At 40.2% G+C, this 576716-nt stretch overlaps 6 protein-coding genes across 18 annotated transcripts in view; 4 read left to right on the top strand and 2 right to left on the bottom strand.

Annotated features, from left to right (window-relative positions):
- Window positions 1-10594: 10594 nt before the first annotated feature.
- ANLN (anillin actin binding protein) lies at window positions 10595-39482 on the top strand. Of its 2 annotated transcripts, XM_038127918.1 has the most exons (25): window positions 10595-11162; window positions 15361-15514; window positions 15880-16164; window positions 16561-16907; window positions 17614-17836; window positions 18741-18934; window positions 19071-19178; window positions 19645-19765; window positions 20615-20731; window positions 21267-21493; window positions 22016-22167; window positions 22473-22620; window positions 23269-23404; window positions 23720-23902; window positions 24476-24602; window positions 25394-25442; window positions 25521-25577; window positions 26967-27005; window positions 27355-27376; window positions 28396-28508; window positions 30139-30192; window positions 33000-33086; window positions 34573-34680; window positions 36027-36199; window positions 36524-39482. In XM_038127918.1, exons 1-25 carry the CDS (start codon window positions 11145-11147, stop codon window positions 36645-36647), a joined length of 3366 nt encoding a protein of 1121 aa, XP_037983846.1. In that variant the 5' UTR covers window positions 10595-11144; the 3' UTR covers window positions 36648-39482. The 2 variants fall into 2 exon arrangements, with proteins under 2 accessions (XP_037983846.1, XP_037983847.1); XM_038127919.1 differs by lacking the exon at window positions 30139-30192 and having other exon boundaries at window positions 10596-11162.
- Window positions 39483-40671: 1189 nt separating this feature from the next.
- AOAH (acyloxyacyl hydrolase) lies at window positions 40672-114908 on the bottom strand. Of its 3 annotated transcripts, none has more exons than XM_038127923.1 (22): window positions 114649-114908; window positions 113917-114071; window positions 100449-100544; window positions 95937-95997; window positions 94736-94835; window positions 86754-86813; window positions 81280-81350; window positions 79900-79981; window positions 79346-79416; window positions 78793-78841; window positions 78443-78491; window positions 77235-77329; window positions 70025-70116; window positions 67971-68053; window positions 62590-62626; window positions 61476-61550; window positions 56396-56568; window positions 53961-54019; window positions 53821-53880; window positions 52185-52281; window positions 48284-48360; window positions 40672-41604 (listed from the first exon to the last, which is right to left on the bottom strand). In XM_038127923.1, exons 2-22 carry the CDS (start codon window positions 114068-114070, stop codon window positions 41476-41478), a joined length of 1770 nt encoding a protein of 589 aa, XP_037983851.1. In that variant the 5' UTR covers window position 114071; window positions 114649-114908; the 3' UTR covers window positions 40672-41475. The 3 variants fall into 3 exon arrangements, with proteins under 3 accessions (XP_037983851.1, XP_037983850.1, XP_037983848.1); XM_038127922.1 differs by lacking the exon at window positions 114649-114908 and adding an exon at window positions 114452-114591 and having other exon boundaries at window positions 79921-79981; XM_038127920.1 differs by lacking the exon at window positions 114649-114908 and adding an exon at window positions 114452-114591.
- A 20465-nt stretch (window positions 114909-135373) lies between these two features.
- Window positions 135374-439614, bottom strand: ELMO1 (engulfment and cell motility 1). 7 transcript variants are annotated; one of them, XM_038126700.1, is made up of 24 exons: window positions 439065-439423; window positions 437886-437956; window positions 429303-429401; window positions 389826-389975; window positions 376874-376914; window positions 375874-375946; window positions 362561-362611; window positions 353095-353264; window positions 342206-342241; window positions 333940-334039; window positions 327050-327201; window positions 326097-326175; window positions 322349-322399; window positions 320788-320910; window positions 319317-319448; window positions 297145-297249; window positions 283466-283574; window positions 238945-239081; window positions 164153-164316; window positions 158436-158548; window positions 150405-150512; window positions 146777-146859; window positions 141213-141290; window positions 135374-136706 (listed from the first exon to the last, which is right to left on the bottom strand). In XM_038126700.1, the coding sequence occupies exons 4-24, from the start codon at window positions 389901-389903 to the stop codon at window positions 136506-136508; spliced, it is 2184 nt and encodes a 727-aa protein (XP_037982628.1). In that variant the 5' UTR covers window positions 389904-389975; window positions 429303-429401; window positions 437886-437956; window positions 439065-439423; the 3' UTR covers window positions 135374-136505. The 7 variants fall into 7 exon arrangements, with proteins under 7 accessions (XP_037982628.1, XP_037982626.1, XP_037982623.1 ...); XM_038126698.1 differs by lacking the exons at window positions 429303-429401; window positions 439065-439423 and adding an exon at window positions 439439-439614; XM_038126695.1 differs by lacking the exon at window positions 429303-429401 and having other exon boundaries at window positions 439065-439422.
- Window positions 439615-511992: 72378 nt separating this feature from the next.
- LOC119698164 (probable G-protein coupled receptor 141) lies at window positions 511993-529141 on the top strand. 4 transcript variants are annotated; one of them, XM_038129799.1, is made up of 4 exons: window positions 511993-512246; window positions 515828-516064; window positions 520894-520955; window positions 525789-529140. In XM_038129799.1, the coding sequence occupies exon 4, from the start codon at window positions 525792-525794 to the stop codon at window positions 526734-526736; it is 945 nt and encodes a 314-aa protein (XP_037985727.1). In that variant the 5' UTR covers window positions 511993-512246; window positions 515828-516064; window positions 520894-520955; window positions 525789-525791; the 3' UTR covers window positions 526737-529140. The 4 variants fall into 4 exon arrangements, with proteins under 4 accessions (XP_037985727.1, XP_037985726.1, XP_037985725.1 ...); XM_038129798.1 differs by lacking the exon at window positions 515828-516064; XM_038129800.1 differs by lacking the exons at window positions 511993-512246; window positions 515828-516064 and adding an exon at window positions 520235-520723.
- Window positions 529142-544187: 15046 nt separating this feature from the next.
- Window positions 544188-548444, top strand: LOC119697549 (probable G-protein coupled receptor 141). The gene is made up of 2 exons (XM_038128435.1): window positions 544188-544318; window positions 545705-548444. Exon 2 carries the CDS (start codon window positions 545726-545728, stop codon window positions 546593-546595), a length of 870 nt encoding a protein of 289 aa, XP_037984363.1. The 5' UTR covers window positions 544188-544318; window positions 545705-545725; the 3' UTR covers window positions 546596-548444.
- A 24845-nt stretch (window positions 548445-573289) lies between these two features.
- NME8 (NME/NM23 family member 8) overlaps window positions 573290-576716 on the top strand; it is a 15655-nt gene continuing 12228 nt past the window's right edge. Inside the window, exons 1-5 of the mRNA XM_038128835.1 lie at window positions 573290-573322; window positions 573416-573473; window positions 574378-574484; window positions 575522-575593; window positions 576650-576716. The exon at window positions 576650-576716 is cut by the window's right edge and continues 50 nt beyond it. Of these exons, the coding sequence (XP_037984763.1) occupies window positions 573290-573322; window positions 573416-573473; window positions 574378-574484; window positions 575522-575593; window positions 576650-576716 (337 nt within the window). The remainder of the gene's footprint in view (window positions 573323-573415; window positions 573474-574377; window positions 574485-575521; window positions 575594-576649) is intronic.

Genomic DNA, 576716 nt, shown 5'->3' on the forward strand with positions numbered 1-576716 from the left:
TTAGGTCATACTAGCTCCTGGCTGTTGCAAGAGCATGCCAAAAGCAATAGCAGCAGAAGGCACAGAGGAGGGATGCTAAAAGGCCACCTGTCCCAGCTTTCTGCTTCATCTCCGAGCAAGCTTTGTCACATTTGTTGATGAAAAGCATAACATGGAAAGGTAAGCTGAGTAAAACATTACTGAATATCTCATGACAAAAATGCTACACACACACATATATAATTATATAATATTATTTATATATATATATATATATATATATATATATATAGAGTGTATCTCTAGCAGTTCTGACCTTAAAGACATCTTAGCTTCCAACCCTGTCTGAAAAGACAGCAGGGAAAAAGACAAGCTATTCTGTCATGAAAAAATTTCTGGAGGCTATCAGTACAGCTGGCACTGATCAATGTAAAAAGATGAGGGAACATAGGGACAAATTGTGATGTTTAGATGAGCCACACTGTGGAATACAGCTTAAATGACACAGTTGCACAGTCCAAATGGATCTATAGCCATTGTTAGGAGCCAGAATTAAAGGTGACATGCATCTGGTATTTCAGCTTTAACGGAACATTACTTCCACAGATAATTTTGGATTTACCTGGTCATTCAGAGGTAATGTCATAGTCCCTTGGTCAAAAACACTGCAATGTCTTGCACGCAGAGGAGTATCTTTATAGGAATATTAGCATCAACAAGCTCTGCAATGTGTACAGTCTGGAAGAGCAGTGACACATTTTACTGATCTCTGTATCTGTCAGAAGCTAACACTGCAAAATTTCAACACATACACACATATATAAATGCACATACATATAGATGCATATAAGATATATATATATGCATTTGTCTACATTTGGATTTTAAATATGTATATGTGTGTATATATATATATATATATATATATATATATATATATATATACATATATTCACACATGCTTGTTTTAACATTGGTTTTATTTGGTTCCTTCCTCATATTCACACCATCTTTCCACCACTTCTCTATGACAACAAAGAATCACTGATGAACTATGAAAGCTGAGAACAAGAGTCCTTAACTTACTCTGCATAATTTGGCACAGCTTCAGGCCCTTCAGAGTGGCAAGGTCATCCTTCCCTCCCCACGTAATGACTCTTAGCTAGCTGAGTATCTCCTGACCAAACAATTTCACAGACCAAGTGTCTCTCAACTGACTGTCCTTCCAGACATACTCTTTCTAGAAGCTCCTTCAGAAATGTCTGACATTGCCTTCTGATTCCAGCTAGGTCCTACACTCCTAGTACACAGCAAATGCAGCACATGCTTGTGGGAGCTGCTTACTCATAGACTTGTTCAATGGGACTGCTATTTTAAGATGCACAACTTGATACAGCTCCAGTATTCAGATTGATTTATCCACTGAATTTGTTCACACTTTATGCTAAGGAAGCTCAAAACCATACACTCAATGCATCAAGGGCAAACAAAACATAGGCAAACCTTGCAGTAAAGTACAGATAAGTGAAAGCAATGTAAGATCCTTGTGATGTGAACCTATGAGTGCATCTGACTGTTGTCTGCCATTACATGAGGAAAGAAAGCTAAGATGTCTATTGTAGGAAAGAAATCTAAGATGTCTGTTGTACACTCATAAATTTACTTATACCTACTAATGAAAAAGAGGCTGGAGGCTTCTTTCCTATGGCAGAGAAGTGGGTTATGCAAATATAACAGTCACAGTAAAGCATTCACCTCCTTCAGTATGGACTGAGGAACCAACTCACCCCTCTTGACCTTTCCTCCTCTAGCCATCTGTCCACTCCTGCAGGAATGCCTTGTCACTCCAGGGGTCCTTCTCAGAAAGGCAGGGTGTTGCCTTTGGCAGTGGCAGGCAGGACTGGCAGGCAGCAGTGGCAAGCAGCCGAGCACAAGCTGCCTGCCGAACTGCAAACACCAGCAGATCAATCGCAGGTGCCTTGCTGTGGCAACACAAATACCAGGTCAGGCAGCACAGGCAGCACAAGACAATCTGCCGCATGCTGGTTCTGGCTGGGGTAGAGTTAATTTTCTTCACAGTGGCTGGTGTGGGGCTGTGTTTTGGATTTGTAGTGAACACAGGGTTGATAATATAGAGCAGTTGTCTTATTGCTTAGCTGGGCTCACACAGAGCTGATGCCTTTTCAGCTTTTCCTACTGCCATGCTGGCCAGGAAGTGCATGGGAGAATGGGAAGAGATGGAACCAGGACAGGTGACCCAAACTGACCAAAGGGACATTCCAGACCATGTGACATTATGCTCAGTATATAAACAGGAGGGAAGAAGGAGGAAGAGGGAGATGTTTGGAGTGATGGTGTTTGTCTTTCCAAGTCACTGCTATGTGTGATGGAGCCCAGCTCTGCTGGAGATGGGTGAACACCTGCCTGCCCATGGGAAGCACTGAATTAATCCCTTGTCTTGCTTTGCTTGTGCATGCAGCTTTTGCTTTTTCTATCAAACTGCCTTTATCTCAACCCACAAGTCTTTCTAGCTTTTACATTTCCCATTCTCTCCCTGATCCCACTGGTGGGGGAGTGAGTGACCAGCTGCATGGGGCTTGGCTGCTGGCTGGGGTTAAACCAGAGGCCACAAAAAATGATAATCTATTATACATTTGTACTTCGTGCCTTTTGAAGTTGGTCAACTCTTTTGTGGTGCTGGGATGATTTCAATTGAAAAGCAAAGTTTTCCTATTGGTGCATGGTTGTTTTTGGCTTCTCAGGTGAGTTATTCACTCATTTCTTAACCAACCTGAAAAAAGCACCATGTTCTTCTCCCTATTGCCATTCATTTCCTTATCTTTTCCTCTTCCACTTTGTTTATTTGATCCCCTTTTTTTTTGCTAGTCCAAGCTATACAACAGACTTATGAAACTAGAAGGGGATATCCAAAAACCACATAACACCTCCTTTTACAAGAAACAAACTTACTACTTGTGCAGTAGTATGTGTGAGTACATGGAGTTTTGGAGGCATCTCTCACCTACATGCTGGGCCCAGCACCCTTCTGCAGTAGGAGCTCCAGTGCTGGGAGCAGGGGACCCTTCCAGCTAACATTAGGGGGCAGTGATGCAATAGCTGTGGAAAGAGTGATGATGTACTTCTTCATCGAAGCATTTCGTTTCATGGGACATCCAGATTCTCACAGTTAGGACAGGATCTGTACAGCAGAAGGGACTTATCCTGGCCTGGAGTAAGTGGTGTTCTGGTAAAACCTGTTTTCAGGGAGAAACACTGACTCGGTGAGGGGAAGAACCCAAGGTATAAACTCACTCTCTTTTTCCAGTTTCCAAGTACATGCCTGGCACTGCTAGTGAGCTTTACTTTGCAGATTCCCACATTGTTTGTGAGGTTAAATGGGGCTATAAAACAGTTGAGGCTATTTTATTTATTCTGTGAGTAATAACACCTTCCAAGTGGTATCAGTGACAAATTCAGCCAATGGAAAGTGGTCAGTAGTGTTGGGGAAAAGAGTAAACCAAACCAGAGGTGTTTTTCAGACTTCATTTGCTTCCACCTCCTGGCTGGTTTTGGAGATTCCCTGGCTACCTCTTCATCATGGTGTTAGTAGAAAGCTAGAGTTGGAGCTGCAGTGTCTCTGAGATGGGGACAGTGCAGGGCAAACACTGTCTTACCTTGTTACAGACTTGCCAAGTTCAACAGAGATTTTTGGATTAGACATATAAGAAAATAAGCTGCCCATACCAACCTGCTTGCAAACAGCTGTTTAGGGAGCAGCAGCTATCTTCATGGCCCAAGATCTGCACCATCTCCACGTGAGCTCTGACTTGAGGCAGCCAAAGGCCCTGGAGATGTAGAGAGACATGTTCAGAGTTCTAACAATTCTCACCACCATGGGAAGAATTAAGGAAGAATTGTTTAAAAGAACATCTTGGCCATTTCTATTCCCTCTGCCTTCTTTCATGTGGTATTGTAAGGTGAAGCAACCCTTTGTCATATCACACCCAGGCATTCAGTAACACTATGTTTGTACTATAGACTGCTAATTTAGGTTTTACTCCATCAGATGCTTCTGTCCTTCTCATTAATGAAAAGCCATGGTCTTATTTTTGTATTCCTTTAGTTAGTCTATTTTCTGTGTCATATCAGTTTGTTAAGCAGAAGCAGATTGAAATATTAAGGATATTTACTCATCTCTAAGACATCCTCAGTGTAATTATATATGTAGTTTGTACTGAAGCTGAGATGACATAAGGGACCAGTGTCCCTCTTGGGTATGTGTGTGGAAAATAAAACTTCAGTTATGTTTATTTAAATTTCAGTAGAATTTGTCCCATAAGAAACATCTGTTTCTTATTTAAGATGGGCGTTTTTTCCCAGTGTTGAAAAAGGGATTTCCAAAGTGAGACACTGAGCAACCTAAAATCCTGTCCAGGTAGCACCCTCTAGTGTAAATATGCTACTTTTGCAGAAAGGATTTCATTATACTGTATGGTTGTTTTTTTATTAAAGAACTGACATAGAAAGTGAAAAAAACTACAGTGAGCTCCTGTAAAACCCATTTTGTATCCTTATCATATCCTTTCCCTATTTAGCAAAGCATACAGACTACATTTAATTTGAAGCACCTATTTTGGTTTTAAAAACTCAGGTGATTTTGTAGGTAACATTCTTGGCCTTCCTTATAAATAATTTATTTTATGTATATCCTGTAGCTTTATTTATTTACTTATTTATAATATGATAGCAAGAGGTCAGAAAATTATCACCTGTTAAGCCTACAGCCTCCCGAGTCTTTAAAAAAAACAGCTAGAACTGATAGAACACTTTTTTTTGGTTAGTGAAAAATGGTTTCTCAACAAGAATGCCCTAATTTTTCCATTGTTCAGAAAATGTTTCAAAAACATAAAATGCAATACAATTTGGCCGGTGAAATTGCAGATGTGATTATGTGATTACACCATTTGCACTATGTTGTAATTGCAAGCAAGTCTCAGATACTGAGAGTAATATCCTTGTTTAAATTAACATAGCAGCACTTAAGTACTCTCATGCCCTTTGCTTAATTTCAGAATTTTTATCTCTGCAAATGGTACATCTGTACCATATGGATAAAGAAAGAAAAGGGGGTATTTTACTTTGAGACACAAAAGAAAGAAGTCTTAATTCTCCTTCTCCTGTGTAAATCAGTTAGGAGACCTACATGAACAGCCCTGACAAACTTTCTGTGATTTAGTGATACAAATGCAATATTATAAATCTTTTGAGAGTGCATGAAACGCAAATATTTCTTAACTCCCACAGCCTTGTAAAAAAAACTGAGTTCAACCACCCAGAGATCTTTTTGTGAAATTGAGTCCACTTGACAACTGTCTTTTGCTGTTAATGAAATATGGTTTTTATCTCATTCCTTGTTTCACAACTTCTCCATTTTAATATATCCTCCTTCTTTTCCCCTGTTTCTTTGTTCCCCTCCCTTGTTGTCTGCCATTTTTCACTCATCTTATTTTAGTTCTTTCTCCCCATAATCATAGAATCATTAAAGTTGAAAAAAGAACTCCTAGATCATTGAGTCCACCATTAACCTATAATTTTTTTGGTTTTCCATGCTTTGATTTCTGTGAGATTTTTTTTCCTTCCGTTACTTCTCATAAGAGAGCTTATGTAATGTTTTCACCCAGCAAGCATCCACTTTAAGGATTTCCACCCCAACTACACTTGTCAAGGCAGAGTAATGAATGAATCCTTTTGGTAACAGAAGACAAAGTCCCAGGTAAAAGTTACACTGTAGTGGCTATAGGGTCTCACATTCGTTTAGTCTGGGTGATGTCACCACAGGCCCCCAGCCAGGTGATAATTAGCATTGGCTCCATGATTCTCAGAAGGCTGATCAATCACTTCATTATTCTATACTTGTTAAGAAACCCATCACCCTTACAGACAGTCACGATACAGGTGGACCAATTGGTCCTTCCATCCAAACACCATCACCATTGGCCAATTAAGAAACCACCCTTTGGTAAACAAATCTCCAGAACACATTCCACATATTCCCAACAACAGGTGCAGCAAGTGAAGATAAGAATTGTTTATAATTCTTTTCTCTGATTTTCTCACAGCCTTCCCCAGGACAATGCCTGGGAAAATTGTGCATTGCTGTCTGAGGCCAGAGAGCTGCTGCCACAGGGTGAGCTGGTTATGAATTTCCTATTTGGACAATCAGGAGAGAGACCTGTGCTCTGAGCAATGCTAATTTAAATCCGTGTCACACATTGGGTTACTTGCCACGAAACCTGTCTTGTTCCTGACATAAATACATTCCTTTACTGGATAATGTGAGTCTAAATTGCTTCTGTGATTATCATAGGAGCTGACAAAAGCAGTATAATCACCTTTGGCTTGGCTTAGAGAACAGATCCTAAATGCTGCCCATCAAAATGTTTTTGATTATGTAACGTTTGTAATAGAAAGAACAGATTAATCCAAACTGCAGCGTTTTGTCAGACTACAGATCTGCCCTTCTATTCACTGTTTGGAGGTGAAATTGCCTTTTTCCAGGCCAGCTTTCTGGCATACTAGGATATTCAAGAGGATCTGAGGGCACAATTTGCTCTTCATTTCAGAATCACTGAAAGGATAGATATTGTATTCTTACTGTAGTAAGAATATACTACACTCTTGTGTAGTGCAGGATTCCCTTACTACAGGGGTCCTGCTGGGGGGCCTTGGAAGAGGGGAATTTCCTACAGCATGACTTCAAGTTAGACATAGCCAAAACACAGAGTCAGACCTGTGCCAGACATCCTCTAATGCCGCTGGCTGGGCTACGGGGTGTGCCCAGGCGCTGCATCAAAGCCGGATAGCTCAACTCTTAGGGGGGCTAGTCAGCCCAAGCTCTAGCAGCGCTTCCAGCCTATGCCTTAGCAAGCCTTTAGTGATATTCAGCTTTAGTGATTCTCAGCTCATGAGTGATTTCAGCTCTTGGGCTTGCTAGGCTCGGCTGGGGCATGCAGCAGGCATTCGGAAGACCAGGAAAAGATGAGAGGAGAGAGGCTGTGTGAAATATTCTGCAGCCATGTCCTTTATTATCTTCTTTCTGCAAAGGGGTTCAGTGACAGCTCTTCTCTGATGAGCCGTGCAGAAACAGGGGTTTATATAGGGCAAAGGAGGATCGAGAATTGTCCAATGGTAAGGGTTAAAGGAAAGTGACCTATAGCCTTACAGAGAGATAAGCAAGGGTCGGAGAGCGGGAGAGAGGGGCTCCTATTGTCCGGTCATCCTGACTCAGCATCTTGCCTGTCCTAGACCTCTGAACGCCGAGGCAGGTTTGCAGGGCCTGTGCCTGCTACATCCTCCAGGATCCAGGAGAGGCAAAAAAGAAGGTGGGCTAGGGGAAGGAGATGTCCTCAGGAAGCTCTGCAAGGGCTGTCACCTTGTCTCTTCCCCAAGGTTCTTCTTCCCTCTTTGTCTGAAGTCATGGGGAAGAATTAATTCTAATTGGAACCACAGCCAAGAAATTATGATGCATACCATCATGTACTAGGCCATACATTTGCTTCTCCTCTCTGTGGACTCCCATGCAATCCTACTACTAGGTGGGAAATGGCTTTCAGAATCATGACAGCTCTCCAGCTTGTTAGTGGAAGAGTGGATTTTTTCTAGCAAAAAACACCTTTTGAAAGGAAATCTACACTACAAGGAATACTACACTACTGTATTCTAATTACCATGCTACAAATTGAATCTGCTTGCAAGTGCTATATGGGTGAGCATTGACTTTTGAGTTATTAAACAATGAAAAAAAGGAAATTACAAGATGGAAAGCAATAATTTTTCTCTAATTGACGGGATTTTTCGGTGCATCAAGGAAGCACTTTGCTCATCTTTCCGTTGGAATCAGAATTATGAACTCAGTTTCTCAGCAGAAAGAAAGTTTTAGGAAATATTCTCTGACAACTACAGAATGGAGCTACACAATGGACTACAGTGGGATCAGCATTTTCAATGTCAATATTTTACATTTCTGATTGTATTGGTATTGGAAGGAAGCCAGAGATAAAAACCACTTTGGCAAGTGTTCTCCTTATTGGTTAAAAAGTGCTCCACTCTTATTAAAGTGCTAGTGCAAACATTTATAACCTTCCGAAAATGCACCCCTGAAAGCAGTCATTACACTTTAAAACCTTCTGAAGGAAAACCTGGGAAAGAAAAAATGTTCTTCTTGCCATGTTAAAAGAAAAATGGCTGGCTCCAGTGCATAAGTTCTCAACTCCCATGAAAACTGCAAGCCAGCAAAAAGTGTTCCCTGAGTACTTTGTATTGTGTTATTTATTGTTACAGAAAGAATTTCTTTTCATAAGCTTATGCCTGGCAAGGAGACATCTTAAACCACATCATGTGAGGGGAGGAGACGGTGAAGGGTGTGATTCATAATTTTTGAATGCAAAAGTCTGGCATAAAATATGAAGCTGTTGAACGGGCAGAGCTGGGTCATTGTTCTGCTGGTTTCACATGGCATTCCTTCCTTTCCCTCTCTTTTTCTTTGTCCCTTCAGACTGTGAAAGATCAGTTGATTTTTCTTCCCATAAATTGCTGTAGAAATAGTTTTACTTATTTATTAAGAAAAATATACTGCAATGAATGAAAATGAATGAAAATTCCATTGCTAAGAGCTGTACCCCACCACTATGCAGACAACAGGCCTCATTTTAAAATCACATTTCCTGAAAAGGACTGACTTTCTTTGTCTCCTTAGAGTGTTATAAGGATAAGATATATTTACTATCCACTGGTTCCTGGAAGACAGACATAATTCCTTCACAAAATGAGAAACTAAGTATTCTGTTTATTTCTAGCAGGACCTTGATGAGTCTGGATTGAAATGATGAAGAAATTATTGGCTCTGTGGAGAGCAAAAAGGAAGGACATTTGTCACATATACCCTGCATTGATTTAAGCATTGATTTAAGCAGTTACACACTCCTAGGAATCTCAATTTCATTTTTCGGAGTACACTGTATAGAAATACATGTTACAAGAAATTTATTGCACAGATTAAAAATCATGACTTTCCTCTTTTTTAGCAGTAATAATTAGCATATGTCAGTGTTATTTACACATCCTTACATACACTAACAGCGCAGCCACCCCCGTTCTGTCGGTCCCCAGGCTGAGCATCATGTGCTATGCTGTGTCATTTGAAAGACACCAGCAATGGATGGAGCCACATTTGGAAATGGACCAAAGACAGATGGAGCTGCACCATATAAATCTCACAGACCCACCGGTAAAGCAGGAAGCATGTTTAGATTGCAGTAATTCTGTATTATTTAAAGGGTTCAAGTTGTACACGACTTTTCTTCCTTTGGGATGGCAGGAGAAAGGATGGACTTAATGGTAATTCTCTCTATTTTCTGCCAATGACTTTGAGCTCCATATTGGCTATTTTGTCTTCTGTGTTTTCCTGCATTGTCTACTGCTTCTTTAAAGGAATTTTTCTGTTGTTTACCAGTGATAGCTAAACCTAGTTTCTCTTGAAGGAAATAAAGCCTGTTCTTTCTTACCACTGAACAGGCTGGTTCATAGATTATGAATGAGTGACAAATCCCATCTGGCAAGTCCTAATTTTCTGCCTGGTGTGTGAGCAAGTTCGGATGCTGGACCTCAGACTGCTCCAACCCATGTTTATCTGAGAACAGTGCAGGAATGTTTGTTTGCCAGAGTGTCCAATCTTGATGATTTCTTCAGGAAAGTATTATTTTATATAGTACTTTTAGATTCTGCTGCACACTGATACCATAGTGTTTGCAAATAAGACACTGCACCTCATTAAAATTTTTAATGAGGTACAATTAGAAGAGTGTTGGTTTGTTTAGCAAGGCAAAATAAAGGCTGAAAGAAGAAAAGATTGCTGCCCATAAATAATCGAAGAGGCAAGAAGCACAGCACTAGTGAAGAAAGGTAGTGCAAGGTAATGAAAACTATTTGCATAGGAACAAAAAGATCTAAAGGGGTGCCAGTATGTATGGTCAGACTGGACAAGACTGGACAGACTATGGACAAGACTTACTCATTTGGGCAGGCAAGCCCATAGCAGCCTCCCAATGGGAATGGCAGATATGGAAAAACTGTATTTGTGATTATACTGAAAACATGTATGCGAAGGGTGTTTGGGGTGGTGCATGGATAGCAAGGAGTGAACCTCAGCAGCCAGTGGGCATCTGCTAATTGCACATTCACTGAGAAAAGTGTGCCAGTGAAATGGTGCAGGGGACAGCTGTAGGAAGTGGTGGGTGAGGTTTCATCATGAAAGGATCTACAAGTTTCACAGCTGCATTGGGTAAGTATCCTCTGCATGTACTGTGTCACACAAAAATCATGTTTTCTGCTGTCATGTGTCATGCCTGGTGAAAAATTAATCTTCCAGTGAAAAAGGCTCAGTGCACACTCCTACTGAGCAGCTGCAGCAAGATGTGTGACCGATCGGGCACTATTATTCGCCTGTAAAGAAGGTAAAAGCCTCTTATTCGAAGAGGGCTGTCAGCGAGGAGGAGGGTTAAGGTGGCGACATGAGGACATAGTCTTTAAGCCGTGCCAAGGGAGGTTCAGGTTGGGTATTAGGATGAATTTCTTCACAGAAGGAGTTATTAGCCATTGGAATGTACAGTCGGGGGAGGTGGCGGAGTCACCATCCCTGGAAGTGTTATAGGCGGGACGTGGCACTCACTGCCACGGCCTGGTTAGCAGTGCTGTGTTCCGCCATAGGTTGAAACTCCATGATCTCAGAGATCTTTTCCGAACAAATTCTGTGTTAGGGCAGCCACGGCTGGATGGACTCCGGGCACACAACACAAGGAAGCGCTGGGCAGCAGGGCCGCAGAGAGGGTCACACGCAGAACCCGCGGAGCAGCGCACGAACGCAGCCCGGCTCCCGGGCCGCCGCCGGGCCCCTCAGTTCCCCCGGGCGGGCCCGCGCGCGGCCGCCTGCTGCCGGATTGGGCGGCGCTCCTGTCAATCAGCGTCCGCGTGCGGGCGCCGCCCCCTCTTCCCGTGGTGCCTGAGCGCGGCGGGCGCTGAAATTCAAATCCCGGCAGCGGTTGGGGTGGAGGTGCGGCTGCTCGCGGGCGGCCTTGGCGAGCGGACCCGGCGCGGGCACCGGCACAGCGATGGACCCGTTCACCGAGGTGAGGGCTCGGCCTGGCCCGGCCTCCCCCGCGTCGCCAGTCGGGGAGGCGGCGAGTTGTCAGTGTCGGGGACCGCGAGGACGGGGCAGGGAAGGGGCCGGTTGGGGTCCGAAGGGAAGGAGCTGCTCCTTGCGCCGCGCTCTCGGGACGGGATAGTGCTGCTGGCTGAGCCCTGCCAGCCACCCTCGTCCCCGCTCGCGGGGGGTTTGCGGGCTCGCAGCGACCCTCTTGCTCGGCAGCGGGGAGACCCTGGCTGCCCCGCCCCTGGATCCTTGCTCCTGCCGGCGCCTCCGCTCCTGGGGCCGCCCGGGCTGTGTCAGATCCTGCCGGGAGAGGACAGAGCACGGGTGATAGGCGCAAGGGTTTGCGGAGGAGAGGCCTTGTCCCAAGCCGGGAGTTTGCCTTTCATGCGTGTCTGGCAGATAAGATTTCCAGCGGGGACGGAAGGGACCCGGTAGCAGATGGGAGCGCTGTTGACACTCTGTGCCTGCCATACCTAAAGGTCGGATCATACATCTGTCCAAAGAGGAGACCATCTGATAAAAAAATGCATACTATTTGACACGATTGCCCCCTGCGATTGGTCACTTTCTTTGGCAGGCACAGTTCCTCTTTTTGTTCATTTTTAAAAAAAGGGCTGTTAGTTGCTAGAGTGAATTGGCTGTGTGCTTAAGTTTTATAGAAGCAAAACTGTAGCAAAATGAAGAATTGATCACCTTGAATCTGTATGATGGCTGAAAGTTTCTTAAAGATGCCATTCTGTACTCTGATTCCATGTCAGCGGTGTAGTTTAGCGCTGTGTTGTGACTGCTTTAAGAAATGTCATAGTAAAAAGGGCCTTCAGTCCGCAGCCTGCGCAAATAAAACCTGAACTACTTGAAAAAAAATTCTAATCACATACACTGATGAAATACTCTCTCCTCTCCTTGTAAACAATATGTTTATCAAACTGACATTCTTCAGATAATTTGAGTGCCCAGAACAGGTGACTGCACAGATCTGATTTTAAAAAAATGAACATAAGGTGTTGATCTGAACAGATTTACTAAATGTGTTATGCCAAGGCAGTCCTACCCTATCCCCATGTAAAGCCTTGCTGAGTGAAAACATCTAAAACCTCCTTCCTTAATTGGTAGCGAGTGACATGATCCAACTCGTCTTAAATAAACTTCCAAGTCCGGACTACTGAATCAAATTTAAAATGGTTTTGCATGCTGGGAGATATTCCAACCTGTACACGCCCTTCTTGTACACAGCTGACTTCAAAATGCTTTGAAAATGACCAACTGTGAGGCCGCTCCCCAGAGTAAACTTCATTCAAGTGTTAGCCAGTATTGCAGAGTGCGTAAAAAATCACCTTATCAAGAATATTTCTGCTGTAGAGGACATTCCACTCTTGTGTAAAGTTCTGACCAATATTGGTGTCCTAGTATTGAAGTTTGGTAACTTCTCCCAAAGTTCTGTGAAGAGAAATTTTACCACACATTTTTAAGCATTTATGTTCTGTGGTTTGTGTTGCTATTTTTTTTTTTCTTTTAGTATAACCTTCCTTTAGGTTAACTGCTTTCAAATAATCTTTGTCTACACATTGCCATCCTCTGTTACTTGCAGGGACCTGGTGAGGCACTGTAAGTGTTGATTATGTAAAATGTAAGAATTCGAGCCTTAATTGGACAAAGCATACTGTTAATTAAGTGTCTGCTGATCACTTTGCAGTAGCAAGTTTTGTCTGTGTCTCATAGAATTTAAGCTTGAATAAATCTTGGTGTAAGATTCAGTGGATTGCTTTCAAAACAGTTCTGAAATAATGTTTCTTTTGGTTAATCTTGCAAAAAAAAAAAGCTGATAACCTTCTGAATCTCAACCAAATTATTAATACAGATTGCACTGAGGAGATGGTACAGGGGGTACTTTCTCAGGATCACAATGAACATACTATTTGTGACTCTATTCATAGCTGATTTTATAACTCAACTTTCTTGCACAAAAGGGTTAATGTTTGTTGCTATGGGATGTTAGAAATAGTCTAGGTTATTTTGTACTTTGAAGTAGTTTTTACCATTCATAGAGGCAAGGATGATTTCCTAGCATGGAGGATGAGCAAGGAGAAATAAGCAATGTAGTTGTTTGGGGAAAATTTGCAAATGTGAGGTCTGAAGTTAACTGTTCTTTCAATTGCTCCCTTTGCTCTATTCTGCCAGTAAAGCAGGGTACTTGAACAAATTCTTGTTTAAGAACATAATCATATATGATTATATATGGGCCTAAGTATCTTCTCTAATATGTACTTTAAAACTTACTTTTGAAAAACTGAAGTTGCCCATTAACTTTTCAGGTGGGAAGTGTTTTTTTCTGATTTTTAGAAAGTGGTTTTCTAACACAGTAATCCACTTTGACTTTGTAGTCCTCAGATTCCTTGATGTAATAGAATAAGTAATGGTCTCACACATGTCATTCTTGGGGCTCTTCTGTGCAGGGTCAGGAGCTGGACTTCTAGTGGGTCTCTTCCAACTCAGTATATCCTAGGATTTTAAACTATTATGATACTCTGAAACTGTGTTATCAGAACAATTGGAGAATGTCCTTGTAGAAAATACCCTGTTGATGAACTTGGAAAGTAAGCCTCAAGTTGTGGAGTGTGGCTTACTCATCATGTGTAACAGCACCGTTGGAATTATGGCAGTTGAATGGAAAATTTGAGATGCAAGAAGCCAATAGGAGCTGGAGCTGAACAACAGAGGCGTGCATTCTTGGGAAGTGACATCTCATATGTAACAACTGAAACTCTATTTTGCTCAACTAACAAAACAGAAAGGAATGTGCCTCTATTTGAATAGAACTGTAGGAATACTGTTGTAAGAGATTCAACTTTTTGCAAGAAGAGCTGTTAGTTTAAATTGCTTTTAGGATTTTTTAATGTGGGTACTACATGCGCTTTGTATCTCTCTCTTTGCATTTTGGGAATAAGCAAAGTTGACTTGTGGACACAGCTAGCATGGAACCTGCATTGAAGGCATTCATGGCATTTAATGCATTTTGGTTTTGGGATTTTTTTCCAAATTCCTCCTCTTCTGTGAAAATTAGCAATGCTGAGATTTGTTTTCACAAAAAAAAAAACTGTTGAGATTGACATTCTATTTGTCCTGTGTTGCCCTACAATAGAACATTGTTCAAGACTTCAGCCTTAGACAGTTAAAAATGTCAAATGTGTATTTAATTGCTGTGCAACAGGACAGATAATGGCTGGCACAGTTCTCACAATAATTTATGTACCACCAAACAAGTGCAGTTTATATGCTTCCCTTTAAAGGCTATTAGTTCAATTGCACAATTTCTTGTCTCAACCTTAAAACCTAGATCAAAAGAGTCATTAAGTATCCTTTAAGATGTGATCAAACTGAGTGATAATGACTTACAAATGCTATATTTAAAACAAACAAACCACAACCTACTTTAAAGCTGAGTACTGTAAAGAATAACTTTGTACTAGTGTGGAGCATTTACTAAAGCAGCTATTTTATATGGAATATAATCAGGGTACTCAAATTTCTAATGGGTAGGAAATGAAAAAGAATGTAATATAGCTTAATTGGTATCTCTTTATATGTTTTTCTGTATAGAGATATTTTAATAAACAGGCTATTTACCAATATAGCTAGGTGTAATATCAGTCTATTCTTAAAATTTAAGCTCGAGGCAAAGAAATTCACCTTTTCATTTAGAAGGTGTACTAGCATTTTTTAAACAATATTAACAGCCATGCTTTTATTTGTTAAACTTTTTTATGACCTCTTGACAATCACTTCAATGTTGTTTATTTTGTTAGAGGGCTAGTGCCAGTCAGGTGACTTGAGCAGATGCTTTAGCAATGTGTCAGAAAACCCTACTAGCAAGACTTGACAGATCAAGACTGTCACATGATGATTCAGGATTTTAAAAAAATAGATAAATTACTTTCAAACATTTCTGATGACTTTGGGGTCTATAGGAGGCACTCTTTAATTTTGCCATTGCTCCTGTCTCTTTAGCCTGATTTTCTTTCAGCGCCAAGCTAGTTGGAGACAATAGTTGATTTAATGACTGAAATTTGTAACCTGCTGGCTATCTATGCTAAACAGAATTCCATCATGTTTCACTCTGAGCTCTTACCAGTTACACACTGCAATGTCTGGTAACACGTAACTTATTGACCACTCAGAAACTCCTTGAAAGAACCCGTGCCAGGCGAGAGAACCTGCAGAGGAAAATGGCAGAGCGGCCCAAGATGGGGGCAAGACCCACAATGCAGACCAAGAGGGCCCGAGAGCCTTTGGCAGAAACTGGTAACCAGGCGCCTCTTCCCGGTGACGAAGGTATTTAGTGGCGTGTTTAATAAGGATTGTTTTGATACCCGTCTCATCTTTTTTTCCAAAGGGAAAGTGGAAACAGTGAATATTTATCTTATACTAGACAGTGATGGATGCACTTACTTGGCCACTAGGACTAGCTTGTGTTTAGCTGGACCTGAGAGCAGATGTGCCAAGTAAGCTATTTAGAAATAATTGCGTAATGCCAAATAGAGTGCCTTGTGCTTGGTAGATTTGGGAAGTGCATTTTTTTGGGAAGCATATCAGGGGATTCATAAATCATAGCTTTATTTGTACTACAATTATGTGTTGTTGGAAAATATTTTAGATTGTTTGAATACTAATTTATTTGAATACTCTGACCTATCCAGTAAAACCAGATACAAAGCCATCACCCTCAAAGAGACTCTGCCCTAATGATATGGAGACTCAAGCTTCTAGTTCAGAGAATGTACAACCAGTTCCTTCAAGTTCCACAAGCCATGATTCTCCTCAGATGACTTCAGAATCACAGGAAACTGCTTCTAACAGAGCTTCACTGGTTCAGCCTCTTGAGAAAGTAAAACAAAACACCAAGTCAGAAACTCCTGCAGCCCTTTCAGTCAAAACACGTATGCAGAAGTTGGCAGAACAGCGGCGCTGCTGGGATAGTGAGGGTATGTTTCACTTGCTAAGCACCATTGGTGTCTGTGTTTGCACTGATGATTATGTTGCCTAGAAGAAGATAGATTAATGGATTTTTAAAGAATTCTAAGACAATACTAGGGCAGGCCTAAAATATTGAAGCTGTTGTCTACAGCTTAATTTTAAAATTCTTTTCCTCTACTACTCTCATGCCTTGCTCCTCATGACACTGACATAAAATTAGCAAACTGCTTGCTTAAAAAATTTTAATTTGCTTCGTCTCAGTGCCTCTAGGGCTAGTAGTTTCGTCCTGTTGATGGGCAGGAACATCTAATCGTTGATAAACTCAATATATAGTATAATGCGAAAGATACAACTGTATCTCAATATAATTTATTAGCAAAATAAATGTGTTTTCTTTTTTCCAGATCCCTCTGAATGTGTTCCTCTGTCTCCTCTCCAGTCAAAAGATCTGTCTGTTTCTCCACCTAAGCAGACATCCAATGCCTTGGCAAGCGAAACCCCTATTGGGAGACGAGGCCGTTTAGCTAACCTTGCTGCTACAATTGGTTCCTGGGAAGATGACCTAAGTCATCCATCTGCAAAGCAAAACAATGCACAAGAACAGCCTGGCACTACTTGTTTATCCAAATTGTCCACTACAAGTGGAGCATCTGCTAGAATCAATAGTAGCAGTGTAAAGCAGGAAGCTGCATCCTGTTCTCAAAGGCTTGTTGAGGCTTCTATTAATAAACCAGCAAACTCAAAGAGAGCGGTGAGTGTCTGATTTAGTTGCTGATTAAAAATTGATTTGAGTATTGTTTTGGGGTGGACAAATGTTAGCACATAACTGTTTAATCTGAATTTAAAGATTTAGTGTGAGCAGTCTTACTCTATTTACAACTTTTCCCTTATTGGAATCCAATATGCCCTTTTTTAATAGCAGATCTGAAAGAGCTTAGAATTCCTTTTATTGCAACTTAAAGATGAGCGTACTTATGTATTTTGTTGATGTCAATGTACTTGATTTCTGCTCTTGACCATCAGAAGCGGGGCTTGTTACAGAGATACTGGGTTTCACTCTGTAACTTCATGTAGTTGATTGACTGAAATTGTGAATGTTATTGCTGTAATTGTGAATGGTATTGCTGTTATTGCTGAAGACTTAATCAGAATGATGAATAAGTAGTACCAGACTCTTATTGATCAATTTCTGCAATGACATGTGTATTCTTGTTTAGGGAAATGTGGGATAATATTTTAAATAGCAAGATCATCTGGAATCAAATGCTGAAACAATTTGAAATACTGGATACAAAAAAAGTACTAAAAGCTTAACATTTGTTCTTGGCTTTTTCTTTTGTTGAAGGAACAGGTGTATTAGGTGATAGTATGCTATGCAGAGAGCTTTCATTCTTTTCCCTTTTGAGAGAATAAAAACATAAATCTCATCTTTTTTTTTTTCTTCTTCCCTTGTTAAGGATCCAAACAAATTTTTAACACAATCTTCACGAGTCACTGCTCCCTGTTCTAAAGAATCTGAAGTACAGCAACGGCCAACAGAGAATCCCTGCAGTCCTCGGAAGACTGAAGAGCGTACACAAACAGCAAAGTCAGCTTTGCCTCAACCAGTTCAGTCCAAAGCAGAGCCAGTCAAAGGAACACATGTGCAACTTGAACCTAAGGGTAAACCCACAACGCCAGGTAGGCTGTTTTTTTGCTTCAGTAAATATTCATTCGGATTAGGCCTATGTGTGCTGTGTTGAAAACAACATACTAGTTAAGAATTTAAGGTACCATACCAGATAATATCTATTTCCAGCTGTAACTTGAATAAAGTGCTGATGAGTTCTGTGACAATTATTTTAAGTTATACAGCTTCTGTATTTTGCAGGGGATGTTTTCTTGGACATGTTTTTAGTAACTCTTAAGAGCAAAAGCAGCCTAACATGTTAATTGAGATTATTCAAAATTTATTTCAGATTGTTTGGTACTATATATATATCCATTTAATGTAATGTTAAAAGCCTGCATATTTAGAAGAAATCAAAGCTTGTTGCAACGTAGGTGCTCTAACTTTGCAGTGTCTTTATTTTCAGTGACAGCATTGATGTCAAAACAAGTGAACATCCTTGGTTTTAAATTCAACTGCTTGTTGTGTTAGAAACCTGGACTAATAGCTTGAACTCTTAAAAATTTTGGCCAGAAAAGCAAGCTTTAGATATGCTGACAGTAAAAGATAAGCTCAGTCAAGCAGGGTGGATGCCATACAACATATCCTTCTCTTGTACTAGAATGCTTATTTCTGTGAAAGATATAAGTGGGGCTGGTTGTAGAGGAAATTTGGAAAAGGCAAACCAGTTTAAATAACTGGTGTATTACATATGGACTGTGGTAAGAGAGACATCTACTTGCTTTAATTTACCGTTTTATTAACATCACCATTACGATTTGTGTTTCAGGTTCAGTTTGTATAAAGTATAATGGAGTAAGAGCTGTAAAGGAGGCAGCTTAATTGCTTCACTGGGAACCTTCATCAGGATACAAAATTGCAGTGATTTGTTTAATTTTGCGAGTTTCTTTCAAGGCAAAACAATTGTTCTTGTAGGGGGATCTGGAATTAAGCCCTTCCTGGAACGCTTTGGGGAGCGCTGTCAAGAGCGTAGCGCACGCAGCCCTGCTACGAATACTCCAGGGTGCAGAACACCCACTGTTACCCCAAATACAAGGACAATCCAGGAGAGGCTTCTCAAACAAAATGAAAATTCCTCTACTGCCAGTTTAGCGCTTCAGCTTAAACAGGTATGACTTGTTACATTCATAGCTAGCTTATAAGCCTGGAGAAGGTTATTACTGTTCTGCCCCTACATGAGGAATCTGAAGTGTTCTGACATCTTAAGGCTGTCAGCTTTTCTCCCATTTCCCTTCATTTGTTTAGGAACGTGAACGAGAACTTGCATGCCTTCGTGGCCGATTTGATAGGGGCAATCTGTGGAGTGCAGAGAAAAGTGACAGTTCAAAGAGGAAGCTTCCAGAAGCTAAAATGGTAATGTGTTACCTCATCAATCAAAATATGATACTTCAAATTGCTTTAAGATATTCTGATTACAGAGTTAGATGTGGAAATGTATATAACGGATAAAAACCTATGCTTTGGGAGTGCTCGGGCTGCTCAAGACCACTTGTCTAGTGACTTGTATGATTATTTACAAATTATTAGTTTATTTACCTCTTGTAGAATCAACTACTGCTTTGAGCCAATTGATTTATTTACTTTTTGATGATAAGTGTGGGGGGGTTTTATGTTCTATAACTGCAAAAGCAAAAGTGCCCCTCATGCAAGCATTTAATATTTACTCCTTCAGTTAAATAGCTTAGATAAATAAATAGGGTACTGGATAGGTAACTTCTTTTTCTGAGCAGATATTAATTTTTTTTTTCTGGTAGTTTTTTAGTTGCTTTTAACATTACCTCCTTACCTCCTGAATGCATTCTGGTTTTATTCTTGCCAGGAAAGCCAATCTCACGCCAGTCCAAAACATCCTCCTAGTTCAGATGCCTCTGCTCTTACATCATCAGAAGACACATCAGCAGGTGACAGGCCAGCAAAGTCTCCCAGCGTGGAGTCTTCGGGTGAGAATTGCCACAGTTTGCCTGTGACTAGTGCTGGACAGGAGCACTGCACTTGATACTCATGAGCGGAGAAAGAGGCCAGTAACACTGATGTGTGGAACTGGACTTCTCCTTTGTTTACTGGTTATCTTATCTAAATCTTCTTGTATGATAGTGGTACTCTGTACTCCTATACCACTTGGAAGGATGGCAAGGCAAGGCTGTCTTTCTGTTTTTCAATGGGTATACCTATGTTTCAAACTTTAATGGCGGTTAAGGGCAGGGAAGTGAATGAGAATTGTCAGTTACATATTTAGTCTATCCTGTACCTGAGTAACCAAATTTCCACAAGCAGTTAATGGCAGGGAACTCTTCCCTTGTCAGTATTCATTTGTGATATTAATTCTTATGGTAGGACACCTGAAAAGAATTGTGAGGTGCTCCTGACATCCTTTCTGGTGCTTACTGAGCGGAAGAATCTTCAGCTTTCTGTGAAAAAAGTGAACTTAGTTAATGCTCTTGGTAGATAGATCTTTCAAGTGAACAATCAAATGTCCTTCTAGAAAAACTGGGTTTGTGTGCAGTGGTTTGTGTAGTGTTTTTTTTTTGTCTTTTTAAAATTTTCACTTTTTGCTCTTGAGTGTCTGCACTCTGCTATGGTTTCTGCACTGTTTCTTGTGGTGTCAGTTTTCTGATTATAAGATAGAAGTCTAGATGTACAGGTTGTGGAGGGTATTCTCATGGGTTTTTTTTGGCATGTGGCTCACTGGAATATTTAATCTTGTGGTCTTTTTGTTAGTAAGACTTCTAAAATTCAACAACTTAAATAAAGGCTAGACATAATACTTCTTTTCTTTATAAACTCCTTAGATACTTCTAAATGTGAAGAGACTGATAAAGCCAGTCCTCTGAAGACCGCCGAGTCAAAGAGCCCTGTAAAAGCGATGACTGTCTCAAAACTTGAACAACTTGATGAGAAACCAAAAGGTTTGTATTGAGTAGACTTATATTAATGACTTAGCTCTCTATGGCCCCTTGTCTAGGACAGTGTTAATAGCCTTCAACTCTGAACAATGAATTCACCATCCATTTGCTGAACCCCATGTGTTTTGTAATGAGATTTATATAAAACAAATTAGGAAACTTCTATCATCATACATAACCCTTCTCTCTTGACAGTCAAGTCTTCAAGGAATATTAAAAAGCTGATATTAAAAGCTCATTGGAAAAGGACAGAAATGACTGCCCTACTGTTTGACTTGCAGTTAAGTTTCAGATGTATTTGAACTAAAAGGTTGAAATTTGTCTAAAATGTGCATCTGTGTATTCCTTTTCTGCATTGATTATGCAGTGTATATAAAAGTAGCATATTGAAATAGCCATGGAAGTTTACCTTTAGGTTCTATATGCCCAACTGCAAAAAGTGCTTTTTAATCAAGCTTGCTTGAAAAGCAAAACAAGTTTGCTTCTGTTTAATGAGAGTCTTGATGCTACTAATATATTTAAAAATGTCACCCTTCAGATGAAGTATACGGAGGCAAAATGCAGGTGGATGACGAGATGAATAGCTCTAAAGTGATAAATGAGATTTTTGAAATTCTTCAAGAGGATGGTCCAGACATAGAAAAGCTGAAGAAAGAAATGAGCATGAGCCTGGAAGGTGAAAGTGATGAGGATGAGCAGGAAGAGTCACTGAACATTTCATCAATGTCTCTGTTAACCCCTCTAGTGGAATCTGTTGGTTCGGAGGTGAGAATTCAGGGAGGGTGAGGAAGGGCTTTTTTATTACATAGATGTCCAATTGGCTCGTGAGCTGTGATATTTTGTAGTATTAGGATATGTGGGCATATAAAGAAGTTACAAATGGTATTTTGCTAATGAAAGCATAATGAGGCAAAGTTATTTTTCTCTGAAAATAGTGCAGCATATTGGATGCTCTGCTAAACTAGTGGTCTGCTAAATTAAACCTGTTACTAGTACTGGACTTGCAGTGGTATACATGCATACGGTGGAGTGACCGCTGATGAAATATCTGAAGGGAAGTAATTATGTAACTGCACCAATTTGGAAGCTAAAGGTGGCATCTCATCGAGTTCAATAATCTGTTAGTGTCCTTAAATAAACTCTTTATATGTCCATATTTATAAAATATCATCTGTTAAATAATATTAAACAAATTTACTGTTTATATGTAAAACAAGTAAAGGAAAAAGAAAACAGATTATTATTATATGAACAGATAGCTGTAGTATAATGTTTTCTTTTCCTCAGGCCTTTGGTTCTCCTTCTAAGTCAACTGGGGAAGGTAGCAGTATCAGTGATGTCAGTCTGAAGTCTGAGAAGTTCCAAAGGACCAGAGTTCCCAGGGCAGAATCTGGAGACAGTATTGGCTCTACGTCAGAAGATCGCAATCTTCCTTACAGGTAATAAACACAACCTCCCACCCCTGATTCTGTAAGTGTTACAGTTAAAACATTGGCTTTTTAAACTCTTCTAATGATGCATATTACTCAAACTACAAATCAAGCTTTTTTTGCAAGATCTCAGCCTTTATCAAAGATTGTGTAGTCTTTTATGTTGCTTAAACTTAAAATCAGCTGTTAGAATGCTTTCTTTAAAGCCATTTAGGCAAGTTGGAAAACTTCAATGTATGATACATGCCTATGTATGTATTGAAAAGAGTTTGGCACACCTGTGAAACATTTTGTGGGGTTTCCTTTTTTAAAAGTGTTGATGCGTACAGATCCCAAAGATTTAAGGAAACCGATCGTCCTTCAATAAAGCAAATAATTGTTCGCAAAGAAGATGTGGCTTCCAGACTAGAAATGAGAAGAAATGGCCCATCTGATCAAGTCAACATCAAAAAGAAAATGCAGGTACCTAATATGCTTCTTAAAATCCTCTTTCTAATCTACTGTTTCCAAATTTAATTGCCCCTATGAATGTCCAGGGCATTAACATACTGCTTAGAACTGCAAAATAAGGTTGTTAGGTTATTTCTATTCTGCATAAATATCTAATGGTAGGGAATAATGATACATAATTTGAACAGCTAATGTTTCTCTTAAAAGGATCCTGTTAAAGTAGAAGTCTGGAGAGAACAAGCCACTATTTTGAGAAGGAGACAGAGAATCTGTGTCTTAGCACTGCCTTTAAATTGGGGAGAATTTGTAACTACCTACTTTCAGTAGGTAATATTCTGATCTTTACTAGTGCTTTGTTCATCTGTATTGCTGAGTTTCTGGTTAGTGCTGCTTAGACCAGATGGGATATGGAACATACAATATTGGACTCTTTCACTCCCCACCATGCCTCCTGAAATCAAAAAACAGTTGTGCTGCAATGTTCTTTTACCAAAGTAACAGTTAACTGCAAGGCTTTTGTAGTTTGCTGTCTAAAGGAGCTGATTTTCTTTTGAAGCCTTGCCCCCCCACCCCAAAAAGGCTCATCTGGAGACATTTCCTTGTTTGAATTCAACACTAGATCTCTTCTTGGTAATTATTTTTACTACTGGTTTTCTCTAGGAACTGAACAATGAGATCAACATGCAACAGACAGTGATTTATCAAGCCAGTCAAGCTCTGAACTGCTGTTTTGATGAGGAACATGGAAAAGGGTCACAAGAAGAAGCAGAAGCAGAGAGACTTCTTCTCTTTGCAAGTAGGTTTTTATACTCAAGTTCAATTCTTTGTAATGAACATTTCAACAAGGTTCATAATTTCTTCCTCATGCATTCATTGTGTTACATTGTGGCCATTTTTTATGTTCTTCACCTGGAAAAAAGAACAGCATAGTATCTGTTCTGTCTCAGCTCATTTTATAGGCAAGAGGACATTTTTAGTATCTTTCTTGACCCTTATATTCCTATTACACTGTAAAATGATTATTATTTAAATTGAATTTTACATACTTAAGGCAGAAAAAATTGTTCAGTACTTTTTCTTCTGTAGAACTGTAATTAATTTCTTTGTGCAGCTGAGAAGAGAACTGCTTTATTGGAAGAATTGAATAAACTGAAGAGTGAGGGACCACATAATAAAAGAAATAAAGCTGCTTCTACATCCGCTGAATTTGCTCCATCCAGGGGATCTGTTTCCATTTCAGAAATGCGTCTACCTCTAAAAGCAGACTTTGTATGTGGTACAGCTCAAAAGCCAGGTAAAATTAGCAAACAAAAACTTTTTCTTTTCTCCTCCTTCCTCATTCTCCCAACATGTGTTTCTGGTTCATTCTCCTTGGGTTTTAGTTTTTTTGTCTTCTGCTTTGATGTTCTCAGAAATCTAGGGGTAATGAAAATTTAGCTATTGTGTTCAGTTCATCTACTTCTGACTAACATTTCAATGTTTCAGTGAAAGCTCATGTGTGGTTAAGCTGGCAGGCCTAAGTAAAATAAATAAGTAATAAGTAAAATAAATAAATAACTAAGATTATCTGCTGATCTGACTGAAAGTTCCTCTCCCCTTTCACACACTGGTTAGTGTAGGTCTGGCCTGAGATGGCCCAGGCAGTAAAGCAGTTGCTGTGAATCCTGTGGAGACAATTTTACCTGTAGACACAGCATAAAGAAAATAAAATTGTTTTAAGAATAAGTTTATAAGCAAGTCTCAAATGTAACTAAATGTTTTAAGAAGGCTGAAACAGACATGTGCTTAATAGCAATGCAGTACTTGAGGATTTTTTTAGATACTTGGAGTCCTCTGGCTAACCAAACCATCTGATGTGTGCTTACAGAAGCAGGAAATTACTACTATGTAGTAATACTGAGATCTGGAACAGAAAACATGGTTGCAACTCCATTAGCAAGTACTGCCAGTTCCCTGAATGGAGATGCTCTTACTTTTACTACGACATTTACTATGTAAGTATAAAGAAACTCTTGAATCAATTTTAACTCTGACGGTGGAGCATGCATAAAAACATTTGTAGCCTTAGTTATAAGAATGTCATATTCTGCAACAAAGTGTGGAGATATTTTGTGGTACAGCTATTTCCTTCTTCAAAAAATAGCTGGAAGGCACTTTTCTCAAAAGAGCAACCTAGACTTATTCAACCATCCATCAGCTATTTTATCTCTTGCATTTTCTGCCTTTTGTTCTTTCCTGGAACACCTGCAATGACAGATGGATTGCGGTGCCTGAGATGTGTTTTTCTCTTTTGCAGCAACTAACATTTTATATAGCTATTTGGTTTGGGTATCTGAGAAAACAGTGCTCTTATAACTATAACTTCAACTCTCACATGTCAGCTAAAAGGCACTGTGAGTTCAAATGGCTGTTTGCTATTAAGTCTTCAAAATAAATAAACTCTGTTTTTGAAGTTCAACTGTACTGGAATTTTCACTTAAAGCTATTTACTCAAAAAATCCGATCTGTGACAGGGCAGGGTGCAATCTGAGAAATGGTAGATGCACAATATCTGCCCCTTGTCCTCCCCTCCCCTTTTATGAGTTCCAGAAAGTATTTTTAAATAGTAATACACTAAAATCTTTTTGCTCCTTGGACAGTTATAAGGAGCAAAAGGAGGGAAGAAGTAAAGAGTAATTTAAAACCCAACAAAACCAACCAAAATAAACAAACAAAAAACTCTGCCACAAACAAAAGCCTTTTTGTTTCAGTTTGTTTTAACTTGTTTTTCCTTCTTTCCTTTTAGGCATGATGTGTCGAATGACTTTGAAATAAATATAGAAGTTTACAGTTGGGTATGTATAGTTCCTGTGAAGAGGAGGTGTAAGGGAGAATGATGTGCTGTACTTTCTCAATACCTTCTTGCCTTACAGGTGCAGAGAAAAGAAGGTACAAGCACTGATAAAAGGAAAAAGACAAATAAATCTAAGGTAAATGAAACCTGAAAATCAGTAATGTAATGTTTCAGCAGAAGGTGCACTAGGAAAACTGACTGATAGTCTTACACAATCTGTTGCTTGCTTTTACTCCCTTCTTGGAACATCTGCCATGACAGATGGATTATGAAGACCTACAGCAATTAGTAGATTGGACCTGCAGCACTTGGTTGAGTCTGAAATATATTGGTGGGGAAGAAGTCTTACTAGTTCTGCAAAATTCTATTCTTTGCAGACCTTTATTTGTTAGGTGTGGGGCCTCCGGTAGTGGTTTATTGCCCTTTTTCTCTACTTCAGTTAAACTATGCCAGTCAATATGCCTACCCTGGAGTTTGATTTGTCTTAAGTTTTATTGATCAACTACACATTCCTCTTTCTCCCCAGTATTGAGTATAAGCACTAGATGCTTACTTTTTAAAGCAAACATTGTTTTAATAAGGGTGTGCATATCAAGTATTTGTACTTTTTTAAGGATATGTGAAGATATGTAACCCTAAACAAGCCTTTCCGGAGGTGGTTTGGGGTTTTTTTGTGGTGGTTTGCTTATTTTGGGTTGCTTTTGGGGGTGTGTGTGTGTGTATTTTTCTTTTCATGATAATAGAGCACACAGTGAATTAATGGCTTCAGGACTGATTTCCTCCTTGACATGATATCTGTCACTTGGTAAAGCCAAGAAACTTGAGTGTCTTTCAAAACATTTGGAATGAGTATTTAAGTCCTGTGTCTGCAAGCAGAAATAGGAAATTTCTTTATTTTTTGATTTGGCACAATGAAAGCTTCTACCTGTTCTCTAATAGCAGTTTCAAGTCCCAGGGTTTACTTCTCTCCTGTGCTGTAGTTTAAAGGAATTTTTACTTAAAACTGAATTTTCATGCTACTGTAGGTAAGTTGCTGATATGAGGCTATAAGTTTCCCAAGGGCATCCTATATCTGCTTTTTGACAAGCTGCTTAGGCTTGTCTATCAACCTCAGTAAGAGTACATAACTCCAGTTTGTCTTTAATATAGTCTCACTTAAACTTTGAGATTTTAATTTGAAATTAATGATGTACAACAGCAGTATACTGAACATATCCTTACTTTTATTGTTAATTCTTACCCACAGTCAAGAAAATGTGACTTTGAAATCCCATTACGTAGGTAAAAAGGCCTACTAAGTTTGGTTTTCTGCTTTAACTTTTCTGCAGTGATTATTTCTTTGCTATGTAGCATTTCTTCCACTGAGATACAATATGTCCAGTCAAAACCCAAGACTTACTCATAGTAATGAGTACCCATTCAAAATTTGAGATAAGCCTTCAGTAGTTTCACTATCTAGTTCTCATGCAAATGTGCTGGACAAATTCAGTCGCAAATGCATTTGTCTTCTTGTCTACTTTTGTAGGTTATTACTCCAAAGAGATTATTAACATCTATTACCTCGGTAAGTATGAGCATAATATTGTAACAAGATCTGACTATGACCCCTTCCAAAGGGCATGTTCGCACAGATTGAGGCTGTGCCCATAATAGGCTCTTTCTGTTCCTTACAAAAGGCTCTATAAACTGTCCAGTTTTCTGCCAAATTTTTCAGTCATCAGCTCAAGAATCAGCTCTGTAACATATGTAATGCTGGAAATACACATTTGTTTGGACTTTTTTTGGTTTTTTTTTCTATTTGATTGGGGTTTTAAAAGTATTTCAAATCTAATTTCTTTTTACCTTGGCTTTGTCTTCAGTAGAAACTGTCAGAAGTACCTTTTCACTAAGCTTTTATTTCTCTCTCTTTCTAGAAAAGCAACCTTCTTACTCCAGGTAAGTAAAGTCTACACATCTTATGCCAGGATGAATCATCTACACTTGCTGTCAAAACTTCTAAATCAATAAATAATACTTGTAACAGATAACAATTGGTGAGTAAAAAACACTAAATTTTCCAGTCCAGAAACTCGCCCTGTGCTTATGATGTTACCATTATGTTCAATGGAAGATACCTTTACAAAATCAGAACTAAGATCTGGTATCAGATACCCATGGTTTACAATTTTTTTTCCTGAAAGTATGAATTCAAACTAATTTAATGGTTTTAAAAGTAGGGAACTAGAGTCTGCTGTCAACAAAGTAATACAGAATAATTTGAAAATATGAACAGATCCTGAAATATTGCTTGTGTGTAGTGTTTTTTATATATATTTATATACAAAAAATATATATATAAACTTGTTTATATATTCCTGACTCTTGACAAGGAAAAACAGCACCTCTAGATGTTTTTCCAAGTATATAAAAACATTACACACTTATCTGACTGAAGTATGCAATACTTGAGCTAGCTTTAGCAGAAATTGCAGCAATAAAGAACTCATGAACTAAATCTGGAATGTGTATCATGCTGCTACAACTAGTAAGATTCCTGAGCTACAGTGTGTGTTTCATGATGTAAGTGCAAAGGAAAGGTGTACAAACTCTGGAAGATTGCAGTGTGTCACTTGAGAAGAGGTTAAGAGATAGAAAAGTCACGTTCCTACTGCAGGGCATATGTGCTTTATAGCGTGCCTCAGCATGCTCTCCATCCCCCTGTGACTTAAAATGCTTTGTTTTCTCCTCTATGGATGTTTTCAAACCTTGTTTCTGAAAGAAAACATCTGCTGAGGAGGAATGGATTGTGTCAAGATTCTCTCTGAATGTGCTGCTGAGCTACACTGCAAACGGTGCTTCTCCTGGAGTACTGAGCTGGGCATGCATGCAGTAGTGCAAATAAGTACCTTTTTTTAAGTCTTGCAGCATCCTGATTGTGTGTTTTGGTACGATTTCACTTTAACTTTTCTCCACAGCCATGGCCAGTCCAGGTGGCCCAAATGCCATACGCAGTACGAATTTCATCCTTGTTGGATCCCACAAGTTATCGCTGTCTTCAGTGGGAAATACCAAATTTGCACTGGACAAGGTAATGGAAATTATTGGTTGCTAATCCAAAGGTAATTGCATGCTACTATAAAAATAAGAGTCTGGGTTTACTATTCAGGTAGAAGTACCATCCTAGAAATGAAACACATATAATGGTTTATTGATAGGTTATTTATATAGACATCAGAAATTTTTGTGTAGTTTTTACTTACATATAATTTCATATGAGTTAAATGTAGTTTTGAGATAAACAGGGAGACTCTTTACTGTGCAAGGTGCTCTTTCATTTCTGTAGCTCAGTATAAGATATGGTTGTGCAAAGATAATGAAGGAATTTGATTACTAATTTGCTTTCACTGTCAAAAAATTGATGTATGCAGTTGGCATTTCTATATGTGGTCTTCATATTGTCGCTCCTGGTGTTGCAGTTATCACTAAAGAAGGCATTAAGTATGTTTTAATGAGAATGAAGAGTTTGAATTTTTCTGCACTTAATTGACCTAAAAATGCCATTTGAATATATTTAGGAGCATGAGTTTTTCCTTTCATATCTAAATTAAATTTGTAGAAACAAATTATCTTAAGTTTTTTTGGAGAGCTCTTATTGAGTTTTATGGCATTAGTTCTTTGTCTAAGCAGAATGTTTATTGGCTTTTGCTATGAGAAGTTTAAAAAATATATTCTTACATTCACTGTAATCTCTAACCTTGTAATATCTAATACCTAAAACCTATTTTAATAGGTGTTTATGCCAGCAGCTATCCTAAGCTAGTTTAAATTCATTGAAATGTTACTACAGTTTATGGTAGTACTAAATCACAGCTTTAGCTACCCAACAGCAGCATAAGAATAATTTTCTTTTTTTTTTTTTGCTAATCAAGTCTTATGGTAATGATAGTATTATTGCAATTACAGTTTCTGATAAGAGATGAGAAAACAAGAACTAGTTGTGTTTGTGTATAAGCCTTAAAACAAAATATCTCATTAGTCCCAACTTGCATTTTAGAAGTTTTACTTTTTGTAGATGGCAGGACAATGGTTAAATTGCACTGTTGTTACTGAGTATGTGAATTTCAGAAGTAGCAGCTTTGGTTCTTCAGCATAAATGTTCCTCTTAACCACACCTATATGTAGAAATCTTTGTGTGTAGCTTCCTTATTGGAAACCCTTTGTTCTTGGAGATAATGGAATCAGCTTTTGCATTGTATTCAGTAGTCAGGTTTGGACTTCATTGGTTTACATTGTATGACAGGACACTGGACTGGACTAGTGAAATATAGCAAAAACACAATGTTCAAAAAATTCTGGGGAAACTATCACTTGTTTAATTTTTTGCAGATGCAGTCTTACAGTTAACTGGAAAAAAAGGGGAATTCTTATTCATTATTTATTTAGGGTTTTTTTTTTGTTAAATTACTACCTCAGTAAAATTTCAGTTTTGACTTGGCCTATGGCTGTACCAAACAGCTGCTTACTTCATGTATTTCTCATGTGGAACAAACTGATGCCACAGTGATTTTTTTTTTTAGCATCATTCCTCTCTTTTATCTATGTGCTGTTAAAATGCAGGCTATAAAGGACCAAAATATACTCATGTGTAATTGTGTCCTTATTTCTTCTAGATCATAACTTTACACTAATTGCATTAAGCATGTTTCTTTTTTCCCTAGATAAATTTTGAAGGGGAGGAAAAAGAACTGTTGGGCTATATGTTCCAGGACAAGGTTGCTATGATCCTTTAGTTTCTAACTTGAAATAGGAAAATGCTTTCTAGTGCATGTTGCTTTCTGTCTGGCTTTTTTGCAGCTTTTTAAAAAAATTACTCTTCTGAGAAAATGCTTACAAAGATTTACTAATTAATAACAAGATGTTAGAAGCCTTTAAAACTTGCAGAATTCTACCCCTTGTCTTTCACAATAATAAGCATGCTGCTGGAACTCAGTTATTTAGGTTGCCTAGGGTTGTTCGTTAACTAGCATGTTTTTCTTGTCTTCCTAGATCATTAGAGGAGGGTGTTTCTTGCTTCAGAGCAAAACAATGTGTTTCCTAAAGAGTTCTAGTCAGGAAATTTGAGCCAGCTTCTTGATGAACTACAGAGAACACAGAATCAGCTGCTGTGCTGATAAGAGAACCAGAGAAAAATGTCTGGCAGCCTAAAAGTTGGTTTAACTCACCTTGTTGCTGCTGAAAAAAATGAAAATCTCTCAGGAACTAAATAATCTTGCTTCTTATTCTAACCTTGTTCTGACAAGACATATCAAGACATTTGGCTTTTTAAGCTGAAAGTTTTGAAAATACTAAACATGTCAAATAAATGAGGTCCTTATTTGTACACAAATGTGCACTTAAAATATTTTGCTTGGTGTATATATTTTGGCTTTAGAAATTATGTGAATTGATATCCTTAACAGAAAGAAAGAATTTGTCTTTAACCTATTAAAATAGTTTCAGCTAGTTAATAGTTTACTTGAGTCTTGCAGAAGAAAGTGTTTTAGATGAATTTTCATATTTCCTCTCAAAATTAAGCAAGTGATACTTTTAGTGCCTATCATCTCCTATTTTTAATCAAAAGTCTCCTAAGAAACCAGTTTTTCAAATGCTTGAGTTCTCTTGAGACCCTTTACACATAATCTTCTGTGACAGTAAGCTGTGTTCCTATGGCAAATACCTGAGTGACCACACCAGAATGCAATATAGCATAGTCATGGGCTTTAGTTTTCCTCTAGCTGGATATTTGTCTAACTGCTTTCTTTCCATCACCTTTAACAATACCTATTAAAGAGGTATATTGTTAACTAGAACTCAATATTTTCTCATTATGTCTACAAGAGGGTGTTTTGAGACCTGCTTTCGTAATTAGTAATGGTGTTGTAGGCTCTGCAAAACGGTGTTGAGTTTTTTATACAACCACTTTGCTTTGCCTCTCACACAGTTCCTCACTGGTAAACTTCATAAATTGGATTCTTCTTTTCTGACGTAGAGCTTAAAGGAAATGCAAAACCCAAAAACCTGAAGTGGGGAATGGCCAAATATTCTTGAGGCCCTCATTCAGAAATGGGTTTTACTGTGCTTTATTAGGGTTATATGCCATTATTCCTTGGTGTAGCATGTAGGGTTAGAGTTGTCTTTGCTGACAAGTTGCATCAGTCCTGGATTTTTTATCTTTGTTACATGGAAATGTTTTACTACTTTTTGCTTCTCAAGTGGTCATGCTTAGAATTTTTCTGTGCTATACTATTCCTGTTGAGTACAGGAGCAAGCCATTAATGCTGTGTTAGTTGAGTAGATCAGACATATTAAAAGTATTTGATCACCTGCTTGTGCATGTGTGTCTTATGTGGGACGAAGCTGCAGGATGTCTGCGATTCAAAGGTGATCAGTTTCTAACCACAACACCTATTTTCATGTTCTGCAGGACTCACTGAGGCCCACAGATGAGCAGTTTTAACTACCGAGGGTTATTCCTTTTCATCTTAACTACTAACAAAATGTAGTTCAATTTTTGAATGGTGTTGATTCCATAGTTTTGAAAGCTATTTTGTTACTGTGTACACATGCCTGTGCCTATTCCCTGGCAAACAGTTCTTTATTTGTATTTGAGTGGCAGCATTGACCTTCCTGGTTTTTCTAGTAATACAAAAGTTGAGTGTTCCTGAATTTTTGTCAATTTCTTTTCAAGATTCTTAGCAGTGTTGTTTATTCAGATTAGCAGTAAAATACGGTGTGTAGAATGCTGTGCAGGTCATCATTTGCTTGTTGAATTAGCAGTTTCACTCAGTTTCCTTGTGAGGGGGGAGAAAAAAAGAAGGGATGTGATTTCATGGGAGTAGTCAAGGTAATGAGGCATTATGTGGGGAGGGATTGGGGAAAGCTCAGAGCAGACCATTGTTGCATGTTCTTCCTCAAAACTCTTGACTGTTAAATGACTGTTTACCTGACCTCTGGTACAGTAATGAAGGTACTATTTTTTTTTCCAGTGACAAGAATAGGACTGGGAACCTTTTATGTTAGAAATTACTTAACACATCTTTAACACCTTGAGTGCTAGTTGAGAACTGTATTCATTACTTTTGCCCTTTCTAGGTTTTCTTTTATATAAAGATTTATCTGAGTAGGCACTACTACATCAGTATCTGCCAAAAACACTTATGGTATCCAAGTACCATTCCTGTTTAAGCTCACTTTGGTATTTTCCAAACAACTTGGTGTCAAACTGAGGCAGAAGCTTGAAAGGTGTGGACTGGTGCCTTCTGTTGTTTCTAACCATGCTTGAAGAGCCTATTTTCATAGCTGGAGTGCATGTTCATATATATCTCCTGATAAGCAAACTAATAAATCCTGGAAAGCTTCTAAATGAACTTGAAACCACAAGTGATTATTACTGTCTTGCTTGAGTCTGACTGACTGCTTCTTTCTGGCTGAAGGTCCTAAGAACAAGACAGTGCTAACATCTTGGTGCAGGTGGCTTGCTTGAACTGGTAAGGCTTAGTTGAGAGGTGTCAAAATTAAATTATTGTTTTACATTTTGCAGGTTCCCTTTTTGTCTCCTTTGGAAGGTCACATATATCTGAAGTTGAAATGCCAAGTGGACTCTTCAGTGGAGGAGAAAGGGTTCTTGGTAAGGTATTTACTGTATTCACTTCAAACTCCTGCCTTGGAAATTACAGGTCCTATTAAATATAGTAATTTTTTCACGTCACGCCTGTGTTTGAAGCTTAAAACTAGTTTTTGTTTTTGTTTTTTTTTTTAATCTCTGAACCAGACCACAAATGGTTTTTAGTTTCTCTTCTAAACATGTCTAAGTTAAGGCTACCTTTTAAGAGTTTGTGTATCTCTCTTCTAAACACTGATTATTTGTTATTTTGAACTTCAATTAACCTTTTCTTGCTAAAATCTGTGATGTTAGATGAGATTTTAATTTCAATGGCAGAAGATTTTACAGGACTCTTTTTGTGTTTGTCTAATAAAAACAAAACATGGGGTCTTTTTCCACTGTGTTCACAGCTTTTCTAAATGACAAAGAAACAACAGTATTTTTTTGAGAAAAATCTTGTGCCATTCTCTCTAAAACTGGACCTAGAAAATGCAGCTGATACTTGGGCCTAGGAGCGGGAACTGTTGAAATGTCCACAAGATGGCAGTAAATGTGCTATGAAAATGAAACATTAACATTTGCTGTTATTTTGTTGTTTCCAGAAATCATTATTTCTTTAGACTCTTTTCAAGCACTGCTTTCTGTCTCCTTTCCCCTTACTTAATTGAAGTTGAACAGATTTGATTAGATGCAAACATTTCACATGCTTATGGTATTTGCTGTCCCATGTTTCTGTGTACTAATTTGAGAAAGTCCATATTTGCTTCTACTATACAATATGTAAAACCTGAAGAATGGTGTACATGCATACTGGATTTGTTCAGAGTAAGGGTTTGGAAACTCCCTGCACCATTGAAAATGATAATCTGATTTGTGAAGAGTGAAAATCACAATACACAACTTAATTGGGAAAAAAGTTCTGTATAAGTTCAAGAGGTATCAGGAATAAAAGTCAGATACTAAACTCTCCATTCCAGTTCTAAGGAAATGGGGCTTGAAATTGATGAAATCCAGTATCCAATAAAAGAACTGCCAACACAAACATTTAAAAATCAATTTCTAATTTCTTTTGAACTGACTAAACTTTGAGCGTGGCCTCTTGAATAGCTGCATGTTTTTTAATCCTGACTTGTAAGTCAAAAATTACTCAAATATCTAATAATAATAAATAGGTTTTTGGACATGTTTTATGAACCATTTATACTGTATATACTATGGATAACCGTTTTTTACCTTAAAATAATGGGAATGCCTGTCACCATCAACATGAAACAGCAATGATAGGTGCCTTTTAGCAAAAGGCTGCAAACCTGAGAATGATAGTGTGAGCTAATTTTCTGTGCCATCTGGAAAATAAATACACTGAGTAGAAACCTCTCTCAGTATATTTTTTTCCTTCTCTTTCATTTAGTTACATGAAGGGTTGCACTTACAGAACCATTCTGGTAGAAAAATAGTCAAATACAGACCAAGCTCAAGGTCTGCCCCATTTATTTATTTTTTTTTTAAGACTATGTTTGAAGATGTCAGTGGATTTGGAGCGTGGCATAGACGCTGGTGTGCGCTGTCTGGAAATTGTATCTCCTATTGGACATACCCAGATGATGAGAAACGAAAGGTAAAGCTTAAGTCTAAAGTTCTGTAATGCCCTACACAAATACTTGTTAATTGTTAAGGACAGTTTAGGCTTTAGACTGGTAAAGCATGGGATTCAAGTTCCTAAAGCTTCCTTGGGGAATGGAGGGGACTTTTCTTCATAAAGCTGACCTAAATCATGGCAAACTTAGAAACTGACTTCCCTATCTAGTAGGAAAGGGGGAGAAGTGATGGAAGATCCATATTTAATTTCCCCTTTAGTCTTAAGGCCTTGGGTTGTGCTCATTAAATCACTAATTATTTAATTGAAATTGATTGGACTTGTACAGCTTAATAAGCAGACTGTATCTAGTTGCCTTAAGTTTTAGACAAAATGATGACTAACAATATGGCAAAAAACTAGAGCGGGCAGTCCTTGTATATTGCAGAAGCATAGCTGTAATTGTGAACTATCTTATCTGAAGTCCTTGTCTTCTTGCCAGCTCCACATTGTAACTGGAACTGGTGCTTCTTATATGGTTCTCACAGAAAACTAAGTTCTCGTTGGGCTAATGAGACAAATCAGAGGTTCATCTGTCACTGAAGTGAACCTTCCTGTCTCCTTAGTGTGTTCCTGCAGTGTACTAAATTGTTTCCAGGTTCTTTTAAAGACTGCTTCCAAGAGAGTTTTTCTGATTCACTGAAGTTATTTACCATTAAACACTTTCTTGTTTAGTGGCAGAACATTTTCTTTCCCAAACTCTGTGGCAAACTCTGGTCCTTTTGGGACTTCTATGCCAATCCAGATGCCTGAGTTTAGTTTCTTCCCTGCTAACAGAGGAACACCATATGCTGATAGTTGACATTGCCAAAATATATCAACGTACTTTCTTTCCTTGCCAGGAGAGAGGGAAAAATTTCTGCCTACTGTAAGACAAGATAGTAAAAAAAAAAAAAGTTAAGCAAGAAGAATATTCCTATTTTGCTTTTGTCTGCAAGCAAGAAACTTTGGTTTGTTTTGCAGATTCTGTTCTGGAAAATCTTCTAGATTTGTTTCACTATTTTTCAGAGAGAGAGTCAGCTGTATTTTGGTGATCTACAAAAATATTAAACTTACTAAATGCCTCCCCTTGCCCCTACTATATCTGTTCCATCTTGCAGAGCTAGATGTCACCCACAAATATCAGTGTTAGTCCATGATTACTTTAAATCATGGGATGTTTTTTTAAATAAATTTCTTAGAGCTGCACATATATCACCTTTTTGTATGGAGTAACTCGCCGAGGGAAGGTGTGTTCACTCAATATCATCAAAGTTGTCAAAGCATATGTTGTTCAGAATTGCTCTTGATTGCAGTGCTCTTGACTGGTGAACTGATTTCACTTTCAGCATCCTTTGGGCCGGATAAACTTGGCTAACTGCACTAATCATCAGATTGAACCTGCCAACAGGGAGTTCTGTGCCCGTCCCAACACTTTTGAACTAATAACTGTTCGACCTCAGAGAGAAGATGACCGAGAGACTCTTGTCAGCCAATGCAGAGACACACTCTGTGTTACAAAGTGAGTGCATAAAATCATAGAGGTTGTGGGAGGGTATTTTACCTCATGTGATAATTGTAGTAATGTAGGAGCTTTACAACTTTGTCATAATCATACAAAGGTAATTTAAATGAGATTTTGGGTGGCACTTGAAGTGTTTTGTTCACTTTTAGTCCTAACTGCTTTCTATAAGTGGAAATGCCAAGTGGCTTGGTAGCAGGATGGTGGAATGTTTGACTTAATTTTTAACCCTACTATTTGGGCTTCTGTGATTGATCAGCTTGACATTTGTCACAATAAATAATTAGAGGTGGAGAATAATCCAGAGGGTTCCTTGCCTTCTAGGAACTGGCTGTCTGCTGATACTAAAGAAGAGCGTAACCTCTGGATGCAAAAGCTCAACCAAGTCCTCATTGACCTTCGCATGTGGCAGCCTGATGCCTGCTACAAACCCACGGGAAAGCTTTAAACTCGGGAAGGGAACTACACAAGAAAAGAATTTAAATGAAAATGTGGGAAGTCCTCTGAGTCACTTATGCTTTAAGTTTGAGAGAGTATTTAACATTATACAGGACTATGTTATGCAGTATTTTTATTTGACTTAAAAAAGTTTAAAACCTTCTTACTTTCTAGTTTTGAGTATGGAAGCAATTAGCTGTTTCTAAATGTGCTAAATATTTATATAACTCCTTTTTTGGAAGTCTTCTAGCTAGGTGCATTCTCTTTTTTAAACAACTAAATTATTGCAGGAAATCACACTTCAGGGCAGGAAGAGGGGCACTAGCTCGTGAAAGACAAGCTTTCCAGGTAACTCAGCTCCCTGAAAGAAAGGATAGTTCAAAAATACTCTTAACAAGATTGCTGCTGAAGCACAAGATACAATGTTGTAGCATTTGTTGGGGTTCTTTTGTAATGATCAGGCATAGAAGTAACTAGTCAATTTTATTCTACAACATGCAGTATAGATAATTCTGCTTGTCCAGCATCCTTTTGTCAGAACAAAACATGCACAACATATTCATACTACTTTTGCTATTTCTTATACAAACTAGTGTGGAGAAGTGCATGGCATGTACACTATGTGATTTGCAGGTGTGGAATTACGTATGCAGTATATTGCACTTTGATAGAAATGGAAGGTCTTGAATATTTTTGTTAGGACTGTTATGTAAAAAATAATCAGACAGAAAAATTTAGGTTTATGGTTGTATACGTCAGTATTTCCTGGGACTTGTGGTTTTTACAAGCTAGAATTCTCCATTTGAGATCCAGGAATAGGTTAATAGGTAGTAAAAGTGCCCTTTTTTTGTTTTGTTTAATAATAAGACTTTACAAAGCTGCTGTGTACCAACTAATACTCCTCTGGCTGAAAGAATGGGTCTTCCTCCCCTTGATAGACATGTCCACAAATGCATATAAAAGCAGTACTTCAGACCCATCATGAAAATGGCAACACTTCTCAGTTAAAACTTGCAGTTTTCATGGCTTTTCACTGAGCGTATTGAAATACAAGCTCATTACTTCACTAGGAACGCAGTAGTGGAAAACTTAAGATTGCTATTGCTGTTATATATTCACACTTGAAACACTAAATTCTGTTACCTTATACTGTTTCCCTCCTGCCCCTTTTGTACTTGCTTTTAAATCTCATTTTCTTTTCTGATGTCTTTAAATATTTCCAAACTATGTATTGAGATTTATTTTATTCATTTAAAATAAAAAGTAAAACCCTCCCTGCTTTTTTCATAATGTCATCTATCCAATTTGAGATATTAATTTGTAGGCTGAAGAAAAGCTGGACTCCACACAGTGTTTAAAGGATTCTATTCTGTACATGTATCCCAGAATTCCACTTGATAATGTGAAGTCTTGGACATAGCTAGCTAAATTTTGTAGTGGGAGGCCAGATTGTCTGTGTGCAGCAGCTCATCAAATATGAAGAGGAGAGATGGGGTTTTTTTTCTGACAGAGACATGGCAGCGGAATAACACAACATGGACAGTGCAAGAGCAAATTTCAGCTGTTGCTTGGATGTGTGGTAGGCTGTTTTCTTAAATTCCCAAGGGAATGTTAAAAACTATTAATTTTTGAATTATGAAATAAGTCCACATAAAGGTGTTAAAAACAGAATTGGATGACATTCTGTCAACCAAGGGATGACAGAACATTTATTTGGGAATTTTTTATTTGTGCTAATTGGACTATTATCCCTTGTAGAAACCAATCTGTGTTTGTTCATTGCCCAAGAAGAAGTTCCCTTCATAAAGGAAAAGGTATAAAGTGCTACAGGTGGTGCTAAGTTAGAAAAGCTGACCTGTGTGGTAACTTCTGGGCACATGAGTGGTGAGCACATGGGCTCCTGCAGCCAGCAGAAGCATGGGATGCAAGCTTAGCAGGAAGTCTGCGTTTGTTTCCTGGCTGGCACTGCTGGCTGCTCCCTCCTCCCCTCCCATGTTCCTCTGCTCTTTTAAGGCTTTGCAGTGAAAAGTTTGCAACAATGGTTACATAGTTTTTCTGTATTTGGAGCAGACTCTTTGTGAAGAGGCCAGACTGTGTGAATTCAAATAGTTTCAGGTAGGTTTAGATGTTCTATACCTCAAAAAGAGTTTTTACTGTCTGATTTCAAGCAAAGCTTAAAGTTTTTTAAAAACCATTTGCAGAGTAACATCAAGAGAACCTTCCCATGTGCAGTGTGCTGGACCCAGCCAGTGACACAATCCCTTCTGTATTCATTCACATGCTCTGACTCTCCCCAAGAAAGACCTTGACAGACCATTTCTTCTAGAACTACATACTGCTAACAAACTTTGAATTGCATGGAATTATAATAAGCTTTCCAAGAGAAACTTTGTTTTCCCATTTCTCTTTTTCCCGGTGCATTTTTCACCTTCACCCAATCTAAGCACCAGGAGATAGTTAACCTAATGGAATAGACTAGAATTCATAGTTTGTTGCTGCTTTAGCAGAAGTAAGCTTTTTCAGCAGTGCTTTTTTTTTAAATATAGGACATGTATTTTTAGAGTGGTATGGGTAAGTGATTGATGTTTGGGGGTGCAGATCTTCAGCTGTTTTTTTGCATCTGAAATAATTGAGGCATAGTGGTTGTAAAAGCCATCACTTAATAGTCCCAAAATTCATCTTTCTTTGATAAAGATAGATAGTTAATGCATTAGTTGCATATCAGGTTTCTGCATGTTGCCGGGTTTGGAGGTGCAGAGCTCACCTTGAGGCACAAGGGCATGTGCTTTGGCTGGTGTGCCTTCAGCCAGGGGCAAGCCTATTCCTTGGAGTCCCTCAGAGACCCTGTATCTGTTGTACTGGGCAAACCTTTGCTTTGGGATTTGGCTATGGAGCTTTCAGGTTCTCTCTGAAAAGATTTTCTAATTTTATAAGAAACTTTTTCCCCCCATTGTTCAGAAATCCAGTAAGTTCACAAGTAAGGAAGTCTGTGAGAGAAAAATGCTTTCCTCTGGGCAATGTAGCTTATTTTAGTTGAGGAAATTTCAGTTTTACTACTTAGTAAAACTCCTAATTGGTGTTATTAAACCCCAACCTCAAATGAAATACAATAATTTGCAAAGAAATTGCCTTGAAAATTAGGCTTCCAAATATGACTTCCTTTCCCCTTTTAATTGCTACACTTCTGTGTGTTGATGTAGAGAAAATAATCTGATATTCTGTAATTATTGCCTGTGCTGTATTTGGGCTGTAGTAAAAACGTGTGCATGTGCTTGTTTCTGTCCTTGTGTTGTATTTAATGAAAGATAAGTCCTGAATAAGTAATACAAAAATAGGAGGAGCTTTACCTGGCCAGGGTACATGGAATGTTACGTTGTTTGAAGAGAATTTCTACAGGAAGCAAGGGGATTTCCTTCTAATGCTAAATAGTCTTCCCCAGGTGTGCCTCTCTGGAGTTGAAAGTATTCCTTGGGAGACTGAATATTTTGGTAACATCTAAATGCCTTTAATGAATTGGGGCCTTATTAACAAGTATCATTCAATTAAGGAATGTATTCCCTTCTGGTTTCCTAAAGTAGGTGACTAGAATATTTACTTAAGTGTTAGAAGTTATCCCAAAGGAATTTCTATCTTAATATCTTAATAAAAACCCAGCATTGACTGTACCCTATAAAAAGGATCAGGATCTAGGAAAGCAATAATACATGATTCAATCAAAATAGTATTAGCCAAGTCATCCCCTGCCTGTTCAAAATGCTGAGTGGGTGCACATCCCACAGCCAGGCCCTATCCTTGGCTTTGGACCACAGCCCAAGAGTTGCCTCACATGTGATAGCCTTGTGCAAGGGCTGTGCTCAGAACAAGGAGCAGAGCAACTCTACCTGATCTTTGGGCTGTTGGGGGGTGTGTTTTAGTCGTGTCATGTTAATGCTTGCTATTTACTGATTCTTTTTCACCCATAATTAATGCCACTTAATGCTCTCTGATCCCTCCATCATCAGTGAGGTTGCAAGTAGGGTAGAGCTGTCTCTGAATTTTAAATATTTCCTCATTTTGCTAAGAGCATTGGATAAGCTGGTGAAAAAATACAGTAATTCTCCATCTTCAAGTCTGCCTATGAAGGGCTGCCCAGTATTTTCAGTGATTCCCTTGGCCATGCCTGTAAAAGACATAGGACTAGGCATATTATTTTTCTTAGGAAGCAAAGAAAGCAGAGATACATTACAGGTTGGAAAAGCAACCCGCTTTTTAAATACATGAAGTGTTGTCAACCTAATATCTTCTTAATGGGGGAAGAGAACCTGTGCTCAGTCAGCCTGTGCTGATGCTGCCAGGCACATCAAAATTGTAGTGTCTTGTTATTCCTGCCGCACTTTAATAAGCAAATAGCAGCTAAATAATGTATTGACAGTCAAGGCAATTACATACACACAATTTATAGCAACATAATGAGTTTGGGGTCTCTACCTCTTGTTTTGGGATCAGATTAACTGTTGAAACACTACAAATAGAAAACCTAGAAATGTTCTGCAGAAGAAAAAAAATATAGGTAGGGGTAGGAGTTTGCTGTATATGGAAAAAAGAAGTACGGATTTTCAAACTGGTACAATAAATGGTCTAGCTGGCAGCTATACTTTGATTTTTATTTTTGTAGCTCCACAGAGAAAGCATTGTCTACTTGTGCAGTGAGATACAAACTGAAAAGAATGCTCTTGTGTTATGCCCACTGCTACTGGCTCTGATAACTTCCTCTCCCCCCTTTTTTGTGTGTGTCTTTAATCATCTTGACTCGTGGAAGCGCCATCATCAATCGTGTGAGCGTTCCAGCAGTTGGGAAGTCAGTGTCCACCTTGATCTTTGAATATGGCTTCAATCTGATCGTTGAATGGATTCTCCTTGCCAAGCACTTGAGGCCACTCGTGTAGTGCCTTCTGCCAGGTAATGCCTGTTCCAAGGGCTGCAGCAATCTGCAAACCATAAATGCGATCAATTTCTTGTGCCTCTATAATGCCAGAGTTTAGAAGACTCCACCATAAGGCAGACTGCCCAGTATAACCATGTGATGGACTGTAACCTCTAACCAAAGGAAATACCCCATTCCAGCTGCTTGAGCAGAGCTAAGTCCTTCTGAACAGTAAAAATAGGGTGAGGGCCATATAGCTGCAACTCCCTGACCTGTCATTTGTCTAATAATGATAGTCTGTCTCCTAACATTTCCAGATGCCTATGGTGTCTAGTCCATAAACTGCTATTTAAAAGCCCTGCAGTCTGATTTTTATTTTTTTTTCTCCAGTGAAACATTTTGAAAGTATGTCAAAAGCACCACCTGGGTATAATGCATAAAACTCTTGCAAGTCCAAAGGAATTCATACTCCCAAATGCCTTTGGTACTTCTAATAAATGTTCTCTGTGCTCTCCTGGGAGGAAACCACAGGTGTGGTGAGGAAAAAGAGGCCCAATTATTTCTAGTTTCATAACTAACTGTGTCTGATGCTCTAAGTTTGCATCTGCTACTGGGTTGTCTTTAGAGTTTTTTTCACATGAGACCTGCAGAAATGATAGAATAGCTTTTCTCCTCAATATCAGTCTCTTTCCAGCCTTCACAGAGGTTTTTGCCCTAGAAGTTGTGTACCAAAGAGAAATGTTGTCTGCTGTATTGCCAGGATGAAAAACATCAGTGGTAGCAGAAAGGGACAGATAGAAAAGCCTGAGTCTCCCTTGTTCAAGTTTTTACACTCTTCTAAGGCATTTTTATTATACTCCTGACCTGCAGTAATATTTGGCCTATATGGGAACTTTATTTTCAACCCAAACTTCTCAACACACTGATATTGATTGCAATTATGAGGTTTAAATAAGGCTAACAAAGCCGCCTTTTTTTTTAAGGGCCAAGGTGGGTTTATGAAATCAAACTATTTGAGTACTATTGTTTTGCAGTTTGGAAAGGTTCGGGAGGCTGTAGGGAATTTTTCTGAGCTACTTTTTTAATCCTGTGCTTTAAAAGAAGCTCTAATGATGGGCTGGAAGACAAAAATCTTTCTTTTACTTAAGGGCTCATACAAAGAGTAACATTTGTGGGATGGAGGCTCTTAGACTCGGGTCTCTCAAAGTCTTGTTAAGCTAATGAAGGAATTGGGGTGGGGAAGAGAGATAGTGGAGGTTTGTTCTTTAGAAGGTTTTCTCCTGGTTGCAGTTTCTATTGTGACCAAATGTTATTCTGGGACACCCTATGGCAGCCAGGGGGCTGAGACTTCTCCCTGTCAGAGTGGTCCATTCTGGGATGTTGGTCTCCAAACTCCTTCACAAACCTCCCTAAGCCTTCCATGTGCTTTTTGAGCAGGAAAGGTGGAGTTGGTTAATTGGTTGGAGGATGGGTGGTTTTAAAAAACCTTTCTGTCTTTGCATGGTACATCCTTTGCAAAAGTATCACTGGAGGTATGCTCTACAGTGTTCAGACTAATGCTGGCTCTGATTTAAGGTATGTGTGCTTAGTCTGCCCTAAATTGAATTAGGTTCTGCGCACACATAATTTCTTGACGTCACAATGATTTCAATAATTAATTCTGGATGAGTAGTTTAGCACAGAGAAGCATTTGTGACTCTGGAAATTGCTTTCTTTCAAGTCTTTTTTAAATTCCAGAGTTATTGTACTTTGAGACATGGTATAATTTTTATAAGCTTTGCAATTTTTTGTTGTTGTTGTTGTGAAGATGACAACCCTTAAGCAAGTTTTTAAAAGGAAATATTACCCATTCCTCACAGAGCTCTGGGTGACTGCAACTGGGAGGAAGCTGTGGTTTTTCAGCAGCTTCTGGCTATCTGTTTTCCCCTTCTGCACCAAATAGGTAATAGGCATGATTCTCAGCCAAGTGTAAATACCCAACTCATCTGATATGCGTCACTTCAGCTTTTCCAGTTTATTTCTGGCTGGAACGTGCTTTGCTATGACTTAAGGAAGAAAAAGAGAGAAGCTAATCACACTCAAGCTGTGCTTTCCTGCCTGTACATAAACATTAAGAATCTTCCAACCGTCTCCGGTTCCAGTTTGTGATGCTCAGGGCTTTTGCATTCTCCCTAGAAACATCATAAAAGCAAGAAATGAAGCCGTTTATGCAGGATCCTGTTGAAATGCATGGCCCTGTCATCCAAACAAAGCAATCGACTGTTCTAGAGGGAAGTGGTGTCCTTGAAGCCATCTGGCATTCATAAGGATTTGCAGTGAAATTTTGTAGTAAGGAGAAAAATCCCTGGGCTCCCTCTATAGTCACTGGGAAGAGAAAGTCAGATTTTTTTCCAAGGACAACCAAGCCGGACTTTGGGGAATGGTGTCTCAAAAATACTCTAGAGGGAACTTAGGAGGACTGAGTGAATCACTTTGCTTTTAGGTGTTAAAAGTAAATAGTGTGAATTTCCTCCACCTCCATCCTGAGCTGCATATTTTGGAAAAAAAAACTTTATGGAGGCAAATTTTAGCTTTGAAACTTTACTGAAATGCAGTTATGCCAATTATGAGTGTTTTGTTTGCTCCCTCGTGTTTTGCAACTTAAAAAAAAAACAACAAAAAAAACAACCCCAAAAAACCCCAAAAACCAAAACAAACCAAAAAACACCCACATGCAGGAAAACCCTTTTCCCACAAGAAGTTTACAGGGAGAGAATGTGGTTCTGGGCCCAGCTCACCAAATCAGTACTTGGTGTTTATCCCATCTTTCACGATTTTTTCATATAAAATATTGCCTAGAGTGGGGACCATGGGGGGTAATTTGTCCTGCCTGAGTGCCTAACCTAGCCTTTCTCCAATGCATGAAAAACTGCAATGGCTCTTATGGGACAGGGCAAGTGTGGCCTTTTTTCTTATTTTCTTTTTCTTCTCCTTCCAAGGGATGCAAGCTTTAGTTACAAAGGTTCAATTCCCTCCTGTATCCCTCCAGAATGTTTGGACCTCTGGACTCCTGGATATATGTGCTGACACCTGCTTCTGGCATGTTTTTACCAGCAGACAATTTTTTTTCTTTTTTTTTTTTTTTTTAATTAAAGACATAGTGGATAAACAGCAGGTGAAATTCAGAGGCTGACAACAGACACCAGCTTATCCTGCCAATTGCTATACCACAGTGATTACGGATCACCTAGTGATCACAACTTGCCAGCTCAACCTTGGGTTGAAAGGGGCACATAGAGTGGTTCCTTCATCACAAACTTCAAAATTGTTTTGCATTGAAGGCAAGAGCTAACGTGTTTATGCTTTCCTTGGAGTGCTTCTCAATCTAGAAATTGGAAAATATTTGTCAGGTGCTTCGATATCTACAAAGGGAAAATTCAGCAGAAATGTGCTGGCTAGGTATCTTATCTGTTGTATTTATCAAGCTGCCTGTGAGGTGTGGGGAATAGCTGCAGGGATGGAAGCAAGAGCCTCTGTTCACTTGACAAGCTGTATGGAATCAATCCTCTCCCGCTAGGCAGCTCTGTATGCTACAAAAACCATACCTGGCCAGAGGCATTCGTGTCAGGAGAAAGTAAAACTTTAAATAAAACTTGTATGAGGCGTGAGTGAATTGTTTATCATCTTCCTTAAGCATACTCTAAAATAGCAGTCTCTGCTCACACTTCCCCTTCTATTTATTAAGAGAGTTACTCTTTTGGGGCAGAGGACTACATCTCAGTCCAAATAGTGGTATGTTGATAACAGACTTCTCTAACAGGAAAAGAAAAATAGATTTACAATGGTGGATGTTTGGATAAAGCTAATTAATAAAACCTAGGAGGACTATAACTCACTTGAAGCGAGGCATATCTACAGCTGGCACCTTGACTGTAAGGGAAAATGTACCTATAAAAGCATTAACATCATCCTAACAGCAGGAGGGAGAGATCATAACCACTGCCAGGTCCAGAGGGAGTGAAATATGGCAGTGCTTGACTGCATCCTGTAGCCCAGCACTCTAGGGGCTGCAAGCAGGTTTGCAGCTGCCCTTCAATGTCCTTTTGTAATTTTCTTGGGGCTTAGGAAGGGTCCTGTTAAGTAGTTGCTGCCTTCAACTCTGCTACCTTGCAGCTGCTGGTGGGATACAGGATGGGGGCAGGAGGCTGGATGAAAAGCTGTGATATGACAAGCCTGGCTCCCACTGTGGCCTGGTGCTGGGGGTTATAAGAAACCTCAGGCCTGCCTTAAGCCAGGGAAAGACAGGAAAATAATGCAAAGAAAATAATGCAAAAGTTTTCATTACACTCCAGACTTTGCATTGCAGTTTCCCCAGATGGCAGGGTTGGGAATGGGGTTTGTTTCATCACTGTTTTTACTCTCATTTCATTTGCCAGGTTTTCTCTAATTGCTTCCTTGCAAAAGGCTTGCAGCAAAAAATCAAGGCACACTTTCTCCACATCCCCAGGCTGTGAGTTCATACTTTCATGCAGCTGTCTCCTGGTACTTGTAATGTAGACAGGCAGGAATTTCTGCTATGTAGGAGTCCCTCTTTAAACAGGAGGATCTTGTAATTTGGCAAGGCTAAGCAAGGCATTGTATGGCCCCGAGTGACTAACATGAGTGTAAAAGATAACACCTAAAGCATCTATTTTCCCTTTGGACTTCCCCCTGCAGGTCTCTCCTAGCTTAATTGATAGAACAGTCAATGGAGAAGCTGCTGAAATGCTGGAATGCATCAGCGCTTGCAACTCACTCCTGTGGAAGTGCTTCTCCCCTGACTGCTCTTTCCCAGTGTGGAAAGCAGCATCACACTGGGTCATATAGAGATGGGGTTGTTGGAGTCAACACATGCAGGGCATTATCCCACAACATAAAACGGGCCAATAAAATCCCCCCACGGTTCTGAGCAGGGGGAGCTACCAAGTAGCACTGCCAGTAGCTGGGCTGTGCGGTGGGGTTTGCTTGCAAAGGAGACTGACTACTGCTTTGCTCTGCACATGTGTTTGACACCTTCAGGTAGTGTATAGAAAATCAACTGGCTTTGTTTGCAGCTGACTGCAGAACATGGTCTCTCCATGTGTTTTTGTTGGAATAAAATCTAATTTGAAGTGAACATAGTGGGAACCAGGCAACCTCATGCTAGATTATCAAACCCAAGCAAGGACTTTCAGTGGAGCAGCTGCTTCTCCTTCCCTTTTGTTTATTTCTGTAACACATAGTAAACCTTCTCCTTCAACCTGTCCTAGGAGGCCAAGCAAGCAAGTGAAAAAGTAATAAGATGTAGCTGCTGAGCAGAAGCAATTTAAATATATAACTTCGAAAAGAATCTTTGTTCCAGACTGTGACAGAGAAACCTTCAGCCTCAGAGGCTGCAGGGCAGCAGCAGGGCTGGAGGGGGCCTGTCTGGTTTCTGCAGTGCTGCCTTACTGTCCCGATCCTGCAAAACTCCCACGGGTGCTTGGGCAGGCAGCTGGCCAGCCAAAGTGGCAAGGATCAGTTTTTGCACATTAAGACCTGTTTAGCCACGATACTGGTTAGTGAGGGAAAGAGGCAGAAGACCTTGCAGGAGTCAGAGCAGAGTGCAGCCATCAGAAATATCAGAGATATTGGCTCTGGGGCTACAGCTGTCATTTAGATTGGCCAAGGAAGGCACCCTGGCTTGTATCAGCAATGGCCAGCAAGGCTGGGCAGTGATTGTCCTCCTGTACTCAGCACTTGTGAGGCTGCCCCTCAAAGCCAGTGGTCAGTTTTGGGCCCCTCTCAACAGGAAAGACATTGAGGTGCTGGAGCTTGTCCAGAGAAGAGCAACAGAGCTGGGGAAGGGTTTGGAGTACAAGGCTTACTGAGGAGCAGCTGAGGGAACAGAAGTTTTTTAGCCCAGAGAAAAGGAGGCTGAGAGGAGATCTTAGAGCTCACTGCAACCTAAAAAGATATGATGAGGTGGGGGTTGGTTCCTTCGTCCATGAAGCAATTAGCAGGACATAAGGAAATGGCCTCAAACTGCACTGGAGAGGGGTGTAGACTGGATATTAGGAAAAATGATTTCAGGGAAAGGGTTGCCAAGCATTGGAACAGGCTCCCAAGGGAAGTGAACATGTGCTGCTTTGGGACAGGGTTTACTGGTGGACCTGGCAGTGTTAGGTTAATGGTTGGCTGTGGTCTTCAGGGCAGCCAGGACAAGGGTGAGAGACAGAGAAATCTTGACTCCATGTTTCAGAAGGCTGGTTTATTATATTGTGATTTATATTATATTGAAAATGTCACACTAAAACTATACTAAAAGAACAGAGAGAAAGATGCATCAGAAGGCAAGACAGGAAAGGCTTGTGACTCCCAGAGAGTCTGACCCAGCTGCATCCTTGACTGGTTATTAAGTAGAAACACCCAACATTGACCAATCAAAGAAGCACCTGTTGCATTCCACAAGAGCAGATAATAATTGGTTACATTTTGAAGCTGAAGCCTCTCAGCTTCTCAGGAGAAGAAAATCCTGACAAAAGGATTTTCATAAAATATCGTGGCTACAGTTGGCCTGCATGATCTTAGAGGTCTTTCCAACCTAAATTATTCTATGACTCTCTCTCCTCTAAAGTAGACAGATTCCCTAAATGTCGATCCCTATGACATGCCAGCTGGATTCCTGGGGCAGCAATAAGCATCAGAAACCCACATGCTCCCACATCCCACCTTCTCCCACCCATCTCCTGGGGCTGGGTTTTTACCTGGCTGGGGTGGAAGCCGTCCACTGGCTCGATCAGCTGCCAGGGCTCACCTCCCATCTTGCGCCACTCCTCGGCCGCTGCAAAGAGCGCAAGCAGAGGGGTTGATCACCCATGAGCATGGAGACGCCCGCCCAGAGATGTACCCCCCTCCTCCCCAAAGCATCACTGGTATTTTTAGGCACACAACAGCTCTGCGTGAAGATTATGATAATTCACATAGAGTTGTCAGAGCCTATAGTGTGTACAATCCCCTCTCCTTGGGGCAGTATTTAAGCCTTTATTGTTATTTTTTTTCCTCTGCGATATTTATGCAAGGAAGTGCTTTGAACATAAATGATTGTAAAACAATTCACTTTCCCTCCCAACTAAGATGGATGCTGTAGCAAGTAAAGCTGTAAATTATTTAATACTGATTTAATACTTTTGCATTTCCCACGTTAGTTGCATCTTCAACAGTGCAAAAGAAAAAGTAGAGATAAAGAAAACAGCGCTTTTTAGAGAAAGAGATGGTAACAGAATTTTCACATGGGCTGAAGTCTGCATGAACAGGCTGTCATTTTTGGTTACTTATCTTCCAAGTGGTCTTTTTCAACTCCAACAAAATAACCTTTTGAATTACATAAGCGTGACATTCAATGCAAATGATGCTGTGCTGTAAGCCCTGGAGCCATTAGAGAAGTAAAAAGCTTTCTCTCTTCAAAAGGGCTGTGGAGTGATCAAACATGGGACTAGTGGATATGGCATTAACAGACTGTAAATTCAATAATTCCTTTCATAATGACAGATTAAGAATTCTTAATAGCATTATGCAAGCATCCTGTCAGGAGGAAAATGTTCTCCATTCAAGTGCCACAGTTTGATCTGGACTCACTGCTGGTTTTTGGACCCTGGCTATTGTATCAAAAAGTGATGTCTGGGTCCCCATGCTAACTCTAATTCACAGAAAGGTGATATTCCTGCTTTGACTGTAGAAACCCACTTGTGATGCTTCAGGCAGTGCCCAAAGTAACCTGTTTGAAGACATGGGGCTTGTAGGTTTGTTTCAAATTTGCAGTATGTTGGGCATAACACATATTTACCTTAGATTCCACCGTGCAGTGCACATACAGATGCACAGTGAACTTACCCAACCCCTTATTTGTGATATTGCACATGGAGTACAATGCTGTGTACTGTGTTTTAGTACATTTGTAGTTCATCTGTAGAGAGACTACTGTTCCAGTGCCAGAAACAGCAGAGGAGGAAGTATGATAAGTATCAAGATAGGTCAATTTGTACTATTATACCTGACCTCCAAAAATCCTAGAGCAGTCGAGCTGAGTATGTCCAGAGCTTGTCTTAGAAATGCCTGTTGCCTTGGATGGACTAGACTAGAGCTTGCTCCCATCCACATCAAGGAAAAGGCATAACAAGCAACTCCTATCCCCCTCTTTATTGCACTGCTTCATAAAGGAACCATTAATTTCTTTAGTCAAGGTCAACATGAGAGCTTGAGTGTCCACTAAATCTAGAATAAATGCTAATATACTCAAATTTTACTCGGAGAAAACTGGGAGCTGTTATGTACATATATATACCCAGGCCAGCCTGAAATTTATGTACTCAGTGTGTAACCACTGCTAAATATTTGATGTCTGGAAAGTTTAGGGGAGGATTTGCTGCTTCCTTCAGAAAGAGACCAGAAAAGTAGGTCAGCAGCCTTAGCTGGCTTTTGAGCACACTCACGATCTGACAGCTTTCCTGATGGCAAGCTCGAATCCTTGGCTCCAGGGCTGCAGGAAATTTTGCAAAGTGTCTTTCAAAGCTGATGTTTGTATATGCATGTGTGAGTTTGTTTACTGCATTTATTTAACGCGATGTAATCAAGAACAGCAAATTATATTAAGATGTTTCCTTTTGTGAAAGCAAATAAATTAACTAAAGTTAGTAATTTAACTTATTAAAGTAATTTGCCTACCCAGCAGGTAGTTCATTCCAAATCCTAATGACTTGTTAAATATTAAGTAGCTGAGGCAAAAGCCACCAGGAGACTTGGACACCCTTGAAACTCTGTGCTATGAGAATGAACTTGACAGTAGAGCCCACCTCTCTGACAGAAACTTTTGGACAGAAAGACTGCCTCTCCCATTCTCACTTCTTTACCTCCACCTCCTCCATATGGTCTTCATGAGACCCAGAACAAGCTTCCTGAATTGGGTCATGTAGGATAAGTTTGTGAATTTGGATGGGATTTGGCTGCAAAAGAAGTTGTTGGTTTTTTTCTTAATAATCTAAGGTGCTGTAGCAGCTTTGTGCTTTCAAGGACAGCCAAGCACTAATGGGGAGGAGCATTAGAGAAGTACACTTTAAAGCATTGACAGGGTGCTTCTGTCCCTTTGTGGCTTTGGATTTAGATCTCTGCATGCTGGGATTTAAAATATAGTCCCCAGACAAAATTTTTCAGTAAGGACTATATGGAACTACCTCTCTAGGTAGACATAAAAACAAGGAAATGCAGATCAAGCTTTTTGCCTAATTATTATATCCTCTTGCCTGAATATAAACATTCAGGCTATCTGGGAGAGGCCCCAAGGTGGTGAGGGCTGGAGCTCCTGCCCCACAAACAGAGGCTGAGGAACAGGGATGGTCTATTCCAGGGAAGAGCCTGTGGAAAGATGATGAGGATGGGGCCAGTCTCTTCACAGCAGTGCACACTGGGAGAGGGAGAGACAAGTTGTAACATGGGAGATTCAGGCTGGATATAGAAATAAAAAGCTGTTCTCCTACTTCCCCTTCACTGTTTAACTCCTTGTAATTTGTTGCCCAACTCATCTCATGCTGATCCTCATTTTTAAAAAGGAGTGCGTTTCTCCTTTTGATGAATCTGAGCTGATGCTGGGTGTTCGGATGCTGTGGTGATCTCAAGCTGGACCCTGTGCATTTTGTGAGGTAAGCAGAGCTGATTCAGGGATTCAGAGACAGGTGTTGGTCCCCAGCCCCACAGGGACACGTTACACTCATGCATAATGACAAAAGTTTCCTGGGTGTTTTAATTTATTTTTAAATTAAATAATTTAATTTATTTTAATTTATTTTTAAATTAAATTCAGAAGAAAGTGATTCAGGTAATGCGCTTACCTAATGTCACTAAAGATCACAGAGGGACAAGTTTTGTAAGCTCTTCAAGTCAAAAGTTACAGTAGTATGTAGGTATAGTAACTGGCATAGGAAAGATGCCAGTTATTCCTGGGAGAGGTGCTTCTACTTTTGGGAACAGTGAGAGGGTGGCTGTGTTTTTGAGGCAGGAAAATGGCTGATGAAAGGTCTCATTCCCAAGGCACTGCTCAGCTCAAAGGAGGCAGCATGAAGCCCAGTCAGTGATGAAGTAAACATCATCTCACGAAGACCACTTTGACCACTACAGGTATACATCTCCAGCCTAGATAACCTGCTATAAAAGCAATGTTCAAAAATAATACCAAACCTTACGGACCAATATGGTTTGAGATTTCAATTTTTTCCTTCATCAGCCTGAGAAGCTGCAGTGGACAAGCAGGAGGCCTTCTTAGCAGAGGCACATCTCTTGTCCTTGTCACTTTGCTACACCCCAGAAGAAGTAGCCAGTGTGCTGTGCATCACTGGAGTGGTGGGTGCCAGCAGCTGGGACCAGCGGGGATGCTGTGGTTCCAAGGTAGTGGTGGAATCTTATCTCAGGAAAGGTGCCTTGTTACCCCAACCATGGAAGACAGAAGAAGCTAGCATTAAGGATACCTCCTTGGGCACAGCCTTGACAGCAGGGTCATCTAGGCTGACTGACTGTACTGCCCTTCTCCTGGTACAGAGCCAAAATATGAGGAGCATATCAGCAGGCCAGAACTTGAGTAAATGCTTTGTGAGAAAGACAGGGTAAAAAACAACTTACTTTGTCTCAGTGGGAAATCCATGTAGAAAATATCAAAGTTGGCAAATTTCTCAGATCTTGCTATTTCTTTCAGGACATTGGAAAGTTGTAACGCTCTCTGCAAAAATCAAATGATTTAATGACTGTTCATTGCTATTCATGTTGCTTTGCATGGATTCAGCTTTTGTCACTGATGTGCAGGCAGGAGTTTGAAAGCTAATGTCGCCCTTTCTTCTGGGGGACCAGAGGTGAAATGAGGCTCTTCATCAGAACATGGACTTGCATGAGCACCACAAGCCTTTGGACTACCCAGTTCATCCTTACAGACTGCACTGAGGCCTCACCTGATTTTGTAGGTTTGTTACTGCGCATGTTAATTTCACTGGAGACTGCTTTTAGTAGTGCCCCTACATTATATAAATATTCTAAGTTTCCTGCTTTTGGAGCTCTTTCTTAAAGAAAAGCAAAACTTTTCTACAAGATAAATGTCCTCTTTTCCCATTATCCTTGCCGCTACTAAGTTGGGGATGATAATGCTTATCTATGCAGACCAAATTCCACCCTTACTTTCAGAAGAGTAAATTACCAGCATTGAGCGTCTGCCTGATACATCCAGTGTAATTTCTGCAGCCATAACAGAGATCAGGATCTCCTAAATATTTAAATTGTGCAGTTTGGATAATAACATAGACAATTAGTTTCAGACAGGGGCTCAGAATGATTAATTCTTACCCTGCAGACATATGCTTTGTTCATGGACAGAAGTTACATGTCCTCTATGTTCTGTATTGTTGGTATGAATATGTAAACTGCAATCCTGCAAAGGTTTAGGAATGTGCTTAATGGCCTTCTCTGAAGTCAAGAGGGACAGGGCATAAAATGAAATACATATGTATGCTTTGATGAAATTAAGGTCATATTTTGTTGTTTAGTGAATGCAAACATTAATACAACCATACACAGAGATGACAACTTTGATAATATTTGGTTACTGGCTCCTTTTACATGGCTGCAGGGGATTGCTGGGATTAAAAATCAGCTTGTACCATAAGAAAATAAGTGGCTGTTTTTATGTATCATTCACTTCAGCAGCCAGATTTTTAGGGTGACTTCTAAGACATCTCTGTTCTGTCTGTTCCCATTCTTGCACTGAGCCTGGGTGCTCCCTGGTCACACCACCTGGTGATTAAGTCCACAGAAATGTGTCTGAGTAAGATTAGCACAAATCCCAAATGAAAACAGGGTAAGGCTCTTGCTCTCAGGACCTGATCCTACAGCCAGAAAAATCTATGCAGCTGGCTTGTCATACCAACAGCTCACTTGATTCAAAAGCCTTTCCTTTCTTATCAGGCACATTTTCTTCTTAAAGAACATGAACCCGAACAGTTCTGTTTCAGGGAGATCACATCCCTTGAGCATAAATTTGGGTAGCTGAGAGGTTGTAGCAGCAATACCTTTACAAATCCCTTAACTTGAGCATGCTGCCTCCCAGAGCCTGAGAGGCATTTGAAAGAATAAGTGTGGATGTTTCCACAACTTCTCCTCACCTTTGGAAGAAAAAAACTGTGCTGACATCTTGCCTTTGAGGCAATTGGGCTTCTCTCCTCAGACACAGGGCAGAGTGTCTGAGCACTGGGGTGATCCCATTGAGACTTACCTCCGAGGTCAGATTCCTGAGGGTCTCATTGGGGGTCAGCCAGCCGCTGCAGGGGCTCACCTGGGCAGGCATGAGGAGAGGGGCTTTAGCAGCAGAACAAGATGAAAGGGAGGCTCCTAAGCTACAGCTGCAGACCTTACCTGGAGGCAGTCGAGGAAAGAGTAGAGTTGACTGTACGTGACATCCTTGTTCAGTTGTCCTGCAAAGCACAGAGAGCCAAACATCACATGGCCCAATGGCCAAATGTGACTTCATTCTGCACATCTGTGCATTCCTGTGCCTTACACCCCTTGGTGGGAAGAGGCACCCCCAGAGCCTCACCATACCCCCTACCCCCAGGGTACCCTCCCACCACCAGAGCTGGGGTGCAGTAGAGGTGGCAGCATCAAGGCATCCTTCCTTGCCCGTGTCCCCACAGTGTGCAGAGCCCCACACCTGCTTTTGCTGCATCCCTCTCCTGCCTTTCATAGGTGATTTGTCTCACGTGTGGGGTTAGTCATCACAGCCTATGCCAGCCTCCAAAGTGCATGACTGATATATTCCCATTAACCTGTCTCTCACCCGCCAAAGAAATGCAGGGTTTGCAAAGCTGAAGGGTGCCTGTATACACTCTGAGTTTTGCATTTACTTGGCAGAGGTTAGCTTTAAAAGGGAGAAACAATTTTGCTGTCATGGAGGGAAGTGGATATGCTTGTGTGGGTGACGAAATTCGAGCACCAAGTCAAGCATCCAGCTAACATTCCGTAAAATTCACTGTGCTATGCAATAGCCTGGCGTGCTGAGAAAATGATCCATTTTCTCAATCCTTTTGCTTCTTCGGTAACTACAGCTAAGATGAGAATTAAATGGCCACATTTTTTTTGTATTAGTTGTATTATTGTTTGTAGTACACTGATCATCCCATCAGGCTTTGATACTTTTGCAGTACTGAAATGGGAGTTTCTTACTGTTGTTTTTAGGAACTGCAAAGTATAATCTCTCTCAAGTGAAATGGGCTTCTCAGGTTGCTTTGCAGTGGCTCCCTGACACAGATGTATTTCCTGCCTTTCACACAGCTGCCCATCACCCAGCAGCAGTTCCAGCTGCCCAGAAAGCAAAAGGTGGGGAGTTCAAAGATCTAGGAACACTTCTGCCTATTTGGATGTTCCAGATTCCTGTAGCTGGAAGCATCAGGCCCTGGGATGAGCTGTTGTGGGGACCAGGGATTTGGCAGAAAGACAGACTGATGTCTGGTCATGGCTGATTGGCAGCCAAATGGGGAAAACTGCTCAGAGCCTGTTGGAGGATGTGCCAGAAGGGATCCCTTGCTGCAAAACGTGTTGCTTAGGACTAATTGGGTCCCTCCAAGGCAAATCAGCCCCTCTGAAAATTTTCCAACCGATCCTATAGTTAATCACTCCTGATTTGGCTACGTGTTGTCTGTGATAATTACATACCTAGTCAGAGGAACTGTCGCTGTGATAAACATGCACTCAAGGGAAGAAATGGTTTAATGTGACTAAAAATTAATTATGACAGGTTTCCCCTGCCTTGAAAGGGGTAAGATTTTTCTCTTTTTTTTTTTTTTCCTTATTTTTTTAATTGGTACTAGTATAGTGGTTATGAGAGAAAAATATAGGAATAAAAATGGGAAACATGTGAGCCCATTGGTAATTACTAGGGGATCTTGGGGAAACCACAACACAGCTGCAAGCTGCGTTACCCAGTGATTGCCAAAATCATCTGAAGTTGTAATCTACCAGTTTAATGATGTGATTTAGCTTCTCTCTTTCTTTGCTGGTGAGAACTACTATGACAACAACTTCCTGCCTGTCAAATGCAAAAAAGATTCTTTTACTCCAATACAAGTAAGGACATGCTTTTGGCCTAGAAAGCTAAGGAGTGAGTGGTCTGTTCATGGTCAGAGGTACTGTGCAATTCACACCCTGAGATGAGAGGATTCCAAAGGCAGCCTCCAAATCTCTGAAAAATAATGCCCCAAAGCACTTTAGACTCTGAAGGAATGTCCCAAAACATGCCTGCACACAGTATGAGGTTTCAATCATCACATATAGCTAGTGTAGGAGGTGCCAGGCACCCAGTGCTGGCAGAAAATTTATTTCTCTAATATAAAAAAAGTCTTTGGGAACCCTCTGACCTAATCTTTTGCCTTGGTCCACATCCAATTTTACCACAGTATCCACCAATCAGTAAGTGTAAACCAAATGCCTATCTCCACCCTTAACAAAAGTCAGGATGAAGTGCAGGCAGGCTGGCCACAATTTTGGGTCAAGACTGCACTAGAACAGCTTGTTTACACCACCAGAACATGTGTTGAGCCTGGTTTGGAGCTGGGTGGGTATGGTCTGTGAGGGAGCCAATCAGAATAGGGGTCTTTCCTGTCCTGCACTGGGAATGGCAAGAGCTGTCATTCCTACTTCTGCAGCGCAGCCAATATCTGCCTCATATTTCTCAGATCTCCTCCCCTCTGCCAGGTTTGCTTGAAGTCATCAATGGGTTCATAGATTTTTTAGGGAGAGAAGCCAACATGAATGGGCAGATGACCAGGAGGAACCCCACAACACCTCAAATTTACCTAGAGGATGGTATCTGTCATGCAGGTTATCCCAGAGGAAGCGACCATCCACCAAGCCTGTTAAAATCACATGGCTGCCATTTGGAAGACGGGAGTCCAGGTATCGCAGAGCTTGCACCACATTGGAGAGCATTTCTTTGGGTGTGGTCATATGGGCCAGTGTGTCACGTTCCCTAAAGGAGAGGATGCCAATAGGACATTGTGTCAGGAATACTGTGTCCCCAAAAGGGCACCTGAAAGAGTGTCATTTTCTCTCTCTGCTGCTCTTCCACATTAAGTCAGCTGAATAAAACATTAGGAAAATGCTGTGATGTCTCTCACTTGTCATTGCCAAAATCTGATGTGATATAAAAACCTCACTCCCTCAGTGTACCCCATCTCTTGGCTAAAAACAGACAAATGAATCCCTTTTTTATAGAGTGGACTCCAGTTGTGGGTTAACCTCAGTGGGCAGCTAAGCATCACAAAACTGCTCACCTGCTTTCCTTCCTCCACTTCCTTCCCTGTGAGACAGGGGAAGAAGAGAGAGTAAAAGCAAGAAGACTTGGGGGTCAAGGTAAAAAACCAAACCAAAGAAGTTATTGTTCAATAAGTGAGGAAGAAGTAGAAGAAGAGAGAAAGCAAAGAAAGAAGTAATGCAAAACCAATCCCTCACCACAGCTGGGTGAAAGTAGGACTTCTTTCCCCATGGGTTCCTGTACATACCTTACTTTCAACATGCTCTTTGATTATGCAAGGGAGGAATATCTAAGGTAGCTTTGTCTCTCACATGCCATACACCTCTTACTACAGCTTTCCAGGAGGGCAGGAGAGGGGTCTGGACAAATGTGTGAGCCTGGAGAGAGGCAATACCTAAGATTAAAATAGTCCATTGGGGTACAGGAGCTGTGTCAGTGTTCCACATGGACCGAATGCCCACATTTTGTGACTCATTGTCAGGCGTGAACCTCCTCAATCCAGATTCCCCAGCTCAGGCTTATCCTTCCCCTCTAGTATTTAGCTGTAAATGCTGCAGGAGTGTGAGGGGAAATTAAATCCTGAAGCTGAAATACATTTCAATTTATATAAGAAAAACAAACAAGCAAAACCACCCCAGGCTGCCTGGAGAACACTGTTCTCGTTATGTTATTATAGCAACCACTTTATTACAGAAAAGCATTCACGCACTCTCCCACTCGAGAGCTATTGCGGTGCTCTCATGGTGCACGTGTCCACAGCAGGGGCTGACAGCAAGGGGGGAACACACCCCTGAGAAGGTTGTCCCAGCCCATCAAGAGAGGATCCATCCACCTTGGGAAGCAGGGTCTTCTGACAGTTTTCATTCTGTCTTGGTGGTGTGGCCCAGCTGAACAAGGTGTTCAGAAAGAAAGGCCAAGAAGAAAGACAGGGGATGTCCTTCCAAGCAAGAAGGTTGCACTAATGACCATCCTCATTGTTTTAGTGGTTCCCACATTTTGTCCTCTTACTTGTGCTCTTTGCTTGTAGAAAAGCAATCACCTTAGTGGCCAGAAGGCTCCATCCAGGTCCTTTCCTTATGATAGTCCTTTCATCTCTTTCTTGGCCTCCCAGGGATAAGAGAAGGGCAAACTTGATGCTTGCAGTGCTGAGCAAGCTGAATTGAGTCAGATTCCTTGTCAGTGAACACTATAGAAGCAGGAGGTTTCCAAAGCATTGTTGCTCTGTCTTGTGGTGTTCAAAATGTTTAGATTCAGAGGGGGAAAATGGATGCTGAATCCTGTGTGGGAGAACCATGCTCCCCTAGAAGGATTTGGGATTCTTCACTGAGCTGCATTTTGCCCTCAAAATAATAATTGGGTGAGTTTTCTGGGCCTAGAAATGTATCTTAATGTGTTGCTGTAGTGTTTGAGACTTTCTAGCAGGGAGAACTGCAAAACAACATTAGGATTCAGGTTTATCCTTGTGACAGCCACCAAATCAAGCTACTTTTGAGATAAGACTGGGGATTTGCTTTGAAATTACTTCATTTTGCCTACAGGTGTTGCAGCACTTGATTTCAAAATACTGGTCTGATGTAAGGCCTCTACCACAAGTAAACATGTCAGCACAAGCCAAAATTAATATGCCAGTCATAATTCCACTTTCTCTTGTCATGCAGATATGTCTTCACATTTGTTTTCTGTGCCTGGCTATGAAATGAAATCTGAATGAGAAGAAAGCAACCTTGTAAGTATGTTCAATTTTGGCTGTGCCATAAGGACTCCAAGGCGCCTGGGTGAGCACCAGGGCTTGTTGTGGTACCCTCACCTCATTCCCCTGGGCTTGCTGCACAGGGCTGGTATGCCCAGGGCATGAGGGCTAGAGGTGCTTCCTGCTCACAGACTATTTTTAGGGCAGGAGGGGTGCAGCAGCTCTTTGGTGCTGATAGCTGTACCATAAAGGGGCACTATGCTCTTGCTGGCACAGGTGTCACTTTGTACAAGGTTCTTTCACTGTGGGTTGCTGCTCACCCTGCTTTGCTGCTGCCACCTTGCTGTTTGTTGCAGATGCCATAAGGGCAGATGTGTGAAGGAGAGGCTGGAGAAATGGTGCCATATCCAAAATGCAACTAACATTTGCATTAGCTGTACAGCATTTGAGACTTCTGGTGCTCATTATTTTCTTGTCTGATTTTTTTTTTTTTTGTTCCAGGTCTCTGTATCCCATATTTACACCTCAGTGAGCTGAAAGATATCATTGCCATCTGTCTTTATTTTTCTAACCCCCCTGTTTGGACACCACGGTGTGGAGACTACGGGGAATGTGTAATACAGGCTGCCAATTTCATTATCCTTTCCCTCTACAAACATCCACATTACTCATTGCCCCGCTCTTCACATGGGATGAAATACCTGCATTTTACCAGTGTTTTGGGAGAAGCTGTGTCTCCAGTATGCTCAGCACATTGCTCTCTTTTGAAGTCAAAATACAGGATAAGGCCAGAAGGCTGTATTACTGCAGTTTAGAGCTGTCCTTGAAGAGATTTTTGTTTGCCAAGCCCTAGCTTTGAAGTCAAGCCCATTGGGTGCTCGGCATCCTCTGTAACCTCTGTAGGTACATCAGAGCCAGGGCATCTACACAGTAACTGGGCACTGAAACAAATCTCTCTCTGCTGTCCATCCCCCTCAATGGAAACAGCACGATGCTACAGAAGCTGTGGCATCTTTCCTTGCAGGAGTCACAGGGATCACTACAGCCTGATAGCCTCTTTTGATGCTGTGAATGTTTTGGAAGGAAACAGACAGAAAACAGCAGTGAGAATTTGAGCAGACAAAAGTGTCTCTGCCAGATAGTGAATGCTGGGAGAAAAAGCCATCAGAGTTTCAAGCAAGCATTAAATACTGCTCTGGAAGGTTTTGGAATATAGAAATGAGTGAGGCGAGGTCAAAACGGTTTAAATTTCTGGAAAATTTCTTTTTACTTCAGATGATTAGAAAGCAGTGTTAGAGACAGGGTAAGCAAAAGGAATAGCCTGCAGAATGAGGAATAAAAAAAAGGAAGAAGAGGTGCTTTTAGCAAAGGCAGTGACACAGCAGAATTGAAATATGTGCGCAACAGAGCCTAGGCCAAGCCTGTGAGAAGACACCTTGAAAGTCTTCATGGCAGGAGCCATGGACTTCAGCAAAGGAGGAATTTTTATTTCTAGTGGAGGGGGAAGTAGGGGCTTTATCATCCTGGCAATGGATGCAATGATATGTCCATAAGCTTCCCAGTAAACAGATCCCCAGGACAGTCTTGTCAGCAAGTACCAGGAAACCTGGGACTGCTTTTCCTTCTCAGAGCATTGCTTTTGAGGATTTGTGCATCTTTCCCCTAACAGAAGTAGCGTGCTGAAGGCAGATTTGGCAGTTCTGGGCAGGGGTGCAGAGAGAGCACAAGCACCAGAGGGTGAAGGTTTCATGGGAGGTGGTTTCTGTGTGCTGCCTGCATGTGGCTAGGGTGAGGGTCATGCCAAGAAAGGACCTAAAAGGTGACCCTGTGGCCCCACTTCTGCCACAGCTGAGGGCTCCCAGTTTTTGCAGTGCCGAGGAAAGCCCTGCCTGGCTTTGGACATCCTCATTTGGAACACAACACCTGGCAAACAAAGTTTCAACCCATGAAAACTGCTAAGCAGTTTTAGGTCACCAAACCTTGGCCATTTCCATGGCCACATCTGACAGCCTGCATATAGCTCCCACTTCGTTATACAATCTGCAGGTGAGAATTTTCAAAACCTTTGGCAGGAAACTTAGCTGAGCAAGCAGCATTTATTTGAGTGTTTTGAAAGTCTCTGTGTAAGTAAGATCGATTTCTTCCATGCACAAGAAAAGCTGAAGATTGACCATGGTGAAAATAGTGTTGCACTAGCAACAGCACTCAAGCCTCCTGCAAAACCAAAACTGCAGTATGGATGTGCTGTGCATTGGCTGGGTTGCAAGGTGTTTTCTGCCTTCCCACTACCAGGAGGAAGGGAAGCATCCAGCTAGTGACCTCTTGGTGTCCCTGTGAGCACTGCTAATGAGTAATACCAGAACTATTAGTTTTGAAAGCTTCAGTTCATTCTCCCGCAGAGTTTATGATGTGAATAAAGCTAGATAGACAAAACACCTCATCAGGAGAGCACAGCAAAGAGTGCAGGAAGCAGAGGCAGGGTGAAAATGGACCTCGATAGGGGACTATATTGTCATTCCTCAGAAATGATGAACCAGTCATGCTCTCCCTCCTGTGAGGAGGTGGCACAATGGGTAAGATGGATATACATGCTTTTAAACACCTTTCCCCCCCTCCTGTTGTTATTATTCATTTCCTCTGCTAAGTTAGAAATAATTACTTCAGACATACCATTAGTCATTTTATGACTGGCTTATAAAAGAAAGAAAGAAATGCAAGCTCCAAATGAGGACTGGTAGGTGCCTATGACAAATAAAGGTAAGGAAACAACAAGTATTTTCAGCAGAAAATTAAGAAAGAAGGACCAATAGCAAAGAAAAATGCCATCATGGAGAAGCACAAAGCAGTGAGACACAAATGTCCAGGCAGTCAGCAGTACTTTAAAAAAGTCAAATTTATACTACTATAAGTGTTCATTTAGTTTATACCTTACCCATTGCAGACATCATTCCCAATTGTAGCATAGATAACTATGGCTGGATTGTCCAACAGCTGGTTTCTGGCCAAACTAAAAGATAAATATGGAGCTATGTTAATGGGGAAATACAATCTCAGTGTCTGAATCACACACCATGCTTGTGTGAGATGATATTTGGAAATATCCCGCTTGGATATGGCCAATACTCAAATGACTGTGTTCCTATGTTTGTGAGAGGTTTCTTTGTTTTGTTTTGGGGTTTTTTGGGTGGTTGTTTTTTTTTCACTCTAGTTTTATATTTTAGTAAAGTGACTTAAATGAAGTTATTTTCACTTCTCCCTTTCGCTGCTCATCGACTTGTCTTTTTCACTGTTTTTCCTGCTAGCTTTCCATTTTCTTTGTGTTATTCAGAAGCCAAATCAAATAGTTTCACTTTGGGGCAAAGACATGAATCAAGATGGGAATTTTTTAATCACAGATGGGAGAGGAAGACTAGGTTTGGCTGACAACTAAATCTATGTGTAGAATTGAACTCAAGATCAAATCAGGATGTGGTTTGAATCTCAGTGCTAGAGGGCAGGAATTCATTACTTCTTTTTCAGGACGAGAGAAAAATAAATCCTTAAGGACTCAAACTATATCAGTGTCAAGCAAACTAAATCAAACCCAACTGACCCACAACCCACCCAAATTCATCTGAAAAGGAGAGTTGCAGCCTCTCACTACTCAGTAGTTACTCAGTTATATCCATATGAAAATAACAGTGGGCTTGCCCATGTCTATCTACATTGCTGCATGCAATAAGGGAACCCAACACACAGATTTTTGGGAAGACTTAGTCTCTCCCCTAAAATCACTGGAAATGTTCCACTGGCTTAACAGAGCCAAGTTCAAGGCCCTAGAGATGATGATATCCACACTTAAACCCAGTTTTCTTATGTTTATTGTTATTTATACTAGAGAAGAAAGAGTCAGCACTTCAGAGCACACTGGTCAAGGGACGCTGTGCTTTTCAGAACATTCATGGATAATATAATCCTCACAGTGCTTTGCTTGTTTCTGTCAGAGGTAGAACTCCATCAGTGCTCCTGTACCTCAAGTTAGCTCTTGAATCCCATTAAGCACTCACCTTTTTATTAAAGAGAGGAGGTTTCCTGAAGAACCACCTGATCACACATAGGAGGAACAAGAGAAATAGTACAACATAGTTATAGTGACAAAAAACCCTGAATGCAAAACCAAACTACATTGCATATTTCCAAGAACACAGAAGCACTAAAAGTAAAAATGGAGCAACAAGTCATCTCTGTAACCTTTTTAGGTGTTGGCACTAAGAAGTAAAGCTATATCCAGGGACCTGCTGCTTTCTTATCTGAATTGCACACTTCAGCCTGTAGAAAATCAAATACTTTTAAGTGCAGGGTTATTTGGATCTGGCTTTTAATCCAGATCTGGCAGCTTCTTCCCATCTGTTGAACATAGTAGTCTCCTGTAAACCAGCCAACCTGACTTGTCAACAGTCGATCTATTTTAACTTTCCCTAAAAATTGCAAAGGGAACTGTTCTCACTCTTCTGAGAGAGTAAGTGTCTCACAGCTATACCACATTGGGACTGATTCAGGTCCTAAACATAGGCACCAAGTGCCATTTTTGACATCCCAGAGTATCCAAGACACCTGCAGCGGGGCTGGCAGATACATGACAAGATGCGTGAGAGATTGTGCACTTCTGGAGAGGCAGCTGGAGGTGGGAAAGATACCATAAAGCATCTCAAATAGCTGTAGACACCAGTGTTTGGGTTCCTGCACAGCTCTCCCCACAAGTGTCAGACTTAGAAAAAGTAGTATTAGGACAGCTGCACTCCTCCCAATAGGCTCTGCATTTCAATAGCAATTCACCCAAAGGGTTGGATGAAAATCTTTCCTCCTTGAGAAAAGGAGCTGGCTACACCTAAACATCTGTGAGCATCTGTAATATTTCATTTATGTCTTGAATGAGAAAAGCATTCCCATTCAGTAATGTTTTTGTGCATTAAACTTATTAGCAGGTCTTTAAAGGCTATGCATATTCATCCCAACCATCTCCAGCACACAAATCAAACTCCATCACCTGCAGTACAAGAGGGATAGCAAACAAGGAGCCAAAAAAGAATTTATGCTTTGGTCAAGATGAGACTATGTCTGTGATTGCAAGAAGCTCACCTCATAGCAAGGTAGAGAAACATAAACTTCAGAAAAGCAGGTCTTACAGGTCGTACTTGCTCTTATTTTTCAGTATTTTCACTCTCTCCTCTTTTTTCATTCCTTCTCCTCTTTTATTATCCTCCTCCTATTCTCAGCTCAACGCTTCCCTGATCTCTCTCTTCTCTTTTCTGCATTGTGCTTCTGAAGCTTGCTTTGAGGAGTAAATCCTGCCCTCCCTGCAGCTCTTGAGGGGAAACTTGTGGACAGAACATCATTAAATCCCTGCTGGACTGGTATGGGGGAAGAGATCTAAGATATAAACCCCTAAGGTAGCAATAATACACTTTGCATTTTAATAGTGATGCCTTTGTTATTGTCACTCACAGTGATGCCAACTGCATTTATCAAGGAATCCTTTATGTTTTAAATAATCCAGTTCTTCCAAGCTGAAAATGAATGTATCAATCTGCTGCTTCTCTCCTGGGGGTTGCTGATCCATTCAAAAATCCAGCCCTTCTATTGAGAAGCTCTTTTTAGCAGCCCCACAAAAACCTCAGAAACTATGGCTTGGAACATAACTACCAAAAGTTGAGTTCTTTTCTGTTTAATAGCCATTCTTTCAGTTAGAGCTGAACACCCTCTGTTTAAGCCATTCTTTCACAAGGCTCCCTGGACTGTGGCTGTAATTTTAGCATAAATAAACTAGTGGGACCTCTAGAAATTAAAATGTATTTACAAAAAAGCAATAAGCTGTTCTTGGGTATGTATTACCTCCACAAGCATAGGTAGTCATAAGCAGCTCAGTGGAAAGCATTAGCACAGTTACAAATCAAAACATCAAAAAAATGAACAGGTATTTTAGACAGGAGTTTTTATGGGTAAATGGAGTCTTCAAGGAAGATTTTGTGATATAGGATGAAATCTGTGATGAAAACATTTGAGAGAGAAAAGGAGACAAAGAAGCACAGTTCAATGTCCTTACACTGTTCTATGTCCTAGAATCTACTCCTGTATATTTCCTGTCCCCCTCTCTCTCTGTTGCTTTCCAAATATTCTCAGACTGGTGAGGTTTTTTTTCTAGTTTTGTTGAGAAATCAAGGTTGGGTTTGCTTCCAGTCGTGAGGGAAGGGTCCACCACCTCCAGAGGATAATGGGATTTTTTAAAAAGGGAAGGCAGAAATCCTGTTAGCATAGAGGCTGGGGAAGCCTTTCTCCACAGTGAAGATGCATGTCCTGAGAAGAGCAGTGGGGGAACGTCCCTTTGTGCTGAGTCTGACACAGTGCTGGTGCTTTTGGAGGGGAGCTGGACAGGAACATTGTTCTTGGTGCCTGGCTTGGCTTGCCATCCCTGGGCTCTAGCTCTTGGCTGCATATCTTCTCCGCCAGATCAGTATCCTTCCCTTGCACACATGTGGGGTTGTGAAGCATCATTTTCAGAGGCTGATATAGTTGTCCCAGGTGGGGTTAGGTCAGGCTGTTCAGCTGTTTGCTTTATTGACACTGAGGGTAGCTTTTTAAATCCTCCCATTCTGGGAAACTATTATACCAAATGAGGCAATAAAAGTGAACCTTTACAATGTAGTGTCAGTGTGATGATTTAGAGAAGATATCCTGAGATTCTTCTCTTACTGGTAATTTTTCCCTTTTTAAATTCACTTCTTAATTTTCTGCAGAGTCTTTTGCCATGACACAGGCTCACCTCTTTTTATATCCTGCAGGTGTCTGTAGTTTAAGTGGAAAGGGGATATGAGGAGAGAAAAATGAATGATGAACACAGTGAGAGATTATAAAAAAATCTACAAGGGAATTGGGAAAAGGAAGCACATGAAATACTGCTCCCATTAATGTAAAAAGAGCAGAGCAAGATGATTGGGGTATCAGGTACTGAGGCAAATTGGATATAAATGAGAAGAACTATTGGCCTAGTCATCCTTGACCACCTAGTTTGGCCCTTTTTAAGATTCTGTCTCACCAGAAAGCCCACCTGGAGGATGGCAATGATGGGAGCCACAACTCTAATGCCCTGCAACTTTCAGGCAAGAAAGTCAGAAGTGCCTGACTGATGACACCAAAGATGATGTAAAACAATTTCACAGGAGACTTAAAGCCTCAGGAGCACCATGTGTACCACAGGAAGGAGCAAGGCATAGGAGAGGCATTGCCAGTGTCATTGGTGCTGGCACCAGAGTGCAATTTTTAAGGTGAAAATGCCCACCTGAGTCTGGAAGTGATCTCTGCATCATGATACCTGTCTGTGCAACCTCTTCTGCCTGGTAAGATCACAGACTCACAGAATCACAGAATTTTTAAGGTTGAAAGCAACTTCTGGAGATCATCTGGTCCAACCCCCCTGCCAAGGCAGGGTGACCTGGAGCAGGTGACACAGGAACACATCCAGGTGGGGTTGGAATGTCTCCAGAGAGGGAGATTCTACACCCTCCCTGGGCAGCTGTTCAGTGCTCTGCCACCCTCAGTGTAAAGAAGTTCCTCCTTGTCTTGAAGTAAAACTTCTTGAATTTTATCTTATCGCAATTGCTCCTCATCCTGTTGCTGAGCACCACCAAAAGACTCCATCACTGTCCTCTTGGCACCTGCCTTAGAGATATTTATATGTATCTGTTTGTTGGAGGTGGAGGGCTGGGGCAGATCCTTTCTGATCCAAATTTTTTTCAGGAAATTCCAACCATTTAATAAGTTTCTAAGTAGTTCTAGAGACAGCAGGGCTTCTCATTTGTAGCCAGCATGAATCATCTGCTGGAAAGCAAGAACATCCCATATAGCCAAATTATCTACCCGAGGAAAATAAATTTTCCCAAGCTTCTGCAGCCAGTTTTCTGAAGCATGAAAATTAATTAAATACAATAGAAACAAAAAGGCATAATCACAGCATAATCAAGTGTCTTTTAAGCCTGCTGTTAGGGACATCAGCTAATCCAAGACACAAAAGCTAACATCATAAACTTCAATTTATAAGGAAGACTACTGTCACCCTTTCATACAACCCCTCTGACAACTCAGGATTTCTTGTTTGCCTTCATTCCTCTGGTTTAAGATTTTCACTCTTTGATAGCATTTTTTTTTAAATTTCCCTCCAAACAGTGGTAAGTTTAATGAAAACCCATGTTCTTGTACCAGAACTGTCCTTCAGTTTAAACCATTCTTCCCCCTCTGTGGTGTTTATGCCTCAAAGGAATTCAAAATGGCAATACCTTTTAATTAATGCTTTGCTCAAATGCCGTGTTATATCATTCCTTCAGAAATGTCCATTGCCCTAATCCTTCCCAAAATCCTTTCCCTGTGTCTCCATCAAGGTCAGTTCTCCTTAGATAAACGGGGCCAAAATCTGAGGTCTTATCAGGACTTGTATGAGGAAGGACTGTCTCCCTGTCTCTAGACAAAATGCCATGCATGATGCATCTTGCAACCTTCTTACTCTCTTTCCTCTTTTACCCTGCAGTCTTGATGGTTTCTTGGAATTTCTCTTTGCACCCCAATGGCCCTGCCCCTCCACCACCTCTGGCTGATGGGCCACTAGTTTACAGGGAAGTCACATCATTACTTCTGTCATGCATGTTTTGTACAATTTTGCAGCATGTACTTGCTGCAATTCCTGCCCCTGCTGTTGCCAAGCTCATCTAAATTATTCCTGTGTAAGGATGTGCCCCACTCCAGGATGGTTAATTTAGCATCATTCACAGAAGCCATCAAGCACGGACCTTGGTCTTTGCTCTAAGGTCACCACTCCAAATATTAAGCAGCATTAGCCTCAGGAGAGATGGAGGAGGGACACGGCTTTGCTCTCAAACCCACTGCTCTTCCCTGCTTAGCTGCTTCTCTACCCAATTCTTATTTCTTGTATTAATCTTCCTCTTCTTCACTGCACACTGGGGTACCATGCAAGACACTTTCCTTAATTCTAGGTAGATCAGGTCTTATATCCATATTACATCTATATATATATATATATATATATATATATATATATATATATATATATATATATATATATATGTTTTTAAATAGAAAGATGATGTGCCCCAGCCCCACAAAATAAATTAATCAAACCCCAACAGTGTAAAGTTTTGTTTATGTCTTTGATTACTTATTAAAAATCTTTTCTGGGATCACATTAAGATGCCAACTCCACTGGGTTAAGTAAGTGCTGAGTTAAATAGGTGCTCTTCTTTATTTTTCCATAAGAAATGCATGCAACTCAGAAGGGCCTTCTCTTTGTTTCTGACAGATGTTCATTAATGCAGCATCAATTATCAGCACTAGTAATGTCAAAAATAATAATAGTAAAAGAAGTTTAAAGAAGTTAACATACCATTTTGGGAAATGTTCTGCAAGTCTCTGTGATTACAGCGATTTCTCTTGCGTAAACGTAGATACAGAGAGTCTGTCCACCCTCTGAAATAAATTGAGAAAATGCAAACTGCTAAAGTCATATGATAATTATGAAAACACAGCTGATATTAAAAATGAAGTATGTTCTTGTCTCTGAAAAATTTAGTACCCCAGTTATGAACATGCTTCTGTTTCACCATCTCTCTCTTTTTGTGGCCATAAATCTTTTTAATCTTGAACAGGGTGGCCTAAAATAAGGCAAAGATACCTGCTCAGAAACTATAAACTGATGAAGAGTTTCTCTGACATTGTTCCATCCAGGAACAATGCTTTTATCCTGGTCTTTCAGATAAGGCATTTAAAAACCTTTTTGTTATACATCATTTATCAAAACAATTCTGTTGGTTGTTCACAAATTGACTTTTCAATTGGTTGTTATGGAACAGTAAGTAAAAGAGAAGAAATATTGGCAGGGCAATCATTTCCCAACATCATAAATCTCGGACAGATTAATCTGAAAACAGGTTACGCTTGGCTGTTATAAGTTCTCTCCTTTATTTTGCACTGCTGAGAGAAATGAAAAAAAAAACCAAAAACGAATGAAAAGGATAACAGCCCAGAGGGTGATGAAAAGATCAAGCTCCCAGCCATGAGTACACGGTCATTTCTATCTGGGCTGCAGCTGTTTGTTTATTTATTGTTTTTGGTTTTGTTTTTTTTTCTTTCGGGAGTGGAAGAGATTAAAAACTGAACACTGGACCAAGGCTTATCACTGACAACTTCAGGGGCAGTTCTAAACTCTGATCACTTGTGAGCTTCAGATTCTTTGGAGCCCAGACAAGTAGTGTGTACTGAGAGACTGGGCATTGTAACAGATTTTTAAACATCAGTTTTGCTATGGCTCTGATAGGGAAGGCTGCACAGACCTTTCCTGTTGGCTTGTCAATTAGTAAACTGCCTTAAAGCGATTCTGTGTGAATGTAGCTGAGGCTGAGAGCCTGGATTTTGCACAGGGAGAAAAAAAAGGAAACAAAAAGTCCAAGTATGTGGTGCAACAGATATTTTTTCTGGAAAAAAAATGTTATTGTGCCAGCTTTTAAATTCTGCCAGTAGAAAGCCTCTTCAGGCTTGACCTGTACTTGGTTTGGTATTCAGCTGTATTCCTGACTTATCCTAGACAGAAAAAATAAAAATTATCTGAAACTTAGGTCAGATCAGGCACTGGTTGATGATTGTATTCTACAGCTCTTGCAGGATTCAAAGGTTTTTAATGCTGGCCAGAGAGATTATTATTAAAAAGTTTGGTTGGTGCTTTTTTTATTTACGTATTTATTGATTTTTTAAATTTTTTATTTACCAGTTACAACTGCAGGCATTTCAAGGTGTTTTGTGTTTTGGACTTTGTATTCCTTCCCTTCTGGCAGGGAGTTTATTTTTTTCTATGCCTGCAACCTTCCCCATCCACATGAGCCAAACTAACACAGCAAATTAGGTCACAGACTCTTTCAAATTCGCCTTATGCTATTTCCCTCTAAATGTGTTAAAAAAAAAGAAAACCAACATGTGGGAGGGGGAGAAGAAAGGTTTCCCCCCAGTAGGGAACACTATGAAATAACCATGGGGATAGCCTTTATTCCACTGTTTTCATCAGCAAAAAAGGAAACATGAGGAAGAGAGGAAGATGATTAAAAAAAAACATAAGAAAAGAGAAAGGCTGATTTTGTTACCTCCAGCAATGCTCTCCTTCCCCGGAATTTTGTAAAAAAAATAGTTTCTCTTTTATTTCTTTGGGGTTTTTCTCCTTCTAAATTACTGGTTCTAAAACCTACCCTCAATTTCAGGAAGGCTTGCTTATATATTTAAAATATCTGTTAAAAACCCAAGACCCAGGGTTGATCTTGGTTTTAGAAAGAGCAGATGCAGAACTGATAAGTATTCTTCTCTTTCCTTTCAAGCAGTTTTGGGTTTTTTCCTTGCTGTGCTCTGAGAGACCTAGAGAGTTGCTGTGGCTTGGCCCCCTGTCTGTTGGCTTACCCAATGGTGGAATTGAGAAATCCAGTGATCTCCGAGAACTGGGGCCAGTCAAACTCATCACTGAAAGCCATGGGGAGATTAGCAAATGATTTCTGAAAGAGAAATTTTAAAATCAACCCGGTTTCACCCTCACAGATAAAATCCTCTTAGCAAATTTGAACACTTAGCCAGAGCATTAGCCAGGCAACAGCAATTTAAACTGGCATAGTAGTGGCAACTATGTATGCATATGCTTAAAAAGTTGGCTTTTGTAAGACAGGCATATGAAGAGATGGAGGAAGGAAAAGCAGAGGAGATATCTAAATTGCAGCTCTTGGTGCCATTTTTTCCTGAAGGAGTCCAAAACTCCTCCTTATGTGAGCAGGTACTGCAGGTGCAGACTCCCAAGGCAGCAGCTGATTGCTCCAGCGTCCATCCTGCCCAAAGGTGTGCCAGCCTTGGGCATGGGAAGAGATGGCAGCATGATGTCCCCAAAAAATATGGCAAAGGCATAATGTCAAATTCTCTCAAAGCTCCCCTGCCCTCTACAGCAGGATGAGCTGAGAACAACCAATCCCCTGAAAACCTCTGCCTGGTCCTCACTAAATTTTGGGGATGGCACTAAAGCAACAGAGTCAGAAATGCCTCTGATCATGGCAGGGACAAGGGAGAAAAACACATAATCTGACATAACCTTCCTGTGCAAATGCATGCATCCTTTACCCTTCTCTGCTTTGCTGATATTGGTCCCTAATGCTTTTTTACAGTGACTGCCCCTGTGAAAGCCTCCCTACAGATGCAAGCCATGTTGCACATTCAAAACACAGTGCCCTGTTCTTTCCCACTTTGTTTTCTGAAAGTCCCAAAAATCATTAAAGGTTAGGAAAATAGCCTTGATAAATTGTGCCACCTCAGAAGGACAGAACATGGAGTAAATTTCCAGCTTCTCCTAGTCTGGGGTACCCTTGCAAAGACAAATGTATAAATCCAGTGTGCTCATAAAGAGGAAAACTGCTGATGAAAAAGGTAATAACCAAAAGAAGGTCAAAACATAAAATCAGAGAACCTACAGGCTGGTTTAATCCATATAATTTATTAGCTTCATTTTCTCTTCAAGAAATTGTGGGGTTTCCTTAAGACCTCACTGCTATAAACAACAAGCAGGTGGGTAATTCTTTATCCAGGAGGGTCAGAGTAACAGAGGAGCTAGAGTACAGCTAAATCTTGTGCTCCCCATCAGGTTCTAATTCCAAGAAAATTGTTGTTTAGGTGAATGGGAGCTATACTTGAGGACATGGGTTGAGTATATGTCTAGGGGTTTTGACTGTAAGAGGATGGAGGGAGATGCAGGGAAAAGGGAGGAAAGGCAAGTACAGGGTGGGGGTTGTGGGGGACAGGAAGTCCTGAAGCCATGCTCTGAGCAGTCCAATGCACAGCAGGTGCCAGTTTAAAACATGTAACAGCACATTTGACCCACTTATAGTACATCTGCCTTAGTTACCAAGGTGAAAAGAGGCCTGTCTTCATCATCTTTCAGTTTGTTCTCTCCTTCTCACATGCACATATGTGTCCTTCTGTGTATGTGTACATACATATAAAAATAAAAAATATTCATTTTTTAGGGCTGCAGGGAAACTTCAAGTTTGCCTTCTTCAAATTTGTTAGTTTTGTGTGCAAACAAGGACTCAATACTTAATCCAAGGGCACAGCTATGAGCAGATGTGGAGGGATACAGCATAGCTTGGCCTTTTGCAATATTTTCCTCCTCGCAATTTGCATTAGAGGTGAGAGAAACAGTCACCTAGGACAGAAAAAACCCTGCAGATATGATCTCTTATAAGTGACACAAATATTAGATTATAAAAGAGATAAGAATTATGTAATATTTTTAAACAAATCGTTTTATGAACAGTTCTGTCGTTATTTCCCACTGGCACTCCAAAACAATATCTTCATTGGACAAGTCCCAGTAATTTTTAACTGTTTGGTTTTTTCCCCCTGCAAACTTGGCTTAAATATGAATTTGCCAGAACCTAATTGAGTTGCAAATTGATTTGAAGAGGAACGTTTGAGCCCAAAATTACAGTTGTATTTGAAAACTGGATATGCATTTGGCATTGACACTGTTCCAACAGAGCACTTAAGGGCCAGACTTTTGAAGATATTTCAGGTCCAAAGGGTGAAGATGAGTAGTTAATGGAAAATTCAGAAGAATGCTGAACCTTAAACTCTGCATTGATGTAGTTTGGAAAGTACAGCCTAACAGACTGTGTTGCTTAGTCTCAGATGCAAATGTGCCCCACTCTAGAGGTGCAACTGTGTTGACTTTTAGCATAAAACTCTCTTGAGCACAGGCTTGTTTAAATACCATTCTCTAGACTATTCTGGCTGAGAAACCTACTTCAGCCCACGTGCCAGATTTTAGCAGGGAATCAGTAGAAAATTATTCCAGCCTAGCTTCAAATGCCATATTTTAGCATCAAATGCTTTAGATAGGTGTCATTCCAGTGAACATCCTCCTCTCCTAGATGTGCCCTGCCTTGAAGCATGGGACAGCCAAAGCCATGGCTGATGCTAAACGCACACGTGCCAAGCTGTGCTTAAATGGAAGAAGGTTCAGGGTTGCTATGGCAAGAGATTTTCTAAATCAGAATACAAAAGGGCACTGGAAACCTAGTACTCATACAAACCTTTCCATCCTGGAAATCTTGAAATCATTGACGTATACCTGAATTTGAAGGAAAATTGGGTATTTCTTTCTATAATGATTTTAATGCTGTTCAAATCCTGGTGAGAGTATTAAGTACCACAGACAACTTTATTATTCTAAGTATACAAATAAGCAAACATTAAGCTTCTGATAAAATCCCAGCCTATCTTTTTAAAAAGCAAAAATTGCATTTTTGCTCTGTAAAGCTGCAAGGGACAGAGGTTCGAAATTAGCAAAACTATTATCTTATTTCCCACAAAATGAAATGTCTTAGTCATGACAATACAAGCTTGGAGAAGCCTGCCTGTATTTCACTGGATCTACAGGAATGCTAGATAATGTTTTCAAAAAGAATTTCACATATCAAACTTCTGATTTTTTCTAGTGGTGCAAAAAAAAAAAAAAAAAAAAAGTCAGTGGGATAAGTATTTGGGACATCCTGAATCCAGGATGAATTTAAAGAAATGATGAATTCTGCTAATTCTGCTAATAGGAAATAAATAAGATGAAACAGTTACCTTAATGATATCTGAGAACTGAGAACCCCTTGAGTTTGTGGGCAACTAGGTACCTACTGGACTATGGATAAATGTAGGATTTATTTTTCTCTTTATTCAGCAACAAAATAGAGGTCCAACAGTTTTAAACTGCATCTTTCCAGAAAGGGTATTATTTCCATCATATTTATAAATATAGTGCTTTTACCTCAAAATAAAAATGTCTCTAAAATGAGATATGAAAGTTGTTTCTATTCCAGACATACAACAGAAAAATGCTGTAATTAGTAGCTATTTGGAAGTCAATAGTAAGCAGATGGACAGAGCAGCAGGAACACAATATCCATCACTAGACATACTAGTGTTTTCAAAATTAGCCTTCTGCAAAAAAAATCTACCTCAAAAAACCCCTGAGTACTTCTTCTGTTTTGCTAGGCCTTCTAAAGTGTATGTCTACTGCATTTATACTCCATTTTTAGCATCCAGATTTTCAGGTTAAAGGGATGAACATTCAGCTCAATTCTTGCTGAAACTCTTAAAAGAAAAATCTGGCTAACCCAAGAGCAGTTGATAATCAGAAAGCCAAAATAAAATTGACTTGACCCCTTCTTACAGATGTATCATTCTCTTTGTGTAAGGCACCCGTGACTTCCCCTATATAGGAAAAAATGGTGGTTTTTTAGTTGTATTGTTTGTTTGATTTTTTGTTTCAACTGGAGAAATAGCATGCCCAAGCTGCAGTTTTCAAAGATGTTTCCACCTTATAATGGCTGTTTCCCACACCGAGTAATGCCTCCATGTGCTCTTTCTGGGAAGAACATACTCTGAGAGGGATGCTGTCTATGTGACTGGTTCCTAGGTAAAGGCTTTGGAAATAGCGCTGGAAAACAAGAGTGCCCCCTCTGATATCTAGCATGCCAGAGGACTTGATGTGGGAAAAGTGAGTGATATAACTTGATGCATCCCGTACAACATGAGACATGTAACAGAAGCAGTCCCCCTGCACCAGATTACACTGGGGGTTATGACCCTTACAGGGCAAAGCTAAGAGGGCAGGAAATCCAAAATCCAATGTATAGCATCTTCCCCACAATGCTCTTCAAGTCAATGGCATCAACATACGAATTCCAAAGCTGTTCGGCCCAAATCTTATCTTGTCACCTCTGTGCTGAATATTCAGCTACCCAGACAATATCCTGAGTGAATTTCTCATTCACATCCTTTTTCTTTTCGTACTCATCATAGCCTCTCCTTTGCAAGGTGGACTACGTGCAGCAAAATCAGGGAAAACAACCATTCTGCAGAGCCTCTTAATGAAATACTCAGCATCTCTCCTAAAAAATTATTTCCTCACCTAATTAACTTTAAAACTGAAATTAACAGCTGCCACTGATGTGGTGCTGATTAGCAGATGGGCCCACAGCATTGTTACCAAGTGTAAATTTTACTTTACACCTGTATATATAAACACTTGTCTATGTAAACAATAAAAGGATAAATATAAACACAAAATATGTGAAATATAGAAAGCATATATAGTGAATATGTAAAAACATAGAAAAATATTAAAGTAATAAAATAATCCACAGAATAAATCTAAATTAACAGGCACAACATTTTTTCCTGTACACATGATAAAAAATCTGGACAGGGTAGGGGTGAAGAAATGGTATTTGAAATTCCATGTAGAGGTTTGAGGTTCTATTGAAATGAAAATTAAAGCTTTGAACTTACTCTAGTATTGACTGTGGATAAAACCATTTGACAAACTAATACTTTTACGTGTTTTATCAAAGAAATTTTGGCAGAATCAAAGCCAAGTGTCTTGAGTTAGACAGCACAAGGGAATAGCAGGTACACAAAGATGATGCCTTTTCCTCTCTTCTCCAAGGCCTAACTTCAAATTCTTGCTGTGGTCCCAGATTAAAGATGCTTCCTGTAAGATTAGGACATAGACTCTCTGCACTCTCTCTGGTCACAGAACCATCTCTGGATGTGCTTCAAAATTCTCCTTGAGGGAAGCCTTGCACTGAAAAATCATTGAAGCTAGTTAATTTGTTAACTAAGTCTAGAGATGAAGGATATTTTCCAGTGGGCTTTAATACAACACAAGAGACAGCAGTATTGCACCTTCACTACCCCAAGGCAGTTAAATTGCTGCTGTTGACATCCTTCACAGAGAAAGCAAGACACAAAGGACAAGGAAAAGGAAGAGGCAGTGATCAAGTCTGAATTAGTTCAGAAATGGTATTGCTAGTGCTTTTATGCTCAGGTGACAGCTTTCACACTCATGGTGAGCTTCAAATTAAATAACCTTTTACTTTTGCTAGAGTTTAATCACCGATAATAGTTTTTATACAACTGAGATCTCTGTATGTCTGCATTCATATTTAACTGATGTATTTTTGCCAGGTTGGTAGGAAAGCTTGGAAATAGTCCTAGAAAAAAACATGTTGTTTCCTATCCCAAACCTCACATTTATTTTTTGGGCTTTACACAGAGTGCACCAATTCCCTCCCCATGCAAGCTGCTCTGCACTCATCAGACAGTAACAAAGAGCCTCCAAAACTCACTTTTGTAATCTCTACTCCAGCTCCCAACGCTGAAGCTTGCTTTGGCATGCTATTAGCAGACCTTGATCCATCCAGCTGGTGGATCAACAAGTTTCAAGCAAGAGAAATTCATTCTAAATCTTCATTACAATGATAATAAAATGCTGACATAGTCTAAAACTGGTCTTGCCTACATGGCTTTACTACCAGCCTTACTGTCAGAATCATCCTTGCCATCAGTATTATGATCATCTCTATTAGATGAGATAATCTCAATTATCATTAGGGGTAATTTATTATGTTCCTCATCAGCTCTGTCATCAGTGTCATTCGTCTAATTGTTGTTCATAAGCATTTAACAAAGAAAAACAATGGCTAATCTGCAACATTTAAATCAGCTCTGGGAGCAGAAGTGGAAAAAAACCCTCAGACCTCCCACAGCATTGCAACTACTAACAGTCCGGGAAAAGAATTGTTCTCCAGAAAATGTCTGTAACCTTGTTCTACAGACACCAGTGGATGTGTAGAAGGTTTTCATCAGGAAGGGTGGGCAATGATGATCTATCTGCTCACCCCTGTGCAACAGACTCTTGTGCAGAGAAGGACAAAGTACAGTCCTCCCTGGCTAGAGACTGATAGGATAGGAAACAACAGTGAAGGTTGGGAACATACCTGCACATTTATCTCCAGCCCATAATTGCAGTTTGCTGGAATTATGTTTTTCTCTCAATTATTTCATTACATGCCAGTGAACTGCAACAGGCTCAGTATAGTTCACAGTCAGGTGCATTTTGTTGTTTTTTGAAAATAGGAAATGCTGGGATACCACCCAAGGGTAGACATCAGTGTGGCAGTGATATTTTATGGTCACAGGAACTCTTCCCTTAAGGACAAATCTATTATAAATACTTGGATGACCCTCAAACACCTGCGAATGCATTTGTTCAACAATCCTCAAAAGCAGAACACTGGAGTTATGAGACCTATTTCGATTATGCCACAGGATGAGGGAAAACAATCCAGGGCATGTCATTTCAAAGATGCCTAAAGCAGAAATCCCCCGAGTGTCAGCAGGGTCACTTCTGCAAACACTCTCACAGCAATGAGCCATCCCAAGCAGGCTGCTAATGGCAGGTCTGATCCCACAGACAGCACAGGTCTCCTTGAGCCGCAGGCACGTGCGTGGGAAGCCAGATGTCCTGGTTTGTGTCTCTGGCACAGCACCGGGACACTGCAGCCAAACTCTTCCCTGACCCAATTGCACAGATGCCAGAGGAGCGGCAGTAGCACAGGGCTGTGCTTTTTTATCTTCATAGGAGCAGATGCGGGAGGGGACTGATACACGTGAGACCATAACTACAAATTCCAGTGCAGTGAAGCATTTTGCACTTGTTTCCCCTTGGCAACCTGCAGCACAGCAGAGAAAGCAAATGGCAATCAGTGGTTTTGGCAAGCTGAACGTGATTCCTCACCGCTGACATCTGTGTGACGGTCATCCACTCGGGAGGGATGTGGAAGTGAGCACCGGCCGAGTCTCCCAGGAGCACAACCCCTCTGGAGTCTGCACCTGATGGATGCATTTTGTTAGTCACATGGGCAGAAAGAGCAAACTGAAACCCAGCTTGGAGAGTGCTTAAACAGGAACAGCAGTAGCAGCTGATGGAGTCACAGGGTGACTGACTACATCACTCTTCACAGGGCTTAAATGTTCAGACACTGCAATAGGATTTTCACTCCATCTGCAGCAGAAACCGTCTAATGCATTTGCCAACAGCCCTAGAGAAACGACTGGGGACTGGGCATGAAAAACAGCGGGAGGTCTTGCTAATCGGAAAAGAATCCTGTATTCACATTGTGTGTTATTTCAGAGGTTCTGCTGTGCAGACAGTGTTTATTTTTACTATCCATAGATTATGCATTTAAAAGTACTAAAACATTTAGGGAAATCGGATTACTCAGAAAATTGTTCAAAGCTCCTTATAACAGAACTGGGTGGTGGATGTGCTACTCATATGAGTATTTCTGCTAGAACAATCTGTCTGGTTTATAATTAATGTCACTTAACATTTGTAGATTAGCCTTTCATCTAAAAATGTTGAGGAGTCTTGCCAGGCAATGGTTCATCCCCAGGATACTGATTTCAGTGTGAGGTGAGGTGAGTGGCAACTGCAGTCACTGCTGGTTTGTGAGGCTTTTATTTGTGCAGTGTGGGCCCACAGGCACCCACCCACATCATGGTCAGGGAGATCAGCTGATGCCATCACTTCACCCTTTTAAGGCCTTATCTGGAAAAAAATGTATGTATTTATGGCAAGAGGTAAAACTGGACAAATGCAAATGTTAAGCTGCTTCCCTAAATCTCAAAGCCATTACTCTGGGTTAGTTTTCAGGCACCAGAGAAGATGCAGAGCTGACATCTCAGTTTGCTGCTGTCCCCAATCTGTGTATTCAGTTTCGTTACCGAGCTGACTTTTAAGGGGAAATTACCAGCAGCCTGTGTTTTACAAGTTTCATCTTTACCCATCCTCAAGATCAAAATAACTCAAAAATTTTGCTTTTCTCATGATGCTATAAAGCTTATTGTCTTTCCCTTGCCTTGTGAATGTGCCAATATTGAAATATTTATAAAATTAATACATAAGTGGTTTCTTGGTTTCTTGTATTGATTCTAATGATTTACCTTTGCAGAACTTCTCCTCATAGGGAATTCCATCTTTTGGATCCACACCCTGTTGGAGAAGAGAAAGGGTAGATAGCAGTACCTATCTAGCACCTGAAGAATGGCAGTGCAAAACAGAGGCTGAGAATTTAGTTATTCTTGAATGTATGCCTGCAGGAGGCACTGCATCATAATAATGATGCAGTGACATTATTTTAATAAGTATATTAATTTAATATTTTAATTACCATTATTTTAATAAGCTATAATTTAAATAATCCAAAGCATCGATAAACAAACTTAATATCAGCTAATAAAACCAAAGAGGACAAAAGAGAAGCAGCAATCAGGAAGCAACATCATTTACTTACCCATATGCCATTGCAGTTAGAGTCACTTTTTGCATCCCAATTATCAGGACTAAAATGGAGAAACAAAAGGATAAGAAATGTTACCAAAAAATTGGGAAATCAGATCTCAAGTGCCATTTTTCACCAAAATTAAAAAGGAATTAGAAATTCCTTCGTGCATGGACGGGTGGGGTTTTTCCCCCTTTGGATCTAGGAGAGGCAATTTTTCCCGGCAAAATGCAAATGCAAAATGCAACATTAATTTAAAGGTAATACTGGAAGTTGCTGACTAAAACTTATTGTTTTAGTCAGTGGCACAGTTCCCCTCCCCACCTCTGGCATGTCTGACCAATTTTAACTGCAGATCCTTTAGAGAAAGGAAAGAAATATGTGCACCCCCTCTGCAAAGCAGTCCCATCCCTGGTCTTGAACATCCCCTCTTGTCTCCCTCACAGTGAAGTCAAGCAACAAGCAGTGATGTACTGTCTAAGAGTATGGTCACAACAAAATCTGGAGCTCATTCTTCTCGAAGCCACAGTTAATAAGAAGCCTTTAAAACAATGAAAATCTTTACCGCCTGCCAGGGTACACGGTTGTGTTTTTGTCGTTGCAGTCTCTGCCTCGCCAGTGATAGCCCCTCAACGTCTAAAGGCCAGGAGAAACATGCAGGTAGGACAGCCATTATTACTCTTGCACTTCTAATTTAAAATATCTAAAATGAGAATCTAACTCAAGGTGTAGGAATATAAACCCAGTAAACACATTTGTATTCCAGAGTCCCTTTGCTAAGCTTTAATAAGTGACACCTTGCATGCTTTGCTGCAGAAATAAGACAAGTTGCCAATTTATTTTTTTTTGTTTAATATGACTTTACTTCACCTCTTATTAATTCAGTAAACAACCACTCAGCAGCAGAGCCATTTGCTTCTGCAGGGAGCACAGCTTTATGTGTGCATTTCCCCAGGTGGCACACATAAATGATTGCTTTTTCATCCAGGAAAAAACCCAACATTTTATGACAAAAAAACCTTCCATTCATTTTATTCCTATTTTCACATGAATGGATAAGGCTTTGCAGAAAGTAGGAGGAATCCCAGAGACATCGTCATTATCAAGGGATTACTGTACCAAAGAAAAGGCTTTGCTTACTGGGAAGGTACTAAATTTATCTCCATCAAAATCTTCAAAAGGCAGTTTATTTCTTAGAACACTGTAAAAAACAAAAAACAAAACCCAAAGTGTTAACATATGGAAGGGAATCTATTAGGAAAATAAAAAACACAGCGAAGTGTACAGAACAGATAATAACTGGCATGATATTCACTGCTCTGTATTCAGTTGTGCCTCTCTGCTTGTACTTCAGCAAAGTGATCCTGCCCAAAAGGGTAAATTCTGTATTTCAATATCCACTGACTGAGCTCTGGAGAGGAGGCTGATGGACTCCTGTATGTCTTCAATGTCAAACCTGCAGTCTCTAAAAAAACCTGGGACGACAAATCTGTGGTAAAAATTTGTTTTTTTTCTTTTTTTTGGTCAGTTGGTTTTGTTTTGTTTTGTTTTTAGCTACAGAAAGAGGAAAGTAAAAACCCAAAAACAATGAGGGAGAGAGAGTGCATGAGGGAGAGATCAGAAAATCTGAGTTGAATATGTGCAATCCAACATACGGTACACAATTCAATTCCCTTCCACTGTCTGAACTCACAGGGCTCAAACTCAGCTTATGCATCCTGACTAACATTTCAAAAGACACTTGCAAGATTTTTCATGTCACTCAACCCATTCCAAATAAACTCCTGATATTTGCAATTTCAGTTAAATGAGCAGAAATAGGTGAGCAAGTTAGTCTTGGCACTTGAATCAGTAAAATATACAGCTGATAATCCAGATTTATTCTTAGACCTGCCCGAGTATTCCTCCAAGTCATAGGAGTACATTGACAAATACACTTTACGAGTAATTGCCCAGCTCATTTCCCTGGCCTTTCTTAGGAACTGACTCAAAGTCAGCACTGTCATGAGTTGTTTTTCCTGGATGCCTTCCACCCGACTTTCTTAAACATCTTGGGATTGTTCTATGCTTCACAACTGACATTAAATTTGGGTTCCTCACAGAGTTATGCAGGTGCTGGTGGCCTTCCTGCACTGAGACATGGGCACCACAACTGGGTTAACAAATGAAGTGAAGAAGTTTCTTGGGCTCAGAAATACCCAGGAGAAAGGTGGCTTCCTCTTGGAGATGTCACATCTGTGAGAGTGTCACATATTTGAGCTCTGGGATGTGCTCAAATTGAGCAAATTGTTTAAGCGCTAAAACAACCACAAGGATCCCTGTGAAGAATATTACTTAACTGTACTCTGTGCAGGCTCCTTTTGTACTACATAGACAGTGGTTTTATAAAGGAAACCAACACAAGTAAATATGGGAAGCTTTGTTAGCTAAGGATGACTTTTGAAAGAAGCAAATTTACCATGTTCTGTTTCTGGTTAAGGACTGAAAATGTATACATACTATTTAATCTTCTCACACAGGTTAGCCAGAAGAGGAAATGCACATACACTTGAGAACCCCATGAAGCTTTTCTGGAGAGGAAGAAAAATAAAAGTGGATGGATGCATTAGTTCACAGAGGTGGTGTAGCTTGGAATATTCAGCGTCAGTAAATTACAAAACTTAATCATGTATTTTCTGCCTAGAAACATCCAAAAATTCCAATGATGCCAATAAGGATGCTACATGCCAGAGGATTTAGATCTGACACAGCAGTCAAGGATTAAGGCAAAGCATTTTACAAACCAAATATTCTTGCTTTCAAAGACCTGTAAAACTCAAAAAGGAAAGAAAAAGTTCCTGTCCTCTCTCATGTAACCAATTTTTTTTTTTTTCATTCTTTGTAAAAATTACTGTTCTCATGTTTGGTAAACGTGGTGGCACCTGACACAGTGTAAAACTAATGAAAGCCACAACTTGGAGCCATGAGTCTGGTTTCTACATGCCGAAGGCCAGGGACAACTCTAAGAAGAGGAGAAATGAGAGGATCCAGACTGTGCACAGAATACCCTTGATTTTTTTTAAATGAGATTTTTACCTGGAAATCTAGATTTTATCTTGGCCAAACCTGTAAGATGTAAAAGACAGCTGCTGCTAGAAAAACTCTTTCAACATTAGTAGGCCATAGCCTTGGGGCAATCCAGTTGATGCTCCAGGTAGCCAGAAAGCTTCAGAAGCTGAAAGAAACCTTCCTAATGAATTGTGTTGCATGGGCAATTAATCCCACAAAGAAGCTGCCCATGTGGCTTCACTGTAAGTTCAGCTGGTCTTGAAACACTGAGGGTGCTCAAGTAGTCTCTAAATGCAGAGAGCTAATTGATGCACAGCCCAGTTCTCTGTATTCACTCAGGCTACATTTCCCATGTAAATATGGAGCAGATGGACATACTCACAACTTTATGCAAAGAAGGGTAATTGTTTATACAGACATAGCACTTGAAAGCTCTGTCCTTGGACCAACTGCCTTCTGTTACATACTTTATATACACAGAAAAAAAAGAGTAAGGTAGTCTTTAACCTAATGATATTGCAACCCATGCCCATCATGAAACAGGAAGTAAAGCTTGGATGCAGCTCAGTAGAGGCCAGTGGAAGGTTATTACACATCATGTGGGTCTATAACTCCAGTGTACACAGCTCTTAGTGACAAAGGAGAACTTGGATGCAGCACAGCAAGGCAGTGAGGCCAAGGAGCGTAGGGCATTGCCTTGCAGCTCCAGGGAAGGTGTTTGCTTGGACAGGTAACAAGGGGCAATGGAAATAAGCGTCTCAGGCTGCCCAGAGCAGGAGGAGGTCAGGCACAGAAATATGCCAAAGCCAGGATCTCGGGATGGAGAGGAGAACTGGGCTAGTAGAGAGGGGACAGAGCCTGTAGTACAAAGATTGCAGCCAACATTTGTGCTGGTGGCTGAAGGGACCGTGCAGCAAGGTGAAGATGAAAAAGAATGGTAACTTTTTCAGGGACCACTGAAAAGGAGGAGGAGGAGAGATCTGCAGTGGAGTAGGAGCTGTAATAGTGCACTTTCTGAAGAAGGCAAAAATGAAATCAAGCAGAAAAGAAAAAGGAAGGTCAAGGAGACAAGAAACCTGAAAAAAAGCCACCAATTAACCTTCTTCAGTTCTGTCCAACACACTCAAATGACAAACCTTTTTCACACTAGCTTGGAGGGGTAGGAGGTAGTGGTGAAGTGAAAGGTGAAAACAGAACACAACCACAAAAGAAGTGGGAAGAAAAAGCTAAAAGCAGCCAAGGAAATGGGGCCTTTCCTTAGGCTGAACAACCAACCTGGTCCCACTGCTGCAGCTCCAGTTCCCTTCTGCGCTCCCCCGTCCCTCTGCACCTCTACGGTCAAGCTATTGGCTGCCTTAGGCCTGTGTCCTGCAGCACTGGCTGGGACACAGGCCTCCTTTTTGCTCTGTGTGTATGGTCAGGTGGGCAGAGAGCATGAGAGGTGCACAGGATGCCAGCTTTTCCCAAAGAGATTTACAAACCTATGTACTCTTCCTGGAAAGAGGAAAGAAATAATTTCCACACCATCGCCCCCCCCCCCCCCCCCCCCCCCCCCCCCGCCTCCTTCATGCAGGACTAATCCTGCCAACAGAAGCACCAGAGATGCTTTAAGCCTTCCATCAGGCTAAGATTTAAAGGGTCTTCATGAGCTGTCAGCTTTTCACTTCAGCCTAAGCCACAGTATGCAAAGCCTTTGAAGTTAAGGCACCTGGAGTCTGAACTGCACCAGAAAGACAAACTACAGGGCTTGCAAAAAATAAGTACATAAGTAAAACCTTCTTTTATTCCGCTCACAGGCTGTGCTAAAAGTTTACCCTTTGCTGTAAACAGAATAAAATCTTTCCTGTCTTTTTCTCAGCTAGTCTTTTGAAAAATCTTACTGACTGGCACTCCGTTGATTTGAAAGGAAGCTTATCCTGCAGTCCCAAAGACTGCCCAACTTTGGTGGCAGTGGATACATGATGATAGTCTGTCAATGCTGTTACTGAGGACCAACTGCAGCAGCATTGCGAAGCCCAGCAGCCTCTGGCTCCACAGCCTTTGTATTGCTACAGCAGGTGGGACAGTGAGATCTGGAGGTAATGTTTTAGCTCTGCTTGGCATTGTGCAGGAGAGTGGCTCATCTGGTCTTTGAGGCTGTCTTGGGCTACTCTGAAAAGGCAAGGAATACAGGTATAAAAAAGGAGAGAATATTTGTGTGAACAGGCACTATTGGGTCCTTCCCAGCAGAGATGGGCCACAACAGCAGCATGAGTTGTTGACAGAAGATGGACTACTTGCCCCTGTGTAACATGGGTGAGTGGGCAGGAGACCAGCTTATGTCCTTCCCTGCCTGTCAGCTCGTTTTGGGCTCCCTCCATGGCTTCCCACTTGTCCCACTGCCAGGCTGTGACTTGCAGGGACCTTGTAGTCATGACAGGACTGTAAAAATGGTGCCTGTTCTCATTAAATGCCAGAACTCTAATCACCATTCTTTTATTGTTGTTGCTCCAAGATGCCCCTTAGTATCTTCTCCACCCACAAGAAGAGTTAATGCTAGAGGTGCTCACAGTGATTGATAACACTAATATCCTATTCATTGCCTGTTAACATTCCCTAATGACATTTCTGTAATTATTTTAATTGGTTTTACTAAAAAGAATAACAATGAGCCCCTAATGCTTGTTGGTGTTTGGCTTAAGCCAGTGCCTTACAGATGGCTCACTCCTTTTAATGAACGGAGACATTTATTTGAATTTTTTGGAGTTGTAGCTGCTTTCACTGCATCTCTACATCTGCTGATTACCTTTTCTTTTTTCCAAACTCATAATGATCCTAAGAAATTCCAAGTAAATGTGAAATCCTGGGATTCAGATGGATCTCCCATTCTCATTACAACAGCCATCATAACATCTCTTTATTTGTGCACAGTCGCACACAGCTGCCATGCCAAGATGGGGACAGTTAACTTGCAAGAACTTCTTCAAAAGGCTTTCCCCAAACATAAAGTGCAGCAAAAGCAACCAAAACAGCAGATATGGGAAGAATTCACAGATCTAATTTGACTTTTTGGTTTAGCATGAGCCAGAGCATGAAAGAGTCCAGATGAATGTTTTTCTTTCTTCACTGATACTTATGCAGGGATGTCCTACCACAGCTGGGGTGTTTCTGGCTCCTCACCCACACATTTAGCCAGGTAATCTTCTCCCCAGGCAGTGAGAGCTCCTCAGCTCTCACTAAGGTGTATCTGCCTGTGCAGGGAGGATCATGATTTGGGAGCACTGAGACTGTGCAGGTGATTTCCTTACTCTTTCATCACATGCTGCTGCTCTGGGATACATGGCTTATGCAAGCATGATTCCCACTGTGCTCCTTCCTAGAGATTCTCTTTTTTGTTTCTTACTGCATTGTTTTTCTGGGTCTGAAAATAACTTCAGTATGGGAGAATGGGAAATTGCAAGCTGAAGTAATGCCTCTAGAAATGTTATTTTCTATTTTCCAGGTTGAAAATAAGTTTCAGCCAGGGTCATTCAGCCAGGAAGCACACTAGGAATAGCTGCAGGAGAGGCCCAAGCAAGCATATGATATGTGTTTTAATTTGAGCTGACCTTGCATTGTGCAGGAGGTTTGGAAATACATTGAAACCCAACTGTGACCTTTCTGCTTCCAGTCTGTTTGTCCTTCCCACTGGCAAATTGGCAGCTAGGAGCAGGAAGGGGCCAAGGGCCAATGGAGATTGAGAGAGGTATCGGGGCATTGAGCAGTTTTGAGGATACGCAAGAGGAAAGGCAAAATAGGGGAGCCTATTGCACCCAAAGATTGATGCCAACCATGCCACCCTACTCAGGACAGCCTGAAAGGATGTGGCACACCCATCCCAAGAAAGTGGGACGTGGCTGGCCATGTGAGGGACTCTACCCAATATGCCAAGGGTACAGCACATGCAAGGAAGCAAAGGAATTTTATCCCACAGGGCAGCACTCCTGTGCCAGTTCCTCTCCAGCCTCGTGCCTGCACCCTATCTCCAGCTCACAGAGAGGACCTCTTGACTCAGAGCATCTTGTTACAGGTGTTAATGTGGGAATTTGCTCCAGGGAAAGAAAAATTAAACTTTCATGTAATTTGAGCAGAAATTTCAGGCCATCAGTAGCACAGCAGCGAATAGGAAGGGAAATGAGTAAGAGATCCTGCTGGTTGCTGTTCTGTGGGAGCTGAGGCCCGTCTCTCCTGCACTTTGTTTATTTTCCTGGCTTGGTAATTTGGCAATTGCCCAAAGGCTAATTAGGCACCTCAATTTTCACTTTTGTGACTAGCATCACAGTAAGGATTCAGAAATAAGCAATATAAATAATTTCTTCACAAACACTTAAAGCACTTCCTCTGCATTAAATGACTTAACTGGAAGCAAACTCTAGGGCTGAACTGACTCAGCTAAGTGAACCTAGCAGAATAAAAGACGCTACACTTCTCTGCTACCCTTTAGAGATCCTCTACAAATCTGAGAACTGTTGGAGGCAGAAAGATTTCAAATCCCATTTTTTAAATTTTAGAGGCAAAAGCAGAAACTCATAAATACAGAAAAATATGCAGAATTTGCATTCAGGCCATTGCTTGAGTTCCAGACAGCCCTAAAGTGCAGTTGCTCTGCTCTGAGGCAATGGGTCAGTTCATAAGCATGAACTGACAATGGGTCACTTACATACAGCTACAAGGTAGCTGCATTTTTCATTATTTTTATGCTCTCCCCATACTTTCATATTTTTCCTTTATTTCTCCCTCTCTTCCAGTGTCACCTGATAGAGCAGATCCTGTATCAAGGAGGAGTGAGTCAGCATCCAATTCAATGCTAATCAGGAGGATTCACAGTCAGACAAAAACAAACAAGGACTCACTCCTGATAAAATGCCAGTACAGAGTAAAACACCCTAATGCCATCGATTTCTTACCAAGTCCTTGGAAGTCTTCATAATTCTTTTTGCTTTTCGTATTGCAACACTCAGTCCCACCTAGGAGAGCAAGAACAAAATGAAAAACAACCAGATCAGCCTCACAGTATCCTACCAACTTTTCCCTCCATTTCCTACCATTTTTTTCTATTTTAATATCAGTCCCAGCACAGAAATGATGTATGAGTCCACGAACTCCTCATCAGTTACTTTTTATTGGACTAACAATCAATTATCCAGTCACCTTCTATGAAAGTCCAGTAGCAAGAGTTCATTTATTTTGCTCCAGGGCATCATTTATTTCCCAAGGAAAAGTCCAGATCAGCTGAAGAGCTGAAATTCATATCCTGACTGCACTGCGTGAGGTGCAGAGGACATACTTTAGTGACTCCTCCTGAAGGAAAACTCATCCATTAAAAGGCTAAAAGAGCGTTACTCATGTAACATCAGTCTGACTTGCTGGGGAGGGTATAGAGGAAATATTTGCTCTTGCATGGATAAGGGTTATACTCAGCTGAGGTTCATCCCGGCAGGGGAACGTGGCATGCAGGAAGGTACAAAGCAGGGAACAGAGTTTGGAAGGAAAATCCCCTGCTTAGGATCCAGGAAGGTTAGCTTTTTATTCTGGAAATACCTGCCCTGGAGAGCAAGTTCTTGCTGACAGTGGCAAGATAGTTTTTCTGGTGGGTCCATGCCAACTTGCGCTGAAGAGGCATTTTGGGATACCCCCACACTGTGGATTCTTATCCTACATAGAAAGAAGGCGTAGGAGAACCATTCCAAGAAAAGGTCTTGGAGAGGCATCCGGTTGGCCGCCATAAGGCCATGGGTGACAAATAAGTCAACTACTAGTGATACATAAATAAATCCTGAAATCCCTTTGCACAAAAGCTCTTTGAAAGAGCAGAGGAAATTTTGTGCAAGGGGAGCCATCCAGGAGTGTGAGTGACAGCCAAGGACCAGCTCTGCTGGCAGCAGGAGGACACATGTGGCATGTGTGGTGCAGCAAGGTCAAATAGATCCTGGTAGCTGCTTGCCATGGCCAGGAACTGCCAAACACTGCCTTTGTCCTTGGTCTTGCTTTCCAAGCTTTCCTCAAGGCTCTGCCATTGCAAAAACCTCAACAAATACATCTTTGCACCCCATGTGGTCCACAGCCCTGGAGGCTGCCGGGAGAAGTGTTGAGGCATGGGCAGTCAGTAGCTGCTGTTTCTGTAAAGTGCCATTAAACGTTGACCTGGCCTTAAGAAATTTGTCTTGTATCACAGCACAGAAAGATCACACTGCTTCTCCTGCCACAAAGACCCTTCCCAGTTATGGAGGTGAGGCGAAGCCTCAGATATGCTTGTGCCTTCCAAAATATTTAACAACTGTTTAACAACTCTGATGAACAGCACTTTCTACATTCAGGCATATATTTCTATAAGAAAGAAAGTTCTCACAACTCCAGTTTAGGAAAAAAAAAAAAGAGAAGAGACAGTCAGAGGAGTCTGGAAGGGTCAAAGTAACACCAGTGTGCTCCCCCCTGCTGCTCCATTTTCAATTCAGGACAGTATTCTTGTATCTCAGTGATGACAATTCCCATATGTTGTGCCGCATTTATTAGGCCACCTTTGAAAACAGCCATATCTGTGAGATATGTGACATAACTAAGTGATGGCCTCTGTCCTTCCCCTCATTGTTCAGCATGATGAAGGCTGAAAGCACTGCCTGTTTGCTCTCTTTCAGCAGGAATAACTACTTATGTTCTGCAGGCTTTGAGAATTGGCAAAAAACCCAACCTTAAAATAAAAAAGGAGATAAAAATCAATTATTTTTGAAAATGTTTCAAATGGAAAAAAAAATCCAGAACATCACAAACACATTAACATCTGTTTTCTGCTCAAAACTGTTAGTGGGGACAACCTGTTCCGTCTGAAAATGACCTGCTATCAGTCCCTCCTACAGCCCAGCCTAAGGACATTACTGCCAGCCTAACATCAACTGGGTCTGAGGGCTCCGAGGTAAAGTCAGCACAAGTTTATATTCATCTGGACAGAGCTACAGGAACTCAGCAAGGGGGAAAATAGGGATGCTTCAGCAAATGCTATTATTACAGCATTTGGGAAAAAAAGAAAATGTCCTTCATGTGATGGCACCTTATTGAACAGCAGCATGCCAGATTAGAATATTAAAGCAGACTTAATTTGTATTTAAAGTAATCATTGCCAGCATTTTTTTTTTGCTGGGGATAAAATTTAGCATGTCATTATAATTGATTTAGGCAGTGATCAAAGCAAATTAATTAACCGTGATATTCAAGGGTCAAAAATTTATGGTGAACAACACAAAGGGATACGGATGAATAAGCATAAGCAGCAAGGAACACAGACTTCTAAGCTGCTGGGTTTTAATACATGTGCCACATTAATATATGTAGTTAATATATGTTTAATTCATGGTGTCTATAGTCTTCTAAAAATCAGGATATGTCACAAATAGATGAGAGGAAGCTAGCAATGAGCCAAGACATTTTTTTCTAGTTTTTTCCCCCTGGGCAATCGCTGTCCCCAAAACCAATCATGCATCTTACATTTGCCACAGTTATGTTGTACAATACCAGCTGCTGTCATTTCTGCAATAAAATTACTTGAGAGGCAGATGTGAAAAATGGCTTGAAATTGAGTATAATAGAAGGAAAATTCCCAGAGAGGTAGGATTTATCAATCCTTTTCTGCTGGGCAGGGTAGGAGAGACCTTTCTTGCTCACAGCAGCAGCACATGAGAAATGCATGCTTTAGAAAGCTACAGGAATATTGCACTTGGAAAGCAGAAAACAAGGGAGGAAAAGGCTGGAATGACCTTGTGTGTAGAAAATGCTCTCTCTGAAGCACTAAAACTGACACCTTCTCTCACTTCACAGGTTCCTTCAGTCAAGACTCCAGGTTGGACTGTGGAAGACTGGCAGCTGAAGCACCCACTGGGAAGAAAACACTCCTGGTTTCACGGGTCACCTGTAATCCCTGGCTTACACCAGCATGTCAAGCCTGCCACTGAAGGCCATACTGCCCATACAACCTCCCCTGCTGCACCTTGGCTAGCAAGGAGCTTCCTCTCTTTTCCATGGCATGAGAGCACTACCAAGGAGGGGGCTCCGAGGCTTCAGCAGCTGATGGATGAATCCTGGGGAGCAGCCAGCACCATCCACCCCAACTGGAGCAGCCCTGCCACCCTGTGTGCACATGATATCCAGCCATGGATGGGGCCGAGGGCGGGGTGTCACTGGGATTTCATTCACTGCCTTCTTTCAGTGCTCTCCACAGAGACCACACATTCCCAGTAATGATTTCTTTTTTGGCAAACAGATGTATTTCTCACCGTAAACAAATGCACTAACCAACTCTAATTCTCTCTCATTTATCATCCTTGTTAGCCAGCTTTTTCCCAGGAGACCAGATATTTACAAAACACTCCAAGTTTCCCTTCTAACTCATTTTCATCATCCTTTAACCAAGAGTAGTAAGATAGCAAAATTCTGCAAAGCTTGTCAAATAGCACAGCTAGATTTGTTCATGAACAACACTTCCTTGTCCTCACACTTTTGTCTGCCATCTTCCCACCCCAAATATCTCTGTGCCTGCTTGTTTCCTAGGATGCTGCCTGAGACACTTTCTACATTGGCATGGCACAGCTGCATGCACCACCTTGCACACCCCATGCCACCCTATTTCCTTTGGATTTATTTGGTGGAATGTTGGGATTGTAGGATTTGGCTTTTTGGGGTTGTTTGGGTTTTCACTTGGGGTAGGGTTTCTTTTATTTTCTGCCAGTGAAGAGGAGCAGAGGAAATTAAGAGAAACAAGTAAAAGAGGAGGAACTAGCACTCAAACTGTGCTTTCTGCTATAGGTAGTTTCTTCTGGGCTCAGTTTGGGCTGCAGCAGAAACTCACATTTCAGTAGATTTTACCTGTTTCCAAGAACAAAGGCTAAAAGGAAGGCATCTTGTTCCACAGGACCTAGCCTACCTCCCAGATGTCGTTTGTTTTACTGCTTGTGGTCTCAAAAGAAGGAAACAGGTCCCAGTCACAAGGTCTGCTTTGAACTGGCAGCCTGCTTTTAATCAGGAATGCAGAAGCACTCCCACCCTGGAGTTTGGTTCTGCCTCACCTCCAAGGAGGAAGTTCACATTTTTACTGAGAAAGGTGAATGAGGGATAGCAGCAGAAGTATTTTCATTTTACTAAACCCCAAAGGGTTTTTTTTTCCCCACCCAGAACTGGTAGGCTCCTACTTTGTCAAACAGCATGCTGACCATAGTAATACCCATGAGGGATGTGGCTTTGTAGAAAGTCAGTGAAAGACCTGATAGAGGGTACACAAACCAGCCTGAGTGCCTGTGGCAGTGATGCTTATTCCGGCAAGATAAAATTATAAGACCATAAATATGTGTATTTTTGCTGATGAAAAATGAATTCCACCAAGATCCTATTGATGGAGTTTAAGCCAAAATATGCTGCCAAAAGGTCTTTGATAACCTGGAGCATAAATGTGATGGGAAGCAGAAGAGGCACCCTGAAAGGCAGAAAGATGGAGTACAAACTTCCAACATAGACTGTTTTAGTGATTGCTAGAGCACGACCACAGTGCTGAAGTCAAGCCATTATTCTGGCCCCAACAAATCAATTTAAGAATTGTCATTTAACCAAACAGGCCAGCTGGCTTAAAACAATCTAGAGACAAGCTGAGAATAATCTCCTGCCAACCTGTTTGTTCCCAGGGCCAGAAAGGAATCTTGCTAGGCACTACGTAAAACTCTTTGCCCTATTTCAACCCTTTTCATTCACTAGAGGAACATCCCTGTATTACACAACCTACTGCAGAAAGCCCTCCTGCATATGAGCTGATAAACATTTTTGGCTTAAACAACATCCAGTCATCCTAAACCAGCTATCTTGGATGCCTGTACTACTGTCAGTCTTTTAGAGTGATGCTGCAGCCCATATTAGAATATCTGTTGTTGACATGGCTTAAACTACAAAGTGCATTACAAAAAACTACAAAGCATTTTACAGCAGCTTCAAATACCGTCCTCTTTTCGGCCACCTTTAGTAACCCTTCACTTCTGATGTGCCCCATTAGGTTGTCTCTTTACTTGAAGGAGACCCCAGTGTTGCCACCCTGATACTAAAGGGCAGAGGAGAACCTTTGCTCTGCTCTACAAGCCACTGGTGGCAAGAAGGGGCTCGTAGGACCCTGTGAGGGGGACATTTGGGGACATCTGGTTGCACAGTCATGTTGGTGATCCAGGAGCTGCAAGGGCCCCTTCCAATCTTCCCCACCAGCATCAGTGGTTTGCGCCTGAAACTGCTTCCCAGCAGAGCAACCTTGCCCAAGCCCCAGCAACAGGGGGCTGCCCTTGCCCAGGCTGGATGCCCTTGTCCTCCAGCTCCGTGCTGAGAACACTGAGCTCTATGTGAATGGAATAATATTTTTTACTCATAATTAGAGCAAAGTCTTCCAGAATAATCACAGAGTGCTAATAGCTCCAGGCAGCTTGGCAAAAAAAAAATTAATAATTTGGGCTAATTTGTCAGAGACCAGGGAAGTATGTAAAATCATGCACGTATCATTTACACGGATTGCAGTGTCTCCATTATGTAGACAGTTTGAAAGGCCTCTGAAGCAGGGGCTCTTCCCTCCTCAAAACACAAAACCTCACTAAAGCAACAGCGCAGAAACAGAAGAAAATAAACTAATGATGGAAAAAGCATGTTGATATTTTCCACTTTCCAATTTTTTATTTAGAGGTAATTAAAGCCTGAGCATTATGCTGCCATCCAAGGACAGGTAACACTATTTCTTTCGCTCCCTTTGCCAGTACAAATATGATACTAATTCTGGGAAAATGGGCATCCAAAAGTCTAAATGAATAAGTGAAGTACCTGAAAATCAATAGAGTTGAACAGAACAGTCATTAGTATTAAAGTCTTGTTCAAACACTCGGCAGGGGACTGCGCCAACATTTGCAGACTCATAAAACTGAAGTGATCAATCAAATTACAAACTAAAGAAGCAAATGTGAGGTAAACTTCATTTTATGCACCTGTGTCTCTGATTGTATATTAATTTTTTTCACCCATAATTCATCTTTACCAGTCTGACTAGTCACAGAGTTACTGTGGGCAATTTATCAACCACTTGAGCATGAATTCCAAGCACTGCTCTTCTCCTCCCATCTCCTCATGCTCTCTCAGGGCACAAGGAGAGGCAAAAAGAAGGGCACAGTCAGAGTAAAAAAAAAAATGTTTTGTTGGTAGAGTTCCCTTATTCCTGTTGAGAAACAAATACCTTGACAGAAAGGGGTTTAACTACCACTTGGAAGGGAAGAGGGTTTACTTGAGCGGCTTACTCAGAGGGACAGTCTCCAGGCCATGCAAAAGAGAGTCCAAGTTTTGTTTAAAAAAAGAATAAACCAAAGCCACACCACATCCAGCTGTTTTCCTCGTGGACAATGCACTCACTGAAGTGGTTGCTGGAGGTGGAAGGAGATGACACCTTGGTCATACACCTGTTCTGGGAGATGGGTAAGAGATCACAAAGATGTGACAGGAACCCCATGAGTGGCATCTTTTCCCCTCTGTCTGATCAGCCTAGCATTTCAACACAGCTGTTCTAATTTCTCCACAGGAGCCACCTTGATTTAAACAGCCAGCCCCTCTCTCCAGGCTTCTTAGCCTAACTCACTGTGCAGCCATGGTGAGCCCATCTCTGTCTTTCAGTGCAGTTCATTGCCTGCATCCTCTTTCACTTCAAGAGGCACCTTGCACTTCTGACCCTCAGCTCAGGATGGGGGATTTCTGATGGCAGTTGTTTGATGAAGTTTGGGCAATATTCTGTTAGAGTTGAGTTAGCGGGAACCCTCTCTGCTGCTTGCACTTGTCTTCTTTCACCCCTGTGTGTTGCACACCCATAGATCTCTATGTTGACATATCATGGAGCATAGCCTCACACCTGCTATAAAGCAAATATTACTGTCATTCTTGGAAGGCAAGTGTTTCCCCAGACCTTAATATTGGCAGAACTAAATCCATCTTGGAGGTGAACTGCAGATCACTGAAGCCCATAAAACGATTGCCTGGTTTCAATGACTGCTGGACTAGACCCTGTGTCAAACACCTCATGCAGACTGTTGGAAATTGAACATGCCTTTCTCCATCCAGATGCAGGGAAAATGATTTCCAAAAATAGGTGTTGAAATGAATGGCTTGCTTTTCAACACCACCAAACTACCCCCATCACTCACAGGTTTTAGTGTGACTGGAGGTGCGTGATGGCTGGGACAGAAAAAATTATTTGCAATCAAAAGAATCCCAAAACAAACTGCACATATTTAGACACCTATGTCTATATGTACATGTGCAAGCATAGCAAAGGTCTAGGACATGTAATCAAGGACATGCAAATGTTGTAGCACGTAACTGTACATCAGAGAAGTCGTGGTAATTAAACATGATTTCAGCCTGTGGCAAAAGATAATGCACATTAGCTTTAACCTCTTGCACTGCAGACTAATCCAAGTCAAATAGCCCTGCATTTGCAGCAGGTAACTTCTGCCCACGCAGGCTGCATGGCAGATCAGGCAATGTTGGGATCACTTGTTGTGCCTTGTAATGTGGTGGCACAGATGAACCTCAGCTGAGTATCTGCTTTGGGTTATTGTCCTGTTTAACAATAAAGTCCCTACTCTTCCTCTCTGATCCAGACTGGTACAGGAGAATTTGGTCCTGTGACTCCCACGCACCCTCAACCCAGTGGATGATGGTCCACACAGCTAATGTGTGTTATGCACCTTTTGTTCAAACAGACATTTTTTAGGAATGTCCATGCTCTAAATGTTTATTTCCTAGACAATGAATGTGCAGTGGAAGCCTCCAAACGGTTCAATTCCAGCTTAAAAGACATCCCACAATCAGTAGTTTTAAGAAAAGTTGGAAACCAACTCACCTTTGGAGGAGAGTAGAGATGACAAAGTGGTTCTCCTGGATCCTGTTTACACAGCCTCAAGGAATGGCAAACCACATCGGCATTCATTTCTCTGTCTATGCTAAATGAAATGGTGCATAAACAAAGACTATTATGTCTTTCTGGGCTCTTGAAAGTAGAAGCTATTTTCATGGGAAGCTAAATCTTCCCAACACGCCACACAATAATCTCAGCTCACTTCACCGTGGCCCATAACCGCTGCTCAGTACAGTGTTGGGTTCTAACGATTTTCTGCCATGACATCCTACTCAGCATTTAAAATTGGAACCCAGGATGATGAAAAAGGACTGTGCTCTACATGCAGCACCTGAATCAAATGCATTATAACTATTCTAGTTTTTTAATCAATCATAAGTCTGACAAAGATTTAAAGGTTAAAGTTAATGCATATGCAATTTGGCACGTATGAATGTTCAATCATTAACTCAACAACATAACCAGAAATCCTTCAAAGATCCTTAACCTTTAATCACCAAGCACGAGTGCCAGGATTGTTGCTTCCTTTTTGGGACACACCTCTGGGCTAATTAGGAATTAAATTAAAAGGTTTGATTACATAATTTCTAAGTCCTGTAAGCACTTTGCAGTCCCTTGGCTAGTTTTAAAAACAAAAATAAAAGCCCTAGGGAAGAAGAAGGTCTAGTAAAAGCTCTGTTAATTAAACTAACAACTTTCAAAGAGGAAGAAAATGACCTACATTTTATTTTTTTAATCACTTAGATTAAATAGTAGGCTTCCCCAAGAGTACACATCAAGGTCGGGGCTGAGAGCATGTAGGGGCTGACAATTAGAAAGCCTGATTAAAGGTAGAAAGGAAAGCAAGAGCCAAGCAACAACTGTGTGTTTTTATAGAACCTGTCTCACACACACAGGTTATTCAAATTCCTCCCTCAGCCAAATGAGTTGAATTTCAAAAGATAATTATATCAGGTGGGCCTGATCTGAGATTTAAATGGAATATCAAAATGGTTACCAGTGGCAGCCTGTGTTTATTCACTCAGGAATAGCTGTGCCAAATGCCAAACCAGAATCACTGTGAAGCATCCCTGCTTTAAAATAATGTGATTTTAGGAGTGAAATCTCTCCACTTCAACCTGACAGCACATCTGTACATGTCAAGAACAAACTAAGCAAAAATCTGAGAGGACACAGCAATACTTACAGTTCAGCTATGTGTGGCCCGTAAAGTTCAGCAAGCACATAACAGAAACCTTGCAGTTTTTCTAGAAAACATAATATTTAATTTTTTTTTTTAAAGTAATTGAATATGGTGAAACTAGTTTCGTAGCAGTCAAAATACAGAAGCAGTTGGTTCATTAAGGTGAATGCTGATTTACCTTAGGGGAAGGCATATGAATGAATCTCTGACCTCAGTGTAGCACCAGAGAATGGGAAAATCTGAATTTCTAATCTTGCCTAAAACCCTTCTGGCTTTAGGTAAGTCACATGATAAAGACTAAAAAGGATAACTAGCTTTTTATAATTTTTCTGAGTATGGAATAATGGAAAAGCCAAAAGAAATTGTGCATGCCACAGCATCTTCTAAGCACTTTAAACAAACATCTCAGGTTTGAAAGAAGGAGGAAAACAAACACATAAATCAAAGCACAGAGAGTGATATTGGGCTTGATGCTACTCCTAGAACTGCCTTGGAGCTTCTGGGGGCTTTAAGAGAATATGTTTTGTGTAGAGCAGGAGTTGTGCAGGAGTAATTGCATTCAAAGAAATACCTGACACTTTTCATTTGGCTTCCTTTCACAGTCTACAGCCATGTGCCTTTTTGGGATGCTGGCTCAGGTGGTTTCCTTAACATGTGTGAAGCATGTCATTGATAAGACAGGTCATCAGAGATTCCTTTAAGGTACAATTGTAAAATAACAGGTGACCCATGCACCCGAGCAACGACACTGAGGGAGAGTGGGGGTTTGAATACAAGCAGGGCACTGATCTGACAGTCCCATGAAGGAAAACTGCCTGTTTCTTGGCCTAAACAGACTAGAGCTGGGTAACTGCACATATCCTGCAAAGGAGGTGCCAAGCTTTGCTCCAGCTGGGGTGGTGCTGTGAAATGTCATAAGAGACAGGCTCCCAGAAGTGCTGTGACAACAAACTTGCAGCTCCTCAAACTCCTTAGAGTTTTCTCTTGCACCTCTATTATCCAGACAGATAACTATCTGTACCTGAGGAAGAAAGCACAGAGTATTCTCATCTTTCCCAGAGAAAAGCCACAGAAACACCCAAAGCAGTCACTTCCCTCTGACTTTGGGCTGAATATTCCATTTTAACCAGTGCCAGGCTGGACATGCCCAGGGCTGGGGGGCTGCTGCATACAGGGTAGGTAGTTCTGCTCTGTGGAGGGTAAAAATCCTTGTGTCAGGGACTCCACTGGTGGGCATGGGTGTGCTCCTGCTCCCACAGCTGCTCTCCTGCCAGCTGGCAACTTGCACCAGAGGAAGGAGGACTGGCACCAGGAAGGCATATCAGGGAACGAAGAGATAATTTTCCCAACACCCTCCTACTCATGGTGTTGCAGGCAGCTTCTGTAACTACAGTAGCTGATTTTTCTTATTCCATGACAGGTGTTTTATTTCAATCAAGTTATTAGCTTCATTTCTTTGCCTCCTTTGCCACATAACTCCTTACTATTGGCTCTTTAGAAGCAATCTGCAAGTAAAAATTGGTCTCCTGACTAGAATTAGATTTTATTCTTGTTCACCTAAAATGAAAGATGTTGCAGACATCAATAACCCTGTGTTTGGCATCACTGCTGATTAGAACACTCTCTGATGAGGCTTGCCAGTGGGGTACCTGGCTCCCTAAGGTAGCCTGCGGGCAAACGTGGCTGGCTTCCCCAACACCTCTCCAGTGCATCATGGGCGATGGTCTCCTTATGAGTTTCCCAAACCAGCTGGTTTCCACAACATTTTTGGCTCTGGAGGAGCCAGCTGGCTTCTGTAACCTCTCCTGGTGTCTGAGAAGAGAGCAGAGTTTGGCTGCCTATCAGCTCTGGGGAGCTGATAAAGGTGTTTTGCTGGTCACACGGATTTCCTTAATGCATATAGGAAACTTAACATGCAATTACCCTATGGTCTAAAAAATGACGGGAGGTAAAAGGAATAGTAATAATGTTAAATTATCGTTGAGCACATAAAGTCCTCTTGGAAGATTCAGATGCCATTCAGGCTTTGGCTTTCAACAAAACACCAAGACCAAAGCCCCAGACAGCATTTACAGGACTTGGCATTGGAGCCAGGCTGCATTCATGTGTTCACAAATCTTCAGCTCTGCTAACACACATAAGGAGAGGAGAAATTGCAAAGAGAAATCTCTGTTAGGAAGAAGCAGTGTAAGTCAGAAAAGAGGAGGAGAGAAAGAGAAAAATTATGAATAACCGTGGGTATTCAGGGGCAAGAAAAGAGCTTAAACAGAACTAAATTCTGGAAAACTCAGAGAAAATGTAGAGTGTACTTGCTTCAGGTAAAAGAGATCCCCTAAGATTCCTTAGATCCCCTAAGAACAGTGCAGAAGGTTTTCCTATATAGCTTCATAGTCCTGGAAACACAAATGCTGGCTGAGCCCCAGAGGACAAATATTTGCAAAAAAGATGCTATTATCACATTGCCATTTGCACTTGAGCTCTAAGGTGTTTACACAGCAGTGGTCAACACAGAAGCAGAGCATGACTCAGAGGCAAAGCCGGAGGCAGAGGGTCTCAAAGCACATTTCAGGTATCAGACACCTCTGTGTCATCAAGCAGACAGTCAGTATCCAGGTAAACATACATTCTTGCTAAGAACACCTCTTACACTGTGAATACTGCCCCTTCCCCCAGACCTGGCCTTTCTATCTGCTCAAGAGCCTTCTTCACTCATGACTTTACTGTTCTTATTGTCATAGGTCTATTTGCCATGTGGCTTGAATCACACACATTGCAAGTATTTCCATACAAATGAGGCTGTGTTCTGTTTTCTACACAGCCCGTGAGATTGAGTGGGACTGACAGGTACTGAAAATTTCTCTCTTTTTCTCTAAGCATTTTTTGTTCTTGAACATCACATAACTTTACAGAAGGCTTGATCCAAACCTGACTCGATTGTAATCAGAATTATAGGAGGCACTCAAAAAATCCACTTTCTAAGGTTTTTATGCCTTAGGAAAAGCCTCGCTGCCATTAATTTGTTGCTGTTATCCTTGCTATGGATTGTAGGCATGTGCATAATAATGAAATTGTCTCTCCGTGTGAAATGCGTGACCTGCTTTAGTAGGTTTGCTCTTCATAAGCATCCAAGGCTTTTCTACTGTTTCAAGCAGCAAGAGGACACCGTTGATTCCTGCTGGGCTGCAGTGTTCACCTCCCAGGAGAGGATAAATCAGGTTACACTGTAGCTCCCACACAATCCATAGGATTTTTCACTCCTTTCAAGTTCAGGGTCAGTTTTTTTTTTTTTCTACTGGGTATATCCATGCATCTCAGAAGGTAACTGGATTATACAGATTCAACTAAAGGGATAATAGGATTTTATGTGTGTAAAGAATGGCAGCTGAAAAGAAATATCTTGACATGTCAGAAGAACAAGGTCCACTGAGTGACTCATGAACACAGAGCTAGCATGTCATAATTTAAAGAAGAAAATTGTGTTTTAATAGCAGGATCAGTGCTTCTAATTGCAACTTCATGGTTATGTGCCTGTAATTTACAGCATTGAGGATATGACTTATGGAATGGAAATCAGATAAGCGTCATTCTATCGATGAATGAATCCTAGCAATTAGCTCCCTGCCCCATTCTGCCTTGGGAAATCCTTCCTTGGAAAGGAGGGAATTAATATTCTACACATATCCTCTGTGAAACTGGGGTATACAGAGCGAAATGGTTTCTCAGAGACACAATTCATGAAATCATATAAAAATGACATTTTAATGAAGAATCCTAAGCCATCTTTTTACATTAATAACATTAAAAAGATATCATGAATGTGAGATCTAGCTACTTAAATAGTTATAGGATTGGTCTGTGAGGCACAAAGCTATTCTGGCATTCAAACTGTTCTCTATTTAGGGGTGTGCTTGTGGAGCTCCACCCTCTTTTGGGTAGATAAAATAAGAGGCAGAAAAAGGGAAGTCTTACATATATTCTCATGCAATAGATATCGCTTTTGAAATTTGTATCACCAATTACTTTTCAGTAGCTTTTCTGTGCACATCAAATGCTCACATCTTACACCTGTTAGCCTCATCTCATTTTTAAAATTTTACAATAGCAGTTCCCATACCCACTGAAAACATTTTCATCTTCACTGTTGCTATAAAGACCCGTGTCAACAAGCAGCAGGAGTGGTGGGGCATACAGTGAATCTATTTTTAAGCTGCTAACAAAGAGACTAAGGGGAGAAAAAGGAAGGGAACTGGTCTGCATGTGTTGGTGCTCACATGTGTGTGGGGCTTAATATAGCTCCATTCATTCTAACTTTTGGAACAAAACCCCAGCTCTGAATCTAAGTGAAGCCATGTCACTGACTTCCCCGTAAAAAGCAACTTGCTATCTCCCATCTACACATTTGAGGTACTGCACAAGAAGTGGATAAAGTTTTTTCAGACTTCCCATGCGAGTTTTTAATTAACAGGGAAATACATCAGCAGCATCGCGACATATGGCACATTATTTGGTACTTACCAGGTATGTAGTCACACAGTCTCTCCACAGCTGCCTTCACTGTACTGTTGTGCCACTGTGCAAGCTGTTCAATGACAGACACCACAAGCACGCATCCTTCAAGAAAACAAAAAAAACAAAAAGAGGGAATACCATTACTGGTGAAATGTTATGAAGCGCCCTGCACCACAGAGGTATTTCTGGCATCTTTGGGCATTTCATTTCTTGAGATACTCCATGGCAGATATGTGTTCAAGGGGAAAAAAATATCAGTGAATTTCTGTCTTCATTGAAACCTTGTAAGTTATTAGAGGATGCTGATTCCAGAGGAGCACACAGAACAGCCTGGCTTTTACAGACAGCACTGTATGGTGCTCCTGGAAAAATGACTCCATTCTCTCAAGGTTAAAAATTGAGGAGTCAAAGGGATAGGCATTGTTACAACTGCCTGCTTGATCACCTGCTCTCTCATTTTATCTCACAAGAAAAAAGGCACAGGTCTGTACTTAGCAGGACTTTTATACCTCTCCAGGCAAGCAGCACAGAGAGGTACAAAAACCAGAAACCAAATGTTTGTGACTGCCTACAGAAGAGAAGTCATTCCACAGATGTATGTGCTGACCATGACAAAGCATCTGTGCATCACTTCTTCACGGACTTTCTGGTGAAGCCCAGTGATGCTCAGTACACACAGGCTTGCTGAGCCCAGTAACACATTTATTAAAACCAAAATGACTTCACAGTTCATTGTGCTCTGCCTCTGTGGTTGGAAAGAAACCACTTCCTATGACCTACGTATCTGGTTATTTCTCATCACTAATCTGGGTGTGAACAGGGCTAGCAAAGTGTTTCTTGATATGTGCAGCACTTTTCTCTCTGCTGTTTTGGGGATTAAATAGATTCAACATGATCCCCATGGAAAAGCCATTCAAAATCCACACGATGAGCATTCATTTCAAGTCAATTTTAAATCGCTGTAGCTCAGCATTGTGCTTTCTCTGCAGTGGCTTCAACATTTTATGAGGAATACAGCTTTGGTGATGCCAAGTCTGCCCACTGTAGTCAGACCTGGCAGCCGGAGTGATGGCCCTGCCTAGACTCAGAGCCTGTGCAAGACAGTCAGGTATCCCAGACCGATGGGGACCAGGAGCCAGGGTGCCAGTTTCCAGCAGCCTGAATAAAGATTTCTCTTTGAAATCCCTGTAACTGAATCCTGTTTCCTCTCCTGTGCAAGCAATCTCATCTCTAAGAATTGCTCTAGCAGGGTCTAGAAATGGAGGTGAGCTGCAGCAATTTGATTTGGCTGCAGATTCACCTTTTTCCAAAGCTCAAGAACATTACTGTTCAGGTTTTCAGACTGGCACAACTCTTCAGAGTGCGCTTCTAAATTCCTTCCAAGCACCCCTGCCTATGTGCTATTAAATCAAAGTGCTCTTTATCAACGTAAATAACTCTGGTGCTTCTGTGGCAAGTAAAAGAGTAGGTATGGCAATTGGAACTTGCTGCAAGACCAATATTTTTGACTCTGTTTTTACTTCTTCTATCACAAATACAGTAATCCAGAAGAAATTACGTGAATTTGTCACCGCTTTTGCAGGGATAAAAGCCCACTTCTCCATACTTACTAAATAAAAGGCTCACTCAAGATCCTCTGCAGAATGATTTATAAAGCATGCTAAGAACCATTACCTCCAGTCAGCCTAAAAGAACTGAAGAATAAATGGAGACAGATGCAACCAAGAAAAACCCTGAAGCAAGATATTCCTTCTTTCCTGCTTCTCTCCCCAACTCCCCAAATAGCCAGAGGCTAACTAGTCCCAGGAATTAACAGCTAATTAAAAACAAAACGGCTGGAAAAAAAAAAAAAAAGTTGAATAATAAAGACCCAAACTAAAAGTAAAGGGAAAGTCCAAGATGAAATGTATGGTGTGTTCAGGTCTTGGTCTCAAAGAACAGGCCAGGGCCCTCTGGTCCAGGTTTAAGCTTACTACAGCCTTATCATAAAATAGTTTGGGTTGGAAGGGACTTTTACAGTCCAAGCCCTGCAGTGAGCAGGGCCATCTCCACCTAGATGAGGCTGTTCAGAGCCCTGTTCAACCTGATCTGGAATGTTTCCAGGGACAGGACATCCAGCACTCCCACAGTCGTTGGGGTGGATGTTAAAGAGTACAAGAGATCAAGAGTTCAGCTGTTTTAGTGCAAATAATGCCCTGCACTGGCCTCAGGGACAGAAAACAGACCCTGGCTCCTTTGCCAGGGTAGGGTGGTAACAGACCTGCTGACTGACTCCACCCTTTAGCACTGAGATGGCACTGCACATCCTGTGAACACACCATAACACCTCTAAAAGTCATTACACAAAGGCTATATTATTAACACACATGAACAACCTGCAGACAACAGGGACTACCCTTGCCCTGACCTCTATGTCTATTTTATTAATGAGGATGGAGGCTCAGAAAAATTAAATTACCTAAATGATAACTTAACCACAAAACCACACAATCTTTCTGTGCTTTCCTTTCTTCTTACCAAGGTCAGATGTTCATCTATCAATCATGCTGTCTGGATGTCAGAAAGACAAAAAGGAGTCCAAGCAGAGAGGCAGGGAGAAGCTAATCCTCTCATATTTTTCAAGGTGCACAGCTTTTGTTTTTTTACCTCTCATTTTTTGCTTTATGAGCTGCAGGATTCTACAGAATCATAGAATTCTTTAGGTTGGAGTTGACAGTGTCACCTACTGCAGCAGAGACAAGTGCTTCTCATTTTGCCTATGCTGTGTAACCCAGTGCTCCTGCACCTGCAGTCAGGGGCTGCAGCAAAAAGGAATTATGGATAAACAGCTCAAAATCCAAAAAATTGAGCTGAGGATAAAAATATCATTGATCTTTTCATTTTCTCTGTTATACAACAAGACAGTTCCCGCTGAAGATGTAAGTTTCTCTCTCATGTTTGTCAAAGTACCACAGAGGGAGTGAGAAAAAAAAGCTATTTTTGGTTCAGCTCTGCAAAATAAACAGAATTCCTAATCACAAACACAATCATGCAGGTAGCCCCACTCAAGGAGTAGTCTCACAGCAATTAAAAGAAAATTTTTCATGTTGATTAAGTCAGATAGACACCTTTGTGTCTATTGAACCAGGCCCAAAGGCAAATCTGCTTCACATGAGAATTAACGGAGCCAACACTGGGTCTGAGCAGTACTTAATGCCATACCTCAGGCTACTAGATGCTATATGAATATAAATAACAATAATAGCAGCCTGACTACTTGGGAAAAACCCACAGAGACGAACTTCAAAATATTTGCTCTCACAAACTCATCTTCACTATCAGAGAGGATGTTTCTGCTCATGCTATTACACCCTCCCCACTTCGGGCACCTGCAGACCACACCTTGGTTATCCAAATGCTTCCTCCTCAAGTGCAGTCATTCCACATGAAATGCCACGCTCCATGGGACAAGCTGATAGAGAAAGTCTTGGCTGATTTTCAAAAGGGTCTGCTGTTCCTTAGGCACCACAGCTGGAGTCTCTGGAAGTGAATTTGGAGAGTCTCCCGACCCTCTGGTAGGAAAGGAGCTCCCAAGGAACACATTCCACCAACACATGATATTGGCTGATGTGGTCTCTGTCCTCCCCATCTACCTGGGCTTTTATCAGTTGCCCTTGGTTGAGCCTTCCTTACTCCTTGTGAGCTGTGCCCTGGGGGTTGCTTGCTTTTGTCTTGGTCCTGCTGATCTCAAAGCCTTTCATTTAGGCTGATCCTATCAGGAGCAGTTTTTGGGCTGGAGATTCTAAAATACTCAGGAAAAAGATTGATCCCTGTGAGGAGGGAGGGCAAATGTTCTAAGGGGACTCACTGCAGCAGAGGGAGGCTAATCTACCTCGGCTCTACCTGTTTTTTTTCATGGAAACATGCCTCCCCAGTAATTCAGATTTATCCTCTAGAAGAACTTATCTCTGGTGTTGGGCTATAGGTAAACTTCAAGAGTTTAGTGTCTATAAATGAAAGTTAATTCAGACTGTCCTTGCTTTTACTACAAACCTGCTCTCTTTTTATCATTTTCCTCTGCATTGAGTGGCAGGAACAGAAATGCTGAGCAGTTGTCCTAGTATTTAATGGGTCTTAATTCCACTGGCTAAAAATGGAAAATAATTATATACTAAAAAGGGCAGATGTCTTTGACTGTAAAAATCTCATTGCTTTAATTACTTATGACATGTACAAGAATATAAACTTTTAAGTACTCTGACACATCCAGATCTGGCCAGTCATTAGCAGCTATTGCTTGCTTTTAATTCACTTGATATTTAGATGTGATTTATTTCTCATCATGAGCTGGACACATATAAGGCAACATAAATAGGCTTCATCATTAAATATAGCTTTTTTTTTTCTTTTACTGTTGCACATGATTTTCTTTAGAAACAACTTTCAGTAAGTTGATTCTGCTGTCTCACTTCAATAATAGGTTTCAATACCTTGACAGGTTGAAGGATGTTTTTCTCTGAAAGAAATTCATTGGCATTATAATACCTACCAGGCATTAGAAACTAGACTCTGGTATTAATAAATGCCTGTCGCTTTTAGCGATGGCTTGTCCCATCTGCTATTAATTTCTGAAGAGATAAGACAAGACCATAACCATTTGGCTCAGTGCAGTAAGGTGAAAACTCACACATCGGGAAGTACTTCTTTCCATATATTTGAAGGTAGAGTGTAATAAAAAAATGCCATTTCCAATAAGCTCAGGAAAAAAAAAAAACATACCCCAATAATAAAATCAGAACTAGAGGAATTCATTGCTTAGCTGTGAAGCCTCTGGCAGTTTGAGCAGACTATTTAACTTAAATCCACTTCTACTGCACAAGTTTGAAAGGCTCTATAATTAGAATTATACCTAGGGATGTCAAGAAGTTTCTGGATAGTGAAAGCTGCTTCTCTAAGTTTCAGATTTGTAGGTGTATTTGTCTGAGTAAAACCCTGTTAAATGGGTTTTCTGGCACCTGGCACATCGTCCTTTGCCATTCTTTGCTCATGTTTCTGGATGTTGGATTTCTTTCTCACCCCTACAGCCCCAGAATACAAGGTATTTCCAGAATACAAGGTACATTAAATGTACCCCCAGAAGGAAGACACAAGTCCAAGAAAATGGCCTTGGACAGAAATATCTCTCTGCAAACCCTTCTGACTAGGCTGTGGCCACCCTGTGGCGACTCTGCTTGCTCCTGGTAGAGCAGGAACTGGAGCCTTGCTTGGTGATGTGGCAAAACCCTGCCTCAAAAATCTGTCTGCTGCAGCAAGGCTCCACACACATGAAGCCATTTATTACATTCTTGGCTTTATGCAGAAGATGAAGGCTTTCCCAAAACACAGTCTTAGCTTCTTCCATTTACAGATGATCCTAAGCTCCAAGGCATCTCTTAAAGGTGAGGAGACCCAAGAACCTGTCTACAAAAGAGGATATTGCTACTTGTGCTGACGCTGTTGTTCTGGCATAAAAATACCTCTTTCCAAATTAGTCTAATCCAGTTCCAGTTCAACCATTTCTCTTTGAAATTCATGTGGGGAGATAATAAGAAACAGGCTTTTCTCCTCTGAGATGGGGACATCCATGTGAGTATTCTAGATGCAGGGAGACCATGGTTACACAAACTTACAATCCAGGAATGTTTTCTTTTTTATATAATCATAGAATGGTGTGGGTTGAAAGGGACCTTAAAGATCATCTAGTTTGAACCACCAGGCCATGGGCAGGTACACCTTCCACTGTACCAGGTTGCTCAAAGCCCCATCCTATTTGGCCTTGAACAAAGCCAGGGATGGTGCTTCCACAACTTTTCTGGGCAACCTGTGCCAGCATCTCACTTACTATATATTCCTTTCCTAACAGGGCCCAATATCCATATTGCCTTCCTGCACTGCTTCTTATTACTGAGCTGATACTTTCAAAGAACAGCCCTTTACAACCTCAAGATTACATTCCAGCTCAATGAAATATTCAAATTACATAACTGTATATGCAAAGTAAGGACAGTTATCTTCCCATATACAGCCAGAGGATTGTTGCTTTGAAAGGTAATTTAGAAATGGATCTGAGTGATAGTCTTTTAACTCAGACTTTGCTTCCTACCCCATTTACAGAATTAATGTATTTTACAGAGATACTGAGGTATCTGGTATACTGATTGAACATAATTATAAGTATCCATATTCAAATATATTGGCATATACCAGACCCTTTCACCCTTAATTTGCTAAGTCTTATGAAATATCTTGGAAATACTAAAAGGTACACTATTAACAAACCTGTCACTGGGCATTAAATTACACATAGGGTAGTAGCTAAAGAAATTTTTAAAATATTAATATCAAAATAGCAGCATTTTGAGTGCATTAGTAACAAATTCCATCAAAACCTGGAATACCAGTTATTATTTCTGTTGTTCATGCAAAAGCAGTGGGCCACCTCAGGCACCCTAACTTGAGAGCTCCAGTCTTTCATTTTTATTTCATTTAGACATGCAACAAGGACTCTGATACAGCTATGACAGTACAGAAAATTCAGTTTCCATCTAGTGGAAGATTCTGGTATCCATACCTGGCAGCCAAATGTATCCCTAGTGTTTCCCACATTACACTTCAAAGAGCCCTACTTAACAAAATCTATAACCACAGGCCTTTCCAATAGAAATGTTTTCTGTACTAATTAATATGAAAAAGCCCCTGTGTATGTATGTGTGGCACTAACATATTTTTCTTTTCCAAATCAGGAAAGGTTATTGAAAATTTACTGAAACCCGAATGCTGGCAGGGGGTGTTAATGTAAGTGGATGGCTTTATCCTTGTTGGAAAGGCTTCCCCATTTCAGGATTCTGAATGCAAGAAACTTTTTTCAGATATACAGTTCCTAAAAGCAGTAAAAATGGTTGCCTTAAACATGAGCAGTAGTTCTCTGTAGGGTTAACACATGAACAAGAGTGAGAGGTGCACATGTGGAAATCAGCATCCAAACAGACAATCAATAAAATTATTATTATACTCAAGGCAAGCATTAGTAATGTAGAATGTACAAGACTACTCATGTGTACAAATGCACATAGATGTGATTGTCTATTTTCACACACAATGATATGGATGTGTTGGCATGCTGAGCACATCTGTTCATTGTGATCAATAGCTCTATTTACATTTTAGAATCATAAGCTTTCACTAAGACTTGGGGGATTTTGAAAAAGAAATTTTTACCATCAGTTGCTGAAAAGTTGCTGAGTGGTTGGTTTAGCATCTCTACTGTACTATTCCCATACCTGTGTTTGTGCTATCTAAAGTACAATCATAGGGAAAAATGTTAGGGTCAAATTTAGTATTTCTTGCTGATCAGCAGGTCAAACTTTGTTGCTGATTAAACAGAGCAATGCTGGTGAAGTGGGCAGAGCTGCTATGGCTTGGAACTGACTTAGCTGTAATCAAAGTAGATTCCAACCTTTTTGAGTAAAATACATGGTGGTGCTACACTGATATTGAGCGGGGCTTTTTTACAGAACTCAGTGAGCTGTAAATTATACGTTCTGTCATGGTGCCCCCCCAGACAATATGTGCACAGCCACTCTGCCTGAGCACGGTTGTTAAAAGCCTCCAACTCCATTTGGCACGTTCCATTGTGCGAAGTTATCGGGAACTCTGAACGTCACTGGTCCTGCTGCCAATCCAAGGGGCATATTTCATCCCTGCACTCATGCACAGCTAGACTGAGGCAAACTGTTGAGGACAATGACTACCACGCAAATCAACACAGGTAGAGGTCAATGTTTTACTCCGCGGGTAGCTCAGAAACACCCGTTCTTTAACGCAATCAGAGCTGAAAATACGTTTCGAAAACATGCTTCTTCATATGCTAGGAACTGTGTGCTCCTGGCTGAATGGAGGTGGTGACCCACAAAGGTTGCTGAGAATGGCATTATATCGAGCACAAAGATGGGGAAATTTGCTTTTCTGGCTGCTGACCCACAGGATCTCTGCTTGCTAGCAGAGAAAATGGAGAGCACTGCTGTCTGGCTCTATTGAGGGCTCCCTGACTAAATGCCTCGCTCTGAAAAGGGCAACCAAAGTTAATCGTCAGTAGAGCAGGGCAGTCTGCTGTGGGGGGGGAAAAAAAATAAATGCTGCTCTTTGCAAATGCTTCTTGCAGCCACAGCACACAACTCCAGAAATGCCGGTCTGGTCTTACAAAACCTCTGCCCCAACAGATGATCTAAACCATCTAGGCTGTTCCGAAGGGACAAGGCCAACACAGTTTGTAAAGACCTATCAAACAAAGTCTTCTACAGATATTTCAGGAACTTCTTACTTTTCTCACTCATCACTGTTGTGGGAAAATCCTCTTCCTAACCTGAATGTCCCCACTAGTACCCATTTCTGTTACTTCTTGCCATAGCTCTTATGAACCTGGAGAATGGATCACGCCTTTAATATTTTCACGGACAGATATGTATTTTCTCAAGTTTTTCTTTTCTAGACTAATTAACTCTAATTTATTCACTCTTCCTTTATAGCTTATGCTTATTTTTCTCTGAAACCTCCTGTCACTCTGCATCATTTTTGATGTACAGCCCCAAAAGGGAAGGCAGAAATTCCTCTGGGGCTTTGCAAATGCTGAGAAAGGTAACAGGTTACTTCACATGTCTTGCAAGCTGACTTCTGTTCGCACGTCTCAGTGCGTGCCGCATGTGCCTGCTCTGTGACAGCATGCCATCATTGTGCCACTACAAGCCCAGATGATCTTCCTTAGGGATGCTACCCAGCCGGTTGTTCCTCCTCTGCTGTATGTGTCATTGACTATTCCTGCTGAAGTGAGTGCCTTCAACATTCCCGTATTGAAATTACCTTTTCAGACGCAAGTACTCCAAGTTGTCAAGCTTGTTTTGAATTTAATTCTGCCCTCCATTTTACTTGCAAACAATTTCAGCTTTACATGAACTGAATTAATTTAATAGTACAAATTTCATTATGCTGGCTAGTGAAAATATAGAATGATAGTATGTTCAAAAGGGAAGTCCAAGAAAGACCTGTTTTTTTGCATCCTTTTGCTTAAAGAGTGAGCTACTTGTAATTACTCTCTGAACAAGGCTACCCATCAGTTTTGTTCTGCCCTGTAGAAGCTTAATCACTGTCACACATCTCTCAAGCCTAAGATTAGTGCTGAGGTAGTGCCAAAAACCTTACTAAAGTCCAGCTATAATACCTGCTTCTTATCCCGTGTCTACATGGCATTATCCCATTGGCAAAGAAAATTAGATTGATCTGACACTACTTTTGAAAGATGTTTTTAAAAAGTTTTATTAACTATTGCAGGATTTTTATAGGATTTGATTTTTAACTGACTAATCTGTCATTTCCCAAATTCCCTTTCTTACTATGTTGAAGGGAGATGAATACAGAAGTTCCCATCTGTCTTTCAGTGTCTCCCCAACTTTCTGCATCCTCCAGAGCAGCTTCTGCCTTTCCTAAGGTTGCTTCAGGTACCTGTGGATGAAGTCACCTTTGCCAGAGAGCAGAGCAATTTGCAAAAAAACCTTTAAGGACTCTGTGGTAAGTAAGGGTGGAATTGAATAAAAGCTTTAAAGATCAGTAGAAAAATGATAAAACATTAACACCAGTCTCAACAGTTTACCAGTGTTACTGTACTGTCTTTGGGTATCTTAACATTAACTTAAGTAAAACTTTGCTTGCCTTTTGAAATGGACAGCACTTTCCTCATTTGGAAGATGGGAAAGTAAAGACCTTAGTATATGAAAGGTTCATTCATGCCTAATTTTTGAGAGAAAAGTATGCAATCTCTTTCTCAGGATGCCACACTGAAACAGTCAGTCTGCACCCAGCAAAAGGATTTTTAGGTCTCATCCCAAATAAATCCCTTAAGCCATGCTGCCTATCAGTAACAAACCCAGAAAGGAAAGCCAGACTCAGCATGTAGCTCCCAAACATGCGCACAGAACACAACCTCACTGCCTTTGCAGGAGGAAAACAGCTGCATGGGCTTTTGCATGTAGGAAAACTTAGAAAAGCTCTTTTACCTCCTATAAGGAAAAACCAAAAAAACATGTCATGTGCAAAGCGTGCAGAAGACCCAGAGGAAGGGCCTGAGCTGACTTTACAGAATGCCAAAATGGTGGCATTTTAGCAGCCTGAGGACACAGGAAATACTGATGGAGAAAAAAGAGTGTCAGATGCTGGGAAAGTTTTTCTCGTGACAAGGCCAAAGAAAAGCCATTCATCTGGTTGTGGTTAGGTACTGCTACATACCAGTTATCTTAGATGGTTAGGAATTGCTTAGGTATACTACATCTGATCCTGTGGTTAGGAGGGTTATTATTGGGTGCTTTTCCCCTCTTTGCTGTAACTCTAAAATGCAGCAGTATTAAACCCCTTTTTAGGTGACAACTCTCCAGTGTTTTTGTTTGTATGTCAAGTCAATTATGAAAAGCCTTTCTCTGAATGAAGCAGCTACATTTTTCAGGAAAATGCAGAAAAAATGATGTGACTCTCTCTACAGTTTGCAAAGGTGAATAAAACCACAGTCTAAACCTCACCAGAAGCACACCCTTTTCTCCTCCAGCCCTGTTCCATATTGGCACATAGATGCGTACCCAAAATACATTTCCCAGGATCTGCTAAGGGCAGGGAAGCCCCTTGAATTACCCAAATGCTTCGCCAATACGACTGGAATATACTGGGGCAGATGGTGGTGCCTACCCAGGGAGTGCTGCAAGAAAGGGGAACAGAAGGAGGAAGCAACCAAGTTGTATCACATTTAACGGAGGTACCAGAGCTGCACTTTGCTCTCCTGTCATATTATTTCCACATACTTCTTCAAGAAGTGTGATACTCTCAGTGGAAAGGCTTAATAGGAAATATTTTCTTGGTTTTGTTACTGAAAGAGCATTCACTTTCTGACTGGCTTTGGCTACTAACATAGCAATCTCAATCAAGCAGGTGGTACACAGGAGTGATCAGAAATTCAATGTGCAGCCACCTCATTTCCCTCAGAAAATCGAGGCAGATAACTTTGAAAGATTAGAAACCTGACCACACGTTTAAACTTACATGAAAAAAAAATGCTTCAAGGAAATCTATGCATTTAGCAATAGGAATTTCTCATGTTAAAAAATTAGATAAGATTAAAGGAATAAATTCTTCATGATGACAGTGAGAAGGCACTGGAACAGGCTGCCCAAAAAAGCTGTGGATGCCCCATCCCTTCCACTATTCAAAGCCTGGTTGGATGGGATTCTGAGCAAGGTGATCAAGTGGAAGCTTCCCTGTCCATGTCAGGGGGGATGGAACCACAGGATCTTTAAGGTGCCCTCCAACCCAAACAATTCTATCACTCTCTGATTCTATGAAATCATCTTGGTCTTGATCTATAAGGGCAAGAAGACACAGAAGAAGTACTCATGTCTCTTTCTCATTACCTTCCCAGACAGCAAACTAAGCCAACTAAGTATCTGGGGTCAAGGTATTGGAAGGAAATCACAAGCTGATCCTGCCTTACTATCTGCTCCTAAGAGAGCTGGTCATGGAATCAGATGCAAGAGCTGACGTTACTCCTGCTCCAAGCCATGGCAAGTGCAACCATCAATTCCTCTGTGCTTTCCCCTTCTGCTCAAAAAAATGAAGGGACACAGTATTTTCAAGAGTTAGTCTAATGAGCAGCTAATCAGTGAAAGCCCAGAGGCAGCCATCTGGGCTAGCAGCCACCAGGCCTCCCTGCCAAGCTGGCTCATGCCCTTTTAGCACTATCCACACTTCACTTTTATCTTGTGGTGTACAAGAGGTGGGCACAGTCTGTTTGGGTCCTGAGTCGAGCTCACAAGGATGTTTTTAGCTAAAGGGACACTTCAGAAAGATAAATTAGTTGTGGGAGGCAATGCTTTTCATGTCTCCTCCCTGAACAAAGAGATGCACAGTGGTCCCAGAAATGGGGTAGCACAGCTCTCCTCCCTTTAGGAGGGAAGAAAAGGACATGTTATCTTGCACAAGGCAAGTTCAATGCAATGTGTGAAATTTAGAACTTTTCTGAGTCAACAGGATGGAAAGGGCAGAAAATGCTCCCAACCTGACATCTAAAAGCCACCAGTGTAAAAATCCAACAGATGAGCATAGTCACTGCCTTTCCTGTGCCACCAAAACTGTTGCTGCCTTAAGATCTCACCACTAAACAACACCACTTCCCCTAGCTCTGGCAGCTGCTCGGTCACCACTTGCTTAGCTCCCAGCCCAAACAAGGACAGCCCCTCACAGCCATTTCTGCTTTTCACCTCCTGTTCTCATGTTCTGGCTGGTGGCTGAATACCCTCATCACCCTGACTCTGCTCTCCTTTTGATTCACCCTGCCCCACCAAAACTGTCAGGGGTACTGTGGGTGGCTCAGAAGTGAAGTAAAAACCTGCTTTTATCAACTTTAGGATTATTATTTCTAACTGTATTCCCCAAGCCACAGTGCAAAGAATTATTTCTTTCTGAAGGATGGAAAGCTGTGACAGGGTTTATGTTTCCAGCACAAAGGTGCCTTGGGAAACTAAAGGAATCACAGAAATTTTTAGGCTGAAAAAAGCCTGTAAGATCAACAAGTCCTCCTGATGACAAAGTACAGCATTTGATTGTATGCATAAGACATATCCATTTGCACACATAAAAAATAGAAGCTACCACATCTCCCTAGGTATATAGAGTGCCAAGCCAAGGGCATTTCTGGTGCAGAGATATCCACAGTTTACAGTGACTCTAGTGTGACCAGTCTTGCTCTGGGAATCACTTAGCCACCTGAGACTGTAGGATACCTACCCCCAGATACAGGTATTGTGGGGATCACCACAGTCACTAAAGTCACATGAAAAGGGGGTTGCCAACTTGCCCCGGTTCAGTATGGGTCATGCAGACACATGTGCACACCAAAAGGAAAGGAAATGTGAGGAAGCAGCCTTTGCAACCCAGCTATCCAGAGATGATCTTTCAGACCACAAAGACCTCTGGCCCAAGTATGGACCAGCCACTCTTAATAATAGTTTTCCAGGAACTGAAATCAATGAGGAGACCCTGGGAAAGTCAGAAGGGAACTGTGCCTTCCTGCCAGTTAAGCAAAATGCATCATGAACCCTTAGAAACACTAGGACCTCATAACATCCTATTTCCAGATCCCAGACCTGCAGGCATTAAAGCCAACTTTTCAGATGCCATTTCCTGCAGAGCGAAAACATGAACTTTGGGAAGCAGCCAGTCAAAAACAAAATCATAAAATAATTCCAGATCCCATGACGGCCTTGCAAAATCTTCAGTGACTGATTCAGCAAAGGCTACAAGTATTTTGCAGTACAGCTGTTGAAATAGATAAAGGAACAATTTATGATGTGAATAGCAACTCTCAGCTCACCAGTGAAGTAAGGAATGAACTAGTCCAGCAGGCAAACAAAACCTGGGTACATACCAACACAGGTGTGTCCTTTGTACAGCCCAAAGGGGAGCGAAGGGGCTCGTGGGTCTTTTCCACGGGGTAGAGGAGAGGAAGAGGCAGTCTTCAGCAGCAGCAAGAGCCAGAGGATGCAGAATAAATTAAGGAATGTTTGCCTAGACTCCTTCATCCTAAGGAAGTAAAAAAGGAAGAAATCAGGCAGGAAGGGTGCAAGTGGACCTGTATTCCCTTAACTCTCAGGGAGTATCCTGCATCGGTGCAGCTTGAGGAGAAGGAGACTGGTGTGCCTGTGCAGCTATAGGTAACACAGGGACAGATGCCCAGATGGGGACAGAGACGTCCACCCTCTCATGGGGTGTGTGGAGGACCCCACACTCGCGCATCGCAGGTGCTCTCCCGACCCCTCAGTCCCTCCAGGCCCTGCCACCCATTAAACCCAGCAGGTCCCACAGGCCTGGGCATGCCATGAGGATGCCCCTGAGACCCTGGCCCCAGGCTGCTCTCCACACCCCCACATGACCCCGCTGCCCCATGTGCAGCTCTGCCCAACCTGCTGGCCTGGGAGGACCAAGAGGGCTGGATGACCAGCTCTGGCTCAGCGCTCCGGTGTCTCCTGCAGTAACAGCGGATGACTAACGACCTTGAACCACAGGAGTTGCCAGAGCCACTCAGCATTAATAACACAAGACACTCCCCTGAACAACTAGTGTTGCAAAAAGGGAAAAAGAAAAAAACAACTCTACAAACCCTTCCCCCTGTGCCGTCACTGCTCTGCCCTCCTCCGCAGAAAAGAAAGAAAGTATCTCTCTGGCTGCCTCTGTAAAATTTCTGACCAAGGTTTCCGTTCGTGAGGACCGAGCCTGAAAAATGAAAGAAGCTGCTCAAGACGGAGCTGCAGGGCTGGGAGGGACGGGGCTGCCGTGCTGGGGTTTTGCCAGGGCTTTGGTTCTGCTGGGACCGAGGCATAGGGATGGGAGACAACTGCCAGTGTGAGGGTAGCACTGGGAGCTGAACCCCTGCTCTCATCAGCTTTGAGCACATTTGCTTGCAGCCCCCAGCTGCCTGAGAGCCTTGAGAAATCCTGTGCTGTTCCTGCTTTGGCAGTCACAACAACTAAAGGTTTCCCTGGCTCTATTTTTTTTAATCCCTCAGACAAGGCATAAACCAGTCATTCCCCAGCCTGAAGCAAAAGCAGAGTAAAACATGTTTAAATTATGTGAATTCAGAGGTGGAACAAGTCCAAACAGCTACATCACAGACTCTGTGGTTGCAAGGATGGCTTTAAGGAGGCAGTTTAGGACTGAGGCACTGGAGGGACAATGCTGTGTCCTTGCTCTGCCTCTCTTTTTGTATAAACCTGGGCAAGTCTTTTCCCCTCACAGTGGGCCATAGGTACACGTCTTTCCTTTTGATTCCTTGTCTGTCTCTTTCAGAAGTGGGCAGGCCAATGACATGGGTTTCTAAAGGACGATGAGGAGCCTGTGTCATAAAGTAACCCTACATGCTTCTCAGGAATAGTTAAAAGAGACTTATAAATAGTGTTGTAAAAAGAAAAACTAGAGAAGGTATTAAAGCCAGCAATTTCCAGCCAGTTCCTGCAGACCAACATGATCACACATGGATCAGATCTGCTTCAGTATTTAATGTGTTTTTTGCAAACCACTTCCTTCCTTGGGAGCCCCCCTATGACTTTTTAAAGATGGTCTCAGAAAGTTTTCCTCCACTTTAATAAGGAGGATTTGCCTTGTGCTAATGATGATATAATCCAGTGGCTCTGGGGGAAAAAAAAAAAGACTATAAAATCTTCAACGTGAATACAAATCACTCTGTATTTCCATCCTTTAAGCCAAGCCATTTGCTTTCAAATGTATGCTTTCCTTTGAAAAATATAAAAATAATTAAACCCAAAGTGAAGGTAATAGCTGTTGCCTGACTTTTGCAAAACTGTTTCTGCTTATCATTCTCCCTATAGCTAGCAACGCTGTTTTCCTTTATTTTTTTTTAAGAGCAGATAAACAAAAATCATAGTGCAAAGTACCTTATCCATATGCCAATCCTACTGAAATCTGCAGGATGTTTTTCTTAACGCTGTAAAAACTTGCTATAAAAAGACACTGCTACAGCGACTGCAGCTCCATTAAACCCTTTTTAACACACATATCACTTGGTTCCCAATGACACTTTGAAGTCCTTTAAAACTCTGCATATTGGCTCATGAGCGCTTGCTGCAAAAGCAGAGTGCTAATAATAGGCAAGAAAAACCTTCCTAGCAGAGAGGTCTCTGGAATGGCTTCTGCTTTATATCTATTGCAAAACACAAAGCAAAACAACGGCACTTATAAAGTACAGAGATAGATCCCAAGCTGCTCCCAGGCATGTAAACCTGCAAAGCATGTAGCTCAAGCCTGTAATCAGCTGTGTTATTTTCTTTCATTTTAGCCTGTGGAAAGAGCGGTGAGATAACTCTGCGTGTAACACTGAGCTGCTTTGCACTGTACCTTACATGTTAGTCAAGCACTTAAACCAATTGAAGAAAAAAGGCCCCAAAGCTTTTAAAATAAGCAGTCTGGTCAGAAATGAGGGATTTGCATACTTATATTTGGAGGCCAGCTGGGAAGGTGAACCCCCGCCACTGGCCCCTCCCCAGACCAGTGTGAAATCTTTCTTCTTCCCACTCAAATCAGATAGCAAATCCTGCCTTTTGCTAAGCAGATTTTATATTACTTCCAAGTCTCTGGCACATTAAGACCTAAAGCTGTCTTGGTACAGGAGTGGAGGAGCACTTGATGTTGCCTTTTAATCTTAGTAAGTGCATAAATGATGTTAATGGGAGGTAAAAAACAAATTAGACCTGTCCCAAAGGAAGAGGTTTGATCATAAATGTTTCCATTAGGTTATGCACAACACCCAAGTCAGAGAAGCAGACCTAGGTCAAGGATGACCAAGGAGATGCAGCCTGCCTAGAAACAAAGTATATGAGAGCTGGAGCAAAGGGACCTCTGCCCTCTGAAAAGCCCCAGGTGCAGAGAGGTGGTGTCTGGGGTGTCCCCTGCCCCAAAGGTCTGGCAGGGTCACCCTACAGCTTTTGACTATCTTTGTCTCCTCAGCTCTATTGTTTTTTCAATGTGTTTGCAACCTGGGCTTGCAGCAGGTCCAGCCAGGTGGCAGAGGAGTGTAGTTCAGGTGGGTTCTCAGGGCAGGTGGGGCTGCTCAGGGTTGTTATAGCCTATGAATGCCTCAGAGCCCTGACACTTGCCTTTGGTGACCATGAGAGCCAAGTGGGTGGAGGAATGAACGCTGCAGAAATGCTCCTGCACACCCCACTAGGTACCTGCCTGCAGCATTACTCATCTAAATAGCGCTGAGAACGCAGTCAACGTTTTGTCTCTCTGAATCTCCACATGTGGCTTTTGAAGAGGAGGCAAGGACAGCGCAGAGCCAGAGGTGCCGTGAGTTCACCACCTCTTGCAGATGGGAAACCCTCAGTGGCCTGAAATAACCCAGCTCCACAGTCATTCACTTGCTATTAGGCAGAAGACACAGAGTCAGTTGAATTTGGACTAGTGATAATATATGCATAAATAAACACACATGCACATCTATGGTATACCCTGGCCCACCCGCTGCTGCTTCCTGCTAAGGAAATGGGAGGCCCCACAGCTCCCTCCATTCAGCACACAGATAAGGAGGGACGCACATTACTCTGTAGGGTTTTGGTTAAATTCTGCTCTGAAGGAAAGTCCTGCAGCTCTCTGTATTTGCTCTCAGGATGCCAGAACACACTGAAGGTCTTGCTCAGCTCACCCAGCTTGATACAGTCTATGTTTTTTGGGAGTTTTAGCACATGTAGGGGTCCCCAGAGCTAAATCTCAGTTACCATATCCCCATGTACAGGCCAGTAACAAGTGTGACGTGTGGGGGACACATCATGTAGGGGAAGGCTTTGGTTGGGGGTCACCAGAGATGCCGCAGGGGCTAATGGCCCATGGAATGCCCCACAATGTAACTCCCGGCCCAAGCACTCCATCCACACCCTCAAACCTCTCTTAGTTTGAGCAGAGCTGAGAGAAACTTGCACATGTGATGGCTGCCAAAACCTGAGGCAAAACATGCAAAGACAAGCCTGAATTTCAATAATGGCAGAGCAGTGTTAGGGTACATGTGTAGCTGGTGAAGAAATACAATCCTCTAGGCTGATCCCAGTGTGGGAGTGTGGTTTCTGGAGTTGGGAGGACCCACAACACTTCTCCATTTCTCATGTTTCCATAGGAGTTCCTGACACCTAACGTACATTGGTTTGTGTGGTGATGCCAAATCAGCTAAGGGACAGGTACAGTATCAGCCTCCATCTTTGCTGCCCCTGATAGAGATGCAATGGAACTGAGTTAGGGTTTCTGATTTTCTGAGTAAGGTCTTGAACACAATTTAAGAGTCACCCCTTCCCTGTAGGGAGCAATACGTGATTGCCACTAGAACTGTGAAATGAGGTGCAAGGATGAGGTGAGTTTCAATGCTGCTCTCTATAATGGGTCCCTAAATATCTGTTTATGTATACAGCAAATACATTGGAAAAAGCCATCGAAAAGAACAGAGAATGGAAAATACTTCAATGAAGGCCCAAAACAGGACAAGCAAGAATTAATTTGTCATCTGTCAGGATTAGAGGCCACTTAGTTGAAAAAAGAAATATGAAGTAGTTATCTTACAAAAGGAGATCAGCTGGCAGTGTATGTTTATCTAACCTATTCTGTCCAAGTCACTGCACACATTAATGCAATTTTTTCCTGTTTGGTTAGATTCTTTTACATATTGATTTTTTAGATGTGCGCATTTTTTTCTCTTTGTCACATTCATGCATGCATTTTTATGGTGATTAAATGTTATCTTGGAAGGTTTTCTCTCCCTTTCTTTCCTCTTTGATGTGCTGTTCAGTTCTTAAGGGAATAGATATAAGCCTTGTATTTTTGTGTCTGGAGAGATAAAACCTGCAGGAAGAAGCCTTTAGATCAAAGATCCTCTCAGTCCCTTTTCTTCCTTTTATTTTCAAAACGTTGTCCTTTGTGCCCTTTGACTCTGAAGTTCCCAGTGGTTTCTTGCGTTGGTTATTTTTTATTACTGCTCTCCAAATTTCTCTGACTGTCATAAGCATCTCTGTGGTTGGTGCATTATCACTGGCACGAATGAACATTTCCAGAGCCCCATGTGGATTTGTGGCTGCACCACAGCCAACTGAGTCATTCCCTCTGCCCCAGTTTCCTTATCAGTTGCTGCTTGCAGTTCAAGTTATGTGTCTATTTCAGAGTCTCTCCATCTCATTGTCATTCAAAGCTGCAGGGAAAGCATTTAAACCAGTATTTTCTTACACTCATATCCAAAAATTTCTTCCAAGTTATTGCCATGCTGTAGCTGAGATGATTATCCTTTATTCTGCCACCTTTAATGGAATTAATTGTCCCAGCTTGCAAGGGTGTTGATATCTGCACTCTTAGAAAAATAGTAAATCACTGACATTACTTCAGTTTGGATACAACAAAATGCAGGAACAAACCTCTTAAGGCTTTCAAACAGGGAACCCATGAAAAATACAGCCACGTCACCTTGCACAGTTGTTGTGCAGGTTGTGCACTTCTGGGAAGGTCTGGCTGTTAGGGTTGACAAAAGGGGGGGATTTGGATTTTCTACTAAAGATGGCTTTTTGCAAAGTGGAGACCAGATGAAGTGCATCTTCAAAGTGTATTTCTCACTACTGCCTGTAAGGAGCCCTAGAGTGATTTACAGGGTTTAGTGGTGGACTTGACAGTGCTGGGTTAACAGTTAACCTTGATGATCTTAAAGTTTTTTTTTCCAAACGAAATTATTCTATGACTCTGTGATTATTGTTGATGCAGTACATTTCCTTAGTTGTTTGATACCAGTGCAGAAAAACAAACCTGGCTGTGGTGTTCTTACTGTGTACAGATGACCCTACAAATCCAGAAGTAATCTTACTAGCATAGATTTTGCAGTTCAAGTTTGGTGGGCACAGCTGTGGGCCTTCTCCAATCTAAAGCAGACCTAATTCTTGCTATTATCTAGACAAAAATAGCCCAAGCCCTCAACTCTGGCAATAAGGAGCAAAAGAGTGTGGCAATATCACTGGAAGACTTGTTAGAGGCTTTAGATAAGAGAGTCACTCAGAGCCAGCTGTAAATACAAGTCAGGAAGCCTAGGACAGACTCTCTGATGTCCTGCAGTTTGGGTACTCATTTAAATCCCAGAAAAGTGAGATCCAAGCATTACCAGCTCAGTGTGATTATTGCCTTGCCATAAATAGCTAGTAACCCACTGGGCAAGCCAAAATCCCGTCTACTGCTTCGACCCCTGCAGCACTAATGCTATTGCATTGGGTTTTGTCAGAAATGCAACCCCCTATCAGGCTCCCAGTTTAGTGCTGATGAAGCTGTGGTGGAGGGTGGCAGGGCAAAAGCTTGCCCCAGATGCTGTCAGGTTGTAAGCACTTAAAAGGGGAACAATACAACATCAAAGAAGAAGAAAAATAAATGTTTGATTATATTAGTTCCATTTGAGCTTTCCTCCAGTAATGCAAATAAAGAATTGCAGCTCGCCATCCTCTTAATCTCAGCACAGAACAGGTGCCAATAAAAGATAATTATTCCCAGTGTTTGGGCTAGGAAACAGTACTGAATGTCACTGCAAGCATTTTTAGCACATACCGAAGTTCACAAGATTATTTAAACATATTGATCGAGGCTTGTACTGGGACTTATGTGCTCAGAAATGGGATCTCTACAACATACGTACTGTGGTGGCACTTTGCTATTCAATAACAGGGTGGGGGTTGTTGTGTACTTTTGGTCTCTTTAAATAGATGTTTCACTGATTTGCTTTGATAATAAATGACCCGCAGCTGCGCTGGACAACTTCCCTCCAAAAAAGCCTTTCAGGAATAGTATCCATCATCCATAGGTGAATATGAAGAGGCAGTACAGGCTGATTTTTCAAATATTGATTAGGCAAGTCACTGGCCAGCCAGCCATGTACAGAGCCTTCATGCTCTTTAGAGAAGTCAGGCTATATAAAAGAACTCAAACCACTTGGAGGAACATACAGCCTCTAATCCAAGAAGATGAGGGTGATGTAGCAGTCAGTAAAGATTGCACTGGTAATCTAGTCTTATACAGACAAGACAAAGTCAGGCATGAAGTCAGCCCTTAACATTTCACCTTTCAGATCACAGAATCATAAAATCATTTAGATTGGAAAAGACCTTTAAGATAATGAAGTCCAACTGTTACCCCAGTGCTGCCAAATCCACCACTAAACCATGTCCCTAAGCACCACATCTACACATCTTTTAAATACCTCGAGGGATGGTGACTCAGCTGCTTCCCTGGGCAGCCTGTTCCAATGCTTTCCATGAAGAAATTTTTCCTAATACTCAGTTTAAACTTCTGTCACAATTTGCCTAGTCCTATCACTGAAAATTCATGGAGGGTTTGTTTGCACTTGTCTGTCTTTTCACTTGTGTCAGATTTTATGCTGATATCTGACACTGATGGTTTAGACTTGCATATATACAAGAAGATGACAAGGGCAGCTGTTTTTATCTACCACTATTCATAGCCACCTGACCATAAAGCAGAAACATGCCTCTCCAAAATGGCTCTCTATTCAGAACACCTTTAATCTTTTCTGCTTCCTTACCCTGTCTGGGCATCCCACAGATTTACCTCTTTCCTCTACCTTTGCCTTTTCCTCTAGCTTCAGACTCAGAGCTGTATTTTCATTTCTTTTCTGTCCCATTCCAGAAATTAGGGTATTAGAGACAATACTTTGTCAAACACAGCAGCATTTGTTCAGGCCCCTTCTTGAGGGATGTATAAAAGGTGAGCAGCTGGGGCTTGATGCAAATCTGACGCATTAATTCATCCCAGAAGAGACTTGAACCTGGAGAAGGCGGGCATGACTCCTGCCTTCACAATGAGGAATGGCCCCATGAGAATCAAAACCAGTAGCACAAGGACCATCAAACTGTTAGTGAGGGGGAAAGCAGGCACTGCATCACTCTTCTTCCCCCATTTAAGCTGTGCCTTAAACACAGAACATTTCTGCCTGGTCAGCTGCCTGGTCTCTGGCCCCTCCACACACGTTGCAGTCATTAAATCATCCATCAAGACACCATCCTTCATGCACAGTGGGATGGCTGCCTGCCTCCCTCACTCATTATTGGCCTTCCACAGTCCTTTTCAGCCAATTCAATGAAATATAAATAGCATTTCAGATAAATGTTCACTCTCTTATAATACCTTTCTGACGTCTTTCTGCTCTTGCTCTGGATGCATAAAAAAGAGCTGTAATATATTTCAATGAGTTATTGAATCCTTTTTGAACTCTGATATATGCTCAGTACAAGGTTATTTAAATACGAGGGGTATAGGCACAGGCTTTAGCAAAATCTACCCAACTAAATTGTTCAGAAAAAATGAGCAGGCAACAATCTGCCTTGCAAATCCATCTGTATTCCCTGATGAAGGATTCCAAGCCTGGTGATGCTGGACCAACTTCCTTTTTCTGCACTAGAATGTCCACAGCCATGAAAAAGCATGGTTCAGGCTTTCCTGACCCTTTTTCCTTTTAATTTTTTTTTAAATTGTATTTAAATCAAGCTGCTGGACACCACACTAGGAATTCTCTTTTCTTTGCCTAAATAATGTAAAATGCTTTACAACAAAATGATAAAAAGAAAGAAGAGGACTCAGGAATGTTACCCTGTAACGTAACAGCAAGGTTTTACTGGAGTGTGACACAGAAGTAGTATCTCCCCCATCTTCCTGGCGTAGAAAACAAATTAACACTGGAGTATTTGTGTATTTTTTTCTCCCTGTAACTTTTTTGCCACCATTCATCATTTAGGCTCAGCTAAATACCCAGTTTGCGCATATTTAAAGCTACCAACTAAATTAGCAACAAAGCTTGAGGGTGTTAAATAAACTCCAAAAAAACTCCTTCCTCTTCACTGGAGTATTTTCTCAAAATGAAAATATCTGAGTAGACATCTTGTTCTAACACTATGCACGGAAGATAACAAAGTGGGGACTGAGTGACTTTCACCCCCCAAACTATACCTCCTGAAGGAAAAGGGCACCTCTTCATCACTTCTGGAAGAATGAGTAAGTGGAAATGCATTTTGAGGACCAAACAACAAATGCAGCTCTCTCAGTCTCACAAAAAGGTAGCAGATAGGCACCCCAGCAGCAAGTCTCTCATTTTTCACCAGATCCCCATCACATACAGCAGAGGACAGGTATGTTCTGGAGATCTCTGAGCTCTGAATTTAACACAAGCAACATGTCACCTTCACAGCCACTTTCAGCAACGATCAGATGCCAAGAAATGATTTTCAGGAAGCAGAAATTATAATAATTGTATATGTGAGTATGCCCAAATCTAGTCCATGCATATTGGAAACAGCTCTTTTTGCAGTCTCTGTGTGTGCTTTGCTCTGTGCAGCAGAGATGCTGCAGGTCCCCAGCAGGAAGCCCGAATAATCTTGCCTCCAAGCAATACAGTGATAATGGTGTTGGGAAATGTCCAGATAAAAGATAATGTGCAAGATAGAGAATTCCATTTTGTACTAGAAGCTGGAATGGTAGTAGACCAAAGTTTCTTTTTAGGCTGGGGCAGAAATGAGTAACAGTGTACAAGCAGATGTCCCATCAGTGAGGCTGTGTTAACACCAAGTGGGGTAAGTCTCAGACCTCAAGCCAGGCTAAAAAAGTGATTTATGCAGCTATCCAGTGATCTGGGGTATCTAGTGCTCACCAATGTTTTTCTTCTAGTGAACCCTTTCCCCTTTTCACCCTCTGTAGCCAAACTCCTTGAATGCCCTCCAGAAAGGAAGTCCCCTGCCCCAAAGCTCTGATGTGAAAACCATGAAAATTGGTTAAAATTTTAATGGTGCCACACTGCAAGCTTCTGGCATTTAGCAATGAGGAAGTAAGAAGAGGTAGAAGAGATACAGAGAGTCATGCTTCTGCCCAAAAATAACCATCTGGGTTTTGTTGTCTCAGTTTTTAGTTCTCCATTTCCCCGATTACAGATGGGTTTTGGCAAATGCTTACCACCAACCTTCTGAAAATCAAATCCCAGGGAAGCCTTTCAAGATGAGCAGCCAAGACCCAACAACGTCACTGTGGCAAAACTTGTATAAAGAGTTTAGAAACTATTAGATGCCAAATAGGTAAAGGAAAGTTGCCCATTTTTTTTTGTTTAGTTTTTTTGGTTTGTTTTATTTTTTTGTTTTGTTTTTAGGATAAAGAAAGAAACTTTCTTTTCCCTGAAGCTGGTGTCCTTTCCAGTCTTTCAAATCTAAAGAACACTTGCCCTAGATGTATTTAGTGCATCACACTATTTTAGGCAATAATTCATGATGCAAAATTCATAATTCATGTGCCTAGATAATTCCTTTGCTTTAATCCTACATCCAGTTTCTTTTGATGATTAGCAAAAATAACTACAGTCACTGCAGATGAAGGTAAGCAGTAACTTTTATCTAAAACTCTCTGCCCATATTTATCAGGTGTCTGCTTGTGTTTTCAGAAAAAGGACTTGAACCTGCTCCAACCAAGAGTGCCAACTGCTCCATGGGCTCCCAAATGCCAACTTTGCCAGTACACAAACTTGGGATTGCATCCTTGGTACTCCCCAGCATCCCTGAGAAGGATCCACCTCACTAAAGGGCTCCCTTAGCACAGTGGGTCTGTTTCCCTCAGAGGATGCCAAACAATTCTACCAAGGATGCAAGAGGGAAGATGCTTTGTACCACAACAACTCCTCCCATGCTTAGCTGTAGCTCTCAGGAGAACACCAGGAGACAAAGCCAGAGGTGCATTCCCTTGCCCTAGAGATGTGGGCTGTGTGGGTGTGTCCTGCACACTGCTGTTGAGCTGTTATTCAGGCTGTCTCAAGGTGGTTTTCATCCCCCCAGAGCAGAGGATGAGCAAATAGGCCATAGGAAAGGAGGCTGATGGTGTGAGAAAAGCTTATCTGATGTTGTGAGATTACAGTACAGAGGTAAAAATGAATCAGTCCCTTCCTCTCACCAAGATAAAGAAGGACACAGGTGAAGATGGGCTGTCTGAGGTGCTGTTTTGGATTTGCTTATAGAAGGAACAGGCCAGTATGATTTCCAGCTGTATGCCTCCAAAAAGATGTGGCAAAATTTAAAATACTGAATAGCTGTGATGTCACAACCCAAGACTTAATTAAAATTTGACCTGCTGATTGACACTGCTTATAAAATCAGCATGTCATGGAATCTTTCCATTCTCACCTTAATTCTGTACTTTGCTCTTCTTGGCATAGTGTGGTCACTCAGATGGTAACACTGGCCTTCAGGGCATGAGTGGTGGGTCTTCAGCCTTTTCAGTGGTGCTTTCTGTCTTTCCACTCCAGCCATCTGGTAGAACACATGTTTAGAGCTTCCCCTCAAATTGTAGCTCTCTCATAAGGCATTTCTGAGAGAGAATAATCCCTCCAACAGAAGCCATATACTATATTTACCTGAATGCTTCATTTTCCCAGTACACAGGTAGCTAAGACTTTCACCATTCCTTAAAGCTGCTCATTTCTGCTTGGAGCACTTGGGACACACCACTGAACAATCCTACTGTAACATAAATATTGGATTTCAGCATTTTTAGAGATGGGCAGTGAGACAGGCAGAATTACTGTCTGTTTTTTTTCCCAAAGGAAAATTCCACGTGTACGCATGCATGCACACACACCAGATACATCCTGGCAGAAAAGACTCCTATCTGGAAAGACATTTCTTCTATCACATTAATGGGGAAAGGAAAAAAAAAAAAAAGGAGCACATTCTTTTTCCTTTTGACTAAAGAAAAATATCTCAGCAGGACATGGGCTTATTGTAAATGTTCGTTTTAAAATATTGCCCGATTGTTTGAGTACATTTATTTCTTTGGTGATTCAGCTGCGAGTGGGAAAGGTGTTGTGACCCATTGAATGGCCTATCCATCACACCTACTGACCTCTCTGTCCAGAGACCACCAAACCCTGGCTGCTAGCTCCATTTGTGTGTCCACTGCTTGGCCCCTCAGCTTCCCAGGTATAACCCCGTGCTGTGGTACCACCTGAAAGAGAGGCATGAGACCACAATGTCAGCCTGCCCTTGAAGTGGGCATGCATGCACTTGCTAGGACTGTTCCCAGGACAAACTGTTTCCTGCATTAGAAGCAGGCTGGCCACTGCAGCAGAGCTGAGGACAGAGCACACTAAGCTGAAAGAGCTAGTGGCTGAAGCCTTTGGCAAAAGACCACATCTCTGTGAGAAGGATGATTCATCCCCTGCCTCCTTGAACAGCAAAATCCTCCTCTCCTCCTGACATCATTTTCTCCCCTCTTCTTCCAGATCATGCTGTCACCCATGGATGAAACCAAGTACACATACATCCCTAGAAGGTGAATTTTGGCTGAGTTGTGAGTCTGTAGCACCAATGAGTAACAAATGCCATGTCTTAGCTACACTGGGGAAAAGCGGGCAGAGATTTTTCAAATACTCTTGCTGCTTACGCTTCAGTGTAAAATCCAGTAATTTTCCTCTGCTGGGGATTTGGAAAGCAGTGCACCTCACCAAAGTCAGCTCTTGCCCTGCAGGATCAGACCCTAGACTGAGAATAAATCAGTCACAGGTGCTTGAATTAAGAGAATTAATTAATAAGACATTCCCATCCCCTGGAGGTTCAGGGGACAATGAGGAAGGCATGGCACAGGCCAACACAAACCACATCTATTAATCCTGAATTTGTCCCCAGTGTGACAGACTGCTGGGAGCTATTCTTTGTGCTCATACCAGGGGGAATTGATGGGACCTTATTCTCTGTTTTCAGGGAACGGTTCATGCAAGAAATTAAATTTTCCAATGTCATTACTAAATCCCAGGATCCTCTTCATGAGTTATTCAGCACCAGTTGCTCCAGTCTTGCACACCAGTTTTATCATCCTCACATCCACCTCTGTCTTTCAGAGATGAATATTAATTATCTTCATTCCAATGGTAGAATCCAATCCTCTCTTACCTTGCTAATGCAGTTCCTTTCTTGAAGATAAGCATACTTATCTCCCAAAAAGAGATAGTGTGTGCTGGAAAAAGACACAGAGCATTACCAAAGAACCGTGGGAGACAGGGATGACTGCCCACAGGAATCTGTGGTAGGCTTCAGAAGCTGGAAAACTGTAAAGGGGGCCAATGGAAATGGACTTTCACTAGCATGTTCAAGATGCTGCAAAACACCTTTTTAATGCACTAATCTGTCTGCCAGAGAATTATGAATCCATTAATAAATGGGAAACATCTAAAAGTTCTCACCTTACCATACCATAATATTTTTCTTTTTCAATATATAGCATAAAATTGTGCTCCTACAGCATATTGGGTGCCCTGATTTGCGGCTGGTAGGACAAGGTGGTGTCAGTAGCACTAAGATACTAATTGCCATCAGGAACTTGGCCAACCAAGCAATTACAGACATGCCTTCCTTCTCTTCACAGTGTGGAATGCACAGCTTCAGCCCCATCCAGCAATGATGGGATGCAAAGGAGTCACCTTTAATCTCCTGGACCTGGCATGGGGTGTGAAGAGCTCACACACCATAGGGATGCTGGCAACATCAGCAACTGCTTGCTCCCTCAAGATGACTTTCCTAGGGAGCTGCTCTGCTCAGCAGCACCACTGGGGAGCCATCAAGTACCTGGAGATGGCTCCCAAAAGGTAAAGCCACTCTTTTCAGCCCTCAATGAGGAATTTGCATGCTGGGCAGAGGGTGCAAAGCCATGGAGATTGCCTCCTCTGGAGCACCTCTCCTGCAGGACATCATGCTAAAATACCTGCCAGTGCCTCTGATTGGGGGGATCAGTTTTGAAAGGCTCTGCAGAGGTGCTGGAGCAGCACCATGCTCAGTCCCTGCAAAACTCAGCATCAAGGGTCTATCAAGACTCATCAAACCATGAGAAGAAGGCAGTGCTCCCGCTACACCTCCTGCCTGCTTGACGGGCTTGCCTGTCATTCTGTAAACCTCTAGGAAGCTACACAGTGGGAAGTGCTAGAAAACTGCAGGTGATGATTCCCTGCTGCCAAGGGCGAGCCTCGCAGTTCAGGCTATTGATGCCCATCCTGGGGTAGACAGGACTGCCTGCAGGTATTTGTGCCCAAGTCCAGGCTGACCACAGTGCTGCTGCTGGCTGTGTTTAATTTCTTTGCTCTGCATGAACAAATTTATTAAATCCACAGCACTTTCTTTTTTATTTTTTTTCTTCCCAATGGGGTGATTTGAAGGAACATGTGTTAGTCACTTGACTAATTAGCTTAATTCAAGAACATGTCTTCAGAAGCCCATTGCTGAGTAGCCTCCTCAATTCTGGAAATTTAAAAGTGACTTGGGTTTGATTAAAATCGAACCAAACCAATGAAGGCAATTGCTACTTGCTTTCCTGTTGTTATTTTCCTTGGACAAAGACAGCTTTGATTCATGGCTGCAGCTAGTCCTGTGTATGCCACAATAGTCAGGGGCTTGGACTGCTGTTTTTATATTAGAATTGTATTTAGGTGAAAATACTGCCATTCTTTCTGTATGAATTGATGGAGCTGTTATGTGTCCCTTTCTGTCATGAATCATTTACAAGGCCAGGTGGGATGGTTTTCCTCAGGCCATGCAGGTTTGGTGATGGAGGTTCTGGACCTGCACAAAGGTCAGAATTCCTGATCAAAGGAGTATCAAGAATGATGCAGTTTGACTTGGGAAAAAAAAAAAAACAACAACCAAACAACTTCTAAAAAAAGGGGAAAAAAAAAATTAGCATTTTGTTTCGATTCCAACTTTTTATGGCACTTTAAATCTTAGAAATAGAAAAGGGCTCGGAAACACTAATTCTTTCCAGAAGAACCATGACCCAGTTGGGACACTCCAAAAGTAGCTGAGCAGGAAATTTCAGTCACTTGAGCTTCTCAGTTTTTCTTACTGAATCAGTGATTCAGCTAAATTCACACAGTTTTTGTGTGTGTTAAATCTTCATTCAGTGGCATTTTCCAACAGAACCACTGCCACTTTCCTGGCCAACTCAGAATTACCCCAGTGCTCCCCTTGCCCTTCTGCTGGGTGGACCACCCGCACTGGCACTGTGCTGCTTCTTCCACTGGACTCAAGGTGATGAAAACACAGTGATGCACCTCATCCATCTAAGCAGGGCACTTCCACAAGGCATAATAGCCGTGGTTCAAGATAACGATAACATTCAAAATCTAAAATAAGCTTGCTATCCTCACATCATCTTTTGACTGAGCATGAATGCAGGTATACAATATTTTTGGTGGGAAACTGCTTGCTTATTCATGTTGCTCCAACCTCCTCTCCTCACATCCTGTCCCATCCAGCCCCACAAACCTGCCAGCTGCCATCATCTCTCACCTGGATGCTGCCTCCTGGAACATCCAACACTGCCACACTGTAAATGAGCTTATTTCAGGCTTGTTTCCTGGGGAAAGGGAACTGAGGTACTTGCCTCCTTGGTGTGCATGTGCACACGTTTGTGTGCGTGCATCCACCTGCAGGCTGCCAGATTTGATGAGAAGCTGGAGGCTCAGCAGTGGTTTTATGAAGAGTTCTGTTGAGGACTCTGTAAATGTCCTCACTGAAGGAACAACTCTGTCTGAAAGCAGCCTTATAAGAAGCTGGAGAAGCCACCTGCACGCCAGCTCATTTTTACACCTCAGCTTTTAATGGACCTCAGACCGTGCTGGAATGAAGAGAATCAAGAGTGTGAGATGAAGGTTTATGTGAAAACCAGCTTGGCTGGATTGTACTTTGGCTATTTGGGATAAACAAAAGGGTAAGGTATACCTCGTGTAAGGTATCACTGCATGCCCCCTGGACTGGGGACAGAAAGGGGAACCCAGGGCTTTGAGAAATGTCAGAGATTGACAGAGGGTATTGTGAGTGAAGGAACATGTGCAGGGGGACCTGTGCGGGTGAAAAACATCCAAAATAATTCTACTGGTGCTCTTTAAATGTCATACTCCTGGCAAAGAAACCTTTCACATGTTTCTCTCCAAGCCTTTTCAAATGCACCAGGCTTCTGCTGCTTGATGGGGGGGAAGAGGGAAGCTATGCCCTGGGAAAACCCTGTGGATGAGCCATTTTCCTCTGGGAAAGATGCAAGCAGTCAGCAGCTTTGCACAATGCACTATGCCCGCATCCCCACTGTCCTCATTTTAAGATGATGTGTAGAAAACTTGTTTTGAAGCCTGGCAGATTCCTACACGGCTGCTCCCGACTTCTTCCAAAACTACCCTGACAATACAAACTCCCTTGTTAACTGGCAGGGAATGAAGTCCCACAGGCTCAGCCTCCCACATGTGCACGGCCTGCTGGTGGGACAGCAAAGATCTCCAGGGTGTGCTTGTCCCTTGGGGAAGGTGGGTGGGAAAGGGATACTAAACCTGAGGCATTTCAAGAGAAACCAAGAAGATACAGACATACCTCATAAAAAAATGCTGCCTCTTATTAAACAAAAGACAGCCAGCTTCCCTCTCCCTCATGATAACCAAGAGGAATCCCAAAACATAATCAGTTTAAGCGAAACACCGTGTTGCTGACAAGATTAAAATTAGACTCATGAGGTTTCATCAAGGGAAAATTTAACTGTGGTAGTCAATCAGGCTGCAGAATCCTCTAATGACAACTGAAATAAAGTCATTCAAGACAGATTCTTAAATGTCACAGGAAAGAAAGCCTGCCCTTGTCTTCATCTCTTGCCAAAATTTTATTAAGCATCTCTTTTTCCTTCCCTCCTTTACATGCACTGCTGTCTTGTGGCCATACCCTCCCTCGGCTGAAACTACAGGCCAGCATCCTGCTTGGAGCACATAGCAATGGGTTCCCCAGCTTTGTGGCTGTCCCATAGGTCACATTTTATAGGAAACGTCTATGAACAAGAGGCGAATAGGATGAGACAGGGTTTGCAAGTAAGCCTTGCAAACTTGAAGAGGCTTGTTTGGCTCTTCCAAGAGAGAATAAAACCACAACAGCTGCTGTTTTCCACATAGCACCTCCACTGAGGTGCCTACAATAAGACTGAGAAACTCTCTGTTGAAAACAACACATCAGTTCAGAAAACTCTTCTACTTCCAACAGCAGCCTCTATACTTGCAGAGGGATGGCTTTTGAGATGTTTCCTTTGCCCTACGTGTGTCCCTGCAAGATAAGCATCACCAGCTCTGCTCTTCAGTGAAGTTCAAGGTCTCCCTTGAAGCTTCACAAGCAAGAAGTGAAAATAAAGATTAAAAAAAAAATGTCATTAAATGAGTTTGAAATGGTCTCCTGTACTTTTTAACCTTGCCCTCAGGAGGCTGCTGCAGGAGAGCACTCCCTGACTCAGCACTTTAAAATCACCTTACTATCAAAATTCATGGCTCTCCCAATATCCATTTTATGCCTAGACTTCCTCTAAAAAAAACTTGTGCTTTTAATACCACTCTCCTCTCAAGTTTCATCCTGATTTCATCCAGAGAGGGTTCCTGTTTTAATTCTTCAACTGCTGTTTAAAGTCCCAGAGATATATGAAGCAGCTGGAGTGATGTGGAATAATCAGCCAGCATCCTGTTCAGTCTCTTGCAGTGACCAGAGGTACACAATCCAATTACACATCAGACAGAAAAGTCATCATTGGCATAGCCTCTGAACATGTAGCAAAATCTCAGTAATGGGTAAAATTGCCTTCCTCCTTACACAGGCCCTGATCTAGCTTGGTCCATGAACACTCACCTAAATTTAGGTGCCTGTTTATCAAACTGAAATCAAGCATCTTTTACTGCATAGGTAAGTGCTTTGTTAATCAGGGAATTTGCTTAAGCCATGTGGCTGTTTAATATTCAAATATAATTATCATCTAGGGAGGGAGGGAGCACTGAGCAAGTCTCATCATGATCTATCCAGCTGTGGGGAAAGCAATGACAGTTCAGCCAGCAGTGTGAAAAAAACTCTGACCTCCGAAAACTCTTGTCTTCCAGAGTTTGCAGGGATTTTACCTTTACTTCCCTGAGGAAGGGCTCTAAGGGGAAGAGCTGTCATACACTTAGTATTCCGGACAGCTAAGACATCCCCAGGTCAATAAGGGCTGGATTTATTATCTTTTTTTTAACTCTGAAGAAGAATGGAGCAAGAAGGGAGTAAAATCTCACACTAATGTTATTGTACTCCTTAGATGAATGACTTTCACATGACAGTGAAGCTAATTCCATTTACTTGTAAGTGAAGCAGCAACAAAACAGAGAGTGGTGCGGGGGGGATATGGCAATACAAGAGTGTCCTCCTGCTCCCAGCATCTTCCTTGCTGGTTATTGCTCAGGATTAGCAGCTTGACTAGACCTGGATGCATCAGAGGCACCTCTGAGTCCAATGTAACAACAAACAACCGAAGAGCAGATGCAATCAGGGGCATTTCATGCTGATGCTTGTCTCTCCCTCTTCTCCTGACACGAGCATGTTTTTTTCTTCTTTCATCCCTCTCTCTTTTGAGAGCTGGCCAGAGGCTGTGGGATTGCAGCTGATGGCCTACAGGGTTGCTGAGGGGATGCAGGGCTCCCTTGCATTTCAGCTGTCTGCCAGAAAAGACAGAGATTCTGGGCAATGGATCCCGTCAGGTTTCCATGCAAGCCTTCACATTCTCATTGATGTGACACTGATGACAAACACCCTAGGCAAGAAAACAGCAATTCTGGGTAGGGTGTGAAGACACAAGAGGATTTCACAAATGAAGTAATCAGGATCTTGCACTGTCATTTTGCAACCCAAGAGCGAGTCAGCACCTACCTGCTTCTTGGCATGAGGATGTTATTTCTTCATGAAAGGTTTAATGAAACAGTTCTCCATACTGAAAAAAGAACGGCTTCTGAAAAATGGTAATAAAAGTCCTGTTTCTCTGACACATAGCTTGCTTTGTACAGGATTACTTAGAATTGCTGCTCTTCTCCTTGTCCTTACAAGTAGAGCAAGCAGTTGACTTAAGAAGATATGTATTTTTCTTGATTCAAGTTTTCTGGTAAAAGAATATATTAACTTTCAAAAGCAAAGTCATTTCCAAAACAGGAGCTAAAATTAGACTGATTTTTTTTTTTGTTCTCTCTCCCCTCTATGGCTTTTACAAGCAATTACCCACTTAATGTTATGAAATTATACAAGAAACTTCAATAGCAGTTCTTTTTCCTGCTGCATCTCCTTGAATGTGAAGATTTAAAAGCTTTTCCGGAACACAACAGCATGAGCAAATGAATTTGCCATTTTCACCCTCAGTTTCTTTTTTTTTTTAAAGAATGGGAAGCAGCGGGATATTTCTTCATAATTTAACTTTTTTTTTTTTGTTTTAAATTTCATAATGACAAAGTGAGCCTGTATGACAGTTCTAGAAACCGAAGGCAGGATTCTTCTTTTGCACCACAGCCTTTCAAGTTGCTGTGGGAGTGCTGCTAAAATAGCTGGAAGGGCTATTACGCCAACGCATCTCTTGAGCCTCTTCTTTCTTATGGCAGGGTGGTGGATACAAATTTAGCATTCCTGCTCATGTGACCATCCCACACTGTGCATAACCCCTACAAAGAGCCAGGCCATGTGGGAGGCTGGGGATCCTGCAAAGCAGGGCTGCAGGAAGCAGTGAGATAGAGCCATGCAGCGGTGCTGTGGTATCCATCTGGCCCTGGACCTGGATCCCCCTGGTCAGGCTGCACCCACCCTGTGGGGTCACAGGGCAGGACAGAGGGTCTGTGTCACCTGCTGTGAAAGGAGAGGGCTCCCAGCTATTCATGTTCAAGAGCCCCACGCTGCCTGAATGGTGTTGATGTGCCTCAGTGTCATGTGGATGGGCACAAGCAGCTGGTAAAAACAGAGGGCTGGGTTGCCAGCTCTCCTCCCATCAATCCCCTGGGCTCTTGGGGTGGAATTAAGGGCACTCACCTTAGTGCAGGAGGCAAGTCTAACCTTTATATCCTGCTCAAGTTGTCCCCTGGAGGAGGCGTTTTGTTTGCTCCTCTCTGATTGTTGCGCAGATAGATGCCTGCCTGCTGAGACCACAGCATTGGAGTGCTGCTGAGCTGGCAGTGTGTTTGGATCTGACAGCTTAGGAGTGAAAGGTGTTTCTTTTGCCAGCAGAGTAATACCCATCTGAAGCACCAAGTATGAAATCTGTAAGTAAAAAGCAAATCCAGCTGGGCCAGGGTGATTAAAACAACTCAGGCTCTCCATTCTGCTCCAAGTTTTATCTGCATGAAGTTAAGAGGCAGCATCAGCGTCTGGTAAAGAAACATGTTCCTACCTCTATGCCTTGCCCCTGGGACCCCTTAAAAATCCCCTGTGGCAAGCAGTGCCTTTGTTTCAACTATTTCCTGACCATGACTACCTTTGCTATAGTCTGACAAAACTCTGGAGAATTAACCATCTCAAATTCCCACAACTCATGTTGTACATCTCTGTTCTCATTAAGACCAAACTTATTCTCAGGCCACACTTCACCATAACTTCTCCCTCCAGAATTTAACTCAGTCTCTCTTATTAACTTACTCTATCATCCATTACCACCAAAACCAACTTATATCTTCTGTTACATTAAGGCATTCATAAAATACTGCACAGCTTCAGGAAGGCACCTTCCTTGGGACTTTGATGCTTGCATTCATACAATGTTCTCATTATCTTCCTTTTTGTTGCACCTGCAGGACATCATTTCTCTCCTCTACTGGTGTGAGGCCAGTCAGGATGTTTTCCCCAGAGCCGTCTGGATGGAGCAAAGGCCACCTCAGTTGAGAACTTCTATGATTATCAAAACTGGAACCAGCTTCTGGGTTTCTCACTAGCACAAGTTCTGATAAAACCCCTTTACCGTTTTTTCAGCTGGGTCTGAGCAGGAAAGAAACTCACACTGATAAACACCTCTCTTCAGCATGTGCAGTAGGAGGGAAAGAGCTGGCAGGTTCCTCTAGACTCAGACTTTTGCATTTGAACTTAGTGAAATACCTAGAAAAAACATGAGGATAGAGGGAATCCATCCTGCAAAGCTCAAACCTTCCTAATACCAATTTGCTGTGGCCATAAACACTCTCAGTGGAGAAAATGGAAATACAGGAAAACAGCTGCCCCAGCAAAACACAGGAAAGGCATCAGCCTTGAACTGAACGTGAGCACATCAGTATGCTTGGATTTTGGATTTCACAAGTGCTCTTCTCACAGGAAGGCTCATGTAACCATGGCAATGGAGATCTCTGGATGCATTTCATCCTTGTCACCACTAACAAACAAGTAAGTTAAATCAGATGCAGATAAGAAAAGTCTTCCCACTCCTCTTTTCACTAAACAGTTTAGAATTTCTAGGAATCATAAAAAATAAAAGACAACTTCAGAAGAAAAACCAAGTCCCAAGAATCATCACAACTCAGATTTTTATTCAACAGTGAAGTTGAAGGGAACTGTGTTTTTTTCCCTTCAGGGCAAATGTTTCAAATGGAAATTAAGTAAAAATATTGTCCCCCAAAAGTACTCACAATGAAATTAGTTTTCATTAAATATATTTGTTTGGCAAAATAAAATAAAAAATTAGAACCCGTACAAAAAAAAATCCCTTGCAAATTTCTAACACTGTAGCAATGACAACGATGTAAACTTGGATGTTTGGCAGTTGTATTTAATTTGTGAAAATTACTGTTGAACTTTGGACCAAGGAAATTAAAAATCACTTCAAATAGCAACAAGCCAATTTCAGAGGCAACTGAGGCTTAGGGAACGCTACAGGAATGGGACACACTAGTGGCTTCATACACGGTTTGTGCGAGTGATCTGCTAGTGTGGGGCTATTGTAAGAGCTGGGAGGAAAAGAAGTTAAAAGCTGTTGCAGCATTGCAGCGTATGGTACAGCAAAAACCTGTAGACTTTCCATTCTGGGAGCCGATCGGTTGGGTGAAGGCTGGAGGCAAGAGTTGAGATGACGGTGGAAAGAATAATGACAGTGACGGATGATGCAAGCACTGGGAAGCAGTTAACCAATCACGTTGGATTCAGTGGTGAGCAGACTCTTGTGAGTGTCTGGGGAAATCTTCTGCTTACAGTAGCTGCTTTTGCTCCCTACCTCCCTCCTCCTTCCAGTTAAAGCCTCTGCCCTGCCAAGTGGGTTTCACAGGCATGCAGTTTGATAACAACATCCTTTAGTTAAGAATGTCTATTCCAGTATTAAAAATGTAAAAAAAGTCCTCAGGAGGGTTTCTTCTTAGTGGCAGTCTTTGCCTTAAGCAAGGCCAATGGCCCGCAATTACAAGTTAATTAAAGCAACGTGGATTTGGATGAGCAATGGGGAAGATGGGAATGGGGAAGGAAGGGATGCAGGGAACAGGGAGGAATGCAAGTGTTTCTACATCCCTCCCCAAAGCCAAAATACAAGGTGCAAAAGTGGGTTTCTTTTTTTCCTCACACTCTTCTTTTTTTTTTTTTTTTTTTTTAATATCTCTCCAGTTATAATGTATTTCCAGTTTCAGAGCAAGTTTCAGTGACTGCCTCAGTTACAGTCATAGACAAAGTCATAGTTGCTGGGCTCCTTTGGGATAGGTGGGGGAGCATCTGGGATTTGTATATTTTCCAAGTCAAGGAGGCGTAGCTTGATCTCCATGCTGAGCAGCGTGTCTAGGTCGTTCCGTGTTAGGTCACTCAACATGTCCTTTCCAAGGAGGGCATTCAAACCATCGGTCCATACACAATACTGCACAGGAAAAGGATAAAAACTCTCATTAACAGACTTTCCATAAACAAACTCCTTCTCTGGTCTAGTCCTCTACAGTTACTGCTCCCATGGGGACTTACAAAGAGATCTAACATTAGGTTGATGAATTTTATCAGCTCAGGTCTTGAAGAAGACTTTCACTGAGCTGCTCAGAAAAGAGAAAAAGATTCCATAAAATGGGACGAAATGACAGTATTTAGTTGTTTGACAATTTGGTGTCTCCTCCAAACTTCTTGGTGAATGTTCGTCGGCAATTATTGGAGAAGAAAACAATAACTTAGGACAATGAACCTCTGGAGAAATCTCCTTCACTCCTCTCATTCTCCTCCCCCAGTACCTATTAAAAAAGCCTGATTATCTTACACTAACTAAACTTTAAATTCCAAGACAGTTAAGTAAGGTGAACTAAATCCCACCCCCAAATCCTTCTTGACTCTTAGTGTAAAAATGCTGTACTATCTGCTTTTATCATTGTTTGTTTTCCTATACATGAAGCTGTTACAATTGATAGTCTCACATAACTATGCCTACTTTACCACTATTTTACACAAAATAACATATTGTGAAAACTACAGTCAGTTAATGCTATGTCCTTCATGAAAATTAAATGCCAAGCTGCTTGGGTATAATCCTAAATGCGGCAAATGCTGAACTGGCCTCTAAAACCTCTTCCTTTCTGTTAGCTTTTTCCTAACAGGAGATGCCATCTTTCCCAACAGCTGACAGCTTGTGATGAACGTGGGCTGAATAACCATTTAAAATCAGCAACAAATTCAAGGGAGATTGGTGATCTAGAGTCAACTTCTATTGAATAAGTCACTTTCATTTATTACTACAAGCCATTTATTCAACTATGAACAGAAGTACTCAAATGCTGTCATCTAAAAATAAAGAATTTCAATCATGAACTTCTGTCCTAGTTTGCAGGAGAAAAATTAAATTAACTGTAACTGCATTTTTATCTTACAAATACTTCTGCTGGATTTCATGCCAAAAAAAAGGGTTTTAAATTTAGCTGACCATTTGCTACATGATGCCGCCGAGTTTAAAGATAGCCATGGCTGACTTCATCCCACAGCAGAAATGAGGATTATTTTTAAGGAAGAGAGAGAAGCCCCCCTCTTCATGCAGAAAAAGGGCATGTTTCAAAAATAGGATGGGTTAGCACACTTCAGCATCCGAAGTGAAATCCAACCCACTTAAGTCAGTAACAAAACAGTAGCAGAGGGAGCTTTTTCACCCAGGGTGTGGGCAAGCCAAGCCACAGCTTTAATATGAGATCAGCTATATAGAAGAGACTTTAGGGTTCAGGTTGTCCTGCTGACAAGTACTAAATAAACAACTTAGCCTGCCTATTCTAGGTTGTCAAAGTGTGCCACCGAAGACTTTTAAAGCATGCAATTTTTTTGGAGTGCATGCAGAATATCAGAAAAAGAAAAAAGCTATCCTAGAAAAATAATTATATTTGAACAGACTATATAATCTTCTATTATTTACTTGAAATCTTTCTTTGGAAGAGTTTTCCCTCAATTCATTATGAAGAAAGGAACAGAAAAGCAAAAGGCTGTGCTCAGGTTACAGGAGAGCAGAGAAACTTCTTAACAGATGCAGCCCCTGACTCAAATCGTCCATCACCTGCACAGCGAGTGCAGCCAGCTCTTCCTCTGGGGAGGAATCCCAGAGAGCCAGGAAGTAGAACTGCAGTTCTCTCCTCTTCCAGATATAACTCATTCAGGGCCCACAGAAACCAAATTCTGGCCACAATTCTGATGAGTGCAATGGCCTGGAAAAGGGGCTTCCTCTCTAATCTCCATATTGGCAAATTCACCTAATTAAACTCCTGCACATGTTGAGCAGAGAGACATCCTAATGAGATGGTGGAAAAACAGAGGCATTCATTCAGAAGCTTTTTTCTTTTTAATATGCAAAAGAGACTAAGAGCCACTGAAAAATTAATTTACGAGATTCATTTTCATAAAACTCCAATGAAACCTAATTATGGCCTCCCTCATCAGTTTCTCTGTCAAAAATCATGGATAAGATTAATCCACCTTTTTTGCTGTGTAGTTGAAACCAGTTATTAGTATTTAAATGAAAAACAAATACAATGGAGTGATCTCATAGTACTGAATCCTCTGGCTAGAAGTAAGCTCCAACAGATGGCTAAGGGAATTCACAAACTTAAGTGTGCTAGAATGAGGTCCAAATCTCAATGATACTGGTTCAGTAATGAGATTTTATCAAAGAATTACTTTGGGAGGCAAGAACTAGAAAGGTTGCACAGGCTTCATCCATCTGGATGGAGCCCTGAGCAACCTGGTCTGAGCTCATTGCTGACCTGGTTTGAGCAGGAGGTTGGACTCAGGACACCTTCAGGTTCCTTGCAGCCAGAATTATCCTAAGAGCATTGTTCAATTTTTGTTTTTAGGACACACTCAACTCCCACATTTCAGCCTCACTCTACAATCACGAGGGCTGCACATGTACTTAAAAAAAGCCCTGCAAGTCTGACCTGAAATTGTCATGTACCAACATCATTCCTGGTGCTTCACACAAAGCTTTCAGAATCTTGAGATGTCACCACCAGATCTCCCAAACTGACAATGCTGCTAAACTAGCACTTCTATCGCCAGGCACCCCAACTACTTTGAAGAAGAGTCACGGGCTTCACAATATGCTGCTTCCCTTTCCTTGTGGGTACTTCCTCTGAACACTTGTACTTTTCACTTTAATCACAACTCACTCTTCTGCAGGCCATGGAAAAATACAGAGGATGTGAGATGTCCTTTTAAAAACTTTCATTTGGGAACTGTCAAGTGGGAGCAGAGACTGTTGCCTCTGGCCATTTTTTTGAACATATTAATTTTGTTTCAAAGAAGCTGCACAATACCAGAAAGAGATGTGAAGATAAAAGGTGTGTTAACGCAATCATGAGCAATTGGGTTAGTGCATCTCACTGCTACTGCCTGTCAGTGGGATGCAGCAGCAGCTTTTGAACATTTGGACCATTAAAATCCACTTTTAGCTATAGGCTGTATTTGAGATACAGTGGCTGAAAAAATTGTTGGTTTTCATGACCATTTCGCTTCTGAGCTGAAACAGTCTAGAATTCAGTTTCTGGAGAATTTATATCAGAAATCCTCGAACCTATGTTCAGTTCAGAGGATGACGACAACCATGTGCTGCTTGGAGCTATAGCTCTAGTGGCACATTTTGCCTGGGATACTACTGGTCTTTTCTCTTACATGAAAACTAACCAGCAAATACTTCTCTGGAATGAAAATACTTCTCTTGAAAATGACACTCAAATATTAATCCACAGAAAGACCCAAATGGGCATAACTGTATCTCCTCTCCTAAAATTAACATTTAGTTGAAGGTTTTAGTCCAGAACAACAAATGTTGAAGTAGCATAGCTAATACACTTCACTTGTAAAGCAATTTCACACACTTTTTAACACTACAGTATCATTCCATTTAAAGCAATCATCTTCATCATCTTAGCACAAGGTCCTGAACTGAGACCAAATGTAATATCTAAAAATAAGTGTGCAAACACAACTCTTTTGCTTTAGAAACAAGAAGGATTTTTTATTTTACTGTAGTGCATTCTGCTAAGCCTTTACTTGAAATTTCTTTGAGAGAAACACATCCAATGATTCAACAAAATTAAGGTAATTAATCCCATCACATTCCAGAAGGCAATGATGTTTTCTATTTCCTTGTGGCTTTTACTAAGAGAAGGGAGCAGGGAAGGGGCTATCAGTCATCCTTGCTATTGGTATTTACATTGTCTTTATACAAGTGAAAGGCACTGCAAAACACTTTCATGTGGAGATGGAATGAATACAGAGGGCCTTCTATGATCACCTGTCGTGAATGGTCTTAAGCGATGTGAAAATAAGGAAAAGGGGATATGCCGTTCTGGAGAGCACAAGTCTTTGGCTGAAACTGAGACCCAATTATGGTATAACCACCCCTGACTGTGCTAGCACTGTCAAGTGAACTGAGGCTGGCAGATTCTTTGAAAGCTTGGATGTACAAATTCTCAATGTCGAAAGTTCACACAGCAAAATTCTCTAGTGTCTGAAGTACAGCAGCCCACAAGAAATCAGGAAATGGTGAGTGAGGACTGTAGAACTTTGAGGTCTGCCCAAGCTCTCTTATTTCTCTTTCTTATGGCTCGTATTTCAGGAGGACTTAGAAATACTGGTCTGTAATTTGGAGTGTCATGTGCTTTGTGATGTAGGAGTACAAAACATGTTTCTTCTGGGGCTCAGATATGCAAGAAAATCGCAGAAGGTCCTGTTCCTGAACTAATCCCTCGAATATGTCAGTTTGTTTTGAGACATGACACTGATTTAGATGGATTTAGATGGACCTAATGGCCAAGATGCCCATTCTTATGTTCTTACAAAGCCATCTGGTGCCTTAAAGCAACTAAGATAACTTCAAATAAACTTCTGTACTCTGAACATGACTTACCTCGTGCTTGTCTGGAGCAATGAAATTCAACTGGCCACTTGAGTCATACAATATAGAGAAAGCAAGCTCTAGCACCTCCTGGAACAATACAAAGAAACACATATTAATGCTGCATGACAGAGGCATCTGTACATTCAGGTCTGTCTTTCTTTCCTATCCATTATTCCCCAAAACAACTTGAAAAATAGTTTATGGCAGTCTCCTGTCTGGCCAAAGCTGCAGCAGTAACAGACCACTGCAAGAGACAGGCACAGCAAGAATAACACCACGGTTGCTGCAGTCAAAACAAACTCACTCTCCTCAGTGCTTACTGTGACCCTCTGGGTCATGAATTACTTTAGCATTTGAGTTTAAATTTGAGCTAGGCAATGTTGAAGACTAAAATCAATATAATGAATAATAGTACACTTGCGAGAAACTCTTCATGAAGGCTCACAGATTTTTCCACTTTGTATAGATTAAACTCACAAAGTTCTGCAAGGTTTGACTTCTTGTGTTAAAAATCTTGTCAGGACAATGAATATCCTGGTAAATACTTATGTTCTTTTCACTGCTGGAAATATATTAAATTATTCACTCTCTGGAGATTTCTGTAATTTTGTTTCCATCTGAACCAGAATCGCCAGCCTCAGTCAAGCCAAACCATGCCAGTTACCTAAAGACCCAAAGGAATTTCGGGAAAGGAAAAAGCAATCATCTTTTTGTCCCCTAAGCACTGAAGCTGGAATTGTAAAAAATACCAAGGAGAATTCATAAAGTGCTGACCTTCCCTAAAAGTCACCTGGAGTTAAATTCTCATGGGGAAACCCAGGCAATCTGAATAAACACTGATCTTTCAGTGGCCAGCAGTGAGCATACTGAGATGTTGTCTTATCTGTTGCCATAGTATGGTTTCTGCCTGCATCACAAGTGCCATTGCAAGGATCTCACAGTCTGTAAGCTCGGCTGTATGGATACATTCATTAACTGTGGAAAAGAGACCCAGCTACATAGCAGAGTGCTGACTTATAACTATGATCTGTATCACATGTCCTGTTCTTTTAGCTTCTTGGCTTCCTCAGCCCTGTCACACTGATGCCTTTTGCTGACTCTTAGCTGACAACAGTCCCTGCATTGCCAGCGGTGAAAGGAGAATGACTTCCAAAATTTGCAACATTAAGTTTTAAAATGGAAGAATTGACTGTGGGGACTGCACCATAAACATTGTTCTAGATTGCTACCCTTGAGCTCCTGGTCTGAGATAGACATAGATGTTTGGATTTCTGTAAGGGCTTTTTTCGGTTTTGACGCTGTATGATTAAGAGCAGAGTCTGAACCATAAAACTTGCAATCCTTAGGGATAATCTTGGATAATAAGAGATCAGGCTTCTCATGGGAAATGTTCTTGTTTTCCTTGAGTTTAGTTACTAGGTTTGACTTGATGTATTGCCAAGGCTACAGGAGACAAAGCTATGTTAAATCCTCATTGTGTTAAATCTCCATGGAGGCTGCAAGTGCAAACAGTGCTGGTGCACTCAGCAAACCAATGGCTCAGGCTCACATGGCCCTTTTGTGTTGAAGGCACGTCTCTCAGCCACACCTTATTAAGAGTGATGTCCCTCATTACAGAAACAAATCTACCTCTGCCCACATGAACCTGGCATTATCTCCTCCCACAGAGTTATAAATTACTGACAGACTACGCCAAGTAATGCCACTGAGATTGTAGCTCTGAAAAAAGGGCATGTACTGTTATACTGTGATGTTCCTGAATTTCATGAAGGTCAACAATCCCACAGGCCTGATCCCTGCAATTTTTCCTTCGGGAAACTCCCAACGAATATACCTTCTTCTTCACCTCAAAGAGAGAAAAAGGAGGAAGAAAAATACCTCTGCTTGGAAGAAGAATGTGTCAGGATGTCAAGGGTTTAGTAGTTTCCAGTCAGGCAGAGAATGAGAAAGGACTACATTAAGGGCACCAAGCTTCTCTTTCTGGGGAGAAGTGTTATTTTGGCAGCCCTGGCTACAGCTCAGCTTCTTTGCTGGCTGCCCTGGACTCTAAAGGCTTGGGAATCACAACTTCCAGGTGCCAGCATCTTTGTTGCTTTATGCACAGCAAACTGTCAAGGAAAAAGGAAGCCAAAGGAGCTGGAGTTGCCAACTGGCCCCCCACACTGACAGTGGTCTCAGTGGTTGAGCTGGCTGACTTGTCAGGGACCCCCACCTGGTTTTCTTACAGTCCCATCAACAACAAGGAGGAGCTGGCAATTCTTAAATGAGAACTGGTCAGTCTTTATCAGCCATCTGTAGTTTTCTCTTCTTTTCTCTGTTCTACTTCTTAACCTTTCTCACAGTAATTTTTCACTCAAGCCTTTTCCACTTGTTTCTCTATCCCTCTGGTCCTTTTTATCTCACGTTCCATCCAACCTATTCCTTCCTTCTTTGTTTTGCTTTCCTGCTCCTGCACCTCAAGTTGCTGAACTCACTCCCTTGGCACTCCTAGCTCCTTCCACATGTCAGACCTCTGCCCCCCAGACACTTCTCAAAGGTAACAGCATTGGGACCCACAGTGCTCCTCTCTTCTGAGCTGTGCTGAAAACAGAGAACAAGAGACTGCAATGGCAGGTCAATACTTCTACTCCTTGGGTTCAGCTCTGTGGGGGGAGCTGTCATAGGTGGTATGAAGGGAAGATTGCTCTCCCATGCCCAGAGGTTCCCTCTCCCTCAGTCTCCACTGGTCCCCAACACAGGCCAGAAGCAAGCTATTTTTCCTGAACAGGCATTTTGGGTGCCTATGCAGCTGGAATGACCTCACTACTTTCTGCTTCCTCTGTATTCAACACGTTCAAAACACCCATGTCTTTACTGAAGGCTGAAGCCTGGCCATATTGAGTTTACTTGCCAGGGTCAGATGATCTGCCCCAAAGAACTCTCTAGACAGGCAGTGTCAGGGAACTTGTTCAACCAACATGAAAGAGAGAAGAGAAGAGAAGAGAAGAGAAGAGAAGAGAAGAGAAGAGAAGAGAAGAGAAGAGAAGAGAAGAAGAAAAAGAAGGAGAAGAGCTTCATTCATCAGGGATGAACCATTTTAGCTGACTAAAAAGGCACAAGGCCTGAAACCTGCCACATCAGCAGATAAAGGGTGATAGGAGAACACTTCAAAATATCTGGCCGTGGGTTTTTTTCCCAATTCTTCTGTCATGCTTTATTTTGAAGGCTGTGAAATCTGACGTATTTCATTTCCTTGAAAATCATTGGTACTACTTGGGACTCAAAAATAAGGATTTAAAAATTAAACCTAATTTAAAAACTCAAGCAAGACAAACAAGAATGGATTCAGATCTGGTCCCGTCACATCTTTCTGGCTTCTTATGCATGCAAATTCCAATTCAGTTTAACTCTTGTTTCTTTCCAAATTGTCCTGCTGAAAGAACAATGGCCATGTGCTGGCAAATGAAGGGATGCTGAAGCCTTTGTTATAGACATTTTGCCAATTCCAGCTATGCTCATAGCATTCTGCCATTCAATTTTCTTTTCTGCCAATGAATAAAATTGAGGTGGACATTATATATGTACAAAGAAAGCTCAGAATGAAAAGACCTCTTAAAAATATATCACTGATTGTGAAATTTGAGAAAGTGAAAGGTTTCATACACCAAATTCAGCTGAATTGCATTCTGTGTCTGCCTTTTTATAAATTTTAATTGCCTAACCCATATATAACTTGATATGCTGCAAACAACATGTTATTCCTATGTCAGTTAAATAGTTGCAATATTGTGCCTGACAGTTTGATGGGGATGACAGATTATTTCAAAAATTCTGTGCTTCTCAGGGGAAAAAAACAAGGAATTGAGGAAATTAAAAAAACCCCAACCCACCAAACCAAAAACCCTGCACCACATCAGAAATAGTAAAACCATCAAAACTGCCATTGTCTGGGTCACAAATAGACTGTCTCCAGCCAAGGATGCAGCCATGCTACCTATGAATTCCAGATCTTCCATTCTCAGCCAGAAATTTTATATCAGTCCAAAGCAATTTTACCTAAGGAAATGGGGCAATGCTGAGAGCTGAGGACAAACTGATCTGCAGCACTCCTATTTAGCATTAAATACTATCTAGACATTACTGCGCCATAACGATGACACATTTCCATCACTGCCACCCACTGCTTTCCATCTTTCCCTTTTGTGTGGACATATGAGTGCTAAGGCAAGGAAGAGCTAAAAATATTTTATATGCATCATATAAATGTCCCAGCCAAATGTGTTGATGGTTCAGCTGTAACATGAGGTAGGAGTTATACGTAATCTACTGTACTCATGTGTGTGTGTTTGTGCCCTGATTCAGAAAATACCAGAAAAAATACTCCTGGGATTTTTTTTCCTCACTTGACTTTTTCCTTTCCTGCCATGTAAAGCCAATGTTGGAAGGAGAGCAACTTCTCTGTAAGAAAACAAATGCAAAAAATACTCAGGATGCTTTGCCCACCTGTGCACAGTTAAGGAAAGAAGTTGCAGCTGTGAAGGTGCAACTAGTTGTTGATGTAGCTTTGACAGGGCCTTCTCAATTTTTATGGCTCCCTTCAGGACTGCTTCTTCAATTTTATCTAAAGTGTTGAAGCAGGAACTCTTAACTTCACTATTTTGTCCATCAAAATCTCCTGGTCTGACCCAAAAATTTCTCAGTTTCAGGTAATTAGAAATTCTAATTTGAAACCTGTGATCTGGCTCCCAGATCTCTCAGGGTGCTGTTCTAGGTCAGACTGAAAACCATTAGAGTCTCATTGCTTCTTATAAGGTGAGGGAGACAACCTGATAGAAAATTTATGAACATACCTCATAGAATATGGTATTCACCACTTCATAGAATATGGTATTCACCACTAACGATGCCAGACGTTGCTAGTAACTCCATTTCTTCTTGATGTCATGACAATTCTTACTAACAAAAACTCTGCAAGATTCTGGCACTGCACAATTTTAGTACTACTGTCAGCTTACAGTTCTTGCTCTGAAACTCTGAAAGGTAGTATAAATCTAATTTAAGCTGAATATTGTCTCCTACACATCTTTTCCCAAATGAACTGCTAAGCATGTTATACACCTCCTTAATTGCCCAGGATTTACCCTACAGCCTTTTGTTGGCAGTGGTTTTTCTGCCTGACTGGACCTGCAGGTATCATCAGCCGGACATTAATTGCAATTTTGGCATGTGTTCAGTGAATGTGAGTTCATCAGAGAACACAGCTGGAACAAACTAGTTATTTATCAGACACAATATAGAAGTAGGCACCAACAGCCATTGCTGCTTTGCTTTAGAGATAGAAAACATCACTACTAAAGACAATTCCAGTTGTGCCCTGGGCGTATCTCAATGCACATCTGCCAGGAAATATGAGTACAGAAGGCTAAGCTGTCCCAATAACTTAACTCAAATGGTCTGAGGTGGAAACAAAGGGTATACATACATGGAAATGTTGCAGGCTGGAAAGAAAAATACCTGTGTTACTTCAGGGAAGGTCAAGTTGACAAGCTTTGCATTCTGCACAGTATGTGTTCATAACAATTTGAGAATCATACCTTGTTTTGTTTAAGAGCTCCTTTCTCCTTCATATGTGGGCAGTCTTTCCCAGTCACAACAGCTTTTATATCTGCCACTGGCACTGCATTAAAAAGAAAGAAAATCAAACCCCAGAAAATTAGTTAGAAGCAAGGTATGTAAAAGCTTTAGAGTCTAAAAAGAAGCAAGACTAATGTGTTAAAATTTCCATGTCCTTTGTAATTTCCAGCCTTTTGTAAGAAAGAAAACTGGAAGAAAACAACTAACAGAGGAACCAGGGAGTCTTTACAAAATGTTCAGGATAAAAGTCTGAAAATGCTTTTTCTTGCCTATTTGGACTACCTTGGGTAAGAGTAGTTCATATAAATGTGTACCTGTGCCTGGACAGTATGTGTACTCATGGATCTCAAAACCATATAGTTTTCTTCCTTGTTAATGTAATGTGCCTGCTCTGTTGTTGCTCTTTCCTAGGCATCCAGGTAAAGTCTCCACTGGAGACAGGATTCTGGGCAAGTTGGACCCTTCACTCAGTGCTGTTTTCCTTCTTTTAAAAGCCTGTAGGAATTTTTTAAAAATAGTTTTCTATTTCACTCCCATCAGCAGTTTAGTTGCTTTCTGGTACTAGCAGGAATAAGGAATACTGAGGCTTATAACGAGCCATTCCAATTCATTTAAAACGTGAAGTGATCAGAAATGACTGGGGGGAAAAGAAAGGTAAGAAAAAATACTGGAATCTGCTGCCACTCAGAGTCACAGAGTGAGGTCACTAAAGCATAAAGATAAATTTCTCTGAGTTTCAAATGGAAGTCAATTTTCCAAAGGTAATTACATTATGGAGAATCTATATGCTCTACAATACAATATGGTCCCTGAGTGACAGTTTCTACGATCTATAAATAATCCATTATCCTTGTGGCTGCAGAAAAGTATCTTATATATAGAACAGGATAGTAATATGAAAACCTGTTACTGCCCAGTTCTTTGGAAACTCTAATGGAAATAGTGAAGAGGAGAAATGCATTTACTCTTCTACTGGGCCCAGCAGCACCATAAATTTTATGACAGATTACCTCGGCACTATGCCAAACGGATGGCATAGGATGTTAAAGACATTCTTAAAGTATTTGCTTTGCATGGAAAACTGAAAAAAAAAGGAAATAATTTGACTCTTCACTACTCAACTTCTGCCTTTAGTCTCAGAATTTTATGCTGTGGGTCTGCTGACTTTTTATGCTTCTGACAGTCCCATTTTGGAGAAGAGATACTGTTTTTGAGAGGAGAGAGTGAGCTAGGATAAACTGGGAAATTAGGGAGATATTTGACTGCAACTATGGTAGAAAGGTCTTCTTAAGAAAAACAGAGTTCCTGCCATTTTTTGAAGAGGCCCAGAAAAACAATTTCTCTGTTTGCATAAGATAAGGTTTTCTGCGGTCAGACCTCTCAACCAAAAAGGCTTTTCTCCAGGTTTCATTCACTTGATCTGTGTGATCTGGAATACAGTTACTATGGGAGATCACAGACTGATGTGACATCCTAATCTTTATTTATCTGGAACTTGGCTTATGCCTTACTTTAGAAAAATAGAATCAAAGACTTCAGGAAGTATCAGAAGTTGACTATAAGATGCTGGAGGGCACGAGCACAGATGTGATGTGCTCACAATGGATAAAGCCTTGAGAAGGAGGGCAGCTGTTTTCTGTCCCAGCTGGAGTCTGCATGGCTTGTTAACTCTGCCAGCCTGAAGAGAGGGGTGACATTCACAGAATTGAAAAGGTTAAAAAAACGCACATTTATTTTTGGGGATAGAGACTAATTATTCAGGCTTGGCAAGGAGTTCACAAAATGCTTGATGCTGCTTCTCTTGGTTCAGTTTTCTTACCCACCTATTCTCTTTTATCTGTGGACCTGGCTCCAAATGCTGACAAGTTGATCATCATATCCAAACTTTAGGAATTCAAAAATCAATAAGTCTGTCCAGAGAAAACCAGAATATTTATGAAAGTATTCTGTAAATTGCCCAAGCCAGTTTGGTCTGATAAGTTTCAAACAATAGTGCCACTTTATAATCTTGTGACTTGCAATATTCTCAACTTTGTTTAATGAAACTCCATCTAATGTGGGCAGCACTGTGGTAAATCTTGTCTCATTCACAGCCTGAAAACCTGAGACACTGATGAAATAACCACCTCTTTCTGAAACTGCATTGGTATCTACTCTGCCAGCAGCCATGCTGAGGCAACCGTGTGTCTGGCCCAATGGTTTCTGAAGGAGAAGCCTTCTTGGGATCCATGCCCCCATGGGATCCTGACATTCCTGAGTAGGTTCAAGAGCCTACAGAAAATGCAAGTGCCAGATGATGCTCAAAGTCAGGGTCAGGGATTTGTGCATGGAAGTGTGCTCCAAGCAAACAAATCTGGGAACTGCTGCTCTTGTAACTGTGTCTGCAGTTCAAGTGTGACTTTCATTCTTCTGTCACTCTGACACTACTGTAACATTCTATGGCTATTTCTCTAAGCCTTGTCCACAAAAAACAGTCTCTTTCTGTGCCAATGCAGCAATGTGAGGCCCTGTCCTACATTCTGCCAAGACTGCGGTAAGACTGTGGAACATCCTTGAGGCAATCTGTAAGGCAAGGAAAACAAGAGAATGTGACTGCAAACTGTCAGGGCTCCAGCATCACACAGGCTTTTATTCCTTCCCTCTCAGATTGCATCTGGGAGTACTTGGACATTTTAAAAGATGCTGCCTGGAGACAGGTTAGGGGAGGAAATTTCACATCATTCCCCAATTTTCAGGCTGGAAAAATTTCAAACTTCTGAAAAATTAGTTGTTCTGCCATTCCATGAAAGAAGTGGAACTACCAGCTGAAATACCCGTATAAGCATATCTAATTTGATAATGCTAAAGATTTTCAGAAAAGAACAAAAGGAAATTATTCCTTATTTAATGCTGGATTTCTTGAAGTCACCTCCCAGTGGCAGAACTATACTCATTATTTCCACTAAAAAAAAAAAACTTCCCTGGATTACAGGTTAAACCCCTACAACTCGTGTCAAGGAACAAAGGAGAAATCACTACAGTATGATGGTTCTGAAGAGCTCCAAAATTACTTTCAACCATGAGAAAAATCCCAAGAAATCCCCTGGTAGGAGCTGTCACACAGACGTGTCCTCTCCCAGTTGGCTACACAGAAACAGTGAGGTCCTCTCAATGCTCTTTACAGTGACCTGTCACCTTTAAGTCCACTCCTCATGATAACTAAAAAGACCTCTGCTCTTATTCCTCCTCCAGTCACTAGACTGCCTGTTTCCATGGACAGGCAGTGCTTCTGAGTATGCCCAAGTATTTTTATTTGACATCTGCAGTTAGATGAGGAATGAAAATAAACTGTCTTCCTCCCTAGGAAAGACATGATGCTTCCAAGCTGAATGAAATTATAAACTCATTGAAAAGCTTAACACGGTCCCCACACACATTTGCCAAACCCAGGAGAGTGGTGTTTGAATGCAGGAGGAAATGTCCCCTGCTCTTTGTCTTCATAGAGAGAGCTGCGCATAATGTGACATGTTAAGAGAAACCTACTACAGGTTATAAACAACAACTAGCATAAAAGTAGCAGAAGTGTCACAATCTTTGTGCATGACTTACATTTATCTTGCAAGGAATCATGAGGGACTTCTCCCTGTGGACTTTCTTCCAAGTCTCCGTAGTGCAAGACCTTGTGATTAGGTGAAAGTCGACAATACCAAAATTTGTCTGTTGAAATAAACACATTAAGCAAGGTTACTAACATGTATTCATCAGCCTTACCAACAGCAGAGGAGGAAGCTTACTCAAGGTGCTACAGGGAAAGGCTGTCTTTTCTTTCAGAAGAAGAAATGTGTGGGGTGTATATATAAGAAGGGTAGGGACTTTGCTCAGTAATTTTACCTGATTAAATGAAGCTGGCATTAATCTGCAGGGGTTTTGTTATTGACATAGTCACTGGCTCAAAAAAAAATACTAGTGAGAAAAAAATGACTTAGTTTTACCAGATATTTTATACCCTCATGGCCAGAAGACTGGCAAAGTAACTACTTTGAGTGGATAACTTTAATTTACCCATAAAAGATTCATTTTTAGCACCCACTTTGTGAAAATCAAACCCTACCAGCTGTCTTGTGTGGGACACCCAAAAACTGATAAATTTGAAATATCCCATACTTTATGAAAATTATGACTCATATCTTTTTTATAGACATAGGAGAACACCCCCATATTTATGGAGAGACTGGACCTAATAAACATGCAAGGACTTAAAAAGCAGACATTAAGTCTCTTGTTCTGCAGATAACTCAGTGCTTTTGCATGGTCACAAATATACGTGTGACCATGCAAGTTCACACCCTAGTTTGCATTTAGGTCCTTCCTAAGAGATGTACATTTACATCTCCTGACAACTTGTGCTTCGCAGGACATAATTCCCCCTAACAACACTTGTTAAAATCTGCTCCTGCGAAGGACATCGCCTTTGCAGAGCCAGACCACCATGCTGCCTAGCATGCAAGGATGGTGCTTGCCAATTCCCTTTCTGAAATGGCAAGAAAGAGGTTACCCTTCCTTGTCAGAGCATGTTCCATTTAATAAGTAGATCACACAATGTTAAGCTGTCAAAAGTACAATCTTGTTACATCCAAACTAAATCTCCAAAAGCTCAGAGCAAGGCTGGATGTTAAAATGCCAGTGGAGGGGGGCAGAGGGCTTCTCTGGCTCTGTGCTTCTCTCATACTGCCAGTGCTGATGCTGTGCCAAGCAGCAGCCTGAGGGACAATTTAGGGGAAATGTTAGCACTGACACAGCCCTGTGGTGCTGCAGTCACTGGGAGCCTCCTTTTGGATAAAACTTTGGAGGAGCAGTAGAACCAGCATATGTGAGCTCATTTGGGGTGTTAGCAGAGGAAGGGCTATTTGGCTCTCTGAGTAAAACACTGGCCTGATGGACCCAGCTGCTTCCTGAAGGACACTCTAGGCCCCTGGCCAGTCATTTAAAATGCAATGCAGTAAAACACAGGCAATGGAATGATAAAAGGGGACTTTCACATGCCCTTTTAAATTTCTTTGTCCCAGTGGATAAAAAGGTTTGGGAAAAAAACCAAAACCCTATACCCTTCAAAGTACCTTCTGAATGTGCAGCCCCTTCTAAAGAAAGGTTTCAAAAAACCTTATAAACCTCTGGCAAAGGCTCAAAATGGCCATGGGAGAGATCCTGGTTATCAACTTCACAGGCATGCACAACACTGAAAGATTGATGGTAGAGAGCCTGAGATTATGCTCCTGTGATGCATACAAGAAGAGCTGCTAAATATAAGCATCCCAGGACTGTAAGCAGAACATAGAGTGTGGCATAGTATGGGAATGAGAAGACGACCCCACTTGCAAAACTTTTGCAGGGAATTGAAACTAGAGCAAGTAGGAGCCCTCATTCAGTAGACTCTCATCTGAAGAGCACACACACAAGCAACTCATTAGGCAGTTTGTGTACTTCAGAAGGATGTATGTGAAAATTGTCTAGATCCATACCTTTTACAGGGAACTCTACCAGAACCATAGCAAAGCCTGACGCTTGAAGAATATACCCCATGGAATCTGATGGTTGACCACAATGTCTAAAGAAAAGCCTCCAGTAACTGCAGCACGAGTCTTTCACTGCTAACTCTAAATGCAACCTTGTTGTTTATTGGGCTGTACAAAGTAATACAACTTTCAAACTCTAAAATTAAAACAGTAATTCTTTCTTAATAGAAATGGACCATGGATTCCTTTCAATTTATCACACATGGGGCTGCTGTTAGCAAGGGTTTGGTTCTTCTGTCTCCTAGGGGCTAGTATTTTGGTAACCTTGGCACTTTCAATGCCACGCTTCAATAATAAAAGAGGGGAACACCCCTCCATGAAGATATCTTATTTTGTTTTGGGAAGGGGTGGCTTAATGGGAAGAAACCCAAGCTCTGAATATTTGAAGAGCCTTTTCAGCAATTCCCCACAACACAAGGTTAATTAAAAACTAATGGCCATAGGCTGCAGCTTAAAGCATGTCCAGCACAATGCTCCTGTGGGCTCACTAATAACTCTGCTTTGCCACAGCCTTACTGTCAAAGGGAAAGCCCTTAAATGAAAGCTACAAATGGAACTAACAAGGTTTCCTCAACCACAGCCACTAAATGACAGCACCAGCCAGGCTGAGGAGGGTGATAGCATGTTGCTAGGAGAAGGGACCCTTGTTTCTACAGCCACCTCAGCCTTACCCATCCAAGTTTTTGCTTCAGCTGTACATGATGCTACAAACAGTGTATCAGCAAATATCCCACTCACATGAGATTTCAGTGCCTTGGAGGGGAACAGTTTGAAATTGGATGCAGCTATTTTACTGTAGTGCAAGTGCTGAACACAACTACATTGGAAAAGTAGTGTATAGAATCCCTCAGTCAAAACAAAAATTATATGAAATTGCTTCCACCGAGAAAAAGAGTGAAGAAGTCTGAATTATAGAACAGCACATGGGAAGTAGCCAGCATTTACTTTGAGCTCAAAATTGATAAATAAAAAATAAGCAGAAGAAAAAACTCTTTTCTACTATGATTCAAAAATTGTGTTTATAAAACAAAGAAAAACTACTATCCAAACCCTCCAAAACTCTTAAACGAAAGTCTGCAGGGTTGAAGTGTTACAAAAGACATTAAAATTAGGACAGACCTTTCCTATTAGTCCCTGTTCTCTACATCTGGCAGATCCATGTGCATGTGCCCAGCTGAAATAGGGCAACTGTGAGTTCAGGAAGGAATGGGGTTTGTTTTGGTTTTAGGCCCAGGCTTAAGAATTTTCCCCAGAGACTAGGTCCCTTCTGTGGCCGGTTTTGTATCCAGTGTTACTACACCTAGCTCCTGCTCAGAGCAAGAAGCTGTAGGGAGGGCAGTCACTAACCACAGTCTTTAGAGATGATGTGGACTTGATATTTCATCACAATTTTCAGACACTACATTATTTACACTTTCCAGCAACTCCTTATTTCTTTCAGCTCCCTGACCACTGATGCAATCATTGGAGGGTGCTAGAAATTCTTTGGGAAACAGAATTATTCATTCTGGTTTTTAATCTGAAAAGTTTTCAAGCAAATTGTTCTGATTTTTCAGATATTTGCTAGAGCAGCCAGGGGCTTAAATATATCACAGCACATTGTTGAAGATTATAGATGAGGTTAAAAAAAATCCCAAATAACAAAATCACCTACAATTTGGCTACAAAAGTAATATTCAAAATTGTGAACAAATAGCAGAGCACAGAACATTTTGCTGATGGGCTACAGAGTGCCTGGCCATTCACACAGTGTGTTTCCAAGTGCATTAATGGCCAATGACTCATATGCCTCTAACAATACTATTCCAGGTAAAGGACTGCTGTGGTTAGTACAGAAGTGCTCTATTGTTAGAATCTGGGGAGAAAATAGCTCAGATATGCATGAACAGAAGTCTGGGAATATGCATTTTTTCCCAAGATACGTTCAAGGTTACTAGATTTTTGTTCAAAGAAAAAAACATCCTCATAGATTTAGCAAGATAAACCTGCTTTTAAATATATCTGTGAAAATGTATATTTGTGTAGATTTTATACCTATCTATGCATGTAGGCATGCATATTTTCTCTTTTTCTTTTTTCTCTCTCTATTAAAATTGTATTTACATTTTCACTTCAACCTTTCTTAACTGCCTAGGTCAAGCCAGGAAGCTCTCCAAGTAACAGGCAAATAATTGACCCATGGCATTGTTGGAGGCATATTTGGTTAACTGGCTCCCCTAAGCAAGTCATGTGATCACAGAATATTAGGTTTTTTGTGGGACCATGGAGAGTAGGATGAAGTAGCAGTAGAAAAGAGCTTGGCAGAAAAAAGTCATAGTGTGTGCTGTTCAGAACTGTGAGTTACTTATTCTAGCAAGAGATGGAAAACCTGTCTTCACTTCATTTTTTGTTTCAAGTTAAGGTTTCTCTTCCCAGGGTACTTCCATGGCACTTTGTGTTTGTAATTTAATGGTGTGTATCACCAGGGTTTCCCTTGCTTCCAAAAATTACTGTTTGAGAGACCTCATGTTGGCTGCAAAACCACTTCAAAAACATGCAATTTCTCTACAATCTTTATAAAGAGGGAATTTATTTTCAAGAGTGCGCCCAGCAACATATAGTACAAATGTACTGGATGACAGCATTAGATGTATCTATTATCCTCAATAAAATGCCTTTATCTGCTACTTAGCTCTACTGGAAATAATAACTACTGGGAGTGTAGAGTGCTTGGCAGGTTTTTGCTTTACTCTTCTCCCTATTCTTTTAGGAATTATCTAAGGAAGGAGAAAGCTGAAGAGATCTATCTTTCAGCAGATGTTCATGGCCCAGGAACAAAGTGGGGATTTGCAGAGCATGAAGATCTGCTGTTGAACAGCGATCAGAAGATAGGTTAGATTTTGCTGTTTCATTTCCAAATGATTAAGATACTTAACAAAAACCCAGGAGTTACTGCTGCAGTTCTCCTATGAAAACCTTGCAAGGGAAAGGCCATGTATTTTTTGGAAGTGCCAAGGATCCTGCTGGGACAACAATGATATTTCTGAATTTCAGCTACAGAGAGATCCTGCTATGATAATCCTGTGCTGAAACACAAAAAGCAGAGATCTGAATATAGATACCTCATGGCTTAATCTTCAGCATCCCCCCAGTGAATCACCTGCTGGATTGGAGGCTTTCCAATTCTAAGTGTATATGAAAGCGTTTAATCTCTTCTCAAAAGGCTATAAGAGGCGGTAAACTCCCTTCTCACTTTTTTGTAAGTCAATTTTTTCAACTTACTGTGACTAACCATGTGTGTCCTACCACATGTTCAAACAACAATCTTAATAGAAGTTTGCTCTGGAGTCTTTATTATGGGCTAAGGCCTGTTAATTATCTTTAAATGGGCAATTTAATGCTTTCAGCTTCTGTGCAGCGCACGTTCAGGTTCTTCTTGTACAATCTGCGGATTCGTGACATTTGTTCCAGGATTGTCTTAAGGGAAGAAAATAATCATAGGAAAGGCAAAAAAAGCATATACGTACTTCAGTATAACACCTACCCGATCATGCTACTCTTACAAGTAGATTGCCATGTAACAGGCAAATCGTGATGCCTCAGAGCAGTAGTCATTTCTGTTTCAGTTCCATGTCAACCTGGATGGACCATGGCCCTTTTAGAGCCTTGGTAATGCTCTATAACAAGTGGATTCAGTTGGAGCACCAGGCAGGTGACAAGGACTCCTGAGCTCCCTGAGGTAGCACTGGGCACTTGTACAGGGAGGTGGGTTGCAAGAGAGGAGATGGGGATGTGGGACAAAGCTAACAGAAGACACTCAGAATCTGAGACCTCTACTATTTTTATCAGGACATTCAGAGGAATTATCTGAAAGATTGACTGTCATAACATTTAGCATCACTAGCTAAACCTCGGATCGTCCATTCATTTTACTTCATCTTCTAATTCTTGACATCATGACAGCCCTGGTTTTACAGTTTGTGCTGCTTTGGGGAACAGGAGAACCCTGAAGGATAAATGCTGATTTCAAGAGAGCTTCTTCCACTCCCTGTGATCTGCCAGTATTTGCTATTTGTACTGTGCTAGGCACTGTATATACCTAAAAGGACCCTGATTGAATGGCTTACAAGCTTTCTAACAGCTTAATATCTTTTTTTTTATACTGTGGTGCCCCAAACTGCATACAGAGCTTGAGGTGAGGCCACCCCCAGTGCAGAGCAGAGCAGAGTAGAGCAGGACAATCCCCTCCCTTGCCCACCTGCCCAATGCTGTGCCAGATGCACTCAAGGACAGGGTTGGCCATACTGAATTTAGTCCTGGTGGCCTCATACATCATCATCCTCTAAATGGTTTTGTGTCTGCTGCCTCCCTCACAAATGGTATTTTCCCCTTCTGTTTCAGGGAATACAGGAAGTCTATCATAAAGCATACAAGCTCTCAAGGGCATGTGGAAACATGACCTCCTAAATGGGCTTCCATCTGTGAAAAACAATATATTTCAGTGAAGATAATGTTCTTTGAGGTATGGTTGTGTGTTTTATTTGTTTCCAAAGAATCGTGAATTATTTCTGGCCCTGTATAAATATGACATCAAAGCAATTAATCTCATGACCTATAGAATACACTCCAAAGCATGATAGGAAGCAACCCTCTCAACTGAGGATGAGAAGATTACATTGAATTTTTTTTAAATTATTTTTTAGCTTCAACTGTACTCTTATAAGTTGAATGAATTTATACTCCCTAAGGCTCTTGATCCTATAAATCATGAACTAACAACAATTTAAGATAAAATAAACAGTCTATCTTCCTCTTGGACATCAGCCAAAAGAAGAATATTTGCTACAAATCCTGCTCCTTCCCTTGAATTTGAGTCATTTGGATTAGGCTGTGAGAGGAATAAAATAAGCAACCCTCAGTACTGGTAGCCAGACAAACTACACATTACTTTACCTACTTTCACTCCATGAGTACATTGATGAAGGAAAAACATGTATCATGCCTCTCTATCCAATCTGTACAGAAATTCACAGTGGAATATTGACCATCTGTCAGTGCAGTGGGCTTCATAGGTGTTTGTATGCCTGACAGAGAGGTTACAAATAACCTCCCCACATTAAGGAAAATTGCCTCCTTGTTTCTTCCCCACATTAAGGAAAATTGCCTCCTCGATTCTAAGGAAGGAGGCATTGCAGGGATACTTTTTTCTGTGAAGAATGCACTTTCCCCCAATTAATCTGAAGGTCTCAAATATTGATCTTTGTCAGTTCTTACTCTTAGCTTTTGTAACTTTCTAATTTGTTCTGTGTTTACAGAGGAAAACAAACAGTAATCTGAATCCTTACAAAATGAGGGGTTTAAAGGGAAATTTTGAGTACGACTTCTAATTAATCTGCTGAATTTACACTATGTCCCCATTACATTATCTGGAGAAAGAAACGTGCATCTCTGAAGGGAAAAGAACCATAGGGAGTTTTACTGTATAGAATGAGCAATGACTCATAAAACTGGGAAAATAATCTTCTCATATCAATCAAGTATTCATATGAAGGTACACGAATTATTGATATAAGTGCTTTCAAAAAGCACATTTAAACACCATAATAAAATTATATGGTATATAAAATTTTAGGTATATATTAATGTAAGAGTAAACCAAAGGACAGGCAGTACTAGAGGGAGGGGTGCAGAATGAACTCATTGCTTACATAAAGGTGATCAAAGACTGGGAGATTAAAATTCAAGTTTCATGTGCTATTCCTCCAAAGACATTGTTTTGAGATGGACAAGAAGTCTGGACATTCAGGCAGAAATCAAAATACTAATTTCAGAATGTGAGACTGCTGCTTGAGATTTTGTCAAAGGCTGAACTTGTTCGAAGTCATCTGTGTGATAAAGCTGAAACCAATTTGAGGGAAACAGGAAATCCTGAAAATTTGTAACTTTGAGATGCTTTCAGATGTCTCCTGGTAAAAGCAGTTAAGACAGCACTACAACCAAGCATCGTGCCAATGAAAACAGTATTCCTCAGCTCAACTTACAGACAAAAGCTACAACAGAAAGCCAGACTAGGGAGTCTGAGCTGTACCTTGCCGACGTCGACTGTTGAGTTTCCTAAAACAGGTGCCCTCCACAAGCCGATTGAGACGTTGCTGCTTGATCAGTTCTAAGATCTCTGGCTGAATCTTCTCCTTTAGTTCCCTTGGGAGAGAAAGTAGGCATTTGTAAAATTCAATCAAAGACCATCCTCCTTCCTCTGAAACAGAGTCTCACAAGATGTTTCTGCAAAGTGTTTGAAGAGGACATCAGTCACAGACAAGCCCAGGTCAGAATCTAGTCTGCACCAGAAAAAAACCCCTTTTTCTTCTAACAAAGAATGGGAGTTGGGATATCTTTGTTGTAGACATCTCCCTGCTACAACATCAGTGTATGACTCAGGCAAGTTGCTTGTTTCTATATTACTTTCCTCACTCTAAAAATAACACTTGCTATAATGCATCAACAAGATTTTTCCACAGAAAATAATGCTCTTTCATCATAGGAGCCCTGTGAAGTTTATCTGAGGGTCTGTCACCTTTTGTTGCATGATGTTATGCTGGTATACTTCTCTAGCACTATTATTTAGGGCAAGACAAGAAGGCTAGAACATTTTCAAACAACAATATGAAGTAGGGAGCAATGCCAATGAGCGAAACTAATGATCAGTGCTATATTCTTATTCTTAGTTTCATATAATTTGATTATTTTATTATTATCAGAATTTGTGGAAGACTAACTCATGACTAGGGAACACCCAACCTCCTCTTTGCACAGGAGTGCAGAGACCTACAATACATCTAGAAATAATCTTATATATCCTTCAGAAAATCCATTTTCTCCATCTTACTTTGATAAGAGTTCAACATGTCAAGAACTAGGCAGAAAACATATGCACATAATATTTAAAGTTTAATTTCATACACCATCACATGGATTCACAGATGTCTGAATTCATCAGTTATATCCTCACTTAGATTCATTAAGAATACATAAAAGACAGGTTTAAACATCAACTCGACAGCAAGCCTAGTAAGATTAAAAAGAAATAACTGAATGTGTAGAAGATTTATAAAATATGAAGTTTGTCAGAACCATAATTTTGCATTGCTGTGCAAATTGGGTAATACCAGAAATCATTCTGTCTGGCAGTATGTTCCAGCAATCATCATCAAAAGGAAGCTAAGCTGTGGTATCCCATAGAGACAACAAAAAAATTTTCTCTTCTTGAAAACTTAGGAAGCCCATTCTCTGCTGATTTCCACACTCATTTGGATCCTACGCCTTTGATCTGCGAGACCCCCACTGAAATCACCGCCAATCCTCTGCTACAAAGATCAGGCCTTTAAAATAAAATGCCCTCTTTCCCCTAGGTGTCGACGAAATTATTGGATGCATAACCCACTGCATATTTACAAGCTGTGAAAATCTATCTGGTCAAAAACCCAAGGAAGCATTGTAACTATAGAAACAGGCCATCTTTTGGAAATGTGTTATTAGTCCTTTAGGACTTGAATTTTAAAGCACTGTTGTTTTCTCATTGGGATCTAAGATATAAATATGTTGAATGGTTAAATACTGTGATTAAAATAATGTTGTGCTTGAATAAATGTCTTGCCTTCACTGAGCTTGTGAGCTTCTCTATTCCTCAGGTAAAACCTGACAGCAGGGGCTGAGGATAAGAGTGTTAAAACACAAGTGTGGATTACTCAGCAGTTCAGGCTGCTGACTAAATCTCCAGCTGGACTAATTTCAAACATTCAAGACTGGTATAAACATCAGTTTGATAGTTAGGTAGTTTAACTCAGAAACTGGATGGTTATCATTAAGTAGGTGTTAAAGATATCATAACATTATATTTGTAAGACACTACCAAAAAACCAAAAATGAATGGGTCACCCAGCACATTAACATCTGAATGTTTGCTCAAACATTCTGTCTTCTGGCCTCTAATGCCCCACCTGCCCTTAACATACCAGAGGAAGAGAAGGACTTTTTAACCTATCCAAAATGAAACAGGTAATCCTCTCTAAAATACTTCAGTGCCTAAGGCAGACTTTGCACAGGAGAAGGGGAGGTAAGAAAGAAGGGACATTTGGTTATGTTCTGGAAGCCCTCTGCACACATATATTTTTGCTCTCACAGTCATGAAGCTCAGTGTGCTACTCTCTTCTGTTTGATGGTCCTTGAACTTGATCACACAGAGGTTGTAGAGACAACTCATTCTTCCATGCAGAAACAGTCTCTGGTAACTCTTGACTTAGTAAAAGCCTGTAAGATCATCAAGCCCTTGCCACGGTGACTTACTGCATTTACTGCCCTCAGCAACTCATGCCAACACATGGTTACTCTGACTTGTATGGTCCTCATCCATTTTTCTGACATCATGACTCCAGATATATTTTTGCAAGGTGATCCTGCCACTCAGTGCTCCTCACTGTCAAGATGTCTGTTGCACCATTTTGAGGTGACAGAAATGGGTCAGAACAATCAAACCAACTCTATTTCCTTCTGAAAGCCATCTGAATGCAACAAAGTTCTGTTCCTCACGATCAGTGTCTAAAGACAGGAGGGTTAGGAAAAAAATCTTTGTGCAAGAAATACGTCCTCCTGACTAATTTTAAAATCCGTCAGGAACAATCAGCTAAAGGAAGATCATAAATGCAAATACATTTTGTGAATATTTATTTATTGTCCCTCAGATGACATTTGCTTAACAGTTTGTGCTTTGTGAAGAGAGAGAACAGACTTAAGTCTAAGGAGACAGTGACTTTAAAAACTGCCACTAGTGTCCTACTGTCTTTCTGGCCCATAAGAATGTAAAGAGTTTGTGCACTGGTGAGACAGAGGAGTGGAGGGAAACACACATTAATATATGTGATTGCTAATTTTGTTATCTCACTGGTCTTAACATTGGAGGCAATACCAACAGCAGTTACTTGTTTTTCAAATATCTGAAAATCATTAGAAACTTTTTTCAAGTTTTTCACATTACACAAATTCTTCCTCAGCACCACTTAAAACTGTCTCCAGCTTTTACCTTTCCAGCTTATAGTTAAGACTCACTTGATAGTGGTTTTCTTTCCAGGATGAGGCATGTTACAGACATTTAAATTATTACAATACAATGGGAGAGTAATCCCAGAACTGGTTTCATGCGTTTTGTCTTTTTATCTTTCTGGCATCTAGCTATGCTCCCTCTCCTGATCATGCATTCAGAGCAGTAGTGACTCTTTCTTACATCATAGCGAAATATGTAAGATAAAAAGCAGAAAAGCATCCAGACACCTTCCTCTTTTTCCCTGTTTGCTGCTGATTTTCACATAGATGTTACTTAGTAATGGTTTCCTGGTTGCCATTAACTCTCCTTTAACCAACAAGTCCCAAGTTGGATGCAAAAATTTTTTTATCTAGCATTAACCCATCTCTGTTGCCATTTAATTTGTGAAGGAGATCTCTGGTCCTCTACAGGTCCACAGGATTCCTAGCCAACTTCTTCTACAGACATTCAAAATAAAAGTGGCGTACTTTATCATTTTATTATGGAATGGCAGTTTGGATGATCAATGACAATCCCAAATCCCTGAATCTATTCTGAAGTTCTTTCTATTTTTCCTAATCAAAAGTAGGTATTGATAAAGCTTTAGTTAACATGATACAAGCATGCTCATATAAAAGAAACAACTAATCCTTGCAAAACAAGGCTGTTGTAGTTATGAGGATCTAAGGCAACACATTCCAGTTTACATTCAAACACAACTTCACTGAAGCTTATCCAGCAGCTTGAACACTTAAAACTACAGTGCTTCATGCAATGAATAGAAAAAGAAAGACTTCTATCATGTTCAAGGCATGAAAAGCCATTCCCTGATTGCCATATTCTCAAGCAGAATTAAACAAGGTCTGCTGATGTTACAGGCACCATTGTGCACAATCTCTTTTAGCATATCTGCAGGGCTTTAAAATATACAGCACAGCCACGATTGCTCTTTTCACTCACAGTCTCTTTCCCTACAATAGGGCCATGATTCTGTACTTCTATCAGCTGTGCCATCTATGCAATTTGACAGAGTTCAGTACAGGGAATCAAATCAAAGCACAAAATGAAAGGACTGTTTCTTTTCAGTCAAGAACAAGTGATCATGGATGTAATCAAAATGCAAATGCATGGAGTTAAATCTCTGCAAATGCAGTTGTGATTGCTTAAACACCTTATTGATTTACTTAGCCTTTATAGCCTTTAGGCTTAGCCTTTACCCTGAATTTGAAATTATTCTCTGGTAACACTTCAGTTGCTTTTAACTACTCTGTTGGCTGTTTCACTTGCTCCATGATGGGGAAGGAGACTGCACTGTGGCAGCAACTAACCAGAGAGACACTGGAAATGAAGAGCTTGCACAGGGCATTGGCAAGTCTTTCAATGCTAGGTGATGGTGCAAGAGAATATAAATAATTGACCTGTATCATACTTAAACAATTGAGTCATAGGGAAAGCAGGCAAAATGAGAAGCTTTGGTGATGAGCTTTGCAGTTCTGAGCAGCTTGGAACTGCTAAATGTTGCAGGGGATTTGCAGGGGTTTTCTGAGCAGTGTAACAAAACAAAACTAACTGGAACCATTTGGAAATTTTGAATTGATGCATTACTACGACTGACATCAGTTCTAATTGGGCATTAGGTTGTATCTTCTAACACATTGGAAACATAAAAGAAGCAGTCCCCCTTTGATCCATACTGGTGTAGTTAAAATTTAGTTTGTAATGCTATTTTGCTTACTTTCACTGTTGCCCTGCTGCCCCTGGAGGAATGCGTCCCCAGAGCTTAAACTTAGATATCTGTATTCTTTAGAAACAAATCCAAATTAATATCCTGCTTCTGAATCCTGGAATGCTCTGGTCCAAATCCATTTCTATACTTTTGCCTTGGAAAAGGAGATTTAGAGTATCATGAGCTATTCCACTTGCAACAGTCAGGATTTCATGACATTTCAGCTGATGCTTCTGGAGTCCTCACCATTTCTCAGCTGATCTCAAAAGGTTCCTGCTATTCTCAGTACAGCATTTGCACAGCACAGAGTCGGCATCTGTCCTGTGCCATCAGTTCAGCCACAAGCCCTGACTTGGTCCAGAGCCAAGTGCAGCCTCCACTCCTCATATAACAGAACAAAGAGTATTCTGAGAAATGAAAAGGAGCTATGGAGGCAATATTAACCTTCCATACTTTGCAGTAAACAACAAGCAAAGGACTGGCTAGCTGCCAGAATGTTGCTATTTACAAGTAAGTAAATGAATGCTTGTCATTAACACCAATTTATAATAATGTTATATACAAGGACAACTCTTTTGGAAAGTTAGTGTGTATTGGCTCCTGTTCTTCTGATCTTCTCCCTGTCTTGCACAGAGAGGCCTTGAACAGAAGACAAAGTTGTGGTGTTTGATTAGTTCAATTTTATTCTGAAAGACACTACTAGCACCAAAATCAGGCTCACAATCACGCAGAGCTAGGAAATGTCAAAGCACTGTTTCATATAAATAAGCCAAGTGAAATCCTGCTGGGATTTGCCAAATCTGGTTTTGCTGAAGTCAAAGAAAAAGTTATGATTCCCAGCAGAAGAAAACAGGTACTTTAAGCAGATGCCTCAGTACTGCTTTTGAGCACAGATCCCTGGACAGCTTTTCTCCCTGGGATTCCCCAGAACAGCTCACAAATGTCATTCTCCCTTGTTAATCCTTCCATGAAAAAATGAGTGGGGAGAGAAGACAATACTTACAGAATTGGACGAGACTGGAAATCTTCCTGGTTCATTCTTTCAGACTGGCGTATTTTCAGTATTTCTGTGTAACTGAGATTCTGAAGTTTGCTCTTGAATTGATCCAGAGAGCTAGGCTTGGTAGTGAGTGCTCTCATTATCTGTTCTTTCACTACCTGCATTACCTGCAGTTAACAAGAAAAGAAAACGAAGCTGTGTTAACACTTTCGGTGTTTTTGTTTCAAATCTTATTGTGGGTCACACTAAGGTTTCTAGGTACAGAACATGATTAGCTTGTGTGGTCTCTTAGACAACTTTTCAGCAACATAACCAGAAAATAAGCGACTTCTGACAGGGCATCACAGCCTACATCAAAAGCTAATCTGCTCTGTGACAAAATTGTGGGTTTTTTTGCGGGTGTCAGGGAGCTGCTAACTGGTCCATTGCTTCCTTTTATCCCTGACACCTAGAGGCAATGGGCACACACTGGAACAAGGGAAACACTTTAAACACCCTTTAAACCCCTTTGAACACTAGGAAACACTTTTTCACTGTGAGGGTGACCAAGCATTTGCACAGGTTGCCCAGAGAGGTGATGGATTCTCCTTTCTTGAAGACACTAAAAAACTGTCTGGACATGGTCCTAGGCAACCGGCTCTGAGTGGCCCTGCTTGAGGGAAGGCTGACCAGATGATTTTCAGAGGTAGCTTCCAACCTCAACCCCTGAGATTCCATGACAGCCTTATATTGCAGGCACGTTGTGGCCATACATACTGAAGGAAAGAGATCTCACTAAAAGAGACGATTAGTCAGGGAAATAGAGAGATCACTTTGCCAAGGATATTACAGGATTGCTTTTGAATAAATGCCATAAACAATGCAAACCAAAAAATGAGAATGAAGGATGGCTAGGCAACAGCCATCTATTCTGCATAATAATTGTTTTTTCAGGACAAAACTGCTGAGACAGTTAACCAAGGAGAATTGCTTGGATCTAGTTCAGATAAATACATATGAGAGATTACTCTCTCTCTCTCCATAATCCTAGACTCATTTCCTTGGTGATGGTGCAAGTTACACACTTTGAAATATTTATCTGATGATGTGATTAAATTTGCTGAAAGAACAATTTATCACACTCAGAAAGGTCCATCTCACCCAAATGCCAAAGCTAAAAACCAGTAGGAAATGGTTACAGCCCCCGTTATCAAAATGGTAATCACAGAAATCAACAGTTACACAAACAGAAGGCAAAGTTTTTACTGTGCTGGTAATTTTCCTCTATTCTTTCATCTCCACCATGCATCTTAAAACAGAAACTCAGCGCCTCAGAGGTTCCCTAATAATTCCTAAACCTTCTATTTTCATATAAATATTTAATTATTTCACATATGTTGCCTCAATCTTCTAACTCATTGCCTGCACTGTTTTCTATTTTTTCTTCCCAAGATGTACCTTCTTTCTCAGATGCTCTCTCTAAGCACTCTTTTTAGCTGTGTCCAGCTGGTGAGACTAAGCGACTAGAGAACTGAAGAATTACTTGGCTTGTCTACCAGTGAGAATTAGCTATTTCCCTATTGAAAGATGAACTCCTGACTGGCACCTGACTGCTCAGAGGAATTAACACCTCCTCACCTGCATTTGCAGGGCACTCACTAGTTCACACCAGTCCAAGTGGGAGAGGCGCTGTGACACCTCAGAAATGACAAACCACTGTAAAACCCAAACAACCTGAACGTTGGTGGATCATGCCCAACAAGGTGAGTGGCATAAGTCTACTGATTTCACTGGGTCTTGGTTTAACAACTAAAAGGGCTTATGTAATGATGAATGTGTCCACAAAGGAAACATCCTCAAAGGAACAGCAGGAAAGAGTGAAAAAGATAACTCTAGTGCCAAGATGGATGTTTAAAAATACATTCTGTCTTCCTCTTTCTGCCTTCTTGACAATGACTACCTATCACTGCTAATTATTTTTAAATATAAATATAATGCTGCAATCACTTATTCATGCAGTTATTTCAGTTTCATGAGTTTATTCAAATTTCTATAGAGATCTGATTTTTTTTAGGTTACATATAGATTTAGTTTCCTAAATTCAGGGACTCACAATAGGAAAGCTGTCTCTTACAAGCACTTTTTCTCATAAAACAAATGGACAAACAAATTAATAAATACTGTATTTTAGAGAATTGCATGCATGAGGATTTTTCCACTCTGATCTCTAAACCATCCACATGAAGCAGTTCTCATTCTTGGCTAAACTCTGAAAAGGAAGTTCAAATTTAGTAGATTTGGAGCTCTGTCACTTAGGCTTATTTGCAACACCCTTCTCTGTAATACATTTTTAGAGTTAACATGCAAACAATGAAAATTCCTCTTCTCTGCTGGTGTGTGGAAGGTCATTCATGGGGTATCATGAAAGAGCCCCTTGGTCTAGAGGCTGCCCTTGCTCCTGAGAGAGAAGGCAGGAAGTGTATGCCCCTGGGCCAGCATGTAAGGGGACAGTCTTTTGCCTTATAATGTTTATAGCCAATACTATTTAACTAGCTGGCCAAAGTGTCAAAGCTGCTGCTTCTAGTGAGTCTCCTGAGCATTTGGGAATCACTGCCAAGGACTTCTAATCTGTTCAATTTCCAATGCTCAGTTGCCAACCTTTGATTACTGCTCTCTGAGAGACAGCATCAACCTTTCTTCCTCATGTATCTGACCTCACAATGAAATTAAATGTATTCTCCACTCAACGTGATTGCACATAGACACTGTAGACAGTTGTTTTAGTTACATTATCCTTTGCTACTCTTACTGAGAAATGAGTGTTTCAGAGGATGCTTTTGCTTTAAATCATGTGCTTTTTATCTGACAACCTCTGGTAAGAGAATCCAAGTTCTGTGTTGCAACTAAGAGAGGTAAATTCACTGAAGACATGAAGAGGAAGACAGTAGGAAGAAAACAACTTTTTTTTTTTTTTTTCAATTAAACACATAGGACTTTATTCCCCAGATTTTGTATCCATTTCACATATTTCTACAGCTAGTATCCTGCCATGACATGTTTTTCATTAAGCTGTTTTAGTCTAGTTTGTTATGTGATTTGCTTATTTGACCTCATCTTTGCCATATTATATTCTGACTACTTTGGCTTTCCAACATTTACCCCCTCTCCTCTCTCTTTCTTGCCATGGCAACTTTTGCCCACACAAATAAAGTCTATTCTTCCTGGATGGAGCAGAGGTCTGAACTTGGGCTCTACAACAAGGGGTCAAAATTAAAAGAGTTAGAAATTGTTAATACCAAAAGGAGCGGTTTATCAGGGCCAAACGCTACAGCAAGCTTCTCACTGATCTTATTTCAGCAGCTTGCTTGCAGCTACAGAAAACACAAACCTCTCTACTCTACTTACCCCATACTGATGCAAAGTTTGCTCTTGGTGCTGACTAGAGAAGCCAGGCAGCTCTCTCAGACACCTACTATTAGACTGCAGGATTCTGGAAATTTATGTCTGAGCCTTCCACTCACCAGATACATTCCTTCTACAAACTCACAGCATCAATTCTTTCAGAAACCTCCTCCAGAACAGCCTGAAGGCCCAGATGTTCACAACAACCCATCTGGGGTGTTACCCAAGTGGTAGCGGCTTTGCACTTAAAAAGGGTAGGTTTAGATTAGGTATGAGAAAGAAATTCTTGCTGTGAGAGTAACAGATTGCCCAGTGAAGCTGTGGATGCCTCACCCCTGGAAGTGTTCAAGGCCAGGCTGGATGGGGCTTTGAGTAACCTGGATGAGTGGGAAGTGTCCCTGCCCATGATGGTAGGGCTTGAATGAGATGATCTCTAAGGCCCCAAATTATGCCATGATTCTCTGATCTGTGGAGTACCAGACAGCACATGAACGCTTCTCATAATTTCCCCACAATATCAGTGTTTCACTTGGCTAAGCACGCCCTTTGATGTGCAATGACAGCAGCAAGAACACATCTGGATGCCATCAGAGAAGCCTCTAAGTTGTACCTCTGGTATTTTGGGGGAGTTGTTACACTGATTGCTGTTTGGATGGGTGACTCAGGGGTTTGGGTGCGTCCGCATGTAATGCTGACCTATTGCTATTAATCTTGACAGTTCACCTTCCTTCTGCACAGACAAGACTTAGATACAAATAACCCACATGACAATGATGTGCTTAGTTCAGTGCTTTCCTGATTTAGTTCAACATTATCAACTACTGCAAGGTGTGATTCCCCCACCTCACTGCAGCACATGATAAAAGTGCAGCCACTGAACTGCCCCTCATCTGGAGGGCAGAAGAACAACCAGACTTGAAGAACCCAAGATGTGAGAAGTTTCAGGCCCTCATTCACTAGCTTTTTCACATGACCATTTAAAAATCAACCAGCCAATAAACAGGGAACTGGAGGAAAGACATCTCTTTGCAAATTGGTTGTAGAAAATTCATACTTAGCTTCCTTCCTATCTAAATAAATGTTCCTGAAAAGAGGTAGCTTGGTACAAGTTAAACAATGCAGGCAAAAACATCATTTAGTGGTTGAGATTCAGCTTGATCATTTCAGTGTCACAAAGAGATTTCCTTCAGTTAAATCCACAAGGCAGGCAAAAACAAGGCTGTAGAATGAAATAGCCGAATCACTCTTAATGAACAGTGCTTACTGACAAAGGAGGCTGTAAAGAAAATTTAATTCTGAAGGGAAAGGAAACAACTTCAGTTTACTACCAGCCTGTCAACTCGTTTAATGAAAACTTTACATGTTTAATGTGTCCAGCAGGTAATTTGAGACATTTTTTAGACTGTTCCAAAGGATAAATTGTTACCACTAGATCAATGGTTATGTTTTCAGAGTACTCAGAAGAGTCATCCTGAGAGGCTTCAAGGTCCTTGCAAGATAATTTAATGGTGATCCCCTCCCCACCCCCCACCCCAATCTCCACGTATTGCGGTCTGTGAATTCACTACACCAGTCTCTCAGGCACAGCCTGTACCAAACATTCACTCCACATTACTTTAGAATATTAATCTAAACATGCCCTCCTACACAAGCAAATTTAAACTCGGTGCTGGCACAATCTAACCATTGACAAGAGATTCCAAAATTCCAGACCATTACTTCTATTACAGTCTGTGTACTCTGGAATTACAAAAACCCCCCAGTTTTCAATCTTAGCTATTCCAGAACACAAGGACAGTTACTGTAGCCAGTGATAAAGAGGCAGCTCTAAGCTGTCTGGATGTACGTAGCCACAGGAATAATTAAGTTGATTCATTTTCAGGAAGCAGGATGAGAAAGCAGCTGTCAGAGGATTTAGCAGATATAAGCTCTGATACATTTTATGTCTTCATTTTTCTGCTGAATTTAAAACCCATTGCAGAAAAGTTTGTGTTGCTGCGGTTTTGGCTTGCTTTTCTTTCTTTCTTTCTTTCCTTCTTTCCTTTTTGCTTGTGATTGTAATTTCCAGTATGAACCAAGATATTTTTCAGTCTGCAGATAAGAGACTTGAAACAATGCAATGGTTTTGATCAAGTTGAGCAGTCTGTTTTTCATGCAGGATCAGTATCTGTACCAAGTTCAGCAGTGACTATCATTTTGCAGAACAAATGAGCACACCTAGCAGATGTGACGATGGTGCTGAGAGATAGGAGATATGACAGCAGCTCCACACAAGGTGTTTAACAGGTCTATAGCAGGAGTCAGAAAACCTGATGCTGTAGCAATACATCAAAGTGAAATCTTGTTCAGAGCCTCAGGACCCAAATAATTGCCTGCCCTCTGGTGAGGAAAAGAGGGAAGAGAACTTGAAGAGCCTGACCTTACAATGAATTCCAAGACACAGAAAGCCAAGCAGTAAAGAAAGAAAAGGCTGAAGATTAAGTGGTCACAACTGTTTTACATTTCAGAGAACTTGATTTTTCTGATTTTTATTTTCCCTTAACTAATGAATCCCAGGTGTGGGAAAACAGACTGAAACCACACAGTTCCTGGGAACTGATGGGCTGAGACTACTCTTAATTCAAGACTATGGAAGAGAAGATAGAACATTCTTGTGAGAAAGATGGAATAAGAGCATCAGGGCCATGAGCTCAAGACAATGAGTACCGTGAAACAAGGTGTAAAAGGGAGGCTGAGAAAAAACAAAGAAGGGGTCTGACGAGTGCCTCCATCTGAAGAAGCTGATGTAAAAAAGTTCAGTTCCCTACAAGAGATTCCCAGCTTTTTTTGTGCTATTGAATGTGAGCACCTTGTAAATCATGTTCAGAGGAAATGGACCACTTATTGCTGAACTCTGTCATATTACATCCCTGGGCTACTCCACCTCTACAGGAAGGGTCTGTGGCCACAGCTTGACTTGGCACTTGCCAAAAGCTCCCAGAGTTCTGTTAGCTGCACTGATGATTTTTCCCTTGGATACACAGATCCTGATGGAGAACCACTGGATACCCATGGAGGCCTCCAGCTCTCTTTTAACATTACTATTTATTTTCTCAATTAAACCCCGTAATAGTGGCAGGAGCTTTGGCTGGGAGCAAGAACCATCTTGAACTTAATTGAGAAAAAGACAAAGAGTTTTCACAAAATTCCACTGAAGGGTAATATGGCTAAAGGAATGGGCAAGAAGATGATTTTTACAAGGAATGGGAAGAGACTGGAGTATACAAAGGAAAATGAAAGCATGCTAGTAGGAAGGGTGTTATAAATATGGAAAAGTGACCAGAGCAGGAACAAAGCTTCCAAGAGGAAGTATTAGCATGAGGAGGAAGACATCTGGAGAATGGTTTGCAACATATTAAATAAAAATGAGGACAAGTCTGGAGAAGAAAAAAAGAGGGTATGATACATACTGTATTTCAACAGAAAATGAAGGCTGAAGCAAAAGAAGAAATGAGATTCTATTAGAAGTTCAGTTAAATGGAAATAAGAAAACAGACGGTAAAATATGAGGGAAATATATATTTCTAAAATTAGCTCAGGAAGCAGCTGACTGAAAGGAAATCTTCCTTAAGGACTGGCCTGAGGAAGTTGAGGATAAAATTATTAGCAACAGAAAGGGAAGTGAACAGCAGTCCTTTACAAACTGGAAATGCGAGTGGGTTTGGAATCACCATCGAAATACATGCTAACAGTCTCCATAATTTCTTCATTTTGATAAAAGACAAAGTGGAAGAAGTTCACTGTCTTCTTTCAGGACTAATATCAGAGGCCACACACAAATGCAAGCGTTCCATTCAAAACAATCCTAATCTAAACACACAGGTCAAATATAATTTGCTTGCGTAATACTGGGCCGAAACAGGAATGACTGATAGACAGGAAACCTCTTCCTTGCATTGAATATTTGCAGAAAACTATTTGCATCAGAAATAAGGATTAAAATTCTTTTTGCTATTTCTGCTTTGTGCCTTGAGGTAGACACAGCAAGAAATAAGTGCTGTGTGACAATGTTTCTGCCCCAGTAAAATGATATACAAAGTTAATATGACAGTTTTTGTAAACTTTCTTGTTAGTTAATTGAAGTCTTAGGTCAGACAATATTACATTATTTCCCCCAATGTCTGACAACCTCCTTTGGCAAAATAAAACATGTACAAAATCATTTGTGGGTGGCATTTAATCCAGGGCTTTACACAGACAAAATGTACTGATCTTCTCAAACAAAATGTTAAGTGAGGGGAGGGGGGAAATGAGGAGATATTTGTATCCTTAGTCATACACTAATGTAATAATTAACATGTCAAATAATATGCTTGTAAATTCTAATGAAAAACAATATGAGAGTTACCCATGATTAGGAACATACATTTGGGTGCTGCTTCCCTTAATAACATTAAATGGCATATACTAAATGAAAATTAACTTAATGTATTGGCAAACTGCTTGTTCTACATGATGAAAACAAGGACAGGATTCTATCAGACAGCTTTTTCCCCCTAGGAAAACATAGAAATCAAAGAACTCAAGTTCTACATATTAATGATGACTAAAAAAAGACTCTTTAAATGGGTAGAAAAACAGGAAAAATGGCAGAGCAAATTTTTTTAAAAGTCAAACAGAAGAGTCTGGAACCGTTGCTCAGTACATCTGATAAATGGATAAAACTGTAAAAACAACATTACAGCTTCATATCTTCCTATCTCCTTTAGCTGAGACAAAACCAAATAAAGATGTGGCCAGCTGCATGGCTGGAAAGATCTCCAGGCTCCTTCACCAGCTGAAACCACTGTTTTGAGGTCCTTCCTGTCCGAGGTATGAGTGGCCACATGGGATTGCAAGTGGTGCAAGCCTGCCACTGTCCCTGCTTGTGTTGTCCCTCTCCTTGTCTCCAGTCAACTCCAGGGACCCTCCAGCCTAATTTCTAAGTGGAAGAGGAGCCAGTGCACCAGGTTCATGTCCTTTTAATACCAAAAGTAATGGAGTTCCTTAGTCATATAAGTGACCAACAAATAAATCAGCTAGCAGAAAGCACCAGGCAATATGAGTACAGCTTCTCTACCTTTCAACTGCATACCTCTCCTCCTTGCTAACCTTGTCCCAAACCTGACAGACCTGGAAAATCCATCCAGTGTGTCCATGAATTCCACTTGTTTTCAGTAGCAAATTCAACCAATTTTCCCCATGAACATTTTTCACAGAGAAGGAGATTTGCCTGTGAAAAGTGTTCAATGATTAAACATTCTATATGCAAAAGCTCTGCAATTTTGCCAAGCTTTGCTAATACCTATGTAGTACTTATGTAATATTGCTGTTCCTTTGGCAAGTCCAAAAGTTGGCTCACCACTCAAACAGTAAAATTTCTTGTTTAGATAAAAGTATCACCTCACATTTATTCTGTTACTGACATGAACAAAGGAAAATAAAATATAAATACCAGCTGGAAGTTTCAGCTTTTGTTTTCTGGACCTGACATATTAAAAAAGTGAGGACCTTTTCTGGACCTCACTTTCCCATATTTATAACATACTTCTTGCTAGCTTGGTTTCATTTTCCTTTGTGTAATGACCTAAGTGACTTTCACCATTTCATTGCTACCTTCTTATTTTCTTTATTGTTTGTTTGCTTTTGGGCATTGCATTCTATTAGAAAAGTGAAACTTCCAAAATTTCTACCTAACAAAACCATGAAAGACTGAAAATGTGGTTTTGGATTCAGTTCTTTGAATAAGAAAGCTAAATTGCTTATTTAGGCTTTTCTGATGAATGCATAAACCCGATGTTTGGTATGCTCATGTTAGACTATTTCATTCAGACCCATTATTTGCATGCCCTTACAGTTAAGGTAAATGATCAGGCTGAGCATCTAGGAATTATGAAAAAGCCAGTTGTTCAGATGTGCCATGCTTCTGAATGAGCCTACATGTTATTTTACATCATAATTTATAACAGAAGTAAGCTGTAATCATTTTTAGGTAAAGCCTTGTTTTCATATTCATATCCCTGAAGAAAATGAGCTGAGAAACGTGCCTAAAGAACACCAATTTTTTAGCACATCTCATACTAATAACTGTTTCTAGTGATAATTGCATTGTTATCAGAGATTCCAGTGTGTGCCCCAAGAATAAAAATAGCTGCATGAAATAGCTGCATGATTCACAGAAACACAAAAAGCCATGAAGAGGTTAAACACATTGCAACTTGTGAGATGCTGGCTAGAGACACTGTTCTGTAAATCTGCTGCTCACAAATTACTGACTTGACAGATCATAATAAGTGCTGTCAGGACTATTACAAACCAAGATCTGCTTGAAACTGCCAAACATACACAAAATGTGTATGTCCAAGAGAAAGGAAAAAAAGTGTTTTCATTGCCATTTTAAAATGTTCTGAAATAACTGACTAGTACCTTCATTAAATTTTGAATTTTTGCAGTCTAGTCCAATGAGATTTCTGCCTCAGGTAGTTATATCATTACTGTACTAGTCATATAAATAAGAACACCACATATTATTTTTCCTCCTGAGCTGTGGCAGGTAACCAAGAGTATAAGGAATTCAACCAGACTATTTTTAGAAGAAGAAAATGCACAGATGACTTGCTTTGCCATACCTCATTTTAAGAACTGCAGTGGAATGGTTTATGGCTTCAGAAACCTGTGTTTTTCATCGCTGCAAAGGAACAATCTTTTCTCTCCACAGACCAAAGGGAAGCTTTTTTGGGATCTACATGCAGTACTGGAAAATAAACTACTCCCCAGGACAGAGAGCGGTGATTTATATGACACCTAATACTAACACCAACAATTCAAAAGCATTCAGTCACCTCCCTGTGATTACAAAACCGATCTGTGAGCCAGGGAAGTTGGGAGTGGAACAAACTACTTAGGTTACCCAGTGCTTTGGGAATATGACAGACTTCCACAAGCACAGGAAAAGGCATCCACAGTTATCTGAAATTTAACTAAAGACATATATCAGTAACCATCAGGGTTGATCCCATTGCTCCATCCCCTTCACTACTTGCATAGGAAGCATCTGAAAAAAAATCACACATTTTTCTCCTGCAGTGAATATTATGTCAATATCACATTCTCAATTTATTTTTTTCCCCTCTCTCCCTTTCACTCATATTAAATCAGAGCCAAAGGATTTTTTTTTTTCTCACAAAAGGATTAAAACAAGATTGGCTTCAAGTTTACTTCCCACTATTGATTTGAAACTACCAATGACACACACAGAAACTCATCGATCCTGCCTAGGAGGCTAAATAATGTCTTAAAATAGTGTTATTTCTAGTAACCAACTAGTGAGTTATGGGTGAATAAAGGCTTACAATCTTCCAGTAATGAAAGATCCTTTCTCTGATAACTTGAATCCTATCACTGCACTTTTTTCCACATTGTCACAAATCACTGCACTTCTTTCCATATTGTCATTAATCCACATTTCTAATCAGCCAGCAGACTCCTTCTTTCTTACAACTCTATAATTATTTACTTTATGTTTTTAGGCAGAAGATAAATTTAGAATTAAATGCAAGATATTTGTTTTCCCTTGAAAGGTTAGATTCAGATTCTGTGCACTCCAGACTGCAGCAGTCACCAAAAAAAGAAAACAAAAACAAAAACAAAAAAACACATCATACTCATCCTGCAACCCTACTGCCTGTGTGACTACACAAGGGATTTGCTTTGGTAAATTTGCTCAGATCCAGAAAGAAGACAAATGGGAGATGTCATGCTGGAGTGAACATGGTCCAGGGGCACAGACATGGTGTGCCCAGACATTTGTTTCACGTGTTGGTGACAAGGAGACTAGAACTGAGGTTATAGATATAAGGAGGTTAATCCCCATACTGATTCTTTGCCTCTGTGGAGTAGAGTGCAGAACGGCATGTGAAGCAACGACAACAAAAGTTTTTGTAAAACTTTAACACTATTTTATCCTAGGGAAGTCAAGCAGGAAGGGGGAAGAAACTCCTGTAAGGGAAAGATTGGTGGGAATGATGGAACCTGTGCTTCTGTGTATGAATGGTTCACAGAGACAATATGTTAGACGCAAGAGGAAACCACTGTGTAGAGGCAAGGCACACTGGGTGGGAGAAGGCTGGTGTTATTTGGGCTGTAAAGTCAGAAGAAGGAAATATTGAGGGAGGGAAAGGTGATGACAACCTAACTTGGAAACAATATCTGAGTGAAATACATCTGGAATAAAATTCTGCCTGATTTTTAGGATAAAGGATGTAAGCATGGATGAAGCTGGCATCAACACAAAATTTTTTGTTTTCTGTAAAACAAGATACACCCAATATTTAAACACCTGATTCTTTTGGAGACTCCCACACCCTCTGTCACAAGTCCAAAGCTGTTGAGAACAGTCAGCTGTCTCTGGCATTTTCCCTAAACAGACTACCCTTATCGCTGGCTTTCCACTGAAAAATTGGGATTGGCCATTATTTTCTGAACAATCCCAGGATTGCTCAGCAGAAGGCAAATGACTGCAGTGTCATTGCCCCACACGGCCACACAGCCAGTTCAGCAAGAGCAATATTCCTATACAAAACCACTTTGTGTTTTTATCTTCAACTGCCTGCTTACAGGCTAGGATTTCCCTGACCCTCCTGGCTTTTTTCCTTCCTTTTTTTTTTCTTTTTTTTTCTCTTTTTTGAGTTCAGAGGCACTCCCAGGAGCATACTAAATGAACCCAAATATCACCGCGCAAGCCGCACGCAGAAACATGCAACCTTCTATTAGAGAGACGGGCTGGGGGAAGCCTCATAAGGATGCTATTATAGTGGGAGAGAGGGAAATAGCAGCTCCCCACGGCAGCTGTGAAGCGGGCGGAGTGCCCAGGGGCCCCGTGGCAAGGGGCAGTGAGTGCAGGATGGCTGGTTTCCATGGAGGAATGAGCCAGCGAGGCAGGAGTGGCGGCTGGCGGGAGGCGCTGCTGCTGCGGGCCGCTGGCATGAGCAGGAGCAATACCTGCTGTTATTGCACCTACCATCAACGCCCACGGCTTCAGGGGGCTCGGTTCAGATCTACTTACAGCTTCTGCTTCCTCGGTCTCGTCTCCTCTGGGGGAGGACCATGACTCACAATACATCGTGCGTGCGGTGCCTGGTTTGGTGGGTTGCAGTGATTTAAAGGAACACAAACTGCTAGGCCTAAGCTTTAAATAAATAAATAAATAAATAACCCAGCAAAGCAACACAAGCCCAAAGCTGACTGACTGGCTTTTGGCACCCTCTGTTCTGCATGAATGCCCTGCAAGTGTCTCTTGCACATCATAACTCTTTGCCAAACTAAACATCATCTTAGCAGAGCTGGGGTTGCAACTCACAGGCCATTACCTACCAAGCAACAAAAGTGATGGCTACTGGAGAGACAACCTATTCACAGCAGGGTTCTCCCAATTACCAGTATTTTTCATAGAGATAAAAATAAAAATCTTCAATGCTGATCCAGTACTAATCAGCATCACTGTATCTGAGCCCTAAATCAACATTTAGCTGGGGCATGTATTTTCTACACATTGGAATATTACTGAATTAAAGAGATAGTAAATCTGACTCCCCACAATGTTCCCTTGCACCATATAAATCATTTGTTCTTGTGAAAGTAGAATGTACCTGCCTCATGTCAGGTTTTCTCTGCTGTAGAATGGGTAGAAAAAAATTTTCTCTGCTGTAGAATGGGTAGAAAAAAATTTATTGCCTGTAGTTCATGATAAGACCACAAGATCCTTCCAACATCTATAATGCACATAGAAGTTCATTAGATAGAAGAACTTTTATATGTGAAAAGCCCTATTACAGCTTTGTTCCCATTTTTGTCAGAAAGAAACAGTGGGAAAATGCTTCCTCTTAGAGCTTTTGGGAAAGGCAGTAAACCATTCCAGTAGAAATCTCAGCTAAGTAGCATCCTCTTTAAGAAAAAGGAGCTCTGAAGTGAAAGCACAAAAGTTTTAAGAACAGCAAATGTCTTGTTGCCACATACGTAAACCCAACTCCAAATTGCTACGTGACACAGGCACCTCCACAACCAGCAGGACAGGATCCAAGACAGGTAAATATTTCATAGGGAAAACAGAATTCTAGTTTTCTTTTAGAGTGTTTCCAGCAAACACTGCTCTTGATATAAGTTCAGGCCTGCACTGCAACAAGGATGATGGGTGGGGAATCCTTCAGCTGCCGAGTACAATGCCAAGGTCCTTCCCATTGCAGTGATAGCCACCTGCCCTCCCTGAAGCCATGCTCTTCATCCATCTGCAGAAAATTGCTCATAAAATTCACCAATTCTCAGTCTCTGATACCCCTGTAAAGAACACATGTGGCGACTGAATGTCTCCCCCCACTATCTGCTGGCATTACTGACAGAGATAACACAGCATGTTTGGATGCGAGCACTTCCTAATAGTCAAAAATGTATAAAATGCAACCAGTGGAGTGGAGCTACAACCTCTATTAACCAAGATGCAGTGCTTTCTGTTGAGGAAGGTACTGAGGGGAAAACAAGCCAGCAAATTCCCTGATAGCACACTGCCTCCAGAGCTCCTGGGCACTTGGATGTTGGAGGAATCCTGGTCCTGTGTGCCCTGCACCTGAAGCAGAGTTGGTGGCCATGGGAGCCCAAGGCAGTAGAGAAAACAGCTTGCCCAGATCAGTGCAGCCTTTTAAAACATGCATGATTGGCTCCAATGGCAGCAAAGGAGAAAGATTTAAGAGGGCTTGAGTGAAGACCAGGGAAGTGCTGCTGCTCTAACAGATTTTGCTCAGGCAGCAATGCAAGCCTAACTTCACCAAGAGAGAAAAGAGAAGTGCAGTTCCCTGTGGATGTGGAGAGTCTTCACCTGGGCACAAGTTCACAACAAAAAAAATCCCTGGTTTACACTGGTTTCCAGCGCTTTCTACTGCCATGGGTTGCCTATCAAAATGAGATAACAAGAAGAGAAATCAGCAGGCCAGACTAACCCTTACTTTAATCAACGTAATGTTTGGGAAACCATTCAGGTTCCTTTAGATTCATGCTCTTTGTACTCCCTCCACAAAGTAATACAAAACTTGGGGAGAGAGAAGCAAACCAAAGGACAGAAAAGAAGCACTTATGTCTGACAAAAACATCTGGGAAGTCCCACTAACTTAAGAACCTGGTGACTGACTTAAGAACCTGGTGACTACTCTGTTCAAAAGTCAACACAGTTGAAGAGACAGCAGGTAGTAGCCAAAACCCCATCAATCAGCAGACTATTGTATATAACCCTTTCTATGTGTATGCATAACTCTAGCATACAACAGGCTTCAATCTAGATGACTATTTCAATACTTCAGTTAATTTAGATGGGGTTTTTTTCATTATCTCAAATTCCTGTCCACAAAAACAGTCCAGTAAATCTATTTTGAAGGGCTTTTGTTATCATAAGTTAGTTTTTAGGGCACTTTATCTAAAGAAGTAGGATACTTCACTGAAAAAATACAGATATAAAATGATAATCAACCTCCTCCTCAAAACACTTTAAAAGAAACCTTATTTATTCTTGGATTTTTGGAAGACTGCAGCCTACATATTATTTGTCATTTTAATCTCTTTGGCCGATTTGATAATTTTAATCCTTTTTCTTTTCCTGCTCATGCCTCCAGAATGACTTCTTAAAATAAGGGAAGCCACAAACCAGGAATCATCAGTAAAAGAAGGCATCAGGAATATTTCCTCATTTTAAGACTAAGGCTACTTAGAGAATCAGCAACAAATCAGCAAAAAAGCATCAGATATAGGATGGCCTAGAAAAAAATTAATAATTCAAATAATCAGCTTCTAATGGGGTTTTATATGCCATTTAGGAGTGAGCTGCCAGTGACAACACTTCCATGCATATCAAATTTGCTATTAATTACAGCAAGTAGTTAAAAGAGGTGAAACTGAGCATGAAAGTCTGTGTGTGGGTAAGAGACTTCCTATGGTAGGACATGTCTCCAGAGTGGTGGGTGATACCAACCAAACATATCCACAATATACAAACCTGTGAAGTTAAGATGCCTTCAGCTCCCAAAATATTTTAGGGAACAGGAAGCACTCAGGTGTCTGTTGAGACTAGATGAGTATAGGATGACCACCCAAGGACAATCTGTCAGGAAAATGGATGTGACTCCTGTGACAGGGGGCAGAAACCACTAAATGTGCAAACTTCTCAACCCACTAAGAAGCTCCTGCCTTCAGCTTCCCTCTGTGTTTAGGTATCACTTGCTGCCCCAAACTGGGACTTGGGTGTTGAGCAGGCAGCACAAATCACAGCCAAATACAACTAAGCGAAAGGAGGAAAAAAATCCTATCGCAACAGACAGCTTAAAAACCAACTCCCCAAGCTCAGCAACCAGAACAGGCTGCACATGGAAGCAGCACCAGCAGCTGAAACTCTGGCGAGGAGACTCGTGTGGGAGTTGTGCTCGCGCTCGCTGAAGGGCTGTGGGCAGGTGGGAGGAACCTCGCTTTGCTCGGGGAAAGGAAGGCGACGAGAAGGAACAGGAGCCCTATTGTGATGTGCCTATGCTGGGGAACATAGAGGATGTAAATTAACATACTTTTCCCTCTGCATCCTTCATGACTGATTTAAGAAGCCTGACGATGGGTAGTAAGTATTACTGGGGCAGGCTCTGAGGACATGTTGCTGAGGAACAGTAATATCAGGACATGGTGTCTCTTCAGGTCAGGAAGCCAACCTGCAGGGGCTGGGTTGTCACAGCTGTACCATTCCCAACCATGCCTTGCCAGCCCCTGAATCTTTCACATCCAAAGAGAGCAGGCAGCAGCAGAGCCACCAGGAGCCCTCCGTACATTTCTTCCCAGCACTGTGACTGTCAGCATACCTAAGGGGGCACCTGGCAAGCACTTCCCCTTAGAGATAAAACTCAGGATCGACCCCTCTTGCCTCAGCTCTCAGCCTGACCAATCAAACTGCCACTACTCACTGCTTCTCTTGCAGTCCCAATTCCTCCTCCCACTCCAAGGATTTGAGGTATTACAGTAAGCACCTCCTGCACCTCTGACAACCCTGCTCTTCCCAGACTGCTGTTGTTACTGCAACTGCCTAATAAATTTCCCCAACACATTCCCCTACCTGGGAAAAGAGGGAGAAGGATTCTCCACTGTTCACAAGGATGCTGAAGACTTGCAGGTTGGAAGGAAGGGATGTCAGCTGGAGCAAAAATGTTCCCCATTGCAATGGAGGCTCTGGCTCAAAGAAATGGAAAAGCACCCATGCACTCGCAGACAGCAAATGTTCTTGCAGAGCAGCAGAACAGACGGTCACAGAGGGTCAACCTCTGCTACTGGGACAAGGCAGAGCTTTGAATTACAGGCTCCCACGAGCAGCCCTCCCTTACTAAGGCCAAACTAACAGGAGCTGTTATCTAAAGCTAGGTGTGTTCCTTGAGCCCTTTTACTTGCCTTGTCCACCTCTGGCACTTTGCTTATCTTTGAGCAAGAGCCACACTTGGAACATGCCAGACATACATAATGGCACTCCTGTAATTCTCTTTCCTGGTGTTTTTTTCTTCTTTACTATCAGAAGAGGCTAGCTAGCTGTGTTTCTGAATGACTGGAGCACAAATCAGTGTGAGAAAGATGGGTAATTTCTTTCCTTCTAAAGCATCAGGAATCACATTTTCAAATGCAAGCCCCAGTGCTGACATCAGTTACACAGAACAAACGTGGCTTCAGCACTAAGACCGCTGATGCACACGCGCCCCTGCTGGGGAAGCCCTGTCTGAAAAGGAGGTTTTCTTTGGTATACAGTGAAAACTTAATTCCCAAGAACTGCCCAATGTCTTATCTTACCAAATGAGCTCAGCAGAGTGTGCTGCAAAATTTTCCTCTTAATTTTACATTTTCTACTTGGAGTAAAGCAAGTTTTAGGCTCCACTGGACAGAAAATAGTATGCTAGACAGGACAGACAGCTCTCTATTTCAAAGAGTTGATAAACCTGCATATCTCAAGGCATCTCCTTCACACTTACTAAAATCACTCATTGAAGGAAGCAGATGTTAATTTTCCAGTTTCCATCTAATCAAAAGTGAGAAAGGGAGAAAGCTTTTCCATGCCTGAGATGCTAAAAAATTTGGCCAGCTGAGACAACTTATTTAAACTTTAGAGTACAATGCAAATGTGTCTCAGTACAGTTGAGAGGGAAATCTGTTCTGAGGAAGCACATTTCTCTCTGTATTTGCAGCTGTGCCGCACAGAAGCCAAGATGGCACCTATGTGAGAGACACAAGAAGAACCATCTTTGATGGTATCACTTGTCCCTACTCAATGATCTCTCTGACTTTATCCATCCATTGCAATTCCATAGGCACTGCAGCAAGCAACTCCTGTTTTATCCTACAAGGACAATTGATTAGCAATATTCCCTGAATCTTTACTGAAACAATAAACAATAGCATTTTATTTCATTTCCATTACAAAGGAGTGAAACCCACAAATAAACAAAACTGGACATCAAGCCATCTCCAGAGAGGCAAAGACTCAGTCTCAGGCTTGTAATAGGTTTCCCAGACAACAGGAGATGAGAGCTTTAAAGTCCCCTCTTATCTCATAGCTCCACAGGCCTAGAAACAAGGAAGTCAAGGACACTGCAAGAGTGAGATTCCTACCTTTAAGGGCTGACAGTGTTTACCTCAAGTCATGCAGAGTCAAAAGGTGTTAAAATGACAGCATTTTCACCAATGGGAATGTTAAATCATTCTTGTAGCTGTTTTACATAAGTTAGAATTAATCTCTCTTTCCCTATGAGCCCTGGATTTTTTGACTAAAGGTTAATCAGGCAGACTGGCTTTTAGTTGCAGGAATGTATTTTTATACTTCCTAATTCACTGCAGAAATAAGATTTTTATAATACTGCTGACCTTCACAGAGTGGTATTAAGATTTTATAATCGCTCCCATGAGTGGCCTGCATAATTAAACTGTGCCTTCATCTCTCCTGGACAGTGAGGCCATTGCAAGCTCATACAGCCACTTTTATACCCACAACACACAAAGAGTAGAAGGTAGATTTACAGTGAAAATATGTGAGAGAAGAAGAGATGAAAGGACAAAATTGAAGTGAGTTGAGCGAAGTTAGGTGCTGGTGGCAAACATGTGAAACAGAGACTTCCTTACCTACATAAAGTACAGGTATGTCTGTGCTGGTTACCCAGTTCCCACCTTCCTTATGCCCACACACTGTGCACTATTCTTGGACCTATTCTTTGCCTCTTGGGGCCTTCTGGTCTCATTTATACATGGCAGCACCAGCAATGAAATAATTTCCCCACTCATTCCCCAGCCTAACTGCTTTCAGCACCATTTAGTTCAGCAGGAAAGCAATCCCAAGGGTCATTAGTGAGTGACCCTTTTGACCTTCTCCCTTGTAGTTAGCAGGGCTCCATAATAAACTTAACCATGGTCGTACATCATTATTTGTGAGCATTGTTTAACCCACCCAGCTCCATCAATACTAAATTGCCATCCTTAGGAAAGCTGGTGGCATTACTTTGGGTGCTTGGCAAATATGGCTGCTCCCAGGAAACTCAGAAAAAAAATCTCCATCAAGACAGTGCCACCAAGCCAGCTCTCATCATCGCAGCCGACAAATTACCTCCTGATTTATTCTGTCCCAACAAATGTCTGCAAGGGCTGCCAGGAAGCAGAAACATTTGTTTAATCAGAGCCTCTGGAAAATTAAACACTTTTGATGCCTGTGATAGGTATCACCTTCCTCCCCCTCTCTTACTCTGCTCCCCAACCACGGTGCTAGAGATGCTCTCCTCCTCTGCAGCACAGTGAAGAACGGAATACAGATGAACAATTCAGAGCCAATAAATCCATCTTGTTTTACTTATTCTTGCTTCCTCCTCAGCTTTCCTCCCACTGCTGTCCCTTGCCACACAAATACACATACATATAAGTACTGTCTTAGCTAGGTCAGCATGATTTTTTTTTCCTCCTTTTGTCCCACAGTACATAACAAATTAACCTCATCAATATCAAGACTCCCACCATCCCTACTGCGCCCTGGCTGCTGCTACATCATCTGGGTTCATGCTGGCCTCTTGTGAACTGAACTCCTACTGCAAAGGATGCAATGGGCAGTTATGAATTCTAAAGCATACTCTTGCCCCTTTCTAAACAGTTCTTTCTTTCCCAAACATGATGTTCAGATAAGATTAATCAAGGAAGACCTACTCAGGGAAGAGCTAATTAAAAGGTTTTCCCCCACACTCTTTGGCAGGAGACCTGGGGAGTGACAACTGGCTAATTTGGTTGCAGAATACTCCCTGCATGGTGCTGGTACACAAAACTATGGCAGTCAGACAGGTTATGAATTCTGCTTGACTTCTAGCTGAAGACTAAGTAGTTACTTGCTGTTAAATACTCTTTTGATCTTCCTTGGGTGTTAAGAGAGTATTAGCAAAAAGAAGTATCCCTTTAAATCCTCCCAGAAAGAACCTGGGTCTGGGCAGAGTGGTTCACAGTACACACACAGATCAGAAAGGAAAGGTTTTTGATGCTTTTTTGCTCTTTGAAGGGAGGAAGATGAGATTGATCAGGATTCACAACTTGCTACAGAGCTGCTCACAGCTGCTGATGGGAATAGAGATGCTTTTTTCTGTCAATACAGAACCCATCCTGTGGGGTTTTACAATATTCATCTGCTGTTTTGCTGTGCCTTTATCTTTGCTTTTTAAAAAAAGGGCATATTTAAATTGCTATTATCTTCCACACAACGACAATTTAAATGAAAATGAGGTAGTTTTCAGACATGTCCAGCGCACTCCAATTCAAATAGGATTTTACAGGCATTTTTTACTGTGAGAAAGCTGTTAAGAGTTCCTCAGAAAGGAAAGGAACACACGGATCTGTTCTTTCTGTGCAACTTCAAATGTGTCAGAGCAGTGAAATAAATGATGCTATTTCAGGCATAACATGTTGTGTTATTTTTGGTAGTTCCCAGCAGTTTGGTAAAATGGGAAAAGCAAACAACCACCGTGAAAGGTTCTGTTACGCTTTCTTTAACCAGTAGCACACATGGATTTTTGCCCAGTGATGACAGTATTTAACATCTCAGGTGTTTAGTAGCCATGCTGATTTAATTCCGGTCACCAGAAATACCTGCAATAGCAAATTTCCATTCAAAGACGGCCCAATATGGAACTTGTGAATGTGACTTTTAAAATATGACAGAGAGCACAGAAGTCTGTATATCTGTAGTTGTAGAAGTCATATTAACAAACATATCAGTGGGCATGTTTAGGGGCACTTAACTCTGGTTGCTTCCCTTGCTTTCATGTTCTAGAATCTCCAGAACCTCCAAAACATGATGCTCACTAGCAATAATACACTTTATAAATGAACCAGAATTGTGCAGTATTCCCAGCCATAAGCACAGAAGAAGGAGTAAAGAGTAAAGGAAAATCATATTAGTAAGAAGTACAAATGGCACAGACAGATATTCACTGGGTAATATAATGCAATCTTAATGGAAATTTTAGAGCAGGACTGCCCTATTTGCTTATGTTTTCTGCTGCAACTGCTATAATACATCTGACAATCTTTACCTTTTGGGGTAAATAACCTTAGCTTCATTGAGTACAAACAATAGCATTATTTTTATTCCAATAAAGTTTTGTCCAGCTTATATTAGGATGAGCTGAAAGTTACATGTGATCCACTTTGTAGAGCAAAATTATGAGCAACCATGCTGAAGGATAACTCTGGGGAATAGGCCCCAAACCAATGTTTTATCTCTATGCTTTTAACAGGAATGCTGCATCAAATATAGCTTGTCATAAGAGTTCTTTCTTCCCTGTCTTTGTCTGAACTGAGACTGTTCCTGACAGATGAATGAGGTGAGCATCTCCTTTTGAAGCTACTATTACTGTCCAGCTATGGCCAGTATTGCAGACAGCTGTGGCCAAAAGGCCATATATATTATATGACAGTGTCCAAATTTTGCTCTCTAGCTTGAGAAAAAACCAGAATGCAGTGCCTAATAAACCTTTTTACTTCATTTTTTTAATGTATTGTAGCAGCTGCAACGACCTCATTTCACTTTTCTTCAGTCTTGGTAATCTGACATGCAAGGTTCAGAGCCTTTCCATTCAGACAGAACCATCAGACCACTTAGTTTGAACCACCTCAGACTGCCATCCAGCTTAGGTAGGAAGACACTGAGAGGTGTCAGGGAGACTACTTTATCAGTGTTCATATCTCCATTAATTTGATTTTAGAAATAACACTTAACAACCTATAATGGGCCTTCTGCAGCTGTATTCAACAGACACAAAATTGGCAGAGATGCACGAAAATTGGGGAAATTACAACAGAATAGAACAAACTTCACATTCTTCCTAATGCACTGGGAAGACTAATGGACTGGGAAGTCTAATGCTCTTAAAATGTCCTTCTTTCTCTGTTTAAGATCCATCTCTCATCCATATGTATCTACAAATGAACACATATATCTTGCACTGGACAAGGTCAAGACAACAGCTATTGTAGCTTACAGCTGGCTCCATGTCCTAAGTTGTACATGAGGCATGTTCTAAAGAGTTCCCTTCTTCCTAGTTATAACTTTCAGCAAGAACAGAGTTCACCTTCTATGAGAGAAGAAGCATAATTTTGTGGTTACATTTTTGAAATAGACCATACTTATAATATGACCTTCCCATGTACAATACCATAACTAACCTGAAATGAACTGAAAAGTGATTATTGTGCGGACACTTTTGCTTTTTTTTTTTTTTTTTAAAAAAGACAATCAAATGACAGGTTGTACTGTTGGTTACTGAAGGTCATTAATTTTCATTGTAAATGCAGGAAATATGTTCAGACATTTACCTATAGTATAAATTATAGAAATGATAATCAGAAAGGAAGTAATGCATACCTAAACAAATGCATGTATAATATACAGGGCCCAATTTAGATGCTTTTAAGTCTTAGCCATAGGTGGGAGTGCATTCATGCTGAAAGCGTGGTATTACTGTGGGAACATATTGAAGATGCAGATGCTGCCTTAGGCAGCCCTTCTTCCCACGCAAATCCTCCTTTGCCAACACTTGGATCAGTCTGCGTGGATGTAAGGTGCTGGGAGCGAGTAATGCATGAGAGACATGCCTCTTATGTCTGCTTCAAGCCTGCCCTGCAACACTCTTCTCCCTGGTTTTTGCCACCAAAGTGGGAAGGTATGTTTTCTCAGGTTGGCTAGTTACTGGGGTTTTGAAGGATTGTAAAATGAAGTTCAAAATCCAAAACTGAGCTAGCTGCAATTTTTCTCTGCCCATCTGCAAATGCATTAAGTGGTGGTGAAAGCGAAGACAGAGAATATTAATAACATAAGTGGCAGAGCACATTTGAAATTGCGCATGGAAGAATTTAGGTCCTGAGCTTGACGGCATAATGATGTGCTTCAACTGTGGTGCTCTGACAAGAACAAGACAACAAAACAGCAAATGCTCTGGCAAGTTCCCAGCCATGACTTGTCAAATGCTTAAAATGACCAGAAATAAGAAAAGTGCATACATCTTTCCTGATGTAGGTATGATGTCCAAACCACCCCATTAAAATAGGCTATCTCTGTATCTACTCTTGTCATACATACCATAGCTGCCTTTTTGGTTTTTTTTTTGGTCTTTTCTTCTAATACTAGTTTTGGAATGTGAGTTTCACTCTTCAGATATCAAACCTACAGTCCCTAATCTTACCCCATCTTTCTCAACTGAGCTTTTCAAGACCATTTCTGCTGCTGATGGAATCCAAAAAAGAATGCTGTACTGCACTGCCAAGTAACTGACTCCCTGAAATTTTAACCCATGTATTGAATCTAACACCTCAAAGTCTAGTCCATCAGATTTCCAGAAAACGAGTGCATAACCTCTCTTCCTACCCCACCATCCCACAGTTCTGTTTCTGCCAAACACACAGAATTCTCCAAGGCATCATCTTGTTTCTTTATGCATGTGCTAATGACCTTGTAAGCAAGCACGATACTTCCACACTGCAGGAACTTGTAGTTTAGATCAGGCAAACAATACAACACAACACACTCATGAGGAAAGAGAAATCACAAGGCTGAGCTCCAGCTCTCTTTGTCCCTAAGACAGAGTTCTTGGTCCTCACTTATTAATTCATACGACTCTCCTTCTACCTATGGGGTTTTCTAGAAGCTGCTGGGTTTTTGTAGAGAAAGTGGAGCCCAGCAAATGCTGAACCTCTCAGAAGGCTGAATTGCATGGAATTATGCTTGTTCTGACCATAAACTCATTACACATATTAAAGAGAATAGGTCTCAGTTTATGAAAATATGGAAACTACAGAATACCAGCTATTAAAAAGTGTGCATTTGGGAAAACAGATGAGGAGAACCCTTGAACCACTGCTCTTGCTCACATTCAGTGTAGCACCCACTGTCACCCATCAATCAGTAGAGTACAGCTTTGCCTCCACTGAATCATCTCTCAAAGCCAACAACTAGCCTTTCAAATGGTCAACTTCCCAAATGACAATGAAGCATTAAAATTAAGTATGGGCAGAAGATGAAATGCAAATAAATCTTTCTTACTTCTTTATTTTTAAGAATTCTTGCTTACTAATCTTGTATTACATTCAGTTTCACTAGGGAAGATATCTACTGACACATTCCAGAAGTCAACTATACACCACTATGGTTCTCACTACTCTCGAAAAGATTTTGTGGATTTGTGGAGCTTACAATTGACATGGATTGCATACAGTGGCTTTCTATTGTGTTCTAGGATCCCTGGGAATAACTGTTTGACTCCAGACAGCATGAATGGAAAGCACGTGTTGGTTCTGTAGCTGATAGCTGTTTTTTTCTTTGTGATTACAGTACAAGTGGCTTGAAAACTTTTACCTTTCCTCACAGACAGTGAATCTTTTATTGAGAGTCCTTTACATAGTCTGATACCCACTGTAGTGCTCCACACAACTCTGTCTGGCATATGAAGCAGATTAGCAAACACTCCTTATTTGCCATTTTCGGGAGTTCTGTCTTGCAGCTCTCTGGTCCCTAAGCCCATGTACTGACTTTGTGTAGCTTCCCACAGCTGCACAGCCTGAGCTCAAACAGGGGAGCACATTTTGAAGCTGTTAGCTAGCAAAACCACACCAACAGAACTTTGGGGAAACTAAACCTCTGCCTCTAAATGCATCATCACTACAATTCACCCTGTTAGTACAGGGTACTAAGATTGGCCAACCAAGATTGGCCGGCTGGGAAATGGAGTGTTTTTCATATCCAGCTTAGTTGAGATGCTGATCTATTTTGAATGTTGCTGACCGCTAAGAACATCCTGCTCAAGGGCAGCCTTCCCCTTGGTAAAACGCCTTCTGCTTTCTTATTCTTCTCCCAGAGAGTGCTCTCATACCTGAAATAAGAGTAGGGGACTATGTTCCTCCTGGATGCAGCCAGCATAAAGAGCTGCCATAGAACACAGAACGGAGGGAGCATATGAGCTGGAACAAGCAACTATAGTCTGTAATGAGGAAAAGGGCAAATTTTGCAATCTAATTCATCCAGCCATTCTTGTTTTTAAGATGACCAAGAAAATTAAAAGAGTAAGACTATCCAGAAAATTAAAGGCGTTTATTGGAATGGATTGGTGCCTAAATGCTTTTGGCACATAAACAGCCTGTGAGAAGAATAATAGGGAAGATATAAATGAACACAGGACCAAGTAACATTTCAGCTAAATATTAGAAAAATGGTGTCAGGCTGTGGAATTACCTTCCAATATAAATAGAAGAAACAACCTAGGTTATTTAAAAATTAGCTGGACAAATCACTTGCTAATAAGTCCCATGCTCACTGAGAACTCAAAAGGTCTTTTGTTATCCACAGTGGACATAATTCTATCCCGATTACAGATGTAGAACATGTTCAGATTAAGTAAAAATGTAATTTGTTATATTCCACTTTGAGTGCATCACTTATCTAATGGAATGTCTCCTAGGAAAGCAATTTAATAGTGCAGCCAATAACAGTGTCTGCAGTTTAAATAGGACAGAATTAGAATAAATTCAACTTAATAGGGACACATTCAGCTAAGACCAATTGTGCTACATCACAGCAAAATTCTACAACCCTGAAGTTTTCTAACCACTACATGACACTATAGGAAAAGCATATATATGAAACACTTGACTAACAGAATGGGTGGTTTTAAGTGCAGTGGCACATTTTGTCATTGCTGTCACATTCTGTTGTTTGAGGTCTTTTTTAATCTTTTTTTTTTTTAATGGCCTCTTCACTTAGTTGGTGTGGGCACTTATCAGAATGAGCAACTCTCCAAGTACTCGTACATACTGTTCTACTACAGTACGGAAACCCATGCCTTGTTATCCTCCCGCACTGGAGAAGAGGTGGTGGATGGCTGCTGCACTTCAGCAAATCTCCCAAAACCATTTAGATTCTGAATCAATTGCTTCTAGTAATCCTCACTACATTGCAGAAAATGACCTTTTCACATATTCCAGATTTTCTTCCTCCTCAGCAAGATGAAAGAATCCCAATCAAAAATTAGTCTGCCAGCCTGAAGATGCTGACAAATGCTATTGGTTTTTGTAGGTGAAAGAAGAGGTCCAGGCTTTGTTAAAGAGTATGAGCAATCTGTTAAGAATAGATGATCTAGAACCCATAGAAATATATTACTGCAAGAATGACTCAGGCAGTAATCATCACAACAAGCTTATAAATAGCAGAAAAAAGTACTACTTCAAAATTACTTCTCATCCCATAAAATCATGGTACAGAGCAAGCCATGTTACCAGGGAGTTTGTTTAGTCTGTTACCTGTCACCCATGCCAATTCTTGATGGAAAAGCTCCTCATGCTCGAGGTAATGATAGGAAATTTTTCTTCTAATGTTAGATGTGGACAGCCTGCCAGTGGCAGTTACCTTTCAGTTGTCAGATTTCAGTTAGTTTAATTTTTGTTCCTGTTCCTCAAGAATATGACAGCTATCAGGTTATTCTATGAATACCTACAGGAGAAAACAATCTATTATCTCTTGGGTTTACTATTGAATGAACCCATCTGTCCACCAGATAAATACGTGATATCCAGCAGACAGAATAATATTTAAAGTACCTCCTTGCTCTGAGGTGATCAAAAAGACATTTCATCATCTACCCTGGTTACCCATAGACTGGATGGTTGGCTGCCATATTCCTGAAGAAGAGGAGGTATAATAAGTAGGTTAAATGAGTGAGGGGGAAGGTGTGCAGTTATAAAAGGGATCTGTAGCATCAACTTAATACCTTCCCACGTGGAACAAGAAATTGTAGCATCAGTGCATAACATTTAAAAGTTCAGAGTAGTAACTGGGACCATTTAACTGAATCACTAGAAATATCACAGCAACTAATTAATCAGTTATTCAAAAGTGTGTACAGGCGCCATTCCAACCAGTTTCCCCTAGCTGTAATGAGCTTTTGTAAAGTACTGTGCTCTGTATTCACTGTTTCTTTCTATGAATGAAAATTATAACTCAAAGCACACAGGAATAGGTCATAGGCAACAGATGTCAAATGCCAAAGACCCTGTCCCCCAGTCAGGAATATATAGGTATATATAAACTACCCACCAAGTCTACATTTTCACCACTAAAATTCTGATGGGTTTCCATCTGCTGAGTTTCTATTATCACTTCAGCATTTGGGTCTTCATAATTATTTTCCAAAGTAAGGTGATCAATATTTAATAGCATACTTGTATAGAAATTTAATCAGCTCATGATACTTAGATTGTGCAGTTTAGGACATAATATATGGTGGGGATTTAATTCTTTAAAATCTCTAAAATCTAATAAAATTTTAATTAAAGGTCATGTCTGAAAAATCAGGGGTTCAGCCAGATGTGATTAGAAATACCCTGAAAGCAGCTGCTTTTAAAATTGTAATACTGAAATACTCTCACAATTACTTGGTAGGGAGGGAGATAAGAAAGTGTGCATGTGCACATCTGTATGTGTGGTCATACATGTGTGAAATGAGAGAATATTTAGGCTCCCTGCCATGAGAATTCTATCCTGGTAAATAGGAAGTTAGACAATCTGGAGAGGAACATGAGGTACCATACGGTGAACTGTATTTAAAATGAAATATTTTCAACTGTTTCTATAATAAACCTCTTTCCATTATAGTCCTATCAGTAACTCTGGTAAAAGTAATTTAACTGGGTGAAGTAGAACTGGAAACAGTACTTAGAATTATCATTTGAAATACATTAATTTAACCTGCCTGCAGGCTTTATTCATGACTGCAATTTGAACTTTGAGTAAAGTCAAAAATATTTTTTTTTCTCTCAAAAGTGTTATGAAGAGTTACCTCCACCCAGGTTTCTCTCAGGCTTCAACCAATTACAGGGAACACAGAAGTAAGTTATGTCCTTGTGAAAATTCCACACCCCTTTGCCTTGAAATTTCAAGCATACCAAGTTCCACCATGAAAATTAAGATGATTATTTTTCCATTTCCAATTAATTCTTCAAAAAGAAGTAGTGTGAAAAACAAAAGGGAAGAGGGATGATCTCTGTTCTCAAAGATTTCAGGTTTGCTGACTGCAGCAGGAAGAACTGAACGCTAAAGCTGAGCTCCATTCATTTGGCTTCTCATAGAAGCTGGTACACCAGAACCAGCTGAATTGTCTCAGCTCATATTTAATTAAAGCTTCACCTTTCTGAAATCCTGGTCCTGGTAGTTAAAACCCTCTAGAAGTTAGGACCTGGCTTCTGACAACAGACAAATCTAAAAGACCACCCCCCATGCTTCAGACAGAATATGATCAAGAGATGAAGTGACGCCAAAGGACACTGATTGCAGTCACCCATCTGGATAGGTTATTGAAAACAGCAGGTCTTTCAGGACGTCCTAAAAATTGGTGTACTAGCACCTCAATGCTTTGAAAAAGAGCTGTACTCTAAACAAAGAGGAAAAGAAAAGCTGAAATAAATGCCTGGTCACCTGCTGACCTCTCCATGCAGCAGCACAGAAGAATGCCTTTGTGACTTCTGTATGGCTATCTAATTTACTGTTTGAGGAGTTCTGCAATCATTATACTTAGAATGGAAAGAAAAAAAAACCTGAGTTGTACATTTTCCTGTGAACAAAGGGACAAAAGTTCTCTGTACCTTGGTGATAGCTTACATTGGTTACGAGCCATGCTAAAATCCCGATTAGATGCCTCTCACCTGAATTTTTTATTAAAAACATTTCCGGATGTTCCATATTGCTGTCAAATAAATTTTTCCCACTGCCTTTCCTACTGTTTTCAGTCTTTAATTTAAGGCCTTCAAGTCACTGTCTTCTTGTAGAAAATAAATGCTTCCCTGTAAGCCTTCAAATGCTGCACGCAGGATAAAAATAAGTAGAGCAGCTGAACATACCTATCAAATCCATGACATGCAAATTCAAACAAACCTAAACTTAAGCAGACAAACAAATGCATTCCAATCTGCGTGAAACACTCACTGGATTGTTCAGATGGTCCCTTTACACTACAGAATATTGCCCCCCAGACTTCAGACAGAAAAAGGAAAGCTATTAAAAATTCAAAGGAGAGCTAGGATTGTTTTTCCCAGCTGATGAATTTGTTGAAAAAGTGACCTTTTAGCTCAATTTCCCAGAGCTGTGAACATTTTTTTCATGCTGTTGATATGTGTGCCAATTTAAAGTAAGCTATACACAGTAGGTGTTTCTAGAAATATTAAAATCTCAGAGCTTGCTTGGACAGCCACTTGCAAACAGACTGGTCAAGGAGAAGGAGATTTTACTAGTTTCCTCCCTAGAAAGGCACTCTCTTTAACTTTTTTCCTAATTATATATCATTATCAACATCAGACTTTCTAGGAAATAATAACATTAAACAATCATATTGGTTTCAATATTAAATATCTTCAATAATTCCTTTCTTTCATGTTATGCTTCCAGTACAAGTGCTTAGACAATCTGTGTAACAAATTCCTTTGAAACAAGCAGAAGACATTTTTCTTAGTTTAGATAAACTTCCTCAAAAACCTGTTTACCTTGGCAGTAATTTTCAGGGAGACAAACTATCACGCTGAGTCCTACAGGCTTATATTCACCTACTGAACTGCAAAGAGCATTAGTATTAATAGAGGACACATATGTACATTTCCCTCAATATATCAAAACAGCACCGCTATCAGGGAGAGAAAGAAAGGCCATCATGAAGAGATCTTTTTTTTTGCAGGCATTTCTTGCAGGTCAGAATCTTCAGAAGAGCACTAAGAGTCTGAAGATAGATGGATAGATGCATAAAGACTTTGCTTGACTTTCTGGAGCATCCAGAGAAAGCCAGCTTCTGAGCATGACTTGTTAACTGCTCAAATTTGATAGAAAAAAACCCTTTTGAAACAGAAAGAGACTGTAGGATGCAACTTCTAGTTGCATAATCTTGTCCATGAGCATCTATATCAAATACCCAGAAGACTTAACAGCAGACACCATATTTGTACTTTCTAAATAACTTGATGCATTAGGCATTGTGTCTAAATTTGGGTTTTTTTCTGTTGAAATAAGTGTTTTACTTCTTTGGGAATTTGCTAGGATTCAACTGAAGATTCGTTTGTCAGTGTTTTCCTTATCTATATAAAAAAGACCAAAAAATATGAAAAAGAGGTCAACCCACATCATGTGGGTTTCTGTCATTCATTACCCAGATTTAGGGCAAGAGCACACTAAACACAAGAAATGTAGGTCAAAAGCTCATCACTGCACATGCTAACAGAATAAACCATAATCATGTTCCATTTACATAGTTTAATCTTCTTTCTTCCAGGAAAAAAATGCCACAAATAGGGGACAAGAGTCAGTCTGGGATTTTAATCTGCACAACTAAATAACTTATTATGCAGCATTGTGGCAGCATGGAGTACTTTAGGGAAGGAATTAAGGTTTGAATAATGGGACTCAGCAATATCCAAAATGGGTGTTTTTTATGTTGGCATAAAAAAGGGATAAGTTTTCTCCTTTCTGATGATATGTAGGATACTGCACTCTGCAAAACAATCTGGTGAATATGAAGCCAACAAAAAAAAAGCTTTGTTGAAGTAATCAACATATAGTAAATATTACCTGCATATTACTAAGTATATATGAAAAATGTTTCTGTAATTAAATTTTAAGAAGGCAGTGAAACATGCTTCTTTATTCTCTGATTCTCATTTGTAATTGAGTAAATGGGTATAAAAAGCAAAAATAGCCATTTTTCATCTCCAACCAGGCGAAAGCTCATCTCTCTGCTCTGCTGTAGCTGTGCCCATGGCAACATTTACCAATACATAGGCAGATTAGCGATTAACCTAGGAAAACATTAGCTTACTGTAATGCATGACATGTTTTGACAGAGAGGTGAAAACTCATTGGCCCAAGAAAATACTACAGAGGATGTACAGGTCTGTTGTTAATGTATATTCATGTATGATGTTGTACATACATGTAGACTCAGTACACACTGCAATTAAAACATTAATTCATGCAATATGTTTGCTTCAATTATCAATGGATGTATTTGCATATTTTTCAATTGGCAATTTAGACATTCCCTTTAATTGTGAGAGTTTGAGTGGAAAACATATGCAAATGACTATTATCCCTTCTTTTTCTCTCTTACTTATACTGGTCTCACAGTCATAAGCTAGGAGCAACTTTCGTGACTTGAAAAGCGAACATAATGCTGGCTAAAAATGAAATTAATTTAAAACCTAATAATTGCTCTGCACTACCATAGGCATATATATTGTGGACTGACTTTTAAAATTCTTTAGGTAACTACATTGAGCATAGGGGTTGATTTCTACCTTTTAATTTTATTCAGTGTTTTTATCTAACATTTTGAGGGGCTCCTATCAACCTTAGTGTTGTAATTCCAAACAATCTCTGTTATAGTTATTACAATAACATTGCATCAAATACTGCTGGCTCTGTATTGTCAGCTAAGATCTATTAGAGAACACAAATCCATCTACTGAAAAAAAACAAACCAACAAACCAAAAAACACCTCAGAGAAAGCTGCAAGTATCAGGTAGGTGGTTACCCATGTAAACAGTCCCCATCACCAGCCACAGAGTTATTAGAATTAATACCAAATTAAGCTTTGACTGGCTGCTGGGAATACTTTGATGTTGCTTTCTTTGAACACATAACTCTTCCCTCTCTTCCCTCAGGTGAGGTTAAAGAAAAAAGACAGCAGTAACAGTGCAGTGGAAATGTCACAAACTGTACTTCAAAAGAGAGAGCAAGGAAATGGTAGCTCACAGGTCACCAATGTACAAGGTCATGAGTGTAAGGCAGTGACAACTGGCATCACTTTGCATTATGCTCTCACAGGATGCCCTTCCTCCCCTCCCCCACATCCCTTCTCTAAGCAGACACATATAAGTATTTTATTCCTCTGTCAAATCTCTGACATGAGAAATGGTATTTCAAAACAGAGAATGAGCTCTGTTTTCAGAGACAGCTTGGAATTAGGTATTTATAGTAAAACAACATATTTATATAAGGAGAGAGAAAAATCTAACAAAAAGCTTGAAATGTATTCAGCACTAGAACCTTTAGCACATCATATTCAGCTCAGCTGGTAGTTTGCATACCTCATCACACGCACAGAGCTGCCAAAGATAAAGAATTCAGCATCTAAACTCCCAAAGCTCTGGAGAAGCTGGTGGCAGTGGGGGTAGGATATGGGTACCTCAATGTCAACGTGAGTTGTGTGGGGCTCAGCTGCAACCACAATGGGCAACAGCCACACACACACCCACACACACACACAGAGGCACAAAGCAAGCTTGTTGACCTGGAATCATAGAATCTTCTGAGTTGAAAAGGACCCTCAAATGTCACTGAGTCCAGCTCCTGGCCTTGCACAGGACAGGCCCAATGGTCACACCATGGGCCTGAGAACATTGTCCAAACACTTCTTGATCTGTACTTGTATTTGTCAATTAATTGACCTACAGGTCAGAAAGCAAGATTCTTTCTGTCTGTTATTTCAGCATATCAAGGCAGAATTTTAGTATGGGGAAAGAACAGCTTTGGATGGAACAATGTTACTTCTTCTACAAGATACACGTGAGATACCTTAGTCAATACTTGAACAAGCTTTACAAAAGGCAATAGATATGCAGACTATCTAGAAAGGCCGACATCTAGCTCCTTCAGCCCAGCAACACTGTAACTCTGACTGAAGTATCTTCTTGACAATTTCTTATGCCCTACTGCTTATAAACTACCCAGTTGACATAGAGTTTACATGTTTATACTCTGTATAATAGTTAAAGTAATGCAAATTGTCTAAAATATTCTATGGTCTGTTGCACAGCTCTGCTTTTTCATGATCTCCCATAAAAGATTCTTGATCTATATTGGGAAAAATCCCTTCTCATTTGGCAACTCTAATTTTTTTTTCCAAAATTAAGACAAAACCATGTCAAGCATGTAAGCATATAACTCTTGATTTATAATTTTTGTTGATCGAATTTTCTTCTCCTGTAATCGTTTAAAACTCAGGAAGAAGCAGGACTAATGAACAGACCTAGGCCTCCATCCAGGTAAGCACTCAAAGACTCTGAAAGAAGGAACTCTGCTGAAAATTGTGGGCCAGCTTTTTTGCTCTGGACTTCATCGCCAGTTCACAGGAACTGAAGCACAGCCTGCACCACTCAAAGTCCACAAAATGAACAAAAAAAGATTTAAAAAAATCCCAATTTTTACCTATTTCAACTGGTCTGGATACCTGCTTATTAATTTTTTTCCCATTTTAGTTATGTAGTTGTAATTAGATGCTCTTTAAGGTCCCTTCCTAAAACTATTCTATGATTCTGTGCAAATGTAAAAAAATCAAAATAAAAAAAACTCCAAACCTAAACAACCATAAAATCAAACAAATCAAACAAAAAACTCCAAAGCTATCAAATGGGACAAAATGACAACCAAAAGCTGCACCCAGTAATTCTGTGCAAAATCCCTGATGGAGATGTAGCACAGAGGCACTTTCATTGTCTGGGTTGATTGTGTAACTACACAGAAATTACACAGAAAAGCAGCAGAAAAATGCCCTCAAATGGCATACGCTGTATCTGCCCCAGGAGATGCACAGTTCTGTTACTGATGAGCCCTTGGAGCAAACCTGCACCACAGGCAAACATTTTTATGAAACTGAGGTTATGAAGTCTTTCTAAGTTGTTCCTTTAAAAAGCAATTCTAGATATTATGCCTGTAAATCAACATTTTTGTTAATGAGACAGTGGTTGCACTGGCTGACTCTACTGCCTGAAAATCATAATCCTGAGATTTAGACTGCACTCAAATGGGTCATACAAACCCAAAACCTAATCACGATAATTTTAAGTGTTTGCCTATTTGGCTGGTATTTATTTATAAGTCACCTCCAGCTGCTGGGGATTTTTGGCAGAGCCACCATTTGCACGTAAGGCCAGTTCTACTCCTAGCACCAGTTGTACTCCTCAATTCTAACCTCAGCCTGTTACTACTCAGCATGTACAAAATCTATATTATCTCCTCATAAGCTTTTCCTGCCCTTCAAGCTCCCACTATGGTTTCTGGGACCACCCTTTATAAATCACTCCTGTGAGCTCTCTTTAAGTTACCTATACAGACTAAGACAGGTTCTTGCTGGTGTTTCAAATACATATACACAGCGTTCTTTGTTGTTGCTCTTTGCTCTTGTTTATTTTTTGTTGTTTTGGCAGGTTTTTCTTTCAAATCATTTCTTTTGGGCTCTTAATCTTCATCTCCACTTGCCAAAGAAAAATGGTGAACAAGGCACGCAGCTCTCAGCAGGAGCAGCAGCAACACTCAGAACGAGGAGAACAGCAAAACTGACAGCTGTGCTTTTCTGCACTGAGCACAGTGGGTAAATCAATACCCCGGCAGCCCTGCTGCCATCTGTAGAGTTTCTGGAGCAGACTGGTTATTTATAGAAACTTGTTTGCACAAAGCCAATATTTACCTGTCGGGGCTGTCAAAATTTGCAATCCATCTTTGCTGTTCCCCTGCTGTTTTTCATGTCAATAGCGGAATTTTCCAAAAGAAAATACTGTAATGTTTTCCCCCTCATAAACGTTCCCTTCCTGCAAGGGTTGGTTACGTTAATTGTTGCAGCAGGAATGCATCTGGTTTCCATAGGGCCTTGGGGATCCTCCAGAATGCAGGAAAACTATAGGGATGTCAAACCTAAAGAGCCTATTTTTCTGTCTTGTTCCAGCAGCAGCAGCATGGCATTTCCCTGCCAAGGCCAAGTGGGGATTTAATGTTACAAAAAACCAATCATTCCCACTCTGCAAACTAGAAAGGTTTTCTTTTGGAATGTTTGGCTGCTGCTGTTGCTGTTGTAACCATAACCATTATTTTCAAGCAGACAAGAATTTTTAACGTGAAATTTCAGTGTATTTGCTTTTAAAAGTGAACTCAGATTCTAAGACAAGACTGAAATGCATGGGTGATCTCAATCCTGACTCCTTGCAGACAGACGTGTACATCACCAACCCACAGGCATGTCCAAAGGAGATGAGAAGAAGGAACAGACTTCTGGTTTCTGTACCAGTTTCTTCAGGTCAGAGACTGGACTGCAATGCCAGGGCAGAGTGAAGTACTAGGGATGGCTTCTGCCAGTATCTTTGGGTGGCTTTTTAAAGGCTGTCACTAACTAGGACTGTCCTCACAGAACTTTCAGTTGTCAGTTTTCTGAAAATAAAGGGTTCTTTGTAATCAATGACCTATTGAAAATGGCAGTCAAACACAGCATGATAAATCTTTATCATTTTCTATTTCACTGAAAGAGTGTATCTGCTGCTCTCAATCACAGAGAGGCTCAGGGTGCAAAGCCAGCTCTTGAGAGCACCTGGAGTTTGAGATACCATCACCCAATGGATCATCACCCAGCCACATCAATGGCCAGCAATTTCTGCATCCTTGCAGGACAGGGCTGGAGAAAGCAGGGCAGGACTTAAAGTAGAGCAGGGCTTAAAGTAGGGCCAGTAGAGGCATTCTGCAATAAATGGTTTAGAGAATTAAGGATTAAATTATTCTGTCAGATGAGGAATGGATTCTGTGATCTGTACAGCAAACAGCAGTGGAAATAGGACAGTGCTTAAATACATGCCAGGCTGGAAGCCATCTAAAAGATATGGGGAACAGGTGAATAAGGACACTAAAGAGAAGCAGAAAATCTTTTCGTTTTGCTTCTGTTTGTTGTAATATTAATTCCTGAGCTCTACGACAAACAGCTTCCTAGCCTTTGGGTAAGAAACGGCATAGAGCCAGAAAATGGAACAGGGAAATTTCTCATTCTTGTTTTCTCTACTGAGACTCACAAAAAGGTTCCTCTTTATTACATAATATGGTTTCAGATGGTTTTTGAATATTATTTAAAGAGCATGTCAAAGTACAACAAAGTAATTCTTCCTCTCTGATAAGGTCCACGAACTCCCCCCAGGGCAAGTATTAGAGAGCCTGCAGGAAAACTGCTTGTTAGACAAATGGAGCCACAGATGTTACTTTTATCTGGTGTACAAAGCAAGGATGTTACATACAAGGCACATATACCCAATAATGAAAAGTACTATTTTTAACACAGACTATTCTCCAAAACAAAAGTCTCCTAGATTTTTGTCTTTTTTGGGGGGGTGGGGGGAGGGGGGAAGGGGGGGGGGCGAGAGTGAGAATTTTTTAGTCTTGTTTCCTGCGTAAGTAATTGGCCTTAAAATTTTTGAGAGCTGCTAATGCTCAGGATCTCACAAATTCAATCTACTGGTGACAAATGCTCTTGTCATATGTGCACTATATCTGCAACTGCATTATTCTTTTCCTTAACATAAGCATCTGAAGCATAGTATGGAACCGCCAGGGCTCAGAGTTCTCCTGCACTCAGATTTATCCATGGCCAGAACATGGTACTTTTCATTGCACTTCATTGTTAACCAAGTTTTATGTTTGTAATATCAATGTTTCTATTGTGCTTTGCCAGACATAGCCTAGCGACCACTGTCTATGGTGAGCTATTGCTCCATGTTGATTAGATAAATGTTTGTTCTATCCTGCCAGAAAGCAAACAGTGCCCCAATCCCAAGTCTTTGCTGGTGAAGCCATGCTTCCTTTGTCAAGCTTTGACAGATCTCACAGCAATAAGAGCACTCCACCAAAAAAAAGAGCAGTCTCAAAGAAAGGGCAATGGGAAAACAGTGGCTGAATCTAAGTACTAGACTGGAGCTCACAATGTCCATGAATACCCAGAAATTCTCATTAACTACAGATAGCACAATATTAGCAATTTGCACAACCTGACTAAATGTTAGTTAAAAACTTGATAAAGCACTACAGTCTGAAGGTTCATTTCTCACTTTAAACACAAAAAAACCCCAAACTGAAAGAAGGCCATCCCTTTAATTTATGCACTGTACTAACGCTTAGGTAGCATATAACTAATTGTTGACTGCTACAGATGCCTTTATATGACCTTGGACACATAATTTAATCCTTCCATGTTTTCATTCCCCTTTTGTCTTACTCCCCAGCACCAGAGACTGGCAACTACCACATCTAAGAGAATAAACAGGGAAACTAACACTACAGATAGCATCAATATCTCTTGTGCATATGTTGCTGCCACTCAGGGTTTAAACCACTGCCACTTTGGGCTACAGGATCCAGGGAGGCAACTGAAAATGTTGGGAATTGTTTGCTTTTCCCTGAATTACCTAAGAACTTAATCTAAGAAATGTAATTTTCAGATACTATTTCATTTAAGAAACGAAATTCTGAGATAAGCAATCACTTTGATTTATACTGTGGCACATATTACAGGCACTCAGTTCTCCAAGAGGATCCACATGGCTTAGAGGGCATTGGGAAATATTGTGTCCTGAAGCATGCAGCAAGACAGATGAATAGAAGTGTAATGGTGTTCTTTGCTCCAATGTCTATTACTGAATTCCAGAAATGGGACTGGAATGACCCAAGTGATCCTTTTCAGTTCAGTGGTCATTAGTCTTTCCCTCATGACTCTGATTTAAAAAAAAAAAAAAGGGAAAAAAACCAACTTGTTTCAGCCCTCAGCAAGCTTGTGTGATTAGGGTAATGAGGAAGAGACCATTTTACAAAGCAGTTCATGGATTTTTTCTCTCTTTCAGATTTCAGAATGCAGCTGGTTTCAAATTCCCAGCTGGCAAAGAGGGGACTTCTCACCATAAGTAGTCTGCTTAATCTGGGGACTTCTCTACCAGGCACAGATGAAGTAGTGACATGATTACAGGCCTTGGCCAAGTGTTGCAATGCAAGATGATTTATACTAATCAGTATTCTCTAGAATCAGTGCAAAACAAATCCAACACAACTACAGACCTTGAAGGAAGTCTTAGCAATCACTCTTTCTTTTGTCTGAAAATACCATCTTGACAGATCTCAGACAAGTAATCAAACACTTACATGTAACACACAACACATCCTGGCCATCAGAAACATCAGTGGCATCTGTTAAACACCATCTGTAATTCCCTTTTGGTGTTCACAGGTTGGTTATGACCATAATGAAAAGTTAACAATTCTCAGATTTCAGTGCAGTGGTGCTCTCTATACCTCTGGAGATTTCCAAGTTGTCAGAAGCTATCCACTGTTACCCATGACCAAAAAACCCTTTCTGTCTCTGCTCTACTGAACACTGAACTGAAATGCTTGTACTAAGACAGATGTGCAAGTCTCCTGATTTGTGAAGGTATCAACTACTATGCATGGGCTATTTTAAATCAAGCTTAAACAGCAATTTACAGACAATTTAGAGGGCTAAAGAAGAAAAGAAGATGGGAGAGGTGGCTTTGGCTGGCTCCACTTGGCTTTTGGGGCACTGTGGCACAGAAACCAAATACTTTCTTGCTGTTATGTCATGATGGTGACTTCTCTTTCTCCCTCAAGTTTATTTTGGTGCCTCAGAGGAAAGTACCAGCTCCACTGTGTTATCTGCACACTGACATGTTAGAAAGAAGGATGTGGGAAGGAGAGGAGAGGAGAGGAGAGGAGAGGAGAGGAGAGGAGAGGAGAGGAGAGGAGAGGAGAGGAGAGGAGAGGAGAGGAGAGGAGAGGAGAGGAGAGGAGAGGAGAGGAGAGGAGAGGAGAGGAGAGGAGAGGAGAGGAGAGGAGAGGAGAGGAGAGGAGAGGAGAGGAGAGGGGAGGGGAGGGGAGGGGAGGGGAGAGGAGGGGAGGGGAGGGGAGGGGAGGGGAGGGGAGGAGAGGAGAGAGGGAGAGAGAGGGAATTTACTGCAGTCAAAAATTCTCAGAATAATGGGGTGACTTTGGACCAGATTTCAGTCTGTGTCTCCCACTGGATTAAAAAGCCAAGTTTTGGACCCCAAATTGGTACTATTTGTGGACACTGATGTATTTAAAATATGAAAGATAAATAACCCCTTTTGAGACCTTTTAAAAATATAATACATAGGAACTAGAACAGGCATTTATTTCAGTCTGCCTGCTCTGTATCAAATTCCAAATGACCATATGGTTTAATGCCTCACATTCACCTACAGCAAAAAAGGCTCTGCCTTACTGGCCAAATGTGAGCCATGTCTATGACTTAAAAAGGAATCCAAACTGTTCCTCACATCATAAACCATGCCCATGCCAGTTCTATCAGAACATGAGCTTTTTTGCTCACAAACTTGATCAGGGTCATTAAGATCCCCTCATTAGCAGTTTTCTACTGTCTCTGCATTGGCATGGATGGGTTGAGAGAGGCCAGACACTGGAACCTCCTTTATTCTGCACAGGAGAGCACATAAGCCTGGGGAATGAAGAGGGTGTTTTTAATTAATCCAACATAAATAAAACTGCCTGAAAACATAGTGAGGAAGAGAGGCTCAGCCTTCTGTAGGTCAAACCCAAAGGCTACATTTGTACCCTGGGACAACTTCATTATCCTCAGCTGAGCTGCACAAGGGATTAATTTAACCCTCAGAAAAGGGTCAAGAGAAACTGGGAGAGAAACAGAACAACCCATTAATAAGAGCTATAAGAATACATGTTCATAGAGTTTAGTTCAAATTCCTCCTTACAACTGCTGTTTTTAATGTAAGCAGGTACATATAGTAACAACACAATTTCTATTCTGCTCCATCTGCCATTGTCAGAGCCCTTTCTTCTATTATATATTCTCAATAGCTTTTAATTTAAATCATTTATATTCTCAAAACCCTAAGATTCTGAAAACCCTAAGAGAAGCCAGAAGTACTGAGGCTTGTTCACCTGTCTACTTGAAGTTTTTTCTTTTGCTTCATTTTAACTAATTCTAAAAATGTATCTGTAAGCCAGAGAACATTTTTTTTTTCCTTAATGAAGATAATTGTTTCAGCTGTGGGCTGCAAGCAGTGTTCCTATTCCAGAAGGAGAACACTGTCAGACTCTAAATGTGACTGTGTACCTTAGGTGTAAAATTGTGCAGTAGCTCATAATTGTATGGGCTGCCACTACAAAGCTGGAAAAAGAAAAAAAAGGGTGGAAAGACAAAGCATTAACAGCAGAAACATCCTAAGACTCAGCATTTTTTAAGATCACAGACATATTTTTGGTAGCTATTGCTATTTCCAAACTTTTCTTCCTTGTTTTTGGTCAGCACAGGGAAGATGCCACATTGTCTTTTTATCTGTTTTGATGAATTAAAGCATCCCAATGTAAATGGAAGAACTGGAAAATGTAAATGATACAGAAGTTACTCAAATACTTTTTCCAATCCCCACTTGTAGAAACAAGGTGGAAAATATCTCTGTAATAGATACCTAATTGAAGGCGACCTACCTATGGTGTCCAAAACAATATGGCCTGTTCTCTCTCCTTCCCTCTCTCTCCTTTCCTTGTGGGTTCCCTAATTCCTTCCTCACCAATAAGCCAACTTGCGCTTCTTCCCATCACACAGCAGGTCTGCATCTTGCTCCAAGAAAGGAGATGAGCACAGCAGGAGGAGACACTGGGGACACTCCAACCATGTAAGAGCCAAGCAGCCCATGACCTGGAACTTTTATTTAATCCAACACATCCCAACAAACAACTGGCATCACTGGTCTAGTTTAAACCTTGATGGTGCCCAGCTATGGCCTATAATTTATTTTCACACACGTTATATAGTATGCTTACCCAAATTTTAGCCCTTTCAGACCTGAAATTTGGCTCTAACAGTGGTAAAATTGAGTTTTGAAGAAAGACAGCTCCCATTTGGATGCAGTGAGCCAGAAATAAGTTGACAGAAAACAAGAAACAGTTTCAGGGTTATCACATAGTGTTTCAGGGTTAGCATATAGTGTTGGCTACTCCTGCTTCTCTACAAATCCACTTGCGTTGAAGGAAATTTCACATCTCCCATAAGAAACTAGAATTGCAGTATTTTAACTACAAAAGCATCCTTGGCTAATAAAATAGGTTTACATCTATAAACTTTATTGCAGCTTGTTTGCAGGGAAATCTTAACCCTCAGGGCTTAAGCCTATTTTTTGCCTGCTCTGAACCACAACACTGAATCTTCAGTACACTTTACACCTGCAATATCCCACTAAGTAAGGACAGTGCTACTGCTCAAGGGTGGCAGGGGCAGAAAGCCAAGGACCAAGAGGGAAGTTCAGTTGCTTGGTTCAAAGGGGTACAGCAAATATGTGGTGGATAGAAGGACTGAAGGAGACTGTGTCAGTTTGATGTTGCCATCAACCACACCATGAGACAAGGCTTTCTCCTTTCCTACTTCTCAGAGATAGGATGCCTGCCAAATACAAATAATAATTTCTTGCTCAAGGTTGGTCTTAGCATTTCCGCTCTGGATGTGGCATGAATGTTCTCTCCTTCCTTCACAATACACACTGCCAGCTTGAAGAAATCTCGGCTTACTGTTCTGCCTTTCCCTAGTGTTCACTCTTCTTTGCCCTCAGAGGCTGCAAGGACTTGCACCCTGCTTTCCTCCCTTGGATTTTGCTGAGTACTTTCTGGCTGTTATTTCTGCTCTGGTAAAACTCAGAGCAACTTTACTTCACTTTTCCAGAGTTTTAGAGACAAGTCCTTTTACTAGCTTTCCTAGTTTTAAGTAAGTATACTAAAGATTGCCAGAAGAGATTTATCAAATTCGCCTGTATGGAACAGGAAACTTGCCCTCTAGTGTCAGGTGTCTGCAGCTTGCTCCTGCTTGGAGTGTAGCTTCTGAGTGATCAATTTGGCCAACAGAGCTTATGCTTATTATGCTTATATTGCTTCTCCAGCTGCAAGTTGAAGCAAATCTGAGTATGTCTTGACAATGGAGACAATCCATTTCCAGAATGGAAAGCTATTAGATGTCATCTATAAACATTTTCAGCCTGACTCCTGATATTTGCACTACTGAAAACAGGACCACAGGCTTTATAGCATCATCCTGTTACTCTTACTTCCAAAGTCCTTTAACTTAGGACCAATTTTCTAAAGTAAACTAGAAAGGAACGTAAGGTCCTATGATTTAGTCTTCTAAAAGAGAGCCACCTAATTCTGAAGGCTCATTAGCAATTTCTGAATAAGAAAGAGGCTGTAGAGAAACATGCCTGAGAATTGTCTCCTCTTCTTGTTCTCCTAATAGCAATCTAGAGCATTTAGAGTAGGATATCTGCCCTGGAGGTGCAGATCGTTGTAGCCAGGTCATGCTGATAATTTGCATGAAATTTTGGTGGTTACTATGAGATGTCCTCTCCTACTTTACCCTGTGGCAAGACAAGCCATATTAAAGCAAAGCCCTGGGGGAGACAGTGGACTGCCAGATCAGTGAGAAAAAGTGAACAGCCTGTACAGGAAAGCTTTTTTTCATGATGATAACTGAAGCTTTGCCAGAGGTGAGGTTTCTAAGCAGGGATGATGTCCATCATCACTGAAGTAAGGCCACCCTCAAAAGACCCAAATAAAAGAATGACATCTAAACATTACACTGAAACCAACTAATAGACCAGTCTAACTCTTTTAACAGAAAATTCAACAAAATCTAACCACCTGCTAGGTTAAGCCAGTTTCTATTGAAAGACCACTAACTCCATTGTGGCTCTTGATGAGAGGAACACAACTGACTGCAGGGAGTTGGATTATCATCTTTAGAAACTGGTGGGTAAAAATCCTGAAATACCACAGGATTAAAAGCAGAGCAGACAGAATCTCAGCTGATCAAATGCTGCTGTCAAACACACAAAGTTTAATATTCCTTTCTATCAAACCCAAAAATATGCCTAAAATAATGGAAATCTGCTCTTTTTCTTTATTTTCAAACTCATAATTCTCTATGGTATTTTCAGAATTCTCAAGACTGATAACACCAGGAAAATAACTTGATTAGTAGCTAATATCTGCATGTTGTTTTACAGCCTTGTTTCACTTAAACATTTTTCAGTATGGCATATGTATTAAACTACTCTATTTTGTGATACCTTTTAAATCTACCTAGAATCACATGAAAAATTAAAACTAACCTGGAAATACAGAGATCCACATCTTCTGCAGAAATTTACATTTCCAGTGAAGATCCTATAAGTTGTATTATTAAAAAGTCTTGCAGGACTACAGAGCTAACTAAAACGTGATGCATTCCCAGATTATTTATAACACCTATACACACAGAGACAACCATTTTTCTTTTTGCATCAGTAATGGTAAACATCCTAGTTATCTCCTCCTACTACATAAATCTGGATTTTCCATTAATTTCTAATTGGATGCATGCATACTAATATAATATTGAAAAAACCCTCCTGTCTGCAAGACCAAGGGACTCAGCTTTCCTAAGAAATCTCTTACACTTTTCAAAGTAGCTCAAATCATGCTTGGATAGCACTTGGATATTGGAGTAATACCACTGAAGTCCATATAATGGCTCCTGTGACTACACAACACAATAGGGAGCTGAAAACTTTGTTATTAAGCAACCCATTCTTAGACATAAATTAAATGCACTTTGGTTAATTATGTCCTTTCTTTCTCATGTACACGGGGAAAAATCAGATAAACAGAGAACTGAATTGTAAAAACTGTAAATAAAACCTTTCTTTTAAAATATATAGAGTAACTAAGCAGTATCCTTTCTGTCTATAATATCAAAACTTGTGCAAATACACTGCAGAGTTAAAATAAATGTAAAACATTACGGCCAGAATTGAAGAGCTAAGCATTCACAGCAGGGCTTGATTGTCAACCTATCATGATCTAAAACACACACGTCTACTTCTGCTGAGTCAATGTGGTTTTAAAAATAATGGATTCTTTTTCTAAAAAAAGGTTCCCTACATCTTCAAGGCTGTTAAGGTTAGCATGGACTATTTATAGGCATCAATGAAAAGGAGGAAATCTTACTTTGCTCTCCTACTGTTTGCCTACTGTTTGGTAAGAGCAGCTTACAGGTTTTCTGCAAAATCTCTGTCATCTCTTGACAAAACTGGAATTATCAACAGGGGACAATTGCATGGCAGCAAGATAAATCAGTGACATTACAGAATGACTTAGAAGGATGAAACAATTTGATTGACTGTGCTGCTGGACTGTAGCAGCCAACTTGGCTACAAGTACGCACTTTCTCTTCCTTTCTCCCTTGCATCCCGAGAGCAAAGCAAGTAACAAGCTGTTATCCCTGGTGGAACAGGTTTTTTTGTATATCAGCAATCAAAATTGTTACTTGTTTGCGACTGACTCACACAGACCTCTCTGACATCTTTCATTTTCTTCAGCAGGAGATGCCTTTTGATTGACTTCATGGTGCAATTTGACCACTTCATCCCAGGAGGAATTCAACCCCTTAATTCTGGGGACCAGCCAAAAAATGATGTGAGTTCTAGCCCTTCTTTCAACACAGGCCACGTTTTGCTTTCTTGGACTGGTGTTCTTTTTAAGCAGCTCCTGAGTTTGCACCCTGACCATCATCATGTAAGTGATGGATAGTGCTGAGGTGACCGGAATTGTGAAGCAGGACCACTGTGCTATGCCCCAAAAGTGACCCACAACCTGCTGTGTTCACTTTTTACAGGTGCTCTGTGGCACTGGCGACATGTAGGTGCTCTAAATGGGCTGTGGCATCAGAGATGCACAATACCCTTGCTAGGTTAAATGGTTTGCCAGCAGAAATGATGCAGAGGCAGTGATGAGAACACCAGATTGAGGGCATCATCTGAAAGGATCTGGATTCGGGCCCAGGTGTCTGCCTGTGCAGGAGATCATGATGAAATGTGCACATTTCTTCACAATCACAAGAACCACACACTGTGATTACCTGCTGCAAACTGCAATAACCTCTGGGATTTTGGTGCAATAAAACCTTTAAATCATAATTCAGGCAAACTTCTGGGACAATCAGCAACTGAGCTCTCGTGTTTAAGTTGAAAGTCACAGAATTAGCTAGGGGACTTTCCTACACTTTTCACATCATGAATCTGTCATTCATCTCTCCAACTGAAAAAACCTCGAATTTCATTCACCCGATAACATCTAACAAAATTAGAAAGGTGTCTCTTTTATCTTTTGTTGAAACCTGACAGAAAGTCCTTTAAAAACCAAAAAAAGGGAATACAATCCAGCAATTGTTTATCTTACCAGGTCAATGATAAACGTTTATGGTCAGAACTGTATGCCTGAAACACCTGATATTTACTCCACCAGAGACATTCTTAGTCAAAATTTCTTGCTTATACCTTACATTTGTAATACAAATTCAAAGTCTTGAAATTCACTGGGCTAGAACCTTTAGCAACAAAAATTGTTATTGGGATTGGTGCAAAGTTCATTGTGGAGTAGATGCCTATGACTGTAGAATGATGGAAATACTGCATGCAGAGATAAACTGATACATAATTTCATGTTCATTTCAGAACTGATTTTAAGACTCACTTGTACCTTTTCAGTACCCATGAAAATGAGCATAATTTCACTTGCCATTCAAAAAGGAACTTATGACATTCTAAGCATAATGGCAAAACACTGTGTTGCTGTTTGAGATATGGCGGTAATTTGAATAGGGAATTCTAAAAGGTAAGTTGGGAAGTGAGAACAAAGGAATTTACTTGTGAAACTGCTCTGAATAGACTTTCCACTCTTCTATTAAATATTTAACGGGTTCTAGTAGCATTTAAAGGCAGAAAACTTCAAGACCAACTATTAATATATAAATATAACCCAGCTCCTCAGTGCAGTTACAGAACATCAGAGGTGATCCCAACTCAAGCCTTTGCTTATTTACTACTCTATGCACCAAAGCAACTGGTCCTGTAAAAGTGAGAGGTTTCACAGACATTCTGTATCTCTTTGCAGCTATTCCTAAGCATGACCCTGAGAGCTTGAACAGACAGCAAGGAGTCTTGTATCAGGGAGGTTGCCCTTTCTGAAAGCTGACAGGAGCTTCTGTTGGCCAAGTGGCTTAATTCCAGCATCCAAAGGTGAGTTTGGGGAGGGAGAGAGCAAAAGGTTCCTTGTGAGAGCACAGTGGGGATCAGAAGAGAAGCCTGCTTGATCTACAGTCCTTACCTTCCCTGTGGCTAGGGCCACAGATACATTCTAACCCCTTGTGTTGAACACAGGAACTGAGAGGTAGTTTCCTTGCAGGACAAGGATCTTCCATACACAATATTCCTCAGCACCATGCTGAATTATCTGATGTGGAGGTGGTAACCTTGTGGTGCCACCAAAAACTGGGACACGCTTCCCTTGTAGAGCACACAAAGCTTTGGCTCCAGCATGCTCTGGCACATCCCAGCTGGCAGAAAGCCAAGGGGTCTGTAAGGCTGGTTGTGCTGAGGCAAGGGAGCAACGCAGCAAAAGGCACACCTTGACTCTGCTGCGCCTTTTGCTGACGATCCATCCACGTGGAGGAAGGACAAGCTCTGCAAAGCCTTTCTGGTGCTTCCATGCAGGACAGCAGGAAATACAAGACAAACAGAGCTGCATTTCTCAATCTGCAGATAACCTCTTGCCAGTCCTTCAGGAAACATCTACTGGAGCTGGGATAAATCTATGACAACTTACACCTTTGCCAGAAAAAGGGCGGAAACTGGGAAATACATCATGCCTGGAAGAGGGGCTGTGGCAGCAGCTCTCTGGCCACAGAGAGCAAGAGGCACAACTTTCCCAGGCATTGTCCTGGGGAAGGCTGCGAGAAGACCAGCGAAAAGAATGATAAACAATTCTTATCTTCACTTGCTGCACCTGTTGTTGGGAATATGTGGAATGTGTTATGGAGATTTGTTTACTAAAGGGTGGTTTCTTAACTGGCCAATGGTGATGGTTTTTAGATTGAAGGACCAATTGGGTCCACCTGTATCATGACCATCTGTAAGGGCGATGAGTTTCTTAATAAGTATAGAATAATAAAGTGATTGATCAGGCTTCTGAGAATCATGGAGTCAATGCAAATTATTACCAGGCTGGGGGCCTGGGACAACAAGGGGCTGCAAAGATAGAATGGAATAACACCATCCTTTGCCGTGGCTTCTGTTAGGCACCAGACAGAAACCCCAGTCTAAAGTTAGAACCTTATTAACTTTCATGGCAAAGCACTTGCAGAGCTATATTTGTAGGGATCTAGAAAATCTATTTTTGTTTATGTTTTCAAATCTGTTTAATTAACTTGGTGAAGCTAACAAATAAAGCAACATGCTGCAGCTATCCTGAAAGTCTTCCCTTCGCTTCCAAGATCCGTGGGTTCATGTCTTTCAGAAATGTGAACTTATTCAAATCTTTTCACAATTTCCCCCACTTTTTTTTTATATTTCCATTCCTTTCTCACAGGTGTCAGAATACAATGACAGCTTTGATCTTACTGGAGATAACTGTATGTGGGTAGATTCTTTTTCTTGAAATGCAGACTGGGAGTGGATCCAGAGGTCAAGCCAGAAGGTTACCTATATTTGAAAACCACACTTACAGAAAATCCCTTTGTGTGGCTTCTAATATGCTTCTGGATGTGTGTCTTGAAATACCTAGCTTTGAATGCTGCTCTCTGTATCACCATGTTCCAAGTCTTAAGAAAACTGAAGTTCAAAGAGAAGGGAAGACTAAGAGAGTTGGGTTTGTAACTATGGAACAAGCACTTTCTTCGCCACATCAAAAAGCTCTGATAAAAGCAGTCCAGTGATTCAGGATAAGAGCATATTATTTGATGTATTAATTTGACAGTGGGTTAGCATCAGTAAGAAGATCTCCTTTTTCACCCCATTACAAGATTGCTTTTGTGCATTACAGAGGAGTTTAAAACACCCAAGATAGAGCTAATCAAAGTTCTAGTTTAAATGAAGGTCATGCATGTCCTCTGAGGTCTGATTTTCACATACTTTTTTGAAACCGCTTAATTCCTAGGTAGCAAAACCTGCTAGCATTTTGTGAAGTCCACAAAAAATGGATCTGCGCTCTGCAGACTTTTGAAAATGCTGACGGTTTATTGCAACATGTATGGATTCTGCAAGTAACCAAAACCAAGGATGCATAACTGAATGAATAATTTCATATTCAGAGTGAATGTCATGACCCTTACTGTACTCAAACTTCATTTAATTTGGGTGAGGTATGTATGCAGACAATGCTACACTGGGAAGTGTAAGTATGGAACACAAAACACTTTCAAGTTACACGGCCTCTGATAAAGAACTTAAAATTGAATCTCTCTGACACAAAGTCAATGTTTCTTCCCTTCATTATGCTTGTCCCAACAGAGGCATGTGTGTGTAAGGAGGGCTGTAGTTCCTAATGATGGGGAATGTGGGGTGTGTGAGCATTTTCTTAACAGATACTTCAAGAGAAGGAAGTACCAGCGATATGATCTCAAGTAAAAGGGAGTTAATAAAAACTTCTGCTTGTGGCCATCAGTGCTGCTATCCCAACTTTTCTTTTCTGGAGAAGCAGCAGATGGAGGGGGGGGGCATGATTTCATTAAAGTGTTCTAGTTTTCTGGAAGATATCAAGTCAAAATGTAGAGAGAATATACAGTTTTTTTTCTTTTACATTTTTGCATCGGAGAACAGTAAAAAGCAGTGGGTTTTAGTTGTGGGTTTTTGAAGAGACAAAATAAGTGAGATCCATAAGAGCAGCATACTTGGATGGGGAAAGACGTGTTTCCAGGAGCCTGTGCTGGGCTGAACTCTAGCTTCAAATGATAATATCCATGAGGTAGTGGCACATGATTCCTCTTTACGAGAGTAGTCCTGAACCCCTGCCAAAAATCCCTCTATATGCCACTTAGTGCTTCAAGACAAGAAGGATAATGACAGGTCTGTAAAATCTGCTGGAATTGACAGTTCTTATTGTTCTGAAAAGTTTTCGTGACGCACAGGAATTTTCAGATTAGCACTGCACAATGTTGAACAAAATGGGTGTCAAGCAAATCAATGGGCTTTTCACAATTCACAAGTCCATGTTTCACTGCTGTTCCATTTTTATTCTGTGCTTGGTCTTGCTTTGTTGTGTGCATGTGCCATTGGAGATGCGAGTGTGTATGCTCTGAACAGGGAGCAAGAGTTTTCCGTGGCATGGTGCTCCATGTAAACCAAGGTTTAGCATGGAGAAGGTTTTTCTAATAAAAAAGTGTTGTTGTTTTTTTTTTTTTTCAGACACAAAAATAGGAAACTGTTTATATTTGTGTGGTTAGTCTTACTTGGAGTTACAACTGTCTTCAATTCATTTGGAGGTGAACATATAGAGCCACCTTTTTTACACCCATGTGTAAAAATTTGTGCCAACTCACTAGAATAGTGGGGTGAAAACCATATACGACTGAGGCAAAACTGAAGACTGTGGCTCTAGCATCTGTTTACCTAGAACGTGAATGACCACCAGGTTTTTTGTAACTGAAGGAGAGTTAAGAACCAGGGAAATAATGAAATATTCAAATTTAATATCTCTCGACACATCCAAAGCTCAGATCAGAATTTCTGCTCTATGCTTCCAGTATAGACTGACATATGGGTATAAGGCTTTACAAGCAGATAAAAGATAACTCATTAAGCTTAAAGCCCATAGAAACAAAACAAAACCTTTGGAATGCCTATTCCATTTCAGTTTTCAATTTACCATCATTGAGGCAAATAGAAAGAAAAAAAATAACCTGCTGCCTTTGTGAAAATCTCACTCTTCCAAGAAAAATATAAGCATAAGACTGAAGATCAGATCAATGCCTGGTGGCATCTCGTGTAAGTCAATGGAGCTATGCCAATTTGGTCTGGCACCAAGCATTTTAGAAGACATATGAGCCCATCAAACCAAGTGTTTTCCAATGCAACCAATTAAAGCTACCCCAAGATAGCATTTTTTTCAGCTTCTGCATCCTCCCAACTGCTGCCAGCATGCCACAGCTCTCACTGAAGCCTACTCACTCCTCTGTTGCTGGAACTCTTATAGCCTGGGAATCTGAAATGCCTCTCCCACACAGATCATCCCCAAGAACTAACGACGAGCAACAGTTCTCTGCACCATCAGGTCAAAAATCTAATGCAAGCGTGGCTTTGACTGCAACACGAGTTTTTAGGCAGGCACTACTGGGGTTTTAAGCCAGTTTTCAGGCACCACTGGGGTTTGAAGCCCTCAGACAGACTGATCCAGTGCTTAGCAGTTATAGGCTGTCTCTCTCCCTCCCTCCCTCCCCAGCCCCCTCCTTTTATCTGCTAATGCACAGGGATAGACAAGCTAAAAAATCCCTTCAAACAAGGTTATGGGAGAGAGAGGAACTCCATCACAGACAGTGTTTGCCTAACACTGGTGACTACACTTGAGAGGTTTATGTTGTTTGAACTATATCCCTGGAGTGCTAACAAGAATTAAAATATCATCTTAAGAGTTAAAGTCACCTTAAAAGACAATGTTCTCCTATGCTTTCACATCAGCAATCATAAAATAAAGCAGAAGGCAGTAGGTATGGAATTAAAAACCCTCAAAGGTGCAATCAAGCTTCATTTTGATGCATCCCAAAGGTGTTCAAAATGATCAGCAAGGAACAACCCATGCCCAGGTGAGCAAGGGTCCAAGCTTTCTCACAGATTTTTATGAAATATCTTAGCCTAGATCAAAGCATCCACCTTCAAGATGGGGAGTGGGCACATCTCTGCCTAGACTGCCGTACGCAATGGGATTTTCAGCTGCACCAGTGCTAAGTAAATACAAATGAATGATACAAGACCCTGGGGAAGGTGACATAGCAGCAAAATACCTTCCTCATTGAAAAAAAAATCATTCTTGGCACTTTCATCACTGCTGAACAAAAATAAGTATTGCAATAAGAGCTAACAGTTATCTCTTTTTTTTGCGTACCTTAGAAAAATGCATTTTTTTCTAAGCCCAGTGCCATAGGATGCCTGGGGCCATCATTTCAATAAAAGGTGACCCAGACACCCCTGGGAAATACAGGGAAGAGTGACTTATATCTGTGTCTTAGAAAATGCAATAAGTCAAGCTTAATAAGGGGTCCCTCCTGCATTTGTTATACATCAGGTTAAACACTCAAAACTACACAGAGGAGGAGTAGTATTATACACATCAGTAGACACTCTCCCTGTATTGATGCACTGAATTCTATGTTCTGTATTTTTTTAAAATTTCTATTGATCCAGCAGCTCTTCAAAACACTGACATTTTTTTTGGCATCAATTCTGAGGCAATGCTGATTCCTTTAACTAGAGGGATAAGCTCCATGTACACACCTTCCTGCCACAACTTGCAAGGCAAAAGCAAAGCTGACCAGTTAAACCAAATCTAAAGAAATTTACACCCTTAGCCTGAGATTCCCAGGCAGCAATGTGACTTCTCAGCAGTTCCTAATGCTGGGAAATGAAGCCGTATGTTAAGTTCTAAAATGAACACAAGATACCAAAAATGGATCCCTAAAATGCAGCCAGCTTCATACGATGTTTGCACCTAGTTAGGTTACTACAAAATACCCGATACACTTGACAAGCTCAGGAACAGGGTGAAAAAAACCAAAAAAAAATGTTTCTAAATTTTTTTTCTTCTGATGTCTGCCATTTCTCCTATGTATTTTCACAAACCAGATAAGATGACTACAGTCTCTGAGAGGGTTAAGCAGAGACAACCATGAGCTCCGTGCAGCAAAGCTCCCTGTCACGATAAAACATGAACAACGCTGAGCTGAATTCATGGCTGGTGTAAGTAACCCCAGAGGGTTGCAGAGGGACAGATTTGCACATACACTTCCCTCCCCTTTCTAAATATACTATTTCTGCTTTACAGAATCAAAAGCAGAGTCCCAACAGGCAAAGAAATCAACTTCTAACACATGCCCCACAATGGTGAAAAAGGAAACTCTTCACACTTTTCATGTACTCACAGGTTTCATAAACAAATAGGAAAGCTTTTCAGTTAAATTTAGTTTAAAAAGCCTTCAAAGAAGAATACACCAATTTGAGAAAAAGAGAAAAGGTACAGGAGGGGTAGGAAAAGCAATGACTTTTTTGTGCTGAACACAGTGATGAATGATGAGCAACTCGTGTTTTCTTGGCTCAGGGTCTGAACTGGCATTTGACAAATCACTGTAATAACATACCTGTTATTATTATACTCACACCAGAAATACTGGTGACTTCATGTGGGCACTCAGACTTTTGTGCCTGCAACATTCTGCTCCATGTGGCTTGCTTTCCTTCTCAAACACAGGGGTGATCTGAAATACTCCGAAGAACAGAATGCAGCATCCTTCCACGGACTAACCTCAATTAGGCTAAAAAACCACCCAAGGCAATGCAAACAACTAACTAGTTTGTCCGATGCCTGAGACCATTTGGAAGAACACATCTCGCTACACAAAACCGAGGAATCCTTCGGGCTATCTACAGTTGCCACTAATTTGCTTTTTGCCATTCCTCGACACCACCAACCGCTCCATGCCCAGGCTGAAACAGCAGGATAAAGTACACGGCTTTACTTACAGAGATCTCGTAGCTCCATCGTTCCCGATGACAAATTCACCTCCCACACGGCAGCGAGCGAATGACTTAATGCTGCCTTTCGCGGGCGGCCCCGTGCGCACGGGCAGCGGCGGATGCTCCGCGGCGAGGCTCTCGGCGGGGACCCGCTCCCGGCGCGGCCATGGGAGAGGCGCTGCCCCGCGGCCGCGCACCTCTGCCCGCCGCGCTGCCCGCGCCTAGCTCCGCTTATGTGCCGGGCGCCCGGCGGGCTCCCATTGGCACGGGCGGGCGGCGGCAGCCAATGGCAGCCCACTCCCGCGGCAGGGAAACTCCTGCCCGCTTATTTAGCATCTCGGGAGACCGTATTTCCGAGGAAGAGCGCCGCTTCCCTCGCATCCTGCCATCGCACGGCGCGGATGAGCAGACCAGAGATCCCCGTCTCCGGGGCTCCCCCCTCGTCGCCCGCTCGTTTTGTCTCAGAGCCCGGCGCTCACCCGGAGGAAGCGCTGATGGGGACCCCGGCATCCGCGTCCACCTTGGCGGGGGCCGCGGGGGAGCGCGCCGGAGCTCCACAATTACTCGCTCCATCGCCATGGAAACAGCCTGGATGCAGCGGGCTGGATTTGTGTAGCACATCTGCTGCCAGGCTCATAATCAACTGCAATCTCATCTTTTTTCCCTCTGCTCTTGCTGCTTATTAGATTGTGAGTTTGCTCTCTCTTTTCATACATGCTGGGAAAGTACACGCAGACAGAGCTGTGTACACGTTGACTTTGTCCCTGTGCAAACACATCAGGACACACGTATGTTTGTGCACACACCCCAGGAGTACTCACTTGTATGCATGCATGCATATGCCAAGGAGGTACACTCTCTGTGTTCCCAAATCACACAATTATATAATACTTAAAGATCCATCACCTACTTCCAACCCCCCTGCCATGGCACTTTTATGTGTGCTGGTTGCTTGAAGTTCCATCCAACCCGGCCTTGAACACTGCCAGAGATGGGGCATCCATCTGTCCGTCCGTCCCAGTGCCTCATTACCCTCACAGTAAAGAATTTCTTCCTAATAATTAATCTAAACTAGTCCCCCTTCACTTTGAGGACATTATGCCTTGTCCTGTCACCCCATGCCCTTGTAACAAGTCCCTCTCCAGCTAAAGAAAGTGCTCTAAGATCTCTCTGGAGTCATCCTTTCTCCTGGCTGAACAACCACAACTCTCTCAAGCCTGTTTTCATAGGAGACGTGCTCCAGCTTCCTGATAACCTTCCCTCTTTTGGACTTGCTCCGACAAATAGTACACCTTAGTCACATTTCAAGTTTATATAACTGACCATCAGAAGACAAGACTACTGTCAAAGTCCTGCATTTTGTTTTCCAGTTCCATATATTGTATCTCTCCAAAACAAGGTGAAAATTTGAGACAGCTTTTAGGAAACCTCCACAAATGCATCTGGCACCCACAGACCTGAATCTTCATGCAACTAACTCTACACAGGGTATTTCCTGTCCTGTTCTGGGCCTGATGAAACACACCACTAAGAAATCTTTATGCTCAAGGGTTGACAAAAGGGTTGACAAAAACTCTGTCCTGACCTCTGACAATGTAAGGAAGGAGAGATCATTAGAAGAAAGGAAGCTACACTGGAGAGAAAGAACATATTCCTAAGCCACCAATGCAGTAAGGAAAGGAACATTTTGGCAGTTGGAGGAATTTTCTGTCTACTCCTCAGACTTTCTCTGGGACAACTGAAAAAAAGAAAATTCATCCTTTCCATGTTTCTGTTACTGAAACTGCAAAATGAGGAAAAAAAATCAAGTTCATGCATTTATATTAAAAAGATAGCTTCAGACAAACCATGAGACACTAACATACTATTCTTATGGTGTTAAGAATTTTAGATGGAAAAAAAATGAGGATACATTCCTTTTTCAGGAACCCTTACCTGCATTTGTTTGACCAAAAGAAGATTAAAAAAATGAAAGCTCTTCTTAAAAAAGCTCAATATTTCTATACTGCACTAATAACAGCATTCCACTTCATGTGCCGTGGTAAAAAGGGGTAGATTAATTTCCGTCTACAACAAATGCCACTCCCTGTTAAATGTCTTCTACCTGAGTCTAATCCAGAGTCTGGGAAGGTCTTCCAAGCCTCAAGAGCAAGGCCATAAGAGAAAGCTACTCCAGAGATTTGGCTTTTCAGGGCATCTGTGATGCAATTACAATTCTTGACATAGAAATGAGCTTCTGAGAGAACTGTATTTGTAATGGCTGAGGATGCCATAAGGGTTCACATCTGGCAATGCTGTACTTCTGGCTTTTCATTTGCCTTTGGAGCAGCACCATCACCCATAAGGATTACCCTGAGCTTGCCAGCTTTTGAGGTCATTCTTTTAGCTCTGAAATATTAAACTGTGGAAAGATTTTCAGTATGCATTTTAAGGGAATGAGGGCTAATTAAAAAGCCTAGATTTGCTGACAGAACTTGCTGCGGAAAAAAGCATTCTGCCCCATTCCATCCCTCTCCCACCCAAATCACACAGGGGAGAGGGTGGTCTGGGAGTGTGGAGCATTCTCTGTCATTTGTCTGTGAAGGGTGAAACACTTCAGCAGTTTCAAGGTTATTTTTGCTAGCTGTTATTGTCATGTCATGGACTGGAAGCATTGTCAATATGTAGAGCTTAAAATAGTCATGCAAACCAACAAGTTTAAATTTTACTGGGCAACAAAAACCAAATAGCACATTCCTAGGAGGTCTCTGCAATTAATATTTCTTAAGCCAATATTAAATTGAAGTGGTTTCTAATGAAATAAATTGTTCCTTCATGTTATGTGATACACAGAGTTCAAAACTCTTCAATAGGCTGTCCTTTGTTAAACAAAGCCCCACTGCAATCAAAAATAATGATTAGCAGTGCAACTTTGATGTATCTGGAGAAATTTTCCCTTGGCCCAGTTTCCAAAACTCCATCTGCATTTCACATGCTGACAGGGAGAAGACTGTGTCCCAGATTAGGGCAACCAGTCAAGAACTCAGAAGACCCATTTTTAAGGTCTTTTCTTTCATAGGAAAGGAGCAGAAGTGACAGAGATCTCTACTTCTGTTGACAGCAAGCCACTAGATTTAAGGTTATGAAATCTCACCTTTGTCTCTTTATTTTCTTAGTGATCTCCCCTGGAAATTGCATTTCTTTTCCTCACAAGGCTATGTTGTGAGAATAAACACGCCAAGAATTTCATTGCAATCTAAAGCAGGACAGGACACAGATACCTAAGGAAGATTTTAAGGGAGATCAAAAATTCAAGGCTAGAAAAATCCAGGCATTTCAAAGCAGCATAATAAATAAGATTTGTGAAAAAAAAATCTTCTAAGATAGTAGGATAAAATAATGCTGTTCAACTATAAGGATAAAAGATTACCAGGAAGGCTTCACACCAAAGCTGCTACTTGTCAATCCGACAGCAGCTCCTGCCAGTATTCTGTCATGGGCTAAGACCTGTTTGTGTGTGGGAGCTGAGGAACAATCAGTGATGATATAATGCTTACTCATCCTTCTAGATCGTGGGTTTTTCTTTTTTTAGCCTAGATACCTAAAGGGGAAGATGGTTAACCTGCTAAGAGTTCCCCAGTCACACACTTGATGGTTGGCTTCCAGTGACACCTCTTCCAGTGCCATAAATTACCTGTTAATTCTGAGTAAACTGTCAAGCCCTTCCAAAGGTCCATTTGTAGAAGCAGCTGATTTGTACCAGGAACAGTTAGTTCTATTGATTTATTCCAGGAAGACCTACACATTTCCCTTTCACATCTGTATTCTTGAAGTGTCAATTAGGACCTATCTGTAGGTAATACAAACAGATATTTCAGAGACTTCTGAGGCCATATTTCACATTTAGTTTGGTTTTTCCCAAATCTTGGTATCAAAAAACCTCATAATTCTTTTATCAGGAGGGCCCTACACTTTATTTCAAATGAACAGCTTTGAGGGTTTGGTTTGGTTTTTTTCCTACTGCATCAGAAAGAAGTTTTTGCATAGTAACATAAAAACACAAATTAAAATGAAAATGCTGGGCCAGAGCATAAAGAGATATCTATCTTGTCTGCCATTTAAGACAGCTTGACCACAAACCACAAAGCTTATCTGACTAGGAACACACAAGTGACATATGAGCTGCTGAAAACAGTCAGTAACACAACTTTGCATATCAGATTAGACATGACCTTCAGAGGTGATCTGCCACCATAGCACCCAGAAGGTCTCTATGAATTACAGAACCACAGAACCTTTCATTCTGCAAAGCGTTTCCATCATCCAAGCACTAATGAGTGTGCTCAGTGTTCACTACCTTCTCCTGTGCTTTGACCACAGGGAGCATCCCAGTCTCCTCCTGCACCACCAGGTAGGCTGCCTGCATTCTGAGGATGCATTCACATGTTAAAAGACTTCAAGGTACAAAGATGTGAATTAAATAAAATCACCACTTCTCTTATACAAATGAAATCAGAGCTTTATAGAATTTCATACAACAGTCCTGGACATACACAACAGTATGATGACTGTCTAGGGGTGTTGAATTTGCAATTCTTCTTTATCTTCCCTGACAACTGAAGCTCTTCAGCTAAGCCAAAGACAGCCTACAAACAATCCTGAAATTGGCTACAGGAACTGACATGAATATTTCTCAGTTTTCCTATTGCTAAATGATTACATGTAGTCTGAATAGTGAAAGGAGACTTCCTAGTCTAGACAGCATGACTGTAGGCTCCATTTGCACCCCCAGTGTTAACTCCAAGAAGATCTGAAATGCCTTGTCTTTGATACAGATCCAAAATATCCACATCTTAGAAAAACAAAACGCAAAGGACCAACTAAACAAAAAGAAGAAAAACATCACAACTGCATATAAGAAACCTAATCTGAAAAAGGAAGAAACTGGGTTGCTTAGAGGAAGACTATTCTGTCACAGTGAACAAATTCAGAGTTGCATAGTTTTTGATACATGCACAAATAAAAAAGAAAACTACTTCTAACCTTGACAGTGGGTACAGCAGACAAACAACCTCAAGTGATGTTTAGGTTTGGCGGCAGTGTCGTGTACAATCATAGTCTGTCTTTGGATAGCTATCATACTAAAAAAGCCCTTAAAATACACAAGCCCCCGCAGCTGTCTGCAACCTTTAAGTCTTGCCATTTCAAACACACATTGCAGTCATATAGCATGAGAGGGCACTGAAGAATTTCAAATCAATTATAACAAATCCAGACAGTAGATAGCAGAAGGTTTCACAGTACACATCACCGGCTTCAGGATTCCTCACATAGCACTCCTAAATACAAAACTGCAAGATGCTCAGAAATGTTCAAATGCATATCAAAATTTTGTATCAGAACCATTTGGAACATACCAAGAGCATTTTCAGTCCTGTCATTGTAATCTCAGTTCTCTCATTCAATCATTCTGTCTGGAGTACACATGGCAGGACAGAACAATTTCACATCACTGCAGCATTTTACCTTCTATCTTTAGCTACTTCTCCAGCTCATGCTTTGCACAGGCTGCCAAACAAGCAACAGCAGCCAGGTTTATCTTCAATCCAAACAGCCTAAGACTTCCATTTAATGCTTGATTCTCTGTAGGATGGGTACTGTGGAATGTACATTGTACTAACACTGTTGAAACCAATTATGCCCCTTAGGTTCTTGGTTTTGCCTCTCCTACAGGCATGCATGCTCCCCCTGCATCTTATTCATTAGTGCACTGTGGTTTTCTTCTTCTGGAAGATGGTAGTTAAATCTCTGCTCAATCTTATGAAATGGCAACAGAATGATTTCTTCAGCTTTTCTGATTTTAACAAAACCAAGTGGACAAAAAAAAGGAAAAAGTCATCTGTCTCAGTTACCTGAACTCAGTCTGACGCTGTCATGGGTCACTGTTTAAATAATGATGCATGAGTTTTTTAATATATTAATTACACAAATAGGTGCTTAGGAACTACTTAAACAGAAGATTATTTACCCCATTGACTAGAGAAACCCATGTGTCAGCACATCTGCTGCACAGGAAGATTAAATCTGTTCACACAAAACTCATGCTCTCCCTTGCTAATGGAGAAGAGATTAGTAGTGTGAGACCTGAAGCAGGGGCTTTGGGTTTTATCCAACAGACCCTTAAGACTGTCACACTGGCTGATGCTAGCAAACATCTCTGGATTTCTAAAAACCCAGTGTTTACTTGTCTAGGCATTCTGGAAAAAGAAATGGGATTTTTATTGAAAAGAGTTTTCTACGTGTGTGTTTTAATTTTAAAAGCTTCTGCTGTATGTTATTTAAGAGTAACAATCAGACACTCAGCAGCTTTAAGAGGGAACTGTATTGCTGTGATTGTGCACCTTTAAGGCCAGACTGACAATGCTCATTGATGATGTTTAGAAAGAGTATACTGAAAACAACTCAATTACAGAGTTATCTTTGCCTTGGTTCACCTTCCTAGCTGCTGCTAAAGGACCTTCAGACTATTATTTTACCAGCTATTGATGACAGTCAATCCATGTTTTTCACATCCCCTTAGCAATTTTCACATCCCCTTTGCATTCCAGGCTTGCATGGAAAGGTAAGTGTCAGAAGGCTCTGGTGGTGCAGAAAGGGATTGCCAAGACTACAGCTAATGAGAATAAGAGAAAACACGAGTCCAGTTTCCAGGTCCAGCAAGCACACAACATATTTTCCTGAGAAGAGCGCATTCTGTCTGCTTCCACCTCATGCAGGAATGAAAGTCAAATGAATGCTCGGATAAGCTGAATGAACAGTTAGGGCTGTTTACCATGGAGCTACTGCAAGTGTGCACTTAGCTTCAGCTAGAAAGGGCAATATCCTCCATCCACACCCTCATAAGGTAATTCGGAGCCCACAAAATGAGCTACTGATGCTTCCATTCTGTGTCAGCCTCTGGCAGCAGGCGTCTGTTCCTGAGGGTTTCAATGTCTCCCTGAGCTGGACTTTGCAAACATCCCCTTCTCAGAGACACCAACAGTCACTTTTTCAATCCCTGTACATGGAAATGTGCAGCCAAATATACATACCCCAAACACGTGTTGCATGCACAACAGAAGCGTGCCCACACACGCCCATTCACAGCCAAATGTAGTATAAATAACCTCGCTACATAAATAGCCTTGCTTAAATGAAGTCTCTTGCTTAAATAAAGCTGGCATAAATACTCTTTCTTTATGCTGCCTGTTTCATCTCATGTTTAAGTCTGGAAAGTGGCAACTCTGTTGGAATGACTGGAGAAACTCCACTCAAAGTCAATAGATAAAAAGGACAGGTGAGATCAGCATCGTGATATCACTGGTGAAGATTTCATGAAAAGAATAAAAGGCAGGCAACTTCCTTTTTCACACGTCTCTGATGTCAAGATAGATAAATATCAGTAAGACAGTCAATAAGGTATTGCAAACAATCAGAGGAGATCCTCAAGCACTGAAGCAGCAGCCCCCACAAAATTAAAGTTATAAAAATTAACCTTTCATTCTCTGTGTAAAAAAAAATAAAAAGTATTAGAAAAGGAAAAGTAACTTTTCCGTGTTTCTCAGCATCTTTAGAAGGACACCAGATGACTGTCCATACTCCTCACTGTGGTCATGCCTGTATTCATCAATATGGTTTTATGGACATTTTCTGTTTGATCCTTTTCAAAACATTTCAAGAAGCTGTTAAGACTGCTTTCCCTGAAGATGGGTGGGAAGGACCGGCTGTCAGAAAGGACTCTCTGAACCTCTCTGCAGCAACCCTGCTTCACATTCAGCCCACACACCAGGCCCAGCTCTATCAGCGTTCTGGCTCACTTTGTCAGGGGCTGTTGCATCTGCTCAGAACTTCCTTCCCGCTAATGAGCCTCTCTCTAATTGATCTTCAGAGTACATATTTCTTCAGGCTCGATCATCCACGAGCTAAAGATGCTATCAATACTGCACACGGCAATTGCCATTGCAGAGACAAGTCCTGCCTTGTACTGTCTTTGCTGAACCTTCTTTGCATGAACTCTTTGCATGTGGTAGGTGGAATGACTACTTCATCTTCCAAGTGAAAATACAAATTTATAAAGGTCAAGCAATGCAGGGGCAGTTGCAACAGTGGGTACAAACTCCAAGTTTTCCTTGCTCTTCATTACCCAGCCTCTGAAACACAAACATATCTACAGTGCTAAGCCAGTAGTATTTCTACCTGTTATATTACTGCTTTGTTCAGGGTTGGACCATTTTCATTCCATTAATGCTTTCCTTTAAAAACATTTCAGAATTGGTTTTAAAAAAATAAAAATAGATGTTTAAAAATATTTCAGTCTTCCTTAATCATGCAGGGATATATTTTCAAAGCCGTATGCCAAGAGTATTCCACGTGACTCCCATTCATGTTAAAATTAGAGTCACCAGAATAAACCCCATATGCTGCTTTGAAACGGTACTGCAATATGTCCAAGGAAAATTTTTGCAGCTTAATGCTTCTTGTACAATTTTTTGCCTGCTTTTCTTCTTTTGATTTATTAATAGATTTTTAACATCCTTTTTTTTAATAACACTTTGTACTATCTGGAAAAACAGAGAGAAGGGATTTGCTGGTTTTCTTAGTTTCTCTAAAGCCATTTTATTTTAAAATCATCAGTTTAATCAGAATAGCTTTGCTTTGTAGGATGCAAAACTTTTGAAAGCTTTTTCATAACTCTTTTTTGACTACTATCACTGTGGACAACCTTTCTACCCCAGCCACAGCCTGCAGTGAGGTCTGGCTGCCTTCCACACCTGAGCTGTTTCAAGTGGTGCTCAACATTTCTGTGTTAGCCAGAAACTAATTTTCAGATCTGGACAGCGGGGAACTTTTTTCCAGAAAGGTCAAGGCATAGTCTCTCCTTGGCAATAAGAGCTCTGCTGCTTTGTGCTGGAGCCAGGCACCATGAACACATAGGTTTCTATGTTCAAGGTCCTGTCTTACTTTCTGCCCAATACAGAGCGTCTCTAACACCTGTAGCAGCCACAGAAGCTCACCCCCACAAAGCCAGCTGCAGTGCTGGGCTAACTGTGGGCACAGTGGGCCCTGGTTTGCCTTGGCAAGCATTGCCAGCTCTGTGCTCACGTATGCACATATTGGTAAATGATCATGGATTATTAAATTTGTCATTTACAACTGCATTTTTTCTGGTCATTTCAAGAGAGAGGGAAAAAATATTTCTGGCAGCTCTGGTTCTTTCATAATTACTCTCAAATTTTTACTGCTTCTAACTGTGCATGAGAGATTGTGCACATAAAGACAGTGTGAATGCCATGTCTTCAGTTTATCCTCATCCTTCTTGGTACTGTCTCAAATTGCCAAACATTTTCATTTCAGCCATTGACACCAAAGGTGGAGCAAACACTGCATCTAACCACTTAATTACTTTAACCTTTAAAGGATGTAAACAAAGTGTAATTATTTTGCTTTAATGTGGAAGATGCTTCTACCACAGAGAGAAAATAAAAACCTCTCCTTGCTGACAGAATTGTGTATCATACGAGAAAAAAAATCAAGATATAGTTGTCCTGTCATCAATGCACTGACAAGTGAGGTGTGGGCTAAGTTCCCATCTCTATCACTAACTTTTTAGGCAACATGCAGGAAGACATCATTTATACATCCTTGTTATCCTACTAAAAATCACTTAACATCACCTTTCTGCTCTCCTCTTTTACCCTTTGTATATTCTGTCAATTTAAATTGTGTTCTTTTGGTCATAAACCTTTGCTTAAAAGAAATACCTGAAACTTCCTGGGATGGTGAAATGACAGCTTGCACCTAAAGCTGGAACCTGTAAGCAACGGAGCTTTTAGCAAAAGCAAGGTTTTGGTACAAGAAAAGCATTTATAAAAAAACCCAAAACCCCAACAGCCAGACACAAACAGCAAGCATCCCCAAAACCAATCCACTAGCAGCCAAACATGGCTCTGCAACTTCTACACACATTGCCTGCTTTAAGTATTAGTGTTCAAATGAGGTAACGAGTTACTGTGGTTAGAGAAGTTACCATGTCAGCTGTGCTGTGGTATAGCCAGTGGTAACCACTTAGTAAAACATGCTTTTGTAAATGTTGGCAAGAAAATGTTGAAGAAATGCTTTCAGCATCACATTTCTAAAGGGGCTTGAATGCCCCTGAGTAGTAACAGCTCAGCTGTCAGAGCTAAGACAAGTTAAAACTGCTTTAAAGGGATCACCGCAGTTAATGGGGAAAGCCTGACTTCTTAAAGGGGCCACAGAATCCATCACAATGATCTCCTACGCCTTCTTTAACATTAGGAAAAATTTATGAGCTTGGCTGATGCTCCATCTGAATTTGTTTCAATGATGATTAATAACATGAATTACCATTTCTTCCTATTTGGATAAGATATCCTACTGCATGAGAAAGTATTTTTTACCCATAAAACTATAAAATAACTCAGGTTGCTAAATGGATCTAGGCATTGAGTTCTGCAGGCACAGCAAAGCTAATTTCATACTTAAGTCAGGTTCCTCAGGGCAATTCTGGGCAAGTTTTGTTTTTCTCGAGGGATAAAGATCTTGTAATTTTTCTATGCAGCTGGTTCAAGAGATGCACCAGTATCAGTAGTTGGGAATGTTTTATCCTTACATCCTAGCAGTTTTCTTCATTGCGACTTCTATTCTCTTCTTTCTCTGTGTACTTCTGAGAAGGGTGTGCATCTTCTCATCCTTCTTGTTCTCACAATGGCAGAAGGTACAATTGGATCCACCCTGGATCCAGCCTTTTCCAGGATGAACAAACCTGGTTCCTTCACATTCCCTTTGAACACCACATGCTCCATCCTCCTTAATCATCTTCCTAGACTTTTGCTGGACTAGCTCTATTTCATCAGTTTCTCCCCATTTCTAGGGCACAAAACTGGACACAGTCTTCCAGTTGCTGCCTCATAAAGGCCAAGCTGGAGGAAATAATCCCTTCCTCTGCCATGCTGGCTGTGCTTTAACTAAGGCAACCCAGCGTGCAGTTAGTCCACACCACACAAGGGTGCACTGGTGATTCATGGTACTCATCAGCCCAGAGACCATCCTACAAGGAAGCACCTAAAATGATATTTGTAAAACGTGAAATTAGCCTGAGTCCTCAATTTGCTTAGCCAGTCACCCATTCTCAGCTTTCCGTATGAAAGAAAATAACCGCAGAAATTAATATCAAAACCCTGGCCATCATAAAAATCAATACAAGATACTGAAGTGTTACTCTAGTACTAAAATCAAGAAGCATAGAGAAGGAAATTAGAATCATCAAACTCTTTCAAATTATAAGAACTTAAGCAAATTGAGCAGCTATGAAACATCCTGTTCTCTGCACCTTAAAAGCATCAAGCAATAAAACACCCTTAACCCATGCAAAGATAAATAAGTTTTATGGAGCTATTTTCTTTCTTTTCTCCTAAAGTAGAGCCACCAGTTTAAAGATTTTGCCTGGTACTTTAAAGATTTACACAGCAAAGGGCCATTCAGGCCATGTATATAACTGAATCCATTTTCAAGCTGCACACTTAAAATATCTTTTACCTGAAGTCCATCTCCCAGATTGGTGGAGACAGCTCTTCTCTCTAAGTAAATTAAACTTTGAATCTGTGTGCAGAATTAGGCAAGATAAAAGAGTATCTTGTTCTCTGCCATTATTATTAAAATGTTGTATTTGTACCACAACTTCTGAGGTAAGACTTTTTTGTCCATATGGATCAATTTTTAGGAAGAAGAAACACATGTGCACATGTAATTTTAACTTTACAATCTTCAGCTTTCTATCACTGCTGAAAATACATAGCTGCCAATAACACCCATCCTGGCTCCAAAAACTGGCTTCCAATATTCTGCGACCTGAAAGGGTCTTTTCTGATGTCTTGACAGATGTGGCTGCCCAAAGTAATCAGTGGGTGTCTCCCGCTAGAAGGTGAGAAAAGCTATTAACACCCTTCTTAAGGCAGGTGGAAGTACTATGAGGCATGCCATTGTTCCAAGGAAAGAGGACACGTGGAAAGTAAGTCTGGGGGAATAAATCCTCTTGGAAATTGGAGTACTGAACACGAAGAGAAGCTAAAGAAACAGAGAGAGATAAATTCAGTAAGACTGCTGCATCCTGTCCTAGCTTTCAAAAAAAAATCACATATAGGCCTTAAAATGAAGAAGTAGTATCAGTTATATGACAATCAGATCAAAAAAAGAAAATCTGGGAAGAAAACAGCCCTTTAACAACTTCCAGATCCCCAGGGAAGGTAACAGACCTTTAACAATTTCCAGAACCCTAGCTTACATAAGAATGAGGTTTTGGAAGGAATCTCAGAATCCTGGCAGCTATGAGATTATATTCTTTATCTCACACATTTGATTTTACAAAAAACAAAGATATTTAATTTTTCCACTTGGTGACTTTAGAGAGGTTATTTTCACTATGAAGGACTGGTCAATTGCTTCTGAAGAGGCTGACAATGTAACAATGATATGATGAGATCTGTGGTTTCCTTTGGGCTCTCGGTTAAGTACAACAAAAGTTCTAGGCAGCATGTACTAGTGAAACAAAATGGACAGAACTGCAATTTTTAAGCTCTTTCTGCTGAGGTTCTGATCAGTCAGCTTCCCTGAGACAGAAAACTGATGCTTGAAATCTGAAGACACGTCTTCAGAGAAAAAAAAAAAGCCATAAAATTCAAAGCATGCGTGAAAGCGGTTTTTCCAGATACTTTCACAGAAGTCTTTTAGAAGCACACTTGACATTCTTGATGCAAGGATTAGTTCTTGAGCATTTCAGTTTCATGGCCATGGCACAAATATCTTCAGCTGACACGGCAAGATCTTTAATCATCTACACAAATGTCATTTTCAAGGATTCTGATATTTGTTCCTTCACCTCTCCCCATTGTTTGGGTTGATATACTTTCATGGTATCAAATCTGTCTCCATTCCTGTGCTCAGCTTTTAAGATGATATTTCTCAGCTGTCAGATGTATTTCTGGGGGCCTTGCTTCTCTACTTACCATGACCAACATATAAAGGCAACTTGAGGAACTGGGATGGAACCTCCCAATAAATTACATTTTAGTCATCAATAAATCCAGAAGATTTTTTGCATACTATTCAAATCCACAGTGAAGAGGGGAAAGGGCAAAGAAAAAGAGCCTTACCACTTTCAGAGGCACACACAATACCTTCTATCCTCCGGTAAGTTATTTAGCTCTCAGTGGAAAAGTGGCAGAACCCAAGTTCAGGTGTCTAAGCTTTACTACCATTCCAAATAGCAACTGCCTCTGCTGTGGTCTCAAGGCCACATACTCTGTAGGGCAAAACCTAACACTGCCCTCAGAAAGTACGTGCTAAACCCCTCACCTCCTCCATTTTCCCTCTCATCCAGTGTCTGGGAAGTTGAGGACAGGTCACATTAGCACACCAAGGCTCAGTTTAGCCTCTGACCACCTAATAAAGGTAACATACAGAGAGCCAGCAGAGATAGGTACCTGTGTTGGCCCAGTGCTCATGGTGTGGATACGAATTGAGGCAGCTGATGTGGGTAAAGGAGAGGAGAGCCCATCTGCACCCACACACCATCCTCTTCTTCCCTCTCACGCTGCCTTCCAGCAGCCCTCCCTCCCATCTGCCTCGATCACAGCCAACCTTAATTTACACTGGTGCATTGGATAGCAGGATCAGCTTGTCAGCTGCCGGCCAGTTACCTCATGTGCTAAAAATAGAGACAGGCAGCAGCAGCCACCGACTGGCAAACGCCTCTTTAATGGTGACTGACATATTCAATCAAGACAATACCCGAGATGTAAGAAGCAAACAATGAAGGACATTTGTATAAGGACAGATGAGACAAAAACAAATAAGCACCCTGGCTTTGCTTACGAGACACATATGAAAGATTTCTGCTGCTCTTTTCAACACGGTGCTATTTAGATTACAATTACTTAAAGCAAACCAACAATAATACAAGCTCTTCTGCTACTCCAAGAGAGGCTATAAAAATCTCATTGTCAGCTGCATCATTCATCACGATAACCTCATTTCAACTGAAACAAAATATCTGAGACATCACCTCTCCCCCCTTCCTCCCCTTTTTTATTTGCCTATAATAAGGTCTATAGTCTGGGGAGCTCTCAGGCTGAATTCCATGCATTGTGATTCACAAAATGAAAATCTGGTATTATATGCCCACTGACATTCACATCAGCAGCAATTCATGCAGCAAAAAGCCATATGCCATGCACCTCTGATTTAACTGTACTACAAAAACACATCCTAGAAAGAATAAATAAAAATACAGAGACAAGAGTGGTTCCTGGGATCTGATTATTATCCACACTTTTAGACAGGAATGACAGGGGCGATATCACAAAATATGCTGTTTTGGTGACAGTTCCAGTTAGGTTATATCATTTCCCTTCACCACTAACATGCTCTACGTGCAACTGAGGCATTTTTTTTCCAGTGCAAAAGGTTTCTGTGGAGTAGCAAAAGAGTGGTTAGCACAGATAACCTACAGTCAGTGTTTCTCCTCTGGTTATCGAGCTTTCCACTCAGTCATCTTTTCAAGGCTGAGAAAGTTTATTGGTTCGATCAGCACCCACTGAGATGAAAATGAAGAGTGCTTTGAAAGTATGAAGTACCAGCAGCTTTAAAAATTATCATCTCCAGGGTGTTACAGACCTGCACGTGTTCTACAGTAACACACAGACTTCACTAGAAATCTGGGGGATAAAATCCCCTCTGCCAACAATGGCTAGGTTTTCCACAAATAAGAGATACCACTGCTGAAACCAACACATTCTTTCATCATTGGGGAAAGGACAAGACAAGCTTCTGGTCAAGGAATGGATTACACTAAAATACTCCTTTCTTGTTTTAAATAACAGATGTTTTGTTGAGATGTCCTTCCCTTTCCTTGATTTTTGGCTTGAAGAATCCATCTCTTTGTTGGTGTACCCATCCGGGCATATAAATGGACAGAAATCAAGCTTGAAAATTATTTTCCTTTTAAGGCTATGCCCTCCATGAAATCATTGCATATGTGATCACTGGAGAAGGACTGTTCATCTGTAACTAGATATGACCCTACTACTAAAGACTTCCAAAGCCTTGTGGCAAAGACGAGAAATAGTAAAGACACTGTTTTAAATGAAAAATGTCTTTGAACTAGAAAAATAGTTCATAAGCTACAAAGTGCAGAAAAAGGGCAAGTTAGACTGCTTCATTATGCAGTCTAAGTACTTAATTTTCACAAATTAGTTTTTAAAATTTATTGGCATTCTTGACAATAATAGTTCACACTGAAATTTTTTCAGAAGGAAGCAACCATCTAGATTTTAAAATGTGATACTGTTGTTCAATTATTTTGAGCTTGACAGCCCTAATTTTTTGAGGTATGAATACTTAAATGTGATTTTTACAGACTGATGCCTCAGTAAATGGAAAGATGCCTCTTCAGCATCTTAAATACCCGTTCTCAGGTTCCTGCAGCCAGGAGCAGCAGATGAGTGCTGTGGGACATATTTGGAGATCTGACAGGTGGAGATAAATGCACAGAGATGGAGAAGACTAAACAGAGCCATTCCTAATTGAGCAGCTGATGAAGGCATACATTTGGAATATCTAGGCCACAAAAAGCATAGAGGGAACACTGACCAAATGCTAGGGAACGATCTTAAACAGGCTCTCTCTCCATCACATTGAACTGCACTGTTTAAAAAAGACCATTCTGAAGGAAGAGGTTATTGATGCAATAGAGCTGACAATTTTTCTGCACCCAAATTATGCTTTCTAAAAGATTCCTACTATATTTGAAGGGAGTAATATCTTCAATTAAAAAGTCTCATTTACTCTGTAATCTATGCAGCAGACTTGCAAAATGTTAATTGCCACAAATTTTTTTATAAATTCATGCATTTTACAATTAATGATACAATATATTTATAGAAATCATCTGTTTTCAATAAAAGTTAATAAAGTGCTATTGGCCTCAGGTGTGAAAATGTGGGATTTAATTTGTGCTAATCTGCACCAGCCCAGGGAATACTGAATTCATTCTATGTGAGAATAATTTATTTGCGATATCCCTGAGTGATATAAACAAAGCATTCTCAAGGGAAGGTGCAATAAAGCTAACAGAGAGGTGTAATCATTCCACTAGCCAGACATTTCCCAACAGTAAAATCCAAACAGAACAGCCTTCCAAAGCTTCTCCCAAAAGAAGTTAAATTCATCTGCCTTAGACCCATAAGAAAACAATAACGCTTTGGAGGGCATCTGTGAAGAGCTATTTACCATCCCTTTCCTTTCTTCTTTCATTGCATTGAAAAGGAGGTGACAAATAGGTTTGAAGACTGACCAAAGGATTTTTCTTTCAAGTTTGTCTGAATTACTTTTTCTCTTGGTTGAGGTAATGCGTCTTTCATTTTCTGAAGCTACCATTTGCAATCCTTCTCCAAGCCTCCCTGTGCAGCTGCGTGGGGGGAAAAGAGAGGCAGAGAGAGAGGAAAGCACCCCTTTGGGGCTGGAGCTGCTACTGCATCTGCGGCAGGGTGATGGAGGAGGCTGGAGCAAGTGGCCAGACATCCTGGTTCTGACTGTGACCCTGCAGCTGCTTCACTGTCAAGGCTCTTCAGCTCTGGGTGCCTTTGCCTCCTTGCTGCTAAGTGTGGTTTATCAAGACTCGGCCAAGCCTGCAAGGAGCAGGCAGAAAAGTGCAGAATGTTGTTCGTGCCACTAGAGGGGATCACTTGAGCATGCTGGGGACCTGCTGCTCCCACAGGAGTGAGGCAAAGCCCTGTCACTTCCAGGTCAGGCACAGAGCTGCCATGGCAAGGACTAGCGTTAGGACAACAAGGTTGCAGCCAGGGGGGCCTTTTGGACAGGAGCTATGCAGAGTCTGCCCCTCAAGTCTCCCCAAGTTTACTGTGGACTCAGCAAAGCTTGTGACAACTCCTCTGCCACGTCGTTGCTCTGACCCTTTTAAAATGACCCCCTAGGCCTTTGCTTCCTTGTGGGTAACTCACATTACCTGATGGTGGGTTTGGCCCACCACACATTTTCACACAAACCACCGCTCACACAAGTTTGCTACTTAAGAGCCTGTCCTTGAACACTTAGTCATATTTTGAACCCAGCCTTCCCCAATTATTCATCCCTACAGCTTCCAAAAACATGACAACACCAGAGAAGCTGAGAAACCTGTGGCATGGCATTTCCAAACCTCCACCGAGGAAAGAAATGGTATTTTTCATTTTTATGTTACGCCTGGTTACCTTTTCTGTTATCTTGTCAGTGAGCAAGGAAAAATGTTCGCAGAGCCTGAGCATGAGCCATAAACATCTTTTGTGGTTATCAAATGCCTCCGTGTTTGCTTTGCTATTTAATTACAGGACTCACGTAGGGCATTTATTGTTTGCATCTGTTGCCGCTGTGAACAACGTCTACCCTTCTGATCACCACAAAGGCAGTTTGTTATGTGCATGCCTCTCAGTGACGTGTTTTATCATCTTGCTGAGCAGATCCCCCCCTGCTGCAGGGGGATCCGGTGCTGCAGCTTGGTGTGTCCCTGAAATAGCCAGATACCACAAGGGCAGTTCCTCAGCAGGTTGCCACTGTGAAATGGATACTAGCTGAATGCTGAAATCAGTTGTTTGAGGTTTTTGAGAATATTTTTCTTATTACAAAGTATTTTCTTCTTCTTCTTCTTCTATATTATATATTATTATTACATATTTTTATTACAAAATAAGTTTCCACAATATATTTAAAAGCTCATGCTTTATACCATGATCTCAAACACATGTCCAGAGGGCAAATTAACTAAATCTCTAAGTAATGAGAAAAATGCATTGGCAGTATCATTAGCCAACCTTGTCCCACTTTCCTATTCCTCAAACCTGTAATTTTAGTGAATGCACTGGATTTTGTTTTCAAGCACCTTATATCACAGTACTTACATTTTTTTCAGTTTTGGTTCCTCCAATTTAACTTTAGTCACATTGGAATGATAATCTGTATCTTGTTATGAGTAATCATTTTTGGTCATCTAAAACCTAACAACTACACTAAAACTAATGAAAGAGCCACATTGTGCCCATTCTCTATAATGCAGCTTCAACACCCTGCTAGCCAAGTAAAAAAAAATTTTGTCTTTTTCCTTCTATACTGGGACTGGAAGCAGTTCTTTTTACTCTAAGTCTGCTTTTTTTTAAGATGGTACAATACTAGGTACAGAATTAGCAAATTGCCCATTCTGTTCTCCAGGTTTAATAAGACAAGTTATGGCTGCAATTAAAATAATCCATTTGCTCACCCTTCCTCCTATTTAGCACGTGAACTTCAAACCTACAAAAAGCAGCTGACTGAAATCTCTGGAAACCAGAGTTAAGAGGATAATCTTGTCCCCTACACAATGTCCTACTTGCTGTCTCCTTGTATCCCAAGAAACAATATGTGTACTTTACAAGAAGACCACTAAAGAGATAGCAATCACAATATTAAATCCACATTAGGGCAATCCAGGTGCATTTACTAAAGTACATCTAGTGGGGATCAACAAAAACTTTTCCTTTGGGAGTATGCTTTCATTTGGCCCCATGGGAGGAATTGTACTGTTGGGCGGGTACTTTGAATTCCACCTATCATGTTAAAAAAGAAACCATAAACCCCGAACCAACTTAAGTACTTTTCACTCTGTGTGGCAGCAGAGTCTGACTACCCTGAGCAGAGTGCAGGGTGGTCCCTACGAGATGGAAATCTGACTGATGGGTGCCTATTCAAATGGGCAGGCTGCTGATGAAGGTTTCTAGATGCTGGATGTGAGATAACTCAGGCCAGCTGTCTTACAGTCAGCACTGACTCCAAAAATCAATACACAACACTCTTTTGCTTTAATAAAACATGGAGAAGTATGTAAAGCTTGGAGACTAGATTATATTTTCAAAGACATAAACCATGCTGCCTGCTCACAAATGACTTTGGAGAAACTTGTAAAGTGTCCTTTGATCATCTGTAGGCTCAAATAAAAACAAAAAGGTTTCAAATGGAATTGTTGCCACTTGCATGTCTATCTATACAACTGCATCTTAATTTCTCTAGGAAACTCACAAAACATGAATTATGCATGTCTTAAAATGTTACAAAGGCATAATATAAGCTTAGCTGCCTGTCTGAATTACTCTATTCAGATGTCTACTAGTATATGGAGAGACTGAAAAAAAGGTTTTAGGTCTTGACAGTGTCATACTATCACCATAGACATCAAAGGACTTTTTCTCATGCAAGAGTTGGCAAAATGTGTGTTTTTTTAATGAATAAGAATTGGGTAAAGTAGGAGATCATAAATGTCTCACTAAAATACCATAAAATTCTTCCAACTGTGAACAAAGTGCTGGTTTAATTATTTTTGAAACTTTAAAAATGAACAAACCTATGTGGAATCTCCACACCACAAACTGAAGAAACACGATGGCATGGTATGTCATTTTGTCATCAAAAGGAAGTCTTAATATATGGCTTAAAGAGCCCTTGAGACCAGGCACAAAACCTCAGGGGAAATTCAATCACCTCGCCTCTTTTAGTGCCTGTCATTCCCGAATTCAAAGAGGAGGAAATAATTCTCTGTATGTGCACACAGACCTCCTACAGACCCTCAATGTACAAGTTACTGTGATTAATCAAAAATTTAATTTCAAACTAAAAAGCTGCTTTTCTTCAATTATGATTAAACATCAAAGCAAGCAGTCTAGATTTTTTAGCAGAATGTCCAGGTCTCAAGAGTTACCAACCAATATACTGAGAGTGTCTAAATTTGTTTTGGAGGTTTTAGGGAAGGAAGGGACAGAGAAAGGAATAAAACAAATGATCCCATCAGGAAGGGGTGTAGTAAACCATAACAAAGTGATGTTTCATACACTACCATGACAATCAAGTTATTGAAACTGAAAAATAGTAACACAAAGAGAAGATGGAAGATTTTATCTTTTTTTTCACACAAGTAAATTACTGCATCTTGTGACATATGGTCCCTTCCCATTCACCTCTGAAATGATGGGCTGAATCCTCCCCAGGCCTACGTGGCCCATGCCTGTCAAGTTTTCAAAAGCGACTGCACAGAAATGGTATGGTACCCTTAGCACGCAGGCAAGATGCAGACAGAACACTAACATGCTGTGATCACCAAAAACTCTTGCCAGGTAAGGATGAAAAATGGTGGTGTTTAGTTTGGTAAAGCCATGGGCTGCACTGGCTGCTGTCACCCACCAAGCAGCTGGGAAAACCTCGGGTACCACCATATAACGTGTCAGCCCGCACAAGCCCACACAAGAACACAGTTTGCTTCACTCACAGATCCCTTCAGATGTTTATCAGCTGAGTAATTCACATCATCACATATCATTTGAAGCGGATAAGAGCACAAAAATTTCCTTATGACTCTAAGAAAGGATTTAGATAAGCAAAACATAATTAGAGAAGTGTTGGAAATGAGAGACGCAAGAGCTTAGCATTCCCTCCCCTTCACAGAAACAGTTACAAAATCAAGAGTGATTTCTGCAGGCAGAGATCCTGGGTTCAGGATCATGCAGCAGAGTGCCACCACCAGACACAAACGCTGGTAAGCCCAATGGCAAATGTTTCAGGTTTGCCCCACAGAGTTCAGAATTGCCCATGTCTTCAATGACACATGCAGTGAGACACAGTGCCAATGTTACTGAACCTGACAGAACTGATAGGTGAAGTCACAGGACTATGAGCAACAGAAAACACAAGTAACAAACTAGTTATTTCAGAGAAAAAACTCCCTGATCTCCTATGAACATCCACAACAATGCCTAACACTGCAAAGTAAATTTCTTTGTTTTCCTTTTAGGGTGACCTGGGCTGGTGCCAGAAATGGAACCATTCTTTATCTGAATTCCCTAGGATTGCTAATAATTTTTCAATTATTAACTCAAGTTGTCGAAAATTATGTAAACAAATCCTTCTTCTACTGAGATAGAAGTCCTGTAAGTAATAGGCAGCTGTTAATACATTTATTTAAAACAACCACATATTATGAATTAGTCTTTATAAAGTTGCTTTTTAAGCTCTTGATTTTAGCAACCCTATATGGTTCAGTGAATTATCTTGCTATTGCTCCTTCAGTGTTCCTGCATCATTAGGTAGGAGAAGCATGTCAGAAATTCCATGTGAGAGCAAGGTTCTAGGTCATTTGGCTACAATAGCATGCATATTGGGCTTCCTTTCTCTCTTTAGCCAGGGCTCTGGTACTGCTGCCGACTAACTTGCCTGAAAGAACTCAACAAAGGTGATTCCTTACTATGACCTAAAAATTCACCTTCACTCTGAAGTAGAAAATACACATTGGGACCACTTAAATACCAGACAGCTTCAATTGAAAGTCAGGCATGATCATTCCTACTGACTCTGATATAACATTTGAGTCTGGTGACTTCAGAGCACTTGTAAGGCACATGCTGACAGAGCATGTCTTAGTCTCACTTTTTTATTCCAAATCAACACTTAGAAAACCAACATCTCCCAGGGAGAGGCTCAAGATCCCGACAGAGGATCCCCATAAAAATAAGGATGACAGTTGGCCATAAAAGCATGAGTTTACCATTCTTAGAAAATGCCAGAGATACTGTTCAGTCTCATGGTAAATTGGGTAAAAATTGGATGTCTAGGGACCACTAGACAGACCTGTTCTTTATTGCTTTTCTGAGTGTCAGAAGATTGGCTGAAGCTTCCTGAAATCTTACTGAGGAGCTTTTTGGTTGAATTTTTCACTGCTTTTCAGGCTTTTGTTTGTTTGTTTGTTTGTTTTGGTTTGGGGTTTATTTTTTTGTTTGTGGTTTTTGGTTTTGTTTTGGTCGGTTGAGTTGGGGATTTTTGGGTTGGTTTGTTTGTTTGTTTTTTGGTTTGTTTTAGCAGGCTAAACTGCACAGCACTCTGTCATGATTGTGTCCACTCTTGAATATTTTATCACTTTAGTGCTCACATGAAATGAAAGGAATGCACAGAATTATCACTGCAGTACTCTCTCTGCATTATTTACAACCTTGGAGGCTGCAGCACTTCAGCATAATATTGCTAACATAAAAAGGCAGAATTTCCCCTCAAGCCAGGATTTTAGTCTCGTAGTCTCACTTGCATCTGCAGTGCAAGATGACTGAAAAAGGTCTATGACCCTCCTTACATCTCCCATCCTCTATCCATAACTTTCTAAATGCTGGCATCCCAATGTGCAAAGCATCCAAAGAGATAAATCTCTAGGCTTTCAGCAGAATGGGAATGAGTGAATCCCTGTGCCGCTAGGGAAGACTATATAGTGTTGTTTCACCATTCTGCCCAGTTATTCCCACCCCACCCCTTTTCTTGCCTTGTTAAAGTCCTCTGAAGTTGCCCTCATTTCCTTCCATGTCTTGTTCAAAAGCTGAATGCAGATACAGAAGAACTCCTCAAACGATCTGTCATGGGTGAAGAACATGGGATGGAAATCGTTGCAGGTCTCACTGGCTAAAAACAGAAAAACAAGGGGGGGTGGAATAAAACATGTACAGGCAGGAGCTTCAAAAATAAATGTAAAATACAATCATCCATGAAATTTAGAAAGTAGCGTATTTGAGCGAAATCCCAGTTCTTGGAGCAAAGGATATCAAAACACTACTGTGAAAAGCCAGCCTTGGTCTACAGCCTCAAAGACAACAAAACACAATATAGACCCTTGTCTTTAGGAGACTGACAGCAAGAAGAGGGAGCAACTACCTGTTTGCCTGAATATTCTCTCAATGTTTGTCGTTTGTGCCCAGTTTTGTAGCTCACTCTGGGACAGAAAGACAAAGGGAAGAGGCTTATCAAAAGAGCCTTCCCCACTGCTATAACAGCATGGTCCATCTTGCCTGCTGAGAACCAAACACCAGGGCCCATCACTCACAAAACAGGATTAGATCAATGTACACACTGAAATGTGAAGCTCTGCTGACACAGCAGATGATCTACCATATTGCACAGAGGTAAAAAGAAAAATGTTGACAGATACAGAGATGAGAATATAACTGATTAAATTTGTTCTTTGAAAATAACCAGAATCAAAAGCAATGGATCTTCTATAATCTATCCCTTACCTGAGACAAACATAATAAAAACCAAACAAACAAAACCAAAAAACAGTCCCCAAACATCCTTATTTTTAATCAAATACTGGCTTTAAGGAAGTAAAAAAAAAAATAAAATCAAGGAACACTGTAGTGATAATCCCAAAACGGAAAAGCAGGAGTGTGCTGTGATTCTCCTAGAGCAAAAAATACATTTTCAAAAATTAAGGACTGAAGCAATGCTGACCTCTGGACACATCTGAGCAACCTGAGTAGAGAAGGGCCTTCCTTTAGCCAAAGACTGAACAGAATCTTCAAACTCTGCCATGACTTGCAGGGCCACTTCAGTAGGTTGCATATCTATGTTCTTTAAAAGGCAAAGAAAAAAGTCAAGCTGAATAAGCTTTCTTTATATACCTAGTCCTCAAATCTCTCTGCTTCACCTTTCCCCCTTCATGAGTGTTCCTTTGAACTTTTCCAGCAGTCACTCATATGCTTAAACAGCATCATCTTTCCTTACTTCAGGATCAAACAGCCACTACTTAGGCAAACTTCTTCCTGTGCAAGAACAGCAGAATTGTCAAGCACTGGGATAAATCACATTTTCCCGGGGCTGAATCACTGTCTGATATCCGCTTTCTCTCACTGGAACTGGTCAACTTAGAATTAAGACTCTGTCCAGGAGGATGTGAATGGCTCAGGGTGGCTGACTGACTCTCTGCAGACACTTGGTCTTGGTACCTCTTCTAGCCACAAAACTCCCCTTTCAGTGTGTTCAGTTACCTCTGCTGTAGGAACATGAATTGTCTGCAGAATCACCTGAACCCTCAAAAAAAAAAAAGTTTCTGATCTTTCCCAGCATGCAGTATTCCAATTAGGAAGCAAAACTGAAGCTTAATTGTAAATTTGAAGATTAATTTTAACATCAGATTTACTAAGATCTAATCAATTCTTCAGCTACATGGCAAAGATGGGAGTTAAATTTGGAGCACAGGTTTAATTCTAATCAAGTAAACTCCATTTACTTCAAAGGACTTGCAGCCAAGGGGGAATTAGTCAAAGCAGGGACCTATATTTATGAGGAACAACTCAATCCCTTCAGAAGAACAAAATGCCTCGGGCGTGCTTTTCAGAGCACCTTCAGCTTCCATTCATTCCACTGGAGCTGTAAGGGCTCAGCACTTCCAATAATCAGACCTTCAGCCTGTAATAATGTCAGAGGCACAGCAGAACAGATTCTCAGAGGGCACTTGTCTTTAAGTCATGAAATACTATAATGATGAGTAGAAATAAAATAACACCAAGCAGAAGAATGCAGCCAGTACCTTCGCTGTATAAATCACAGCACGAAACAAGGCAATAACCCTCGACACGCACTGGCCTCTCTGATCCTCCTCAAAGCCTGAGCTTCTCACTGCTCCTGCTCATAAAAATCAATAAATCAAAATTAATGGAAAGGCTAGGGATTCTCAGAAAATTGATCATCGGTTCTAACTCATGCTTTTTATGATAATCAGCCTCTAACTGTATCTACTATGCTGACTGTTCTGCATGCAGAATTAGAGATGCCACCTCTCCCCACCTTATTTTATAAGTAGGCAATGGATGGTGTTTTATGCCTTTCAGTGTCAAAACAAAAGAGTAAAAATCACTGTTACTGATATAAACTGAGAAAGCTGGGCCTTTTAGAAGGCAGGATCAATATCTTAAAGCACAAACAAATCTTAGGAATAATTCAAAACCAAATGATAAACAGCTTCTTCAAAATTCCAACCACTATCCAGATAGTAGACAAAAGAAAGGAATCCAGTCTGCTTCAGCAGTAGCCTTTTTTATGCCTTGAAAATTCTATCCACACTAATACAAAATCATGCAATTCAATGGAAAAATCTTCAGGCTGCAGCTCTAGTTAAATCTGTGTCCTGCTCAGAGTGTTTAAATATCTAATGAAGGGTAGCCCAGTACTTTCCTTCTCCTTTTGACAGATGAGTTGCGGATGAAGGAAAAGGTGTTGCTGTTGTTGCTAATGTGTAGAGACCAAAGTAAGACTAATTTACAAACTGCTGTCTTAGCCCACTCTCTCCAGCCTCAAGTCTGCATCTCCAATATCAGAGCAGTGCCTCTCTCTGCAGAGTGAGCAAATTTAGAGGCTGCTCAGTTTTACTAACTAAAAACTTCTTAAATTTATTTTTTCACTAACTTGCAATTTGACTAGTTCTAAACTGAAACAGAGGTCTAGTCTTGGAAAAATGTGGAGATCTTCTGCATAAGAGCTGCATGCAAAATTCTAGCCCTTAAGACCAGAACTTTCTAACCATCCTTTTCACAAGCAGGGACCAACCACATTTACAACCACATAAAAACAGCCACAGGGCTACAATGTGGGGACACAAATCATCGTGATTATTCACCATCAAGTTTTAATTACACCTCTGAGAGATCACCTTTGAAAGGCATGCCACAGATGTCTAGCCTACATAAATCAGGTGAAGATTTTGTAGATTTTCCATTCTTGGAGCAATTCTTGGAGCTGTAGATCAATATGCCACCTCTCAGGATACAAGTAGTCCCTCAAGTTTCTAGCTGATCTATAGCTGGAACTTTGAGAAAGAAGCTTAGTTCATTTCTCATTATAAATTGTGCTGGCAAAAAAAAAAAAAAAAAAGCAAGCAATTTGTACCTGGGAGTTTAGGGAGTTTATGGGGTTCCTACAGTGTGTATTTTTAGTGTCTACTTTTTGTCTGTCAGTTGCTTCCTAAATTACAATAAAGACATTCAAGCATCCCAGACTGTTTGAGGAGTAAACAGACTTGACATGTTACGTTGTTCCTCTGTGGATTAGTAGAAAACAACAGGGGGAAAAATAAGTGAGAAAGAAGAAAAGAGTGGTACCTTCATTTTGTACTCCATCTCTAAACACCTATTCCCAGGATACAGAATATCATCAGGGTTGAATTTCTTTTAGCTGTGTCAAGAACATCCAGGTATTTGCATAATTTCATAAGACTGTCTTGAAAGGCCACAGATTATGTGATGGTGTTTCAATAAGTGTTTTGCTTGAAGTACAGCAGAGATTTAAATTTTGAAGTTGCCATGGGGAACTGAATAAGGACAACAGGGATTTCTCCAGGCAAGACAGACTCCAGGAAAGGAGCAGGGCACCAGACCAGACAGAAGGCTGCTGTGTCACCTCACTGTTCAAAACAGTATGAACAGAAGGCCACTAGCTCAAACAAACACTGGCTGATTGCTGTGAGGGCTCATTATATTTTTCCCCCACGTTAAAAAGTATACTACACATAGGTATCTTCTACATGTGGTTTCCACTTGGAAGGGAAGGAAAAGATTAATACAATTTCTTATCTTAGATTGTTTTGTGGAACACTAGTGAGTAACACAGAGATAAGATCATCATGCCCCTAAAGCTAGAACAGCGGGCAGAGATACAGTGATACACTTCCATAGCCAAGGTACTGCCCTTGATCTTAAGAAAACTCTGCTTTCTCTCTGACTCTGCTAAACTGCTGTGTTGATACTACTCATCCCCCACTGTGTCTTTAAAATGGCATGTGGTCATTCTGACCTCTCTTGTGAAGTTCTTGAATTCGAGAGATGAAAAAGAGATGATTGTAGTGGTATGAAAGCCATATCTACCATGAAGGGAATGTTTGAAATTAGGAACCACCCAATCCATTATTTACAAAATCCATTCACAATGTTATGGGGGATCAAGATGAGGTGAGTTAAACAGTCATTTTTCTGTAAACTTGAGGCTTGGATCTATGAAATTGGCAATGCATATGAAAGACAATAACAAATGAGACACTTCATTCAAGGATGTCAGCTATGTACAATCGTTCTACAAAATAGAACTTCAACAGACCTGATTAAGTAGACAATAAATAAAAGTGATAGGGTTGCTGTGTATTCTCAAATATCTCAAAAGCAGGGAGTCAGCTTAAATCAATCATATTATTCAGTCAGCCATCTAAACACAGTCACCTGGCAAAAATGCTGTCACGCAGAGAGGCAGGCAGCCACCTGTGGTGAGCAGCCAGCCTCTGTGCCAGGGGTGGTACTAACAGACCCTGTGCACCCTGAAACTCTTCAAGAAATGCATCTTGAAATTGCATTGGAACAATTCTGAGGTGAGGGAAGCAGTGGTGCAGAATCCTGAGAGGCAGGTTTGCAAAGTCCCAGGGAGAGAGGGGTTCAAACACATCTCCCTGTCTTAAAGGTACCTGGGAGTCATGTGATTCAAATTTCAAAGAGAGCTGTGCTTTCTCTTCCTGAGCTGCTGCTTAATTCAGTGTGAGTCATTTATCCCTTCAGTTGTTTTCCCGAATTTCACAGAATGGAGATGATAATATCTCATCAGAGAGGAGGCGGGTGGAAAGAACCATTGCACTTTCAGAAGTGCAGCAAGATCCACAAATGAAGGGGGCCATACGGACCTTGGAAATATCATCTCCACTTGGCATGGCCTCCTCTGGGATTATTATTTGCCAGTAAGAGAAGGACCAAAGAGCAACTAATTCTCACTAGTTCTCAGGAGGAGAAGCACTGTAATTTCTGCTTCTTCCTGAAGATGCAGTACAGTAAAAATAACTACTGCCATGACCATTTTTATATCCACAATCAAAAATTCTCTCAGTAATGGAAGAACATATAAGAAGAAGAGCACCTAATACTTCAGAAGTACAGTGATTGCCAGGTTTTCTACACTGCTGATCCCTGTGGTCTGCCAGCAGTTATTTGACTTTGGCTACCCTTCTGGCACATGATAAGGAAACAGTGTAATTTGAAGCAAGGAAGGCCATTGGTAGTGCCAGTGCAGTCATGAAGCAGTAATATTGCTGCCAATCATGTAATTTTCTTTCCTAGGGAACAGTTCTTTTTAGAAGACTCAACCGGTATTAGAACAAAAGCCACCAAAATTGCCTAGCAACACAGGGCTACAAGAGAGCTTCAACATTTTACCTTACCTGATCACATATTTAGTCAGAATAGAAACTATAAGAAATTTCTAAGCATGCAGCAAAACCCATCAACTCAAACTCCTAAGAACATAACATGTCTCTGAACCTGTGAGATCCATAATGGTGCTATGGAGGGAAACTGGAAACAAAAGCACACACAAAAGTCTGCAAGTTTCTCAGGGCTCAGAATAAATTTTAATATGCAATGAAAAACAAGGATTCCATGAAACTTCAGGACTAGGATCTTCATGGCATATGCAGCCTCAAGCTCTTCAATAACTTCCCCAGATTTGCTTTAAAGGTGACTGCAGCTTTATTAGAAAAGCATATCCTCTCCCCAATATATCATTAATAAAGGAGCGACTCTAAAAATCCACCTCTTCCACTGTCCCAAATAAAAATTGTGAAAGAAGAACCCTGACTACTGCAGCACAACTCAATAAAGCTGTGCACTCATCACTACCAATAGATCCAGCAGTCCAGAGGTGGCAATAAGTAGGCATCAGACTCACTCTGCCATATCCAGTGGGGGAAAAGAAACCAGTGGAGACAGTGGTGTCCACACAGGCAGACTGACTTTGTAAAGATAACTCCCTTTGCAGCTCTCAGTAAATAGAGATTTCATTGCACCTCTCCTGCTTAGACCAGACCTGAAGGCTGAACACTGTAGTCTGGAAATGCAAACAGAAAGCCAAAGTACAAAGAAAGTTTTTTTAAAAAGGGCTCTTATATGCAACTAGGAAATGAGAAATATTACAAAGATCATCATGCTGATAAGAGTTTCCCATCTCATTCAGGAGCAGCCTATTTTTGTTTGTGACAAAACAGGTGCCAATTATAACTAAATCTGAACTGCCTCTGCAATCTGTCACAGTACACTGCTGGGCAACAGGAAAGTTCTCTGCTTCCCTCTTGATTTCGCCAGTATTTCCAGGACTAAAAAAACAGTAATCAATAACAATAAGAAAATGTAGTTTTAAAACCTGATGGGTAAATTGGAATATCATTTTCAGAAGTGAGGGAGCACTTCATATGAATTAGTCACGCACTTCTAGGAGAAAACTCCTTGAGAGTGGAAATTGCATGAAAAAAAACAAGGGCTTAAATGTATTCATCATACAAAAAAAAAATTATTCTTTCGGGAAGAAAAGGACATAGGTCCACAAGCACATATCTCTAATTATGCTCCGGCATATTTATAGTATCCCTGAACAAAAATATAGAATCATAGAATTCTCTACATTGGAAAAGATCTTCAAGAATATCAGAATGCTAGTTGATTAATGTGAGAAATTTGCTTGGGGCCTAAGAAGTCTTTATGGACACTTCTAGCAAACATATAGAAAAAGAGGGAAGTAGACATATTAAGAAAAATCTGTAGAAGGTTGGTTACCATATAAACAGATTACACAAAATTTTCTTACTGCTTCTCTCTCAGGTTCCCAACATCTTGAAAAGCACAGAGGGTAATGATGGTCACATGAAAGCTTAAAAAATACCAATCAAACCACCATATAAAAAAGCATTTCTCACAATTTTTACTTGAAGTCCAGCAGACACAGGTAGTGGCACTGACAGAAGGCCAGCTAAGCTCAGACCTATGAAGGAAAGCACCTTCTCACATCTGTTCCATGCTGATACCCTGCTCCTTTACCTGTTGCACCCTTTCTCTCTTAAGCCCTAAAAAAACCATAATCTCATCTCCAGACAAATCAGGAAGAATGCCAGTGGCAATGGGTAGATATGCAGCATTTATAAAAGCAGCATAAAAGCAATCACTCTGTGCAACAGCCCTTTTTAGCCCTAAAGTACCCATTGGCAAGGTTTATTGCTAAGTGCTACATTTTGGCACATTTTCTAATAACTGTTGCAGCACCTCAGACTCAGAGCTCTGAGGGCGGGGGTCAGAAGCTCCTGGGCGCAGAAGAAGGAGACATTTGCTCTGCCCCTGCTTGTGCATCTCCTTGATGTCGCCTCCCACAAGCATTGCAATGAGAAACTGCCTTTCATGGCAGAATTGCTGACTTCTCGTGTCTTACTCTGACTGGCTTAGAGAGCACCAGCTTATTGCTTCTTCTCCTGAAGGTATTCTTGCTAAAAAGCAAATGCTTACCTCTAATTACTCACTGTCTTTATTAGGAAGTTACACAGAATGTACTACAGGTTATAACTCCTGCCTCTTCAAAGACCTTTTGTGAGATACTTCATCCAGAATATACTCAGGTTACCATTTGAAGTACAGACCATGCTGTTTTGACTCACAAGAGAGGAGGAACTGTCAGTGAAAATTAATTCTGCTTTAAGTAGGCTGGCTAAGGCTCCATCTGTAAGCAAAACTTAAAGGAGCCTATAAAAACCTGCATGAAAAACACCGCAAACTATAACCTGGGAAGTCTATGGATATTTTTAGGTTACCCCTTACTACCTAAGCAGCTCCCATTCCCTGCTCCCAGGCATGGACCTCCTCATTAAAATCAGATTTTTAAAACCATACAGCAAAGAAACTATGTAGTACTTGTGTAAGACAACTAGAATAAATAACATATTTTTTGGGGGTATTTGGTCTTCCAAGTGCACAAAAGCATGACAACTACTAGGAGAAAAACTAAATGAAAACATGGAGAAGGCAACAAACCAACAGTCAAGTCAGGAAGGAAAACAATTGTTTTTCCTGGTACCAAGGCATTACTCTATTAAAAAAATGGTTACAAATTAATTACTCAGGCAGACCTGGCACAAACCATCTGTACTCACCATCAGAGATGTCTGTGTATGAGATATCTGCTCTGCTCCATTTTTATGAAAGGTTGTTAGGCTGCCTTCAGTGCCCCTATGGTGGGGTGTCAGACAGCTGGCTGCCTGACACCACTGTCTAGTCAGTCAGGTCAGCTTCCAAAATGTAAAAGCTGGGAGGACAAAGGTCCAGTTACCTAGAAAGTGAACTAAACTCACTCAGCTCCTCTGTTCCACAGAAAATGGAACAGGACAAAAGCACTCTAAGTTCAACCACTTGCTTTGAATCAATCCCAGATATCCTCAAAATGCCTAACAAGGTAACAGACTGAGACACAGGAGGAAATTACATCAATATCAATAAAAAAAAAATCTATGATTAAGGTGAAGGAGTTCACTATATCACACATCCTAGAGCAATGGCACTTCATCTTTCATGCCATATCTGTTCTGAGCTATGCTGAAACTACATGCTCAAGAATCAGGAGAGGCACACCCAGTGTCTGCCCTTGACTTCTTTGAAAATATGTGTGGTGCCATCACTACCACAGCCTCACAAAGGACAACCCACCTTAGCAGTAACACCTTTCCTCCCTCCCCTTCTGCATCTCTACAAACTGTACCTCCTTTAAAACAGGCATATTTATTCATGCCTGCACTAAATTGCCAAATAACGTCTTTCCTCTGTCTCTTTGTGAAAATAAAATATGAGGAAGAAGAAACTGGCCACTGGATTCAACTCTGCACAGGCAAAATCCTATGCAATAAGCCCCAGGCTGGGAATACTCCTTGGCGTGTCTACAGCCCACTCTGTATTCCATTCTTGGTCTGCCATGGGCAATCAGCAGCTCTAAGCTTGGCAGCGACAACACGGCGATCTGTGGGGAAATCTGTGGGCAAATCTTCCCACTCCCAATCCTTCCTGGAGCCCAGATGGACTTGTTGAGGCAAAGGTCATTAACTCACAGTGAAAACTGCACCTTACTTATCTAACTGCAACCACCTACATTATTTTCTTCCCCTACAAATAGTCTTAATTTGTAAATTATGTTTTTAACTCTCTGGGCTAGAGTCCCAAATTCAGACTGATAGAACAAAAATAAAACTGCTGAAGCATACTCTTTTTAACACAGACCAAACTGAGTAATTGCTACTCACAAAATGGGAAAACAGTGATGTGGCAGGGTGCAAGCTGCTCAGGAAACACGGAACCTCAGTGCTTGTTAGTATTTTTATCCAAGATCATCACCATAACACACCAAGTGCCAAGCATGTTCAAATGGCTTTGTGAACATTAATCAGCCTCTAGAAGGACAGTAGTTAATACTCACTCCTCAAATGTCAAGCTTGACCTCTTGAAAGGCAAAGGGAAAATCAAGTTAATTAGGCCACAGTCTTAACAAGAGAGGTTATTTAAATAATACATTTCCAAGTGGGACATTCAGCTCATAAGTCACTCCACTGGAGTTTTTCGCTTCATGGATGAATATGAACCAAGTTGTATGATCCTACAGCTGGCACAGCATAGTTTTGGATAGGTAGAACTACTGTCATCAAAAGTTATGTTTTAGAAATGTTAATTAGGCTGTAATATTGCCCTACTTTATGGTATTGCTCTTATTTTTAGGCTGAAACATTAAAACAGCATTTCAGTCATATCACTATAAAAAAATAGTATGTTAAAACATTGCATTCTGGAAAAACAGGTCTCTTGCTTAAAGGTATTCTAAAGAGTTCAAATATTTTAAAATTAATTCCTGCCCTATATTCTACAGCATTTGCATTGTATACTAACAGATATAATTCATTATAACTCCAAACCTTATCATTTCTGAAGAAGCTTAGAGAATCACCTAGTTCAGGTTAAGTGAAGTCGTGCAGGTTGTCTCCTCATGATGCTGAGAGATAAAAAGACTGCAGGGTGATGGGAGATAAAAAGCCCTTGAGTATAAATCAAGTCAATAGATGGGAGATTGGGGAAGGAAAGAGGCCCAGACAACACATTGCTGAGGTCACATCTTTGTAAAATATAAGAATCACGACAACAAGAACAAAATTTAATTGACAGTATAATGTCTCAGGTATTAATATCAGCACAGTTTTCCCTGGGAGCTTGTTTTACTGTTGTCATTGTTATTTGATCTATATTTTCTTTTTTGTATTGTAAATCCATTATTTGTTTTACCCTTGTTGTCTACAAGAATTGAATAAAACAATTTTTACATCATGCCTTGAGGTTCCTGAATACATTTACATCTTTTCAATCACTTTTTCCACCCTGACCATGAGTAATTGACTAATTTTTCCTTGAGGATCTTATTTGATCAAGTGTACTATCACTCACTCCAGAAATATGTCTGTATGCATGAGAATCACAGAACAGAGACACAGAAAGATTAAAATAATTATTTCTCAGAACAAAAAAACTAACAAAAAAAGAGGTAAGCAAAACCCTTCAGCTGAAATTTCTCTGTTGGACTATGGCTATACTTGAAAAAGGATCTAAGTTAACCTTCTTAGAAATTCTCTCCTATTATTCCTCCTGCAGACACTTAGCAATTTGAGACAGGAACATGAAAGTCATCTTGTATATATAGGACCACTCTTTGTTTCTGCATTTCAATTTAAAATTAGTTCTCAGAATTTAGGATTATTGCTTGCCTGTTTTTTTACAAAGCATTATCCCACTCATGTCTCAAGAGATATTGCATATGAGGCAAGTGAACTATCCTCACTTTTATTAAAAATAAACTCATTCATAACACAAGCTAAACAATACATATTCAGCTGGAAAAAATACCATCATGCCCTAAGAAAGCATTTTTCAAATTTTTCTGACTGAATCTGACCATCAGCAACATAATACACAGGTTATTAGCATCAATTCAAAAACTGTGAAGGAATACATCTGGAAAAGGAAAGTGTTTCCCAGTCTACTATGAGAAGTTAGAGAAATAACATTTCCAAACCAACCATCAAGAAATATTCGAGATTTCAAATGGTTTTTTGAAGAAATAGCTAAATTTCTCCATCGCCAATAGGATAGGTTGGATATGTTGGTTTCAAAATTACTAAGGCAAAAGGCCCAGCCTGCTTTTAGAAAAATAAGTGTCAACTCCTCCTTCCCATTTAAACTTGTAACATTAGTATAAACTTTTCCTATGTTAGATTAAAACTCAGCAGCCAGGAGTTTTTTCCCAGCAAAGAATTACAGACAGTATGAACTGAATTGAATTCTAAAGCTCTGTGGTTTTGGTTTAGGGATTGTATTTGGATTATTTTTAAACTGAAACCCAACCTGGTTCAGTATCTGGAAGTATCTCCTGAGCAGGAACTGGCACAAACTTAGGAACTTCATTGCTCTTGGCAGCTCAGCAGAATGGCTCAGTTGAAAGTAGAAACACTCTATCCCCAGTTGCAAGTTGTTGAGCCTGGAGAACTATAAGCATCTCATTGCAAATATTTCTGCTGCCGCTGGAGAAAACTTTCAGTCAAACTGCTCCATGTGTCTCAGTGTATCTGGCTGTCACAGGGTGAGAGCCCTTCCCTTCCCTCCCCTCTCCTGTCTCTCGCTTCCCAAACACAGCACTAGTGCTAATTGCACTCCCACAGTACAGCAGATGAGCTCCAGCTTAAACTGGAACCAATACAAAGTAGACTCAACTGATTTCTTGTTATCCATTTATATTTCAGAGGTCAACACCTCCTCAAACAATGAGATGCAAGGGGTTCCACTTTTCCCTAGTAGATTTAACAGGAAGCTAAAACTTACATCCTTCTTCTTTTTCTTCTCATTCCCGAATGACACGAGGGAAATTTCTTTGAAAGTAAAACCAGCACAGTTGTGGTTTTTAAGATGTGAGTCCAAGCTATCAGTTGGTTTTGACAGCACAAGTGTCATTCCAGCTGAAGCTGTGCTCCAGTGCACACCCACACCAGCAGAGAAGGGATTTCTGCCACCTCCCAAAGGGAGCAACTCGGACACACAGTTAGGGACATGAAGCCACTCGGGGGTGCCACATTTCTGTGTCGTAGCCCTGATGTGATGCCTGGCCTGGTCTCCCCTGGGCCCAGAGAATGGGCAGCAGAGGACCTTGCTCCTGTCACATTGAGAGTTCAGTGCCCCAGTTTGGTGTTCACAATTGTAAATAGCCACAGTTCCCTTGATGCCCTCATGAAGGCTTCAGGTCTCACAGAAACTGGTTTTCACAGCTACCAGCATGAAGGTAGCCCAGTTATGTGCCAAGCCTACTGCTATTTAATTTGCAAAAGACTGGTATATATGAAACATCCTCTTTCTTAAAATCATGCCACTTCCTTCACCATAAAACACCCTTTCTCTCATGAAGTCCATTCTCTCTGACCTACAAGAAGCCTTGCAAGCAAGGCAGATTTTTAGTAACTTTGTCATGCAAGAGGAATACAAAAGCAAACACAAGGCTTATGCTTAACAAAGAGAGGAGGAAAGGTGAAATTAGTTATTGTCATGGCTGATCTCAATAGCAGGCACAGCTTCAGAACAAATTTTAAAAGTAAGAAAGAACATATTGAGGTGAATAGAGACTGGAATAAGTACGGCACAGGCTTACTAGGAAGGGATCAAGTCTGATTCATCTAATCTTTGACAAAATAACTCTTGTTTCTCATGGGTAAAATGTGTTGGGCTTTATCAGCACAGCAGACAATTTAGTTCTCCTGCATTTGACTTAAGAAAAGTATTTTGATATAACTCTGTGTGCCAGGCAGAAAATCATTAATTCATCTGGACAAAATAGGATTTGAGACAAGAATCAGTGTGGTGGTGAGGTGCAGACCACATACAAAAATGACAAAAAAAGGAAAGGGGAGGTATCAAACTAAGGGCAGTAGTGCTAGAATTTCTCAAAAGTCAGCCTCAGACTCCAGATTTTTGTTAATCACTTTGGCATAAAAATCTAATATTAACTCTATGAAATTTGCTGGAGCCCAAAACTGGTGGCATTGTTGATGGTATCATAAAAGAAGATCAGACTGTCATAAAGGAAGGGCTTTGAGGCCTAGAGAAATCAGAATGGTATGGCATTGAAAAGATTTTGAATTAAAAAAAAAGGATTTCTGCTCTAATCTGAGACTCATCAGTTGTAAAAAAAAAAAAAAAAAGTAGAAAAAAGGACAATTTGTAGACAGAGTGATCATTCTGACAAAAGCAGCTGCAATCCTAAAACACAATCAGTGAGATTTCAATCTCACAATCAGTAAAAATAATGTGATACAGGGTACAGGGCAATGGTAATACACAAACTCTATTAACACCTGCAATTCTGGGCACCTGTACACAAGATGTAGGGACTTAAATGAGAACATAGAAGGAAGGGTTCCTAAAATGGCCAGAAAGTGGAAAATGGTATTGAAATGGACTGAAATGTCTACGTTGGTTTAGTTTGGCAAGGTGAAGGTTGAAATGAAATAATACAAATACATGGGGGAGAGCAGAGAAACAGAAAGAGAATACCTGTTAAATAAAGAACAAATCTGGCATAAAGATTTACAGATTTTAACTATTTTTGAATATATTTAGACTGGAAATGAAAAGGTTTTGAGCCCTCTCATGCATGAAAACAGCAGTGATTAGTGTAAGGATGTAGTTCAATAAATCTGTGAATGGGAATATAAGTTGTGTCTACCTGCAGTGATCCAGCTCTAACCCCTCATTTTCACTTCTGTGGTAGTGCTATTTTCTGCATTTATCATTAACCCAGGCCAGCTACCCCTTAGTGCCTGGGTATCGTGAAACTGCTGCATTCATTTGCAATACCCTAATTTGACTAATGTCTACAGAAAGAAAATGTACTGACCATAAAAGGCATACACAAAAAAACACCCCTTCTGTTTTAAGAAAAAGAAGTTACTCATCCTGCACAGTGCCATATTTAAACCTTTGTAATACTTTACTGGAAACCAAACTGCACTAGTGAGGGTGTTACATCATCAGTCACAGCAAGCATTAGGGAACTCAGGGACAATTCAGGACATTTAAACAATCATTATGACATTGCCATCTTAACGAACAATAATTGTGTGCACTATTAAATGTACAAAAACGGAAAGTAAACTAAGCAATCTGCCCTGCACTCACACATTGTTTCTGACAGTTCTATAACTACTACAAATATTGCATTGTTACGTTTCTCCTTTCCCAGTTTCAACTACTTTTCTCACGTGACCACCTTTGAAAGTGTCAGTATGTTAAGATTTTCTAACTTTGTGCTTTCAGTTGAAGTGGCTGGAATTTCAGTCAAACACTATAATATCCTCTAACCTTTGGCAACAAAGCTCCCACCTCCTTTGCAGTGTAGAAGTGGACCAAAACCAGCATCGTCTACAGCAGGTTTTGCTTATCAGCTGTGGACCAGAATATATCAACTGGGACTGCAATGATTTGACCTTTTCTCTCTAAGATAAAAATCAAGCACCACAGCTCCATTTCTTTGAGTATAGAAGAGGGTTAATGTTTCCTTTCTTCCTCTGAGAGTGATTGTTCAGATGGTCTAATACATATCACTTGTCATGGTATCTCTACCAGTATCTACCAGAAAAAAAAATTGTCCTGGGCACTAATAATTCAATTCAGTCTTGGCTTGATGGGAGGCAGAACACTCAGCTATTCTAACAAATGATCTCTCCAACACTCCAGAAAGATGGTGTAAAAGTCAACTCTAACCTAGACTCCCACTGATGGAACAAAAACCAGGAAGATAGAAATGAGGCACAATAGTTCTTCTTATTAAATAGATTACTTACTGAATAGTTTACTGATCTTTTCCTATTAAAGAGATTATTTCTCTGAGAAATCATCACAGAGAGTCTTAATAGTCACCTCTCATTTAAACATCAGTATTTGAAGGCTAATGCATTATTTTTTAGTAAACCTCTAAATTACATACATGCAGGGAAATGTTAACCCCAGCCATGCATCCCACAATGATGGTGCTGCCACATCTAGTAGTGAATCTGACACCAAAAAGATTCTTCAATTGTGTTCTGAATATATTGTTCACTGCCGACAAACCTTCACTTTCCCCATGCTGAGGGGGAACTGCAGGTCACTACAGGTCTCCAGCTGCCCTAAAACTCTTACCAAACTAAGCTAGGAGTTACTTCAAAGTTCATATTTGGGGAAAAAAAGCCAGAAATAGGAAAACTTCTCTTTCACAGAGTGTAAAAGAACACCTGCTTAATATGAACATGTCCCAGAAGAGCCATGAGGTAAGCAAACTAACTCAGATCCAATGACAGAACTAAGCAGAGTAGTCCAATGAATGCTTATGTCATAAATCTCCTTATTTTATTATACACCAACATCTCCATGAGAAGTTTTTTAGCTGTGATCAGTATACCAGTATAAATATATATATATACCTATATACCATATATAGGTATACCAGAAAAAAAAAAAAGACTATATATATCACATGAGAAGTTTATGTTTTGAAGCATCCTTTAAGCTGTTTTTTTTTTATTATGAATGGTTTTGATTCCCATTTTGCATGACTCATGGCAGAAAAATTGCCTGCAATTTGGTAAACTTGGCTGATAATAATGAGTTGGACATTAAAGACTAAGCTTCATTAAAATAATCCTAGCATATAATGGCTTGGTTTGGAAGGGACCTTAAAGGCCATCTAGTTCCAACCCCCTGACATGGGCAGGGATGTATTTCACTAGACCAGGTTGCTCTGAGCCCCATCAAACCTGGCCTTGAACACTTTCAGGGATGAGGCATCCACAACTTCTCTGGGCAACCTGTGCCAGTGCCTCATCACCTTCACAGTAAAGAATTTCTTCCTAATGTCTAATCTAAACCTACTCTCTTTCAATTTGAATCCATTCCCCTTTCTAGATAGTTCCTTTCCATCTTTCCAGTAGGCTCCCTTCAGGTGCTGGACAGCTGTAATTAGGTTGTCCTGGAGCCTTCTTTTCTCTAGGCTGAACAAATCAAATTATCTCAGCCTTTCCTCATCAAGAGCTGCTCCATCCCTCTAATTGTCTCAGTGGCCTCCTCTGGACTTGCTTCAACAGGTCCATGTCCTTCCTGTGCTGGGAGCCCAGAGCTGGATCACACTGCAGGTGGGTGCGTGCATGTGCTTGTGCCTTTCTCTCTCATTATTGGTCTCTCCAAGTGGTATCTTCCAACCTGCAGTGACAGAGCTGTCAGATGTCTGACATGCAAACAGAGGAAGAGCAGTGGGACGATTGTACTAGACCAACTGGTGTTTGTCAAAGATAAGCAACCAACTTCCAGGCTTAAGGAAGAGCATGCACACTTGGGAGCATTTCCTTTGTTTCTGATAGAATCAGAGAAATGCAGCAAGCTTTTTGCTAAAAGCTTGTCATATTATTTTGTAAAAACTTTTCCCTCCATTGTATCCATTACCTTAAAAAATTTACCTCTCTTAAGAAACTTTGCCTGTTTCAGAAATAACACAAAAAATAGGATTTTACCTGTGCATAATACTATAAAAGCAAATGGCAGGCACTATCTAGGAACTCTTCCTGAACTTGACTGGGAAGAGCTAGAATTCCTTCAGAGAGAGATGGAGACATAGCTGTGCATGATCTTTCTTCCATTTTTCCAATTTTCAAATAAAAGCACATGACCAAATATTGTTCAAAAGATAAATATTTACTTTAGTAATCCAATCAGGATGTCTAGAAATGGACACTAAGCTCTCAAAGGACTTACAAAGCTCACAGGTGGAAAGAAATCTCCCAAAAAAAAAGATATGCAGGTCACGCAATTTAAAACAAACTGCAAAGACTCCACAGAACACAAACTGCAAAGTCTCCACAGAACACAAACTTCCTGCCAGATAATGACAGCTTCCTTTCAATGAGATTTAATGAAATTGAAGGAAGAATGCAAAATGTAATGATAATCTCTACTCCTCTAGAACAGCAGTATTAGTTAATCCATAATACTAAAGACATAGGTAAAACCTATGAAAATTGAAAAACAAATGAAAATTTGCAGTGACTTATTTTCACAACAAATAAGGCCTCACCATCAGTACCTTGAGACACTGGATCTCCACTGCACTGTGCCTGTTTCCACAGGAGGAACATGCTGGCAGGGCTCCTGACACTGATCCCAAGCCTCAGTGCTTGGGCTGGAATCTCTTCCTCTCCCAAAAGATTAAAACAGTTATATTTTAGCATGAGTATCATCTAAAGCCAAGTGCAGAAGAACTCACAGGCTCCTGAACCACATGAGCACTGGCAGCAGCAATTTTGCTAGTTCCCTGAAGCAGCAATGGGAAACAGGTAATGTTTGTGACAGTCAGCTGCTATCACACGCAACACAGAAAGTCTCAGTTTTGTGCAGATCAAACTCCATTAGATCCTCCACACACACAGAGGAGGTGTAGGTCTGGTTCAGAAGTGCAGCAGCACTGGCACATAGGAGGGGTGTTTTTTTGACAAAGTAGCCCAAGTACTGTCTAAGTCATGTGAAAGACTACTTGGGCTTAGCCCACTACTAATAAACACAAGAATAAACAGGAACAAAAAGAAACCCTGAGAGTCCTGAGCACAGATTTTGTGGTGGGAATTCAATGGGGGTGGATAAAGGAAGCAGTTAGAAGGAGGTGGTGTGTGTGTGTGTGTGTGTTTGGTTGCTTTTTCTTTTTAAACTTTCTTCCTCCACTTTAGAAAATAGTTATTTGCATATTTGCTGGATACAAGCCATTCTTATGACTCAAACACTCCTGCCTAAGAGATTGAAAAATAATTAAAAAAAAATTATACTGCTCTACTAGCAGGCACAACAGAATTATTCACAGAAAAAGGTAGAGCATTGCTTGACACAGTTAAAAAGGAGAAACACCACATGGCACTTGTGATCAGGGACCTGAAGCATCAAAACAAACCATTTTAATGATAGAAGAAGGAAAAGAGAATGTGAGAAATATTTCTCCTGCTCTACTGCCATTAATCTATTTTAAGACAGAGAATATCTTGCAAACATTTCCATAGGAATGTCTTCTAATTAATTTGAAGAGCAAGTATCTAAAGTCAAAGAGATTATCACATAAAAACTTTGTTATTGTACATATATTGAAACAGACAAGTGTCAGGAAGTCTTTGGCAACACTGTTTGAAGAACAGCATTAATACAGTGCTTTATGGGCTGGCTTTTTTCCCTCTGCATATTCAGTTTTGATTAAGTCTGTTATAAAGTCTAAAGAAGATGAAGCGCTCTTGCACAGACAACAGTTGAATATATTTTGAGCCCTGCATTTATTATAGTACTTTTGGAGGTCTTTCTTAAGTGTGTAGGACTAATTGGTAGCAATCCAAGTGAAATTATACAGGCTTTGATTCAGGGTTCAGTTATTCATATGGAGGAAAAACTTTTGCTAAAACTGAAATATGGGAAGTTACATGATCTGGTCTTCAGGAAAAGAATGAAATTATATACAGATTCAGTAAGTAGTATTTTAGTTATCACATGAAAGAAGGATAAAGAATAACTTCTGAGAACATCCCAGGCTGTGATCTCAGTAGAACTGGTAATTTACTTTTAAATTTTCCATTATTTTTTTTTTTTATATATAAAAGAATACTGATCTATATTTTCTTTTCTCAAACATTTTCATAACTTTTTGGATCATTTTGGGGGTTGAAGCAAAGCAGGTTTTCCTGAGCATAAATCACTTCACACTTTTTTAATTGATCCATTAACATAGATATGATATGCTTTAGACTACTCATGTTAGTGTTGCTAAACTGAGGTTTTTGCTTGTTGGCTGTTTTTCTTCAGGTTTTTCTTTCTTTGTAGCATTGGGTTTTTTTAACAACACGGGAGGGAGAAGCATTCGATAGAGCCCAACAGGCTCAGTGATGGAAGAAAGGATGGGAGAGTCTCTGACCTCTGTGAGTGACTGGCCTAGCCTGTGTTTGAGGAAAAGATAACAATACAAAAGCTGATGAAGGTAATCTGCCAATAGGGAGCCATAAGATTGAGTTGTGTGAATATCTTTTTTTATCACAGGTTGACTTGGCCTACAAGCCTTCCTAAAGTATCCCTGCCATATAATAAACAAACAAACAAGCCCCTGCATACTAAGCAAACAAACAAGCCAAAGAAACCCCACAATGCACCCCCCACCCCAAATCTCTGTATATTCAGGATCTGTCATAAATATCTAAGTGGGAAACCTGCTCTCTAGACCTCATTTCCAGAAGGTGTTCTTCTCACAGAAAAAGGACTGATGAACTTCACATCTCCTAAAAAGCCCATTCATCTCCTGATGAACTCAGGAGGGCATATCTTAGAAATCTAAATAGTGTTCAACTTGTGCCTCACCTTCCAAGGAGAGTGGCTGACAGGTCAGTTCTTCCAGAGCGTGTCCAGTGTTGCTCAGGCTTACTGTAGTATTTGCAAGAGTTCTCATCAATCATTTTGGCAGTTTAGATTTACAATGGTGTTGGACTCCCATGACCCTATGTCAAAAATTTTCTACAGATTAAACTTAGGCTGGACTCTGCTTTTCCTAAGGGAATCCACGCTTTCCTCTGCATTGTACCAAATGCAAGGGTAAAAATTCATCTTTTATGTCCCTCTATGGCATAGGAACATAAGCAAATATGAGGAAGTTCTAGAGGCAGAAGTGTTTCCTGTCATCAGGCGTTCAGATACGTATTTTTTTCTCTATAATTATTACTTAAATCTTCATAAAATAAAAAATTGCATATTTTGTACATGGCAGTTCATGGTTGGCTATGATCTAGAGGAAGCATAAACCAACTGAAGTGATCAGTGTTATATCAAGAAACTCAATAATGTTATAGCAACCAGCTGTCACTCTACTGCATCAGCATCCATCAGATAAAATAATTGATAGTGCCCCAATCAATTGGTGTAAGGGAAATAGAGTCATTATATGCTGGTACTGTGCCAGGGGATCAATATCTCCTTCAAACACAAACATCTCTGCCTGACTTTGACATTAATTACCCACAAATATCTCCACATTGATATGCCAGTGGGAGACCATTATCCTATGTCAGCATTTCATAACTTCGGTATTCCCCTTTAATCCTCACTGCGCTGACCTTACCTCTCTTGACAGCCACCACTTCAGGATATCTCTCAACTCCTTCACTTCCCACACAATGGATTTGTAGTCACATTTGTGTCTCATGCAATTTCCTATTCATCTTCTCTTTTGCCAAAAACTTGCACCCATCAGACCTGGAGGTTCGTGAAATTGACCTCATAGACATACTGCATGGTAAATGCCAGGAATTCCACTGGGACGTCAATGGAATTTCCAGCCTTCTTGTGCACTTTCTATCTACTGTGGAGTCATTTGGGTCACCTACTATCAATATCTACATTATAAATGTCAGCAGTGATTTTTGGTCTGTGATGGCAGCCACAATAAGCTTTCACCTGAAGCCCAAAATAAAAAAAAAATCAATAACATAATGGAAATAAGCATTATGGAAGATTTTATTTTTGTTTTCAGAAGGATCAATGAGAATTGTCTTCTTGTGGAATTAGATCTCCATTTAAATCCCCAAGATCCCACAAGAATTTGTTGGTGTCTAATTAAGAGTCAGATCACAACAAAGATGTTCCTCACATTGAAGGAAAAAAAAAAAATCGACTGTTTTTAGAAAGTTATTTTCTCTATATTTTTATAACTTTACACTTTGTTATTTTGGGTTGAAACTGACTAATGTACCCAAATTATTAGGAAGGACAGGAACAGATAGACAATAGGTAACCTCTGGCTCATTTTCTTAATAAAACAGGATAAAAAACCTTTGCCTTTCAAAGTGTGGAATAAAACTTAAAAATATGAAGTCAAAAAGCTGAAATATGCAAAGGCAAGAAACCTAATGAAAAAGCAATCCCTAATGATAACATAAAAAATTATTTTCAAGAGTCATGGTGTTAAAACAACCTCACATCTTAAATCAAACACAACAAGTAGCATCAGACTTGAGTTTGTGTTGTGTTGAATATCTAAAGCAGCACCACATGGAGTGAAGTTCATTATGATATGCCAGTGAAGCAGACTCAGATGATGAAAACCATCAATCTTGGAGCTGTTTCTATGGGTTGTCAAAATGAAGCTGGTAAATGCAACAAAACCAGAAAATTCTCACAATGAAAAACAGCAGAAGTGTATTTTCACTGAAGAAAACAACTGCCCCATATGGTGGTTGCTTTTTTATCTACAAGAGACCTACTCTTCTGCATGCTGATACTCCCACAGTTCTTGCCACCTCCTATCCTATATCTTTAGTAAAGCTGTGTCTCTTTCTTCTGAAAAGCTTGTTTTTTGTTTTTTTTTTAATTTGGAGATTGCAGAGAAAGCAACCAGTCTGACAGGTAAAACCTGAGGTGATTTGATAGATATCCTCAATGAGCTGTTAAAATACACCCTGAGTATTAGGGATGCCCAGTCTACCCAAATTATTTTGAAGTTTCATAAGTAAACCCAAGGTACTATAACATGAGATAAAAACTGTTTTAAACCTTATATTGGTTTGTAAGTAAGATTCTTAGGAGACTAGTGGAAGAAAGCAACTCAGTGTATTGCAGGCTCTTCCTTGATTTTTTTATCAGCAGGCCATAGTTTAGATAAACAGGAAAGAAGAGTATTTGTTGTTTCTCCTTTGGACATCAGGCACATCAGAAACATAATAACAAGCAGACTGCAGTCTCCATTGAGACAACAGAAGAACTTTATGAAAAAATTTAAATGGGAAAACTGCATTTTATAGTATTAAATTGGGTTGTCTTATGCATAATTCATATACTCTATCCTACACATCTCAGAGACAAACACTAAATGAAATCCTAAACCATAAAGACCATCCTTGAGTTTTCCAGGACTGCAACAGCTGAAATTCAGGATAGTACCTCTTGTCCCAGTCCTGCAAAATAAACCCCAGCAGTATCTACAACATTTGTTTTCCTCCTGCAATATAAGGAACAACACAAAACAGACCCCAAGGCACACTTCATATACAATTGTTTTAAAAGACAGCTCATATGCTATAATGTTCAGCCAAGTTGCTTATAAAGTATTCATTTTATTTTTCCAAAATCTTGGGATTTAGCTTGAATCTCATTTTATTGCTATGTGCTATAAAATCATTACTCACACATTTGGTCTTTGATTTTCTCAGACCTTTATATCAAAAGAGAAAAGGTTAAATTCATTAAAACACACAGAAGTTGCACAGAAATTAAAATAAATTACTAACACCCTGCTCAGGCCTTCTACATTTGTATTCCCTAAAAATTTAAGCAATTGGATTTCTGGCTTACTTTTAATTACTCATAAGTGGACAATTGAAACTATGTGGGAGCAGATATAAAATGTCTGAGCTGACTCATTTGAACAAGCCTGGAAAAGACATGATGTACTTTTAAATAAATATTTTAAAATAGTAGTAGTTATTTGGCAAAAATTAATACACAAAAACACTTAGCGAAAGTAGGCTGCATACATCCACACTTCCTTGTCAGAAGTGTAAGTAATGAAATACAAATTTAATGAAGATAGAAGTTCAGTGAACTAATATGCCTGTCTAGTACAGTGATTATGTCAATGTCTGTTGCTATTTCAAATCTTCCTTATGTACAGTAGTCAGAGCCTGGCACCCAGGTTCTGCATTACTCACCCAATGCAAATCCCTCAGCAACTGTAGGAAACACAGGCTGTGCCTTCACACTGCATCTACATTCACACGCCTCTCCCTTCACCTCTGTTTGTGTGCAAATGATGATAGCTCTGACACAGGACATTATGCATTTTACAGCAAGAACATACTCATTCTGTGGGGAAGATGCTGAATTTTGACAGCAGCAAGGTATATGAGGGACTAGCAAAGGCTTATACTCAAGCGCCCATAAAAAAAAAAGAAAAGTTTTCTTCTAAGTCTGCCTTTGGGGCACCCCAGTGCCATTCTGACTGCTGGAGAAGCACTGACTCCCAGAGCTGATCTGCTGCTGCTCTACAGAGAAGTACTGCAGATCTAATATGTGTTTCCCTACAGTGGCCAGAGAGCAGTGCTCCTGACTTTGCATTTGGGAAGAGGCTGTACAGGACAGCCTTAAGTCTATATCACCTTTCCTGCACATGATGTGCATGTACTGCATTGATTCCTTTGCCATTAAGTGTAATAATGAGCATCCTTTTCTGTCCATGTCACTACTGAATGTAGGGCATGATGAAGATGGCACCCATTGGGTCTGCTGTGCATCAGTTGTCAGGTAACAAGTGAAAGAACCTGTCCTGTATTGATTTATGTTGGCTTTTGGTTTGAGACAGGTTTTTTTTTTGTTCACTTCCTTTTGTTCCCTTGAAATATAAGATTTAACATAATACGATGGAAGGGCATTTATTGCTGCCAAAAGTGAGCACAAAAGATCAAAAAAATCCAGCCAGTTTCACTTGAGTTATCTTGATGCTTGTACTAAATGAATATTAGCAAAAGAGGTGATTAAATACTATGTGTAATATATGAACCTGATACAAAATACACTGAAGAGTAATAGGGAGACACAAGACTAAAAATAATGAATTATTGTTGTTCTTATTGTTATGCTTTATCAAGCTCTCTTACAAAATGCAAGATGAAGTTAAATAATAACTGAAGTCAAATTTTAAAATGCAGCCCATGAAATTATCTTACAAGTGTTCTGAGTACAGAATACTCACGAGTTCATGGTCTGTTGCTGCAGCTTAGCATTTTCTGAAAATGACAAGCAATTATCACGGATGTAATGCTCCCTCTTAAAAGTACTTCTAATAAGATGTGAGAGCAATCTCAAGTGGACTGTGATTTCATTGGAACCAAGAGTTAGATTCATCTATATTTTATAAATCATCTGGAGAACCACTAAATTTGTAACCATTTTCCACCGATTTTGAATTCATGGACAATTTTGCCCATGCCCAACTGTCAGCACTGCTTAACTTCACAACAGTTAATCAGATTCATATTCTCCTAAAATAATTGTGTATGCTTCTGCTATCTTTAAAATAAAGGGAATTAATGTTTTTGTCTTCTGAAGGGGCGTGAGTGTGTGCTCAGCTGAGAGCCTGAGGTAGAAGTTCTCCCAGGAGGCCTTTCAAAAACTCTTGTGTGAGCTACTTAGGTTATAAATGCTTCATTCAGGTTAATGAAGCAATTGAAAGGTGTATGAGGTTTCAGTGTCAAGCAAGTACCTAACTTTGGCATGCTGCAGGTAAATGTGTTACAGCCCCTACAGCTTTCACAATGTAAGTTAGCATTACATTCAGACTTGTCAGGTAGCTTTGAATTAGGTAAAATGGACTCCAATCCTGCTTCTGCTTAAGATACAGTTAGACAATGAGGTAAGCTGCCTTTGCTGAATAAGTACTCTCAACTTTTTCTTAGCATAGCAAATTAAAAGAGTTGTTTTTCACATTCATACTGGGAAGCAAATAGAGCAGCTTCAGGGAATTTTCCCTCTCTATCTAGTTAGGATAGAGAAAAAAAACCCACCTCTATAAAAAAAAAACAACCTCTATAAAAAAAGAGGATGAAATTAAGCATGACCCAGCTAATTTTTGTAAATATATAGGATTTAAAAATGCAGTGCATTTGCAATTGTTTAATCTCATTTTAGCTTCAGCCTCAAGTGAATAATCAGGATAGTATCACAAGACAAAAAGTTTAAGTCAGTACTCAGATCTTTTCCTTGCAAGATGTCTCCAAAAAAAAAAAAAAGTATTTCAAATATAATTGCAGAATGCAGCCAAACAAATAATTTCTGTAACAATTCATGGGTTTATTTCCAAATCCTCCTTTTATTTTACCTCTGAACTTGATTAGCCCAAGGGAAAGGAAAAAGAAAACAACCATAAGCAGAATATGCCCCTTTATGCTTCACCACTCCTTCCTCACAGTTGTGAATTGTGCTGGGCCCTAAAAGAAACCAAACTTCTAAATCTAGCTTGAGATTCTTGTGGTCTTTCAATAACCTGTGCCTCAGCTCATTCACACAATTGTTTAATCTCACTAAATGACCCTATCTTTAAATAATTACTTATTAGACTTCATCTTGTGGGTTTTTGCTTAGTGTTTTCCCCAAATTGTTTGCTTGCATGCTTTTTTCATTTTTGTCTTTTGTTATTGAAGGAAAAGGGAGGGAAGGCAAAGAAGCCACACGTAATTCAAGGCAAAAATCCAACACAAGATCCCCAAATGATCTCTGTAATCTTTTGCACAGAGCCTCCATTCTCAGAGGAGCATGCCTCGGCTCCCCAGGCAGCTCCATGTACTGAGTTCTAACCCCAGCTACCAAGGAGACATTTCCTCAGCTCGACACCACCTCCACTCTCTACACGAGTGTTCTTCTACTTCCTCGGCCCAGTTGTGCCTTTAAGCCCTGATCCAGTTTTGGCAGAGCTTGACAAAAGTTGCCTGGAACAGTCAAGGCACTTCCACAGACACCCCACTTAGCACCCCACTCCAGGGCTGCTAAGCTTTGTTTAAGTGATTCTGGCCTGCTTCGTATCCACATCAGGCCTCATCTCCCTTGGCACTAATAATTCACAAAATACCAGGAGAATCACTGCCCTGGCCCTGAGTTACTCTGGAGTAGCTGGATTATGGTATTAAGGTATGTCTTTCTAAAAATTCCTAAGAAAAAAGGCAAAACCCCGACTAAAATAACCTGAAATGTTTCATAACAGACGTTAAAGTTTTCAAAAAAGGCAGAAACATTAGGAGTCATTACAAGAATATTTAGGCAACCATAACCTTCATTGCACCTCACATAAATGTGCCTTTCAGCGAAAGCTGGACTAGAAACAGGCTCCTGTTTCCTCCTACCAGGATTTGATTTAGAGAATATTTTGTGACACCTGCCTCAGCAACATCTGGCTCCTGCCCTGAGTGCCAATACCACTCAGGCTATAAACCTGCCAATTAGAAGTCATACACTGAAAAATTAAATTTCATTAGTGGAATTGAAGTTGTGAGCTCAAGCTGGCAAATCTACATCATTTAATAAATCAGCATGAGCCTACAAGCATTCAACATTAGGAAGACTCAACAGATTTTTACACAAAAGAGCTCTTCCCCTTTGCCATCTTAGCCACATTTGCATTAGTTACTGATCCAGATGTGCCACTGTCACACCTGCTCATCTCTGTTCTTCTGAGTGGCACAGATCAATTTGATTTCTGCTCCTACCATCACAAAATCCCTAATTTCTTTCCTTTTCTAGCCATATGCATCTATCTGCTGAAATTTATTTTCATTCAACACAAAAGTTAAACTGGTTTGCCAGAAATCAGTTATCTCAAAGCCAAATGATCAATGCATACCATGAAACAGAATGACTTTAAAAGTAGAAGGCAGGAAGGAAAGACCAAAAAACCCTTAAAATTTAAAGGAAAACTAACTTCTATTTATTGTTACATGCAGGCAGCATCCATTTGCATCATACACTTAACACCACCTTCTGTTTCTGCTCTCCTTGTAATCTCTCTTCCTTATTACACTGCGCTCCTACAGTTCCCTGGGATTTTCCCATCTCTTCCATCTCTGGAGGTTGTACTTCCCCCCAGTCAAGGTGCATTGAGATACTGATAGGCTTGAGCATTTTTCTTGAAGGGGATCTCTCAGCACAAAGATTTCAATTTGGTACAATAGTGATATTTCATCTCCATAAATAATGACTTCATCATATGTAATACTGCCACTGTTACATTTTTCCTAGAGGAAAAAATTGCACTCAAATCTAATGTGTTTCAAAGAGACTGTCAATCTCTCCAGAGCACAAAAATCTCTACCAAGTCTCTACTGAGTGCATTAATCTTGTTTTTTAAAAGTTTATTTCTGGAGCTCTACCTGGGTGGTAAAGAGCACCAAAGGCCCTGTTTTCTGACAAGGTGATTCAACACTCTGAAAACTGAGCCCCTGGACTTAGGGCCCAAAGTGCTCCAGAACTGAAGCATTCAAAGCTACTAGTCACTGCTGGACAAAGCTTCAGCCACTGCCTAATTCCTAGCTATTTTTACTGTGATGTATCCATGTCTACCGCACTTAAAAGACATCCCCTAAACATAAATTTTACAGCTTCTATTTAAAAAAAATAATTATAGCTTCCAGCACATGCGACTGCAGATAAAATCTTCTCCAGAAAGTTGACTGCAACACACTGCAGAGCTGCTGGAAAGAGAGTTACACAATATGAACATGTATTAGGTAGAACATAACTGACAGCCCTCATTTTCATTTCAGACACAAAGGAGATACAGAAGAGATCTTCATTTTTTATAGAAGTAGGTCCCATGTATCTCATGCTTTTTTCTTCCTCTTCCAAGCACAGTAATATCAATGAACATCCTTGTTCTGACCTTAGAAATTCAAAGTTTAATGTATGAGAGACCAAATGGGTTTTAATAAAAAAGATAACACATCTGAGAAATGGGAGTAGGCTGTTTATCATTATTAAAGGTTTTACATTAAATAGATTCATTTGCATCTTAATGACATGATCAGCTTTTTATAATATGCATCAAAATGAGACCGGTTATACTTTCTTAAGACCACAGGATTGAAAACACCATCAATCTGTTCTGAGTGAATGGCACTCCTGAGATTTCCAATAGGGCTGTAATAAAAGTCTGTGGCACTTTGAGAAATGCAGGTGGTAAAGGGGAAAAAGCTGCAGTCTTGCTCCTGGGAATTCTCCAATCATAGCTCACATCAACTCTGAAATGTCTAAGTAATAAAACAGAAGTCAGAAAACAGAAGTCCTATTGCTGCATCATTCTTTCTGTTTCTCAGAAAGAAGTGGGAAGAATGAGAAATGAATATGTTCTCTGTCAGATCTCAGAAGGATCTTTCCACTGCAATAAAACAGACACTGCTGCAACAGGTCCTCTAAAGAGACTTTTCAGGATGGAAATACTGCAAGACTCAAGACAACAGAACAAACAGCTCTTGGAAACACTGTACGGAGGGTGTCACTCCATACTAAGCAGGGCACAACCTGAAAATAGGATGAAAAACTGTGATATATAAGCACATGACAAATCTTGCTTTGCTCTGCATCAGGGCTCAGGTGCAATCAATACGAACCATAAACCATTACTGCAACTTAAATGAGCAAATTTCTCATTATTCACTGATAGCTGTTAGGTGAGGGGAAGAAGTTAGAGCATTCCAGCCAAGTTTTTGAGTGCATGCAACTTACTTTTGTCTTCCCGAAACATTACTTTTTTTCCTCCTGCCTGTCTAATGGGAATTAACACTAGACTAAAACTGAAATCCTTTGTGCATACACACAACATACAAATCAGACTACCTTGCAAGAAATAGGAGCAGATGGGCTCCCACTAATGAGATGACTTACCCTTCAAAATAAATGCTTGATAAAAAGGAAATAAACCAAGCTTGCTCTACACATTATTTTTTCCCCCAGTACAACTATACCAGGAGGATTTTTTATTTTTAATTTTTTTTTAAAGATTAGCTGTCTTAGACATGATAAGTCATAGGGTTCCCTGAAACTGTCAGTGGAATGCAGTTTTGGCCTCTTCTTCTACCTTCTGAGGCATTTTGGGGCTCTTGAAAGGCATATAATGCTTACAGCATTCTATGAATCAGACATAGAGGGTGATATAGAGAACACAGACTCATACTGAAAGCTTGGAAAAGAGCTCAGATCATGTCTCAGCTCAGTTAAGTACAAAGACAAAGCCTCAAAAATGTATTGGGAACATACCCCTTCTCAGGTAGCATCTGTGTTTTAAACCTCACTGCTTATGTTGCCTTTGCTTAACATTTAAGCAAAGATTGAAGATTAAAGACTAAAGGTTTAATCTTTAGTTCAGCTGGAAGAAAAGCAGTTTCATCACCTCATTTTTAACCTGGTTGCTGACCCATGGTCTTTCCTGTGGAACTGATACTGCAAAGACATTCAGGACAACAAATCTTCAAGTTGGTCACTATCTATAGTAAAATTTTAAAATTGATAGAATTAAAGTACAAACTTTTCATTTAACTACAAAACCTGACAATATTATAGCTCCACCCATAAAAAGCATTCTGTGCTGTGTGAAGTCAAGAAAATTTGGACACAAAGGGTGTAGAAAAAGACTCTAACCCACATTGGCTTGTATCTCAGAACAATAATGTTATATAAATTCATCATATGAAATGTAAATGTTTCCTCTACTGGAGCAGCTTAGCCTAATGAGAATGAGCTGGAATGGTAATTTTTTTCCCCTGCCTTCTCATGGGGACAAGATACCCTTTGTTTTTGCTTAGATTTTATCTTTTGTCAAAAATAACACATAGGTTTTGCTTAACTAGTTTGTGTTCAGAGATTCTTCAAGAAATGCATGCTGCAATTCAATTCCTTCTGCATCTCATACAGCACTGCATCTCGTTTTTGAATGGATAAACATGAGGTCAATAAATCAGGAAAAAATCCTGGGGAAGTTTACTGCACCTTTGAATTTTACAGGGAAGTGAGAATTAGTATCCCAGTAAATTGGTTGTTGGGTGTATGTGTGTGTGCCATGAGGGGTGATATCTGATCCTTTCTCCAGCCTCTACAGCTGCCTCCCTGCCAATGCTCTGGCAAGGCTCTTCGTGAATATTGTCCCCTGCTGTACTAAGTGAAATCCAATCTCCAATAAAACCCACCACTTGTGGTGTGGCTGTCCATGCATGGGAAGATTTGTTTTCCATTAATACTTGTACAGTAATCTGGACCTTGCAGAAGTTCATTTAATGAGAAAACAAAAAGAACACACACACACTGCAGAAGAAGTTTTAAACTGGAGTAAATAATAGAAGTAAATAACTGTGTCAGCTTTAGCATCTACAGAAACACTTAAAAATTCATAATTTAGTAGTGGCAGGGAAATTTTTATTTTTTTATAATTCTAAATGAATAGATATCTGAAAATATATCTAATCACTTCAAGCTGTCACCACCCACCCCTGGAATGTGAGGGTGGAAAAGAGAAGGAAAGGAACTGTTGATGATGGAAATGATGTTATTTGTTCATTGTCAGTGAGCAGGGACAGAAATAACTCTTCTAGTGCAAATTTTTCTGTCTGAAGGTCAACTTATCTTTTCAAAACTAAGTAGTGCAAGATGCTGCTGCTACCACAGCTAACTGGGCAGTTTAAAGGCTACAAAATCCACAAGATTTTAAATTCCAACTGTCATGAAGATACCAGAAAATTCCAGCCTAACGCATCTATAATTACCTAAGGCTCCACCTACCTAATGCAGAAGTTCCAACAATGGAATTTTTCTAATGTTGCATCATATTTAGCATCATCTTGAAACTTCAGGTATCATGATCAGAAAAATTGCACTGTTATAGCTTTTGTCCTCAGCGGACTTTGATAAATGCAGAGAAAACAATATCAGATTTTGACCCGTGAAAATGGTCAAATAAGAGCGAACTTAAGATTTTTAAATCAGTCTTGGGATGTCCATTCCTAATTTAAAAATGGAAAGACATCACCTCTTCTCCTTGCTCTCAATTGCCTGGTAAAGAGAATGCTTTCTACATAACACAAAATTTTTGTGGATGCAGATATAGGAACAGCTTTATGTCCTCACTTGAGCAAACAAAACAGGCCATTAAGGTGTCAATTATTCACTGTGCTACTCCACATGCCTACCTATGAACGACTACCACAGGAGCCTGCTGCAAACCAGCACACCTAGCACACCAGTGACTTGCAGCTTCAATAAAAACAAAGGAAGTGGCTTCAGAACATTAACAGGTAACATTCCTTAGCCAGAACTGTCCTCAGGGAATTTTTTAGTTTTATTTCTAACCCCACAATTCCAAACCAGAGAGCTAATCCAGCAGAAATACCAAAACAACAGAAATCCCTCTCACCAAAAACCAAAAATACCAGACAACATCAACCAAAGAAATCCCAAAACAAGAAAATCAAGCAAACAAACCACCAAACAAAACAAACAAACAAATCAAAGCAGCTCCTCCAAAAGCCCAGGAAGGTATGCCTCCTCTCCACCATTTCAGTGGCATTTCTGAAATTCCTGTACAGAAAATAGAAAAGTTAACCATAAGCAAATTTCATCTCCCTAGCTGGTAGTAGCTTTCTGCAGTTACCCTTAAAGGCCATCTCATTTGATAATAAATTCATCATGATATCAAATTTACATAATGTTTTTCAATTACTTATTAATATGCATATATTAGGAAAAAAAGAGATTGAAAACCCAAATGTTCCTAAAACATGAAGATATGCTATTCAACAATGGGGGTGGGGGTGAATCAAATGGAACCTCACCATTGTACAAACAATGCACAGCCAGAGAACACAAGAGACTTCGCTCTAGACTAGGTATTCACGAAACCAAAAATGTATGATTTTGAAACACTAGGAAACAATTATTAGAAAATATTACAGCTGCCTGTCACTATTTAGAAGAGGTAAGAAAGGAAAGGGGGAGATGATGGCTCCACTGTTGGAAGCTGAAGGAAGAGAAGAATTCCAAGACAGGTTTCCAAGCACCTGCCCGTAAAGCTCAAGAATACTTCACAAATAATCCTCAAGGCTTTTAATGCCTTTAAGTATAGCACATGATCAAAATAGTCTTCTAGATCAGTGGTCCTCTGGGCTTTCAAGGTGCCATCTTTATAGCAACCCTGATAATGAATTACTGTATGAAAATGCAGCAAACTTTCCCAACTGGAAATACACTGGACTCTGGGACATTAATTTAAGCAAAGACTACCAACATCTAAACCCTCAGCTGCTATCAGGGCCATGAGTTCCAACAGCACCTTGCATCTGGTCATGGTAGGAATTGCTCTAGTCTTACCACAAGTCCCCCACATAACATATCTAGAAAAAAAGTAATATAAGAAAAGCTGGCAATAAAAGTAAAAAAGAAGGGGCTGCACTGTCCTTACAGTCTGAAAACTTTTTATCATAGATGATTCACTGTTTTTCATGGCAATGGTCACTTGCACTGTGGCTCCACACAGTGTGTCTTTGATAACTGCAAAACTGTTACCTCTGAAATCACAAGGCTTAATGTTTAAAAAAAAATGGGAAAGAAATTGGACATTTTTCATTTTTACCTATTAGATATCATCAAAGATTTCTTAGGAATCCAAAAGAAGACATTTCTTGTTTGTTGGTTGAATTTTTTTTTTTTCAAGATAAGAATATAATTTTTGCATTGCAAAGCATAAAAATCAAAGCCTAATTTAAAAGTAATTGCATCTGGATTAACTAATAAATATGGCATCTAGACAGACATACTCAAAACTGTTTTCTGTGGAAAACCATTCACTTCCTCATGGTTTCTTTTCATTGGCACTGGCTCTGATGACTTTTTCCTCTAAAAAAATGTTTCCATTTGTTTTGATAACAGCATCTGCCTTAAGCAGAACTAGCAGTGACACTCCTGCGTTATGGCTCAATCAGTTTCTTGCCTATTTAAGACTTCAGGTAACTTTTCCTGCTTAGGTATATCTCCTGAAGTTTCTTTATTCTTTCAGGTAACACTTGCTAGCACTCCAAAAACCTTAAATGATTAACTGAGCTATTCACTGAGACACTGTGCAGCCTACCTGGAAATGAGAACTTCTACAAGCTCTGCTGCACCCTGTGGCAAACCTGTGCTGAATCCTGTAGCGTTCAGTCCCATTTCGTACAGCTAAACAATGTCCTATTACTGATTGGGATGAACATATTGTCTTCCATGCCAGATGCCAAAAACTATGGAGACCTAAACACATGAAGGAGAAAATATATTATCAATATCAAGACGAACACAAGTGAAACTTGTGGTTATAAAGCCATTTGCTGTGCTTTCTGTTTTGGTAAGTTTGTTGCTTAATCATCATTCAGAGCTTGGAAAGGCCCAAGGAATTAGTTATCAGAGATCCTCCCTCAGATTTTTACTATACAAATATTTGTGCTAAAAAGCTACAAACTTAAAAATGAAGCACAGCCAGTCGAAGCATAATCAAACAGGACTTGGTATCCACCAGAATAAAATTTATTGCAAAAAGCTTAAGAGAGTCAGCGTTACACCAACAACCTCTTTCCCACTCAAGAGTACACAAACAAGCAATGATTTTCTGTGTCTTGATAACCTACTTCAGATGAACAAAGAGTCCAACACATTTCCTTAGCTCCTTATCAGCCACTTCATACATGCCTGTAGCTAACATCATTATGCTATGGTTTTTTAAGTGTCTGTCAGCAAGTGGGTCTTTGATGTGAAGAGACAACAAATCTGGATAGAGCTGATGGATGTTTTAAGTCCTTTCTTAAAGGTTTGATGGAATAATTAAACTGATGCTCTGTAGTGGTAATTAGGGGAGAAAATAGAGCCACCAGCCAGTTTGGGGAATTATTAGCAAGCTGTGCACATATAAAACACAAACACTCAGGAAAAATAAGCAGAGTACTTAATACTGAAGAGTGGGAACCTAGAAGTGCTGGAGGCCTTAGGTTAATGCACAGCTTTTGAAATGGCAAGAGAAAGAATAAACTGTGTGTACAAACTTCAGTAGCAAATAAAGCGTAAGAGAAAAATAGGATATATCTAACTGGAGCCACAATTTTTTCCTTTATAAAATACTTGGAAAGATCCAGAAGAGAGTCTCAGCACTCTGTGCCACCAGGACATACACAGTACATTAAAAGGTGTTCAGTGGCAGCTAACAGCTCTTCTGTCAGAAAGCATTTACATATCTAATAATTCTTCAAAGAGAGCTCAATTTTGGTACAACATCCCCAACAGAGGAAATACAAAATCACAAGAGCCTAGATTAGTATGACAACCTGGCTTCAAAGACAAAGACCAGGCATCTGTATGGGCACTTGCACTTGTGTCTCCCTATGAACAAAGTACACACTGTAATAAGATCCTGGAGTAAGCATGTAATTATATTCCTCTAATGACTTAGCAGCTCACATAAGCAATTAATGTGTACAAAACCAACAACTAATGTGTACAAAGAATGCAGCTCCAAGTTGTCCAAAAACTGCTGGAATTACAGGAGACTGCTGTTTCTGAGAGGTGTCCTGAGAGCCTATATGGACCTCCTGACACACTAAGGAAAGGAAATGTGAGAGGAATTGTAAGCCCTTGAGAAGAACTAGGGCCATTGTTTTTCAAAACTCTCAGGAAATAACAAAATAGAAAGTGCAGCTAATTTTCACATTAGCTGAAAATGTGCCAGTCGTATCATTACTTATATTTCCAGTGCCCTACAGGAGTGATAGGATCCTTATCCAAAGTTCTCAGCAGGTCATGGCTTCACCTCCTGTCTCTACCCCACAACATTACATCACAATTACAGATGTTATAATGCCATAAGACATTTTTTTTGGCTACAAGGAATTCCTCTCCCAAAATCAAAAACACTCTTCCCTCTCCACTTCTTTCAAGTTTATATTTTAAAATTATATGGAAGACATTTTTCATTTTACAAAAGATGGTCATGACATAACTTCACACAAAGAGACCAGAAATGTTAGGAAACAAGATATTCAATTCCTTCCCACATATAAAGAAAAACGTCATGAAAATTCATTCATGACATTTAAAAATTTATACAAAGTTTCTGCCAATGAAGGAATACGGAACAGAAATTGTGGAGTGAAGAAGCAGAGCTGAAAGGGCAGTTTCAAGAGTGGATGTACTCTCTTTTTAAATCTCCCCTCATGGAACATAACAAAATACAACCCCACAGACTCCTGTTTCCATTTGAATTAGCCAGCACTATTTAAAGCTGTTGGCGAATGTGAACATCTCTAAGGCCTGTGAGAGGCCTGAGGGTCTGTAGCTTTCTTCTGCCCCAGTTCCAGGCAATATGTGCTTCTTCAAGAGGGGCAAGTGAAGTTCAATTGTAAGAAGCTAATTTTCTTAAGCTTTTCATTAGGAAGCATTTCAACAGAAAGGAAGGTGACAGATGGTATTTCAACACGCACATAACATCAGTAACCCAATGTTAAAAACCTGTGTCACCCTCACAGCATAGCTCCAGTCATTCAGGTTACTCACCATCACTGTTATTTCTACTTTCAAAGAAGAGTTTGACTGTAAGAGATTTACAACAAAATACATTAAGGGCAGTTTGACAGAATTAAATATTTATAGTGTATGGTAAATAATTTACAGAAAATATATTAGGATCTCAGGCTCTAATTACTTTGTTTCCACTGTTTTGATTACTTCTGAGAAAACACTCTTGCAAAGAGAAAAAGAAACCAAGCACATGCCCTTTTTAAGAGATTAGGAATGATTGATGGCTAAGCATAACCTTTCCATGAAAACAATTCCACCTCCAGTTTCAAGTGGGTATATGATCAATAAGTTTAAGGTAGCATTCCACAGTATTGTGCTTATTGTGCTGTGTCAAAACATAAGGACAATTATATAACAAAACCTGACTAGTCTCTGGTTTAGTGTTTGGTTAGGTTTTTTTTTCCCCTGAGAACACTTGCATTCACCTGTTTGGTCCACCAAGCAACAGAACCAAGATTTTTTTGTCAGCCCAAATAAACACAAGCAGCGTGTTCAAAATGCACAACGTGTGGCTCCAGAAGCAGCATGTGTTAACCAGAGAAAAGCTTTAGACAGATGTGTCTAAGCTGTACTCATGCCTGCCTTACCCTGGTGAGTGCTGCACCAGGGCATTCTGTCCAGGCTTCTCTCTCAGATGCCTGGCAATCTGAATCTGAAATACTTGCAGAGCTCCGAAGCTCCCCTTGCAGAGTCAGAGTTTGAAAAGGTATCTATTTTTCTTAGACTTTTAAACTTTGTTTATTCTAAGAGAGTAAAGCTTTCTGACTGAGGACCTGACTGTACAGTCAACAGCAGCCCAGAATTGCCTCCAGTGCCTTGCAAGCATCCATGAAGCTTCATGTGCAGGGACAACCAGAGACAATTAATGGTACATTGACTACCCCAAAGCCACTCCAATAAAGGATTGTTTAAGGATACTCAGCTGCTGAGTGAAGGGAGTATTCTTTGCAAGGCCTTGTGCATTTCCCAGAATACTACACATTTACCGGCCTTTGCAAATCCAACTTTGTCTCGGGAACTAAAAGAATCAGTAGTTAATGCTCATTTCATCAAAGACCCAGCTAATGCAATTGTTCTCAACAACAAGAACAAACAAACGAAACACTCAAAATCATTCTGCCTTTCTTTGGAAGAGGTGCACCTCTTCACCTGCAACACATCTTATCTTTCACCCTGAAAACCCTTTACCTTTGCCAACACAAACATTTCTGGAATATAAAAAATAACATTACTATATGCTAAAACTTGCCATTAAAAAAAAAAATGGGGTTTTATACATTGCTCAATTCTGTGTCGAAAAGGAGCAGCTGCAAAATTTCCAGTCTTTTGCACAGCAGTGCTGTGAAACCATAAGGGCTAACTTCAGATTTGAAGCGTAGCTTGCTACAAAATACAAGATATCATAGACATTTATTATAAGTTAATATAGATATTTAGATAGATAATATAGCTATTTACTTTTAGTAAATCTATATTTACAAAATATTACCATAAAAAGAAATTAGGAGGTAAAAAATGGATTCAAAGATTATTTTTCTCTTGACTTCAGCCTGCTCAGAATTAAAACATCTATGAACAATGAGTAGCCCTTAAAATGTACAGAAATTGCTCCAGAAAAGCAGCAAACATCTCAGCTTTCTGAAGCTCCTTTCCTCTGCTTTTGAGGTGCACTTTAAAAGCTTGAATTTTATTACAAAGTTTTGCCTACTGTTTCCTTCTTCAAGGCATGATTAGAATCACAAAATCATTTAGGCCAGAAACACCTCTCAGGTAATCAAGTCCAACTGTAAATCTAACACTGCTAAGTCCATAATTAAACCATGTGCCAAAGTGCCACACCTACCCATCTTTCAAATACCTCCAGAAATGGTGACTCAACCACTTCCTGGATAGCCAAAGTTTGACATTGCAAGAAAGAAGCTTGCTGTATTTTTATGTTCTTGGGAAACCAAGAAGTGCTGTGGAGTGCACCAAATGAACAGCTAACAAAGCTCTACAGGCCCAGAAGAGATGCAGAGTTTTTGAAATGGGAGATATTTTGGAGATTTTATTTTTATATTATTTTCCTACAGAAATAAATAAAAATATTTTAACTTATGGAAACTTATTCCTATGGCAATAATCCAAGTTGCTTTAACATTTCTTGTTCATTGTCACATCTGCCCAGATTTTTAAGTTGCTACATTATTCACTATAGACTATTTAAAAAAAATCAAAAATCCTGGAATTGGGTTCCAATAATCACATTGAAACAAATTACAGCTGTTTTTCTATCATGCTCTCAATTTTGGCCAAGCTACAACTTCCAGTAACTGCAGGAAACCAACATCATGACTTCTTTCTTCTCCTCTCATCATTCTTCAGCTTTCTGTTCCACTAGTTCCCTAGTTCAGCACCCTTACAGCTAATGCCTACATTTTACTCCCAGTTTGCATTTATTAGTTTTTAACTCTCAGGTCTTGATTCCTGCTACCCATTTTAGTACCAGATGAAAGAGTTCTTCAGTCTTAATCAAATTAGCATTGGTGTCCTTTGGATACATAATCAGTTTCTTAAAAAAAAAAACCAACAAAAGCACCCACATCTCTTTCTTGCCTGAGTGTTTTTTGAGTTGCTCTCCCTGCACCATGCTCTTTAGTATTAATAATATTATTTAAAACTGAGTAAATGCAATTTAAAAGAAGCTAAAGAATCGTGCACCAAAACCTCTATAAGATTAAGCACTTCACACCTACAAAACAAGTTAGGATCCCTGCTCCCAGAAATCAAAGACCGTGGGGCAGAAAGTAGGTAAAAACACTAGAGAATAGTGGGCAGGCCAGCATTTCCAGCTAACTGACCCAGCAGTCAACACTGTACCAGCTTTGAAGCCATCAGTACCATGTGTAGAAAATAACATTCCTAAATCTGTCTCACTGTCAGTCAGAGGTAAAAGTCAAACATCTTGCTCAGAAGGTGTCTGCAGCTCTGTTGCTCATATTCACACAGATTACAGAAGAAATTTTCTAGAGGCTTCACACTTTGCTAGAACCATGAAGAGACTGAGTTGTTTAGAGTAAGAAGAGTTTAATTGCATAGAAATTATTATCTCCCTAGCAAAAGAAAGCTTCATTTTGTCTCTCCTGTAGGATTGTTCTAGCAAAGAGAGAGGACTGTTCAATAAAGTAAGATTCTGCTTTCATACAAAAGAAAAGTACAGTTTAGACTACTCAGCAAATTAGTAGTTTTGCATCAAGAAGGACAAGCATATTTAATATCCATGAAGTCAGGAATGGCCAATCTGCAAGCAACGCTTCCAAAGGAAATATTCCCCTACCCCCTTCCCTGCTACAAATAAGTTTTCCAATGTTGCTTACCTTCTATCCTTCAGTCACAATCTGTTTAATTTTTGCTGGGAACACGAGTTATATCTGTTGTGGTGGTGGTTTGGGCAAAAGGACTAAAAGGTGGATAGGTAAGAATGAATGCAGCAAAAAGCTACAACAAAGGAGGTAAGAATATCTTTTTAATTCTTTTATTGTATTCATAATGAAAGCTCATTATGAAAGAGAAAATTGCTACCTTTCACTAAATAATTTTTTGACCAGAAAAGTGGTTCAACTTCCTAACAAACATTTCTTGACTCATAAAATTCTTCACTCTCCAGAAAATGAAATTATAAGAAGAAATGACAGAACAATGCCAGTAAAAGAAAATATCTTCTTTTATTTACTATTTTTAGGGCTTTATTCTGTTTAAACTTAAGGAGATGGAAGAAGAGCATAAAAAGGCAGTTAGCTTTCAAGCAAGGGGAAAATAATTTCAAATATGACATTCAGTCATAAAAATATTGCATTTGCTGTAGCAAAAGGAAAATCAAACCACATGAGCCCTCAGGTCAGGAATGCTGATCCTGAAATGACCAATATGCTTCCAGGGAAAGGCCAATAGAAACAAACGACACTGCGCACTATGGATTGTGCAATGCAGAGGAAAAATTGTGCAAAGAGAAAAAGTGCTTCCTGACCCTTGCAGCAATCAGCCTATTCCTCAAAGCATGAGATTTGATTACTTTCATCTCAGCGGGCACAACCATGAAAATCACTGTATACTTTCTAATGCCCAGTGCATTCTAGCTGAGAAAGGGACACCAATGTCAGAATTTCTAGAGCATTTTGATTGTGGAACCTGGGCAATAACTGCAGCAAGAAATCTATAGCAAAAACATGCACAACAGCATCAAGCACATGAAAATACAATTGCATTTAGATCGTCTGTTTTGAGGAAAAAAATACTGTAAGTTCACTTTACTCTAACAATTCTCATGATAATTAAATTCCCCATGACAGATGTTATCTGATAGAAGATTTAGGACTATCCATACATAGATATCTGACATGTGGGATATACCCCTGTGGTCTGTCCTAAAACTTGAGTGCAAATTTTTGCAAAAGCCCCAAAAAACACCCCTCCCCCCCCCCAAAACAATTAAATAGGAACATTGGCAGTTGAACATCTGTGTCCTGCTCAAAAATGCACTGAAAAATACATGAAATCTGACATGCCTTAACTACAGAAGAGCTTCAGGCATACAGTGATAATGGACATATATAATCATCATAATGTTATGATGATATATGTTAATAAACATCATAATAAGATGTTTATGAACATCTTTAGACTACTGCTCTGTTGGTAGCCCTGTCTTTCCTCAGCGCACACAGTAATAATTTAGCATTTCTGTGCCAGCTGCAAGTCTCTTCACCTGCTTCAATGCTAAACAATTTCATTTGAACCTGTATGGAAAGAGGGTAACAAGTCAAAGAAGTTTGACTAGTTCTGAGTAAATCAGGTAACATGGTCCACTACCATTTCCCACCAGGAATGAGAGTTTCAAGGGATGTTGAGGGTAGAAACAGTGTCACTTGCTGAGCAGCGGTGAAGAGAGCTGGACAGTGTAGGCTCAGATCAGAGAGCATTGGGATTACATAAGAAAAATGGTGAGCTTCTCACTCATGACAAATACTAGGTTTAATGAACTCCTAATCTCCCATTAAGTATACTAACTCCAGTTCTGGAAGATCAAACGTTTTCTGGATCTCATTTTTAATTTTTACATTTATCTGCAATGTTACTCTCTCCCTGTAAAGCTGGAAGTCTGTTCATGGGTATTCCTTCTCCTCTGAGCGTATATGACATGTACAAAAACTTGAATAAGAGTGAATGTGGAGGTTACCTCAGCTTTCATAGCTACTTAGAAGGAGCTACGAATGGCCTCCCCTTTTCTCCTCTTTGTAAACCTGTTAGTGTACTAGGAATAAGGAATGTCTAAGTACCTAACTGTACAGGAAGAGGAAGATTGACCACTAGGACACAGTGTTCCTATCTGAAGTCATCTCCAAGACACAGAGGACAAAAAGAAAATCCTCTTGTTCAACAAGATATACAAAGGAAGCTATTACTGCAGACATCAGAATTACTACAGTTTGCTAAGATGAATGCCTGGGTAAGTACTCATTGAAGACATTCTGCTCAATGCCTTTTTAACAGCAACAGCAGCACAAGATTAAAAGATTTATGGTTAAATATCCCACTCTTTCCTGAATCAGAAGTTTTAGTGAAGAGGCTTATGGATATGTTGCATTCTAGCTTCCATGTTACCAAAACACTACACCAACCTTCCTCTTAAGTTTTACCTCCTCTACTCTGCAAGTCCACCTCTGTAAAGCAGTTACCATATGCTCAACTCACAGCTTGCACTTGAGCTTTCTCTATTTACACAGGATCTAAACATACACTTAAATGCTTTGCTGAAAAAGAGATGAATTTTTGAGTCATGGACACTTTGGAATCAAAATCAAAGAATTAAGAAGTCCAGAACCTGGATTTATGGATATACAAAAGTAGAATAGCATGCCTTTAACACTGTCTGATGAGTCCTTTCTGGGATGAATGTGTGCTTGAGAGGACGAAAAAGAAATAGCAAAATGTCTTCTTGTTGCCCAAAGGTATTTAATACGGCGGACCAAGGGGAATATAATCAGCATTAAAGTGCTGTTCATAAATAATGGACAATCTAGCAGCTTTTATCTACTCTGCACTTTATTTTAAAGTTACTACTGCTGAATATTTCACGAGCAAAAGGTCATTTATTGTGGCTTTTAAATTATACAATTCAGAAACCGTTAGGAAAGAAAGTTCTATATTGCAATGGAACAATAGTGAGTTTTGAGTATCTGGAGAAACATGGGCCACCTTAAATACATATTTTGAAACCTACCACATACAAACTAATGGGGACATCTTTGCCCTGAACTATAACTACTGTTTTTTAAGATGTCCAATCCTATTCAGCAATACAGTATTTAATATATAGTGAAGCATAAACCTTTAATGTACATTCTCCTGAGCTGTCAGTTCTAGTTTGCATTTCTTATCAAAATATACTGCTGATCACAGGTCATTTAGATGCGCATCCGTGACAGCCATTTTCAGGAAATCTATTTTCTGCATATTATTTTAAAGGTGTATTTTATTACAGCCTTTTCAAATGACAATTAGAGTTCCACATAAACAAAACCATTAAGGAAGCACACTGGTGAACAGGTGAATTGTCAAGATGAGTTAGAAGTAACCTTAGCTCTGTCCTCTGTGAATATAAGGCCATGAAACAGACCTACTGCTGCATCCAGAGGCAGATGTTCTGTGGGTGTAGATCAGCACGACTTTACAGAAGTCAGTCATGCTACATCTGGTTTCTATCAACAGAAGCACCAGTATGCTTGTCCTTAGCACCATAACATTTACAACATCCCACACCTATAAATGACTGCCATGGGAGCCTGCTGCACTTCAGCACACCAAGCATGCCAGGGACTTGCAGCCTCAGCAAGTGCCTTCAGAACATTAGCAGGTAACATCCCTTAGCTAGAGCTGTCCTAAGGGAACTTTTCAGTTTTCTTTTTAATCCCGCACTTCCAAATCACAGGACTACTCTAACAAAAAAAAAAAAAACAAAAAACAAAAAACCCAACAACAACCAAAAAAACACCCCCAAAAAACCAACCAAACAAAAAAAAAACACCTAAAAACTACAAACACCCTCTGTCCAAAATAAGAAAAACCAAACAACCAACCCAAAATCAAAACAAATACCAGATTTTAAAATATCACAATTCCTTTTGTTTTTAAAACTAAAGTATTTTCTAGATGTGGTAACTGAGCACTGAGCTCCTAGCCCAAACCCTCTTATTTTATTCACAGTCCCCACTAAAAAAAAAAAAAAAAAAAAGGAAAAAATTTTTTAAAAATTTAAAATTACAACATGAAAGGATCTATCTGCTGAAGTTAGAAGCAATCAGGACAAAAAGTATCATACATAGCAAATCATCAACATACAGCCCCCTGCACATATAGATGACTATGCTGTCTGTGGCAAAGAAAAAAAAAGTTTATTTATCAAATGACTTATTACACTGCGAGGAGGAAATCTGAGACACCTGGATAACCTCAAGATGAATCATCTTTTTTAGCAACAAATTCCAGTGAAAGTCCCATGGAGTGATGGGACATGCATTAAAACACCATGTACTAAGCTGTTCTTTGGATTTTAGATATTCTTCTGTGCATTTGTAAAAATAAAATTGATCTTTAGCACTTATTTCAAGTAGGCTTACAGCTTTATTGAGATCATATGTCCCTCCTACATTTACCAGCAGAAAAAATCAGACAGATCTGTCATGCGTGATTTGGCATTAGACACCTCAGCTGCAGCAGTAAGGTTATTTTAAAGAGTCGTGTCTGCTTCAGTCTGAACCTTATACAACACACTATCATTGCCAAACATCTAAAATAGTTGCTAAACTCTGTATTTATAGACATAGTGAATGTGGTCCTTAATAACTCTGGTTTACTTAGGATGGTATTCAAAAGTCAATATTGTCTCATTTGTCTGGGTCTGTCAAACACAAATATCAATTTGGAAGCTGCAAGAAATGCACAGGTTTTATCCTGGCCCAATGCACAGAGACAGTTATGGGGGGTTTTTTTGTCAATAAATTCTCTCAAGACATTACATTTAAAAGCTTCAAGTGCATCAGCCAAATCCTACTTTTAAGACAACTTTTGATGCCTGTTGCAGGGCTAGTAGGAACAACGATACCTATGGGCTGTCTTGCTGCCTTTTACATTGCTCTTCTCTCATTATATTTCATGGACATGGGTGTAAAGATAAAAGAAAAAGATCTTTAGTAGGGAAAAAAAAATCAAAAGTAAGGTGTCTCTGAGGGAAGCAAAGCACCTCAGTTGTGCCCCCTGCTTCTGCAAGGAGGAAATGAAACTTGTTGGTAGAGCTTGCCAAAACAGACTGCAGCTGGATCCAAAATATTATTGATGGGTAACTGAAATTTATACACATCGATAAACACCAACACTCTAGGCTAATGAAGATACAGACATGCTCTTCTGTTTGATACTATCTAACAATTTGTCAAGGGACTGTAATTGACGCCGAAGACAGCTTGTTTACTCTGTATTAAAATACAGTATTTCATATCACACTTTAAGAGTAAATTTTATGTCTATCACCTGATACTTAGATAGAGCTTCAGATATCTAAGAGAAAATGGGATGTGTCAGTTTAGATTAGCAATCCCACAAAGAATGACCATGATACTTATATAAAACCAACCTATGGACAAGGTCGTGGAATGTAACAACCACAAAGTCTCCTACACCAAATCACCCTATGAGAACTTAATTGGCTCCTCTAGAAATTATGCAACTGTCCTGCTTCTTTTAGAAGAGAGTCAAAGAACAGGTGCCCATTTCCCTTATTCCACCCTCATCCCGTGATGCCACGAACAAGAGAGAGAAAACAGATGTAGTCATTCCAAGTGCCAGTGTTCTACGTGTAACTATACGAAGAAACGCTTCTTGGAAGAAAATCCTTGCATTGAAAAAACTCAGGTATCACTGAACTCACTCCACAGTTCATAGAGGTCAAACAGATCAACTTACGTAGCTCTCCTACTCTCAGAATTTCACACAGCATCTTTGTCAGCTCAATACTGCTTCGGCCAAATGGGCACTCATGCTTGTCTTCTCGACTGCTGTTCTCCAGGACAATCTGAAGGTGGAATCAAAATGGAAAAAAAATCAGTTTGAAGAACCCATGAGTTGCAACACTGTTCTCCACATCCAACATTCACAGGACATATCAGACTTAGTCTAAGAAACTGTATAGGGAATTCAGGAAAACGTATTTTCATAAACCTCATTCTTCCCCGCAGCTAAATGAACTATGCCATTTATGTCATGGCTTCAAACTGAAAGAGAGTAGGCTTAGATGAGATATTAGGAAGAAATTCCTAATATCTGTGAGGGTGGTGAGGCACTGGAACAGGTCGCTTAGAAAATCTGTGGATGCCCCATCCCTAGAAGTGTTCAAGGCCAGGCTGGATGAGGCTTTGTGTAACCTGGTCAAGTGGAAGGTTTCCCTCCCCTGAGGTTGGAACTGATGATTTCTGAGGTCCCTTCCAAACCATTCTATGATTCTATGTCTGAGGCAGTAAGCAACAGTGCTGCTCCATGACCAGCTGGGAAGTTTTGACATTGCTATGCAATGTTGCTGTTCTGCACCACCCTGACTTGGAGAAACTGAAGTAGAAGTCAAAGAGAAAGAAATTGGTTCATTTTAAATGTGCTGGTTAAAGGATATTAGGTAAATCATTGATAGGCATGCACACACCTAGAAGGATCTATAAAGCCAAACTGGGACAGAATGTTCATCACTGGATTCAGTCTTCAAGGTAGGTTCAAGTGATAAATTCAAATAGCACACAAAGGAAGAAAATGTCTGCATTCTCTCTATTATGAAAAGAATTTTTGCTTATGTGCAAAACATTTCAGAGAACAATCACTGTTGTATCAAGCCCATGAATGAATGGTGCAAAAATGACTGAAGGAGAGTATCTGCATTCTCTATTGAGTGACACTGTAAAATAAATGGAAGAAAATAACTCTTCCACATGTATATACCCATTAAGTTCTGCCATATCTGATACAGTGAAGATAAAGTTTGCCTTGGCACTACAGCTAAATAAGAAATGAAAAGTTATAAAAATACTACAGATTTCACTGAAACAGTGAGCCTGAAAAAAAGAACAAAATAGGGTCTGGGAAAAAAAAATGAACTTATCAAAGCAAATTTGAAGTGAGAATTGTCTTTGCAGAACAAACTTTGCCACTTTACAAAAAGAAAAACCTCATCCTAAGCAGCTGCTGCATAGCCTAGGGATGAGGGACAGAAGAAGAAAATGAATTTCAAAGGTAAGATATTTTGCCAAGCAGCAGAGAATCCCAGAAGGTCTCTAAATTTTTCTCACAAACAGGTGTTTAGACATTGCTCTCTGCCTTGCATTCCTCCCATCTTGTTAGCCCCTATCTCCATCATGGTTTTTGTTTTTTTGGCTTTTTGTGTTGTTTGTGGTTTTTTTACTTGTTTGTTTTAAATATTTTCAATTTTTACAGCAAAAAAAGGTTTGCAAATTCAAGGCTGGAATTCCACCCAAAACCAGGAGGAAAGGTTGAGGGGAGGAGCAGTTTAATGCTGGATGGCACTAAAAACTTTCCTTCACTCCTGAGATCTTGGTTTTGACTGTTTAGGTCTAGAAGACTTTCCTGTGAAGCAGTTACATATGGGAAAAGAGTGAAAACCCTAAAGCAAGTAGGAAAGTTATGTGCTTCACACAGAATGCCAAGGTCTCTTCAAAAAGCATCTGTTTTAGTCCTACAGTACAAAGGGCAGCCTCTAGCAGCTCCCAACCCATCACTCAGGGATGTGAAAGGATGGATGTTCTCTGTGTTATGAGAAAATGTGATCTCTCAGTTTTGTTTTCCAGTGCTGCTGTTTCCTTTGATTGCTTACACTTCCCACAGAAGCTTAGAAAGTCATTAGGGATATGATATATACTTTATCACCACAAATTTTTACTGGCCTTTTCCAATAGTACTGTGTCATGTTCCAGAGTCTGCCAAGAGGACTTTTCCTTCTAAAAGTTTTGGTTTAAATGCCATGTAATTGCTCCATGTCATCTCTGGGTAACAGTAAATCAGAGAAACACCCCTGCTATTTTTGTTTTACGTTGCTGCAGTCGCTGTTCAAGAAACATGTGAATATGACTTTATATTCAGGATGAGTCATCCTGCTTCACTCTCTCTCATGGAGGATAGTGCTACAGTTCTACACCCAAAAGCAGAAGAAATGATAGAGTAGCACCAGCACAATGGAAAGCTGTGTGTCTCAATACCTCCCTAAGATCACTTCTCTCATTCTTTTTATTACCCTGTTTTATCTCTCACATAATAAAACATAAAATCTGCATACTGGAGCAGGGGGTTGCTTCAACACAGATTTAGATACAGCAGAGAAACACTGGTAATAAAATCAATGGAGAGGCAAATTGAAAGGGCAAGAGGGAGAGGGAGGCATGGGGATGTATTTCTGCATGCTTCTGGCAAATGCACTTTGTTGAGTCTCACATTAACCCGACACATTAACATTTCATGAGCACATAAATATTTAATGGTGACACCATATATGCATATAATGTAAGACAGAATTACAGCAATCAATAAGAATGCCAGAGAAATAGTTAAGGCACTGTGTATTGCTATACAGCAAATTAAATGGCAATTTGAGTAATCAATATGTAAAGCAGTCTTAAAATGATCCTCAGACACACTCTCTACAAACAACAGTTTTTTTTAGCATTTGCTGTACAAAATAAAGCAGTGCTGCCATGTCACATTTCTGTAAGAAAGTAAGATGGACAGCCCTTTACTGCATCTAAATATCTGTAGGCAAATTTGACAGATATGGATCTTCTGCAAGAAACAGCAACAGTAAAAAGGGAAAGAAAAAAAATAGGTTCTTATAAATATCCAAAGAGAAATCATTCCTAGTCTTGGCAACAGATTTACAACATTCATTATTATATTTGTAATACTCTTTTCACGACTTCACGACTCATATCCTGTTCCAAAGTAAAATGCTATAAATAGAGCTGATAAGGGCATGGTTTTAATGTTATTTCCTTTATCACTGTGGTTACGGAGGAGAAATAAGCAGGGAACGGACACGTTCCCTTCATAAACTGGTAAAAACAATACCAGGGAAAGAAATATAACACACAGCTCAAGACAGAAAATACTTTGTTCTATCTATAGAGCATACTCCTGGCTTGAGTCACGTTTTTATCACAGCAGTTATTTTACCACTGGAAGGAAAGTAGTGAGGAAGTTGCAAGCCCACACAACCTTCCTTTAAACGGAGGTCTATCATTAATGCTCATTAAGTGCTCCACCCTGTTATCTTCCTCCGCCTCCCCATCAAAAATCCATAGTGAGTTGCAGATCCACCAGACATTCAAAACCAGCTGTTACAGTGGTTAGATTTTGCTTGGGGAAAACAAAAAAATCAAAATCATAGACCATGGACATTGCAGTAGAATTCCTGGCACCACAGAATTGCAGAATCATTTAGATTGGAAAAGATATTTAGAGATCATCCAGTCCAACCATTAACCCAACATTGCTGAGTCCAGCACTAACTAAGCCATGTCTCCAAGTGTCTACATCTACATGTCCTTTAAATACCACCAGAAATGGTGACTCAACCACTACCCACTCCCCTGAGAAGCTATTCCAGTCATTGACAACCTTTCCCATGAAGAAATTTTTCCTGGTATCCAATCTAAACCTCCACAAGCACAGCTTAAGGCCATTTACTCTTGTCCAGTTGTTTCTTCCTTGGGAGAGAACAAATCCTACCTTGCTACAACCTCCTTTCAGGGAGTTGTGGAGAGTGATAAGGTCTCCCCTGAGCTTCCTTTTCTCCAAGTTAAACACCCCCAGCTCCCTCAGCTGCTCCTTATTGTGCTCCACACCTTCCCCAGCTCCGTTGCCCTTGTCTTGACAAACTCCAGCACCTCAATGTCTTTCTCACAGTAAAAGGCTCAAAACTGAACACAGGCTTCAAGGTGTGGCCTCACCAGTGCTGAGTGCAGAGGGACAATCACTGTCCTGGCCACAGTATTGCTGATCCAAGCCAGGATTTTAGTGGCCTTTATGGCCACCCGGGCACACTGCTGGCTCACATCCCATCTTACTTCTGTACTATCTTGACACTGGTTGACTTGGCTGCCCTTTATTCCAATACTACGAATCTATTTCTGCCAGTTTTTTCTGTCTTCAGTCCTTGTGAAGTTACAAAATTGGGTAGGTCAAACATGGAAACGCACCTTATAATACACTAGAGGTTATAAAGTTAAAAACCAAAATGAGCTCACAGTACAGGAGTATTAAATTCTGCAGATCCTCATCTCTTCCTCTTGTGTCTTTGATCAATACTGCCCATTACCATGAGACAGAAAAAAATCCACCGTAATGTGTAATATTCAACAACAATGTATATTTTTTCATTTTGGGAAGAGCAAAAAATTCCAAACAAAAATCTCAATAGAAAAACAAAGAAAATTACCAAGAGAGGGCAGACAGGAAATGCCTTTGTGATGTTCTTTGTAAAAATAAACAAAACAATAAACAAAACAATAGCAGCTCAGAAAATTAAAGGGAAAAAAAGATAAACTGAGTGAGAGAATCATAGAATGAGAAGAAAATGAATGAGATTAATTGACTAGCAGAGAGAGAAAGGAAGAGGTTGCAAAATGTTTTTCAAAAATGTAAGAAGGTGAAATTTTTAGGAAATCAGTGTTATCCATATTCTCGACAGTTCTACAGATGTAAGTCTGTAGCCTGTTAAGGCATGAGAGTTTGCCAGTATTAGTTGTAGAATACAGTACTGTACAGTTATTATTTTAAATTATCTACTATATACGTTCATCTATCTACAGAACTAAATCCAGCTGGTGTCCAGTAAGAGACTGAATGAGAGATGTGGGACTCCAGGTGGCTCTTCAAAATGCAGTTTATTACATCCAAGATGTTACAGCAGTCCAGGGTCGTGGATGACAGAGCCTGTGCCTACAGCTGACAGCTCCTGCTGCAGGCAGGCCTGGAGTCCCATAGTTTAGGTTAGAAATTAATTATATACTTTTCTTTGCAGAGCATCTTAATACAGAAGAACCAATCTATACCTTAACTTTTACCTATAACATATCATAATTACTATAGTTACCATATTCATGTTACTACTCTCCAATCACTAAAAGTTAGTACATTGCAGTTTAAGTGGGAAGTTGTTTTTCGGTTTTCTTGCAGTGGAAAATTCTGAGACCTTTTTTCTACTCACAACATCTGCTGACTTGTTTGCCTGTGCTATCTTTCTGCTTGGTGAAAACATCATCTTGTTTGAGGTGGGTTCATTCTTTGCTCTAAGTCATAAAAACCCCCCTTCTAACTAACATACCCTTTGCCTCCTTGGTTATCCAGTAAGACTGGTTCAGCAATTGTTTTCTTCTATATCAAAACTTGCTTCCATCTCTATTCCTTCTTCAGATTCTATATTCAAAAATCTTTCTGCTAAGCATACATATCTGTGAGACGTTCTTGTCAAACTTTCATCCTTCCCAACAGTGTCCAGTCACCAGTGGTGCACCGCAGGGATCAGTATTGAGCCTAGTCCTGTTTGACATCTCTGTCAATGATTTGGGTGAGGGGACCGAGTGCCCCTTCAGTCAGTTCACAGATGATGCCAAGGTGGATGGGAGTGCTGATCTACTGGAGGGTAAGAAGAAGGATCTTGACAGACTGGATGATGGGATGGGGAAAACTGTCTGAGGTTTAACAAGATACCTACCAGTGGCCTGGCCAGAAAATAAAAATTTGGTTTTAAATCTAATTTAAAAAACCCCAAACTTATAATGAAGAAAACAAATACATAAAATGTAAATATGCAAAATTAGTAAATAAAAATATTAAAAGCTATTTTCAAATTTAAAATAAAATAAATTTAAGTATCATGCCAAGATCACAGAGAAATAATGCAAATTTCCCAGTAGGAAAAAAAAACTCCTTACAAGATACCAACCTCAAAATCAAAAAGAATTTCTAAATTTATGGCAGTGTGCCTTTATGATTTTCCATTGAATTATTCATTGAGTCTGTCACTACCTCAGGAGCCCAAAATAGACCCTCAGAAGGCAGTGGACTACGTGAAGGATTTTCCACACTTGACTACTATGGGTTTTTAAGTCTGCATCAGCTTCAATAGTGAAGCTTATACCTGCATCTAAGAGTTAATGACTGACAAAAGGCAAAATTTTGAAGACAGGTATCTTCAAAAGCTTCCTCATCAAAATCCAGGAGGCTGAAATCACCAGACAGAAACATTTCTCCTTCACTGGGAAGAAATATCGACCTAGCCAGTCCCTTAATCTTTCACATTAAAGATGAAATTGTCTCAAAGCATATTGCCTATGGCAACTGCAGATGTAATTCTCAGATTCCCGAGCCAAAATCAGAGCTTGGCAATGACATAGAGATTCATTGTGATTAGGAAATAAATACAGAACTGAAAGAAAGGCAAGATCCACTGTAGCTGCATTAATACATCTAATAAGTCCCAGACTAGGCAATTCAACCAATACTGCTGCACTATTAAAAAGGAGCATTTCTACAGACCAATTTTGTAAAATGATCCTGTCTGAATAGAGAACAAGCTTTTTAGCAGTCTGCTGCAGGTTAATATCAAGAGGTTCAGAGAGCTAGTTAGTAAAGATCATAAAAATCTCCTTAGACCCAAAATGAAAGGTCAAGCAGCATTTAAATATCCAGAAATTGCAGGGATTCTCTTCCTTTTCTTGACACTGCTTTTTTTTTTTCCCCTAAGTCTCCTTTTCACATATGGTAGGCTTCACCATTCCCTCTTCATTTAGGTGCTCTAGGTAAGTCTCAGAAGCAAATCTTTAAGATCTGCTTCCTGAGAAGGGTAAGAGACTACTGCAAACAGACTCAGTTTCTATTCATCCTCATCACCAACTTTGCTTTCTTCCTAAGGTAGCTTGTCATTTGCTTCAGCATCAGTCTTCTTCCAACATCCTTCACTCTGCACGGTCCCCTCTGATGCTGTGTTTTTAATTTCCAATGCTTCCTCTCTCTCTTTATCTTGCTCTTCCTTGACATTCCTGAGTCATTATTGAAATTTCTCATGGCAAAGCTAAAATAAAGTGACAGTTATTTCTGTCTGCTTCTGGAAGATACTAGAATTGCAATTGAAACAAAGATCTGCAAGAAAAGTTGAGGCCTTCCACAGATATTGAAAAATAAGAAAGGAACCAATAATATGAGATGGCTGAACATTTTCAAAAGTTTTTTTTTCTGGAAAATTATGATGATTTACTTTTCAAACAAATATAGTGCCAAACTATCTCAAGCTAAATATGCATGGTTATGCAGGTGCTCATCTAGCAATAAATTTTCGTTCTCACACAACAGCTTAGCAATAAGCATGACTGCAATTTTTATTTTCCATCTTAAGATAAATATGCAGTGGTTTGTCTCGTATCTTCCTCCTTTCTTTGCAGAAGAGCCTTCTTCTTCTTCTCTCTATGAAGAACCAACCAAATAATCATAAAGCCTGGTGGCAAGGCCCAAGATGAGAAGTTTCCCATCACCCTGTCATCCTCAGAAGCAGCACCAGAATGTGCTCTTCACTTTGCAAGTCACAGGTATGTGAGAGGGTGTTGAACTGGTCCAGTTGGGAAACTACCAGTCAGGTATTCCTCTCCCTCCATGCCCTCCTACAAATGTAAGAAGGCAATGCTTTTCCTGAAGTTCTCTCCTGGCTCACCAATGGCAGAGGTGGAAGGCAGAAACCTGAAGTATCTGCAGAATACATCAGATATAGTTTTTGATTTTTTTCTTTTTTCCATAATGTAAAACAGACCCCATGGGTGCCCTAATGTTATTGTGGTATGGCTATATGAGAAAATCAATAGCACATCAATGAGCCTGGCAGCCAGAGTTACCTCACAAATGCTCTGGACACGGGGTAAATGGGAAAACCCCTGACAATCAAGAGTTAGTTTTCTCTCCTGATGCATATGCATCTCAGCTTTGCAGGTGGAGGGATTGTGGCTGCACAGAAAATAGCCCAATCTTTGTATGCCACTGTTGCAGCCTCGGTGTGATCCAAAACCTTTTGAGGACAGTTGCTAGGCTTGTAACAATTTCTGAGCCCTTTGGATCAGGATGTCATTTAGACAACAGCTGCCATAAACATGGGAACGTTTAGAAGTGCTATGAATGGTGGAAAGTGATCTGAACTCATGCAGAACTGTAAGATGCCATATGTATCCCACTGCACATTCCACACAGGGCTGTGCAGAGAGTGCCATGACTCCCTTACAGCTCCCGTCCTCAGTGCTAATTTTGTGTTTATGCTGCAATCAGCAACTCCAGGATTTTGCATCTTTAACTGCAGAGGGACCCATCTCAATCCCCCTCGGTGATGGAGGCCCTCAGGGTTGTCATGTAAAAGGGAAACATTATGTGATATTTGGGAAGAAACAAAACACAGGCAGAAAGACACTTAGATATGCAAGTGTAATGGAAAGCTTGGCTGAGAAAAGTCAAGAATACATTAATAATCTGGAAACCTGGCTTAGGCAATTAGGTCTCTCTGCATTCATTCACAAGACTCATCAGGAAGACTCATGTAAAAAAACCTCATTTTCTCTCTACTTTCTAGAGAAAAAAAGAAGTTACATCTCTTTTCCTGCTATTTCTGGGAGGGGAGGAAAGCATGGCAGAAATCAAGTTCAATTTTGTTTCAGAAAAATGCTGAAATTATATGTTGGACTCCTCATATCTGATCAGGAGAGAGTGAGTAGGCACGAGGAGACTTTGTGAATTGATGGAAGGATGTGTAGGCAGCCTCCTATACAACAACTGCATGGGTTAGAAAGTATACGGCAGACAGTCTGACTGTGACTCAACCCATTTAGGTTCTGAAAGGTCTCTGCAGGATGCCAGCAATCTTCCTGCCTGCATCACTGGCACTTTCAAACAGCACCTGCTCCTCCTCTCTGACTTCTGAAAACTTCAAATGCAAAAGAGTTCCCTCCTCAGCCTCCCCAAATGTAGCTGCTGGGGAAGAAGTGTCCCTGCATTACAACTGTGTGAGTAACCAAATTACCAGCTCAGCAAATTCAGGGGAAGGGGGATTTTCTAGTACTTACCATAAACCCAGTCAGGTGCTAATTTTCAGGTAATCAAAGTAATTATTGGTGCAACCAAAGTGCATATGTTGGGGTTTTTTTTTACTTGGAACATTGTAATAACTTTTAAAACTTGTTGCATACCACTAAGTATCTTACACATCACTCACAAAAATTTAGACGCGTTGGATCCATTATAAAACGGATCCAATTTTCAGCATGGATTTGAGCACTGCCTCCCCACCCCAGCGATAATCTTTTATATGGAAAATCTTATACGCAATATCAAACAAATATTTGAACAAAATAGATAAAATCAGTAGGAAAAGGGATAAACTTTCTCTTCTGCAGATGAGACTTGAATTTCAGGCTAGAGTAAAATGGTATTTTTCCTAGAGATGAAGGGCCTACTAATCTAATTAAGAGCAAAGAACTGGACATAAACTTAGGCAGCCACCTGGACAGAACCCAAAATAGGTGACCAGCCAATGTTCAGACCCAAAGCTGCTAATTTTATTTGTATTTTCTGCCTGAAGCACCAATCCTTTGTGCTTAAATAAAATGATGAGACACAGTATGTGTCCTCTCAAGGCAGAACCTGACCCTAAAGCAGCAATGAGTCCTGCTAGAATATAGCTGGTCAGAAACACAGAAGAAAAATATAGACAAGCCACCAATTTGTCAGTCATCAAATTCATTAGAATGAGAAAGGTTTGTTCCACAGACTCTTTACACACAGAAAAATTAAAAGGCACACTACTACAAGTTACCAGTAAGAAAAATTTCAATATGTCTGTACTGAATAAAGTCTGCTTTCAATGGTAACTTATAATTTTATTTTTAAAATTAGTAGAATGTGAAGCTGAAGCAGTTTTGGAAATTGAAAGTGGGGGAACACATGATTTGTCTGCTACAAAAGAACAAAAAAATTATCTGTCACAAAGCTTTATTCCAATCATTTTCTTCTCTGTTAAATTTAATTATACACTCTAGCTGTCCTATAATTACGGATCTTGGGAAGCTGCCAATTATTTCCTGTGGAAAATTTTAAAATTTCTCACAGAAATTCAGCATTAGTTCCATCAATGCATTCCATATACTATGTCATCACTTTTTAAAAGCCAAGCCTCTATAGTGATTGATTATTTAAGTGCAACATGAAAAAATCCAGTGTATATCAGTCACTGATAGCACCAGACAATTAATGAAAGACAAAGGAAAGATAACTCAACAGGAAACTAATTCAATAGGACACTTTTTAAAAAACCAAATGATAGTTAATAACACCACACAGTCATAGAGAACATGTTTGTTTTTTTCCCATTCACTAAACAATCTTTCTACTGGAGGCTCCCATCATCTTGTTTGGCAAACGAAACCCTGAGGTTCAAAATCTGTTAACTCAAAGTTTGTATAAACACTGTGTTTATCTGAAAGAAGACAGCAAGTAAAGAAAACATATTACTGCAATTTCAGGAAAAAAGTATCCTATGGGGAAAGAAGTGGATTGTGGGGAAGTAGTTAAAAAAGAATAAAACAGGGGGAAAAGTGTAGGTATTTTTGTTTCCTCCTTCACCGTGCAACACCCATATTTTTACCCTCAAATGCCTTTTTGCTTTCAAGACGCAGAGTTACCCATCTGCTGCAATGCCTTCACACCCATGTTCTTTAACAAATGGCAATTGTATTTACTCTTCCTACTTTAGTGTGCTAAAGTACATTAGTTTTCAACTGGTCTTTGAAGCCCCACTGCCAGTCCCCAAGAGGGCACCTCAGTTTCAGACATCCTTCCTACCTAACTAATCTATTTATTATGCAAATTACTTCTAAGCAGAATCTCTTGTGAGAGACAGAACAAGGATTGAAAAGGGAAGAGATTACTTATTGACTGTATTCTCTTCCAACTTCTGCTTATCCATTATTTTCATTAATACAAGAACTAAGGGTCATGGAGCAGGGGCATCCTAAGAGTCACAGGTCAGACTGCAGGGAATTGTGCTGCCCATTAAAATGCAGCATTGCCAATACACTCACTGAAACCATTATGACTTCCTGATAGTGTCTCTGCTTAATACATCACATTCTATCAGGGAAAACTTCAGATATTCCCAGTTTGTTTCAAACCAGCTCTGATTTTCAGCCTCAATTTCTAATTACTGCATAACAGAGATAGTATCTGGAGCTTAGGAATTAACCCATGGCTCAGAAACCAATTGAATTGCAAAGAGACAAGTTGAAAATAATCTCTTCTCCTAGGAACCAAACTATTTCCTTGTATCAGCAATGAAAAGAGAAGAGCTCCTGTCAAACAAGTTTTTCAGGATGCAAGTGTATAGCCGACTGTATAGTTAACAATTTCTTGTGGAAACTTCAGCTTGACCACAGGAGGAATTTTATTAGGGTACAGGAGTAGAAATTCATCTGAAAAAATCAGCAAGGTCAACAGGCTGTACAAGTAGAGCAAATTGGCATTGTGGGAGGTTTGGGGGCTGAAGGCCATGAAGAAAAGGTAATGTTAGATGTGAAATAAGGAACTTGAAAAGGGAACAGGCATGTCAGGGCCCACAGGAAACTACTGCACACCACCTAGCAAGTCAAAGAGATGAAGAGAGAGAAAGTAGGTGTCTTTCGCAATCAAAGACTATCAACGCTGTAGGAGTTGCACAACACCATCATCTCAGAGGTGTTCCTACTGCGCCAGCAATGCTGTATAAACTCTAAGTAGAACTCCTCAGAGTGGTGGATAGACTAACACACTCCCAAAGCACATTTACAGTCCCCAAAGCAGCTTTAGGCAAGCAATTGAATCTAAGAGTGCCTCTGCAAGGCACTTCTAGTGGATGTGTACTCTTTCTCAGGAGGGAAATACATGAGGCAGTCAGGCACTCTCCTAACAGGAACCATGCAGGAATAAAAACAGGCAGCTCAAAACAACAAAAATTCTCAGTAATGCAGCAGCAAAAATACTGCATTATAGAAACAGGGCTGAGCCGGCAGCAAAATCCTTTCCAAAAAGTGGCTAATTACGTGCTTCACTGAATCCAATTTTTAAGACAGCATTTGCAACATGAACATGAAAAAATAAGAAAATCTTGAGACATGTCAATAAAAGCTCTATTTCAACAGAATGTTTGTCCTCTTTCAAACGTTTCAGACTTCTTTAAAACATATCTGACCCATTTGGAAGCTCTGGCTACCTCTAATTCTCTTAACAGAATTTCCATAAGTATGAAGTAGCACATTCCAGATCTCATCAAATTTTAATGAGAAACAGTAAGCAATCTTCTTTTTATAAACAAAACCACTATTCAGCATAGTTTCTCCAGAAAACATGTTCTTTGTTTAGTACCTGAGATAGTCCTTGATTTCAGGGATTTATAGGGATTGATAAATACTATTGTATTGCATACTACCACGGTGTCTTTTCAAAGAGTTACTGCTAGATTCTGATGGAGGAGAGAGAGCCATTTAAAGAGCAAATCCTACAATCCCATCATTGTATGGCATTATGCCCATATATATCAGCAGGCCCTTTGCAAACCTATTAGAGCTTTGACACCAATTTACTTCAAACAGACAACAGATGATAACATACATTAAAAGATCACTCTTGACTTTTAGTGCAAATAATTGGTGTGTCTACTTTTTTCTTGCTATACACAATCTTCTTTAAGCAGGTTTGCATGAGCATTTTCCTTGGGGAATTAAACCATCCCTATGAACTCCAGACACTGACTTTCATGACTATCCTCCTTTCCTATCTGTGCTTGCTTGGTTTATGCTTGGTAAGCTCTTCAATAAAGTTCAGGAAAAGTTGTTCTCTTCAGAGGCAGGTATTATTTAGCTGTATCCCTTATCTTGTAGGGATGCAATACATAAACTCCTCTAACTGCCTTTGAACTAACCTTGAAATAATGTAGGAAGTAGAGTGGGTAGGGGGCAGGAATGGGTTATACAAGTAAATCATAATGCTTTGTACATATTTTACTCCCAGCATGACCTCTCCTAGTAGTTTTAGTGGAAGCATCTTAACTCTCAGTACCCTGCCAACTTGGACACCTCTCAAAGCACTTGATCTTCAAATCCTCCTTTCCACAAAAAAAAAATACTGTCAGTTTTTGGTAGACTTGGAGCAGGTGAGAGATTTCTGCATAATTAGTCCTTTCTGAGTTTATGGTCATCTGTCATGCATCTGACAAAAGCACAGGCTCATTTCTCTTCTCTTTGCAGGCCTAAGCAAAAAGGAATGCTTGCAAAAAGTAATATCTGAATATTTGACTCAGCAATAGAACAGAATAGAATGTTTGACTCAGCAATGACAGTCTGTAAAAGGTCTGGGAGAAAGCCACACAGTGTCTTGTCTTACGTCATGTTTTAGTGTCATGTGGTTTGTCTTCCTAGAGTTTGCTGTTAATGATATCAGGATTTTGAACCTCCCCTCCAAAGTCAACTGCAAACAGGACAAAATTACTGTGAACAGGCAACTGCAAAGATCTCCACAACAAGAGGAAGCCTTACCCGAATATAAGCATCCTGGTGATGTTTAGCAAAGTACAGCATGTTGTCAAGGGCCAGCATTCCAGGAGGGGTCTGCGTGAAATCCATTGCTGGGTTTACGTGATTCTGCAAAAAAAGAGCAAGATCACTCAATGAGCACCTTTACAAAAGCTATCAGTTCCTCAGTGTTGGTGAGCACCGTGTTAGCGTGCTGTGTCAAAAAATGGTCAGCAACAGAGTTATTTTTGCTGAGCAGAAAACTCTTAATAAGGAAATGGCCCATGCCTGGAAAAACTCTATAACCAAATGCAGCCACTATGAGGTTGGCATGTCAGTAATTCACTTCTGCAGCTGTGGAATGGATTTTCCCAAAGGCTGAACACTTTAGAAGCACAGACACCCATGTCGTTCATGGAGATAGATTCCTTGGTGGTACTACAGACTAAAAGTACATGAAATACAGATAATTGAGCCAACAGACACCAAAACACTTATTTATACAATTGTTATGGAACTATTTCAAATAAACCACAAAAAAGAGAAAAAAACCCTACCAGACTAAATAGCTGTATTATGTCTACTGGATCTTGTGGACTCCTGAACACAAAGGGACTCAGATAAAATTTTATTTGAAAATGAATAGATCATCTTGTGGAATTCAGGTACATTTTTTGTTACATTCTGAACCTGTTAGTTTCATCTATGGAATTAATGAATAAACATACCATATATAACTAGAATTCATTAGGTTCCACATGCACATACATATTGCAGATGTTCAGTTTCACACACTACATGAAAAACTATGGGTGCCCAAAATATTTATTAACTCAGCTGGTTTTTTGATTGGATGCAATGTAATATACATTTGAATAAGCTTCATCTAGTTCACAGTTTTGAAAATTTGCCTGGCTACACAAAAGAAGCTGCTCAGAAGTCCCAAGAATATGTCTCCACCAAAAAATACCTCCCTTCTGCTAAGCTCTTTTTATCACCTTTGCAATGTCTCCTTCTCTACTCATCATTCTGACACAGAAAGATATCCTAGCTCCTTTGCAATGGCATTTCTATTCTGCGAGACCCAGCTGACAGGGACTTTAAAATGCATTTACTACCAGAAAACTGGCAAAGCTCAGCATAGTTTTCTTCCATTACTCCATTTCTGCAGTGTGATCAGGGTCTGATCCACCCCCTTCACTGATAAAAGCATGGATTTTACTACTTTTCCTTCTGTTGAGTCTGTCAGGCCATAAGGTGATAGAAGTGAGTGATTCTGCTTTTTTGCCCATTTTAGCTTCAGATGTATCATACATTGGTTTTAGCCAGTCAATAATTCACAGTCACATAAAAGATTAAAAATAGTAGAAAGCAAAATTAATACACTGAGGTGCCTGCTGTGACTTCAAAAGTAGACAAATATATTATTCTGAAGATGGCATGCAGAACTTGTTGGTTGTACATTTCCACATTAGGGCTACTGGTGTACAAGCAGAACAATCACAGGCTAATTAGGGAATTAAGAGGATGCCTGGAACCCTAGATTTTATATAGAAAGATCTACGTAATAAGTATTTAAGAAGGGTAGTTGGAGTTTAGGAAGGGAAAACAATGTCTCTCTGAGTTGTAAGTTTCAAAAGCTCCCCTTTAAACTTTCTTCTTTTCACTTTCATCTGCTCATCTGAATGACAGACAATAGCCTTTCATTTCCTATTTCCCCAACTCAACGTTTCATGTTCCGCATTGATGCATTTATCAGTCAGAACATTTAAAATCAGTACAAAACTGCTTCACACACATCACAAGCCCTAATGACTTCAGCTTCTGGGAGGAGAAAACTTCCCCTCCTACAATTTTCAAGCATTTCAAAAAGGGCATTTTAAGAGAGGCTGAGTCTCACAGACACACAAATGGCCTCCCCAACTCAGCATGAATATCTTACAGATCTCTGCATTCAAAACTACCTTCACTTTGGCCACAAAGCACATGTCCTGAGGAACACCTCTTGATATGTTACTGTGTCATGAGGTCCATGAGGTCTATCTCCTTGGGAAAACTACTGGGAACTACAGGAACACCAGTCAGCAGAGAACCCTACAGCATCAGTTTTACAAAAACTTATGCAAGTAGAACTACAGCATAGGGCTGAACGTGCACTCTTGACTCCCATGCTATAGCACACGTAGGGTACACTTGGATAAATACCTGACAACCACAGAGAGTTTCAAGACCCAGCTATGTTTCTCCAACTATTAAAATACTAGTACTTATTTCACTGGCATTTACAATGGTAAAATAAATGCAGGACACAAATAAAAAGCCTGACCTACTGTCGCTTAAAAAGTTCTTTGCTTCATCCCATTTTAAATCAACAAAAAAACCAGCAAGGACATGAGGAATCTCATGACATTTAGTAAGGATGACTCATTTTGTCTCTTATCATCACTACTAGTTCTGTGGTCAATCAGAAAAACCACCTCTCCATCACTTTTACTTTATCTCCAAGTCAAGCCTGTGAACCCATTTATTTTCAGCAATTTTCCGTTGGTTTCTGTTTTTCAAAAGTTTCTGTCTCATGGGATCGCAGTATAACTAGCACTTGATCTTCAGCTCTGTTGATTTAAATAACTAGAAATACAGAAGCAGATAATAGCTGAGGATCCACAAGACAGTTCTGGCATGTGTGAGACAATACATTACCTTCAATTAGTCTTCAAATTCAAAAGGCATGTCAGACACTTTGTTCCTTTCCTTCTTTCTCCCTCCCCCTAAAATCATCTTTTTCTTAACATGATGAATATTTGAGGTTGAAATACTAAGTTATTGAGAGTGGGTTTAGAAATGAGATACAAAGCTAGATTATCTAAAATGCTGTAGTGAATAATTCAGAAGTAGGCAAACACCCCACCTACAATATAATTTATTGAATATATGGAACACAGCATTTCAGTCGTATTTATTGCATCCATTTAGTACAAAATCTATGGCATTTTTTTCTTTATGAAAAGGTAGGAATAAGAAATACAAATGAAACAGATTTGTTACTTCCAATATTTCAGATAATTTTTGATTTTTTTCCACTAGGCTGAGTAATATCTTTGCATTTTTCAGCTTCAGCATCTATGTGGTATTTAACTGTTTATGCTCTTATGCCATACATGTTAACATACCAGAACATTCAGGAATTTGTTAGCCAACTCAATAGGATACTGTGGAAACAAAAGTTCATTGGTTTTGATGAGATGAAAACTCAAAATCACATCTGCTTATGCTATTAAAAAAAAAACAGAAAAAAAAATCACGTGGCATGTTTCCCAATATGATAACTGCTCTGGCTAAATCCCAATGCAGTAATTACATTCAGACAACCTAGCATTCTAATGCAGTTCTGGCTGTGTAAAGCTTTCTTCTGTATCCTGAATGGCTTCACTGTCTTACTCCTGGCTTCCGCAGCAATCTCTGAGGGATGTATGGATTTCAGTGGCAGGTACATGTCCTCACATCGAGGTGCCTATTCACAGCAAGGGTATACTGTCTGTAACTGTTAATGGAATAAGGACCAATTATTCCTTACATTATTCCTAACAACAGTATCTTCCATGTAAACATGCCGAAGCACAGGAACTATTTATTTCCCTGCATTTCTAGGTCATTAACATACAAATTTATTTCTGTCTTGACAGGTATTGACAGCTTATCACAGATTTTGCACTGGTGCTGTGTGCAGCAGCCATGTAAATCAGTTGCCAAATCATGCTAGGCTGTCCTGAAAGCAGTATGGAGTAGGTGCTACACCCAGTAATAGTTTTCCCTATCCCAAAGCAGCTCAGGTGAATCCCTATTCTGCATGCCTCACTACTCTAAGTGGCATGACAAAAACACATCAGAAGTTTCCAGGGAAGAATCAGGACTGTAAAAGAGCCAATGATAGAACAACTTCCAAATGTCACAAGAATCCAATTTTAATGGCACCTTTCTAAAATGAACCCTCTCAAAACTGGTCATATTTTTTTTTTAACAGAAAAAGGAACAATCTGTCTACCAAGGTAACAGGGACAGCAATTTTTTTCTCCCATTTTCAATTACTCGCTTACTCATTTTCTTCATCCTTTTAAATCTAACCCACTGTTCTGTGGGCTGGGAAGGAAAGCAATTACCTACCTGGTTCTACAGCACCTCTGCAAAACCTTCCCTGGATCAAATTGGGAAATCATAAGAGTAAATATGTGGAAGTTTCTTCCTCAGAACTCAGGACAAGAAGAGAAGTTTTTAAGTGAGATTTAACGTGAATTGTGAATTGACAAACTTATGCTAAAAGTATCAACGAGCACAGAGACTCACCATTTACCCCTTCCCTAAATAAACCTGAAGTTTTACAGGCAAAATGTTCCCATCTGTTCATTTACACAAGAATTACAAATAAGGAAAAATACTACATTAAACCAACATTTGTGAAGAGGTAGTCAGCTAAAATTCTTAATGAGGAAATATTTTTGTCTTTTTATTTAACAGCACTGTATTCAAAGAGATGATGATGTTGCACACCACTTCTATCATCACACTAAATGAGGTATTACAGTGACTTGGGAATTTTCAGCCTCTATGTAGTCAATGAAAGAAAGAACTAGCAGATTTGTTTTTCTCTTGATAACTACTTAAAAATGCAAATGTGATTCTTTTTTTCTTCCAAAGCCTATTTTTTAAATTTACAATAGAACTCAGTGGTAGAATGAAAACGTATCCGGAGGATTCCTGAATTAAAAAAAAAAATAAACAAAAAAACAAACCAACAAAAAACTACAAACAAAACCACAAAAAACCCCACACTCTAATGCAAGTAAGAAGTATCCAAAGCTCAGTAACTCCTATTTATTTGAAAGAATATGAAGAAAATAATTTAAGACACTTTCAGTGAAAGTCATTTAAATCATATTCCCATTATTCCACCACATATAAAGCCCTCCAATATATTTCTACTAGATATAACTTTCATGAAGATTTAAAAATTATATCTGCATACAATGATGGTCATTTTTCCTTAAACTCATTTCTAGGTCTTTTTATTTTCGTGTTTTGTCAAATATTTGTCCATTTCTACTAGCAGGTAGAAATTTTGAGGTTTTTCTTTTTTTGTTGTTATTGTTGTGACAGCTTTGGGATACATATTAGTAGACTACAAATGTTATCCTCCGAAAGTAAAACACATTCCTACCTAGATAACATGTTAATCAGCAGACCTGCTGGATCAAGTTTGACCTCACCAATATAAATTTGACCCTTTCAATAGCAAAGAAATTTTAAGTACAATATGCACATCATTTGCCCTACAAAAGATAAAAAAGCAGTAATTTGACTACCATGTATCCTTAACTCATTGAGCTAGTATGTAAACTAATGTAAAGAACAATAGAGTTCTATGTAAGTCAGCACCAGAAATCTGACCCAGTCATGTAACGATGCTATAGTGGTAAAAATTGTAAAAATCTGAATGTTAAGGAGGTGCAATTAAATCACCTAAAAATCATTAAATAGACCATAACAGGCATATCAAAAGCACTACATATTTTCAATCATGAATAAATTATACATTATAAAGCAAGACAAAAAGCTTTTGCATAATTCTTTGTATTTTACACATGCCTATATTACATGGAGCTAATGGTTTGGATTCCAAAATCTTAAACACTACAGGCTGCCAATAATTGGAAAGCCTAGAAGAATCCAAAATGACTGCTGTAACTCAGGTGATCACATCTTGTCCAATACATAAAAACTGTGAGCCACCTTTCAGGTTTTATTTCAGTTACTAAGGGCAGATTTTAAATTAATGTGTGTTTAGCACTTCACAGATTATTGACTTCTTACTACTGAAGTAATGTTTACTGGGCAAATGTAGTTATCAAGCAGTAACATGTCATGTACTCTCTCAGGGATGTATAGAAAGAATCAATGGGATGTGGTAATTTCAATTAAATTTTTTCAGCATGGAAAATTACTTTCAGATATCTTACCATATCCACTAAGCTTACAGAAAAATGGAATAAGCAGTCAAACATCCAATTGCAGATATAGTTGGGACTGGGTCAAAAAACTAAAAGCCATACTAGTTTATTTACTGGGCTTACCAGATCATTTTACAGCCAGACCCTGCCAGATTTCCTGTCTACCCTGACTTTTTGGGCAAAGTCATTCCACTTTAGATTAAATGGCTGCCGGATGAGATGTGAGCTAATCCAGATGGCTTTCACTGCAGGGAATAAGGGACCCTTCCCATGAGACCTTCTAGAGGCTCAGCTGCAAGAGTGTGAAGCAGGTGTCCCTCCAGCCAGGGCTGCTGGAGAGCAACCAAGAGCTACAGTTTTTCAGAAAGCTCCAGCTCTTACAAAATCACAATGGAATATATTACCCACGTCCTGGCCAGCAAGCCACTTTTTTATTGTTTGAACTACAACACTCATGAAGTACACTGGGAAGAACTGGCACATAGAATCCCCAACCTCAGAAGAACTACTGTTATAAATACAGGCTTTTTTACGACTTTGGAGTGTGTTGAGAGATGGCTGCTTTAATTTTACCAAAGTCATTAAAGCAGTTTGCCCTCTCTATACAGATAGAAACTAAGGCATGAATTCTCATCCTGCCCAGCAGGAGAAATATCAAGCTAGCAAGAAGAGAGTTATGTGACAAAACAGTGTGAACAGAGCTAGCAGGAACAGCAAGCCAAAGAAATTAATCCCTCTACACTTGAATACTGCATTAAACACAGATTAAATGTTTGTGACTAGACAGAAGTCATACCCACAAGACCCAAAATCTACCTCAGCAATTTTATCTCTGTGACTCCCATCAAATGTGTCAATTAGTTAGACTTGGTGTTCCTAAGTTAAATTTTGTCATGAAAAGCTTTTTTTGAGTTACGGAAAATTTAATGCCTGTTCGGTAAAGTAGATTGTGACTTCCACTCATCATTTAAGCATAATGACTCCATAATTCAGGAGAAATTCAGAGCTCTTTAACAGAGATTTTTTACAAAACTTAAGGAAAAGATACAAAATAGTTAATGAGTATATATATGTATTTTAGCATAAGCTCCAAACAAATGAGTTACATTGCCTATCAATAAGGAAAAAAGAAGAATCTCTATACCTTTTTATTAAGTAAAATGAAAAGTTCAAAACCAAATTGTGCCAAATCTTGGGCTGCTTGAATTGGAATTTTCTAAGCCTTAGACTACTATGAGAGCAAATACTTCATTGTTGTAGTTACACTCCAGGCAGTTTTATCTAAACCTTTTGACATAACATTTGCTTCTGAAATTTAAGGTGCATTTATTAAAACAACTTTCAGTTATAATTTAAGTAATTTCTCTTTGAAAGGGGATATAAGCAATAAAGTAAAATCAAAGTCAGTCAAGTAAAAATAAACATTAGAGGAAGATTATTTCCTGAGGATTTGCATCTACAGGGAGGCCACATGTGAAGCAGCCAGTTTATTGCTGCAGTGGCCTCTCTCCTATGTCATCACTGAAGAGTGAGATTCTCAATTCCTTCCTGCTGCAGCAACTATCATCTCCAGTAAAGGATATGATGCTTGTGTACTGTGGTAGGCACAAGAAGATTGACACTCCATTTGTGCAATGAATTATAGTTCTCTAGGAATTTCATGACTACCAATGACAGTGGTGGCTGGGGACATCCTTGCATCTTTACAATACGTGCTGCTTTGAGAACAGTGAGCTTGAAAAGCACCTAAAATCAATGCCAAGCATCACGAGGTAAGCTGGGATAGATCCTGCTCTCCCTTTAGATATTTCAGTAGAAAGGTTTTGTGATTTTCCTTTTCAAGCAAGCTGGCTGAAACCTCTATCATGTGCAAAAGGAAAGGCCCAGGCAGTGCTGAGTTCAAATACAGTGGAGAGAAGTCAGCCCTATGTCTGAGAAAACCCCAGTTCAAAATCAATCATCCATGTGAATCTACTGGCTGCTTGGCAGCCAGATCCAACAGCTGTCCAAATTTAAAATGGAAAATTCTGTCCCAGAGCTCTGGAAAACAGAGCTCCTGGAATGGCATTTGCAGCTGGGCATAAAGACCTACAGAAATGGGTGAAAAAGCCAGCTACCATTTAGGAGCTCGGTGGTTCACCAACTGACACTTCTTTTATTACCTGTAACCAGGTCAAGATTCTAATAATTGCAGAGGATAAGATGAAAACTAATCTACAGCAAAGGAGTTGTCAACATATGTGATATTTTAGCTTTGGATAGACATTCCCAAAGACAAAATTACCAGCTCTAGCAGCCAGGCTCTGTAGATGTCAGGGACAGGTTTGGAATATAAGACCAATTACTCCTAAAACCCTTGAGTCCATATTCTGCCTTAAATCAGCAATAATCTATGCCCATTCTGTAGGATACCCTCATCTGTCCTCAATAGCAAGGTAATAAAAAATATATACAACCAAAAAAAAAAAATCCCCAAAACAAACCACAAAGATTAAAAAAACCACTCGATCCATTCACTAGAGAATTTCAGTTCCCTTGAACTTCAGTTCCATTTTTCTGCCTCCCTCTCCAGGAATGTGAAGCTCTTCTGACTGGAGTTGGGCTCTGCAAAATGCTATGTGTTGCATGTCTGGGTACTGTTCTGCTCTGCCTTCATCCTCCTCCAGACAAATGTCATAAAGAGGATGGAGCTGCACCAAAATATAGGGAGATTTTGTTTTTAAAAATAAGTAATTTTCAAAAGAAGACATGTCTCTACTACTCTATGATTTTATGTGGGGGCTATGTACCCAGTGGACTACATTTAACTACGAAAATATTCAGAATTCAGATATGAAGGTATTTTTAATTTGGGGAAATAAATTGGTTATTTTAAAATAAACTATTTATTTATTTATTTATTTTAAAATAATATGCATTTCTTCCTTGTCTTTGAATTTATTCTCAGGCCTCAGTTAATGAAATCACATATTTAAAAAGAATTTTTGTAACTCTTTGTAACTGAAGAAAGCCTAAATATTTTGCATGCTATGCTATTTACTGTCCTTTAAATATTACAACATGCCAAAAACCCCATGAGGAATGAGACGAGGAGGAAAAAGCAATATCCACATGTAAGTAACACACATATCTGTTTGCATGCCTGCATACACTGAAAAACTTCATCAACCTAAATAAAATATTTGCTGTAATTAACATTAAATTGAATTGACACAGTTTTACAAAACTACCATCATTTAATACCGAGCAAGGGTTTGTCTAGAATCATCTAAACCAAGTCTTGTGAAACAGACAAAGCCAACACAACAAAAGATTTGACATGTCATTATATCTGATCAGTTTTGTGAGGGATGTTTCTCCTTTTTTTCATATGTGCAAATTCTGAGATGTGTGGTACATAACATCCAGAGAAAGACATCCAAGGTCCATCCATCTCCCAGTGAAGGAGTCAGAAAATAATTCTTCTGTTATGAAACAAACTTGAAACAAACTATTCAGCCCAACTACAACCAAATCCACAGAGCTTGCCTGCCCCCACGAGTTCACAACTGGGATGCACATGGCAAAGAAAACTATTCAGTGAAACCATAAGTAGTATATATATAAAAGAAAAAAAACAAACAACCAAAAACAGAAATGTAGTACTTCATTGTGACTAACTTTAAATCAGCACATTTACATTTGTTAGAGAATTTGCTTCAAGAGAAGCATGCTTTTTCAAATCACAAAGATTTTAATACTTTCATTTTACAAGTTTGTAATTGAAAATACTGGAAAAGGTATAAATACTAAAATATCAACCTTTTATTCCTCCTTCTCGAAACAACTATCTTCATTAAGAAATTGATTTAAAGGAGAATTCCTTCAACTAATACTTATAATAAGAACAAAATAATGAAATAAATAATTAAAAAATCAAAACACAAAAGGAGAGATGTTATACAGAGCCCCACAGACACACAATCATAGATATTTCCTTCTGGTTAGTTTTGTCTTCATTGTTGAAGTGATACTGAAAGGTCAAAGAAGCTCAGTGGCCCATCAAGATTTTTCTTCCCTTTATTTTAAATCTGTTCTCCTCTGGAATGACTAAACCTAAGAAGAATTCAGCTGCATATGGCAAAAAGCTGGTTTATTAATTTTACCAATGTTCAAGGTGCTAGATGCCCATAGCTCCAGACAAATAGTCCTGGGAAATCACATGCAGCTGCATGGTAAACAACAACAGCAGCTTTAACATATGGATTTTGTGGTGTCTCTTATTAGTCGCTATAAAGACACACCTGATCCAGTGACCTCATCCTGTGTGTATCAGCTTAGATCAACAGTACCAACTTTATACAAAATTAGTAATTCTTTATTGCACAGATGTCATCAGGTCTGCCTTTCCTGGTTACAACATAACCCATTTTCCTTAATAAGAAAAAAGTTCCTCAAGTTTTCTCCAAGCCACTTAAAATCTCACGCCTCCAAACAGCAGTAATTCTCTTGCATTCTTCTGTTAACACCCAGGATCCGCAGACAGCAGTCTGACAATGAAGAAAAATTGCCCTGTCTTTGGGATTTACAGATAAGTCTCAGGTTTTGGTTTTTTTTCATTCTTGCATATTTATTCCACACTGCAATCACACTTGGCTGAGAAGATGTGATGTACCCCAACAGCATCTGCGCCTGTGGCCAGAGGAGATCACACCTCTCTCTTGGGAGGGGTTACACCCTCACTCACACATAGAGCAGTCATGGAATCCTTTGAACCCTTCAGGGAAATCCCCAGGGCCTTGCCTTGGAAGAATACACCACAGAGTCTCCACCAAGGCTGAAAGAGAAGATTTCCCCCATGGAGCCTTGCATCCATCCCGGTTCCTTTCCCTATATGTCCCAAATTCTAGTGGTTCCTCCTTTCCCTGTTCCCTCATTGGTTGTGGTATCCCTGGTGGCTGGCCCTATCTTCCCTGTGGGCCAATGCCCTTTGCACCACCCCTGTGCCCTCAGACCATTGGCCCCTGACCCCCTCTTAAACCTGTGCACAGCACATGGTTTGATGTTTCGGCTCTGATTTCCCTTTGGCATGCTGGAATAAACCTTCTCTGGAATTTATCATACAAAAGGCCCTTCTGTCTCTCTTCGCTGAGCTAGCCATGGCAAGTGTGGTGTGTGGGCTTGACTGCTTTGCCTGAATACTTGGACCCAAGTGGCTTTTCCACAGAAGATGCTTATTGGGAAATAGCTAACAGCATCCAACATCTAAACCCCACACTGCTGCAGGCAATCAAGCTTCTCCCCTTCTTGTGCCTAGCAGGCATCTGCCCACACATCCTAGCACTGCTCAGGGTGGTCCAGAGGCTCAACGAAGAGATTTGTGGTTCAAACACTAACCACCACACACTGACTTGAACATCTCAGCACATCTAGGTGTCTGTGTGAAGAGTGGACCTTCAGCACGAACTTTGCAGAGTTGCAAACCTCAGTGAGGAGTGCTCCGTTCTACCTGAAGGAATCTGCTTTTCAGCACAGCCTAGCACCAAGCACATGCCATGGCATGGAACCATGGAATACTTTGTTTATGGCAAACAGCAGCTTAGAACTATGAAAGTCTGCTTATGGGAAAGATCCCAATAGGTTTCACACTGGTGAGTTCCTTACAGCCCCAAGCATGAGAGTAAACTTGAGGTGTTCCTGGGTTTTTCCTCTCAGGTTTGAAAATCAATTTGCTGCTAATCCTCACATTTGCAGAATGTAGCTGGCATCAAATGTAAATTTTTCTGATTAGATCTATAAGTACATTTACAAAATCCTGTCTTTTACAGATCTGTAGAAACTCCTGGCAGGTAAAAACAACCAAAAAAACAACCAAAAATCCCAGACTGCAAGAAAATGACCCTGCCACAGAACCTACAGAAGGCTGGAAAACACTCAGAACACAGGAACAAACTGTTATTTTGGGGAGGATAAAACATCTCACCAGTAAGTGCCAGAAAGGAAAATATTTACAGTGCACTGTATAACAAACCATAACATGCAAGCCAAATTAAGTAACCCCCAGAGGTATCATTTAGCCTAAACATCAAACATCTGCTGGCATTCAACTGAGAAATGGGAATTTACAGCCAGAGCAGTTATTTCTGCTGTTTCTAAGGCTGAAAAGGTTGTGTCCATGAAAGCGAGGTGTTGAAAAACTTCAGTGAGCAACTTACATCTGGTGTGATACTGGTGCCCTCTGCTGCCAAATATTACACTTCAGTTACCAGCTTTCTTTTAAAATGAAATTCCAATGTACTCCAAATAATATCAAGCCATATACAGTGGGGAAACCAAGTATTTCTGTCTGTAGGTGAATTACAAAGAAAAGCAATCCTGACAGACATTCAGTATTACTGTAAAGAGAAGATCCAAGTACTCTGTTACAAAACATTCTGTGGGATTTCCACATTGAACTTCATACAGTAAAACAATCAAAAAGATTCATCTAATAAAATAAAACATTCATTTGTTTTTCAACAAGCAAAGTGGAGACTTCAATAAGTGAAATGGACCCTTTGTGGGTTTGTTTTTGGTTTTCTTTTTTAGTTTATTTTTAGGAAATAAACTAAAAAGTCCATTTTCAGACAGATTATCTCCATCTAGATTCAGAATAATTAATTGTAAAATTAACAAGTGGCTTGCAGATTGCAGCTCCTCCAAATGCCAGTATAGATTAATAAAATCATTGGTTACATCTTTGGTATCATCATCAGTTCACTTATATATCCTTACTCTAATAGTCTTTTTTTCTTTTCTTGTACTTCATCCATTTTGTTCACCTTTCTCACACGGCCTTCAGCACCTTTCTTGTGGTTGCTGTGCCTGAGATCTATCAAGCAGCAATGTTCACAGAAACATCAGGAAAGCAAGATGTCAAAAGCAAAGGGAAACTTGAGAAAAATATCTAAATGACAGGTAAATCTGGTTGCACCACCTGCAGTTCAACTTGTCTGTCACTTTCCATTTTTAAACTTTAATTTCAGATACTTTAAAATTATTTTAAGTGTTAGAACAGAATACCTAGCATTTTCTTGCTGTGCAAAAGCCTTAGCAAGTTTTAGCAATTATTTGACCATTTTTAGGAATGTTTTATTAAGCACTACATTGCTCTAACAAAATCAATTTTACATAATTGTTTGTCAAAATCCAAGCCCACTCATTCTATGCAAGGAGAACTTTTAAGACTTGCTCTTGTGTAAGTCTTGAAATTCCTTTTGAACATGGGCTGCATTTGGCCGCATTATAAATGCTTAGGATTAACTGAATCTAACAGATCTCTTTGGAACACACTTTTTCTGAAGATGTTGCCTCTCCTGAGCATTCCCTGGCCCCACCTTCCAAGCTCAGAGGGAAAAAAAAAAGCAAACCAGGAGTGCAGTGGAAAGAGAGGGTAAGTAGAAGGGCACAGAGAATAGTGAGAGGTGAGTGTCAAAGTCAGGACTTTGTGAGTGAAAAGGCTTAGAAGAAGTGCAGCAGTGCTAGGGCAGAAAGCAAGATGGGGCACACGATATTAATAAAATTCACAAGCATTTCAAACATTCACATCAGCTTAGATGTTTTCACTGTTTCAAGGTCAATATTACTTGAGGTCCTGGGCTGTTATTCCCAGTGATTACATCATGTTCTTTCAATACTCTGGTACACAGCAAGAGGATTACACAGGTAAATGTCACTCTGTGAAAATAGAAATTACAGAACTCATCCTCAAGGCATGTTTTGTCTCAAACACTTCCAAATAACTGTTTATGAATGTAAATACAATCATATGAAACTCCAACTCTATCTCTTTACTTAAAAGATTATCAAATCCTGACAGTGACAGTCACTATTACAACTATACCCTTTCTTAACACCAAGAAATAAATATGTATGATTACTCTGCATCTTCCAAAACTTACCTGGAAGACTAAGTCAGTTATGGCTTATTTATAAGATAGCTACCGAAAGATTTTAGCTTCAAACTGAAATGACAGGACAATGAAACAAACAGCAGAGAAGAGCAACCTCTGGTGGTTGAAAAGATAAAAACGAGATAAGAAATCCTATGTACACTCCTGTCTTATCCTGCTGGTCCAACATTAGGGGAATTTCAGGGGCAAAGGGCAGAACGTAGTTTTGTTTTTTGGTGTTTTTATTTATTTTTTTTTTAACCTGGACATACCATCTGCGAATTTAAAGGATAAATAAAAGAATAATTAAAAGGATACTCAAATAAAATAAAAGTATACTAAATAAAAGGATATTCAAATCTTATTAAAACTATGTATTACAGTGAAAGGAGATAAGAAGAATCTCCTTTCTGGCAGAGTGCTGTAAGACATGCATTATTTTGCTGTGCTGAAAGGTGCTTAATTATTAGCTGCCACTACTAAATGACAAAGGGTTTTACTTTAGAAGGAGCCATATTTACATAAAGAAATATGGCAACTGACCTGAAGGTCTGGCAAAACAAAATCTCAGCAAAACAAAATCTGTTCAGAGTTGGGTTTTTTCCACAGCAACAAGTGATTTCACAAGTTTTGAAACAGTAGAGAAAGAGAGGGTTGTAGGAGTAGGAAGAGTGGAGGAGGATGGAAAACTACTAATAGCTTTCAGTAGTACAGACAATCTGTCATCTATGCTGTTCTACCGTTAAGCCAGTGATTAAATCTTATCAATCTAAAATTTAAAAAGGATCAGGTCTAAATTTTAAAAGGATCAAATCTAGTTTGGCATTTATGCAGCATTGTTCTAAAGATGTTCCTCTGCCACTGCCAAACCCAACAGGAAAATCTAAATGTAAGGATTCATTGCTTTTATTATAGTTGAAAAGCTTTCCCAAAGGATAAAAACCTATGATCACCACAGAGTATCATCCATTGAAGGAAATAACAGTGAGATGAGAACTAAATAGCTGCAGACGACAGCTCACAATCTTTGTGATGAGTTTTTCAGCATTTTATACCAGTTCCAGATTTCAGTCTCAAATCACAAAATCTCAGCTTCCTGTTCAGGGCTTTCACGGTCCTATAACTCATAACACTGTAAGACTTCAAATATTCAGGTCTTTCTTTTTTTATGAAGAAAAAAGGATGAGCACCCTCAGGTCTTCAACAAGAATAATAACAATATTCAATAACAATATTCAAGAAGAATAACAAGAAAAACAAGTAAATGCATCACATGGTGTTTGCTTCTGTCCATCTCCCTCTCACCCACTCTCCTTGGAAAGTTTCATCCTCCCTAGTCTGGCAAACTGGTACTGTTAATCCAGATGACCAGCTGGAACAAGGAGGCTTCAGAGATCCAGCTGACTTTAGTAACTCCATAGAATTTAAGGACTATTCACACTCCTGCAGGGTTTGGCATCCCAACTCCATCCCAGCGTTGCCCTGTTAATTTTTTGGAGCCCAACTCAATCTACTGTTTAATTGACTACCACTTATCCACACCATGCAAATTACCTAGAATTGTGCCCTGCTGTTTCACTGCATGACTTCACTTTGACTCTTTATTTTCTGCCTATCAATAATAAAGGGTAAATGACCATCACACAACAACCTAATTCTTTATCTACTCCCTTTCTATCACTGCAAATCTGAACGTGTTTTGGATACGCACACATCATCATCAGTAAACCTGTGACTCAAATCTTCAGTCAAATAATTTATCATGGATGGTAGGCTTCAATATATCAACAGTTGAAGTTAAGTTGTTCAAAACTAGTTTGTAACTATTTCACAGCCTAGAATGACAAGCAAAAGGTAGCAGCCTATCTTTAGAAAACAATTAATCAAACTGTGGTTGAACTTTTTGAGTCAGAACCCCACACTTTATGGCAACAACAACAACAAAAAAAAAAGCATTTTACCTATAGATCATTTAAGAGGTGGGGCTCCTTGTGCTGACTATTATTAAAATGGCCAACACTTCCTATTTCTAGATGCTGTTCCCAGTTTTTAATGTCTTGGACAGCACTTACTAGGCAAGTGAAATTTTCCCACTGAGAAAAAGATTAATATTTGGTCCATCTGCCTAAACCTAGTCCATCCATTTCTGAAAATGGATCACAGGAGAAATGCAATTTGTGTCTGTCTTTAGAAAGTTCTGACAACTTTCAGTGCAAAAGTTGGAAATGGCTGAGCAGGCTTCATACTGATGGAAGAACAAACAGGGTGAGAGGAAGAGGTGGAAAGAGGGACACTAGGGAAAATCCAGAGGAGAACCACCTCACAAGGAAGGAGTGAGGATGTAAAAAAGGAAATTCAGGGAGAATGAAGAATGAATGAATGAATGAATGAATGAATGAATGAATGAATGAATGAATGAATGAATGATCAGACAGGTTGGAAGGAGATATATCTAGCTGCATATCAAAATGGAACAAAGATCCCAAGGGGACTGGGAAAACCAGACTAGGGAAAGAAATTGAGAGAGAAAGGCCAGAGAAGCTAAAAAGTTGGAAAGCAAGGTATGATTGTACAGCACAGGGAACCTCCAAACTACCAAAGCTCAGTGAATAACCCCAGAAACAGCCTAAAGACAGAGTTAGCAAAATACAGAAAGGAAGTGTGGTGTGTTAGCCTTGGCCAGCAGCCATGCACACACCCAACTGCTCCCTTACTCCCCTCTTCAACAGAGCAAGGGTGGGAAAAGGATGGAAAAGGTCACTGGCCAAGATAAGGTTGGAGACTGTTTCATCATGGGCAAAACAGATTTGACTTCTGTAAAGTCAATTCAATTTGCTGCCAATTAAAACAGATTTGAAAAGTGAAAACAAGCACTAAAACAACACCTTTCCCCCCTGTTTTCCCAAAGCTTAAACTTAATCCTTCACTCGCAAATCCTGGGGAAGGGGTGGGACACAGAGAATGCTATGAAAATGAGAAGGGGGAGAAAAGAAGCTGCCAAGTCAACATTAGGAAATTACACTCACCACAGCTCTACTAGGTAGCAATTAAAGGCATTGGAGTTTGCACCTCTTGCAGGTAATGATTGCAAGGTAATAATTACATTATTCCAAATTATTTTCCCAATAACCTCCTTTCAGCAGAGTCAAGGGACTCCATCTTGGAATATATCAGGATGTCAAGGAGATTATTGTGGACAGTCAGCTAATGAACTATTCCAAGATACAATGAGAAGCACCACAGAAGAACCTATGAGAACACTGTTAGTTCTTATCTTCAAAGTGCTGCTTGGATACTGTGCTGTACAACAAGGGATTTTTGAAAAAGATAAAGATAAAAGACCTAAGATAAAGTAGATCAAAGATAAGTAGCTTAAGATAAAACTAAGTAGCTGCTCATCTGAGACATGAAGGAGAGAAAAAAAATACAAGTCTGAAAGAAATCTTAGAAGTTCCTCAGGCCTATATTTTGCCTAAGGCGTGCTTTAGCTAACTCTCAACTGTTTTTGAAGCTTCTTTCCAAAACTTTTTGGACAAATCCTCCAAATTAGCAGTGCTGGTGCTGCTTCTCCTCACATTGGAAAGTTTTTGCAATGTCTAACAAATCAACTATGCGGCCATTTAAGTCATACATCTAATTATTCATGTCTTACTTCAGACTGCTCTAAGCAACCTTGGTTGTTGGTGTTTTTTGCTCTTTCACACAGTCCTCACGTGCTTTGTTTCCTGGACCCACCATTGTGAAATGTATAAACGTTTTCATAATTAATTGATCTCCATCTTTAGAGATGCGGCAAATTTTGTCCCAAGCTTTCCAATTAAAAATCTTTCCTATAAATGAATTGCCATCACTGCCTTTTACCTTACACATCACTTCCTCTCTCTCAGCATTGGCACACACACTTGAGATTTACACAGCATTTAGGCTGACTGGCTAAAAAGGCAAATTTTTTAAGTCAGCTCTTGTAAGAACCTCATCACTGCAGGAACCTCACCCTCTGCACACAACCTGCATTCAGTCAGTCCACAAGCTACTGCAGAGTTTACTGAGATAATATAATGTTCTATATGATGTCTAAGAAATGCAAAAAATGGCTTTAACAGTTCATACGTTCTGAAAATATCTTTTCAGATAAATCCTAGCTAAACATTCAACTTTTTTTGTGTCTACATTACACAGTCTCTCTTATCTTTTCCCACATACAAGATACTTGCCTGCAGATGAAATTCTTGCCAGGGGTCCTAAATGAACACCACTACTCTTTGTATGACTGCATAAAATGACATTATTTCCCTTTCTGTAATCCAAAAGGTCATCTAATTTGTGAATGACATGGTGATTCTTCCATCACCGCTTCACATATTTGTTTCATCAGATTTCTTCAGCATATATTAACTTTCTTAGGGCACCAGCACAAATATCCCAAAAGTCCAGCCCATGCCTGACTTTTAAAGAACATCCCACCATTCTCAGTTTCCCTTTAAAGTGTCACCTTCTATCAGACAGTTTCTTACTGATTTTGTATGTCCTTCATTAATCCACATTTAATTTTGCTACACTAGCAAATTCCAGTATAGCACACCAAAATTATGAAATCACACATTTTCCATGTTGGCTTTTTTTCATTTATACAAACCATTTATATTTAATTGAAGAAAATCAAAACAAACCAAACAAACAAACAAAAATCCTCAGAAGCTCTACACACTGAAAGCTTGAGAAAAATTGTTCTAGAATGAGATTATTGGAGCTGCTTTTTCTAATATTTTAAGTTTCTTATTGGTTCAGGGCTGCCTATAAACAAACACATTCATTTCAACATCTCAATGACAGCAGTGCTGTTCAAAGAATTGTGATGCAAATATACAGGATTATGAGATTTCTTGTAACTATTTTCCCCCTCAATTATAGGAATTAAGCTTACTTAAATACAATGGGGAGTATTCAGGCTATTTAATTTGCAATTGACTCAGAAAATAATAAATAATTCAATAGGGTGGAGTGTATCCCAGATCTCCTAATTGGGTCATTTTTGTTTTATTCATTAGCATTTTAATAAATCTCACAACTGTCTCATCTGAAAATCTCTTTACTTGGTCATCACAACCATCTGGTGAGGTCCTGTGGTTGCTTTAGCTGAATGTAGTTTTCAAACTATGCAGTTTTACAAATTACATTGTAAGCTTCTGAAACCATGTCTCGACTTGGTCTCTTTTTGACATTACATTTGTGTGGGGCAAGGCTTTTTGATGTGGCTGAGAAAAATAAACAGAATTTTTGCATTTCCCATACTGAAGGAGAACAAGCAGTCCAGGAACAACTTAATAGCCAGACATGGATTTACTCTCTCCCTTGAAATGAACATTTAATCAGCTCAAGAAATTGGCTTCCTGACCATCAGCACCAGTGGAATGATGACAGCATTCCAAGTCAGACTCTTGTTTGGCAGGTTTCTTTTGCCTTGCAGCTGAAGCAGAGGGGAGACTATCCTCACACTGTTCAGATCATGATCAGTTTTGTAATGTAAATCTCTACCTGCAGCTGATGAAAGCACTGAAGACATTTTATTGAAAAGAAGCAGATGGGGTGAAGGCAGCTGGGAGTCAGAACACTGCCCATGAATGAGGCTTAGGATGAGCAGCCAGGTTTCACAAGGCGTCCTGCTCCCTTTCCCAGCCCTGTGGGGAAGATAATACTCCTCTTCAGCTGTTAAAAAGTTGTACCTGCAGTGTCACCTGGACTCTTAGCTCAAAGTAAAGCTTCTGTACAAAAGTAGAATAACTCTCCTCACAGTTCACTGATGACATTTTTATTATTTGTGCTTTGCCTTCACCAAACTGCTAATAGAATAACCTGTCTCCCATTAGGGCTCTTGCTATGATGCTTCTTTCACATCTTACTTTCATGTATTGCTTCTTATCTCCCACTATGCTTCCCTACATTTTCTTCACTGCTTTAATCCCAGTTCCCATTCCCTCCTAAACTTTGCTCCCCATCCCCTTTTGAATGGCTATCATAATCAAACTGTAAACAGTGCTGCAGTTACCCTTGACAACTGCCAGAGTGTTTTCAGTAGGCTTCCCAATGAACAGCTGAAATGGGAGTAATGAAGCTGAGGGATGAGTCAACAAAAAAAAAAAAAAAAAAAAACCAACCTCACACTGAGCTTCAAAGGCTCCTTCAAAGCACTAGTTTTGCTATCATGCTTGCAACCCCAAAATGCCAAGTTCCTCCCTTCCCATCTATTTACTTGATTACTCCTTACGGATACAACAGCCCTGATCCAGTGGTAATTTTTTCCTCATTCATCAGTAATGAAAACAGCTTTCAGAACACAGAAAAGCTCTACCCAGTTCCTTTGTGGTTTTGGGAGAATTGAGCCCTATGCCACAGAGCTGGGAAGAGCACTCAAACTGCACAGCAAGCTCCAGTTTGCACCAAGAGCAAGGTTGCTGAAAACCTCTCTGTCTGTAACTGTGGCTGCTGTACAAAATTCAGTGTATATCTGCCAGGCCAACAGGACAGTAATGAATCACAGGAGACATGAAGCATACTATTTTACCTAAGGAGAAAGAAAACTGCATGCGAACCTAGAGTAAGCAATAAATCAAGATATTAATTCACAATATGTGTGCATGCTCTGTTTCCAGAGGAGGAAAAATACACATTATTAGTTAATATAAACGTGTGCAATGGTTTAGCCAGATCGTGCTCTGCTACCCAACAGGATTTAAGGCAAGCCTAGAAATCAAATTCATCTGACTAAGTCAGATGCAAGTACAAGAGTTTCTGCATCCCCTATTCACAGATTGAAGGACTTCAAGCAAACAAAACATGAGGTCCTGTAAGTGAATACCATAGAGTCGTACCTCAGATTTATTGTGCTCATAAGTCCATATTATTGCTAACAAACTACAAGGACTTTACAGGGCGTCACAGATCCATTAGGCAATGCCTGTTCATCCAAGATATCATTAAAAGTTAGGTTCTAGTGGTGACATGTCATGCAAAACTACATGCTTAAACTTCAGGTAGGTATTCCTTCCAGCTAGAATAATGGAATTGTTTAGGTTGGAAAAGACCTCTGTGATAATTGATTCCAACTGTGCTATGATCACCACTAATCTATATCCCTAAGATCCACATCCACATATCTTTTAAACACCTCCAGGGTCCATGATTCAACCACTTCCTCAGGCAGCCTTCTCCAATGCTTGACAACTCTTTCCATGAAGAAATTTTATGGAATATCCAATCTAAAATTATCTAGTCCTGTAACTTGTTACTTGGGAGAAGAGACTGACCCCCCACAGGGCTACTGCACTCCTTCCATGGAGTTGTAGGGAACAATGAGGTCTCTCTTGAGCTTGCTTTTCTCCAGGCTAAACACCCCCAGCTGCTCCTCATCAGCCTTGTGCTCCAGACCCTTCACCTGCTTTGTTACCCTTCTCTGGACAAATTCCAGCACCTCAGTCTCTTTCTTACTGAACACTGTACTCGAGGTGTGACCTCACCAGTGCTGAGTATAGGGGCACAATCACTGCCCTGGTCCTGCTGGCCACACTATTGCTGATCCAGGCCAGGATGCCCTTGGCCTTGGCCATCTGAGCACATGCTGGCTCATGTTCAGCTGCTGTTGACCAACACCCCCAGGTTCTTTTCCTCTGAGCACCTTTCCAGACACACCTCCTCAGGTATGGGTCATTGCACAGGGTTGCAGGACCCAGCACTCTGCCTACAGTTGGCCTCAATTATCCTCCATACACTCCAGAAATCTCCTAGAATGTTTCCTCTCTGCTGCATCATATTTCCAGCTGACAGCTGGTAAGTCCCCCATGAGAACAAGGGTTAGAGATCTTGAGACTTCTCCCAGATGCTTGTGGAATATTTTGCCTGCTTCTTTTTCCTGGTTGGATGGCCTATAACAGACTCCCACCATGAAATCTGCCTCATTGACCTTCTTCCTGGTCCTTACCCATAAACACTCAACCCTATTGTCACCATTACCAAGCTCAGGGCAGTCAAAACACTCCCTAACATACAGGGCTACTCCACTACCTCTACTTCCTTTCCTATCCCTTATAATGAATTTATAGCATCCATTCCATCACCCTGGCTTCTGCTAAAGCTGTCACTTGTAGTTAGTAGGGTTTCTGGGGAAGACGAGGAAAGTTATTTCCTTTTAGGAAATAGAAGACCAAGTAAGAGAAGGGACTAATGCAATGATGTACTATAATGGATGCATGCACCCACTTTCAGTGGACTACCACACAAAAATACTCACAATAAATCCAAGTTTTTTATAGTCCCGAGTGTACATAGATTTCCGTTTCTCCATACTGCCACTGCTGTTGTTAGGCTCAGATTCAGCATCAAATGCAATTCTTCTGAGTTCAAATATGATATCCCGCTGAGCCTATGTTAAAACAAGGTTAAAAAAAATTGGTTAAAATAACTGATCTCTCACTTCATTAAACAATACCACAAAAGGTGTTTCAAAACAGGGTATTCCTGCCCAATGCTCAAAGTTTTTTTTGTCCAAATTCCTTATTTCATACTTGGAGAGACAGTCAGCAAGAATGACCTCGTGGTTCCCACTTTTGAAAGTCCTCACATTAATGAGATTCACACGTGGGTACTTAAGTGTTGACTTCTAGAAGCAGGACCCATGTTAGCAAGGCCTCTGACTACACAACTTTAACTACAGAAGCCAAGAGATTACACACATTTCAAATTAAGCTGGTACTTAAGCACCTTGCTGGATGAACACAAAATGACTCAGCACTCTGCATTCATTTTGGTAACTATCCATTTTTGCTACCGCAGAAATAGGCAAGAGAAGAATTACTGCAGCTGGAAATGTCTCAAGACAGTGATAACCACCCTACCAGCAATATTAACAACATTGTGTTAGTCACTCTCTATGGAGATATGCACTAATTGACTGCATGTACATTCCCAAGAATCAAACTTTTCCATCTCAAACTTAGGAAGCATAAAATCCTACAGCATGATGTTACTTATGTTTACAACTATCTCACTCTCTCACCCTCTCTTCTCCAAACTATTAGCAAGTCTTAAGGTAACTTCAGCTTAAAAATGAAATCAGGTTCCTCCTTGTACAGAGCTTAAATGAAGGCCACAAAAATTAAAGAAACAAAATATCATCCCTATGGCTCATTGACCCATATATTTAAATAATATATTTAAATCTCTTGAATATCTATAGGGATTGTCACTTTTTGCACAATGAACAACATCAAAGTCAATGTCTGCACACAGTGAGCAATAAACAAATGAAGTATTTTATAGGTTCCCAGTAACAAAACCAGGGTTTGTTGTTACACAATTTAACTTCAACACTAGCACACCAGATAGTTTTCATGCAAACATTTAATTTAGCGCTACAGAAGTACTTTTAGGGAGGACCATACACCTCTAGTGCTTCGGAGAAGGGGACAAAAGAAACAAATACTGGACAGCTGCTCAGAGCTTCTGCTCAGGAAGACAGAAAATTCAGTTCATGGAACTACATGAGAAGAACTGCCTGGCCATTTCGTACTTTTGCACAAGGAATGAAAAAGCCTGTGCATCTTCCTACAACCAAAAAGCATAACCCAACTTCACAGACAGGAAAAATGAATGACTTAGGTAAATGTTCCTAGCAAGTGTTTTTTTCCTCCGTGAAGAGCTTTGGGTACATCAGTGACAAGTTGCTGTCTTCCTGCTAAGACCAGATCATGCCAGATGCTTACTTGATCTTGTGGATCCATTTTTGTCATCATTCTGTCTTCCAGAAGATTAAAGGTAAGTACTTGCAGAACATATAGCTGGTGTGCCATTTCATTATTGATGGCCCTCTGTGCCCTGATAACATGCTGCAAAGAAAGAGAGACCGGCTTTGGTGAATCAGAAAATTGCAGTGCGTGCGTGCAGTCCATTTCTAAGTATGTGATTGCTATGCAATAGTGTATCTATACTTCAGAAATGGAAAAAAACCAAACCCAAACAACCAAAAAAACCCCAAACACAAACACACCCCCACCCCTGAAAATCAAACCAGGACTAGCAGTACTGATTCAGATACTGTTTAAATAACTTAAGGAGACAGGACTTTGCACTAGATAGGGTCTGTGCATATACTGAAAAGTATATATTAAAAAAAAAAAAACAGTGCTGAGAAGTCACTTCAAAGAAAAAAATAATTCCATCCCAAGAGCTTTAGAGATCTTATTTATTTAGAGCTCTTTTTTTTTTTTTTTCTAAGAGATTATATTAAGAAAATACTTAAGAGAGTAGCTGTCTGAGCAGAAAAGTATTCAGGCTGCAAACACAGCCAGAGAATACAGTGAATAGAATGGCAGGACTCAACAGGGAGTGAGCATCACACCACAATCCTGCCTCTACTAGACAACTCCAATCTATATGAACAAGCCTACTTAGAAATACATTAGTATATGATGTCCTATACATGCAGAATTATCCCATTCAAAAAGCAAACACAAAACTGATGGACAATATAAAAATCCCTGGTGTGCCAAAAACACCAAGTAGTTTTCTTATGGGAAACAGACCCAGGCCTCTAAACACAGCAAAGGACATAAGGAAAGAGTCATCAAGTGGGAGCTGGATACATCAACAGATGTTGTACATTTCCAGAGAATAAAAGAATCTGTCTGCCAAAAGGCACTGAAGCATTTTATGACAGTAAATAAACAATAATTATCCTTATGACTGTTCCAAACTTTTAAAGAACTCAACCAGTATAAAAGCAGACCTTCTGAAATAAATTCTGGGGGGTTTTATATGCATCAGTGAAATTATGATAGCAAATGAGAAAGTGTGAGGAGTTGTTTGTTGTTTCGTTCATTTTACACTCACTACAGAGAAAGATTTTCCCTCATTGCATTGAAGATCTACTCAAATGTCAAAGGCAAAATCCCTGATTTTCCATGATAGCAGATGCAGGTCTTCGATATTATATTCATTAACTGTTTCATTAGCTTTAATTCATGCTTCTTGTGTGCAAGTCATGATGAATTGTGTCAATCAAGACAGAATAATCAAAAGAACCAAAAAACACAGGAGATATTTAATACTGTATTTTCATGAAGAACCCACAATTTCTGACTGGGAAAATAACCCTTCCAAAAAGCAGTTTTGAACCCATTCAACCACCATTTAAACCTTATCTTCTATATTACAAGGCTTCAAGACACAGAGGCAATTAAAATGTATTAAGACCTATGAAAACAAAAAATTGAGTCACCTTTTCTCTCTCCTACTGAACAGTAACTTAGACAACCATATACTTACAGTTAAGATGATAGAACGAAGCTGCTTTTGTGCCAAAATGTTTGCCATTTCCTGATTTAGTAAAAAAAAGAAAAAAAATTAAAAACTAGCCAGAAGCAGATATTTTAATGTCATAGCTAGAAAAACACACTGGCTTAAAAGGTCTTACGTTTCTGCATTGTTACTTATAAATGAAAGGAAGCGCACATCAGCATTAGCACTGTGTGCATTATTTGGGGTTCACAAAGTCAGGATACCATGAGAAGAGAGACCAAGATAGTTAAAAGTACATCACAAGCTGAGGGCTTTGGTGATCCAAAACCCACAGCGAAAGATTTCAGAAGAGCCCTCTGTGGGTTCAAGAGAGTATTTACATGCTTGTTCAAGCACAACTTTCCCCCATAAACAATACAGAAGAAAGCATGGACTGGAAGCCAGCCAGGAGTTTAAAACAAGATGTCAAATAAAATGCTTATTTTCTTTGATATTTCAGCTGTTTTAAAATCAAGCGCTCTAACTTCCATTCAATAAATCAGCCTACAATTCAGTACTGTTTCATTATAAAAAATGACAATTCTCCCCTGTATTTTAGTGGCAATGTTGACATTGGTCCACTCTTTTGTTTTAAATTAACTTTTCTTTCTAGACCTGTCTGAAATCACTGTCGAGGTGAATATGATTTTCCCTTAACATTTAAGCAGCTGATCCCAGCTGTCCCTGCTGCAAACTGTCCTACAAGGCATAGGAGGGAATATTTTACACTTACCAAGCATAAAAGTCTAATCTTAACCATACCTACAAGACCTTGCCCTGTTTTTAAGTTCCATGAGCTTTTCCATCAGTATAGAAATGTGTGTGTGTTTGTGTGTGTGTGAATGAGAGACCCGTTTGCACATGCAGTGCATTCCTGCTGAACTTCATGAGAGATGAAGACCAATGTAGAATAAATACTAGTCACTTTTATATATTAAAAAAATCCCCTAGAAGACAGAAAAACTGAGACTATAACATTAAACATACAAAGGATGGATGACTAAAACACACCTGCGGAAACTGTAAATAAAGCAAGTGTTGGGCGAGAACTTGCTCAGAAACAGAAAATAATTCTTATTGTGAGATGGGAGGCAGTCAGAGATGTTGAACTCTTTTTCTTGTACCAAATAAAGAGTGATGCAACAGAACATGGCAGTGATAAAGGAACAAGGGACCAAAGACAAGAGAAACTCAGCTTCAGGTTTTAAGTCTTTTCTGGCTACGCGGTTTCAATTGCACATAACTGCAAAGAAGCAAAGGAATGGATGATATAGATGGTTCCATCTCTTCCAGAAATGTGCAACTGAGCTGTAGGGGGAGTGCCAGGCACATGATATACTTCAGTCTTGCTTGGAACAGACTGGCTGGATTTTTGTCAAACTATGTACCCACTGCCAAAAGATTAACAGGTACAGAATATAAGATGGTATTTCTGCATTCAATGCAAAGAAAATAATAAAAAGGAAACTCTTCTAATTACTTTTTAGAAGATTATAAAATTGTTTCTTTCTCATAGCTATCATTTAAAAAGCTGTTATTGAGATTCTGGATTTTTTGTCACTGGACTAAAATTGATTGAAGCAACAAGCGTTCAAAAAAACCAATTATTGCATCAAAATCAACTCTGTCTCCAAAAAGGCTATATTAGTAGCTAATGAGCTGCCTCTTCTAATAAAAGTAATGTCCCAGCTGATGAGAACAAGAATTATCTGACCAAATTTGCCATCTCATTTCCCATAGCAACGTCTCTGCAAAAAAATGCAGACAAATGCGAAAGTGTTTCAAACATTCACAGTATCATTTCAATGCTCACACTCTCAGCTCTTTCCCAATAGACTTTTTTTTTTCTTTTTTTATTAATAACCTAGGTTTCTCTAGATGATTTGGTCCTTGACAGAGGCAGAAGAAGAAAAGCAAGCAAAGCAACCAGGGAGTCCTCATTAAAAAGAAAAATCTCGGACTTCTTGGGTTTTGCATTACAGAAACAGAGTGACAGGAAAAAAAAAAGTGAGGGGAAAGAATTCAGACAGCAGTGCCAATTTAAATCCCCTCCTTAATTGCAGAGCAGCCATCCACATCATGCCTGTAAGTCGGCAACAGAGAGGGTGCCAAATTTCCCAGAGTCATATGAGTTTTGGTGCAGCTTCTCACTTCTAACAATATTAAGCAGTGAGTGCTGAACATTAACTTTTGAGTGCCCATCACCAGATAATTACATGAGAGACTTCATCACCTCGGTTCATTGTCTTAGAAAGACAGAGTTCAGTAAGTGCCATCTGTTAATGCTATTAGGAAGGCAATGGACACCTACCTTCTCTATTGTATGGTTTACTAATTAACCACAAGACTGACATAAAGAGAAACCGAGCACATTCTGACTGCATATTCTGGGTTATTAAAGGCTGAGGAAAAATTTCTGCAAGTGTCAGAGCGATTATCTTTCAAAGCCAAAGCAGATCATTATCTCCTGATGATCATAAACTCCATGACTAACAGTTTTGTGTCACAGCAGCAGGTACTACAGGTGAAGTCTGTCTGGCTCACTGCCAGCCTCGCTAGGTGGTTGCACTGTTGGCAAGATACAGTTTTGCTTGCTGGCAATACACTGTGTTACTGTCATTCAAGGAACACATGCCCACTGATTAATACTAAAGTCTTATCTACATATGACACTGCTCCTACACTTCAACTATGATTAGGCATACTGTTCACAGAAACACTGCAGCAACTATTCACAAATACAAAAAAAGCAAAATATTTGGGTTTCTTACAAGTATCTATTAGAAATTTATGCCAAAATTGAAAGAAAAGTTTTTATTCTAATTTTTGGTTATTAGGTGCCTTCTTGCCTTAGTTACAGAAAACTGTATTGGAGGAAGAAGGAAAAAAGAGGGGGTGAGGGGTGGAAGAGCCATGGGTTTACTTTTCCCTGTTTGCAATGCTAAACATATCTTTAAGAACAAAAAACAAAAACCAAAAATACCAACCAAACCCCCCTGAAAAACCCCCATTAGGACTTTGATGTTTGTTTAAACAGTCACCAGCATTTAAAAATGCAAATCTAAGGAAAGCCCTTGTCAGAACTGATCAGCAACTCTCAGTGAACTTGTTCTGGACAGTAACAGTATGTCACCACAAGAATTATCATCACTGTTCCTGGTGACAGAAATGTTAAATAAATAAATGCCTAAATCTGTTTTGACACGTGCTAGTAACTTTATACACATGGATAAAACTTCACTATTTCATAATGCTTCACATTCCATCCCCATTTAACATCAAGTAGCAATCTTGAAATATTTCTTGATATCTGGCACTAAAATAGCACACTATAAAAGTCATTAAAAGCTTACATGGAAAGATATTTTTGTTTTCAAAAGAAACACACTTTTTAATAAAAAATCTGGGGGGAAACATTCTACCAAAAAACAGCCTGGGTTTACAAGCTGTGCTGGCAAAGAGTTCAGTACAATAAATACTACAGCCAGCCACAGTCAATATGGTTCATATGAGGTCACAGAACTACAAAAGCATGGAAGAATGCTTAATCCCTCCTAATACTGGCGCAAGATGGAGGTAGTTCCATTAAAATGAATTATATCCCAGCATGAAGAAACAGAACTAGTTTCAGTTTGAATTAAGTGCAGGAAAAGTGTGATGGCACAACTACAGGTATGAATATATGAAACACTTTTTCTCCCACAGATGCATAGGTATACAATCCCCATCAACTTACCTGCCTCTTGTCGTCCGGTGCTTTAAGGAAGAGTGCATTTATTACCGCAATGGTGTACGTCTGGATTTCTTGGTCTGTCCTGTTAGGAACAATGTTGTAAATGTGAGAGAAGAACACAAATGCACATGAGCTGCAGAAACTGATCTTCCAGCTGCATGTCTGCAGGTAGAAGTGGAGGAGCTGTTTGCATTTCATGTTAACCATGTAAGTTAGGTGACCAAGGTTGGTCATGACCAGGCTTTCTCCATTATTGGGAGAGAGATGATGTCCTGAAGGGAGACTCAGAATTCAAAAAAGGTGGAATGAACTACTCCTTGAACTGCCATTGACCCTCCACTGATCATAGCAAGAGTCTGACAACCGGTTTCCATCAGGTGCACAACAGCTGGAGATAGGAAGAGGAATCTTCCCTAAAGGCTTCTGGAAATGAACCTGCTGGTATTAAAGCTTTTCAGGTGCATTGAAAGTGTCCCAGGTGGGAGACAAGCATAACCATGCACAGCATGTTACTCTATGCTACAAGAGGCAGCTTCCATTCATTTAAGCACTTCACATTACTATTTAAGAAAAAGCCCTTCCTTTTTCAAATACACATTCAGCAAAAGTTGAGCAATTTTTGTCTTACACATTTCCCAGAGTCTGGCAAGCAAAACAGCCCTATCTGTATGCTAATTAAGCATTTCATTACCACAGGGTGCTCTTCTAGTTGTTCCCCACTACCAATTACATAGGTAGCTTATAGAAAAACAAACAAAACAAAATAAAAAAAAGCCCTAAAACCTAACGACCAGGCAACTCCAGAAAGACTGTTACCAGTTATGCAGTCACTTGTAGTGGAGGCAGAAATCATAAAGGAGGTTGCTGGTCTTTATACTACTGTTTTTTCTCCAAATGTTGTGCTATTTTGGGGGGGGAAAAAATATCCGTACCAAGCGGTAGTCAAATCCACTCACCCCTGCAGATGTGGGATTAGCTGCCCAATTGTGATCTCCTGTGCTACCTTCTGGTACAGGTCATGGCTATTGAGCACCATCGATTCCAGGATTGCCAGCGACCGTTGCAAGATAGAGATGTCCGAGGCAAATTTGTTGACGTAGCTTGCTATCTGCAAATACAATCATTCAGAGAATTTGCATCTAGTCATGAAAACAGGGAAAGATAAGAAAGAAAACCGCCAGCGTGGTTCAGAAAGGCATTAGAATAAAAGGTAGTCTTGTCCACATGCCAGTTATCAGTGAATACCTGAAAATGATCAACCAGGCACAACACATACCACCAAAGAGCACAGTGGCACAGGGTCTGCAGCTGGCACAAGTCACCAAAGGTTATTTTGTTATTTTGAATAAGTCATATTCACATGACTGAAATGTATGCTTCATCATTACATGACAAACATGATAAATCAGCACTAAAATATTCAACAATTCTATTTTCTGTGTAGAAAATTTTGGAAAAAACAAGGAAACTAATACTCATTTTCTCCAGAAAAAAATTTGTACAGGCTAAAAATATATAGGCTTAAGGCAAATGTTTCAAAAGAGAAGCTTATAATCTAGATTTCTGGCAAAACACAATCTAGAAAAACATGCCTTTTTCTTCTTCTTAGTGCTACCAATAATGCTGGAAGCTCTTTCCAGGTTACCAATTAAAACTCTGTTGATGATCACAACTGGTTCCATAACTCTGTCTAGAGTCCAGCTTTTCATTAATAACCTTCCCTTTTACTGCAAACTGCCACAAGCAAATGGCACATTAATTAAAACCATTTTGACCTCTGCTGTTTTGCAGTGTGGCAATGACAAGCTGCACACTCATCTGCAGAGTCAACACAGCTGTGCAGTAAGATGTGGCAACATGCATTCCCCGCATGCTGCCCAGCCCATGTACCCAGCTTCCCGGGAAGAAACCTGCCTTCTGCTGATGCAGAAAGTGAGAACTGCAGGGGTTTTCTTCAAGTACACCAACACCAGCACAGTCAAAATGAAAGGCACCCAAGAAAGTACAGACTTAAGTGTACTGTGACCACAGTTACTTGCTGTCTACAGCCAAGTAACAGATTACAGTGGCCCTGCTGTGCCTGATATGTTCCTTCCAGAAAATGTCACACATCTCTTCAGTATTCCTGCTACAAGCCACTACTGTAATCATAACTACTGTTTCCAATCCTGGATGCTTGCTGAGACCCAAGAATTGCTTCCCTTTAGGAGGGAGAAAGGCCTGCCCTATGCTTGCCCTTACAAGCTGTCCAGCTGCACTAAAACTCACATTAAAATGTTAACACATGGACATTGTATGGTATTGTTTTGCACTTGTGACACCTTAAGTAGTACTGAAGGAGCAAACACCCAACTTTGGCTGGAGACAAGAAAGAAAGAGGGACAGATTTTTCTTTTTCTAATCTATTTCAACACTTTTGCTTGTTGCTGTTTGATCTGCTACTTGGTTTGCATTACCACAGCAGGAACATCCTACACCAAATGAAACTCAATTCTGAGAATATACATTTACTTTACTTTCTGTAAATAACCAAGCCATGAATGCATAGAAAACAGGAGGAGAGAGGCAACTCGATTAGCCTTTTTCTATTTTGGACTCTCAGTATCTTCTCCCACCAAGTCCTGAGCCAAATAATATTTACAACAGTATACAAAGCAGAATGTGCTTTTTAGAGCAACAATCTGCGTGTCAGAAGCACTGTGCTACCCCACCTCTGTAAATGGCAATCCAGATGTGTTTTGATGCATTGCAGCCAAAGCTATCAGGTCTCCACAGGGTCCACGACAGGGGCAGTGTGTGCACACAGCAACTCTGCACTGCTCACATATTGAACCAAGTGCCCCTGGGTGCCTCAGTTTTCAAGCATCCATGGATTGCTTGTGCAGCAGGAAAACCATGTGTCCAGACTGTGCCCCAAATTGCCAGATTTCTGTCACCTCTTTAGGAGACCTGATATTTATGCATTATTCTTGGTGCAGCAGCTCCTTCACTGGGATATAATATTTTCATATCAGCGACCTGCAGAAATGTAACAGTATAGATAACTGGCACCTTCATCTAGGAAAGGCTGCCTTAGCCTCATTTATTCTCCTGACCTTGGACCACAACATCTTTTAATCATCAACACAAACACAAGGTATAAAGCTGTTTTGTGTCTTTAAAAAGACACAAAAACATAGAACATAGATCACACTGAACATAGATGCAAAACGTCTAACATCTGCTGTGTAACTTGGAAACTTGCATGTCAAGCTGTGTGTATTCATAACCACCTTGCTGAAGCATGAAGTCTGGCCAGAAATAATAGGCTTGTCTACCTTGAAAAATAAGTCATGCAAGTTCCAGGGAGAACAAAACTGCATTAAAACAAAATTCTATTTCCACACTTGAAGTTCTGGATGTGGAAAAAAAAAAAAAAGAAAAAAAAGAGGGCATTCTTGAGAAGAGACAGGACTCAACAGGAGATCAAATCTGTGTTATTTGCTGGTTTTTGTTAATTAAGCACCCCACACACAGAGGGCTTTCAACATCCAAAAATAATCCCGCATTCATTTATCAAAAATTCCGATCATTAAAATAGTGCAAGCTCAGCAAAAGACTACATCTTCTTCAGAAAGAAGCAACTTGATTGCTTTGCACATCCATGTGAAAACCTGTCACATGGGTGTGTGTCATTAAGGATAAAATTATTTCTTCAGCAAAATACCTGTAACCTTAAAATCTGCATATATAGCCACATACAAAAGAAGAGTCTGGGTGCTTAGCTTCCTTTCAATTTCAAGAGAAATTGGGAATCAGACCATGAATTTACACATTCATGCTCCTTTGAAATAGGAGCTAAATATATAAACTGAGAGTAGATGAAAAACCTATAGCAAACTGAACTACATATCTGAGTTCTCCTCCTGGTTCAGCATCACTTAAGGCAAAAGAGAGAATTCAAAAGTTAAACAAAAATTTGTTATATAGTACTACTACTACAACTTAATATTATAATTATTATTGTTCCAAAGCTGCACTAGAAAAAGAACACATGGGGAAAAAACAGTGAAAGAAACATATCTGATTTTCATTATGCATGTTCATTAGTTATTTGCCTGCACTATCCTGTTGTCAGAAATGTACAGAAAAATCTGTCCAAGTTATGGTCTCTTAAGATTTAGTGCATAGTAAAATTTTAAATGATGCATATAATTTTCAAGTAAGGAACTAGAGCTGCACTTGACTGCAGAAAAAACAACTGACAGTTGTGACATACAGAAATACTTCTCTGGCTGCCACCCTGTTTTCTTCACAACATATTTTAGAAGGTAGAATAAACAATTTGTCAACACTAAGGCTCTGCATCATACACTTACGAAACAGCAATTATATAAGTAATTTTTAAAGATTTTTAAAAAATATCTCTAACAATTCTATAAACTTTTCACTCCTCCTGTGGGTACTAAAGATGGAAGTACCAAATTTGTGGAGTGCATTTTTGTCATGGTTTAGGAATGGTATTTCCCTGTTAAGTGCTCCCATTGAACACCCCAAACAATGCATCACTCACTGACTCCCCTTGTGCTTCCTGTGGCAGGCCTGAGGAGAATTGGAGGCACTGAAGGTAAACATCGTGGGTTGAGATAAAAACAATTTACTGGAAACAGCAATGAAGCAAGAAAAAGTACAGTAACAGCAATACTATCAATAACAGAGGGCATGAGAGAGATGAACGATCCACCTGCGAATGCTTGCAACGTGGAAACCGGGAATACCTGAACCACTGCCACAATACCCCGACCCAGAAGGAACCCCTTCCCCTGTCCCCAGAAAATGATATGAGGTGGTATAGAACAACCTCTGTGTCCTAGCCATGCCCACTCCTGGATATTGCAAAAATTATCTCTGTCCTGGACAGAACCTGGACAATTTTGATAATCAATCATCGTGACTTTTTCTAAGGATTTGGAATCCAAATCTTTTAGGCAGATATGGAATCTGGAAATGAGCTATATATCATCATAAGCAAGAAAAAGGTCTTGAGAGAACTTTACATATCATAAGGAAGCTTTTCCAAATGATGCTATTTTCTCTTAAAATAAGGAAAAAAAGTACTCCTTGAAAGCAACAATCTTACTTGCTGCACTTGGAACAGCAGTCTTTAGGTACCCAAAGGATGGGAGAGAGTCTGCATCCAACACCAAGCACTTACTCATTAGAAGCAGTCAGGGGTTCCCCTTGAGGTCTCCTTCAGCTTCTATATTTTTTAGTTTAAAAACTACTCCAGAAAAAAATCAGACTAATTCAACCCCATTCAAGTTTAGCTTTCATTTAACATGAAGGACAGCTTCAAAAGGCAGAAGCACTTGATTGCAAGTTTCCCTTCAGCAGAAACTTATCAACTCCCTTATCCATCCCGTCAGTCACTTGAGCAAGCCCATCAAGGACCTCAAGTGGCCTGTCAAAAGCAAATGTCAGAGAAACTAATGAGGGTGAAGTTGTAGATTGCTGCCACAGAGATGAGACATGGTACAAAGGTGCTCTGCTAGGTTTGTCCCATGCCCACACTGTCCCACTGAGGGCTCTGACTTTCTGGCTTCCAACTGCATGCAGATCAGAATATTTCTGAGCCTCTTTCCTCAACCTCTGTTATTCTCTGTCCCTCTGTTTCTCTTCTAACTCTCTGTGATCTAATGAGAAGTTTGAACAGAGAGAAATGAGAGAGATGAGAAACCTTGCCTCAGGAAGAGAAGAAGAAAACCTCTGTTTCCCAGAGATGGATTTAGAGAAATTTTGCCTTCATGCTGGAACAGCTCATCCTTATAATAGCACCCCATAAGTTGACATGGCCCATGAAAGCAGCTGTGGGAAAGCTGTAAAGCATGAGAGGGACTTTCACACTGCGAACAGATTTCCCTTTCCCAGGTGGCTGATTCGCTGTGATATTGAAGCCACAAAAGAACTGTTTCTTATGGAGAAGTCTCCACAGCATTGCAAGAGAGAATCCTCTCACTAAGAGAACTGAAGAAAGACTATTCTAGAGGTGGTAAACTGGTACTGAAAAGCCCAGATTTTGTCTCTTTACATTGTCAGTGGGAAAGAAAAGAGGGTGTGGGGGGAGAAGTGTTCTGAAGGCTTTATTCTGATTCTTATTTTTCTTTCTTTTAGTTCTGTTAATAAAGTTTTCTTTATGCCCTTTAAAGCTTTGAGCATGCTTTGCTCTCCTCCTAATTCTTATTTCACAGAAGAAAATGAGTAAATAATTCTAGTAGGTGCACTGGCATTTGGCCAGCATTAGACCCACCACATTCTCCTAGCATTCTCCTTGGTCCCTTTCTTGCTCCATAGTTTCGCTTCCGGTTTGACCTGCCAGTTTTGGTTTATATAGGTACTTTGTGAAAATGCTTTTGTTTGTGTCTTTTGGTTGTTTTGGTTTTGTTGTGTGTATTTTTTGTTGGTTTTTTTTTTTTTTTTTAATTGGGTCATTATCCAGGGAAACCTATAGAAGTTCTGGACAGAAGAGATGACCCATTAAGAAGGGGAATACAACAATTTCTTCTACTGTTACAATACAATCCACAGGGCAAAAGTTGGACAAAGACGTTTGTTTTGAGCCAATAACAAAGTAAATGCTCTAAAATAACTTTAGCAAGTTTCTTCATATGCTCCATAGTAGGCTCCCCTAGAAAATAAGGCATTCTGCACTTTGTGTCTCCTGCAGTCAGTTAAAAGCAGTTGTGAATTTTCTTTACCATTAGAAGGTAACAGCAATTGTCATCACAACCTACCTGGACTGGAAAAGAAATTTAAAAACCAGACCAAAACTCAGATCAGTTACACTATTTTTTTTCTTATGACCAAAACTGAGGTTTGGTATCTAAAGTATCTAATGCTTTTTTTCATAGCTGATCCTTCTTTCGCTTTTGGCAACAAAAGTAAATTTCTGCTTTCCTTTGATGGTATCAATTTTCTAACTAAATTTAAAGCCCTTGCTCTGACACAGTCTGCTAAAATGAAGGTTTCTTTGCCAAAGGTTATATTAATTTAATTACTGCTTTTGTTATTATTTTAGTGAAGTAACTGATATCTTTTGAACCTGTACAAATACAATTTAGGTTATGATAAATTCAATCACATTTGAAAATCCTTTGTAAAGAAGAATTATGTGGGTTTGGGGTTTTTCTTCCCCAGTAAATGAAAAGTGTTGAATCAGTAACAAAAACTTTTTCTGAAGTCTTGTAAATCTCTGTACCTAAAGAGTACTACCATGTTTCTGCTGCTTTTGTGCATCTCTGACATGTAAGTAAAGAAGGATATGTTGCAAATCGTGAACAGCTCTGTTTCAAAACCACATGCCTCAGCTGCAAGATTCAGAGGGGCGAAGTTCAGCTTGATTAACTCAGCCATCATCCTAATTTCAAATTGTAAACTAACTAATTTCTCTTCTTCCAATACCCCAGAGGAAACATTTCAGTGCTGGGTTTTTTTCCCTAGAAATATGGCATTACTCATTTTAGTTTACATTACATCAAAATACTAATTTTTTGCTTTAAGTGTATTTTACCTGTACAGGGAGGTCACAATGTAATTGAATAAGCAATTTCTCATGTAACAAGCCTAATACTGTGTTGATTCCAATTCACTCCAACTGATTTCCATAGAAGCTGAATCAGATTCTGCAGTACAAACATATATAATTGGAAACAGCACTTTAATCCCATTTTCATGTACTTTTTTTTGACCAATGACCTAAATAATGTATCCGGGAAAAAAACAAAGAAGGAAAAAAGAAAAAAATCCAAATCACAACTCACCTCAAATATTTAAATTGATATAGAACAGATAGCATTGATTACAAATTTACCTTTTTAATGAATGCCACAGAGAATGTATCCCACGATACAATCCCATGATCCATCAGCTCAACAAATGCAGTCAGTGTAAAGGACAACATATCTCCAAAGCTGCAAGAGACAGGAGTCATGACAACATTTACCAGTAATGCAGCAGGGCAACGACGGAGGGAATAAAGCAGCAGGAAGCTTTCAGAAAGGCAGGAAAATGAAGCCAATTATGGACTAAGAGGTAGCAGAAGAGCAAGAGAGGCCGTGCTATAGGTAGTCTCCAAAACAATTTAGCATGGATAACAAGAATAGTCTACTGGAGGAAAGCAGCTGTAAGAGAAGTAATCCCTAGGAGAACACTGCATGCAATGCTAAAAAAATAAATCTGTCAGTCCAAATCAAACTTCTCTCATAAATTCAGAGATTTATATCTAACAGAAGAAAGAAATGAACTTTTTCCTTAGCACTTAGGAAATCCTCCTAACTGAAGGCCATGTAGAGGTGTCACATTTTGGTACCTCTGCATCAAGTAAATTGGTGAGAAGGTAGAACATTGTTTATTCCTTCTCTTACACTGAAGCAAATATATTTTTTAATTGCACCAGAAGAGATTATATATCTTGAGCAGCAACTTTCTAACAGTTAATGCCTTGATTTCTTTCTTTAAACCTGGAGATGCATCTCTTTTACTCTATGAGCAACCAAATTGCAAAGCGTGTAGTTCAAATTATTTAGGTTTTGCAGGCCACTACCCTCCATGTTACACCTGTAAATTTGAAATTCAACACATCTTTGAATGAACTCAAGTAAATTCAAAATAAGTTTAAACTCATCAGGGATAATATGACCAGATGCACGGGAACTTTTCATGTTAAACCACAACTTTTAAAGATTAGCTTCATTTCTATACATAGTCAGGGCACCAAACAGTCAGCAGCCACAAGGATTTCAGTGAAGCCCTTCCATGAGGTAACTACTCAGTACAAGCAGCAGTGCAGAGATCCTGAAAGGGAATTACCTTCCAGGGCATGCCAAACTGCCTGCAAGGTACTGTGCCAGTAAACCATTAAAAAGCAAAATTATACAATCAAACAGCATGAATAGTCCCAGTGATTTTAATACCGCAGCTTACACCTAATAAAAAGATCAAATGAAAAAAAAAAAAAACCAACCCTCTGTCAGATTGGAACTGCAAAACTTAGCATATGGAAAACCTGAGTCCAACAGTACAGCCATAGTTAATCAATGTAATTAATTGGTGTTCTTTGATCTGTGGTTTATCCTACTGTCCTGCACGAAACCAACACAAAAAAAGTGAACATCCACTCAGATGGAAGACATTTACAGCAGTACAGAGGAATAAGGCAGACAAATCAGCTTCAATGCAGCAACTCCAGTAGCTGGATTTGGTTTAATCGGCCATTTAGGGATATCTGATGGCAAGATGCAGCCTTTAATGGCCTCTTCATTTAAGAAAGGACATTTTGCTAGAACTCCTGAGATTCCCTCCACCAAAAATACCCCTGCCATTCCTGACATTTTGTGAGTAAAACCCAAAAAACACCAAAACACCTTTCCCTTCAGTAAATACATGTATGCACAGTGGCTCTGATTACTTATGGCAATATGAAAAACCTACACCAAAGAGCAAACAAGAAAAATAATGTCTCTAAAAATCCACTGTAACTTGGCAGGCAAGACTCTTCAGCAAACAAATGGTCTAGAAATTCTGGGTTTTGTTTTGGGGGGCAGAGGATGCTCTTTTGCCTTTTTATTCTTGTCATAGTTGGTTTGTTTGTTTGGGGTTTCTTTAGTATTGCAAATCATTTAAGAACCACATTAGATTTAAAATGTCATCATTAGCATTTCATATAACCAAGGATTTCATATTAAGATGACAATAAGACTCTGAAGGAAATTTAATCAGCTCTGGTCCTGTCACTTTCCCCAATTAATTCTTTTTGCATAATATAGTTATTTATGAACCCACAAATAAAACAGCAACCCTAGGAAAGGCTTTCTTCTAAAAGCTTGTAGCAAATCCTAATGCATCTTCATGACAGAATACTTCTAGAAATACAAGGAATACTAATATAATAAGTATTAATATTATTATTAATTAAAACTAAATAAGTGTCAAATATTTTTTAATTAAGAAGATAGTCTATATAGGTTGAAAAGTAGATGAAAATCTCTCCCAGTGTTAAACTAAGCACATAATCTGGCAGAGATAAATTTTCTCATCTATTGTTTTAAAATTTTGTCAGTTAACCTGTATTTAGTATATGAATGCTCTTGAATAAAAAGTTGTACATGAAAACTAATTCCCATCAACAAAAGGTAAAGTTTAGAGGGCTTACTTAAACTGCATTAAATTTGTGCATAGATATTCATCTTCAGAGCAGCAGTGGCTGGAATGTAAAGGGATCAAACTAACCTGGATTCACCAGTCTCATTAAGTCTTTTCATCAAAACTATTGATCAATCCTACCAGATTAATACTGATTAATCCATGCTCCTCCACAGCTCTGGGGAATAAACTGGGCTAATGGAGCTGACAATTCTGGTTTGAATGTATAAACCTAGTTTTAGTAGATCTGACAGTAATACAACCACTTTGGATCCAGAAGGTGAAAGCACTTGTCAACTTAAAATGTTCAGACACCTCATCAGATGTCATCCCAGTGACTCTGCTTCAAATAATTAATGACTGAAGAAGTGCAACACTGGGACTAATCAAGCAACAAGAAAACTTCAGCTCCATTATTATGCAGCACCACACATACACACTATGTCCTTCTAAAATATCTGGCTATACACATGCACCTGCCCACGCACGTATACGCCAAGTGCCATTGCAAAAGTCAAAAGCCAGGCTTAAGGGATAAGCATTAGGAGCAGCACAGCTAAAGATGAAAGCAATCTGCAGGGTAACTAGGGCAAGATAAGGATTAAAGCATCTGCAGGGGGAGGGGAAGGGTGTTGATTCATTGTTAAGTGGTTAAACACAAGCGGATAGGTAGAAATAGACTTTCAAGTAATTCGCTTCAAAACACACACACAGACACACTCACACTATTAAGAGCAGCAGACAGAGGCTAGAAATTTCAAGGTAATCAAAGCTGGTTTATAAAATTGGCAATCTTTTAAAAAAAGCAGTGGGAGCTGTTTAACTCAAGGCCTCTGTAAGGGTTTTGATCTTACAAAAAGTCCAAGAAATAATGGGGCCTCTTTCTTCATAAAATAATTTTAGAATAATCAATAGCACAAGGCACAACAGTTGTGTAACTATCAAACCCTTGCTGCTCTGGCTAAATTACTTAATAGTTTGAGGATAATTCCTAATGAAGATGATTTTCAATGCAGCAAGAGGGGGAAAATGATCAGAAAGATGCACTGTGTAATTGCAATTTCATATCTCATTAACACTGACATCTTAATAACCTTTGGTCTCAGGCAAGCTACTTCTACAAGCCCTCCTGAATGCTGCTCTGGCTCTGGCTCTTGGATGCCTTACATTGGGACAACTGATGAAATTTCAGTGTTCTTGCTGACTCCCCTCTTCTAACCCCCATTGTGAGAGCTGGACATGAAGCATCTCCTCACCCACAGCAGGTCCTGGCAAAAGCCTGCTAGGCAGCAGAAAGCTGAGGTTTGCAATGCCATCAGCTGTCCCAGCATGAGCCATTCCAGTGGATGGCCATGCTCTAATACAGCCTGTGGGTCCTCAACCTCTCCGACAAACCTGCCTGAAGATTAAGGCAACAGCTGCTTTCTACATCTCTTTAGGCTTTCGAGAAATAACAGGTCAAACCTGTTAAATTAAATTCCTAAGAATTTTCTGTATTCTTACCTTAGGAAACTGTGAAGGGAAAAAACCAAACCCAAACCATTCCACACATTTTGATACTAGTTTTTCTTTCCTGAAAATAAAAATTATAGGAATGTGCCTATGATCCTGATTACCACACCTGTCTCTCACATGCCTTCCTAGTATCATTTCTACAGGCTAAACCATTTTTTTATCCTGTGTGCTTATTTTGAAAGATGCCTACAGCAAGTTGGATTACTTTTCAAAATAAATTAATGGCAGTTTTGCACCCAAATCCCCTAGATGTTTTTTAAAAAGAAATTTTAAAAATCTCAATCCATGTTTCACACACATAACAAAATGGACATTTTATCACTGTTATGGAGGGAAAAATACTTGGCTGCTCAAGTGGTTATGTAAATCAAAATAATTAGGCTCAACCGTTATCAGGTAACAAACAAAGGAATACAAGCTTTTACCAAGCTCATGTTTTATATGAAAAATACCTTTGTGTAGTGGAATCTGGAAATTAATTGTTGCTTCTCTGTTACAACCAGCAACAGAGCCATCAGCTCACTGGGACTACAAGCCAAAGAATGCACACCTTTACACAAACCACTTTCATGGGTGAAACAGAAACAAAGCTGAGCTCTAATTTTGCAAGGGAAAGCAGCAAAGAAACAATTTAATTGGGCAGGAGGTAATAGGAGAGTAGCAGCCTACTACTAAATGCAGGAGTGGTTAACTAAGTCCCTTATCTGGGCTCACAGCCTAATACTGGGCAGCTGAAAGGCCTGACATCATTGAGGTCAACATCAAAGAGTAAGAACAGCTATTTAAATTGGAGCTGTCAAGGATAAATGGCCATGAATAAATTTAAACAGGGGAACAGAATATATCTAATCATCAGAAGACAAGAGCTCTGGAAAAGCCATGGGGGCCAGAATCTAAGTCTAAAATGAAGACTGATGATGTAGCAGGAAGTTTTGCCAGTACAGTGTGAACTTTATATTGCTATGGCTCCTCTTCACTGCTTCTACACTGCCCTGTTTCTTCAAGCAACCTTTCCAAGGGTAAAACTAAGCCACTGCCGAATCAAAGCAGGAGCAATTCATACCTACTTGGTGCTCAGTACAGATGAAAATGATGGAACAATCTGTGTAGCAGCTGCCCCTATTTTTCTAGATGATTTCAGAAAATGCACTTAACTGCTACACAGCAATTGACACAGATATTTTCTTTCTCGTTTTGCTGCTAAGCACTACCGAAATATTTCATTGTGGTACAGTTTCACTGCATCATTAAAAGGGGTCAGCCTTATTGATTTCAAATCCCTTGCTTTCCAAGAACAAGAAATAGCTTTGTAACCCTAGTATCAGAGTTACACTATGTCTGAAAATTAATTTTCATTAAAGAAAAACAAGGTGTGAATTTTAAACTGTAAATATTCTTGAATAAATCCAAGTGTGGATACTCTTACTATGGAGCATGACTAAATCCACTTTAAGGTACATTAAGCATGGGAAACTAGCCCAGAGGAACTATTACATACTGAAGATGTGATTAGAATTACCTTTTTTCCCTTGTTCTCCATTTATTAAATTCCTGGTTTTGTTCATTTCATGGCAATTTCCTCAAACAGGCTACTTTTCCTAAAAGCCCAGGCATCACTATGCTGGAAAAACACCACTCTCCAATCAATTTGGTTTGGCTACAATTTAGCACTGCAATGCAGAAGTCAATTAATAGAGCTTTTTAATGGGATTTTAAAAATTTATTATGTCATCCTGTACTTGTAGTAACTTGTTTTTTAAATTAGCATTTGGTTCTTTTAAGTATCTTTAGTCAAGAAGACAGGAAGTGGATGATGAGAAGTGTTGTAGTTTAGTTCATGATATCAAGCTCTGTGGGGTATTTTATTGTTCTCATTTCACTAGATCTTTTCCCATTAATACATGGGGGAAAAATAGTCAGGATGTTGGATAACTACACTCATAGAACACTTCTGTAAACACTTTACCTTCAAAACATATGAGCAAGCCAGCTTCCAGAACTATTGGTTTCACATCCTCAACAATGGCTCTGGTATCTTTTTCACTACAAGTCCCAAATTCAATAATTTCTATTACTAAATTGTATTATCTTACATACTACTGGCTGGAAATCAAAATATTATTCTTGAGGAAATCAAAATAGTAATATCTGAGTACCTCCATGTAAACTGAAGTTTCTATTGGCAGGATTTAACTCCCAAAGTTAGATAAAATTTTAGTCACAGACACATTCTTTACTAATGTATTCACTGATGTGATACATCTACATTGACCAATTAGGATCCTCTTAATAACTATTTTAATAAGGATCAAGTGGGTAAAACCTTGTTCTCATGTGTAAACAAAGCTAAACTGTGTAAAAAAATAATTTAGGTCATCAGTCAGATCAGGCTCTAAAACAAGGGTGCAATGCAACTGTAAGTCAGGATTTCAGTACTGTCCTGAGGACAAACTTAATCCATAGAAGTCTACAGGGTAATAGAATTTGGAAACAGAGAGGTGCTGAAAGATTATAACTATCCTTCCACAAAGAAATATTTTCACAGTAGTGAGGAAATGTCATCTAAAAGGACAGGAGATACCGTGCCTCAGCAGGGGTGATCATAGAATCACAGAATTTCTAGGGTTGGAAGGTATTTCTGAAAATCATCTGGTCCAACCTGCCAAGGCAGGGTCACCTGGAGCAGGTTACTCAGGAACACATCTAGGTGGGGTTGGAATGTCTCCAGAGAGGGAGACTCCGTGAACTCCCTGGGCAGCTGTTCAGTGCTCTGCCACCCTCAATGTAAAGCTGTTCATCACATTGAGGTGAACTTCTTGTGTTTTAGCTTATTGCCACTGCTTCTTGTTCTGTTGCTGGGAGCCATGGGAAAAAATCTGGCACCATCCTCTTGGCACCTGCCTTTGAGATATTTATCTGCATGAACGAGATTTCCTCTCAGTCTTCTCCACACTAAACAGGCCCAGCTCCTGCAGTCTCTCCTCTTCAGAGAGATGTTCCAGAGCCCTAATTATCTCTGCAGCCTTCCAGTGGACCTGACCCAGGAGCTCCACACCTTTCTGGTACTGAGGAGGCCAGACCTGGACACAGCACTGCAGATGTGGCTTCACTGCAGAGCAGAAGGAGAGGACCACTTCCCTCGACCTGCTGGCCTCAGTCTCCTCAGGATATCATTGGCCCTCCTGGCCCCAAGTGCGCTGCCAGCCCATGGTCAAGTTTTTATCCTCCAGGACTCCCAAATCCTTCTCTCCAGAGCTGCTCTCTACTTGGTCAGTCCCCAATGTGTTCTGGTGCTTGGGGGTATTCCTCCCCATGTGCAGGACCATACACTTCACTTACTTGAATCTCATCACATTTCTCGCTACCCAATTGTCCAGCCTTTAACAGTCCTGCTGAATGGCAGCAGAGCCTTCAGGTCATGTTGCCAAGATGATGCTGCCAAGAATTCCATAAGCTTCATGGCACTTTAACAATTTTCCTCAAAATCTAAACTTTTCTATTATGAAACAAGTTACTTTGTATTAGGTTAAGAAACTGAACTTAGAAGAAGGATTTAAATTTCCTGCCAAATTTATTCTTACTGTATAATTTATTTATTAGGCAATGATTTAAAAATAAATATTTTGGAACTTGGTTAACAGCAGATTTGTGAAAGTATGATTTAGCACAGGTTTGGATGGGGAACTGCATTTCCTGCATGATAAATCACATCAAGCTCTCAGAATGACAGACATATGCTTAATTGATTATTCTCTTGCTTCCTTGGGTTTTAGCTATACTTGACATGTCAAATTTGCAAGCCAGTCAAGATATTACAACATCTCTTGGGATTCAAATTTATCAAAGCCTGCGCTTAACTCTAAGCAAACAGAAGCATTCTGTTCAAAATCATCAGGGAAACAGGCAGGGAAATTCTGATATGAGCCCATTTACTATTTTGCAGTTTTCCTTTATACAGCTATCTGCAACAACTAGCATTACTTGGGGCCAGCAAATAATAGTAATTCAAACTGGGACAATGACCTTACTTTTCATCTCACTAACACTGACCATTAAAATTGCCTACTATCAATCACATAAGCCAATGAAATTCAAGAGGGGAATTGGGAAAGATTGGGAAATTATTTTTTTTTTCTGAAATTAGAAAAGAAAATAGAACAAAAGCTTTACTTCAGAAATAGTAAAAGCCCCTGCTGAAGTTACAGAAATGAAGCACTCATTCCATAGGCAAAGCAAAAAAAAAAAAAAGGCTTCATCAGAAAATTTTAACAGACATCAAAGAGCAGAAAACAGAGAAGATTGAAGACTTGCTGATGCATATGCACAGTTGTATTTACATATAAAGATTAGCACAAGGGCCTGAACTCAGTCATGCAAAAGAAGAGGTAGTATGCAAGGTGATGATCTAATCAAGTTCTTACCAGGGCTTCATTATCTTCTGCAATTTCTGATATCGTCTGCAAAATTAAAACTTGCAGGTGAGGAAAAACACTTTAAAACATCTGTACTCTATTTACTGCATACAATCCCCCCGTACTTGAGCCATAAATTTCACAGATATGCATACAATAAGAGACAGTAAATTGCTAACAATTTGCTATGAACAGAAGCAGTTCAGTAACTCGTAATGAACACTCCAAATCTATTTCAAATATTTGTTCAGAATACTTGTGTTAACTTCTGTTAGGAAAAAAAACATATCTAGACAATCTAATTTAGTAAAACGTGTAAAAAGCCTTTGATACAAAACAATAAAGGTTTACACCTTAAGCATCTTCTGTACTGTTTCAACGACATGTAACCCATTGCCTGGAGAACTTTTTTAGTTACTTGTAGTGTCCACTACTAATACTGATGTCAGAGTCATCAGCATTATTGAAAGTTGTATAGCTAGGATGGTAAATGGTAAAAATGGCACCAAAGATAGATACCCTCTTTTTAAAACACCACTTAAACATATAAAAAAGAACAGAGCTAGAAAGAAATTTAAAAACCCAATCTGTCTCTTTCTTTACCATTTCTTGTGCCGCCAAATCTATTTCATAGTTTTATTTCAGAGGCTTGGCTGCAGTTCCACACTGGGCAGAATAGTGTTAAAAAGGACAAAAAAGAGGTTCCACTTTGCTTTCTGCACCTTCTCCCAGGTCTTCCCTTTTGCACTTTCCCTCACAGCAAGCTGCACAGCAGTGTCATTCAGCTCAGAAGAGCTCTAGGACTACAAACTCTCCAATCACTGATTCAATTCTCTAATTCTCTCCCAGAATGCAGCTACAGTTTTGGGGCTTTTTTCCCTTTTGGTAAAACAGTAATTCCTCCCAGCTTTTCAAGAGGAACCAGTCTCAAGGAGGGCAGCTTTTGGGTTGGCTTGTGTGAATGTCAGTGGAGAAACCACAGGAATAGTGGTTTGAAGTCCTCTGCCAGCTGTGAGCTGCAATACTCATGCCTGAAGATGAGTACCAGCACAGTTTACCCTGTATCCAAACACAGACTGGGCTACAGCCTAACTCAAATCAGAGAAATGACAAGATTTTCTCCTTGGATTTCATGCCCTTGGATCTTTTATGCTACAACATCTATCTGTGTAGCCAATAATAATGAGTAAACAAAAAACATCCTGATGATCAGACAGCCTTAACAAGTGGGGGAAAATACCCTCAACATGCTTTTATGAGCAGTAAAATTCAAAACAGTTTCCATAGTAGGAGATCCAAGCTTCAGCAGAATGTCACTCCTGTGCTTCTGCAAACTAAATGCTTCCATGCTGTGGCAAATTCTGCTAAAACACCAAGAATAATTGCCACAATAAACGGGTTTTGTCATCTCCCAAATGTGCATGGATCCTTGCAACTTTCTGCAATATGTCAGCCAAACTTCACAGCACTCTTCACAGGGCAGTTTTTAAAATAGCTGCTTTCTTCCAGGTGCTGACTTCAGCTAAGCAGCAAACAAACTTGAAATTAGGGCTGTGTTTTTCTGATAGAGAAACAAGTGTGGTGTTTGAGAACTGGTAGCACTTCAAAGGACAGACTCTGTTTTGCCAGAGATTTCTCACAACAGGCTCTAATCAGGACATTTTCTCCACGACTGAGACAGGGATTACAGAACAAACATCTGAGTCCTAAAACAAAACATTTAGACAGCAACTCTCTTAGCATTTACAGAACTCTTATCCACCCTGCTGAGTTAAGCAGCAATCAGTTAACCTGAGGTCAAAAAGTATGCAAAGTAAAAGAAAATATAATAATGTAGAGAAATAATTGAATTATATAAGATATTTCTGGTGAAGCAATACAAAGACAAAATTTTGACTTCAGAGGAAAGATAGCCATTGTATTAAACCAAACAACTTCCACTGATTTTTCTTGCTTTGGTGTCACTAGAGCAGCAATCAATCTAAGACATCACATGTTGTAGCGACACATGATTATAGATTGACTTTTACCACTGAAGATGTGGATGGAGGCTGTTCTCTAAAGCAACACATGCTATTTTCATCCATCATAAAACCAAAACATAATAGAGAAGGAACTGGAATGAGCAGGAGTTCCTCTCGTATTTACACACAGACCATGCAAAAGTCACCAAGGAGGAGTCCCCAAGCTGATTCTTCCAGCAAGTCAGCATGGAAAGAAACTAAGTACAATCTGCCACTTCCATCAGCTTTCCTCTTTCTATATATACATAACTTTTTTTCTTCAGAGGGCTGACTCTGTGGTAGCAACCAAACAGCTCTGTAGAGCCCTTCTTGGTGAGTTACCAAGGTAGGGTCAAAAATGCTGAAAGCCTTACTGATCTAGACACTGTAATTAGCTCAATACTTATATTTTTCTTTTTTTTCTTTTTTTTTTTCCCCAAAAAAAGCATCCCTCAATTGCACTTGCACAGATGGGAACAAAACCACGGCCAAAAAGCAAATGTTATAAGGGCAAATTAAATAGCAATTGTGAAAGGCTGAGATTCTATAGTGGTGAAAGACAAACCCAGCAATTTTTACACAGGCAGGAAACTCAAAATAGATGCCAGCCTAATGCAAAATAACATGAATGCCAAGTTACCAGGTTAAACATTTTTCTACCGTAATATATTTCCTCTGTGGCCTCAAAGGAACTTTGTGATACACTTCCAAATGAATTCTAAGGAGCAGCAGCGAGTTCTCTTCAGACTTTTTCAAGCACACAGACTTACTACTTACTCAAATACTGCAGGTCACACCTTGAGCAGCTTCCAGCAGAGACCAGCTTAGCAGGGACCTGACTAGATCAACTCCTATCTGTTCATGTGCCAAAACTGCTGTACAAAGACTAAAGATACCCCAAATATAAACCCAAGCTGGAGTAACACACAGTCCACAGGAAGGGCTTATCTGAACGGGGGGAATAAACTAAAATGTCCCATTATGGAAGCCAGTGTGGAGCCACTGTAGCTTATAGTACCAAGAACTAAAGCAGTCACACCACTTCAGCACAACAATTGTTTCTAAGCCTGCACTGTTTGAACACGAGCAGAATTGTGTAAGAGTATACCACTGAGGATAAAAGCTTTTAATGCAGTATGACCCCAGAGAGGGCCACTGTTACCAAAGGTGGAAGATACTCACAAAAACTTCCTCCTCTACGGAAACACTGATGGGATGATGGATGAATGACCTGCCAACCACATTAAAGCACCATTTGGCTATTGCTTTTCAGGCAAACACAAGGATAACACACATTCTAGATAACAGGCAGGGTAAAGAAAAATCCAAGAGTACAAATTTCTGCCTTCTCTTTGTAACAGGTGGGGCTATCACAAGCATATGACATCTGGGAAACACGTTGACCTGGAATAATTTACAAAATTACTATTACTATTAAGTTACACAGCAGACCTCAGTCTCTCACAGCCACCACAACATCCCACAGCTATACACAGCCCAAAAGACGAAAACATCCTGGAAAGTTGCAGAAGTGGAGATTTTAACCTCTTCCCCTTATTTTTCTTGGTTTTTCAAATACTACAGTTTTGGCTGGAGTTAACAAAAAATAAAAAATTTATTTTGCCCACCTTCACACTCTGAAGAATATTTGGAAATATAAATCCACTGCTGGAGTTGCTCTTTTTATAACATTTTACAAAAGTGGTTGCCAAACAAGACCCAGTAAAACTGCCTCCTCTCCTCATCCCTCTTCCTATCAACAGGGTGTTGATATCACCATTTAAAAGGGGTCATTTAAATGCTAATATTCCCAAACACAGGCAAAGTAAAAAGGAAATCAAGCCTGGAGAAATAGCATTTAGGATGGGGAGACCAGCAACTCTCCCTCTCTTCCCTCCAAAATGTGATCTTTGACAGTTCCACCTTCAGATGACCTTGAGATTGGCTCACTTGGTTAAAGCACTGCGTTAGTAACACAGAGGCTGTGGGTTTAATCCCCGTAGGGGCCATTCACTCAAGAATTGGACTCGATGATCCTTCTGGGTCCCTTCCAAGTGAGACGATTCCATGATCTTATCTAAAGCCCACAGTGTGTGCTTTGCATATGTAAAAGATGTAAGAAAAATTGTACTTGTGTGTGCTGAGAGGGAGGGTGTAATCCAAGCCTGAAGACTGATGGGGAAACAAACCCAAAATAGAACAAGCAGGAGAAAAGTAAACCAACAAAAAAAGCCACTCCAGGAAAAAGTCCTACTCCACCTTCTTTCTTTATGGAAACTGCACTGAAAAATGGAGTTGCAGTCCTTTCTCATTCTCCTGCCATTACCATCTCCACAGTGCTATAGTAGGATTACCTGATTTTATACACTCTTTTGGATTTCTGCCTCATAGACAATAGTCACCCTCTCCCGACATTACAGAAGCACTAAAAAATGAAGATTACGTAAAACCCCTGTTGGACAAGAATTGATTTTGGCAGCAATGTCAGATTAAGTAATCTATGCTTCCAGGTGAAGCTTCACAGGAATAGTTGAGCCTGTTTAAAACCCTGTGCTGTCAAAAATGCAAATTAATTTCCTCCCTCCATTGGCTGACTGAGTTTCTGACAGTTTAGCAAATTGAATTGCATCACTGAGGAGTCAAATAAGCATTGGAGCTGAACAAGAAAGAGAGCAGGTACTACACAGCCAGTAGCCAGGAAGGGTGGAAAAGGGCTACTTTATATAGTGGTAAAAACCTACTAGCTTAGTATTCTTCCTATCTTCTGAAAATTCATTTTCCATTTATCTAGCAAGTTGGGCTTTCACAACAGTTTTCTGGGGCAATGGTGTGAGCTCAGTCAGGGAACTAAACTGGGTTAAGGAATATTGTATTAAAAGTAGCCTCTACTGTCACTCTTCATAACCTACACCAGTTTTCCAGTCCAGCTTGGTAGAAACAGTACTGGTATAACTCTCCAGATGAAGCAGGACAGGAACAAGTTACTGTGAGCAAGAGCAGCTTAAACGTTTTGACAGCACTGCTGAAATACTCATCAGACTGGGATGGAAAAAACCACCAGCAGGTATTTGAGCAACTGTCCCAAAAAGTGTGCTGAAGTTGGAAGAACTCCAAACCAATCTGTCTTCAGTTTTCCAGTGGACTGGTATACAGTATTATCTCTATAAGACAAGCCAAGAGCTAAAATTTCACTGAACAATGCAATTTGTCCTTAAAGCATGCACAATTGATCTCCCAGAGACTTCCAGCTGTACAGCAGCCAAGCCTGCAACTGCATGGCTCCTCTTAGTCAAGACACAAAACCCATACAAATATACATTTATTTAGAAGCTTACATGAACTTGATCTAGCTGCATTTATTATTTCCAATAGGAAGATGGCAAAATTTAACAACTAAAATTAAAAGCAAGGTGCTTTTTTCTCCAATCTGCATATTAAGCAACTCTCTTACAATTAAAACTATCTGCTAACCGGGCTATCTGCTACCTTGTCTTAGCAGCATCAACTAGCATGTTCCTGTGCCATGGCTGTATGACAATAAAGACAATAAAGCTGTTCAGCACAGCCTCATCGATGAAGCAGATGTCTGGAGAACAATCTTCTCAACAGCAGCATAAACAATTCTGTTCTGGTTACTGTCAAGACAGCTAGGCTTAGCATAGTGTCTCTTTTTTTTTTTTTTTTTTTTTTTTTTTTTGGCAGAAACTGTGTGTTATTTCAGCCAAATGGTAAGTCATAGAGATCAGTATAATGCCAATTTAAAAAATGCTGAAAATTCTGCATAGGCCTTCCTACTTTCCCTCCCATGAGATCACTCTTATTTTTATTACTAGCAATAAAAAAAAATAAATATAGATTCCTTTTATAAACTCTTTGGTCTTTCAATATTTACAGTGTGTGAATTACATTTTCTTTTTCTTGCTTTATAAGGCATTATGAGGATTTTTTTTTCCTTCTAAGGAAGGCTGAGAGTCTGTTCCAGTCACACAACTATTCTGATACATCAAGTAAAAAACCCCATGGCATTAACAGTCTTCTGCTATATCAGAAGGCCTATCTGTACAGACATGATTTTCTGAAACACAAGTTCTAGGCTCAGCTACAGAATGCAGCTTTGAATAAGAGAACTGTGTTATCACAGCTGGGGTAGCAACACATGACTCCTCCTTTCACCTTGGTTCCTGAACATATTTTTAATCAGTAATTATATATATAGTATACCTAGGACAGTATATCTAGGACTCAGCAGCATTGCTCATTTTCTGCCCCATTTTAGGGCATTGCATTCTGAGGTGGAGTGGAAGCAGCACACCCTTACCCTTTAGACAGTCTGTACACCCAAGCAGGTGTACAGATGGACTGCACAGTCAGCTCCTCTTAACTAGGCCTGGACTGGCTTTTGAACAAAAAGTTTAGCATTAGGAGTGCTGTGGAAATAAACTTTCTGAAAAGTCTCAGAAAAAAAAAAAAAGCTGCCTGCACACATCCACCCCACTCTTTGGTGACACAAATGCCCAGTCTGAGAAATGATTGGACATCATGGATAATTATAGAATGGAATCAGCATTTTCTTGTTCTTCATGACTTGTCTTGCAGTCTTTTCTATAACTTATAGGTCACCCATATCATAAAAACAAACATAAAACTATTTTTTTTCCTTTTTCAGTTAACAAGACTCATAGCAGTGCTGTGGAAGCAAGAATGAGCCTGAAGGAAAAACAAGATAAGCCATCTCAATCAACAAGATCAAGATACATGTGGACAGTTTCTGAGACGTTGCATCTCTTCTGATATAAATATATTCATATTGACAAGGTGCACTCTCAGCTTCACTAGATCCCATGCACCCTACCACCTACCCCAACAGCTTTGTGCTTGCACACACCATGCCCACAGTTCTCTATTCTCTAACACATTCTAATTTTCTTCAGTATTCAGGAATATAACATATGGAAAACTAACAGGAAACACTGTTATTTCTTGTCAACTTTTTATACTACCACTTCTTTTCATCACCTGTGAAATGAAACAGAAGTAACTAGAAATCCAGGGATTTACATTCTCTTACTCTGGTCACTGTACTCTACTAGCCATCAGCTTCACTGAAATAATGACTAAATAGCACAATAAACAAAGCCAACTATAAATAAAATATAGACCTCTTCCTCAGTGAAAGCTATATAAAAAGATGGAGTCTTGTTTTCCAGAGGCTACCCAGTAAAACTTAATTACACACCGAAATTATAACTTAAGAGCCGCTTCTAAGATAAAATCCATGTGCAAAGAAAACCTCAGAGCAACTTTGCACAGAGCACGATGGCACTTCTAATGAGCACTGCCTGGCCCCTTGGGGAAAATAGAGAATAAAGCTTGAATTAACAAAATTCATCGATTTCTAGCACAGCTGCAGCACACCGTGAACAGAGGCGCCACTCAGCCTGGGCTTACAGATGTAGGGCTGTTCCCAGCTGCACCAACCAGGGCAGCTGGCACAGCACACAGAGGGGATCCCTGCAGAGCACCAGCAGCCACCCCACAGGGTATGTCCCATTCCTGCCCTCCCAGAGTCTCAGTGCCAGTCCCCAGGGTGCAATACAAGAAGAGAGACAGCCGCCACCCTCACACTGTTTCGCAGCACATCTGCTCTCAGGTCATGGCTCAGTGACACACTTAGGGTCTATTGCCACAAAAAAGGGCCTTTTCTGCATCCACTCATGACCAGTTCCTCTCTTGTTCTTCAAGTCCCTAACTGAGTAGAAAACTAATTTTAGAGAGTTAGTTTTCTAACAGAATCATGTACTTTGCCAAAAGTTAATAGGCTGCATTGGCTTTGTGAAGCACACAGACACTGGAACCAACTCCTGGAACCAGCTCCTGGGAAAAAAAGCAGGACTGGGCTGAAGAGCAGGGGTTAACACACAGAAAATGGGAGAAGAAGGCAAGCAGCTGGAGCATCTCTCAGCAGCACCACGACATTAGGTTTGTCTCAGCTGCATGGGTGACTCATAGCCCATTCAAACAAGGCTGGCTCTACAGAAGCAGCACCGAAGTGGCTAAGGTAACTCCATAGTGAAGATATACCTTAAATGCATCTTTATAAAATACATCGTCTTCTAAAACTGGGCTATGAAAGAAGTTTCTGCCCCAGCCCAAAATTTCTGGCTCCTCATTCCTCCTCTAATACCTGCCCCCGGCCCTTTATAATGCTAGTGTAATTGTTTGGACACTGTGGACACCAAGAGAGCAGTTCACCTATGGACACAGAGAAAAGCTTTATGTTCTAAGCATTTTGGTGACCTTGTCAGCCACACAGCCCACAAGGCAATGTTGCTGAGGGTGCTGAGCCCAGGTTGGGAGCAATGGCAAGGAGGCCTTCAATTTGATTTATCTGTTCAGTGAGCATCTTGTGTGAGACCTCTTACTAACAGTAGTGCAGAGAGTCCAAGCAATAGCAAGAACAGACCATAAGAGGACAACTGACTGATTCCAGCTGCCTTTCTTTGACAGCCTAGGGTGCTGAATGAAAAAAAAAGTTTCTTTTCTTTCTTTTGAGGAAGTAGTCGGTCTGTTTGCTTAGTGTGCTGACACAGCAATGAGTGACAGACCCTGATGTGAGGGAACAGATTCAGTACCTTGAAGTGAGATGAGAAAGGAAAGCAGAAGCACCATGTTAGGCTTAGGCTGCTGTGCCTCTGTATGTTTGCTCCTTTCATCAAATCCCAAGTTCTGTTAAATATGCACTCATCAGCCAGTGATGTACAGTATAAAAGCAGAAGGGAATGTACAGCATAGCACAGATGTCTCTGCTTTACAACTCCCTTTGCAAAACCAGACTTGGAAAAACCTGACCTGCTCACACCCTCAGGAGCTGAAGAATGTCTAGGCTGCTGAAGATGAAAGACTGCAGTGAGTACTAAGAGCTCATCAACACGTGAAGCTGCTGGAAACTCTTACAGTCTGAGTCTTTGTGCAGTGCCCCAACTCAAGAGCATTTCTCCCCACAGACAGAAATACTGATAAATACATTAGACAGGTAGATCCATCAATACATGTTTGATGACACATTACATCAGCTAAAAAGAAAAAAAAATTAAATCCCTCAAAATGCAAAAACTTATAGCAATAAAATAATAAAAAAGAAAAAGGCAGTAAACTCTGCTCATATGTCCAGTTTACAAGCCTGCTGTGTGGTTTGAAAACTTATGCCATCGGTCAGGACTTATTACAGGGTATAATTTGCTAGTTCTTTCAACAGCAGTGCTGTCGTTAGTAGTTTCCCTCCCAAACAGTTATTTTTAATCCAGACCAGTCTGCTACAGCTTGGGTCATCCAACAGCTACAAAACAGCAGTACAAACACATCTGAAGGGTGAGGAGGGCACTGGCTTTAGTCTTAGCACAGCCAAAATAAAAGATTATTAAAAAATGTGAATGTTCCCTGTCTGTTTCAACAGAAAATAAAATGCTTTCACTTAAATACCTTTTGCAGTGGAGTAAGTTAAACCATTAGACCTAAATAATGTCACAACAAAATAAACCACAAGGGTGGGAACTGTTAATTTTGCTGTGTTCTGATCTTCACAGGCATATGTGAGCCTGTCCATTTATAATGCCTTTCATTAGTACAGCAACTGCATACATGTGTTTATATTAACTTAAACTTGTCTTTGCTTTTAAACTTAATTTGGTCCATAAACAACAAATACCACATGAATAAAAGAGAAGTTGAACAATTTGGTAACTAGAAGCATTTAATTTTAAAGCGGCATAACATGTGATGTGTGCCACAGATCAAATCTCTGCAAAAAATAAAGACTATAACCCCAAAATGCTGAAGATTAAACCACGAGCTTTTGGAAATCTAGTATATAGCTGTAGTAAGACAATAAGGATTCAGAGTTCCATAAGCCATTAACCACACAATGGGTAGGAATCTGGGAGAGATTGTTTTTACACTGCTCAATCTACGGACTACTGGATTTTATAAAGTTGTTAATTTTTCTGTGGAAAATACACAGTACATCTCGTACAAGACCCTCAGATAACATTTGTGTTTGACTTCAAAGACCACTTGCTACTTTTGCTTTACTTCCTAATAGTATTTACCTCCTTGAAGCCAAGGGAACACGAGCACATTTGTGAGGGGAATTGAACTGATTTCAGTTTTCTTTCTCTCAGGAGATGGTGTGGGTATTGTTGACTTCTTCCTGTGTAGTAGAGCTTGACACTGAGTGCAAACCTCTTACTTGAAATCAAATGCTTACTGTTAGAGCATCATTTAATAGTGGAACAATCTAGTTGATACTTTTCTGCTGCACACTCCACATTAAGCCAATGGACACTTACTCAGGACTTTCGGTCCTGAATTTCACCCATGATGAAATTTAGTAAGGCATTCTGGTAAAGAATGAGTGTATTTTTAGAGGTCAGCTTTCATTTTTATGTCAAAAAACCTAACTGGTATTAGAAAAATCCCATTCAATACCAAAACAATAAAAAACGGAAATAAAGAATTTTTTACATTTGGGTTTTACCACACATGTTCTCAGTAACGTGAAATTTAATACACAGTTTTTAAGTGATATCACTTAAATATCAGCCTTTAAATACACTTTCAATGGCTTATTGAAATTCCAGTGAATAGAGAAGAAACTAAGACCCCAGTCTCCCCAAACTTTATGGCATAGGCAATAATTGTGACTTTCTTCTTTGCTCATCCCCACTCCTGACCAGCTCATTGTTAGAGGAAATTTTAAAAAAACCCAGTATCTCATTGACAATTAACATACTATCCAAGAAGTCTAGACCTCTTGAGATATTCAATTTATCCACTCAGAAAGAGAGCATGAAATCACCCCACACAGAAGGAACGCCAGAGTTTAAGCAGAATACTCACTCTGTGCCACTTTCAACCATTTGCGTTAGGAGGGAAATGCCATCCAGGTTTATAAATTCTTGGGCAAATGTAACATCCCGTGAGTAGTTGGCTAAGTCTTTCAGTGCTTCTAACTTTGCATCCATACTAGAAGACTGGATCCTCTCATGGAGCTGCTGTGCATTTTGAGCCTATGAGAGAAAAAAAACACAGACAAAAAAAGCAACAAAACAGCTTTCATTACAATGAAAATCATGAGTAAAATGTCAGTGTAAGCAGGAACAATGGCCATGTTTAATATTAATGATATTTAACTTCCATGCTCAGAAAAGATTAAGAAGTTCAAATAAAAATGACTCTTGTAGAAGTATATTACTTGTGTATTACTCCATTATTACCTATTCTTATTTGGACTCTTGCAGAATCATTAGCTGAGCAATGGGTACATGTCCCATTGTCTCAGGCAAAATGTGAGCATTACAAATAACACAGCCTTTGGCTTGAAGAACTTATGTGTCACATCAATAAAGAAGATATGAAAATGAAACAAACTGCATCAGACAATCTCAGTAAAATAATAGTGGCACTTCTTTTCCTGTCAATGCTTACTCAGGTTACACACTTCTGATCACCTTCAGCAGCAAAGACCACATTCTGTCCTAACCATGTTACATCAAGAGAGACCAACTTCAGACCTTCTGCTCCTTCCTACACCTCTTCTTTTTTTTCACAGTCAGTTCAAACACTCATATACCCTTTCAACAAGGAGTGCAGAATAATTACTTCCCACATAACACTATGATATTATCTGTCAGACATCTTTTTGCGTGTTCAATATCCTCATGTTATGCTATTCTGGCCATTAATGTTTCAAAGAGAGGATGAGTTAGTGAAATTCAAAATGGATACTGATGATAAAAAGCTAAAGAAATACTTAAATGATGCATATTAAATTTCCTCTCTCTTTAGCTGTACAAATACTTTAAAATACATCTCATGTTTTCAATTTGATGCTTTCACTTACCTGAACAGAATACCCAAAAGCTTCAATTAATAGCTAGCTAGGTCATACTTTACTTAGAAAAACAATCCTTCTCCCTACATATAGAGATATTTGCAAAATTCTGTTTCCTAAAATTTATTTCTTACCTGCACCCAAGGAAAGGTGAATGAGAGGCTATGTGTCATTAGGGAAACAAATTAAACGTAAATTCTGTTGAGAGTTATTTTCTCTGAGATGATGTTTATTCTTTCTCAGCTGGAGAAGAAATAGAGAAGAAAGGGCTCTGCTGATAGACAATTCTTTTCTGTTCGAGTAATGAATGTGCTCTTCACAGAGATGGTCATCTCTGAAGATAAAGATTCTGAGAAAGCAGTCATTTTTAGTGCAAGTGAACATTTTAACAAGGAGCCCAGAAAAATAACCAGCTTAGTGTTGTTACAGATTCAGCTGCCTAGCTACATGACTTTGATTGCTACAAAAATATGAATAAATTAAATGTCCCAGTCTCCTCCAATATCAGCAAGATTGGTTACTTCTTGTTTTTACAATGGTGGTGGTAAATGCATAGTCTCCAGTCAACATTTGACCAGAAGAAAATGCACTAAGGAGTGTGTATATGAGAGAAATGACTTCTAGATAGTGCGGCTGTAGTTAAAATAGTATTGAAAAGAAACGGAATATCTTTAGTCCTGAGCTTTTTTTGTGCTTTAAGTATAGGGTGATGCAGCCATAGCAGTTCCATTACCTATAAAAAGGCAGAATCCTGTAATCCAAAAGATCTTTCTGCCACTGAAGGTTACCCACTCTATCAATGGACTTGAGTTGTAATGGGGAAACAATGTTTTATACTGTCTCTCCATAATGGCCATGGCTGTCCAAATAGAAACTAAAAGACTATTGTCTCAAGCTTAAGTAGGTGATAAGGTTAATAATTTGCTGAAGCCCACGGAAGAAGTAAAAATAAATACCACTTACTTTCAACTTCGAGGATAACTACTGAATATTTCCCTTGGCCCTTTCTTTTAATCAGAAGGGGTGAAAAAAGCTTTGCTAAAGTACTCTTCTATAATCAGCTACAAAAAAATCACCACTATTATTACCTGAACCAGAAAACAGCCAACTTCTACCTTATCAAAGTATATCCTTCATGTAGCCATTCCTAACGCCAAACTCCCCACTATAAGGAAGACTCAGTGATGCAAAATATCTTCAAAACATTACTGTTTCACTGAATACATGCAATGTCTGAATTCTTGCCCACCTCAGGAAAGAAACACTCTGAAAAAACTTCAATACTGCCATGGCAGCTGCATTCCCTAAACTTTGGAAATGATTGCTCAGATTTAACCTTAAACCTATTAAATCTGTGCACATGGCTTTTTCCAACCTGCCATACTTCTTGAAAGTTACCACTCTCACTATCTGCCCACTGAAGGAAGTTCTACTGAACTGGAAGTTCTTCCAGCTTTCCACAGGAACCCAGTCCTCTAAAAGCACCTGGATTCAGTGAAAATGGATCAAATGGGAAAAGTGAACAACAAAACAACTGGTTCACAGTGACTGAGCAGCTCTCTTGAGCTGCTCTACCAAGAAGTCTGAGTGGGCAAACCTTGGGCAGCAGAGCTGTGGCCAAACAGATGGAGACTGTAATTGCCTGTGTATCACGATAGCAAGCAAGAAAAACATGTGAGCAGAGCCAGGAGACCATCCTCCTGCAAAACTCTTCACAACACACTGCGCTGTGTAAACAATGCTTAGTCTTCATACGTATTGACAACAGATAATTTATGGTCAGGTTCAGCCTTCCTCTTGAGGAGAGAGAACTGCCCCCAGCAGGAACACCTGAGGCTGGTGAACTGCTGCTGTCAGCCAGTCTGACTTCCATTACACATGTATCCACACCAAGCATGGAAAGAGCTAACCCTCCCTCTCACCAAACCCGAGAACACCAGGACACAGGTGTACATTAGCAGCTCACCAACACTGCACAACACCAGCATGAGCAGGACCAACCTATCAACTGAGATACGTTAATCCTCTTTCCTCTGCAGTCAGTGAGAGCTTTGAATTCACCAGACTAAAACCAAAATATTATCTCAGATAAGAGACAGCTCGGAACCCTCTACAGAGCACAAAAATCCACGCTACAAAAGTGGTTCAGAGACACTTTAAGCACATAAAAGAGTGCTTACTAACATCATAGGCTTTATCTGACTATGCCAAGGTTCCACCGGCAAAGTTTACACACAGTTGCAGTTTTCTTACATTAAACAAGTTTTGCAAGACACTGCATCCAATAAACCTTGCTCCTTCTACTCTCAGATCAGTAAAGAACAGACAAATGGCAGAGGAGATCTTGATTAAGGGGGTAAACATATATTTGTCTCAGCAAGAGTGCTGGCACATGTCTCACTGGCAACATGGACAAAAGTCATATTGTCTGTTGTCATCCCAAATGCCTGACGTGTGAAAATATTGCCTTGGTTAACACCATGCAATTCTCACAAGCCTTCTAATTCTTGTTGCCATAGCACTCATACATGCTTATGCAATATACAGCTCATTTATGACTGCATTAAAAAATGAAACCCGGATGAAATATGCTCCGAGTGCTTACCAGGGAGCTATTTTAGTGATTTGCAAGCCATCAGTGGATGGACAGAAAGCACAGCTCATTAAAGCAATAGAAGAGCTGGCTGCCATGTCGGCATTCTTACTGAAATATCATTCAGGTAGGAGTAAATATATATATATATAAACCTTTGCAACTGAGAATCATTAGAGGGAATTAACAGAAAAACGGTTGCTCAAGGAAATGAAAGGCAGAATTAACTGCTCTCCTCGGAAGGAAGGAAGGAAGGAAGGAAGGAAGGAAGGAAGGAAGGAAGGAAGGAAGGAAGGAAGGAAGGAAGGAAGGAAGGAAGGAAGGAAGGAAGGAAGATGGGAAGTTTGTAAAACATGTGCCGTTGAAGTCCCAGCATTTCAAAAGGCTGTCAAGTGGCATAAGCCGCATGTCTAGTCTTAAATTATTTGCTCCAAGGACATCCAGAAAGGTTGCCCTTAGGGAGTAGCAGTGCTTAAAAGGAGCAGCTTGATGAGATTGTCAGCTTAAAGAGAAAACTAATGACCTAAATCCAGGATGTGACTGTCTTAGAGACTCAAATAGCCATTTGGAGGTTAAGAATCCCAAGATCATCCTAACAAGGGATTCTACTGATCAAACTACCATTTCTTTGCCACTGAATACTTTGTGCAAAAACTTTGAAAGCAACTTATTAACCAGACATACACAGGGCTTCTGTACAGAATACAAAATACAGTGAATAGGGACAAGAGAGAGAACACAGATCCAAATGCAACCACTATCAAACATGAATGTGCCATGGAAGAAAGTTGAACCATCAATTTAAATTGCTGGTTTTCCATTATGTAATCAGTTGTCTTCTTTATCCTTTACAAAAAGCAAATAAAATAAGAGTATTTTTATCTACCCTGTAGATTAAGTCACATCAGTCAATATATTGCTAGAAAAAGAGCACAGAGACCATCAGTAACTACCAAATACAGCTTTGTCCTTACTAAACGCATGCATTCCTGTGCTTTAATTTAAATCATTCAGTGTCGAAACACCATGGTGGCTTAAAGTGCTGCCTTTTCCTGGATTGTTATTGCCATTTCACCTACAACTGCATATATGTCAGAGAGCAATGGAGGAGTGGACACATTATATAACCATCATTTTACACATACACATTCAGCAGACCCACCAAGGCTGACTAGCATCTGCTGCCAGGTAAGCAATGAGAATCTATTTTAATCAATACATGCATTAATGGTTAACATTTTTTGCATGAACTCTGAAGCACAGTTTGTACATCTGAAGCCCTGTACAGATGTGATACACAGAGAGGTCCTGTGGAATCATTACAGGCAATTAAGGAGGCAGAAACAGGGAAATGGTTATCTCTAGGGTCTTGCACTAAATCAATGACAAAAGCATTACAGATGCATAACCAAATGTATTACATAAATATGCCTTAAAATAAGGCATATGCAATCACTAGCTACTTCTCAATGCTTTATAAGCATTTTTTCTTCTATCTGCATTTGAAACATTCTCTTCCACTTACTATTCAAAACGTGCCTTTTGAAACCTGAAAACATCAGATTAAACCTTTCTCTATGAAAAGACAAACTCCAACTCCACTTCTCAAATCTACTGTGAGCAGAAAAATGTAAAGATGGCTAATTGACCCCCATGGTCAGTGCTTCTGGTATAAGGTTTATTTAGCAACTACTTTACCATTATATGATAAACATAATCACAATTACAGGTTAGAACTGCAAAAAGTTATGCATTTACAGAACTTCAAATACATGTTCAAGCAATTGTAGATCAAAAATTCTAAACTAGATCTTCAAAATTTTACTTTGAGGATTCAGATGTAAAAACAGATATAGGTTAAAAAAACTCTTTATACTTCCTAGCCTGTTTTAATCACATATAAAGAACATGTTCCTCATATCTGTAGAAGCATTCAGAGAAAATATTATGGTGACTATCACTGAACACCTTTATTTACATGATTGCTTGTTGTACACGTGCTAATACTCTGCCTACAAATGTCAGGTTTGAGAGTTTGAGAGCTCAACTGATCTCAGACCTGGGGATCAAAAAAAAAAAAAAAAAAAAAAAAAAAAAAAACAAACCGTGACAAAAGCAAATTATCAGACCCCACAAATACCACATCAGAAAAACCCCCTTTACCAGGTTTTAAGGTATATACCTCATAAGCAAAGCATTTTTTGTAAGTGTCCAAGAAGCTGTTTTTAATAAACAGTAAGTGCTCAAGTAATCTGTTCTGTTTGAAAACCATTAAATTAAATAAACTGCACTAGTTCCCTCAATTTAATTTTCCCAGTATTTTAGCATCTTTTTAAAATGATGAAAAAACGTCATTTGGAAAACGATTTGCAGGATCTGATTGAAGGAATCCTGCAGTTTCACTCACTAAAAGGTTGGACTTTGCTTGCTGCATTGCAGGACACAAAAGTCCTTTCGCATCAGCCTCACCCTCAGGAGCAATTACAGCTCATTTATACACCTACCCACCATGCACTGGAATATGGTTATCACAAAAAGAGACAGTAGCAATACAGCATTTCAATTGTCAACTGCGTTCAAATACAAAGAAATGTTGCATAAGAAACTTTTCATGCGTCCCTTCAGAAATGCAAATGGACAAAGGGGGAAAACAGGCCACGGAAAACTGCAAAAAACACACAATAGCCCAAAGAATTGGTAAGAAAGATGATAGGAGAGGTTAAAATAAATAAGAAAGATGATATAGGAACAAAGATAATATGGGAGAAATTCAATCTGCACTCAAGTTACCTAGGAAACAGAGTGTCTGTGTGGTGAGCAGTTTATAGAGGAAAAAAATAGCATTGTTTAGGAAAAAAACAGTCTTTCAGAGAATCTCACAAACTTAGCAAACAGACCTATGGAAACAAAGAAGCAGTTCAAATTCCCACCAGGCCTAATGACTGGCGTTTGCAAACTTTTAACTCAAAGAAATTTAAAATAGGCACATTGTAAATCTCTCAAGGCAAGCATTTATAATGGATTTAGCAGCGCACCATAACTGCAGTTCTGCCCTTGCAGTATTAACAATGGTTTTCAGATAAAGGTCCCTGTATAGGCACACAAAATAATCTGAATTCAAGATTAAAAAAGAAAAAGTATTTAACATTTATATTCATGGAGTTAGATTTCAAATCCTCATTTTAAAAAAGTCAGCCCAAAAATGCTGTTTTACTATTTCTAGCTAAAACTACCTTTCTTTTCTCTCTATTTTTAATCTTTAATAGTACTGACTCTGGGTACATGAGCAATAAATAATTTGAGGCTTATGACAACAAAATTCAAAAAGATTGCATCTCATCCTTATCACCCAAATTTCTATGACTTGGGACATGCAACCCTAAAGGGTATAGCCAGACTACTGGCTGTCATGGTTATAAGCTGCATAAAAATTAAGGACTGGAAAAGCATTTTAAGCTCGTTCAGCCTTCAGAACTGGTCAACACAACTCGGCTCAGCTCTTCAAGGAAAAATGTTTCCTCAAAAGGCTTGCAAAGTTCAGGACAATTTTTTTTCCCACAACAAAACTGCATAATCCTTATGTGGCTTCTCTTCATTTCTCTCAATCTTTCTCTCCTTTCCTAAATCATCTACCTTTTCATAAAGCTTTTTTTTTTTTTTTTTGAGTATGATTTTGGTATTTTGGGGCAAGAGGAAAGATTCAGCTTTATCCTGTTGTAGGATAGAAAAAATAGAGGGGGTGGGGGGAATTCAGAATCTTGATGTTTGCACATGATGAGAAAAACATTTCTCACCCAGCACTAACAGCTAGGAAAGCATCTTTCCCATTTTGTAGGAATGTATCATGCAGCCTGTTCTTCACATTATCTCTTTCAACTAGTGTTGCTCTCATACAGAATTTCAGAGGAAATATGGAAACAGATTGCATGTTAGCTTTTCAGGGTAAATGACAACCATTATGTGGGTCACCAGTTTAAGAACCACAGCTTGGAGGCCTTTATCTAATTTAGGTATGGCTATGATGACGACTTTGACAGTACCTTAAAAAGCAAAGGGACTATTGTAGTGTGAGGACATGCAGAACTTCAATTTTTACCTGTTTAAAGAATATAAATATTTGCTAATCTGACAAAAACCAATCTGTTCCTCCTTTCAAGATACCTCTCTGATTCTGGGAAAAGTTAATGCAAAATTTTCAAACATCAGGAAGTATGAAAAACGCACTGGTTCACACATAAATATCACTACTGGAGAACAGAAAGACCAGCCTTCTATCTTAAAACAGGATGGCTGAGTCACTCATAACTGCAGACCAGTGCCTGAGCACTCCATAATTTGTTAGGTAACAGGCAATATGTCAATATCGTAAGGACTCCTGACTTGATTAACTGACCCTAAGGCAAATCCCCAAAGAAACAGAACAAGCAGATGATAGTCCTAGAATGATAGGTAGTTGCAAAGCCCCACCTTCCTGACCATTGGTAGTAGCAGATAGTGTTGTACATCCAAGATTTGTCTTTTGTGTTTATAGGTCCCATTTCTAATTGCACAAGTGATCATAAAGCCAGCCAGCCATCTCCACAGATCAGTCACAGCACAGCTTCTCTTCAGTGAGGTTTCACAGTGCAACTGGTTGTGGATTTTGAGATGGGAGAATTCCATGAGTTGTCCTATGCGGTTATTCAAAGTTGTAGTTGGCACATGTGCAATGTGTCCACATGACACACTGCATTTGGAGTACATTGGTTCTTGATGAACCACAGATCCTGTTTTGATTTCAGGAGATCCCAAGTCTGGACAGTACTGGAGGGGATATTTGTTAATAAGAAGTCAAAAAGGTTAGAAGGAGCTGGTTCTGGGGCTGCCTGTTTCTGAGGAATTTCCATCAAAAGGGGTTTATTCTACCAAAAATGGTTTTTCCTTGCACAAGGCTGTTTTGGTGATATATGCCAAGAGACATTGGAAGACTCTGGAAATACACAGATCCTGACAGAGCTATGGGCTTAAACTACTGGTTTTTTGGTGGGTTTTTTTTATGTTTATAAAACTTTGAATATAATGACCATTGAAAAACATGATGAAGGCTAATGGAAACCTCTTGTCTTTGCCCTGTTGGCTGCTGAGAAATGCTTTCTGTTGAGAAGCTACTGGGTGGCAGAGTTTGAGGATAAGAAAGTTTCAAATCTGCAGAGGCTAGAACACCATCACAAAGAGGTAAACCATTTTAATGGCACACTAACTACATTTGTCAGCAATGAAATTGGATTGCTGCTGCCTTAGACATACATCTTCCACTACTAATAGTGGTTTTCAGCATGTGGCAGCAGCACTGCTCAACTCAGCAGGGAAACAAGCCATTACAGGACAACCAGCAACTCTGCCGTGCTTTTTAGGAGCTGGCAAAGAGATGGTGTAGGGAGAAAAAAAGCCAACAAAGAAACCCCAGTAAAATCTCAACATTACAGTTGCTACTCTCTCAACACAAAACCAGAGATCAGGAAAGCTCTGACCTGTGCCACCCAGCAGAACTCTCCATGATTCAAATCCCTGACCTTCGTCCTGGCTTCCTGGTTTTGAGTTCTGAGGCAGAAAAAGAGCTACTTGAAGGAGGCTGCAACATCAGCAGGGAAGCAGGGATATCTTGTATGTGAAAACTGTTCCCAGCGGAAGTGAGACACAAAAACCCACCCAATTCTGCCAACAGTATCACCAAATGTCACTCAGAGTTATGATTCCTGCCTCCATAACTCATAACTTTTGCTCCTGGAAGATTGTGGGATACATTGTGGATAAAGCTTAAAAGTACACACATTAGTTCACACTGATTTACTAATTGAAATTTCACTTTGAAAGAAGAGAAGAAAATAACACTGACTCACCGGAGATGTTGTTAATCGAAGGATGGCTCCATTTTTTATTTCATTACGATTCTGAAAGAGAAAAAACCAAAAAGGTTTTACTTAAGACTTACTCACTTAAAAAGATGAAACATGCATTGAGCAGACTGTCATGCTAAACCTGCAACAGTGCTTTCCCCTGTCTGCATGCAATAGCTTTCCCCTTTCAGGTGTAAGCTAGCATCTATTTTCCTCATTGAGGCATATAACATTAGTTTCAACAAATAGGTTGTATTCACATGACACTTAACCAACCTGAACTCTTTCAAGAATGACTTCATGTTTTTCAAAGTTTAGCTTCCACTGGCAACTTCTAAATATTTATTTGAAATATGCTGTCCATGGTGTCTGGCTCTGGTATTGTACATACTTGAGGAGTTCGTAAGTTTGCTGAAACATGTCATTAAGCATCTGCAGGATTTAGAATTCATCCCACTGGCTCTTTATTTTCTATAACAAGAACATGCTGACTTAAACCACTGGAACCTACCCACTGAGCTCTGCCACCACGACTTTGCATTCTCCTTCAAAGTGAAAAAAGCATCACTGTTAGCAGAGTAAAGCTCAAACATGCCATAAGTCCTTCTCCTTGCCCAGCTGTCAGAAAGAGAAGGCATTTAACATTTTCTTTTGGTTAAGCTCACACAGCCGTGGCGTAAGCTATGGTGTACACTTACAGCATCCTTACAACCTTGTGGTCAAAGCCCATGTGCAAAGCTTCCCCTCTTTCAACAACTACCTCCTATCCACCACAGGGTAAGAGAATAAAGTACCTACAGCAATGAACATGCTGACAGGCACTGACTGTGTGCAGCACAAAGCACAGTCACAATGCCAGTCATGGTTCAGTAGTTGTTCATGAGCTGACACCCTAATCTGTCAGAGGAATTGGAGGAATCCCTAACAGTTTGAGAGACAAGAGCTAATTTTGTACTGAAGACCACATTGCAGGCTTTCTGCAGACTGGTGTTTAGCCAAGAAAAAAATATGAAGGTGTATTTCTCCTCTGTCAGTTTTTCCCAAATTTATTTCATCTTTCTTGTTCCCATTCTGATACATCTCAAATCCAAAATGCTAAAAACCAGATAAATCTTGCCTGAAACCAGGTCAAGTAGTTCCAAAATAAAACTGCAGTACATTGTCTCATTCTTGGTATCCAAGTCATCTGTGGGATTGGTTCTAGCTACCTCAAAGATCACTCTCCACCCACAAAGACTTTTTCACTCTAACTGAAATAAATGAAGTGCCAGACAACACAGGGGCTACAAGAGAGAAGCTTTCTTACAGCATCTTTGCCTGCATATGCAGTGACTCTTCTCAGCCCTCAGCAGTCTCCTCCTGCCAGAGCAGCCTCAGGGAGGCCAGCCAGGCTACACTCAAAAGACGGGCAAAGAAGGGTGAGCAGCTAAATACTGGGTGACTTCCCACTAACAAAGTGCCAGATTTTCTCCACTTGTAGTGGAACAGCGCCAGACCCAGCCACATTTCATCATGTCTAAGGAATCTGTGTGAAGTGGCCATAGTGCATTTGTGTGGTTTAATCTCAATCAGTGCTGAAACAAACTCACTTCACAAACAGTTGTGGTTGCTAAAACTGTTACCACCTCCTGGATTTGTGGAGCTGAATAAAAGTAATTGCTTTGGGACAGACAATTAGCATAGGCTATATCTACCTCCATCAGCAGCTTAGACTAAGCTACTGGACTTCAGCAGCATTAGGCCAGAGCTTTAGCATGTACACATACACAAGGTTCCATCAGTTTTACTTGGAAGGCAGCAAATCCCAGCATGCAACAACATGAAAACTAGGAAATCAATAAGACTTAAACAACTTGAACTGTACTAATCACATTCAGAAATTAAAGTTCACTGACACATTTATAAAAACATTGGAGCTTGTAAGTAGACTGTTCTTAAACATAAATAAGAGCACATAGAGAGGCTTAATTTTTAGGCAGCAATAATTTAGGCTTAGTTTCTCATGTTTCCTGCTGCAATTAACATGAACTATCAAATCAGATGAACAAATGAGTTTGTGGTTTGTTTGTGACAAGTCACTTCATGTGGGCCTCAATAAGCATCTCTGCAAACACTCTTAGTCCACTGAAAACAAGAGGTACTGGGCATAGCAGAAGCATGGTGATCTCCAGAGACAAGAGGAGGAACAGAGGAAACACAGAGGAACACATGGAGTAATTAAAAGCATCACTGGATCTTTTCTTTGGAGTCTTTCTGTTTAATCGTGAAGATGAATCTAAAACACCAAAGCTTTCAGACTCAAAGTTGTAATGCTTGTTAGAGCCCACAACACATAAGCCCATGGACTTTTCATCATGTCTGGCTCAGAGCAAGGTGTCTACATCTGCCCTGTACTGTAAATTAAATCATTGTATCACCACAGAGAGAGAGATCATCTTCAACTCCTGGTTGAGAAAAAGGCTTAAGGAAAACTGCCCATGCCTTATCTCTGAAAGTATTCAAAGCATAAAATCTCTAGCACAGCAAGCTAACCAAAATTTGAAAAAGGTTAGCAGTTACCCAGTTAAAAAAAAATATTATTTTGTTTATCCATTCTAAATATTGGCTTAATCACATACCAGGAAACAGCGTGTCAGAGTACAATTAAAGCAAGAGGTTTTCCTTCATTAACTCCATGATGCAGTAGTCAGCATGCTAGTTAATTTTAATTGCAACATTTACACACAGTTAATCCTCTTAGTATTAAGGATAGCATCCTGTGGATTTCTTTTTCAGGATAACAGAACATCATTACAGCAGCCCAGCTTTGGCAGTCAAACTTAAAGGCATCATTGCTATTCAGGACAGAACTCATCCCCACCTATGGTAGACAAATATATTAAAAAAAAAAAAAGGATAAGAACAGGGCAAAAACAAAAAACCCTCTTCCAAGATATTCCTGACCTGTTTCTCAAGTGTACATGAAGTTGGTAGATGTTGTTCATGGTGTTGATCTGTATTAGAAAAGCTTAATCCTGAGCAGTGAAGGAACTAGTGAAATGTTACTATCCAAAATGTCCCTAAAAAAACTCCATAACAGGAAAATAGATCTGTTATAAACATTATCCAGGACAAAGACAGCAGTTATATCAAGGACAAATAAGCCCCCTCTGCAATATTTTATCTAGCAAAACATAATATATCTCAGGATGATTTTTTTTTTTCTAATGGAGTAGGTAATATTTCCAAGATGAGATTTCAATCAGACTAAATACTTTCATGAAGACACACAAAGAACATAAAACAGCAGGAAGTAGGGGACACCAGGAAAGTTCATCTTGCATTCAGATTTTAGGACCTTCTGCCTTCTAATTTTGCCAGCTGGAACAACATGAACCTAGATGACCGTAAATGCTTAAGAAGGCAAGAGAAGCAAGGAAGGAGAGGCAGTGGAGAGCTCTCTGCATGTCAGAGAGCTTTGTATTCTCAGAGAACTAAGGAGGGGGCTCAGCAGAACTGCTATCCTGGAATTCTGGAGGGGAGATTTGTGCTTGTTTAGGAGCCTGGTTGACAGAATCCATAATTCATCAGGAAGCAGTCAAAGGCTGGACATCCTGCATGAAGAAAATCTTAAAAGAAGCAGACCAATGCAAGACAAGCAGTGGGAAACACCAGCCTGGCTGCAAGACAAGCAGTGGGAAACAAACCTTTGGCTGTAATTAGGAAAAAGAAGAGAGGTTACAAGCTTTGGAAGAAGGGGCAGCACACTCAGGAGGGCTACTGGGGTGCCATAAAGTTATGCAGTGAGAAAATTAGAAGGGCCAAAGCTCAACTAGAACTTAATCTGGGGAATTACAGGCCCATCAGCCTGACCTCAGTGCCAGGGAAAGTCATAGAACAGATCACCTTGAGTGACACCATGAGGCACATACAAGACAACCAGATGATCAGGCCCAGCCAGAAGGGGTTTATGAAAGGCAAGTCTGGCTTGACCAACCAGGTCTCCTATGCAGAAGTGACCTGCTCAGCATATGAGGGAAAGGCTGTGGATGTTGTTCACCTGGACTTTAGTAAGGCCTTTGACACAGTCTCCTACAGTATTCTTTTGGAGAAATTGGCTGCTCATGACTTGGACAGGTACATTGCTGGGTAAAAAACTGGCTTGATTGCCAATCCCAAAGGGCAGTGACAAGCGGAGTTACATCCAGCTGGTTATATCTGGTCACCAGTGGTGGTCCCCAGAGCTCAGCAAGGTGAACGTCAGTCTCTTTTAAGTAACAATCAATAGGATAAGAGGAAATGGCCTCAGGTTGTACCAGGGGTGTTTTAGATTGGATAGTAGGAAAAAATTCTTCACAGAAAGGGTTGCCAAGCACTGGAACAGGCTGCTCAGGGAAGTGGTTGAGTCACTGTCACTGGAAGCATTTAAAAGATGTGGCACTTGGGTACACAGCTTAGTGGTGGACTTGGCAGTGCTAGGTTAATGGTTGGACTTTATTATCTTAGAAAGTCTTTTCCAACCTAAACAATTCTAAATTTCTATGACTATCTGCCAGCAGATTCTGCTTAGCCTCAAAGCCCTTGTTTTCTGTGCCATAGACTGCTTTGCCCAAAACACATGCAGGAGACTTGCATCTCGAAATCAGGCCTCAAGCATTAGCTGAGTCCACCAAACCATGCAGAGGGATGAAGGTAAGAAAATTCGCTTTTAAAAAAAATCCTATCAAAACACTGAAGTTGTTTATTCAGAGCTTTGCTGCAGTGATACTGGAAAATTTATCAGGTAAAATAGGTTATTTTGCTACACATTTGTCTTATCATTTTAATGGTCTGTTATACCCAGCAAAGTCCCTCAAGATTCAGCTCACTCTAACTGGTTGGAATGGAATGTTTTCTTAACATATTTGAGGAAGACCTAGAAGCATTGGTTCCCATGGTTATAGCTCACTCAGCCTGTTCTTTAACCTTGACCAAACAGCTTTCTTTAGACTTCTCTAACCACCCCAGACAATAACAGCCAAAAAAATCTAAAATTCTTCTTGTGTTTATTACCTTTAGTAATAGATTCATCCCTATCTCCTTACTGCTGTTATTTTGTTGCACAGCCGAAATTTGGTGGGAGTCAGGGTCTCCGATGAGCACATTGCACCTTCCTCCAAATGGACACAACAACAGAAAATTAGAGCTGTGAAATACTCTTTAAGTTTATGACTCCATTACATTTCCACAAGGATGAGTTTGTGCAAGTTGTAAATGAGGACAAAATGACACAGAATATTAGAGTTATAGAGCTCATTACTGAGTTAACAGCTCAGGAAAGAGAGGCAAAGTTCTTGCTGGCAGATCTCGCTTAAAGCACGGATTCAGCGTGCTACAGGATCCAGCAAACACTGGGTGTCATCAGAAGTGCCATAGGAACAGGACAGAGGGTGTCACTCTGCCACAACACAGGAACTCCGTGTACCCACATACAGGGCACCGAGTGCAGCTTTGATCTTCACATCTTAGGAAAGGCACAGTAGTTTCTAAGAAAATGCAGAGAAAGGTAAGTGTCCATTGGGCTTCAGCAGCTGCCTCAAAAGGCAGGGTCTCCTCAGTTTGGAGGGACAAAGGACACAGGAAAGAATGCAGTGGACAACCAGAAAGCAGAACTGTTTTTCTGAAACCCTGCAGTATGAGAACTCAGGGGCACTTGATGTAATTGGTAGGGGGTCAGTTTGAAGCAGATAGACCTCTCCATTCAGAAGGCAGTAAACTCTTCAAGCTTGCTGTCAGAGGTTAAGAAAGCAGGCTGTATCAGCAGGCTCAAAAAGAGATGAAAGAGTGCCATCACCTTTATGCAGGATATTAAATAAACTAAGTCTAGGTGTAGCCTCCAACACCTGTAGTACCACAAATGTGAATACTGAGGAAGCATAAAGAGACTGAAAGTCATCATCAGATCACTTCCCTAAACAGCATTTGCTACTGCTAGAGCTGGAGACAGACTATGAGATGGGATTTAATTTGGCTGACTTGTTAGGGGATTTCTTAAGTTTATTTTTAGTTACCATAATATTTAATAAGATGTAAGCTAAGTGTTACAGGTAATTACCTACATCGTACTACTTGGCATGACAGAACTGTACTGTTTTAGAAGAAATACTGATGCAATTAAGCTTGTGAGAAAATTTCTTTTCTGGGAAGCTATTGAAAAGAAGGGACAATGTGTTATGGATTTTCATGTTATGATTCAATTATAATATTTTCCTAAAAAAAATAAGTAGTTTGTCTGAAGTTTCTAAAAAGAGAATGTTTTCTGCATGTCTCTATTCAAGGATTACAGAAGCAGGTAAATAAACCAAGTTAGACCAAGTGGTGCAGTTTCAGGCTGTACACTAGCCAGTGCAAGTCTACAGCCTACAAGAGGCACAATTCTGCACATATCCCTCCAGTGCATGGGCCCCCAACCCTTCCCTTACATCAGATCTACCACCACACAGCAGCACAGTCAACCACCTGACCTTAAAAAGTTAACACTTTCTTTCCCCTTCATTCACAAAAAGGAGGAAAATAAAAAGTACTCCAGAGTCTAGAGTTTTCTTTTGTCGCATCCGTGACTTGAACAAACTCACCATCCAGCAGCAGTAAAGGATGTTAGTGAAGCAAAGAGAAAGAAGAAACAGAGTAGAAAAAGAATGCTCAACGACCTATTTCTCCAGCAACCCACAGAAATACCAACTTGACTGCCACCTAAACCACATCCTAAGAAAAAGGCCAAGCTTTGCATGATTTACCCATCTGCAAGTGGAGTGATCTACAAGGACAGCATTACCAGGCACCACTTGTTCTGCAAAGCAGCAGCGGTATTACACTTCAGGCAGACATCCTTCTGACACATTGAAAGAAGTTACACACAAGTTATTTTTAACCTGGATCAGTTCCCCAATTCAAGCAACCACACAGACACACAGCACAGTTGTACCAGCAACAGGGAAGGGGTGGGCCCAAGACAAGCAGCCCTATCGTCCTCTGATAAGTTCCAACAGAAGAGTTGCACCCTGAAAAATAAACATCAGGAAATGACTGACTTAGCTGTGCTCATACTATTATTAGTAATATGATGTGGAGAAATCAGAACAGGGATGGTATGGATAGGAAAAAAAACCCAGAAAAAAGCCCCACCAAACCCAAGTAAGGATTATCAAACTGAAGTCAGCTCTTCAGCACAGGTCACCCACCATATTCACTCATAGCACCACTGAGGGTCAGCACAGCAGCAGTGGCTCCTTAAGCAGATGCTTAGAGAATAAGTGAATACTGAAGCCCAGACTGTGGCTCACAGTGTGGCTCACTTTTGCCAAATCAAAGCTCAGTTGCCCAGTCTTGCTTTTCAACATCTTGCTCCTTCCTACTACTGTTATATGTGGCACAGACAGTTGTATCAGTCAACAAGGGAACTAAAGCAGATGAAATTTTTATCATTTTGGGATTTGCCTGGTTTGCACAGTAGAAGACAGGAATAAGCAGTATAGTATAACCAGGAAAAGTGGGCCAGCTCATTTTGCAAGCACCACATTTGGAGCCACAACATCGAGACTCATTAAAGGGAAAGCCTGCAGGTGTTTGTGCCTCTCTAGGACACACACCCCACTCCTACACCCTTCCTCTCACTCACAGAGGGACTGCAGGTTAAACATCCCTTTTCCATTTTTGACTACACTTGGAGCTTGACAAAATTTTGTTCCACATCAACTTAAGCCAGTTCCAGAAACAATTAAGGGACAGCTCACAGCTGTTTAAAAAAGCCAAGTTCCATTCTTCTTCCTACTTTTCCTTTACTTCTTTCTTGTGGACAGGCTATTCCTGGACATGATTCAAAAGTCCTGCCTCATCCCTGCATCAGATCAAGCAGCCTTTTTACTAAGCAAATTTAATTAATTAAAGCAGCACAAAATGATCCCCTCCTTGCCACCACCTTCAAAAATTGTCAAAAAAACCCAAAAAACAACAAAAACAACAACAAAAAAACCCCAAAAACCAAAGCCCAAAACAAAACAAACAGAAAAAAAAAACTAAAACAAAAAAATTAAGTGGCAGGATCTTCTGGAGAAGAAATCAGAGCCATCCTCTTTCAGTGCTGACCTGTTATGTCTGTTCACTTTACTTTGGAAAACTACCCATCCAAATAGGTTGTTCTCTAAGCATAAAGATGAATTAAAGAATATTTTTCTGCAGGCCAAATCTTACACAGAACTGCTTGCCATCAGCTGAACCCAAACATTTGTACTGTGTCCCTGGTATGCCACACCTATCTTCAATTGCTCTAACTGAAAGCTGAATGTTTTTGGAGCCTTTCCTCTCTATGATTAATTGTGAGGCAAAATTACAAACTTAATTCAGGAAAATATATATACAGATTTTTTTTAAAAACCTTCACACTTGATCCATCTCATCAGCCTTGATATGGAACTAAGGAACTAAACAGAAGATTGCCATAACAATTATTTTAATAGGAAGAAAGCAGAAGAATTAAGCTGTTTATGCTGGGGCCAGAAAGTATAATAGGGGGACAGGACATAATTCTTTTCTTTAGAAAATTTAGTATAGACCAAAAGTTCTACAAAAAGAGTCCTAAGAGAACTAAAAGAAGGATAACCATTACCATTGTTCTTGAAATCAGCCTGAATGAAGCAGGACTGAAAGTGATTTAGTGTATGGATAGTGAAGTTTTACTTCTGTTCACTTGAAAGATATACTAGTGTTCTCTAAGATTTTACTGGAGTCTACAGGGCAGTGTTACCAGCATCCATCAAGCAGGCAGGAGCATGGCCACTCAGATGCCACATGCTACCCTTACTGTAGGGAATTTCTGCAGGGCTGTGCAGATGGCCCAAATCAGTAAGAAATTTGTAAATATGTGGGAAATACCACGTCTTATAAGTGCAAGAGAAAAGAGAAAGTCGGGCATGGTCTGAGCCAGGTGAAATCTGCAATCTACCATTTATGTAGATTTAGCTACCATTTAGCACTATTAATAAAAGTATTATCAGGAGTGATGCAAAATGGAAAATAAAATAGCTCTCTTAATACAATTTCTCCAGTTCCCATTCCTCATGCTACTTTTCATTCTCAGTTGCTTAAGAAGCACCAGGTCCTTCAGTGAATCAGAAACCTGCATTATTAAGAATGTTCTCTTACAACTCACCGAAATTCAATTAATCAGTGAAAACAGACGAATATGAAAAACGTAAAAACTCAAAAAGTCCCAACTGTATAAGTGGCTCATTTCTTGTCCTGTTATTTGCATACACTCCCACGCAGGGAGTCTGTAAAAGCATGGAGGAATTTCACATGAATATACAATTACAGGTTATGTTCAGCAAAAAATAGGTCATGAGCAAAATCACCTTTGAAACACAACAAACATCAGGGACTTCACTCAGGTTCCCACCACTGAGAAGATGGGGGTTAGAAAGATGTCCCATCTTCAAACACAGCACGGAGTTGAATAATTAAAACAAAAGGAAGGTGAGGCAGCTCTTCTTGCAAAACAGAATTAAAAGTCTCCCAAAACTAATGGAATAAACTCAGAGTCTGCTCCCCTCCACTTCAAGAAATAAGAATGAAAGGGGAATGTAGGAGATAGGAAAAAGGGAAAAAACCCTATGGGAAGTCTTCTGATGCATCAGATGTGAAAAAGAACAAACAGAACAAAATTGTGACATTAAAAATGGGTTGTGTTCAATATAAAGATGAATGAAATGTCCTTGCATTTAAAAGATAACAAAAGAAATTACAGTTGTCACCTCTGCGTGCTCAGTGCTGGCTCACAAACCCCTCAGCACCAGCAGCCAACCCTTCATTTCTGAGATTTGCTTAGGTGGAGGGTTAAGAGTGACCACATTCTGCTCCAGCAGTGAAGCCAGCTTGAACACGATCCTTCCCCAGGCAAACACAGGATCTACAAATGGATCTAGAGCTGGCCACAGTCTGCAAGGCCAAGGCTGAGCAGTGACACCAGCCATACCCACCAAGGTGCAGCATCAGCCACTCAAATGTCTGTCCCTGCACTGCTCATACGGCCAGCAGAGGAACACAGCTAACAATTATCTGAACTGTGGTTTTCAGCCAGGGAACATACATAGCACACAAAATTATACAGCCATTTTCTACTCTTCATATAGCATTTTCTTTTCTAAACCTGAGATCCCTTAGGCTATAGTGTCCTTGAGTCGTCGTACCAGATGTACACAAGCATCTAATTCAGGTACAGCCTGGACAGACTGAAGCAAAGGTGACTTATTTATTCTTATCTTGTAGTATCTAGCATGATAAGATCCCGACTCAGAAGTCAGGCTTTTAGACATTTGACCTACCAGAGAAATGCTCCTTCATGATAAGCAATGCCTTAAAAAAAAAAAAAAAAACAAAAAAAAAACAAACAAACAAACAAAAAAAACACACACACCTATTAACATTAAAAATTAACATTAAAAATTAACTAAAAATCAAACACTTTAAGATGAGTACATCAGACAGATTTTAGCTCAGGCACTATGAATGCTTGGTTTTTCTTGTCTACATACCCTCTTCTTTTATTTCTCTCATTTTTAGAAAAAAGGGCTAAAAGACATAATTAATAATTTCCACTGCAGTTTCAGGGGCACAGATACAGTCATACCATGACCCCAGAGGCAGCAGCCAAAACTGCATTGGCTGTGATAAGCCCTATCTCTAGTAGGAACCCTGGCTGAATCAAAATTTGTTAAAAGACCTCACTTACACTGCCTGAAGGAGTTATTGCTATATCTGTAGAGGCATTTTTCCAAATAATACAGCCAAAACATAAATAATTAAGAGACAGAACTGCTTGGGTGTTGTTTTTATTTATGCATGGTATAATTGGGAGATATAGGTCCAGCTACAAAAGATAAAGAGTTCTATATATGACAGCCAAAACACAGATGGGCTGTTTGCCACCAAAAAACAGAACTACAGTTGTAAGCCATGTAACATTTGGACATTTTCACTTCAAAGCTTCTTGCTACTGTACACAAGAATTCACTAATTGCTTTTCTTTCTGGTAACTTTAAATACAGTGATATTCTGAAGAGGCATCTCTACCTGGAAGGCAGTCTCTGCAGAAACATGACCTATAGATAATGTTATCTGCAGACATACACACACGCAATTCACCTTTAAGAGCTGTGAAAAATATTTCTTGTGAGAAGCTGTCACTGCCACAAAAAAAGCTCTGCTCACATACATTAGTAAAACTCAGATTAAAGCAATGTAGATTTTAACAATTAAGTGTTGTATCTTCCTTGAAGTGCATGTGTTTTTCCTCATGCCTGGTGATTTTCCTGTTTTAATTCAGACAGCAACAATATCCTAGTGAACACAAATGAGGGAAAGTATGTGGAAGGGGTGATGGCCTATATAAGCCTCTCTTCACAGCCACTGTCCAACAACCAGCTATAAACAGTGAACAATATCTAATGAAAGTCACAGACATCTGAGTAATTCTAGTGGCATTTAGAGCTCTTCTCTCTTATTTATGTGACTCAGAGTCAGACACTCTGCATATTTCCAGTAGGGAATAAACAAACTCAAAGTCCTCTCTGCAGTACAATCCAAAATGTCCTAGAAGACCATAATTTTCCATCCTTATTGCAAGCTAAAGGCAGCCAAAAACCATCAGGCTCTCTTTTATGTGGAACAGAAAAGATTTCTCCGAAGTAGCAGAACCCTATCCACCAAAGGTGGAGATAAAACCTGAACTATCCCAGCAATTGCCTAAGGATAAAGACCTTGAAAAAGCTGAAGAAGTCACTCAATCCCCACTTCTTGGAAATACTCACTGCAGAGCGTTTAAATGCCAAAAGGCAATTCAATTGTGTCTGCTATATTGGTAAACATTGTGTCACCATTGAGGGCAATTAGCAGAACAATCTCACTGTTTAATTTGGTGGAGACAAAACACAGAAGTCAGTAATTACTTCGACAGGTTTCCTTGTAGTGGCCTTTGAAGTGTCTGTCAATTGAAACTTGAAAAGAAAGAAGAGGAAAAAATCCCAAAATAACATACAAGCAAAAAAATTAGAAGACCCAAAAAAAAAAAAAAAAAGAGATATTGAGAAGGTTTTCCATGGTGGCAAGCAGTTATATGAAAAACTGAAACTGGGCTGTTAAAAAGCAAGCAAAATGAACAAACAAATATAAAACTAAACAAAACAGCCCAGGAAAAAAATAACAAAACAAAACCAGCACTATCTTATGAGCAACTGTTCTTGCTGTCTTGTTAAATTTAGTCTTCCCAAATGCTTAACCAAGTGCCTAAGTTTCCTTTATTTCTTGGGTGTGGGTATGAATTACAGCAAGAGAAAACTTAGTTCATGTCTCAGTCATATTAGCAAACCCTAAAGAACTGTAAAATGCAAAACAGAACCAAGACATGCCTCCACTTCAGAGCAAGCCAAACTAAACTGATAACAAGGTGAGCAAGAGGCATCTCTATCTATGCAGTTAAGCTTAGGTCTTTTAAGCTCAGAATCCACCAAGATTAAGGAATTTGCATGCAGACTTGAGCAGGTTTTAAACAGTGTCCTTGTGCCATTGCTTAGAAATTGTATCTCTGCAGTACTACATGCGCACTCTTCCAAATAATCTTTATTTTGTAATTTGAGCAATTTTACCAGTAATGCTAGGAATGAATGTCCTACTTGGTCCCATTCACATGAGCATGTCCCATATATTTATACTAGACATTCCATTTTTATTACAGCTCTAGCCTTTTCATTACTCTGTGCTGAAATCATTGCATCACTTGATGAATCACCTATTGCCACACTATATGGGGACAAAAAAAAGTAAGCCAACAGAATTTACAGAACTGTGTAAGGACAAGATAGCAGGCAGGAGTGAGGCAGGAGTGAGTAGCAAATATTACACAGTCACTGAAACTTACTTTTACCTGCTCAGCCAAAAACGAAAGTGACATGCACTGAAGGTCTCCTCACACTTCAAAGAGCCCTTCATGTTTTAAATATTTCAATTTCCTGTACACCACTTGTTAGCAGAATACTAAACACACAAGAATACCAAAGTTGAAGGGCTCAGTGATCAAGTCTCAAACTCAACTGACACGAAGAATTTTTGTACATTTGGACTTTTATTTGTTTTTCCTAACAGAAGAAATCAGTTAAAAAGTCATAAAATTAGGTCTCCCAGTACCTACCCTCTCAGTGGCATTGCATTATGGAAAGTATATTTTCATATATTTTAATTTAAAATAAATGACTGTGGCAAATATTTTTTATAGGCTTTGCAAGAATTGCATTGAACAATTTACCCACCTTCTCGGTGATGTAGAAATTAGAACTATCAGCATGCTGCAGTGCAAATTGGTCATGATTTGCAAGAGACCACCTTAGAAATATGAAAATAAATTAATCACAAAATGAAACCTTAATAATTCAAAAAGAACCCTTTACATAATTTTAGCATGACCGAACAAGCCTCTGTCATTCCCATGTATTTCTCATACTTCTCATAGTTTTCCATAGCTTTTAATGATGAGTTCCAAAGTTTAGGCTAAAAGCATGCTTACAAAGGAAAAAACTTAGTACAAATACATCCTAGTGATCTTTTTTTGCAGTAAGCAAGACCACTAAGTCACTAAAATTGACACCAAAAATACCCCAAAAACTACAGTACCAGAAGTTTATGCTAGTTTATACAACACACAATGGATATAGTATTAAGTTGATATATTACATTAGGCATAAAATATCACCTTAGCTCAGCAGCAATTTGATGAATATAGCTAGTTTCTCCTGTGTGGTAGCACTTGCTTGAAACAGTTTTTTTTTATTAATCCGCTAAACTTAAATCAAGGTATTTGTCTTAGCCAAATATTAGTCTAAAATACAGAATTTTCAATTAACATTTCAGTTTCATATAAACAGTCACATCAACCGGACCAGCTTACAGCCCCCACTGGACTCAGTGCTCAAAATTCAGATCCAGAGGCAGTGCTTAGTCCCTTAACCGATGAACAGCAGGGACCACAAGACAAACTGAGTTGGCAAAATGCATCTCTGTGTACAATGGAAGGAAGCAGTCAAAATGAGAGTGGCTCCCCTGATGGAGCTGCTTTGTTAGGAACCTCATCTTGCAAGCAATTGATCCAAAATGCACTGCAAATTCAAAATTTGAAACTAAAACAAAAATATTTAAGAAATTAATGACTAGTCATGCAAGATATCTAGATTTTCTTTGGAAAAAAATATCTCCTATTTGGTTTAATAACTCAAAAAGCACTGTATCTAGTAGGTACTATATAGTAGAACTTACCCATCACAGACTTCTTTTATTATTGAGGACAATGGCTTTTTCTGGTAAATGAAAAAAGAAAGAAAGAGCAAAAATCACAGAATTAGAATAAATCTGAGTTCTTAGAATATGATTCCAAAGCTGGTAAATGCAAAGAACAAAACTAGTAGCATTTCATTATTTTTTTAACATCAAGTGTGAAAGGATCCCAAAATTTTCTGCTATTTTGGTCTCATAAAGGTGCAAAGATAGCAATTCTACACGTATGCATTATGACATTATCCATTATTTTTGCCAACCTTAGCCCATATAACATAAACTCAGTTTTGCAACTGCAAAATCAAAAGGGTCTTTTGTGCACACTGTATCTCATTACCCAACAGGAACAAGATTTAGATATCAACACCAGCATTTTCCAGGAATGACATCTGAAACCAGAAGTCATTCAATAATTTTAAACCTTCTTTTGTTCCTTTCAGAGATGGTCATATGATGACAGTAATCCTCTCTCTTAAGTGCACACATGCAGGTTCCTCTCTGATAAAACACCACCTGGAAGGTGTTAAAATCCCAGATGTCTCAGTTCTGCTTTATTCTCTACATCTGTGAGCACAGGAGCATTTGGACTGACTCAAAACAGCTCTCCTGCTTTGCGTCCCAAAAATAGAAAAGAAGAAAACAGTCTAGCCTGTTGATGTTGCAATGCTTTGAACATTGTTATAAACACAGGGTGCACACACAAGTGTTTTTAGAAGGCTTCTGGCTAAGAGCAAATGCCCTTTTATGTCCCAAACCATAGATGAAATTGCATGGCAGAAAGAAACATGTCAAATTTCACCAGCTGAATGACTACTGAGCCTTTTTCCCCTGCGTGACCACACAATATCACCTATATCTGTTGCTTCAAAACTTCCCAAATCACCTAAACATCATAGGATCCCCTTTCTAGTTACTTCCATTAATGACAGTGCACTGACTTACTAAAAAGGAAACAAACAAATACAGAAAACTCACCATAAGCCAAATGAATTAATTCAACACTATTGTCAAAATAAGCTTTTTACCTTTAATTTTTGTAGAAAATGATTAGTGGAAAAATTAACTCAGTGTCAGGGCATGTTATGTGAAGGAAAAAATATTTTTCCCTTGAATTTGTTTTCTGTGCTTCACCCCTGCATAGACAGAGAGCCAGTGACAGGACTCCTTGGCCAGGTCAGGATCAGAGAAGGATTTATTATTTCAACAGTCCAGTCAACTTAGCCAGTTAATAAACAGGCAGAAACATTACACAAGACCATTTTAATCAGACAGGAATGAAAGCACCTGCTGAAAGGATTCTGTTCCTGCTTACAATATTGTCTCAGTCCTTCGTTTCCTTCCTCTTCTTTCACTGCCATTTCTGTTTTCACATGACCACCCAAGATGATCCACACCAGGGAAGTTAATCAAACTAGAGGCTGGCCCAGGAGAAGGGGGGGAAGGGGGTGGAAATAGTTTTCCCCAGGACCGATTTCCTCATCTGCCTGGCTATGTACCTAAATGAGTAGCAAACACCAGCACTTGGGAGAAAGGGCAGAAGAGGGAAACTGCTCCATTCCGCAGCAGGAACAGGTTCCTTCTCTCCAGCAGCTTCTTTGTTGCACTGGCTCCGTTTTTTGCATAGCTGCAGCCAGGCTGTGAAGCAGAACAGGCAGATCACACCAGACAGAAAAAGTGGGTTTTTCTCCCAGTTTTTTTGGACTAATCAGTTCCTCAGTCTGGATTACTGTGTCACTTGTGTACAGTTACTTTGACCTGCTGTCCTCCTCTCTGAGGGCTTTTTCAGTTTCTGCAATCCTGTAAGACCAATCCTGGCTTCCAACTGCTTTCTTTCCTCTACCTTTTAAGAAACAGCAACAACCACCAAACAGAAAATAAAAAAAAAAAAAAAAAACCCAACACTTTTTTGTGGAGGGACAGAGAGAGGAGCACAACTTTGTCTGGAGCTAGATAACTTCAGTTTACCTTTCAGCACACATGTGCCAGCCTGTAGGCAAACTGCTGCCAAGCAGAGTGCACAGTTCTGCATGCTGTATCCCCTTCACCCCTCAGGATGCTGCTGTAGATCCTGTTCTGATATTTCCATATTTTGACAAAATTTTATCTGGGTTATTAATTCCTTTTACAAAGTAAACAGAAACCAGCTAGCAGATTCAATATCATGGAGGACAAAAAGAGTAACTGCTTTTTCTTCTAATTATTTCCCATAGGATCTATAGTTTCCCATTAGAAACTACGAAAAAAAACCAATTTTAACGACCTAAAATAGGAATAATATAAATACTCAGAAGGCTGGATTAAATTACTTTTTAAATCACTATTTTGGTACTTCTAAGTTCTCTGCACCATTAACTTTTACGTCCTTTGTCCCCCCCTTTGCCTATTCTACACCACCTTTCCATTATTATATGACAAAATCTGACACTAAAAACTTGGACCAAAAAACCCAAAAAAAACCCTGCAACAAATCAATCAGAACCTGTAAAATACAGCTAAAAGAAAAAGCAAATGGATCCTCAATAATAAAAACTATTTATACAGCCAGCCTCTCGTGGTACAGCTTGGTCCTCCTGCGGCACTACTGCTACAGCACTGATGTGAGTAAGCACAACCCCTGAAGAAAGAAACAACAAGAGGAAAAAAAAGTGGAACTCTTCTGGGACACAGAGTTTGCAATTAGCAATTTGATAACACTTTACAAATTGATAAATGTTAAATAAATACCACCACAGCAATAAGTAATAATAAGTACTAGCAATAAGCTGCCGCTCCTAATAATCCCTTGGGCTGCACTCCCCCTACATGTAAGCCTCCAGAAAAAATTCTTTCCCCTTCCCCAGCTGGGAGATAAATTGCCACCAGCACATTATTCAGCAGAGGGGTATCCCTGCAAGCAGGCAGGGCTACCATGACTCCCTCTGTGCACTCTCCAGGTGGAGGCTGGTTGGCAGGAGGCTGCTGCAGGTACACTCTGGCACGCAGCACACAAGAGCTGGCAGCAGCAGCAGCCCTGCCACCCCGCCTGCGCTGCCAGGCCCCCTTGCCAGCAGAACCCTACCTTGCTCTGGGAGTGACAGGCAGGTGGGTGAGTGCCCAGTTCCTGCTGCACTTCCCAGCTGGCTTACAGCCACCCCCAGAATCCTGCTGCAGTCTGCGAGACACAAAAATATGTTTGGGTACCAGTGTCAGGACATGACTGTCTACTGCATGTATAGGACCACAGCACTACTAGGAAACAAAGGAAAGGGAGCTATTTTTTTTTTCATTTTTTAACCATGGAAAATGAGACAAAAGTCTATTTCCATTCTCTGCAGAGTAATTCTTCTTGGCAGGCCATTCAAAGTCTCTTTTTTTTGCCCCTGGCTCTAAATATCTGCCAAATGTCAAAGAGCATAGATTTGAAGTTTTTGTTACCTTAATCTTAATAAAATTCTGTTTATGGAAATTTACTTAACTTTGCTGCTTTTACAGTTCCAAAAAGTCAAATTTACCTTATTAGTCAATGTATTTCAAAGAATTTCTTCCAATCAGTCCGAAAATATTTTGAAGTTTTTCCTTCATAGAAATGAGTATTTTGTGCTAGTGGGGGTTTTTTTTGGTGGTTTTTTTTTTTTTTTTTTTTTTGTGTCTCTATGTCTCCTCTTAGACTTGTAAAAATGAAGTGAGCTTTTACACATGCTGAGATGCTCATTTAAAGCTCTAAGAAGATCAGGCTGTTGCTTTAATGTACAAAATAACAGAGATCAAAGTAAACTTTGTGCTCCCTACAGGAGATAACACCTTCAGCAAACTTATCACAGTATCTGCACTGAACACATTTGTTAGAATAAAAGTATTTTCCCAGGGTAGGTATTAAAATGACAGCTGAAGTTAAGTGACAGTGGGGTTGAAGTTAAGTGACACTGGGGCATTATGGCCTCATGACTTACTGATCTGCACACAAGGGGAGAATCCTGACAACTGCACAGAGCACAAGCAGCACTACAGCCAATGTGAATTTACACACTTGGTAAAGCTCTGTCTGCACTGACTGGTTAGCACAGATGTCCAAGATTCAGGCATGGCCCTAATGACATTCACCATAGAGGTCACCAGTTCTGAGGTCACCTGCACATATCTCAGCTGTGTCTCCAGGTTTTGTGTGCTGGGATGCACACAGATCCCAAACTCGGTCTCCTTGAGTACCTGCCCTTGCTACTTGTGCAGTACTTGGTAGCACTTCCAAAGTAACTTGCAGAGCACAGACAGACTTCCCACTCCAATTTCTGCACCAGTTTCGTCCTTTCATGCCTACCCCTATGGAGAACTTGCAGGGAGCCAGTCACCAGGAAGAACAGGTGTGCAAGACTGTGAGCCGGGTTAGTCCAGACCACTGTTTAGCTCCTGAGAAATCATGGCATGAGCAAAAGCAAGCAAAGAATGTCCAATATATCAATGCTGACCAAGCTCCAGGTCATGTTCAAACCACCAGTAGTACTTCAATTTGGGTTTAAAGCACTTCCAAATCAAACAGACAGTGTATGTGTGTGTGTGTGCATGTGTGAGCTGTAAAGAGGACAGAAGCCTAAATCCAGGTAGAAACCTGTGTTACATGTGCAATTCTGACATACTTTGTGCAATACCAGGAAATTGTAGACAGGTTTCTTTTAGGCCAAGTCTGAGTATCTTTCCTTTCCACATGACTGACAGACACTCATTGCTTTTTCTTTTTGCTGAGGTCAGTTTGTTAGGTTCTGTTTGTTGAGGTTTTTTCTGGGACAATGATTGGGATATCCCTCTCCCTGTCTGACACCTTTTAACTGTGGAAGTAACAAGAAAACCCTTAACTCTGCGGTCTTTAAGCCTATCACAGAATAAAATAGCAGATGCAGCACATCTGTTAGTGCGAAACAGCATTAAGGAAAAAAATTCAGTTGCTGACCTGTGCATCTGTCAAAAAAGAGAACTTCTAGTCAGTAAATACAACATTCTGTCTTATAATTAATGCTATCATGACACTAATAAATCTTTTAGAGCTCAAGTCAGTTTTATGGCTATTTAAAAGCAGAAAAACACTTCTTTTCACAATCAGTGGAGGCTTTACCTGTTACTGTCATACACCAGGGTCCACAGCGGAATGGTGGCAAGCACCAGATGCAAGGACTCCTGGATCCATGACTCACTAATTCAGCACTGGTTTCCTGTGATGTAAGAGACAAGGTCTTTTGAAAGGGGGAGATGCTGGAGTGCTTTGGACTTCAGCTTTCCCAACCCGCTCTGAACCACTCTGGGAATCAACACCATTGACTACAATGGAATACTGGTGAGACCAGATTTGTTAACTTATTATCGGGCATCTGTAAAAGATAAAAGGGAGGATTTCTCTAACCCAGGGGAGCATCCCAGAGAGTGAATGCCTGAAGAACAGGGACTCCACACTGCTACAGTAAAGGAGATCATAAAACCCAGCCAAGGCCAGGCCAAGACCACACAGCTGTGCCAGTGCAGCAACACAGCCCAGGGCTGGAAACATTCGCACCTCAGAGCCGACAGGCAAAACCCTCAGCAAGTGCAGCTGCTGCTGATGGGAGAGAGCTGTTACCAGCTCAGTTCACAGCTCTTAAGGTGGCAGTTTTAACATGTCAGTGACAACACCTTGGTATAAATTTAGCACTAGGAGTTCCACAGAGCGCACAAGACTTAGGGAAACCCAGGTATTCTTGTCCTCTGTCCCTTCACTTTCAGCTGCATCTTCCTCAGTTGTTCCCTTCCCACTCCCAAAGAGATCCTCACTCCTGAGTCTGCATTTCACCTGATTTAAGCATTGACCCACAGATCATGTGTTTAGGATGTTACAGTGACTGTACAACAAGGGAAGCAGCAAAATATAATGTTATTAACAAAAAAACCTCAATTAAAAAAAAGAAAACTATAAACAGAATTTTGCAGATACTTCTTACTCCATACATACTGTCCTAATAAGCCATAACACTCCTTCTTATCTCAAGTGTAAGTAGGAACACTAAAAACTCCCAATCAAGTGTACTGAAAAGTTAAAAAACACCTAGGGGCCCATAGTTGTGGACTTCACCATGTTTGCATGCAGCACTCTTGCCACATATATTTAAAATACAGCCAAAACACACTTTTAAATACAAAGCAGGTCTTTAAGATGTGGCTCTTCACGCAACCTATTAGAGAGCATGCCTTTGAAGACTGAGTGAAGAAAACCCAAACCCCCAGCTCATGACTGACACATTTCTGGCATACAAGGGCAGAAATTTCTCCGTGAAAGCAAAAAAATGTATACTGTGGGATTTTTGGTATTACTCTCTTTTGTATTACAATCTGTATGTCTATAACTAGAATATAATTGAGTCATAGAGTGTGCCTGGATACTCCAGCTGGCCAGAATGTGAATTAATTCATCAGTCCATAACTTCAGAAATCTCATTGTTACACATTTCCCTTTAATAAGAGCAGAATTAACTTAAGAGATGGGACTCCTGTTGATAGTTTAAAAAACTTTTATGGATGCAACAACCTTAAAGTCATGTTTAGCCTTCATCTTGAAAATGCCATCAGCTGCAGGCACCAAAATTCAGGCTCCAAAAGGGAGGTTCTGGCAAGAACTATGGAGCTAGTAAAATCAGACATGAAAAAAGTCAAACCAAACCCACCAAAGAAAAAAACCCCACAAACCCACAAAAATCAAGGGGAGAATAAAAAAAAAAAAGTGCTTTATCTCTTTCTTAAAATATTATTCTCTGAACATCCTTTCTGCTGGAGATCAGGAACACTAGGATATTAGTCCTGTAGAGACCTCAAGTGTGTCCCAGCTCTACTTGCACTTCTATTTAACAAAAAAAAAAACAGCCAGCCAAACAACCAGCAGAGCCCTGTCTACTCACTGAACTTGTGGTTCTTAACCTAGAAGATAGTACCAAGCAGAAAGCATAAATAGCATCCATTAGACTTCAATTCACAAAACATTTCTATTTATTCTCCCCCACCCTTTCTTTTACAATATCTAAACCTTCTGCACAGCTATTATCTCTTCCATCTACTTGGTCTTGCTGCTGCTTCTGTATTAAACAGCAGTAGTAAGACAGAGTTTTCATGTATTTTTCAGTGATGAGGTCCCAGCCACACACACCACAGGACAGAAGTTTGCAGCTTTGAAAGAATCCAGCCAACCAGTGGGAATGTGGCTTTGGACAAGCCAGACTAATAAAATGTAACATGTGACAATAACATTGCCTGCTTTATCCTTGCTGGCTGGCTGCCACTACATCAAAGAACTGAGGCTCTAATGATGAGTATTCCAATGCTGCAGTTCTGTAAGAAAAGGAATCATATTTTTCAAACTCCATTGTATATAACAATTGGTTCATTATGTTAACGAAGCATTGTCTATGTACACAAGTGTGTCAGTGCACTGAATTATATCCAGTGCACTAAAAATTTTGTATTATTGTTTCCAAGGTTATTCTTGCTGCTGAACAGCTTTTACAAAATAAATAAAAGTAAAAAATTGAGACCTTTCATTAGTCCAACAAAGGAAATGGAAAAACAAATCACATAAAAATAACAGATAGCATTTCTTTACCAGCTCTATTATTAATATTTTCACTATGTTTATATGCCAGTCAGCAATTGCTTTATGAACAGCTTCATATTCAATTTTGTGAAGCTGAAATATGACAGGTACAACAAGGAGCAATAAAACTCCAAAAGCATTTGTTTGGCACCTAAACACTGTTTTTAAGCAAGCCCTACCTTTAACAAACTGGCTTAAGACAACAAAGTGTTTTTCCATTCTTTTTGAAAAGGTAGCCACCTTTTGATTCATCCATCTTTGGGCAAGTCTTCCATCAGCAGCAACTGACATCCTCCTTCAGAATGGGTGAGATAGAGCTGCAGTGGCCGGCCCTGAGCACTAGCTCCTTCTTCTGTCTAACAGAAAGGAGCTGCTGCTCCTTTCCTGCTGCAAATCCGGGCAGGAAACATTTTTATAAGTGGGTTTTTTTTTTTGTTTTTTTCCCTCTCCCCATGAGCTGCTTCATAGCACTCTATCTTCAAGAAACTGCAATCTTGTCAGCTGTTAAAGGCACTGACATTTCCCTTTACTATAAACTCAGGATGTGCAATAACATTGGAAATCTTAGCAATATTCATACCAAAAATCTTCACTAGTTCCAGCTACTGCAGTACCATTATATTTTCTGGGTAAGAGTTCATATAAATTTGCAGGTTTGTGGGAAGGAGGCAAGAGCCTCTCTTTTCCTTCATTCCCTTAGGAACTAAATGCCTCAACTCAGAGTCTGGAGCCAGAATGAAGCACAGAGAGTGACACTTCACAGTACAGTGAGACATCAATATCCCTTTCTTGATCACTGCTTGAACAATGCTGGTGCTCACTAATATTGCATACATTTAGACTCGTGATGCCAGGATTGTCTTGGTATACTGCTATTACTAGTGACAGTACTTGCAGAAACTCTATCTATTCTTAGTCTACACACACAGCAGAAGCGATGTGAAACTTTCTTTTCTCTAATTAAGCGTTTCACAATTCCTTTTGAACTTCATTTTTCCCCACAGTTTGAGAAACACAGCACTGAATCAATTAACAATCCCCAAGGGTCCATATTTAGGTCTGAAACCAGATTTAGGTTTGAAAGCTCCTTTTAAAAAAACCAAAACCTTACTGGTGACCTTTTAATATGCAGTGAAGTACAATGACTTCTATGAAGAAGTAAAAAAATAATCACAATTAAAATGACACTGGCAGAAGAGACAACTTGAAAGAGACTCTAAAAAGATAAACTTGCTGAGTAAATCTAAACTTTAGAGAGAACATAAATGTAAAGCAGCCCATGGCTCATCCATGGCTGCATTTCTATTAACATGAAATTGTCATATGAAAATGCTCCTGTAAATTTTGTTCACCATATGAGATTTGTGCTTTGAAAAGAAAGCACGGCTCTCCTCCTCCCTCCCCGCCACCCTCAATTTCTTTTTGCTAATGTAAAGATTCACATCTGTTAATTTAATCCATGTTTAATGATCTCATAGGTAAAAGCAAGCCTGGAGGAAAAGACTGTATGGCCAAATTTAATTATAAACTGTTCCTTTCTATAGGAAAGCATTGTTTACCTCCAAGGTTGAAGAAGTTCATTGCCAAGCTTAGAGAAATCTGGTTTTAGTACAACTTGTGTTAAGACACACAAGTGGATTTGAATGGGATAAGCCAAAATAGATGTTGTCCCCAAATCTCCATCTTGTGCCTCTCATGGAAGCTGCTTCTCCTGCAGCAGGAACTGTGTAATTGTAAATCCACAAAGTATCCAGGTAACCTAAAATGAGCATTGGCTTACCTAAAATAATTTGTGCTGTAAAAAAACCCCAACAGCTACGAATTATACATAATGGGCACAAATTAAAGCATGCAGGCTTTCACTGAACACAAGAAATAACACCCTCTTATGAAATAGCTATTTCTGGGACTATCAAAGAGAAGACAGGATAGACTAGCCAGCATCCTGGTTCACCTGTACAGATCCTGTGCAGTCCTATTATTAACATCTTCTAGAATAATCAGCCAGAAGACCGAAGAAAAAGATAACAGACAGTCAGCATCTACCATTCATTTCTTCCCCAGACTGCATTGCTAAAAAGCCCACAAAAAGATCCCAATGCAAATTCAGACACGGAGTCATTTCCATTTCTTCCCTTACATGACAGAAAGACTAAAGCATGAAAGATCAACGCTATACACAGTTCTGAAGCCACAATCAAACCTTCATATTAAAAATAATTTTGGGCAGAGTTTTAATGTTGCTAGTACAGATTTATGGGGGAGGAAGAGTCTGGATGCTATTTTTTCTAATTTATAATTGAGGAAAATTATGGAACTGAGGGGGAAACCCAAATAAACCCCAAGTATTCTGGAAGAGAGTAACCGAATTCAGTCAAGTCCATCTCTCAAGAACATGATTTAAAATCATTTCTAATCCATACAGGCATCAGCCACCTGCGATGTTTACTGCAACTTAATTAGTTCCCACCTGGTAAGAAATAGGGAGGGCAGTTAATAAGAGACAGTTTTGCCCTCCTTATTTAAAGCAACTTTCCAAGAAAAAAGCACTTGCAAAACCCTGACATCAAATAGTACAGGTCAATGAATGAGCAGAAAATTTTCTTTACATTCATTGGAAGCAGGCACAGAGGCTAATTCCAAACGACACTTAATTATATATCAATTTTTCTGGCACAGAATCTCTCTGAGTGAGACAAATTTTGTACGATTAAATTTAAAACCACCATTGGTGAACCCAGCTTAACAAACCTATAGAAATGCTGTGGGAAACCTCAACTTGAAAAGGCTCTGTGCCTCCTGAAGTCCAAGTTGTCAGAAGTCATGCAGGGAAGAGTAAAGTTTAATAACGTTTGGTCAAAAAAATACTCATGAGCTCTTTTAAGGCCAACACCTGCCAGTACACCACCATCAATGATTCTGGTTTCACAGTGACATTTCTTCACTTTGAAAATGTTTTACTCTCTCCATTGCTAAGCAAAACATGCATACATGCAGCAAGTAAATTAGGATAATGTGCAACTGAATATAAATAAGTGCTTCCAAGTATATGCAATAAGCAACCTTAAAAAACCTCCCAGATTTTCCTTTGATTTCTTGTATGGTATTTGTACTTCAGTTTTTGGAACAGCCTCAGTACCCTGAAAGATAAAACACTTGTGTGTCACGCTACAGTGATGGGGTTGTGTTCTGGTTTTCTTTTTAAGTAATATTACAGTGCTGTTCATTGAAATACTGTTTTTCTTGATGGTGAGAAAGACAGAGAAGAAAATAATATGGAAAAGTTTTTAAGATTTTCTGAATATATGTCAAATGGTGACTGAACGAGCAGATGCCACCTGGGACACAGGCACTGGCTGCAGTGTCTGGTCAGTGGGTAAGTCGTTTCTCTTTTCTGTCTTCCTCCCCTTTATCATCTCCGACAGCTAGCCATCTGAGGGATGAATCATCTCCTCCACTACAGCTCTTCTACTGAATAGCTGCTTTAAAGGAAACAGATTGAGGAAAAGTTAGCACTAAGTGAATCAAAGGCAGAGCTGTGTGTTCTGAAGTATGTATCACCCTATATCTTTTCAAGGTTCATTCCCACATTGCTCCCAACCTTGAAAAAGGTAAATATGCCTGTTTGTGTATGCGGGTAGAAGGAAGGGATGTTTCTTTCCCATCTTTCCATGTCAGAAAGGGGAGGGATGAGACTCTCAAACTTCATTCTCTCATTTGCATTTCTCTCTGCATCAGGAGCAGGCTGCTGTTAAAGTCTTCTCCATTTTGGCCTTACTTTCCCTCTCCTTCCTCCTCCTACCCATAAAGTGGCTTGAGGAAGCTTGCAGATAACTTGGCAGGCTGTGTTTGAGGAGTTTTACCCAATATAATTCAGCATTGATCTTTCTTGTCTCTTTCAAATCTTTCATCATGAAATTAAAAACAAGGTAGTAGGAAAGTAAGCTAATATTACAGATAAGGTATGAGCATTTTTTGACAGTTACTTTAAGCTTTTTGTAAATAAAACCAAATAATTTTCATATTATTTTGCTGCTATTTGAAAAGAGACTTCATAATATTTTTTCAGTTTTGTCCCCACTGTACTTGGTTCATCATGACTAACATGCATCTTTCCCTGAACACAGTGTGCAGTGTCTACCATTTGTTATATAAGAAGAAAAAAGCAAAACATTCTTCACTCCAGAAGGCAAAAGATTTCTATGCTTACTGAAAATTTTCAGTAAATGATAATGGAAAAGTGTGGTAGGTCAAAAAAATCAACCTACAAACTTTTGTTTCACTTGGGAACTCCCTTTTCCTCTAAGGGGGCTTTCAGAATGCTTAAAAATCATATTGCTGTGATTCCAGCCACCCTCTGGTACACGTTTCTTCAAATTTCACACAGGAATTTCCCAAGCATATGCCACAATAGGGTTAACTACAAGTGAAACTCATTGCACTGCATGAAGAAATTACTAACCCATTTCAGTAATACATTTTCAGTGTGAATTCAAATGCTCTCCTCTCCAATAGACCTTTATAATGTACTGAGTCCCCAGACACATCAGGGTCTAAAGCACATTATAAAATGCTTTTCTTCACTCTGAATACTATTTACAGAAATAATAATAATTCTAACCAGGTAACATGCTGCAGGATTTCAAAATGTTAAGGGTAAGCTGTTAAATATTAAAGAGGTTGCTTTTAATATTAATACATGGGCCTCAAAAACAATCTCAGAGAAGTCCAGAATATAAAACACGGCCCTTGTATAACTTGTCTTTGTTTGTTTCCCCCCACCACAATTCCCTAAAAAGAGTTTTTAATTCATAATTTTGAATTTGTTAACTTCTGTACACTGCCTCCAATCTGTCCACGGGGCCATTGCTTTAGAACTAACCAGATAAACAGAACAACCCCCGAGATTCCTGAACAGAAAGGTCCTCCTGCTCAAAGTGCACCACTACTTAAGTTCCAAAATCTGCACTTGCTGCAGCCATTCAGTATGATTCTACTCCAAATGCAAAGCACTGACTAGAAATTTGAAGACTTTCCACCCAGAGGTAAAACACTACCACAATTTAACAGTTGAAGAAACTAAGGCACAAAATTGTCAAGTGGGTCCGCACAAGCAGTAAATGCCTTATTCAAGCAGCTGTTCACAAAGAAAAAGCAAATGAAGAAACCAGCTAAACACATCAAAAACCATAAGCAGCAAGAGAGGAAGAGGGTTACACCCCTTATAAAAAACACCATCTACCCCATATACATTCATAGAAAAATGCACATACACTGAAGTAAATATAAATGCAGAGGAAATCATGCAGAGAAGAACTTATTCATGAACAGGGCCAGCTGAGCACAGGCACTTACTTGATCTATTTCCATTAACTTGGGGAAGGCACCTGGCCATTCAATCGCCACCTTCACTATATCAGCAGGAGGGGGCATTGCGACGCTGCTGTTCTTCGGAGCCAGTACAACTGGACACTAAACACTGCAGAGAGCCTCTCTCATTCACACCTGCAGGGAGAGAAAAAAAAAGAAAGAAGAATATTACAGCAGTTCAGGCAGAACTCCAGCACTGCCGCTTTAGTCTCCTACATTTCCCCTGGCTGGGCAGGTGGATGGAAATGTACGTGTGTATGTATGTGCAGGAGCAGGAGAATGGCACATATTACAGGAGCAAGCACAGGACACAACGCCACGACACACTGCACAGCTCGACAGCCTGTTAGAAAGATGGCTGAAGCACTGAAATGTACGGTGAATAATAGGCATGCATTAGATTTAAATAGAAAAACTATTTTTAAATATTATTAAATATGCTGGTGGGGAAAAAGTGACAAACTAAAGAAAGCTTCTGTTACAGTGTCACTCCTGGAGTCCCAGGGAACGTGACCAATTCGGTTAATGCTGGCGCTTCAGGAGAAGAGATTGCCCAGGAAGTTATGGCCAGGAAACACGGTTTCTTTTAACTATAGCAATGATCTTCTGGGTGTTCACAAATAGATCACTGCACTATAGCAACCAGTATGTCAGGAAGAAGGCAGAACACACAGCAGTTTCCACATATACATACACACACGCACACACACATCCTCACCTCACGGATCCAGAGATACCCACATATAAATACTTCTTCATGTTACATCTCAGACACGTGAATACACAAGGATGTAGTATGCATTCACAGTGACATAACCAGCTACATAACACATCATAATTCTGCAAGAATATGAATATCAACAGGATCTCATGTCAAATAGTGCAAGCTGTGAATTTCAGGGAAAGAGGAAAGGAGAAGAACCAAATCCTCAGGTTTTGCAGAATTGAAGTTCTGTCTCTTCTGACTCATCAAACTTTATAACCTTCCAACAACAACAAATGTTTATCAAGAGCGTGTAGTATCTCTCCAGGCTTGCAAACAAAGCTTCAGTATGCCTCTCAGCTTGGTGGTGTCAGGACACCCTCTCTAGTAGCAAAGCTCTGCAGTTCTCAGACACAGCAGCCCATGCGCCCTTCTGCAGATGGGGAGGCTCCTGCTGGCTTTGCCAAGCCCTTCACAACAAGCATGGTGTTTTCTGCATGGTCTGCTGAGACCCAGCAAAGCGCCATCACATACCACAGAACAAGAGAAGTTGTAGAAATCCCCAGTGGTGCAGTCCCACTTCTTCTTACAGAAAAAGAGAAGGAAGTGGCAAAAACATGGAGACATGTTTGCACATATGTCTTTTCAAAGAGCTAAGGCAACACAGGAGCTGGCTGAGTATACCAGGCATCCAAAGACACAAACAGATACAGGTTAAAAAAGGCTTTGACCACCTTCAGTTGCTGCTTCAACTAACCTGGTCTAATGACCTTTCTTCAACTGCAGCAGAAGCTGGAGCTTAGATCAGTCTGAACAAAATTGTGAAATCATCCCTTTATTGGGATGATTGTGCCTTTGTCTCAGACTACTTTTATAAGTAGGAGCTCATCCAGCCTTGTGGATGTCTCCGTTTTTCCTTCTTTCTGGTGTGCCTCCGTTCTGCTCTGAAAAGGCTCAGTCCTCTGACTCTGCAAGCCCTGCTACATTCTACATAAGGCTCTCAACACATAATATAAAAGCAATTTATGAACTTTAACACTCCAGCAATTTATTTCCAACAATGGCAGTTCTGACGCCGACAGGATCGCACATCACCACAAAGCAAAGCACAAGGCAGTAAATGAGACAATGGACGGTCTATAAATAAAACTGGATTGCAGGAAGTGCCTTGAAAGACTAAACAATGTGATTAAGAAACACTGTGATATTGTCTACATTTGGTAGATGTTACAGGAACGGGGAATAAACACAATTAAAGCATGCAGCTGGCTTGCTGGTCATTGAGAAAATCAGACATTTACTTTTGGCTGTCTTCTACCCTGTAGAGCCTTAGCAGATGCAAAGTTCTCACAATTTCTCCCCGAATATCAATTGCCCACCATTTGCATCTCCAACCAGCAGTCCCCTTGCTGTGCAGTGCACTGGCTCAATCAACCAGCAAAAAAAAAAAAAAAAAAAAAAAAAAAAAAAAAAAAAAAAAAAAAAAGTATTTTTGGTCATCTGTTTTTTACCATATTTGAGTCAAACAGCTACTCAGAGGTGATACAACATGGGAGAGGGGAGGAGAAGCGAGGTTTCTTGGCAGCAATGAGCTGTTAATCCACCTCGACAGTCAATTGAAACTGAGACCTTGGCACCTTCTGCTCCCACACTCACAGTGACGGTGTTTCCCACCTCCTCAGCAGCTCAGTCCTTGGTACTCTCAGCCTGCCTGCCGGTGTTTTGGTATTAAGCTGTCTGCAGTGCTTAAGCAGGGCTTACTCACCCAGTGCCTGACCAACAGGCTGCTCCCTGCATTCCCTGGCTTGGCACCTTATCCCCGGGGCAGGAGGAATGCTGGAAGCCTCAGCCAGAGCCTGAATTTGCTGGCCACAACACAAAAAGAGCATCAGCTCCTGCCAGACAAACTTGACTGAGGATACCTTCAGCTGAGTAAGCCTTTGTTGTCAACAGTTTTATTTTCCCCCATCACATTTCCCCTACACTTTTAATGAAAAAAATCATCTGTAGACCACATAAAGAGATAGAAGGGAGATCTATAAAAACCATAGAATCCACCTATTGCACGGGCAAACACATTTTCTTTTGACTGAGAAGAAGTAATAACTTGTGGCCCAATACATTCCCTCCAAAGCTCACAATAAATGCTGGAGAAAAAACACTGAATCATGAACACTGGCTGTAAGTACAAAAGTAAAACAACATTACAAAGCAATAAATTTGCAGAAAACTTCCATTTTCCCATGCATATGAGGGCATTAACCCCAATTTTGCTGTAGCAAGATGTGGGCTATCTTGACTCACACAGGAAGAAAGGTTTAAGAAAGCAGAGTCAAAGAAAGCTGGTGGTAAGTTAATCAAATTCAGCTATAGAAAATAAGCACTTACATTCCAAAGCAAGGTGCAAGAGAAGTCTGCCACAGCATTCAGCAGACAATTTCATTGTGACTAGTTTCAATGTAGGCTAGCACTGATCTCCTACAAAATTATAATTATTACTATAAGTATGCTTTTACAGTCACAAAACACAAAGCAAAGTGACAGATCTTTAACTAATACAAATGGATGTAGTTCCACTTCTCCCACCAGAAAACCAACTCAAAGATAACAATGTGGTCTGAATGCTGAAAAGCATATAAAATCATTACTTTGTTTCTGTTTCTCAGTGGCCATCCTAGTCAGATGTGCTGACTTCTTCTTTCCTAATTTATATTCTTATGAATTCAGTGCAAAATACAAAAGATAATTTAGCTTCATTCTACCTACGTAGCAATGTCAGAAACAAATATTCTTTTGGGGGTTTTTTAAAAGGCCAAAATTGATGATTAGTTGCCATCCCAAAAGTAGAATTGTAAAGAAAATTCTGCAACCTACATTGCTGACAGTTCAAAATTACCTACTATTTATTCCCATGGTACACAGTGTGTTAGACGCTGCCCAGCAAAATAAGGAAGGCACAAATCCTGGTTTGAAATGGTTCTAATTTAGTAAGCAATTTTCATTATATGCATGAAGAACTAGAACAGTTTTCAGCTGATTTTTGTTAAACCAGCAGCAGTCAAACAGTGAAAAGGATAGGGATGTCACTGAAGGGTCTAGTTATGGAGTTTTCTCAAGTACAATTCCTTTTTCTCTCCCAGTGGGATCTGAGAAGCACTGACATGTAAGAGCAACTTTCCAACTCATTTTTACAACCTTTATTTTCAAGGTAGAATCTGAAGGCAAGCAGGACGTATGTGCAGGCATGAGTGTATGAAGGGAAGGAGGGAGTCAGAGGAAAAGCAAGGCAAATTTCCATTGTTTTTCCTAATGCATACAAGGAGATATAATCTGGAGAATGTTTAAGCAACTTACATGCTCCGCAGCACACTATTTTATAATTTGAGGGGGGGAAAACCACAACCAAAGCATGTCTACCACTTGAACATACTTTCTTCCATCAACATGATTTTGCAGAACTATGACAGATTATCCCATTAAAGTGTCAATTTTTCAATTTATTGCTATTACCACATGCAGTGCATTTATGCATTTCAACCATCCGGTAAAGGAACTCCTGTGGTCTACTAAGTCAGAGTAATAAACATCCGAGTTGGAAATCAAAGTATGTTAAATTTAATGTAAAAATGCATCAGCACAGATATGGAAGCTCTCGATTTACCTGCCTGGCTCTGAAGGATGCATTCAGCCCAAATGTCAGTAAAATATTTTGAATTTTCCCCTTCTACCTATGCACTGCATGTGGAAAACAGGATTTTATTCATGTAAGAAATTAGTTCCCAGTGGAACTCTTTTTTTTCAAACTTGTTTTGCAATTTCATTGGCACTTTCCATACAAAGACCTCAAAGTACTTTAAGTTATTTAAAGTTATCAGAGCACATCTCTCAAGAAATAAATTCTATTCTTACTCCACAGACAGAAGAAAAGTGCAAGGCTAATAGGAGCTATATGACTTGCAGCTCTACTCGCAAATGTAAATAGCAGCCTAGAACAGCTTATTTCTTCTTTTACAGAAGAGAGGTAATACTCAAAGAGCAGGCCAGCTCATTTCACAAGCAGCTCGAGTAAGAAAATTAATGATTAGAAAATGACTGAAGGAATGTGCACTTGAGAATTTAATAAAACAAAGCACGTGTTTCTCCTGCGTGGACAAAAGGCAGCACGTACAGCACCTGGAGCTGGCACAGATCCTGCCACCCCCTGACGCAGGCAGGTTTTGCATGGCATTTCGCGAAGGGGATGGGAAAGCAGGGCAATGAGGGCAGAAGGGCCAAGCAGGATGTGGTGGGTGCTGGCAGGGAACTGAGCCCTGGCCGGGCCCACAGCAGGAGGAGAGGCACAGCTCCCTCTGCTCGGCACCTTATGTAAGGAACCACTTCTTGTCAAACCGCATCAGCTTCCTCTGCTTCGCTCCTGTCGCCCCAGCAAACAGAAACTAAGTGGCAAGTTCAGCTGGAAGGTCCCTCGGGGACCAAGTCTGATTAACGATTTTAGAAAGATAATCCAACGCTGGATTAATATCCCCCAAGAGAGTTATTTTTGGAGTTAAACTGCATGACTGAACAGCTGAGTCTAAGAAGCTGTAAACATGCTCTACCATCTCTACAAGAAATGAAAACAGGGCAGAGAAGCCAGGGGCTGGATGTACACTTTGTGTACATAAAAAGGCTTTCATGTTGCCTTTTTCCTTCTTAGGCATTCAGTGCTATTCACCCCTGAACCAGACAGGAGTCAAAGGCCCAGCAGACCCATGTCAATAAAATCTGCCAATGTTTTGACACAAATGGAAGATAAAGCTGTAAGAAGCTATGAGCTATACTCCAGTAAGGGATGGAAAAACAGCAGCGATCTCAAAAAGCAGGCAACCTGGGTGGGGGTGCTACCCTTCTGCAGCAGCCACCAACACTGCAGGAACATCTCAACTGACTTCCATGGTTCAGAGCAGTCCATCAGCTTCCAAACAGGAACATTTATTTGATGCTGAACCCTCAGTCTGCTAATTTGTAAAGCATCATTAGACCAGGAGTGAAATATTTAATATTATGTTAAAATCAGCTTTAGACCCTTCAGGTTTAAATATACCACCCTTCCTCTTCAAAATATGTGGAGACCTAGAATTTGAGGAGATTTTAGGATTATGGGCATCAAATGTACAGAAAGGGACAGTTCTTGCCACTGGTAAAGCGCTGCCCAGGAAACACAACTAATAGTAATGTGGTTGTCACTTATCTCAGTTCCAGCATACCCATAACCTTTCCTCACAATTTCATTCTCTATCCACAGTCATCTTGTTCCTCTTCCTGGGAAGCATTTTATACTGTTGAGGTTTCACTATGTGTACTCAGAATATAAGCAAGAAGGCTGTCTGGTCTTGCTTTTAAAGCACTTTGCTTCTAATACCAGAAGAATTTAGGTACTTCTTTAACATGAACTCTCCCACTTCTTGGAAGATCATTCTCCTTTTACTAAGGAACTCCTAGTTACATGTCTGTAATTCATAAGAGGACAAAACACTTAGTTTTGATTACTCAAGTTTTTATTTCAAACTTTGTGGCAATTTCATTACCTCACATATAACATTCAGTCAGATAAAGATGTTTGTTCACTAAAGACATTAATATCTGAGCTCTTCAAAATAGAGATCAGGAAAATTTCAAACTCAAGTACTCAAAAGACAATTCCAATAAATAAATTAATAAACTAATTTTTTAAAAAAATCATAAAAACTTAGACTAAACCAAAATGCACCACCACAAGCTCCCCACCAATAGCAATCCAGCAGTCAAAGATCTAAGGCTTCACAAAAAAAAAAAGCATGATTTTTCAATCATGCTGAGTACCTGCCTAACACATGAAATTTAAAGACCATGCAGGTATCTAGTAGAGAAAAAACCCAAAATGCTACTCTGAATACAAACTATAACTTAATCTACTTAAACTTTTCACAGTTTGTCAGATCTTGCCCACTTCATTTGGGGATGTTTCTCATCATTTGGCTTTACTCCAGATGTTTCTAAACTGAAACAAGTAGCAAAAAAATATCCCTTAAAATCCAGTTAAATATAGTTTTCTTTTCTCACCTTTCAGGGTAGTCTTATATAAATAACCTGCAAGGTAGAAAGGAAGTAATGGGGAAAACTTAAAACCTCAATTTCAGCCAGTGGTCCTACTGTTTTTAAAGAGCTAGAAGTTAAAAATTAAAGTTCTCAGCAAAAAAAATTTGGAGGGTATAAGAAAGGAAACAAGACATTGACACTGTGAAACAACAAAACAAAGCAATGCAAAACATTACAGCTCAAAAGGATGGAGGCTTTTTTTTTGTTGTTTGGGGGAGAGGGAGAAGGTAAAGGGGTGGTGCTTTTTAATGTTTAATCTAAGCACATTCCAAAGGAGTCCCATGAAACTGAGAACTGAATAACTTTATTACAGGCTGGTTGAAAACAAGCCGAAAAGAAACAGAGAAAGTTTATCAAAAGTGCTGTGAATGTTGAATAAAGCTCAGCTAAGGGTAAAAAATAAAAGATCACAGTCTTCTTTTCAACTACTAGCATGATCTGGCTGTGGTACCTCATACTTTCCTGGCATTTGGATAAATCAGGGGGCTAGAAAAGACACAAAAAAAGAGCACCTTGAGTCAAGATAATAATACAGCAGAAACTGAATCAAAACAAGGATGGCTGGCTATATCCCAGTCTTATAAAGGAGATAGCAGGTACAAGAAGATAAGCTCAAAGTTGGGGAAAACCCTAAACTTCCTGCTGGAAGGAAGATGAAGCAGGAGTGAAAAAAGAAAGAGAATTTGCTACCCTATCAATGTTTATTTTACATCCAGAGGAACAAATGGAACTGCTGGGAAGTTAGCATTCAAATGGAGGAAGAGAGGGCAACAGAGATGTGTGAATGTCAAAGGAAACAACCAAGTTAACTGACGGCACAGACAGGATGTTGAAGGTTGAAACAAACAGCATTATTTTCTAATGCAATCATTCTGCATAGAAAAATCCTATGGAAAAGAGTAATATTGATATTCCACAGTGAATAAGCATAATGCTCATCGTAAGTAAGAAAAACAGGAAAAGAAAGGGTGGATACCTCTTGTGAGTCTAGGGAGGGCACAAAAATTTTGAAGACACCAGTCTTTTGTCAGGCACTGACACTGCTCTTCAGAGATGCGCAATTTTGAATGCCACAATATAAGAATCATAAAGCTACTAGAAGCCATCCAAAGGAGGGCTGTGAAGAAGGTGAAGGATCTAGAGGGGAATACATATGAGGAGCAGCTGAGGTCACTTGGCTTGCTCAGCCTGGAGGAGACCTCACTGCAGTCAGCAGCTGCCTCATGAAGGAAAGTGGAAAGGCAGGCACTGATTTCTTCCCTCTGGAGACCAGTGAGAGGACCCAAAACAATGGCATGAAGCTGAGTTAGGGGTGGGTTAGGATGGATATTAGGAAAAGGTTTTTCACCCAGAGGGTGATTGGGCACTGGAACACACTCCGAAGGGAAATGGTCACAGCACAAAACTGTCTGAGTTCAAGAAGTGTTTGAGCAGTGCTCTTGGGCACATGGTGTGACTCTTGGGGTGTCCTGTGTGGGCCAGGAGTTGGACTCAGTGATCCCCATGGGTCCCTTCCAACTCAGAGCCTTCTATGATACAGTAAAAGATAATAAAAAACAAGAGAAGTAAAGAAACCACCTGTCAGTAATCTTGCAGCAATCATGCAATCCATGCATCAAAACATCTAAAATTCAAAATGCCCCATGTTTTTCTGACTTTCCAGCACTACACAGTCTCTGAATCCACCCCTGCAGGCTTCTAGCGCTTTGTCAGTTAATTCTTATAGTCACAAAAAATAATTTGTCCTTAACACTTGTGGACTTCCCAGTGCTGGCTCTCTGAAGGACATTGAGCAAAACTAGACAGCATATGGAAAAAACCAGTGACGGCCACTCAAGAAAAAGATGCATGGCACGGTTAATATTAGAGACTTTGCCTATAGCTAACATTTGTGGAATAACTTGAGCTATTCTGCATTAAATAGAATGTCAAGACTAAGTTGGAGTTTTAATGGGCATCATAAAACTCACTTCGGAAACAGAAATACTAAAGAACAAACACAGATACAGTCAGATCCCAAAACAACTACTGTGCATATGCCCATCCTGAACACTGGTGCCACCCTGCTTTGCTGAGTACTGCTCAGTTGGTTCACCTGCAGGCCTGGAATCTGTATTCTGGGGACATTCCAAGGAGATATCATCCTCCTTTTCAATATGGATACATACCTTGGGGCCATTGTTTATAATTCTAGATTAAGAGGAGTTTGCATACCTGAACAATCATTTCAGTTATACAGTCAGGTTAACCATGAGATCACTGTAAGGTGATTTTATACAAGCAAAAAGATAGCAAAGAACACAAGAACAGGGCAAACTCCAGGTTCACGCAGCCAGAACACAGACTGTGTTTTGGAGGGGTCCAAGAAACCTTTTGGAGCAAATCTGACTGCAAGATATTAACAGTGCCAACACTGTTCACCCAGCCCATTTCCAGGGGAGATTTGTCCTGCATAAAGCTTGGTAAACTGCATTAAATGTGACACTTACTAACAAGAGATCCAGGTATTTTAGCATGAGACTATCCCTTACTCATCTCTCTACTGCAAAGCTGTGAGCAGCAGATGACCCTGTTGGAGCAGGGCAGTTGGCCAGATGACTTCCAGGAGTCCCTTCCAGCCTCAACGATTCTGTGATTCTCTAAGTACACTGATGTGTTGTCTCTAAGCACTCTTGAAGTCATAGCCTGCTCGTCTGTGTTCCAATACTGTGCCTTTTCTGTACTTAAATGTGCACACCATGAGCAAAAAGACCTGCTTTTGTAGCAAGTTGCCTTCTATGCCAAAATAAGATTCCTGCAAGACACTAAAACCAGCCGTTGGTTACAACTTGGGAACAACAATCTCCATAACTCTTATATCTGGCATCCAAGAACAGTCATTCAAAGGATATCCCAGGCTTCCATAACTTGAACTAAAATTTTAATGGTCAAGGTGGAACTTTACTTCTGACAAGAAAAGTGCCATAAAATATGTTTGTGCTACAGACTAATACATGACATTCAAGCACTGGGTACAATTTGTGGTCACCCCATAATTTTACTGCACTCTTTGTTCAACATTAAAATCTGCATGGCCCAGGGAAAGAGGAAAGAATGATGCAAACATCATCCTTTATTGGTTTGAGTCATAAGCTCTAGGGAGTCATGCAGTTTAAGCAGCAGACAACAGTTGAAAAGTTTACTGTCTTTTCCTTTTAGCAGGGACAGCAAGACAGGTAATGAGTTCGCTCAGAAATTACAACCCACATGTGAGCTTAAACCTCCATTGAATCTAATTTATGCTATCATGCTGGGCTGTTAAAAAAAAGGGGGGGAGATGGAAGGGGGAGAGGATAGCCATCACTTCAGCCACTGCAGTTGAAGCTATACAGAGGTGTTATTAATATCTATTGTCTTACTATTAGAAAAGAAGTGGGAACATTTTTATGAAGAAACTTGACTCATGAAAAATACCAGCTTGTCTAGTAAATATGTTCACTTCATTGTTCAGGTAAAAAGTCACTATCAATTAAAAAGTTGCCTTCTTTGTAGTACATATGATCTGTTTCTCCAAGTCTCTTCTATTTCATAAGGAACTGTAATTTCAAAGGTTCTCTAAGACTCCTGAGATGACTAGAGCTAATACTCTGTCAAAAGTTGATGACAGCACAGCTGTGTTTCCCCATTGCCACGCTCCGGTTGAAGCTCCTGCTCCAGCCTCGCTGGGAACATGCGGAGTTATGCCAAGAATGAGCAAAACACTCACTGTTTCCAAATTGGCTAATCAACGGACTGAGAGCTTAACCTCCCCACAATACATGCAGACAAGCAACAAGCACTGCAGACTGAACTGTGCCAGCCACATTATTCAGCAAGACGACTCATGGCAGTTTTCTTCCCAGGAGCCAGAACATCAATTGTCACCGACGATGCTGCAACTCAATCAAACTTCTATCAAAGCACCCATTCAAAATGAACCAGCACTTGCTGTGTGATGCTTTACTCTATTACCCTAAAAACAAATAAGAGTGCCTCAAATAACTCCTGCGTGGAACCAACCAACTTGGTTCCGTGGAGGAGTCATTGCCCAGCATTTTACCTGCTAAGAACTTAAAATTGTTAACTGCAGAACAGGGAGATGCTGGCAGCAAAAGGCAAAAGAACACTGTGCTTTTGCTGAATAATAACATGCATGCCCCCAACTTATAATGTAGCCCAAAGAAATGAATCCTCATAACTCTTCCATGTTAAAAATTTTGCAATACATATACATCATCCTGAGCCATCATCCTTAAAATTTTTCTGCTCCAAAAAGCTCTCTGAATGGCAAAGTCCAGTTGCACAGCAGATCTGACGTCTGCTTCCCCAGTGTCACAGCTTTGCCTCCCTCTCCCCAGTGCCAGCACTGGCACTTGTCCAGGATACCAGTTCAGAGAGATGGAGTGTCTAAAAAGTAACCCACAAAACAAAAACAAAGACAGATTTTCAGACAGATTAGCCCCTTGAATGCATTTACCACTCACTCACCAAAGCTTCATGACCACAACAAGCAATGCATAGGGCCAAAGAGGAAAATGGGAATATAACATGATCATTTTAAACTTTTTCACCTGTACAAAGTTCATGGCATACAGCTGAGATTCAATTCCATAGAGAAGAATGATGTAAAAGTGTGCAATTACTAAGTTCATTACAGTATGTCTCATTAATTCAATGAGCTGCTTTATAATTGTAACAGACATTAAAAGATTAAAGTATTTGGATTAAATCCAAGTACATTTTCAGTGCTCTGATGATTGCCAGAGTCTGTATCTTCAGAAATACAGAGTAACACCCCTTCACCAACTACCCTGTGAGAGAAACCATTGTTTATCCTTCTTGCTTTCAGATTTCAGTGCTCCCAAATCAAATTTTCCCATTGCAGTTGGGGGTGAGGGGTGGCAAATCTGTTCAGGTAACTGTCTACTTCAGTTTGACATGTTAGAACTGTTTCCAAATAAAGCTGTCAACTGAAGTTGACCATTTTGAACTTCCTGGAGGGCTAACACCTGGCTGGAAAGTCCTTTGTGTGCAAACAGCAACACGGAAACAAAGCCAACCACATAACTCCATGGCACCTTTTGTCTGTAATCCAGTAGTAATTTAACATCATTAGATCTCTGCTGTTCAAGCAGTAACGGTGATTTAAGTATCAATCGCTTTAAAAGAGAATGTAGTCCTCTTTGTGCTCTTCAGTCAAGCATTTCTACTCTGCTGTGAAGACTAAAGTACATCTTTACTGGTTTGGCAGCATGGTGACAACAGCAAGCACAGAGCCTTACCCACTCTCAATTTTACGCAAAATTAAGCAGTATTCACAGGTTGTACTGAAAGTACAAGATTTCCAAAAAGCTACAATGCACATCTCTACTGAAAGAATACTTAATTTTCTTCTCATTGTTGCAGTGCTCAAGCTGCATTCTCAGAATCACAGACAGAGCCTATCAGAAGATGTTAATCTGGAGTAACAAGTGTGATCGGGAAAGAGATGTCCCATTTCCAAAGCTGACAGACAACCTGCCCTGTAACAAGGAAGTGGACTCCCCATCTCTTCCATTTTCCCCTTCTCCTAACAAGGGATTTGGCTGTTCTGTCAGAGCTGGATCTGACTTCCTTCTACCTTGCCTGGAAGATACATGTAGGGCTTCCAATGATGTGTTCTCCCCAATATGCAGCTTCCAACTGCTTCCTCTTGATCTGGGCATACAAAACCTCTTAATGCAAGGAATGAAGGAATATATTCTTTTGAAGTTTCCTTTTCGCCTGTCTCATTCTCCAGACTCTGGAGCAGATTCCTACGGCCCACACCACCTTCACAAGCTCTTTTGTCACTTTGTTAAAGAACTTGATTTTTTTCAGCCACATCTCTTACCTTGCTGATCTCGCCCACTGTTCCAACAATTTTGACTAGGACTGGAGGGGAAGGCTAGAAAGGTTACACTAACTCTAATTAAGGCACTTGAGGAAAATTCTGAAGCAGAAGTGTCCATAGGTAAATATGCTGCATCAGTGTCCAAGACAAAGTCTAATGCTCCCATATAAACAAGTCAGAAAAATGTACTCTAGCATTTGCAAAACAAACCTCTTGAGACACAAGAGCCCTGCATTCTCTCTTGACCTTGGTGTCCTTCAGAAAATGTAATCATTAGCAGCTAGGATAAGAAACAGACCACAAAAAACAAAATTATAAAAACTACCTGCAAGTAGACCCTATATCTTCCAAGTTTGTTCCCCAAAGCACTAATTAAAGAGGACTCTCTACCACATGTAGCAATCACACTGTTTAAATGAACACAGGGTTCTGCTTCAAAGACAAAGATGCTAAACTTGGAAGCAAGAGCACTTGTGTTTAATTTTCTTTTATTCAAAGGCTTGGTGTGTAGCATGTACTTGCTCTTTAGTTCTCTGTGCCTCCAACTACCAAGTATAAAATGGAGCACCACACTTCCTCAGAGAAGTTGAGAAGATTTAGAGGCTACAGGAGATTGTATCTAAATCATGCTGACAGATTACCCAGAATGGACAGCTGCCTTATTTATTCATGTGATTGGACAGACTACTCCCCCAGATCTTCCTGTATTTCACCCTTCCCAGCCCTCAAGGCCCTGAAAGTAGAGACTGGCTTACCTATTCTTGCTACCATCCCGAGACTCAATACAACACCTTCCATTAAAACCAGATCTAGGGGTGAGGATGCAGCTTTAGGGTCTGTTGGAAATGGTCTGTGCTCTTTTTGAGCATTTCAGAGCAATTATCCATCAGACAGTGCTTCTCACAAGGATGCCAGATATGCACTCTGGGATGGAACAGAAGAGAGCAAATTCTTTTTTGGCTATATTTATTTTCCAATGTGTTTTAATTGTCTTACTCTGCCAAATTAAAAGATTCATTTCCAAGACAAAATGACAAATATACTTCTAGGTGACCACGTGATTTAAACCAAATCAGCAAGGAAAACTATTTTCCCAGGCAAAACAAAAGTATCACCATTATTTTCATTTAAGCCAAGATTGAAAGAGCACACCAGAACATTCTGTGAGGACCAGGCCTGAAACCTTACTGCCATTTTCTTTACATATAAAGCTGTTTTTCCTTACATTAAGCATCCCCAAGGCACGCACAAATGTCAGCAGAGCCAATCAAAATGCAAATACTATGAAACCGCCAAGCAAGCAACTACTGTCTGTCTCTTTATCACATTCTTCTTTTTACTCAGGCTCTCATCATTTAATACAAGTGACTTTGCCAAGCACCATGTACTTTGGTTTTAGAGCACCGAAAGTTTAAGCTGTTCTCTACTCAGAAATAATCTGTCATCTGTTTCATTGGTTCAGCCATTCCAGGCAACTGCCTTACTTTCAGCACACCCATGACAGGAAGACACCCCTGTCCTGTCACAGTTACCTCTTTCTGGACCCAAATAATCTCTGCAGTTTTACACAATGAGATTAATGCACGGCTGCTGGCTACCCTACTCTCCTGCCTTTGCTTTTAATAATTTCATTGCTGAAGTCGAAATACAGATTAAAAGAGACAGGCACATAACAGAAAACACTCGCCTCTTGCTTTGAAGATGCATAATGTGACAGCAAGATGAAAAATCCCACAGCTACGAAGGATGCCAGTTTTCTCAGGAACTGTTTCATCTCTAACAAGATCAAACTGAACTATTGCCAGTAAATTGAGGAGGTGCCTGTTTTAACAGTTCCTTTCCTAAATCTGTTACTATTTCCCCTGGTTCATTAACCAACCTTATTTAAGAAAGAAGAATCGTATCTTAAAAGGAAGAGGGCAGCAAGGTAGCTCTGCATACCACCAGCCAAGTTACCTCTATACTATTTATTGCTGCTCTCTGTTAGGAGAAACTTAACCATGCCAAAGGTTGGCAGTTTTCTCCAGCAGCTAAGAAGTAAAAAGCCTTGTTAAGCATGTTTTCCTTTTGAGCTGCCACAACACACATCATGATGTGTTCAGCACAGCTATTAGGCTGTGAGTGAGAAGGAAAGGCTACAGGTCTCTGCCAGCAAACTGTGACCCTCTAAATTTTCAAATTTCCAAGAATATATTATATTTCTATATAGATGACAAAGACAGTAATGACACCCCTGAAAGGTGTTTTCAAGCACTTTTAGATTAAATGTTATGTAAGGCATTATTTGACCTTGATCTGCTTTTAGATTTTCTTAATTATTGACTTATGTGCATTAAAAGTCACTGGAGAAAAAAGTATTTGTATTTAAGATCCTATTTTTGCTTTTGCATGACTTAAAAGTGATGACAGTTTTAAGACCCACTAGAGTAAGTGTGGATTAGACTTTAATGTGCTTTCCTTGCTTTTAGTACATAAAATTTTCAAATGATCGACTCTTAGAAACAATAGCGACTGTCAGGAGTTTTACCATGTCCTTTTTAACAAGGATGAAGAGGAAAAATATTTGTTTATTTATTTTTAAACAGGACATTTGCTCATAGAAGAAATCTAAGCATAATACATTTAGCCTAGGCTGTACAATTCATCTCTCTCACCTTTGACCTTTTTTTCTCCTTTTCTTTTCTGACAGTGTTTTATTTCCCTTTACATGACCCATTCTTTAAGCCATCTTCCACTTCCTCAAAGAGATTACAATTCACACACACACCAACCATTTTTTTTCAGGTGGAGATTTTGTACCAACTGCTGAACTTTCATCTCAGCCAAAGTACATCCCAACTGAGATGCAATATACACATTTCAACCCTCACCAATATCTCTCTGCACTGTTCAGGCTTTTAAAACATGGGGAAGCAAGACCTTCAACCTCCAGTTTGGGAAATCCTGAAGTGCACGTTGATGTTTCATTCTTCCTATTTTTTTTTTTTTTTTTTAATGTTAGATCAAAACAACCTATGCTCTGCAGAAGCCAATTGCGGTAGCTTTTGTGAAGGTAAAAAGTTCAAAAAAGAAAGCTGGTTTCTTCATTTACCAGCCTCTTTCAACAGTACTGATAAAGAGACACTGAAGGGAGAGCAGTTGTGTAGGTATGGCAGCAAGGGGAATGAGAGGACGGGTCTAAAGTTCTTTAATTCTCTTATTTATGACTCTCTCTCTCTCTCTTTGACCTTACCCTCTTCAGGGGATACTGTCCCAAATACTAACAACCAGCAACGAGAAAAAGCTACAAGAAACACAGATTTCCTGCTGTCTTCCTCAACACTCACAGAGCAAATAGTCCCCAAAGCACACTTCACCCTGCAGCCTTTGGGAAGACATGTCCCAGACACACAAGATGTAACCATGCAAATTATAGCTCTTTCTTAAGCTTGCAGGCTCACTACACCTTCTTTCAAAATCCCCTTCCTGCTGACAGATATAAATCAAGCAAGCAAACTCACTCTGTGAAATCAAAACTTCACATGGCCACAAAAGGCTCTCTTTTTTTTCTTTTTAAATATTAACTTTGCACATGAGCATAAGCAACAAAAGGAATGCACAAAGTATTATCTTGCATTGGTTTTTCTAATCAAAATACATGGCAACCACAAAAGGAAATGCTTCCAGACCAGTAATGAAGGGACTGATTCATATGCCCCAGAGAACAAGTGCTGAACAATGTCCACTCAGTAAAGTTTCAGCTTTATCCCTTATTAAAATAAAACCACGTGTCTGATCTTTAACCCACTTTGATTTATAAATGTTTCTGCTTTTCAAGATTATGAAAGTAAGTATGAACAGAAAAGTTAGAAGAAAACAATCCATCACAAAACCCTTTTACACCAAATGTTAGAATTGCCATCTATCTTACTTCCTTTTTTCAAAAATGTGGATTTCTAGATTTGAAGGACTTGATGGGAATTCCAGTTTGAAAGTCAAAAAGTAGACTGAAGCAAACAATAAAATATTACATCCCAAATGTAGCATAGTTTCAGCTACTGTACACAAACATCAGTTGGTCATCTGTCAGCCAACTAAAATGCCACATGCATTTGAAAAATATTAAAATATCAGCAAGAAAAAATGAAGAGTCCTTTGAAAAGGCCAGAGATTTCTCAATTCACAGTTGTGCATAAATAAATACTCAAATCCAAGGAACAATTGCGTGGCTTTACATCTCAGTATCTTATGTTCCAAACACTTTATGGATGAGAGTTCTACACTAGAATGCAAATCTGGACTAAAGTCACAATGTAGAATGAGGTTTTTTTCCTTTTGGTTGTGCCCCATTGCAGAAGATATTTGCTCTAAATTTTAAAGTGTGTCACATTTTCCATGGGGCATTCAGGAAACTCCTAGCACAAAAACAATGAACAGGATGTTGCAGGTCAGGCTAGAGCTACACTCACTGAATGAGAACATTTGAGGGAGGGGGGCACTTTGCACAGTCTTTTATTACTCAGCATCTTCTTGGTTCCAGCCCTGTACAGGATTTGGTTTTATGGGATAAGCAAAGTTTCCATGCAGATCTCGCCTGGCCAGAGCTATCTCTTGGTTTTATAAGAATTCGATGCCCCAGACAATATTATAGGACACACAACTATGAAACAGCTGTGACAGCCTCAGCCAGTCCACCCCAGTTCATGCTCTTGGACCTTCTGTGAACCTATCATGAGCATGTCTGACAGCCAACCTGAACACAGGACAGGCTGGTAAATTTGGGGTTGTTTTTTACATTCCTGCTAATAAAACTATCACTGCTCAGTATTATTCATGTAAGTTAGATCTGATCTGTTACTACGTTGCAACTATTCTGTGCCTGGAAATACCTGGAGCATCAATATTCCCACAGCAACAGGGTACCTACATAGACTGCAAGAGCAATACCTGTGTGCTGAGGTTTCCTGTGCCCACCGGAGCTCACAGCTGATGCTCCACCTCCTCACTGGATCTTTCCTATATAGGAAGGCCTCTGCACAGTACTTCAGCTGGATCAAAGTCTATGCAACTTCCAGAAACACCTTCAGATAAACCCCATGCTCCCAACTCTGCTGGAATCTGTGTAAAAACAGATGCTGTGAGACCACAGGACGGAGCATGGCTCTGACCCTCCCCCAGCCATGCTGGCTGTAAAATGAAGGAATCATTGAGAACTCTAGTTCTTTAAGCAACTGCTAAGATTCAAAAAGCGGTGGCATTTCTTGAAGACCAGTAAGCTCCTGAGCACTGCTCTTGCTTTAGTAAAGTTGTCATCATTGTTTCACAACAATGAAGCCCCAAAAAGCTTTTTGCAGCAGCAGCAGAAGCAGCATGGGTTTTTAGCTTCTGTATTTCAGATCTGCTTTTATTCATCAGACTTTCCACATGGTAATCCTAGAAAAGCAATTCTAATGCAATACTTTCAGCATCAAATTGAGAGGCCTAATTTGTGGCTACAGCTGTGGCCTGTTATCTGTATTTCATCACTCCAATTCAGCACAACACAAACTCCATAATTCTTCAAACTTCGACATGCCTCTACACCACAACAGCAATTAATTTGCCTCTTCCAGCCTCTGCCATTAAAATAAAACTGCAACATGCCACAATCTGAAAATAAAACTAATTCAGTCCCAGCCCTACCCAACCTCTCTATCATTTAAAGAAAACCCCTGCAACTTCAGCACTCAAGAAGTTGGACTTTTGTCAGAATTTTTTTAATTCATATGGTTACATTTAAAGGTTACTTATAAATCTGACATAGTAACTTCACATTAGCACCTACATTACAGCATTAGCTAAACTTTTTACAGGAACTAGGCAAAAAAAATAAATCTTGCCTCATCAAAACAAAAATAAAACTTGCTGAAATGTTTCCATATTGACCTGAAAAACAAACAAACAAAAGAAAATAAATAAAAAATCCAAGCAAATCTCTACCCAACAACTATTGCACTACAAATAATTTGAGATTAAATGACAGTTTCAAGGACAACTCAGAATAAAAAAAAATCATCCTATAAATCTGTGAATGGGGGTTTATTTTGATAATGCTATCATTACGTAAGCTAGGGTCATTAAAGCCCTTTCTGGACAACACAGTAATTGGCTTTTCATATCAAGAAAAAAGGTTTTCTTCCTTTCATTTGCAAAGAAAACTCTAACAGCAAAATAAGATCAGATGGACTAACATTTCCTTGTTATATCATAAACACAAACCTCACTTCAAAGTAAAGATGATTTTAGACTTGAAATGGGTAAGTTTTTAATCAAAAAGACAAGTCAAATTAAAGCCACTGTGATTTTTTTTGAACTTTTATTTACTAAGTTTGCACATCTCCCTTGTACCCTTTTGGAAGCAAGTATACCTCATATTAGTTCTCTTATGTTCTCTGCTGGAGCATAGGGTAAAACCACTTTGATATTCCCCTTAGCAATACGACTAGCAAATCAGACGGGAGTCTAAGAAAAAACACACCACTTCCAAAATAAAACTGCATTTCATAAAGTAATTAAACATCCTGTGCATGGGGGCACAGCTATACCTCTCAAGAAGCTCCATGATTTGAGAGTGAACTCAGAATACAAGCTGTGCAATAGGAAAGAGCCCAAACATGGCACACATCCCCTCATAACAGACACACTGCATTGCAAAGCCTTAAGGCATGACCTTCCAATTAGCTGGACCTTTATGAGTTTTTCTGACGCTCAACCAAATAGTAAATGTAGCTGCTTAATTACATTAAAATTATAATTTTAAGTTTTCCTAAATGCCTGTTTCAAATCAACTGTTGCCCTCTGTAACAGGTGCATTCTAAAGGCACTTAACCCTAAAGTTTGCTACCCCAGTATCTAAATATAAATCAAGAACTACTTTTCTCAGCTGATATTTGTTGTCTTCACTACTAAGGTGACTACTAATTCTTGCTGTTTAAAGAAAAGATAGGTATTGTTTCATTAACTAATTTTACATGGTAATTTTAAATTAACTATTGCTAAATGCACACAGTTGCACCAGTGCAAACTCACATGGGTAACAAGAAAAAAACATTTTTACTGGAGACATAAAAAATAAAAATAAAAACAAACACAAAAAAAATCCCTCACAAAAAAACCCCACCAGCAGCCTTCCAGAAACAAGTCTTAGATCATAGCTTTAATACATAACAAAAGATGAGATTGAAAGACAATAATTTTATTGCATATTATAAAATGTTTTCATGTTTTACAAGCCATATGTTATTGACTCACTCCTTCCCATATACAACAGCCTTCTTCTTTCTTTTACTTTTCCATCATGCTCTTTACTTCACAGCTATCAGCTATGCTTTTCTGTCAGACTGATACAGACCTAAGCAAGTTCAAAGCATGTGTTCTCTAACTTCAATTTAGCTTTCAAGTCTGCTGCTTGCACTTCATGACAGAAAACACTTTTTTGCAACTTAAATTGTTTACCTTCTTCAGCTACAGCAATTAGACTAATGAGAGCTACTACCCTCCCAAACAAATTTTTTTTTAATGCAGTCATTTAGCCTGACAGGCTTGCCAAGCTGGTGAGGAGGACTTCAAACTAAAGCTGCTGGGGGAGGGGAAATTCAATCCATCTCCCACAGAATACTTCTGGAAAAGCTGTCAGCCCACACCTTGGACAGGTGCACTCTTTGGTGAGCTAAGAACTGTCTGGATGGCCAGGCCCAGGGTGGTGGGGAATGGTGCTGCATCCAGTTGGCGACCAGCGGTGTCCCCCCGGGATCTGTGTTGGGCCCAGTCCAGTTTAATATCATCATTGATGACCTGGATGAGGGGATCAAATCTACCATCAGCAAATTTGCAGATGACACCAAGCTGGGGGCGGGTGAGTGTTGATCTGCTGGAGGGTAGGAGTGCTCTGCAGAGAAACCTGGAGAGGCTGGATAGGTGGGCCAAATCCAACAATAGGAGGTTTAACAAGACAAAGACCAACAGACATAGCTCTCAACTTGCCCACATCCTTCTGGATGCCATCCCTTCTGTCCAGCCCATCAACCTCACTACACAGCTTGGTGTCTTCAGCAACCTTGCTGTATACACTCAATCTCATGGTCCACGTCACTGACAAAGGTGTTCAAAAATGCTGATCCCATTAAAGACCCCTGAGGAATGCCACTCATCCCTGCTCTCCACTTGGGCATTGAGCTGTTGACCACAGCTCTATGACTGTGACTTTGCACACAATTCTTTATCCACAAGTTGGTCCATCAATCAAATCCACATCTCTCCAGTTAGAGACAAAGATACTGTATTGAACAGTGTCAAATGTCTGCACAAGTCCAGACAGATTTGATGACGTTTGCTCTTCCCTTATCCACCAATGCTGTAACCCCTTTGTAGAGGGTCACCAAACATGTCAGGCACAAATTGCCCTTAGTGAAGCCATGTTTGGTCTCATCAATCAGCTCCTTTCACTGATTCATCTCTAAGACACTTTCTGTGTGTCTTAGCACACTTTCCAGGAGGATCTGCCCCATGGTCTTGCCAGGCACAAAGGTGAGACTTACTGATTGGTATTTCCCAAGGTCTTCCTTCTTTCCCTTTTTTCCCAAAGGGCAGGACTCTTAAGACCTGTTGGAGAAGGTCCAGAGGAGGGCCACAAAGATGATCAGAGGGATGAAGCACCTTTCCCATGATAACAGGCTTAGAGAGCTGGGTCTGATCAACTGGAAAAGAGAAGGCTCTGAAGACCTTAGAACAGCCTTCCAGTACCTAAAGGGGGCCCAAGAAGAAAGATGGGGAAGGTATATTGTGATAAGACAAGGAGTAATGGCTTTAAACGGAAAGAGGGAAGGTCTAGGTTGGACATTAGGAAAAATATCTTTGAGTGGTGAGGCACTTGGAACAGGTGTCCCAGAGATGCTGTGGGTGCCCCATCCCTAGCAGTGTTCATGGCCAGCTTGGGTAGTGCCTTGAACAGCCTGGTCTAGTCTAAGGTGTACCTGCCCATGGCAGGGGGACTGGAACTTGATGGGTTTTAAGGTCCTTTCCAACCCCAACCATTCTATGACTCATGAGCTCAGGCTTTTAGAATAGCATCAAGAGTGGATATTTGCAATAAAGCCACAGGAGCTGTTTCACTTAAAACTTTTAGTGACACCAAAATCCTTCATGAGGATGTCCTGAAGTATTGTAGTTTACATATTATTGCCATATACTATCAGATGTGCAAATATGTATCATTACCCAGGTACAAAAAACTATTGTGATAAGTCTACAGGCTTCTACTCACAGCAGCAAGGGCCAATTTGCACAACATTCTAGTACTCTACTCCCCTCCACAAAATTCCTCATCCAAGATTGTACACAATATAAACTGATGTAAGATGTGCAGCTGTGGGGGAACAGGAAAGACTACAGCCACACAGTGAGGATGCATCCTGCTTTGATAGGCTATCTATATTTTGACAAAACATGAGGGACCTCACACATCCCAAAGAGTTCTGCCACACAGCAGGAGGAAAACATGAACTGCCAAACGTATAATTTGCTTGTAGGCAACTTTGCCACGTGTCAGCCCATGATACATTCCTGTTCTGCAGAACAAGGTGCAGATTATCTGCATAAATTCTGCTGATAAGACCTTCACACCAAGGTCACACAGAAAGTCAATGTCAGGGCTTAAAGTAGAACATGAATGCAAATTTCTTTGCTGTTGGTTTCCATGAGGGAAGGATTTCACCACTTAACTCCCAGCTTCAAGGCTAGTGCTACAGCCAGGAAGAGCAGCTTCTTACATACAAAGCAAGGAGGCAAGAGAGGTGCAAAAGGAGACCAATGAACTACTGAAATATGCAAAATCTCTATTTCTTTAAGATATTGCATAGATTCTGGAGATGACTAAGAATTTTATTCATGAAAAATCAACCTCAAATAACTCAAAAGAACATTCAGTGTGGGAGGTTCTTTTGCAAAAATTAAATAGCAATTGTAATGAAATAGTATCTTCTACCAAGTTACCAAAGAATTCACATTTTGCTCGTACTCTTACCTAACTGTAGAACCAGGAACCATACACAAGGGATAATAGCCAAGTTGTTATCTCAAGATGTAGCATTATTTCAAAAACGTGGGTGGAAGAGCAGGAAGCAAAAGCAAGATTAATTTTAAAAACAATCTTAGGGCAAGATTTTTATTTAGACCTACCCAACAGAGCTAACCTCCACATCAGCTACAGATACCTACAGAGCTAATTTTAGCAGTATTTCAAAAATGCTGGCTATGCACAGAGCATGTTTGATCTTCTTATATTCAAATCTGCCGTCATTTGACTTACCTATACCCACAGCTGATGATGCCTGGCTTACAACCTGATACTTCAAAAATGCTGCCAGAAGGAGACAAGAAAGGCTATTAGCACAAACCAGTGTTTGCTAAGTATGCTTTTTGTATTCTTTCCTTCTTGCTCACCTGTGCTTTATTCACAGGAATGTGACTTCAATAACCAAAGCTATAAGCTTCTGCCTTTAAGTTGCACCATCTAGAAGTTTTTTGAACATCAGCAGGTAAACAGAGTTCCAACTCCTCCAATTCTATCACTAGAATGTGTGTATTTTAAGGATCTTAATTTCTGAAGCTGTTGATAACTTCTGGACTCACTGATCCTTGTGGGTCCCTTTCAACTTATAATATTCTGTGATTAAATCTGTGATTACTTTGTTCAAACCCTAAAGAAAATAAAGACTCAGCTATGTCCTGGTTTCCCTTTAAAAATGTACAAAATCAATTCTCCTGTTTAAAAGGTCATTAAAAAGCATTAAAACAATCCATTTGTTCAGTTGAAGACATCAAACACTGACTAACTCCATCAGTTTAGGACAATGTGCTATTATGCTTCAAAGTCACATGTAGCACATATCAAATGAAACGTCAGAGAAGCAAGGCATTTAAATGCATATTTGACATACTTTTTGCATCTCAGTACATTTTGCTTCTCAATGGGGCTGTGGGTGGGAGAGGAAAAGGTTGGTTTCTTATAGATTTGAGTGTAAAGGCATCATTTGGCAATTTAAATCATCAGATGTTACAACTGCCCACTGCTAGATGCTGCCACATACAGGACAAACACATACCAGAGATCACCATTCTGCATATTCAGAAGGAACATTTACAATCACTGTCTGTCTCCTCAGACAGCAGCATTATACAGCCCTCACACTGCAATGCCAACATGAGTAATTAGTCATTAAACTTTTGAGCCACTCATTCATATTTGTGCATAACAATATTTACTATTCTCAAGTACCCCTTGTCACTGGACTTATATCCAGCCTCAAACAATGAAAAAAAAAAAAAAGAAAAAAAAAAAAAAAAAGCAGTGTATTTTAAAAGGTCCAAAGCTGCTGCTTCCATTGTGCAAATCAACTTCTACAATGTTAGCTACTGGTCAGCCAGAGCAACATTTCTCTCACATTTTGTCTCCACTTCTGTAAAGGATACAAACCGCCATATTTAACATCTGTCGATTAATGTGTGTATACACCCCTCATCTTAGGTTCTTCAAAAGACAGAGCAACATTTCATCTCACACAAAGATACTAAGTCAGGTGCACCAAAAGCACATTTAGATGCCTGAACTCTGTGTAACATTAAAACAATGGTTTGTTTGTGTCTGACAATTTCACGGAAAAAAAATAACTATACTCATGGGTAAAGTTCCTGTAAATCATTCCTTTTCCCCAACTCAACCCTCACCTTTACAGCGATGAACAAAGGCAAACTTCAGATTTCCATCTGGATGTTAATCAAATACCACCACAGCCATTGCCCAGCATTTCTCATATGGAGAACTCTTTGAGGATACAAAAATCATTACTGACAATTTACAAATGAGGCATGTGAGAATTAGAAGAAGGGTAGATTCAGTAAGTGGAGAGACAGGGTTGGTCAACCTCAGAATGTTAGTACACAAGATATGTGTACTATGAATGTACACTGAACTGGCTAATATTGACTTCTGCTTGTTTGAACATTCCTCCAATTACTTACAAGAAAAAAATGAAAGTAAACACAGATAAACATTACTAAAAACAGGGTAATAAGACTGCATTAAACTTCAACAGGCATTTGAGTAAAATTTAAATGCCTTTAATTTGATTTAATATACTTAACTAAGAAAGTAAAGAAATTAAAACTAAAGCCACTTAAATTATGCTTAATGTCTTTGTATAAGAATACTATGTAATTTAATCTACTTTCAAAGCATATCTTAGTCTGGATTAATTCTTCCAAGTGTTCCTACACAGACAAGCCCTTAGCATATGCTAAATGGTTTCTCAAAGAAGACAAACTATCTTATACTTAGCATAAAAGACTGAGATTACTGATGAGTTGCTGGTGACTGATGAATTCCTTTATAACACACCAATACCCCACTTACATACACTTACGTAACAAAATTCAGATAAACTGAATATGAGTGTTTCCTGTCTACTGGAAATCAATTTTTTTTGAGCTTGCAGCAAAAAACAGATTCAAAGTCTTAACCAGATCTCTCAGTTTTACTGTCCTTTAAATCCAAAGGAAACATTTCATATTGACATCTGATCTTTTATTTACTACTGTCAAGATTGATATTTGCATACACATGGGATGATACATCTTGTTAAATTTAATTTCATGTAGATTTCTTAACTTCAGACAAATAAAATGTGCCTCCCTCACCAAATTTGAGGTTCAATGATGTCAACCTTGCAGAAGGTTTTTGGAGGGCATAAGAAGTGAGTTGACTCTTCTGTGGGCAAAGCTTCTTCAGGTATATAAGAGTCATATCTACAACCCTTCACCAAGACAACTTGCCCTGTCCAAAGGGGAAAATGGGCCAGTGGCCAAAGGTGGAGGTGAAGGCAAGAAGGCTCAGCTACTGAACGTGGCAGGAACTAATGCACAGCAAGATGGTGCTTGAGGTCTTGGTCCTGCTTGGAGGAACCTACATTCCCAACATGGTCAACTAATGAAAGCAAAGCACTTATTTTAATAAGTTGTGGAAGCTTGTACAGAAGACTATGAAGCATGTTTCCACTAAGATTTTCACTTAAGTTAGTTAAATTAAGAACCCACCCCTTTTCATAGTTAATTCAAGGATACAGATGAAACTAGAAATGCATCTCCTCCCACTCCTATCACCAACCCCCAGAGAAAAATATTTAAATAGAAGATATTTGTAATCTAGAACAGAGAGCAGTATTCTCTGAAGTATCATCTAATTTAAATAAGTCTCTCTCATTAACTTAAAGGCATTCTAAACACTTCATCAATGCTTTGTTTATGTGCTATTTCACACTACATTTCCCCAGCATTAGTATACACATTTCTATAGACACAAATGTGTAATTGTGGATTTATGGTATTCAGTCAAATCATGTATTAAAAATAAATTTACAATTTCTAATGCCAGTAAAATATTCTGTAGCCATGTAGTTGCCTTTTTTTTTGCTACAGCTCCATTAACTGAGTACTCTATACTGTTTGCAAAGTCACAGAATTCCTGAATAATTTTAACTGCATACATGCAAATAATCTCTTTGCTAAATTCCTGACTACTTTTCGTGCATTTGTCCTCACAGTGCCTCTCTCAGGCAGCAATACTAGACAGCATTACCTACTAAATCCATAAAGAACTGGTAGGTAATCACTAGTTTTAGAAGTATACAGAAAGAAGAGAATACAGGAGTAAAATCAGCATTCAAATTGATCCATGATAATTTAAAATTACTCAATTTTGGGAGCAAGAAACAAAACTCAGGATCTTCTCCTGTGACATGATCCCAAACCTCAGCTGTTTTTGTGAGAATTACTTTGAGTTGCAAAGGTCAAAAAGATACAACTTCTCACCAAACATGCAAGAAATATAAATGTGACATGAAAAGCATTCGTCCTGCGCCTATTAAATGTACCTGGGGACAAAATCTAGCATGAAACAAGGATAAGCATATGCAACTTAACTGAATATGTGCAAGATGATAACCTGGAGAAATTGATTATTTTATTCCATCATACACCTGGAATAACTACTAAAACTGTGGTGAAATATAGACAGATAACTCACAGAACTCATGGGGTGTGTACAGTATAACATGGAGCAGGTGCAACTAGGACTGTCAACTGCACAAAATACAAAGTATTTGCAAATACTTGGGTCACACCAAGAGGTACAAGATGAATTACACTGCCTTTGCAACAGCAAACTAGTCTCTTTTCCTGATGTGGCTTCTTTGATTAAGATTAATTGGAGAATATTCACTCCCTGACCAAAAGAGATGGCATTTGAAACAGAATCCTCCAGAGTTAAAATGGTGTATGTGGTGAAGAAATACAGAAAGTTCACATGGAATGAAGCAGCCATTCACACAGGTGGCCTGAAAAGGCACAGATGTCTCTGAAAGCCTTTGGCTGGATCTTCACCTAAAGATAGTTCTAAGCCCAAGTCACACTGTGATTTCACCTTTAATCTGTGAGATAATGCCATCACCTTCAGAGGCTACACTAGTAGAAGAAAACTCCTGGACATCTGGAGGACAGATGGGGTCAGCCCTCCACAGGCCAGCCAAGATGACCATGCTGTAAGCCTGCCACACAGCTTGGGTGTAGTTTTAGTGCCCTGGTAAACTCCCAGTTTGGTGTGGATTGATGTTCCTCCACACAGTCCTTTTACAGTAATTCTGCGAACACAGGCTCCAGCAGAAGCAAAAACACAGCCAGCAACAGCAAATTAATTAGAAAGCATTAAAAATGCTTAGTAATGCCTAGATTCGGAGCTATATAGAAGATAAGGGTATGGAGATCAATCAGTTTCCCAACAACTACCTTGAAGGGGCAAGGTTTATCCTCCCTGACCCAGCTGGCTTCACTGCTATAGTGAGCTACATAATATAAGGCGCCATCATGGCACCATTGTAACAGTAACATATCGAACCTCAGTGGCATAAGCAATTATTGGGAAAAAAAAAAAACAAAACCAAAAACCCAAAACCAAAAACCAAAAAACCCAACCAAAAGACCCTTCCCAAAACTAGCATGATCAAAAAACCCCATAGAAACATACGAAAACTTACTTCTAATAGATCTAATTTAAAACATTGTTTTCAAGTTCTAGACTGCACTGCGCAGCCTATTTTTTACCCATCTTGCTGCTTTGCAAGGTGGATAAAAAATAGGGACAGGAAATATAAAAGACACATCTATGAGATTTGTGTAAAAACAGGCTATTATGTGGATATAAATTATTTGGTTTGGTATTTTTTAAGTACCTGTAAAGTGCTCAGTGCTAGTCAAATTACAAAGAAAATTATCTTTTGCTTTAAGAAACTGACAATCTAAATGACAAAAGAGAATAGATAAGATGCAGCAAGAAGCCAGCGAAGAATGAAGAATATTTTGCTTGTGTTTTGGATTTGATTGCTTCCTGTCAGCACCTCTGAGCTAGAGTTCTTGCTACAGATTTGCTGACAAGTATGCAAGTGTGGTGGAACAGAATTTGGTAAGGCAGCACAGAGAAGTAGAAGCAGCACAGAAAAAGCCAAAGTCAAGATGAAACAAAACCTAACAAGCTTGGAATCACCATTAGTACAGTGACGAGAAGCATGAAGGATGCCTTAAGTAGTTGGAAAAAAGCGTATGATGAGGATAGAAAACTGAAGGAACCCAATACTTAGAAGATAAACTTCAGACAGAACTGCTGTAAGAAATCACAGCTGAAGCTGCTGTAATGGCAGAAAGATAGACCAGAACGACCCTGCTTTACAAACCTTTTAGAACAAATACATGGCTATTTGGGAGACTCATCTAATGATGAAATTCGGTATCAGCTGCTTAGTGTAATGCAAATAGTTATGCAGTTAGGAAAACAAAAATCAATCATTTTTATGGCAAACCTCTCAGCCTTGGGAGTATGTTCATTACTAGAGGTCCAACATGTCACATTTCTTCATAAAGTTTGTGAGAGAAGTAGCCAAGACTTCCTTTGGCAGTGTAAAAGCAGTGCTGTCACAGATGGACTTCATACAAATGGGGTTTGATTTTATTAATAAATGTCTTTTACCCCCCCTACTCTGAAATCCTCCACCTATACCAGCTTTCTCCCTTTCTCATCTTACTTAAACGTAAGAAAGAATAAGACATTGTTTGTTTGTTTTCTTTTCTTGATAGGAGACCAGTTTTTCTCCAGTTTGGTGGTACTCCAAGTGAAAAGGACAGCAGATACGCTCTTGGCAACTGTGCAGGGTGGCTTTTATTTTTTTTTGTTTGTTTGTTTTTTTTCCATAAAACACTTCACTGTGCCAGCTTTCTGAGTAACCTCAGAAATAATATGCTTTTTCTGACAGATGACAGCAGAGTGGAGTCAATAAACAAATTAGACCCATATGAAAGTGTGATTCATACGCAATGTCACAACTCCAAAGAATAAGGTGCTACATGACTACCAAAGAGGCCATCACTACACGGATTCACAGAACACTGAATTGGAAGGGACCCACAAGGATCACCGAGTCCAACTCATAATTATACATAAGCCTTCAAATGAAAATTGCTTCCCAGACTTTCACAAAGCTTTTACCAGCTCTTCAGCACTTAACAGTTGCTGTTAAACTCTTCTAGGCACAGAAGAAATCCTCTTATAATGAAGCACAAAGGTCTAGCATGAAGCTAAGTTAAACAGAACCACCCCTCACAGCAACTCGTCCATAAAGAGGTATCACATCGTTCCACTGAAACCACATGAAAAACAGCGTTTGAAAAGTTTCAGAAAAGTTCAGTTTTCAGGCTTTTCTTTTTGCATTAAAAAAAACCAAAAAATGCAGAAAGATGCAAGCAAGCACAAAACTCTGTTATGGTAGCAACACTGTTGCTATAGAATGCACCAACCACTGTTTCCTCCTAAGTCTGGCTAGGGTACAAAAGGTCGGTAGCACGCACTCCCGTGGAACAGTTTGCACTAAGGACAGAAGGATTTGATAGCTACCCTGCTTCAAACACCAGTGCAGCAAGGGGTTTAAGGCAGGCAGCAGAAGTGCTCTCAGTCAGTGTGTGTAACAGATCACGCTCTGCTGAAGGATTTTCATCCCGAGACCTCGCGCGCGTGCATTCAAAGCAAGCAGCTGCTGCTGGCACCACCGGCCAGAGCAAACGTCAGTGACAAACGGGTGTCACATCCAGAACAAGCAAATGTCAAAACACCACACAGAAAAGTTTATAAACAAAACCTCTTGTTGCTTCCCCCTTCTCTCTCCCGTGTTGGTGGGTTCAGGGCCAGCTCTGGGGGATGAAGGGGATTACTGCAGAAAGCCAGAGGTTGGCAGTGTGACAGGGCTGGGAATAGGAAATCTAACGGACATGGGAGACCGGCCTCGGTGACTGACTCAGCTTCTGACCCACTTACAAAACTTGGCCAAACTGCTTTTGGTGCCACTGCTCCTCTCCCAGACTCTGCATGACCTTATTTTGTATGATCTTGTCCAATTAGATCGATATATTCAAGGCAGTGACTGCCTCTTGTTAATTTTGGTGAAAAACAGCCTATAGCATTGAATAATATGTTAGTTAAAAAAAAATAAAAAAAGAAAGGGGGCTGATCTGCTGATTTTACTAGGATCTGCCATGACAAGAATAAAATCATCATTTCACTTAAATAATGAAGAATACCCACACAGTTAAACCTGTTAATATTATTTAAAAATATGTACAGCTGGAAGAGTGGCATGTTGCTCTCATTCACAAGTTCGCTACATCTTTACTGACGCCTACAATCTCCCCTATAGGTCTATTTACAGAGGCATTTCTCCCAGGGGCCAAGTTTTCCATTCATGTCCTTTCTTCCCCCTTCTCTCCTGCTTTATCCCCTCCCTCTGGCAGAGCCTTTCAGTCACATTAGGCAAAGTATTTGTGGTGTGACATGGGGAACGGATCCAAGCCTCCAGCAAGCAAAAAAATAAGCTGAATAAAACGAAAAAAATTTATTTTTAACCTGGATGGGTTCCCAGACTGAGCTTATTCCCCACCACAACAGGTGTATCAACACACCTGGGGAAGAACTGAGCAAACCAAGCTCCAACTCTTGCTGACATAACTACTGCTGACAAAGTCAAATGTATATATTAGTAGGATAAGGACATTTTTAAAATATTAATACTGGAGTGGGGGTTCTTACACTGGGGAAATCTTTAAACATCATAAAATGGACCTAATACATATTCCTTATGTTGTTCACAGTTTCCTTTGCCAGTTTGGCTAATTATACGATATTTAAGTTTAAACATATGTTGCCTCCCTTGCAGTGAATCCTCTCCTCCTACATGATACAGCAGTGAAGTCATCTTGCTGACTTCAAGTTGAATCCTGCACCCTCTTCAAGTAGGTGGGCATTTTTAGCTTATCTGGAAAGCAGTCCAGCCCCGGGAGCACGGCGATTCTCGTTGCAATAAGCTACCAAGAGCTTGACCGTGACAAATATCCTGAAATATGTACTCCACATGCTCTGTGCATAAGAACCAGCATAACTTCCCCCATCCTGAACATATGGTTCTTAAAACATGTAAGAGATGCTCAGGATGCATCTGTACTGGAGTGAAAGGTGAACCAGCTGACCAGAGACTTTTAATCTCCTTCATTTCTTACCATCACCAACTGACTTTAAGACTTTGGGATTTTTTTCTGAAAACCAAGACACATAAGATACGAGGAGATTCCAAATGTAAGGAAGTGGCAAAAGACTGAGCAAAAAAATGTATTTAGAAGGGAAAAAAATCTTGCGGCCTTTTACAAACTTCCATGTGCTGCAGACAGGAAAATCTTTATCAGTTAGTGCCTTCCACATTAAAACAGCCCTTAGCCAGCAGAGAAGCAGAGTACACCACAATAGCTGTGTTTCATTAGCTTAGCACAGCAGAGTATAGGATTTAAAGGGAATAGACAGCAGCTGAAAATAATTGCATTAAATTAACATTAACCCACAAACCCAGAAGAGGCATATAATATTCAGGACTGCTACAGAAGCGGTAACCCAGAATTAACGTCTGTAAAAGATGAACAATCCTGCTCTAACTGGGATTCAAAATCCTAAAGGAAGAAAGCTCACCTCAAATAGTGTTCCCTTAGGCGGGGAGAAGGAAAGAAAGGAAAACATGGCCTAGTTAAAAATATCAGTAGGTAGAAACACAAACTGTAAAATGATGTGGTTCCCAAAGGACTGAGATTTTTCTGGTTAATACACATAGTCCCACACATTCCTTCTCAAAAAGGACTTTGAAATTAAATCTAATTTTAAGATCTGTAAGTGAGATGGACATGTGAGAATTTAAACATTTAGGGCAGAAAAGACAAAACCTCAGAGACTAAAGCAAGAAAGGCAGCTGGAACTAGAGTGGACTAAAACACATCCAAGAGTGACAGCTATATTTCAATTGGCAAATGTACATTTCAACAGTCCACAAGTCTTGATAATAGAAGGCCTTAGAGTAGAAGATCATCACCAAAATAAGTTCCTTAATTAATCTAAAGTGTTAGGATGGGGAGACACAAACTCAAGGGAGCATACTGTGCTCAAAAATGAAGAGGAAATTTATACAAAACATGGGGAGAGGAAGTAATTATTTAAAAAATTTGAGAGACACTGACTTACAGCACCAACTCATTTCATCTGTGAACAGGCACCAGAAGAAAGCCATGGCACTATTGGCCAGGAGGAAAAACAAAACTCCCAAGTTCTTTCTCCCAGCACCAGCTAGAAAAGTCAGCTTGGTCAGGGCCTTGGCTAGCTGCAGGTCAAAAAGCAGAACTAAGCCACCAACTGATGCCTGAGGAAAATTATAGCAGAAACTATTATCAGACCAGCTCTAAGACCTCATTTGGTGCCTTGATAGCCCCTGACCATCTGAATTTACATGGTTCTTCCAATTGGAGATAAATTCTACCTCATGAGCAAGCCAGCATTTGGAAACAATTAACATCCTATTTCCATTAACCACCATGTTCTTCCCTTCTGCATCCCTGCAGAATTTAAAATGTTTATAAAATGACAAAAACTGACCTGTGGACTTTACTGTTACAGTAAAACTTAGCAACATGAGTTTGTGCTTTAGGATGTTTTAAAGCTTTAAACAACTGCCTGTCTAACACAAAATTAATTTGTAATCCATCCTTACTGGGCAGTGAAAATTTCTTTTTAGTTGAGCTCTTCATTACAGCAGGATTTTATAACTGTTCCTCTGTATTTGTCTACCATCTGCACAGCACTCTTCCATATGGACACACAGTACCTTTTTTTTTGGTTTTGTTAGGTCTCCTTCATTAGCAATACTCTTTCATGAGCAGAAGAAGACAGCCTAAAAGTGTCTAAAATATAGTGCTTCATTGGAATTTTGAAGTTTTTAATGTTTAAAGCAAGTGCTTGCCACTATTTTTATTTAAACACTTTGATGAAAATGCTAGAGCAGCCTGAATCTCACTTATCTAAGGTTTCTACAAATTCTCTGACAATAAAGCTTTCTGTGAAGTCACACCTTGCAAGTTTCAGAGTAGAAGTCAGGTAAGTTAAGAGATGACAATCTAATTTTACTATAAGTTTTGGCTTTCAGGACTTAATATTTTGCCTTTTTAAGGAAAAATGAAATTAATTTTCTCATACATTTGTCTAACCAAAGAGAGCAAAGAGCTTCCATGTCAGCAGCAGGGTTAAGGCAAAGCCATCTGAACTCCTGGTGCAGGTCTCTAGCTGTTTAATTAGATTCACCCCAGAACTTTTCCCTTAGAATCTCTGCTTTACCCAGTTTTCTACTTTCAAAAACCTGTCTGAACTTTGCATCTTCAGGACCTCTATTGCTCTATGGACTTGGTTTGATTGAGCTGACAATTTAAAAGTAGAGTAGAAAAGGAGAAAAGAGACACAGATCCCATACAAAGAAGCAACAAAATCTGTTGCTCTTTCTTGGGGTACCAAGCTGAAACTTCAGAGGGTGGCAGGAATGACCCAACTCTTTCAAGCAGCAGATCTGCTTGCTCTCCATACCTAATACAACACCTTGCCGGCAGAAATCCATCCTGGAGTTTTGGCTTAGCATGGTGGAAACACCAGTTATACCAAAGGTTTTGTTTTATATGTGATCTCAGCTAATACTTCCATTTCATTGCACAAGATCTCCATTCAGCCCTAGCAAAACACAGCATTTTTGATCAATCATATCTTGAAATAACTTTTCAAATAAATAACTGAAGCTAAAAAATTCTATAGCTGTTTCTATTCACTCTTACACTTCCATCCGTTATTTGCATAGTCATTCCCACTCTGATTTAATCATTCCTTTCATGACTGTCTAAGTCTACATTGAAAATGAGAACAGTAAATCAAACTAAGCATTTGGCAGGCATGTACTGGTGAGATCACAGCAAGATCCTGGAATAGCACAGGCACTCTCATATGGAAAAGGCTTGTGGAGTTCCCATGCAGTTCAAGTAACCATCATCTGACTAAATGAGCAATACTGAGATGGACAAAGCCCTCTGTGGAAACCGGCTGCTAACAGGGTGAACACCCAGGGAGGTGGCAGAACTGGCACCCAAAGCTTCACAACTAATGTGTCACAATATGTGATATAGCCATATTACTGCATTAATAAAACCAGCACAGATCAGGGCTTTTTTATCTAACCACACAATGAAGCTCAGAGGTAAAAAGTCAGAAGCAAGAATATGAAGTCCCCGTTAAAAGGTAAGCCTGAATACACAGAGAGGATTTCATTTCTCTGACTTTCAGTTAAATGAAATACAATGTTTCATGAGGCAGAAAAACAAGGTCTTGTTTAGAAAAGGTGCACTTGGCCCAAGGAGAATCACAAAAGAATTACTTAAAATGTGTTTGTGATTCATCATGGTTCAGTAACTTCTCATGAATGCTAATGTGTTTCGGAGAGATAGAAAGGCTTGTGCAGGTGTGACAGAAACAATTAGTCAGTTATTAGTAAGTGCAGGCTTCACTGGCAGCCACGCTGCTGGAGCTCCACATTACCTGTAAGCCTGCCAGTAACTCTCCACATGCTCCTGATATTTAGGACTGCCAAAGAGGCAGGACAACAAGTTAAATCTGCAAACACTCATTCCTTCCCCTCATTTTGCCTGCCTCCATGACAAAATTTGCAGTTAAAGTAAAATGCTACATGCTTAAGATAGTGTGGCTCCTCTTCTGCAGTAAGGAGAGAATCTAAGCTTATCCACAATAAACTAATATAAACACTAACTCACTGCATTTCCTCTCCAAGACCTTCTAAAAATGTGCTTATTTCAAATGAAGTATGCCTACATGGATCTACCTATATAGAGCAGAACAGACAGCTTTGTTTAAATCAAAACTTCACCTTTCTTTAGTGTAACTACTCCATCCACCAGTAGCTTTACAGCAAGCAATAAAACTTTATTCTCTTTTAGCACTCTGGAGATCCACTCATTTCTACAGGCCTTGCAACAACATTTAGAGAAAATTTTCAAATGTGTTGCCTATTACCCCAATATCTGGCATCCTTTCCTAAAGCAGAAGTCAGAACAGCATGGAGGACTGTTTAACTTAATTTCCTTATTTCCTTTCAGCTTTTAAGAAAATATGCTAAGATCCCTTAATTACAAATGATGTTCAACGCTTAAAAGGCGACCCTCCAACAGATACTTAGGAAAAAAACCTCAACATATTCTGAGAGCAACAATATAATCCAAGTAATCATGCTCCAACAGCAAGCCAGAGATGTGTTTACAGCAGCAAAGAACAGCCTGGCTTTGACTCAGTGCCTCACTACACACCCGAGACACTCAACTGCTCCAGCATAATGTTCATCCTCACTACGAGACAGACATCACAATTTTTGTAGCACAGTCAATCTCTGAAATGAATAGCAAATAATTCACTAGGGGCTGAATTTATTAGCTATACAAAATTCTCAGGGTCAAAGGCCAGTGAAATGAGATGAAAACCATTAAGCCAGCAGACTTCAGATTCTTTTGATCAAGAACACAGCCATATGCCTGCGTCCTTTATCCAACCACAGTTCCAATTAAATTTGCAGGAACTCAGTTTTTCATCTGGTTTAGTGGCTAATTTCTTAATATTCACTACCACTAAAATAATAAGCATAGACCCCACTGTGCTGTTATACTGCAGGTTTGCACACACGCATGTGTGTGCATGGATATAAAAGCCAAATATTTTGATTAAAAGAATGCTTCCTGAGTGCAGATTACAATCTCTTGTTGTTTAAATAGCAAAAGTCTTCATAGGAAGCCTTTCCAAGCTGTTCAGAAAGTAGCTATGGTCAGAGGCATAACTGCAGCTGCACAAGATGGGTGCTTCCCACCCCACTGATCTGACCTGTGCATTTATTTTCTCCATCATTATCTATACCTGTAGTGCAAAAAACAATATGACCCATATCTGTCTTGGTTTGTGCTGAATTAACAGGAGCAAAAGTTAAGTTCATATTTAATTGTAATTTAATAAGACTCTTTCCAGTCTTCACGCCCACCCACCCACCTTAAAGGACCCAGAATAATCTAGGATTGGCCTTAAAAGCTCAGGAGCTTCCTTACTCCCACTGCAGCCTTATGGTAGACAACCCATAATGCTGTCTGCCAAGGACTCAAACAGGCTCTGCAACAGCAGACAGAAAGGATGGAGAGGGAAGAAGCAAAAAGAAAAGGAATGAGAAAGGCCAGTGATCTTTCTGAAACAGCAGCCAGTTTGTATGCTCCCTGACCTGCAGGACAATCCAAGGTGCCACTTGGGCTTCACTATTCTCCCCAGAGGATGCAAAGGTTGTTTGCAAACTTGTTACAATCCTGCCCTGCCACCAGCTAGTGATCCTGTATCCAGCTGGGCAACATAATATTTAAAAATGAGCATGTGTTAGAGATGTGGAGGACTGAGGAATGCTTACCTAATGAAGGTGCCATTGTGTTCTGCTCTTCCCCTCTTCAGTCAGTTAGAAGTTATGCAATGGCTCAGATATTCAATTCAGTTTCCATATGCCTGACAGACTAAGCTCGTGTGAATTTGTGTGGGGGATCCCCCCAAAGTTATATATCACATGGATTTAAATTACTAAACTGAAACACTGGAGATCACAAATTCCCTTTTCAGGCTTATCTAGCAAGAAACACAGGACCTAAATAAACTCAACAATACCTTCCCCTCCTCTTTTGGGGCCTGCTAATGCTTTTCCCTTCCACTTGTTTTATTTCTCTTTTCTCTTCCTTCATTCAACCTTATTCTACCATCATCAAAAGCTTCAAGGAGGCTGAATTTTTTTTTTCTGCCATTTCTTTGCAATGCCAAGTTCTGCCTTTCACTGCCAGTCTTGGTATCCTCTCCCCCCTCCAGTAGCCCTTCCAAAACTATAATCCATTCTTTTAAGAGCTGCATTTTCTGTTGATAGCGCCAGAGGCCAGGAAGGCTCCTGGCAGAACAGTTCCAACAAAGAGTCTGAAACTGAACAATCTTTATGGATAAGGAAGTCCAAGATGTGGTTTTTAAAATAAGAATAACAATAATAATAAAAAATTATGCCTCTGGCATTGGCAGTTTTTAAATGTAAGCACATAAAATTTCCCTTCCAAAGGGGCAGGTAACGTACAATGCTTTTCACCAGCAATGAATACCTGCTTCTCCTACCTACGTAAAATGCTCTGTAGAATAGAAGTAAAACACATTACACTGGGGATTCATATACCCACAGATGTCAATAACATTCTACTACTTGTAGTCCATTTCTGCAGAAGCAAATGGTGATGCCATTTGCTACAAATTTCTGCTTCCTAACACAGCCTTGGTCTTCTTCTAACAATTGTGCAAGGCGAGCCATTGACAACTGCAGAATGACACTATTTTTTGCCAGAAATACTTTAAAATAGCTACCACAGAAAGACACATTATTTTATGCCAATGTCTCAGCAACCCAATCTTTTTGTCTGCAAGGGTAACAACAGGGAAACTGCTGCTCCTCAGACAAAGTTGCTCTACTAACACAAAATGAGAGAAGCTCCTTCTCTTCCTCCTTCTCTTCCTCTCTTCTCTTCTCTTACTCTGCTTTAGTAGCATACCAGTGGGAAAGAAGCAGATAACTTCTTCCCTTGAGGTATCCAGATTGTTCTGCAAATAGCAAAAGCCTTTGCAATTATCACATGTATCACACTCGGCTTTCACTGATTTCCTGAGTTCCTCAATGGGACCAGAACTAGCTGAAGACCAGTTTTAGACCTTAGAAAGGAAAAAGTAACTCTGCATATTTGAAGTCTGCATCAATTTCTTACTCAATTCAAGGAAGGTGCATTCCTTTCTTTGACCTCAATTTTTCATTCAAGATTTTAAGCACTGAACTGTGACAATGTGGACGAATTCTCTGCACAAAGATGTTACACACTGCTCACAACTGAAGAAGCAATGTTTACAGCACTGTGTAACTGAGATAATTCTCTTTCTTCTACTTCTAAAGGCCGAACTCCACAGGTTTAGCACCTCTGTACTGAGTGACTTTATTTTAGCAAGAGAAACTGAGTTATGCCAGCTGTTCAAGATTATTTGGTTAACATTTTTAGTGAAAATATTATGGCAAGTTATGACCAGATTTTATTGTACATGATCAAGAAAACCCTTGCACAACTTTCTCCATTAAGATAGCAAAAAGCTACAGATTAAGTTTTTCTTTTGAAATAAACAAAACAAACAAACCCCAATCCAAACACACACATAAAAACCCAAACATTCAGAGGTTTTTTTTTTCAGTTTCAAGAGTAGATATCCCAACATGAAATCAGTATGAATACAAAACAAAAAACTATGTCAAGGCTTAGTATTTTCCATGAAATCATATTGCTACTTCATGGTCTTTTACCTATGGACAGCCTTTATTACGGAACAATCTGCTCTAATTCAGAGAGGAAAGAGAGATGGTCATTCACTCATGAAATCTAGTTATTTCCAGAGTCTTTATGTACACTCCTTTAAGAGCTCATGCCAGTTCTCCAATAATATTTTAAAACCACCTATGTTCATTTCCATTGACAAAATGCCTTCTAAACCATTTCTTTTTCTTTGACTTTATCTTCACTAGGCTTTGTACCACCATCAGAGTAAAAAATGAAAACAAAAGCATATTTCTCAAACTCAATTTAACACTTTTTAACACTTTTTTTTGCCTTTAGCATATACTAAGAGTTTGAGAATTTTTACCTACAGTTGATATATAGGTTTATTCAATAAAAATACTGGACAGTTAAACTTAAATGGAGCTGCCCTGAGCTTTTCCCAGTGTCTGGTGGAAATTCCACTATATAATTCAATAGATAGAGCAGTTCAGTTCTGCCTGTATCTGAAAAAAATTTGATTGCAGGTCTTTTCTGCCCTGTTTGGCTAAATCATCTCACCAAAGCACTACAATTACAGCAGGAACTTCATATTGCAATCTGGCATGTATTGTCCATGCTATCCCTTGGGAAGGCAATTCCCAGCTTTTATTCAGAAAATAGATTGCAAATATATCTCTTTGTATCTACATTCGGCCTACTGTCTACCCTTGTATTTTTTTAATTAATGCTGAGAAGATGCTCAAAACAACCTCCAAGTTTCCTAACCACTTCAGGTTCTCTTTACCAATACAGCACCTTGCCTTGCTCCCACTTGTAACTTCTCCCATAGAACTAGTAAAGATGAAGCGACCACGCTGATCAGACTCACCTTTCTCTCCCGGTAAACACAGTAAATTAAGAGATCTTGCTGCAGCTCTCACAAGCTAGCATTTGACTGATTAACTCTTTTTTTCCAGTAGTACTACTTCTGGAAAAAAAAAGGTCCTGGAGTTCAGATTAGATGATCTTTAAAGGTCCCTTTCAACCCAAAGTGTTCTGTAACCCATATTAATTTTTAACAAGGATAGGATATTTTTCTCCCAAGGCTTCTCTAAGTCATGTCTCTTTGTCCCATGTAGTATGCATATGAAATGACAATATGCAAGGACCACCATATGACACACACACACCACAACTCTCTTTCCCCTTGGCTACTACTGATAACACAGTTAATAACGGGCGTAGCTGTAATTATACATCTATAATGCTTGTCTATCTTGACATAGAGGAGGCTGCTGGAAACAGACTGGCATGAAGAATCTAGACAATGTAGAAAACATTTTATGAGCCCTGTCAACTGGTGTTATGCACTCCTTACCAGAATCTGCACTGTGTGCCACACCTCTCCATCTTTCCTGTTGGAACACTGCTTGCATTGAAAACTGGAGGGCAGCCCTCCTGAGGATGCACTCACTCAGGACACCTCTCTACCTGAGGCAAAGACCAAATCTACAGTCTTCCAACATCAAACCAGTGATTTACAATGTCTCTTCCATCACGTTAAAACTACACAGCTGCACAATGCCATTCCACTACAGTTACATATCACCTGCAGCAGAAAACACTGGACCTCCCAGGTACTGTCTGAATTCAAAAGCAAGACATCAGCAGTATGAAAACTGCGCTGACTCAGGCTTACCATTTCCAAATTAAATTAAAACTACTGGTTCTCCTTAATTACTCCAAATTGCTAGCCTGAGAGGCTACCTCTCTGTTCAATCCACATCCACAGCTGGGGCTTCTTTGTTCCAGAGGAGACAGCTACCCACAGGACATTCTCTAAAGGGGGCCCTCAACGCTGAATTTCAATAGATCAAGAGAAAAAAGCCTCAAGACAGGAAAACAAGGCTTATCCCCTTATCCAAGCTTATGAAGACCAATGAACACAGCAAGAACAATTAATTGGAAACAAAGGACCTATAGGTTGACTTAAATTTGATTTTCTAGTCTAGCTTGGTGGACTATATACTAATTTAGGGGAGGGAAGTCCAACTGTTTTTTCTTTATGCCATCATACCATTAATTAGAAAATGTAGCCTATAGGCCAGTACATTGTTTTTTTTCAACCTTCGTATATTAATTAAACAGAATTAATTCAAAGCTAAAAGCCTCTCCACCTCTAGAGTGAAGTTAATAATTTTACAAAATTTAAGCAATTTGGAGCATATAGCAAAAAAAAAAAAAAAAAATCTTCAAACCTACTGGTTTAATTTCAATCCACACACTACTGAATTGTGGGTGTTTTGACCCCTCTGGCATATGGGCTGGGAGAGCAATGTAAAATTCCAGTATAAACAGCCCAAGACCATTTTATTTATGCATTTGTATCGAAATAGAACTCGAATTCCAACTTGGATTTAAAATTATGCAGATTATTTTTTTCCCTTCTCTCTCAGCAGACATTTCTCCTTTATCATAATGTGTCTTCTGAGTCACTTACAGCTGCAGGGGATGAAGTCTTTGCAACCTCTACTTTCCAGAAAATCATCCCAACACAGCATGACACAACAAACTCTTGTTACCCCAACACACACCCAGACACTCTTTCAACAAGCTAAATTCCTAAGGTAGCTGAAGGAAAAAATTGGCTATTTTTAGCAGGTCAAGAAATAAAAGCCCAGACTATTGGATATTTAAAAAGTTTATGAAAGATGCTGTACATGGTTACATCTTAAGGCTAATCCAAAAAACACAGACTGAAATCACCATTTCATACAGAGGGCAGAACAGATGCCCAAGTTTCCACAGTTTGTACAAGTCAGTCAGAGAAAAAGCCAGAACAGAGAAAGGCTCAGAGCAACACAGGGCAGTGAGATTATTTTTCTCTCTCAAAATTGCTTTCCACATTTGCGCTATTAGAAAAGTTTCAATTTTAGCTCCAAAATATGAAAATCATTCCTTTCAAAAGAGATCACATAAACTGGTCTACTTCTAACATTAGCTACATTCAAAGAAAAACAAACAAAACAACAACAACAAAAAACAACAAAACAAAACAAAATAAACTCACTTTTTTTTCAAGGTCTGAATTCTTTTTTAATGCCCTTTCCCTCCTTTTCTGGAACTGGCACTAGCTGTCAAATCTTTATTTGCCATAAATATGGGGAAAATTGTATTAAGTGGTCCAAAACGAAAAAGACCTCCTCATTTTGTTTTGTAGACTTTTTGGTTGACTGGCTCCTTTTTTTTTCCCCCTTTCTCCCTTTTTCTGAGTAGTTACAACCACCACACTAAATGTGTTCTTTTGGTCTCCAATGGAACTTCTATCTTGTTCAGATTCTCTGCCCTTTTTTTTTTTTTTTTTTTTTTTTTTTTAAGAAAAAGAAGATTAGGCACAACAAGAGAAGTTATGCATATCTATAGAAGAGATTTTAGACCTACATAAAGTAGAGCTCAGAATTAGGTCCTCACATCTAGGCCTGAATTTTGTGAGTTTGATGACCAGAAGAGATTTCAATGTGTGAAGAGGGACAGTGGGAGGTGGGGTGAAAAGGGTGATAGGAGGAATGTACTTGAACCACAGGGGGTAGAACTTCAACAGATGAGTCTGCTGGTGCTTGAAGGGAGGAGAAAAAAAAGAAAACTTGGGAGGGGAAAAAAAAAAAGAAGACAAACACCAATACTCCAACATTTTAACAGCCTAGTGACCAAAGGATATACCAGATATCTTTTCCAGAATCCAAGGACAAGTACTTATGTTTAGGAATTTTTTTTCACTTGGTTTGGCTCAGTGCTACTGAAAAAGTTTGTCCAAAAGTCCATGTGCCGAGCCAACATTTATTAGGTTTCAATTTCCAGCTGAAGCCACAACTGCTGCTATGAAAATTAATGTGGCAATTGTACCAGAAAGCAAAGCAATGGAAAAGACTGCACTGGTATGTAACCAGTACATCCACTGGCACCAAGAGAAAAAATTGTATTATATCAACCAGTGTCATAGACATTTTTCTCTTCTCATTATAAGAGAAAAAATGTGCAAATCAAATTTATTGTTTGGCCAGAGGATATTATACAAATAGTTATAAATTCCTCATCACCCAACCTCAGTAGATTACTGCCTGTCCTAAAATATGAAGCAGCAAGTTAAAGAGTAACCCCTGCTATGTTCCCATCAACAAGATTCAGTGAAGAATACTGCAAATTGCCAGTCCAGCCAGTCAGAAAGCCTGAACTGCTCACATGAAGTATCTTTGCCAAAACCCACGTATCCCTCAAACTTCTGCTGGACTATGTGATAAATGTATATTGGCCGAAGAGAATGAAAAGCAATAGCTTCACTTCAGCTACAGATTGAAGCAGCAGAGCACGTGCATATACTGAGAGTATATGAATAGTTAGTTAAAACAAATCTAAAAAATCAAGTCATCATCAGAAGGATTACAGATGGGTTTCAAGTCCACAAACAAATGCACAAAGTACTTACAGCATGTGCATGGTCTCAGGAAAGGACAACTACATACTGAATTTTATGGAAGTTTCCAACAGACTACATCAGGAGACCTGACTCTCCCCATTTTTAGTATGAGGCTAACAATGAGCTAGAAGTAAACCACCCCTGAATAGCACCAGTCATCTAATCTCAGACAACACACATAAAAATCTCAGCTGAAGGAGGTAGGTTGAAGTGCTGACAGCATTATTTGAGCCTGTTGTCAAACCCTGCATATCCCTCCTCTTGTATAACTTCAAAATGTTGGATCTGTTTGATATGAGTTGTCAACTTCATACATTTTCATTAAGGAAAATAAGGTCCACGCAGAGTGTTTTGTCCACGTTCATGCACAATTCTGATTTCCAAAAAAGCTCTGGCAAATTAGATAATCTTCAGGCAAGCTTCCTCTGCTGTACTAAAGAATGGGAACTTAATGCCATCCCATCTCCAGAATCTGAAGTTCTCCTAGAAGGAGAGACCCATCATCCCTTTCAGCTGAAGCAAGCTCAACAAGAAAAAGAGCCGGGTTATTATGTGTGTCTCCATGTAGCTGATAAAGAAATTATACCATCCCTGATACAGTATTTCAGAAACAGATTTACACTTCATATGCCAGCCATAAATTAGGAATGTACAATAAAGCCTTTGAGCTAGAGATTTTAAGAATATAGGAGATGATACACATTTCAGGCCACAAGCTTTTCTTAGAAATCTTCAATAGAATTATTTATGTGAATAATAACCTAAGGGTTCTCAGGATAAAGAATTTAAGGACTGGGCAAAGACCTTGAAATCATGAGAGTTGGGATAGATAGATAGATAGATAGATAGATAGATAGATAGATAGATAGATAGAGAGATAGATAGATGCCAAAGAATAAAGTACCAAAGTAGAAGTGGCAAACGTGGAGGAAGAAGTTACATGGGGAGTTTAACTCAAAGAATTAAAAATCAGAAGGAAAGCAGAAGCAAAAGAGACAGCACACACAACAAGGACACAGATACAGTTTTGTAATAAACCTATTTGGGAATAATTTGTTTTCTTATTTTCCACCCTCTCACATCTCCACCCCCATCCCCAGCCTCCTTTCTGAAGATGATGTTTCACAAATATTTTAAATCAATTTAATTCCATCTGAAAAGGGACGTCTTTCCCCTAAGAACTGAGTTGTAGCTCCCACTCCCTCCGTTCTGCTAGTGCTAGCTTCTGTGGAGTTTTGAAGTGTTATTTGACTGTAAATGGAACACAGCAGAAACAGTAGTAAGAAGACTTAGGTCCCCAAAGGTGATAAGAACAGGTCCTTTATCATACTTGCATAACATCTCCAGGTAGTATACTCAGCTTTCTAAAGAACTTTATAGCCTACTCCCTAGAAATGCACCAAAGTGAGTTCATATATACATAAGCTAAAGCACTTTTTCTTAGGGGACCCCCACCAGCAGCACCTACAAGTCTTCATTGCAGTGTGATTTATTGCAGAACAAAAAAAACCACCTTGTCCACTAACTTCTCACAATTAACTTTCCTCCCCTAGTAGCCATTGACAAGAAGCCTGCTGCAGACAACTCAAATGCTCACACTGGAAACCTGCCATTAGGGAAAATAAATCAATGCACTTTCAAGGGTTTGCAAACAAGCGCCATGTGAATCCTTGTTCACCTTGCTCTTGAGTGCAGGCGTGTGCTTTACAAAGCCATCTGCTCAGCAGCTTGAGAAATCAGTACTTTACTTACTGATGGGCACCACACGTGGCACCAGCCACTAAGTGTCTGCCCAGAACACAGAAGTTTTTCTCTGTCAGATTTGAAATGGAGAGAAGAGGAAGCATGCTAGCTATCCCCTGGAGCATAGACTTCTCATTAATATTCCTCTTCAATATTAACAGTGATCAGAAAACAGAGAAAGCTAGCAGGGAGGTTATGACATTACCTTCAATCTCTCTTTCGTGTCTCACACTTGCAATAATGAAAGATCACACCACAGAACCAAATTCTTGCAAACAGCTTGATGCAAAAATGCTGAGCAATAGACAGCTCTGCAAGTTTGTGACTCTTCTTCCATTAATCTCTCTAAAACCATATTCATGAAGTTTATTTAAGTGTCACATATATGTTATCACCTCTTAGATCAGTACTATCAAATGCTTGCCAACATTCTGACTTCTGCCAATTGCTTTTAGTTTCTCTTTCCTTTTCCAGCACTATATTTGAAGAGAGAGGAGAAAAAAGAAAAGAAAAAAAAAAAGGCGACTGACTTGAGGAGAAGAAAAATTATTCTAAATCCTTTAAACAGTTGCTCTGTTAAATTGACACAAGTTTAACAACGTGTACTTGGCACATTCTTCTTGCCACGAATACAAGAAACTTAAAAAAAAAAAAAAACCCTCACTCAAAGCAGGGAAATCTTTTAAAGATACAGCACATACCTTGCTGAACAGTGGTCTGATACCTGTTACAAAGCCATTTGTAAATTCAAGTGTTCAAACAACAACAAAGACAACACAACCATAAAGGCTTTTTCTTTTTTTTTTTTTTTTAATCTTCTTTTTAATAGAATGATGACTGAATGGAGAGTCAAATCTGACCAACCCATTCTCACTCAAATTGAACATTCCAGACAGTGCAGAGTGCAGAGACACAGCAGTGGAGAAAGTCCACTAGACCCCGGTATAACTGTGCAGAAAAATAGGCCAGAAGAGACAACAGTACTTTTGCTTGATTCAAGGGTACATATGGTTTCCTAGCTCACAGGGTTCCCAAAATCCCATCACCTTCTACAAATGTGGAGAGTTCTTTTAATCCAAGGACATGCTGCACATTCACAGCACAGCATGACAAAGAGAGCTCGTAAATTTTGAAGAGATTGTTTATTTCAAGGAAACTGACTATCAAGTGACAGCAAAATCTCAGCTGGAGAGGAAAACTGTACTTCAAGGCCTCATCTAAGTCCCAAGCAAATCCTCATTTGACAATCACAGAATTAGAAACACTGTGGCTGGCAATATATCAAAATAAAACAAAACAACAACAAAAGCTTGTTATTGGAATAGGAGAACACTGCATGTTAGTGTGCAGGTGCACTGGCAGAGATCTGGGGAAACCTTTTCCTAGTAACACTTAAATCTATAGGCATTAGCCACTCACTCCATCACATACTGAAGCCATCTAGACTATCAAAAGAAGAAAGCAACAAGTCTTGCATGTGAACATGGGGGCTCTGCTCCCTGTGTATCAACATGGAAAACATGAGCTCATATTCCAACACCACTTTGTAGGCTGGACATTGTGAGAACCCTTGTCTATGAGCCCAAACCTTAAAATCAAAGAGACTTCTACTAGGTAGACAAAAACAAAGAGCGGAAGGAAGGGTGGAGCACCACGTTACTCTTGGTCTGTAATTCGCTACCTCGCAGCATTGCTGTCAGGAAGCTAAATGCACACAGCAGTGTTTCAGCAACAGTTACACTAATACACACCGTAATAAGCTTTGTTTGGTGAGAGCCAGGGTAAAACGGCATTTAGAAGTAACTTAATAGGACAACACAGTATGTTGCGCCCAAACAGCAAGAAGACAGAAGTACTTGCTCTTAAAAGCACCAATAGTCAGGTTATATAATGACAACTGCAGAACTGCAGATACTTTTGGTTACCAAGACTGCTACTAAGTAAGGAGGTTAGAGTTTTTCCTCTCCCCTCAGCAAAATCTGTCTGAACTCTTCACCTAGTAAGACTTTCCTGGCATATGGAGAATATAAGGAAAAATATCAAAATGGCAAGTATATAAACCAGTATTCTTTCCTCTACCCCCCCGTCCCCACCCATCAGCAAATTGCTCATTAGAACAAATCCTCAGACAATAATACTCAAAGCAAAGGTGCAAACTACAGAGAAGGCAGGTGTATTGCAGTGCACAGTGAGTTTCAAAGAGATTACAAAGAGAGAGAGAAAAGAAAGTCATCTACTCCTGTGCAACCTTTCCAGTATGAATTAATTGTGATTCAGGTTTGCCTCGAGACGAGTCAATTCACACACTCAGATCCACAGACTGCACTGACAGTATCTTTTACTAAGACCCATTTCACATCATGTTCCTGTTTTAACCATACTAATCTTTCTTTTCTCTCACTAGTGAGTTTTAAAAGCTGCTGCAGTACTTTTAACAGCTTTATGACGTGTGTTAATGGATATTTTGCTAACAGTACACGAGAGGGACTTTTACCAGCAAGCTGTCACTGCTGCTGTTCCTCCTTCTTATCTAGTTACCGGTCATCAGATTAGATCCCTACCACCTACTTATATAGCTAAAAAAAGAAAAAGAAAAAAAAAAAAAGGAAAAAAAGTGGGAATCAGGGAAAGAAAACCTTTAAAGAAAGCAAACTTGCAGTTCGAATTGGAGGAACTTTATGTAAATTTCAATGTATTTTCTTTCCTCTGTAATATTCTGCCTAAGCCACTCAATCAAGCAGGAATGACATGGAAAGAATGGGACTAATGCGAACAATGAATGATCCATAAATGTCTACAAGATTATATAACTGAAGATGAGATGGCATGCATGTGTGCGTGCATTTGGGGGAAAGGAGGAGAAACAGACAAGGAGAAAGAGGAGGAAACAACATGCCCTGTCACAGATACAGGACTCAGTACAGTTCTTACTCAGTTTCCCTCTCTTCCCAAAAGGCAAATATTTTAACCAAGGGCAATCAGGCAGCTAAGGGATAAAAGCAAAAGAAAACCTATTTGCTAATGAATACACTTCAAAACATCCCTGGCTGAAATTGCACCATAACTGTAGTATCATGAAACACAGCTCATAGACAACCATGTTTATACTAAAGCAATTAACACACGGTACATTTCCTGCACTGCTATTATCATTGGCATTCTCTCTGTGTTTGCTACACATTTTGAGCCTTGGCAGGTTAAGAGATATTCTTATAAAGTTAACAACAATACGTTGCTGATTTGAAATGTACTCACTGTTATTTTTCAGGAACTCCTATATTTACTTTACACCATTCTCAAGGGAGAGCTGAACGGTTGTATTAGTTCTGCAAGGAAAAGATATTCAAAATAAACTTTGCAAAGGCTTTGAGCCAAAAAACTTCACAAATGTAACTTTTTAGACCCAGTACCCACTTGCTCTACAAGGCTGCACACTGTGGCTTTGCATAATCACCACCCACGTTTGAGAACAATCATTTCATCTGAAATTCATCAGCGGTTTGATCACTTGTGTGAGCATAAACTTAGCAAAAGGAGCACACTCACCCCCTCCCACCCCCTAAGAAGCTCTCGGCTGCCGGGTCGAGGGGGAGGCATGCCCTCGGAGGCGGCGGCTGGGTACCAACGCCGAGCTCGGGGCTGGCTGCCTGCGGGGATGCACTTGCTTCAAAGTTGAGGCTTCTCCTCCCGAGCGGCGCCCGCGGCGGTGCGGACACTTGCTGCGGCCGCAGTCTCTGCCCGGGCCTGACCCCGCGCATTAACCCCCGCGGGTCCGGCCGCGGCCGCTGCCCCGCACGCCGCCCCCCGCCCCTCGGCCCCCTCCCCGCGCAGCGGCGCGCCGGTCCCGCCGGCTCGGGCGAGGCCCCGCCACCACTCACCCCCCGCGCCCGGAGGTGCGCGGCTCCCGTCCGCTGCCCTCGCCAGCGGTCTCCGGCCACCAGGAGCAGCCGGTGGCGGGCAGGACTGCCCGGGGCACGGGAGGGGCTGAGGAGGGGACGGCGCGGGAGGAGGTGGTGGCGGAGGAGGAGGAGGCGGAGGCGCCGGCGAAGTCGCGGCGGGGAGAACCGGGAGGCTGTGGCGGCAGCGGCCGGGGGCCGGCGGAGAGGGCAGGGCGGCGGGAGGAGCCGCTGTGCGAGGCGGGTCGGGTCGGGCCGGGCCGCCCCCCCCGCCGGCAGCCGCCGTCCGAGGCCCCGCCGCACTGACAAGCACAGCGCTGCGCTTCCTCTTTCTCACAGCGACGGCGGCCGCCCCCCGCCCCGCACCTCCCGCCCCGGGGACCGGCTGCGGCGCTCGCCGGGGCAGGTGCGGGGCTCGCCAGCCGCCTGCCCCGTCCCGCTCCTCCTCCCCGGCTGCCCTGCGTGCCTCTCCGCGCTCCCCCGCGCCGCCCGGCCAGCGCCGCTGCCGCGTCCCCGCTCCGGACCGAGGCTCTCCTACCTCCGGCGTGGGCAGCGTCCCCCGCCCCGGCTCACAGCGGGGCCGCTCGGCCGCCCCCGCCGCGGGAGCCGCGCTCCGCTCCGCGCCGCCGCCTCGGTGCGGTGCGCTGCGCTGGGCTGCCCCCGACACTATCCCATCCCGGGGCTCGCACAGGCACCCGCCGCTCTCACTTCCTCTTCCTTCCTCCTGCTGGCCGGGCGGTGATGTGCAGCCCCGCGCCGGCTGCCGCCGAGGGGTCCCGCGGATCGGCAGCACCTGCGGGCGGGGGGCGACACCCGCTCCCGCCTCCGCCCGCTGCCGCTCCGCTTCCCCCGCGCGGGGGTGCGGCTGGCGTCCCTCCTCCTGCAGCTCCCAAACGAGGGATCTGGGGCTACCTCCTTGCCTTTGGAATAGCTGTTAGTATTTTGATGCCGCTTCTCTTCCCGGAGAGCCGCCGCCGCTGAGCAGCCCCGCAGCGGGCACGCTGCGGCGCACGTCAGTTCGTCCCCGAAGCGAGCGAGCCGCCGCGGGAGCCCAGCCCAGCCCAGCCGGGCCGCTCCGGGCCGGGACCCGCCGGGAGGGGGCGGCCGCAGCCCCGCTCCGCACCCCTGCCCGGCTCCGCCGCTGGGTACCGGCTGCTGCCCAGGCCCTGGCGCTTCAGCATCCCCGCGGCCCGCCAGCGCCGGGGAGCGACGAGTGCCCAACTCGTGGCTTTTCCGGGCTGGAAAAGTCAAATATCAGAGCTCTGATTTTGTTCTCCGTCTCCCTGAAAGAAAAGTGATCAATAAGCTTTGGTTTATTTTTCTTTAATGCCTTAACCTACAGTTACTGTGTGAACAACACAGGGTATGTGACCCTGCAAACCGTCAAATTATATCTTCTAAAATTATATCTTACTAATTCTAATCTTTTAATCTTCTAATATATATTCACCAGATAGTGAAGGTGGTGTTTGGTTTTGGGTTTTTGTGGGTTTTTGTGGTTTTTTGGTTGGTTTTTTTTGTTTTTTGTTTGTTTGGGGTTTTTGTTTGGTTTTTGTTTTTGTTTTTTTGTTTGGTTGGTTTTTTTTGTTGTTGTCGTATTTTTTTTCTTTTTTGAAGTTCTGTACATTTCACTTTTATAAGAACTCATAGCCACAAAGCCTGGCTGTGGTACAGGAACTTTTATTGTGTGGTGTAACAAAATTTACTTATTATGAACTATCCCATCTTAAATGAAGATCAAAACCTGCAGAATTACTGATTTTAATCTTGCATATAATTATGTACAAGAGGATCTTTATGTAGTGTAATAATGCCCTGTGATTTCCCATAAAACCACTCTTCTGCAACACCCAAGTCCTCAAACCACAATAACACTGTTATGCATCAGCTGATATTTAAGAGGCTCATTGCTCTGAAAGTCCCACAGATGCTTACTAGGATTTTATACCCAGCAGAATTGCTGTGGGCTTTCCAGAAGAGGAAGGAGACTTCTTTCCCTCCTTATACTGTAATGCACCATGACAGCAACACACCAGATCTAAGCAAACAATTTGTGTTAGACCTGAGCAAATATGCCGATGTGAGGCAATAAATGGCATGACTCACCTGAGTCACAGATGACTGTTATTACAGGACTAGAGCAGGGATTCCACTAAGTGACAGGGGCTGACAGTGGCCCCCAAATCCATGGAAGCTCCTTTTCATGCATATAGAAACTGCCTACCTGTTCTCCCTCCTCTGGCATCTTTCAGGCAGGTGTGTGGCATGGGTGACAGCAATGAACATTGGGGGAGCTGGGCAGGAAACATCACCATTCTGCATCCTAAAACTTCACCGTGGCAGCAATTCCCTTCAATCACAGAACATTTCTCCAAAGCCATTGAGTTTTAGGACCTCCTTAAACACTGAAATTAATGGAGAAGCTGGACTTCGCATACTGAAAAGAATATGCTGGTTCCTGTGTTAAATAAACATTTTTAATCACATTTTCATGTTGCTTTATTAAGGTAGAACTCCAACACTGAAAATGTGAGGCCCACATGTGATATATTTCTTATTAAATACACTGAAAACACTTATCAAAGCATCTCAAGAGTTTCTCACAGATGCAAAAGGTTTATTGAAAGAGGGCTAATATCCACAGCAAGTAAAGGGTGGTTAAGTTTGCATTTGAACAGTTTCCATAATCCTGAGACTTTCCCCTGCATTTGTTACATGCATTTTGGTGCTTCATATAGAAACCAAAGTGTTTACAACTTAGAAAAGGTCATAGTAAATGTAACATAAGATGTGCAAGAAGCTGTTGTTAATTTCATTTTCCAATACTGGCTCAGGCCAGTTTTCCAGTATGGTCACAAAGAAGGTAAACATGCCAATATATGGTGTTCAGAACAATGTTTGGAAGAATATTAAGACTGAACAATATTTAAGATGCAAAATTTCATTCTTCATGTTTCATTTTTCTCTCACACTCGGCAACGAAAATCATTAAAATTGATTTCAGCTGTATATTACCATAATAGTTGGATTTTGAACAGTATAGGAGAATGTTAATTTACCAGTGTTTACCAGTAACACAGTTTAGAAGAAAATTTGTGAAAAACAAATTCTATTAGTTTCTGGGAAAAAATTTAATACAAAATTCTACTGCACATTTCAAGAGAACAAGCTAGAAAACTGCAGAGCGCAGTCCAATGAAACCTTCTCCTTATTCCTATTCCTATCTAATATCCACAGTATGGCAGCCATTGCACTAAGATTGGGATTCCTTTTGGTCTCCAAAGTTCCAGGGAACCTCTACTCAGGATAGATATGTACAGAAGCACTTGACTGCTATGGAAATTTCCTGATTTCTTTAGTAGTAGTCCCTTTTCTGATGCCTGCTAGAAAAGTGCACATAAACTTTACAGCTGATGTGTTTACACCCAAAATCAGAGTGGATCATAAGATACGGGCATAAGATGTTTGCTAGATAATTCTAGAAAGCCAGAAGAGGGAGTGCAGGAACAGAAAACACCAAGACTGAAAGATTTTCATTTGTGTGCCTATTTCAGCTACAACCTTAAAGAGATGTAAATGGATAGATTAGATAGATAGATAGATAGATAGATAGATAGATAGATAGATAGATAGACAGATAGATGGATAGATAGATAGATACATAGATAGATAGATACATAGATAGATACATAGATAGATAAAAGAATTTCCAGGAAGAAATTCTACTACTACTGCATGGCTCTGCTGACAACAAAGATATTTCAGGATAGTCCAGTAGGTGCTAATCACCTGTCGAAACCCAGCCTGTTGAAATCTCCCCTTGACTGACCCCAAAACTGTAGAAATCATCAAAGCCATTAGTCACTTCTGAGAGTGAACACCTTAGATCCTGAGATAAAAGAGTTCCTAACAGTTTTTGAAGAAGTTTTGTTGTAGTACTTCTGGCCAAAACTTTCCTGATGCAAAAAATGATCCAAAACTGCCTTTGTTACACCCAATAGGAAAGATGGTTGGATTTTAGTGTGCTTACAGGCTTTATGAATACCAGTATTTTAATGGTATATAAGTAATTACCTACAGAACCTTGTTCATAACCATTAAAGCATACCACAATGCTATCTGTGAAATAGAAACAAGATAGAGAATCATTATTACATTTTTACTTTTTAGAATCCACATATAAATTTCCCTTTATTTTAACAATACAATCTATTGTGTTTGAATGAGAATATTTTGTCTATGCATATGTTCATTTCTGTGAGGGATGAATTAAGGCCTGGGAACAAAATATTAAAACCATGCTTATTGGGGCATTTCTTTCTACTGGTGACAATGTTGTGATGAACCTTCCTCTCTTCCTCTCTAGTAAATTTTTCTGCAACAGATTAAAGAGTGAATATGAAAAAAACTGAGTATCTGAACTGTGCATGCATAGACTAGTAGATATTTTTAACAGGTTATGAAGATCTGAGCAAAATTCATAAAAAGTAACATAAATAAAAATGGTCTGTTATCAGAAGCGTCAAGCTTCTGCATTTTTTTAAAATGTAGTATTTTTGCAGATGTCCATGCTTGAGTCCCTAAATTATAGTTACTGGTTTGCATTTTATATGTATGAATTTTATATTCATATGTACATACATATATACATGCATTTGGTGCAGGACAGTTACACAAGCTGATGATCAAAGGGTTATTATGACTCAGTTTTAGTGTATCTATTCAGACTTTCAAAATCTGCTTTTGTCTATTCATTTGTATTTAACATATGTTGAGAAAGTGATGACCTTTGCAGTATGGCCAGTTTAATGAAGAAAGAAATAAATCTCATGTAAGAATGGTTTTCATTAACCTAGGAAGTCTCATTCTAAAAAGTAGTTTGGGTCTGTTTATGGACTTATTTCCATCTCATCTGTTTAAATATCTACAATAAGATAATTGTTAGAAGTTAAGACTGTGTAATTATAACACTTATGATCATCACACTAGTTGTGAAATCCAAGCATTGCCAAGCAGGAAAATGAAGAGGTCAAGAATGGCCATTAACCTAATGTATTTCTATGAAGAACAGCACGCCTCTGCAAACTTTTTTTGCTGTCATTTACTGGTCTTCTGTATTTTAGTTTGCCTTTAAGAACTCCTTCAGGAGTTAGAATTGTAGATGAATAGAATTTTTTTGGCTGGGACTTTAAAGACATCCAGTTCCACCCCCCTGCCATGGTCAGGGGTACCTTCCACCAGACCCGGTTGCTCAGACTTTCATCCAGCCTGGCCTTGAACAGGGATGGGACATCCATAGCTTCTCTGAGCAGCCTGTTCCAGTGCCTCACCACCCTCACAGCAAAGAATTTCCCCTTCATATATAATCTAAACCTACTGTGCTTCAGTTTGAAGCCTCTTGTCCTGCCATTGCATGCCCTTATAACAAGTTCTTCTCCATCATTTTTATAAGCCCCCTTTAAGTATTGAAGAGTCACAATTATGTCGCCATGAAGCCTTCTCTTTTCCAGGCTGAATAAATCCCATTCTCTCAGCCTTTCCTTGTACGAGAGCTACTCCATCCATATGACCATCTGGGTGGCCTCTGGACTCACTCCTACAGGTCCCTGTCCTTCCTGTGCTGGGACACCAGAGCTGCATGCAGCACTGCAGGTGGGGTCTCACCAGATCAGAGGGGCAGAATCCCCTCCCTGGCCCTGCTGCCCATGGTGCTTTGGATGGCATTTCGTCCTTCAGACGCGTCAAACTTTCCACAGCATAATCGGCTTAGGTGAATACTAGGGTGAAGAGACATAGAATAACCACTTTGTAGGACAACATGTTCATTATGTAGTACCTAAACAGCCAGAATACAGAAGTACTTGCTTTTAACATTCATGTTCATGAGCAACAAGATCTAGAAGTGATTTAATAATGATCTGCTTCTATGTGGAAAAGAAAAATTTAGAATGAGCTATGAATATTTAAGAAAAACAAAAAACCAATTTAATGTTGAAGTTCAGCAAGTTCTGAACTTCAGGGGAGCTTCTCTTCTGTTGTAGTGGAAACAGTTAACCATTGGAGCTGCCCAACGGTCATCATATATTGGTCCTAACCAGAAAAGTTTAAAACATACCAGGCATTTTACTGTGACACGGGTGCAAGCTAAATGTTATTTTTATAATTTCATAGAAGAAAACTCAATAGAAGAAATAGCCCAGTGAGTATGGCCTTCACCCTCCATTCCCAGGGCTTAATTAATCCATCACAGATGTGAGGAGAAATAGCTCTTTAGGTAGAAACAGCTTTTGATCATCCTCAAATGATGAAAAAAAGTGCTTAATGCTTGGCCTGGGGAATGGGATGCTGATTATCAGTCATCTTAGGGAACAGACCATGACATCCAGTTGTGCACCTTGACAAAATAAAGCAACCAGGCAGGCTCCCAGCCCTGGCCAGCTGCTGGCAATCTGGCCCCCTTGCTCTGTGTAACACCAGCTGTTTATCAAAAGTCCTAGGAGAAGGCACTGGGGGAATTTTGATCACAATTCCAAGTCATAACAGAGTTGTTTGCTGCATGCCATGTTGTTTTCTCTACCACACAGTGACTTTCTTAACGTCTGTAATATTTTATGATAAAGCTGCCTATGTGTTTCAATGACATTTAAGTACCAATATTTTTTTCTACTTGTTTTAATCTTCCTTTTATTCCCTCATCTGGAAAGGATAGAGCTGGGCAGCCAGGGAATGGGGACTCCTGCATTTTGACTCAAGTGTAAGCCTTTAATCCACCACAGAATTGTGGGTGAACTATGAGTTTTAAGAATTTATTTTCTCCCCTGTCTCTTTCTTTTCTTTCCTTTTGTTCTGTTGTTGAGGTTTTATTTGTTTAACTATTTGTTTATTTTTTAACTTTGTCAGTTAAAGCTATAAGTTCTCTAAGACTGATTTTTTTTCTCAGTGTAGATAACCAGTATATTTCGACTCCAATTTCATTTGGGGTCTCCTGTTGCAAGTGCAGCCTAGTTATTATTAACTAACCCAGCTTTGTGAAGATACTCACTGCATTTTAATTGAGGTTTCTACTTCTTTACCCTGCTGCTATCCTTGTAGAGAATAGCATTTTGTACTGGACAGTACAAAAACCTACAGAAAACTTAGACAAGAAAAGCTCCAAAACTTAAAGACTGCTCAGTCTTTCAACAGGCTGAAAACCTTCTTTAATCTTCACCCATTTTCTAGTCACCTTGTCTTCTATACAGATTAATATTTGATAAAAGTGGCCTCTTTTTATCAATTTAGCAGCTGTGTTGTATGTGCAGTTGAGGTTTGAAGAGTACTAAGCCATGCCACGAAATACTACAGATCTTTAATATTAAAGACAAGTTCATAGAATCATAAACTCATAGAACAGTTTGGGTTCTAGGAGGCCTCAAAGATCATCTGCCCTTGGGTGCCCCATGGGCAGGAACACCTTCCATCAAGACCATGGTGCTCAAAGCCCCACCCAAGTTGCCTTGAGCACCTCCAGGGTTGGGGCATCCACAGCTGCTCTAAAACCTGTTCCAGCACCTCACCACTCTCACAGGACAGCATTTCTTCCTAATATCTGATCTAAATCTACCAAGCCCCTTTGTTCTATCACTACATGCCCTTAAAAACTGTTCCATTCTTTCTGTGAACCAGCTGTGCTCAATAGGCAAAAAGGATGTCAACAAGCAAGAAAGATAAGCACTACCCAAACTCATGATAAATGCCACCCATTCCCCAAAATGCAGAGTTTAACATGTAGGGAAAGCAAGCAGGTACAGACAAAATCAGAGAAGTAGTGCAACATCTGTCTCCAGCAATGACACAGCACAAATCATTCCTAATCAAGCTCAGATTCTCCTGTCTCAGGTCACCGTATGACAAATAGGGCTGCACAAGCAAACCCTCCCTAGGACTTACTCACAAGTCTTTTGACAGATTTTTCACTTTTCTTGCTGGAAATAACAGACAGTTCTGTCTATCATCCATTCTAATTCCTTCATAATATTAATCGATCAACAGCAGCTGCTGGCAGCAGAGCAGCAATAGATGGAGAGCACAAACTCACTGCTCAATGGTGTGCTGGATGCCCACTCCTCTAATGAGGTGATTAACTCCAACTGCTTCGCTGAATGAACCCACACAAACAAGTGGCACTCCAGCAGCAGCAGAAGCAGCACAAATGCACTTGTGAATGCCTTTCAGCATTCGCACTTGGCCTTTCTCCCTTCTGAATTTATTATTCCATTATTACGGAAAGTCACTTTGCCTATAAAATATTTTGCCCTGCTGTCACATTTTATTTTGCATATTTCTTGAGGAGTGTAATGCTCATGGCTGAAAATGCCTGTCCCTGCCAAAAAAATTCATGACGCTTCAGAGCTGGTTAAAAAGAACTTTTTAAAGCATCCTAACCTTTGAGCACACATTCCTTAGATAGCACAGTATCCTACATAATGTCCATTTAGAATAAACATATACAAAAACTGGGTGGCAATTTTCCAAACAACTCACTTCAATGCACGCAGTTCTTCAGAGAAGTGGAAAGGCTCTAAGTGTTATGTATTATTCACATTATTGTTGGACTATGCTGATTTAGAGAAACTCTGAAAAGCCCAGGCAAAGGTCTTGTAGGTAACACTGTGTCCTGTTATGAACTGATGAAGATGATTCACTACTCTTACTCCCTCATGTTTTAATATGGTTCTCCTAAGTACTTACATCTTTCATGCCTCCTGGTTTTTTTTTCCCTTTTTTGTCCTCCTTTTATTCAATAGCTCAAAGCACTGTCTGCTTTTATTGTCAAGGCCTTGAAGTTAGAGCCTTCATATATATGTTTCACTGCTAATGTATCGTGGTCACTGCATGACATCTTTTCTATTTAACATTTTACTGTACCTCTCAACATTTTTCCATTTTGCTTTCCTGCCTGTTTTACCTGATCTGAGCAAGGCCATCCTTTGGCAAGGCTTTGGGGCAGGTTTCCTTCCCAGATGACAGTGATAAAGGTGGAGAGGAGGACAAGGGTTGGGTAGGGCTTGGTCAGTCAGACTGGTACAGACAGGAAGCAGCAGCCTTGGTCCACAGCCTGGCATTTAAAGATGAACTGCAAATGGGTATTTACAATTATTTATGAGCTGCTGTAGCTATGTGGCAAATTTTCTTTGCTGTGGAGCTTGTAATCTCTGGCAAAGGGCAAGGCAGATGACTGGAGGCAGCAGTCCCTCAAATGCCCCGGCCTGAACCAGCAGAGTTTGAATCCAAGGTTTTCATCTGGAGAGTTACCGTCACCCTGTGAATGTCAAGTTGTTTCCAATCCTGAGGTCAGAGACAGGAGAATGATCTACTTACTGAAGTGTGGTTTTAAGTCAACAACAACTCTTCATGTATTCCTATCAAACTTGATGGATACTTTGGGTTAAAACACTAAATTTTTTAAAAAGGGAAAATTTTTAGGTTGGCACTTCTAAATGAAAAAACATGGCAAAGCTTGTGAACTTTCAAGACACAAGCTATCTAAAATTTCTATTCTTTAAAACAATGCAGAAAATTAAATATTTTATTCAGTATGAAATAAAATAAAATGGGGTACCAGAAGGTCATTTTGGTACCACAACAAAGTTTTAAAAAATTAAAATACTTATATAAATATATTTCTTAAAATAAATATATTTAAATTTAATTTAAAATAAAATATTTTTCAAATCAACTGAAAAAAAACCCCAAAAACCAGAGCATGGGAAATATTTTCCAGTTCAACTAACAAATTGACGGACTCTTTACTGTGAATGTCTAACTCACACCCTTCTTAATGGCTTAACAGTAATAGGGCTGAACATCTGCAGCTCCTACTCAAGTTGGACATTTAGCATTTATAAGCCAATAGAATCATCTGATTGTGCAGCAGTTGTGGGGGGAAAAAAATCAAGTCCTTAATTTGTCACAAGTGCATAAGTGGTGGTAGAAGTGCTTAAATTTACACCCCCCTGCTTGAAAGCATTGACTACTACAAAAGGATTGCAATTCTCCTGCCTTGCAGGGAGCCTAAATTCCTGCCCCAGGATACAAGATGCCCCTGCTGTCTTCTCAATCTAAATTGGGGGGGAAAATGTGTCCTTTTAGGTCCCAAGGACTAATTAGTCAGTGCTTGTAAAGATCTCTGAAGGTGAAAAGTGTATCTAAGCTTTACCATGACAGATGGCTGTGCTTTAATTTTAAAGGTTTTCTTTAAAAAAGCTGTTTTGTGGAAGCCCTTTCTCTCTTCACTGTCCACTAGTGCAGATGATTCATTTTGAACTGGTGTACAGATGGGGGAACAGGATGACCAAAACCTCTGTCCTGGCTGTGAGCATTCAGAGAGGAGAACCTTAAATATTGATTTACTTTATGAACCAGAGTTCCCTACTGCCTTGCAGTAGTGTAAAATATCATAAAATGCTGCCAATTCTGCTTGTCTCTTCTCTTTCCCATCTGTGATAGTTTTACAGAATATCTTCCCAAAAATAAATGAAGTGCAAGACCTCTGGAGAGTGGAATGGTCTGTGTGTTACTGAAAGTAGTGTACTACACCGTGTTCCCACACCTGTCCTCATGCCCTGCTGCAATTAGCATCTTGCACAGATCCTTGAGCATATGTTTGCTTTGTCATCCTGTGGAATATTCCACTACACTACACTACAGCAAGCTGTCAAAGTCTTTGCTGAAAGAAATAATGACTAATGATTTATGCTAAAATCAGCACTGCAATCCTCTGCTGCAAAAACTGCTGTGGTGTAAAAACAGCAGAACGACAGCTCACAAGGTTTTGCTGATTGTCTCCTAAGGAATGGGGCAGAATTGATAAGCCATAGTCTCATGCTTATGTACAGTGCATGTTTTACGGAAGAAACCAGAGGGAGAGAATACAAAAAATGCAGGAAGGATTGTGAAGGCTGACCTTGCTAACCATATCAAGCCTGCCCACTAGAACTGCTCAGAACAGCAGCACTTTCCAAGGGATAATATTGTAGAGTCCAGGTTACTCCTACAGATATCAGTACAGTACACTCATTGATAAAGAGTAATATAAGCCTTCTAAAGGAAATTATGTTGGGTGGTTTTTGTTTTTTTTTTAAAGACTCATAAATAACTGACCATTTTTCCACAAACATATTTCCGGTACTGTTTGCTGTGAAATTTTCCCCCTCCCTGATTTTTTAGCCAGCAAAATTCTAAAAAGCTTGATCATGCTAGAGATGATTTAGGTTTTGGATTGGCTTTCTTCCCTTCTTCCCCACAGTTTTTGTCGTAATATATATGCATGTTAGGTACATCCATGTTGAGAACAGCTCCCAGTCATTGCTAAATCACTGAGTTAGACATATTCCCTGGCATGTGGAGATTGGCAGCTGATCTGATGTGTGAACTTGACTCCATTTTTTATTTCTTTTCCATGGGAAAATGAGATCTACAGGCCTGGTGAAGAGTTCAGCAGATTAAGGATAAGAAGCTTTCTGCAAGAGGCATGAAGTCAGCAACTCTACAATGTTGGGCCACCAAGATGGAAAGACATTAAGTCTCAGTGATGCTGTGGAGACTCCCTACTTTTTTTTTCAGCAGGAAGCTGGACTCTTCCAACCTCTATGTTTCTTTCTGAAGAATGTTCAAGCTGCTTCCTCTGTAGCTTGTAAGATCTGCCATCCCTCAAAAAGGAGCTTCTGAGATGGCATCTCCCACACTTCAATATCAGGTCACACTAGAGGCATGGGGTACTCAAGACCTAACCAGAAATACTACTTAGAATTACTACTACTGAAATGGACTTAGAATTTTGATGTGGCTGGAGTTTTCTCTGCACCTACCTGCTTCCCTATTGCTCCAAGTGAGGAGCCAGGCAAATATTTGTTTGGAAAAAATACTGCTGATCAAAAGAAAACTAACTTGCTTTGCTGTGATGTTAACCAGACTCGAGCTATCACATAAGGTCTCTGTCCATATCCTATTTGTCCTGATGCTGGTTGAACCATATACATCTTACTCTTATCTCTGACTTCATGTTGTGTCCTGTACCATTAGTCAAATATTTCAGTAATTGCAACTTTTTTTTTCATTAGAAAGAGATGCTAAAGCAAAATCTGTTATCTTTGATGTAGACTTGCCAATTTACAGAGGATGTAAATAAACTGTGTTTCCTTTAGTATAACAGAAATCAAACAGAAGAAGACAAGTTGATGGGCTGTATGACTTTGTTCATCAATACTTAGTCGAAAACTTTTCTTTGTATGTTTTGCTCAGTGTTCCAGCTATGTTGCTTGGGCTTTTCTATCACTACTTCTTTGATGTGTCCTGCTATTCATACATTTAACTGTGTTTCAGTGAACACTTCAATGCCACTCCCTCCTCTTCCATTGTTTATCCCTGGAAATCTCCTCAGATGGAAGAGATGAATGGAGTGAAGTCAGCCTCTTTAATGTTGTTTTTTAAACAGTATTTGGTGCTCACTATTATTTCCTAACTGTCCTGTTGCTGGTTCTTGGTATTTTTTAGAGCTGTTTCATCATGGAGATGATTTAAAACCTCTCTGCTCTTGTTTTTCTTTCTTTTTTTTCTTTTTTTTTCCCCATATCTCCTCTTCTATGGGTTTCTCTCTTGGCACTGCCTGAGAAGAAGGGCAAAGAACAATTTCCAAAGAAACATTTCGGTCTCTTAATTAATGAAATTAAATTCACTTTGGGGGGGGTCCCCCAAAAATGTTGAACCTCATTCTTGTGCAGTAGATTGGCCCACAGTCTTGATAGAATTACTCTTAACTGTCTCACAGCAGTTTTCACTTTTGCCCATGTTCATATCTCTAAATATTGTTCCTCTCACTATGCTGTTCTGTCAGAACCCAGGACATCCCTCTGGGTGTCCTGGATGGCCAGAGCCACTGGCAGGGGGCTCTGAGACCCTGGCATGCAGTCAGAGACACACGTGGGGTTTTGATCTTAGCCCGTGGAGCAAATTACTAACTCTGTATGAAGAATTACAAGCCACACACACAAGTTAGGTAGCATAGTAGAGATAATCACGAAGTGAAAGGAAGGATTTTTGAGTGCTGTACAGGGGGGTTTTAAGCCTTGTACGCAGGGGTCCAAGTTTTGTACATGGGGGTCAGGAGATCTAAGATGGAGGGATTTGGTTGTGCCCTGTCCTCTTTCTTTCTCCTTCCTAGCCTCCATGTCTTTGGTAATGCTGGCACTCACAGATTGGTTTAGAGTAGAAAGTCACCATTCAATATAGATAGTAGGTATTGGGGAAAAGGTATAAACATGTAGTACGTAACGTATGATATAAAAGATGGCACCAGCCCCCTGGGAGGGCAGTGTGCCTTTGTCTGAGCTGCTGAACGGGCCACAGCAGTTCAGGGAGAAGAATCTTTTAGATAAACAACAATAAACAACCTTGAGAACAGACAACAGAAGACTACTGAGTCTTTCTTAGAAGGCACGGGTTGGAGGAGAGACTTTTCCATCTTTTGGGGTCACCCCAATCTGGGGGTGAAATCTCACACTGTTCTTTATGTTCATTTGAATCATTTATCTTGTGGCTTTAGCAGCCATCAGGTCATTTTATTCTCTTCCTTGGGATCCATATTTGCTCAGGACTTCGCATTTTAGAATTATATAGTGAGGGGGCTTATTTTATCTCAGAAAGGCAGCAGATTTGTCACCCCCTTCCTTCCCATTTTTTGTCACTCATCTCATCATCAAAGGGTTGTTTTGACAGGAGACATGGCAGTTTTATTTCTTTGGTTTTTTCCTCCCAGGCTCTTCCTTCCCATGACTTGACACCATCCCACTACGCAGACTCACGGATTCTGACACTGACAGTCATCAATGAAACAACGGGATGCGGGCATCACAACACAAAATCCATCTGAGTCCTTTTTACACAGCAGATAAAATGCATCTTGGTGTTCATCCTACACATTGGTAGGAGCTTTGTGCTCAGTGTTGATGAGTTCTCCAGGCTGCCATTTGAGTATAGCAGAGAAAATTCTTTCTTGTATGGGAATACACTGGCAGTTGTCTGTTTATTTGGTGCTCTGGACAGTTCTTCCACAGGAGATCAAACCAATCACCCTAGTCAGGCACTAGGTGCTTTATGAAAGATCATTGTTTATTTGCTCTTCTGGCCGGCCTGTGCACTCACAGGACCGCAGTGCCGACATGAAGCAGATAATGGCTTTTAGAGGGTTTTTTTTTGCACCATCAAACACTGCAAACACTGCTTCCTGGCAGTTAGGGAACATGTGAGCAGCACAGGTACCACCTTCTCCCACTGCCTCACCTTGACATCTTGCCCATCGCAGATCTAACCAAAACAGAAGAGCAACTCACTCTGGAGTGTATGTGTCATACACACAGACAGCTTCATCCCCTCATTCCCTGTCATTCTCAGCTGGGAATAAACAAAAAAATTATGGTTTTGTTTCCAGAAAACCCAAACAGTCCCCTGACCGGCATCAACCCCACATACAGTTTAGAATAAGGCCCTAGACACATGAACAGGAGAAACCAGAAAAAAATTTGTATAACAGGACAAGAATTTAACCCCTCACTCCCCAATATGTCTTTTAATCTTAGACCAAAAAAAGACTATGTCTAGGTTTCCCAGCTCCAGCAGACAATTTGAAAGACTTTCCCTCATTACAGCACCTTCAAAATTGTCCTTTTTTCCCTTTTTAAGCTGTTCATATAGCCTATTACAAGCTGTAGCTTGGGAACAAGTAAGTTGCTAAAGCACTTTAAAAGTATTTTTCCAGGGAATGATTCTGGCTCTTCTTGCTTTCTGTAATCACAATATCAAAAGAATGTCTGCTAAAAATACAGGCAGCTAAAAAAGGGTGGGAAGAATGTGTTCACTTTGGTTTGATCACACAGTTTGATGCAGTTTTTGCTGCAGAATGAGCAGCTGTGCTGTAATTAACAGAGTCTGGTACAGAGAAGGTAGTCATTTGTTCTTGGAAATCATTGGGGTTTTGGGGTTTTTTTTTCCCCTGGAGATGGAATAAGTAAGCACTTGTTAGACATTTGTTCTTTTGTGATGTACCATTATTAACATGTGTTATTACAGGTTTTCCACTCATTGCAACATAAACCTTCATAAATAAAAAGAGGCACCCTGAAGCCTCTCTGTGAATTATGAAGGTTTTCAAAGATCCACTTTCACCACCTCAGAAGAGTTTACAATTAAGCCAAACAGCTGCCTTTTTTATTTTTTTTTTTTGACAAATGGTGAGCCTGATAATAAAAATAACTACTGCTTGTTAGGATCACTAGAAGGAAGGGGCTTCTGAACAGTTTCTGGGGGTGCAGAAAACCTATTGTGGAAGGAGTACTAAAACAGATCACTAAATGGATCTGGTGAGGATGAGAAAACCCAATTATTTGCTGTAATAATTGCTGTTGCCTCCCAAGATGAGGAGGCCGGATGCTGGAGTGGCGTGGCTCAGCAGCCACCCATTAAAATCAAGAGGCCTCAAGTGGTTTTCTCCAGCTGGGGGTCTGGTCCTTGGCTGCCTGTTGCAATCATGGATCTGAAACAGACCTGTTTGATGTGGGATGTCACAGAATTCACAGAATGACTAGGTTGGAAGAAACCTTCAAGATCATAGGGTCCAACCCATGCCCCAACACCTCAACTAAACCATGGCACCGAGTCCTACACATTGTTGTGTTTAATTCATGTGAGTGTGTGTTTGGTTACACACACTCACATGAAAAACAGAACACCAGTACAGTTCCATAGGATCAGAGAAACTTCATTATTCCCAATCAACACTGACCGATGTCTGGGGTCTTTTTCTAAGGATCAAAGTGTAGAGTTATGCATGGGTCTTGGGTCTTCAAACAGACAGGAGCAGTTGTTGGTTGTTGTAAAGTTGTTTATTGCATGAATACATCAGCCTTGAAGGCAAAGAGTTCAGAGTATTAAAGTCCGTGCTAAAAGCTTTCTGCCATAGAGTCCCAATGTTCTGAGCAGAAGCAGTAGCACCTACTAGAAACTACTGCCACTTTTTTTTACAATCCAAAGCAGGGAGATTTTGTTCATAAATCATCCAATCAGCTAAAACACGATCCTAAAACATTCTTCCTACATCTATCTGAGCTTAAATCTAATGTGTGGAAGTAGAGTCAGTTTTTACACAAATTCTACGCATGTAATTCTACCTGTTCATGCAAATGGTTCTATCTGCTCTACCTGGAAATGCAAGCAATGTTCTGCTGAGTTTTCTCTATGTCTGGAGCTAAGTTAATTTTGTGAAAGATATCACTTCTGAACTTTAAACTAGGCTTTAGGTCTTTTTACTAGTTAGCACAGTCTCTTAAGGCACTTAAGATATATTTCTACTTACTTAAAACTAAAACTTACACTCCTACTTCATGTCTGTGTGGCTTAATGTATTTCAGTTTCTGTAAAGGTTCCAATTCAATCCCTGCATTCCTTTCTCTCTCTGAGGGACTCAGAGAGGCCTCTATTTCATGCACTCCAACATCAAAGAAAGGACAAAGCGGGCTTTAGACCTAAACCATACAATATGTAATCAAAGACAACACATTTTAGGCAGCACTTCATTTCTGGAATTTCTGAAAGTGGTATATTTTTCCAAACCCAGTATCCTCACAGCACGTAGCTATATTAGCTCTACAGAGTACCAATTTCTCTCTACAGTTTGCTCTCAAGAACCTTTTAGAATGTTTTCCCTAGGTGATGAGCAGTTCAGAACTAGTTTCTTTTGAGGTTTTACATTTAGTCATCTCTTTGTGTGAGATAGAAAGGAGACCTTAAATGAAATGCCCTTGAGAACAGTTCTGGAAAAGGCAGGAGAAAAAAAATAATCAGGATCTGAAAACAAGACAACATAAAGGCCAGAAGCATCTATATAATTTTAGCAAGGTCACTGTGGACAAAAGAACCTAAGCAAGCTTCATTTATTCTGCAAAGCAAACCACAAAAAAACAATTGTTAGGCACAACGTGATTCATAGCACAAGGATTCAGGTTGTATATCTGCTTACCTGGGAACATGAAGTAGCTTCAAAACCTTTTCACCTCACATTTGAGGCAGCTGGTCCCTCACTCCTGTTGCATTTGGTACCAATTTGGGGTGATCTCATAATTGGCTGAGTCTCCGAATCATGCTTGTCACAGATGGGTGCTGCTGAAAACAGTTAGTAATTAATTTACAGAAGATCAGGAATAGTAGAAAAAACATTACTCATTCAATTAAAACTACTGGCTTTGCTGGATCTGAAATCAAAACTGCTTATTAAGCAATAGGAAGGGATTTCTGCCCTGTTGTTTTTAACATTTACTCCCTTAGGTAAAAACATAAGCTACAAGTGGGATCTACATTCAGATGTTCTGCTAGCTGAAGGGGGCAAGAATCACTTAGAAAGGCAAAATTTAAGGAAAATATATGGATGAAGCAACCCAGGCTCCCACCAGCCCAGGAGAAATCTTGTCATTGACTTCAGCAGGGCCAGGATTTCCATCTTAATGAAAAAGACTTTTCATTGAATAGCCTCAACAAGAATTCAATAATGTACTTTACAGGTCTTCATTTTTAAAAGTTGCTTGTAATTTTTTAGCAAAGTGCCAATCATATGTCCTTAGAGTGGAGCAGCCCTTTTTACAAGAGATGGGTTTGGGGGTTGCAGTTCAAACAGAACTTAGTGTTCTGTTCTGTTGGTTGTCTTTTGTGGCTTAAAAACAAGAACAAGATAAAATGCAATAGGCTGAATTTGGAGCTGATTTGCTCTCATGTAATTCCAGAGTTCCTCCACTGGAAGAGAAGGGTATTTTTCTGGGTGTCTCTTCTTCACACAGGTGCAGATTTTGGTCTGGTGTCACTGCACATCTCATATGAGCCACTCTCATATGAGTGACGAATTTATGAGTGCTGGAATTTTTTCCTTTATAATGCTTGGATAAGTGCACAGTGCTGGATTGCACAACAAGAAGCCCTCTCGAGAATGTTCTTGCTTTGTTCCAGCAAAACACAATGTCCCTGTGCGACTCTTGTTTTCATACCATCTTTCACTGTAGAACAAACATGATCATAAACCTGTTGGAATAATAAGCTTCTGGCTGCTGACCAGGAAGTTTTTCCTCAATATGAGTTAGAGGTTTGCTCTGGGCACCAAACCAGAAGGCTATCTACTTTTCCATTTTTCCCCTTTAAACTTATTTTACTTTAAAATTTTAAGTCTTGTTTTCTTTAAATGAACAAACACAGACATATGCACTTACAAAACACCAACTGGCATTACTCATCCATCATCTTAGGGAGTGGAACAGAAAGAAATGCACCTTCCTAACATCTATTTTCAGGTTTGTCTTGGGGAAATTGTCTGAAATTCTCTACTGCTTATTTGATCCTGAAGGATTGGTATGATATCTCTTCTCTAAACAAAAATGCATGGAGAAATAGCAGGTTTCATGTCACACAAAGTTGAGAAGCTAGAGGAGACTAAACCATGGTTCTGCCTTAAAGATCATCTGTATCTTTTGGTCTGCAGTGTTTTTAGGGTTTCTCTTATATGCAAGCACTAATAGTCCACAAAAAACAATGATTATTTGCCTGTGTCCCAACCAAAGATGTGCTGTTGTAAATTTCTACTTCAGCTGCTTTTCCAAGTCTCATATTATGCCAGTTATGATCTCCAGGATGGCTCATGAGGATCTGAGAAACCTGGAAAAATGCAGCTGACTGGAATATGAATAAAATGCATCAGTCTGTTTTGTCTCTGTTTGCTTTCTTCCCAGGGAGAATCAACTGCAAAGCAGCAACACATCAGTGCAGTTTCCTCCAGCCGTGCTAGTTCACCAAATGTGTGCTGTTTGCCAATTTGTGGTCACATTGCAATAATTAGCATAGCTGGAGCACCAGAGAGATACTTTCAGTTTTGATATTTCATAAAATGAGATGCTACAACAGATGATACCCTTCCCTTATCCAGCATCTTCCCCTTAGCACCCTCTAGTACAGATGCTTTAGCAGAAAATGAGAAAACTGCATAATGCTTTGGAGAAAGGAGCAGTGCTTCATCACAGCGAGTAACTCCCTTGTTATACCTGCTACTAATCCTGTACCTCCAAAAATCCAGCTCTTGGTCACCTTAGTTTGGTAATAACTTTCTACAGTCCTGGAGTTTTTCATCCATGGAGCACTGCTGGCTTAGCTCAGCAGCATACCGTGGCAGTCACTGGGGTATGGAGCATACTTAGAGGGAATTATTGAACTGAAGTAGAAAGGGCAAGAAATATCTAGTGGCATGTACCAGTGCTAGCGTGAAATTCAGCAGTTCTCCTTCTGTTTATTTGAGAACTCGGTGCTCCTTTTGCAGGGTAGCTGAAATAGTAATGACTATTCAAGACTGAAATAATCTTTGAAGGATAACCAAACTGGCAATCTGTATCAATCCCTGCATGTTAATACAGAAATAACAAAATACGTGCAGACTGTGGTGTTGTCTAGAGCAGCTTATTTCCACAGGAGTCAAAGGAAGGAGGGAAAGGAGAGTAAGAGTGAGAATGTAATTAGGAAAAATTATGATTGCATCTTAAAGTAGACACATCTCAGTTCACAGAGAGGTAAAGTGCACAATATTTAAGCTATTCAAAAATCACCCCACAGCTATATACTTTTATTTCTTAATTTAAGAAAAATAATACCTTTGATTAAAAAAACAAAGGATAAATTTCCCCAAAATTTCAAGCTGCATTTCATGTATATTCCTATATAATCAGAGTAACTAAATTTTAAACACTATTTTAAGTCATTCACTATCTTGGCTGAGGATCTACTGAGCTCTCAGAAAAATGAATGCAAATGTTGTATCCCATTGATTTCTTGTGAGAATGCATCAGGCTCTGAATACTGATCCTTTCATTGGGAAATAGCAATAACTTAATAATAATGTAATTAGTTGTTTGCAATGGCAAAGTGTCTTTCCCTCACATATCTCCAAGTGCTTGCTGATCACTTCAGACCTCACTGCTGCCCTTATGCACAGGAACCTCTGTCACAATGAACAACTTCACCAAAATTAATGCTGAAGGCACAAAGGAGACAGGCAGAGCTAGTGCTTGGCTTTAAGTGTAACAGAAAACTAGTGTGAGTGGGGGGATGTTTATTGTATGAGTTTCAGGGCTGGGAAACAAGGTCCCAGTGTAATTACAGAACTTGCCCAAGGCCACAAAATAAGGCAGTGGCAGAAAGTACACAGCAGCTCCCACAGCTCGAGCCTGACGCTCGTGCTTCATTTTGCTAACGAATACTTTTAGAAACACAAACAATGGTACTCACATCCCAGGGCACACTTAAATTGCAACGTGTTCAGACTGTATGAATGCATACAGTCTGAATACACCAAAGTATTCAGTACCAAAGAACACATATTGCCCACAAGGTGCTGCTTTTGATTTCCTTCTGCTACAGGTACCCCTTGAAGAGACATCTTTATTATACAAGTTGTCCATAACAGAGTAACCGTTTCCCAACAAGCAGCTTTTCTGAGTCATTCATGCTGTGATTTTAACTGCAATCAGACTTGTTTTATCATAGTCAGCCATGAAGTCTTAAACATAATGGAAATAGAGTTATTTTTAATGCAGTGTAAACCAAGATGGAGTGAAGCTTGGTAGGAACAAGCTCAAAACTTTGGAAGGAGCACCACTTCCAGGTTCTTTTCACTTCCCATGTATAGAAATAGTATTTCAGCAGTTTCCTAAGGAAAAGCCCCGTGGAACTGCCCTCCACACCTCACAGAGTAGCATGCCCCAGCATGACTACACAGTGCTATGCTGTCCCCACTGACTGTCCCCTCCAGCAGCCTCTGCTGCTTAGCACTTGGTGGGCAGACTGTGAGCAAACAAAGATACCAGTCTGAAGTTTTGGAACCTCTTAGCCAAATATGAGGCTTTTTTTTCCTCAAACTGTTTTTCAGACCTTGTGCTTACCAGCAAAAGTAAATATCCAAAGTGTCAAATAAACATATTGCAAGACAAATGCATTCTCCCAATAGCACGCCCATCAAGACAAAATCATGCAGCAATAGAAATCATGCAGACATTTTTGTTGCAGCAGGAGCATGTGACAGTACAGGTTGTGAGTATACTGGACAAGGAAGCCTGAGAGCAGCCAGAAAAGCAGAATTCCCTCTTGTTTTTCAGCTGGTGCTGCCCTGTGAATTACATGCAGAAAGCGGTGAGGGATAGGGCCAGAAACATGCTCCAAAATAGGATACTGTAAAGGTTAAATCCCCATTATGGGCCCCACAACATCACGATTAGTTCTTCAGGGAGTTTTCAAATAATAATCTCTGCAGAAAATCATGATAAGATGCTTACCCAGCAAGCCATCCTACATTCGTGCAATTTTTCTCCCAGATTTTCATGGATCTAAGGTTCAGGGTAAGGAAACACCATGGAGAGGTTTGTTGCAACTTGAAACAAGGATGTCTCAAAGTCTATTTTTCAGGTAATTATCCACCGAGTGTTTCTGTCCCATCTTTCTGTGTTCGGATGATCAGACCTGCAGCAAGTCTTGAAGAAGGGATTGGACTTTCACCTCTCTAAATGTTCCCTTCTTGCTCAGGCACATCTAACTGTTAAGTATATTTTTTTAAAATAAATGAGAATAAATGAGGTTAATCTTGGAGGAAGGGGCTTGTGTTATTCCGGTGGGTGAATGTGGGTGGGTGGGTGCAGGTATGCCTAGTAATCATAGGATCATAGACTGGTTTGAATTGGAAGGGACCTCAGAGGTCATCTATTTCCAACAGCCCCACCATGTAAAGGGGCTTTTCCACCAGACCAGGTTGCTCAAAGCTTCATCCAGCTTGGTCTGGAACATTGTCGGGGATGGGTCAACCACAGCTTGTCTGGGCAACCTGTATCAGTGTGTCAGCACCCTCACAGTAATGAATTTCTTCCTAGTAGCCAATCTAAACCTGCTATCAGTTTAAAGTCATCTACGCCCCTTGTTCTCTCACTACATGCCTTTAAAAAAAGTCCCTCTCCAGCTCTATTGTAGGCCTCATTCAGGTGTTGGAAGGCTGCTCTAAGCTCCCCCAGAGCCTTCTCTTCTCCAGGCTGAACACCAACTGTCTCAGCCATTCAATGCACAGATGAAGCCCAAAGAATAAAATTTGGCTGCTAAGGAGATGAAAAATATTAACTTCATTCTGGTAGTTGAGAGAAGTGTGAGGTCAATGTCACAGAGCGGAAAAAAACAAAAACAGTCTAGTTGATTCAGGCAGATAATTCCCAAACAGTGTATGAATAATTGTGTGGTCCACTGAGCTCAATCCTTTGGAGGGTTTCCAAGGAAAACTTTGATGCTATCAGTACATGCTGGACTGTGGCAGTCGTCCATGGAGAAACAGAGTTTGGGAAAAAGCGTGAGACCTTGTGAACAATCCTTTGTTTTACTGAGTGGGAAGTAAGAAAAAGACCTGTTTCCTTTCCTGTCAGATGGTCTTGCACGAGACCAGCCATTGTGCTCCCAGTGTTGGCCCGAGCAGCACTACGCTGTTGTCACCCGTGGGTCAGGGGCTAATATGACAGCCCACTCCCCTCTGCAAACCCCAGGACCACAGCACACCTAGCTTTTGCAGAGAAAAGAATCCCAATTAAAATCAGGGATGTACTATATACAATGATCCTGGAAGGGAGTTCCCAGTACTTCATGGAAGTGCAAGCCACCTTAACGAGGTAATTTCCCAAGAGGAAAATGCTGGGAAAATTCAGTCTAGGATAACATAACCAGTACACTCTTTACCTGAACCCAGAGAGAAGGAAACTGGCTCTCTCAGAACGCCTGTGCTTGCCTGCCAGAAGGAGAGGGTGCCAAGTGTGAGGTGGAAGAGGAAGCAGATGTGGGAGAGGAGACCAAGCGTGTAAGTCAGCTGAACCACAGCCAGATAAATCCCCAGGCACCCCACCGCAGGCAACTTCCCTTGGAGAGCAAAGCTGGAGAGTTCTGCTAGAAAATAAAACCTGTTAAAGAGGCTGTTTATTCTGGTTCACTTCCTATGAGTGACTTGGTGACCTTGGAGTGCGTGTGTTTGCAGTTTGAGTGGCAGGCTGTCGGCACGAGCACTCACCCCACTGATACCTATCAAGCACACAGCCCTCAGGAAAGGAAAGCTCAGCCCGTGTTTTTATCTTACTACAAATGGTTGAGACAGGCTGCTCGGTTGGACTGTGCTCCTCAGAAGCTGCACTGAAAGGATATCCTTTACTCCCCGTGGGCTCAGTCTGTCAGGCAGCAGTCCCTCAAGAGAACTCCTCTGCTTGCTCGACATTGTACTGCAGCTGAAAGGGAGACTGGAACTCCAGGTCTCAAACAAGACCCAAACACAGCTGGCAAAGCCTGTCCAAAAACAACCCATGAGTTGTCATGGCTTTTTAGTGAGGGGAAAGTCATCAGTAGGATTTGGTCTTTTCTTGAAGTTACTATTATCTTCAATGAAACACCAGAAGCAAATAGAAGACCACCCTCTGCCGAGCTTGTAATATACTCCAGAGCAAAACAGCCCTTGAAGAACAGGACATATTCCTCCAGGAACACTCTGCATGTTGGAATCACCATGAGACAAATCTGCCCTTGCTTATGGCTAAAACACAACAGCAAATCCTTCTCTTTTGATCCTGAATCATGACAGACCTTATAATTTTCCTGTTAGTATGGGAATGGGCCTAGGATCACATTTCAGCTGTTAGTCGCCCTAACTACTATTCATCTACTATCCGCCTGTGGTCCCAGTGTTAACAGCATGCCACTTGTACATGCACGCTTTGGAACAAAATACACATATCTATGTTCACCATTATTTTAAATTATTGTTTATCTAAAAACAGGCAACCCATTGTTAGCAAACAGAAGTGGTGAAGAGAAGCAGAATGATTCTTACAATCCAGCTGCATTCTGAGTTCCTTTTCTTTAAAAGGTCAGAATACCCTGAGGAGAAACAAACACAGTCTGTACGATGTCCTGAAGTGTTCCTTGGAGAAAAGTGAGCAGTCCTTCTGGCCCAGTGTATGAGGAGAATGCACAAAGGAATGATCAAGTAGGCTCTTGTCCAAGATGCTCAGATCCTCTGTCCAGTAAAGGCACAGATGGAAAGGCTGAAAAGAAAGGTGTAGCAAAAATACTATTCTACAGATGTCTCTGGCTTCTCACAGGCTGTAGAGGCCATATGATATCATCAGAAAAGTCATTTACTTCTCTGCCCTCTGAGAAACTCTCTGGTGATGGATATCCATGCCACATAATGAGACAGACAGATTTCAGAGACCCAGTGAGTGCATCAAAGCTGTACTGGGGCATGTGGGAACCTTACAGAACACAGCATTTCTCCCTGGGGGGCTTAGAGCCTTAATACCTGAACTGTAAAGGAGATATAAAGCTCCTTTGGACGGCTCCTGACATGGAGGACCCAGTGGAAGAAGCTGAGAAATACGAGGATCACACCAAAGGAAGCAGCTGGCTAGAAAGCGATGTCTCTGAAATTCCTGTGGCTGCTTTAGGTTCTCAGTTGTTGGGATATAGGCAGAGAAAGGGCTTCAGCTCTTTCTCTGCACCAGGAAATGTGAGCAGGCTGTGAGTAAATCCTGCCAAGTGTTAGGTGATATGACCTGCACTTTCCACACCATAGTGGATCTCACATCTTGTTTCACCTGGTGTACACAACCAGTGCACTGGAGATCATCCTCAGATGACCAAGTGTCTGATCCCAAAGGATAATGGGAGTGGGCCAGCACTTTCAGCTTAGCCTGTTCTCTCCAAATATTTTATCAATACCCACACAAACATCCTTAGCAGCCCCATGCTGTTTTTGTGGATGCATTTCAGTGATTCCTAGTACAAATCTCTGAGCAATATTTTTAGAATTACTTTTCTCTCCTGACTTTTAATTAAAATCACATCATAAAAGTTGTATATTTCTCTTAAAGCCATAATAAATTATCAACATTTCTCATCTCATATTTAATACCCTGCCTGCTTTCCATTCTTTCCACAGCTTATACTGAGCTGCCTGCCTCCTATTTGCATTTGTGCAAGATTGCAATTTTTTCACAGTAAACTAAGCAGTAATAAATTCCAGAGGCCTTTGCTGTCTGTCCCCACTGCTCAGCTTCCTCTGGCTCTCAGTTGCATTATTCTGTCTTGCAGGGACACAGGAGCTGCCATCAATGGCTCAGACCCATTCACCCATGGGCTGTATCTTGCCTCCAACACTTGATTATCCTGTATTTATAAGAAACATCCCCAGAAGAAATATTTTTACTTCTTTTGATGTTATTCTTATGGACTTAGACATTGTATAAGTCTCATCTTTAAGTATCCTTCCTTTGAAAATCCCGAGAAAGCCATTGCAGCTGAAAACTCTTCAAGTGATGGAGGCCTATCTTTTTTTCCAGTACCTTCTGCTTCTTGTTGTGTGTCCCAGGGTCTAAAGGACCCCGCTGCTCACAAGGACTGTACCAACAGGTGAGCAGTATCAACAGAAGCACCATGGCTGATATACGCAGCTTTCCCAAAGTCAGCAAGTCTCAGTCAGCTGGATCCAAATACAAAGCACAAAATCACCCAGTGATGCAAAGGTATCTTAGGAACTGATCTTGTGCCCCTTTCCTCTGTTCTACACACAGCTCTGCATGGTGCACCAAATTCCCCGCTGCACCATCCCCCACCAGCAAAGTCCTGTAGCCCATCTCCTTCTGCTGTGGGATCAGGAAGGGCAGGAGCAGACTTGGGGCATTGGTGGGGGGAGAACATCAAGTATTTCTGCCCATCACTGCAGGTCCAAGCAAGAACAGCCTTATATGAGTTGGGGGTGAGGGTCCTGTAACTTGCCACCCCCCTATGTCAAAACTCTTGACTGTAAAGCTCTGGCACTAGCACCTTGCCTCCTGCTACTCTTTCAGGTATTACTCCATGCCACTGCAATTTTATTGAGCTAAGAGGGATAAGGAAAGTGTAAATATCAGGAGACAAGCATGAAGTGCAAAGCTGTAACCCTCACAGGGTACCATAACCCTTGAACATTGCCAAGATGCCACGGATTCATGCTGAGCAAATAAGCCTGACATCCACGTGATGACTGGACAGGGGCTGTACTTCCCCTTTTTTGCTCCTCCCCAGAATTCTCTTCTCCTGATTCCCAAAACACTGTTCCCACCTAAACAGGGAGTACTCATCCTAGAAACCTTTTGCCTGGTGACTGCCAATAACATGTTCTCAGAAGCTGATGGGGTTTCAGACACTTGTTCTCTAATTACCTGTTCCCAAGCAGAAATCCATCCTTTAGCACCCAAACATGAGTGAATATAATGTATAGAACAAGTCCTGAAATGCATTCATAAAAACTAGGAAAAAAAAATTACAAAAGCAGTCCACAATCTCCACAACTCTGAAGGTACTAGTGCAGAGGAAAGCACTTCCATCTCTGTTAGAGAGGATGCTTTTCAGAATCATGTCCTGCAACAGGCTAATAATATCTCAAGGGAAGTGGCAGCAGCTCCACCAATGAAGTAATTCAGAGCAAGGCTTACTGAAGTCCCACTAGGGATACCCTTTAACCAGTCTGACTCTGGTGTAGTGGCTTCGGTATCCCACTGTAATCAAGGGAGCTTGGGCTAAGCCTGCAAAGAAGGGAGAGAGACATCAGCCCTTCGGGGCCAGCCAACTGAGCCCCAGCTGCTGATAAAATTCCCTCTGGCAGAGGTCCTCTGACCACAGCCTGGCCAGGAAGCCATGCTTGCCACTGGCACTGAGCCCACCCTGAGCTTGGCCAGCCAGAGGACATGCTTCTCCTGCCGCTGCGCCTGTGGAGGAGTGAGGAGGAAAGCATGCCAAGTCATGACTCAGAAAAGAAAAAACTCGGTGATTATCAACATTAGGGAAGCCTCTGACACTGGAAAGGACTCGGTCATGGCCAAGTTGATTTATCACTCCATACAGTTGTTTTATAGCTCCTGTTTCACCCACTCATTAGAACCTGTGTGAACTGATGCTTCATGGTTAGAACTGTATGTGTGTATGTGTGTATTTTCCCCTTACAATTCAGCTTGTTTGAGGGGGGTCTTGTGATTTTTCAGTTTTTTCTTCCTGCTAAGTGCATGTTTATAACATGGGCTATATCGCCTGTTAAAGAAACTCTCATCACCTTCACGGCAGTCCCATCCACATTAAAAAACCTTTAAATAAAACCAAACAAAAAACCACAAAACCGCTGCTTCTCTTCCCTCAGCTTCTGTTTTCTGAAGAAGTACACTCTTTTTTTTTTTTTTCTGCTGAAAATAAGGAATGCAGGGGATCTTAGTCACTGTCTTTCTTTTTTTTTTCCAACCCAAACTGCCTCAGTCTATTTGTTGAACTGCTTGGAAGCAACTGTTGCTCAAAAATTAGACAATTTGTAAAAGAAGAAATTATCTGTTCTGCTTGCCACCCCACTGGGATTCAGAACATTCCCTGCTCTTCGGTGGGCTATATATTTTTGCAGGGAAGAACTCAAAAAAAAAAAAAAAAAAAAAAAAAGAAAAAAGAAAAAGAGAAGGAAACTAAAGTGTTGTTTGCCAGGTGTTATTCAGCAGTGCTGGGCAATCAAATCAACTTGGATCCCAAAAAGTGCTGCAGAAATGACCACTGTGAAAGAGCCCTGCACATGTCAACCTGCCTCTGACACATGTATGGAGGCATACATTAATGTCTGTCAAAAGCCACATGGAAGCAGTATTTTTACAACAAAGTAGCAGCAGTCCTTTGAGTCCTCCTTTTGCACTCTATACTTCAAAAAAAAATCAATTTTCTTTGCAAAGTGGTAGAAACCACTCCCCCTCCCCTTGGGTTTTTGTCTGTGGTGGATTTAGCTCCGTCTTTGTTCCTTGAATAGAAACCCCTGAGCTCAAGCACACAGCGGTGGAAAGGAAAGACCTTTGAAACGCCAGCCCACAGCACCCTTGAACAGCACTGATGGATCATGGCAAGCCTACAGCAAAAGACCTCTCTTCACATTTCCCTGCCCTTTGGGAACACCTCTTCTCAGCAAAGCTGGGTGCTTTTCAAGGGCTAATTAAGGCTGCAATTCTCCTGCAAGGCAGATGAAGGTCACTTGGGAAAAAGGGCAACCTACTTGTTTACTCATTGCAAATATCTCTTTGTACAAAACTCTTCTTTCTTTGGTTACTTATTTGCAGAATCATCCCAATTTATTCTGTTTTAATTTAATTTTTCCCCTTCTTCCTTTTTTTAGCTTTTTTTTCCCCTTCTACTCTTGGTTATTTCTGATAGGTGCCAGCCAATATCTGGGCTGTACACAGCTTCCACCATGGTTTCCATTGCCCAGGGAGCCACATGGTAACACAGAGAAAACAACACTGTTCTACAACCCAAACTTTGGGTGGAAACTTGGTCTAGAGGAAGAAAGGAAATAGTCAGACTTTAGGATCTTCACATATTTGAGCTCCTGACTTTCAAAGGCAGCTGTTTGTTTTTGATTGTTGAGCATGCCATACCCTTTCTGACCCATACCTTCAAAAAGCACAGAGCTCCCGACTGCTAGAAAATCATGCTCCTGCATAGCAGCCTGAGCTCTGTGCACAAACACTTTGACAGCCTCAGCATCAGATGTTATTTTTAAAAATCTCATGTGGTTGTGTATCTTCATGTGGTCATGTACCACATACCAGAAAGCAGATTCATGTGGTCAGAACTGAGTGAGCTCCCCTGAAGCCCAGGGGTAGGTCTGAGCGGGGGGGTTAATCTCACCTCTTCCCTGCAGCAAACATACCTCTGCCAGCAGCTGCTGTTTAAAAGCAGCATCCCAGACTTTCCCACCTGCGAGACACACAGGACAGTTCAATTGTTTAATTAAAATGGCTTTAATGGCCAAATGGTTTATGGCGGTGTTTTTTGGGGTTTTTTTCTCCTTTGTTGTATAGGGTCATTTTGCACACAAGGAAAAGGTTTTGAAAGGTTTCAAATAAGCTCTAGTTGAAGCCATATGGGAAATGTTAAATGACATGTCAAAATATCTCTCCTGTTCACTTAAGCAAAGCCAGTTTGTGCTTTAATTTCCTTTATGCCTTAAACCTCTTTCATGATCAGTTTTCCTCAGTATCCAGACCCTTCTACATTTTGACTGCATTTCATATTAACTGCAAAATACTACAGGACTAGATCACGGGTTGCCCTCTGCTCCGTTATATGCTGTTTTATTATTCAGGTCTCAGATAACCAAATATCTATGAACTGCAAGCACTGTATTTTAAAAACAGTTTGCAAAAAAAGTCAGTGACAGGACACAGCTGGTTGTAATTTAATGACTACAGAGAATTAAGAATAGAAACAATTTCAGAATGCACCAAAATAGCTAGAAATATAAGACCCTTGGCTGACTTAAAGCCTAGCAGTCTCTGTGTGACTGTGTGAGGGGGATGAATAGAGCAGCTCTATAAGATCCTTTAATTCCGACAAGCAATTGGCAACCACGCTTTAACCTGCTGATGCAAAGTCCTCTTGGCTTTGCCTTTTATCCTGGCTTTTAACATAGATCTACCCAAGACCTGGCTCACATATGCTCTACTCCGAGTTTATTTCCTGTAGGGTTTTATTACTGTCAGTTGCTGTTGCTGCTGCTTCAGAGGCAAATTCAGATATTAAACGCAGTTGGCTTGAGCTTTGAAGCTGAACAAAGCTCTGTGCAGATGTTTGACAGGAAAGCCAGTCTTGGATTCCTAACAATTTTCATTTCTGATGGCTAAGGAAGTTTATAAACAAATATGAATGGTGCAAATGGAATACACAAGGGACAGAAAAACACAGGACAATTCCCTTAGTACTCAAGACTGATATGTATACATTTCTTTTTTTATTTTAAGTTTTTCCACTAATAAATAAATTTAATATTTCAAATTCCATATTAAAGAACTTCACAAATAGAAGACTTTGAATACTGAATTAATCTCTGTACTTTCCTTATTGTTTGCACATATTACTTTTTCCAAGAGAAAAAGAAAAAAAAAAAAGCTAAAATCCCCCAAACAGCTCCCAAACTCTAAATCCTTTCCTAACTGGTAATGAACTTCAGCCTTTCTAGCCTTTAGCTGTACATGTTCTGAGTATCAGCCTCTTAGGAAAGTATGGTGCTCCCTTCAAAAATTCCTTACTTAGCTCTGAGACAAGCCTCCTACCAGTCACAGCTGACAGAAATGAGGCTGTAAAGTCCTCCCTCCTCCACTGGGCTACATTTGGCCCAGGGGAGTGGAAGTAGCCCCATGATTTTCCAGGTTACAGAATCAAAATGGAACTCTGGGGATAACAAAGCTGGTTTGGTTTGCGTGAACAGGGCACAGTCGCCGTCCTTATCTGGCAGTCCCTGGCTATAAACATGTGCAAAGACACAGCCCGGGGACAGCTGCACATCAGTGCATGCGAGCTACACAAGGCAAAGCATTTGGGGACCAGCCTTTTGTTTCTGATAATTTGAAAAGATGATTTTTACAGCCAGATTTGTTTTGTTCTCTTAGCCTTGAACATTCTTCCTGTATGTCTTCCCCCTCATCTACTCAATCCAGGAGTGAATTGGGGGAAACCATAGTGCTGATTTCCTGTGTAAGACAGAGTGGGACAGGTAGAGAAATACATCAGGGCTGCCTAATTTGTGAAGAATTCTAGAATATTCTCTGGTCTTACCAATGGATCAAGGTGAGAAGCTCCAGGGCAATACACTTCCTCATAATGTTGAAAAAGGAACAAGTTGCTGCGGCTGGAAGTTGGGCCAGGAGCACAAACCTTTGTAATAGGTATCTTACAGGCCAGAAACTCAAAAGGAAAAACGCTAGTGGAAATCAACAACATCAAAAATTCATTATTACTTCCACTTTACTGACTTTTTTTAATGAAAAATATGTGCATTGCACAGCTGTACAAAAAAAAAAAAAAGTAAGTTTTGTTTTTATGTATATAAAAACTAATCTATGAGAAGATTTCTGGTACAAGGAAATGCTCCATGGCATTTGTTTCTCAGTGACTTGTCCTGGTGATGTCAGTGCCACCATGGTGCACAGCAGAATCTGCCATGCTAGAATCTAACTTTGCTTTCTTCAAAAGAGCTAGAATGCCCACCTTGTTTCTTTTTCCTGTCAGATAATTTTTTAAAACCTGTTTATACCCACGATATATTTACCAACTCCTGTAATTGTCTGAAACCTGGAGCTTATGAACTGAAGTGACATTTTTTGTCTGCATAGGAAACATCCTCTTGTGGTACCCTGTGAAGCTGGCCTGAAGATGGCCAGGCAGCAGCAAGAGGCAGCCCAAGAACAGGTCAAGTCCTGCTGTTTGGGAAATTAGAGTGGGTAGAGCAGGTGAAGATGGATAGCTATGAGGTGAACAGTGAAAGGGAAAGACAAAGAGGGCAAGAGAGATAACAAAAAGAAATAGATTGAAATTCATGCTAAGGAAGTAGATGGAGGTAAAAGCCAGCAGGGCCTGGTCTGAAAACATGAAGTAAAAACATGCAGAAAGACCTCTGAATAATTAGAAGGATCATTATAACAAGTAATCAATTAGTGTACAGAAGTGAGCTCTCACCTCCTGAACTCTGGTCCATGGCTAGACTATCAATAAATCCAGTGGAATTTTTATTGGCTTCAAAGGTATTAATCTCTCTAGCTTAAAAAACATCCAACATTGTCTTTCACCTTTACACTTCTGAAATGTTGATTCTTTGGGATTAACAGATGAACTTCAGGAAAAAAATCCTGGTCTAAAATAGGACTTTTGGACTTCTAATTTGCTTGTGGACTTCTGGAAAGAATTACCAGATGCACCTATGTACTTTTCAGGAGGATAAGGCCTGGCATAGCTCTGGAAGCATGGCTGATGAACAGCCACCAGTGGGGGTTCCTGTCCTACACTCTTAGAGCTATGGCCAGAGCAGGAGTGAGAGTGTCAAAGGGATGTTTAATTTTTACGCCTTCTGAAATTTGCAAAGGTAGACCCTGTGATTTAGAAATAAATTGTCCTCTTCTCTGAGTTCCTGTTGTTCTCAGTGACAAATTTTCAAATAGGTCTAAAGATATCTGAATTTAATTTTTAAAGTGTGTGACTGGGCCAGTTACATATAAAATGTATGTGAGGTTTCTTAGTCCAGAAGGTTTCTGTTGCTTCAGAGGGGGGATCCCTGCTGAGCTAGGGAGTTTTCAGCTATATGATTTGTTCATGCTCTCAAGAACTTAGGTCTCTATAAAGAAGAGAGGCAAATTGAGAAAACTTCTTTTGGGTTTCAGATTTCTCCTCCTGAAGAGAAGACTAAGCTCCAGTTCATCTCCTGAGCCTTACAGGTGACAACAGCACTGGCAGCTGTACCAAATCCAGCTATCCCTCTCTCCTTTCTATTGTGAGCATTTCCAGTCCAGCTGAAGCCTCTCAGAATAAGGCTTCATTCTGCCCTGGGTGGAAGGAGAATCTGAGGGGACCACCAGAGGTGGTTCAAGGCTTTAACCAAAAATGTGGTGCTGATATTTACTGGGCAGGGGTGTAAATGTACATGGAGGAGGCAAAGCCCTTGCAGAGGCCAATGAACAGTCCCTGCCTTGGCAAAGATGGTCTTTAGCCTGCTGAGCCCTGGTGAGCAGTGCAGGGGCTAATGCACAGTGCTCTCAAGTCATGCTGCCCATGTGGTAGGAGAAAGAGTTTTGGCAGGATGTTTCTGTAAGGAGCTGAGATAACAGCATGGTAAAATAGTGCATAAAAGGATATATTATGCTAAAGTGGATGGAGCAAAGTGCTGCAATGAGGCAATGGCCCGTAAAAATAATGTCATTTGCCAGTCCAGAGTAATTTCCGGGGCTGTAAAATTATTTGCTGGAAAGAGTCAGAGTGGGCTGCTGGCTCAGAGCAGCTCCTGCACTGGGCTGGCAATTCATCCTCAGCCCTGACCAGTGTGGCAAAGGCAATTGCTGTCAGCCCCTGCTTTGGCTGGAGGCTGTGGGCCTGGGAAGCAAGCCTGGCAAACAGGAATAAAAGCAACAGGAAGCCTTAGAGTATTTGGAGTGGTCCTAATTTTTCAAAAGGTGATTTTTTTTTCCCCCCAGAAATTCCTTAATGCTGATTTCTCCTACTGGATATAATAAAACTGGGGTCATATTGTTTTTCTCCTGCTTCACAAGTGGAAAAAAAGCCATACTCTTGTTTTCCTCAACAGAACTGAAACAGTACAGCCTTGTTTGCCTTTGTTTTGGTAGCTCCTGTGTTGATGCACCAGCATCTCCACTTGTGCCAGCGCAGCTGTGGGAATACACGTAATCCCTCTCCCTCCACTGATCTGTGCATTCTTCACAAGCAGAACCCAAAACAATGTAGAATCTATACCAACAATGGTATTCGTGTACAAATGCAGGACAAGAGGAAGAGGATGGGACAACAGAAAAGTTGCTATTGCACAGCAATGGCTACCTCACCTTTCTTCCCCAAATAACACCACATAAATTCAGACCATAAATTATTTGTGCATTTATTTTATTTTGAGTATAAAAATGAAATACCCAAGGATGGACAGAGAGGAGGAAAAGGAAAAAGCATCAGGATATGAATGCAATAATTCTTATTTATGCAGGAAAGTACAGCTTTGTGGATTTCCCCCATCTGTTCTGTCACATAGAACCAAATTGGAGTTAAATGTGCTTTTAGAGTAAATCATTATGGCCTAAATTGAACATGATTTACAGGGAAAATAAAGCCATATGTGTTACATTAATTTCTCATTTTTGCTCCATCCCACTTCCGCTTGGTTGGATACATGTCATGCTCTGTTCCTAAATGGTGTCACTGATGCTGAAAGTAGAAGGTGACACTACGTTTTCCAAAGCTGGCTCAATCTTCCAGCTGCCTTCCTAAGAGCAGTGGGAGTGTCCATGGCTCTCAGAGTTAACAAAGGACATTCTCATTAAAACTGCTGCAAACCGTGAGGAAAATACGAGTAAGGTAATCAAAGCACAGCAGAGCAGCACCCAGAGCAGAAGGTGAGAAAAGGTGTGGGACTAAAGGAAATTAAGACCCTCTTGCCCCTGCATGGGGGATCATTAGATAAGCAGATCAAGAGGGGTGTTTTACTTAACCTGCCGTGACAGGGGTGGACATCACCCATTGCAAACTACAGGTCAGACTTGCTGAAGGCAGAGTGGTAAGAGTGGGCAGTGCACCTGGAGGGACATTTTCTGCTGGAATATTTCTTAACTGAATAAAAACAAGCTTTTCAGGAAAGATTAAAACAGCAGGAAAGTTCCCTAAAGACTCTGCTGCTGCATGTTTACTGGTGAATAAATATCATGTGGAATCCTGTTAGGGCTTCCAGAGTACTCAGGCAATTTTAAAGCCATGGTATTCTTCAAAATGGGCAGGATAAGTGCTTGAGCTGAATTCCCCCCCTTTTTGCATCCCAACATCCCTACATAAAGACATATGCTGAAGATATATTTTTTGCAGTTTCTTGGAAAAAATTCTTTGTATTGAATGTATCTCCTCTGGAAGCTGATATACCTGAGTTTTATATCTGTTTGAAGATCACAAGCAGAAAAGAAGAAATAGTCATGTTTACTGAGTGCACAAAGACATTGCTTTGCATTTTAATGAGGGATGACAGCAAACAGCTCTCTCTATTTTCTTCTAGCTGCGGTGAGCTCTTGAATAATATGCTACTTTCACTGATTTTGTCTCCTACGTCCTTGAACTCTTTTCCTCTTATGTGTTGAAAGGCTGACACAAACCATGTCTCTGACTTGAAGGTTTATACCCACAGCTCTATCAGCCACACTGTGAAGCAGAGATCACTAAACTGTCTTTCACCTAACTTGCTTCAGGACTGCCAGCACTCTGCCTGCTGCAGGCTACTGGAGAAGTCACTGGCTACTGTATGGACATACCCACAGCATTTCCAGTCCCATTTCAACATACCTTTCCAAAATGCTTCTGAATTCCAGGATGAATATTTGCTTTGGTCCTCTGAAATCAGATTTTTCTGTAACAATACACCTGTCTGTCCCATTTAGGTCAGTGTCACTGGTGGCTGGTCACTGAGGGTTGGAGGGGTGAATTGCAGGCAGAATAGAAATTTTACATGGAATGTGTCTGGAGACAGAGTGATGGATGGATAGGCAAGTGGGAAAACTCACACAGTGGGGAGCATTTGACATTGTGCCAGGATTTTCTAGGGAGCATCTTCCTGTTTTATGTGGTTGTGCCCTGATGGCTTGGAGAACTATCTGTCAATTGTCTTTTTGCTCAGGTTGTGGGTTTCTCCTGTGGGTCCCCATCCTTCATTTGGCACTGCCTCATGCTCACCCACTAGGTTTACACATCTCCAGGGACCCAGAGGGAACACTTCTCACCAAGTAACCTGTTTGAAATAGGCAATTTTGCATCTTACAGTATTTTTTGACTTGTGTTGGTTGGCTACTTTTAGCTTTTGGCGGCATATTCAGTGATAAATGAAGTTGGTGCTAACCATTTTTTTCTTGGCTCAGTTTCCACTGAGCGAAATATAATTTACTACAGAAAAACACCGCTGCATGAAGTCCCACAATGCATTGGATTTATTTGTTCCTAAACAATTTCCCAATCCAAAATAGTGCAAATACGCAGAGCTCTACCAGTCAGTATAGCAGCTACATGAGCTTAACGCAAACATAAGGAGCCAGTGCAGCATTAGAAACTGATGGCAAAGGTGAACTCTTCAGTCTGCTGCCTCCCAGCCTCTCTTCCATCATTGCTCATGAGCAAATGAGGTGCACAAACTCTCTGATTGGGTTCACACACCTGCTGTTGAGGGTATTAGTGAGGCTGGACTGCAGAGCTCATCTGTCTGGATGCAGATAATTCACAGCCGCCTCTTAACCCCACAGACTATTGAATGCCTCACCTGGGCTTCCACTGAGCACATTGGGCAGGGGAGCAGCTTCTTCATAGTGTGATCATGCTTTCACCATGACAGGGAAAGTAACTCCATTATCTTGAGAAAAGCCCTTCCTTTGTCATAGTGTTCAAAGTGCTTCTGTAACTTGGGATGGAACTGTTTGAAGTGATCCACCCAGCATATTGCAGGAATTTCTGCTGGCCTGAGGTGGATGAAAGGCCATCAGAGCTGCCAGAAGTCTGCCTTGTTCTCTGGCTCCAGTGCAGACATTCTGCAAGTGGGGAGTTAAGGAGGGTGCTTTTCTTCATCTCACACACAGGTGGGTATGGACCCATGGCTAAATATTCACAATCTTCTTTGCCCTCCTCCCCTGTTCAGTTGGAGGCTCTGGTTCCAAAATGCTGTACCACCACATGGATAGATCTTTCTGGACTTTCTGTCCTTCACTGCCTTGATTTTGCTGCATGATAGGAATCCCTGAAACTGAGCAGGCAGGAGCTGACAGAGGAGGGATGTGGTTGCAGAGGAATGATTCTTCTGAGAAGGAGAGGTGAGGGTGAACTCATGGAGAAAGTGCTGCATCACCTGTGGCCTGCCACCTCATATAACAAGAGTATGATTTGCTAGGAGAGGCACAGAGGCGAGCAAAGAAGCAATAAAATTCTCATTACAAAAACAAATGTTCCCCTTCTCTGTGGCTGTGATAGTGTCCAGAGCAGAAACACAATAAAGATTATCTCCTCAAATATGGATGCAGCGATGCTTAGGCACTTCTGTGAGAGGAATGCATAAATAGATTCATAGAAAAATAAAAGTCAGGCAGTTCAGTCTTTCTATCAGTATTCAGTGGAAAGCACAATAAGGCTGGATACCTAGTCTGTATTCTCAAAAATCTCACCTCTCTGCTGCACACTATTTTCTGTGGCAAGCAGGGCAGTGTTAGAGATCTGGCTACCTCAAATTAGGCACAAACATAGTAATGACCTACTTTCCAAAGACATCAAGTGCTTGCAGCTCCCAATAGATCTCTGTGAACTTGCTCCTTTTTGGAAACAAAACCTCATGCTTCTTTACAACCGCATGGGAAAATATAGCTGCAGATGCTTAACTAGGCCACAATATTTTCTCCCAGGTAAAGTCCACGAAAAGCCAAGTTTCCATCTTCAGTTTTTTGAAATCTCTGTGTCTCAGCTACTGTATGGGAGTACTGTGAGTAACTCATACCCGCTGCTGTTTGGATCAGCACATGAAATGCAATATGTAGAACACCAGCCGTCAGGGTCAGCGACAGATGAAGGATTGTATGGTACGGATGGGAGGCTTGCTATCCTCTTCTACCACTTGGAAACACGAGCTTTACCAACAAATCCCGGGTGCTTTTCAACATCTAAATTTCACAGCACATCTGTTGTGTCTCTGCTAATGAAACTTGCTTTTTTGAGAAATGTGCTCATGTCTGGGTCACTACTGCGGGTACATCTGTCGTGTATAAATTAGCTAATCGGAAAGGCTAAATTAAGAAAGATTTCTAAGGCTATTGATACACATTCTCACAAATAGTGCTCGGTTTTCCTGATTCTGCTTACTCGGAGTTACAGTCAAGTGGTAAGGAGGCAGGGAATAATAAGAAGAGTTCTGGCACTTAGAGAGAAACCAGTCTGTGGCATCCCAGATGCAGGAATATAATTCTTGTTATATTACTTTCCTTTTTCTTTATTGTAAGGTTTTCTTCTTCCCAACAGAAACCCCTAGAGGGAACACTTTATTAAGCCATATCACGAATAACAGTACCTGAAGAGTATTTCAGTATTAGTGCATGGAAATTATTTAGCTAGAGAATGAAGAGCTCTGGAGGGAAACTGTTCGTAGGTGATACGGTCAAACAAGAAAAGAAAAGGCCATGATTAGATCTGGTGAATAAATAACTTGTCTCTATTTCAGACATAAGTCTCTATTGGTTCCTTTCTACTGGTTGTGGTTAAGCATCTGGAAAGGAAACAGAAATCCTTAAGACAGCACATTGTCAAGCCTCAAGAAGTTTGAAGTAGATACAGTCATGTCTGTGCCCTTCCTACAGTGCATCTTCCAGGGTTACTACCTAGTTACATCAGCAGAGATTTATGCACCATTGATTTTTTCTTACAGCTGACAAGGCCAAAGAGAATGGCAATGGGGAAATTAAACATAAAATGTTACCTTGACTGCATCTTTAAAAGAATCACTCAACTAACAGCACCAAATTAACTCCTGCAAAAATCATAACTCAAAGGCCCTTGGGCATGCATAACATTTTGTATCACAGTATGCCATGGTAACTTTTATGTCTTATTGTATACATGTACTTTGACTGAAATATAGTTACTGAGGGAAGCATAACCTTGTATTATCCTGATTTATTTCAGCATGCCAAGCCCCAGCCACAGGATTGCTACTGCATGGGCTTTTCTATATATAGTGACAAGGAATATGCCCTGCTGCTTTTTATTGGTCAAGCCTTATGCTTATAGTAGAGTCATATTGTGGGGCAGCAAAAGAAGCCAGCAGATTTAGTTTCAGGAATTCAGATTGCAAGCACTCCATAAAATACTTATACTTTAGATTTGGACATATCATGGTGGTTTTACAAGATTGGTTTTAAATAGCAGCATTCTCAATATGTTTTGACTGGTAAACAAAGAAAAGATTCTTGCTGTCAAATGTACCAAACCCCTCAGAGTAGATGCTGAAGGACATAAATCATTTCAATTCTCACTGCTCAGCTGGAGAAAAACTTGTAATAATTACAGTAATAACTGTTATTATCAGACAATGTGGTCTCCTACTGTTTAAGCTTCCTTGCTAACTGCAATTGCTTCAGCAAACAAGTTCTGGCCTCCAGGTGAGGTGAAGCTGATGTGTCCTTCAGAGCAGGCAGCACTGTCCACATGTGTATCATTTACCACTTGGTAAAGACCATGAAACTCCTCTGGGCCCCATATGATGCCCTTGTATCCCTAAGGCACAATTATTGTTTTGATTCTGGAGGTCTCTAGCAGTTGAAGTATCTGTAAGAATATGAGGGCTGTGCTGCCATTTACCAAAGGGGAGAATTTTACAGTATGAAAGTGAAGTTAGCTATTGCTTCTCTGTGAGAAGTTTGCTGGGGTAGCCTTGGGGCAGTGTAAAAAAGCAGGGAGCCAATTTTAGCACAAATTTTTCTATGCTGCCTTGTAGGAGACGTCCCCAGGGAAATGTATCCTCAGCACAGCTCATTCCATTTTGAATGGGACTAATCAAAGTGAGACACTGAGGTGAGCAAGCTGGTGGACAGTGTGGCATGTCAAGGGAAGAGGTGCTACAGGTAGATGATGGTGTTACTGGTGCCTGTAGCCTAGCTAAAAAAGGGCTTGTGCTTGCTGTCAGAGAAGGAAGCAGCTCCTTCTACTTAAACCTTCTCCTCATGAATCCCAGTGGCCACCCAGATGGAAAGCAGCTTGGCAGAAAAAGCATTTGAGAGTTCCAGTGTACTGCTGAAAAACTGCCCTGGAAGAAGTTAATTTTTTTTAAAAAAGAAAAAAAATATATATTCTTAAAATATTTTATTTTTTTTACACTCTGTACAGCACCCCATATGAATCCAGTACTGCCTGTTCGATGGGAACCTCAACTGCCTAACAACAGATGAATAACAAGTGAAGAATATGTTTCTTTCATCTACTTTCCTCTGTGTGCTAGAAAGGCTCTTATGTCTATTGGTTTTTAATGGGCAAATTCTTGCTAAAATCTCCTGTGCCCCACAGAATGCCAAAAAATAGATTCCTCTCCCCAAAACAAAATAATCCCTCCCCTGTATTAACCATCCAAAGCCAAAATACTGTGGAAAAGAGGTGTCTGCTCTTTTAGACATATAAATGTACAAGATGCTGTGACTTCCAGACAAAACCAGAAACTGGAATTTAAAGTAGCTTCCCCTGCTTTTGTTTTTCTCTCTTATTTCACACATGCATTTGTTTAACTTGTAATGCATTAGCTTCAATTAATTTGAACTTTTTCTTCACTTTGTGGGCATGAACATAAGCAGCTCTGACACGTGCTTGGTAAGGGTATAGTTTCATTGAAGTGAAATCATCTAATCAAGTCAGTATTAGAGTGGCTTTGGTTTTACTTGAAATTGCTGCAAAATTATTTGAATGAAAGCCTTACAGGAAACAATCACCTTTTTGATTGTTTTCTCAAGAAACACCATGAGATTATCTTGCCCCATAATGTCACCTTTTCTAGTGTAACACAGAGAGGAAAGCCAGTCATTTGGGCTCATGGACTCCAGGAGCAGCTGGTGCCCTGTGCTTGTACTGTTCCCTGCAGTGAGTACAAGAGCAGCCTGGCTTTCCACGGCTAACATAAATATGGGTGCTTGGGAAAAGCTTGAAAGGGTGAGCACCTTGCAGGGGACGGTGTTTGTGCCGTGCCACCTTGGCACAGCAAGTGGAACAGAGAACGCCACGAGGCAGAATCTTTGGCTGACACAAAATTGCCTTAACGTCAGGAACACCAGCCTTTATTTTACGCTGTCAAAAATCATCAATCAGAGCAATACAAAACGCCAAACGAACCATGGAAAAACAAGCCCATGTACAGTCTGTGGGAAAGAAGCAAAACTTCTTTCTCCCAAAATCATTCTTTGCATACAGATTTCTCATTTTTACAGGTAAAATATTTTCCTCTCATAGATATAACAGTCATAGTTATCAGACATATTTTCTTACTGAAGAATCAATATTTCCTGATATATTTGAACCCCCCCTCCAAATATAAGTAAATGCAAGAAAAAGTGATAAGAATTTGAGCACCCAAATCTTTAAAAAAACTAAAATTAAATTCTGTTAACAAACTAATACTGCTTATTACAATTTTTCTGTTCTTCCAAAATTTCAGTGTTACTAACTGTAGCGGTTGTATAGCTTAATTATGAAATAAGAATAATAGCATACTGCTAGTAGCTTCTTTACCCTGGACTTCGCATGCTTGCTTCAATCATGATAAAGCATTTTACTGAATAACAGCAAACCTATCACCAGGTTGAAACCTTTGTTTCCTTTGCTGTTCTCACCATTCAAATAGTTCTGGTTTTGATTTGCCAAAACATTCCTGGACCAAAGCTTTGAAACACAATGTAACCTGAAACTTGGAAAAAAATTTTCTTCCGATATCTATGAATCTTTGCTGACAGTTGAGCCAAAAATCTCTCTCCAAAGATCTGAAAATGCTGAGAAGTATTACCTCTAATCCTCACATTTCAGACCCATCTCTAGTTGTACTAAAAATAGGAGAGCTAGGTGGCTTGACATAAAGTGTCAGACTATGTAAACTACTCTGAAATTGCTTGGAATGATTTATTCTCCTACTCTTCTCTCACTTTTCAAAGCTAGGATTTATGAAATCTTATTTAAAGTCAAACCCATACCATTTTTCATCGAGTGGCACTTGCCCTACATTATTTCCAATCACCTTGCGTCCAGTACAGTCCACTAATACTGAGAACATCCTTTGTGTGCTGTTGCTGTTCTCTTCCAGAATTTGCTTCCCCTCTGCCCTTATTTTCTACAACTATTTTCTACAACTATTTTCTACAACTACAACAGAAGATAAAAAGCTCTCAATTTGCAAGATGATTTACTTTTGCTTGAGCAGGCCAAGAAGCAAGGAGCAGACCTGAGCACTAGTTGCTCCATTTCTCTCTGTCCCAGAGAACTGGCTTCCAGTTGGAAACATGCTTTTGCAAGGGCATCACGTCTGGGGGGAATAAAAAGGGTTAGGGGGATCTGGAGGGTTAAGTCTCTAACTGCATGAAGTCATGAGTCCAGTACTCTTATCCTGACTCTTGTGAAGGGCATCCTGCTGGACCTGAGACACTTTGCAAGGCACAGAATGGGACAGGGCATAGGTACTTTTTGGCACTTACTTAGATGAAACACAAATATCCTAGTATCAGGACAGCAGCCATGTTAGCAGGGCAATATTATGAAGCAAGGCCGCAACCTGAGTGGCTGCAGACAAAAGACAAACCTATACCCTAACCTCTATAGGCCCTTTGTGAATCGTGTGCTGGCCCTGCATACAATGTATTTTTATCTCAAGTCCTCTCAGCCAACTTTTGTCTCATCCCTGCTTATTTCTTTGTGTCAGCTGAGACTGGGGCTGAGCCTTGGGACACAGAGGAACCCTCTGGCCTGAGAGTGTAAAATGGGTACAGGAAGCAGGGAGGGAAAGGAAAGCAGTTTAATCAACCTGGCAAACCAAACAGTTTTTCCTTTTGACCAGCACAGTTAGGAACTGGGTTGTCTGTCCATTCAGGGAAGGTAGCTGTGGATCTAACTCTCTCTTTACTTATATTGTCCTAAATCAGGGTTACCAACATTGGGGTGAGTGAGGGGGATGTAACAAGTCCCAAGGGAGGAGAATTGAAATTTCATATTCTCTTCTCTTTGTTTAAAATGAGTGAAAGCTGTCAGCATAGAATAACTAATAATAATGATGGATAGTTATTAAAAGAATACTATTTAAAGCAACTTTAGACAAGTCACTATATTATCCCTGTTCTCTGCTTTAGATATCTCATTTTACATGCAAGTCCCTTAAACAGAATGGGGGGCACCAGCTGTAGACAACTTCAAAGATTTTGAGAAAACAAGGAAATGTATTGGGAAGTTTTTACCACTGTAAGTATCACAAACCACCATACAAAATACAAAGGAGGAAGCATGCATGAAAACTGCCCCAGGCTCTACAAAAGTAGAGCATCTTGCAGTGTAGGTCCTGCTCTGGTGAGACTCTGCTCCCTGACAATCTAGGATGCCCTTGCATGGCTTGAATTAAACAGGTGGATAAAGAGGGAGATTAAAATCTGATAGTTTGCATCAGAGGTCAGAAAATTCAAATTCAAGAGTGGCCCTTAAATGTTGAGAATCTTGTTTGTTTTGGATTTTTTTTTTATAATCACTGAAGAAATGCTAAAGATTTAACTGCAGAGAAAAAAATATTTATATCGACGTCTGTGCCTCTGTAGTATTCCTTCCTCTGAAAAGAAAGATAATGGTTTAGAGCGGAGGAAGAACAAACAACTGAGTACAAGGAAATTTCCATAGTATTTTTTGCAATATTGCCAACTGGCTTTGAAGATTTAGACCCTATCACTATCCATTTTTTTGGAAATAACTTCTGAGAAGGCCAAAGACAAATTTCATCTCATTACAGTAATTGTAGCTATAGTCAGTCCAAGCAATTCTCAAATGTTTATCTGTCAGCACCATCCACTTAGTCCCTGACACTGTGGCCGGCTGGAAAACTACTGCAGCTAAACAACATACTATATGCAGATCACTTTGATTTCTTCAAATACCTTGCTGCAATGCAGAGGCAGTTCTCTACAGTTTCTACAGTTTTTTGTGTACTCCTGAGAACACTCACCATGGAGTCCCAAGCAAAACCATTCCCAGGGACAAACAGCCTCCTGTGCTGGATTATAGAGGGAAAGGTTTGTTTTTTTCTTTTATCATTTTTTAGATTTATTTGCACCTCAGTGGAAACCTGACTTGCTAGGCAGAATAGGGGGCTGTCAGAACAGAGGTGATCGATGCTATAAAAAAAGTAACATAATATAATGGGCCCAAGCCTACACCTTTAAATTAGTGGTGATTTTGCCTGTGACTTCCAAGAAAAAGTGGGCCAATTTACCCAATATTTATAAGCCCAGGAGAGTGCTGAGAATGAGGTCCAGCACAGTAAGAGGCACAGTCTGCAATAAACCAAGTGCCGCATCCATGGCAACTCACAACACAGTTAATAATTTTTCAACATAAAAAGAAAGATATTTATCCGGGCCACCGAAGGAGAAGCAATTTACAAAATTGACTGAAGTGAAGGCATTTCACATCTCCTGTGTTTTTCGTGGCTTTGGTCTTTTGTTGGAACCTCACTTGCTCACTGGGATGCTCAGGGAGTGAGGATGGCCTTCGGCAAGCTTTTTGCTATCCCTGGGTAGCTGGTGGAGTGAAGTGAGCTATAGAGGTCACTCTGCTTCTCTTCTCTACAGACAGACATCCCTCTGCTGGAGCGCAGTCGTGTTGGGCACTCCTCGAATACACAGTGATTCTTTTGTGGACCAGTGCATGCTGGGTTTTGATTATCCTGCCCACTTCAAAAGACAGAGCAGAACAAATAATTAGGGTCTGCATTTTATAGATATGAAACTGAATCTGGCAGATACTAAATGCTTCCCCCATGGCCTTGGGCGGAGTTAGGAAAAACTCTCAACATACTCTAAGTGTCATGCCAGACCTAAACACCATTTTTCTTCAAATAATCAATCGTAATAACTGTATTTAATGCAGCATTTCCCATACCAGGGAGATAAAATATTTCTGGCTGATATGTTGGTCATGCTGTTCTGTACTGTGTGCAAAACCCTCCACATGTATTATGTACTAGTGCCCCTAGTTTCCCAGTAGCATTCAGCTTTCCCTACTCTGCTGGTGAAAAGCAGCAAAATTGCTCTCCTCCCTGAAAGTAGTAGGCTGTCTCCATAGAGTTCCTACTGAGCAGTTGTATTGTAGTTTCTTTCCAAGCTGGGCTGGTTTATTTCTCTTCCAAATTGCTACTGTCAGATTGTGTCACCAGTGGAACTCAAATGAAAACATCAAGTCCCTACCATATGTTGATGTATTTGTTATTTTATGAAACCTTGCTGCACCTGGATAAGTCAAACAAGGTTAAACATCCTTTCATTAAGAAGTTCTGTTAAGGACATTGGCACATCTATTTCTCTGCACTGTTGATTTTTGTGGGCTATGTTGGTAAAACTGAGATACAACCACAGCATGGTGTGGTGAAGCAAAAACAATGATCTTGATTCTGCCCCTGATTTTGGACAAATCCCAGTACTAAAGGCTACAATGAGCTATACAAAGAAAGCCCTTTTTGTTTCCCTCAAGAATCATATATAGAAAGAGAATTGAGAATGTTCAATTTCTGCTGGAGGGATGGTTATGTAGGACCTGGCTGTCTCCTTGCAAATGAACTATTTTCCACAGAAACACAATAATCTTGTAGTAGCCCTGCATTGATATGTCTCTGTGGGCATTAATTCTGTAGTGTGTGTGGAAACAGCCATGAGCAATGCCCAGCAGACATGCATTGGAAAAATACCTTGAGGCTGTGACGCCTTAAGATTTGGACACAAACCTAGATAGAATGGCTTAAGGGAAGCAGAATTATTAACCAAATCTGATGCTAGGTGAGGTATTTGTAGAATATAAGTTCAGGCAAGAGGTTCAATAGAAGTACATATGGTACAGTGCTGGCCATATTTTCTTCACTACAACCATCACAAAAATCAGGGAGCTGGACCTTCATTTCTTTGCAGTTTGAGGTGTTTTCCACAGACAGAAAAACACCACTGCAGTCAGACTGCCCAGAGGCAAGGATGGGTGAAGCCATATCTTCTTCTTGCTAAAGTTAATTTATATACATAAGACAGAGAAATACACCCACTAGGGATCCACACCTGAAGGCCAACACAACTAACAGAGTTTTAGCAAAAAATATGCTCTTTGGAGTGCTTTTCAAATTATTTAGCAGGAAAAGGGTCTTATTCAAGGAGTTTCAAGTGAAGAGGCACCTAGTTAAAAATCTATAGCATATAAACACTCAAAGCCATTTTTATCAGCAGATAACAGCTTTACCTTATCATCACAATTTCTCTGAACATGGGAGTTTGAAAACAGAAAAGTGAATTGACATGAAAACAGTCTTTGGTGACAAGAAAGAGGCAGTAATGTGACACAAAGAACATCCTTAGGACCAATTTGCTTCCCTGTATATCATGATTTAGGGGAATGAATAGGCATTAATGTGAATAATTTTTCTGACAAAGCAAAATGTGGAGTTGCCAGTCCAGCCTGAATGATGTTCAGAATCATGCAGCTATATTAAGAGAGAAGGCAAATGAATGGTTTATGCATATAAATTCAGTGTAAGGAAATCTAAGGTAATGAGGCTAAGCAGCATAAAAAAGGAGACAGGAAAGAAGGGAAGAGGAAATATGCTCTCTCTGGCCATATGCTTAGGGCACTGAGCAGGGAGACAACCAGATGGTGTGGCTCAGACTTTAAAATATAGTTATCCAACTTTTAACTGATACATTAATGCACACTGGATATATAAGGTATTTTAGAAGACATTTGGCACTTTTTTTTCCATGAAAAGGACAGAAATTATTTAATCTTCTTCTTTTTCTGAACCTACATGTTACATTTGCTTTCTTAAGGTTGTTAAGGTTTCTTGCTTTCTTAAGGTTGTTAAGGTTTCTTGCTTTCTTAAGGTTGTCCATCTATGGATATGTTATAAACCTCACTCCAGAGCCAGATTTTTGCCTTATCAAGTCTTCTTTTAAAAGATTAAGCTATTACTCCTTCTGATCTTTGGAAAGAAGAAAAAAAAAACAAAAAACCCAAAACACTCAAGAGGGAATTGTCTGTTCTGGTACTTGTTCAGAAAGCCCTTTGATATGGAAATCATTGGCGTTAACTCTTGTAGCCTCTAGCCGGTAACTCAGATAATGCGTGCAAATGCCTATACATGTCACCCACGGCGATCAAGGACCAGGGTGCGTGTTCCTCTTCAGACTCATCCAGACCCATCCTCTCCCTCTTCTCTCTGGATAGCTGAGCCTGCCCACCAGCACAAGACCCAAATGAATCGCTGCTGAATCGCTGCTGCCCATTCTCCCAGGAGTGACTGGTGTGCAAGTACCGCTGCAGAGAACAGATGTGAATGTCTGAACCAGAGGCTGTCAGCACATCTGCTTAGACACACCCTAATAAATGGAAATGCCACATTACCAGTAGATGACCTGTCAGCAGGCTTATTTGCTGACTAACCTGCTGTCCCTAGAGTCACCTTGGTTTGTTTGCCATCGCTAATGCTCTAAGATCGAGCAAAAGGAGCTGTGGTGAGACTACCACTGCTTACACAGGTACCTCTGGCAGTGTGAGCCACCCTCAGAGGTCAGGAAAGGCTTCCCAAAGCCCTCTTGGGGCTGACAAGCAGAACCTCCCAGTAAGGTCAAGCACTGTGTCCTACTGCTGCATCATTGCAGTTGTTGCAGGCCCTGCTCTGGACCTTTGTTGATTCTGAGGATTTATTTTCTCTTCCAGAGGGTAACTTGTACACTTCTGTTTGGTGATCCATCCCCTGTGACTGTTCTTATTACATAAAACCACAGTCAGACCCTGTTCTTCCCTTTCAGACCAGTGGGGCTAGGCAGACTCAAACCACTTTGGTTTTGAGTACTAAGCTTTCACTTTTCTTGATTTGTCCTATTGCCCCCCATCCCACACATACACTTCTATTTATTTTTTCTCTAAGACCTGAATATTTTGGGGTCAAAGGGAAATGTTTCTAATTTTGTCAGGACCAGGTTGATGAATATGTCTACTATGAAGAATGTATAAGAATGGTGTCCACAGTCAGACACCCAGGGAAAATTAAGAAAAGGACAAAGATATATATGGCACATCTCCTGAGTGCTATCCCCACCTTCACCTATTTTCCACTCAGAGGATTTCCAGAGCCTAATGCAGTAGTAAGATTTCTCTTACTACTTATTCAGGCTTTCAGACGTGCATCCACCTAAATCTTTTTGAACCCACATCATTCAGTCCTTTGTGGGATGCAGAATATCAAGGCTGTTATTTGGTGAGGCAGTGTTGTGCTGGGGAACAGGTTATGCAAGCATATGAGCTACGCATTTACTTGCCTAGGGTGATGAATTTCAATGCATTGGAAGTTTTTAAAACCTGTCTAGAGCAACAGCAAGCTGCCTTAGAGTCAGAGTCTGCAACAGTGAAGAAAGGTTCTCCCAGAGAATGTAAATGGTCAGATGTACCTCTGCATCCCTGTTTTGCAATGTGCCCAGTTAGACCTGCACCTTTTCTTCACCTCCTCCAGGCACTAGCAAGACAGACTGTGAGTATTCAGCATTATTGTGTTTCAAAGTTGTAAGCCCCCGCACTCCTTAAATAACTTCTCCTGGTTCAGAGAGAAACCTCTACAGAAATTTTGAAGGATTTCTCAAGCAAGTCAGTCAGAACCAAAATGACCACACAGTTCCTCAAGATACTGTGGTCAGATTTCAGCAACCATCTTCTCTCCACCTAAGCAGGGAAGGAGAGGAAGCAAAACCTAGAATGGAAATATAAACATCAGTGATACTCAACCCCCACAGCACGCAGGACAAGCACGCAGGTGATACTGCAGAGCCCCTGAAGCAAAGCTGTTTCTGACACCAACGGAAGCAGGCTTACCCCAGAAGGAGCTCACCTGAAAATCCCATCCAGCATTAAAGTGATAATATATAGAATGACAGCTCTCCATGTTTCAGTCAACTAAGCATTCCTGGAAGATCCAGTAAATCAAGACAGATGCAAGAAAACTTGAATTAGATGCAGCAAGACCACTCTAAGCCATTAGCTTGATGGGTCTGATGGAGGGACCACTGTCCTGTCCTGAGGATTCCCTCTTCCCTGTGGTGGATGAGGAGAGACATGTGGCTCAGCTACGCCCAAAACAGCACCTTTCATCAGCTCAAAATAAGAAAAGCTGCGTGAGAAAACTATTGCATACAATCAAAACTTGGACACTTTTCCTCCTGAAATTATGGGAGAGAGGAGTGAAGAGTGTGGTTTTTAGGATAGTCAGGACAAGGGGTGAGAGTGACGGAGAAACTTTGACTCCATGTTTCAGAAGGCTGGTTTATTATATTATGATATATATTATATTAAAAAAACACACTAAAACTATACTAAAAGAACAGAGAGTAAGATGCATCAGAAAACAAAACAAGAATAGAAAAGAATGAATAACAAAGGTTTGTGACTCCTGGAGAGTCTGACTCAGTTGCCACCTTGATTGGTTATTAAATAGAAACATCCAACATGGACCAATCAAGAAAGCACTTGTTGCATTCTAAACTAGTAAATAATAATTTGTTTACATTTATTCCTGAAACCCTCTCAGCTTCTCAGGAGAAGAAAATCCTGACAAAAGGATTTTCATAAAATATAACTACAGAAGAGCTGACATGGAAGTTAATTAACTTCCTTTTCATAAGTAATGATTTAATCCAGTCCCACCAGAGGAGAGAGTACTGGTCAGATAAACCCAACAGGGAAAAACCAGAGACAGAAATCTGTAGCAATTCAGATTTCTGACATCACAATTCCACAATCACAATTCCACAATCAAACTTCAATGTACTCAGTATGCCTGGGGCATATAAACTGAGCAGCAGCTAAAAAAGCAAAATTTAGGATGTGCAAAGGAAGCAAAGAGATAAGCAATGATATTGTCTCCCTTTTTAAGTCTTACACAGTATGTGGTTGGTAATGCATCCGTGGCTGAATGCTGGAGTTTGACGGACTGCAGGCTGCTCCCAGCAGCACTTTTGCTGTCACTTCCACTGCAGCTCCCTGCAAGACTCATTCTTGCACATCACCAGGGGGCTCAAAGTGCCCTTCCTCCTGTCTAGAGTGAGGGGGAAAGAGGAGGAGCTGTCAGCTGACAAGATGGGGAAATTGTTTTGGCTTTATGCAGCAAACAGATGCTGGTCTCTCCATAACACCTCCTGTTGTCCTGTTGCCTCCATGTGCCTCCCTACAACAGCTCCACACCCACTCCATCAGGCATGGCTGTAAACTGGGCTGTCCAATCAGGTTTCTTTCTTTTGTGCCACCATCAAGTGGCACTCTGCTTTGTTCTGAGTTTTAAACTCTGTGGTCAAGATGTCCACAAAAATCTACACTCACGGAGCTGAACAACAGTACTATAATCACTCTCCACCAGACTTTTTTCTGCTAAAAAGTCCCCTGTCACAAGGATCACAACCTCTATGCTATGGCAATTACAAGGAATAATGGAGATGGTTTAGGATTTTTCTTTTGAGCAGTAAGCAGAGATGTTCATCTTGGAGCACAAATTTTCTTCCAAATTTTCCCCTGGGCTACACGAGCCCAGCCTCAAAAGCAGTGTGGAGAGTTGGACATGGAGTGCCAGTGTTAGAAGCATGCCCCGAGCTGGATGCAGGGAAGCAGGCAGCAGCTGGAGCTCTACCATGTAACATATCACATCAGTCAGATGATACTTTTGCAGGTTTGTTTGTAATATGCCAAGGCTTTTTTCTATGAATACCTACAAATGTTCTGTCTCATAAGGAGGACATCCTTCAACTATATCATCCCCTCTTCATAGCTTTAGTGAAATTTCTTTTTCTAATTTGAAAACACCATTTTCTATGTAGAAACAGGACATTTTGTTACAGTGCTTTGACCACAGCACACCTTTATTCAGCCATAGATGTTTCACATGGGTTTGCTTTCCCAGCTTTGATTGTTTAGCCTCCTTTCTCCATCAGGTGATGCATTCATGCATTGCCTTTCCTTTACCATGAAAAGCAATTGGGCATATGACAAGACACCCTTGTGAGATACTGTATCATAAGAAAGTGGTTTTTATGCTCTTCCTAGTCTTTGAAAAAAAGCAAAAATAACCAGAGCAGAAGGAAGATGGAGAAGGAGAACATGAGAAGGAAGTTATAACAATTGTCTGGGTTATTTTGCTTTTCTACAGCTCTAATTCATTGCTGCATGCTCAGCAAAAAACCAGGCAGGGCCAATGGGCAGAGAATTTGGAAAACCCAGGAAAAAACGTGATGTCTGCAAGACTTAGAAATGCAGAAATGCAGAAAACAGATTACACTTGGTGAAGCACAATGAGATACATTTTTTAAGCTCAGAAGTAGACATTGACTCTGAATGGAAACCATCCTGGTCTCCTTTCAGCGATGAGGCACAGAAATTTGCAACTGGGGCAAGGAATCTGGGTGTCCTTTAATACTTGTATGTGACATTGTGAAGTAGTGCGTTTTCCATCATGATCACAGACAGTCTACTTCCAAAAATTATTCAGTACAGAGGGAGCACAGTGCCCTTCTGGAAGGTAGAAAATGAGGACATGGAGGGCTCTCAGGGCAGCTGAGCCCAGAAGGCAGGTTGCACTTGTTATAGATGGATAATGAGATGCTTGGTTCTTGCAATTAAAAGATAACTATTGTGTGAATATTAAGAAAAGCTTTAGTGATATATAGTTATGTTATTGTAGTTTGGATGTCTGCTGTTCTCCCCATAGTTCCCTTTTCTCCCTGTATATTGCCATCAGACAGCCTGGGTTGTCTAGGACAGGTAGAAAGAAGGTGTGCAGGTGTCCCTTACCTGAGGCAGCTGGGAATGGAAAAGCTTGGGGGGGGGGGGTGTGCAGCATGGCAACACCTGACCTCCAATCAAGTTACAAGAAAGCAGTTTCCATCGATAAATGGCAAAGAAGATCTGACTGACAGACTTTGGGAGGGGCCAGGGCTGGCTGATGTAACTCCCAGGGGTATAAAAGACTGCGCATCCATCTTGAAGATGAACTGGCCACATGGTATGCATGTGGGCAGTTTCCAGTGCTGCAGCTTTTTCCTTATGTAGTCCTTTGTTGTATTTTTGTTAAGGTTTAATAAACCTTTTTACATTTTCAAAGTGAGCAGCTGTTTCTCACACACTGAAGCCTTGTCAGGCATCCACAAAGAGCTGTTCTGTGGGGCCAGTGAGAGCTCAGTCAAGGTTTCTTGTATGCTGAGGTGAGTGGGGAAGACTTGACTGCTCAGTAAAGCACACTGAAGACATACTGACGATCTCTGCCTGTGTGGGATGTCTGAAATCTACACCCTGTCACACTAGTGGTCTGTGCATGATAAGTTCATCCAAGGTAAAACTGGGCTTGACACAGCCTGCAGCTAATCCCTGTGTTGTGATCAAAAGCATAAATCCCACATTTTTCATGAGGGGTTCACTATGGGTGTGCGACAGTATTGCTCTGTGTGCACAAGAGAGGCCATTTGCAGGACTCCAGTCATTGGACAGCAAGGTGGATGACAGACATGCAGACCCACACAACTGACTGGGCCTGAGTTGGCCACCAGGCATTTTTTAAGACAAAGTTTCAGCTCCTGTCAGTTATCACTGCCCTACTGATAATGGGGTCATTTCCAGTTGCATTAACAGGAGATCCTATTTAGATTTAATTACAGATTTGCTACACTCATGCCTGGAGTGATGGGGACATGACATTCAGGGATTTGGGGAGTAGATCAGCATGTGGATGTTGAAGCAAATTTCGCATCTCAGACCCACCTCTTACAGCAAAAAACTAAATGCTCTTGAGCATGCTCACTCTTGCTGAGATACATGGGCTTTAGTTTCTTCCTCTAAGGAGCTAATTAATATCTCACAGAAGTATTATCATGTGCTTTTAGCATTTATGGATGCTTTATTTTACAGTGCTGGTCTTCCCAGAAGCAAAACTGCAACCCTACAGAAATCCAGCCTGGAGTCTTTAAAATGTTCTAGGCTTAGTGTGTCCATGGCTGATGATAGATAATGTCTGATTTGTCCAGCTGGTATGCCCAGATAAGATCAGGTAGGTGTTTATAAACCAAGAGTAGCGTTAAGTACAAGCAGGCATAGCACAGTAAGTACCTGACAAACAGCCACAGAGAGTTCCTGCAACAAGAGAGAAAGATAAATGCAAAAAAAAAATTACAGACACTGTAAAAAAGATCTATTAATATTAAAAAGTATCAGAGCATATAATTTTGTAATTTTTTGCCCAGGTAAAAGCAGAATCTTTCCTTCCTGTTGCTGCCAATATTGAGTCCATCCTTGGCAACAGTTTAACACTTAACAATGGCTCTTGCCACCAAAGGTTATGTGGTATAAACACACAAGGACACAGAGCAGAGAAACTGAGTACTATCATCACTTTACAGGTGGGCAACTGAAGCCTGAAGGGAAGCAATTTGCCTGAGATCATTGTTAGTCCTGTCAGTGCTCTTGGTCCACACCACTTCTCCATTATTCTGTTCTGACAAACCCTGCAGTGCTTTTACGTGCTCCTTTTGAAATAGTATTCCCACAGGTGAATGCTCCATGTTGGCAGGAACATCTTCCTGATGTGAAAACGCTCGAATTTAAATGGAAATGAAGCTTCACAAATTTAAAGAAAGCCATAAGAACTCTCTAATTGTGCTCGGCTGTGCAACAGTGAAAAAATGCTTCTCTCTCCTCAGGAAAGTAAAAAACAATTGATCCATTTTCTGGAAAACTGTCTGCAAGATCCATCTTACAGCTTCCTCCCATATGGAAGGAAACTGAAGGTTGCTTTGCTTTTACGAAGGCACCACAGGAAGTAGTAGAAAGGACAACATGTCTTGGGAGACACTCTTGCCAGTGCTAGTGGAAAGGGATGAAGAAAATGAGCAGCAGTTGCTGACTCTCACACCATCACACCATTAGCCTTCACCAGATAATGTATAAATAACTTCAGAAACAGCTGTTCCCTCACCAAAAAGTGACTAATTGAAGAATTCACTCATAAATATCTTCTTTTCCTCAAACCTTCAGCCAAAATTAGAGAAAAAGAGAAATGCCATCACTTGCTCTGGGGCTCAGGAAGTCCACATTACTTTTGTCCAGGCAGGTAAAAGTCCACCAGCAACCCATTAGTATCCATCTGGTGTGGGGAGTATGGCAGAGAAGTGGTTTGATGAGGGGCTGACACTGGACAACCCAGGGGGAGCAAAACAGGAGGTTAAACTTTCAGCCTTCCTCCCTTTCTTCTTCAGGAGGAGGGAAGAAGGAGACATTTGCCAGCATGCACATAATTGCTGCTTTCTCACAGGTGACAGGTGAGCAGATTCATAAGGAAATGTACCTGAGGCCAGAACAGTGTTTGCACCCAGATTACTTCAACCAGTTGATCCACTAAGATTGCATACACATAACTTTACACTTGGATCATATTTCTCTTTTTCAATTACGCTGTTTCTCCCATGTTGTTCCAGCACTAGTCAGAATGATCTTATCTCCATGGTGCTCCACGTGTAACTAAGTGTGCATGCGAAGAGAACATTCCACCTACCCAAGAGAGAAGCAGAATTTTTTTTGGTGGCTGGATTTCTGGGTCTAGGAAGGGAAAGAAAATACATTAATTACTTTGAAAACCAGTTTTCTGACTTCTAGGACAGCAATCTTTGAACAATTTATAAGGGTTTGCACACTAACAAAACTGAGCAAGAACTGGAGACCCTGAGACACAGGAATTGAGAGATGCAAGGAACCACTGGGGCTGAAAAACTCAAGAATTAATCTAATGAAACAAAGAGGTTTCCAGCTTGAAACAAAGAGAGGTGGAGTGTACCCTGCAAGTGCAGGTGTAAGGAGAGCAATGAAGTTCTCTTTTACCCATTTCACCATAGCTGTCTTCTGGGTAGGAGAGCTGGGGTAGTTGTAGACCTTCTCTCTTTTTTGACTGTGTAAAGAAAAAACACCAACAGAGAGTGCATCTAACTCAGTGCACTGCCAGTGCTCATTAATAAAAATGATAAAACTACATCATGAGGAGGAGCTGCAGCCTAGCAGATGCCTTGGTTGTGGAGAAGAGTTTCTTACTTCTTCCCATTAAAAGGCAATTGCATAAAAAATTATCTCACAGCAGCAGCATAAGAGGTAAAGACTAGATTGATGGCAAAGCCAAGCAGTTCCTTTGAGAACTTTGTAAGAAATATTTATTTTCTGCCTCCCTCCCAATTCCTTTAATCTTAAACCTGATCTTACTAGACTGAATTTGTTTTGGTTTCTTCTCTCTAAAAGTACATGTTGCTATGTTTCATGTTGAACCTTTCTTTATTTTGCTTTGACTGGGCAGGGGCAAGGACCTCAAGAGCATGGTGTCTGGAGGCAGCTTTCAAAAAGCATCTGTCTCCAGCAGCTCCCTAGGCACTGGAGAACAAATGAGGATCCCAAAATGCAGTCAGCCATCAGGAGCAACAGCAAGGACAACGAGAGGCACACACTGAATTTTGGGACCAAGCACTGATTATCACTTGACTGTCTTTACAAGATCAGGATTTTGTTTCTTGCCAGCTTTTACTGTCAGGCCACTCAAACTCCCTCTTCCACCAAAGCATATGCCTTTTATCTTGTGCATTCTTTTTCATCTTCTCCTCCTTTTACCTGCTTCCTGTTCCCAAGTCTTTTATTGGAATCTGCAATTCCTTTGAGTTTTTTCTTCTAGCAAAAAGAAAGAGAAGGATTTCCGTCACGATCATTTCATGGCAGCTATTTTATATATCCCTCTGCTGCACATTATCCAACCATCTACAGGGAGCCTCAAGCTTCTTGTGGTGGGATATTTTACCTTCTCATGTGTTGGTAAGCACCTAATTTGGGAACCCTTTTTACTTGGTCCACTTTCATAGGAATTACTGCATGAACAACTGAATGAATGGGTTCATCCAATCTTGGATATCAGGCAAAACTAAGCAATCCTGAAGCTGTCACACAGTGGTAAGAGAATACCAACAGCATAGGGCTAACACTATTTATAATGTTTTATTGCAGAGAAGTATTAGTATTACTGGGTTTCCCCCAGCAAATGTGCTACCATGGTGGCAAGGTACGGTCTGGTATTGTCTTCTCTGATGACTCAGCCTGGTGGAAGCATCACAGTAGTTAAAATAGAACTGTAGTGCCCCTCAGGTGTGGGGATAGCTGTACTATTGCAAGCAGTGGATTTACTTCAAAATGCTTGTTGTTTTAAACTTTGTATTATAATTCAGCCTCTGTTCTTACAAGTAATGCAGTGCATACATAAAATCATTGCACAGCTCTTCTCTGCAAAACACAGAACAAAATTTAATCTCAAACCACTTTAGAGAACTGAAAGAGGAGCTTTTAAACTGGTCTCATAGTTCCTGCTGGCACACTGTACTTGGAACTTAATTTGGGAGTGATTGCTAGAAGGAATACTTAACCCCTCCTGTTCTGTGGGGTTGGAGGATTTCTGCATTGCAGTGCAGTTGGGAAAGGGGAGAGTCAGAGTGAGAAGCCTAGTGCTGGGCTCTGTACTTAAATGTAGTGTTTTGAAATTCAGAAATCCTGTTTAACCTTGTTACTGAAAGGAAACTACAGTCTAGTGGTTAGGTGAAGGGGGAGCATGGCTTAAGTGTCACTTGAGCTCTGGCCATGAAGAGAGAGCACTTGCTCTGAAAATAAGCATGTAGCTGCAGGCTTTGCTGCTGTTGTTCAGGTTGCTGCTTTTGCTTCTTACTCTGCAAAGTAATGCTATGAACCCCTTACAGGTTATTATGAAAGAGAATTGAAATTAATATCTGGGATATGCCCTAAACTTAGGTCTACTGAGTAAAAGATAAGCTACTCCTGGAATCTGCTGAAAAATGAGATGGGACTTTCCAAATCTAAATGTCATTTATATTTCTCTGGTTGGGTGATTATGTGACAGAAAAAAGAAGCTATTCTACATAAATATGAGGTGCTTGTTTGATGCTGCATAAACTATATTAACTGGCAATCAATAGCATGTGCTTCACATATGGAAGATGTGGAAACATTCTGGATACTGTAAAAAAGAAACAGAATAGAAGGCATTGCTAATACTTACGACTCAATTAGTTCAGGGTGATTGAGCTGCTCGTGCAAGTGATTTATTTTTATCTGCATGTCCTTAAAAGTTCAAAGGAAAAGCAAACAATCTTAGTATTAGTCCATCGTTCTGCCGTGCAATAAAAGTCAAGTCAGAGCTTATTAGCATGAGATCAGCACCAGTGCTGCCCTTGCAGATATTATATCCTGCTCTCTCAAATTGGGTCTGATAGAAATCTACAGGAATCCACCCTCCTGGTATTAGTTTTATATTGCCGTAACTTTCTGGATGACTTATGTTCCCAATAATACAAGGTCAGCTGTTTTAAAAACACTCTGCTGGTTTGCAGACTATGGTCTGAAAAACTTCTAGACCCAAAACTTCTCAGTGTTACATTATTTTTGTATCCTGGAGACTAATGGCCGGCCTACTCTCCATACTCTTACCTCTGCTAGATTTGACTCTATTACATCTCTATTTGATGCTCTTGTACTTACATTTGTAAAAAATATTCTAGAATGGTGATGGGTCTAAAGAAAGAAAGAGCACATACTGTTATATGCAATAAGATGCCATACCTTTAAGATTTTTTCCTGTTTTTTGATTAATTCTCTTCCTTCCAGTATCCTGTTTTTTTCCTAAAAACCAGTAAGAAATATAACTTGTTAAGGGAAAAGTTTTAATATTAAAATGACTTTTGGTTACATTTTCAATGTAAAGACACTACTAAAAAGCTACAAACCAGCACTTTATATCCCTTAAACATTTATCAGAAGTGAGGATTATGTGATCACACTGTGTGTTTGACAGTCTTTCTAGCCCCAGAAACTGTAGTTGGTCTCAGCAGTGAAGGAAAATCTTACAGAAATAACATTCCTATCTGTTTGGTAAAAATAGGCAGCAGGATAGGAGGCAGAAGCTGAAGCTGGTGTCCATGCTGAGATAAATGCTTTGAGGGTGGCTATAACTTTTATCAGACCCAGAGGATCTACAGAGGCAAGCTGCTTGTGACCACTGGGAGGGCATTTTTCCATTATCAGCAGGAAGTAGCGCTCTGCAGTGCCTGCGCTGCGAGCCAGACTGGTGTGACAGGCAGCTCACTGGGGATCAGTGATGCTGCACAGTCACCTGCAGCCCTGCTCAGCCATGCCTGTGCCAGCTAATGCTGAGGGGATGGTGGCAGGGGGGACAACTGCCTGCGCAGTCCTGGACTTGGACGAGATGCCACGCATCAACCAAGCTCCTGGCTCTTCTGTCACCACTAACACTGCACGGGGCTCAGTAACTTGTGGGATGCAGAACACCCTGGGCAGAAAAACATCCTCAGGACTTGGAGAGTGTGGGAATGGCCTGGAGGTTGGTGGGACAGGAGCTGAGTGTGAGGCCCCAGGGTGCCCTGGCAGTGAAGAAGAGGAGCACCTCCCACCCCTGTGTGCAGAAGCACAGCCCGAGGGAAGGGGTTCTCTTCCTCCCCTTGCCACTTTTAGACCATGTGTGAAGGCCACATTCCCCATGGTACCTGATGGATGTCAATGAATTCTGCTAAGGCCACAGAGTGGCCAGGAAGACGGAAAGGCTCTGTCCCTGGGGTTTTTACAGCCCAGCTGGCTGCAGCCTTGAGCGCCATTCTCTGAGCTTTGTGTGGGAGGTCAGACCAAACACACCACCCACCCCCAATCCACTCCCACCTGAAATATTCTGTGATCTAATGACTCGTCTGACTCATAAATCAATATGGCTTGGTTTATGGAGGCCTTTCTATATAAAAGTGTTGCTTTTCTGTAGCTTTGCATGAAATCACAGATGTATGCACCATTTCAAAACTTTGGTGTAGATTTTGTTTTGACAAGTGCTTGCATTTAATTGTTTTTTTTGGGGAAAAGATCAACTGTTCCTACTGCACCAGAAGAAACAATCAGCCAGTCAAGGGGAGGGAGGAAGGCAGGAAAATTAATTTTTATGTCAAAACACTCTGTTTTGTTTAGCAGGGCACTTTTTCAAATCTTATGATAGTTGAAGGAATATGGAAGATTTAGTTCTAGAAAGCTAATTTAAATCCCAGCTGTGTGTTTAGAAGCCCAAGGCACCTTCCACTGGAGGGAGAAACCAAGGTGCCAGCTACCCTCATGCTTGTATTTGTTCCTATGGTAAAACACAAGAAGAAAGCCTCTTGTCAGGAAGTCGTGGTTGTGTCCACAAAATAGGAAATTAGGAAAATGTACATTTGAAAACTGTTTGTTACCAGATGATATTTGTGGAAGAAAGGTTGACTCTGTCAATCTCCTTGTGGATAACTGCATGCCTTGGGACCAAATAATTTGGGATCCAACTTGACCAGCATTAGAGGAATCCCCAAAGACTCAGTAAGCCACAAACTTGAATCTGCTGTGACTCATCCAAAAGTCTGTTCTCAAGACATCCTTGCATGCAGAGACAGCACCGACAGGGGAGTTTTGTCATGCCAGTGATAGCCAGCAAAATCTTTGCTGTGCCATTGTCTGGACAGAGTTGCACATCACAGAGCTGTCCTGACATGATCTTCAATGCTCCAGGGCAAGTCCAAACTTACAATCTATTTTTAATAATTTTATGGTTGACTCTCACACTCTTTCATCTCATATCATACCTGTTTCTTTTTTCATGAGACCATTTTCATACCTTTATAAGTTTCTCTTTCCTTTTTTCCAATATTTTCAGTGGCTCCTGCAAACACACCTGTGAATAAAATGGATTAGCAGTGGGTGAGGGTGGACAAAACGAGACACAAGGCAGTCACAGGGCTAGTGAGATGGGAGACCAGACACAAGCCTAGATGTAAGTTTTTCATGTCTCAATACCTAACTATAGATATTCCTGATGTTAATTATGCTATTTGGTTTTATTCCTTCCAGAAACAAAAGCCTAAAAAAAACCAGCAAAAAAACTCCCAAACAACAAATCAAACCCTTCCTATGCCAGTTATTTGGGTTTGTTTTGCAAAGAAGATGGAGGAAATGTGTGTATGTATGTGTATGTTCATGAATTCAGCCTACAACCCATTCCTTACTGCTTTTATACATAGACATCAGTGGAAGAGCCAGCTGAGCAAGAAAAAACATCCTCCTGCTTGTTTTTACCAATAGCAGAAACTCTAGTCTCTGGCATTCTTGTGCTTGTGTCTAAAGTGAAAAGCTCGTAAATGAGGAACTGTTTTTTCCCTATGCGTATAAAACACCCGGTGTACCAAATGCTACCCCTGGTTGAGGACCCTGCATACCACAGGTTAGTTCTGGTTTTATTACCAGCCAGTGTCTTCCACCCACATTCTTCCCCAGAAAAATGCTCTTGCTCAATGTCACCAACCCTTGAGAAAAAGGGGTGTCAGGACATTTCTGGGCACCAAGTAAAAATGTGCAAAATGTGTGTGCTACAGAATTTGTCAAATCATTAATAGCAGGATAAGCTATAATTTGACCACTTGCCTGCAATTTTTTTATGTCCTCTGAACACAGAACCTGTTGATGCTTGAGAAATTTGTATTCAGGGAATTTAGCAATCTAAAAAATGAAATCAAATATATATAATGAAATTTTTTTTCAAATATACATTATTAAGAACAAAAAATGCAGTGAAGAGTTGGGTTTTCCCTCCATTGTCTTTATACAAGGCTTCTTGATTCTTTAGACCTGTGCGTTTTGTTCAGGAGAAGTGACAGAAAGTTCCCTTGTGAAGCCTAGTCATGAAATCAACTTGCACAAAAATGTAAAAATTTCTAATTGTCTTTGCAGAAACAGCCATTTTAGTTATGCTTCCCAGCGAGGACATGATTTTCAAAACATGCTTGAAACATTAAGATAACAATAGGTGTCACTTAAGAACACTGGAAAGAAGAAGACTGTTCTCAAGGTAAGTCCTTAAATACTTTAAAATGTATTTGGCATTATTTTCCAGTTGTCTTTAATTGTCAGGAAATTCACAGCATTTGGAAAGTTCGTAATGTACATACATTCCTTTTTTTTGCAGTTAGCTAAAGTAGAATATTGTCTGGTCTCACAAGTTCTCTTTTGACCTGTTTTTCTCAGTAAATATGTTTGTGTGTGATTGTTTACATGCTCTGCCCCTTTCTCTGCCCAAAAGCACATGAAACAGAGGGTGAAAGGTATTTCAAATCACCTGGAAAAATTCTGCCAACTTCAGTGTGAGCAAGGCAGTATAAATGACTTGCTCACATTTGCACCATGAATCAGCTGTAGTTATTACAAGATGGTTTGGGATCCTTGGCCAATGACCCATTAGAAGTCTCCATCCTACCTCCTTGGTCTGTCTGTCCAATTCTTTCTTGCCTGTTGGAGAAGCGAAGCCTGCAATATCTTCCTGTCCCATCTTGATCTTTGGGGACACGGGTGATTTCTGAAAACTACAGAATTAGAGTGTCAGGTGAAGGATTACTGCTTGGGCTACTGTTCTGGTTGGAAAACAGGCAAGGCAGGAGCAAGAGCATTAAAACAGAAATCCAAATTTCACCATACCCATTGCATTTCATTCCTGTTCTGCCATGCTTTTTATAGCTACATAAGATGATGATAAAATAACTGAATCAAGCCTTCTAATACAACACCACCTTAATCCTGTTTTTGAGCAACAAATGGTTTGGTGAACTTTCCAAAACATTTTATAGCATTCACATTTTTCTGCACTTTTTCATTGTTTTTTTCGGCCAAGAAATAGGTGTGCCAGATATATAAGGAACAACCTTATCTCACATTTATTTTAATTGAACAAGAAGAAGGAAGATGAAAAATTCTCAGAAAGAAATTGTGTTTTCCTGGTGAGATTTGAGTGGTCTGGGAACTGCCTGTACTTCTGTGTCACTGTCATATTTTCTGGAAAAATCCCTTTGCCAGGATTTCTTCTCCTGGGAAGCTGAGAAGCCTCAGAGAAAAAGGAAAACAATATTATCTCATTTGCTTCTCTTATGTTTTGCTGCTTTGGAATGTGGTTGAGAGATTGCTTATCCAACTGGTGGATGTTTTATTGGTTTCATGTGAATTGTTTTGACTTAATGACCAATCATGGTCCAGCTGTGTCAGGATTCTGGAGAGAGTCATGAGTTTTTCTTTAGTGTCTTGTTAAGCCTTCTGTGAGTATCCTTTCTCTATCCTTTAGTATAGTTTTAGTATAGTATTCTTTAATATAATATAGATCATAAAATAATAAATTAGCCTTCTAAAAACATGGAGTCAGAGTCATCATTTCCTCCCTTCAACGTGGAACCCCAAAAATACCACACTTCTGCTCAGGCCTACCTTACACAGAAAAATGTCTGCCTCACAACCTTATTATGCTAAGTACTCTGAAGTTGTTTTGTAGCATCTTAGAATCACAGAATCATAGAAAATGCTGAGTTGGAAGAGACTTATCAGGACCATTGAATCCAGCCCCTGACCCTGCGCAGGTCACCCCAAGAGTGGCACCATGTGCCTGAGAACACTGTCCAAATGCATCTTAAACTCTGTCAGGCTGGTTCTGTGATCATTCCCGGGGGGAGCCTGTGCCCAACCACCCTTTGGGTGGCCATTCCCTCAGGTCCTGTCACTGGTCACCACTACCTGCCCCTCCTCTTCCCCTCATGAGGATATTCTAGACTGCAATGAGGTTTCTCCTCTCCTCTCCTCTCCTCTCCTCTCCTCTCCTCTCCTCTCCTCTCCTCTCCTCTCCTCTCCTCTCCTCTCCTCTCCTCTCCTCTCCTCTCCTCTCCTCTCCTCTCCTCTCCTCACCAGCCACTCTTCATGTGGTTTCCCCTCCAGACCCTTCACCACTGTTGTGGACCTCCTTTGGACAGCTTTGTGGTGTTTTTTTATTGTGGCACCCCAAACTGTCCCCAGCACTCGAGGTGAGGCTGCCCCACTGCAGAGCAGAGCGGGACAATCCCCTCCCTTGCCCAGCCAGCAATGCTGTCCCTGATGCCCCCAGGATGTGGTTGCCCTCCTGGGTGCCAGGGCACTGCACTGCAGACGCATGTTCAGCTTGCCATAGACCAGGACCCCCAGATCCCTTTCCATGGCACTGCTTTCCAGCCTCTCATTCCCCAGTCTGTTCACACAATCAGGGTTGCCCCACCCCAGGTGCAGAATCCAGCACTCACCCTTGTTAAACTTCAGATGGTTGGTGATTTTCCATCTCTCTTATTTATTGAGGTCTCTCTGCTGGACCTGTCTGCCCTCAAGGGAGTCGACAGATCTTCCCAGTTTAGTGTTATTTGCTTTCTGCTTGCTCCAGAAGACAGAATAATGAGGGAATTGGCTCAGGTTGCACTCACCTTTTGAAGTGTTGGTCTTCACTGAGAGGCTGCTTGTTTTCATCAAGAAGTTTGGAACCCATCTTGCTGAGATCTGTCTTTGCACTCTGTGGATGAGGTCACATCTGAAAGCAGTATCTGCCTACAAAAAAATTGCACAGAAAAATCTGTTGTTTCACACAAAACAGTGTGCCATGTCCCACCTCCTGCAGAGATGGAATGAGATGCTCAGGTGGACTATACAATTTGCTCTCCCAAATTTTTCATGTCTGACAGACTTCCCAGTGGGTTGTCTCATATATTTGTAATACCAGATTTTTTCAGATGTTGAGACAGACTGGTACAAAACCAATCTCATACCAAGCTCTAATAGAGCAATACAATTTATTTCATAGCACTGACTGCCATAAAACTGGAAAATGCAAAAACAAAACCTCTTGGCTCTTTTTCTTGTTTTTAAGACACAGTAAGTCTAGTTTTCTTTTTGGTACTGTAACTGTTGAATTTATCCCTATTTCCATTTTTTGACAGGACATTTGGGCATAAATAGTCTTGGGGCCATCATGCAGAATACAGGGGACTCTGTGAGGAAGAACAGTCCCCATTCAGGCTTTGGCTAGGAGGTTACCACAGGCCCAGGACTACCTCCCAGGCCACAAGGGACGCTGCAAAGGAGGAGGTTGCAGCAGTTTACTCAGCCCCTGCTCAGCAGAGGGAAGTACTGTGGGAGGCTGTGAAATTTTTTTTTCCTCTTGATCCCAAACACAAAAAGGTCTCCTGAAATTCTGCACAATCTTTCAAGGACAAAGCAATCTGAAGGAAAGGAGATATTGGAGGTATTTCCCACAAATAGCTCACCCACCTTATTTATACAGCAAAGGGATTGAACTCTTCCTCTGGCATTCACAGCAAGGATGACAGATATAAACTGCAGGAGGGATTTGGGACAGCTGCCCTTCTGAGTGCTGCAGCTGCATGGCTACTGCTGTGGATGCAGCCTGCAGCCCTGTAAGGGTCTATGGGCAGCACTGGGGCTGCACAGCTGGGCATAGAACCAAAATCCCCCTCGCTCCAAATGAACAAATGTATTTGTGGAGTGAGAGGCAAAAGATGGGGGTGTACACAGGGGGCAGAGGAAATGTGAGTGCCTCAGTCCAGCAGTGTGAGACCTCTGATATAAACGAAATTTTTACTGAACATGAGAACAAGATGAGAACAAAGATAAAGGAGGTTTCACGCAGCACCTCCAAAATGCAGGATAATCCCAGCTAATCTAGATGCTCACGCTTTAATCTTAGTAACTTCTCCTCTCTCTAAAAAGTGCTTGATTTACGCTGCTTTATGAACCTTGAAGCTTCCCAATTTGGCCATGCAGGCAGAGAAACAACCTTAGATTTGTACAAGTTTGTTTTCTGTACAACCCAGTAAATATTTGCACTGTGGAGGGGAGGAAGTGAAGATGCAAGGACCTTGAGATATGCTTGTTCCCTACACCACCTTTCACCAAAATTCACCCCTATGAGACAAGCAAGAAGAGTGACAAATGTAGTGAAAACACATTTAAAAAATTCCAGAAGCCTTTTCTGCACTTTCACACCATTCTGCCAGCCAGACTTACTTACACATTGCCCAAAAAGCTGGACCCTGCACCCAAAACAGAAAAAAAAAACCATAACAAATTAAGAATTAAGAAAAGAATGGAGTAAAAAGTAACAGCTAGAACTAGAGTCCAGCCAGCCTTACTGATGGTGAATTCTTTTCCAAGTATGATTCCAGTTATGTTGGGGGTGATATCCAATCCCCCAACACTGTATCTTGGGTACAGTGAGGTGGTGCAAAATAATATCTCCTTAATTAATAGACACTACTCAGCATCTTGCCTTTGTATTCCTCCAAGAAGAATCAGTTTTGCTCCCAGCTGAAAAATCCCTGCCACCACCCCTGCAATGACAGAGCCCCAGGTGTGGCTTTTGCACTTGTGGGTTTGGTGCAAGTCAGTTAAATTTCCAGTGTCCTTGATGGAGGGGTATTTCCCCCCATGGAGATGGCAGAAGGGTGGGTGCTGTGCAGGGTGGGTTGAGCAGGGCAGGCAGGGCTGCTGCTCCCACTGCCGCCTCAATCTCACCACAGCTCCCAGACCCACTGCCTCACCTGCAAGATTTTGCTCTTAGGGATCTCATCCTTTGGCACCTCACAGATCCCAAACCTTCCATGCACCCCAGCAAGGTGTAAAATTTGTTGATTTTAGCTTGTTATTTTTCAGCTTTGTTTTGAAATTTTCTTTCTCCTGATGGTCATTCTCTCAGCTACCTGTCCCATCATTGGCACTATTAATTCTTGTTGTCAAAGGTGTATATAATTTCCCTTTTTGGCTTTGTCAGCAAGGCAGCTAGGCTGCTGGAGCAGAAATTGCTGGAGCTGGAGCAATCAATTTTGTAACACAGGACTGCTTCATATTCAGGACCCAGTTCAAGAAAGCACTTAGGCAAAGGAAAAATGACCAGCTTGAATGGGAATAATAGTGCTTAAAGTTAATTGTGTGCTTTTAAAATTAGGCCTTCTATCATGCCAATCAAATAATTAATCTACTCAATTACAAGCTCCTGCTACCAAATACATACTGTGGACTTCCTTTACTCAAAAGGGGAAACGTGCAGCTAGGGCCTTGAAAAAGCTATCAACATTCAATAGTAACACAGCAAAGACTTAAAATAATGTTGGTTAACTCCTTGCTAACTTTTACCAAGTAGAAAATTCAGTGTGCCAGTACTTCAGTGACAGTATGTCAAGTGCTTTAATGAGCAAATGGACTACATGTTAAAAGCTAAAGAGGGCTTTTTTCTCCTCCCTTGAGACAGTCTCAGTGGAAACTGAAAACAAAGTATTTTTTGACATCTCAAGTCCTCAGATTTCTAATATGCATCACAGTAGGTCCACCAAAAAGTAATCTGAGTGACAGAAGGATTAACTGTGCATGGAACAGCAAGAGAGACAGGATGATATCTGCAACATAATGCATATAAAGCTGAAGGGAGTGATTAGAAGTGATGCATCCTTGTGAAGCGAGATATATTTTTACACGGGCACAGTCTACGAGCAGGATCATGCAACCAACCACCTCAGAGATCTTGCTGACCAGCAGATGATATCTTATGCTGTACAACTATTAAATTAAGCACTGAAACATCCTAAACTAAATAAACAGAAGAATGTATTATTTAAATAATGTACTTCTATAGGAGATGAAGACAATATCAAAACTTCCATCTTTTTCAACAAAACCTGTGTGATGGACGAAACCTGTGATCCATCTGTGTTTGAAGTGGTTGATGCAGCAAGCTGCTGGCTCATGACAGCTTCATTTGCCGTGCTGTTGCTGAGGTCTGTTTTAAGCAGCCCAGCTAGGCTGTCACTTTTCAGAGACAGTCTCTGAGGAGCTACAGATGCTAAAGTTAGATGTGGTGCTACATGCTAATGTAGGAGATTCAATAACCTGGATCAAATTATTGCTGCAATCCATGTCTGACCAGCTGGAGCTGGCATTATTTCCACTAGCCCCCAAACTAATTTCTCAGTTTAATTTTAAATGGAAAAATGATTTTGCTGTTGTTATTAACACTGTTTTAAATTCATTCTAAGTTAGTTTTGTTGCCTGTTTGCATTTTAGAGACATTCTGAGTCACTGCATCAGCTCCTAGGGATGGGCTAGTGTAGCGCACTGAAGACTTCTTTTGAAGTCCACTGCCGTGACTGCAAAATGGGAACCAGAGAGCTGCCTCTCATGCCAATTTGCACTCATTTTTTGTTGTGTAGGTGTGTGATGTGTTAGCAGGGAGCAGTTATTTTTAGTTCAGACATCTGAAACCTGTATTCAAGGATATTCAGCTATGGACTATGAACCAAGTCTGTCAAATGAGGATATTGCTTTGTTTGTGTATGTTTGTGTATGTACGTGAATACATGCATGTAAAAGACTAGGGAGACAACAAAATATAGCTGCCTAAGATAAGATACTTTTGGCTTTGTATCCACTTCTAAGAAGCCCTAGAGACGGGAATGTAATCCAGCCTTTCAGGAAGAAGCCATGTTTTAGAGAGGTAGTGGGAGTGAAGCCTTAAGATTTTTTCCCATAAGCAGGGTGGCACAGAGGGGCAGTGGCTGAAGCAGTAATGGTGTAGGAGGTGAGACAAGAGGCCTACGTAATAAGGAGGACATTGGCTTGGCTCAATTTAATACAGCAACAGACATTTCCTTGTAGAGGGTTGTCTTAATTGCCACCTTAGACTGCCAGCTGTCAGGCAGTGATCAACTCACAGAGCATGAAACACCATCAGTGCTATGAATGAATCCCAGTCCTCAAGCACATCCACAATGACTGCAGTTTTAGCAGCTGTAGCTCAGGTGAAATATGTTTAGGTTTAGTGCTCAGCTGACTCGATGGACTATATCAGCCTGGTCATCCTGTTGGTTTGCTCTCCTAGAGAAATTACCAAAACAGTGTGACTGATGCAAATAAAGGAGGCAGACTCTTCAGGCTGAGCATCCCAGACAGACATGACTAACCCTAACAGCTTGCTGCCAGCTGTAGTGCCAACAGTCCCCCTCTCTGTCCATTCTCACAGCATTTAGAGTTGGAAATGCTGTCTCCCAAATGGAGGAACACGGTTCTAAGAAAAAACTAGACAAGAGAGAGTTGGATTTGCACAGCTCAAATTTCCCCATTCCCTGAATTTGTCTGCCTGTTTTTGCAGTCTCAGCGGTGTCATATTCCTGACTTCATGCCTTTACTTCTAATTCTTTTTTCTGCTTGTGCTCCTTTACACGTTATGGCTGTCTTCCTTCTTTGAGACAACTCTTGTCTCTTTACAGACCACATACTTCACTCTGTGAAAGTACTGAGCTGCCACTTGTAATCCCACCCAGGACAGCCCTCCCATCCTCTGGAGGAAGGTGAAATCTTGTGGTTACCACATGCAGAGGGCCTCACTTGAAAAAAGCAAGGGTTTCAACTGTTCTGTGGTGCAGATATCTGCCCCATTTGTGCAGCTGAATGGTCATTTAAATTTTGTTTATACAGAGACTTCTCATTTGTGTATGGGTAAAAAAACCTTCAAACCTGAGTTCACCACTGCTCCTCATCCATCATGACCTCTCAAAATTCAATTTCATTGTTTATTCAATTTTATTTTAAAAAAATTCTGTGCTGGGTCCAAGCCTGCTCTGAAAAGATTGTCTGCCATGAATGCTCAGACAGCGGAGGCCTGCATTTTGTTTTCAGTAGACAGAGTGCTAAAAGTACGTCTGCTACTCTTCCATGTTGTTGGAAAGACTTGGTTTTCCTTTGGGGTTTCTTTTTTTGTTTGTTTTTTGCTGTTTTTTAGGCTAGATTTTGCAACCATGAAAACCACATCTGAACTGTAATAAAAAAGAGGGATATTTTTATGTCTTTCTTGGATTATCTTTTCAACTCAATGTGTTCCCAGGTGCATGTTCCAATGCTTAAGACTGGTAACCCTCTCAGCAGAACAAGACTTCTGTGCTTGTTCCAGGCAAGGAGACAGACAAAAGATAATGCTAACAGATAAAGCTTTGGAGTTCCTTGCATTTACAGTTTTCTTTGCAAAACTAAGTCACACACTTCTGCAGGAAAGGAGCTGACATGCTGTAAAATTTCAGAATATATCTCTTGCTTTCAGTGATATCACTGCTTCTAGTATCTAATCTATCTTTCTTGTTTCTAAGCTGCTTCCCTTTTCTCACTGACCAAAGACTTTGACCAGGTTTACTGATTAGCAGCACTGGAAAACCCAAATGGCAAAATTAGATTGTTGTTGCCTCAAAACCAGCTCTCCGCCCATAGATGAACTTGCTCCCAGACCTGGCTACTGCAATAGCAGAAGTAAAGTTTGGTTTCTATTTCACTCCCAGCACAGCAAACAAATTTTGTCTTTCAGACATTGGAGCAAAAACTGTGCCATCCTGTGGGAAAGGTCCCTTCCTGATATTTAAGGTCCCCTCCAACCCAAGTTTTTCTATGATGTCTATGATAAACCCTCCAGAGAATTCCTTGCCACTCAAGGCTTGAGCAGCTGTTTTGACCACTGCATGTTATTCTTCTGTCTTGTGGAAGATATAAGAAATATTTTTAAAACAAATCCATACCTTCTCTGGCTAGTAAAGGTCAGCTAAAATCAACTGTGCCCTATTCTAGCAGGAATCAATAATCTTTTTTTCCTCTAAGAAGGCAATTCATTGGCTTTCCTGCAGAAGTTCAATAATCTTTTCTGTGTTCAAATGTTCTGCATACAATCCACTAAACATTGATTCCAAGGGAAAAACTTTGAATAAAATAGTAAAAAGACAATGCAGACAAGCATTGTCTGGTAAAGTCTATGAACAGGGAGAAAATTTATGCAAATTACTGAAGACATCTCTCTTGTAAATTGGGTTGACATCTTCATACTGCAACTCTTCAGTCTCCTTGCAGCCTTCCTCAATCTCAACTGTTCTGTATTTCTCATTCACAAAACATTCCTGGATTGATAAGAGCCACAAAGGCCATGGCTGTTTCTGTCCTTTAAAGTCTTATTGACTCTCCTTCTCTTCATTGCTCAAATAGATTCTCAGGTCTTCTGATCTGCTCTCAGCAAAACACCACGGATATATGTTTACAACTCTCATTTTCACCAGATGCAGGCATAGTCCTCACAGACAAGTGTTGCTGCACAGAGCAGGAAACAACACCTAGCTGAAGACTGATTGGATCAAGCACTTTGGTGCTGGTCGTACTTCCTTCTTCACAGAGAAGAAGACAGACATTAATTACAGGAGATTGAAAGGAGTTTGCAGCCTGTGGGATAGCACATCGAACAGATATTGGGTTGAACTCCTGGTCTGTTGATGTGCAGTTTCTGGGTGCTAGAGAAAGACCATGATAACTCAATTGGCAAATTCTAAGCTCTGATGATAAAAACTTTCTACAACCAGCTAGGAGGTAGGAGAATGCCTTATCATGTTCATATGCTTTTAACCCTTCAAGTGTTGCTGCTGTTGAGCTGAAAAAGAATCAAATGTTTCTCATCTGAAAGAATAAGACTAGGAAGGAACAAGAAAAAGAAGGAAAGACTGATGGATCAGGAATTGCAGGTCTGTTCGTCTGGTGGCAATGATTTTGTCTTCACACCTAAACCCCGTATGCCTTTTCTGTCCCATTTTGCTCCATTGCTGTACTTTATCCTTAATCCTTACCCTGCTGTGTTGTAAGATTCTATTTGAACACAAGATGAGAGGACTGGACACCAAATAGATATGCCACGAAAGTTAAATGTTATAGTGGTTGCATATTTGCTCAAACTCTTTTTCTCTCTCTTCATGGATCTGTAGTTAATGGGAAACTTTGTACAGTTCTGATGCTCTTTTCCCTGGAAGTGACAGTATGAATCAGGCAGTTTTCCTTGTAAAGACTGAGAAGGCAGTTGAAGGCTGGTTTCTAGTGTGAGTTTTTGGCATGTGACTGTGGCATGGTAAAAAATTACTCCCAAAATCACACAGATGAGCAACAGCTGTTGAATTAACTCCTGTATCTTTTACTGCCTACCTGAAGGATGTTTTACTTTGGAGGAAGTATGGACATGTCTGTGCCTACAGGTATGCAGCCTTGGGACATGTTGCAACAGGGCTGCCAGCTTTTGTGATGCAAAGAGTGGACTTGGCAGTGAGGTTCCATGCCCAACAGCTTTCTCTACACACTCACCAGGGCCCATCTGGCAGCCAGGAATCATAGAATCATAGAATCATAGAATCATAGAATCACAGAATGATGATCATAGAACAGCCTGGACTGGAGATCAGCCTTAAGGATCATCTAGTTCCAACCCCCCTGCCATGGACAGGGACGTGTTTCACTAGACCAGTTTGCTCAGAGCTCCATCGAAAACATTCTTAAACACTTCCAGGGATGGGACATTCATAACTTCCCTGGGAAATTTGTTCCAGTGCCTCACCACTCTCACAGTAATCAATTTCTTCCTAATATCTAAACTACACCTTCCCTCTTTCCATTAAAAGCCATTGATGCTTCTCCTGTCACTACTTGCTCTTGTAAAAGTCCCTCTTTATCTTTCTTGTAGGCTCCCTTCAGGTACAGAAAGTCTGCAATCAAGTCACTCTGAAGCCTTTTTTTTCCCTGGCTTAACATTTCCAATTCTCTCAGCTTTCTCCCATAGGAGAGGTGCTACATCTCTTTGGATTCACTCCATCCTCTGTGTCCCTTCTCTGCTGGGACCCCAGAGCTGGATGCAGCACTTCAGGTGGGGTCTCATCAGAGCAGAGCAGAGCAGAGCAGAGCAGAGGGGCAGAATCCCTTCCCTCACCCTGCTGGCCACGCTGCTTTGGATGCAGCCCAGGACACGTTTGGCTTTCTGGGCTGCAAGCCCACATTTCTGTCTCATGTCCAGCCTCTCATCCATGAACACCCCCAAGTCCTTCTCCCCAGGGCTGTTCTCCATCAGTTCATCCCCCAGCCTCTGCTGATACCAGGAGTTACAGCACCTTGCACTTGGTCTTGTTAAACCTCATGAGATTCTCATGGGCCCACTTCTCCAGCCTGTCCAGGTAGCTCAGGATGGCATCCCATCCTTGAGGTGTGTCATCCACACCACTCAACTTGGTATCACCTGTGATTTTTTTGAGTATACACTGGATCCCTCTGCTTGTGTCAAAAATGGACTTTAAAAAAAAAAAAAAGGTCAACCACATCCTAGTCTGCAGTACAAAAGCACAGGCAGATCTTATCTCTCTGCACATAGTTCATGAGAGGCAGCAGAAAAATAATGATGTGTATGGTTCCCAGAGGTGATTAGATATGGGACAAGATGCAATGGATATAAGATGCAGCATGGGAAATTCCAGTTGGATGTTAGGGAAAAAATCTACTGTATGAAAGCAGTCAAATTTAGGGACTAAAGCCTGCAGATGACGTCACCTCCATTTTTTGAGCTATTCAAACACTGCTGGTCCAGACACTGAGCAACCTGGCATAAGCCAGCCCTGCTTTGAGTGCTTAGTTGACAGAGATGACCTCCAGAAATCCATATCCCATATCCTAGGACTATGCAAATAGATCAGTCTTGGAAAAAAAAAAGGATAAAGCTGCATTCCAATTGAAAGTGCAAACTTTGCTTCTCAAAAATCAAATTTTCAGGAATATTTAATGCTCCATATAACTGCTGATGAGCAGCTTCTTAAAAACTCATAGCTGCTTTTTGCTTGAGACAAGAGTTACTGGGTTTCACAAGTCAATGTGAAATTTTTTTTCTGGAAACTTTCCTTCCACTTATTTAAAAGCAAAATATAGCCTACAGGTTAAAGCATGAGACACATGAGGTGAGAAGCAGTCTAATTCTGATTCAGTAGCAGACTTGCTAAGTAACTTTGAAGAAAATGTCTGAAGTATTTCATGCCTTTCATAGCATGTAATATAGGACTAGCAGGCTATCACACAGATGAGACAAATTCAACACTGTTTTTAATTTTTGCATTTGGGTGTCATGGAAAATATTGCTGTACTTTTTATTTGAGAAAAGGTATTACTATATATTTTTAACATTAAATTGACCGTAATTTTTAAATGGCAGATCACTAAAAGTATTTCTAAGCGTAACTGGTTATTGGAAAAACAGTTTCTTTATTAAACCTTGAAAAGAGCAGTTAGACATTGTTAGAGAAAGTATTGTATTTTCTACAACTGTTGCTTTTTATCTTGTGGAATCTTAACACGGGGACAGGACAGAACATTTAATGAGCTTTTGGATTTAAAATCCCCAAGCATATGCCCTTAATTTGGAAGAAAGAGAACATCCTTATTCTGAACACTTTTATTATTCATACTGAACTCCTGGGAATGCAACATCAAGATATTGAAATATGAGTTTGTCCTACCCTGCTACTTGTTGCATGGCCAGGTTTTGTAGCTATTCTGCTATATCACTGATAAAGAATGACTTCTTGAAATTAAATGAGGTCAAGGAATAATTGCAGCTTTGAGGGTACCTGTGTTTCTCTGACAGATTTCTTGTAGCAGATGTGTGAAATGGCTACAATTAAGAATAGAGCCAAAAGAGAGTGTATTATAAAGATGATCATGATATCTCATAGCAAATTCACCCCACATCCTTCTTCTTTTCACATGCTTCATTCTCTTTGGTTATAAAAAGTTTGAGTCAGTACTTTTCAATTATAAAACAACTGCAGTACACAAAAAGCATATGCAGAGTGAATGCTTACATCTCTCTGGAAGACTACTGTTTGATAAAGAGATAGAAGCATTTCAGGAGTACCAGAACAATTTCAGCTTTTCAGGATGCCCAGCTTCAGGGTTGCTATAGATATTTTATCACTGTATCCTGAGGAAAGTTCCTTCAAGGGCTGTTAGACCTTTTCTTAGGTGTTATCTGAGCAACTGAGAAAATCCTGTTGAGAGGCTGAGTGGCCTTCATACCACAGGAGAGAGGTACTTATGTATATATGTATATATGTGTATATATATATATATATATATATATATCCACAAACACATACTCACATGTGTTATCTTCACTTTCATTACAATTAGTCCTCTACCTTTCACCTGTAGCCACTTACAGGAAAATGCATTTTGCAATTACTGAAAATATTTATCATATATTGAACAGAACAAAACACATCTTCATCAATGAACTTGATGATTGAGATGATAACAACTGGTCCAACCCTGTCTGTCAGCTGTTTGTGGTTGGCGAGCAATGGGTGGCACTTCAGGAAGCAGACAGAGCTGGGTTGCAGTAGCAGTTCCTCAGCAGCGCTTCTCTGCAAAGTCCTGGAGTCACACGGAGTGAGGAGAGTGTCCTGCTATGCTGCTGGAGAGTGGCTGGGTAAGTGCTGCAAAAGTCCTGAGCAGAGGTACTGAGGTACTGGAGGCAGACCAGGAGGAGGGAATTAGTATTAAACTCAAATGAGAAGGCTGAAGATCTGGATGGAGCTTAACAGTTCCTGGTGGGAGGTGTGATTACAGCAGAGCTGGGGGGAAACATGACAGGAGAGAAGTTAAAAGTACTTTGTGTTCTTAGTCCACTGCAGCAGTTGTGAATGTCATATTTTATAAAATCAGTGGAAGTAAAGTGGTAGTTAAAAGTGTATTTTGGGAATATTATTGCAGAAAGGGCTGCTGGTCTCCTTTTACATAGCATCCACACTTTCATAATGCTTTCTGAAATTTATTAAATGAAAAGAAGAAAGTGTAATTGGTTTTGCCAAATGATCTTGACCAAAAAAGTAAGAAGGAAATTTCCATAATGATTACACTGGTTCCTCATTGGCTCCGATACTTTTCATTATGAGTAGATTTTTCAGAATCAACTCAGATAATCTCAAGTCACCTTCATAAAAGGTTGCCAGATCTGCCTTCACTTTGGCAGTTTTAGACACCATCCCTGATGCTCTCAGGCACTCACACAGCTCAGCAATGAAATGAAACCTCATCATGGGCCACACAACAGCAAGAGCACAGCCAGCAGGTCAAGGACTAGAGCTGTCAAATCAAGAATGTGATTATTCCTCTCCATTTACTAGCTGTTAGGCCACACCTGGGATGTGGTGTCCAGATTCTGTCTTCCTTGTCCAAGACAGAAACTGAAAAATTCAGAGTAGTATAATTTCCCCTGCTGGAAATATTCAAAGTTCAGTTTGATGGGACCCTGGATACTTCAGTCTATAGCCCTGCTTTCAATAGGAGGTTTGACAGTAAAATCTCTCGAGGTGCCTGCCAGCCTGGATCTTTTTAAGGTTCAACAGTCACAATCCACACAGACTGGGATATGCCTGTTACTTTCTTATTTATTTACGAAGTCATGCAGAGGTACCAAAACTGGCTCTGGAGGAGCTAATTGAAGTGCTGAAACCTCTAAGCCTGGAAAACAGGTATAAACTTAATGAGGGAGTGTCACTCCAACACAGATTTATCACCCACTATATAGCTAACTGAAGCTAGCTTAGATATTTCTACACAGCATTGTGTTCTGAACTGCACACATACCTCAGGCGTACATGGCAACATGCATTTCCTCTGCATCCAATGCTGTACAGAAAGACTCTATGAATTCTACCATTTTACCCCCCCTAAAAAACATGTGCAGGCTGCTTCTGAATCTGAAACAAAAAAAGTCCGGGGGAAAAATACTTCAGAAAAAGTATAATATAGTGCTAGCACCTCTAACCAATTTAATGAACTTCTTCCTAGCTTAGAATTGGTCTCTGTTGCACAGCTGAAATTAAGTTCATGTGAGGATAATCTTAGGTATGGGCATGGAATGAGGTCAGACACCCACTAACATGAATAGGGGAAAAAATCTGAAAGTTAAGTGGAGATAGTTTTTGATACAGAATTCATTATCTTATTGTAACCTCACTGAACAGAGTGAAATCTTTCCTCTTTAGGTAAAATAAGGGGGAAAGAGTTTTAGCCAAAATAAGAGACATAAGGAAAATCTAGAGTGGATACAAAACAGGCATTGCTTTATCTGCACTTCCTGTGCAAGAGGTACTTGGTAGTAAATGGTGAGCTCTCTCACCATGAGGGCTCTAGAAATCATTGAATCACTTTCATTGATGATGCTGATTTGATGGTGCAGAGAGAAAAAGGCAGCAATGGAAACTGCTACTCAGTGAGCTTATGCTTCTCATTTTCATCTCAGTTGCACAATTAAACACATTAACTGCCTGCTTTATTTTTCTTAACTCTCCAAATTCTTACCATTGCCAATATCAACAGGAAAGCTATTTTGGGGAAAGCTTATCTGTGAAGATGTACTTGAATTAGTGCTTAATGTGCTAACTTGAGAATCAGAAGTAATGGGGCTGAAGAGGCATGTTGCTGTGGCCAGTGTAACATACCCTGTTGAGAAGACAAAGGTCAGGTCACTGCCCACCTGTAGCTGTTTTGCTTTGGGACAAGAGCTCATATCTGCACCCGTGCCCACCATGCCAGGCACGCACCAAAGCCTCTCTATCACTCCCCTCTGCAATTGACCTGGGAGAGAAAACATAAAAAAGGGTTAATGGACTGAGATAAGGACCAGGAGGGATGACTCACCAAATATAGTCATGAGCAGAACAGACTCAGCTTGGGGATATTAACTGAATTTATTACTAACAAAATCAGCAGGATAATGAGAAGTAAAAGCAGACCTTAAAAACACCCTGCTTCTCAGCTCTACTTCCTCCTCCAGTCCAGTGGCAGAGGGAGACAGGATATGGTGGTGTGGTCAGTTCATCACACATTGTTTCTTTCCCTGCTCCAATGTGGGGTCTCTTTCCTGGGAGATGGTACTCCAGGAATTTCTCCAGTGTCCATCCAATAGGCAACAGTTCTTCACAAACTACTGCAACATTGGTCATTCTTCCCTGGGTGCAGTCCTTCACGGACAGTCTGCTCCAGCCTGGGTTCCCCATGCAGTCACAAGTCCTAGCAGGAAATCTGCTCTGGTGTGGGCTCCGGTCTCCACAGGTCCGCAGGTCCCTGCCTGGAGCCTGTTCCAGCACAGACCTCCCTCTGTTTCACAGCCCCTTTTGGGCATTGAACTGATCCAGTGTGGGTGTTCTCCAAGGGCTACAGGTGGATCTCTGCATCCCTGTGATCGTCCATGGGCTGCAGGGGCACAACTGCTTCACCATGGACTTCACCACGGGCTGCAGAGGAATCTTAGCACCAGTGCCTGGAGCACCTCCTCCCCCTCCTTCTTCACTGACCTTGTTGTCTGCAGAGCTGCTCTTCTCACATGTTCCCACCCCACTCTTTTCTGATTCCTTGTCCTTGTCCTTGTCCTTGTCCTTGTCCTTGTCCTTCTCCTTCTCCTTCTTCTTCTTCTCCGTCTTCTTCTCAATCTTTTTCGTCTTCATTTCTTTGTCTTCATCTTCTTCTTCATGTCACCACAGAGGCTTTATGCTCATTTCCAACTGCCCCAGGCTTGGCCAGCAGCATATCCATCCTGGAGCTGGCTGGCATTGGCTCTGACAGACTTAGAGGAAGCTTCTGGCACCTTCTCACAGAGGTCACCCTGCAGCCTCCCCAGCTACCAACATCTGGCCATGCAAAACCAATAAATCCCAAAAGGGTTTGTACACATCCTACGCAATTCATTTTGTTCCAGCTCACATTGGTGCTATTTGGGTCTTCTCCCCACCATGCTTCACTGGCTACATGTGGACTAGTTTTATTTTACCTTCTCATCTATCACGTAGGGCTCATAGTATCATAAAGGAATGTCCTGTCAGTCTATCTTCAGCTGCTGCTTCATTAGAGCTATAGTGAATAATTACATGAAATATTGGGCTCTTATGCTTTCCAGTGATAAAGAAGATGTACAGAAAATTAAATAGCCTGGATGAAATGAAAAGAAGGAAGATAGAAAGGGAAGTTATTTCATAACTTATTGTTTTCAGACGTGTTTTTCTGCAGAGAGGTCTAAAGATCAACCAAGTACAGGGACCCAGTGCAACACCACAGCACAGGGCACTCCAAAACTTGAATATAATATTTGGACTGGCAAAACATCATTAAGACCACAAGCAGCACGGCCCAAGATTTTCTGCAGACTCCTGTGTCAATGAAATGGGGAGAAAATATATCAGGAGGACTCTGGGACAAAGGGCAGGTGTGGGTATTCTTCCACGGCCCAGAAGAGCAGCACCTACCGTAAGTGTTTCTACACCTATGGCTGGGCTGTCTAGCTGCCTTCTTAAATATTTCAACTGAACTTCAAATAGGCAAAAGTTTATAAAAATGCAGCAGTAATGAGCTTATTGACAGCACAATTGGCTTCACACTTTGGCATATGCACTAAAGATCTTACTTTAACGCAGTTAAAGTAACCATTTCTATCATAAAGTTACCATTGCTAATCCTTCACTCTGAATGGAAAGCCCCAGATTTAACAGTGAAATGAACCATTTCACCCCAAACAATTTGATGTAACAGAGCACTTTCATGCACACAGCACCTCACTCTAATATGCAGAGTCTAGCTGTGCTGACCAAGGAAAGGCTCTTGCAAACCAGTGTACTTTGAGAATGCAGCGTGGAAAAATTCCCTTGCAGTAAATTCCTCCTTTCTGAAATGACAGAAGGAGCCCAAATTCCTCTCTAACCCTACTGTAACAGAAATGTCATGTATTTAATTGTGTTTATGCTAAGGTAGGAAATCATTATCAATCAGTGTTGGCAGCAAGCCTTGCTTTCTGTACTGCTCCTAGGCAGTAGGAGCTTAGACTAATGCAGGGAGGTTTGTTTTTCAGACAACACATTTTAGCATACTAAATATCATAAATATCTGTATGTGTACATTCAACATGAAAGTGATCTTTGGTAAAATTCTTTTTTTCCATGCACCTGATGATAGAGTTGGCATTACTTCTGCAGTCAGAAATGGGATGAGATAAGCAATCTGGGAATAAAACAGTATTAGTAGTTGCAGTACACATTTTGAGGGTGAGTAGCAATAGACTTGTGCTGAAATCCTTTAAAAAAATATATTCTTCCTCACAGCATGCAGCCTAACCCAGCAGGCAATTAGTGAGGTTAGTACCAAGTTCAAAAATATTTTAGGATGAGCACTGTCTTTTCAAGATGAAGGGAAGTATGTTTTTCTTCTCAGAGAGGCATATATGCTTATAGAATTGGCATGGTGCTGCATATATGATTTCTTTCTCTGCAGTCTAATGCCATCTTTATGGCAGGAGTAATACATCTCCTTGTCAATCAGCTCCTCCTTCCATTTTTTTTCACTCTGGTGAGAACAAGCTCCCATAATGAGTGAATTGTTGTGCTGGATTCCTGATGAAAGCACTTCCCCTGAAAAACTTACTGGCTTGCAACAGATATGAACTAATAAAATCCTTAAAAAAAAAAAAAGTAATATTAAATTTGGTGATAGACTGTGAGTAGTGTGCCATTGTTTAATATAAGTAAGACACCTTCTCCAAAAGTCCATTTGGACAGGACACTGAACAGATACTTTTATACCTTTTGTATGCAGTTCTGATTCCTCCTCCTGCCCTTGGTGACAAACACTGATGCCAAAGCAGAGTCCAATAGAAAAGAGAAGGTATGGCAAAAGTTGGGCAAATTGCTAGTATTATTAGTATTAGAACAGTTTGTTTCTAGATCTGAGATCCCCCCCACACAATCAAAGAAGAAATACTGCAGATTTTGATGTGAACTTAAGTCTTGGTTTGTGTTCAGTACTTTTCTGAAAAATCTGAATTCTGGCAAGACCTGAACAGAAATTTGAGGAGGTTTTATTGATACACTATGCTTCAACATGGTGCAATTCTGTCATTTTTGTAGGAAGAAAAGGTAGTGAGATAGGCTGAAGGGAAAACAGATTTTCTCCATGCCATTTTTCCTCAGGTACGTTTAAGCAAATTTGAGTAATTATGCCCAGGGATAATAACTTGCAAAGTGGATATTTTTCCCCTTAAATTAGGTAAAAAACTAGGAGGCCACTAGATTCATTTCCACTTTTCAGAGGAGCTTGAATTTATGGCTCTGCTATGCAAAGGTGTGTGAAACAAGGAATTTCAAGTCACATTTTCTTCCTGTACTTTTCCAAAATGTTCTTTCAGATGTGTCATAGGCAGTATTTCTCACTCATAGGACACCTTGCACTGCCTGGGTGACAGCCACAAATCACAATTTATCCAGAACCCAGAGAGACATATTTTAAGAAACCTATTATCTATAAAATGTTTTTGGCTGATACTGATACTGAATGTTTTTTGTTTTGTAGGTAATTAATATCTTTCTATTCAGGTGCTTGAAAAAGTAGTAAAGTACACTAGAAATATGAGTCAAAAATAGGATTTTGTTGGTGACAGCTGTAAGTTATTCTAATTACATACTGTCTTTCAGTTCTTCATATTAGCAACTTAATAATAGCAACTTCAGAATTGAAATTTAATAATAAACTGCAAATAACCTGTCACAATTGCAACTTAATAACTGATCAGCCAGTGTTGCCTACTAGCCCCAGGCCCACAGCTGGCACTAGGAGGGACTCTGAGCAGATCAAAAAGTGGGCTTTTTGTAAGGAGTACAAATCATTATTAATTACGTCCTCTCTGATTCCACATAATCCCCATCAGATCAGTTTTGTCGGGACCGTCACCCAAGATTTACCCACAACTAACTAAGAGCCAGGTTACCCACAGTCAATTTAAGGTGTCCAGGCAGATCTTATTTTTTGCTTTCTGCAACTTAAATAAATGAAGGAGAAGAATATTTTTCTAGAAGACCCAACCACAATGCTTGCATAGATCCTGCCACTCTGAGTAGTCCATTTCTGAATTAGCCCTCCAAATTCTTGAGTCCTGGCAAAATATATGTAGACAAACAAAACACCTGTGTTGCCCTGGTAATTCTGTGTACAACTTTAAGTTTGAAACAGCTGAAAAATCACTAACAGCATCTATTATGCCTAAGCATAAAGGGCACGGTTGTCTTTCCTCAAGGACCTTTCACAATCTAGAGCAGAGGTACCTTGATGCTAATCAGGGTCAGGACAAGCAGTCCTTGAAATTTGGCCTAGCCTCTCATCTATCATTAAACAACTTTGGCCCTTGAAACTGTTGCTGTAATGCAAACTCAAACTAGATGATGGTTGAATCCACGTGATACAACAGTACTATGAAAACACACTATCACACTTCTAGATTTTTATGGTATTGCTAAAACTACCAGCAATTACTCAAAACTTGTAAAATACATGCATTTCTAGTATCAGTGTTTAAAACCAGTGATGCTCTAAAATAATCACATTCTGCCACCAGCTCAGTGCATTACAGCTGAAAATCTAAACATACCAGTCTGGAATCCATTATACATGCTGTTGGTAAATCCTGGGCAAAATTGCATAAATTTAGCAGGGAAAATTAATTGCAATTATGTATATTAAGCATTCTATACCTACCTAGATCTTGATGCAAACTAAAAATTAAGAGACCAAAAAAGGCAATGAGGGTGTCTGTCCCAGATCATACTCTAGTATTTCACTATTTGGTTTAATTCTGGATTAAAGGATTGAAGATTTGCCAATTGCAAACATGTGGAAAGAATTCAACCTGAAAAACTCTTTTTTGTTTTGACCGCTTGAGGAAACAACATTGTTACTTATCAAAAAAATTATATAACTGGTATGTTATGTAATTATTATATTGCATCAAAAATATATATCAATACACAGCATTAAAAGATTACTTATGTTTTAAATTATGTTTAACTATGTGTAACTTATTTTATGCCTCAAAAATATTATATAATTTAAAAACATGTATACAGAAGCTACCTGAAGGTTTTAAAGATGTCTTAGCTTTCTTTCCACTGGGATGTATTCACTCTAAAAAAGACCTAGAAGAAGACAAGACAAAATTACTAATTTGAGAAGGCACAAGTCTTGAATCAAGGATATCTTAGCTTTAGTTCTGGCTTTGCCAAGGAGTTTTTAGCTTTTCATCTGTATGCCTTTCAACAGAGCTTTGAGACCAGCTTCTTTTAATATCATCTAATCAGTTCTTTAGCTGTCAGACACTGTTAAAATTGCAAAATGCAAAAAGACTATTTCCATCACATAGCAGTCTGTTGTGAAGTAGCACAGAGCAGGACTTCCCTTGTGATTTTTCAACCAAATGTGAAGCAACAGGATGCAGTCAGTTGAAACGTTCTCATGTGAGGTTATATTTTAAAGTTGTACGTCCATGCTGTTGCTTTCAAAACTGGTACACTCAAATATAACCCTGTGTTCTGACAGAAACCTGTTAAGCCAGCAGGAGGGCAAAACTGACCTTTCACAGACTCCTTACAGTGACTCAGTCCCACAGTAGGACATTTTACTACACATACACCTCACAGCAACCACATTGCTCGATGAGCTTTGGACACTGGCATGGCTAATCACTTTATAGATTAAATCTCCTAGTTTCCCTCTGCTGGCACTGTGCAGCTGGAGTGATGGCACCATGTCCTGAGATCCAGACACTGAGCTAAAATCTTGGCAGAAAGCAGAGATGAGAAATGGTGCTGGGCTGTAAGAGTGAGCTTTGTTTCATCCCTCGCACTTAGGTGTCTCTGACCACATCCAAACCCACACTTAGTCAGTTACAATCTAGATCATATTTTGCTCTTGTCCTGCCCTGTTTTCTCAAAACACACCTTCAAATCATCCTCTCCACTCTGGGGAACAACCCTTCCAAATGTGTCTTTGTGAGCTGTGTGTATAATCTATCATTTTCAGCAGTAGTATAAAGCCCTGTTCAGAAATGGGAGGCTTTGAAGACCTCTAATGGCCAAAAGTAACTACAAGGTAAGGGATGCTGTGATGCAACTAAAAATCTTCCCGAGGTTGTGTGCCATGGGCAGCCCTAGCCTCACACAGAGCAGTTTCAAGGTTATTGTTTTGTCATAAGCTGAAAAAAAGGAAGCAAGGCAACGACTCTCCAAAGTATCAGGTCTTTTTTTTTGTTTTGTTCTTAGTGCTTACATAGAATGAAGATCCAAGTAAATAACACTTGAAGAGTGGAGAGAAACTCTAATCTGTAAGTATACACAGAATGAAAAAAAGCCTTGGTTTACAAAGTTTTTAAAAGAATGCTTGCAAGTTTAGGAGGGGGAAGAAGCATTCCGTGGTCTATTTGTTTCATTTTGAACCCACTTTCTGCACAAATGTTTTCTCATTGTGTTTGGTTATATCCTAGTAAGGGACAGCATTGCTTCATTCTTTCCCATATTGCTACCCTGTAGTTTTACACTGTCTCCTAAAACTGGGAGGCAGTGCATTTTTTTTCCATCCATCTTTTGTGTGTGTGTTTGATATCACCCAGTCTCTGTAAGGACACGAAGGGTTTGTTCTCTCTGTTAAGATACAGCTAAGGAGGTAAATAATGCTTTTTAGGAACACTTCATGATTTCCATTTTTTTTGTGTAAAAAATAGTGATAATCTTAATGAAAGAGGACTAACTTAACATAACTTAACATGTTTTTCTGTCCTGTTTTTTTTCAATGGACTGAATTGAAACCACAACATATCGGTAATATGTTGACACAGCCTGCAAGACATGAACTGTTGAGCTACCAAATGAGTTAAGGGAATCATGAAAAGTTGTTTGAAAAAAGTCGATGTCTAAATGTAAAAATGTGCTTGATATTTAATGCTATTTTATTTTTCATGTTTTCCAGTAAGCAGGTTTTTATACTTCAAACTTCAGGTGTGTGTGGTTATTTTGAAATTAAAGAAATTCTGCAATTATTCTAGTGGCATAGCCTACGTTACCATAACACAGCATGGAATTAGAACAAATTGAAATGCAATTAAAGTGCCCTCAACAGAAAAGATCTTTGAGACTAAATGATGATTCTGTGAAACAGAATCTTAGATTTTATAATCTGCAGATTTTAAACAGACTTATGTTAAAAATTATTTGTATTTTTTCACTTCCTCCAGCCTAGTCTAGTTCAGGACAGGAATGTCAGTTCTGACAAACACTCATTTTTCAATTTATTAAACCTGTCGAAAATAGAAATCTTTCATATCAGCTGAACTGTTTTCTCCTCCAAATTCAAATGAAACTTCTCAGTTGGGTGCATGCAGACAGCAAATGCTTCTTCTGCAGAACCCAACTGTCAGAACACATGAAAAATCTGTGTGAAGCCTGCCAGTCTCTCAGCAGACGTGTATGGGGGGATAAATTTTGCAAACACTTGTTATACAGAGTAGAGCTCACTGTTTGACAGAGATTGTAAGAGTGTCATCATTTCTGACTAATGAGTGGTTTTTTTAATAAGTTGATATACTGTTGATGTAACATAATGGTGACTCATGGACTTGGTTTGGAAAATAACATGGAATGAAGGGAACAAGCCAGTGACAGGCTGATCTGGATTGCTAATTCAGGCAAAAACTAGAATAAGCAATTTACCCCTGCCAAATGCGAAATTGTTCATCTAAGGACCCAGCACAAGTGTAATGGCAGTTCACTGAGGAGCCACAAGTATGGCTGGGATCAAGGGAGAATAAGCCTCTTATGTCTCATATCAGGTATCTGCAGGGGAAGGCAAAATTTGACAAAAGATTTTTAAATCTGAAGACAGAGGCAGAAGCACATAAAATGCCTGGAAGCTGAGGTTGTACAAATTCTGTCCAGAAGTATGGTTAATCTTTTTTTTTTTAATTATTATTATTTTTTACTTTTTTGTTTTTAAATAGCAAGATAGATAACAGTAAGATAAAAGAGAAACAAGTTCCTGAAGGTTGGAATGAATATTTCTGACCTGGAAAATTTTTGACAGAGATCAAATTGTTTTCAGAAATCATGGGATGAAAGAGGCCTTCAAGATTATCTAGTTCCAACAGACCTGCCATGGGAACTGGCATGTTCCATGAGACCAGGTTGCTGGCCTTGAATACAGACAAGGACTGAGCACTATGGCTTTTTCTGTACTGAAGAGACCAGTCCAGAGAAATCTCACAGACTGTGCTGCACAGAAAATCACATGAAATGAGTGTGATGGCATTATCCACACTGACAACTGACAAATCTTGAATACGCAGGAATCTTTCTGCTGATCATATTTCTGAAAGAAACTAGCCTCTGGCCTATTGGCAACCTACCACCTTTGTCAGACTAAACCAGCTATTCTTGCAATTGTCCCCCAGCCCTTGGCACCAGCAGCTGCTGTGGCATCCAAATGAAGTGGTGCCCACTATTGCCTCATGGCTGCTCGAGGCTCCTGTCCAGCAGAAGTTCAGCCACATCATGAGAGGCTTAACACAGAGGAAGACCAAACCTGGCTCCAAGACTTGAGCAATATCTCTGAACTGGCAGTTGCTAAAGGGGGCGGGAAGGCACAGAAACAAGGACAGCTGTGTCATGTGAGGTCCACATTATTCTTTTTTCATGTGCCTCCTGCTAAATTCTGGCAAAGGGACTTGTAAGTTGCATTTCAGGTCAGTAGGTTATAGCTTTGTGAATGTCAGTGTGATAGGAAAACTCACTTCACCAGACAGCAGCATTTCCTCCGTGAAACATGCCCTGTGTTATGCTACACTCAGTATTCATCACACAATGATATTTCAGTGGGGTCCCTGTGCTACTGGGGAGCTGATAATCTCCTATCACAGCTGCTAGTAGCATTTTTTTTATTTTTTTGAGATTAATGAAAATTACATCTCCTGCAGATTCTTACTACACAGAGATTTAACAATGACTGCAGAATTCTGCAGAAACCTGCATTTCTGTGACTCAGTTGCCTATTTGCAGACAGAAATAGGTCTCTTGCTGCCTGATGCACCGGAACATCCAAGTAAAATATCAGCTGTCTGACTTCTTGCTGCCTTCAGTTCAAGTTTCACTGCTGGCCTCTGAAGGGTGACAACACGAGGTTCTTCCTCTCCAAGTGCAGCCTTGCTGCTAGGTCTGCTCATACCAAGCCACAGTTCCAGTGTGCTGCCATTCCCTCTGTGACACTTTTGAAAGTTTAAAACTTGAAATATGCATTTTAAATCAAAACAGTGTGATAATGCCTCTTTTTAGAGACATCTTTTCAAACTGAAGTTTAACAAGTTGGAGAAACTGATGAAGAGCTCTTGCTAATCCCTTCTGACTTGCATGGTTTTGAGGATGAAATTAAGTGACTCAGAAACAAGAACAGAACTGGAAGGAACTTGCATCATTTCTGATGCAAGAGCTGCAGTGTGCCAATCTGCAGTGACTTTGATAAAAAGCTCCTTCACAACAACCCATTGTAATTCTCTTAATGTACTGGAATTACTTGTCCACATAACTCTGAAATGCAAGATCAAACACAAAAGGTCAGTAATGCCAGCAATCAACACAGCAGTTTGAGATACGGCACTTATACTGATTATAATAAGATATTTGGAGTCTTAGATGCATTGGGAAAGCTAGAGAATAACTTTTCAATGTATGAAGAGACCTTGATAACTGTGAGGGTAAGTGCTTAGAAATTGCTAAGAAACAACACAAAACACCTGAGGTGCATAACAGATGTTCGTTCCTCACTGTGAACAAAAACAGTTAAAAAAACTGTTATAGGCATTTCCTCTTTTCCATAAAATGAATGGATTGCTAAAAAACATTTTCTCTACCCAACTTTTGGCAGTTTGTGCTACCTAAAAAAATGAAAATAAAGCTGAAACATCACTCATACAGAGACACTGAGGAACTACTTTCTGAAGTGAAAAGCATTTGAGTATTAAATGAAAAATCACAAAACCTCAGGAGATAACTCTTTCTTGTGTTGTGGAATTCACTGGTAAAATGGACGACTTACCAGAGTCAGTTTTAAATCATAGCTCAGGCAACAGAAGCAGTATAACTGTGATAGTATGGGGCCCAACACCGTTTAGTTTTCCCTGCTTCTTTTCTGTAACTGTAATGTGAACATCCCCTGGACATTTTACAGATGCAAATATGCTTCAGATAATACCCTATCTGAACTCTTCCCCTCCTATATGATCTTGTAGTACTTAAAATCCTAACAGGGGCTGCATTTAGATTTGTAAGAATTATTTCTAATCTCTCTTTTAGACAGTAATATATTAAAAATGTATAGCACACTTTTTAAACTTGCTATTAACTTGCATGCAGCTTCTGCCTTGGTCAGACAGGATGATTTACACTCACCCAGGATGTCCCTTCCTAATGTTTTCTAGCAGCCCATTTGGTAACACCCAGTTACTACATGTAAGGTTTGAAATGGCCCTGAGAATCAGGACAGTACTGCCCACGTTTCTTGGCCTGGCAGAATCTAAGCAGGATTTCCATGGAGTCTAGGTATCCATGGTGTTTAATCCCTTGCTCAGAGAAACTGTCCATGGAGAAGAAGTTGACTGTAATGTGTTCAAAACTCAGCTCTCAGTAAGAAATAGAATTTGTATCTTAGATAGAACAACATATGGTTGTTATCTGGCCCTGGGAAGGACAGATTTGTGTTGCAAGTAAACAAATTGATGAACGAGTAGCAGAATTAAAAGAACATCTCTGACCATTACTGTAAAAGCATGCAGATGCTCAGAAGAGAGGAGAAAAAATAACACAGCACAAAATCACCACAATGATGTAGTTTCTCTAAGGATCATTTCCCTCCATATATTATTGATTCATGCTCGTTTATAGGAGTATGACTGGAGATGTCTTAAGGACCACAGCAGTTCTCTGCCCAACCTTCTCATCCGTTTTTCCTTAGGCTGGATGTTTGGATAAAAGTACATGTTACAGCTACTGATGCAATCTGTGGGATTTCAGGATTATTCCTTGACCAAGTGACAGGCGGGAAGTCTTTCTGGCTTTTTAGGTAGGCCATCTCATTCCTACTTTATCTTAGTCTTTCTGTGTTCTTCCATTTCCAGAATATGTTCCAGGAAGTTTTCAGGAACATGACTGAAGGAACCAGGAACAGCAGCGACTCCTCTTCTGCCTTCGTTCACACCAGCACCATGAGTGCCATACTGGTCACTGTCTACTCAGTTGCCTTGGCTGGAGGTGTAATTGGGTCCATCACAATGTCCTTTGTGCTGCTCAAGATGAACACTCTGTCTGTGACCACGACTGCCATCATTAACCTGGTCGTTGTGCACAGCCTCCTCCTCATCACGGTACCCTTCCGCCTCCACTACTATGTCAAAAAGAAGTGGGTATTTAATATGCCATTTTGTAAAATGGTGAGTGCCATGGTGCACATCCACATGTACCTGACCTTCATCTTTTATGTGATCACGCTGGTGATCCGGTGGCTCGTCTTCTTTCAGTGGAAGGACAAGGTGGAGTTTTACAGGAAGCTGCATGCCATTGGGGCGAGCGCTGCCGTGTGGCTCTTTGTCATGTTCTTTGGGGTGCCGCTCTTCTACTTTGAGTATGGACGCTCAGGCTTATACAATAATACAACATGCTTCAAGTTCCACAAAGAACTACAGCACAAGAGTGTGAAAGCCCTGAATTACACCATAATCGTAACTGTTGCCCTCATTTCTTGCGTCCTCTTGAGCTTGCAGATTTTTATCCTGGTAAAAGTGGCAAGAAAATTTTCCAGCTCCCTCTGTTCACACCAAGAATTCTGGGCTCAGGTGAAAAACTTGATTTTCATCTGGATCATCATAATTTGGTTCCTTCCCTATCACCTGTTCAGGGCCTACTACATACAGTATGTGAGTGATTTTGACCAGTTAGAAAGCTACAATGAGGTTTTTTTGAGCCTGACTGCCCTGAGCTGTCTGGACCTGCTGTCATTCATGCTGAGTGGAAGCCGCTTTTTCAAGCAAAATGTGGGGATGCTCCACAGGAGGTTGCCTTGCTGCTAGCATCAGCCTCCTGCATCGTGTGCAGGACCTGGGATAGGACAGTGATGGACAGACATGGCAAACTCACTCCTCAGCAAGTGAGGGCATGCTCTGGAAATGGTACAACACACTCACACAGGGCTCTGCTCATCGGGTTCCTGAAGAAATGGAACAAACTGCCTCCAGGGTCTCAGCTAGTAAACAGGAAGGTGACCTCAGCAATTTCCTCATGGTGCTACCCAGTGAGTTGTGGGTGGACCTGGAGAAGAGGGAAAAAAGGTCATGGACTCTTTTGTCTTACTGTTTTTACAACAAGATTTGCGAAGTCAAAGGCACTAGGAGGAGACTTGAGAATTGCAATGTAGAAACACAAATAAGGAAGCTGGTTTATATGGACTAAGGTACAGATTTTTGAAACTTTAAGATCTATATCATTTTCCCATACATTTCATATTTATTTCCCACAAGCTTTCATAAAATATCAGGGAAGATATTGTCCTTCCTGAGTAGGTTTGTTTCTTTGGTGTTAAGCATAACTTTCTAAGTGAATTGAACAATTAAACCAACTATTTAAAACTAAATCAGTGATAGATAGTTATTTCTTAAAATATTTTCTCAAAATCACTTTTTGAGATGGTATCACTGCAACAGAAAAGAATTTTATCTTTCTCACATTATGAAAATACGTCTAAAAAATTATACACTATCACTGAAATGGACATGGCAAGTTCAAACAAAAGTCTGTATTAATATTATTCACATTTTTTTTCAATTAAAGGTAATATTTTACAGTCAGGACAGGGTTTTTTAGATCATTCAGACAGAATTTGTCTTCTCTTCAAAAGACAAATATCATAGGTATCCAAGGTAGCAATGTTTTTTTGTAAATCTTATGTTGATTTTGTGCATTTATGAAGTTCATAAATAGTTACTCACAGTGTCTTTAGCTTGAAAGCAATTCTATAAATTTTGAACCCTGTACTGATGGAAGAAATGGAAATGATGCTGCTTGGATATGAGGGATGGAAAAAGCTAATAGACCCAGTGTAGCTAAAAGCATATTACATCTCAGTGAGGCATTGCCACTTGCTGTCTCTGAAGACAGAAATAAATTCCACTAAAAAAGATGAAAAATTTGGTAAAATTTCTATGAAAGACATTGAGGCTTTCATGGCTCAGCTGCTTTATACCTATCCCTAAAAAAGAATATAAGTCTCAACTCCTCTAATGCAAGACATCAATGGCTAATACATCTTTATTTTTCTTGCCATCTGCATAAGGTCACATTTTTTCATCTAGAGTTAGTGGGACAATAATTTAATCATTTAACTAATTAGAGGTTTTCAGATGATCAATTTCCATGAGAGTCTCTCCTCATGATGCTGTTGAAATCCACCTTTTCACACTTGTGAATCTTTCCATTCCTTTCTGCTTCACCTTCAACATCTCTTGCACATCAGACAGCAATAAAATAATAATTGATTGATCTTGTTATACCTGTGCAATCTCATTGCTGTGCACATTGATTTTGGCCCCACCAAGATGGTAACTTTAAGGGATCTGTCTCTTCTCTAGTCTTTCTACCTTTCTACCTTGTCCTTCCTTCTTGCTTCAAGGCTCTTTATATCTATCAGGATATTTGATTATAAAAAGGTATTTTCAGGTCAGAGTATGAGTCATGCCGTACAACACCAAATGGTGGAAATCACTGAAGATCATAACACAAGTGAGGTGTTGGGCAGCTCTCATGGCTCACCCTTGGCAAACAGCCTGGACCACCTCTGTTAAGAAAGAAATGTGAGAGCTTACAGTGTGTGTGTACCTGAAAAAAATCTGTCCAAGAAGGAGTTCGTTCCCAAAGGATCACAGTGAAAAGGATAACAACTACCAGCTATTCAACAGTAGTTGGGAAACTACTTTCAAAACATGGAGGGAATCAACTTGGATGTGTAGCTCACTACTAGTTACCTGTGTGTCATTAAGAAAGCAATAAACTGCTATAATCCAGCTTTGTTTTAAAGCTACACAAACAAATCATATTCTCCTTGTGGTGGGAGAGGATGGAAATTGGCATAACATTTTTGTTTCCTCCTGTAGCAACGTGGTTGGTTAAAGAAAATGCCTTGCATGCATTCTGTAGGCACTGCATAGCTTTGTAACATTATATTATCACCCTTCTACTATAATAAAGTTATTAACAAACAAAATGACTATGTGCTGAAAAAATTAAGTCCCTCCTACAAGAATGCACATAAATTAGAAGTATTTTATATCTGCATTTGGAATGAAACACAAAACACATGATTTTTAAAACAGTACCTCCTAACTATACAGACCAACAAATCTTGTTCCTCCGTGTGTTTAAATCACAAGTAATTAATTCCTGTAAAAATGCAAACTTTCACAGTAGCCTGCACCATAACATCACAAAAAATAGTAGTGACTTTTTCTCCCCCGATAAAATTTGTTGCTAATGATGTTAATACTAACTCAGCACAATAACTAGCTAATTAGGGGGTCCAATAATCACATTATTTAGGTTGGCGATGTTATCCTGCACCAAGTCATGCTTTTTATGGGACTGTCTATGCAAACGTTATGTCTACCACTTGTCTTGCTTTGTGAGAGCCAGTGTCTGGCAGAGAATGCCCTCCCCTGCCCTGAGAGAATGAACTCCCTTAACTGTGCCAGGAGTGACCTCCAGAGAAGAAGGGGAATTTCCAGTTACCTTCATCTGCTTGGTCAGCGGCACCACAATCATGAAGATGACCTTTTTTTCTTTCTCTGACAGAGGATAATACTAGACTAGAAAACAATCATGATCACAAACACACTCTAACAGAAGGACATAGAGGGGATAGGATCTGAAGAACAGGACTGGGAATGAGGAGAAGAGAGCAGAATATCACCGTACTTTTACCACAGAGCAACAAGACAAGGTGACTGGGTCTCTTGCCTTCATCTCAGGTTATTTATTTAATCATAAAGTTGCTAAAAAGTGGCACTCTCACTGATGGGAGCAAACTTGCCCTCAGCCACTCCTTGCTCCCACTCCAGTATCGCTCTTTCTCTGTGGTTGGAATTTGCGACCTGAGTGTCTTTCAGCTGCATCAGTTCCCTCTCAAGATCGCCAGGGAATTATGGAAAATCAAGTCAAGGCAAGGACAAATACAGCAAAGGTTGCATTTTGCAGCAATGCTTACTTGAGGGTTTTATCAACTGTAATCCTACTTGTCTAATTCCCCTTAGGATACTGATCTTTTCAGGCAGTTTGCCACAGTCTGTGTCGACTGGCATTTCCATTTCCATGTATTCCCAATAACCAGGGTGCCTTAGACTAAAAGTACTGGTTGAGGGAAAAGGTACCTCAATAGCTGCAGGCCTAGAAAGGGGGTTTGGGGGTTTCAGGCACTTTATGCTTTCTCCAGGGATAAAGAGAGATGGGCATGAAAAACCCTGAAGGCAGCAGAGGCAGCAGTTTCTGAACAAAAGCCTCAACAGAATTGCAGAATTGGACATTTCTGACCTATAAAGTCACTCATTTCTGCTGTTTTCAGAGAAATAGAGCTTGGCATGCATTTTCCCTGTAAGTAAACCCTATGGCTAGGACTTGATTGGAAATAAGGGCTGGTTTCAAAAGGCAAGGGGTCATTAATAAAACACCAGCTTGACTTCCCAGACAAAAATTTCAGAAAATCAAACTAAACTTTCTGACACTCAGTGAAGTAATTTTCCTCACTTGCAAACAGCTGCTTAATAAACCAAATTTTTTGCTGAGTAGAGAAACACCAATAAAGATAATATACAGTGTATATTCCCTAGAGGCTAACTATAAGTAATATATAATCCTCTTTTCTCTGGTGAGGCAGCAGACATGCCAGCTGGCTGCTTTCACCCTCAACCTGTAACTTTCCTCTTTCCTGGCAATGCCTCCAGTTCAGGAGTGCCAGGCTGGTTTTACCCATCAGCTATTCCAGCTGTGCCCTCAAAGAATTGGGTGTCATTTATGTGTGGCTGGGGCTCAGAATCACAAAATCAAAGACTGGGTAATGTAGGAAAGGCCCACAGTGGGTCATCGGATCCATCCTCCATGCTGAAGCAGAGTCATCCTAGAGGACATAAGACATGACTGCATCCAGATGGCTCTTGATATCTCCAGTAAGACAAATTCCACAATCTCTCTGGGTAATTTGTTCCAGTGCATGGTCATAGCACAGTGGAGAAGTTCCTCTTCATATTCAGGTGGAATTTCCTGTGCATCCATTTCTGCCCATTGCCTCGTGTCCTAGTTCTTGGCACCACAGAGAAGAGCCTGGCTCCATCCTGTTGGCACCCTCCCTTCAGATAAAAGATTGATGAGGGCCCCTTTCAGACATCACTTCTCGGGCTGAACATGCTCAGCTCTCTCAGCCTGGCCTCATAAGGGAGAGACTCCAGCAGAACTGTACAGGTGCTCATCTTCATAGCCCTTCACCAGACCTGCTCCAGAACTCAATGTCTCCCTTGTACCAAAGAACCCAGAACTGTTCACAGCACTCCAAGTGTGGCCTAGCCAGGTCCGAGTAGAGGGGCAGGATCACCTCCCCTGACCTTCTGGCAAAGCTCTTCCTAATGCACCCCAGGATACCACTGGCCACAAGGGAACTGCAGCCTCATGGACACCCAGGACCTCCAGGTCCTTCTCTGCAGAACTGCTTTCCATCAGGCGGACCCCCAGCCTGTGCTGGTGCAGGGGATTATTTTTACCCAGGTGCATGACCCTGCATTTTCCTTTGTTGAACTTCAGACCAGTAGGCTCACATGACTCAGGCCTTTCCAATGGAAATGGTGCCAGTGCCATAGCTGGGAAGGGTAATGCACAGCCAGCTGGGGGCTCAGTTACCAAATCCAGAGGCAACCCCACCCATAGCAGGGTCATAGTCAGGAAGGGATACATGATCAATGCCGACAACAGAAGCGAGAGAGACGTTGGCAGAGAAATTTGATAGCATCCTCAAATGCTTCATCTGAACCTGCAGGAAGCAATACCCTGATTTGTGCTTGACAGGGAATGCACGCTAAGGGGAGGACTCATGGAAAAGAGCTCATAGGCCCTGATCTGCTTTAGAGTTCTGCAGCATGGAGAAACACAGCAGCCAGCCCATGGCTGAGGGGGGACGCATACCCTAATGGAGTGGTGGCACTAGGATCTCTAACAAGAGCATGTAAGAATTGCACATTGGACTTTGTCTTCCCAGTACTTTTCCTCAGTGGAGCAAGAGCTCACAGAGACTTCACTAATAAAATAACTATAAAAATGTGAGGGAAAATAAGAAAGGGCAGGCTGTGTCTGTGTTCATGGGAAAACGTGACAGATGGCCTTCAATCACACCCTTGGAGAGGAGAGTCTCACATGTTTGGAGGCTGCATGGAGAGAAACACAAATGGATGCAAATTCCACATGCATGGAGACAGTCCACAGTCCCTGTCCTCTGCTGCAGAAGGAGCAGCTGAATGAGAATCCTCTCAAGACATGAAATATCCCTGTACATTAGAAATAGCATCACAAAGTTTCACATAGGGAAAAGCAGTATATAAGTTAAATTCAGCTAGCAAGAATAAACCTGTCTTTACAGTGAACTGGCCTTCAGAAGTTTAAACCTGAACAGCAGACAACATGTATATAATATCATGAATCTGTGAAAGTGGCTATTAAAAAAAAAAGCTTGGCAATTTGCAGCTGTTTCATGAAATTATAGTTTCAGCTACATAATATGATTGGGTTTAGGTATTTCAGAAAATAATGGTCATTTTATTACACCCCTGGACCACATCCTTTGCTTGGTCATCACCTGAAATATCTAATGATTTCCAGCATTTCACGAAACATTACCTTTTATCACTACTGTTCTAGTAGTGATAGAGGGAGGTCAGGTCAAATATCAATCCAAGGAACAAAAAATTTACAAGCTCTGTACATTTTACAGAGTTGCCCTCAGAAGAGTCTTTATTTTAGAAAATATAACATATAATGTGCTCTGTAATATACGGTAGGGTTTTAAATACTCTGGGAAATAAAATGAAAAGAGCTCTTTCTGTTATCTTTTAAACCAACAAGTTCAAAAAGCCATAGGCTGGATATTTTGCATAATGCATGTCTACTATTTTCTGTCATTTTGCAAAATAACTGGAAGTCATTCTGAGAAATGATTAAAAATTTTATTCATTTTGCAAAATGTGTGGTTTCATAATATGGCTGTAATGTATGTCAGAAATTGGAGCAAGAGTAGTTGTACATAAACAGAAGGAGTTGAATCAGATTTCTCTCTAATTGCTGAGTAATCATTCCTGAAGTTGCCCCAGGATTTTCAACTTAAATTTAGAGAACAACTGTACAAAAAGAATAAGAAATGCTCCATCTACATAATCCTAAAGAGAGAGTATTGTGCAACTATTGCTGGAATAAAGACAAGAAATACATAATCCCAAATCAAAATTGAGCCATGAATACTATCTGCTTAGAAAGTAAGTATGGAGAACACACTCTCTCTTGTTTTTTAAGTCTAAATGCATATGTCAGTGCTTTCCCCATTTACATACACAGAATTATTTCTAATAAACTGCTTACTGTGTGCCTGGTTTCAGATATGAGATTCTAATGTGGACACACTGAGAATTTGATAGAGAGCAGGCAAACAGAAGAGGAGTGTCCTTCATGTGATCATTGAGGATATGTACAATATAATCATAAAAGCACATATGGCCATGGCGGCCACGACTGTGCCATGAAACATTTGTTCATCTAAGTATGCAAACATCACCAGAGAGGCTGTTGAGCACTTCAAATCCTTCTGTGTAGTGTGCTAAGAAAAGAGAAGGCACTACTTGGAATGGTTTCTTGACTGGTCTATTCTGAACAAGGAGAGCTTAGCATAGGGTAAATTGACAGTCAACATGCAGTCCATGCATCTGGGCAGCTTGAAGGGATGCAAGAGGAGTGTATCACCAAATTTTGTGTTTTCCATCCACTTATGACCAAAAAAAACCAGCTGAGGTGGTTCTACATCGTCTTGACACCTCTCTCACTTTTGAAGACCCTTTTATATTGCAGGATCATGATGGAACAAAATTCATTACTCATGTAATGCAAGAACTAAAGTATTTGTGGTCTCAGTTTAGATTCAAGCATGGAAAACCAGGATACTGTAGAATGAAAGAACTAGCAGAGCATCCAAACAGCATACTAAGGAGATGCTCAACCACTGTCAGGCAGATGATAATTCATAGGAGCAGTCAGTGGGAATATGCTTTGTGAAGTTTGCTAAAAATTCAGCTTATCACTTGGGAAGAAAATTCAAGCTTACAATTTGAGCTTACATTGCTTTTTATGAATTTACATGGGCAAACTAATGTGTCAAGTTTTTTTCAAAAATTAACTTAAAAACTGAGAAATAATAGTTCACTGATTTACCAGTCTGCATGTGTGCAGGAAAGGAAGGGATGAGGAAAGGAAGCTACGGGAGCTTTTTGTGGAAACTGGAACAAGCTCAGCCTACCAACAATGCTTACTGTCCCATGCCAATATAAAATCATGATATTGTTTATGTCACCCTGCCATAATGAAGGAGTTAGAAACTGATATACTTCGGGTTTGTATTGACTTTATTATAAAAGTCTTTTATAGCATGAATTTAATTTCATTAGGGAGCAGAGTTAATTAGTGGAGCTGTTTCTCATTACTAATGTAACCCATATATATACAGAGTCTCATTAGCTCTCCTGTTATCTCCTCTGTATGCTCTGTTATATAAATAAAGAGGCAATTTACTGTAGCACTGCTCTGATATTCAAGAATATGCTCCTTTCAGGGCTGCTGAATGGATGTTGCACACTTTTGTGCACTTTACTTTGTCTCAACAATAATCAGCCTGGAAACTCAGTCAAAAATAACAAAATGAAAAATAACCACACTTGAAAATGGAGTTCTCACTCTGTCTGCCACTGAGAGGAGACTGTAAATCTGAGCTGATACCTGTTTCACTGAGCAGTATTAATGTTCAGTTGACTAAGCAGTTTGAAAGGCTGAGCCTTCTCTGGTTCCTTTGAAGAGTTAGAGCTCTTTGTAATGCAGCAGTGGGGTGTGGACAATAAACAAGGATGGCAAATACCACCAAACTTAACGCCCCAATGAATGTGAAGCACAGGAAGCTGCAAAATTAGAAGAACAAATAAAACACATGACAAGGCAGTTAATTCACAGAGAAATAAGAAAATCCAAGCTGTGACAAAATAGAATCTGCAAAAAGGTCTCAGCTGTTTCTTGACTAAATATCCCAAACTGGTCGCTCGTGAGCATATTTAAGTACACAGGGGACACAAAAGAGTGGTAGCAGAGACATACGAAGAAATACAGTGTGTGAAATGTATCACCATAACAACATCTTTTACAAAAAATGTGTAGGAGTGCGAAACCACTGCAGTACTTGTGAAGTAAAAATGACAAAAGTAATAATTATGTTGGACCAAGGTGGTTTCACGTAGTTTAATGTCAAGGGGTATTTTTGCTAGAAAAGAAAAATCCTGAGATGATACAATAATAGCAAGGACAAAATCCTGTTCTGGAGGTCAGGATGTGCGTAGGAGCAAATGATAACTTAAATTTGTGTTACAAAATGTTCCACGTTAGTAATTGCTGCCAGTTAGTAACTACATTTAGTAACCAATTTTAGTTACTTGAACCTTCACAAACTTGAGAACACAAAGTAAAGGTGTGGAAGGAAGATTCACCTCTGTACTGCTGAGATGAGTTTAGATCACAGCCAAAAATGGATAGCAAGTGATCTCTCAAGATCATCTAGTCTTATCCTCTGCTCAAAGCGTGGCTAAACTCAAAAGTTAGATGAGGCTGCCCAGAACTGAGTCCAGTTGTGTTTCAAAAAGCTAAGGATGGAGGACCCAAACACCTTCTCTGGTGTTGGGGCTGTGAGCCCTCCTGACTCACAGCTACACCACTCTGAAATGAACACCACAGAATCCCAGATTCAATAGAATATGCTGAGTTGGAAGGGACCCTCAAGAATCACCAAGTCCAACTCCTGTCCCTACACTGGACACCCAAAGAATCACACCTGTGATGTGCCTGAGAGTGTTGTACAAATGCCTCTTGAACTCTGTCTGGCTGGTGCTGCAACCACTTCCCTGGGGATCATGTTCCAGTGCCCAACCAGCACCCTCTGGATGAAGAACCTTTTCTAGTATGCAACTTAAACCTCCTCTACCACAGCTCCAGGACAAAAATACCCTGAAATGGAAAGGACCCACAGGGTACAGAGTCCAGCTCCTGGTCTTGCACAGGACAACCCCAAGGATCACACCATGTGCCTGAGACCACTGTCCAAATGTTTCCTGAGCTCTGGCAAGCTCAGGAAAATGACCATTTCCTGGGAAGTCAGTTCTAGTGTTCGACCCCTCTGTGGGTGAAGAACCTTTTCCTAAAGTCCAACTTGAACTTCCTCTGACAGCTTGGAGCCATTCCCTCGAGCCCTGTTGCTGGTCACCAGAGAGAACAGACTGGCGCTCCCCTTCTGGTCTCCCTAAGTGTTCCTAATCCAAACTTTATTTGTTGTACCCAAAGCCCTTATTAAGAAAGAATAAAGTAGTCTGACAAACAACACGCACGGGGTTCCATAATCTTACCTTCCTCTTCTTTTCAAAGCATATTTTACCAACCACACAGCTTGCTGGGCCAAGGCACAATTTAGTTAATTACAGAGGTGGGGGAGGCTGACCACCATTCCCCCAGCCTGCTGAGGTCCCTGTGAACAGCAGCCCCAGCTGCCAGCATATTACTGCTTCCTCCCACTCCATGCTATCCACAAAGCTCTCTCCTGTTACACAGCTCGTGGTGGGGGATGCTGGAGGTTTCCAGATCCAGCACTGAGGAGATTTGCCATCAACTGACTGCCAGCTTCTCCTGGCAGCTCTTCTTTGGAAGTCTTTCAGTGCCATGTTTGACCCTCTCACCCTTGCTCACCTGATATGCCCCATCTTCCAGTGACCAAACACTTTTTAACATACCCCACTCTGTCCCTGTCTTCTTCTGCCAAGTGACTTTTGCTACCAGACACAGATGTTTTAAGGAAAATATTAAGTATTGTCCTTATTACTGGTTCATTCAGAGGAAGGTTTAACCTAGAAGATTTTTTTCCTGGATGAATCCATATTCCAGACAAGCCTTGCAGCTCACTTTTTAAAACTTTTCCAAACAAAAGCTTTCATTTTGAAATCATTAATATTTTATTACATATCCAGAATATTTAAACAGTTTCCTTCACAACTGTAATTTTCTTTTCCTGTACTGGCTCTGGCTGGGACAGAGCAATTTTTCTCCATAGCTGCCCATATGGTGCTGTATTTTAAATTAGTGGCAAAACAGTGTTGGTAACACACCAGTGGTGTAGCCCTTGCTGAGCCAGGCTTTCATGGCACCAACACCTTCTCTCTTTTATGAGTCTGCTCCTCTAGCCCATGGGCTGAGGGTGGGCAGGAAGTGGGGACAGCTGGGACAGCTGATCTGAACTGTCCAAAAGAATCTTCCATACCACATAACAACACACTCAGCAGTAAAACTGGGAAGGGGGAGTTTTGCCAAAGAGCTGTTGCTCAGAGACTGATTGGGCATCATTTTCTGGTGGTGAGGACTGCTTTTGCATGCCTTATTTTATGTTTCCCTTTATCCCTCTCCACTTATTAGGCTGCCTTTATCTTGACCCAAAAGTTTTCTTCTCTCTTTTGCCCTTCCAGTCCTCATCCCCACCCCTCTGGGGAAATGAGTGAGGGCTTAGTTTAGTTACCAGCCAGAATTTAAGAGACATTTTTAAAGAAGGAGTTAAAAGACTGTAAAATTCCTTAAACTTGTGGTTTAAGAGCTTTAGTTTTGAAAATAAAATTGGATTTTAATACAATCTCATTGTTATTCCAATTGTTAAATTTGAACTTGCAAAGCAAAAAAAGTTCCTAAGGCTCAAATAGGAAAAGCCTGTTATTTATTCATTTTTTAATCAGGAGGATATTGAAATATCAGGAGGATCTAAAAAACAACATTTGAATTGATTATTCTTTATCCTCTCGTAGGTAGCAACTGGTTTCTGCTGGCTAACAATGTTTTGGCAGTCTTGCCTAAAAGCATGATAAGTTAAAAAAAAAAGTAAGAAGAAAATTAATTGGCCCTTTCAGTGTCCTCCTTTGAACTGAGAACATAATCCCTGGATTTATTTTTGACAGTTTATGTCTTCTCATATAAAGGAACCAAATTTTGAATTTTTCAATTAATTAAGCCTTTAGGTTTATAGCTAAATATAATGTGTTTAAAGATGCTTATTTCTACTACAATTATTTCTGCTATTTTGTACATTGAAAATATACAATTGAAACACATAGGTCTATGAAATTTTAAATGTGCAGGTAAACTTTCTCCCTGATTTTCATCTACATTTTAGATAAAATTATTATTAATCATACTTAAGGTAATTTTTTCTCTCTCTCAGTCTTGAGTTAAATAACTATCTAAATAAATAAATAAATGGCTTCTCCTTCATTTCTAGGAACTACTGATGGTTGAATAAAAAGCAATTAAGCTAATCACTTCATTTTAAACACTCCCCTCCATCCTATTCTTTTGTTCTACAATCTATTTTTGTTATAATGGAAAGATAAGATCAACAGGACTCTGATATACAGTTCAGTTGGAACCTATCACATATTCCATTTTCACAGAGTTAGGTTAAAATATGTTAATTAGCTGCATGGCCCATCTATGCTTTAGGGTAGAAATATTCTTGCAATTACAGTAATTGCTCAAATCCTTGAACTGAGGAAACAAAGAAATAGTGAAAGCTATTGAAGGGATCTATGTAGACAGTTTGATGGCACTTAGGATCACGATCAATTTATCAGGAGAGCACTTCTGTTGGTTACACTTATTCTCTTTGCCATGTGTTGAGAGTATGGGCTACAAACAGACATACACATGGCATTAGTTGAATTCCATTCCTGTAAACAGTGTGCATAATGGAAGCATAGAGATTTCCCAACTAGCAAAAAAGGCAGCAGAAATAACATTGTTCTGCTGGAACCATGGATGATGGATTTGCCAGCACAGAGGTTCATTCCTGGCTGCCACCAGCATCATTGAAGGAGTCAACAGAACCTTTTCCAAGGCAGGGGTTGGAAGGAAGTACACTTGAAATATATGGTGGCCATCTCTTTTTAAATCCTGTAAGACTATTCCTGTCTGCATAGTGCTTTCAGCCACTTCTGTCGCTGAGTGCTGCAGACCTGCTTTTTTCTCTGCTGTATTTTCCTCTGCAAATGGCAGTCATCCTACGGACAGGGCTCTCTGAAGGTGAGAGCATCAGTTTATGTAAATACAAGGCTCTGTCCAGCACCAAATGGCCTCAGCTTTGGAGTTTCCCCTGTTTGTGGGACTAATCCTTTTTTTCAAGGGGCTTGAAGGAAGAAACTTCTATGGGAGCATCAACTAGCCAAAATGTTCAAATTTCAAACTCACTTTTGCTTCTTTAGGCATCTTTGGATATCTCACAGGAAATTAAATCAGAAAAGTCTGATAGCTTGCAGCATGGTTTTTGTATTCAGTTCTCTTTTTAGTGATAGGAACTAAAAAGCCTTCTCCTTTCACAACTAGTCCATTTTGTACCCCTGAGAACAGAGTGATAAATCACTATATTTTGGAGGTGCTCTAGGTGTTCTGTTTTTTACTCATATTTAATATATTTAATTTCCTTTGTATCTTAAAATTCACACCATTGATATTCATTCCCACTCCCTACCACCCAACACTCACAAGAATAAATGCTGATTCTTTTTTTCTGATTTGCTTACAAGTTTCATTCCTTTGGAACTGATATTGGATATTTTAAATTCTCAATAGTTCAAAATCTTTTTTTTTCTTATTTTTTGATTAACTGACTTTTATGGATGTGTATTTTGATGAAATTGATATGACAGGCCTCTAGATACCAGACTCATCTAAATTATAAACTAATTTACTGACAAATTAAATCATTTTTAGTACTTAGAGTCCTCATCCTTGTCCTCTAGTGCTCTCTCTGTAACTCTAGTCAGAACATAAGCACTTGCTTTTCTTTCAGAAAAATGGGAAACTCGCCTCAGTAAAACTAAGGCTCATTTTTGTGCAATGTGGCCACAAACACACAGTTTTAAGATCTTGGAGAGTTCAATATCAATGCACATTTGTGAAAACAACCCAAACATAAAACCTGATCATAAAATCATAGAATACCTTCGTGTGGAAGAGACCTCAAATATCTCCATCATATGATCCAGCATCAAACATGGATGTTGGATATCTCCCTGGATAGTTCCAGCATCCCTGACGTGAGCAGGAGCACCTTCCTCTGGACTATATTACTCAAAGGCTCCTGTATCAATGTCTTGAGCACCTCCAGGAATGGGGCATGCACAGCTTCTCTGTGTAACCTGTTCTGTGCCTCACCACCCTCACAGTAAAGAATTTCTTCCTCCTATCTAATCTAAATCTCTCCTCTTTCACGTCAAAGCCATTATCATAACCCTTATCCTACCCCTGCATGTCCTTGTGAAAAGTCCCTCTCCATCTTTCCTGTAGGTCCCCTTTATGTACTGGAAAGTTCTCTAAGGTCTCCACAGAGCATTCTCTTCTCTGGGATGAACAACCCCAACTCTCTCAGCCTGTTTTCAGAGGAGAGGTGCTCCACCCCTCTGATCATTTTGTGGCCTCCTCTGGACTTGCTCCAGCATCTTCACATCCTTCTTATTAACTGCATGAGTTAATTGGCTTATGTGCTTCCTTTCTAATTGCTTTTTAGTTTAATAAAGATTAAGCCTTGCCCAGCTCTGTGTCAAGCAAAAATTAGTTTCAGGGATCTACTTCCTGAAGAGGCTTGTTGATTCTGTGTCAAAGTATCAGGAAAGAATTCAGACTCTGTGGCTGCGACGTTATATATCAAGAAGAACATGAGAAACCAGGTATAGCAGCATTATGTGGGGCTATTCCTTGAAACATAGACTTCTGAGAAAGGCTGTGAGACTGAAGCAGTGGGAAGTTTGAAAAGGACAGGGAGTAGCAGCATGGTCAAGCAGAAAGGAAAGCATTTGGGATAAGGAAAAATTTATGTTGTCAATGCCAGATCCTTGACTTACCGGTGGTTTTCTGCATCTGTTCCCAAGTAAAATGGCTTATAGCCAGTAATATCAATTTTCTGGAGTAAACTAAAGCAACAACAACTTTAATTGTCACTACAGTTGTTGGAGGGCAATTAGACCAAATAGTGGGACAAAACTATTTAATAACTCTTCTAACTTCTAAAATGGTATGTACCAGGACAGGAGAATAATGACAAGTTCCTGAATACATAATAATGTCTCTTCTCTTTGCACTAAACTAAATAAATATCAGCTTTGTTTTAAAAGGTAAGTCATAGCCTGCCTGTGATATACTCGGCCAAATTCCTCCACAGAAATCCATTACATATTACTTCTATTTATACAAAGCACAATGCCTACTTTTGAGGCATACTAAATAGATATGACTAAGGCAACTATATATTAAGATTTCTAATAAACAGACAAGCCAGACAGCCTCTTCCATCCTGGCAATGCCTGAGAAATCTCTCAGTGAACCTGCAATCAAGTAATTAGAGGAGTAGTCCAAGAATCTGAAAAGTTCTGCTGAACTTGTTGACCATTTACTGGCTGAAGTTAGTAAATTATTCATGATGCATGGGTGGGTGGGATTGGCAAATTAAAGGGATCATCCTGTATGTTCCCTAACGATGGAGTATGATTTTCTTACTATCCCGTATCTGTGACTCACATGTGACACAGTGGGAGTGAGACAGCAAGAACTGCGATTTCACCTTCCATCCCAGAAGAAGCAGTATGTTAAAGCATAACACACACAGGTGTTCCCTATTTCACCGTGTTTATGACCTATGTGTAGCTCAGTTCTTGTAAGCAGCTAGCTATAGAGGATTAATATTAATAAATAATTTGAATTATCAGCAGTTATCACCCTAATTTGGAAGCAGCTAAAACTGAAAATCTATCCAATCACAGAAGACAGGACAGTTTTATGGCTGTTCAAAGACAGAAAGCATCTCTTGAAACCAAATGTGAAGCCTTGGTTGCTATTGTACTGACCAGAAAGACAGTATTTTTGTAGACTGATGCAGGTAGCAGAGGAAATCATGCAGACATGAAATGGAGAAGTTAGAGTTCTACTGTGGACCTAGTCCCTGCTTAGAGGAAGTCTGCTACAGGCATGTGTGGGCACCCGCAGTGACACTTCCACAGAGACTCATCCCATCTCCAAACACTCAACAGTCCTCGTTTCTCTTCTCTCAACTGCTACTTCTTATTCTTCTGTTTCCTTTTTCCATCTCAGTAATTGAAACCTCCACTCTTCTATTTTGCCTTCTGTTTACCCCAGTGTTGAACCAGATACACCCAATCTCTTCCTTCCTTAAAATCTATTTGTAATTCTAGTCTGACCTGGATCTCTGCTGTGTATAAATACATTTCCCTTTCAATATTTATTCTCACTACTGGTCAAGGCAAGATATGTGCTGACTAAATTTTCTCCTGTACTCAAATAACAAGATAACCTAAAAACTAAACCTAGATTACAGGCTGAGTTGCCTGATTTTTAATTTTTTTTTTTTTTGAGAACATGAAGTTACAAGGTTAGCACACTAAACAGCATTAACATACAAGTTTCCATGAATGTTTCAAGGAAAAAAGAAGTATGAAAACACCAATGGAGAAGTTCAGTTTCTAACTTTCAACAGTTTTGGTGCCAGCCAACAACACTATCCCCAAGGTGACAAGAGAATTATCTGTGCAACAACTTTGCTGGGTTTTGGCCTGACTTTACATCCAAAGAGCTCAGACTGGACTCAAGAAGGTAACAGACTGAACCAAGCTCCTGATCTCAGAGTCTGATTCAGCTCTGTCTGGAGTGCTGACTGTCACGAAACAGCTACTTGAGGAATGCAATTTCTTCGTGTCTCTTCTGACTTTATTACATGGTGGTTCAAGGTTTATGGATTCCTTCAAGCTCTGTGGACAAGGCAGCAGCCATTTCCCTGCTTCACCCAGAGGCTGTGGCTGTAGTTTCATGATCATTCTAACACATGGAAACCATCAGTGTCTGACATGCAGGCTGTTCACTACCTTCCTGTGCATTTCTGCAGACCCAGCCATCATTTTGCCATCCAACCACCATCACTACAGTGTCAGGCAGCAGCCTGTCCTTATGTGGGATTGGGTGATGCTGGAACCACAGCTGGTGAGTACCATTACCCAGGTAGATGCTCTCCATCAGTGCTCTGATGGAACAATTACATGTTTCTTTTACTCCAAGCCCACAAATATATGCAGCATCCAAAATGGACATCCCTGCTGTTCTGAATCCTGGTCTGAATGAAATGGTAACTGCTGTCTCAAAGCTTTCAGGGTATATCCTGAGAATGTCTCACAGACTGCTGTTTCCATATCCTTGCTCAGAGACTTTCCTGTTTCTCTTTCCAACTTTTTATTTTTTGAGGTTTTGCATTTATTTAGTTTGGGTAGCTCTCTTTCATGTCTTGTTCTTCCTAAGAGTGTTCTTAGTAGAAGACATGCGTCTCAAAGGGAGCCATCCTCTCATCCACAGCAGAAGGTGGCTGACTGACGGCAGGAACAACGCTAGTTCAACCCTGCTGCAACATTGTTTAATTTTTTGTCAAGAATATGCTTTTTAATGTCTCTAAAGAGATGTGACTCAAAGTCTTCCTCTTTTTAGTGAGCTGCCATGTACTAATGATATGTTTTGGAGTCTGCATACATGCCTTTGGTTCAGGAATAATTTTCAAGGCCCATTGGCTTCTCTATGTCTTTATTTTAACAGCATTAACTCTTAAGTTGCTTTTCATACATGCCTACAGCTTGTTTAATATATAATATTTAAACAGTGAGAAATCACCTCTGAATTCTTGACAGTCTAATAACATGTTAGAGTGAAATCCTCTGTTACCTCTGCTAAACACTTTGTTATTCTGCAACATTTAGCTTAATTATTAAACACAAAGCAAGTTCAGGGGGAAAGTGGATGTGTAAGGAAAAAATCCTATGCTCATTCTTTACTTGATCAGTGGCACTTCTCCCTTGTTTAGCAGCAAAACCTGGTACCTTGTGGTAGTTGTATGGCTCAGGGAATCACTGCCTGCCTGAGCTTTAGGACTAACCAAATTGTGTTCAGAGGAAGTCCTGACTTGATCTGTTCTACATGTCCCAGCACAATGATAGTCTCTGGCAGGTCAGCAACTTTTCTGTGGTTCTGCCTGCATGATGAAAAGAGCATTAGACGTCGCACATATGAGATTGCTATCACAGAGGAGCAAAAGGAAGGCTTGTTCCTTCCTGTGTGTGGGCTGAGAAAACTCTCAGTCCTTCTTGGTCAAACAGGTCAAAGGCTGTCTTTTTTACTTTGCTTATGTATGCCATATGCTACAGCTGCATGAAATGACACATTTCAGGGTGGAGTCACAAAAAGAAGATATTATAAGGTAAAATTTAAATATTTTATTGCTATTAATAGCAAAAAAAATCATAATCTATTTCAAAGGGATATAAAGTGCTGTAATTAAACTGTAATTATGCTGTCTAGAACAACTAAAACTTGTACATTTTCAAAGCCAATTTGAAATATTAACAATATACATTGGGAAATGAGTTGGTTAGTAAAACTTTTGTTGTAACAAAGTTTCTGGGAAATTTCTTGTGCTTTTCTTGGGAATATTAGTCAGGTAAACAATTTCAAGCATTCAAACACTTAAAGGTCATGAATTTTAAAAGCAGGTGAACAGAAAGGTTTATATTGATCTTGGCTTTCTAAAGATGTTTTGCCTGATGCTTCATAAATAAGAAGTTTCTCTGAAAATGTTTTGCAGTTGCAGTCTATCATTTTACAGATGAGAATTAGGAAACTGCCAATTTAAGAATTAAGAAACTGCAAAGAATTAAGAACTGCCAATTAAAACAAGTTTACTGATTTCAAACTCCAAAGGAATCAGACAGAGAAGACGCTGCTTTATTTAAGAGATAATTTTTTAGCTCTTACTTAGTTCTTTCAAAACTCTATCTAAGGTAAGGCTAATTTCATTAGCAAAGTATCTATCTACACCATGAGATATCCCTGTATATTTGTACAGAAATCTATATACAAGTCTGCATTTTAACTTAAGTCTAGATAAGGATGCAGCTGTATGTGGCTATCTTCAACAAGTGCCAAAATAATTATATCTTTCAGAAGACCATTCCCAAATTAATTTTCATCTTTTCATCACTTTTCATAGTAGAGTAGCTCAGGTAAAATTCTGTAGCAAAAAATACTTGCAGATGAAGCAAGAAGAAATTGAATTTTCATCTGCAAACCTTTATTTTCAATTTGCTCCGTGTATCTAGAAACAAATTGTTGCTACCTATGTGTATTTTGTACCCATCCAGCAAGATGCTAAAAAGATGGATCAAGTGTTATCACAGAGTATCCACACATGATAGGTATGACATCTTCATATCTCAGTATTTCCCCACCTTCAATTTAAGCTTTATAATATGAGCGCAGATAAAACTCGCACAATTTACAAACAAACAGTGTCTTTGTTATTACAAATTGCTGAATCTAGAAGCAAATAATTTTTAAAAAAATCCTAGAATGCAGTTTAGTAAATCAAAATCTCATTCATGATTATGTAAAATGTAGTTTAAACCCTGAGAGGCATGGGTTATTACTGTCATATGCAGGATCACAACAGTTATAAGGCTGTAAACTACATGGTATAACATAATTTCAGACGCAATTCAGTAGTGTCTCCTTAGGAATCTGTGATATTCCAGTTAACAAAAAAGGAAATAACAAAGAAAAATGTTTCACTCCTATTTTTCCTTTTCAGTAATCTTCAAAAGAGGAGCTTATGAGGATGGTTAACAGCTGCATAACCCAAAAGAACCATTCCTCCAATGACACAGTGCTGGACTCCTCAGAAAAACTCCATGCTGTTCTGATATTCCTGTACATCATCAACCTGGCTGGCGGCACCCTCGGGGTCATCATGATGTCCCAGCAGTTGTTTCAAAGGAGATCACAGTCTGTGATGACCATCATGATCATCAGCCTCCTGGTGCTGCACAGCTTCATGCTCCTCAGCATCCCCTTCCGCCTCAGCTACTACATTTTGGGGGAGTGGAAATTCGGGAGGTTCGCCTGCAGGCTGGCAAGCGCCATCATCTACCTGCACATGTACGCCACCTTCGCCTTTTACGTGGCCATCATCATAGCGCGCCTCCTGCGCCTGGAGTTTCGGAAGTGCTACACGGCCACCTGGGCGGGGGCTGTCTGGCTGCTGGGAGCGCTGGTGGTCACGCCTGTTCTCCTCTCCTACTATGGCACCTCGAAGACATACCGGCCCTGCGAGTGTTTCCAGTTCCACAGGGAGCTGCAGGAGGCTCACATGGTGATCGCAAACTACTGCCTGGTTGGGATTTTGGTGGCAGCGTGTGCTGTGCTCACCGGAATCCAGCTGACTGTGATCTACAGAGTAGCCATGAAATACTGGCCTGACATTAACTCTCACGTGGAATTCAGGGCTCAGGCAAAGAGTTTCTTCTTCATCTTGGTAACATTAGTCTGCTTTATGCCTCATCATGTATTCAGAGTATATTACATCCAAAACTACGACCTTGACAAAGATCATAAACTACTCCTATACAATGAGGTTTTTTTAGCTTTAACAACAATGTGCTGCCTGGATATGTTGTGCTTCATAGCAGGAATAGCACACTGAACTGTGAGCTACCAGGAAGTCCAGCTGCAGTGTGTCAATACCGGCTTTTGAGAGAAATAAAACTGTGATGGGATTTTCTTGAGCTAGGAAGACTGGTGAGTTTATGGCATGCCTCATGGTCTGCAGCATTGTTTGGCTTTTGCAGGCCAGTAAGATTCCTCTTTCACAAGCTACTCTTTTTTATATTCTCTCTGGAATGTAGACACACTTGAGTCTTACTCTAGTCTTGACCTAAGAGTCATGCCCTGAAGCTTCATTAAGATTTTCCTTAGCTGTCCTTCTCTAGCAATTACAGCACAAGTATCCATTCCTTTGTTTTTTTTTCCTCAAAGTGTCTCAGTAACCACAATCCATTGTGGCCAATAAGTACTCTCCTCTGAAGGTCTATCTTCTTCTGGCAATTATGATACTGAAGGGAAGAACTGGAAAAAAGAAATTCTTTTACAGGATATTTGTACTAGTGATTTTAGATAGCAAGGACATAAACTCTACTCAAATGAGAAGCATTCACAGAATCATAGAGTGGGTCAGATTGGAAGAGACCACAGTGGGTCATCTGGTCCAGCCTTCCTTTGTGTAATTTATACAAAGTATATATTAAATTAAATTATGTGAAAGCTAATCATTATCACAACTTCATCTTTACTTGTGCCATTCCAAATCCAAAAGGAGCTCTGAATTGTGATAATTATGTATTTAGAGTGAATGAGAGCAGAACAGGATTCAAAACTTCTGCCTTATGTCACTCTCCCATTAGGACTGGATCTGTTATCTCTTAGATCCGTTGTAGCCAAAAAAGTTGCTGTTCTTCCATAACTGGATCTGGAATTCAGTTGAGGGGAAGGATCAGACCCTCTCCAGGACAGGGAAAGACTTTATTAGCCTTCAAAAACCTTTGATGTCCAGTCACTTTCAGTTGTCTGTTGATTTTGTTATCAGATGCCGTATTTTTTCCATTTACGCACATAACAGAACAGAACCAAAACAAACTTACTGAACAGTGCTTAATCAGTTCTGCATATGCTTGTGTATGTGTATACAAACTTGTTCTGAAGTATATCTTTTCTCCATTAGATAGATTATATTCTGTGGGAATCACATCTGTTTTGGGAATCTCTGTTTTATCTTCATGATTTAAAAGTTCTTTTTAATGATTCATTCTTCCTGCTCTGCTCAGTGCAGAAGGTCTCTAACCCCTCTGTTGAAGGCCCCACAGCCATTTGCTGCATCCCAGCAGCTTGAGGCCAGATTTCTCCCCCCCTTCAGACTCCTAGGAGTCACACAAGGCTACACTTCCTCCTTCACAGCCCTATAAGTTCCCATAATGTTTAGTCTGGCAATCTTTGCTACAGAAAGTGCTAAGATCCCTGGATTCAAACAGATTAAAGCTTGATTTGGGAGGATAATAAAGTACACTTACAAAGTAATGCTACTAATACCTCAGATTGATGATATTTCTTTGAATGAAAAAACTTAACACCTACTCTGTCAATCCTGAATGAATGTTTTTACCTTTACATTTCCATAAAAAAACTTTGTTGAAAACTCCTACGGTTTCAGGTTCCTTTCTGCCTCTTTCAAAAAGTTAAGGTGTCCAGGGTCCAGCAGCAAGTCCTAAAATCTGAAAATCCTGGTCTGATGGCTTCCTCTGGAGTTACCATGCCCACTCCTATTCAAAAAAAATAGTTTGATCAGCCCATGATTTTCAAAGGCAGCAGGTAGACCTAGAGTTTAGTATCACAGAGATGAAGTAGAAAGGGAGAGATTTTAAAGTTGGATCTACCAAAGCCTTTAGAAAAACTGGAAAAGTTGCAGGTGGTGTAACAAGTACACTGTTTTTCCCTTACTGTACTCCTGGGGCTAAATAAAAAAATTGTTCCTTGAAGAAATGTCCTGCGTGGCTGCCTGTTCTCACTGACCAATGTTCCCAAGGTGACCTGCCTGGTAAAGATCAGAGTCTTCTGACCTTGCTGGTGAGTCTGCTGGTGATCTATCTGTCCACCATAATGACATGCAGCTGTGGGGGAGAAAAAGGAAAATTACATGCATGTCCTCAGCCATTCAACCAATCATGTCTTGATAGCCTTGCCTGTGTATTGCCTGACATTTTTTACCTTGCTGAAATGACCCTGGCCCACTGACTTGACTTTCTGGTGTGATGCTGAAGCTGTGTTGCCCATCACAGCCATCTGGTAGCCACTGGCTGCTGGCTGGCACTGGGCCTGCTCTGCTTGCCCTGCCTGGGTGCCATGGGGCTGCATGCACCAGCACCAACTCTGGGTGGGATGGAGTGAACTTGCACAGCGCCAAGGCTTTCTCTCGTTCCCACTCTGCCCCACAGTGGGTAGGCTGTGGGGCTATCCTAATTCAGAGGATAATGGATTAGGCATTGATCTCAGTGTTGCTACATCAAAGACTCACATTAAAGTAATGGAGAGAAGCTCTATTCAATACCCAGTCCCCTGCTGAGATCTTTAAATGCACTTTAAAAACAGGTTAAAATAAAAAATGATCACTCTTCAGAAGGATGGTCTGAGAAATAAATTCTGCAAGGACAATAATATTGAGCTCAGATTGTAGGGTACTATTCCTTACTATGAATTATATAATGACATCCCCTGGAAAACAGTTAAAAATGTTGATTTTAATGCCGTTTGCAGGACCCAAATAATTCTAGAGATAATTATAGACATTAATAATTGCTTTCACATCAAAGGATCATGTAAAATTGTAAGCCATTTAGTCACCCCATTCATTTTTAATGTTATCCAATGAAGACTGGGAAAATCCTCAGACATTCTGGAGCAAAGAATTTCAAACTGCTAAGCGTATCCTCCGTTGTTGTTCTCTGCATGAAGTTCTGCATAAACAGAGCAGGCAAACAGACCAAAAGCAAAATTCCATTTGTATCCCCAACTTCCTGAGTTAGTTTGATGGAAAGCTATAGGTGGTTCTTACCACACAAAGGACTGTGCTCACTGCTGTCGCAGCTACACCGCTGCTACAGGTGGCCTGTTCTCACCTAACTTGATCATATCCTTCTCAACAGTGCAGAGGGTGATGCACAAGAAACATCTTTACTTTTAATTCATAGCTTCCTTTTGATTAATTTGTTCTCACAGAGCATTGATGGCATTGTCAGATTGACATGCCCCTCTGCAAACAAGAAGAAGGAACAGATGCATTAGGAGGAAACAAAGGCACACTCCCACTCCCCTTTTATTGCTTCTTCTTCCCTCAAGTAATGACACCCTTCCTACTAACAGATACTGTCATAACTATCTCTCTCTTTTTTTTTTTTTTAATCTGTGTCAACCCTAAACAGAAAAACACAGTACAGTCCTTGACTTTTGTCACATACATTCCAATGAGGAGCTTTGAGTGCCACCATGAGCCACGGAGTAGCTATTTGGCATACAGAGCAGAACTACATGTGGGTTAAAATTAAGAAAGAAATTGAAAATTGCTTTATCCATAAGCACATGGGCGAAAACATTGCAGAAAAGCTACAGGAGGGCAGCACTTTTTGCAATGTTTGTTGCACAGAGAATTAATACCAGAAAAAACTCAACCCAGAGAAATCATGAAAACAATAACTTTTAAAAAAAACAAACCTACAAAAGACCACCAAAAAAACCCCAACAATTTCTTCATGCCCTCTTTACTTCACTGTTTTCAGCTGCCAATGAGGAGCCACATACTAAATCCATGATAAGCCAAGACCATATGTTGTCACACAAAGCGGGTCACAGAAATTGTACAGAAACATCTTGTCCATCAGCCAACAATTTTCTGATTAGACTGACAATCAGAGAACAAGAGCCATCGCTCAGGAAGAGGATGCTGATCTTGTACTTGATGAAAGAGTTGCAGCTTCTGACTCTCTTGGGACTGAGACTGCATCCCTGCCTGCAGGAGCTCTTCTGCTTCAAGGAGATGTATACAATCATTTATGGAAAACCACACAGGAGCACCGAGGTACACATAGAAACACACGAGCAGATTTGCACACAGAAGAAGAGGGGAAGTCTGGGCTCCAGAGGAAGTAATTTTCTTTCTGACAAGGAAAGACATGATGAGGGTTCTCAGTGCCTCAATGTTAGCAAAAGAGTAGTGCTAGCAACAGCTGTCTGCTTTTATGTCCTGGAAGGCAAGGACAGAGATGATGAATGTGTCAGAGGAAGGAAGGCTGCAGGAGATAGACTAAAAGACATTGACTTGCATGATGATTCTTTCATCCATGAATTCTCACAAATATTTGGAAAGACTGATCTGTGCTTCCTAATACACTGCATACTGCTGCATAGAACACCTTGTAAGTTCTAAAACTCCATGGAAATAAATTGCATTAATCTATTGAGCAACAACAACAACAACAACAACAAAAAAAAAACTATAAAAAGGTAGAACCTTTCTATGATATTAAAAACACCATAAAATACATGCTATCTTATTTTCATACTCTGCTTGGCAGAAGTGTCAAACCCAGTGATGTATCTTACACACCACAATTTACTCAAAGATGTGATAAAAAATGCTTCAGACATATTTTTTAATAAATCCACTTCCTGTAGAAATTCTTCCTCTCTCACTTCCATATCCTCTGTCTGTGGAAACCCCCTTTGAAATGTTGCAATATGGAAGCCAGTGGGTGAAAAATCTTCCTACTGGAAAAAAAAGCTGGAAGGGGACTTTTCACAAGCTCCACATTTTGTTTTTCCATTTGCATTATCATTCCAGCCCCCTTTCCAAAACTTAACCTAAGCAGGTGACTGCTCGTGTATCCTGGATGGAGCAAATGAAGAAACAAATTTGGAAAGAGGCTTTTCCTCAATGAGGAACACCAAGATGACTCATGGGCTTATCTCCTGCTCCTGGTGTCTCTTTCAGTGTCCTGACTCTCCTGTGAAAGCACTAAATGTCAGGGCACAGGCTGATGACGCCTGTCCCATAAACGAGGCTGTGCAAGTCACCAGGAACTTCCCTGCTTTAGCTACTGCTACTTTCTACAGTCACACTAAAAACATTCCTATCTGTAAGAAGATACTTTTCTTTCCCCCTAGCCCACAGAACCTTTCAAAGGAGAAATAAATTTTCAGACAAATGGCATGTGAAAACTGCCAGTCTTTTTCATCTCAAATTTCCCCCTTCCTCATATATTTTACCCGCTAACTCCCTGAGAAGAGTAACATCAGCAGAAGTTACTAATGGACTAGTTATAACCTTTTAAAATTTTAGGCAGATGAAGGAAATATATCTGTGCCACCTATGTTCCACTTTTTGCTTTATAACAGATGATCATATCTAATGACTTACTCTGTGTGTGTGTGTGTGTGTAGTTTAGCCCCAGCTGGCAACCGAGTACCACACAGCTGCTTACTCACCTTCCTCCCCTTCTCTCCTCGTGGGATGGGGAGGTGAATTAGAAAAAAGGCAAAACTTTGGTGGGTTGGGATAAACACAGTTTAATAATTAAAGTAAAATATAATAATGTTAATAATAATACTAAATATGATTATAAAAATAATAATTTTGATGAAAAGGGGAGAGAGAGAGAGAGATAAAACCCAAGAAAAACAAGTGATGCACAACAAAATTGCTCACCACCTGCTGATCAGTGCCCAGCCTGTCCCCCAGCAGCAATCAGAGGGCTTCCAGCCAGCTCTCTCCGGTTTATGTACATACTGAGTATGGTTGTCTGTGCTGTGGAATGTCCCTTTGGCCAGTTCAGGCCAGCTGTCCTGGCCACGCTCCCTCACATCTTCTTGTGCACCTGGCAGAGAATGAGACACTAAGCAGTCCTTGACTTAGGGTAAGCACTACTCAGCAACACCCAAAACAACAGTGTGTTATCATTATTTTCATCCTAAATTCAAAACAAAGCACTGCATTAGCTACTAAGAAGGAAATTAAACCTATCCCCACTGAAAACATGGATTTAGCATGTTTTTCTTCAGAATACCTGAATGAAGAGCCCTTTGAAAGTAGGTCTTATCCCCTTTAAAGATTAGTGGTTTGGTATCATATGGCACATTGTTCATCTTTTCATTGTGTGTTTTCCTTTCCTTCTCATCTGTTTGGTGAAATACTGTTTTTGTTTTTGTTTTTTTTTTTTGTTTCTGGGTGGGAAAACTAACTTACTGAGCACCAGAAAGTTCAGTGTGATTTTTTCCTGGTTTCTAGACTTGAGCGAGCCTGTTACTGATTACCCTAATGCTTGGCTTATTTGATTTGTCGCCAACCAAGTTCTGGCAGGAGGAAGCTGGAGAGTATAAAGTTTGAGAACCATTGCCTTAAACCAAAGTTACAGTGTGATTACAATCACTTTTCAGATTTATACAGCTTTAAAGCTTATTTGATTAACAAAAGCTCTTACTCAACCTGGTGTCTGCCCACAGATGTGTCATCTGCAGTTTAAGAAGGTTCCTACCATTCAACCATCTCAACTCAAAAGCTTTGTTCTTAAATCCATATTGTATACATGGAATTGGACATTGCCCTCTGACTCACAAGACAATCTTTGTGCCAAATAGGGGTTTTTGGTTGAAATAGCTGAACAGTCTTGATGGTGGATCCCTCTGATAGGAGGAATAAATATGAGAATAATTTACAAAATAACAGCAATATCTCCATGTGAAGCATTAGAGCAAGATTAGAATCACATAGAGGAAGGAACTATTAGAAGTCTGAAAAATTGAGACAACAAAAACAACAAAATCTTAGGTTTTACAGAAGAGAAACAGTTCAGTTTTAAAAGTTAGGCCATTAAAATTCAAGGTGAAACAATGAAAGGGAGAATGGGAAAGGAAGGAATAGTGTAACTCATAGCTATCTACTTGTTTATTATTTAAAATTATGAAGAAGTTAAGAGAGAGCAAGAGAGAAATAGATAAAAAGCCAAAAAAAAAGAAAAAAAAGAAAAGAAGCAGCTTAAAATGTGTCTCTGAAGTATGCTAACAAAATTTGAGGGACCAAAAATAGACAACAATTGCTACCTGACAAACAGAGGTGGCTGAAAGATGAAATGCGAGGGACATATTAAAGACATTTTTAGGAGAGTCTTGGTAGAACAAAATCATGGATTGCCCTTGCAGGAGTGGGATTGCCCTCTGAAATCACCACTGAAATCAGAATATCTCTATTTTTAAGTATAAGGATAACAAATTCCATTCGTTTTCTTCTAGAATTTTTCTCCTATGAACACTCACAGAGCTTGAAAAGGAATTCAATTAAAAAGGAATGCTCTCCTCTCATTATCAGATGGAATAAAATCTTTTTAATCAGATCTTGTCTGATCAGACGGAATAATAATCTAATAAGAAAGCAATACATTCTCTACACCTACTTCTGCAGTGGTGAGCTCCTCATGAAATTGCTCCTGGGAAAAAGCTGTCAGCTCACCTTTGTTCCTGCACACCCACACTCCCTGAGCCAGCAGGGATCTGATCAAAGCATCCCAGGTTTTCTGCCAGCAGGTAATAGACACTGAACAGTCTCCATGTGCTGATGTTTCCCTGAGCAGTTGCCTCCAGATAAGGCTACAGCTGAGATGGCATGGAAGCACTTCCACCCCAGCAGCATCACTGTAATCCAGATGTGGAGCACAGTCCTGTGCCTGGGATACCTCCGCCTCGGGGGGATTGTGGTGCAGGAACAACTTGAGGAGCCAGGGAGGAGTAAGGAGGTGGTCTGATTCAAGCACCTAATAGGTACTGGTTGTGCCAGTCATCAGGCTGTAAAGCCACGATCTTTGGACTTTAGAAACACTCTTCTGCCACATAGCTAGGTAAGCTAGAGCTTGGTGTGTTTTGCTGAGTTTTTAAGTTAGAAGAGAGTCCACAGGGCATCCTACTTATAAAATCTACACACAGCTGCAATCCAGCAAATTTTGGATCATTGGCTCCACCTGTAAAACCATAATAAAATATTCCCCGTTCCTTCCTGCTAAGGATAAGCCCCTGCCTTTGTTTTCTGGTGAGCAATATCCTTGCAGTAGGAGCATTTCACGAGGTGCTGCCAGCTGGCCAGTGGAACATAGCTGGGCATGTGTTCCTGGGAGGGAGGGCAGTAGGAATATGGATGTATAAGCAGCTAGCAGAACCAACAAAGCACACTTTTGGAGTAATAAATGAGATGGATTCTAGCCAGTCAGAAAAATATGTGAAGGCATATAAAAAAATATGGTAAGACTTCAAGAAGTAGAAATATACTCTTAATCCCTGTGGGAGCCTGAGAAACCCTTTCTACGAAGATTTAGAAGAAGCACTGGCAGAATATCTCAAATAGACCTGACAGTGATGCAAGCACCCAGTCTGACAATCATTAAGACTCCACGTTAGCTGCTCTGGGGAATGCCTTCTGAAATCTGTATTAGCTTTCAGAGAAAAGAACTCATTAACCTTGAAACTGAAGTGTAAGTGTGCCACATCACAATACCATGAAAACATCCTTCCACTCTGATTTATTGCTCTTAAAGGGGCTATGCTACTACATGTCCTCAGATAAACCAGTGGGCACCATGAAATTGCACAGAAAAATAATTTTCAGGACTCTTAAAGGAATTAAAAGTGGAGACTTCTTTAATTTCACTTATCCCCATCCATCAGAGCTGCAGGGAACTCCTCCTCTTCTCTTGCCAAACTCTCTTGTGTTGTGTAACAGCATTACGAGAGTAGTTTTTTTCCAAATGATATTGAGGAAGACGAACTCTATTAGGTATGGATGTGTGCAGCACTGCTATCACAGTGCTCTGCCTTGCACAGCTCTAGGCTGGCTCAGTATGAACCAAAGCCCAAGCAGTTCTAGCTGCATGATTGTTCTGTTCCAGCAATGGGAAGAAGTGACAAGGAATGATCCATCCCCTATTCTGATGTGCTTAGTTTTTCCTGTTTAATGTTTAGATCTCCTCTTCCTGTCCATCAAAATTCCAGGACCCACCAGAGATTCTTGACATATGAAGGTGTGTGTCTCAGAAATTATACATATATCTGGAGAGAAATATGGCAAGAGATGTCAGTAAATCACTTGCCTGGTGCCTGTACTGAGTTTGGAGATTTACCCATGGTGTGCTAATACACCAACCACTCCCACTGAATATTCAGGGAAGGCAGACATTTTTCAAGTCTGTTTTTCACTATGTCTACAACACAGATGCAAGCTGGGTGTATTGGTCCTCGTGTCCTCCGCATCAGGAAGGAAGTGATCAGCAGGTCTGCATAGTAAGAGTGCTGGTGCCAGCAGAGACTAAATGGCACAAAGTATTAACAGCACTTAAATCACTGAGACATTGATACAGTCTACTGGCAAGAACAAAATCCCAATTTTCATCACAAAAAAAAAAGAATTATTTCAGAATTTTCTGAAAGCTACAGAGAAATATCTACCATTAAATTCTCACTAGGAACTGAAATGTCAGAGTTTCACACAGTAGCCATGTCAGTCTTTGACTTTAGCTTCATGTTTTCATATGGAGCAGCCTGCAGCTATGAACTTGTGGCAGTGATGGTTGGTTATTTTCTTATTACAGTGAAAGAAGTCACAGTGGTCAGGATAACTGGCATTGCTGTGCATCCTTGGCAACATTCTTGGACATCCTAATGTAGTGTAGATTATATCACCAGACCAAATCAACAACCACCTCCAAAAGCACATTCTGTAGGTGAGCTTCTTGCTTTGGACTGATATAATCTCCGTGTGCCAAGCAAGAGAGGGTTTGCATCAGACCCAGGTGACTGTGCATTGAACCAACTGGCAGTGGTGACCACAAGAGATGTCAGAATTTTCGAGGCTGTTTGTTATAATATTGATACCCTGGGACTGGAAAAGGCAAGAGATCCTCACAGTTTGTCTAAGAAAAATGTGAGCAGTTTGGTAATATTGATGGAAATTAGAAGTTCACAGCTGTATTTTAAAACATTTCATTTCTGTCAATATAAACTTTGCTGGAAGTAATGCAGAAGTGATGCTAACAGTCTGATCCACTGATGATGATGAAAGCTAGCACAAGATCCCACAGCACATTAATTTCATAGGTGAAAAAATATCTGTTGCCCTGCAGCAAATCTGCAGCAGGGTGCGTGTAACATTTCTGGATTTATCTGTAGTCCAGCATGCAGCTGCCTTTCTTTCTTCAAAAGTACCTAATGGCACTTCTTTTTTAATTAAAAAGGTACCAAGCAGTGCAGCAACTGGGAACCTAGCCACATGATTATTTCTTTCTTTTGACTTGACTTCTGTTTTATTAAGTAGTTTTTCCTGCAATGTCACAAAGAAAAAAAAGTCTTCAGCTTTGTCATGCTAAGTGGCACACAGTTTTTATTGTGCAGAATGTTGTATGTGCATAGGCAATAGCTATGACAACATGGAGAGCACCATACTATGAAATTTTGAAACAATGCAATTATTAACTCAAGTCACTCAGACATGTTTTCCAACTACTGCTTTGTATGTTTGATATCATAAACATTTATGTTAGATACTCAAAATGTGACACCATTAGAAGCCTTGTTGACATAATTATTTTACAAACTTGTTTAACAGAACTGTGGTACAAAGTGGTATCGTAATTTTTTTTTTGGTTTGGTGCCATGAAAAACCTAAGTGAAATTGCTAATCAGAACTGTCTTCCCTCTCTTCACCATGCTCTGTTGTATCTGCCCACTTGTCAGCTTCCCAGAAAGCATCTTACAAGCTTTCAAATGTGTTTCTTCCTCAGCCGTAGCCTAACCACCAAGTAACATTCTCAAACTTGCCTGTGTAGTTTCAATGCTTCCAACATTTTGGTTTTAAAGAGGGGCTGTTAGGTTCTTCACCATGAGCTGAGCTGGCCTCTGAGCAGATTATATTTCATTACCCCTCACAGACACCACAAAAAATTCCACCCACAATAGAGAAGATCCCTCATACCAGTGGAGTGACCATAAACCAATTATGTCAACTAATCTACTAGTCAGAAAGTACGCTTTGAAAAGATCACTAGTGCATAACATTTAACAGAGTGTTTTTAAAAAAGATTAGAAAAGGTTGAAAAAAAATCTTTTTTCCATTAAGCTGTAATGAATCACTCTGTGGTTGGTGTTATCTCTCCCTGTTTTTTCACTGTTTAAACTTCCCGTTCGTCACAAAGTCACTCACTGCTGGTGTGGCCACCCAAAAGATATCTGTGTAGCTTGAGCCAGTTATCTTGAAGAGCTGGGTACTTTCAGCAGGCAGTCTAGCCCTCTCAAAAATAGGTGTTTCAGATAAATAGGAGAATTAACATCTGAACTCACTAATCTGTCATTACCACCACTGAGAGAGTCCAGACATTTGCCTTATTCTGCCGTACTTCTGGACCCCACCCGATCTCCATCCATTCTTGACTTTAAAGAATCAAACTGAGAGGCCACCCCTCTGACACTCCCAGATCAAACACTCAAGCCTTCTGTCCTTCACATTAAAAATTATTGTAAATTGCCTAACTGGCCTAATTTCCAGTGCTTTACAAATTGCTATTTATGGCCTCATTATACTTTTTAAATATTCTTTTAGAGTTGTTCACAGTAAGAGAGCTACAGTGGACACTACAATCCTGATAAATCCTGAGGTCTTTGAAAGGAGCTATGCAAAATTCATAAATTAGATTTTTCACATAACACTGAAGCTAGCGAAGAGATGGAATTTGGTCTCAAGTTCCTCAATATTGATCACTAATCACAGCAATCAAGTTGCAGGTATAGTCAGGATACGCTTGAAATCAGTCACTATATTTAAAAATAAAAGTAGTCAGCAAAACCAAGGAGATGTGAGTCTGAGATGAGTTGTAATTTTGTTGCTTCATTGAGATGCTTTAAGAATTTATTTTTCCCCTCCCCATCTCTCCTTCCGAATGGTTAGTTAGTCAGCTAGAAAGCTACACAATGAATTTTCATGTCTGCGTCAGTCTTTCTGTCCTTTCTCATAGAAAGGTAGTCCTCCATTCATAGCTCTACATTAGTAAGTGCTGTGTTTAGAGCAGTAATCTTCACTTCACATAATCCTCCTTTATATACTTTTGCTTTCAATTGGGAGCAAATGCTAATTTGATCATGCATAAGAGACATACATAAATGTCAACCAGCTTGGCTGTCTTCCTCTTTTGCTTCTCAGTATTGCTGCCGTGGATGATGTTGAAGTGCATCAGTGCTGACACTTATCCTATTAAAGCTCTGGAAATGCACATCAGTGCTACCGTAATATTATCATTCTTTGCATTTTTCTCTTCTGGCTGAACAGGCAGCATGATTGATGACAGAAAGCCTGGTTAAGAAGAATGAAGTTACTAGTACAATAAGCATTTGGATGAGTCACAAATAAATATTTAAAGGCAAGCCAGAACCTATAGTTAAACATGGGCTATAGATCAATTAAAAAAAAAAAAAAAAAAGCAAACCCTTCTTTCAGTTATAACTGAACTTTGACCAAAAGAAAACTTCAGAAGACAAAACTAGGTATACATGAATCAAAACTACCCGGCTTGAAATCCACTAAGGCAGCATGGATTCTAGAACCTGAAAGATATAAAAGGATGATAAAAATACAATCCAAACTCAAAAGACAAAGAGCACCAGAAAGTGAGAAAAGCGAAATTTTACTTACCACAGACTGTGAATAAAAGGGAGAAAGGAAGAAACATTTCCTCCACAAAAACAAAGAGACTGCCACTCTGTGGCACCTTTTTAAACAACATTTATAAAGAAGTTTCTTCTATGACAGAAAAAGGAAGGATGAGAAATGTATGGGTTTACAGGGTAGGCACACTTCATTATTTTACTTTGGCTTTATATTTACTCTCAAAATCACTGTCCTATCATCTGAACAATACATATATGCAGAGAGAGATTCCCTTAGCAAACAGAAAAGGATAATAATTTCCTCAAGCCTTACTATTGAGACACCTAAATTTTTACCCCTGGTGGCTTTTGTTTTAAGGGTAATTTCAAATTTGTTGTAGAAGGGAATTGCATCCACAGGTAATATCAAACTGTTGTTGCACCATTACTCACGACCTGTGTGTTTTTGAGGGATGCTCATTTCCAGTTGCCAGAGCTGCTGCCTCTCCACTCATCCCTTCCCAGTCTCTTCCAGTGCAGTTAATGCCACTTGCTGGTTTTCTGCTGCCAGTACAGGTTTCCATGATGCACTCAGCTCTGGAGAATAAGCTCAGGACATCTCACTCAGTTTAATAGATTCAGAAATTGAGATAATTATAAAAGTGAATCTCAAAAAAACAAACAAACAAAAAAAATCACCCCTCCCGTGCCCCCCCCCAAAAAAATAACCCCAAAATTACTTCAATATAAAATCTACCAGTTCTGAAAATAGACAGAGTAGCAGGAAATATCAACACCACAGTTTATTGGCAACTTGCAGGCAGTCTGGTTTTATAAAATAAAATTAAATAAGTAATGGACAATTGTTTTCTTAATTGTTATAATAAAAAAATTCCTACTCTTGTAGGAAAATGTCAATATGACAGAGGAAAAGAGGAAAGCATCACAGAACAAAAAATTTCAAGAGAAAGTAGCATGAAGGAGATTATTCCAAAGTGCATGTTAATTAAATACTAAATAATATTTTTTAACAAAATACCTGAGGTGTATCTGAAGAATCCACCTAGATTCTCAAATTAAAAAAAAAAAATCAGTTTATTTGTCCTTTTTTCCAGTTGGTTCTTATTTTAAGGGCAAAGAATTACTAAAGAAAGAATCTGCAGGAAGGGAGAAGCACTGATAGCTGCTGGGTGTTTATGTGACATTACATGTCTGTCACTCCAGAACAGTAGGAGAAAGTAAGTGTGAGGTTTTAGTACAAACTTGCTACCATTCTGACAGCTGTCACCATTTCCTCGCTCCATTCCTCCACCATTCATATTTCTGTCCAGGAACCAGTTCTGCTGAGGTACTAACACAATTTACAAGCAGTTCGGTATAAATTATATCAATTTTTTTAAACTTCTGAAATGATTCATAACCACAAGACTCTGGCATTAACCACATCATATAACTCTCCTGTCTTACTGTTCTCAACTTTTACAATTTATTAAAAAAAAAAAAAAGTGCAAAGAGAGGGCAGGATGAACTACTCCAGTAAGAGCCAAAACATTTCATTTCTTTTTTTTTTAATATGATATCATATTTTTGTTTAGAAATCTTCAACATTCTGGACAGCATATGTAGGATAAATCTTCTCACCTTCCTCCCCACAGAAATAAAACTTACAAAGCCAGGGTGGCCAGTGTTGGGGAAGCCTCAACAGAATAAATTCTCAGCTGGCTTAAAAGTATTTTGAGGAGCTCAGGTCTGAATGTACAGAAGAAAAAGAAATCTACCATTTGAAGGAAAAAACTATCCATCACTATATTTCTAGGTTAAAAAGCATTCTTGCTGTGGATGGTGCAACTCTGCTTAGCTCATAGGCAGTTTAATCAACCTGACACTTCTAGAATTTATACACCACATTTCAGGACCAAGAAAACTATATGTTTCCCAAGCATGTCCTTATGAGGTTTTTAACGGTGATGCAGATAAATTTTGTGGTGAACTTGCAGTGGTAAAAAGCACCGTACCCATAAAGCTGCCCCCAAAAGTCACCTTTGTGCCTGTGGTTCACACACTGCACAGCTCATTTGCCACAAGGTACTCCAGGCATCCCTGGTAACCCTGGCAGCTGTTGTGGCAACAGATGATCAAAACACGTCTCCCTTCAGCCTAAGACATAACAGGCTCATTTAAGTGGTGCAGTTACTTCATCTGTTGAAAATTATGTTGATGAAAATCTTGATTATCCAAAAATGGCTGATGGAATTCACACAAAGAAAATTTGCAAGTGGCACTATTTATAATTAATGAAATAAATTGCAAAATATTCTATTAATTTATATAAGAAGGTCAAGATAATTACTTTAATTCCTTTTGCCATGTGATATGTGCATAGTTTAAATATGAAACTGAGTTTTCCAGGATATTGTTCTTAAAGGTATATGCATATTGATGTTACATTATGAAATTCAAAATTATTTCTATACTAGGATTTGTAGCATTTGTTGGGAAGTTATCCTTTTTATTTGCAAGAGACAATCTTTTAGCAGCTACTTCAAAATGTACACATTTTACTTCCTTACTCCTTTTGAAGAACATGCTAGTGAAACCTGCAGGATAAATTATTTCACTAAAACAAAAGAACAAAGGACAAGATGGAGGGAATTAAATACAAAACTCAAAAATCAGCAACAGAAAGGAAGAACATGACATAACTGAAAAATGCTGAAAATTCAATGGTGATCTTCTGAATTAAGTTCAAATGTTGAAAAACAATATGACATCCTTCCTGTGGGTTTGCATTCTGTTTGTGTACACATGCACGTAAATATCATATGCAACCTTTCTCTGTATGAATAGTACTATGGTTATATTACACTACAGGTCTCATAATGAATCTTCACCCAGTTTTAACCAAGGATATGCTGCTTGACAGTGAAACAGAAAAATCTTCCATTTTAAAATGTGCTATATAGGGTTTGCATCATTACCACATTATATGAGACTCTGGTGTTGGATGTTTCCAGGTCCTCTTAAATTAAACTGTAGTAGAACTTTTTGGCACGTTTAAGAAAAAGTAAGCAAAAGATGCTGCTGGTATAGTTCTCTATGCCACAAAAGTTATGTTTCCTCTGTATGCAGAGCCATGTAAAAAAGTGGAGATACAAGAAAAGGGTGATTAATCACTGCAGTTCAGGGTGCAGCAGGCCATGTCTTTGGCTGCACACCCACAAAGGTGCACTCGGTACAGGGCTAGGGCTAGCTCATCACAGCACTCAAATAAATCAGTGCACTGAACTATCAAAGCCTTGCAACCATCCTGCCTGAACTTTTTTTTAAAATTATTAGGCTTGCTTCTCTCCCTTGACAGAGCCTTTACACACAATCCTTCTCAAAGTGCAGATCTCTTCCTGCGTCTCCTCCACCTGGGAGCTGTTCTTCAGCACAGCACATCACAGGTGGGCGTCCACTGGGCTTTTTTTTATTCCTTATTTTATGATGTCTTAGTCTGTTTATGCCTCTTATGACCAAGGATGTGGTCTATGGTGGGTGTCAGAGTGTGGCAGAGCCCTGGAAGCCCCACATGAAGAAGGGGCAGGCAATGAAAGTTCCTGCCTCAGGGGTAGCATGTACCTGCACACATTCCACATGCCTGCCAAAGTCAACCTCAGCTGGCAGCTGTAACCACTTTAAAGTGCTTGCCATCAGGGTGCCAAGCATGATAGGGAGCAGAGGTCCTGGTGAGGCCCACGGCTGTTTGGCAACAGGCAAGCTCTGGTTGATGCTACTTTCTCTGCTGCTGTTGCCATAGGAGACTCTCTCCCCACTTCCAACCTCCTGTGTGCTACAGCACATTCCCTGCCTCTGCCTCATACCTTGCTCCACACAAAAAGGCACCTGTCTCTAAACCTCCTCAGCATTTAGCTTCCCTCTCTTCCATGAGAAAATCTAAGGTATAAACCTCAATTTTCCTACACTAGAGGAAGCCCCAGGCCAGATCCTATTGTTGAGCAGGATGGTCTGAGAAGGACATCAGCACATGAGAGAAAGGCCACTGGGCTGCTTGCTCTTGGGAGCTGGCATCATTCTAGTGGAGAAGAGTGACACAAAATTAAAATCAAAGGAGAAGCTTGGAGAGTGTGTACTTGGGATGCTCTCCTCCCAGCCCAGGCCTCAGATTTGAAGACCTACTGGAGACCAACAGAGTGACTTTACACATACCAAAATACAACTGACTGAGGTTTCAACTCTGTGCTCTTCTGAATATCACCTTTGTCATTTTCCATATCTTGAGAAAACAGGACATGATATTCAGAACTTCTGTGGTCCTCAAAGAGTCCCAGATGGAAATTAACTCTTCTGACTCTTGTTTCAGACCCTCTTTGGCTAGAAGAAAGGCAGACATCCTCGTAGCACCATGCCTTTCTTGAAGGTCAAAACCAGAAAGGTGTTTTTTAGCATGACATTAATATGTCCAGAAGAACCTAGAGCACAGACTGGGGCTTACTTTGCCTGAGCACCATGTCAAAGCAAACATGGCCATATCTGCAGGAATAAACAGCAGGGTCCCTAGAGGCCTGTCAACTTTCACACCATGAGCAGATGTTTATGAAAAGTGCTGGCTGTCAGGGATAAATACTTTTCTGAGACCACTCACCACATATACAGATTATTCTAAAAGCTTACAGGCTTACTAAGCAAGTCCAACATATTCTTGAACTTGGTTCAATCCAGTAGGATAAATGCAATCAGAGTTTAATGATACAGAATGGATGCTGGACAGACATTAAAAAGAAAACAAGAAAATCTGAGAACTTCCACTTGGCTTGAGCAGACATCTCTGGGTGTTTTCTCTCAATGAGACTGTAACTTGCTGCTATAGTTATGTTTTACTGCCAGGTTTCCTACACACACACAGACAAAATATTCTGAATGTTGTATGGAATGTTTCAGTCTAGCTAAATGGCCAAGTCACTGGGAAGTCTCCAACAAAGACAAATTTCTGTAATTCAGATTCTTCCTTAGGCCATTGTTTTTAATATCAAATATTCTCTTTGGAACAATTTTCTAAGATTAGGGTGTGTTGATCCCATCAGGCTGCTGTAACCACTCCTGCCTAATGTGGATCACACAGGGAAACAAAACAACTGAAGCTGAGCGATGTGGTATGACACTGGGCCTGGAGATGAAGTTTTCTATTATAACTATTTTGGAATGTAGCATTTATATTTTAATGTGAAAATTAAAAGTGAATTTGAGATGCAGAAGAAGAATTTTCTGACTTCATAAAGTGTGTTGGTCAAAACTCCAGGTGTGTTGATGACTGCATTGTGCTATACACAACACTTGACTTGCATTAAAAATGAACAGCTGTCACAAATTTTATACAAGAGAAAAATGCATTTCTGCCATTTGTAACTAAAGTAACTCTCTGCTTCTTTGTGTGCTTCTGATGCTGAAAACTTCAGGTGAAGTGGTGAAATTAGGAGGAGATATGCAAAAGTTTCAAATTTCTGAGCTTTAGTTAATGAAAGCTTATGAAGTATTTGTGAAATATATTAACTGGGCATAATTTAGAGCATTGAACAAATATGGGTGAAAACTGTGAGCAATGAGATTTTAAAACTAATTTTATGTTTGTGTTCAAAGTTGAAAGTGAAGGAAGATTTATAGCTATTCCTATAAAACAAATAGACCAGTTGAGTAGATATAAAATCTGGAATGTAGAAACATGTATAACACTATTGTATTGTTTTACAGAGGAAAGCATTGAAACTAATATCTGAAAGCCCCTTCACTTACTTTTAAAAATATTGCTATTTTATAGCCTATAATAATCATTTCCTTAATTGAAATAAAGATAGAATCTCTCTCATTTAAGGATCAAACAGCTGCTGGCAACATGATAGAGGTTTTGTATATATAAAAGAGGAGAAGGAATAGTTTAAAAATAATTATTAGCAAGAGTCTCCCAGATAGGTCTGATGTCCTTATAATTGCATTTATATATTTATAGGTCTGATGTCCTTATAATTGCATTTATATATTTATGTACGTGTTATCAGTAACACACAGAGCCCTAGAACTAAAATATGCATGGAAAGAGAAAAGATTATAAACTTTCACTTCAGCAGCAGAGTGAAATTCATTAGATTTGGTGTTGAAGTCCATTAAATTTGATCAGTGAGGATAATTCACTGGGATATATAAGTATTTCATATCTGTCTTTGTGTTCAAGACCCATACAGGGGGAACAAGTTTGTTACACCTCCAACCTCTGTGATGATCCCATGGGACTAGCAGGGTGTTTGGCACTGGGGTTGTGTGCAGTAGGGATCCTTGCCACCAGGAACACCTCCTGAGCACATGAAGTGTACTCACTGTGCTGCATACAGCAGGGACACAGGGAGGAAACCACGGCAGCAGAGGCAAATGTGGTTTTGAGATGACTCAGAGGTGATTTCTGATCCTCTAGTACACATTGTCCTGGAAACCCTGGGAGAAACCCAAGCTTCAGCTCACAAATAGGATGAGTCATCTGGCCACAGGCTTGCTCTGTATCATCCTCTTCCAGTAGGACCTTCATGCATAGATAAAAAATACATCACCAGCAGCATAAAAAACTTTGTATTCCTGCTCACAAGTGGCTGTTACACTCCGTCCCAGTGACCACCCTGTTTGACGTACGAACACTCACTACATGACCAAACCTCTGATTTTCTTTTCCCATCCACAGGAACCTATGACAGAAATGATTGTTTGTGGTTTATCTCATGCTTCTGTCATATATTAGGGTGGTACATGATATTTATCCCTCAAAATTATCCCCTTACCAAAAAGCTGGCCTGTGCCAGGTGCAAACCTTGGCTATTGCGAGCCTGTACAGCTCTGCTACATGGAGATAAATTCTACATCCTTTAGACAAGTTGAACCAGAATAAACTCTTGGATGTGAAACTGGCACCTGGAACAAGAGCCAACATTTTAAATGTTTCTGAATGTCATGCCAGTACTCACCATTTCTAACCAGCAATCTTCAAAGGACTGGGGTTTATTTTTGAAATCTTCAGTTGGCAAAATGGTGTGATGACTGAAGACATTGTATCAAGATTTTTTTTTCTGGCCCTAATAATTTTATTAACTGAACAGATATTCAACAATATTTTTAGAAATTTATATTCTTTTTTACTTGCAAGAATTTGATCAGAGTTGGAAAGAGTCAAGAAAGAGAAGAACTCAATGTCATTTTTTTCTGCAGAAGCTTGAATGAATGCAACTTGAAGACTTTCAACTCCTTTGACATGTTCTTCAGGCTCGGAATATTTTAACAAAGTTAAATCTTGTTAAGACTTAGCCTTCTCAATGTGGTCTGTTCAACTGCCTCTGCCTTGTGCACTCTTTTTCTTTATAAACTACTCATTATCCTACTTTTTCTTCTAAATGACCACATATTGCCAAGTACTGGGGAATTTAAATACAAAACCAAAACAAACTTACAGAAGCCAAATTGCGCTCCAATTGCTTGATTATTTTATTCATTATGTCCATAAAAACTTACCTCAACTAGCCTCTGGCAAAGTTTTTAGTGGCTCTTTTACTGTGTCTAATTTCCGCTCCTATTTTTGCAAGGAGCAATACTTCACAGGCTACAAAATTTTTTACCCAATACAGCTGTGCAGATACTAGCTTGTCCCATGACTGGAGTGTAACAGCTTATTCTGCTTGGACTACATCACAATTCAAATATTCACATAACTTTCCATCATACTTTCAGGTCTGGTATTCTCCAATCCCTTAAATCTTTCCTCAAGCAAATTTTGGTGCTCACCTTCATGTATCAGGATGAATATTTTCTGGTTTTTCTGTCCTGCTGGGAATTACTATCATGAATATAGTCAAGCTTTTCACATATTTCAGTCACATTTTTCACATGTTCAGATTTTCTCTGCAGATGAAGTTCTCACTGTTAAAAAGGAATATGCAAGAAAATTTTACTAGTTGAAGATCCCTAAAATAAAGAGAGGTCTGAGTTCAGCTGAGCCATATTAACTCTTCTGGAGGTTCTTAAACTGGGGCTCTGGACACATTTAGGTTTGGTAAAATAGAAACCACTGTTGTATCTTTACCAGTTACCTTTGGTTAAAAATACTTACGTGAGCTCCAATCCACCTTTGTTACCTGATAGCACGGGTTTTGCTTTCTAATATACAGGAAGATTTTTTTCCCCATTTTCTTACACTTTCTAGATTCCAGCAAAGACCAGGCTTCGCTATCTCTCTTTGAGTAGAAGTCTTACCTGTACACATAACTAGTGGAAAACTGTATGTGAATCTGGTGAATCGGTGCATTTGATACTGCCAGAGAGCACACTACTAGTCTATTTTCAGGTGGTTTAAGTATGATGCAAATCAGAGTTACCAGTTTCTTGAGCTGTTGGAAACCACTCATTATGTCTCACCAAACTCTTGTATTCATGGGTTTGCACATACTACAGCTACAAAGGATGTTCCCAAAGTTACACTCTAATATTCTATAAATCAGTATGTAGGGTGTCAAATGTGTTTAATACACTCAAAAGATGTATCAATATACAGAAAAAATGAATGCATAAAAATATTAATACTCAAATTACCAAACTAAAAACTTTAGCAAAAGCTGTGATTAAAGGTAAATAAAAGTATCATGTGTACATCCCCAACTATTAGCCATGCTGTTATTCACATAATTTTGAGATTCTTTGAGTAAGGCAAAATAAAAAAATCCCTGATTTTTCTTGCTCTAGGGAATCAAGTCCCAGAGGTAATAGCCATATTACTTGGGAGGATTATTTCCTATTTTTCTAAAGACCTCTTAATCACTACATTATCTCAGTTTCTTTTCATCTGTTCATTTCACATATATTGCACACTAACATTCATGAACCACTTTTGTGGTACAAACTGCAGAAGTTTATGTATTAGTAACCTCCTTTAGGGCTACCATTCATGTTGTCTGCAGGGCAAATTAGGGGAACATACATACCACTGGCAAAGCTGGGTCATTCCTGAAAAACAAGTTGTCAAATCCTTTCTGCCAGTCACCTCTCATGGGCAAAACTAATTGCTCCTCAAACCTCCATAACTGGAACTTGTGGTGGTCTTGGGCTGCTGCTCAGAAGGCAACTGCCTGGTTTTGGAGTCACCTGGTCTCTCACCCTGAGAGCTCACAAGCTGGTGTGTCACAGTAAGTCCTTACAGAAAATTGTTCATTTATTTATTTTATGCTCTTTCTTTGTTTACCAAAACAGTGCTACTGCACAGAACCATCTGACAGAGAGCTGCACTTGCAGCAGCACAAATCACGTTCTTCAGTTTTGCACTTTCTAAGCTATAAGCATTATTTTTGATTTCAAGAAATTAAATTGTCCACCATTTCACAGACCTCCATTCTGTTTTAGAGGAAAAGACAAGAAATCAGAAAGCTGTTCCACTGCTGTCAGATCCAGGTCTACTTATGGCTGATGCAGAAAAAGCCAATACACACATACAAAGCATTCAAGTTACAGCGGCTGCCACACTGCCAGGCTAAGAACAGTTCTGCAGAAGAGCTGGAAAGGTCAGATGTTCTCTCATTGTGAGCAGACCTAGAGTGAATCTAGGCAGAGAGGCAGGAGGTGCACTGGGACACGTGCAGGAAATCTAACATGCAGCGGGCATAGATTGAATTCACCGTAGTACCAGTATGCATAGAGCCTGTGGACTATAGAGCCACAGAAGAGACCACAAAATTTTATAAATGAAAGTGATCAAGGCCTCCACTCTGTTTACAAGCAGGTAGTCATCAGAGCTACATATGCATTGGCTTCTGAGCATATACTAGGGCACATAGAAAGACTGACTCGCAGGAAAAATGCATCTCTAGTTTTGTCTCAAGGGTTACAAGTCTCAGCAGGGTGTTCAACTGCTTTCCATTACTTTGTAAAAGAATGTTAATAATTTGGAACTAGGTCACTCTGGACACAAACAGCTCATGACAAAGAGCAGACCTGAAATCAAGTGGTATGCACAAAATGGAGTGAAATAGTTTAAAAGTTACTCAGAAAAATTAAGCAATCATTCATCATGAATCCATTGTGGTTTATCCAGTGCATATTTTCCTTATACTTTTCATATACATTATACAAAACTTGAATCATTTTGATTCAGGGAAAATACTCGTAAACTCCTAACCCCTTCTTTCTGGATGCCCTTTATAATGACCATGAATACTGTTGGTCTACATAAGCTAAGTATGTCATGATTAAATTAATTAAAAAATTTTATACAACTATACTCTCTAAACTAAAGAAGGATGATCTTTTTTTTATTTTTTCAGCATTTTGAAATACCAAATCCCTTTACATTAACTATTTTGTGATATCCAAAGCATGCATATAATTCATTCCAACAGAGCAGTTAAAGAACAGGCTGTGTCAGCCTTTTAACTTTTGGTACATGAGCATTACCTCATTCTAGTGTTTTTCTCCAAGACTTTTTTGGGGGGAGGGATTTTGTAATACATAAAACACTGTCTGTTCACGAAGAAAGTGGTCTAGATAAAAAAGCTAGCAGTTAGTGAAGGAAACTCCAAAAACATAGCCTAGTCTTTGAGTCTTTAACTTCCACATGGCGGTTGGGTTAAATATCTCATCTTTTGTAGTTCTTTCCAATTTTGTATGTCTATGAAGGTTTCGAAAGTGATGTTCCTACTCATGCAGGAAAATAAACATTATTCAGTGGCACTCCCCCACTCCTGAGCAGGCCAATGCAGAGCTTGTGCTAGTTCCAAAGTTAGGGTTTTCCAGTAAAAAATGTAGGAAGTGATTTATGTTGGCCATATAAACGCATTACTTCCAATCTTAATACAAAGTCTTTCTTGCCACCTAGTTGATCTAATCCAAGGTTTTAGGACATAGCACAGTCTCAGCATTGAAGACTGCTGCAGCTCTGTGGAAACACTGCCTCTTTACCACTACTGCAGAATGAACATCCATGAACTTGGGAAGATTTAACTGTGAGGAAGAATGTCTATTCTAGTGCCTCTGAGAGCTTGTTTTTCCCTACTTTTTTCTTCATGTTATTTTCATTAAATAAAAGTTTCTTTGGGACTTTGCAAGTCATGCTTTGGTGAGCAGCAGCAGAATGCTCAAGAAAAGCTACAAGAAAGTCACTGAAACTAGATTTTCTTACAATGTGATAGACACACACGACAGCACATAGAATGCCTGGGCAGGGTTTCAAAAATAAATTGGATACAAGGACAATTTATAGTTCTGGAACAACATGCATATGTGAAATGTGTGTAGTTTAGAGACACCAACATTTGATTTGTGAACATTCTTAAGCCTTTACCTTCATAAAGAAATTCTCACCAGTTACAATGCCTGTAAGAGTTAATACATGAAAATAGCCACACTGTACTCTGGAACAATTGTGCTTTCTACGTGTATGAATAAGTTTTGCTTTTATCTTCTGTGACTTTTTGGGGCCTGCTGAGATGTGAATGTGCATCTTTAAAATGATAACTTTGTTTTGCACCAGCATGATGACAGACCTGTACTGATAGTGTATGAGCATGGGCAGTCACCACTATTTGGCTTTTGAGACCCTCTTTTGGTCACCAGGACCACCTCTAAAACCTTGTTCTTTTAGTCTCCAGTGTCTCACAATTTGCCAGTAAGACAAAGTGAAGGCAGATCCTTAATAAGGTGCCAAGATTAATTTTCTCACGGGTTAAAAGGATAAGGTTGACTCTCCCTGGGCTAAATGAAACAGAGGAAATGGTGATGCCTCCTCCCAACCTTCCACTCCATTTCCCTCTCAGCATGCCTGTATCTCAACTGCCTGTGCCATGTCAACCTCAGACTGATAAAATAGATTAATGGGGGAAAAATGACCCTTGGAGACAGAGCAGAGATGGGGCTGGGCAGATAAAGGATGGGGGAGGCCGTTAGGGCTGTTGAGGGGTGGCAGTTGGGCAGCCACAGAGTGTCCCCAGGCGAGTGGCTGCTCCAGGATAGGTACAAGTGGGTTGGGTGGGCCTGTGTGCTCCTGAATGGACTTCCACCTCAGGGCTGAGCGGTACCCAAGCCACTGTGCTGTGGTGTGCTTACTGTGGAGGGTGTGTGTCAAACCACAGGGTACATGAGCTCCTGGGAGCTCTTACTGGTTACGACATCTGGTGTAGAGTACTGCCAGCCCTGCACTGGCCTGTGTGTGTGCATTTGTTCACTTACACGTTTCTCTCTCTCTCTCTGTGTGTGTGTGTGTGTGTGTGTGTGTGTAGGCAGGCAGATGATCCACAAGAGTGCCACCTAGGAACTCCCAAGGATCCGCTGTCACACACGCGAGCTTAAGCTCAGGGTGTTACCCATCTATAAGCACATACACACAGCAGCATGTCAAAATCCCACAAGCTCTTGGTTGGGTATCTTCATGTATATATGTATGATGAGGGCTTGTGCTAAGAGGCTATCTGCAAAGACTGTGCATATTTGAGTATTAGTTTGACAGGGTATGTGAGTGTGCACCCAGGTCTATTTTTATGTCTGAGTAGTTCAAGGAAGGAGTTTTGGTTGTAAAGAGTAAAGAATTTTGGTTGTAAAGAGTGTAGTAAGAGATGCAGAGTTTGCACATCCACGATGAAGTGTGGATAGAAAAATATCTTTTGTCAAGGTTAGGGGAGCATGTTGCCTGTATCATGGACAAAGGAGAAAACCTGCTCGTCCGCTAAGGTTTAATCAGTATAGTACTGACTGCATTACTGAGGGAATGTTATGTGAAAATTTTATTTAAAAGTATAGATGTCACATGTAGCCTTCACATGTCTGTCACATACAGCTACTATGCCAGACTAATGTGCACATTTGCATATTTTCACACAGCAGCACGTCTGTGCTGCAGTACTTTGCTTTGCCATCTGAGTGTGTATGACTGTGTATTTTCAGTTGGAGAGCATGTGTAGAATGATTGGGATGTACAGACCATTTTCATGCACTGGTTTATGTTTTGCAGAACTGATCTTGCAAAGAATTGATTGCCATTGCTCAGTGACAGAAGGTAACAATGAAAGATAGGTTATTTTGAGGAATATTTCCTACCAATATGACATATTTCCATCTGCTAGTTCCCTCTAGTGTCAGTAGTCAGCATCATCTCCTTAGAGTCTTTAAAAGATAGGAATTAATGCCATACTTTGTACCACCACCTGGTTTAAAGGATTTGAAGGAAGCCTGCATTTAAAATTTTAATTCTTACCGACACTTTTATATGAAATATGAAACAAGCACAAGGGTAAGAGCTCTCATGTTGTCTTCTATGCCTCAACCTGTGCTGTGAAGGGAACAGCTTTGGTGAGTGCATCAGGATAGTTCAAATCCTGGACCTATTTGCTGGTTGACTTCTCAAATTACAGTGCCAGAGGAGGTCACATTCATAAGGGCTCCATCATTTTCCCTCAGGCAAAGACCACCATCTTAACCAAGAACTCTAGAAACTCAAGCTGCCCATGCTGAAGTCAAACTCCATCCACTTATGTATCAGAACTGTTGCTCTGCCCAGTTCACAGTTAATTGGGTATCATAAATACATGAAGGACATTATTTATTAATGACAGAATGATGAATGCATCAGGACTCAGTTTGGGAGTTTAGTTATGGGGCACAAGTATGTCATTGCTTTTTATGGATCCCAGCAGACAGGAAGACTGATTTGATGTTATTAGAGTTGAAGCTCTTTAATCAATATTTTTCTGAAATGGCCCAGTGTTACAGCAGCTGTCATCCTATCAAAGTGCCTGTGGCTATTCTGAGCAGAGTGGTTATAAGCTTGAAAGATTGTTGAGGTCAAAAGTTTTGCATGCTCTAACAGATTAAGGTACTAAATTTTCTCCTGTTTCTTGTGCCATGTGGGTTTTGCAAACAAGTTGCATACTTCTCCACAGGATTCCAAAGCGGAGTATTAGCTACCATCATTGTAGGGGCTTCACTGAGTCAATGGCAAAGGGAATCAGAAGACAGTGATACTTTGAGAACCATAAAAATCAGTTCTGTATGTCACATGGTCTTTTAAAAAACTTTTAAAATCTTTGGATTTCAATATTTTTCCTATAATCACAGGGAAATGGCTGGCAAGAAGAAAGAAATTCAGCTCCAGGTATAAACCCTAATTACTTCAACATCTTTAGAGGGAAATAGATGCTTTCTCTGCTTTGTTAGAATGTTAAAATGTTAATTAATTTTGTTTCAGACCATAATAACCAATCAAGAGCAGTGGGATGAAATGCTGCAGATAAAGGGTATAGTAGGTACTAACAGCTAATCTTTTAATCTTTTGTGGACATATGTGAGTGTTTTCATATTTATATATTAGCTTTAATAGATGCTCTAGAAGACTAGCACCATATCTTTAAAAGAAAGGCTATTTTAATATATATTTATAAAGGTATATCATACAGTCATTGAACCATACAACTCTTTCATTTGGAAAAGACTTTTAAGATAATATATTACAATTATGACTATATAGTATCTTATATGATAAATACGCATCAAAATAATATTTATTTAAATTTTATTTTTATTACTGCTGTACACCAATGTTTTGAAAATACCTTTCCAATATGGTATTCTCCATGGTAAAGGAGTTGGATGCTTCTGTGTGTATAATCTTTCACAGACTAAATAATTATTGCAGCATTCTAGAGAGTGCATATTCCATGACATGCATTATTCCCAGTTTTCAGTTCATTTAATCCAATAACTGTCTCCTAGGTCTCCGAGGAACTGTTTTTCAGTAAAAGGAAAAAAACTGTAACAGGATCATATCTACAGAGGGATAGTAACAGGCAAAGGCTCAGGGAGGTGAAAATCCTGTAGAATAAAGGTCTAGATAAGAATGAAAATCAACAGTGGCTAAGAAGAAGAGAAAATAAAAGGAAAAGGAATATGAGAGAAAAGTTGCTATTTGGATTAATAATTTCAAAAAGTATTTTGAAGTAGGTTTTGAATGTCAAAAGTAATTGAAGTGAAAGAGTATGTATCCAGTAATGTATCCACTGAATCCATCGGTGAATTCATGATACAATCATTGTCTAGAAGAGGACTGAAAGATCCACATGAATGCCTTCCCAGTGCTGCTTCAGTGCAAACATAAATGTCTCATTTTATAAGTTCCTCAAGTCATTTGTTTGTAATTCCAAACCATTTCAGTAATAGATGTGTATCAAGCTTGGTGTGGTCCTTGCAAAGCCGTGCAGAATTTATTGAGAAAACTAAGGATCGACTTTAGTGAAGACAATGTGCTACATTTTGCCGCGGTAAGGACACAAATCCTGTGTGTGACTACATTTACATTTTGATTTAAATATATCTTCTGATCTGCATATGCAGAGCTTTCATTTTACTGTCCCTATACTGAGTTGCAATAATTTGTGCCTGGTTGCTTTCCCTGCATATGTCCTCATAAGACTTTGTTTAGAAGTAGATTAGAAATGGCAATAAATATGTAAGATATAATAAAAAAGAGCTGATATCCCACAACTTTTGTTTTCCTTGATGAGATTGCAGAAATATTCAAAAGCCAGACTATATGACTTTTAGTTTTAAGTCTCTGCATTGTGAACCACTGCATTTAAAATTCTTATATCCCTGAAAAACTGTTGCATCTTTTACTGCAAATGCTACCTTTTATTTCATTTTTAAGAAAGTAAAAAGGGAAAAATTTAAAAAATCACAAAACTGTAGTATTGTTTACACTAGCAGTATATATATATATATATGTGTGTGTGTGTATATATACATATATATATGAGTGTATTGTACCTCCTATTTAAAGTAGATAAATTTGTTTGAAAGACTCAGTTTTTCCAAGATGTTGACCAAGATCATCCTTTTTCATGTTAGTGAAAACTTGAAATTCCATGATGAAAGAACTTTTCAGAAAAAACATGAACTTTTTGTACATGTAAAAGGTAGGGAGTTAGGTTCCAAGGCTATCTCATGTGCTCTCATACAGTCGATCATGTCTCTCAAAAAAATTAATACACTGGATAAGCTCTTCCATCAAGACTACATGGGCTACTCCTTCGTTTATATATGTTTTTATAGCCTACATGAGAAAATAGTATCAAGCGAAGATATTTTTCCATGATTAATTTCTGTAATACAGAGGACAATCCCATATTATCAAAATAGTTCTTTCTTCATCACTGTAAGGACTGTCAGTTGTATTTAGGACTGCAGTTTGAGTTTGCAACACCAAAGTATTTAAAAGTGGGGTCTTCCTGTGAGTAAAAAGGTTTTCTTTATGCACACTTACTTATATAAGCAAATAATGGGTTTTGTCTGACTTCAGGCAGAAGCTGACAGCATTGAAATTCTGAAACCATTTAGGAGGAGCTGTGAACCGGTGTTTCTTTTTAGTGTTGTAAGTACATCACATCAGCTTCCTTCAATGTGCTGCCTAGTTCTGCCTTAACTTTTCAATAGATTTTAAAATAGATGTGAAGCTGTATAAATCCTATCTTTACATTTTACATTATGTAGGATAGTACTTTCTGATGTTGTTTGTTTAAGCCATCTTCCATGCCTGAATCTGGTGGTTCTCAAGCACATTTTTGTTGTAGCTGTTACACAGAGAGCCACAGAAGAACTGTGGTATTCACTGTTTTGGTAGTTAGTGAGAAATCCAGGTAAGTTTTCCAGGTTTGCCCTACATAAAGTACCTACATGTGGTTACACTGAAATTATTATTTTATGCACACTTTTCATCATGGAAAGAGAGTTTGCATTTCATGGCATGAAAAGATTTTTAAGATAACAGATTAAATTGAGTTTTCATACTTGAGGAACTGTAGCATTTTTTTAAAAATATTTATTATCTCTCACTGATGGACACAGAAAGCTTGTTCTCCTAGCACACAGCTGTAGCACACTGCTCACTTAAGAAGAGATGGGGGTTGTTTTAACTTGAGAGTGCCAGAATTTGAATTTCCATAAGCAAGGACCAAAGATAATTGCACTTTCAGGACTCTTTCAGGTTTGAATCTGAATGCTGCCTAGAAATGTTAGCAGTATTTTTGGTCACCATTAGCTACACTACTGTGCACCTCAATGTGGTAGGGAATGCAGTGAAAAGACACACACACACACACACACACACACACACACAAAAAAAAGATGGAAAACTCCATGTTACAGAAGTTACAAGTAAAATCTGTATTTGCATTTGTTTCCAGCTGTATTATTAGTATTGAGCCTAGAAATAAACATGGAAAATTTGGTAAAGAAGGAAACAAGGAATTAAATGCACAAAAGTTTCATTCTGAAATAATAGAGGCAGTAGTAGCTTTGGTATTTCCTTCAGTGGGCATAAGAAATGAGCTGGAAAAAATTAGCAAGTTATTGCACGCTTCAAAAATTCAAGTAAATGTGTAAATTAAGTGATGAAAACTCACTAGGAGTGTTATTTTCTCTTCAACAGCATGGTAAAATTCTTGCAATGGTGAAAGGTGTAAATGCTCCTCTCATAACTAAGATAGTAACAGATT

The sequence above is a fragment of the Motacilla alba genome, chromosome 2 (assembly GCF_015832195.1).
Source record: "Motacilla alba alba isolate MOTALB_02 chromosome 2, Motacilla_alba_V1.0_pri, whole genome shotgun sequence".
NCBI classification, from domain to species: Eukaryota; Metazoa; Chordata; class Aves; order Passeriformes; family Motacillidae; genus Motacilla; species Motacilla alba.

Coding starts and splice junctions, on each gene's coding strand:
- LOC119698164 (XM_038129797.1), top strand. CDS start 512,226: ATGCTGCTGGAGAGTGGCTGG. Junction 512,247..525,788: donor TGCTGCTGGAGAGTGGCTGG/GTAAGTGCTGCA, acceptor TTCCATTTCCAG/AATATGTTCCAGGAAGTTTT.
- ELMO1 (XM_038126698.1), bottom strand. CDS start 389,903: ATGCCCCCTCCTGCTGATATAGTGAAGGTGGCGATTGAATGGCCAGGT. Junction 353,265..362,560: donor TTCGATTAACAACATCTCCG/GTGAGTCAGTGT, acceptor TTTCTCTCATAG/GCTCAAAATGCACAGCAGCT. Junction 297,250..319,316: donor ATAAAAAACTTGGATTTATT/GTGAGTATTTTT, acceptor CTTTTTTTGCAG/AATCACGTAAACCCAGCAAT.
- ANLN (XM_038127918.1), top strand. Junction 16,165..16,560: donor GCGCTGCTGGGATAGTGAGG/GTATGTTTCACT, acceptor TCTTTTTTCCAG/ATCCCTCTGAATGTGTTCCT. Junction 30,193..32,999: donor GCTATATGTTCCAGGACAAG/GTTGCTATGATC, acceptor TACATTTTGCAG/GTTCCCTTTTTGTCTCCTTT.
- LOC119697549 (XM_038128435.1), top strand. CDS start 545,726: ATGAGGATGGTTAACAGCTGCATAACCCAAAAGAACCATTCCTCCAAT.
- AOAH (XM_038127920.1), bottom strand. CDS start 114,576: ATGCTGAGTGGCTCTGGCAACTCCTGTGGTTCAAGGTCGTTAGTCATC. Junction 78,842..79,345: donor ACCGTGTACCCTGGCAGGCG/GTAAAGATTTTC, acceptor TCTCCATTTTAG/TCCTGATAATTGGGATGCAA. Junction 48,361..52,184: donor GGATTTCCCACTGAGACAAA/GTAAGTTGTTTT, acceptor CGCTCTTTGCAG/CGGCCGAGGAGTGGCGCAAG.